At 40.5% G+C, this 519,616-nt stretch overlaps 4 protein-coding genes, 1 long non-coding RNA gene and 2 pseudogenes across 9 annotated transcripts in view; 4 read left to right on the forward strand and 3 right to left on the reverse strand.

Annotated features, from left to right (window-relative positions):
- LOC140200971 (protein FAM13B-like) overlaps positions 1–70,692 on the forward strand; it is a gene marked incomplete at its 5' end in the record, with an annotated part of 150,514 nt that extends 79,822 nt beyond the window's left edge. The window contains 13 exons of the mRNA XM_072264611.1: positions 3,378–3,435; positions 4,548–4,695; positions 16,887–16,952; positions 22,503–22,719; positions 23,437–23,575; positions 42,142–42,223; positions 49,627–49,856; positions 50,320–50,403; positions 50,663–50,752; positions 59,607–59,690; positions 66,289–66,476; positions 68,052–68,153; positions 69,087–70,692. Of these exons, the coding sequence (XP_072120712.1) occupies positions 3,378–3,435; positions 4,548–4,695; positions 16,887–16,952; positions 22,503–22,719; positions 23,437–23,575; positions 42,142–42,223; positions 49,627–49,856; positions 50,320–50,403; positions 50,663–50,752; positions 59,607–59,690; positions 66,289–66,476; positions 68,052–68,153; positions 69,087–69,216 (1,618 nt within the window). The remainder of the gene's footprint in view (positions 1–3,377; positions 3,436–4,547; positions 4,696–16,886; positions 16,953–22,502; positions 22,720–23,436; positions 23,576–42,141; positions 42,224–49,626; positions 49,857–50,319; positions 50,404–50,662; positions 50,753–59,606; positions 59,691–66,288; positions 66,477–68,051; positions 68,154–69,086) is intronic.
- A 21,530-nt stretch (positions 70,693–92,222) lies between these two features.
- Positions 92,223–152,021, reverse strand: LOC140200972 (polycystin-2-like protein 2). Its single transcript, XM_072264612.1, has 14 exons — positions 151,682–152,021; positions 148,617–148,712; positions 144,643–144,773; positions 131,645–131,895; positions 126,734–126,958; positions 125,512–125,740; positions 124,015–124,185; positions 120,669–120,850; positions 116,004–116,124; positions 102,401–102,499; positions 100,962–101,080; positions 97,923–97,962; positions 94,423–94,544; positions 92,223–92,367 (listed from the first exon to the last, which is right to left on the reverse strand). Exons 1-14 carry the CDS (start codon positions 151,743–151,745, stop codon positions 92,223–92,225), a joined length of 1,995 nt encoding a protein of 664 aa, XP_072120713.1. The 5' UTR covers positions 151,746–152,021.
- A 12,804-nt stretch (positions 152,022–164,825) lies between these two features.
- On the reverse strand, positions 164,826–325,081 carry LOC140200477 (myotilin-like). Of its 5 annotated transcripts, none has more exons than XM_072263849.1 (16): positions 324,864–325,081; positions 283,944–283,999; positions 282,378–282,507; positions 281,432–281,497; positions 268,281–268,422; positions 267,011–267,034; positions 263,913–264,032; positions 260,114–260,348; positions 218,840–218,990; positions 207,753–207,854; positions 182,642–182,697; positions 181,324–181,459; positions 171,778–171,985; positions 170,331–170,496; positions 168,091–168,224; positions 164,826–166,260 (listed from the first exon to the last, which is right to left on the reverse strand). In XM_072263849.1, the coding sequence occupies exons 2-16, from the start codon at positions 283,949–283,951 to the stop codon at positions 166,106–166,108; spliced, it is 1,833 nt and encodes a 610-aa protein (XP_072119950.1). In that variant the 5' UTR covers positions 283,952–283,999; positions 324,864–325,081; the 3' UTR covers positions 164,826–166,105. The 5 variants fall into 5 exon arrangements, with proteins under 5 accessions (XP_072119950.1, XP_072119953.1, XP_072119952.1 ...); XM_072263852.1 differs by lacking the exon at positions 282,378–282,507 and adding an exon at positions 310,655–310,776; XM_072263851.1 differs by lacking the exon at positions 282,378–282,507.
- A 56,551-nt stretch (positions 325,082–381,632) lies between these two features.
- On the reverse strand, positions 381,633–382,748 carry LOC140200973 (neuropeptide Y receptor type 6-like). The gene has a single exon (XM_072264613.1). It carries the CDS (start codon positions 382,746–382,748, stop codon positions 381,633–381,635), a length of 1,116 nt encoding a protein of 371 aa, XP_072120714.1.
- Positions 382,749–451,170: 68,422 nt separating this feature from the next.
- LOC140200843 (heterogeneous nuclear ribonucleoproteins A2/B1 pseudogene) lies at positions 451,171–452,352 on the forward strand (annotated as a pseudogene).
- A 995-nt stretch (positions 452,353–453,347) lies between these two features.
- Positions 453,348–489,160, forward strand: LOC140200478 (uncharacterized). Its single transcript, XR_011886638.1, has 3 exons — positions 453,348–453,904; positions 455,252–455,354; positions 487,196–489,160. It is a non-coding gene; the product is annotated as an uncharacterized lncRNA (long non-coding RNA).
- Positions 489,161–490,032: 872 nt separating this feature from the next.
- On the forward strand, positions 490,033–491,258 carry LOC140200845 (heterogeneous nuclear ribonucleoproteins A2/B1 pseudogene; annotated as a pseudogene).
- The last annotated feature ends 28,358 nt before the right edge of the window (positions 491,259–519,616 follow it).

Raw genomic sequence — 519,616 nt, forward strand, 5'->3', positions numbered from 1 at the left:
TCCTCCATCTCATTTGGTTGTGTGCACAGATGACCACACTGATCTTTTTTCTAAAAAAATTGTGATAGAGTGGGATAAGCCCTTTCAGCCCTTTGAGACATGCCACCCAGCAATCTCCCAATTTAATCTTAGCCTAATCATGGGACAATTTACAATGACCAATTAACCTACCAACTGGTACATCTTTGGGTTGTGGGCGGGAACCTGAGAACGCGGAGGAAACCCACACAGTCACAGGGAGAATGTACAAACTCCTGAAGAGGACCAGTTTGTTCTTTGCTATCTTTTTTACTTTTAATGTGCCGGTAGAAGTTCTTGGGATTCTCCTTCACCTGGTCTGCTAGAACAACTTCATACCATCTTTTGGCCCTGCTGATTTCCCTCTTAAGTGATCTCTTGCACTTCTGGTACTCCTCATGTACCTCATTTGTTCCTTGCTGCCTATAACTGCTGTGCACCTCCTACTCCTTTTTCCCGTTCTCCTTTTTCCCGTTCTCCTTTTTCCCGTTCTCCTTTTTCCCGTTCTCCTTTTTCCCGTTCTCCTTTTTCCCGTTCTCCTTCTTCCCATATTCCCTAAATCTGTTAGCCTTGCATTTTATTCTGACAGGAGCATAGCAACTCTGTACTCTCAAAATGTCATTTTTGAAGTCCTCCCACTTACCAAGCACACCTTTGCCAGGAAACAGCCTGTCCCAATACGCAATTGTCAATTCCTTTCTGATGCCGTCAAATTGGCCTTTCTCCAGGTTAAAATCTCAATTTGAGGAGCTATCCTCCTTTATAATTATCTTGAAACTAATGGAATAATGATCATTAGATCCGATGTGATTCCCTACACATATTTCTGTCACCTAACCTGTCTCCTTCCCTAATCCAGTATCGCACTCTCTCGAGTTGGCACCACTATTTATTGGTTAAGGAAATTTCCTGAACACATTTGACAGTCTGTCCCATCCAGCCCTTTCACAGTGTGGGATTCCCAGTCAATATTTGGAAAGTTAGTCACCTACTGTCACAACTTAATGTTTCTTGAAATTATTTGTGATCTCCCGACAGATTTGTTCTTCTAAATCCTACTGACTATTGGGTGGTCTATAGTATAATCCCATTAATGTCGTCATTCCTTTCTTATTCCTCAGTTCCACCCATATAGCTTCAGACTGCCCTGTCTCAGAAATGCTATGACATTTTCCCAAACTAGTAATGCTGTCCCTTTCCTTTTAATCCCTCCCACTCTTATCATGTCTAAAACAATGGAACTCCAGAAGACTGAGCTGCCAGTCCTGCCCCTTCTGCAGGCAAGTCTCATTAATGGCTAAAATATCAAAAGATCCATGTTCTTTAACCTTACTTACAACCATTCCACTAGCTGCTCTGGCATTCCAGTTCCCATGTTGCAATTGACCCTCATCCACCACTTCAGCTGGCAGCTTGTTAAAATTTGCACTACTGAGTGAAGAAGATCCCCCCCTCAGGTTCCCCTTAAATATTTCACCATTCATCTTTAACCCATGACCTCCAGTCCTAGTCTCACCAACTTCTGTAGAAAAAGCTTGTGTGCATTTGCCCTATTAATACCCTCATAATTATGCATTTACAGACATCCCACCCTGCAAAAACATATTTCAGGGAGGTAGCACCATCAATTTGCGGGAGGTGGGATGTCTGCAATAGAGTAGCTCCTTAGCAGCTAGCCAGCTAGTTTAAATAAGGTTAGCTATGCTGATGAACGAATGACGCCTGTTGAACTTACCTCAACATGTTTTTTATAGTCTTTTTTATATTTCAAAATATACTTTATTCAAAAATAAATATATACAATAAACCATTCAATAACTTCCCATCCTTTACATATGTTTCCATTACAGTCTGTACATATCCATATTTATGGCCACCCATGTGGCACTCCAGTTGTTCGCCTTACCACATCATTGTTGAGGGGTATACTCCCCGCCACCCGGCCCCTCACACTCCCGTGGGTGAAGAAACCTATGCCGTGGTCCTTCCCCACCGGGCCCTTGCGGTGGCTGCACCGAGTTTCAGTGCATCCCTCAGCACGTACTCCTGCAGCCCAGAATGTGCCAGTCGGCAGCATTCTCCCATGGACATCTCCATGTGCTGGTAGATCATCAAGTTTCGGGCCGACCAAAGAGCATCTTTCACCGAGTTGATGATCTGCTAGCAGCACCGTATGTTGGTCTCTGTGTGCGTCCCCGGGAACAGCCCATAGATCAGAGAGTCCTCTGTTACGCAGCTGCTGGGGATGAAATGTGACACTAGCCCATCCATCCTCCTCCACACCCTCTTTGCGAACTGACAGTGTGTGAAGAGGTGGGTCACAGACTCCTCCTCACTGCAGTCCTCCCGTGGGCAGTGCGGTGCGGAGACGACGTTCCGGACGTACAGGAGTGCCCTGACTGGGAGGGCCTCTCTCACCGCCAGCCAGGCAAGGTCTTGGTGCCTGTTGGTGAGATCTGGCGATGAGGCATTTTGCCAGATGAACTGGACGGTCTGCTCAGGGATTATAGTCTTAACCCACCATGGGCAATAGAAAAGTCACTGTTGCAAACAGTGCAGTGAGCAACACTGTCATTATTTTGACCCCTATTAGGCAGGGATACACTTTAATGTAGTGTGGGGTGACGTACATTTTATATTTTCTTTTTTTTGGAACACTCTGCTATGGATCTCTCTCGCTCTCGCTCTCTCGCTCTCATTTCCAGGATATTGTATATAATTTGTGGGCAACAGGGAGCCACCATCAATATGCGGGAGACTCCCAGAACTTCTGGGAGAGGTGGGATGTCTGCATTTATTAGCAGTTCTCAAACTGCCTTCACAATCTCAAGCGCTGCAGAGATTGGGTCAACCCCTTGGATGTGCTCAACCTCTGAGTTCATCCAGCAGTTCTGTGTTTGCTCCAGATTTCTGGATCTGTGTCTTAATTTTAGTCATCTGCAGTAGGCCTGTTTAATTGAATTATTTTGATGCAGCTTTAGGTCTATAAGCTGCACATAAACAGATTATGAACTGAATATTCTGAAAATATATTTTGTTTCATTATTTCCAACTTGTTTTCAAATAATTAAAGTTGTCAGCTGATATTTATGTGGAAAATTAACAACTTAAGACAATTTTAGCTGGTCTACTTTTGACCATGTGGTAGTCCTGAGTGTTCACGTTGTATTTAGTTTCATATTCTTTAAGCTTTAATGTACCATCTTGGTGTTTAGAATAGTACATTATGGTGAGATGAATTTTAAATAATATTTGTGCAATGTATATTGTTTGGCTGTGGGACCATACAGAAAAATCACATTTGGAAAACTTTTTGAAAGTGAGCCAGAGGCAAAATGTGAAATGTTTTGTCTACGCAGGGAACAATGTATTTCGCTTTCTGAAATCAGAGTGGATAATTCTTCAAAATTAACTTTGGTGAGTAACAACATTTTGCAAAGTTTTATATAAGTGATTTTTTTCGCATGATATTCAATTTAAAATGTCACAAGTAATCAGAGTAGGTTTATTATTTGTCTTAAATAATTGTTTTATCATTATTAATTATTTAAATAGCAGCAAATAGAGGAATATAGTTTAGTTTACCAAGGTAGGTGAGTACATAGTTGTTTTTTGAGAATATTGTAATTAGAAGTAGTGATTGATTTGAAGCAGGATTAAGAAAAGCACCAGATTTGAATTAGAACTATCATAGGGTCTTGAATCCAATGGAAAATTGGAGAAATCCTATACATCACATGCTATTGCTTCTTTTAGCTAAAAGTGAGCCAAACAATAGCAACATTGCAAAATAAATAAAAAATTATGAATTTAATATATAGCTTGGTAAAGTAATATAGTTCAAAATTCTTTTGTTGGATGAACTGGATCCTGCAGGTTCCCCTTGGCATAGAAGTTTGTCATTCGCCCTAAAGGTGCAATAAAGTAGCAGCAGCATGCTGTGGTTCGGTTTCCAAAATGTTTTTGCCCAAGTGAGATACTTGTGTGAATCTGTATACTGGTATCTCACGTAAGTGTTGAGAATATGCTGAGTGTAAAAGGGGTTATTACAGCATGGAGGGATGTGGTACTTACAGTTGCTAGCCAGGAACTAGGCATGACCTTCTGTCTTTCTTGCTATTGTGCAGGGATCCTGGTACTTCCACAGTAATGAATTCCTCCATAGTGGAATGCGGAGAGTGTGTCTGAGATATGCAGTTTGGTGGGGCAGGGTGAGTGGTGTGGTAAACAGGCAGCCACTTTATACTGAGCTGTGGGGGATTTCATTATTGGGGAGATGCTAGCAGGGATGGGGAATTATGCCAAATTCCTGCAGAGCAATATACAATCTAAGCATTTTTTTTTCTTTTCAAGAGTATATACCTGTGAGTGTTTGGTTAGACCAAGCGCACTGAGAAATCAGTGCTTTGCAGGTCAGCCCTGAAATTGCTTTAGAATGCTTTATTTCAACTGACTATCATAGGATCTAATAGATTATTAACGAATGGTTAACAGTTAAATAAAACTTTTGTTGTCATATTCTTTTTCAGAAACTGCTTTCTGGGATCTATGATTTAAATGCTAATAAAGAGTCTAATATGCCAAAAAGTCTAGAAGTTTCTACTCGGGATAACAAAGTGCGCCCAGAAATTACTCGGCTTGATCTGAAAAGTGTGACTGAGACAAGTAACTGGGAAGGTAATTGCATTTTCAGAAAATTTAAGATGATGCGCACACTGCATTGATTTGATGGGTGGTTGGACAATAATGATCTTGTCTTAAAGTTTTTCATTTGCTAATTGTCAAACTGACCATGTTTGGTAAGTTAGGTTATTGTTGCCCCCTTGTAAATGGTACAGTGAAAAACTTGCAGTCCATACAGATCAATTCATTGCAGCATTGCATTGAGGTAGTACAAGCTAAAACAGCAAGAGTGCAGAATTAAGTATTACAGTACAGAGATAGTGCAGTGCAGGTGGACCTAAGGTGCAAGGTCACAACAAGGTAAAATCGTGAAATGGAGTTCAGCTTATCCTACTAGGGAATGATCCTTTAGTCTAGTAACAGCAGGATAGAAACTTGAACCTTTTCTGTCATGCTTTCAGACTTCTGTATCACTGTCTGATGGGAGGAGGCAAGGAGGAATGTTGGGTATGGGTGAGATGTTTGAATTTCCTGGCTACTTTACTAGGGCAGTGAGAAATGTACGCGGACTCTGTGGAAGGGAAGTTGTCTTACTGTGACATGCTAAGTTGTGTCCACAATTCTCTGCAGTTATTTGTCACATGTACATTGAAATATACAGAGAAGTGCATAGTTTGTGTCAAATCAAATCAGCAAGGATTGTGCTGGGTAGCCCCTCAAATGTCGTTTTGCTTTCGGCACCATCATAGCATGTCCACAACTTTCTAACCTTAACTATACATCTTTGAAATGTGGGAGGAAATCCACATGTCACAAAGATAATGTACAAACTCATTAATGGGGGGGTGGGATCAAATCCCGATCTCACACCTAGCACTATAAAGCATTGTGCCAATTGTTCTGCTACTGTGCCACCCTTGTGAGTGCTCATGGGCAGGGCAATGATGTATCGGCATAGGATGCTTTGTTGGATGCATCAATAAAAATTGAAGGACAAAAAAGGACATTACTTTGGATTTCTGAGGGAGTAGAGGCACTAGTCCGCTTTCTCAGCCATGACATCAACATGGTTGGACCACAATAGCCAATAGGCGTTGTCCAGTCAGAGGAACTTGAAACTTGCCTCCTGCCCCCCTTTTGTGAAGGCAATGACCAGTTCCGTTGTTTTGATGACATTGAGGGATAACTGTTATCAAGACACCATGTCACTAGGCACTCTTTCTCCTCCTTGTATTCCAACTCATCGTTATCTGAAATACAGACTACTACAGTGGTATCATTTGCAAACTTGTAGATGGCTAAGGAGCAGAATCTGGTTATGCAATCATAAGTGTACAGGGAGTGGAGCAGGGGGCTGAGGATGCAGTCTTGTGGAACACCATTGTTGAGAATGATCATGGCAGAGGTGTTGCTGCCCAGCCTTGCTGATTATAGGCTGTTGGTTAGGAAATCAAGTATATAGTTGCAAAGGGAAGTGTTGAGTCCCAGGTTTAGGGGTTTGGAGATGAGTTTGCTTAGAATTGCAGAATTGAAGGCAGAGTTGTAATTAATAAACAGTAGTCTGGCCTGGGTATCTTTACTGTCCAAGATACTCCAGAGATGAGTGTAGAACCTTGGAAATAGCTTCAAGTACAGATCTGTTTCAGCAGCAAATGAATTGCAAGTGCATTAAAATTGGGATGTTGGAGTCAATGCATGCCTCTGGAAACACTTCACGATGGTGGATATCATAGCCATCAGGTGGTAGTCGTTAAGGAATGTTACCTTGTTTTTCTTAGTTATGGAGATAATAGTGCTCTTAAAGCAATTGGGACCCTCAGATTGCAGCAGGTAAAGGTTAAAAATGTCTGCAAATACCCATGCTAGCTGATTTGTGCAGGATCAAAGGACGTGGTCAGGGATACCATCCAAGCCTGTTGCTTTGAGTGGGTTCACTCTCCAGAACAGTGACTCTCGATTCCCGTGCATTTGAAGCTGTCGGGCTGGGTGGTGATATTTCAATTCTTTGCTGTTTAAAGATGCATAGAATATGTTAAGCTCATCAGGAAGGGAAGCACAGCGATGATGCCTGACTTTGTAGTCCGTTATAGCATGCAAGTCCTATCAACAATTGATGGCTGATCTGCGGCTGTATTTGTCTTTTGGCATCCCTGATAACTTTACAGAAGTCGTATCCTGATTTCTTGTGTAGGTCAGGGTCATCTAATTTGAACATCACACTTCTGGACTTTACTAAGGAGTAGGTCTCCCAGTTTATCTGTGGTTTTTGGTTTGGGATCATCTGGAATATCCTCTTTGATACACAGTTCTCAACGCACACTGACCAAATGTCTGCTCTGCGGGAGAGGATGGTTTGGGGGGGTGGGTGCTAACTAGTGCAATAACTGCAGTTTGCAAATTTTAGATAATCGTTGGCTTGTTCCGAAACATTAAGTTTTTGGTTAAGTTCCTGCTTGGTTGAATGCTTGTGTAGTTACCCAAATCCAGTACAAATAATTAAGGAAATTTCAGATGTAACATCTTGCTGAACTGTGTCTGCAATTTTTTTCTGTCAGTTCTATCAAAAATAATCATTACTATGAAAACAGCTATGCCTAGAATACTGTCCGCACCCACATGCTAAACGGGAAATTTGTACTAGCTATGCTTTTTTTGGAAGTCTTCAGAGATGTAAATTTTGTTTTTCTAAAATGCAAGGGGATAGGCACCTTTGATGTTAGTGGGGGGGGGGTGACCTTTTTAAAATTTTAAAAGCCAACTTACCAAGAGTTAGCTGCTCCTCAAGAAGAAATTGATAAATTAATTTTGGATGTTACAAAATCAGATTGTTGTATAATTAACAAGCCCATGTTTGTCGATTTCTCATTATTTAAAATTGAGTAGCTTGTCTGGCCATATCCATTAAGAATCAGTTATATCATTTTGTTGTATTTCTGAAACAGGCCAATATGTGTCAGGGTATAGATTTCCCTTCCTGAAGTTTATTGAGAATAAATATTTTGTGTCTGGCTGGGAATTGTATTTTTGAATTATTTAATCAACTATATTTAAATTCCACAGATGCTGCAAAAGAATTTGAATTCCTGCTTCTGGTTCATTATTTCAGATATCTACTGTGTACATGAAAAAGGGTAGACAAACCATTTGTGGTTCATTGTTAAATAAGATTGTGTCTGGTGCATCTCTAAAATCTATATTTGTCTCTTTCGTAATTCCATGTAATTCTTTATGTGCAGTAGATGGCCAAACTGGGAAAGAGACATACTAGATCTAATCTTCGAAAAGATAGTTGGATAAATGACTGGTCTGTTGTGGGAAAACATTTTGGAGGTAGTGACTATAACTTATAAGTTCCAAGATGGGTATAAAAAATTTTACAGGATGTTCTGAAAATCAAGTTCCTTAATGGGGGGGGGGGCGGGTAGGGAGGTGGGTGGGGATAGAGCAGATTTCAATGCTTGGTACAGGTCCCAGCAAAAGTAGATGATGAACAGCCATTTGGAGGTAGGTCTATAAATGACCAATGTTAAATACTTTCATATGGAATAGTGGGTTCATGGTCAGTGTGTTCCTGTAAAGGTGATTGCAAGTCAAGGAATATGGAAATCGAGGACTGGATAACAGATACCAAAAAAACTAGCATATGACAATTGAAGATGGGGAGGACCCTTAAGATGTATAGAAAATATAGGGGACTACTTAAAATGGAGATCAGGAGAGCAAAGAGGGAACATGGAATATTACTTGTGGGCAGAATCGAGGAAAATTCCGAAGATGGTACATGAAAGCAATACATGCTAAGGAGTTGGTGTCCATGTTGAATGAGATCCCTGTGCTCGGTTATTCTGGTGCCCTTGAAGCTCAGGATATCCACCATGGTGGAATAGATTTTGATAACAAAATGGACTTGAACATTTTTCTTCTGCGGGAAAGTGATGGATAGACTAGAGTTTGTAACACTTTTGAGTGTGTGCACTGAAAGAGGGATTTTGTTAGATGGTGTAAGGAAGGGAATCTAGACCCCTGTACCTTCTCCCTACTGGTAGTAATGATAGACAATATACTGGATGGTCAGGGTCTTTAATGACCTATGTTGCCTTCTTGAGGCACCACCATTTGGGGAAGTCCTCAGTGGTGGGGAGAGTTGTGCCCATGATGGAGCCTATAATTCTGTAGGCTCTTTTGATTCTGCACATTAGAGTCACCATACAAGGCTGCGATACATCCAATCAGAATGCTCTCTATCTTGCATCTATAGAAATTAGATAGTTTGTCATGATGCCCTCTTTAGCTCACATCCAGTAATCAGACAATATCCTGGTAAGTCTCCTTTGCACCCTTTCCACTGTCTCCATATCCTTTCTCTATTGGGGCAACCAGAACTGTATGCATTCTGACTGGAGTTTTATAAAGCTGCAACATGACTTCCCTACTTTTATACTTGATAGCCCTACCAGTGAAGGCAAGCATGATATAAGCTGTCCTTTTGTAATACCTTATCCGTTTTGGTAGACATTTTGACTGAATTATGGACCTGGACCTCAAGATCCCTCTGTATATCAATAATATAAGGGGCCTACCATTCACTGTACACCTTCTTTCATTTTCCTTCTCAAAGTGCAATGCCTTGTACAATTGCCCAGATTAAGTTCCATCTGCCATTTCTTTGCTTGTATCTGTAACTGATCTGTATCAGCGGTCCCCAACCACCGGGCCACAAAGCATGTGCTACCAGGCCGTGAGGAAATTATCTGATTTGGCGATATGAGTCAGCACACCTTTCCTCATTCTCTGTCATGCCCACTGTTGAACTTAAACGCATGTGAGGTCATTACCCGCGCATCATCTATGTCAGTGCGGGAAGGAGACCAACTCCTTGAGCTTGCAGATGACGGCGGGCTGAAAAGTATGTTTGACATAACATCTCTGCCGGCGTTCTGGATCAAAGTCGAGGCTAAATATTCTGAGATAGCCACGAAAGCACTGAAAGCGTTGCTTCCATTTCCAACATATCTCTGCAGTGAATGCAAGGAAAACTAAATTGCGGAATAAACTGGACATAAGGAACCCCTTTCGAGTATCGCTGTCTCCCATCACCCCTCGATGGCACCAAGGGCTCCCACTGATACAGCAATATTGGTGTGTTGCAATGATTTTATATGTTCATACAGGGAAAATATGTGCTGTGTGTTTAATATCCAAAGTTACTTAAAATGTTATGATGCTATTGACTTATAAGTGACTTGTATAACCATATAACAATTACAGCACAGAAATAGGCCATCTCTGCCCTCTTAGTCCATGCCGAACGCTACTCTCACCTAGGCACTCAGCCCATAACTGTCCATTCCTTTCCTGTCCATATACCTCTCCAGTTTTTCTTCAAATGATAATATCGAACCTACCCCTACCACTTCTACTGGAAGTTCGTTCAACACTTACTTCAAGCTTCCCTGTCCTCCTCCCCTGATAATTGACTTCTCACTATATTCATGCGAGGAAAATATGCGCTGTGTGTTTAATATTAAATTCGTTAGGTAAATCCTTTTAGAAACAGAATTAAGTGTATTAGCCACTTATCACCTATATTCTGGTCGTGATTAACACCCCCCCCTCCCCCCGTACAGAATGGTCAAGATTATTTGTAGAAGAAAAATCAGCATGTACACACATGCGCACTGGTGCCCGCGCAAGGCTTCATGGTCATTGTAGCTTTTCTCGGGGTAATCACAACGTCTTTGACTGCTACTCTTGTCCGTTGGCAACCCTACCCCCCCCCCCCCCCACCCCCCCGGGACAGCCGGTCCGCAAGAATATTGTCAATAATAAACCGGTCCACAATGCAAAGAAGGTTGGGGACCCCTGATCTATATCACACATTATTCTTTGATAGTCTTTGACATTGTCCTCAACTCCACCAATCTTGATGTCATCCTCAAACAGCTAATTCACCCATCTACATTTTCATCCAAATCATTGCTATATCATGAACAACAGGTCCCAGCACCAATCCTTGCAGAACACCACTGATGTTAGAGCTCCAGTCAGAATAACAGCCTTATACTGCTGCTCTGAATCAGAGTCAGGTCTATTATCACAGACACATGTCGTGAAATTCAGCAATACAATGCAATACATATAATGAAACTATAAATTGCTCTAAATTACAATATGTACCAGAGGATTGGAGGATAGCCAACTTACAATAAGATGGCATCCTTATTTAAATGCCTTATTAAAGTCTCTGTAGATAATTTTCACTACTTAACTTTACCAAGCTGCTTTGCTAACTCCTTTTTTAAACAAAAACACCTCAAGTTTGTAAGACAAGACCTTCTATCTAAAGCAGGCTTTGCTTTTCCAAATACACATAACTGTTCTATCCTCAGTTCCTCTTCTATAGCTTCTCTACCACTGCCCTATAATCCTATAATTCAATTTGGGTAGTCTACCACGTATCTCTTCCTCTGATTCATCTCCAGCCCCCAATCACCCATTTTCAACCCCCCCCCCAATCCACCCACTGTGCACGTGTTTCACTCGTCCCCCATTGTCTCCACCTGCCCTTCATCTCTCCCCTAATGGTTCCTCATCAGATTCCAGCACAGTAGTATTTGTGTTCCTGTTTATCAAATCTCCAGTTCCCGTACTTACCTTCACCCTCTCCCTCTCTTGCCTGGCTTCAACCCTCTGTCATTCTTGATCCATCCTTTATCCACCTATCAGACCCTTCCTCTTCCTCATACTGCTTATCTTCCCTTTCCATTCTCAGTTCTGATGCAAGATCTCCATCCCAAACACCAACAATTCCTTTCCCTTACAGCTGCAGCTAGACTTGCTGAGTACCTCCAACATATTGTTTTTACTTTGCTGATTCCAGTATCTACAGGCTCATGTCCCCAGCTAAGGTTGATGTTGTGAACTCCTCTCTTGTTTTTTGTGTGACATTACTGGTGTTAAATTTATTAAAGTCACTCTAAATCTGAGAAATGTTTTGAAATGTTTGTCACACTGCTGGTTTTTTTTCAATGGAGAGATTATTTTTGGCTCGTGTGCCCCCTTTCCTAAGAAATACAGTATAACTTAGTTTTGTCTTCAATCTTGACCATTCTCCTACTTGGAGCAGTAAGAAGTATAGTTCAGTTTTATCCAAGTAATTTTACACACATTAGTTTTTTTTAAAACTCAAAACTTCTGATTGAAATCCAAAACTTAATTCTAAAGTGGTAAAAAAGGACTTTTAAACCACTTAGATTAATCAAGAGAAGAGTTAACTGTTGAAGATGAAATTAAAATATGCATGACACTATATTGATACCTAAAATTTCAAAAAAAAAAGTTATCACTAAAAGCTGTGTTATGGAGACTAAAGAGATTAGTGAAAGTATGAAAAAGTAGCATAAATTAAAAGTTATGAATTTATGTAGAATACTAAATAGTTATTAAAATAACTAACATTAAATGACTAGCATGAGTGGGCACAGTTTTAAGGTGCTTGGAGGTAGGTATAGAGGAGATGTCAGAGGTAAGTTTTTTACACAGAGAGTGGTGAGTGTGTGGAATGGACTGCCGGCAACAGTGGTGGAGGCGAATACAATAGGGTCTTTTAAGAGACTCCTGGAGAAGTACAGGGAGCTCAAAAAAAATAGAGGGCTAATGGGTAAACCTAGGTAATTTCTAAGGTAAGGACATGTTCGGCACAGCTTTGTGGGCCGAAGGGCCTGCATTGTGCTGTAGGTTTTATATGTTTCTATGATATTTGAACAAACTGAAATTTGCTTCTCGGTAAGCTGGAAAAGAGCAAGGAACACTGAAGTGTTGTTAGTCACAGCAAAACAAGCAGAATGTTGTGCATTGTGAAGGTCATTGAATTTTGAAGACCTGTAATTTGTTCTGATTTACTTTCTAACAATTGTTACTGGATTAATATAAAAAGTTCTGGGCATTACAACATACTGTGTTTGTGGTTTTACAGAGAAGCAGAATGAGGCCAATTGTTAGATTTGGTCATAGTATTGTCTAAGTAAGCCTGTGCTTTCTGTCCTTGAAATGAGAGGTACCAATATGTATTACTTTGTAGTATTTTACTGAGGAGAAGAACAGTTTCTGTTGTGCAGCTGAGCCAGTGGAGAATAGTTTATGATTGTAATGAAGTTTCAGTTTGAAACCTGCAGAATTTTTGTTTGCAAGCACAGCTGTAATTGGTGGGAGAGATGGGAACTGAAACTAGGGCACTGGACTTGGTTTAAAAGCTGTTGTTTTACTAGGAAGATGGTGTTTAGGCAAGATCCATGGAATGGAAGGCCAGTCTTGAATTCATGGTTAAAGCAGTGAAAACTGGTGGAAGAAATAATTCTGTAGATTAGTTCATTTGTGAAAATTAGCTTTTGAATACTTGATGTTACATGACAAGATCTTGATCACAAAAGTCAGAATTGTTTATATTAATCTATTAATGTCTTCCTGTTATTCCTTCCCTCTTCAAAAACAAATTGGGTGAAATTATTTCTAATCATTAATCCTTGTAGCTGTTTTGTTGTTAGGTTTCTGTGCTTAGCAGGGTCCTGTTAAGAGACATGAGAAATGAACCACATTAGCAAGTATTCTACAAAAATCCAAAGTATTAAAGGATGCTAATTGGTATGATTTACTGCATAATCATTTGTTGACAAATTTTCATTAATGTTGGGTAGCTACCAGCTGTCGGCAAAAACCTGATATGCTTCATCAACATATTGTTTGAAAGGTTTAGTTAAATAAATGAAGTTTGGTGCTAGGCCTCTTGTAGTAAATTCACCTATATTGTTGCATCTGCTTGTTGTACACATCCAAAAATTGTTTTTATTTAAGTTGAGGACTGATTTCTGCAGATACCTTTCAGGTGGGAAGGCATTTTAAAGAATCTTGCCATTAGGTTTTGAAAAAGACTAGCGCTGTGGTTATATTTTTGAGAGGAAGAAAAGTGTATGTTAGCAATCATTAATTTTACTGTAACATTAACATTGTGGTTATTCTTTATTCAGTCATTTATTCATGCATTAAGGAATATAGACTATATGGCAATAAGGCTTTTGGTGTTGAACTTCATTATTCTGTAAAATTGTGGTAACTTCTTACTACACTTCAAAAGCAGCACTGTGCATTTAAAACAAGTTACTTTGTAATAGCCAGCACCTCCACCGAGCACTGCTGCAACCTTTTCTGATCGATTTAATTGCAAACTGTGATAGAACATAGAATAGTACAGCACAGTATAGGCCCTTCAGCACACTGTGCCAACCCTTAAACCCTGCCTCCCATATACCCCCCCACCACCTTAAATTCCTCCATATACCTGTCTAGTAGTCCCTTAAATTTCACTGGTGTATCTGCCTCCACCACTGACTCAGGCATGCATTCCACGCACCAACCACTGCCTGAGTAAAAAACCTTCCTCTAATATCCCCCTTGAACTTCCTACCCCTTACCTTAAAGCCATGTCCTCCTGTACTGAGCAGTGGTGCCCTGGGGAAGAGGCACTGGCTATCCACTCTATCTATTCCTCTTAATATCTTGTATAAGTCTATCATGCCTCCTCTCATCCTCCTCCTCTCCAAAGAGTAAAGCCCTAGCTCCCTTAATCTCTGATCATAATGCATACTCTCTAAAACAGGCAGCATCCTGGTAAATCTCCTCTGTACCCTTTCCAATACTTCCACATCCTTCCTATCGTGAGGCGACCAGAACTGGACACAGTACTCCAAGTGTGGCCTAACCAGAGTTTTATAGAGCTGCATCATTACATCGCGACTCTTAAACTCTATCCCTCGACTTATGAAAGCTAACACCCCATAAGCTTTCTTAACTACCCGATCTACCTGTGAGGCAACTTTCAGGGATCTGTGGGCATGTACCCCCAGATCCCTTTGCTCCTCCACATTACCAAGTATCCTGCCATTTGCTTTGTACTCTGCCTTGGAGTTTGTCCTTCCAAAGTGTACCACCTCAGACTTCTCTGGTGATGTTCAACTTCACATCGTTTTTGCTCTTAGGACAGGTATATGTAAGCCTTGTTTAGTAAGGGGAACCTGTTTGAACAACATTTAAAATCATAGTTGCTGACTTTGTAATTTCACTAGTTCTGAAAAACAATTGCATTTTGTTTTATCCTTGTGTCTTAATTTTTCCTTCTCTACAATGAATGGTATGTGTTCTATGTTTCTATTTTTATAAAAATTATACTTCCTTATCTTATTCGAATATGAAGACCCAGTTAAAGGATACATGACAGCTTTTTTTTAAAGTAGCCCCTAGCAGTTATTGGAAGCATTTTATTTTACAGAATTATTTGGGCATAAGGCATTCAATAAACTATTTTAGTTTGTATTATATTTTTTATCCAAAGATCTTGAAAATATTGTATCTTCTAAAGTCATGCTAAACAGTTGCATGTTGAATCTTAGATTTAGTTTCTGGCTCTGCCTCGATATAGGAGGACCCTTGATTGAAGGTTTCAATGTAATTATTTTTTGTTAATTTTTGCTCTTCATACTTTTCAAACTGTCTGCAACTATTAACATTAGTGAATATGCAATGCTCTAACTACAGTTTTTCTCTGTCCAAATAGGGCTATTCTACAATTCCCAGGCTGTGTTAACAGGTCAATTTTACTTTCATTTAGCACATCTAGAAGATTAGCTGCAATAACCTCTTTTGTATCATTACTTCTGGAGTGGCCAATTATTCTTGACTCCATCCTTTTTTCCATTTGTTGTGCATCTCCCAAGATCCCATTTTGTTTCATGAAAGTCAATATACCTTGCCTCTTCCACCTTTTGTAATGCTGCTTATCTGACATGTGGTATTACATAAGTAGACATTTCTTCTCCTTCAGCATTGAGGACATTGCTTTTGATCCCCTGATGAAGTTACATTCCTCAATCAATGGCTGCTTTGCTTCTTCAGTCCTTCCCTGTCCCTGGCCATACCTGAAGGCAGAACCAGGCTGTTCACGACCTTGGAGTTGAACTTCTGACACAAGGTTCTCTCAAGCACCAAAGCTGCATAGGTTTACCTTTGTAACATTATCTGTCTCCCCAGTCTTGTCTCATTTGAAGTTCTCAAACATCTTTTTGTAGTTCAGTCCTTGGTTTCCTATGTTCTACTATTGAGCTTTTTACCTTGTAACCTTTAGTTCATCCATTTTCTGATGTGCTTCGAGCACTGCTTGGCCGTTGCTCATTGATGTCTGACTTGTATTGTCTCCCAGTTTAACAACTCTATTTTAAATTGTCTGCCATACTTTAGGACTTCTTTTATGACTGCATCTCCCTGTCTCTAATATCTTTCAGTCATAGAAAATAGAGTTTATTCAGTTTCACAGGAAGAATTGGGGGGGGGGGGGACACCTTTTTATAACATGAAAATGTGGGAAACTTTGATGAATGGAGGCATCTTGGCTTGCTGGTTTAGACAATGCAGAATGCCAATGTGCAGTGCAAGTGGTAACCCAAGGGATTTGCTGGTCTTCATTACAGAATGGAAGAAGTTGATCTTAGTTATCTGATCCAAAGCTAATGGGATCCAGTAGTATTGATATGAGATTGGCTATCATTCAAAAAAAATTGATAGTGCTAATTTAATATTCTATGTATCCACTTTAAAGAAATGTTTGACATAGTGCTGCAAAATAAATGTTTTGAGCTTAAGTGATTGTGTAGGAAAAATAACTCTAAATTTCTTGATACTGTTCTGAGGAAGACAAAAGGTCTTTCTGGAGCTGGTCATCATTGAAATATAAAGGAATATTTGGCAACTATTTTGAGAAATGTTGATTGTGCTGTAAGAGAGAATTAATGTCTTGGCAACAAATGCAATTCCAGGTGCGGGGTGGTGAGGAAATAACTGTATTTTCAATGACCTTGTGACTTTCAGATAAGGTAAAACTAATGTCTGTTAGTGCTAAAGTTTACTTTTTTATATGGTCCATGCCCCAGAATAACTAAACTAAATGTTGCAAAGTTGCACTCACTGTGGAAGGAATTGTATTAATATAAAACCATAAGTTGATTGCTGTAAGCTACATAGTGCCTTTACACATTATTTTAATTCATGATGTATATTTACCATAAAAGCAAACAAATCCTGTTTTGACTTGGATAGTGAAAAAAGTTTGATAGTTTTCTGCTTTACTTTGTGTTTTATGGGGTGTCTGTGTCTGCTTGCTGCTCACACTAGTATTTTTGCCATTTTTTTTATTCTATTAGCGCCATGTACAATCACTTTTCCCTTCATTGATTTCAAAACAATGCATCTTCAAAGAGATGGGGATGGTAAGTATGCTTTGGCATCAATCTGCATTCAATCAACCAGCATTTAGAAATAGGAATTCTAATTGATTTGGGTAGTTAAAAATAATCATGGGAAATGGAACCTTTTTGAAAACTAAATTTTAACCCTTCGAAAACATAAGCTGCTAGAATTCATTATGTAAGTACCACAATTAAAGGTGTTCTGTGATTCACGTGCACTGAACTAATATAGTAATCTTTCTAAAATTATACACTGCTTGGAACTGGTACTTAAATGAAAATGGTTTCTAGTTTGTGTATATATTTGATTTTTTGTTTATGTACTGAATTTCTTTTATTTTTATGCAAGTCTACAGTTTAGATCATCGATGGTATTCATTGCAGAAAAAGACTCTACATCTAGTTATCATTGCTTTTGCTTTATTGATAGCCTACAAGTAAAGTTAATAATTTATTGGTCAGGCAATTTGATAAAGCCAGATCTGAACCTGTTCTGTGCTGTAGTCTCCATGGTTATATTCTGTTGAAGTTCCTCTCAACTCTGAATTGCAGAAATGGCTCCATTTTTGATACCTCATTGTAACAGGCCTTTCTGGCCCAACTAAGCCGCACTGCCCATTTATACCCATTTGACCAATTAATCTATCAACCCGTACGTCTTTGGAATGCGGGAGGAAACTCAGAGGCAGCACATGCAGTCACAGGAAGAACATCCAGACTCCTAGCAGACATTGGTGGAATTGAGTCTGGGTCACTGATGTTGTAGTAGTGTTATGCTAACAGCTAGCTACTTACAGCCTGACCATAGATATCAAAAATAGGATTTTTTTGGACCTAATTTGATTGTGATGTTACCACAATTGTGCAGACCTAATCATGAATAATATGGATTAGAAAGTGGGAAAAGGAAGGCAATATAGAATATGTGGCAACATTCATAAAGATCAATGTTTTGAGCATGGGTAAGGGAAAACACAGGCTTGTAGGGATTGAAGTGTTGATAAGTACAAGAAGAAAATATGTTTTAGTTTAAAACATTCTGACTCCTGGGATTTGAGGTCTTATTATGAAGCATGATTGATACTTTTGACAACTGTAAAGTAAATATTTTAACTTACTTTAGCATTGAAAATTAATATAAAAAATATTAAGTATTAAATGAAAAACATGACATTTCCAACTGTAAACTTAAATTTATTCACACTAAATTTTACATTACAATGAAGATTATTTTTGTATTAGATTTAGTAATCAAGGAACTGATTCTGAAATCAAGATTTTCGCTTGCAGTATGATGCACACAAGTGACTTAATTTTGCAGAACTTGCACAGTTTAGTCACGTAGCAGAAATTTTGATGTCTTCTTTGGAAGACGTATTCCTGGCAAAATTAACTAAAAAGATAGTCTACACATAAAACTGAAGCAACCCTATTTGTAGCTTTCCCTTTTGAAACCAACCTTAGTGGTCCATGATTGGGGGAAAAATATTTTCTGTTCTTGTGTGATAAAACCAAGGAACATTAAATGGCTGCAAGAAAGCTTATGCATAATCCTGTCAAATAGGATTTGTGGGATAAATGGAAGAGAATGGAAGAAAAATGAGAACAATTACATAAAGCTACAAAGCTTAGTATCATTTTAAAAAAATCTGTCACTGTTAATATTTTGCTAACTGTGCTTGTGGCTCCTTCATTACAGAAGTATTGCAGCCCTAGAAATCTGTCTGTATTGCTATATTCTGTAACAAACCTTTCCCCATTGAATTCCATGTTAGAAGGTGAAAAATGTACATATGGGAAGTTATTCTTTCATTAAGCTATTTTATTGGCAGTAACAAATTGACCCATCTTAGTTATTTCACAGCTGGGGCCAACATTTGGACAGGGGTCATACAAGTCTTGAGCAAAAGAAATAAATTGTGTCATTTGCTCAATAATGCGTGGCATTACGATTCAGATGTGAGTTAGTGCATCAGCTGGGTCAACAGTCACAACTGAATCCCTCCTTTGCCATTCCCTCACCGTCTCTGGGCATGAACAAACATCTCTGAGAGCAGCACTATCACGCTCTTCAGCTTGATCTATTTTCTGTGATGTGCAATATTCATAGGTTAGGAATAGGCTTAACAAATGGCGAGGGAAGGGGATGGGATTTGAAGAATCTATACAGAAGAAGCTTGGGAGAGGGGAGGGGATAATTGGTCAAAGCAAGGTGACTTTGTAGAAGTGGAGTAAAGGCTGGGGGATTAATCATGGCTACAGTGCTCCCCACAGTACAGCGCATCAGAGAAAATACTTCAGACAAAGAGTAGGGCAGTGCTGCACTGAGATACCTGTTCACTATACACAGACTGGAGTGAACATAAGAAATAGGAGCAGGAGCAGGCCATCTGGCCCATCGAGCCTGCTCCAGCATTCAATAAGATCATGGCTGATCTGGTTGTAAGGGGGTATGGCAAAGCAGGTACTGAGCTGTGACTGCCAATCCAATCAACGCAGTGACATCATATCTAATCTTACTGTCCCACAGTAGTGTTTAAAATAAAAATTAACGCAATTTGTAGTTTCTTTCACATTTTGTGTTTATTTATTTCCCATGAAAAATCCTGTAAGAGCGAATCTTATTCAGTGTATCAAAATTTTGGGTTGTGAATTGTGAATTCTGTAAGGATGTATTTGTATAACCCAAACAGCCATAATAAAGCAATCATCTAGGCATGAATTTTGAAAAACTATCTCAAGAAGATTGTTTCTGTGAACCTATCAAGAGCTGAAGAGATGATTTGAAAATCAAGTCATTGTTTCGCTCCTGTGTTGAACATAGATGAGTTTTAGTTTCCTGTACTTTAAGTTACATTTAAGTTTTATAATTGGATTGTTAATAAAATGGGTAGCATGAATTAAAATATTTCTTAAAAATTATTTGATGGAGTTATTAAAAAGTTCTTCGATATTTAATACTAAATTAGTTGTGATTATGTATGACAGCATTTGAAATAGTAAGTTAGTGCTCCAAAGTTGGGTAAAGAATAAATTGCAGATGGAAGAATCAAATAAATGGTCTCTTAAAACTGAGTACATCCAGGCTCCAGTGTATGGGTTTATTTTTTTCAGAAATTTTGACCATTCCTTTATTTCATCTCTCCATTTGTAAAAACATGATCTATGAATTTTGCACTTACTATCTAACTTGAAACTTTGTTAACTTCAGTATGGAATTTCAGTCTGTACTTATTTATTCTGCTGGTTTGTAGCTAATATAGACATTAAATAAGGAGAGAAATCCGCTCTCTAATTTATTACACAACCTTGAGGTCCCAAGTTACCACCTAGTCAATTAATTACTCCATGAAATGCCACAATTTTTAAAAAGCTGTCTAGTTCTGTATTTTTCTGAACAATAATGATAACAGTGTGAACAATGCAAATTTTACCTTTTTTAAGATTCATCTTGCTATTTGTTGCTGTCAGCTTTTGATATACTGCTCTAACCCTTGTACACAAACTTCAACTTTTACATTTATTTGAAAGTTGGTACATGTTGTATACAGTCATAATTAGCATGGGTAACTGAGATCTACACTGGCAGCCAACATTAAAGTTGGGATGGAGATCCCCATTGAAATACAGGAGCTGAAAGTCAGTTCTAAAATTGGGCTCTTATACAACTATTAATTTTAATAATCTTCATCAGACTATGTACTGTATTTGGAAGGAAGTCTGAGTGGTCCAGCCACCTTCTTGCAAGAAAGTTACTCGGAGTGTTTAATTTTTTTTAAATAATCAATTAAATAAATCATAAAATTAACAGATATTGTAAAATATAAAGGATCATGCTGCTTAAAATTGATCTTGAAGACTTAAGAGTCTTAATGTATTTTAATAGATTGAATTTCTTTGTTCCCATTCTGACAGAAGGGATTGGTTACTTTTCCCTGATAACTGTTTATTATGGTCTCAGCTGACTAGTTGCAAGTTCATGAAAGGAGCAAAATTTTGATTATTCTCCATTCTAATTTCAAAAAATAATACCATATATGCAGATACAGCTTGTACTGACTGGCATGATTAAAAATCATACAGCAGGATTGTTGAACCTGCTGTTCCGGTGTTTGGGCACCAACTTGTGTGACTGCATCACTACAGGTGATCTAATCTAAATTTAGTTTGTTGAGTAGCTGATCTGTATGGGTCATGTGTCACTTTTCTGTGCAGCATTGCTGATCTGAGGTTGGCATAATTGGTATCAGTCAAAATTTCTGGTTTTGTTTGAACTCCAGAGGCTGAAGGTATTTATATTTATTCTGGAATTATGGAGTTTTCTAGACAGTGAGTTTTCAGAAAGAATTGATAGATTTATAATGAAAAATATGATCTTGCCAAGGTATGGAGGAAGATGAAAATGCCTGAGACAAAGCTATCAGATACTGAAAATATACAGTAGATTCTAACCACAAGAGGACTTGTTAGATAGTTCTTCTGTCTGGTTTAATAGTATTTCAGTTGTTAGAATTCATTATTTTGCGGCTTCTGCCATGTGACAATGATAAGGAGTGTCTTGAGCAATGAGTCAATACTTGGGGATTTCCTACTCCAGGTCTCATAAAGCTGGATGGACGGAATACAATAATAGTTGTAGAAATCTTTGAAATTTTTTTTGGAAGGTTACCCAGACTGAGTGGGAATCAATATTTTTATATAGAGTATTTCCCTGACTTTGCTTTTTTTAGCCCATGGGCCAGTGATTTACTTTTTGTGTGGGTGGAGCAAAATTGACAATCTGAGAGCTCCTTGAAAAATCATAAATCTTGAACTACTTCAGAAGTCTTGAATGCCATCATTCCATTTGTTCTCCTGAGCCATTTTGGCTTATTGCCATCTTTCCTGCAGTTTCTCAAAAGTTACTCTGGGGAAAATCTGGAATCTGAAGCCACAGCAGGTTAATTTAAGATTAGTGGCTTCATTCATTTAATTGAAGAGAAGAATCTCTTCAACAATGAGAGAAAAATTTCAGGTATTTTGCATGTCTCTGAATTAAGTTAATTAAATATTGTTGAATTAAGTATAATTAATTGTTTTAAGAGAAAACTTAATCCTCTAGCTGACTGCCTCCCAGGGTTCAAATTTCTCCTCACTTTTGATTGATATGCAACATAATGGTTCATGTTACTGATAGACAGAATAAGTTACATACAGTCTATCATAGACCATGATGCATAACATACTGCTTATGGAATCAATTTACCGCTGTAGGTAAGTACGGGTAGAGAAGCAGAGAGCATTGTGTTTCTTGGCTTATTGAAGCAGGCTGAATGGAATCATTCCATAGTCTAGATTTGGCTTGTAGGCTCTATGTTGTCCACTATGGCCATAGACTTGCAGGTAAGGTGGAATAGACATGAATTTATTTTTAGGGTATAAACTAAGTTATGACTGTCTTAATGAAATAGATTGGTATATTTTTGTTGGAACTTCTAATTCTTATGTTACAGGTTCTTTTGACCTGGTTCTCACTTGACCTTTACAATAGTGTTGAATTTGTATAATTGTTAACTTTGGTTTTTTGTGTAGATCCTGTTCCTGCATTTAAATCATGGCAGGATGAATATGAGTATGAAATGGGAGAGGCACAGCTTTCACCACAGGCAGGAAGACTGACTAACCATCCACTTGAAGAAGACCCACAACCTATGTTATGCCGTCGTTACCTTAATTTTGGTCATAGACAGCGCTTTCTAGATGAATTTGATTCAATAACTGCCTCACTGAAAGGACTTTCCACCTTCAGGTATAGTTTGTAATTATCATTGCATTTGTTCCTCAATTTTTCCTTCCTGTTCCTCTTCCATGATGTCAATTCTATTGTTTGGTTACTGTTCTTCTATTTTTAGCATGGTTATGACAACTGATTTGATTCTTGAACTGCACATTTTTTTGTACAGAAATTAAATATTTGATTCCCTCTTCTCCTCACTTAAACTGCAGACCAGAGAATGATCCACTAGCTAATTCACTTAATCAATTAACTAACCACTTAACAATTTAACAGCCCAATGTAGTCACTCATGCAGTTTTCTAGTGACAGTGGCAATAATTTATGATGGGGTTGTTATGTAGTTCTCATTTATAGATTTGCCTGTGCTTGCACTTAAATTTGGGAGTGATTGTTTTGGCCATTGGCATTTCTTTATCCCAGGTGCTCTGGGGCTGATTTTAATGACCCTATGGTTGTCCATTTCAAAATTTGATCACATAGTCTGATTGGGCAAATCATTGATTCCATAAACCGACTATCACAACCTTGTTTTTATTTTAGTGTATTTTAAATGCATTTGGTATATACTTTCCACAATAATCTGCATCTTTCTAATTATTTCAAGATACGATTATTGTTTGTCGACAAGTAAATGACTAGTGAGAGGTTTTGGTTAATGATTTTATATTTCTTCTTCACCTTAAGTGAAAGCCTTAAACTTCCTCTTAACTATTTTAATGACATTTTAAGGCCTCGAAGATCATCATTTGATTCCAGAGATGATGAAAAGGAAGATCCAGCTCAACTACAGCTGACTAAAAAAATTCAGAATATCAAAAAGAAAATGAAGTTATTTGAAGAACAATTTGAAAAGGAACGCAAGTACAAGGTGAGCTTTTTGAAAACTTTATGAATGTTGATTGCATTAATTGATTGTTGATGAAGGTAAACACAAAGAACAATTTTTGTCAAATTTCTCTTCATTCAATGAATATTTAATCTTTACTGAAAATATTACTAAGCGAATAATATTTGGTAAGGGTGCCGGCATCTTTTGGCAGAATTTCCTACCCATTTTCACACATAGTAATGAGAGATATGTGCGTTTCTATTTGGGGGATTGAAAGCACAGAAAATTCTTACTCAGATTTTGGGTTCCCACTGACGTGCAACGTTTTCCCTGTGGTATGTGGTTATCTTAAACAAACATTCCATCAAACACAAAAAATGATTTGAAAAATTGCATATGGAAAAATAGCATTAAATCTTTCACAAATGAAAGAAATTATACATAATATTAAAGAATCCAAAGCCAGTATTAATCTATATGTGTGTATTTCCTAAGAAAAATTATTTTTTAAAATATCATTGTTAAAAATAACACAAATACATTTTGCAATATGGTCTTTGGCAGAAAAACAAAACTCTTAATCCTTACAAAATGCACTACTTCTATATTTCAAAATCAAGAAACTTAAAGCACATGTGTAAAAATCCTGAAAATAAACACATTCAGAATCCTTGGCTGTGAATGGTTATTCTTTTCATATGTTCCAGTTTCAGAGGGAGGCACAGAGTTCCAGGTTTTGTGGCTTTTTGATTAGAACTAAGGGTGTGGTTGTGTTGAACATTGTGCTGTCGTCAATAGACAACAGCGTGACGTAACTATTACTATTGTCCAGGTGATTCAAGCCCAAGTGGAGAGCCAGTGATGTTGCATCCACTGTAGACCTATTGTGGTGATGGGCAATCTGCAGCAGGTCCAGGTCCTTGATTAGGTAAGATTAGATTCTGGCCATGACCAACCTCTCAAAGCACTTTTTCACAGGAGATATGAGTGCCATGGGAAATAGTTACTAAGGCAGCTCACCCTGCTCTTGGTCACTGGTACGATTGGTGTTCTTTTGAAGCCGATAGGAACCTCCGACTGCAACAGAGATTGAAGATGTTCTTGAACACCCGAGCCAGTTAGTTGGTACAGGTTTTCAGCTATACCTGATAGGGCTCTGAAAACCAGGGTCTGATGTCTTGCAAGGGTTCACCCTCTTGAAAGACGTTCTGACATTGGCCGCTAAGAGAAAGATTCAATGTTACCGGATGCTGCAGGGATTTGCATAGATATAGTTTTATTCTCCCTTTCAAAGCATGCATAAAAGGCATTGAGCTCATCTAGGAGTGAAGCATCACAGCGGTTCATAATGTTAGGTTTTGTTAGAAGTAATGGCCTGCAAACCCTGTCAGAGCTAACATGCATCAGATTCCGTCTCTGTCAATTGGAATTGTTTTTCTCGCACTTAAGATTGCCTTCCGTAGGTCGTACCTAGACTACTTGTATAATCTGAATCACCGGTCTTGAATGCCACAGATTTAGCCCTCAGCAAACTTCGAATTTTCTGGTTCGTCCATGGCTCTTTGATTTGGGTATGTCTGATATGTTCTCAAAGACACACCCTCACCTACTGAGGTTTTGATGAAGTCAGTGCCAACTGTGGTGTATTCACTCTGACTCAAAGATGAGTCCCTGAATACTGTCCAGTCCACTCACTCAAATCCATCCTGTAAGTGCTCTTCTACCTCCCTTGACCATTCCTTCTTGCTCCTCACTATTGGTGCTGTGGTCTTTGTCACTGCCTGTACACTGGACGTAGAAGTACAGCCAATTGATTGGACTTCCCAAAGAGTGGGTGTAGAATAACTTTCTAACAGTGGGCTTCTTCCAAGCAATAGATTCCACTAGCACTTGGTGGTGCCGAGTATTTTATCTTGTCCCTTTCCCATAGGTAGACCTCTCTGTCCAACTCTAAATCATATATCTGAACTCATTCTAGGGAGATTGAGCCATTTGGTACATTTTCAAGATGATTCCTGCCTTTGGTTTCTTTCATGAGGTTTTTATGAGTGCAGATAAACTAAGTACATGGGGTTTATGGTATTCTAGTGCATGAATTTCAGGAAGTTAGCAGGCAGATATAGCAAGTGGTTTGGAAGACGTGGTATATTTGTTCTCATTGCAAGAGGGTTGGAGTTTTTAAATATATAAGTATCATAATTGTATAAAGACCACATCTGGAGTACTGTGCATCATATTGGTCAGCTTATTGAAGAAAAGATGTATTGGCATTGGAAACAATCAAAAGCAAGTAACTAAACCAATTTCTGGAATGTGAGGCTTCTGCTATCACAACCATTTAAAGAAATTAGATTATTTTGATATGGAGTCAGGAGCGGACATATTGAAACCTGCATTAGATTAGATCAGATTATGAGAACACTCGGTCCTCTTTTATTGTCATTTAGAAATGCATACATGCATTAAAAAATCATACAATGTTTCTCCGGAGTGATATCACAGAAAACAGGACAAACCAAAGACTAACACTGACAGAACCACATAATTATAACATATGGTTAGAGCAGTGCAAAGCAATACCATAATTTGATGAAGAACAAACCATAAGGAAGGTAAATAAAGTCTCAAAAGTCCCCAAGTCGATGGACTCCCAAGTCCCTGATAGTGGCAGCAAAAGGGAGAAACTCCCTGCCATAAATCTCCAGGCACTGTCAACTTGCCGATGCTTTGGAAGCAGCCGACCACAGTCGACACCTTGTCCATCCGTCTGAAAACTGCGAGCTTCCGACTGCCCTCTCTGATACAGCCTCCCGAGTGCCAGCCTCTGCTGAGCGCCTTCGACCTCGCCCCAGCCGCTGAAACATGCAAAGCCGAGGATTTCTGGGCCTTCTGTTCCAGAGATTCCAGTTACCACACAGTAGCAGTGGCAGCGAAGTGGGCACTTCAGAAGTTTTCCAGATGTTCCTCCGTATTCTCACATCTGTCTCCATCAAATCAGGATTGTGCATGGTCCCCTACTTGACAGATAACAGACATCACCACCGAAGTGGCTGCGCAGTGTGTGGTTAGGCTTGGTGGGGGGGGGCATGGCAAGGTAGATGTTGAGCTGTTTCCAGTTATAGGAACATCTCAAAAGGAGTGAGATTGTTTCAGTAGTTCAAAATTGGAGGTACTCATTTAAAGCTGAGACAGTTAGAAACTCAGGGTGGTAAATTACTGGAATTCTTTATCTCAGGAGGTTATAGGGCTAGATCATTGGGGATATTTAAAGAATCAGTTAAATTTTTGAAGGATTGGGGAATTGAGGTTTGATGTTTTTGGCAGAGATGAGGCCTCGGGCTGATCAACCATGATCCTATTGAATGATAGGTTTGAGGAGCCAAAGTACCTACTGCTGCTATTTTGTTTTATTCCTCCATTTGAATGCTTTATATGGAAGGATATGATGGATTGTCAAAGGATGCGATGGATTATTGAGAAAGGATTGAAAATGTTAGGAAGAGCAAATCAAAAACCTTTTCACTCTTGAGTTATTGAACTTGTCATAAGTTATGTCTTTATCAAAGGTTGCTGGTGGTTATTTCTATCTACTATTACATAGCAGTTACCTTGGGCCCTGTTCGTAAAGAGGAAGAGGACTTTCTGGTCCATGCTGTTTTTGTTGATATGTTTAGTAGGCTTTCTACATATACCATTTACAAAACATTTAAAATGTACTACTTTTGTACTTTTCACTGAAAATTATATGGTAGTAAATTATTAATCTGATATATTTTAAAGGTGTGGCAGTGATACAGAGGAAGAGAGATCCAGCATTTTAAATTGTCTTTGTATTTATCCACTTTGGATATAAGGCTAGTAAAGTTTGTTTCTCAGTAAAGGATTTATTTCCCTATTTGTTTCTGTGGGACTTCTAGGTATGTTAATACGTATCTCATAACACATAAAATGCATTTAATTTTATTGTATAGCTATCTCCTCTGAAAATTCTCAGAACGTTTACACATCAGCAAGCCTACTTATATATTGCCTGTCTTTACAGTTATCTTTTTAGCAATCTCTGAGATAGAATGCAACCTTTCACTTTTACTTAATTTCCAATGAAGGCAATTTTATTCATCCATGGAGTATCATCATACATACACATTCATGTGGCTTTGAATTATAACTTTGACAGCCTCTGTAATTTCATTCCTCAACTTGAATTCCAGGGTTTAAACCAGGATTATAATGAGCAGTTTAATGAAGGAGGGTGATAAAGTTACATATAAGCTTTTTAAGCAGAATTAAACCTTATGAGGGCAATATATTAGCATGGTTGAGTGGTTAGTGGAATTTATAACAGATAAAGTACCTATAAAAGGTATTCACCCACCTTCAAAATTTTCAGGTCTTACTGTTTTACAACATTAGATTTAATTTGGCTTTTTTTTGACAGTGATCAACAGAAAAAGACTCTTTCAAGTCAAGTGAAAATTATTTTTGGGCTGGATATTGCAATTAGTGTTTTTTTTTAAAAGAATCTGTGTTTGTAATAATAGACCTGTTGATCAAGTAGGCAAAACTATTTCTGGTGGAATAGAAACCATAGAAAAACTACAGCACAGAAACAGGCCTTTTGGCCCTTCTTGGCTGTGCCGTACCATTTTCTGCCTAGTCCCTCTGACCTGCACACGGACCATATCCCTCCATACACCTCCCTTCCATGTATCTGTCCAATTTATTCTTAAATGTTAAAAAAGAACCCGCATTTACCACCTCGTCTGGCAGCTCATTCCATACTCCCACCACTCTCTGTGTGAAGAAGCCCCCCCCAATGTTCCCTTTAAACTTTTCCCCCCTCACCCTTAACCCATGTCCTCTGGTTTTTTTCCCCCCTTGCCTCAGTGGAAATGCCTGCTTGCATTCACTCTATCTATACCCATCATAATTTTATATACCTCTATCAAATCTCCCCTCATTCTTCTACGCTCCAGGGAATAAAGTCCTAACCTATTCAACCTTTCTCTGTAACTGAGTTTCTCAAGTCCCCGCAACATCCTTGTAAACCTTCTCTGCACTCTTTCAACCTTATTTATATCCTTCCTGTAATTTGGTGACCAAAACTGAACACAATACTCCAGATTCGGCCTCACCAATGCCTTATACAACCTCATCATAACATTCCAGCTCTTATACTCAATACTTTAATTAATAAAGGCCAATGTACCAAAAGCTCTCTTTACGACCTTATCTACCTATGACGCCACTTTTAGGGAATTTTGTATCTGTATTCCCAGATCCCTCTGTTCTACTGCACTCCTCAGTGCCTTACCGTTAACCCTGTATGTTCTACCTTGGTTTGTCCTTCCAACGTTCAATACCTCACACTTGTCTGTATTAAACTCCATCTGCCATTTTTCAGCCCATTTTTCCAGCTGGTCCAAGTCCCACTGCAGGCTCTGAAAACCTTCCTCACTGTCTACTACACCTCCAATCTTTGTATCATCAGCAAACTTGCTGATCCAATTTACCACATTATCATCCAGATCATTGATATAGATGACAAATAACAATGGACCCAGCACTGATCCCTGTGGCACACCATTAGTCACAGGCCTCCACTCGGAGAAGCATTTCTCTACTACCGCTCTTTGGCTTCTTCCATTGAGCCAATGTCTAATCCAATTTACCACCTCTCCATGTATACCTAGCGACTGAATTTTCCTAACTAACCTCCCATGCGGGACCTTGTCAAAGGCCTTACTAAAGTCCATGTAGACAATATCCACTGCCTTTCCTTCATCCACTTTCCTGGTAACCTCCTCGAAAAACTCCAACAGATTGGTCAAACATGACCTACCATGCACAAAGCCATGTTGACTCTCCCTAATAAGTCCCTGTCTATCCAAATGCTTGTAGATTCTGTCTCTTAGTACTCCCTCCAATAACTTACCTACTACTGACGTTAAGCTTACTGGCCTATAGTTTCCTGGATTACTTTTCGATCCTTTTTTAAACAACGGAACAACATGAGCCACTCTCCAATCCTCCTGCACTTCACCTATAGACAGTGACATTTTAAATATTTCTGCCAGATCCCCTGCAATTTCAACACTAGTCTCCTTCAAGGTCCGAGGGAACACCCTGTCAGGTCCTGGGGATTTATCCACTTTAATTTTCCTCAAGACAGCAAGCACCTCCTCCTTTTCAATCTGTACAGTTTCCATGATCTCACTACTTGTTTCCCTTAATTCCATAGACTTCATGCCAGTTTCCTTAGTAAATACAGACGCAAAAAACCTATTTAAGATCTCCCCCACTTCCTTTGGCTCCGCACATAGCCGACCATTCTGATCTTCAAGAGGACCAATTTTATCCCTTACAATCCTTTTGCTCTTAATAGACCTGTAAAAGCTTTTTGGATTATCCTTCACTTTGACTGCCAAGGCAACTTCATGTCTTCTTTTAGCCCTCCTGATTTCTTTCTTAAGTATTTTCTTGCACTTCTTATACTCCTCAAGCACCTTATTTACCCCCTGTTTCCTATACATGTCATACAACTCCCTCTTCTTCTTTATCAGAGTTGGAATATCCCTTGAGAATCAAGATTCCTTATTCCTATTCACTTTGCCTTTAATCCTGACAGTAACATACAAACTCTGCACTCTCAAAATTTCTCCTTTGAAGGCTTTCCACCTACATCTTTGCCAGAGAACAACCTGTCCCAATCCACGCTTTTTAGATCCTTTCTCATTTCTTCAAATTTGGCCTTCTTCCAGTTCAGAACCTCAACCCTAGGACCAGACCTATCCTTGTCCATGATCAAGATGAAACTAATGGTGTTATGATCACTGGAACCAAAGTGCTCCCCTACACTTGTCCTAACTTGTTTCCTAACAGGAGATCCAATATTGCATCCCCTCTAGTTGGTCCCTCTATGTATTGATTTAGAAAACTTTCCTGAACACATTTTACAAACTCTAAGCCATCTAGACCCCTAACAGTATGGGAGTCCCAATCAACATATGGAAAATTAAAATCCCCTACCACCACAACTTTGTTTCCTGCAGTTGCCTGCTATCTCTCTGCAGATTTGCTCTTCCAATTCTCGTTGACTATTGGGTGGTCTGTAATACAATCCCACTAATGTGGCCATACCTTTCCTGTTTCTCAGCTCCACCCATAAGGACTCAGTAGACAAGCCCTCTAATCTGTCCTGCCTGAGCACTGCTGTAATATTTTCCCTAACAAGCAATGCTACTCCCCCACCTTTCATTCCTCTGCCTCGATCACATCTGAAACATCAGAACCCTGGAATATTAAGCTGCCAGTTCTGCCCCTCCTGTAGCCAAGTTTCACTAATTGCTATAACGTCATAATTCCACGCGTCAATCCATGCCCTCAACTCATCCGCCTTCCCCGCAATACTCCTAGTATTGAAATATATACAGCTCAGAAGATTTTTTATCACCAGTCACAACCTTTCTATTAGTGGATTTGCTTGAACTTTTAACATCATTTATTTTCACCCCAGCTACACTGTCAGCTCTGGCACTCTGGTTCCCATCCCCTTGCAAATCTAGTTTAAAACCTCCCCAATAGCACTAACAAACCTCCTTGAAAGGATATTGGTCCCCTTGTAGTTCAAGTATAACCCGTCTCTCTTGTACAGGTCCTAACTGCCCCAGAAGAGGTCCCAATGATCCTGAAGTCTGAAACCCTGCCCCCTACACTAGTTCCTCAGCCACTTGTTCGTCTTCCAGAGCATCCTATTCTTACCCTCACTGGCACGTAGCACAGGTAGCAATCCTGAGATTACCACCCTTGAGGTCCTGCTTTTCAACTTCCTACCAAGCTCTCTATACTCACTCTCCAGGACCTCCTCACTCTTCCTTGCTATGTCATTGGTACCGATGTGCACCACGACATCTGGCTGATCACCCTCCCACTTCAGAATATCATGCAAGCGATCAGAGACATCCTTAACCCTGGCACCCGGGAGGCAACAAACCATCCTGGATTCGCTGTCACGACCACAGAACCTCCTATCTGCACCTCTAACTATCGAGTCCCCTATCACTACCGCTGTCCTCTTTTTCCATCTTCCTTTCTGCACTGCAGAGCCAGACTCAGTGCCAGAGATCCAGCTACTGCAGCTTGTCCCAGGTAAGTCATCCCCCCCAACAGTATCCAATGCAGTATACTTGTTGTTGAGGGGAATGGCCACAGGGGAACCCTGCTCTGACTGCCCTTTCCTCTTCCCTCGCCTGACAGTGACCCAATTTCCTGTCCTCTGCTCCTTTGGCGTAACTACCTCCCTGTAGCTACTATCTATAATCTCCTCATTCTCCCGAATGATCTGCAGGTCATCTAGCTCCTGCTCCAGTTCCCTAAAGCGGTTTGTTAGGAGCTGCAGCTGGATGCACTTCTTGCAGGTAATCGATGTCAGGGAGACTGGAGGTCTCCCTGACTTCCCACATCCTGTAAGAGGAGCATTCCAACATCCTGCCTGGCATTCTCTCTACTCTAAACAATCTGAACAAAAAACTTACCGGAACCTACCCTGGCCTCTGCTTGTTCTCACCGAAGCCTGTTGAGTCAAAGCCGTCCCACTCTGACTCAGTCCACTCCGATGATGGCCACTGTATATGGCGGTCTGTTTTTAAACCTTGGCGTGCTACATCACGCGCCTGCACAGTGCAGACCCTTCTCCCCAAGCAGTGTTTTTAAAAAAAAAAGACTTTTTCTACCCGATTTCTTCACTCCCTTCTTCTCAGTTGCTTGATTCAACTGAAAATATTCTGAGGTAAAATATTCCAGTAAAGTATTCTGGGTGACGGAGTAGAGGGAGATAGAGTAGGAAGGCTTTGGCTCAACGGGGTTTAGGCAATTATGGGTCGAGGCAAGGTAGGTTGCTTGAGTAGAATATAGACAAGAAGTAGTGTTGCACATAGGTACCAACAATATAGGTAAAAAACGGGATGAGGTCCTACAAGGCGAATTTAGGGAGTTAGGAGATAAACTAAAAAGTAGGACCACAGAGGTAATAATCTCTGGATTACTACCAGTGCCATGTGCTAGTCAGAGTAGAAATAGGAGGATATATCAGATGAATACGTGGCTTGAAAAATGGTGCAAGGGGGAGGAATTCAAATTTCTGAGGCATTGAAACCAGTTCTGGAGGAGTTGGGACCGGTACAAACAGGACGGTCTGCACCTGGGCTGGACTGGAACCAATGTCCTCGGGGGAGCGTTTGCTACTGTTCTTCAGGAGGGTTTAAACTAATGTGGCAGGGGAATGGGAACAAGTGCAGAGAGACAGAGGGGGTAAAATGAGGGTAGAAGCAAAAAGTAGTAAGGTGAAAAGTGAAAGTGGCAGGCAGTCAAATCCAGGGCAAAAATCAAAAAGGGCCACTTTTCAACATAGTTGTATAAGGGCTAAGAGTGTTGTAAAAGCAAGCCTGAAGGCTTTGTGTCCCAATGCAAGGGGCATTCGTAACAAGGTGGATGAATTGAATGTGCAGATAGTTATTAATGAATATGATATAGTTGGGATCACAGAGACATGGCTCCAGGGTGACCAAGGATGGGAGCTCAACATTCAGGGATATTCAATATTCAGGAGGGATAGAACATAGAATAGTACAGCACAGTACAGGCCCTTCGGCCCACAATGTTGTGCCGACCCTCAAACCCTGCCTCCCATATAAGCCTCCACCTTAAATTCCTCCATATACCTGTCCAGTAGTCTCTTAAACTTCACTGGTGTATCTGCCTCCACCACTGACTCAGGCAGTGCATTCCACGCACCAACCACTCTCTGAGTAAAAAAAACCTTCCTCTAATATCCCCCTTGAACTTCCCACCCCTTACCTTAAAGCCATGTCCTCTTGTATTGAGCAGTGGTGCCCTGGGGAAGAGGCGCTGGCTATCCACTCTATCTATTCCTCTTATTATCTTGTACACCTCTATCATGTTTCCTCTCATCCTTCTCTCCAAAGAGTAAAGCCCTAGCTCCCTTAATCTCTGATCATAATGCGTACTTTCTAAACCAGGCAACATCGTGGTAAATCTCCTCTGTACCCTTTCCAATGCTTCCACATCCTTCCTATAGTGAGGTGACCAGAACTGGACACAGTACTCCAAGTGTGGCCTAACCAGAGTTTTATAGAGCTGCATCATTACATCGCAACTCTTAAACTCTATCCCTTGACTTATGAAAGCTAACCCCCTATAAGCTTTCTTCACTACCCTATCCACCTGTGAGGCAACTTTCAGGGATCTGTGGACATGTACCCCAAGATCCCTCTGCTCCTCCACACTACCAAGTATCCTGCCATTTACTTTGTACTCTGCCTTGGAGTTTGTCCTTCCAAAGTGTACCACCTCACACTTCTCTGGGTTGAACTCCATCTGCCACTTCTCAGCCCACTTCTGCATCCTATCAATGTCTCTGCAATCTTTGACAATCCTCTACACTATCTACAACACCACCAACCTTTGTGTTGTCTGCAAACTTGCCAACCCACCCTTTTATCCCCACATCCAGGTCGTTAATAAAAATCACGAAAAGTAGAGGTCCCAGAACAGATCCTTGTGGGACACCACTAGTCACAATCCTCCAATCTGAATGTACTCCCTCCACCACCACCCTCTGCCTTCTGCAGGCAAACCAATTCTGAATCCACCTGGCCAAACTTCCCTGGATCCCATGCCTTCTAACTTTCTGAATAAGCCTACCGTGTGAAAACGCTGGTGGGAGTTGTGTACCGGGCACCTAACAGTAGTAGTGAGGTTGGGGATGGCATTAAACAGGAAATTAGAAATGCGTGCAATAAAGGAACAGCAGTTATAATGGGTGACTTCAATCTACATATAGATTGGGTGAACCAAATTGGTAAGGGTGCTGAGGAAGAGGATTTCTTGGAATATATGTGGGATGGTTTTCTGAACCAACATGTTGAGGACCCAACTAGAGAGCAGACCATTCTAGACTGAGTATTGAGCAATGAGGAAGGGTTAATTAGCAATCTTGTCGTGCAAGGCCCCTTGGGTAAGAGTGACCATAATATGGTGGAATTCTACTTTAAGATGGAGAGTGACATAGTTAATTCAGAAATAAAGGTTCTGAACTTAAAGGGTAACTTTGAAGGTATGAGACGTGAATTAGCTAAGATACACTGGCAAATGATACTTATTAAGGGTTGACGGTGGATGTGCAATGGGAAGCATTTAAACTACAACAGTTGTTCATCGCAGTTTGGCAAAAGAATAAACCAGGGAAGGTAGTGCACCCGTGGCTGACGAGGGAAATTAGGGATAGTATCAATTCCAAAGAAGAAACATACAAATTAGCCAGAAAAAGCGGCACACCTGAGGACTGGGAGAAATTCAGAGTCCAGCAGAGGAGGACAAAGGGCTTAATTAGGAAAGGGAAAAAAGATGATGAGAGAAAGCTGGCGGGGAACATTAAAAACTGACTGTAAAAGCTTTTATAGGTATGTGAAAAGAAAAAGATTGGTTAAGACAAACGTAGGTCCCTTGCAGTCAGAAACAGGTGAATTGATCATGGGGAGCAAGGACATGGCAGACCAATTGAATAACTACTTTGGTTGTCTTCACTAAGGAGGACATAAATAATCTTCCGGAAATAGGGGACCGAGGGTCTAGTGAGATGGAGGAATTGAGGGAAATACGTGTTAGTAGGGAAGTGGTGTTAGGTAAATTGAAGGGATTAAAGGCAGATAAATCCCCCGGGCCAGATGGCCTGCATCCCAGAGTGCTTAAGGAAGTAGCCCAAGAAATAGTGGATGCATTAGTGATAATTTTTCAAAACTCTTTAGATTCTGGACTAGTTCCTGAGGATTGGAGGGTGGCTAATGTAACCCCGCTTTTTAAAAAAAGGAGGGAGAGAGAAACCGGGGAATTATAGACGGTTAGCCTGCAATCGGTGGTGGGGAAAATGCTAGAGTCAGTTATCAAAGATGTGATAACAGCACATTTGGAAAGTGGTGAAATCATTGGACAAAGTCAGCATGGATTTGTGAAAGGAAAATCATGTCTGATGAATCTCATAGAATTTTTTGAGGATGTAACTAGTAGAGTGGATAGGGGAGAATCAGTGGATGTGATATATTTGGATTTTCAAAAGGCTTTTGACAAAGTCCCACACGGGAGATTAGAGTGCAGACTTAAAGCACACGGTATTGGGGGTAAGGTATTGATGTGGATAGAGAATTGGTTGGCAGACAGGAGGCAAAGAGTGGGAATAAACTGGACCTTTTCAGAATGGCAGGCAGTGACTAGTGGGGTACCGCAAGGCTCAGTGCTGGGACCCCAGTTGTTTACAATATATATTAATGACTTAGATAAAGGAATTAAATGCAGCATCTCCAAGTTTGCGTATGACACGAAGCTGGGCGGCAGTGTTAGCTGTGAGGAGGATGCTAAGAGGATGCAGGGTGACTTGGATAGGTTAGGTGAGTGGGCAAGTTCATGGCAGATGCAATTTAATGTGGATAAATGTGAGGTTATCCACTTTGGTGGCAAGAACAGGAAAACAGATTATTATCTGAATGGTGGCCGATTAGGAAAAGGGGAGGTGCAACGAGACCCAGGTGTCATTGTACACCAGTCATTGAAAGTGGGCATGCAGGTACAGCAGGCAGTGAAAAAGGCGAATGGTATGCTGGCATTCATGGCAAGAGGATTCGAGTACAGGAGCAGGGAGGTACTACTGCAGTTGTACAAGGCCTTGGTGAGACCACACCTCGAGTATTGTGTGCAGTTTTGGTCCCCTAATCTGAGGAAAGACATTCTTGCCATAGAGGGAGTACAAAGAAGGTTCACCAGATTGATTCCTGGGATGGCAGGACTTTCATATGATGAAAGACTGGATCGACTGGGCTTATACTGTCTGGAATTTAGAAGATTGAAGGGGGGATCTTATTGAAAAATATAAAATTCTAAAGGGATTGGACAGGCTAGATGCAGGAAGATTGTTCCTGATGTTGGGGAAGTCCAGAACGAGGGGTCACAGTTTGAGGATAAAGGGGAAGCCTTTTAGGACCGAGATGAGGAAAAACTTCTTCACACAGAGAGTGGTGAATCTGTGGAATTCTCTGCCACAGGAAACAGTTGAGGCCAGTTCATTGGCTATATTTAAGAGGGAGTTAGATATGGCCGTTGTGGCTAAAGGGATCAGGGGGTATGTAGAGAAGGCAGGTACAGGGTTCTGAGTTGGATGATCAGCCATAATCATACTGAATGGCAGTGTGGGCTCAAGGGCTGAATGGCCTACTCCTATTTTCTATGTTTAAGTTGTGTGTGAGGCCAGTTTTCTGTGCTCAGTGTCAGATGTGGGAGGTCCGGGAGACTCCCAGCCTCCTGGATGGCTACATCTGCACCAGGTGTGTTGAGCTGTAGCTCCTTGGGGACCATGTTAGGGAACTGGAGATGCAGCTCGATGACCTTCGTCTGGTCAGGGAGAGTGAGGAGGTGATAGATAGGAGCTATAGGCAGGTAGTCACACTGGGGCCTGGGGAGACAGATAAGTGGGTAACAGTCAGGAGATGGAAGGGCAGGAGTCAGAGGCTGGAGAGCACCCCTGTGGCTGTACCCCTTGACAATAAGTACTCCTGCTTGAGTATTGTTTGAGGGGTGGGACAGCCTATCAGGGGGAAGCATCAGTGTCTGGTCTTGTGGCTCAGAAGGGTAGAGAAAGGAAGAGGATGGCAGCAGTGATAGGGACTCTATAGTTCGCGGGTCAGACAGGCGATTCTGTGGACGCAGGAAAGAAGCATGGATGGTAGTTTGCCTCCCAGGTGCCAGGGTCCGGGAAGAAGAACAGCCAGAAGTCTTGGTACATATTGGTACCAATGACATAGGCAGGAAAAGGGAGGAGGTCCTGAAAGCAGACTACAGGGATTTAGGAGCAGGACCACAAAGGTAGTTACTGCCTATGCCATGCGACAGTGAGTATAGGAAAAGAGTGAGGTGGCGGATAAGTGCGCGGCTGAGGGATTGGAGGATGGGGCAGGGATTCAGATTTCTGGATCATTGGGACCTCTTTTTGGGGCAGGAATGACCTGTACAAAAAGGATGTGTTACACATGAATCCCAGGGGGACCAATATCCTGGCGGGAAGCTTTGCTAAGGCCATTGGGGGAGTTTAATCTAGGATTGCTGGGTGGTGGGAACCAAACTGAAGTGACAAGATGAACAGGTGGTTGGCTCACAAATAAAGAAAGTTTGGAGTCAGCGTGAGAGGGAGGATAAGCAGGTGATCAAGAAGGTCGCGCTCAGACCAATGCTTTGAGATGTGCCTATTTTACTGCAGGGAGTATTATGAACAAAGCGGATGAATTTAGAGCGTGGATCAGTACTTGGAGCTATGGTGTTGTGGCCATTACAGAAACTTGGATGGCTCAGGGACAGGAATGGTTACTTCGAGTGCCAGGCTTTAGATGTTTCAGAAAGGACTAAAGAGGTGGGGGTGTGGCACTGTTAATCAGAGATAGTGTTACAGCCATAGAAAAGGAGGAAGACATGAAGGAATTGTCTATGGAGTCTGTGTGGGTGGAAGTTAGGAACAGGAGGGGGTCAATAATTCTATTGGGTGTCTTTTATAGACCACCCAATAGTGACAGGGACATCGAGGAGCAGATAGGGAGACAGATTCTGGAAAAGTGCAATAATAGCAGGGTTGTTGTGGTGGGAGATTTTAGATTTCCCAAATATCAATTGGCATGTTCCTAGAGCAAGGGGTTTAGATGGGGTGGAGTTTGTTAGGTGTGTTCAAGAAGGTTTCTTGACACAATATGTACAAACGTAGATAAGCCTACAAGAGGAGAGGCTGTACTTGATCTAGTATTGGGAAATGAATCTGGTCAGGTGTCAGATCTCTCAGTGGGAGAGCATTTTGGAGATAGTGATCACAATTCTATCTCCCTTACCATAGCATTGGAAAGGGATAGGAACAGACAAGTTAGGAAAGTGTTTAATTAGAGCAAGGGGAAATAGAGGCTATCAGGCAAGAACTTGGAAGCATAAATTGGAAATGTTCTCAGGGAAATGTACGGAAGAAATGTGGCAAATGTTCAGGGGATATTTTCGTGGAGTTCTGCATAGGTATGTTCCAATGAGACAGGGAAAGGATAGTAAGGTACAGGAACCGTGGTGTATAAAGGCTGTTGTAAATCTAGTCAAGAAGAGTTTATGAAAGGTTCAAAAAGCTAGATAATGATAAAGATCTGGAAAATTATAAGGCTAGCAGGAAGGAGCTCAAGAAAGAAATTAGGAGAGCCAGAAGGGGCCATGAGAATGCCTTGGTGGACAGGATTAAGGAAAATTCCAGGGCATTCTACAAGTACAAACGTTTGTATGTTAAGAGCAAGAGGATAAGAAGTGAGGGAATAGGACCAATCAAGTGTGACAGTGGAGAAATGTGTATGGAACAGGAGGAGATAGCAGAGGTACTTAATGAAAAGGATCTTGGCGATTGTAGAGATGACTTACAGCAGAGTGAAGAGCTTGAGTATGTGGATATTATGGAAGAGGATGTGCAGGAGCTTTTGGAAAACATGAAGTTGGATAAGTCACCGGGACCGGGCAAGATGTACCCCAGGCTACTGTGGGAGGTGTTTCTGCCTTGGAATAACCTACCTGTATATAGTGACTTTAGATGCATTTCCTAGCAATGACCAGTGACTCAAAAATTTGAAATGAAATCATATGAAAATGGATACAAAACTTTAAAAAAACACAAGCAGGTACAGTGCCTATAAAAAGTATTTCTGTCTGTGTGTGTGTGTCTCTCTCTCTCTCTCTCTCTGTCTCTGTCTCTGTGTGTGTGTGTGTGTGTGTGTGTGTGTGTGTGTGTGTGTGTGTGTGTGTGTGTCTCTCTCAGCATTGAATCACAGTGAATTTAATTTGGCTTTTTTGACCCTGATCAACAGAGAAAGTCAGTCTCTTTCATGTCAAAGTGAACACAAATTCTGTAAATTGCTAAATTTATTACAATGATTAAACACATAATTGATTGAATAATCACTACCCCCTTCAAGTCAGTATTTAGTAGATGCACCTTTGGCAGCAGTTACAGCCTTGAGTCTGTGTGGCTAGGTCTCCATCAGCTTTGCACATCTGGACACTGCACTTATTCCCCATTCTTCTTTTCAAAACTGCTCGAGCTCTGTCAGATTGCATGGGGCTCATGAGTGAACAGCCCTTTGGAAACCAAATCTTCACCCAAGTTGTAGTTGTCTTGCAGACTGCACCAAGTTTTCCTCCAGGATTTCCCTGTATTTTGCTGTATAAAGTATAAGTATAAAGTATTCATTTTACTTGCCCTCTTCCTTCACAGACCTTCTAGGGTCTGCTGCAGTGAAGCATCGCCACAGTATGATGCAGCCACCACCATGCTTCACAGTAGGGATGGTGCGATTTTGATGATGTGTGGTGTTTGGTTTACGCCAAACATAGGTCTTAGTCTGATGGCTAAAAAGCTCAATTTTGTTCGATTAGACCATAGAATCTTCTTCCAGCTGACTTCAGAGTCTCCCACATGCCTTCAAGCAAACTTCAGCCGAGATTTCATGTGAGTTTTTTTTCAACAGTGGCTTTCTCTTTGCCCCTCTCCCATAAAGCTGTGACTGGTGAAGCACCTGGGCAACAGTTGTTGTACACACAGTCTCTCCCATCTCAGCCACTGAAGCTTGTCACTCCTGCAGAATTGTCATAGATCTCTTGGTGGCCTCCCTTGCTAGTCCCCTTCTTGTACGGTCACTCAGTTTTTGAAGACTGCCTGCTCCAGGCAGATTTACAGCTGTACCATATTCTTTCTATTTCTTGATGGACTTAACTGTACTCCAAGGGATATTCAGTGACTTGGAAATTTTCTTGTATCTATCTCCTGCCTTGTGCTTTTCAATAACCTTTTTGCGGAGTTGCTTGGAGTGTTCTTTTGTCCTCATGGTGTAGTTTTTGCCTGAGTGCTGACTCACCAGCAGTTGGACATTCCAGATACAGGTGTATTTTTACAACTATAAATTGAAACATTTTGACTGCACACAGGTGATCTCTATTTAACTAATTATGTGACTCCTAAAACCAATTGGTTGCACCAGTAATGTTTTGGTGTGCCATATTAAAGGGAGTGAATAGTTATGCAATCCATTATTTTGTGTTTTATTTTTGTAATTAATTTGGATCACTTTGTAGAGATCTGTTTTCACTTTGATATGAGAGAGTCTTTTTCCGTTGATCAGTATTAAAAAAAAAAGCCAGATTAAATCCACTTTGATTCAGTGCTGTAAAGCAATAAAATATGAAATTTCTGGGGAGTGGGGGTGAATACTTTTTATAGGCACTGTATATAAATTATCTGGATATTTTGTAAATACAGGTATCCCCACTTTTCGAAAGTTCGCTTTACGCCACTTCACTTTTACGAAAGACCTACGTTAGTACCTGTTTTCGCTAACCGAAAGAAATCCAGGGGATTTTCACTTTTACGAAAAAAGGCGAAAAGTGAAAATAGTGTTCAGCGTTTGTTTTGCAGTGAGCCATTATAGAGGCAGCGCACACCCTGAGCAGCGACAGTAGCCCCGGGAACTACACTCAGCATCTCAGCATCAAGCCGCCCGAGCTTTGAACTGTGAGAGATTTTCGCTACGATTGACGGTGCTGCAATGATTGCAGAAAAATATGACTTTAATTTTGAAAGGGCACATAGGTTTAGGGCAGGTTTGCAGGATGTTTTGAGTGCTTACAAAGAACTGTATGATAGAAAAATGTGCAAACCTTCCAGTGTGCTTGCTGTCTTCCTGATTCTGGTAAGTTTCTCTGGACCTATAGATAAAGGGCAATTATTTCTACACTATATAGGCTGTGTATTATCATATCATTCCTGCTTTTACTGTATGTTAGTGTTGTTTTAGGTTTAATGTGTTATTTGGTAGGTTATTTTTCGGGTCTGGGAACGCTCAAAAATTTTTCTCATATAAATTAATGGTAATTGCTTCTTCGTTTTACGCCATTTCGGCCTACGAAAGGTTTCATAGGAACGCTCTACTTTCGGATAGCGGGAGAAACCTATAATTGGTACCTTTTGAACTACTGTTAAATTTAGGGAAAGGTGGCAATAACTACTTACAAGGTCTGGCAAACAGTACTGGGGGTATTGTCTCTTGATGATTTTCTCTGGACCTATAGATAAAGGGCAATTGCTGCCCAGATGTTTGTCTACCCAGTTTGAAAGTTGGAACATCTGGAGTAGCATTCCCTTAGCATTCTGTTGCACACTCTGGTTGATTTGCATGATTAGGTCTCTTGTCTTGGGATATAGCATAAATTTGTTTATTATTTTAAAAATAAATGCCAACTGTAATATTTTGAAAGTACAAAATATTGACCGTAAGTATACACAGTATTAAAGTGAAAAATTTAAGGCATGTTATTCTATGGGCTTCTCCATGAACTTTTCGATTTCAGCTTTCAAGGTCACTGAAAAGTTAACTTCCGTTGCAGTCATACTGAAACCAGTTAAAAATATTAAGTTAATTTTAAAAGATTTGGCAGGAAGTTTCTGTAATGATATTTTGAGGTTCTTGGTTTTCTTCCAGCCATCCCACAGTGACAAAGTAGCAAATCCAAAGGTTTTGAAATGGATGAATGAATTAGTCAAATTACGTAAGCAATTTAAAGGTAAGACTTTTTGACATGACTTTTGTATGTATTGCCCATTTTGAAAGTTGATAGTTCCTGTGGACATACCATCGCAGAATTAACTGGAAAATTTAAAGAATAAACTCTTCTTGGACTTCCAGCCAAGTACAGGTATTATATCTATTATATTATGACTATTTATATCATCTCTGAAGAAGATGGCAGAGTTTGTCATTGAAATGTTGGTTATTATCGATACCTGTACCTGGCTGGCTGTGCAAGAAGTGTTTATTGGTCATGTACACTAGGAAAGCACAAGATCCTGGAAAATTTAATTCTACATTATCCTCATTAAAACATCATTACAATAGTTACGAGTTCCAGTACAATACATGTACTGCCATAGTTATTCATTTGATCACTCTTAATTCTCACTGACAGAATTTTTCTGTCATAGTTTGCTATGTGTCTTATGCCTTGACTAAACTCCTAAACTGATAAACACAACTCCTCTGGTTGACCTGACCATTCATCTCAGTTGGGTTTTAGTTTGTGACCCCATTTATTTTCAGATGGTAAATTGCCAAAGGTAGTTTCCTTTTTTAAATTAAAAATGGCTTTACTTCAGTATAACTCATGGGATAAACAATATGCATTATAACTAAGTCATGGTATTTTGTTGAGTTTGAGTCTTCAATGTAGTTATTAAATAAACACAACTCTTGTAAATGAACAGTAGTGTGGTATGGACATTTGGGTCAAAGATTTTATGAAATTGAGGACAGATAATGCAGCATAGCAGCAAATAATGTCACAGTCATAAGAGCATGGAACCAGGCTCTTCAGCCCACTGAGTCACATTCTCGTTTAATCCTATATCTTCTCCCCACACTTCCAATGTCATATATGACTTTTGTTGAGGTGGTAGACACAATCCTGATTATTGATATTTTGGTCCTGGATTTAGCAAATGATGTTAAGCTAAAAGATCTTTGGGCAAGAACAGGAGATGGCAACTTCCCTTTGACAGAAGGTTGAGGACTAAGTATGAGGAGGGATGATGATAGGAGCTAGTTGGGGGAGGTGGCTGGGGGGGTGGGTGGTGATACACCTGAAGGGAGGAATCCTTTGCATTTCCTTACAGAATGCTGATTTGTTATAGCATTCTTGGTCCAGACATTCACGGGTATAAATGTTCTGACTTATCCTGGTATGAGCCCCTGCCTACCATTACTGAACCAAAAATCTAACATGAATACTACACTTCTTCTTTGGCAGAAATCTGGTGTGGAATTCTGTCTGCAACAATAAATGAGCTATGCCGTCATTTCCTGAGGTTTGCAGTTGGATGGGCTGGAGTCATGTGATTATTCAGATTTGAGATTGACAGTCATGGTTGCAGTAGATATTTCATTGCATAGTACAAGATTTGGGAAGGCAGGGATTTGTTGCAGATTCCTGGCACAACAGCATTGTCCATAACATATTTTTCTATATGTAATATAATGACCCTGTTTGTGCACTCGTTTAAAGGAATGCTTCCCAAGTATTAAATGAGCTACAATTTTATATCATCAGCGAACTCTGAAGGAATTTGAATGTTTGAAAGTTTGTTGGGAATGGAGATGTAAGAGCAGGAACTTATGGCCAAGCTACAATTGGAGAAATGTGTATAGGGAAGGAGAGGAGGTTTTCAAGACATGTATATTTTGGGTTAAGGCACAATAGAAGCTCAGAGAGGAAAGAGTGCTGGCTATTAATTGGATTAAGCAGTCTGTTCTTCTCACCTAGGGTTTGCAATGGAAGGGAAGTAAGTGAAAGGAATCTACTGAAATAGTTAGCTTATGTTAGTTGAAAAATTCTTGGATACTTTGTAAAGTAGAATGTATAATGCACCTCATTTGGTTTAGCCAGATTAGTCTAAGTCATTCAGAAGCTACCCTTGGACACATTAGCGTCCCAAAGATGTGTTGGATTAATGATAGAAGCTATATTAGGGGAAATAAAGGTGGGAAAGGCTGAGCAGGTTGAGTGCTATGTTGACAGCCTGATAAAAGCAAGGATCAACATTATCATTGTTGGGGAAGCAGAGAATTGCTTTGCTGAGGACAATGGTTGACATAAGCTACTTTTATGCTTGTTGACTACACAGATTTTATGGACAATTGAACATCAAAGAGTAAGGATTTCCTTATTTTTAGGTACAGATCTCATAAGTTTGATACTGGTGTTTGTTGTTGATGGAAAATATCAATTTGAATACTGATTAATGGTTGTAAGAAGCTGTTTGGTCAAAGGATTCTAAATCATGGGCAAACTCCCATAAGGATAGAAGGATTGAGATTAATTTCTTACAACCCAGAGGAAATGCAGTCATAGAGTAAAACAGCATGGAAGTAGGTGCTTTTGCTGAACTTATCCATGCCAACTAATTTGTCTACCTGAGCTGGTCCCATTTCCCGGTGTTTGCTATATCTCTCTAAACCTTTCTGGACAAAGCACCTGTATAAATGTTTTTTAAGCATTGTATTTGTACCCACCTGTACTAGTGTGGTTGTAAGAGGCCCTTTTTCTCGTGTTCAGTGACCTGACCGACAAAGGTAAGTGCCACCATCACCACCCTGTCTAACTGTGTTACTATTTACAGAAAATCATTGTGTGGTTTTTTCTCTCCAGGTCTGTTCCACTATCCTCCTGGCCACTAACTGTTCAAGTCTTGTCCTGGCTTAACTTCCCATAGTTCAACACTTTGCATTAGTCAGAGTTAAATGCCATCTGCCATTCCTTCGTGCACTTTCCCAGTTTTAAGTAGATCTTGTTGTTATCTTGGATAAGCTTCATTGTCCACCCTCCCACAATTTTGGTGTCATCTACAAACTTGCTAACTATGCCAACTATATTTTCATTCAGATAGTTAAAACAGATGAGAGTGATTCCTGAGGCACACCACTCTCGCAGACCTCAATCTGAAAGACATATTTCCACTACCTCCATCTTACGATGGATGTTAATGGCAGTTATATACAGGCCTCCCAACAGCAGCTGGCAGGTGGACCACAGATTACAACAGGAAATAGAAAAAGCGAGTCAAAAGGGCAATGTTACGGTAGTCATGGGAGATTTTAACATGCAGGTCGATTGGGGAAAATCAAGTTGGTAATGGATCTCAAGAGAGTGAGTTTGTTGAATGCCTCAGAGATGGCTTTTTAGAGCAGTTTGTCGTTGAGCCTACTAGGGGATCAGCTATACTGGATTGGGTGTTATGTAATGAACCGGAGGCGATTAGGGAGCTTAAAAGAACCCATAGGAACCAGTGATCACAATATGATTGAGTTCAACTTGAAATTTGAGAGGCAGAAAGTAAAGTCTGATGTTGTAGTATTTCAGCAGAGTAAGAGAAATTATGGTGGTGTAAGAAAGGAGTTGGCCAAAGTAAACTGGCAGGAGCTGCTGGCAGGGATGTCACCAGAGCAGCAATGACGTGCGTTTCTGGGAAAAATGAGGAAGATGCAGGACATACGTATTCCAAAAATGAAGAAATACTCAAATGGTAAAGTAGTACAACCATGGCTGTCAAGGGAAGTCAAGAATTGTAAAAGCAGAAGAAAGGGCATAGAACAAGGCAAAAATTAGTGGGGAGATTGAGGACTGGGAAGTTTTTAAGCACCTACAGACAGCAACTAAAATAACCATTAGAAGGGGAAAAATGAAATATGAAAGCAAACTAGCAAATAATATCAAAGTGGCTAGTAAAAGTTTTTTCAAGTATGTTAAAAATAAAAGAATTGAGAGAGGATATAGGACTGCTAGAAAATGAGGCAGGAGGAATAATAATGGGGGACAAGAAGATGGCTGATGAACTAAATTACTTCACTATGGAAAACACTAGCAGTATGCCTGATGTTGTAGTGTGTGAAGGAAGGGAAGCGGGTTACTATTATAAGAGAGAAGGTGCTCAAAAAGCTGAAGGACCTAAAGGTACACAAGTCACCCGGACCAGATGAACTGCACCCTGGGGTTCTGAAAAAGATGGAGATTATGGAAGCATTAGCAATGATCTTTCAAAAATCATTGGACTCTGGCATGATGCCAGAGGACTGGAAAATTGCAAATGTCACACGAAGGCAGCAGAAAGGAAATTATAGACCAGTTAGCCTGACTTCAGTGGTCAGGAAGATGTTGGAGTCAATTATTAAGGATGAGGTGATGGAGTACTTGGTGACACAGGACAAGATAGGACAAAGTCAGCATGGTTTCTTTCAGGGAAAATCTGGCCTGATGAGCCTGTTGGAATTCTTTGAGGAGATTACAAGTAGGATAGATAAAAACGTTGCAGTGGATGTTGTATATTTGTACTTTCAAAAGGCCTTTGACAAGGTGCCACACATGAGGCTGCTTACCAAGTTAATAGCCTATGGTATTCCAGGAAAGTTACTAACATGGTTATAGCTTTGGCTGAGGCAGTGAGTGGGAATAAAATTATTCTTTTCTGGTTGGCTGCTAATGACTAGTGATCACTTTTTATGCTGTATATAAATGATGTAGATGATGGAATCGATGGCTTTATTACCTAGGATACTGAAGGACTTGGACAGATTAGGAGAATGGGCAAGAAAATGGCAAATGAAATACTATGTTGCAAAATGCATAGTCATGCACTTTGGTAGTAGAAATAAATGTACGGACTATTTTCTAAACAGGGAGAAAATCCAAAAATCTGAGATGCAAAGGGACTTGGCAGTCCTTGTGTAGAAAACCTTAAAGGTTTACTTGCAGGTTGAGTCGGTGTTGAGGAAGGCAAATTCCATGTTGGCATTCATTTCAAGAGGCCTGGAATACAAGAGCAAGGACGTGATGCTGAGGCTTTATAAGACACTGGTGAGGCCTCCCCTTGAGTATTATGAACAGTTTTGGGCTCCTGGTCTTAGAAAAGATGTGCTGGCATTGGAGAGGGTCCAGAGGAGGTTCACAAAGATGATTACAGGAATGAAAGGGTTATCATACGATGAACGTTTGATGGCTTGGGTCTGTACTCACTGGAATTCAGAAGGATGAGGGGGGATCTCATTGAAACCTTTCGAATGCTGAAAGACCTAGACAGAGTAGATGTGGAAAGGATGTTTCCCATGGTGGGAGAGTCTAGGACAAGAGGGCACAGCCTCAGGATATAGGGCCGTCCTGTCAAAACAGAGATGCAGAAAAATTTCTTTAGCCAAAGAGTGGTGAGTTTGTGGAATTTGATGCCACTTGCAGCTGTGGAGGCCAGGTTATTGGGTGTATTTAAGGCAGAGATTGACAGGCTCTTGATTGGACATGACATCAAAGATTATGGGGAGAAGGCTAGGAGCTGGGGTTGAGGAGATTTAAAAATAAAAAAGTATCCACCACGATTGAATGGTGGAGCAGACTTGATGGGCCAGATGGCTAATTCTGCTTATGTCTTATGGTCTCATTCCTACTCCCAAGACAATTTTGTATTCAATTGGTTAATTCACCTGAGATCTCCTCTGAGCTAACCTTTCAGACCAGCATATGTAGGATCTTGTCAAAGGCCTCAGTACAATCAGTGTAGCCGATGTCTGTCACCCTGCTCTCCTCAATTCTCTTGAAATTTTAAAACCAAACTTACAAAGCTATGCTGAGTATCCCGAATCAGCCCTTGATGTTCCAAATGCTGGTCTTTCAAAATTCCCTCTAGTAACTTTCCCACCACTGAAATTAGGCCCACTAGCCTATAATTCCCTGGCATGTTCTTGCAACACTTCTTAAATAATGGCACAACTTTAACTACCCTACAGTCTTCCTTGTCTCCACCCTCTTCTGTTGTATATCAGAGCCAATTTGTGTGCCCCAGATCTGGCAGCTACTTTTCTGTGAAAGAATAATAACCCCTGAGAAATATATTTCTTCTTTTTTAAAAAAAAACTGTTTTGATCTTTGAATTAGTCATTTATCTTTTGTGTTTCAAGATCCTGTTTGAGTTGGTGGCTATGTTTGACTAAATTGTATTTATTGATTATGTATTTATTTTAAGACATCACATAGTTACATTTACTCTGCTGTTAAATAAGCTTGTATTTAAAGAGTTAATCCACATTCAACCAGATTTACTACAGCTAAACTGTTAATCTCTTCACAGCTTCAAGAATACAATTAATCTGCAAAAAAACACATTTCTCATTGTGATATTATTTAACATTTAATATAAAGTTTCATTAACATATTATGTTTAAGATGTAGTGAATCCAGTAAGTAGAACAACGTAAATGCAAGAAATTCTGCAAATGCTTGAGATCTAGACTAACACACACAACACTTCACTCACCATAACACTGAACTGATCCCACAACCTATGGACTCACTTTTAAGGACTCTATAAACATGTTCTTGATGTTATTTATTACTTATTCATTATTATTATTGTATTTGCACAATTAGCTTTTTGCATAATGGTTGTTTGACAATCTTTGTTTTGTGTGTAGTTTTTCATTGATTCTGTTGTGTTTCTTTGTATCCACTGTGAATGTCTTCAAGAAAATGAATCTCAGGGTAGTATATGGTGACATATAAGTACTTTGATAGTAAATTTACTTTGAACCTGGAACAAGTTTCTGGAAGAACTGAGCAGGTCAGGCAGCATCTATGGAAAGGAATAGATAGTCGCCGGGGGGTGGGGAGGAGGGGAAAAAGTATAAGCTGGCAGGTGAGAGGTGAACCCAGATGAAGGGGAAGATAAGTGTGTGGAGGAGGGGAGATGAAGTGAGTAGCTGGGAAGTGCTTGTCAAGCACTTTTGCTCCATCTGCAACAGGCTTGATCTTGTGGTGGCCAGCCATTTAAATTCCATTCTCCATTCCCATTCCTTCATGTCGGTGCATGGTTGAGACCACCTGAGTGTATCACCTCATATTACTTCAGGATAGCCTCCAATCTGAAATGAATAATGATTTCTCCAACTTTGGGCAATTTCTCTCCCCTCCCAATTCCCTTTTTTCTATTCCTCATTTTGGCTTCCCTCTTGCTGCTTCTCTTCTCCTCAACTGCCTATCACCTTCCTCTGGTACCCTTCCTTCCCTTTCTCCCATGGTCTAATCTCACCTATCAGATTCCTTTTTCACCTCCCATCTTCATACTTCATTTCCCCTCCCCCACTGACCTACCTTTCCATTTACTGTCTTCACCTGTCATCTGCCAATTTGTAATCCATCCCCTCCCCTAATTTCTTGCTCCGACTTCTTTCCCCTTCCTTTCCAGTCCTGATGAAAGGTCTCGGCCTGAAATGTCGACTGCATAGGTTCTGCCTGACCTGCTGAGTTCCCCCAGCATTTTGTGTGTCACTCTCATTAAGCAGAACAATATGTTTTCACTGCCATAATGTAGTTTTGTGAACTGTAAACGAGTGAACTGATAAAACACTGATATTTTCTTTGTATTTTCCTAATAGAAATGAAATATAAATCTTCAGAAAATGATTTAGAAGCTTTACCTGTAATACGCCCAAGAAGCAATACTCTTCCAAAGAGCTTTGGTTCTTGTCTGGAACATGAGCAAAGAGATGTTTATAAAGAAACATCTGAGAAGGAGCAAAAGCCAAATATGGAAGCAACAGTAGAATCGATCTTGAAAAGACTTAAAGAGAAACGAGCTGAGGAAGACTGGCCAGAGGATATTAAGGTATTGCTTAGTAACCTTTTGCCTGTAGGTTTTAATTTATTTAGCAAAATCCCCTCCAACACTACTTGTTCTCACTTCAATTGCAAGCTCATTAACTGTTTTCAATTAAATTGACACAGGCTGGTTTAAACATACTTTAAGACCGTTTACTGCATCTCACCCATTTTTTACGCATTTTTTATCGACTGATTATTCTCTTAGAAGAGTGGAACTCTTTTTTTTAAGATTAATATTTTAATCAAGTGTAATGGTTTAAAAACAATATACTGGCCTCTCTGCCTAACTTTTTTGCCAGCTTAGTGCAGTGGATATGTGTCCACAAGGAAAGTATTAATTGATTACTTATAACACACGATGATGCTGAAGAGGTGCAAGCAGTAAATTGGTCTGCAACACTTTGTTGAGAATTGTTATTATAATTGCACTTTTTAATTCATGTTGCATTTAATTATCTTTCTGACAGGAAATGAGACAGAATCATTTAACAGCAGAGAAAATAGCTCTTCAGAAAAGTTTATTGCATTTTGAGAGCATTCATGGTCGTCCAGTATGTATTCTTTTAACTTATTATTAATATTATTTGCATAATTATCAGGTCCAATTTTTAAAACTTCTAAGTGAAAGTGTCTGGTATTAAATTCACATAAGCATGCTTTCTGGATCAAATTTGAATATAGGTGGTTATCAAGTAGACTAAACTTGGTGCAGATCAGCAGCAATTGAATTACTCTGCAAAAATGTATCATAATATACATAGCAGTTCGAGCCTGTACTTAATGCTCAGCTTTTAATTTTCTACTGTACAGGTCACTAGGGAAGAAAGACAGCTGGTGAAGCCTTTATATGATAGATACCGACTTGTGAAGCAGATGCTAGCCAAAGCTACGCCAGTTATTGTAAGTGAAACATTCCTCTTATATATTTAGATAGTGTTTTACTGTTTGTGATAAAATGTGCTAAGGTTCTTAAAAATATGATCAAACAAAATATGAAAACCAGTCCGAGGAAGAGGATGGGTGAAAAGATGTTTATTCAAACTTAGTTTGAAGGAGAGTCATAAGAAATTGCCAGAATTTGGGAGTTACAAAGCTGAAAGTTCAGAATAAGGAAGTACAAGATGAATAACATGGGAAGATTGGACAAATTCTAGGAATAAGTTGACGAAAACATGAATATGGATCTATTTCAATGGTTCCACTTAATATCAGGAAAAGAATACAATATGCAACCTGAAGTTCTTACTCTTCAGACATCCATGAAACAGAAGAAAAACGCTGAAGAATCAATGACAGAAAAATGTTAGAACCCCAAAGCTCCCCCAGGCACAAGCAGCAAAGCATCAACCCTCCCCCTCTCCACCCGCCTCAGCAAAAGCATCAGCCCCCACCACCCACCATACAAGCAATAGCAAAGCCCCCAAAGAGACCATGATCTAGAGTCCATCAAAACCACAGTTCAGCCAACAGTTTTGACATCCCACAGGTGCATTCTGTCACTAACAAGAGGGAGAGAGAGGCATTACTCCTGCCACTGCAGTGGGGGAGACCAGCTTGCTGTTTTTCTATTACAGTATGCAGCGTTACTTTATTTTGAGTTTCTCTGACTCAAGATCAGCAGCAAACGCTCTCTATCACCATCGAGAGAGATGGAGAGAGAGCCTGATCGCTCGAGTATAGAGGCCTCTGACAGCCGCACCTGCTGTCTTGATGTTCTGCTCTCCCATGACGCTTCAGTCGGTGACACTAGCGAGGAATTTGGTCATTGACAGGGCCACATAAGGCTGCACCCCAAAGACACACGTATTCCAGGCCATTCCTGGAGATATCAAAATTGCTAGGCTGTTTGGCAAGCTCTGAGAGCGGGAACCTGCCACTATGAAGAACCGCAGCTTGAGCGCAGCTATAGATAATGGACTCCAACAGGATGCCAGCCACTTAGAAAAGGAAAGAAGAGATATTAAACTGTTCAACAGATGAACTCGAAGTCGCCCTCTGGCACCATCTTTGCCTCCTCCCGCAATTCTTAATGTGGAGATAAGATTTTTCAAAGGAGGCTTCAAGGAATAGGCATCTTTACAATAGTGGATAAAAGCAGGATTTGAGTGGATTTGGGATATGGGACATAGAAGTTTGGATGTGCTCAACATTATAGCTGATGCAAGATGCAAGGAAAGCAAGGAGGATATTGAAATAATTGTGACTCCAGTAAACTTAGATTTTGAATGTGTTTCAAACGTTAATGATGTTGTTGAGGCAGAAATAGGCAGTCCTGGTGATGCAGAGTTAAAGGTGTATAAAGTCAAGTTAATTGATGAATTGGGCAACACACACAATGCTGGAGGAACTCAGCATGCAAAGCAGCATCTATGGAAAAAAGTACAGTTGACATTTTGGGCCGAGACACTTTGGCAGGATCTTGGCCCGAAATGTCGACAGAACTTTTTTTCCATAGGTACTGCCTGGCCTGCTGAGTTCCTCCAGCATTTTGTGTGTGTTGCTTGGATTTCAAGCTTCTGCAGATTTTCTCCTCTTTGTGATGAATTAGGCATTGTCTTTTTTTCCCCAAAAAGAGTCTTTATTTCCCTGAGATATTCATTTAGAGAGGGAGTTATTACTGATGAGAAGGCAGAGTTTAGGCTTGAAACAGAAACTTTTTGTTGTCTTGTTAAGGAAGGTATTTTAGCTCATTCAGATAGGAATTCAGGTAGTTAATCTGACAACAGAGAGGGGTTTGTGTTTCAGAAGTGCATAAGTGAAACCAGAAGTGTTTTTGAATGATTTTGGCAAAGCATAACAGAAAGAGTATCAAGAGTGAATGAATTTGGTGATTTTTGTGTTTTCAGTGCAAGGATGATGCGTGATGTACAGTGCTGCTAGGAAGGTTGTGAACCCTGTACAATTTTCTCTATTTCTGCATAAATGTGATCTAAAATGTGAGCAGATCTTCACATAAGTTCTGAAACTGGATAAAGCAAACCTAAATAAATAAATAACACAAACACATACTTGTTCTTTTACTTATTGAGAAAAGTGATCCAATATTACATGTATTTGTTGGGAAAAGTATGTGAACCTTTTGCTTTCAGTAACTGGTGTGACCCCCTTGTACAGCAGTAACTTCAACCAAATGTTTCCATTAACTGTTGATCAGTCCTGCACGTTGGCTTGTAGGAATTTTAGGCTATTCCTCCTTACAAAACTGCTTCAACTCTGGGATATTAGTGGGCTTACTTGCAAGAACTGCATGCTTCATGTCCTTCTACAAAGTTTCTATTGGATTATGGTCAGGACTTTGAGTCAGCTGTTCCAAAACATGGATTTTCTTCTTTTTAAACCATTCTTTTGTTCATTTACTCTTGTCTTTTGAATCATTGTTGCATTATCCAACTTCTTTCAAGCTTCAGGTGACAGACAGACTGCTAACCTGACATTCTCCTGTAAAATGTCTTGATACAATTTTGAATTCATTGTTCCCATGACTGCAAGCTGTCGAGGCCCTGAGGCAGCAAAGCCACCCCAAACCTTGATGCTCCTTCCACCATGATTCACAGTTAGGATGAGGTTTTGATGTTAGTGTGCAGTGCCCTTTTTTTCCCTCCAAATATAGCAATGTGCTGTTCTACTAAAAGGTTGAACTTTTGTCTCATCTGTCCACAGAACATTATCCCAGAAGCATGGTAGAACATCCAGGTGGTCTTCTGCAAACTTGAGACTTGCAGCAATTTTTTTTTTTTTTTTTTTTTGGAGAGCAGTGGTTTCCTCTGTGGTGTCCTTCCATGAACATCATTTTTGTTCAGTGTTTTTCTTATAGTGGCCATGTGACAGTCTTTAGCAAGTTCTAGAGATTTCTGATCTCCTTCAGCATTGCAAGTTGTGCTCTTAGTGTGATCTTTGCAGGAGGTAGCAACAGTACTGAATTTCCTCCATTCGTAGACAATTTCCCTTTCTGTGGACTGATGAATACTCGGGTCTTTAGAAATGCTCTTGTAGCCTTTTCCAGCTTCATACATCTCCGCAATTCTACTAAGGTCCTCTGAAAGTTGTCTTGATTGAGGCATGGTGCACATAAAAGATCCTTTTTGAGAAGAGCAGGCTCTGTCTAACCTGACTGCGTCTTTTTCCAACGAATACATATACTATTGGATCATTTTTCTCAAAAAATAAATGAACAAATACAATGTTTTGTATTCAAACAACAGGAATTCTGCAGATGCTGGAAATTCAAGCAACACACATCAAAGTTGCTGGTGAACGCAGCAGGCCAGGCAGCATCTGTAGGAAGAGGTGCAGTTGATGTTTCAGGCCGAGACCCTTCGTCAGGACTAACTGAAGGAAGAGTGAGTAAGGGATTTGAAAGTTGGAGGGGGAGGGGGAGATCCAAAATGATAGGAGAAGACAGGAGGGGGAGGGATAGAGCCAAGAGCTGGACAGGTGATAGGTAAAAGGGGATACGAGAGGATCATGGGACAGGAGGTCCAGGAAGAAAGACGGGGGGGGGGCCAGAGGATGGGCAAGAGGAATATTCAGAGGGAGAAAAAGGAGAGTGAGAGAAAGAATGTGTGCATAAAAATAAGTAACAGATGGGGTACGAGGGGGAGGTGGGGCCTTAGCGGAAGTTAGAGAAGTCGATGTTGATGCCATCAGGTTGGAGGCTACCCAGATGGAATATAAGGTGTTGTTCCTCCAACCTGAGTGTGGCTTCATCTTTACAGTAGAGGAGGCCGTGGATAGACATGTCAGAATGGGAATGGGATGTGGAATTAAAATGTGTGGCCACTGGGAGATCCTGCTTTCTCTGGCGGATAGAGCGTAGATGTTCAGCAAAGTGGTCTCCCAGTCTGCGTCGGGTCTTGCCAATATATAAAAGGCCACATCGGGAGCACCGGACGCAGTATTTCACCCCAGTCGACTCACAGGTGAAGTGTTGCCTCACCTGGAAGGACTGTTTGGGGCCCTGAATGGTGGTAAGGGAGGAAGTGTAAGGGCATGTGTAGCACTTGTTCCGCTTACACGGATAAGTGCCAGGAGGGAGATCAGTGGGGAGGGATGGGGGGGACGAATGGACAAGGGAGTTGTGTAGGGAGCGATCCCTGCGGAATGCAGAGAGAGGCGGGGGGGGGGGGGGAAGATGTGCTTAGTGGTGGGATCCCGTTGGAGGTGGCGGAAGTTACGGAGAATAATAGTTGGACCCGGAGGCTGGTGGGGTGGTAGGTGAGGATCAGGGGAACCCTATTCCTAGTGGGGTGGTGGGAGGACGGAGTGAGAGCAGATGTACGTGAAATGGGGGAGATGCGTTTAAGAGCAGAGTTGATAGTAGAGGAAGGGAAGCCCCTTTCTTTAAAAAAGGAAGACATCTCCCTCGTCCTAGAGTGAAAAGCCTCATCCTGAGAGCAGATGTGGTGGAGACGGAGGAATTGTGAGAAGGGGATGGCGTTTTTGCAAGAGACAGGGCGAGAAGAGGAATAGTCCAGATAGCTGTGAGAGTCAGTAGGCTTATAGTAGACATCAGTGGATAAGCTGTCTCCAGAGACAGAGACAGAAAGATCTAGAAAGGGGAGGGAGGTGTGGGAAATGGACCAGGTAAACTTGAGGGCAGGGTGAAAGTTGGAGGCAAAGTTAATAAAGTCAACGATGAGGCTTTTCACTCTAGGACGAGGGAGATGTCTTCCTTTTTTAAAGAAAGGGGCTTCCCTTCCTCCACTATCAACTCTGCTCTTAAACGCATCTCCCCCATTTCACGTACATCTGCTCTCACTCCATCCTCCCGCCACCCCACTAGGAATAGGGTTCCCCTGGTCCACAACTCCCTTGTCCATTCGTCCCCCCCATCCCTCCCCACTGATCTCCCTCCTGGCATTTATCCGTGTAAGCGGAACAAGTGCTACACACTTCCTCCCTTACCACCATTCAGGGCCCCAAACAGTCCTTCCAGGTGAGGCAACACTTCACCTGTGAGTCGACTGGGGTGATATACTGCGTCCGGTGCTCCCGATGTGGCCTTATATATATTGGCGAGACCCAACGCAGACTGGGAGACCACTTTGCTGAACATCTACGCTCTGTCCGCCAGAGAAATCAGGATCTCCCAGTGGCCACACATTTTAATTCCACATCCCATTCCCATTCTGACATGTCTATCCACGGCCTCCTCTACTGTAAAGATGAAGCCACACTCAGGTTGGAGGAACAACACCTTATATTCCGTCTGGGTAGCCTCTAACCTGATGGCATCAACATCGACTTCTCTAACTTCCGCTAAGGCCTCACCTCCCCCTCGTACCCCATCTGTTACTTATTTTTATGCACACATTCTTTCTCTCACTCTCCTTTTTCTCCCCCTGTCCCTCTGAATATACCTCTCGCCCATCCTCTGGCCCCCCCCTCTGTCTTTCTTCCTGGACCTCCTGTCCTATGATCCTCTCGTATCCCCTTTTGCCAATCACCTGTCCAGCTCTTGGCTCCATCCCTCCCCCTCCTGTCTTCTCCTATCATTTTGGATCTCCCCCTCCCCCTCCAACTTTCAAATCCCTTACTCACTCTTCCTTCAGTTAGTCCTGACGAAGGGTCTCGGCCTGAAATGTCAACTGCACCTCTTCCTACAGATGCTGCCTGGCCTGCTGCGTTCACCAGCAACTTTGATGTGTGTTGCAATGTTTTGTATTATTTATTTGTGTTATTTAGAACTTGTTGTGTGAAGATCTGATCAGATATTAGACCATATTTATGCAAAAATAGAGAAAATTCTACAGAGTTCACAAACTTTCTAGCACCACTGTAGATTGAGCATTGTTTTCTTTAAGATAGCATCGGACTTGAAGTCCCTACAAAGGACTGAAAACAACTGAGGATCTTGGGGGTCTTTCTCCCATGCATCGGGGACATTTATCAGGAGCGTTGCATACTCAGGGCTCTTAGTATTATTAAGGATCTCACCCATCCATCCAGCATCCTCTTTGACTTTCTACCATCAGGCAGGAGACTACGATGTATAAAGGCAAGAACAGCCAGGATGAGAAATGGTTGCTTCCCCTAGGCCACCGGGCTTCTGAACTCCCAGCTGCATCGTATTTGAAGTGTCACTGTTTAATCTGTTCTGTACTTTATGGTATTTAATAGTAATGCACCAGTTTGTTATTTATATATGGTTCATCTGTAGATTTTTTACCTTCATAAGTGATTGTGTGTTATGTGTTTTACACTCTGGTTCAAAGAAACTTTATATCATTTCTATATACATTATATACATGTACGTAGTTAAATGACAATAAACCTCACTTGTCATTGTTACTGGATGCATTACTTACATTAATAGTGAATTCTATATTTAAAAAATTATTTAATTCAGTTTCTGTCTGGCAGTAGGGTAACATCAGGTGAAAGATATGGATAGAGGAGAAAGAGATAATGAAACTATTAATTGGGACGTTTTTGGAAATTTAGCCTTTTTTATTTATTGACTATATATTAAATTCTTTGAGCAGCCAGCAGATCTGATTATTACAGTGCCTTTATTCATGCTTGCCATCAGGTGTGCAGCTGTAAGTACTTGAAATCTGTAAGCAGCTGAGAGAGATCTGATCTATCTCAGAAACATCATAACGTTTAGCACCCATCATATATACCGTATGTCTAAAGATGTGCTTCTGTATATCTGACAATGGCTGTCTAATTCAACATTTTATTGAGAGCTCTGTTAACTATCTGACCTGATGACGTTTTAGCAAAAACAAAACTTCTTGAGTTCTGGAGACTGGGCACTTCAGACCACAATCATGAAGCAACAAGATCATGATCCTTAAAGTGTCTGAAGCATTGAATAAAGGAATTTAGGCTTGACTCTTAAATGAACTGTGTAGCATGTGGGACCTGAAAAAGAGTAAAGACACTGTAGCAATGTTCATCTGCAGCTGACTTAAATGTTCCTCGAACAAGTTCTCAGAAATCACTACTACACAAAATCTAAGTGAGGTACAGATTCTTCAGTGTTGCAACAGAACAGTTCACCTCAGCTAGAAAGTAAATTTAACAAATTGTGTAATAGGATAAATGATCATGTCCAGTTCATAGAAATGTACTTTTATGTCATTCTACTAATCATTGTGAAATATCCTATTTTTCCAACTCATAACAGGATCAACTAATATAGAAAGCAAAATATGCTGTGATTGGAGTGATTTTGTGATCTTGCATTACTTTCATGCTTCTATTTCACTCTCCATGCTCATTTTGGGTCAGGAACATCTGTACACTTCTGAAGTCAAGAATATACACCGCCATTTGCATATACACTAACTAAACGTAACCAATGTGTTATTAAAATTAACTATGTATATGGCTACAGTGGCATTGATTTCAGCAAATTGAAATAATCTTGTAGATCATCAAGTTAATACAGAATGTATGATAATTATTTATTATTCATACTTGTAAAGGAAGGTAGGGTAGAATTATGGGTTTCATTACTTAACAGCCAGAATTATTGATATGAATTTGGATTCTACTGTGACATCTGGAGAATTTAAATTCAATTTATTAAAACTATGCTTTCTTTCTTAAAACAAAACTGCTAGTGCTAGTTTGTCATAAAAACCCATCTACTTCTCCACTGTACTTTAGGAAGGAAATCTGGGATCCATTGCAGGTCTGATCTGTTTTTGATTTCAGGCTTACTGTTGTGGTTGACTTGGTTCTGGGGTAATTAAGGATGGATCCACATCCTGCAAACAAATAAAAGAAAACTACTTAATGATCAATCACTATTTAGTACAGACATTTTGCAGCCTTAAGTGGTCATCACTTATTTCTCCTGATGGATTTTAAGCTAGTAAAGAGGGGAACAGAAAAGCATAATTGGAATTTTAATGCTTGCCAACTTTGTATACAGTAGATTAATGATGATTGGGACCAGTACATTTTAACCCAATTAAGTGGCTGCCCCAATTAGCTAGTGTTTCATGGAAATAGTTAAAAAAGGTATTTTTTTAAAAAAGACAAACCTTGTATGTATGTAATTTGTTCTGTATTTCATACAAATAACAATACTACCAATACTAGACTATACAATGATATATTAGTTCCTAATAGTTATTGATGAAGGAATTCATTAGGTGTCCGCTGTCATGTTCTTTTGCTTGACTGTAAATTAACAAAATCAGCACAGACACCTCGTGCAGATAATGGACTGCCTTCATACAATGCTTTTGATGATTGCATCCTCCAATTCTTCATTTTCATTGTAACATTTAAGATGATTGTCGTTAACTTCAAATTCTTTATAGTTCTGAACATGCTGAAGTAGTGAAATTCTTTCAACTGATGGCCCAATTAACCAGAATCCACTTGTATATGTTTTAGGAATGTTAGCAAGAAAATTTATGGTATTCTTTTAAATTAAATTTACCTTTTAAATTAAAATTACACCATAGCATCAGTTAAATTTATTAGCCTGTATTTGGAAATTTATTTGGAAAGTTCACTCATAAGTATAAGATTCATTTCTTTTATTATTGTGGATGTGTTCTCCCTGCAATAAGTCTAATATTTTCTTTTGTAGATTGTTGCTTTATTTGATTTCTCACTACATTTTGGAGTTTAATGTAGTTAATTAACACGTCATTCCATTAAATAATTATCAATGCTGCACTTAAAATGGTATAGGTTTTTATTTTGGTGATCTGTATTCTAAGGAAATCAAACTGATCCCCACATTAGTCTTGCTTTAACAGTAATTGCTTCCGTCATTTTCTTCTAGGGCTCTCCATCAGCCAAACGCCGTGGCCAGACATTACAGCCAATCATAGAAGGTGAAACTACTCAGTTCTTTGAGGATATAAAGGTTAGGTGTAATCATATTAACTTTATAAAATCATTGCCTGTAGTTCTGTGGCTTTTTAGATTGTTCTCCTTATTGCTTATTTATTAAATTTCATTGAACATTCCATGACAGTACAATAACATCAATTTAAGATAATTTTAGAACTATTTGAAGATTATTTATATTATTAAAATAAACACTGTAAAAAAAGCCTTTCATAACAGCCATGCCAAGCTACTGTAACATGGAGACAGGAGACTGCAAATGATGATATCTGGAGCAAATAAAAAGATTGCTGTAGGAACTCAGGGGGTCTGCTCTCTGTGATTCCAAAGGAATAATTCATGTTTCAGATTGAGACTTGGCACCAGACCAAGTGTAATAGGGAGATGGCCATACAAAGCTGTGAAAGGTGAGGAAAGAAATGTCGTGTTGGGTTGATGGGCAGATAAATCCAAATGGGGAAGTGGGGAGTGAAGATAATGACAGGCTGAGAGGTGATAAGTAATATAACAGGTAAAACGTGCATCATTCATACCACCACTTAAATTTTCTGAATGTATGGTGAAAATTTCACCATTGAGAAATACCATAAAATATTTGTAGATATGAAAAAAAATCCTCTGTCCTTCTGGGGAAATTAAGTACTCTTTCGAGTTATATTTGGAATCTAACATAAACAGTTTGCTGGAGGAACACAGCATTTATGGGGAGTCCTGACGAAGGGTCTCGGCCTGAAACGTCAACTGTACCTCTTCCGAGAGATGCTGCCTGGCCTGCTGCTTTCACCAGCAACTTTGATGTGTGTTGCTTTATGGGGAGGGGGTGGGGGAGGAAAGGATCATCGTTTCAGGTTGAAACCCAACATCAGGGCTAAGAAAGGAGATGGCCAGTATAGAGGAGAGGAAAGTGATGAAATAGACGTCAGAGGTGGGTAGTTCCTTAACCCCCCCCACCCCCCTCGCCAATGCTGCTAGACACACTTGAGTTTATACAATAGATTTGTTGCTCCAGATTCCAGCATCTGCAGATCTTGTTTGCATCTTAATTAGGTATTTGTTAAAGAAATTATCTAATCCTGGAAGTTGCTTATGGCTCCAGGTATCTCTGCTACTTGTTTGTTAATTGCTATTTCTGACAGATATTGGGCTTGCAGTGTTCTTTGAGAATATTGATATTATCTTGCATCATTCATCTCTGGCTCACACAGTGAATCAGATGTAATATCAGTGGCATGTGTCGTGAAATTGGTTAATTTTACAGCAGATTTACAATGTAATACGTGATAAAGAGGATAAAACTCAGTTACATTAAGTGTGTGTGTGTGTGTGTATATATATATATATATATATATATATATATATAGAATCATAAGGCAGTGAGGCTATTTACCCATAGCTGGGACAGTGGTTGATGGGCGCCAGGGCGTGTCCACACAGTGGTGGGCCTGCACGTCATGTCTCTGGGGCCCACTGCTGCTCCGAGATCCCCTGTAGTTTAGCCTGGGACTGTAAGATACCCAGTTTCCGTGTGTGGCCCCAAGGAGGCACTGCAGGAGTCTTGGTGGTGGAGAGGCTCTGTACTGGCAGGAGGAGACTTACACACTCGGCTCCTCTTTTCACCCTCTATTAAGAAAGCTAGCCAGCGGCAATAGCTGTAAGCAGAGAGTAGCAAGCTGAGAGCACTATGTGGCATGCAGCATGCACTAACTACAAAGCACTACTGCACTAGACGCTTCGCACGCACCCTGTGAGTAAATACTCCCACCCACACACACCTTGAGGGAGCACACCCTGACAGAAAAGCAATGTGCTGGCGGCGCGCAATAGGCAGGTCTTAACGGACCAAGGACCCAGCAGCCTCCTGCAGCCAAGATGTGGGACCAGTTGTCCTGGGATCACCCTTGCCACCAGGATTTACCTCATCATGGTGAAGATAGTGCTACTGGGGATGGTGCACCCCCTGTTGCACTTTAAAATCTTCCTTGCGCAGGTCTCCGCCTCTGACCACAGTGAACAATATCTGGACCTTACATATGGTTGAAGTCTGACGGCGATGGGGCGTCTGGCAACGGAAGCAAGTACGAATGGACTGGCAGCTCCTAGTCAGAACCCTGCACGGCAGTGGCACAGTGTATTTGGTCGCTACCAGCTGGGACTGAGTGGCAGCTGTTTTCAGCAGACCCCTGTGCGACTGAGCAGCCCTGTTTAGGGACTGCACTGCACACCCCAATTGGGGAAGGACCTAGAAAAGGTGGCCTAAAAATTGCCCATTCAGTCACTCACCTGGATAGGTTACCGTGCTTATCGGGTTATTCCACTACTGAGGTTGAAATAAGAAACAATACAACCTAAAACTGGCAGTATGGAATGTAAGGACTCTCCTGGATGAACTGCCTGAACTTCCTCCTATCCACGACTTCAGTCTACCACCAACCTTCCAGGAGGTTCTATCAGCTGTCCATTCCCTTAAGAACAACAAGTCCCCTGGCACTGACAATATCCCTGCTGAGCTACTGAAGAACAGAGGGTACATGTGTATGCGCACCCTCTACTAGTACGTCACCAAGGCCTGGACTGATGAGAACATCCTACAGCAATGGAGAAATGCAAACATCATTGTCATTTATAAGAATAAGGGTGACAAGGCCATCTGCGGCAATAGTAGGGGCATATCACTCCTTTCTGTTGCTAGAAATGTCCTGGCTAAGGTGATGCTTCAGAGACTCATCAGCAACATCACCAAGTCAATGCTGCCTGAATCGCAGTGTGGATTTAGGAAGAACAGGAGCACGATCGATGTGGTCTTCACAGCCTGGCAGCTTCAGGAAAAGTGCCGGGAGCAGCATCAGGACCTGTTTATAGCTTTTGTCGACCTCTCCAAAGCATTCAACACTGTGCAAAGAGAGCTCTTATGGGATGTCCTCCTTAGGTTTGGCTGTCCCAATAAATTTGTTAACATCCTCCGCCAGTTCCACGATGGGATGACTGCTCGGGTGACCATAGGAGGACAGGAGTCCAAGCCCTTCCTTGTACGCACTGGGGTGAGGCAGGGGTGTGTGCTAGAGCCAGTGCTCTTTAACATCTTCCTCTTGTGTGTTACCAAGCTTCTCCACAGAGAGATTGAAGACAGCAGCGGCGTGGCAGTGGACATCAGATTTAGATGGCAACCTCTTTGACATCAGGAGGGTCCACGCAACCACCAAACTCCGTAGAGAGCGGGTCCTGGAGCTGCAGTATGCGGACAACTGTGCTGTTGTGACCCATACTCCGGAGGATCTTCAGACTGTCCTTGCTGTGGCGATGAGAGCGTACAGCAGGATGGGGTTGACTGTCAATACCACCAAGACAGAAGTGGTTTGCCAATGGAGAAACAGTGTCCCATCCACTCTACCTGCCTTCACTGTTGGTGATGAAAAGCTGTCAGTAGTGCCATCTTTCAAAAATCTGTCTCTGAGGATAGCGGCATTGACAACGACATCCAGAGCCGCATTAAACAGGCATCAGCTGCCTTTGGGAGACTTCGGTGTAGAGTCTTCCAGAACAGGAGCCTTCATCCCTCCACAAAGCAGTCTGTGTCACCACCCTCCTTTATAGCTGTGAAGCTTGGGTAACCTACAGCCGTCACATCAAGTCCTTGGAGCGCTTTCACATAAACTGCCTCCAGCGCATCCTGGGAATTACCTGGCGTGAGTGAGTGCCTCACACTGAAATACTTATAAAGACCAACTGCAGGAGTATTGATGCCACGATCACCCAGCGTCAGCTGCAGTGGCTGGGGCACGTGATAAGGATACCCCATGTTGGCTACCCCACAGAGTGTTATACGGCCAGCTACATCATGGTCGACCTCAGCTGGAGGGCCGAAGAAGCACGATAAGGATCAGATGAAGAATGCTTTAAGGAAGTGCAAGATCAGACCCGAGGACCTGGAGGATGTTGCTGCTGACCGTACCACTTGGTGACAGCTGTGTAGGGACAGGGTTCGTATTCTGAAGATGGACAGAACAACCAGAAGACAGCAGAAGAGAGCCAGGAGAAATGCAGCCGTGGTTGCCACCACTACTATATGTACATGTCCCACCTGCAAAAGAGCTTGGTCCAAGAGAGGGCTGTATAGTCATCAAAGATCTCACCATTAAAGGAGTGGACTTAGTTATCGGATTTCGATGGACAACCGAAGAAGAAATCTACAGCATATTACAGACCCTTTGGCCCACAATGTTGTGCCCACCATGTAACCTACTCCAGAAACTGCCTAGAATTTCCCTACCACATAACCACCTATTTTTCTAAGCTCCGTGTATCTATCTAAGAGTCTCTTAAAAGACCCTATTGTACCCGTCTCTACAGCTGTCGTTGGCAGTGCATTCCACACATCCACAACTCTGTTTTTAAAAAAAAAACTTACCTCTGACTTCTCCCTTGTACCTACTTCCAAGCACTTTAAAACTATGCCCTCTTGTGTTAGCCATTTCAGCCCTGGGAAAAAGCCTCTGGATATCCACATGATCGGTGCCTTTCATCATCTTGTGCACCTCTATCAGGTCATCGCTCATCGTCCATCACTCCAAGGAGAAAAGACCAACTTATTCTCATAAGGCAACATCCTTGTAAATCTATTCCTTGTAAATCCCTGTAAATCTATTTCACCTCTTCATCTCATGTAGGTTGGTGGCTGATGATCTAATAAATTCCATGACATTAAAAAGGAAAATTCTAATAACATAAAATGCTGAAGCACTGTAAATATACAGTTACACATCATTATGCGAAAAGGGAAGTTGCCAGATGTGTGAGAACCTTTCACTGGAGCTGAGCAGGAAGCTTAAAGAACTTGTCATATACTTTTACATTTGTATATTATCTGCTTTTCTCTTCCAATGTTAAAAATCAATGCTAGACCACAGTGACACAAAAACAATATAGTTTTACTAATTAATAAAAAAACTATTGACCACTAAATTTAAAAAAAATCAAAAACATATTTAAAAGCTTGGTTCTCTAACTATTCTTTGCAATATTTATGTAATGAAATTTTAATACATACACACAATTGCCAAAAGTGTGAAAAATTTCCACCTGGGTTCCAAAACTAAGGTAGCCTAATTGAGCATACCCAAAAAACACAATTAAAAAACATAACAGCAAATCCAACAATGGTGAGACAGGGATATTGATAGTTGTGTCATAGTCACATTGAAACTAATATGTTTGAAAATCTTTATCCATGCAATGAAAACAGTGAAGGCAATTATGATATTATACCGGTTCTGCCAGTAAGCCAAAAAGTAGAAGTTTGCGTATGAGTCAGAATTCTTCAGAAGTTGGTTTAATGATAAGTTTACTTTTATTGTCTGAAAGATGTTGTAAAACATATACATTATGTATTATAAATTATTATATATTATAATATATATATTTTTAAAAAGTGGTGAGGTCATGTTCATGGGTTCAATGCCCATTTAGGAATCGTATGGCAGAGGGGAAGAAGCTGTTCTTGAATTACTGAGTGTGTGTCTTCAGGCTTCTGTACCTCCTTCCCAACAGTAACATTGTGAAGAGGGCATGTCTGGGGTGGTGGGGATCCTTAATGATGGACGCCGCCTTCCTAAGGCACCACTGCTGAAGATGTCTTATTTACTTTTGGGGCTGATAGCTACGATAGAGCTGACTAATTTTACAAGTTTCTGTAACTTAGTTCCATCTTGTGCATCTTAGTTCCACCCCATGCCAGACAGTGATGCAGTCAGTCAGAATGCTCTCCACAGTACATTTGTAGAAGTTTTCGAATGTTTTAGTTGACAAACCAAACCTCCTCAAACTCCTAGTGAAATATAGTCGCTGTCTTGCCACCTTTATAGCTGTGTCAAAATGTTGCGTCCAGGTTAAGTCCTCAAGAGATATTCGCACGCAGGAACTTGAAATTGCTCACTCTCTCCTCTTCTGATCCCTCTCTGAGGATTGGTTTGTATTCCCTCATCTTACTCTTTCTGAAGTCCACAATCAGCTCTTTGGTCTTGCTGACATTGAGTGTTGCTGCAACACTTCTCTACTAACTGGTATATCTCACTCCCGTATGCGCTTTTGTCACCATCTGAAATTCTGCCAACAGATACCGTTTGAGCTATGTCTAGCCACAAGAGTTGTGGGTGTAGAAAGAGTAGATCAGTGGGCTAAGCACTCATCCCTGTGGAGCGCCAGTGTTAATTCTCTTTGACCTTGGTGACGTCGAGTGCAAGGTTGTTGCTGTGACACCACTCAACTAACTCTCGCTCCTGTACTCCCTTTTGTCACCACTTGAAATTCTGCCAATAATTGTATCATCAGCAAATTTATAGATGCTGTTTGAGCTGTGCCTAGCCCACACGGTCATGGGTGTAGAGAGAGTAGAGCAGTGGGCTAAGTACACATCCCTGTGGAATGCCATTGTTGATTGTCAGCAAGGTGGTGTTACTTCCAATCTGCACAGATTGTGGTCTTCTGATTAGGAAGTCAAGGACCAATGGTAGAGGGAGGTAGCTATTCAGTCAGGACTATAGGAAGATGGTAAGTCTTAATAAAAGTTTATTTTAATTTGCAAAATGATTGAGTATATGCTTACAACCCTTTGTTTCTAGGAAGAGGAGCAAGAAGAGGATTGTAGTATAGCAACAGATTTCACAGTTACCCTAAGGCCAGGCTTGCATGCAAGGAGTTTTTTGGATCAGTTGGATAATGACCATAACACAATTTCAACCACTGTAGAAGAGACTTCCGTAAGACTGAGCCTTGACTTAGGAGTTTCAAACATACATGCTGCATCAATGTGAGTATGTAATTAAAATATTGAAGCATGACATTATGATATGTAGTTTTATTTTTATTGACAAGAAAAGCAGAGAAATAGAATTAGTTTTGCATGTGAAGTCTAATTGATGGATCATTTTGTCTTTTTTCTTTTCCTGGAGAGTTCTCATTTTTTTGATAAGCTAGGTATAAGTCCTATACAAATCATAATATGGATGCACTTTTTTAATGCACTGAATATTAAAAAAGGTTTTAAATGTATAACTTTAGCCAGAGAGTGCCTCTGTAACCTGTAGCTAATTGAAATAAAATTTGGAAGCAGAATGTAGCCACTATTGTGCTTTGATTTTAGAGTGTGCACAGCAAGCACATTTCTACCTCAGAGGCTTGACTGTTTAACAAATATTGATTACAGCAGAACTCCATTGCTAGCTGGTATCCAAGAAGGTTAAAGGCTGATTCTTAATACTTTGTACTAGTTTCCACCGGTCCCAGAAGGTTATATCTTGTAGGTCAATCTTAAAGCATTCTGAACATTGCCCAGAAAAAAAAGCAACAACTTGAATTGTTTCCATTAAATTAGCTAAGGTGCAGAATTCTTTCTAAGAACATGTATTGCCTCTCTTAGTTCTCTGCAGGAATCAGAAACAATATCTCTAGTATAAAATCAGAAATTGCCAAAAATATTTGGTTGGTCAGGCTGCAAATGTGGAGAGAGAAATATTGTTAATGTTTCATGTCATTGATCTTTTATTAGATCTCAGGAAGGTTAAAAAGCAAACATGTTTTAAGTAGTGGGAGTGATGGAGAGGTCTTTGACTAAATGACTCAAGTTGTGGTGGTGCTGAACAAGAAGGTGATGAATGCTTAATTTTAGCTGATCTGTCTGGAGGAGATGTAAATGGGAGATGATGAATGAGAAGAGAGGAAAAAGAAAATGGAACTGAGGAACTTAACACTGCAGTGGCATGGCAAGGAAAGTGACAATCTGCAATTGGTTTCTGATATTATCAGTGATTTGCTGTTGCCACTCAAAACTTTTTTGAATCCCCAGTAGATTACACTAATCTGACAGTTGGATAATTCCAGTAATCAAAAAAGATCAACTTTTTAAGATGTGAAGATATAATCAGGCACATCTTAAAAGTTTTTGTTTTTTTTGGGGGGACTAAATACTTCGTATCAATCTAATCAATATTATTCTATTTGTTGTTTAGCCATTTTCAGGTTGCTCATGGCTCAAATACACATTGAATTACTTTGTGTAAATCTGGATTTTCAGATGTCCACATGCACCAAGTTCCCATTCTTAAATAATTCAGGCAGTATGTATTAAACTGTATTTATCTTGTACTTTGATACCATCCTAGGTATACAGTTTCTTGATGTAGAATTCATTTTCAGTAGAGTTTCAATGGAAATTCAGGAGGCTGAGGAAGGCACGATGCGCTCAACCTTCAGTTGTTGCAAATTGCTGTGTGTTGGTTAATCAGTTGTTGAAGAGGATAGCAGATATTGTTGGTGAAGGTGTATTTGAGTTTACCATTTCTACTGGATTCCTAAATTCAATCCCTATGTTTACAAATATTTTAAGGCCTGAACTACTTGAACAACTCTGGAAAGCAAGAGATGACAGGAAGAATTTGCGCAAGACACTGCGTGAGTTTGAAGAGGAGTTCTATCAAAAAAATGGAAGGTTTGTTCTAATTGGTCTTTCATTATTTAACCAAAAGAACACAAATTGAGAAATTATTTTAAATAATTGGGGCACAAAATGCATGCTACATATTTTCAAGGGCTAATTCTGATCTGCCTCTCACGGCATAGTTTTCCATTTACTTACCTGCTCATACAAAACTTGAGTAACATGTCACTATGAACTTGTTAGTTATTTCATTATGTGCCTATATATGTACTGGCCATGATTTTAGTAACAATTATATCATTTGGTTTACATTTTGATGAAATTAATCAACTCTGGCTTGTTTTCTTTTCCCATTAACAGATATATGTAGATAGAATTTTGTTCATCCATTTGGTCTACTTATACATTTTGGCAAGGCAAGAACAAATCTCCTTAAAATTTCATGCCTTTCCATATTTTGTAAACCTGGACTATGTACTGAATGTTTTCCTCTAATATAAAAAATGCTGAAACATACTGCAACCTTTGTGGATGACAGCTTTCAGAATTGAGTAAAGCAACATTGTGCATGACACTCCTTTGGTATAAAATATATATTAAAAAAATAGTTTTGTTAACACCAGATCTAAATTAGAAGTTCAAGTATTAGTAATTTCATCTAAATTATTTTTTTGAATTGGAACCGATTTGTTTTATATATAACCAAATTCTAGGATGTGATGCCTTGCAGTGAATTTTGAAGCACAAGCAGGTTGTTCAGTCTGTTATGTTTATGCTATGCACAGGCCTCTAGGTATACTTGAATTTTATCTGTATTTAAAATCAAATGCGAAAAATGTTTACCTTTTTGCTTGGTTGATAATTGGAGCTCTGTAAAACAAAAAAAAAGTGATTTTGATAATTGAATTAAGCATAATTGAATGACTAAAAAATTAAATCTGCAGTATCTTCTGTCTCATACATTTATTGAATTAATTATTCTAGAAATGTACAGAAGGAAGATCGTGCTCCAATGATTGAAGAATACAGAGAATATAAACGAATAAAAGCCAGAGTCAGGCTTTTGGAAGTTCTTATTAGCAAGCAAGACTCTGCAAAATTTAAGTTGGTTTGATGTTACCAGTTCTATTTTCATCATGAGTAATGTGTTCATTATTTTATTTTTGGACCTGGTGCTTACCTCTTAATGTAACATTGCCTTGCCTAATGCCAATTTGTGCACTTTACTCTGGTGCTTCTTACAAGGTAATAAACCAAGGGCAAATTTATAACCCAAGGTTATGAATGGTAGATGGCTCTGGAATAACAAGAATATCTGACTAAATTAGTACTGATATTTTATTAGGTTTATACATTTTGTTCTGAAATGGATCATTATAATCCATAGAGGAGGGGAGCGGCAATGATCTTTGAGGTATGTATGTTGATGAAAACAGGCATGGATTTCAAAGAACTATATTCTCCAGTTTTGAAGGCTGATAACAAAATACTTCGTCGTCAACTGTGCTTGCTACATTAGCTATACATAATGATTTTTGTTTCCTCATAAGTATCAACACTTTATATTTTAACTTAAGATTTCAGAATAGTAAGATAGGGTGGTGGTTTTCAGTAGAATTCTTCCTGAATCATTGATCACCCATTCTGTGAAGTGGACAGATGCTGAGCCAGAAAGTGGAGATGTACACTTGCTGTATATATTTGGAGTTGTTTGTTAACTGTAGTTGTTTCTAGTGGTACAGAAAGCACTAATAAACAGTAAATTGCTGTTACTTTTACTAAATGTATTAACATTTCAAAATATTTTCTGCAAAATAAAATATTTGGCAGAGTTCAATTTATGAATGTTTTAATGCAAAATACCTGCTTTCAGTATAATTTGTTACCTTGTGCCACTTTTTACTGCTGAAGGCCAATCAATTGCAAAATAAGGTTTTTTTTAAAGAAACACATTTTTGGAAATATAAAAATGTTTTTGAGTATCCTCGTCATTTGAAGAATAAGATGGATGTTGCTTTATAATACTATTTGTAAGTGAGTGATCATTGCATGCACCTACTGTATATGTGTCATTTAAGCAGCTACCATTTATTTTTTGCATGATTTCAATTAGTACTTGCAAAACATCTGAATGTAAACATCAGTTTCCCCTTGAAAACACATTTGTTAAGAATGAATAATGATGCTTCTTAAATGCATTGATAAACAGTGTACATTTTTGTACATGATTGAGTTTGCTTTTGTGTAACAAAACCATGCAGTAAAATTTTTGGACACTGTATATGTTGACACTTCATTGTTTAAAAATGACAATATTACTGCATTACTATATGAAGAATTCAATAAATGCATGGTATCAGCACTTTGGTCTTTTTGTGTGTGCATATGTCATTGTAAGGTGGCACATTTTGAGATGTATCATTTTCACTCTCCTTTTTATAAAAAGCTATATCTGTATATTTTGGTGTGTTCGAATTTTTAACTAGTCTTGTACACTCTTGTCATCCATATTGAAGTTGCTTGAGAACTAAATATGTAGAAAAATATGAGCAATAAAATTTAAAGAAACAATAATAGTAAAGCATTCTAATAGATGTGGCAGTGTTCTTTTTGTATAGCATTCCTTATAACAGCATTTGCTAGCTTGAAATACCAGATTTCATTTTATGGACTGAGATTTTCCATAGTACATGCTTCACACATCTTGGAAGATATTTTATTTTCCTAATTTATAATGCTATTTTCTTCATTAGAATGTTTCTCATATTAGTCTGGCATGTAATTGAATAAAATAAGTTCGTTAGATAAAGACTCAGGCCATAATAATTATTTAATTCTTGCCACAGTTACTACAACATTTCAATCCTATTGCTACAAATACTTCTGGTGGTACAATATTAAAGGAAGTGTATGTAGGCTACATTTTATGTTGTCACAGATTTTTACAATATTCAGTAGATCTGATATACACTATCCAATTTGTTCTGAAATGCTTGGCATCTAGCTCCCCAAGGCCCCAGTTCCCACATTCCCTTTACTCACACCTGGGGGCTGGTTCCCTTTTAACTTACTGGGTTTCTTGGAAAAGTTATTATAACAAAACAGTTAACAAAACAAAAGATTTTTTTAGAGAAAGTAATTCTTTTGGGATATAAGTTGAAATAACATCTGATAGAATATCTGCTAATTCAACACTAACAAATATTAATAGGGTTTTGCTATATATTGGCAACTGGGCAATTTTAAGTTTCTTGGGAGAATCAGTATCAGTCTTTAGACCTGCATTCTACCCCTGCACTCAGCTGTGCCTACTCTGAATCAGAATCAGAATCAGGTTTAATATCACTGGCATATTCATGAAATTTGTTGTTTTGCAGGGGCAGTAAACATTTTCTTTTAAAAACTATTGAACTGCTCTGTGGTAGCTTTTTCGAAGTCTGACTTTAATCCAGGGTGCCAGAAATTATGAATACCTTACCTAATGATCATTGATAAGTAATTTAATGAAATTGGTTTAGTGTTTTGAGTCACTGGCAGAATTCACCAGATTGGCTTCTCAATTTAGTGGCAAGCTGCTCATTTTAATATCTAGATTTTATTGCCCATTTTCAAGCATTGTAATGTCTATGCTCCCCAAATTACACTTGGAGTATGAAGAAGATTGATTTATTAAAAATGATAAATGTTTAAAACCTTGTGCATAATTTGTGCATAATGCACAAAACTGGATTAGGCTGTTTGCCACTCAAGCCTGTGCTACCTTTCACTAAGATAATAGTTATCCTTCCTACATCAGCATGAACAAGGCACTAACTTTGAGAGTCCTCTATTAAGTCACTTAGGGTAATAAAGCCTGGAAACGGGCTGTTCGGCCCAACTTGTCCATACTGACCATGGTGCCAACCAAGCTAGTCACGTTTGCCTGCAGTTAGTGATATATTTGCTGTCCATGTGCTTATCCAAATGTCTTTTAGACGTACCTACCTCAATCACTTCTTATACATATACTTAATATACACATCACCCTCTGCATGAAGAATTTGCCACTCAGGTCTCTTAAAGTCTTTCACCTTTCACTTTGAACCTAAGCCCTCCAATTAGTTCCTCTTCACCCTGTCTATTCCCCTTTACGATTTTAAATGCCCCTATAAGGTCACTCTCAATTTCCTACATTCCAAGGAATAAAGTCCTGGCCTGCCCAGCCTCTCCCTGTAACTCAGGTCCTTGAGCCCTGGCAGCATCCTTTTAAATATTCTTGCACTTTTTCCAAGTTAATTATGCCTTTCCCATAACAGCAAAATTGTACACAATACTCAATTTGCTGCCACTCCAACATCTTGCATAACTGTAATGTGATGTCCCAAATCCTACACTGTCTTGACTGATGAAGTCCAGCATGCCTAATGCCTCCTTTTTGGCTTGTGTCGGCAAGTGGCCCACAATACCTTTTGCTATTTTTTTGTTTTACTTTTCTATTGCAGTTCTTAAGTTGATATTTTTCTGTCTCTCTATTGTTCCATTCTGCCTTCCCATTCACCATAAATAATTTAGTTCTCCTTTGGTGAATTCTGAAGTTTTCTTAATTCTCAAATTTTTTATTTCAACATTATATGCATTTTATTAAAATCTAATATATTTAACTGCCCAGCTATAGATGGTCCTTCATTCTCAATGATTTTTTTTTCTGATGTGGCCTTTTATATATTGGCAAGACCTGACGCAGACTGAGAGACTGCTTTGCTGAACACCTACGCTCTGTCCGCCAGAGAAAGCAGGATCTCCCAGTGGCCACACATTTTAATTCCACATCCCATTCCCATTCTGACATGTCTATCCATGGCCTCCTCTACTGTAAAGATGAAGCCACACTCAGGTTGGAGGAACAACACCTTATATTCCATCTGGGTAGCCTCCAACCTGATGGCATGAACATCGACTTCTCTAACTTCTGCTAATGCCCCACCTCCCCCTCGTACCCCATCTGTTACTTATTTTTATACACACATTCTTTCTCTCACTCTCCTTTTTCTCCCTCTGTCCCTCTGAATGTACCTCTTGCCCATCCTCTGGGTCCCCCCCCCTTGTCTTTCTTCCCAGACCTCCTGTCCCATGATCCTCTCGTATCCCTTTTGCCTATCACCTGTCCAGCTCTTGGCTCCATCCCTCCCCCTCCTGTCTTCTCCTATCATTTTGGATTTCCCCCTCCCCCTCTCAAATCCCTTACTCACTCTTCCTTCAGTTAGTCCTGACGAAGGGGCTCGGCCTGAAACGTCGACTGCACCTCTTCCTAGGGATGCTGCCTGGCCTGCTGCGTTCACCAGCAACTTTTATGTGTGTTGCTAGGATATATTACATGTGAGCTGTGTACTAATTCTTTAAATTTAGCCATTTTTTCCTGTGTGGTTCCTTTCTCCAATCAACCTTTGCCAAGGATGCTTTGTTCCTTTGTTCAGATTTGCTGCTTTATTCAGATTTAAGAGCTTGGTTCAAATCATGCTAGTTTCAAATCTTGAAAAACTTAATAATTACATAGTTCTTTAAAGACCTTTGAAATCCTAAATCATTATCCCTTTTTCATTGCTTCATGCTAGATTGAAAAAATAATGGAACTGGCTACTTTAAGTGCACCAATCCAGACAACAATCAAATTTCATCAACTTGACCTCCATACTATTACTACTAATCAGAATCTGGTTTATTATCACTGATGTAGAAGGCGTATGGTGTGTTGGCATTCATCAACCGTGGGATTGAGTTCAAGAGCTGCGAGGTAATATTCCAGCTACATAAAACCTTGGTCAAACCCCGCTTGGAGTACTGTGTTCAGTTCTGGTCACTTCACTACAAGAAGGATGTGGATACTATAGAGAGAGTGCAGAGGAGATTTACAAGGATGTTGCCTGGATTGGAGGGTGTACCTTATGAGAATAAGTTGAGTGAACTTGGCCTTTTTTCCTTGGAGTGACGGAGGATGAGAGGTGACCTGATAGAGGTGTATAAGATGATAAGGGGCATTGATCGTGTAGATAGACAGAGACTTTTTCCGAGGGCTGAAATGGCTAAGGGAGCATGGTTTTAAGGTGCTTGGAAATACCGTAGGTGCCAAGGGGCTGTCAGGGGTAAGTTTTTCACAGAGTGGTAGGTGTGTGGAATGCACTGCTGGTGGTAGTGGTGGAAGCGGATACAATAGGGTCTTTTGAGATCCTCTTAGGTATATGAAAATAGAGGGCTATGCACTAGGGAAATTATAGAGTAGGTTACATGGTTGGCACAAAGTTGTGGGCTGAAGGGCCTGTAAATTTCTATGTTCTATGATATATAATGAAATTTTTTGTATTGTGGCAGCAGTACTGTGCAATAGGATAAAAAAAATAAGCTTACAATAAGAATTATATTAAAAAATTTGTGTGAAGAGAGAGCAAAATGGTGAGGCAGAGTTCACAGGTTCTTGGGTTGTTCAGATATCTGATGGTGGAGGGGAAGCAGCTGTTCCTAAAACATTGCACGTCTTTAGGCTTGTGTACTTCCTCTCTGATGATGGTAATGAGAAGAGGGTATATCCTGATAGTGAGGGTCCATAATGATGGATGCTGCCTTCTTAAGGTACTGTGTTTTGAAGATGTCCTCAATAGTCAGGAGGCTAATGCCCTGATGGAGTTGATTGAGTCTATAGCCCTCTGTGGCTTTCTTTGATCCTATACATTAGAGCCTCCATACCGGGTGATGATGCAACCAGTCAGGATGCTCAACACTGTACACCTGTATGAACGTAGAGTCAAATCTCCTGAAGCTTCTAATGAAGAATAGCCGCTGTTATGCCTTCTTCATGATTGCATCAAATGCTGGGCCCAGATTAGATCCTCTAAGATGCTAACATCCAGGAACTTGATGCTGATCACCCTTTCCTTTGCTGATTCCTCATTGAGAACTGGTATGTGTTCCCTTGACTTCCCTTTCTAGAGTCCACAATCAATTCCATAGTCTTACTGACATTGAATGCAAGGTTGATGCTGTGACACCACTCAACCAACATTTGTAAAAGAATAACTTATGAAAGAAAAAAACACCTTTGGTTGGCCCTGAAGAGGCCACTGTGTCCAAATGCATCACCACCTTCCAGGAAGGTGGGAAGACACAGCCTTTGAGTCACAGAACTTTTCCTCCTTGGGCCGGTCTCTTCTCTGCCATCTGGTACTTTTGGATTATCCCTTGAAATACTGAAGCTAAAGGAGCACTCTCATGTACCACTGGTTAAATGGGAAACTTGGAAACAAAGGTACATGAGGTACTTAATGAGAACTTTGCTTCAGTATTTACCAAGGAAAGGGATATGGAGGACCAGGAGATCAATACTTAGTGTATGAATAGGTTATGGAGTTCAGAGGTGAAGGAGGAGGAAGTGTTGGGCCTGCTAAGGAATATTAAGGTGGGTAAGTCCCCAGGACCTGATGGGATTTACCCCAGGTTATTGAAGGAGGCAAGAGGTGAGGTTGCTGGGCCCTTGATCACCATGTCCTCTCTCGTCACAGGCGAGGTCCCGGCGGACTGGTGAGTGGGTAATGTTGTACCTCTGTTTAAGAAGGGAACAAGGGAAAATCCTGGGTGAAGTTGTAGGGAAATTGCTGGAGAAAATTCTTGGGGTTAGGATATATGAGCATTTGAAAACCCATGGTCTAAATAGGCTCTGTGTATGGCAGGTCATGCCTTACCAACTTGATTGAGTTTTTTGACAAGGTGAACATGAAAGATTGATGAGGGTAGGGCAGTGGATGTTGTCTACATGGATTTTAGTAAGATGTTTGGCAAAGTCCCTCATGGGAGGCTAATCCAGAAGATTGAGATGCATGGGATCCATGTCGATTTGGCTGTTTGGATCCAGAACTGGCTTGCACATAGAAGACCAGAGGATAGTGGTTGAAGGGACTTATTCGAGCTGGAAGTCTGTAATTAGTGGAGTTCGGTAGGCATCTGCTGGGACCTCTGCTATTTGTAATGTATATAAATAACCTAGATAAAAATGGGTGGGTTAGTAAATTTGCAGATGGTACGAAGATTGGTGGTGTTGTGGATAGCGTAGAAGACTGGGAAGAAATACACATAATATAGACCAGTTGCAGATATGGACTGAGAAAAGGCAGATGACATTTACCCCAGATAAATGTGAGGTGTTGCACCTCGATAGGGCAAATGCAAGGAGACAGTACACTATTAAGGGAAAGGTTCTTAACAGTGTTGCTGAGCAGAGAGATCTTGGGATTCAAGTTCATAGCTTCTTGAAAGTGGCTACAGAGGTTTGACAAGGTGGCTAAGAAGGCTTATGGAATGCTTGCTTTTATTAGTTGAGGTATTGTGTTCAAAAGTCAGGAGGTATGTTGCAACTTTATAAAATTCTGGGTAGGCTACATCTGGAGTGTTACATACGGTCTGGTTGCCACACTAGAAAAGATGCTGAGGGTGCAGAAGAGGTTCACCAGGATGCTGCCTCGTTTGGAGAGCAAGTGCTGTCATGAGAGGTTGGATAAACTTTGGTTGTTTTCTCTGGAACAGCGGAGGCTGAGGAGGGATCTGATAGGGATTTATAAGAGAATGACAGATTGTATCTGTTTCTCAGGTTTGAAATATCTAATACCAGAGGGCATGTTTTGACAGTGAGAGGGAGTAGGTTCAAGGGGACATGAGGGTTAAGTTTTTTTTTACTCAGAGACTTGTGGATGCCTGGAATGCACTGCTTGGTGTGGTGGTGGTTGAGGCAAATACATTAGAGGCTTTTAGGAATGTTTGGATAGGCACATGGATATAAGGTGGATGGAGGGATATGAGCATGGTGTAGGTAGGAGGGATTATTGATTTTGATTTGCTTTTTAGCTGGTTCAGCACATCATTGTGGGCTGAATGGCCATTCCTGTGCTGTATTCTTCTATGTTCTATCACAGTTTTCCATCTAATCACTTAACAGCTTCTTGTCTGTGCAGTTAATTTTTCACCCACCCTTTCACTTACCCTATTTATCCTTGCAACCTACAATATCTTGAAAAAGTATTCAGCCTTCCACAACTGTTTTCACATTTTACTGTCTGGTTTTCTAAAGTAAAAATATATTGAAGTATGATTTTTGAGCTAATCTACAAAACATTGTGTATCATACAAGGGGTGATTGATAAGTTCCTGGCCTAAGATAGAAGGAGTCAACTTTAGAAAATCTAGCACATTTATTTTTCCTGCATTTACACACTTAGTCCAGCGGTCATGGAGCATACAGATCCCTTTTTTGTAGAAGTAAGCCTCTTGGACCTCCAGAAGTGGTCCGCAGCATTGATTGATATGTTTGTGGCTTAAGACAGAAGGAGATGAGTTACTAACTTCAAATTTTCTGCATAATCACTCAGAGTTGAACTGCACGTGCATGTAACAAGAGCTGTATAACTCATCTCCTTCTACCGTAGGCCACAAACTTATCAATCACTTCTGCTGTGGACCACCTGGAGGTCCAAGACGCTCTTGTTACATGCACGTGCAGTTCAACTCTTTGAGTGATAATGCAGAAAGTTTGAAGTTAATAACTCATCTCCTTCTACCTTAGGCCACAAACTTATCAATCACCCCTGCTGTGGACCACTTCTACAAAGAAGGGATCTGTATGCTCCACGACCGCTGAACTAACACGTAGGAGGGGATTATGTTGAAAAATAAATGTGCTAGGTTTTCTAAAATTGACACCTTCTACCTTAGGCCACGAACTTACCAATCACCCCTCGTATGAAATCAAAAGAAAAATTACAAAACCTGTCAACAATTTACTGAATATTAAAAACCAAAATTGAGGCTAAAAATATATTCATCCCATTTCCAATTACTATGCTAACTTTCCTCGGGTGCAATATATTGCGTTACCAACTCACCGAAAGTGTTGATGTAGAAAATTGGAGGATCACCTGTTTTCAACGAATTCATAAGCATAAATACCAACCCCCCCCACCCCCCTCCAGTAAGGTCTAGCAGTATGGTAGGTTTTCAACAGACCAAAACTGAAGGAAGACAAAACAGCATTCAAGACAAGTCAGGGAAATGATAACACAGGCACACATCTGGGGAAGGGTACAAGACCATCTCACAGGCATCAAATATACCTTGAAGCTCAATGCAGTCCATCGTGAAATAGTGGAAAAAATACAAAACCAGAGCAGGTTGCCTCTCTGAATTTAGTTGCCAGAGAGAATGGTGCTTGTAAGAGAGGAGGCCGTGATGCCAACAGTCACTCTAAATAAACTGTAGAAATCAATGGCTGCAACTGGAGATGAGGTTCATGGCTCCGCAATCCCCAAGGCCTTGCACAAATGGGAAGATGGCAAGGAAGAAGCCCTGGCTGAAAGAAAAAGCATCGGCCAGGTAACACCATCCCTACTGTAAAGTAAGGTGGAGGTAGCATCATGCTATGGGGATGTTTTTTGGCAGCAGGAACTGGAAATCTGGCCAGGATTGATGGGGAAATTAATGCTGCTAAATATAGAGAGATCCTGGATAAAAACCTGCTAGCCTCTGCCAAAAAGCTTAAATTGGGGAGGAAGTTCATCTTTCATCAGGACAATGACCCAAAGCATGCTGCCAGGGCAACCATGGAGTGAGTTTAAAGGAAGAGAGTTGATGTTCTTTAGTGGCCCAGACAGTGTCCTGACCTTAACCTGATCGAACATATCTGGCAAAACCTGAAGATTGTTGTCCATCACTGCCCCCCCAACTAACCTGGCACAGCTTGAGCAATTTTGCAAGGAGCAATGGGCAAATCTTGCTCCATCATGTTGTCCAAAAGATAAGTAATAGCTGTGAGAGGAGGTTCAACTAAGTACTGAGAAAAGAGGGATGAACACTTCTGAAATGCTGACATTTCAGTTTTTGAATTTTTAGTTCTTCATGCTTTACAATTTTCCATGTTTTTTGGGCTCTACTGTGAAAAAAGGAGCATATGATTCACAAATAAAAAATCTGAGTTAAATTGATGAAAATCCCTGTTTGTAATACTCATTTATGTGAACAATGGGTTGGGGACTGAACTCTATAGAGATGTTTCATCGGAGAAGAATGGCACTTGTAAGAGAGGGTACTGTGAATCCAACTGTCACCCTGAGTGAGCTGCAGAAATCAGTGGCTGTAACTGGGGATGAAGTTCATGACTCCACAAACTTTGAGGCCTAGCACAAAAAGGATATTTATGGAAGAGAGGGAAGAAGAAGCACTGATTAAATAAAAAAGCATATCTTTGCCCATAAAGACTTTGCAAAAATGTCATTTAGAAGATACTGTAAAGATGTGGAAGAAGGTCTTGTGGTCAGATGAGACGAAAGTGGAACTTTTTGCTCTCAACACTAATCAATAAGTGTAAATGTAATAATGCCAGACATCCCGCCTCTCCCGGAAGGTCCGGGAGTCTCCCGCAAATTAATGGTGGCTCCCTGATGCCCGCAAATTACATACAATGTCCTGGAAATTGATTTTTTTGAGAGCGAGCGTGAAAGAGTGCACGAGAGAGCGAGCGCAAGAGCAAGAAAGCAAGCGCGAGTGAGAGCGACCATGAGAGAGCGCGAGAGCAAGAGAGAAAGTGAGAGCGAGAAAGCAAGCGCAAGAGAGAGAGCGAGAATGCAAGTGCGAGAAAGCGAGCGCGAATGAGAGAGACCACGAGTGAGAGAGCGCACACGCGAGAGAGAGAGAGAGAGAGCAAGAGCAAGAGTGAGAGAGTTCCAAAAAAAGTCAGAGTGGCAGAGTGTTCCAAAAAAAGAAAATATAAAATGTACGTCACTCCAGGCTACACTAAAGAATACCCCTGCCTAATAGGGGTCAAAAATAATGACAGTGTTGCTCGCTGCACTGTTTGCAACAGTAACTTTTCTATTGCCCATGGTGGGTTAAAATGTAAAAAACATGTTGAGGTGAGTTTAACAGGTGTCATTTGTTCATCAGCATAGCTAACATTATTTAAACTAGCTGGCTAGCTGCTAAGGAGCTACTCTATTGCAGACATCCCACCTCTGCCGGAAGTCTCCCGCAAATTGATGGAGCTACCTCCCTGAATTGAGTTTCTGCAGGGTGGGATGTCTGTATTGCACAACAGCCAGGTAACACCATCCCTACTGTAAAGTATGCTGGAAGTAGCATCATACTATGGGGATGCTTTTCAGCAGCTGGGACTGGAAATCTAGTCTGGATAGATGTGAAGAGGAATGCTGCTAAATACAAAAACATCCTGGATAAAAACCTGCTAGCCTCTGCCAGAAAACTTAAACTGTTGAGGAAGTTCATCCTTCAGAAGGATAACAACCCAAAGCTCACAGCCAGAGCAACCATGGAGTGACTTCAAGTGAAGAAAATTGATGTTCTTGAGTGGCCCAGTCAGAGTCCTGACCTTAACCTAATTGAACATCTCTGGCAAGACTTCAAGATTGCTGTCCACTACTGCTCCCCAACCAACCTGGCACAGCCTGAGCAATTTTGCAAGGATTAATGTGCAAATCTTGCTCTGTCATGTTATGCAAAGCTAATAGATACCGGAAGAGAGTAGGAGGACGACGATGAGCAAGGAAAGGATGCTTGAAGTACAGGAGACCCCGAGGGATGTGCCTCTCGTAAACAGGTTCACCCTCTTGGAAGCTGTTGGGACAGAAGATGATGCCAGCCTGAGAGGCGGTCAGGTCTGCGAGTCAACAATTGGCGCTGAAGCAAAGCTGAGCAGACAGACGTCAGGTAGAGCCGTGGTAGTAGGGGACTCCATAGTGAGAGGTACAGAAAGGGGTTTCTGTGGCAACAGGTGAGATTTAAGGATTGTGTGTTGCCTCCCTGGTGCCGGGATCCAGGATATCACAGACCCGATTGCAGGGAATCCTAAAGAGTGAAGGTGAGCATCCAGAAGTGGTGGTGCACGTCGGCACAAATGATGTGGGGAAGAAGAGGAAAGGCATTCTACAGCATGACTTCAGAGAACTCGGAAGAAGGCTGAAAAGCAGGACTTCCAGGGTGGTTATCTCCGGTTTGCTTCCAGTTCTTCGTGCTGGAGTGGGCAAGAACAGGGAGATAATGGATCTGAATGTGTGGCTGAGGAACTGGTGCAGGAAGCAAGGATTTACATTCTTGGACCACTGGGGTATGTTTCCGGGTAAGGATGAATTGTACAAAAGGGAAAGGGTTGCACCTTAATAAGCGGGGCACCAGCATTCTGGCAGGCAGGTTTGCCTCTGCAACACTGCTGTGTTTAAACTAAGTAGTGGGGGGGGGGAGGGGACGAACTGGAAACAAGGATGGAGATAAAGGGAAAGTGAGAATAAGAAAAGTTAAGAAAGACAGCAGAATCAACAGAACAGAAAGCTTAAGAAGGGATCGTGCAGTATGGCCAAGTGAAATAGGAATTGATATGGGAGGTGAGGGGAGTAATGAATTAAAAGTATTATATATGAATGCATGGAGTATAAGAAATAAAGTGGATGGGCTTGAGGCACAGTTGGAAATTGGTAAGTATGATGTGGGAATAACAGAGACATGGCTTCAAGTGGACAGGGCCTGGGAAATGAATATTCAAGGATATATGTCCTATCGAAAGGACAGACTGATGGGCAGAGGGGGTGGGTTGGCTCTGTTGGTGAGGAATGATATTCAGTCCCTTGCAAGGGGGGACATAGGATCAGGAGACGTAGAGTCAGTATGGATAGAACTGAGAAATTCTAAGGGTAGAAAGACCCTAATGGGAGTTACCTACAGGCCCCCAAACAGTGGTCTGGAAGTAGGGTGTAGGATGTAGCTGAATCAAGAGTTAAGATTAGCATATCGCAAAGGTAATGCTACAGTTGTTATGGCAGATTTCAACACGTGGGTAGACTGGAGGAATCAGGTTGGTACTGGACCCCAGGAAAGTTTGTGGAGTCCCTCCGAGATGGATTCTTAGAACAGCTTGTACTGGAGCCTACCACCGGGAATGCAATTCTAGATTTAGTGTTGTGCAATGAACCGGATTTGATCAGGGACCTCGAGGTAAAGGAGCCATTAGGAGGTAGTGACCATAATACGATAAGTTTTAATCTACAATTTGCGAGGGAGAAGGGAAACTCAGAAGTGTCAGTATTACAGTTGAACAAAGGGAACTATGGTGCTATGAGGGAGGAGCTGGCCAAAGTTCAATGGAACAATACCCTAGCAGGGATGACAGTGGAACAGCAATGGCAAGTGTTTCTGGGAATAATGCGAAAGGTGCAGGATCAGTTCACTCCAAAGAGGAAGAAAGATCCTAAGGGGAGTAAGGGGAGGCCATGGCTGATAAGGGAAGTAATGGACAGTATAAAAATAAAAGAGAAGAAGTAAGTATAACATAGCAAAGACGAGTGGGAAGCCGGAGGATTGGGAAAGTTTTAAAGAGCAACAGAAGGTAACTAAAAAGGCAATACGTGGAGAAAAAATGAGGTACGAAGGTAAACTAGCCAAGAATATAAAGGAGGATAGTAAAAGCTTCTTTAGGTATGTGAAAAGGAAAAAAATAGTTAAGACCAAAATTGGCCCTTGAAGACAGAAATGGGTGAATTTATTATGGGGAACAAGGAAATGGCAGACGAGTTGAACAGGTACTTTGGATTTGTCTTCACTAGGGAAGACACAAACAATCTCCCAGATATAATAGTGGCCAAAGGACCTAGGGTAATGGATGAACTGAAGGAAATTTATATTAGGCAGGAAATGCCGTGTTGGATAGGCTGTTGGGTCTGAAGGCCGATAAGTCCCCGGGACCTGATGGTCTGCATCCCAGGGTACTTAAGGAGGTAGCTTTAGAAATCGTGGACGCATTGGTAATCATTTTCCAATGTTCTATAGATTCGGGTCAGTTCCTGTGGATTGGAGGGTGGCTAATGTTGTCCCTCTCTTCAAGAAGGGACGAAGAGAGAAAACAGGGAATTATAGACTGGTTAGCCTGACGTTGGTAGTGGGAAAGATGCTGGAGTCAATTATAAAAGATGAGATTACGACACATCTGGATAGCAGTAACAGGATAGGTCCGAGTCAGCATGGATTTACGAAGGGGAAATTGTGCTTGACTAATCTGGAATTTTTTGAGGATGTAACTATGAAAATGGACAAGGGAGAGCCAGTGGATGTAGTTTACCTGGACTTTCAGAAAGCCTTTGATAAAGTGCCACATAGGAGATTAGTGGGCAAAATTAGGGCACATGGTATTGGGGGCAGAGTACTGACACGGATTGAAAATTGGCTGGCTGACAGAAAACAAAGAGTAGCGATTAACGGGTCTCTTTCGGAATGGCAGGCGGTGACCAGTGGGGTACCGCAGGGTTCAGTGCTGGGACCGCAGCTGTTTACAATATACATTAATGATTTAGATGAGGGAATTAAAAGTAACATTAGCAAATTTGCCGATGACACAAAGCTGGGTGGCAGTGTGAAATGTGAGGAAGATGTTATGAGAATGCAGGGTGACTTGGACAAGGCTGGGTGAGTGGGCAGGATGCAGTTTAATGTGGATAAATGTGAGGTTATCCACTTTGCTGGTAAGAACAGGAAGGCAGATTATTATCTAAATGGAGTCAAGTTAGGAAAAGGGGAAGTACAATGAGATCTAGGTGTTCTTGTACATCAGTCACTGAAAGCAAGCATGCAAGTACAGCAGGCAGTGAAGAAAGCTAATGGCATGCTGGCCTTCATAACAAGGGGAATTGAGTATAAGAGCAAAGAGGTCCTTCTGCAGTTGTACAGGGCCCTGGTGAGACCACACCTGGAGTACTGTGTGCAATTTTGGTCTCCAAATTTGAGGAAGGACATTCTTGCTATTGAGAAAGTGCAGCGTAGGTTCACAAGGTTAATTCCCGGGATGGCGGGGCTGTCATATGTTGAAAGATTGGAGCAACTGGGCTTGTATACTCTGGAATTTAGAAGGCTGAGAGGGGATCTTATTGAAACATATAAGATTATTAAGGGATTGGACACACTGGAGGCAGGAAGCATGTTCCCGCTGATGGGTGAGTCCAGAACCAGAGGCCACAGTTTAAGAATAAGGGGTAGGCCATTTAGAACAGAGTTGAGGAAAAACTTTTTCACCCAGAGAGTGGTGATATATGGAATGCTCTGCCCCAGAAGGCTATGGAGGCCAAGTCTCTGGATGCTTTCAAGAAAGGGATGGATAGAGCTCTTAAAGATAGCGGAATCAAAGGTTATGGGGATAAGGCAGGAACTGGATACTGATTGTGGATGATCAGCCATGATCACAGTGAATGGCAGTGCTGGCTCGAAAGGCCGAATGGCCTACTCCTGCACCTATTGTCTATTGTCTATCCAAAAAGACTACTGGCTGTAATGGCTGCGTGAGGTGGTTCAACTCAGTACTAAATACTTTTGAAGTTCTGACATTTCAGTTTTCCATGCTTTACAATTTTCCTTGTTTTTTGGGACTCTACTGTGAAAAAAGTCTCAGTTGAATTGATCAAAATCCCTGGTTATAGTACTCATTCATGTGAACAAAGGATTGGCAGCTGAATACTTTTACAAGGAACTGTATTTGTTAATTGAAAACTTGTTTTGAAAATAAATGTAATTAACAGAGCTTTTTATTAGTGAGTTCTTGTTGGTATGTTTAAAAAATCTATATAATTGCAACTTATTGAACTAGCTTTTTACTGAAACTGTGCTTTTAAAAGTAGAAAAATTAGAAAAGGAATGCAGTTTAATTTCTTTTCCATCAAAACTCTGAAATTCCTCTTCTGCAATCAAGGTTTGAATTATAATTTGGACTGGAGAATAAAGCAAAATATTGCTGACAGCTTTTTCATGGTTTAAAACATACTTTGCATTTTAACAAAAAAAAACTATAAGTGAAAACATGTACACAAATATCTTTCCCAGGTCCCTGATTTTGGAAAGAAGTAGTGAATCTTGTAGGTATTCATTTCTGTCTGAATCATAGAATTCTTATTCCTGGGTCATTGTAATAGGAATGAATCTTAGAACATTCTTCCGTTTGTAAGGTTTGTTCAGCACGAGAAAGCTGAGGCATAGTTAAAGTAATGCAATCAGAAATGTTAAAATATTATTTGTATTTAGATTCTCAGATCATTTCCTAGGTATTTAGATCTTACATTCTTTTGCCTGTGAACTTGGTACAAATAAACTGAGTATGTCGTTGTTACATGTACAAATGGTAGATAATCCCTGACTACAAAAAATTAGCTGGAATATATATGGGTTACTCAGTACCATTGTGTAAAATAGTTTCTATGCTATACTTCATACTTCATGTAATGTATTTTCTCAAAGTACATAATATCTATAAGATAGATACTTTATTGATCCCAAAGGAAATTAGTGTCACACTAGCATTAGAAGTGCACAGATATACAAATATTAGAAGAGAAGAAACAAAGAATAAAAAATAAGTTACCTTCAAACAGTCTAACTGTTGGGGGTCATCATTTCCCTGGCTATAGGTTGACTCATTATAGAGCCTAATGGCCAAGGGTAAGAATGACCTCATACAGAGTTTTTCGGAGCAGCACAGGTTGTTAATGTTCAGGTATGTGTTAATAGGGGAGATACTTTATGTGTAACAAATGACAAGATCATGCAATATATGAAATTGGCAAAATTTTAAAGTATTTTAAAGTAAGCATGACTCTTTAAGATCTCAAAATCAAACAGAATTAGGTATTCCACATATGAAATTAAACATGCAAAATAAGAAGTTACTGGCCTTGTGCAAATAAATACAGAAATTAGGAAGTCACTGTCAATTACAATGTTCCTTCAGAAATTTCCCTTCACTTAGTATTTCAAATACCAATTTTGGGTTAGGGTTAGGGTTAAACAACAATGCCTAGTTTAAGGTTTATTAAGTTCATTGTTTTATATCTACTAACTTGCTCCATGAATGAGAACAGACTGATCAGAAGACAACAAGCTTAACTTGCTGAGTTATTCACCTGTTCTGAAACCACCAGCTATTCTGGATTTTATGTTTTCCATACAAATGGACAGGACACACATGCTAACCATCTTGACCACCTTTATAGGAGAGTGATGGATTAAAGTATCTCCAAGCCCAGACTACATTTTTATGCGTAAATTCCCCAAGGAAGGATATATCTTTATACAGTGCCCTGAAAAAGAATTCAGCCCCAACCCATTGTTCACATAAATAAATATTACAAACAGTGATTTTGATCAATTTAACTCAGCTTTTTTATTTGTGAATCACATGCTCTTCTTTCACAGTTGAGCACAAAAAACAAGGAACATTGTAAAGCATGAAAAACTAAAAATTTAAAAACCCTAATGTCAGCATTTCAAAAGTACTCATCACCCTGTCTCAGTACTTTGTTGAACCTGCTCTTGCAGCTATTACTTATCTTTCTTGATACATCTTTATCTGCTTTGCACAAAGTGATAGAGCAAGATTTGCCCATTCCTCCTTACAAAATTGCTCAAGCTGTGCCAGGTTAGTTGGCGAACAGTGGTGGACAACAATTTTCAGATCTTGCCAGAGATGTTCGATCAGGTTAAGGTCAGGACTCTGTCTGGGCCACTCAAGAACATCAATTCTCTTCATTTGAAGTCACTCCATGGTTGCTCTGGTAGTGTGTTTTGGATCATTGTCCTGATGAAAGGTGAACTTCCTCCTCAATTTAAGCTTTTTGGCAGAGGCTAGCAGGTTTTTTTTTTATCCAGGATCTCTCTATACTTAGCAAAATTCATTTTCACATCAATCCTGGCCAGATTTCCAGTCCCTGCTGCTGAAATGCATCCCCAGAGCATGATGCTTCCTCCATCATACTTTACAGTAGGAATGGTGTTACTTAGCTGATGCGCAGTATTCAATTTATGTCACACGTACTGCTTAGTGTTGAGGTCAAAAAGTTCCACTTTAGTCTCATCTGATAATAAGACCTTCTTCCACATCTTTGCGGTATCTTCTAAGACTGACGCTTTGTAAAGTCTTTATGGGCAAGGAAATGCTTTTTTTTAAACCAGAGTTTCTTCCTTTTTTTGTGCAAGGCTTTAGACTCTATTTGCAGCCATTCACTTCTGCAGTTCATTTAGAGTGACTGTTGGCATCTCGGGATCCTCTTTTACAAGTGCCATTCTTTTCTGGCAACTAAATTTAGAGATGCAGCCTGCACTAGGCAGAGTGGCTGTGGTTTCACAATGGACTGCACTGAGCTCTGAACTATGTTCAGTGCCTTTGAGATGGTTTCATACCCTTCCCCATTTTTTTGCTTCTCTATTATCATTCCCCTGATTTGCCTTGCATGCTCTTTTGCCTTCATTTTGGTTTGGTCTGTTGAAAATCTACCACACTGTTACCTTACAGAGAGAGGTTTTTAAAAAAAATTTTATATATGTGTGCCTAAGACTTTTGTACAGTACTGTATATATTTGTAAATAAATACAGTTTAAAAATATTCAATTAGTTTGAACATTGTCAGTTTTTAAAATGGAATTATAGTAAGAATTATTCTGTTATTATCAGTATAAATATAAGTAATTAATAATCAGGATCATCCATAGTTTCACAGAATACTACAGGTCAGTAATAGGCTCTTTGGCTCACCTATTCCATACCAATGTGTTTTTCTGGCCAGTCCCATCTACCTGCACATGGAATGTAGCCTTCCACACATCTTTCATCCATGTAGCTATCCGAACATCTTCAATGTTGCAATTGAACCTGCATCTACCACTTGCTGGCAGTTTGTTCCACACTCGCACCACCCTCTAAGTGAAGAAACTCCCCTTCATGATCCCCTTAAATATTTCACTTTTCACCCTAAACCTATGACCTCTTGTTCTAGTCTCATCCAACTTTGGGAAAGATCCTGCTTGCACTTACCCTAGATATACTTTCATAATTTTGTACTCCTCTACAAGATTTCCCCTAATTAACTTACAGTCCAGAGTTTAAAACCTTTTCAACCTTTCCCCATAGCTCATGTCCTCAAGTCCTGGTAATATCCTTGCAAATTTTCTCTGCAGTTTTTCAAGCTTAATGATATCCTTCCTGCAGTAGGTGACCAGAATTGCACACAACTTCCAAACTCAGCCTCATTAAAAAGTCTTATGCAACTTCATCATAGCATCCCAACTCCTGTAATCAGTGCACTGATTTATGTGCTAGTGTGCCAAAAGTTCTCTTTCAAAGTCAAAGTTAAAGTAACATTTATTATCAGAGTACATATATGTCACCACATACACCCTGAGATTTTTTTTTCTGTTGCCATACTTAGTAAGTCTATGGAACAGTAACTATAAACAGGATCTGTAAACTGTAAACATTAGGAACTAAACTATAAACAAACTGTGCAGATGCAGATAATAAATAAATAGCAATAAATAACGAGCATGAAATAACAATATAAAAGAGTCCTTAAATCAGTGTAGTTATTCCTTCTTGTTCAAGAACAAGATGGTGGAGGGGTTCTATTCTTGAACCTGGTGGTGTGAGTCCTGAGGCACTTGTACCTTCTACTTGATGCAGTGAGAAAAGAGCATGGCCTGGATGGTGAGGATATGATGATGGATGCTGCTTTTCTAGGGCAAAGTTTCATGTAAATGTGCTCAATGGCTGGGAGGGTTTTACCCATGATGTACTGGGCCAAATCCACTACCTTTTGTAGGATTTTCCACTCAAAGGCATTGGTGTTCCCATGCCAGGCCGTAATGCAGCCAGTCAGCACACTTTCCACACCACACCTATTAATGTTTGCCAAGGCTTTTGATGACTTGCTGTCCACAGACTCCTGCCGAAGTAGAGGCGCTGACATGCTTTCTTCACAATTATATTTATATGATGGGTCCAGGACAGGTCTTCTGAGATAGTGACACCCCGGAATTTAAAATTACTGACCCTCTCCACCTCTGATCCTTTGATGATTACTGGCTCATGGACCTCTGGTCCCCCTCTCCTGAAGTCTACAATCAGTTCCTTGGTCTTGTTGACATTGAGTGAGAAGTTGTTGTTATACACCACTCAGCCAAATTTTCAGTCTCCCTCCTGAATGCTGATTCATCACCATCTTTGATGCAGCCCACAACAGTGGTGTCGTCAGCAAAATAGTGAGTGGAGCTGGGGCTAAGTACACATCCCTGAGGTGCTCCTGTGCTGATGGAGATTGTGGAGGAGATATTTTTGCCAATCTGAATTGACTGAGGTCTACAAGTGAGGAAATCCAGGATCCAATTGCACAAGGGTGTACTGAGGCCTAGGTCTTGGAGTTTACTGATTAGTTTTGAGGAGGTGATGGCGTTAAATGCCAAGCTGTAGCTGATAAAGAGCATCCCGGTGTATGCATCTTTGCTGTCCAGATTTTCCAGGGTTGTGTGAAGAGCCAACAAGATAGCATCTGTTGTAGACCTGTTGCTTTGGTAGGCAAATTGGAGCAGATCCAAGTCACGACTCAGACAGAAGCTGATATGCTGCAACACCAGCATCTCAAAACACTTCATTACTGTGGCTGTAAGAGCCTCTGGGCGATAGTCACTTGGACAGGTTAAAGGGCAAGGGCACTGGTACGACTGGTACTGGTACTGCTGTTCAAGGGCACTGGTACGATTGAAGCCTGCTTGAAGCAGGTGGGTACCACATACTGCCAGAGCGAGAGATTGAAGATATCCGTGAATACACCAGTCAGTTGGTCAACACAGATCTTCAGTACTCGGCCAGGTACTCTGTCCAGACCAGATGCTTTCCTTGGATTCCCTCTCTTGAAGGCAGACCGCATATCATTTTCAGATACCGAGATCAAAGGATCGTTGGGAGACATGGAGGTGCGTGATGGTTCGTCCCTGTTCTGGTGATCAAAGCGAGCATCGAAGGCATTGAGCTCATCTGGAAGCAAAGCTCTGCTGTCCCCTACATCATAAGATTGTAGGAGGTGATGGCATTCAAACTTAGCCACAGCTGTCAGGCATCCCTTGTTGATTCCAGTCTAGTCCAGAATCTCCACTTCGCCTGAGAGGTGGCTTTCTGGAGATCTTACCAGCACCTCTTGTAGCATTGTTGATCTCCAGACTTGAATGCCTCTGATATGGCTCTCAACAGATTCTGGATTTCATTGTTCATCCAGGGCTTCTGATTGGGGAAAACCCTGAACAATTTCATGGGGACATACTCATCATCAATCTGTAATGACCCTGGTGTAGTTATTCAGATCCTCAGATGAGTTCTTGAACACGGCCCAGTCCATTGACTCAAGGCAACCCTGTAACCACTTGTCTGCTTCCCGTGGCCACCTCTTAGTTGTCTTGACTTCTGGAGCCTTGCTCTTTAGGCTCTGACTATATGTAGGTAAAGAGTACAACCAAATGATCCAACTTGCCTAAATGCTGTCTCGGAAAGGAACGATTCGTATTCCTTATCATAGTGTGGCAGTGGTATAGTATTTTGGGACCTGACTTATGAATGCTCTGATTTGTGAAGGCCAATGTGCCAATGTGCCAATAGCTCTCTTTACAACTCTATCAATCTTTCAAGGAATTATGAATATGTATTCACAGATCACTTTATTCTACTGCACTCCTCAGTGCTCTACCTTCACTGTTTAATTTCTACTCTGGCCTGTCCTCCCAAAATGCAACACCTCACACTTGACTGCATCAAATTCCATTTGCCATTTTTCTGCTCATTTTTCCAGCTAGTCCAGATCACATTGTGAACTTTGATAACCTTCTTTGCTGTTCACTATACCTCCAATTTTGGTGTCACCCCCAAAGTTGCTATTTGAGTTTACTACGTTATCATCCAGATTGTTGATATAAATGACAAACAACAGTGGAGTCAGCACTGATCCCTGCAGCACAACACTAATCACAGATCTCCAGTCAGAGACACAACCATCTACTACCACCCCTTGTCATCTTCTGTTAAGCCAATGCCAAATCCAATTTACTACTTCACCCTGAATACCAAGGAACCTAAACTTCTTGATCAGCCTCCCTTGCGGGACTTTGTCAAAGACCTTGCTAAAGTCCATGTAGACAACATCAACAGCCTTTCCTTCAACAAACTTCTTTGTAACCTCCTCAAAAAGCTACCCTATTTTGCCTGAAGTCAGTAAGCACCTCCTCTTCTGTAATCTGACCTAAGTACTCTTTTATAGACAATAGACAATAGACAATAGGTGCAGGAGTAGGCCATTTGGCCCTTCAAGCCAGCACCGCCATTCACTGTGATCATGGCTGATCATCCACTATCAGTGTCCAGTTCCTGCCTTATCCCCATAACCTTTGATTCCACTATCTTTAAGAGCTCTATCCATCTCTTTTTTGAAAGCATCCAGAGACTTGGCCTCCACAGCCTTCTGGGGCAGAGCATTCCATATATCCACCACTCTCTGGGTGAAAAAGTTTTTGCCTTTTGTGTCCTGTGTAAATACAGATGCAAGAAAAGTAATTCAAGATCTCCCTAATCTCTTTTGGCTCCATGCATTGATGACCTCACTGATCTTTAAGAGGATCAATTTTGTCCCTTGCTATCCTTTTGCTCTGAACATATCTATAGAAGTCCTTGGGTTGCTCTTTCACCTTGTCTCAAGAGCAACTTCATTTCCTCATTTAACCCTCCTGAATTAAGTGTTCTCTTGCATGATTTATTTTTATACTCCTCAACCCATTTGATCCTAACTGCCTACACCTGATACAATATGTGTCTCCTTCTTCATCTTAACCAGTTCCTCAATATACCTTAAAAACTGAAGTTCCCTAAACCCTTTAGATTTGGTTTGTATTCTAATAGGAACTTAAAAATTCTCTACTCTCAGTATTTCATTTTTAAAGGCATCTACTTACCATACACCCCTTTGCCTGAAAACAATCTATTCCAATCCACATCTGCTAGATCTCTCTTGATGCCATCAAAAATGACTTTTGTCTAATTTAGCATTTCAACCCAAGAACCATTCCTATTCTTCTCCATAATTATTTTGAAATTAATGAAATTATGAAAACAAGATCCAAAGTGTTCTCCTATACATACTTCTTTCACCTGCCCTCTCTCATCCATGAATAATATATAACAAGAGGCAATATCTCCTTATATATACTGCTGTGGTAGAATTTAAGAGAAACAGTACTCTAAAATGACAACAAACTGTAATGTTATTTTCTGACCTTTGCAACATGGGATGGTGCCTGGTTTCCACTCTGCCCAGATGTTTGCTTCTCAAGCTTCTCCATAATCCAGTCAATTTGAGATGACATATCATTCATTCTCTCTTCCAGTTGATTTATACGCATAATAAGACTAAAAGAAAGTTACATAAAAAGATTAAACCTTGTGTATCCACAAACTACAGAGCTAAGGACACAGCTCATACATCAGGGGATCTAACCTCTCCTCCATGTCTATATTTCTTGCTACTTCAGTGAAGCAGTCAGGATAATCAAAGACTACACCCATCCCAAACATTCTATCTTCTTGCCTCTCCCACTGGGCAGGAGATACAAAGGCTGAAAGCACATACCACTAGGCTTGAGGACAGCTGCCATGGAGGTACGTTGCTGTCATAAGACTATTAAATTATTCCCTAATTACTGGGGCCTAGTATAAGATGGACTGTTGACTTCAAAATCTATCCAGTTATGATTTTGCTTTTTACCTGCACTGCACTTTCTTTGTAGCTGTTACACTTTTTAAATTCTGCATTGTAATCACACTATATAGTGATTTGGTCTGTATGAACAGTGTGCAAGACAAGTTTTTCACTGTACTTCAGTATGTGACAGTAATAAACCAATAACAATACCAATACAATATTTAACAATATAGGAATCTTGTACTATAACATCTCTCTGACCCCACTGTATTGTTCACATAACAATTATCCTATTTTTTAATTTGATTGTGCATGTCTTTCTCTAACTGTATCTGCCTTATAAATTGTATGTCCTCGTATTTTTGCAGCCCTACAAAATACTAAAGCAAAGTGCATAACAAGTTAAAATCTTTAAATATGGAATATTCATATTTTAATAAGTTAAATAGTTTGGTAAAATAAGTGTTGTAGTAATTGGTGAATTTGAGGTTATTTCTGAAAATAACTCACACAGTTTTCAGTTTTTGCTCTACCCTTTAGTAAGAATGGGAGGAAAATTCCATTAGAGACAAGGAGAGATGATACAGAAGAAACAAATTGGTCTAAAAGGGATGCAGGAGCAGAGTTACTTGGAAGTATGCATACACAAAGTATTACAAGTAGCTGACAGTTTGTGAAAGCAATTAATAAGACATGCACAATTTATGGCTTCATCAATGGAAGCAGGGAAGTCATTCTGATACTTTATATAACATTCAGGTCAAGGATTATATCCAATTCCGGTTATCTCTTTATATAGGCAAGTTGAAAGTTTAGGGAAGGTCAGGAAAATAATTATGAGAATAGTTACTCGAATAAGAGGCAATAGTTCTGAGGATAGTTTGGAGAGGCTTATGCCGTCTTCTTTAGAGAGAAGAGATCTGATAGAATTTGCTCTCGTGAAGAGCCAATGTGGACAGATGTATCTATGATATGCACTATGACACTAGTCCACCCAGAATTTCCATACTCAGCTTCTACAAAATGACAGGATGCAAGTCATCAGGTGCTAAGGTAAGTTGGCTTTCAGTTCCATTAATTTCTCTAATATCATCATTTTTATTTATCTTGTTATTATACAGCATGCATCATAGACATTTCCAGCATTTTCATGTTCTTTGGAGTCTTTCATTTTTTGCCTTCTAGCTCAGAAAATTTCATAGGCACAATGGTTTTCACTGCAGGACTTGTACGCGTCCAGGACAAAGAAGGAGCAGTATAAAATCATTTCGGATACTACCCAACCTACAAACTGCCTTTTCCAAAAGCCCCCCTTCTGGAAAGCACCAGAAGGCTATTAGAACAAAAACTTCACGCCACTTTAAACATTTCTGCTCCCGAGCATTTAATCTGATCAACCATTCTAGTTAGCCAACCCTACCCCTCTGCACTTTAAACACTTCAAACCACTTTTTATAATATTATTTACATTGTAAATACATGCTGGTATTTATGCATATTCTATTCCATATCCATACTTTAACCTCTAATTTTACTTTTTATATAATTCTTTATTCTTTATAATTATTGAATGTTGTCATTTTTGTTGCATGTAATGTCCTAACCAACATACTGAAAATTTTTATACTAGTAAATGTGTATGGTGAATAAAGTTGATCTTTGACTCATGATCCTATCGAAGAATAATAAAGCTTTGAAATTGGTACTTCGCAGAAGATATTCCTTGACTTAACACCTATGCAGAAAATAATTTTAAAACTCACAAGTTTTCTTTAGCAGTAACTCGTCTTTCGGATTTCTTTATGGGATTGCGAGGATTAGTGGGCTCTTGCTCAGGTTCTCTGTAGTAATATTGATTTGAAATCTTTTGTCGATGATGTATCCTCTGCTCAAAGACAAGAATGGATTGTTCAGAATTACAAAATTAACCACTTCGGTTAGAAATTTTATTTGTATTAGCTACATAAAGTGTTAAGAAATGAGCAGGAGCTGTATGTGATCAACAGAATTTATTGAGGCTTACTGAATTATTTTCAAATACACATAAACAACAGGAATTCTGCAGATGCTGGAAATTCAAGCAACACACATCAAAGTTGCTGGTGAACGCAGCAGGCCAGGCAGCATCTGTAGGAAGAGGTGCAGTCGACGTTTCAGGCCAAGACCCTTCGTCAGGACTAACTGAAGGAAGAGTGAGTAAGGGATTTGAAAGTTGGAGGGGGAGGGGGAGATCCAAAATGATAGGAGAAAACAGGAGGGGGAGGGATGGAGCCAGGAGCTGGACAGGTGATTGGCAAAAGGGGTTACGAGAGGATCATGGGACAGGAGGTCCGGGAAGAAAGACAAGGGGGGGGGGACCCAGAGGATGGGCAAGAGGTATATTCAGAGGGTCAGAGGGAGAAAAAGGAGAGTGAGAGAAAGAATGTGTGCATAAAAATAAGTAACAGATGGGGTACGAGGGAGAGGTGGGGCCTAGCGGAAGTTAGAGAAGTCGATATCAGGTTGGAGGCTACCCAGACGGAATATAAGGTGTTGTTCCTCCAACCTGAGTGTGGCTTCATCTTTACAGTAGAGGAGGCCGTGGATAGACATGTCAGAATGGGAATGGGATGTGGAATTAAAATGTGTGGCCACTGGGAAATCCTGCTTTCTCCGGCGGACAGAGCGTAGATGTTCAGCAAAGCGGTCTCCCAGTCTGCGTTGGGTCTCGCCAATATATAAAAGGCCACATCGGGAGCACCGGACGCAGTATATCACCCCAGTCGACTCACAGGTGAAGTGTTGCCTCACCTGGAAGGACTGTTTGGGGCCCTGAATGGTGGTAAGGGAGGAAGTGTAAGGGCATGTGTAACACTTGTTCCGCTTACACAGATAAGTGCCAGGAGGGAGATCAGTGGGGAGGGATGGGGGGAACGAGTGGACAAGGGAGTTGTGTAGGAAGCGATCCCTGTGGAATGCAGAGAGACGGGGGGAGGGAAAGATGTGCTTAGTGGTGGGATCCCGTTGGAGGTGGCGGAAGTTACGGAGAATAATATGTTGGACCCAGAGGCTGGTGGGGTGGTAGGTGAGGACCAGGGGAACTCTATTCCTAGTGGGGTGGCGGGAGAATGGAGTGAGAGCAGATGTACGTGAAATGGGGGAGATGCGTTTAAGATCAGAGTTGATAGTGGAGGAAGGGAAGCCCCTTTCTTTAAAAAAGGAAGACATCTCCCTCGTCCTAGAGTGAAAAGCCTCATCGTTGACTTTATTAACTTTGCCTCCAACTTTCACCCTGCCCTCAAGTTTACCTGGTCCATTTCCCACACCTCCCTCCCCTTTCTAGATCTTTCTGTCTCTGTCTCTGGAGGCAGCTTATCCACTGATGTCTACTATAAGCCTACTGACTCTCACAGCTATCTGGACTATTCCTCTTCTCACCCTGTCTCTTGCAAAAACGCCATCCCCTTCTCGCAATTCCTCCATCTCCGCCGCATCTGCTCTCAGGATGAGGCTTTTCACTCTAGGACGAGGGAGATGTCTTCCTTTTTTAAAGAAAGGGGCTTCCCTTCCTCCACTATCAACTCTGCTCTTAAGCGCATCTCCCCCATTTCACGTACATCTGCTCTCACTCCATCCTCCCGCCACCCCACTAGGAATAGGGTTCCCCTGGTCCTCACCTACCACCCCACCAGCCTCCGGGTCCAACATATTATTCTCCGTAACTTCCGCCACCTCCAACGGGATCCCACCACTAAGCACATCTTTCCCTCCCCCCTCCCTCTGCATTCCGCAGGGATCGCTCCCTACACAACTCCCTTGTCCATTCGTCCCCCCCATCCCTCCCCACTGATCCCCCTCCTGGCACTTATCCGTGTAAGCGGAACAAGTGCTACACATGCCCTTACACTTCCTCCCTTACCACCATTCAGGGCCCCAAACAGTCCTTCCAGGTGAGGCAACACTTCACCTGTGAGTCGACTGGGGTGATATACTGCGTCCGGTGCTCCCGATGTGGCCTTTTATATATTGGCGAGACCCGACGCAGACTGGGAGACCGCTTTGCTGAACATCTACGCTCTGTCCGCCAGAGAAAGCAGGATCTCCCAATGGCCACACATTTTAATTCCACATCCCATTCCCATTCTGACATGTCTATCCACGGCCTCCTCTACTGTAAAGATGAAGCCACACTCAGGTTGGAGGAACAACACCTTATATTCCGTCTGGGTAGCCTCCAACCTGATGGCATGAACATCGACTTCTCTAACTTCCGCTAGGCCCCACCTCCCCCTCATACCCCATCTGTTACTTATTTTTATGCACACATTCTTTCTCTCACTCTCCTTTTTCTCCCTCTGTCCCTCTGAATATACCTCTTGCCCATCCTCTGGGTCCCCCCCGCCCCTTGTCTTTCTTCCCGGACCTCCTGTCCCATGATCCTCTCGTATCCCCTTTTGCCAATCACCTGTCCAGCTCTTGGCTCCATCCCTCCCCCTCCTGTCTTCTCCTATCATTTTGGATCTCCACCTCCCCCTCCAACTTTCAAATCCCTTACTCACTCTTCCTTCAGTTAGTCCTGACGAAGGGTCTTGGCCTGAAACGTCGACTGCACCTCTTCCTACAGATGCTGCCTGGCCTGCTGCGTTCACCAGCAACTTTGATGTGTGTTGTTCAAATATACATAGTTGGTTTTACTTACAACCTAGTTGCCTGATGTAGTTGTGATGGTTGTATATATTACAAATGTAAGAACTTTTTTTTGTAAATTCCATTTTATGGAAGTGCTCATTTCATAGATTATGCAGTTAAATTAGAACAGTCTGATTAATAACCAAACTTATATAAATAGGTGTGTCTGATTGGAAACAAACTTAGTTATTAAATTTTTGAACAGTGAGATTTGTTCATAAGTTCCCCTTAATAAGTTCAAAGAATTATTCCTTAATGAGACATTACAATATTTTCTCTTGCTACTGCTCAGAATACTTCATGGGTATTTTCCCCTATTTTTTCTGTTTTTATTTCTGATTTCCAGTAACTGCAGCATTTGCATCATCAAGTATTCATTGAGATTTTTATAGGAATTAATTCATCATTATTCTTGCATCACATGAGAACAGTTAAAATCTATAAACTCATATGAGTTTATATTCTTTCATAATCTTATATATCCTATATATTTTCAACTAAAATCAGGACACTTTTTGATAATTACTACAAATCTTCTTTGCATACATGTTCACTTAACTTGTCCCATTCATTCTTCATAAATGTCATATCTCACCTTTTTAGATTCTGTAAGATCAAGCTCTTCATCTTCATTCCTACAAGAATTAGTGAAGGATAATTCACCTTGTATTAGTGATTTCTTCACTGACTTTTAAAAACATATATATTTTACAATTTATTAGGCAAATAATATTTTATTGTGCAATAAATTAAAAATTATACTGGAATCATTTATGTCAAAATTCTAGTTTACAATGTAGCATTAGTTGCATTCTGTTTTGGAACATTGTCTTTTCATGAAGAAAACAAGACATTTGGTAGTCACATTACATGTACAATTCCTTCTGAGCCTATTTCATTGGTTTTGCACTTGGTAACAATACTGAGCAAAGGGGGATGAGTGCATTTGAACTACTGACATTTCAATTTTTGAATTTTTAGTTTTTCGTGCTTTACAATTTTCCCTTTTTTTTGTCTCTACTGTGGAAAAGGGGCATGTGATTCACAAGTAAAAATTCTCAGTTAAATTGTTCCCTGGTTGTAATACTCATTTATGTGAACAAAGGGTTGGGGCTGAATACTTTTTCAAGGCACTGTATATTTTGTTACCCGTATCACAAAGTGTTTACTGTGCAATTGTTATAATGAGAAATATCTGGCCTGTTGCTGTTTTGTGTTTGCCATAAGATTACAAAGCCAGTACTTCATAATAATTACGCAAGTATTATGCAACCAGTCCATGCGGACCAAGAAGCCCATTTAAGCTAGTCCCATTTGCCCACACCTGGACCATGTACCTACCCTTCTTACCCATGCGTCTGTCCAAGTACCTTTTTGACATTGTTAACATACCTGCTTCAAACACTTCCTCTGGTAGTTCTCCCTATATACAGACCACCCTCCAGTTGATAAACTTGCCTCTCTGGTTCCTATTAAATTAAAACAATAACTAAATCTAAGAACACTAATTTTTACCCTTTTGCTACAGGGAACATGAACATTCTATCCCTTTAAGGCTCCTCATAGTTCTCTACATGACAACCTCCTCTGTTCCAAAGTAATCAGTCTCACTTAACCACTTTACTCATAGCTACAATTTTTCAGTCTTGGTAAAATTTTTAAACTCTTCTCTGCACCCTCTCCAGTGCAATCACGTCTTCCCAGGACTCAATCTAGTAATAAAGCTGTGAGCTAACTAATGATATATACTTACCTGTCTACTCCATAGTCATTCTTGGCTAATAACGAAAAACATCCATATGCATGTTTAGCTTCCTTATTGACCTACTGTGTTACTTCCAAAGACTACTACTATTACTACATCGACTCAGGCCTAGGGGGCCGGCATCGGGCACGATGACAGACTCTCCACTTCTCCCTATCCCTCATCAGTGTGTTCGGTTCATCTACATTAGCCACGCCACTGTCTTCTAAGAGCGTGTTGACCATAGTCTTGTGAGGGCGCCCAGGGTTCATCCTCCCATGCTTGGGCTCTCATATGATGACTAGGCTGGCAGGTAGCTCGGGGTGGTGTAAACAGTGCCCCGCTAGTTGCAGTCTACTCACCTCGATTTTAGTGGTGAGCATTGGTAGGTCATCATAGAGCTCGACGTTCGTCATGTGCTGTTGCCAACTCACGTGAAGAGCCATCCGGAGCATTCGTGTATAGCAACCATCTAGAGACTTCTGCATAGTCTTGGTGAGTGTCCATGTCTCGCATCCATACGTGAGAATGGACTCTATGACTGCTATGAAGATCCTCTTTTTAAGCCCTCTGGTCAGGTTCGACTTCCAGATTTCCTACATGTCATTCATAGCCCTCCACGCCAGCCCCTTCCGTATCTTTATGTCCTTTATGTCCAAAGACCTTTAGATGTATATCACAAGGTCCCTTTGTTCCTTCACAACACTGAACATCCTCTCATTTATTGTGTCTTCCCTTTCTTTATTGCACCTTTTAAAATATACTAACTTACATTACATTGATATAAATTTCATTTGCCTGTTTTCTGCATAACAGACTGGACCATCTACATTGTCCTGCTATCTGAAGCTTTCTAATTTTCTGCCAACAAATAATCAATTCTTGTATGATCTTGAAGTTTGAAAACACCTCACTCATTTATTAACATTTATCACACAAAGCAAGGGAGCAAGTATTAAACCCTTTGCCATTTCGAGGCCCTTGAACGTTCATGATCAATGGTTATTTTGCAGCTAAAAATATTTTTGCTACAGCAGCAACTTGGGCTCCCTGGCCAAGTCTATCATCTGACAATGACCTGCATTTTGGCTGCCATTCATCACTTTCACTTATTGGTGGAAAGTAAACTGAAATTTCTGTTGTAAGATATGGAAAATAGCAGACTTCAGTTATAACTATTTTTACTGCCAGTGATTTTGTTAAGGAGTTCCTAGTTACAAATTCCACTCAGTATTTTATGCAGAATGTCAAAATCACACACCAGAATCTGACAGAAAAGATTAACCAGATATGTCAGACCTTTTGGCATGTTTTACAAAACAGCCATTCCAAAACTGTAAACAATTGTTGATGCACATGAAGCATTTTTAATATAAAAACTGGTGTCCCTATGTAAATTCATCATCAGTGTATTGTAGCATTATAATTGGACTTTGAACTCTAATCTTCCAAGTTAGAAACAAAAAAAAATTGCTAAGGAAAGAGACAGAACAAATGATTATTTTCATGTAATTCATCAGTCAATCAAAAAAAGCAACCAAATTCCTTTAAATATTATCTTCAATTAAATATGCATATTAGATCTGACTTCAAAGCCCTGGAAAATGCGCTAGCAGGGGCAAACATAACAGGCAATTTTATTATGCTGGGGCAATTTATATCTATTTACCCTTTTAAATAATGGTCTGGTTATTTCCTCAGAGCTGCTCAGAAAGTCCACTGGATTTTCTTCAGTAAAGGTTTTCAAAAATTCTTGCAAGTCTGTGGTACTTGAACTGGAGCAACTTCAAATTATTTTGTGCTATATTTGACTTTGATATTCAAGTCTGCAATTTAATTGTACTTATTCTTTCTCTGACTTTCTTGTATGTGGATAGAAATGTTTAGTACCTCTCAAGATCATGCTGTAGGGCTGTTTGGCTTCCTCCACCATCTTTGTAGCCAGGCGATTGATGAGCTTTGGTTCGTAGATTTTTTAGATTTAATTTAATAAGAAGACTATTGTAACCCTGTAATTAACATTATAAAATAATCTATTAAAGTTAATTTTCAAATTAGAAATAACTTGAATCCTTTAGAATTTAAGCTTGTATCATGATTACAGAATGCACACATTATTCCATTATAAACATAATCTATTTTCTTTATCAAATTCACTCCTATAAACAAAAATGGACCAATTAAACTATACCCTTATGTATTAAGTTATTATTTAAACTGTTCATTTTTGTTTCTACCCCAGTGTTGGAATAAAGGCAACAAGGAAAGGGGAAACCCTTACTGTGATGAATATTCTTGCTATTTTTGTTACTGTTCAGAGAACAAATGAGGAAAATAAGATCAAATTTGCTTCTAGTGTTTTGCTTTACTTTTTTCAAGATTATCCCAGCTCTTTTGCCCTTTTTTGTAACCTGCATATTGGGTCCTAGAACTGTTTAATACTCACCAAGAATAATGTTACTTACAGGTTTGTGGAAGAATGCCTAAGCTTGAAAAATTATTACTTTTACAGATGAGAAACTTCTTTGTGTGATTTTTATTCTGCCTCTGCAGATCTTCACAAACAGCTAGAATATTTTAAACCCTATTCATTTTCTTATCAACACAATGACAGCTCCTTAGGATCAGATGTAGCTTTCTCTATGGGAAGTCATGTTATAGGATGGAGCAAATGACTATTAAGAAACATAATACATATAAGTTGACATACATAAGTTATCAAATCATGGCCCAATCAAGTGGAGAAATATTTAAGATACAGTAGCATTCATTTTTCTTCGTGTCTTTACAAGTTCAGAGTATGCAAAGAAACTAATGACTAATTAGTGATTTTTGAAATGTGGACATTGTTGGAATGTGCAGGAACCAAAGGTAATGAGCATAGATAATTTATCCAGAGCAATAGGTAGACTGGAGGAAATATTTTTGGATAACAGAGGTAGATATAACTAGAGGATATAGATTAGGGTAAGGGGTGAAAATTAGAAAAGATTTGTGGGGGAGGGGGGATCTTTCTAACCTGGAGAGTAGAGTAACTGGAATACACAGCCTGAGAGAGTGGTCGAATCAAAGTCACTGACAGTATGTAAGAAATGTCTAGATGAGAACTTGGATTGAATATACAGAGTAGGTTATGGGTCAAGTGCTGGAAATGAAATAGTACAGGTATGCCCACAGGTCTGCATGGATAGGGTCAGCTGAGTGGCCCGTTTCCACATTTATCACTCTAAAGAAAGCCTTCAAATGAAATATGTAACAGAAAATACACCATAAATAACAAATAAACTAGCACCTATTTTGAATAATTGAGATTATGATTAATTTCCTACCTTTCTGGCCACATCATAAATATCAAAATCTACTTTTTGTAATGTTTTATCATCCTTGACTTCAGAATAGGTATCATTAATGATGGCCAAAAACACATTCTGAAAGGAAACATATCAATCGGGCAATACATTCTGCACATACCATATAAATCATGAGTATGATTATTTGCATGTACTCACATCAAAACAGAAATCCTATAGAACATCACTTCCATAATAAAACCCAGACAAACTGTCAATCTGAAGCGAAGTTAACATCAACTTTTAGGTTTTGTTAATAGCATAAAAGCTTAATCTTAGTATGCAGCAGGGATGGCATGAAATCTTAAAGATTGGATCCCCTCCTAGTGCAACTAGTCTGCAGTGCATCTAAGGTTAGAAGAAATCAGAAGCATCACTTTGTACAGAGGCATGCACAAACCTTAGTTAAATTACAACTTCAGTCAAGAGAAAATCTGCAGATGCTGGAAATCCAAGCAACTCACACAAAATGCTGGAAGAAATCTGCAGGCTCAAAATGTCGCCTGTACTCTTTTCCATAGATGCTGCCTGGCCTGCTGAGTTCTTCCAGCATGTTGTGTGTGTTGTTTAAATTACAACTTCATCATAATAAGTCTTTTTGCTGAGATTCATGACACATGAACAATTCCATGTATTTCTAGGTAATATCTATAATGGTACAAGTCACAACAACAGTTTCAAGATTAGAAATTCCACTGCTTCTAGTTATCATCATAGAGTCAAGTAATACAATATAGAAATAGGCACTTGAACCCAACTCAACTGAGCCGACTAGGACGTCCATCTGAGCTAGTACTATTTGGCGAAGGTTTGATCCATCTCCCTGTAAATCTTTCTTATCCATGTACCTGTCCAAATGTCTTTTAACTGTTATTCTTGTACCTGCCTCAACTATTTCCTCTGGCAGCTTGTTCTAAATATGCATCACTCTCTGCATGAAAAAGTTGCTCCTCAGAAGCCTTTTAAAGTTTCCCCTTTCACCTGGGAAAAGACTGTGCATTCATCTTATCTATGCCCCTCATGATTTTATACTCTTCCATAAGTTCACTCCTCAGTCTTGTTAGCTCCAAGGAATAAAGTCCAAGTCATCTTAATGACATTTTTCCAATCCGAGGGTAACCAAAACTGTACACAATACTCTAGGTGTGGCCGCAACAACATTACATCCCAACTCCTAAACTCAATACCCTGATTGATGAAGGTCATCATGCCAAACGTCCTCATTACCACCCTGTTCTACATGTGACACCATTTTCAAGGAATTATGTACTTCTAATCCTGGATTCCTCTGTTCTACAACACTCTCCAGAGCCCTATCGTTCACTGTAAAAGCCCCCCCCTGGTTTGATTTCCAAAATGCAATACTTCACACTTCTGTAAATTGAACATTTGCCATTCCTTAACCCATTTAACTAGCTGATCAAGATAACACTAATTTCTGATACCTCTTCCATGTGCCAATAAGTAGTGCCATCTGCAAACTTACGAGCTATGCTATGCACATTCTTATCTAAATCATTTATATTCAACATGAATGTGGTGAGGGTTTTTAATTAATGCAGGATAATAGTTTTAAACTCAAAATTACTTTTGCGGGTAGGAGCTGGGGATAATTTTTATTGTCACCAATATCCGAAGGTTCATGTTTACTGGTAACGGTCTCCTATCTGAATGTTACAGAAGAGTAGTTACTCTATTTCACAGCAGAATTGTACTGCTTGCTGCCATCTGTACTATGTGTAACTTTTCCTCACACTGTGAGTGTCACCAGTAGTACTCTGTTCTGATTACCGCAGATGATGTTTCTTAGACACTCACCAAACAGTAATTTGCATGTTTGCCAGGGAAATCTTCACATTAATGCTTACTATCTGAGGGACAAAATTGATACTCCCATTTTGCAGGATTGTTGATAGTTATCAGGGAGTGAACAGATGGTGTCTGGGAGACCTTGGTCCCCATATATCCAATTATAAATCTCTACAGATTTGCTGAAGCATTAGCCACTTTCCATATTTCCCTTGAGCACCTTATAAAAATATTGCAGCATGGAATTGTATGGAATATAAGGAGTTCATTTAGTCATAAGTAATTTAGCAAGCTCTTTGAGAGAGCTATCCAGCTAACTCAAGACTCTAGTCTTTCCCTGTTCCACTATTTTTAAAATCTTGAATAGATATCCAGCTATTGAATCTGCTTGCTGACCTCCACCAGGCTGTTCATTCGAAATCACAAATATGTTTGATGCATAAAAAAGTCCTTCTGTCTCTGAAATTTTTGCCAATCAACTTAAATTTATTTATTCTACTTACTAAACATTTTGCACCTAGATGTATTCATGATTCTTAACACACCTCTCAACTCTCCCTTCAGCCTACAAACCTAACTTCACCAGTCTTTCTACGTAACCGAATTCTCTCATCCCTGGTACCAGTCATCCTCTAATGCACTCTCTCTAAGGCCTTGACCCCTAAAGTGTAAATGTGAACAGTTCTAGCTGAATAGTTTTCTATTCCTTTCTGATTAAATTCAAGAATATGTCATGTTTTTAGCAGCCTTCTTTACCCATCATGCTACGTACTTTTTTAGGTGTCGGAAAAACTCACCGGATGTTTTTCTTTCCTTAACTGGCTTTAAAATTATGCTATTTTGTTCAATGACCTCTCCTTGTCTTTTTAATGGAGCACTTTACACTTCCTGGTTTTGAAATTTAGTGGCTGCATCTCTACTCTTTCAACAGTCTGCCTGGATCAGGGATGCATAAACTTTTGGGCTTGGATAGCAATTTTTAGTTTGGAATAGAGTTTACTGGACAAATATTGCTGCTGACACCTCTTGAGGTGTGTGCAATGAAGCACTTGATTGCCATCATTTACACATTGTTCTACCTGCACACGGAACCCACTGGAAAACTGAAGCAGTATTAACCAATACTGATATTGCCTCTTTTTCTGATCAGGTATTTTCTTTAAATTTTCATTGCTATTACTCACTTCCACTGCTCCCTTGCTGCCAATGACTTTAGCATCCTCCACCCCCTACTTGGCTTCCAGCATTTACTCGATCCCTTCTCAACTCTTTAAACATCCTATAATCTGCCTGACTACTCGCCATGCGTCCATTGACATGAGGTCCTCTCTTCTTGTCAATCCTCTCATCATTTTCTTCCACCATTATCCTCCCACCCAAGGTAATTCTCTTTTACTTCTGCTCTCTGTTCATTCTTCGATATTGTTTAATTCGCACATGAAGAGCCTGTCCTGCTGTGCACATTGCATAGTGTTGTATTTGTACTGGAGGCCCTCTAGTGGGACAATCCAAAAGCAGCTGCAGCTCAAGGTTCTCAAAAAAACTCTCTGAGGTCTGTAACTTTCAAGTTTAGCATGCTCAACAAAATTTGAAATAATGTCACCGTTTTAATATCAATACAGACCACTTTGAATTTCCCAGCATATCCATGTGGGAGCAAATAATTCTGACTACATTTTCACTTTCCTTCAACCTCCATTTTCCTTATTTTTCGATGCAAAATCAGCTGCACTTGAAATAGTCAACATTTTTGACCGCACAACAATCCAAAACTCAGTTGCATAATTTTTAAAAACTTGTATCATATTGCATATAATCCTATAATATGAGAAACAAAGTAGTTTCCAAACCTTCTTGTGTATTTGCATTTCCTCACACAAGGCAAAATATTTGGAAATCTACAATGTAACCATCGTGAAGAATGAAGGCAAATCAATGTGGTTGGAAGTGATTTGGTGTTTGGGACAGAAGTCTTTAAAAAATTCCACTTTTGTTTTGCTCACTTTCAAGCCTGATTCATACTTTATCCTTCTTATGTGGGTGCCAGGGTTAAGGATGTGTCTGAGCAATGGTACAATATTCTTGGGGGTAGGGGTGGGGAAGAGTCCGGCATATTCCTGAGCAACACACAGAAAATACTGGAGGAACTCAGCAGTTCAAGCAGCATCTATGGAGGGCAAAAAACAGTCGACTTTTCAGGTCAAGACATTTCATCAGGACTGGAAAAGAAAGGAGAAGTCATCAAAAAAAAAAAGATGGGGAAGGAGGACAAGTTGGCAGATGATAGGTGAAACCAAGTGAGGGGGAAGGTGGGTGGGTGGGGGAGGGCAGAAGAAGTGAAGTCTGGATGAACACATGGTCGAGGAGTAGGAGAGAAGCAGAGATCACAGAGGGGGATCAGTGAGAGATGGTCTTGCAGAATCTTCTCGAAAAGAAAATTTAATTTTTTTCAGGCCAGGCATACCAGCATTTTCCTATTAGGGTGAAGGTAAATCTGGCAAATTTAGGGAACCCTGGCTGATGGGAGATTTTAAGGCTCTGATTAAGAAAAAGGATGAAGCATATGTTTAGTTCAGGAGATCAGGAAGGAATGAAACCCTTGGAGTTTAAGGAAAATACCAAGAGCAAATGGGTGTATAAAAGCTATATTAAGAGTAAAAGGGTGGCAAGGGAGAGAGTAGAACCCCACAGTAAAGCCACAGGAGATAGGTGGAATTTTGAATGTCTATGTGTCAATGTTTACTGAGAGAGAAATCATGGTTGCTCAAAAGATAAAGGAAACAAGTAGCGATGTTTGGGAGAACGTTCATACAACCAGGGAAGAGGTACTTGCAACCTTGCAGTCTATTGAGGTGGATAAATTAACACAACCTGACCAAGTGCACCCTTGCATTTTGTGGAGGCCAGAGAAGAAATTATAAAGGCCCTTGCAGAGATATTTTCTTTATCATTAGCCACTAATGAGGTTCCTGAATATGGAAAGGTGGCTAATGTCATTCCATTGTCCTAAGAAGGATAGGCAGGCAACTACAGGCTGATCAGCCTGATATTAGCACAAAGCCATTCTGACTTCTCATAATCAGACTTTGTCAATCCAAATACTTGTAGTTCCTATCGCTTAGAAGTCACTTCCTTGTTATTTTTTATTTGTATAAATGATTTGCAAGTGAATGTCAAGGCTTGATCAGCAAGTTTGCAGATGAGACAAAATTTGAAAGTAGTATTGAAAATGATATCATTGATAATGATACCAGCGACGACACCGGTGCCAAGCTGTATCGGCCCTTGCCTTCCCTTGGATGACATTGGTGTCGTGGAGAGGGGAGCATGGGCAACTGCCGGTCTTCCATACAACTTTGCCCAGGCCTGCGCCCTGGAGAGTGAAGACTTTCCGGGCACAGATCCATGGTCTCGCAAAACTAATGGATACCTTAAATTGATAATGAAGGTGGCTATTGAAGAAGTGCATTTTAATCAGTTAGGGAAGTGGGCCAAGAAATAGCTGATGGACTTCAGTAGAGAGAAGTGTGAGGTGATGCGTTTTGGAAAGTCAAACCAGCATAGATAGATAGAATAGATGGATAGAATAGTACAGCACAGTAGAGGCCCTTCGGCCCACAATGTTGTGCCGACCCTCAAACCCTGCCTCCCATATAAGCCCCCACCTTAGATTCCTCCATATACCTGTCCAGTAGTCTCTTAAACTTCACTAGTGTATCTGCCTCCACCACTGACTCAGGCAGTGCATTCCACGCACCAACCACTCTCTGAGTAAAAAACCTTCCTCTAATATCCCCCTTGAACCTCACCCCGCCTTACCTTAAAGCCATGTCCTCTTGTATTGAGCAGTGGTGCCCTGGGGAAGAGGCGCTGGTTATCCACTCTGTCTATTCCTCTTATTATCTTGTACACCTCTATCAGGTCTCCTCTCATCCTCCTTCTCTCCAAAGACTAAAGCCCTAGCTCCCTTAATCTCTGATCATAATGCATACTTTCTAAACCAGGCAGCATCCTGGTAAATCTCCTCTGTACCCTTTCCAATGCTTCCACATCCTTCCTATAGTGAGGTGACCAGAACTGGACACAGTACTCCAAGAGTGGTCTAACCAGAGTTTTATAGAGCTGCATCATTACATCGCGACTCTTAAACTCTATCCCTCGACTTATGGCTAGCATCCCATAAGCTTTCTTAACTACCCTATCCACCTGTGAGGCAACTTTCAGGGATCTGTGGACATGTACCCCAAGATCCCTCTGCTCCTCCACACTACCAAGTATTCTGCCATTTACTTTGTACTCTGCCTTGGAGTTTGTCCTTCCAAAGTGTACCACCTCACACTTCTCTGGGTTGAACTCCATCTGCCACTTCTCAGCCCACTTCTGCATCCTATCAATGTCTCTCTGCAATCTTTGACAATCCTCTACACTATCTACAACACCACCAACCTTTGTGTCGTCTGCAAACTTGCCAACCCACCCTTCCACCCCCACATCCAGGTCGTTAATAAAAATCACGAAAAGTAGAGGTCCCAGAACAGATCCTTGTGGGACACCACTAGTCATAATCCTCCAATCTGAATGTACTCCCTCCACCACCTCCCTCTGCCTTCTGCAGGCAAGCCAATTCTGAATCCACCTGGTCAAACTTCCCTGGATCCCATGCCTTCTAACTTTCTGAATAAGCCTACCATGTGGAACCTTGTCAAATGCCTTACTAAAATCCATATAGATCACATCCACTGCACTACCCTCATCTATATGCCTGGTCACCTCCTCAAAGAACTCTATCAGGCTTGTTAGACACGATCTGCCCTTCACAAAGCTATGCTGACTGTCTCTGATCAGACCATGATTCTCTAAATGCCTATAGATCCTATCTCTAAGAATCTTTTCCAACAGCTTTCCCACCACAGATGTAAGGCTCACTGGTCTATAATTACCCGGACTATCCCTACTACCTTTTTTGAACAAGGGAACAACATTTGCCTCCCTCCAATCCTCCAGTACCATTCCCGTGGACAACGAGGACATAAAGATCCTAGCCAGAGGCTCAGCAATCTCTTCTCTCGCCTCGTGGAGCAGCCTGGGGAATATTCCATCAGGCCCCGGGGACTTATCTGTCCTAATGTATTTTAACAACTCCAACATCTCCTCTCCCTTAATATCAACATGCTCCAGAACATCAACCTCACTCATGTTGTCCTCACCATCATCAAGTTCCCTCTCATTGGTGAATACTGAAGAGAAGTATTCATTGAGGACCTCGCTCACTTCCACAGCCTCCAGGCACATCTTCCCACCTTTATCTCTAATCGGTCCTACCTTCACTCCTGTCATCCTTTTTTTCTTCACATAATTGAAGAATGCCTTGGGGTTTTCCTTTACCCTACTCGCCAAGGCCTTCTCATGCCCCCTTCTTGCTCTTCTCAGCCCCTTCTTAAGCTCCTTTCTTGCTTCCCTATATTCCTCAATAGACCCATCGGATCCTTGCTTCGTAAACCTCATGTATGCTGCCTTCTTCCACCTGACTAGATTTTCCACCTCACTTGTCACCCATGGTTCCTTCAACCTACCATTCTTTATCTTCCTCACCAGGACAAATTTATCCCTTACATCCCACAAGAGATCTCTAAACATCGACCACATGTCCATAGTACATTTCCCTGCAAAAACATCATCCCAATTCACACCCGCAAGTTCTAGCCTTATAGCCTCATAATTTGCCTTTCCCCAATTAAAAATTTTCCTGTCCTCTTTGATTCTATCCTTTTCCATGATAATTATAAAGGCCAGGGAGTGGTGGTCACTGTCCCCCAGATGCTCACCCACTGAGAGATCTGTGACCTGACCCGGTTCATTACCTAGTACTAGATCTAGTATGGCATTCCCCCTGGTCAGCCTGTCCACATACTGTGACAGGAATCCATCCTGGACACACTTAACAAACTCTGCCCCATCTAAACCCTTGGAACTAATCAGGCGCCAATAGGACTTTAGAGGTACAGCATGGTAACTCTCCCTTGGTAACAGCATTTTAGAGGGCGAGGGAAAGCAGCCAGAGATGTCTTGGTACATATTGGTACCAATGACATAGGAAGGTTCTGAAGAGAGAATTTAGAGAGCTAGGCAGAAAACTGAGAAGCAGGACCTCCAGGGTAGTAATTTCTGGATTGCTACCTGTGTCATGCGCCTGTGAGGGTATAAACAGGATGATTTGGAAGATAAATGTATGGCTGAGAAGCTGGTGCAGAGGTCAGGGCTTCAGGTTCTTGGATCATTGGGATCTCTTCTGGGGGAGGTATAACCTGTACAAAAGGGACGTGTTGCATCTGAACTTGAGGGGAACAATATTCTTGTGGGTAGGTTTGTTAGAGCTGTTGGGGAGGGTTTAAACGAATTTGGCAGGGGGATGGGAACTGGAGTGAAGGAACTCAGGATAGGGCGGATGGTGAAAAAGCAAAGATAGTCAGACTATCAGGAAATGCAGGTAGATGACAGGACAAAATTGCAAGCAGCAAAGTGAGTATCAATGCATTAGGGATGCAGAATCAAAAAGGATAACAAATCCAGTACTCAAAGTGTTATATCTCAATGCACAGAGTATAAGAAATAAGGTGGATGATCTTATTGCACTTTTACAGATTGTCAGGTATGATGTTGTGGCCATCACTGAATCGTAGCTGATAGATGGTTGTAGTTGGGAGCTGAATGTCAAAGGTTACACGCTGTATTGGAGGGATAAGAAGGTAGGCAGAGGGGCTGTCACAGTTCTGCTGGCAACGAATAGCATCAAATCATTAGGAAGATGTGACATAAGATTGGAAGATTTTGAATCCATGTGGGTTGAGTTAAGAAGCTGCAAGGGTAAAAGGACCCGATGGCAGTTACATACAAGCCTCTAAACAGTAGAACCATAGAACCATAGAAACTACAGCACAGAAACAGGCCCTTTGGCCCTTCTTGGCTGTGCCGAACCATTTTCTGCCTAGTCCCACTGACCTGCACACGGACCGTATCCCTCCATACACCTCCCATCCATGTATCTGTCCAATTTATTCTTAAATGTTAAAAAAGAACGCGCATTTACCACCTCATCTGGTAGCTCATTCCATACTCCCACCACTCTCTGCGTGAAGAAGCCCCCTCCCCTAATGTTCCCTTTACACTTTTCCCCCCTCACCCTTAACCCATGTCCTCTGGTTTTTTTCTCCCCTTGCCTCAGTGGAAAAAGCCTGCTTGCATTCACTCTATCTATACCCATCATAATTTTATATACCTCTATCAAATCTCCCCTCATTCTTCTACGCTCCAGGGAATAAAGTCCTAACCTATTCAACCTTTCTCTGTAACTGAGTTTCTCAAGTCCCGGCAACATCCTTGTAAACCTTCTCTGCACTCTTTCAACCTTATTTATATCCTTCCTGTAACTTGGTGACCAAAACTGAACACAATACTCCAGATTCGGCCTCACCAATGCCTTATACAACCTCATCATAACATTCTAGCTCTTATACTCAATACCTCGATTAATAAAGGCCAATGTACCAAAAGCTCTCTTTACGACCCTATCTACCTGTGACGACACTTTTAGGGAATTTTGTATCTGTATTCCCAGATCCCTCTGTTCCACTGCACTCCTCAGTGCCTTACCATTAACCCTGTATGTTCTACGTTGGTTTGTCCTTCCAACGTGCAATACCTCACACTTGTCAGTATTAAACTCCATCTGCCATTTTTCAGCCCATTTTTCCAGCTGGTCCAAGTCCCTCTGCAGGCTCTGAAAACCTTCCTCACTGTCTACTACACCTCCAATCTTTGTATCATCAGCAAACTTGCTGATCCAATTTACCACATTATCATCCAGATCATTGATATAGATGACAAATAACAATGGACCCAGCACTGATCCCTGTGGCACACCACTAGTCACAGGCCTCCACTCAGAGAAGCAATTCTCTACCACCACTCTCTGGCTTCTTCCATCGAGCCAATGTCTAATCCAATTTACCACCTCTCCATGTATACCTAGCGACTGAATTTTCCTAACTAACCTCCCATGCGGGACCTTGTCAAAGGCCTTACTGAAGTCCATGTGGACAATATCCACTGCCTTCCCTTCATCCACTTTCCTGGTAACCTCCTCGAAAAACTCCAACAGATTGGTCAAACATGACCTACCACGCACAAAGCCATGTTGACTCTCCCTAATAAGCCCCTGTCTATCCAAATGCTTATAGATTCTGTCTCTTAGTACTCCCTCCAATAACTTACCTACTACTGACGTTAAACTCACCGGCCTATAATTTCCCGGATTACTTTTCGATCCTTTTTTAAACAACGGAACCACATGAGCCACTCTCCAATCCTCTGGCACTTCACCCGTAGACAGCGACATTTAAATATTTCTGCCAGGGCCCCCGCAATTTCAACACTAGTTTCCTTCAAGGTCTGAGGGAACACTCTGTCAGGTCCCGGGGATTTATCCACTTTAATTTTCCTCAAGACAGCAAGCACCTCCTCCTTTTCAATCTGTACAGTTTCCATGATCTCACTACTTGATTCCCTCAATTCCATAGATTTCATGCCAGCTTCCTTAGTAAATACAGACGCAAAAAACCTATTTAAGATCTCCCCCATTTCCTTTGGTTCCGCTCAAAGCCGACCACTCTGATCTTCAAGAGGACCAATTTTATCCCTTACAATCCTTTTGCTCTTAATATACTTGTAAAAGCTCTTTGGATTATCCTTCACTTTGACTGCCAAGGCAACCTCATGTCTTCTTTTAGCCCTCCTGATTTCTTTCTTAAGTATTTTCTTGCACTTCTTATACTCCTCAAGCACCTGATTTACCCCCTGTTTCCTATACATTTCATACAACTCCCTCTTTTTCTTTATCAGAGTTGCAATATCCCTTGAGAACCAAGGTTCCTTATTCCTATTCAATTTGCCTTTAATCCTGACAGGAACATACAAACTCTGTACTCTCAAAATTTCCCCTTTGAAGGCTTCCCACCTACCAATCACATCTTTGCCAGAGAACAACCTGTCCCAATCCACGCTTTTTAGATCCTTTCTCATTTCTTCAAATTTGGCCTTCTTCCAGTTCAGAACCTCAACCCTGGGACCAGATCTATCAGTACTGAGCTGGGATGTGGACTACAGGTTACAATAGAAAATAGAAAAGGAGTGTCAAAAGGGCAATGTTATGATATTCATGGGAGATTTTAACATGCAGGTAGATTGGGAAAATCAGGTTGGTAATAGCTCTCAAGAGAGTGAATTTGTTGAATACCTATGAGATGGCTTTTTAGAGCAGATTGTCGTTGTAGCTACTAGGATATCAACTATGCTGGATTGGATGTTTTGTAATGAAACAGGCAATTAGGGAGCCCAAATTAAAGGAACACTTAGGAGACAGTGATAACAATATGATTGAGTTCAGCATGAAACTTGATAGGGAGAAAGTGAAGTCTGATGTAGTGGTATTTCAGTGGAGTAAATGAAATTATAGAGATATGAGAGAGGAATTGACCAAAGTAAATTGGAAGGAGATGCTGACAAGGATGACAACAGAGCAGAAATGGCTTGAATTTCTGGGAAAAATGAGAAAGATGCAGGACAAATGTACTCCAAAAACAAAGAAATACTCAACTGGCAAAGTAATACAACTATGGTTGGCAAGGGAAATCAAAGCTATAATGTAAAAGCAAAAGTGAGGGCATACAACAAAGCAAAAATGAGCAGGAAGATAAAGGAGTGGGAAACTTTTAAAAACCTATGGAAAGCAACTAAAAGAATCACTAGGAGGGAAAAGATGAAATATGAAAGCAAGCTAGCAAACAATATCAAGGTGGAGAGAAAAAGACTTTTCAAATATATAAAAAATAAAAGAGAGATGAGAGTCGATATAGGACTGCTAGAAAATGAAGCCAGAGAAATAATAATGGGGGACAAAGAGATGGCAGATAAACTAAACAAGCATTTTGCATCAGCCTTCACTGAGGAAGACACTAGTAGTATGCCAGGTGTTGAAAGGTGTGAGGGAAGAGAAGTGAGCGCAGTTACTACTACAAGGGAGAAGATGCTCAAAAAGCTGAAAGACCTAAAGGTACATAAGTCATCTGGACCAGATGAACTGCAGCCTAGGGTTCTGAAAGAGGTTGTAGAGATTGTGGAGACATTAGTAATGATCTTTCAAGAATCATTGGACTCTGGCATGGTTCAGGAGGATTGGCAAATTGCAAATGTCACTCCACTCTTTAAGAAAGGAAAGAGGCAGCAGAAAGGACCAGTTAGCCTGACCTCAGCCGTTGGGAAGATTTTGGATTCAATTGTTAAGGATGAGGTTATGGAGTACTTTGTGACTTGGTGTTGGGCACGTGGCCAAGTGGTTAAGGCATTCGTCTAGTGATCTGAAGGTCGCTAGTTCGAGCCTCAGCTGTGGCAGCGTGTTTCTGTCCTTGAGCAAGGCACTTAACCACACATCGCTCTAGAGTCTGTGCAAGGAGTGGCACCCCTCACAGACTTCCAATCTGCGCCTTGTAAGGCATGAAAATGCCCGGCGCAGGCCTCTCATGGTCTGAGTCGACGTTCCCTCCCTTGTGACACAGGAAAAGATAGGACAAAGTCATCATTGTATTCTGCAGGGAAAATCCTGCCTGACGAACCTGTTGGAATTCTTTGAGGAGATTACAAGTAGGATAGATAAAGGGGATGCTGTGGATGTTGTATATTTGGACTTTCAGAAAGCCTTTGACAGGGTGCCACACATGGGCTGCTTACCAAGTTAAGAACTTGTGGTATTACCGGAAAGTTACTGGCATGGTTAGAGTATAGGCTGATTGGTAGGAGGCAGTGAGTGGGAATAAAATGATCCTTTTCTGGTTGGCTGCCAATGGTTAGTGGTGTTCTGCAGAGGTCAGTGTTGGGAATGCTTCTTTTTATGCTATATATCAGTGGTTTAGATGATGGAATAGATAGCTTTGTTGCCAAGTTTGCAGATGATATGAAGATTGGTGGAACGGCAGGGTTTAGAGGAGTTTGGGCTGAACACAGGAAATTTAGACTAGCTTTTGGCATTGTGGTCGGTGTGGAGTGGTTGAACCAAAAGGACTGGTTCAATGCTGTATTGCTCTGTGACTCTATATTAATGAGATCTATCCATCAACTGGAAAGAGTTATATCCCATCAGTTTCAAGTGAATATAGTTGATACCTTACACTCTATGCCAAAACAGATTGTAGATGCATCTGTGAGTCCAGTCTAAGGAGTAGATTACTGTTGTGTCTTTAATATTTCGGTATATTGTAAATATATTGTTTGATTAAGCATTCTTTGTGTATTTAAATAATTCATTGTTGGATAGATACAAAAGTACATAACTGGCATACGACATGATGCTACCACGTCATATGTGCACACCTTGCTAGAAGTAAAATGAAACTAAAACATGAACCTACAGGCTACATGTTATTTCTTTCAGTTGGTTTTATGTTTTGGAGTTACAAAACAACAATTACAGTATGAAAATCACTCTCAGTACTTAATTATTCAACAATGTAGACATTTTACATCTGCAGTGTATAACAGCACTTCAGCTACATGATTTCACACAAGAGATAAATAGATAATGTTGAAAGCTTAGTGCTATTTTGTTGCTTGTGAAGGCATATCCATAGTAGTAATAAACCACATTCAATATAAAATCAGTACATTATTCAGGATTAACTATATATATTTTATAGACTTCAATCACTGATATTGTAGTACTTACCAACAAAACAAAGAATAAGCAGAATACAAATGTGATGAAGTAAATAGGCCCAAGGATGTGGTTTGCTTCTTCAATCTCACTAAAATTAAAATCTCCAAGAATAATCCTGAACTGTGTAAAACTGAAACATATATTTTTTAAAAATTCAAAACTTACTCCTAATAAACAAAAATGCAAATTATAGTCTTACAACAACCTACTGTTAGAAGGAGCATTGGTTTAGTACATGAGCTTCAAAATGTAATACTACTGACTGTAAAGTCTCTACTACTTAGTTCATGTAACCATTCTCATAGTCATAGTCATACTTTATTGATCCCGGGGGAAATTGGTTTTTGTTACAGTTGCACCATAAATAATAAATAGTAATGGAACCATAAATAGTTAAATAGTAATATGTAAATTATGAAATAAGTCCAGGACCAGCCTATTGGCTCAGGGTGTCTGACCCTCCAAGGAAGGAGTTGTAAAGTTTGATGGCCACAGGCAGGGATGACTTCCTATGATGCTCTGTGCTGCATCTTGGTGGAATGAGTCTCTGGCTGAATGTACTCCTGTGCCCACCCAGTACATTATGTAGTGGATGAGAAACATTGACCAAGATAGCATGCAACTTAGACAGCATCCTCTTTTCAGACACCACCGTGAGAGAGTCCAGTTCCATCCCCACAACATCACTGGCCTTAGGATGAGTTTGTTGATTCTGTTGGTGTCTGCTATCCTCAGCCTGCTGCCCCAGCACACAACAGCAAACATGATAGCACTGGCCACCACAGACTCATAGAACATCCTCAGCATCGTCCGGCAGATGTTAAAGGACCTCGGTCTCCTTAAGAAATAGAGATGGCTCTGAACCTTCTTGTAGACAGCCTCGGTGTTCTTTGACCAGTCCAGTTTATTGTTAATTCGTATACTCAGGTTATTGTAATCCTCCACCATGTCCACACTGACCCTCTGGATGGAAACAGGGGTCACCGGTACCTTAGCTCTCCTCAGGTCTACCACCAGCTCCTTAGCCTTTTTCACATTAAGCTGCAGATAATTCTGCTCACACCATGTGACAAAGTTTCCTACCGTAGCCCTGTACTCAGCCTCATCTCCCTTGCTGATGCATCCAGCTATGGCAGAGTCATCCGAAAACTCTATCACTGCTTTGCCAAGATTTACTGAATTTTGATTAGTTTGATTGTGTGCAGATAGTCTTCTTTGGTTGCTTAAGAGGAAATAGTTCCCAGAAATTATGTTTCCAGATGTAACAAATCTTTACTGATTTTTGGCTTACTGCTTGGTGTATTGTAGTTTCAATTGTTTTGTTACTGCTGCTAATTTTTGCAAGGATAGAACTGATCAGTCTGTTTTGTTGGTTCTGTGGATTTCCTGATGGAAAGGACAGAGGCCACTCCTTAGCATATCTTGACACTGCTCTCAAAGTATTGTGCAGGAGGAATTTCTTATTCCAGTAGCTTTAAAAGGATTACTCTATACATTTACATTTTTCTGCCAAAAATAATTAAATAATCTCAATAAGTAACCAAATTCTGGGATCCTCGTCAGATGAAGGATAGCTCTTCTTCTGTTTGCTGGGTGTTGACAGGAAGTAGGTATATGGAAATGATGCCCCCCTTCTTTAAAGAATGGGGTTTTCCTTCCTCCACCTTTTATACTGTCCTCACATGCACCTCCTCCATTTCCCAGACATCTGCACTCACCCCACCTTCTTGCCGCTTTAACAGGGATAAAGTTTCTCTTGTCCTCACCTACCACACCACAAGCCTCCACATCCAACACATCATTCTCTGCAACTTCTGCCATCTTTAAATGGATCCTACTACCAAATACATCTTTATCTCCTCCCCCCGCCCCCATTCTCCACTTTCCGCAGGGACTTTACCCTCCGTGTTTCTCTTGTCCATTCATCCCTCTCCAATAAGCTCCATCCTGACACTTATCCCTGTAAGCGGCTGGTGCTACACCTGCCCATTCACTTCCTCCCTCACCTCTGTTCAAGGCCCCAACAGTCCTTTGAAGTGAGGCAACTCTCCACCTGTAAATCTGTTGGTGTCATTTATATTATCCAGTGCTCCTGATGTGATCTCCTCTACATTGGTGAAACCAGTTGTAAATTGGAGGACTGCTTTGTTGAGCACCTCTGCTTGATTTGCCAAAAGTGGAATTTCGTGGTGGCCAACCATTTTAATTCCTATTCCCAGTCCCATTCTGACATGTCGGTCCAAGGCTTCCTCTTGTGCCATTGAGGAGGTCATGCTCAGGGTGGAGGAGCAACACTTCATATTTTTTCTGGGTAGCTGCCAACCTGATGGCATGAACATCAATTTATCTTTCCAGTAAAACTTTTTCCCCTTCCCTCTTCTTCTATTCCCCACTCTGGCCTCTTATCTCTTCTCACCTGCCTGTCACTTCCCCCAGTGCCTCTTTTTCTTCCCTTTGTCCCATGGTCAACTGTTCTCTCCTATCGGATTCCTTCCTCTTCAGCCCTTTACCTTTCCCACCCACCTGGTTTCACCCATCACCTTCTAGTTATCCTCCTTCCCCTCTCCTACCTTTTCAGTCTGGTGTGCTCCCCCCTTCCTTTCCAGTCCTGAAGAAGGGTCTCGGCCCGAAATGTCGATTGTTTATTCATTTCTATAGATGCTGCCTGACCTGCTGGGTTCTGCCAACATTTTGTGTGTGTTGCTTTGAAATCCATTTGCCACTCCTCAGACCATTTCTGTTTCTGATCAAGATCCATACCCTACAATAACCTTCTACAACAGCTCCTAATTTTGTTTCATCCGCTTTGTGCAGTTATATCCAAATAATTTCTATAATAATGAACATCCAGCACCTCAGCACCAACTAATAGTTAATGGCTTCCATTCAGAGAAATAACCTATAACCACCACCCTTTGCTTCCTCCTTCTGAGCTAATTTTGAAACTAGCCTAGTACAAACTAGATGGACCAAAAGGTCAGATTCTGTGTTGTAGTGTTCTACGACTGTATATGTGACCTTGTTGAAGGCCTTGCTAAAGTCAAAATTTTGTCCACTGTTCTACCTTCATGCACATTTTGGTACCTCTTCAAAAAAACTCAAAGGTTCATAAAGTATGAATTTTCATGCACAAAGCTACATTTACACCTTCTAATTAGACTCTGGCTATCCAAATACTGGCCAATCCTGTCCCTCAGAAACCCCCCCAGTAACCTCCCCACTACAGATGTCAGGCTGAATAGCCTGTAGTTCATTGGCTTATCCTTGCTATCCTTTTTAAACAATGGAACAACATTAGCACCTTCCAGTCTTCAGGAACATCACCAGTGGCTAATGATGAAGCAAATACCTCTCCACAGGCCTCCACAATTTCTCCCCCAGCCTCCCACAAAGTCTAAGGATGCACTCAGTATGACCCTGGGGATTTATCTAACTTAATGTATTGTGAGTCCATAGACCAAAAGGCATAGGAGCAGCCTCATGTCTGGCACATTGTCAAAGGCCTTCTGATAGTCCAAATATACAACATCCACTGCATCCCCTTTATCTATCCTATGTGTAATCTCCTCAAAGAATTCCAACAGTGTTTTCCAAAGGTGCTTTTTTACATTTTTGAATAAAAGTCCCAGTATCTTTCTTTGTTCATCAATATGTACTCTGTGTGTGTATATCTATGGGTAGAGATCAAATTCTCACAGCATTTTTGTTAAAGCATGGACATTATTGTTTACAATATACCTTTCATTCTCTCACATCAAATTATGGAGAATTATTTTCTGATTTTCATAAATACTTTGGATCACTGCAGCTTGTATGTTATAAAATTATAGAATCATAGAAATCTACAGCACATTTGGCCCACAATGTTGTGCCGAGCATGTAACCTACTCCAAAAACTGCCTAGTTACCCTACTGCATAACCTTCTATTTTTCTAAGCTCCATGTATCTATCTAAGAGGTTCTTAAAAGACTCTATTGTATCCGTCTCTACCATTGTTGCTGGCAGTGCATTCCGCACACCCACAACTCCGTGTAAAAAACTTACCTCTGACTTCCTCCTTGTACCTACTTCCAAGCACCTTAAAACTATGCCCCCTTGTGTTAGCCATTTCAGCCCTCGGAAAAAGCCTCTGGATATCCACATGATAACTGCCTCTCATCTTATACATCTCTATCAGGTCACCTCTCATCCTCCATCGCTCCTAGGAGAAAAGGTCAACCTATTCCCATAAGGCATCATCCTTGTAAATCTAATCCTTGTAAATCCCTGTAAATCTATTTCACCTCTTCATCTCATGTAGGTTGGTGGCTGACGATTTAATAAAACCCATGACATTAAAAAGAAAAATTCTAATGAGATAAAATGCTGAAGTACTGTAAATATACAGTTACACATCATTATGTGAAAAGGAAAGTTGTCAAATGTGTGAAAATTTTTCACTGGAGCTGAACAGGAAGCTTAAAGAACTTGTCATATACTTTTTCATTATCTACTTTTCTCTTCCAATGTTAAAAATCAATGGCTGGACCACAGTGACACAAACACATTATAGTTTTACTAATCAATAAAAAAACTATTGACCACTAAGTTAAAGAAAATCGAAAACAGAATTTAAAAGCTTGGTTCTCTAACTATTCTTTGCAATGTTTATGCAATGAAATTTTAATACATACATGCAATTGCCAAAAGTGTGAAAACTTTCCACCTGGGTCCCAAAAATAAGGTAGCCTAATTGAGCATACCCAAAAAACACAATAAAAAACATAACGGCAAATCCAACAATGGCATTGGCACAGCGAGACAGGGTTGTTGATAGTTGTGTCATAGTCACATTGAAACTAATATATTTGAAAATCTAGAAAATAAAACAAATTTTAACTTCCAAATGTGGCATCTTCAATTTAATTTATTCTCCTCTGAAGAAAATATTTATAAAGATATGTCTATAAAATAATGTTTATTACTATTAAATACTATTTTTATTAAATTTAGCTGCTTATGGAAGTTAAGAAGCTTTGCTTTGTATTGTATTAATGGAAAATAATTGTATATCTAGGTAATGTGGAGTTCGTCTGAGCAACTTCCCACTATGTCACAAGTGTGAAAGTCATCTGTGATAGTTTTTTCCGATGTCACCTTGCTGCACGTTGTGGATGCTACTGGCATCACAATGATTTATTGTTCATTCCTAATTGTCTTGAACTGAGGAATTAAGGCTGAATAATAAATTTCAGCAATGATGGGTCTGGAGTCATGTATAGTCCAGACTCTTACATGCAGAACATCTTGGATTTTTACAACAATCTTATTGTTATATGGTTACTGTGTGGGCACGTGGCCAAGTGATTAAGGCATTGGACTAGTGACCTGAAGGTCGTGAGTTCGAGCCCCAGCCAAGGCAACGTGTTGTGTCCTTGAGCAAGGCACTTAATCACACATTGCTCTGCGACGACACTGGTGCCAAGCTGTATGGGTCCTAATGCCCTTCCCTTGGACAACATTGGTGTCGTGGAGAGGAGAGACTTGCAGCATGGGCAACTGCTGGTCTTCCATACAACGGGTGAAGACTTTCCAGGCACAGATCCGTGGTCTCGCAAGACTAACGGATGCCTTTACTTACTGTTGCTAAGGTTCATACTTTAACTTCCAGTTTCATTAAATTACTTTAAACTTACAATCGCTGGTTGCCATAATGGGATGCAAACACAACTTTGGATCTACATCATTAACATAAGAGATTCTGGAGATGCTGGAAATCTTGAGCAACACACACAAAATGCTGGAGGAACTCAACAAGTTAGGCAGCTCCATAGATGCTGCCTGACCTGCTGAGTTCCTCTTGTATTTTGTATATGTTGCTCTGGATCTACACCTCTGGCTGCCGATCCAATAACTTAACTACCATGCTTTCATACCTAAAATGGTTGTTAAACTAGCCAGTCTCATCAGAGTGGCAATGTTCTTAGTTTTGAATTGGAAAGCTCTTTTCTAGACAAGTTTTTTTCTAGAAATGCAAACACATAATTTCAACTGATACATAAATGCAATACTGGGGTGATGCATCATCAGAATACTCCTCATAAATTAAGGAATTAACCAAGGTATTTTCAGCCTTTTTGCATGGGGTATCCCATAGTAATATCTGTAAACAGCAAATAACCTGGATATGTTCTCTTTTAATACAGCAGTGACTATACTTGAAAACTACTTTATTAAGATCATAAGACTATAAGACATAGGAGCAGAATTAGGCCATTTGGCCCATCAGGTCTGCTCTATCATTCAATCATGGCTGATCCTATTTTCCCCTGCTCAACCCCACTCCCTGGCCTTCTCCCCTAAGTTTTGATACCATGCCCAATCAAGAACTTGTCAAGCTCTGCCTTAAATACACCCAATAACCTGGCCTCCACAGATGCCTGTGGTAACAAATTCCACAAATACACCCACCATCTGGCTAAAGAAATTTCCTCATATCTCTGTTTTAAATGAATGGCCTTCTATCCTGAGGCTGTGCCCTCTTGTCCTGGACTCCTTCACCATGGAAAACATTCTTTCCACATCTACTCTGTTTAGGCCTTTCAACATTTGAAAGCTTTCAATGAGATCTCCCCTCATCCTTTTAAATTCTATCGAGTACAGACCCAGAGCCATCAAACATTCCTCTTATGATGACCCTTTCATTCTTGGAATCATCCTTGTGAACCTGTTCTGAACCCTCTCCAATGCCAACACATCTTTTCTTAGATGAGGAGCCCAAAACTATTCACAATACTCAAGATGAGGCCTCATGAATGCCTTATAAAGCCTCATCATTATATCCCCACTCTTGTATTCAAGACCTCTTGAAATGAATGCTAAAATTGTATTTGCCTTACTCACCACTGACAACCTTCAAGTTAACTTTAGGGTGTTCTGCACAAGGACTGCCAAACTCCTTTGCGTCTCAGATTTTTGGATTTTCTTTCCATTTAAAAATAATCTGCACAATTATTTCTACTACCAAAGTGCATGACTATGCATTTTCCAAAGTTGTATTTCATTTGCCCATTCACCTAATCTGTCCAAGTCCTTCTGCAGCCTGTTTCCTCAACACTACCTGCCTCTCTAACAGTCTACGAATCATCTGCAAACTTGACAACAAAGCCATCTATTCCATCATCTAAATTATTGATATACAGCATAAAAAGAAGTGGTCAACACTGACCCTTGCGAAACACCACTAGTCACTGGCAGCCAACCAGTTGGAGTTTCATTCCCACTCGCTGCCTCCTACCAATCAGCCAATGCTCTAACCTTGCCAGTAACTTTCCTGTAATGCCATGGGCTCTTAACTTGGTAAGTAGCTTCATGTGTAGCACCTTGTTAAAGACCTTCTGAAACTCCAAACTTAAAACAGCCCTTTTATCTACCATACTTGTAATCTCCTCAAAGAATTCCAACAGGTTCATCAGGCAAGATTTTCCCTTAAGGAAACCATGCTGACTTTGATTGTGTCACCAAGTACTCCATAACCTCATCATTAACAATTGACTCCAACATTATCCCAACCATTGAGGTCAGGCCAACTGGTCCTTTCTACTGCCTTCCTCCTTTCTTAAGGAGTGGAGTGGCATTTGCAAATTTCCAGTCCTCTGGCACCATGCCAGAGTCCAATGATTTTTGAAAGATCATTACTAATGCTTCTACTGCTACATCTTTCAGAACCCTAGGGTGAAGTTTATTGGTTGTAGTGTGCTTTGAGATAGTCTGAGTTCATGAAATTAGTACTTTGAGTTTGTTACAATGTTAAAAACTGCATTCAAATGAAGCTAGTAATTGCTTCCACAGCTTGAAATTTATAAGCATGTTACATACCTTTAACTGAACTTTGGGTTTTCTAAGAAAGCAGTAGACTGAGGACTGGCCAGGGTACAGGATGTTAAATAAGCTTACCATTTAGATAAGGGACTATCTATAGACAGCACTATTCAAATATCCATTTGTAAATCTTTTGGAAGATAATGTATATAGAAATACCTTTATCCATGCAATGAAAACAGTGAAGGCAATTATGATGTTATACCGGTTCTGCCAGTAAGCCAAAAAGTAGAAGTTTGCGTATGAGTCAGAATTCTTCAGAAGTTGCTTTAATAATAAGTTTACTTTTATCGTACGAAAGATGTTGTAAAAGATGGCTAGTAAAGAAAACTGAGGAAGAAAAAGGTGTAATTAAATCAAAAGTTAGTTTCAGATTAATTGCTTTTAGAAGTATAAAGCTATCATAATTTCCTAGACAAAATAAAATAAGGCTACTTTGAGAAGTAAGATGGTGATAGACATCTCTTAAAAACGCAAACACGAGGAAATCTGCAGATGCTGGAATTTAAAGCAACACACATAAAAGTTGCTGGTGAATGCAGCAGGCCAGGCAGCATCTCTAGGAAGAGGTACAGTTGACGTTTTGGGCTGGGACCCTTCGTCAGGACTAACTGAAAGAAGAACTAGTAAGAGATTTGAAAGTGGGAGGGGGAGGGGGAGATTCAAAATGATAGGAGAAGACAGGAGGGGGAGGGATGGAGCCAAGAGCTGGGCAGTTGATTGGCAAAAGGGATACGAGAGGATTATGGGACAGGAGGCCTAGGGAGAAAGAAAAGGGGGTTGGGGGGAAGCCCAGAGGATGGGCAAGGGGTATAGTGAGAGGGACAGTGGGAGAAAAAGGAGAGAGAGAAACGTCAACTGTACCTCTTCCTAGAGATGCTGCCTGGCCTGCTGCGTTCACCAGCAACTTTTATCTGTGTTGACAGACATCTTTTACTTGCCCTGAGTAATACTTAGAACTGATTACAAACCATTTTCAGAAGTAAGAAAATTAATGGTACAATATCACAGTCAATTAGATGAATGGTAGATAGCTGAGCTAGTCAAGCTTTTTATTATAATGGCACTTGATTGGAAAGAGACTAGAAGTACATCTTCTGACCAGGGATCATAGGGTATGAATGGGCATCAAAGGGAAAGCATTTCAAAGGCTGCTGACATGCCTTGCACAAAGGAAGGTGGTTGTGATAGTCAACAGTTCAAACATCAGATCAGGAGTTTGCCATGACAGTGCCCAAGCATCTTCAGCTGCTTCATTGATAACCTTTCTTCCACCTTCAGGTCAGAAGAGATGATGTTCATTGATGACACCAAAACATTCAATTTCATTTGCAACTCTTTAATAAAACAGTTCATGAAATTATGCAGTAAGACAGAGACAATACTGAGATGTGGGTTGATAAATAGCACAACATCTTCAATAAAAAAGTGTCCAAGCACCTAAACTTGATGTTCAATGGCATTCCCATTACTCTATCCCCATCATCAGCTGGAAAGCTAAATAACTACTGTGACTGCAAGAGTAGGTCATAGGCAGTGTATTTTGCAGCAAGGGAGCAACTTCCCAATATGTCATGGTCGTTCCACCATCTGTAGAATAAATTGCTTTATGAATTTAAGAACTATTTTCTTTTCATATCAAAGAACAATACTGACCAGAACAATTGTAAAGTCCAAGCAATTCCAAAAATTCTTGAAGTATGAGAACCTACAGGAGTACAGCTCTATGCCTTCTTGGATGATATAGTTGAAGATAAATAAACAAAATATAATTTCACAGGCAGCCAAAAATAAGTCAAATTTAGAAACATATCGTAGAAGTTTGACTGCGTAAAATTCAGATGAAGTGATGGCTCCACCAGATGCAGGGAATTCCACTAAGAGCCTAGTTTGCAAAAAAAAAACATAGTTAATCTGAATGTACCAAAAGCAGAAAATTTATTTGAAACTTGGATTTATATTTTGGCATGTAAATATTTTAATTGAGTCTTGTGCATTCTTGCTACCTAATGTTAAGGTTCATTCTTATATTAAATTTAGTTAACTATTTGTAAATTGATCTTGAGTTCTGTAAAGACAGTCAATTAGGTGTAATTAATAATTAAGAGTTTGAATGGAGCTACATCCACAGAATAATCAGCAGGAAGGGAGCAAAAATGGTCAAAAACAATGTCCTGGAATTTCCTCAGAGCCAGGAGCTGCCAATATTCACTATACCAACAGGTTCCCACTTACCTGGAGAGAATATTTCAGTGGCACCTTGGTAATTTGAAGCCAAGCCCAAGATGATTGGTGAAGCCATCAATCCTGTCAGCTGGTGACAATCTTTACTCATGGAAATGCATTGACAACCAATTTTCAAAGCTGTCACACAATTTGAATGGCTATGATATTCATAAGCATTCAAAAACTATCAGAAATTTAACATAACATAAAAATCTTATAATTAAGAAATTTAAAAGGAAAATAAAACCCTTAAATATCTTAAGCATTAGACAATATTTAAGTTTAAAATAGATTTAAGTTTGTACCAATAATTAAAATTGTAAAAATCCTTAAATGGACCTCCCTTTGTCATAGTTATTGCTCTCCATTGAAATTGATAGACTTGCTAAACCTTACTCCACTTAGATCTGGGACAAGTTTCTCAGCTCAGTTGTCGGGAAACCAGTGAAAAGCAGCAATTCACCCCAGATTCCCAAGAGGAGTCCATCATTAAAGAACAATTGGGAAGGTGCCACAAAGACATTTCAGGAATTCTCAGAAAACTACCAGTACTGTGAAACTCATTAAAACTGGCTGCAATTGAATTAAACGTAAAGTGGGTCCAATGACATATGTAAATCAAAATTAAATGAGGGAAATAAATTTCACAAACCTGACAGTGCAAAACAAGTTAACATTTGCATTGTAGACGGTAAAATCGATGAAGACAGCTCTACTACCATGGTCAAGCCAAAGTTTTGATTTAAGATATTTAATCATCTTTGCACTCTCTCCTTTATTTTTTCCTAATTCGATAATGTAACCACCATTGCTGTATGTACCAATTCTACCCCAGTGCCACAGTTCAAGTTCATGATTAGGATCACGATACTGCCATCTATGGATACAAGAAAAAAAGACATAAATCAACAAATCCATTGAAGTAACAGAAGAATCAGTTTGGTTGTTCTGAAAATCTAGTGAATCACATACAGTGTACTATTGGATCACAACATTTATGGGCATGTCTGAACCCACCATAGGAATAAACATAGAGTGCAACATAATCAGCCAGAATTTACTATAAGAATAATGGTAAAATGATCATTTATCTTTGTGAGGATGGAGCAAATCTATTTAGAATACATACTTGTTCATCAAATGTGGTAATTCAGTCAGTATTGTGGCAATTCCTTGCTCTTCCACTAGGTGGAATATTGCAACATTCTCCTTATCAATTTTAGAATCAGAGAAATGGGGAGAATTTTAACTATTTGTAGATATTCTGACTGCTTTTTAAAAATCTCAAAATAGTATATTTTTTAGACAAAGTATTACTGTGATTTTAACACTCTAAGCAATAATTAATGCTTAACAACTGCCTAGGCTAAAAACGCTTTTGAATATGAATTTTAATTCCTTTAGGGCACGTGGCCAAGTGGTTAAGGCATTGGACTAGCGACCTGAAGGTTGTGAGTTTGAGCCCCAGCCAAGGCAACGTGTTGTATCCTTGAGCAAGGCACTTAATCACACATTGCTCTACGACGACACTGGTGCCAAGCTGTATGGGTCCTAATGCCCTTCCCTTGGACAACATTGGTGTCGTGGAGAGGGGAGACTTACAGCATGGGCAACTGCTGGTCTTCCATACAACCTTGCCCAGGCCTGCGCCCTGGAGAATGAAGACGTTCCAGGCGCAAATCCATGGTCTTGCAAGACTAATGGATGCCTTTACTTAGATATACAGGATATATCTTACAGTTCTAATATTTATACTCCAGGTTTATTTTTCTGTAAAATACTGCATTATAGGAACTGATTGCAAAGGAGTCTACTTGATCCATAGTGAGCAGGTAGATAAGAAAAACTGAGCGACTGAACTCACTTCCACTTCCTAACTCTTGACTGGTGCCCTGTAGGGTACAGATCTTTAAGCACTCTTTCAATGTACGTTTTAAACCTGATGAATTTCTTTCTCTATCATCTTCTCAAACAAGTTCCAGTCTTCCACCAAAGTGCTAGGCCACTAGATCGCAAAATCAATCTGTTTATCCATCATATTCATAACAACCATCACACTAATCCCATTCACCAGCACTTGGTCTGTAGTTTTCTATGTCTTGGTGATTCATTTGCTCATCTAGATGCCCTTAAGTTTCAGGAGATTACCTGTCTCCATCACTCAATCAGCAAGTATGTTTCAGATTCTAACCAACCTTGGAAAAATAAGATCTTCCAGTAAAGATGCTAGAGGAAGACATTTTTAAGGTTCAAGAATACTTCATAAGAATCGGAAAGTTGAGAAAACAAATATGCTTTAAATTGCAGACAGGGAAGGGGTGAACTGATGAAATATCTGTGAGAGGATGCAAACTACACCTTTCAAAGTAACTAAAAAAAACAATAAATTGAAAAGTATGTGCTTGTAAATTATTACATCACATGGAGGGACTTTTTGGGTTCTTGTAAGATGTGTCTGCTCTGATGATGAGATTTTCCACACAACTGCCTCTTCCCTTGACTCTGCCCTCTACTTGAGCTGAAATGGCTCTCAACCATGTCTGCTTCATTTCACGAACTTCTAATCACATTCCAGCCGAACAAGGATAAGGTTCTCCTGGCCTATAAGTTTGGTGCCACCTTCTTCCTCATTCACCAGATGACCTCATTTTCCACACCTTCTACAAGATTCAACCTCCATTCTCCTTTCACACTTTAGCATTCTCTTGCACTTTTCCGAGTACAATATATTAATTCAATGCTCACAATGTGTTCTCCAACTGGAGAAAACAGTTGCAGATTGGTAGGGATTCTGCAGAGCACCTCATTTCAGTCTGCAAGCATGATCCTGATGTTTCGGTCATCTATCACTTTATTTTACTGCCACTCTAGGCACTAAGGATGAAGTGTTATTCAAGTTAACAATAACAGATAATCTATCCTTTTCTCTCTCTCCATAAATATAGCTGTATCTTCCAATTTCAGTCTGTTTCTTTGGTTTTAACCTCTTCTGTCTTTAACTGCTGGTATTTAAAGTAATTGTTACTATGAAAAGTTCGGCTATACTCTCTGCAATTTAAAACATATTTATTTTCTCTCCCACTTTTTTAGTTCTTACCAAATGCCCTTGACCTCAAATGTCAGTTCTGCTTCACTTAATGTTTCGACCAGCTGAGTGCTTCCAGCATTCTCTTTTTTTAATAAATATATAAATACTGCATCAATGAAAATGTCCTGGATTGGCATTGATATAGTTGTGTTGGGTAAGGACATAAAGCTTTGTGAATCGATGTCATGGTGTTGGAATGGAAGAACACAGTACATTAGTTAGTGAGGCTGCAAGTGTTACTTGTATTTCTGTGCTCCTTTGTCTTTGTTTAAATCATCTTACATATATGAAACATGTTGTGTAATCATTCAATTTTAAATATTTTACACCTTTAGTATGTTAAAAATGTATATAAAAATAATGCTTTTGCAGTTGTGTTTAAGACCATAAGATATGGGAGCAGAATTAGGCCATCTCATCTGCTCCACCATTTCATCATGGCTGATCCAATTTTCCTTTCAGCCCCAATCTCCTGCTTTCTCCCTGTATCCTGACGGATCAAGAATCTATCAACCTTTACCTTAAATATACATAAAGACCTGGCCCCCGACAGCTGCCTGTGACAAAGAATTCCACAGATTCACCACTCTCTGGCTAAAGAAATTCCTTCTCATCTCCATTCTAAAAGGACGCCCTTCTATTCTGAGGCTGTGTCCTCTGGTCTTAGATCCCCCACCATAGGAAACACCTTCTCCACTCTAGCAAGGCCTTTCGTCATTTGCTAGGTTTCAATGAGTCACCCCTCATTCTAATGAATACAGGCCCAGAGCCAACAAAAACCCTTCATATAATAAGCCATTCAATCCTGAAATTATTTTTGTGAACCTCCTTAGAACCCTCTTCAGTTTCAGCACATCCATTCTAAGATAAGGGGTTCAAAACTGCTCCCAATACTCCAAATGAGGCCTCACCAGTGCTTTATAAAGTCTCAACATTACATCCTTGCTTTTATTTCTAGTCCTCTTGAAATGAATACTGACATTGTTTTTGCCTTCCTCACCACAGACTCAACCTGCAAATTAACCTTTAGGGAATCCTGCACAATGACTCCCAAATCCCTTTGCACCTCAGTTTTTCTTTTGTATTTTCTCTCTATTTAGAAAATAGTCAACCCTTTCATTTCTTCTACCAAAGTGCATGACCATACATTTCTCAGCACTGTATTCCATCTGCCATTTCTTTGTCCTTTCTCCTAATCTGTCTAAGTCCTTTCTGCAGCCTCTCTACGCTCTCAAAACTACCTGGCCCTACATTTATCATCATGTCATCTGCAAACTTTCCAACAAAGCCAGCAATTCCATCATCCAAATCATTGACATAAGAGATAAAGAGAATTGGTCCCAACACAGACACCTGTGGAACACCACTAGTTACTGGCAGCCAGCCAGAAAAGGCTCCCTTTATTCTCACTCTTTGTCTCCTGTAAATGAAACACTGCTTTATCCATGCTAGAATCTTTCCTGTAATGCCATAGGCTCGTAGCTTGTTAAGAAGCTTCATGTGTGGCACCTTGTCATAGGCGTTCTGAAAATCCAAGTACACAACATTAATTGATTCTCCTTTGTCTACCTTGTTTGAAATTTCTTCAAAGAATTCCAACAGATTTGTCTGACAAGATTTCCCCTTGAAGAAACCATGCTGACTATGGTCTATTTTATCATGTGCCTCCAAATACCCTGAGGAAAGGAAATTGCCTTTTTAAACTCACGAGAGAGCATAGACCATCAACTTTTTGCAGTTGATGTTTCTATAACAGACAATTTCTTTTTTACAAGGTCGAGTTGCTAGCTCGACGCTCTACCCTGCATAGATGGAAAGTGTGCCTGGGGAGCCGGCTGGGTTCGAACTCAGGAGCCTTCGCTCTGAAGACCGGCGCTGATACCACTACACCACCAGCCGGCTAATACCCTGAGACCCCATCCGTAATAATCGACTCTAACGTCTTCCCAACCACTGAGCTCAGACTATAGTTTCCTTTCTTCTGCCTCTCTCCCTTCTTGAAGGGTGGAATGACATTTGCAATTTTCTAGTCTTCTGGAACCATTCCAGAATATAGTGATTCTTGAAAGATCATTAATAATGTCTCCACAATCTCTTCAGCCACCATTTTCAGAACTCTGGGGTGTACACCATTTGGTCCAGGTGACTTATCTACCTTCAGACCTTTCAGTCTCCCAAGAACCTTCTGTCTAGTAATAGTAACTTCAAACACTTACTTCATGCCCCGACAGCTGGAACTTCCACCATACTGCTAGGGTCTTCCACAGTGAAGACAGTTGCAAAATACCTATTCAGTTTGTCTGCCATTTCTTGGCCCCTATTACAACCTCCCCAGCATTGTTTTCCGGCAGTCCGATACCCAGTTTCACCTCTCTTAAACCACTACATAAAGTAAGATCCAGTTTCTTTTACTCACAAAATTTAAAGTATAAAAAATTTCTGCAAAATTAAATAAAAACAGTTGTAGAAACTTACTCTAATCCAGTTCTAAGACCAAATGGTGATTGATCCTCAGTTGTAAAAAAATATTCATCATAACAATCTTTAATCAGATCCTTAAAATTTTCATGAACAGAGCATGTATTGTTGCGCACCCTCAATTGTCGGATTTGAGGGCGTCCTAAAAGGATATTTTCATAGAAAATGTAGCTCTGGCCTGGATGCAAGGGTTGGCCATTGTACCATTCTTTCCAGTAAAGACTTTCCAACAATGGACCTTCAGCAAACTGTAAATAATAATTTTATTTAATGAATTGATCTTTGATGTATGAAAATGTTTGCTTGATGTACATATAATATCTAATCTTCTAAATTTACCACATACATTTCTATGTACAGGGATCTTTCAGTTCTAGAGGGACCAATTAATAATGATATAAAATTCAGAAAAATGTAAGCTGTTCCTATTGCCATAAAGCTTTAGCAGTAATTTTATTGTTAGTTTAGATGTAGTGTGTGGTACACAGGGCTGTGGCCCCATACAAACAGTGGGGATCAATGACATTTTTGGCATGCACTCTAAATTAATTGTTAACTTTAAAGTCACTTTATGCAATCTGACAACTGGTAACATAAAACATTCAGAAGGCAATTTACTACATCTGTTCTTCTTTACTAAGCACTTTTATTCATCAATGGAGAAAGGTACTTTCTGGAGCATAGGCTGCCTGACTTCAACCAGGACCAGATTCTCTGTTATAATAGCCAGGCACACATGAAGAAAATTGGCAGTACAAAATAGTCTTCAACTTCAATAGCAACTGCTACGCCAAATTCCAAACAGTAGGCCACAATCATAGAGCCTGCGATCTGGCAGTTATGTAAAAATAAAACATTCTCACCAAAGTTCTTCATCTCAAATTTTACATTGCAACTTCAGTTTCACAATACCAGTCTTTTCCTCTTCTGCACCTCCTCCATTGAAATCAGACAATTGAATGAAGCCACTTCTTTTCCTACCACCTCACTGCTCCCAGCTGACTACATATAGAAAAGCATACAGAGACTATCTAGTTTCACCTTATTTATCCTCCTGAGTTCCCATTGGTCTTAGGATGCCCCTAGTTAGGCCTTCACAACCCACAAAGTGACTGGTCCACCGGTGCACTCCACGGATGGTTTTCTTGCTGAGGGCTACCTACCTATCCATCTCTCCTGATCTGTCCCGAGTATGCAGACCTGCTAGAGGTTTTCAGTAAGAAAAGGGCCACAACACTCTCACCTCATCGACCTGTGCCATTGCATTGTTGCCTGCCTGGAAATCGTCTGCCCTGAGGAAGACGCAACTACCCGTTAGCTCAGGAAGATTGGCCATGGAGTACATCAGTGATGCCCTAGCATTCGGTTTCATTTGCCCTCCACATGTCTTGCTGGTGCGGGCTTCTTCTTTGTGTCAAAAAAGAATAGTGGAGTCCCGACTATGTATAGATTATCAAGACCTCAATCAGATCAGAGTGAAAAACCAGTAACTCTTGCCACTGAAGACCATAGCTTTGAGTTTCTGCAAGGGGCAACCATCTTCACTGAACTGGACCTCCAAAATGCATACAACCCTGGTATACATTTGGGAGGGTGACGAATGGAAGCTCGCTTTTAACACTCCCACTGGCCATTACGAATATCTCATGGTGAAGTTCAGTTTAGTCAGTGCCCCTACAGTCTTTCAGGCTCTTATTTATGATGTTTTGCGAGAGATGCTACATCACTTTGTCTTCGTGTACCTGGATGATGTACTCATTTTCTCCAAAATCTACCACAAACACACCCAACATGTTCAACGGGTCCTTTAAAGTTTACTCCAGAACCACCAGGCTAGAGAGAGTGAGTTCCATGTCTCCACAATCTTCTTCCTGGGTTTATTGCCTCAAAGGGGAACCTGCAGATGGACTTGAGCAAGACCCAGGCTGTCAGTGATTGGCTGCAACCCACTACGATCAGGTAGCTCCAGCAGTTCCTGGGGTACGCAAATTTTTACTGGAGGTTCATCTGCAACTTTGATTCCATTGCAGCACCTCTTGCTGCATGGACTAAACTTTAGTCACCAAAGGAACTTCCGACCCTTTTCTCTGAATCTCAGAAGCTGAGGTGGCTTTTTTAGGAATTTAAATGCCGCTTCATAATGAATCCCATCCTTGTTCTCCCTAACCCAGAGCTGCCATTCACTGTTGAAGAAGACACCTCAGATGATGGCGTTGGGACTGTCCTTTCACAATGAACCCCCTTCCCCCACCCATCTGACTATAAAATCCACCCCTGTGCTTTCTTCTCCCAGAGCCTTTCTTCTGAGGAGGGGAATTATGCAATAGGAATCAGAGAGCTGCTGGTGGTCAAATTAGCCCTGGAGGAGCGGAGACATTGGCTGGAGGGAGCTAAACATTCATTTGTGGTCTGGGCTATATTCAAGAGGCAAAGCAGCTAAATTTGTGCCAAATTTGGTGGGTTTCTCTTATTTAACCATTTTGATTTTATCATTACTTAGCATCTAGGTTCAAAGAGTCAGAAGCCGAAAAACCTCCCTAGACTGTTTAAACCACCAGACCTGGTCACTGTCCCAGGACCGATCCCCCCGAGGTCCAGGGCTGGTGTCACGAGTCCAATGGGAGATTGAGACCATTGTCAGGATAGCACAACAGCAGGAGGTAAACCCAGGTAACAGCCACCAACTCGCCTTTTCATTCCAAACTCTGTTTGTTCAGATGTATTACAGTGGGGGACACCCAGCAACTGTTCGAACAGTGGAGGTCATCAAGTTGTGGGGCATAGATGTGGATGTCAAATCATATATTGCAGCCTGCCACATCTGCACCCAGAACAAGGAACTCAGATCATGTTCACAGGGGCTGCTATACTTATTGTCCATTCCTTCCCGTCCCTGGTCCTATATCTCTATGAACTTCATTATCCATCTGCTAACATTGCAAGGTACACGCAATTATGGTGGTGGTGGACTACTTCTCCAAGGCCTGCCACTTTGTGGCCACACTGAAGTTTCCATCAGCTCAGGAGACAACCAAACTTATGCTACATCACGTATTTAGAGTAGACAAATTTCTTCGGGAGGTTGTTTCTAACCATGGCCTTCAGTTCACCTCTCAGTTCTGGAAAGCCTCTATCAGCTCATTGGTGCTATGATCAGTCTCTCATTGGGATTTCATGCCCAGTCCAATGGACAGACAGAGAGGACCAACTCAGACCAGGAGAAGACCCTGAGGTGGCCACCTGGGGTAATCACCTGCTCTGGGCAGAGCGTGTCATAGCACTGCACCACTCTTCTACAGGTACATCTCCTTTTGAGTGGACACTTTAGTTACACACCCCCTCTGCTTCCCAAGTAAGAGTCTGAGGTGGGAATCCTGTCTGCTGAACATCTGGTCCGTCATTGTCAGCAGAAATGTAGTATAATGCTTTACAGTGCCAGTGACCCAGGTGCAATTACCACCACTGTCTGTAAGGAATTAGTACATCCTCCCTGTGATTGTGTGGGTTTCCTCTGGGTGCTGTGGTTTCCTCCCTTTTTCTAAAGATGGATGAGTTAGTAGGTTACACACGTAAAAGTTGCTGGTGAATGCAGTAGGCCAGGCAGCATCTCTAGGAAGAGGTACAGTCGACGTTTCGGGCCGAGACCCTTCGTCAAGACTAACTGAAAGCAGAGATAGTAAGAGATTTGAAAGTGGGAGGGGGAGGGGGAGATCCAAAATGATAGGAGAAGACAGGAGGGGGGGGATGGAGCCAAGAGCTGGACAGTTGATTGGCAAAAGGGATATGAGAGGATCATGGAACAGGAGGCCCAGGGAGAAGGAAAAGTGGAGGGGGGGGAACCCAGAGGATGGGCAAGGGGTACAGTGAGAGGGACAGAGGGAGAAAAAGGAGAGAGAGAAAAAGAATGTGTGTATGGGGTACAAGAGGGAGGTGGGGCATTAGCAGAAGTTTGAGAAGTCAATGTTCATGCCATCAGGTTGGAGGCTACCCAGATGGAATATAAGGTGTTGTTCCTCTAGCCTGAGTGTGGTTTCATCTTTACAGTAGAGGAGGCCGTGGATAGACATATCAGAATAGGAATGGGACGTGGAATTAAAATGTGTGGCCACTGGGAGATCCTGCTTTCTCTGGAGGGCAGAGCGTTATTTATTTATATACACACATTCTTTTTTCTCTTTCTCCTTTTTCTCCCTCTGTCCCTCTCACTATACCCCTTGCCCATCCTCTGGGGTTTCCCCCCCTCCCCCTTTTCTTTCTCTCTAGGCCTCCTGTCCCATGATCCTCTCCTATCCCTTTTGCCAATCAACTGTCCAGCTCTTGGCTCCATCCCTCCCCTTCTTGTCTTCTATCATTTCGGATCTCCCCCTCCCCCTCTCAAATCTCTTACTATCTCTTCTTTCAGTTAGTTCTGACGAAGGGTCTTGGCCCGAAACGTCGACTGTACCTCTTCCTAGAGATGCAGCCTGGCCTGCTGCGTTCACCAGCAACTTTTATGTGTGTTGCTTGAAATTCCGGCATCTGCAGATTTCCTTGTGTTTGGGTTAGGTTACTGGGTGACATGGTGTAATTGAATGACAAGGGCTCATTAAGCCAGAAGGGCCTGTTGTCACGCTGTACATCCAAATAAATAGATAGAGGAAAGCTTGGGCAGCCCTGCTGAAGTCCTCTCTGCAACAACAGCAGCAAGCCAACCTTTGGAGGCACCTGGGGCCTTCTTTCTATCCTGTTCAAAAGCTCTAGCTCCCCACCAACAAAATTTCTCTGTGGATTGACTCTCAGAAACTGGCCCCATGCTGTATCGGACTGTTCAAGGTTCTCACCAGTCACTTACCATTTCCAGTTGCCACAGGCCATGTGTATCAACACTACCTTTCACGTCTCCCATCTAAAGCCCCTTCTGTGCAGTCCTCTCGTCTGGCTCCTTGAACTATCGATGGTCATCCAGCATACACCATCAATTCAATTCCACGATTGATGAAGGCCAATACACTGTACGCCTTCTTAACCACAGAGTCAACCTGTGCAGCTGCTTTGAGTGTCCTGTGGACTCGGACCCCAAGATCCCTCTGATCCTCCACTCTGCCAAGAGTCTAACCATTAATACTATATTCTGCCACCATATTTGACCTACCAAAATGAACCACTTCACACTTATCTGGGTTGAACTCCATCTGCCACTTCTCAGCCCAGTTTTGCATCCTATCAATGTCCCGTTGTAACCTCTGACAGCCCTCCACACTATCCACACCTCCAACTTTTGTGTCATCAGCAAACTTACTAACCCATCCCTCCACTTCCTTATCCAGGTCATTTATAAAAATCACGAAGAGTAAGTGTCCCAGAACAGATCCCTGAGGTATACCACTGGTCACTGACCTCTATGCAGAATATGACCGTCTACAACCACTCTTTGCCTTCTGTGGGCAAACCAGTTCTGGATCCACAAAGCAATATCCCCTTGGATCCCATGCCTCCTTACTTTCTCAATAAGCCTTGCATGGGGTACCTTATCAAATGCCTTGCTGAAATCCATATACACTACATCTACTACTCTTCCTTCATCGATGTGTTTAGTCACATCCTCAAAAATTCAATCAGTCTTGTAAGGCACGACCTACCCTTGATAAAGCCATGCTGACTATTCCTAGTCACTTTCTTTTATTAATTTCAGACTTCCAGCATTTAGTTTTTTAAAAAAAATAAATAGGAAGTGAATATGCTTCCATCGTTAAAAGATAGCACGAATGGATTTTCACAGACCTTCACAGCTACCTGCCTGCTCCAGAAGCATATGAATAAACTGAGCCAATATTAACAAAAAAAGGGGCATGTACAATGAACTGTATCTTGGATCACAACTTCATAATTGCAATTACAGCATTAGGGAACTGGAGGTGGAGCAAGATAAAGTATGGATGATTTCAGAGAATGAGGGGTTGATAGATAGGAGTTACAGGGAGGCACACTCAAGTTGCAGAAGCCAGAGAACTTGGTTACTGTCAGGAGAGGGAAAGGGAATAGGCAGACAGTCAAGAGAACCCCTCTATTCCTTGGCCTTTTCCATCAATAATAAGTATACTGCTTTGGATACTGTTGGGGGCAGGATGGGGAGGTTGGGACAGACAACTGGTCACTGAATAGGGATTCAATAATAAGGGAAACAGACAGGAAATTGTGTAGACATGAAATATGTTGCCTCTCAAGGGCCAGTGTCAGGGACATCTTGAATTGAGTCCATAGCATTCTTAAGGGGGAGGGAGAGCAGCCAGAAGTTGTGGTACATGTGACATAGCTAGAAAAAGGTTTGAGATCCTGAAGAGTGAATATAGGGAGCTAGCAAGGAAGCCAAAAAGCAGAATCTCAAGGATAGTAATCTTAGGATTGCTGTCTGGGACATGCATCAGTGAGGGTAAGAATAAGATGCTGTGTATATGAATGAGTGGCTGAAGAATTAGTGCAGGGAGCGGGGTTTTGGATTTGTGGATCACTGGGATCTCTTCTAGGGAAGGAATGACCTGCACAAAAGAGTCAGGTTACATCTGGACTTGAAAAGGAACAATATCCTTGCTAAAGCTGTTAGGGAGGATTTAAACTAGGTTGGCAGGAGTATAGGAAACAGAGTGATAGGTCAGAGAATGGAGCAGTTGGTATAAAGGTAAATGCAATTGTAGAGCAATTGTAAGGAAGGATTGTCAGTGGATAGGTCATAAATAGTCAGTTGGATGAGTTGAAATGTGTTTACTCTAATATAAGACTTATCAGGAAGAAGGGTGATAAACTTAAGAGCATGGATCAGTACATGGAATTATGACATTGTGCCCATTACAAAGACTTGGCCTTCACTAGGGCAGGAATAACTGCTGGATATTCCAAGGTTTAGATGTTTCAAAAGGGACTGGGAGGGAGATAAAAGAGAAGGGGGAATGGTATTGCTAATCAGGGATAGTATCACAGCTGCAGAAAGGATGTCTTGGAGGGATATAATATAGCAAAGGAGAGGACATAAAAGATTGCAAAAATTAATGTGAAACTAGAGGATTGGGAAGCTTTTAAAAACCAATAGCAACTGAAAAAACATAAGGAGACAAACAATGAAATAGGAAGGTAAACTAGCCAATAATATAAAACACCGGAAGTCTGTGAGATATATAAAGAGTAAAAGAGAATTGTGAGTGGATACTGGAGCACTGAAAAAATGACGCTGGAAAGGTAGTAATGGGGGGGGGGGGGGGAGGGGGATACAAATGGCAGAAAACTCAGTAATTATTTTGTGCTTGTCTTCACTATAGAAGACAACAACAGTATGCCAGAAGTTGGAGAGTGTTTGGGGGTAGAAGTGAGTGTAGTTGATATTACTAAGGAGAAGGTGCTTGGTAAACTGAAGGGTCTGAAGATAGGTAAATCACCTGTACAAAATGGACTACACCCCAGGGTTCTAAATGAGGTAGCTAAAGAGACTGCAGAGGCATTCATAGTGATCTTTTAAGAATGATAAGATTCTGGAATAGTTCTGGAAGATTGAAAAATTGCAAATGTCACTTCATTCTTTAAGAAGGAAGGGAAGCATATAAAAGGAAATTATAGGCCAGTTAGCCTGACTTCAGTGTTTGGGAAGATGTTGGAGTCCATTATTAAGGATGAAATTTCAGAATATTTGGAAGCACATGATAAGGTGGGCCAAAGTCAGCATAGCCTCCTTAAGGGGAAAGTCTGTCCCGACAAATTTTGTTGGAATTCTTTGAGGAAATAACAAGTAGAGTCATTGGATGTTGTTAACATGGATTTTCTGAAGGCCCTTGACAAGTTGCTGCACATAAGGCTGCTAAACAGCATAAAAACCCATGGTATTACAGGAAAGATACTGTCATGGATAGAAGATTGGCCAACTGTCAGGAGGCAAAGAGTGGGAATAAAGAGGAGCTTTTTGGTTTGCTGCTAGTGATTAGTGATATCCTGCAGGGAGACGATGTTGAGACTGCTTCCTTTCATATTATACTGTATGTTAATGATTTGGATGATGGAATTGATGGCCTTGTGCCAAGTTTGCAGAAGATACGAAGATAAGTGGAGGGGCAGGTAGTCTGCAGAAGGACTTGGATAGATTAGGAAAATGGACAAATAGCAGATGGAATATAATGTAGGGTAGTATATGGTCATGCACATTAGTAGAAGGAATAAAGATGTAGACTATTATTAAAAGGGGAGAAAGTTCAGAAATCAGAAGTTCAATGAATTTGGGAGAACTCGTGCATGATCCCTTAAAGGTTAACTTGCAGATTAAGTCAGTGGCAAGGAAGGCAGATGCAAGGTTAACATTCATTTCGAGAGGATTAGAATATAAAAGTAGGTATATATAAAGCATTGGCCATACTGCACTTTTGTGAGTATTGTGAGCAGTTTCAGGTCCCATATCTAAGAAAGGATGTGCTGGTATTGTAGAAGGTCCAGAGAAGGCCCACAAATATGATTTTGGGAAAGAAAGAGTTAATGCATGGGGAGAATTTGATGACTCTGGGTCTGTACTCACTGGAGTTTAGAAGAATAAGGGTGGATCTCATTGAAACCTATTGAATATTGAAAGGTCTAGATAGAATGGATGTGGAGAGAATGTTTCCTATGGTGGGGGAGTCTAGGACAAGAGGGCACAGCCTTAGAATAAAAGAACATCCTTTTAGAACAGAAATGAGAAGGAATTTCTTTAACCAAAGGATGATGAATCTATGGAATTCATTGCCACAGGCAGTGAGAGGCCAAGTCATTGGGTATAATTAACATGGAGATTTGATTGGTAAGGGTTATGGGTAGAAGGCAGATAAATAGGGTTGAGAGGGATAATAAATCAACCATGATGAATAGTGGAATAGACATGATGGGCCAAATGGCCTGTTTCTGCTCATATGTCTTTTGGGATCATCTACTGAGTCAGTGTGGATGGAGGTCAAAAACAGGAAGGGAACAATTATACTACTGGAAGTAGTCACTAGGCCCCTAATAGCAGCAGATCAGTTGGCAGAATTTGGAAAGGTACATAAATAATATGGTTACTGTATTGCCATGAGTGACTTCAACTTCCCTAATATTTATTGTCCACCCCCTTAGTGCAAGAGGCTTAGATGGGACAGAATCTGATAGTTATTGAGAGGAAAGATTCCTGACACAGTATGTGGACAAGCCAACTAGAAGAAAGGCAATGAACCTGGTTAGATGACAGATTTCTCAGTGAATGAGCATTTTCACAAGCAGTGATCACAACTCCCTGACCTTTAACATGGGCGTGGGCATGTATTTATTTGAGGAATGGTTAATTATGATGCTATTAGGGAGCACTGTAAATTGAGAACAGATATTTTGAGAGAAATGTACATAGAAATGTGGAGCCTGTTTATAAAACACTTGCATGGGGTCCTGGATAGGTTTGTCCCATTGACGCACAGAAAGAATGGTAAGGTGAAGGAAACATGGTTGACAGGAAGTATGGAACATTTAATCAAGAGGAGGAAGGAAGCATACCTCAGGTTCAGGAAGCAAAGATCAGATAGGGCTCTTGAGAGTTATAAGACAGCCAAGAAGCAGCTTAAGAAAGGACTTAGGAGAACTAGAAGGGACATGAGAAGGCGTTGGTGAGTAGGGTTAGAGAAAACCCCAAAGCATTCTACATGTGCATTAAGAACAGAAGAATGATTAGAATGATGGTAGGACTGATCAGGGATAAAAGAACAAATCAGGTGTCTGGAGTCAAAGGAGGTAAGGGAGGTCCTTAATGAATGCTTTCCGGTATTCACCTGTGAGAACTGGTGAGACACCTTGAGAAATGTGAGGCAAGTGTAGAACAAGCTAATGTGTTGGAACCGTTGAAAACATTAGGACAGATAAGTCCACAGGACCAGATGGGATATCCTGCAGGTTACTAGAGGAGGCGATAAGAGATTGCTGCTCCATTAGCAATGATGTGTCCTCACTAGTCACAAGAGTAGTACCATTAGATTAGCAGTGTGGAGGAACAGAGGGATCTTGGGATCAAATCCCATAGATCCCTCAAAGAGGCTGCACAAGTTGACAGAGTGGTTAAGGTGTTTGGTGTACTGGCCTTTGTTAATCAAGGGACTGAGTTCAAGAGTCATGAGTTAATATTGCAGCTCTATAAAACTCTGGTTATACCACACTTGGAGTACTGTGTTCAGTTCTTGTACAGCTAGTATGGCTAATATGAGAGGTCAGAAGTAGGTGTTTTGCATATCCTGCCAGTGTCAGGATGTGTAGAGTAGGCTTTTCCTAAATGCAGAGTGGCGGAGAAAATTTAGCAGTGAGCGATCACTTTAATAATAAACTGAAAAGTAACAGATCAGGAGGGGTTACAAAAAAGACAGAATGAATACTTAATGTGATAAGACAACAAGGTAACTGAAGACTAGGAGCAACTGGTTGAGGCCAGCTAGTTCAATGGGTGAGCAAGCACCGTGGATGAGAGATGGGTCTTAAAATTAGCTGTAGGTGATGAGTTAAAAATGAGTGGCATATGGAAAAAGACTACAGTCAATGTTTCAGGCGGGATGAAGGTTCTCAGCCTGAAAAGTTGACAGTACTCTTTTCCACAGATGCTGCCTGGCCTGCTGAGTTCCTCCAACATTTTGTGTGTGTGTTGCTTGGATCTCCAGCATCTGCAGATTTTCTGCTGTTCGTGGCAAGTAACTCCTGTTAGCTGGGTGGAGACTCTGAGAGGCCATGATGGTAATGGGCCAACAGTGCTTCTGCATTCCAGCTGCACTCCATGCAAAGGTCCTGAATTCCACAGAGCAATCCAGCACAGTCCATGAGTTTTGACACAGTTGAAGCATCTGATCCACTGCCTCCCTTCCACTTCCCGGATGGTTGAAAACCTGGCCCATCTTAGTGGCAAATTCTTCATATTTATTGCAGATGGTGATTTTATTGCCTCAGTTAGCGGTGGTCCAGGTCAGAGTTCGCCCAGTTAAGAGAGATGACGAAGGCAATCTTGGCACAGTTCCTAGAATACAAAGGTGGCTGCATTGGGAAAGGAAGTTACAGCTTTGGGTTGGCGATCCATCAAAGCATTCAAGCACTGGAATCCAGGTTAAGTGGTGCAGAATTGCTATAATGAGATAGAGAGTTGGTTGAGAGTGGCAAGCAGATGGAAAAATGTTTCCTGCTGCTTCTGGATCATGTAATCATCAAGGTGGATGACTTCTTTTAGGCGAATAAACTCTGTTGTGTCTACACATTATGTCAGAAAATGTAGAGGAGGCTTGTTCTAAATGCAGAGCCGCAGATACAATTTCGCAGGGGGTGATCACTTTGATAATAAACTGCAAGATAATAAGCTGGTGGCAGGACACGCAAAAAAAAGAGAATAGATACTTAATGCGATAAGGCAACAAGGCAACTAAAGGCTAGGAGCAACTGGTTGAGACTAATTAGCTCAACGGGTGAGCAAGCACTGTGGATGACAGATAGGTTTAAAATCAGTTTAACTTCTTCGAGCTTTTTTTTAAAACTAGAAAACTCTATTGCACACAAAAGGAGGAGGAGGAGAAGATGGTGGCGCGACGGTGGCGCGCGTGGCCTCTCCAGTGAATGATGGCCGTTATCTGTCAGGTAGGGGACCATGCACAATTCTGATTTGATGGAGACGGACGTGAGAGTACGGAGGAACATCTGGAAAACTTCTGAAATGCCCGCTTCACTGCCGCTGCTACTGTGTGGTAACCAGAATCTCTGGAGCAGAAGGCCCCGCAATCCTCAGCTTTGCTTGTTTCAGCGGCTGGGGCGAGGTCGAAGGCGCTCGGCAGAGGATGGCACTCAGGAGGCTGTATCAGAGAGGCTGGTCGGAAGCTCGAAGTTTTCGGATGGATGAAATCACTGTCGGCTGTGGTCGGCTGCTTCCAAGGCATCGGCAAGTTGATGGTGCCTGGAGGTTTATGGCAGGGAGTTTCTCCCTTTTTGCTGCCTGCTATCGCGGACTCGGGAGTCGATCGACTCAGGGACTTTTGAGACTTTATTTACCGTGCCCATGGTTTGTTCTTCATCAAATTATGGTATTGCTTTGCACTGCTGTAACTGTTATAATTATGTGGTTTTGTCAGTGTTAGTCTTTGGTTTGTCCTGTTTTCTGTGATATCACTCTGGAGAAACATTGTATCATTTCTTAATGCATGTATGCATTTCTAAATGACAATAAAAGGGGACTGAGTGTTCTCATAATCTAACATCCTAAGTTGGTTTGCTCTTTCTCTATAAGAGCAGGTTTGCTCTTATAGAGAAAGTGTGTTGCAAATTATCCCTGTGTAGTTCTATTAGAAAAGGTGGAAATAGAATAAATTAATAATCTTATAGTAAAATTAAGGAGACTCAAATGCCATTATGCAATTTTATTTATGTGCATAAACAACGTCAAGCACCTTAAAGGAAATCATTGAAGTAACAGAAAGTGATGGTGGATGGGTGGGGGGAGGCGGTGGGAACTGTGCAATAGCTAATATTTTAGATTTCTCATTCTTGCAGCAATTTACATTGCCAGTAAGGTTGTACCCAATGAGCTTTCTCACTGGTTCTTATTTATGCTATAAAACTACATACACTATTATGATAAGTATACTTTGCGAATAGAATAGGTCTGACCATGCATTGACACTTTAATTAACTAATATTTCTAGCAATAAGAGTACACCTTCTTAATACTTACACTGAACTAGCTTTAGACTGAAGTGGAGGATACTGAGTGTTCAAGACAAGATGGTATCCTGTCTAAACAGCAAATAAAATCTAATATTTTGTAATACAGATGCATAGAGGTTTTTCTTCTATAATATCAGTGAGTGCTTTTAAACAATAAGCACTTAGGGTTATGGCTAACCTTATCTTTTAAACAGGTCTGTTCCCCTTCCCCCCAATTAAAACAACCAAAAACTGCAGTTTTTTAGTTAGTAAAGCACTATTAAAAGAGCTACTCAAAGGACATTTAAGAGACATCTTGATACCTCCCAAAAACTTGCCATGCTTGTTATTGACTTAAAGTTTATTTGATTGATGAAGGAGGTGGATTCTAGGAAGAGCTTAGACATAATGTTGGTGAAGAAATACATATTGTAATTTACCATTCCAAAGGTCACTGCAAAAGAAAACAAAACCGTGAAAGTACATGGGCGTCAAAAGAACCTGGCATACCAGTATAAATATACTAAAACAGTTCAAATCTAGTTTGTAGCACCAATAAAATATGCTTCTCTGGCCTCTACACAAAGACTAATTGTCTAATAATGCAAAATAATTTTAAGGTGATTGGAGGAAAGTATGGGGGGATGTCAGTTGTAAGTTCTTTACACAGAAAGTGGTGGGTGCATAGATTCCCTGCTAGGAGTGGTGGTGGTGAGGAGTGTATGTTAGGGTTTTTAATAAACTCCTGTTCTATGACTCTTGTAATGTTCTATATCTTTCAGCAATGGAGTAGCCTAATCCCTGAGGGTCCTGTATTTTTAACTTGGACATTTCAAATTCAATTCAAACCAAACTTTCCATGGTCATTTTCAGAACATGGGGACTTCCAACTACAATTGAGGGGGCGGGGGCTGCATTGTTCCATCAAATTATAACCGCAGGCATTTCAAGAAACTGCATGGGTTTATAGGAGGAAAATGCACAGAAGGCACCAGGAAGTGGAAGCTCTTTATTTTACTGCCTGTTTTCCTGTGAAACGCAGATCAGTTGATTGGTGTTAATAAAATAAAGCTTTGCAGCTTGGGAAACTTGGTGGACTTTCCCTGCTGTTGTTCACATTTAGTTAAACACAATGGATTCCCTGACAGAATGGTGGAAGTTTCTATTAATTGCCAAAGTGTCAACGCTATTTTGAGGCTGAGACAGAGCTGAATACTTCATTATGATGGAATAAAGATACTTCATACGACTGGTTTTAAAATTGCTTAATATGTAAAAGCACACTTTATCAATTGAAGATTTAAGAACCAGGTTAAGAACGGCTGACATATAGCTGCCCCAAACATACAAACAAGCATCTGGGAAGCCAGCAGGATGAACTTGTTGGCTGCTGCAGGATTGTAGGCAACTTTTGCCAAGTGGGAAAAAGTGCTTTCTGTTTGCCCCACTACCTCTCCACAATGCAACAAATGGGGTATGGTTTGGTTTCAGCAGAACTGGGAGTGCTGACCACTCCAATTCACTCACACACTCACTGAGTCAGTAATGCCAGTTTACTTTCCTGTCACAGCTGTTTCTGTTCATTTCCAATTTAACCGCAGTTTGTGTTGCTAACAGGTCTGAGGATCAGAATTTTCTTGAATGAAGCACAACAGCCTAATATATGATAATTAACTAATAAAAAACAAATACTCAGAAACTCTCATAAGATAAATACACTCAAACAACAATAATTACAAGACCCAGCTAATTAATAGAACTACATTTTGAGAAGAATATTCCAAGTGACATCCAGATCCATTTAATATTAGGAAGGTAAATAGATGGTACTTGGTGTGGAGCTAATTAGTTAATGACAGCTTCCTCATCTGGTATAAATCCAAAATAATGTTTAAACTGGCTCAAACTTCCAAATATTCTTTCTAGTTCTCCTTCATCGTCCCAGGTACATGTGACTGACAGATTTTCTTAGAAATTAGATTCTTGATTTAACTATAAGAACACAGGTGCAATTAGGTAGATATTCGAAGTACAGTGGTATGCAAAAGTTTGGGCACCCCAGGTCAAAATTTCTGTACTGTGAATAGCTAAGTGAGTAAAAGATGAACTGATTTCCAAAAGGCATAAAGTTAAAGATGACACATTTCTTTAAAATTTTAAGCAAGAAAACTTTTTTATTTCTATCTTTTACAGTTTCAAAATAACAAAAAGGGAAAAGGGCCCGAAGCAAAGATTTGAGCACCCTGTATGGTAGTACTTAGTAACACCCCTTTTGGCAAGTATCACAGCTTGTAAACACTTTTTGTAGCCAGTTAAGAGTCTTTCAATTCTTGTTTGGGGGATTTTCGCCCATCCTCCCTTGCAAAAGGATTCTAGTTCTGTGAGATTCTTGGGCAGTCTTGTATGCACTGTTCCTTTGAGGTCTATCCACAGATTCTCGATGATATTTAGGTCAGGGGACTGTGAGGACCATGGCAAAACCTTCAGCTTGTGCCTCTTGAGGTAGTCCATTGTGGATTTTGAGGTGTGTTTGGGTTCATCTTCCTGTTGTAGAAGCCATCCTCTTTTCATCTTCGGCTTTTGTTTTTTACAGACGGTGTGATGTTTGCTTCCAGAATTTGCTGCTATTTAATTGAATTCATTCTTCTCTCTACCAGTAAATGTTCCCCGTGCCACTGGCTGCAATACAAGCCCAAAGCATGATCCATCTACCCCCATGTTTAACAGTTGGAGAGGGGTTCTTTTCATGAAATTCTGCACCCTTTTTTCTCCAAACATACCTTTGCTCATTGCAGCCAAGAAGTTCTATTTTAACTTCATCAGTCCACAGGACTTGTTTCGAAAATGCACCAGACTTGTTTAGATGTTCCTTTGAACCTTTTGAATAGAATTTTCTGGTGGACAGTAGTTGGGTTTGAGCTGCAAGAAATTCTTAAGTTTTGGTCTAACTGATCATTAGTAATGAAGTGAAAGAACCAAGGTGAATGTCACCAAAATAACTACTCTTGTAACTTTAATGATTTTTGAAGAGTAAAGTTCTTGCTCAAGTGAATGCCATTATAGTACAAGTTGAGTATCCTTTATCTGGAAATCCAAAATACCTTCAAAATTCAAATTTTTTTTGAGTGCTGGCATAACATCACAAATGAAAATTTCTACAAAGCACTGGGAAGGTTCCCAGGTGAAGCACAGAACAGACAGTTCTGAGAAATGATCTCATAAGTAATAAAGAGAAATTAATGAAAAATAGAAAAACACTGCATAAAGCAAAAAAAAGATGCTGAACATGTATTGAAAGAGCAGATTTGTCAGCAAAGTAAACATATACTGCTTATCAGTATGCTGATCATGAAACAAGCAAAGATCCATCACAAGAACTGAAAATTGAAGGTAATTGTGAATATTCAGCAGGCTGGTTGCAGAAATCTAAGAAAAGGCACAGCATTAAATTTTTAAAAGATTTTACCAAATTTTCACAAAGCAGCAGAGAAATTTATTGATGAGTTTGCCAAGATTGCTGCTGATGAAAATCTAACACCAGAACTAGTCTACAATGCAGATTGTTTTCATACCTTACATAAAACCTAAAAAGGTAATATACAAATACTGTGTACTGTAACCTTTTGATCAAAAGACGACATTGTAGGTGGAGACTGAAATCCTGCCGTTGTTTGTTGTTGCTCAACAGCTGATTCAGGTATTCTCCAGATGCTGCCGTGCTGCTTTTGTTACCCTGCATTCCATTAACGGAATGTAATAATTTTTACTGTTAAGAACATACATGTGTGATGAAGCGCAAGGCAAAGACTACTCACTGGTAGCACATAATTTCAGAGTTAGAAATTATGGCGATCCCAAGCTATTGATTTATATATGCCAAAATCTGAAAAAATATGAAATCTGAAACACTTCAGCTCCAAGCATTTCAGATAAGAGATGCTCAACTGTATTACCTGTATGTAAACAATGTTGAGTTGGTTAGAACAACTTAGGGCATGGCGTCACAATTTTCATATTTTTGGGGCCTTAATGACTGGGTGCACAACAGGTGCCTAGATTGCCTGTACAATGGATAATTCTCAATTATGTTAAAGCATCTCATGTGTATCAGGTGCTTAGCAAGCCTTTGGACACTAACGTCATTAAGTAACTGTGCATTGGATTGGACATCAAGCACCATATTACCATTTCTATGTTGCTTTCCTATTTGTAGAACTTATCAAATTGTGAGAAATTTCACACAATCTAGCTTAAGTCATAGTAACCATGAAAATATATAATGCATTTTGATACTTACATATAGATAGATCCAACAGAAAAATTAAATAGATTAAAAACTCTTGTAGTGTAGATTTCACATATGTCTCTTTGTCTTGAATCAACTTACTTCCAGCTACATATGATGGAAGATGGGAGAGAAAAGATCCATTTTGAAACATTTTACTGAATTGCAATATTGTGAAGAATGTGAAAGAAGCAAATCAACTGCAGTGAATGTTCATCTTTTTACCAATACTTTTGTGCCATGTGTTCTGGATGAATATATAATTATGGTCACAGACTTCATCAGGTGTGTAGAGGGCTGTGTACCTAAGAGATCAATCTGGGTGTTCCAAAATCAGAAACTGTGGATTATCCACTCCCTAATGAAGTCCAGGACCTATATAAGAAACTGAGATTCATAATGCTTCCAAGGATGCCAGAGAGTCCCAAACCAGCCACCAGTTGTGATAAGGCTTACATGCCAAAATGAGCTTGAAAATGAAGTTGGGCAGCATTGCTGACAAAACATCCCTTCCCGATGAGTTTAATGCATGTTTTGAATAGAAGGGGATTGGAATGGATGCACCCACTCTAACAGCCTCAACTGCACCTGAACCCACAGTCACTGCTGCTGACACAAGATCAGTGTTCCAGAGAGTAAATCTGCAGAAAGCATCCAGCCCAAATGGTGTCCCTGTCCATATCCTTAGATCCTGTGAAGATCAACTAGCAGGTGCATTTGCAGACATTTTTAACATCACCCTGCTTCAAGCCTGTGGTTCTCACCTGATTTGAGACTCCGACATCCATGAAATGCTTTAAAAGGCTTGTCATGGCACACTTCAATTCCAGATCCCAGACAATCTCAACCCACTGCAATTCGCATGCCGCTTAAATAGGTGCATGGTGGACGCTATTTCCCTAGCCCTACACTCATCTCTGGAGCATCTGGACAATACATTAGATTGGGGGAGGGGTTCAGTGACATGCTGCAATGAGGATATTTGGACTATATAACAGGATACTGACAGGTTGAGAGAATGGGATGGATATGGAGCTTAATGTGGGTAAGCATGAGGTCAGGCACTTTTGTAGGAGGAATCAAAAAACAGATCACTACTGAAATGAAAACAGACCATAAATGAGTGGAGTGTGGGGGGGTGGGGGAAGAGTTTTTGTTGATGAAACACAAAAGGTTAGCATTATATTAAGTAAATACTGACGACAAAAATATATTGGCCAAAGCATTATTACAATTGTAGAAAGTGTTGGTGAGGTTGCATGAAATATTGTGTACCCTTAATATAAAATAGGATATACTAACATTGGAGATAAACCAACAGAGATTCACTAAGCTATTTCCTGGGAAGAGAACTAAAAATGGTGAAAAATGTATACATAGTGCTTTCTCAGAATGAACAGTGATCTTATTAAAACACTTAAGACCCTATAGGGCATGGCTAGGTGAATATGCTTCCACTACAGACTCCCTGGTTTACAAACAGATTCTGTTTGTACAGATATCCTTCAATCGATATTGTCTACAAGTTGGAAAATACAGCCCCCCCCAAAAAAAATTACTCAATACAGCAACTGTAAACTCAGTGGCCAGTTTATTAGGTATACCAGCCTATTAATGCAAATATCTAATTAGCCAATCATGTGGCAGCACTCAATGCATAAAACCATGTTGATATAGTCAAGAGGTTTAGTTGTTGTTCAATCCAAACTGAAGAAATGTGATCTAAGTGAATTTGACTGTGGAATGATTGTTGGTGCCATATGAGGTGGCTTGAATATTTCAGTAACTGCTGATCTCCTAGGGTTTGTACACACAGTTTGTAGAGTTTCCAGAGAACTGTGCGGAAGACAAAATATAAATTCTGTGAGTGGCAGTTCTGTGCTTGAAAACACCTTGTAAATGAGAGGGTCAGAGGAGAATGGCCTGATTAGTTCAAGCTGACAGGAAGATGGTAATAACTCAAATAACCACGTGTTAGAATAATGGTATCCAGAAGAGCATCTCTGAATGCCACAATGTTGAGCCGTGAAGTGCACAACTGCAGAAGACAATGAACAGGAGGTATCTAATAAAGCAGTCCCTGAGTGTACCTCCACAGTATTGTGATGAATGGTGTTGATGAGGGTGGATTAGTATGAAAATTGAGTCTTGATGAAGAGCCTCAGCTCTAAACTGTTTATACTCTTTTCCATTAATACTGCCTGGCCTGCTGAGTTCCTCCAGCATTTTGTGTATATTACTTTGATTTCCAGCACCCAATTTTCTCTTGTTTGTAAAGATGTAGTTATTGTTTTCCCATCTCTTTACAACGGAATAGAATCAGATGTCCTATGCATAATGGCCTTAAAGAATCAGTTGATGTTACATCGTTTAATAGAGTAACATTGCACTAGTACAGTACTCATAGAAGCGATTGAGTTTTTTTTAAAAAAAAGTATGTCCCTTGAGTGGCATCCTGCTGTGAACCTAGCAACCTGTGTTATTAAGAGATGGTGGTGTCTGATTACTGTGGGAAGTTTACCTCTTTTTTAAAAAAATGTGTTTGGCCAATTAGGAGAAAATACTAAAGGTGGAGATAAAGTTACCTACAAGAACAAATATGTACAGAATGTACATCAGACTTTTGAATTTAATATTATGGAAACTCATTCATTTATAAGGGCCATTTATATATTTGTTATTCCTAACTCAGGGCCTGTAGGAAATTGTAAAACTACAGTCTGTTCAAATATTTTCTCAAGAGGTTCATCTTTCTGGCTGGTTAAGGAGAGCCCAAGTACTTGCCCAGGTCTCAGATTCCCTGTGCCTCACAAGAAAATTGTGGAAAAATTGTTATTCAACCATTAATGGCAGGTACCATTAACTTATCACGAATATTGGAACCAAGGCCACCAAAAGGGGATCAATTATTCTCGTTGAGACACGGTTAACAACGACTCTTAAAAATCTCAAGACCTGCTTTTGAGGTATGAAAGGAACGATTCTAGAAATATTTTTGATAGGCTGGGGCATCTTTGTATATGATTTAATATTCCACTCTGCGCACCGTTTATGAATTTTGTTAGAAGTCAGATTACCTTTTCCACCGCTCTTTCTTGCGATCTGATTACCCAATAACCATGTTGCTCGTTTCGTCAACATATCTCTGCTGCTGTATTAATAATCGTTCCACTAATCACTCGGACCTCAGAACAGATCGGGTCGATGGCCGTTATATTGGCGCCCCGTGATTGGGAATGGGGTTTAACGACTTTTCCCGCACTTCTGGTTTAAAGTTGAGCGCGAGCGCGAGGGCGGGAGCGGCAGCGGCACTTGTGTCAGGAATCTGTAAATTAGCACACGCCTCACAATTTCAGCGTTTAATGATCGCAGGTGAGAGAAGTGCGTTATATCCATAATATAAATATTAGGTACTGAATGATTTCTGAATGCGTTCACGGAGGACGGGTAGGAAAGAAGGGCGGGGTTTAAATTGTTCCGCCTCTCTCGTCTCTTTCCGTTGCGATCTTTCACTGAAGTGCATTCTTCGGGGGAAAAAAATAAGTGGGTAGTGGGCATCATTGGTAGGTCCAACATTTATTGGCTAAAGCTAACGGCCCTTGAGAAGCTCCTCTCTTGATCTCTGCCAAATGAACAATTTATCAGAGTTTCCCGTTTTCTATTCTTTCGCCTTGAAACTTTACGTAATAACCGTATAAAACACGGTATAAACATGGCGCCACGGTAGCGTGGTGGTTAATGTGACGCTTTTACAGGGCGGGGTGCTCCGGAGTTCCGAGTTCAATTCCTCCCCGTTCCCTCCCACAGACCTACCGGGTTAATTAGTGATAGAAAATTGTCTCGTGATTAGGTTAGGGTTAATCGGGTTTGTCGGGTGTTACTTGGGCTGCGTTGTATCGCTAAATTAAAAAAAAACTAACATACTCCACCTGGTCCAGTTTACTCCCCAGGACTAGGTGCAGCACTAATTTCTTATTGAGGGGGAATTGTGATGATCAGCCAACTCGGGTGATCAGGATCACTGACAGAACGGAACAGTACAGCTCACTACTCGTTAATCAGCCCACGATCTTATGCCAGCTCTTTAATCTACTCCAAGATCAATCTCACATAAGCCCTCCCTTTTGTTTTCATCCATGCATCTATCCAAAAGCATCTTAAACGCTCCTAATGTATCTGCCTCTATCACCACCACTGGCAGCATGTTCCACACACCCAGTGTTTTGTGCAAAAAACCTGCCACTGACATCTCCCCTATACTTTCCTCCCAACACCTTAATGTCATGCCCCCTTGGATTCTGTCTAGGGGAAAAAAGTCTCTGGATGTCACCTTCCAGCTCTCTCAAGTCCATTCTTCAGCTGCTTCCTAGCTACCTTGCAACTCTCAAGCCCTGTCTGATCTTTGCTTCCTAAACCTCAAGTAGGTTTCTTACACTTGACTAGATGCTCCACTTCTTTTGTCAATCGTGGTTCCTTCACCCCACCATCCTTTATCTACCTTAATGGTAGAAATCTAACCAGAACCCCATGCAAGTGTGTCCTAAACAGCCTTCACATTGTGGTTGCACATTTCCCTGGTTTCCATCTCAATTTATGGTCCTAAGTGCTTGCCTGATCACATCACAATTCCCTCCCCCCCCCCCAATTAAATACTTCCTCACTGTCTGTTCTTATCCTTGTCCAAGGACATGGAGAAACTAGGGAGTTGTGGTCACTGTGTGATATGCTCACCCACCAAGAGATCTGTCACCTTACCTGGTTCATTGCCCAGCACCAGATCTAGTACGGCCTCTCCTCAAGTTGGCCTGACTACATACTGTGTCAAGAATCCATCCTGGACATGGAACCATAGAACACTGCAGCACAGAAAACAGGCCATTCGGCCCTTCTAGTCTGTGCCAAAACATTATTCCTCTAGTCCCATTGACCTGCATCCAGTCCATAATTCTCTAGACCTCGCCAATCCATGTACCTATCCGATTTATTCCTAAAACCTAAGAGTGAGCCTGCATTTACCACATCAGATGGCAGCTCGTTCCACACTCCCACCAAACAAATTCTGCCCCATCTAAATTTTTTGAGGAGATGCTTATCAATATTATGGAAGTTGAAGTCAGCTATAACAGCTCCATTATTTTTGCATCTTTCCAAAACCCCAATCTGCAACTGAGCACCTTCGTTGCTTTTGAGGTGTAGGGAATGACTATAAAATACTCCTGATAGTGTTTGGTCCTCTCCTGTTTCTTACTACCATCCACACTGACCCAGAAAATGATCCCTCCATGACATCTTCCCTTTCTGCAGCTGTGATGCTATCCCTTTTGTATCATCTAAATCCCAGAACATCCAGCAGCCATTCCTGCCCTTGTGACAACCAAGCCTCTATAAAGGCTGCAATATCATAGTTCCATATACTGATCCATGCTCTGAGGTCATAACCCTTGTTCTTGATACTTCTTACATTAAAGTAGACACATTTCAATCTATCCTTTATATTCTCCCCACACATCTAACTTTACAACTGCTCCCTCCTCTGACCTATCACTCTGGTTCCCATCAGCCTGTCAATCCAGTTTAAACCCTTCCTAACAACTCTAGCAAACATGCTCACTAGGAAATTAGTCCTTCTCGAGTTCAGATGTAACCCATCCCTTCTGTACAGGTTATACCTTCCCCAGAAGAAATCCCAATGATCCACAAATCTGAAATCTTCCCTCTTGCACCAATTCTTCAGCAACATATTCATCTGCCATATCATCCTATTATTACATTCACTGGCATGTGGCACAGGCAGCAATCCAAAGATTACTAGCCTTGGGAGCCCATTTTTTAGATTCCTACCCAATTTGCTCTTCAGTAGTTCATCCATTTTCCTACTAATGTTGTTGGAACCAAAGTGTTCCATTACCTCTTGCTGCTCACCCTCTCTTTTAAGAATGCTGTGGCCTTGATCTGGGATATCCCTAACCCTGGCACCTGAGAGGCAACATGCTATCCAGGAGTCTGTTCCCTTAACTAACAAATCCCCTATCACTATCCTGTCTGTCTGTATCTTGTTTTACGGCGCTTGGCATCCAGCTTAATGGTGCATTACCGCCACCCTCTGCTCCAGAATGTGCACTAGACATACATTCTAAATCCCTTCACCCAATCTCACACACACACACACACACACACACACACACACACACACACACACACACACAAACCTACACTTCACCCTCTCATCTTTGACCATCCTAGTATCCTATTCCTGTTTATTCGTCATATTCTATAAAAAAAACCCTGTACCCCTTAAAAACGCTAAAAATACCCGGACTTGTGCTCTCTCACCCATGCCCAGCAACCCTTTTAATGTGAATTCCTGCATCCCCAACTCCCTTAATTTATTTCTCATCTCTCTCTGTATCCCATACTTCCTGCAACACAAAACTACATGTTCTACTGACTCCTCTTCCTGACATTCCTCACACAATCCTGTCTGGTGTTTCCCTATCATTTTCAATGTTTTGTTTAATGCACAATGCCCCAGCCTTAATCTAGTCCACACAATTTCCTCTCTCCTGTTTCCATTACCTACCCTAGTAACTGTAACACTCTTTTGTATTTGATATAAATGCCTCCCTTTCCCCTCCCTGTCCCATCTTTCTTGCCACATTCGGTTGACTTTTTCCCAGATTACACGCTTAACCTCTGCTTTACTGATACTAATGTGCATTTCCACATTTTCTTTCTTTAACGCCCTCTTTGCCAACTCATCCACCCTCTCATTCCCCTTCACCCCTACATGTGCTGGAACCCATAGAAATTTTACCTGACCTCCCTGATCTGCAATTCTTGTAACTAACTGAAGGACTTCATAAAGTACATCTTGCCGACTGTTTGTGTGAAAAGACCTTAAACTTGCTAGAACTGAGGATGAATCTGAACATATCAATGCTTTGACTTGTCTGGCTTTCTGCACCCATTGCAACGCAACCAACACTGCCAGCATCTGCACTGTAAACACCCCTAACTTATTAGATGTTCTTCTGCTGATTCCAATTTCTTTTGCTGGTATGACCACCCCAAACCCTGTCACTCCTGTTGCAGGTTCCTTCGCACCATTCGTATAAATGTGAGTATAATCACTGTACTTTTCCATCACATGACACTTAAATGCATTTACCAAATCTGTTTTATATCTTTCTTTCTTTTTTACCTCTAACAAATGCCAGTCTGTCAGGCCATACAAGCTTCCATGGAGCTACAACCTACTGAAGGACTTATCCTCAGATCAAATACTCCACATTCTTTCACGATATCATTCCCTACCCGACTAAAGGTATCCCTCTGAAACCTCCCATTTTCCCAGCACTCCTGCAACACTCCTTTAGTAGGGTGAGAATCATTGTGCCCCTGCAAGTTAGCCCAGTAGTTTGCCATTAGTTGCATCCTTCTTAGTTCCAAAGGCATTATTCCCATTTCTACCTGTAGAGCTGACACTGGTGACGTTTTAAAAGCCCCACCGCACACTCTCAAGGCCTGAGCCTGAATCACATCCAGTTTCCTTATAAGAGACCTAGCTGCTGATCCATATACTATATTTCCAAAATCCAATACAGATCTTACTAAAGCCACATACATCCTCTTCAAAGCTGAACAACTTGCTCCCCATTCCCTACCAGTCAAACATCTCATCACATTTATTACTTTTTTACATTTCTCCTCAACTTTCCTGATATGGTCTGCCCATGTTAATCGTGAATCAAATATAACTCCCAGAAATTTAGATGATGCAACCCTTTCTAATTCAACCCTATACATCCTTAACTTCTTCCCTACCTCAACCCTTTTCCTGGTAAAAAATACAGATTGAGTTTTGTCTACTGAAAATCTACATCCCCAATCATAACCCCATTCCACCACTTCATCAATTGCTTCTTGTAGTTTCCTGATTATATGGTCCATGTTCCTGCCTCTTTTCCACAAGGCCCCATCATCCGCAAACAGTGACCTACCTATATCCACTGGTACCTTTGTGAAGACATCATTGATCATAATCATGAAAAGTAATGGGCTAATCACACTACCTTGAGGTGTGCCATTTTCCACTATGTACTGTTTTGATAATTCTGATCCAATCCGAACTTGAATTTTTTTACCAATCAAAAATCTTTAATCCAATTAAAAACTCTCCCACCAACCCCCACCTTGTGCAGTTTAATTAATAATCCTTCCTTCCACATCATATCATAGGCTTTTTCAATGTCAAAGAACACGGCCACTACTGACTCTCTATTTGCCTGGGCCTTCCTTATTTCAGTCTCTAACATAATCACTGAGTCCATGGAATTCTTTCCCTTTCTAAAACCACTCTGATAACTTGCCAGCATTCCTCTTTTCTCAAGCTCATATGATAACCTTCCTGTTATCATCCTTTCCATTATCTTACATATACTTGATGTTAATGCAATTGGTCTGTAGCTAGTGGGTTTTGACAGATCCTTGCCAGGCTTCCTTATTGGAATTACTACTGCTTCTTTCCATGCACTTGGTAATCTTCCCTCCTCCCACACTCTGTTATAAAAATGCAGCAGCTTCAAGAGCGCTCCTTCTCCTAGATTTTTTAGCATCACAGAGCATATCAGATCTTTCCCTGGGGAGGTTGGTCTTGATCTCTTTATTGCTCTCACCATTTCTGCTAATGTAAATGGATCATCAATTATATCATCTGTTCCTTCCCTCCTGCTTAACACACCTGGGTGTTGGCTCATTATTCTTTCCCTTCTTCAGACAAATTTTCTGAACTGTGTATCAGTACAAATGACTTGGCCATGACCTCAGCCTTATCCCTACTGGAGACTGCAGTTTCCTCCTCAGATATCATTACTGGATATTCCCATTCCCTTCTATCTCCTCCCATCCTCTTAATCATTCCCCATATCTCTCCCACAGGTGTTGTTCTTCCTACCTTGTCGCAAAAACTTCTCCAACTTGCCCTTTTAGCTTGACGTATAGTTCTTCTCACTACTGCCTGTGCTTTCTTATATTGAACCAAATGCTGCATATTATGGGTTCTTTTAACTAGCCTGAATGCTCTATTTCTGTTTTTTACAGCCTGACAACATTCCTCTGTCCACCATGGTACCAGTTTTCTATTCATCCTATTTTTACTCCTAGGTATAGATCCTTCTGCTGCCTTGATAATTGCTGAAGTCACCTGACTGTTTAATTCATCTACATTTCCAGAAATATCAATCTTTGTCAACCCTTCTTCACTCAACTTCTGGAACTTACCCCAATCAGCTTTTCCAAACACCCACTTTGGGGTTCCGCCACCTGGTCTTACTTCAACTCTTTCACCCACTGAACACAAAACTGGGTAGTGATCACTGCCTACTGTTGAAGCAGTCCAAACTTCCCAGTTACTAATGCCAGCCAAGGTATTAGACACTAACGTAATATCTAACACTGACTCAGTTCCTGTTGTTATATCTATCCTTGTGCCGCTACCATCATTCATACACACCAAATCCCTTTCTTCCATCAAATCTTCAATTACCTTTCCATTTGGATCTGTAATCTGATCCCCCCATATTGTGCTATGAGCATTGAAATCTGCACACCACACTACTTTATGTCTGTTTTGTCCTTGTATCTTTAATAGGCTGTCCAAATCCAACCTTTTACATGGATTGTAGTAGTTAATTATAACCACTCCCTCCCCTCTCTCCCACACTTCCACTGCTATGTATTCCTGATCATCTCCTTTTTCCAGTACCCTATATGGTATACCTTGCTTGATTAACATAGCACAACCCCCTCCTCCCCCTAGATTTCTATTTTTCCTTATCATTGTATACCCATATACCACAAAGTCTAAAGTTGGTTTCAACCAAGTTTCCTGAATACACACTACATCCGGTTTTACAACCATTTCTTTAATAAAGTGCTTGAATTCCTGGCTATTGGCCAGTAAGCTCCTTGCATTCCATTGTAAAAGAATCACCATAATTAGTATTAACCAATACATGACACTTCCTGGCTTGACTGATTACTGAGGTTCTCCCTCACTTCCTCCCATGTCAGTCCTACTAACCCTAAATGGTTTACTGCTGCTTTTACCACCAGCTGAATTTTGTCACTTTTTGACTTTACCTCAGCAGTACTATTAATCACTCCTGCAATGAATGTTACTAGAGCCTTTTTGTCTACATAAATCCTGTCATTTGTTCTATCACTATCCTGTACTTCTCTCTTCCCTTTTGAGGGGGAGCCAGAGAGCTGGTTGCTATGGCTTTCCCTTGGTAGGTTGTACTCCACCCCCCTTCCAAACAGTTTCCAAAGTGGTTTACTTGTTATTGAGGGCAATGGCCACAGGGGTACTCTGTACTGTTTATCCACAGCCTCAACTGCCCTGTAGAGCCCAGATGCAGATTGGAGGAGCAACACCTCATAATCCATCTTGGTAGTCTCCAATCTGATGGCATTAACAACAATTTCTCTAATTTCTGGCAACTGCACCCCTCTTCTCCATCCCCCTTTTATCCCTGTGGTCTCTTTACACCCTACCTTTCCCATCTACTACCCTCAAACTGCTCATTAACTTCACCTTCTTCCATTCCCCACTACCTTCCCTTTATTTCATGGTCTTCTGTCCTCTCCTGTACGATTCCTTCCTTCTTTAGCCAATCTCCTCCCTGCTTCTCCAATCACACTTTCTCCCCTCCTCTTTGCCTAGATTCACCTTTCACCTCCAGTACATGATCCTCCCCTCCCTTCTCTCTTCCTTTCCAGTCCTAATGAAGGATCTTGGCTCAAAACATTAACTGTTTCTGCTGTAGATGCTGCCTGACCTGCTGAGTTGATCCAGCAATTTGTGTATGGTGCTGTAAAACATGGACAGTGCCTATAAAAAGTATTCACTCTCCATTGGAAGTTTGTTTTACAACATTGAATCATAGTGGATTTAATTCAGCTTTTTTGACCCTGATCAACAGAAAAGACTCTTTCGTGTCAAAGTGAAAACAAATTGGTTCAAATTTATTACATTTATTAAACACAATAATCGATTGCATAATTACTCACCCCTTTCAGGTCAGTATTTGGTAGATGCACCTTTGGCAGCAATTAAAGCCTAAGTCTGTGTGGATAGGTCTCTATCAGTTTTGCACACCTGGACACTGCAATTTTTCCTGATTCTTCTTTACAAAACTGCTCTAGCTCTGGCAGATTGCATGGGGATTATGAGTGAACAACCCTTTTCAAGTCCAGCCACAAATTCTCAATTGGATTAAGGTCTGGACTCTGACTTGGCCAACTCTAGGATATTAACTTTGTTGTTTTTAAGCCTTTCCTGTGTAACTTTGGCATTATGCTTGGGGTCATTGTCTTGCTGGAAAAGAAGTCTTCTCCCAAGTTGCAGTTATTTTGCAGACTGCATCAGGTTTTCTTCCTGGATTTCCCTGTATTTTGCTGCATTCATTTTATCCTCTACCTTCACATACCTTCCAGTGCCCCACAACATGATGGAGCCATCATCATGTTTCACAGTAGGAATGGTGTGCTTTTTGATGGTGTGCAGTGTTTGATTTATGCTAAACATAGCATTTAATGATGGCCAAAAAACTCAGTTTTGGTTTCATCAGACCATAGAACCTTCTTCCAGAAGACTTCAGGGTCTCCTACATACCTTCTGGTAAACTCCAGCCAAGATTTCATGTGAGATTTTTTTTTCCCCAACAGTGGCTTTCTCTTTGCTATTCTCCCAAACCTGCAACTGGTGAAGCACCTGGGCAACAGTTGCTTGAATGCACAGCCCCTCCTATCTCAGCTACTGAAGCTTGTAACTCCTCCAGCCTCTCTCACCAGTCATCTTATTGCACAGTCACTCCATTTTTGAGGAGAGGCTCTTATGCAGATTTACAGCTGTGTCATATTCTTTCCATTTCTTGTTGATTGACTTAACTATACTCCAAGGGATATTCAGTGCTTGGAAATTTTCTTGTATCCATCTCCCATCGTATGCTTTTCAAAAACCTTTTCACAAAGTTGCTTGGAGTATTCTTTTGTCTTCATGGTGTAGTTTTTACCAGGATACTGACTCACTAACAGCTGGACCTTCCAGATGCAGGTGTATTTTTACTATAATAAATTGAAGCACCTTGACGGCACACAGGTGATCTCCATTTAACTAATTATGTGACTTGTAAAACCAATCGGCTACACCAGTATGTCATATTACAGGGAGTGAATACTTATGAAATCAGTTATTTTGTGTTTAATATTTATAATTAATTTAGATCACTTTGTAGAGATCTGTTTTCACTTTGACAGGAAAGAGTCTTTTTCTGTTGATCAGTGTCAAAAAAAGCCAAATTAAACCCACGTTGATTCGATGTTGTAAAACAATAAAACATGTAAACTTCCAAGGGGCATGAATACTTTTTATAGGTACTGTAATACATTAGTTAGTCAATCAATTAAAAATTATAGATTGTCAGAAAATTGCCTCTTCCAGTAATTCCTTTCATTGAACTAAAAGGTAATTGCAAACTTTCAGTAATGGAATTAATTTAAGAAGTTGTTGGAAAACATCTTTCAGGAAATTCAAGTCATCCAAATTCACATGTACCTATACAGAGTCCCAAGTTTCTGGTTAACCACAGACGAAAACCAACAAGTCCATGTGGTCTGCCAGCATTATCCAAGAAAATGTAGCCCATAGTTCCTTAATTCTGATGTATTAAACTATCTTTATTCTCATACAAGCAAACACTTCCTTAATGTGTGCTTGTAACTCCTCCAGAGTTGTTATAGGTCTCTTGGTGGCGTCCCTCACTAGTCATCTTGTGGCACAGTCACTCCGTTTTTGAGGACAGGCTCTTCAGCAGATCATTTAGAACAATCATTTCCTCTTTTTCCATTAATATTACTAGAATGGTCCCTCTCTTTTAACTGTATCTTATTCACATGGGCTGTCCTCACTTTAAGTGACCGTAAAGCCAACATGTATGTAAATTGTTTGATTGGATAGTATCCCCCTCTCACACACACCAGTTATCTAAGTTTAACAAACCAAGTGCTGTACCTAAACCTTGTTGGATAGTTTACTCAACCAGGCCTATTGCATTTACCAGTATACCATTAATGATAATCATCTAGCTTCTTATCTGATCTGGAGAGTTATACGGAGCACATAGTTAGTATGTCAGTGATAGTGCAACCTTTGGCAGGATTTAGGTTCAATCCTTTTCCAATGCTAGATCTATTTCAATAAGACATTTAAATATAATTGTTATCTCTGACAGCTGATTATATGATGGCTGAGAACCGGAATTTCAGGATTCTAAGTGCAAAAATGGAGGACATAACCAACTGTCTCTTTATGGATGTGATAACACTGGTTGTGAGGAAGGAAATTTGGTCAGCAGATGGAGCTGTAGTGTTTTTTTCCAGCTGATTTTGTGAGATCAAGCATTAATATCACACTCTGGTGATTGAACCTAGCTGCCGAGAACAGTGATGAGTGCTGGGTTAGTGAACAGGGATAGGAGAGACTGCAGGTGCTGGAATCTGAAGCAATAGATAAAACCCAGTGATTCAACATCAGGATGACTGACACACTGCTTCGGGACCGAGAGTGTAGTGGGATAATAGCCAGTACAAAGAAGTAAGGGAGAGGAATGAGATGAAGGTTGGTAGGTAGAATGTGGAAGCAGATAAGGATAGAATGATGGGCAAATGTTGGGGCAGACCTAATTGATAGGTGTAAACAGGACTAGGTTTGGGGATGGTGGAGTTGAGGAAAGATGTTTAAGGTTAGGCGGATGGAACTGGGTGAGTAAGGGTAAGAATAGAGATAGAGGCTAGTAGATGATAGATTGAATTAGATAAAGGCAGGATAATGGACAGATGGAACCAGATTGGGGAAGGAATAGGAAAGGAGATCCAAAGAAGAAATAGCCCAGATTTCAAGCTATGTGAGTAAGGGGTAGATAAAATCAGGTTGAGCAGAGTGCTGAATCTAGGTAATGAGGCGTGGAGCAGGTGAAGGAGGTGGGACAGTTTGGGATGGAAAGAAAGGAACAAAGGGAGGGAGACCCTGGGTGGACTGGTCGGAGTGAGAAAGGATCACAGGGGGAGTGGGTTAGCTTGAATTGGAAAATTCAGTTTTCAAATCGTTGGACTGTGGGCTTCCCCAAACTCTCAAGTAGTGTGTCCAGATTCAAGCCACCTGGCTGAAAGAAATCACCCTCAAATCTCCTCTAAAACTTTTACCTCTTATCCCTAAACCTATGCTTTCTTGATACCTCTGTTACCTGCCCTATCTGAGTATGTGCACGGGTGAGTAGGTGGGGCTTATTTTGCTGTTGTTGTTTTGTTGTTTGTGGAGTTCATGTTGTTCTGCTGAGTATGATTGGCATACTCTCTTGGCATAGGAATATGTGATGACACTTGCAGGCTGCCCCCAGCACATTCTTGGGGGTGTTGTTTGTTAACGCAAACAGTGCATTACACAAACATGAGAAAATCTGCAGATGCTGGAAATCCAAAACAACACACACAGGCTGCTGGAGGAACTCAGCAGGCCAGGCTGAGGGACTTAGGACTTGGGAGTCCTTGTGCAGAACACCCTAAAGGTTAACTTGCACGTTGAGTCAGTGGTGAGGAGGGCAAATGCAATGTTAGCATTCATTTCAAGAGCAGGGATGTGATGCTGAAGCTTTATAAGGCACTGGTGAGGCCTCACCTTGAGTATTGTGAACCGTTTTGAGCTCCTCATCTCAGAAAAGATGTACTGGTATTGGACAGTGTTCAGATGAGGTTCACAAGGATGATTCCAGGAATGAATGGGTCATCAGATGAGGAATGTTTGATGGCTCTGGGTCTGTACTTGCTGGAATTTAGAAGGATGAGGGGAATCTCATTGAATCTTTTGAATGTTGAAAGGCCTAGACAGAGTAGATGAGGAATGGCTGTTTCCCATGGTTGGGGAGTCCAAGACAAGAGGGCACAGCCTCAGGATAGAGGAGTGTCCATTTAAAACAGAGATGCTGAGAAATTTCTTTTGCCAGATGGTGGTGAATTTGTGTAATTTGTTACCACAGGCAGTTGCGGAGGCCAGGTCGTTGGGTGTATTTGAGGCAGAGCTTGATGGGTTCTTGATTGAACATGACATTAAAGGTTACGAGGAGAAGACTGGGGCATGAGGCTGAGGAGGGGAAAAAAGGATCAGTCATGATTGAATGGCAGAGCAGACTCAACAGGCCAAATGGCCTAATTCTGCTCTTATATCTTATGCTCTTAAGAAATGATGTCATATGAAAAAATATTTCAGCGGGGACCTGCTGCAAAACAAAACCTTAGAAGTTTGATATTAACCAAACAAACATCCTTGAGGCTTATGATGATGATGAAGCTTCCTGGTAATACATGCACAGGCAATGAATTTCTGGATTTGGGGAAAGCTTGCAGGGTCCACAAACCTCTTAGCTCCACAATGCTCTTGTAAATGTATGTATTGTTTAAAAAAGCTGCATTCATCATGCACTTCAGATTACAGACTGGCTACTTGATGTCAATGGGTCACAAATATACATGTTAGCTTTGGGTTGGGTAGTGTTTCAAAAAATATATCCCAATTGGGACAATTCAGATTAAGTTGAATTTCAGTTTTATACCTGGGCAGTCTATTATTGCTGATTGATTATCTGATTGTCATTGATATTCTCCATTACTTTCATTGCTACAAGCAAAATTGCGCCAGTGGTGGCATGTAACAATTAGCCCCATTGAGGGATGCAATGTGATCAGTCAGGGCTCCACTGGAGAAGTGGATCCTCTTGCATATTTCTCCCAAAGCTGCAGAGAGGTTGTCTTGCGTCTATAAATTAGGCAAGCACTTTCTGATGGCTTGTGTAGCAGTTGAGTTTGCAGACCTGACCACCAACCCCCACCCCAGTCACAGCTGAATTTCCAGAAGCGCTACTGTGAAATAATAGTTGAAAACTTTCCATGGAGAATGGAACAGAATTTTAAGTGGTTCAAGTAGCAAAACCCAATAGCCACATAAGTTTTTTTTAATTGTTTTACTTGAGGGTTGCCAGAATCTCTCTTGATATCATGGAAGATAAAACAGATGGAAGTAAATAATTCCATTATGTCTATAATGCACAACAGCCCAACAATGTTGTAATTCTTTTGTGTACGCTTATTAATGCAAAACAGTTTCAAAAATAATTTTGAATAAGATTTTATTGATCAATGGATTTTTAAAACTAGAGACAAGTAAACAATCCGTCTTTATAATTTAGAACTTTCTTTTGACTGTCATTATTCTGCAAAGCTGGGACATTGACCCTGTATTTCATTGTTAGAAGCCAGTATCTAGAATGGTGTCTTAATTACATTGAATTACAGCTACTGCTGCTCTAGACAGCAAATAAATAGTAATTTCTTCGGAAAAGCACATAAAGACAGACCAATTCTTTGCCGAATGGTGCACTAACCTATTAGTTTATATTTTAATTTTTTTTACATTTGGTGATAACCAGCAGTACCTTTTATCCAAAGAATGGAACTGAAATGATCGTTAAGGGGATCATTCACCCGTGCACTGCAAATAGAAATGACTTTTTCTAGGGTGGGTAGGTAGGTAGGTACTCATCCACAAAACTAGCCTTTCTGTGAATGAAGGATAGAAAACAAAAAAAAAAGTCATTCCTCTATTAAAGCTATTCCTGGATTGATATGTATTTTTAATAAATGTGGTGCAAAGTTTTGGAAAGATACTTGTAAGCAAACAGCTGCACAGAGACTTGGTGCCTACTGTTTTTAATCTAAAAGCTGATTTATAGAAATATACTTTTACACAAATAAATGAAGCTCTTTCTAGTCAGAGATTGCAAAAGATGCCATCATTACACTTAACGTAGTTTTGATATTGTTCATGAGTGCACTTTGTGATGTTCCATCTAGATAACTCTATTCATCTGAAGCAGTTTACTGCTTTGCACTTTTAGATTACAATGCTGTATTTCATAAAGTTAACTTATGTAATTTGGTTATTTGTTGCAGACACATTCATAATTCCAAGACTGTGACAATAATTTTATTTTTAAAGTTGTTTGAAGTTAGAACTTTGTGCATGCTCCTATTTAAGATAATTTGCTAACATGTTTTTACTCAAACCCAATACCACAACTTATAAGAGGCAATATACCATAAAATATTATACACACTTAATTCTGCTTATTAATTTTCATTATGTTCTCACCTTACTTAACTGATTCTATACTGTGGAACAGATTTATAGTTCTGTTCTATGGTACCATAAGGACATGAAATAATAATCCCTTAATGTGCAAAATGTTTGACCGGATGCTGTAGCGTTCTTGCATTTTACAACTAAATGCACTTATATACAAAACTAATTATTTTGTTTACAGTAAGGTGCAGATAAAACATACATTCAGCAAGCTGAAAAACATTGTATTTTGAGTTGAAGTATGAAAACATCACAGATCTTCACTTTCTACCAAGCCAGGGTTGGATGCAGTACATTGGGAGTCTGGGACCACCAGAAAACCCTGACCATTAAGCACAGAGTAACGGGTAAATGTTGGTCGAACCTTCAGTGACTTTGTGTTTGAAGCGTGTTTCACTGGCCAAGCTATTGGGAGAAATTAGAAAACATAAAAGAATCTTTTAAAAAATTGGTATTATAAATTATACTTTTGTTGACTTAAGAAATCGACTTCTGCTTCTGTATTTTTCTCCCGTGATAAAGCCATCTTCACCGTTTGCTTGCAAAACTATAATTCTGCAGCTGCTAGAAATTGTGAATAAAAACTGAAAATGATGCTAATATTCAGTGGCCCAGTCAGCATCTTTGGAGACAGAATCTGTTAAGATTTCAGTTTGAAGACTTTTCAGCAGTTCTTTTAGATAATAGCAAATATTGCCTAATTTGCTCTTCATTTACAGCATTTTCTTCTTCTGTTTTACTCCATTCTTTATCTTTTACCATCTTCCAACCTCACTTGATTTTACATACATCTTTAGAATAATTCTTCCACAAAACTTACTGTGCTTTCAAAATCCCAACTGACTAAATTTTCTATTCACAATGATCTCTAATCAACTGTTGATTTGATCAGACACTTGGTTAACCCTACCTTTTATTCCCTTTCCATGGTTGTTTATGTCTTCATTCTGGTTAATCATTTGTAAGGCTCCACTTTTATCCCAGTCATAAGCATAACTGATTGAGCTGTTTACGTTGACCTGTTAGTTTTAAACACTTTAATCAGTAACAGGTTCCCATCACCTACAAACCTAAGGTCTATCTGAGTAACTTAATACAACTATCCACTTTTCCTAAACTGAAGGAACAGTTATGAGTCAACTATATTAGTGGACCGGGAGCCACCTGGGAAACTAGCCTGGAAGAACATAGCAGATTTATTTCTCTGAAGGGCATTAGTGAAACCAGATCAATTATATAGTAATCTGATATTTTCATAGTTACTGTTACTAAGATTGTTTTTTTTAATAGAGATTTCATCAGAAGTCTGCAGCTGCTTATAGTCTGAAATTAAAACAGAAAATGCTGTTCTTATACTTAAGCTATTTAAGTTTAAATACCCCTGTTGCCATATGGAATTAGAACTTTTATCACTGGATCAATGATGCAAGTCTGGTTCTCCTCAATATTTACTTCAAACGATAAGTCCAAAGAGTTCATGAGCTTATTGGTAATTACAATCAGTGGCCACTTTATTCGGTACCCCTGTACACCTGCTTATTAATGCAAATATGTTATTAGCCAACCTTGTGGCAGCAACTTAATGCATAAAAGCATGGCCAAGGAATGCCGTGTTTTTTGTTCAGACCAAACATCAGAATAGGGAAGAAATTTAATGTAAGTGACCTTGAACATGGAATGATTGTTGGTGCCAGTTTGAGTCACTCATAAACAGCTGACCTCCCTGATTTTCATGCACAACAGTCTCTAGAATTTATAAAGAATAGTGTAAAAACACCCAGTGAGTGGCAGTTCTTTGGGTGAAAATGCCTTGTTAGTAAGAGAGGTCAGAGCTGACAGGAGGGTCACAGTAACTCAAGTAACCACACACTTCTGCAACAGTGGTGTGCAGAAGAGCGTCTCTGAATGGCAGCTCATCACATTTTGAAGCGGATGGGCTACAGCAGCAACAGATCACAAACATACACTCAATGGGCACTTTATTATGTACAGAAGGTACCTAATAAAGTGACAACTGAGTGTATGTGAAAATAAGGGGCTTGGCATTTGCTTGATACCTTCTTTATCAGCTTGGTTTGGCTGGACATAAAGGCCATCGTACCAGTCTGGTATTTGGTAGATTATTATTTGCTAGTAATTTATAGAAAATCATATCTGAACAAAGCAGAAGAAAAGTCTTCTGCAGATTTTTCTGACTTCCTTGTACTTTGCAATATATTGTTGAAGGCAACTCACAGGCAATATCCAATCTTGCTGTGCAGATTGTTGATCCAGCTTCATTTTGTGCAGACACAGTATACCATCCACCATCACGTTTATCAACAGGAAAAATTTCAAGGCCAACTTTACCTTCATTGGTTTGGTATATCCTAAAAAAAATTTAAAAATCCTTGTTTAAATTGCCTTTTATTAAAGTGAAAAACTTTAATGGATGAAATGCATGAATTAATGGATGAAGTAAATGTGTCAACCTGAGGCAAATGGACAAGCAAATCTTAGGTCAAGCAGAAATACTGAGAGTTCTGCTTGGCATGATATAAATCGGCCTTGGAGAGGGCCAGCACACATTTACTAGAGTAAGTAAATGGGGTTGAGAGGGATAATGAATCAGCCATAATGCAATGGTGGAGTGGACTCAATGGCCTGTTTCTGCTCCTATGTCTTATGGTCCAAAATAGGACCAGGAGTAGGCCAGCATGCCCTTCAAACCTGCCTCACCATTTAATATGATTCTATCATCTAATTATCAACCTCCACTTTAAATACTTGTAATGATCCAGCTTGCAATGCGGAAGTTGAATCTCTTCAGGGCAGAGATTTTCAGGGATTCTTTTCCCTCTTTGAGGATAGAAACTTATTGGCCTCCTATCTTGTAATTATGTTCCCTTATTCAAGACCTTCCCACTTATGAAAACATGCAAATGCAAGCCCAAATTACTTGGTCACTCTTGGTAGGACAACACTCTCATCTCAGGAATTAGCTTGGTGAATTTCCTTTGTAGTTTCTCCAACAAATGTATTAATTTTAGAGTGAGTGGAACATAACTGTTATCAGTATCCTCGATGAGGCATCACCACACCCTGTGTAATAGAATAGAACCTTCCTATTGTTAAATTCCAACCTCTTTGCAATGAATGCCAAAGTGCTGCTTGCCTTCTGAACTACCTATTGAACCTGCCTGATAGATTTTTCGTAATTCTTGACCTAGAACACTCAGATCCCTCTGTATTTCACTGCCTTGGGGTCTCACCCCATTTAGATAATCATCTGCCTTTTATTCCCTTTATCAAAGTGCTTCCCCACATTAAATTCCATTTGCCAGTCCTTTGCCCATTCACTCAATCCATTATGTCCTGTTGTAGGGTCTCGGTATTCAAGTTCAATTTTATTGTTGTCATAGGCATATACAGGGTATAAATGCCATGAAAATTAGCTATTTGCAGCAGCACAGTACATTACAAGAAAAGGACAAATATAAGTTAACATAAATTTAAATGAGGAAGAAGCTGAAGTTGAACATTGAAGTGTGAATCTTCAAGGTCCTGTACTCTCTGCTTGATGACAACATCGAGAACATGGCATGGTTAATATGGTGTGGGACCTTGATGAAAGATGCCACCTTCCTTACTACAACATGTGCTTCCATTTGTTTTCATATCATCAACAAGTTTGGATGCCTTACACAGTGTTCCTTTTCTCTAGATCATTAAAGTAAATAGAGAACAATTTGAGAATTGATCTGCATCTAGGCTAAACACTATCCATTTATTCCACCCTGTTTTCTGTGAGGCAGCATGTTACCATCCATTCTAACACACTGCTTCTGATATGGACTTTTAATGTATACATTAATCCTTTTATGTGGCAACTTGTCAAAGAACAACTGATAAGGTAGTTACTTTTGATGGCTGTGAAGTTTAGAATGTGGATGCAATGACCAAAAGTTAAAGTTGGGCTTTCAGGAGTGAACTTGGTAAATATTTCTGCTTTGCAGGATTGATAGAAGCATACAATTGTCTTTGAAACACAGCAATTTATGCTAGGCATATTGAGTATATTAAACCAAGATTAATATATGTCAATCAAATCATTGCAATGCTTGAAACCTGAAACTTAAACATAAAGTGCTGGATTTAACAATCTAGGCAGCATTTGTGGAAAGTCTAGAATTTACCATTTCAGCCTGTTGAGTGTTTCCAGACCATTTTTTTCTAAATCAGAGATTAACATACTTTTGTTAATCAACGATATTAAGAAATATGAAGTTGGATCACTGATTGCAAGGAGTCCTCATTCCAAAAGTACATTTGACAATGTTTGCTTGTGAGGGATGAATACCATTTAAGAATGAACCTATGTGCACTCTTCACAACCCAAGTGGCAGCAGGCAAATAACGGGCAGACTTAAATGTGTCAATGCCGTTTCTCATTTATTTCCGCTAACCTCCTATAGATTACAGAAAATTGTGATTACCTGATCCTGTCTGTGCTGTGTTTGATCATTTCGTGATCTTTTCTCCAGAAGATTACTGGCCTTGGCTCTCCTGTCACCTGACATTCCAGCTTGACATTTCCTCCTTCAATGGCTCTGGAATTCTGGAGTTTATAGATAAATTCTGGTGCTCTTACCATTTCCCTTACTTTAAGAAAAGAATTTGTATTATTAATCATTTGCCAAAATTAGCAATCTACAAATTCAAATTCATTACTTTTCTATGAAATTTCTAAACTGTAGTTGTATCACCCAATGCTGATTCACCAATAGAACCAATTAAAAGGATAATTTTATCTTAATCCAATGGATGGGGTCCTAATGAGTTTGAGTCATTTACCTGTTCTACATTTCATTTGATTTTACTTTATATTGACTTATGTAAAAAAAAATTTGGATTACTTGGATGGCTGACATGATCCTACCAGCTTCCTAGCTGGTAAGTCAGTTAATATTACCCTCATTATATATTTTTTTGTAAAATGGAAGAAAAGATGCAACCATTCTAACATAATTATCTACTTTGCTGTAGCTAAAATTAAGCTCTTCAATAACTAATTCAACATTAGACAAAAAGACAACAGATAGAGGAGCCTGATTGAATAAGACTATCTATGTTTCCTTCTACTTGGTTCCATTATTGATAATAGTTTAACAAACGCCTGTTCTCAGCTTGGAAATTTTCAGTTGACCTGGCGGCAAGAGCGTTTTGAGGGAGTAGTTCCAGATTTCTATCAAAGTTTGGGTGAAGAATTGCTTTCTGACATCAGCCCTGAAAAGCTTAGCTCTTAACCTGCCTCATTACACTGGACATCATTTTCTATAAGTGCTCTATCACATCATTTTAAAAATGAGATACTGTAATCCTTTAGCCTTCTGCAGTTGAGAGTATATGAGCCTAATCTGCCCTCACTATTAAAGTCTATTAATTCATATTTCATTCTAGCGAGAGCTCTCCAGGGCCAGTGTATCATTCCCAAATTTGATTCCCATATATGTGGAGGGAATTAGTAAAAATTTGAAGAAGGTTGTAAAATGCTGTAATCATTGTGTCCCTAAAATCTTTGAATACAATAGCCTTGAAATTTCATAATGTGATACAAATATCTACATACTTTTTCCATTTGTTTAATTTGTTCCTCATTTGAGTGATGGTGTTTAATAATTTTGCTAAAATAGTAGGACGAGCAATTTTAGGATGACGTGTTAGTATATCAAAGTGCAAGTTTAGAAAATGGATTTCTTCATATTAACTATAAATGCAGCATATGACTTAATTTTTTTTTCTAGATTTGAGAGCATCCTTAACACATCCATTTCAAGAAGCCACTAAAATTATATTTTGGCAAATTGTCAAGAAAGGTAATTCTCCTTCAAATATATGTACAGTTTTCTTTTGTGCTATCAAACATTTAATGAATACACTCACCTTCAACTTCAAGATGAACTGTAAACTTGCTCTGGCCAGCACGATTGACGGCTATACATTCATACAGTCCGGCATCCCTTGCTGTGACTGCATCAATAATGAGTGAATGTATACCTTTTCCCGACACAAGCATTTTATGACCCATATCCTGTTCAACAGGTTGTCCATTTAAATACCACATAAGTTCTGGAGGTGGCAATCCACTGACCTGTAAATGCAACAAGAAATGTGCTAATTAAGGTCCTGAAATATATGTACATGTTTTACACAGCTGACAGAACCATCATGCATTAATCACCAAGCGAGAAGCTGTTTTGTTACTGTTGCAAACACTTACAGAATATCTAGTAAAGGGAATTGTGAGTGTTAATTTTTTTAGCATCTGTTTTATAATGTGAGGAAGAAAGGATAGATAATCCTACAAGAAGTATCATGAATTTTCATTTGGATTAAAATAAACATTAAATTAAAATACATAATGCTGGAAGCACTTGGTAGGTAGCATCTGTGAAGAGAACAGCGAAGTAGGATCTTAATCTGTAATATTGCTGCTGTAAGATCCACACCTAGAATATTAACTTGCTTGTTTCTCTTGAAAGATTCTTCATGGCCTGCTGAGTGTTATAGCTTTATTCTATTTTTAGCTCAGATTTCCAGTATCTGCATTTTTTAATGTTTAATATCTGAATTATATTGCTTATGCAAAATGCACATCAATGCTTGTAATTTATGTATCTCATGGATCCGGTGGTATCTGAGTGGCATTTGTCTGTCCTCTCTATGACCTCATAATTTGCACTGAGTACTCCAGTTTCCTTCCACATTCCTGGTTTGAGGTGAATTGGTAACTGTAAGTTGTCTTGGGTGCTAGTAGAATGGAGAGTGCACGGGGCTGTTAATGGGCATGTGTTGGAGGATGGGTTGCAAGAAATAAATGGGGAATGGAATTGCTCTGAAAGCCAGCCTAGACTCGATGGGCTGAATGGCCTCCCATCTCATAAAGAAATCTGAAAATTCATCATAGGCTGTAAAGGAAAGGAGAACTTTGGAAAGTAAGATTTTATAAGAGTTCCATAAGACATAGGAGCAGAATTAGGTCATTTGGCCTGTTGGGTCTGCTCTGCCATTTCATCATGGCTGATTTATTATCTCTTTTGACCCCATTCTTCTACCTTCTCCCTGTAACCTTTGACATCTTGACTAACCAAGAACCTGGTAACCTCCACTTTAAATATACTTAACGACTTGGCCTCTGCAGACATCTGTGGCAAAGATTTCCACAGATTCATTCCCCCACTGGCTAAAGAAATTCCTTCTCATCTCTGTTCTAAATGGATGTCCCTCTGGCTTAAGGCTGTGCCTTCTGTTCCTAGACTGACCCACTATAGGAAATATTCTCCCTACTTCCTCTCTATCCAGATATTTCAATAGATTTCAATGAAATCCCCCCTCATTCTTCTAAACTCCAGCGAGTACAGGCCCAGAGGCATCAAACACTCCTTATATGTTAATCCTTTCACTCATGAAATTATTCACGTGACCCTCCTTTTGAACCCTCTCAATGCCAGCACATCTTTTTGAAGATAAGGGGCCCAAAATTGCTCTCAATACTCCAAGTGAGGCCTCATCTGTGCTTTATAAAGCCTTAGCATTACATACTTGTTTTTATATTCTAGTCCTTTCAAAATGAATGCCAACATTGCATTTGACTTCCTCACTACTGACTCACCCTGCAAGTTAACCTTTAGGGAATCCTGCATAAGGACTCCCAAGTCTCTTTGTAACTCTGATTTTTGAATTTTCTCAAACAGTCTATGCCTTTATTCCTTCTACCGATGTGCATGCCCATACACTTCACTATATTATCGGAGTACATGCATGTCACCACATACAACTCTGAGATACATTTTCTGTGGGCATACTTCTGCCACTTGCATCTGCCGTATTACATCTGCCACTTCTTTGCCCATTTTCCCAATCTGTCCAAGTCCTTCTGCAGACTCCCTGCTTCCTCAACACCACTTGCCCTTCCAGCTATCTTTGTATTGCCCGCAAACGAGACCACAATGCAAGGAATTTCATCATCCAAATCATTCACATGAGAAAAGAAGCAGTCCCAACATCGACCCCTGTGGAAACCACTGGTCTACAGCAGTCAACCAGAAAAGGCTCCCTTTATTCCCACTCTTTGCCTCCTGCCATTCAGTCAATCTTCTATCCATACTAGTATCCTTTCTGTAATATCATGGACTCTTATGTTGTTAAGCAGCCTCATGTGTGGCACCTTGTCAAAGTCTTCTGAAAATCCAAGTAAACAAGGTCCACTGACGCCTTTGTCTATCTTGCCTGTTATTTCCTTGAAGAATTCCAACAAAATATGTCAGGCAAGATTACCCCTTAAAGAAACCTTGCTGATTTTCACCTATTTTATTATGTGCCTCCAAATATCCTGAAACCTCATCTTAAAAGTGAACTCCCAACATCTTCCTAACCACTGAAGTTGGGCTAACTGGCCTATAATTTCCTTTCTTCTGCCTTCTTCCCTTCTTAAAGAGTGAAGTGACATTTGCAATTTTCCTGTCTTCCAGAACCATTCCAGAATCCAGTGATTCTTGAAAGATCATTATTAATGCCTCCACAGTCTCGTTAGCTACCTCTTTCAAAACCCTGAGGTGTACACCATCTGGTTCACGTGACTTATCTACCTTCAAACCTTTCATCTTCTCAAGCACCTTCTCCTTAGTAACAGACAATGGACAATAGGTGCAGGAGCAGGCCATTCAGCCCTTTGAGCCAGCACCATCATTCACTGTGATCATGGCTGATCATCCACAATCAGTACCCTTTTCCTGCCTTCTCCCCATATCCCTTCACTCCGCTATCTTTAAGAGCTCTATCTAACTCTTTTTTGAAAGAATCCAGAGAATTGGCCTCCACTGCCTTCTGAGTCAGAGCATTCCACAGAACCACAACCCTCTGTGTGAAAAAACAGCAAAAACACTTACTTCTGCCCCCTGACACTTTCGAATTTCTGGCATAACGCTCTTGTTTTCCATAGTGAAAACTGATGTGAAATACATATTAAGTTCCTCCAACTTTTCATTGTCCCCCATTTCTACCTCTCCAGCATTACTTTCCAGCGGTCTGATATCCAATTGCGCCTCTCTTTTACTTTATATATTTGAAAAAACTTTTGTATCCTCTTTTATATTGTTTGCTAGCTTCCCTTCATAATTCTTCGTTTCTCTCTTTGAATTTTTAGTTGCCCTCTATTCATTTTTAAAAGCTTCCCAATCTTCTAACTTCCCACTGATTTTTGCTATATTGTATGCCCTCTTCTTTGCTTTTAAGCTGTTCTTGACCTCCACAGTTGCCTCATCCTCCCTTTAGAATATTTCTTCATCGCTGATTGAAACATTGAGGCGAATGCTGAAGGCGAGCAAGAGTTCAGTGATGATTGCCTTCCTTTTGTTTGCTGCTGGGGAATGAATCTGAGTGGCCTATAGCTGTGTGGCTTGCTGTGGCAGGCGGATAGGCCTCTCTGCCTCATGTGGTGTCCCTCTGTTTTGATGAATGTCAGTGATATCAGAGGGTGGTATCATGGTTTTGTGTTTATGGATTGGACTGTTGCATCTATGGACTGTGATCTTTTTCAGACTTATAGATTTTATATTCTGTGTTTTTTATCCCTGTTCCTCTCCTGCTTTGTTGCGCGAGGGGAGGATGATTGGGGGTTGATGTTCTGTTAGTCTTTTTGTGCAGGGGAGGGTTTTTTTTTGGGGGGGGTCGATGTTCCTGTTTGGTTTTGTGCGGGGGGAGGGTTTTTTGAAGGTTGATGATCAGGATGCCGTTGTTCTTTGTGTGTGGGCAGTGTGGGTTTGATGTTTCTCTCTGTGGCTATCTGGAGAAGACAAATTTCAGAGTTGTATATGGATACATACTTAGATAATAAATGAACCTTTGAATCTTTGATCTTTGGGATGTTATCTGTCATGTGCTTTCCGATTGTCCTCAGAAACTCCATTGTTGTTCTGCTGTCATCCCTGCTCATGTCCCTTTCTAATCAATTTTGGCCAGCTCCTCTCTCATGCCTCTGTATTTTCCTTTACTCTACTGTAATACTCATACATCTGACTTTAGCTTCTCCCTTTCAACTGCAGGGTGACTTCTATCATGTTATTATCACTGTCTTCTAAGGGTCTTTCTCCTAAGCTCCCTGATCAAATTTGGATCATTACACAATGCTCAGTTCAGAATTACCTTTCCCCTAGGGGTTCAACCACAATCTGCTCTAAAAAAAGCATTCTACAAATTCCTTCTCTTGGGATCCAGCACCAACTGAATTTCCCAATCTACCTGCATATTGAAATCCCCTGTGAGTATCGTAACATTTCCCTTTTTGCATGCTACTTCTATCTCCCAAGCGGTTGTGAACCACTTCTGGGGCGCCTAGGGGCGACTCGAGTAGCAGCAGTACTCTCAATGGATGAGATTAAATATTCCCATTTCAGCCTGATACAGCTAAAAAGTACAACTGCTTCCAAGGTCTGTACGGTCAACAAAGATGTCTTAATGTGTTTAAACAAACTATTGCTGCTTAAAACCGACAGAAACAGTACCGATTGTGGTCGGAATTGCCCACGGAGGACACCTCGGAGGAAGCGCAGGTGTAGATCTGGGTTACAAGTGCGTTTAAAGAAATGGGGTTTTAAACTCCCTATACTGACTATCTTGCTGGCGAATGTGCAGCCTCTGTTGAATACAATTGATGATCTCAGAGCTAGGGGCTGAATCAGAGGGATATTAGGACCGTGTGTGTCCTTTGTTTCATGGAATCCTGGTTAACCCCTTCCACCGTACTGGATGCAGTGATCCAGATCGACGGGTTTACTATGCACCATCAGGATAGATCTATAGTCTCTCAAAAGCAGAGGAGGAGGAGTATGCCTCATGATCAGCTCTTCTTGGAGCACAAATATATCAGTGTTGTCCCAATTCTGCTCACCAGATCTGGAATATTCAGCAGTAAAGTACCGTCCTTTTTAACTACCACGGGAGTTCTCTGGGGTCATTTTGGTAGCAGTCTACATTCCACCTCAGGCCAATGTCAAGCAGGCTTTAGGTGATCTGAGTAATGGGATCAACATGCACGAAACAGCGCACCGTAACGCCTTCACCATCGTTTTGGGAGATCTTAACCAGGCAAGTCTCACAAAATCACAAAGCAACTACCATCAACAGATCATTTGCAATACCAGAGGAAACAACACACTAAACCATTGCTACACCACCATCAAGAATGCCTACGTGCTATTCCATGCCCTCACTTCGGGAAGTCTGATCACCTGGCTGTACTTCTACTCCCTGAGTATAGGCAGAGACTGAAGACTGCAGCACCAGCAGTGAGGACAAAGAAGGTATGGACATGGGAAGCACAGGAGCACCTACAGGACTGCTTTGAATTGATGGACTGAACTGTATGCAGGGATTCATCTTCGAACCTAGATGAGTATGCTGCAGTTGGTATTGACTTCATTAAAACCTGTGTGGATGAGTATGTGCCCACAAAGACTTACTGTACGTTCCAAACCAAAAGCTGTGGATGAACCAGGAGGTACGTCGTCTGCTGAAGGCTAGATCTGTGGCATTCAAGTCTGGCAACCCAGGCCTGTACTAGGAAACCTGGTATGGTTTGTGGAGGGCTATTTTAAGGGCAAAGAGACAATTTCAACAAGGTTGGAGGTGACATTGGAAGCACGACAACTCTGGCAGGGTCTGCAAGACATTACTTCCTACAAAGTGAAACCCAATAGCATGAATGGCAGCGATGCTTCACTACCAGATGAACTCAATGCCTTCTATGCACGCTTTGAAAGGGAGAACACAACTACAGCTGTGAAGATCCCTGCTGCACCTGATGACACTGTGATCTTTGTCTCAGAGGCTGTCTTGAAAGAGAGTGAACCCTCGCAAGGCGGAAGGTCCCGATGGAGTAACTGGTAATGCTCAGAAAACCTGTGCCAACCAACTAGCGGGAGTATTCAAGAATATTTTCAACCTCTCACTGCAATGGGTGGAAGTTCCCACTTGCTTCAAAAAGGCAACAATTATACCAGTGCCTAAGAAGAATAGTGTGGGCTGTCTTAATGACTATCGTCCAGTAGCACTCACATCCACAGTGATGAAATGCTTTGAGAGGTTGGTCATGACTAGACTGAATTCCTGCCTCAGTAAAGACCTGGACCCATTGCAATTTGCCTATCGCCACAATAGGTCAATGGCAGAGGCAATCTCAATGGCTCTCCACATGGCTTTGGGCCACCTGGACAACACAAACACCTACGTCAGGATGAATATAGCTCAGCATTTAATACCATCATTCCCACAATCCTGAATGGGAAGTTGCAGAACCTGGGCCTCTGTACTGCCCTCTGGAATTGGATCCTCAACTTCCTAACCGGAAGACCACAATCTGTCCGGATTGGTGATAACATATCCTTCGCGCTGACGATCAACACTGGCGCACCCCAGTGGTGTGTGCTTAGCCCACTGCTCTGCTGTCTCTATATCCATGACTGTGTGGCTAGGCATAGCTCAAATAACATTTATAAATTTGCTGATGATACAACCATTGTTGGTAGAATCTCAGGTGGTGACGAGAGGGCGTACAGGAATGAGATGTGCCAACTAGCAGAGAGATGCCACAGCAACAACCTGACACTCAATGTCAGTAAGACGGAAGAGCTGATTGTGGACTTCAGGAAGGGTAAGATGAAGGAACACACACTAATCCTCATAGAGGGATCAGAAGTGGAGAGAGTGAGCAATTTCAAATTGCTGGGTGTCAAGGTCTCTGAGGATCTAACCTGGTCCCAAAATATTGATGAGTTATAAAGAAGGCAAGATAGCGGCTATACTTTATTAGGAGTTTGAAGAGATTTGGCCTGTCAACAAGTACACTCAAAAACTTCTATAGTGGTACCGTGGAGAGCATTCTGACGGGCTGCTTCACTGTCTGGTATGGGGGTGGGGGTGGGGCAGGGCTACTGCACAGGGCCGAAAGAAGCTGCAGAGGGTTGCAAGTCTAGTCAGCTCCATCTTGGGTATTAGCATACAAAGTACCCAGGACATCTTCAGGGAGCACTGTCTCAGAAAGGCAGCGTCCATTATTAAGGACATACAGCACCCAGGGCATGCCCTTTTCTCACTGTTACCATCAGATAGGAGGTACAGAAGCCTGAAGGCACACAGTCAGTGATTCAAAAACAGCTTCTTCCCCTCCGCCATCCGATTCCTAAATGGACATTGAATCTTTGAACACTATCTCACATTTTTTTAATATACAGTATTTCTGTTTTTGCACTTTTTTCCAAATCCATTCAATATACATAATTGATTTACTTGTTTATTAATTATTATTAGTTTTATTTTATTTACTTTTTTTTCTCTCTGCTAGATTATGTATTGCATTGAACTGCTGCTGCTAAGTTAACAAATTTCACGTCACATGCCGGTGATAATAAACCTGATTCTGATTCTGAATTTGTATCCCACATCCTGGCTATTATTTGGAGGCCTGTATACAATTCCTAACACGGCCTTTTTACCCTTGTTGTTTAATTCTACCCACAGGATCTACATCTTCCAATCCTATGTTACCTCCTTCTAAGGACTTGTATTTGATTTTTTACCAACAGGGCCATCCCGCCCCCTTTGCCTACCTGCCTGTTCTTTCAATACAAGATGTATCTTTGAATGTTAAGCTCCCAACTATGATCTTCTTTCAGCCATAACTCAGTGATAACCACAACGTCACACATGCCAATTGCAAATTGTGCTCCAAGTTCACCTACCTAATTCTGTATACTGTGTGCATTAAATCTAACACCTGTGTTTGTCATCCATTTTAATTTTGCTCCCATGTTACCCTTCAACTCATCCCACTGACTGCAATTTTACCCTATCAATTACAGTGGAACGGAAAATTAAAATGGCAGGCAATAGAAAGCTCAAACCTGCGACTGAACACGGGTGCTACTGCACCTAAAGTTGATCACCTAATCTGGAAAACACATTTTGAACATCATGTGCAAAACAGAGACTATAAACTGACATTAGTAGTAGAAGAAATAATGAAATCTATTATGTACTAAATGGCAACAGGCACTTTGGAAATAATAATAGGTTTAGGCAGAGGATGTGTGAAAGGGAACTAATGTTGACAAATATTTTTGGAATTTTTGAAGTTGTAACTGGTAGAAAAGAGTAATTTAGTTGATATGGTATATCTGGTATTCAGAAGGTCTTTGATAAAGTGTCACACAAAAAATTTTGATAAAATTAGAGCATATGGTACTGAGTTGTAATATGTACTTTTAAAGATTTCCGATTGGATAACAGAAAGAGAATAGAGAGGGATTAAACGATGTTGGGTGGCAGTGACCTGGTTGCTGCAGAGATTATTGCTACTGCCTTGACTGGTAATAATCTATATGAATGATTTGCTTGCTAGGATCAAATGTAATTTATTAATGTTTGCAGATGATACTAAGTTCACAGCATGGGCTGTGTGGAAATTGAAGGGAGATTTTAGGCAATATAGTCAGGTTAAGTGAAGGGATGAGAACAGGTATATAGAATATAAAGTAGAAAAATGTGAGGTCGCCCATTTTTAATAAAAAATAAAAAGGAAGAGTATTTTTAAAAGATGGGATTCAGAGCCTGGGTGTCTCTGTAAACAAAATCATAGAAAGTTACCACATGGAAACAGCAAGCAATTTGGAAGGCAAATAACATGTTAGCCTTTATTGCAAAAGAGTCTTAGTACGAGCAAAGAGCTGTGTTGCTCCAGCATATAGAGTGCAGTTGAGACTGCATTTGGAATATCATGTGCAGGTTTGGTCTCCCTACCAAAGAAAGAATATACTTGTTCCAGCGGGAGTGTAGCAGAGACTCAGCTGACTGATATTTAGTACTGTATCGTGCATTTGGTTTATGAGGACAAAGTACGGAGAATGGACTTGAATCTCTTCAGCTTAGATGACTAAGAGGCGAATCACTGAAGTGCAGAGAATTCTTGAGGAGCTTGACAGGTAGGTGTGGGGCGGTCTGGTTTCCCAATCTGCTTCAGTTTTTTTCCCCCCTGGCAGAGGTAAGGGGTGGAGGTTGTCACAGTCTCAGAATATGGGGATTCAGAACAGAGATAAGACGTCCTTCATAGAAGGGGCAGTAACTCTTTGTAATTCATTACCCACTGAGGCCATGGAGGCTCTGTTTCTGAGCATATTCAAAACAAAGATCAGTAGGTTTTTAGATTACGAGCAACATGGAGTTACTGTTGGAAAGTGAAAATGGTAAAAGATCAGCCACAATCTTATTGAATGGAAGAGGGTATAAAAGGGCAAATGGCCTGATTCTGTGTCCAGTTCTTATCATCAGACCTTAATTTACAAACTGGTTCTAGATTAAAATACAGCCTACAGACTGTTTGAAACATCTATTTTTTAAACACGGGAAATGAAGGGTTTTTAAATGAGGATGTTGTACCTTGCAATCAATTCGACATAGCCCGTACTGCTGAATTATCATATTTTCATGTGGTTTCTGTAAAAAGCGAGGAGGGAAAAGCTTCTCTTGGATTGATTCATCCTCATTTTCAAACTCCCTGGAGCCAACTCGTTGCCTGTAGAAATAATAGAGTTTTTGTATCATGGTACTATTTTGCATCTGACAATGGAACTGGGTGACTAGGAACAAGCTGTTCACATTTAAAAACAAATACTTTTCACTGAGATTGTATTCATGTGTGTGAACATAATGCACATTGTTCTACAATGCAGATTATACTTTTATGGCTATGTCTGACTATGCAATCCTGATTCTTTTTTTAACCATGCATCCTGCATAGATTTTATATTCCTAATCCCTGAGCTGTCAGTTATTTCCAGACTCTAACCAGATATTCTAAAGTATAAAATACATTAACTAAGTGAAACCAGTAAGTATTCAAGTTATTCTCTATCCAGAATACAGTACATTGTATGATATTTGTTCCATAGGAGTTGTCTTTTCTGCTCTATTTCAAACTAACTCTTGCTACACTTGCCCCTAACCTCCTCCCTCCTCACCATTCAGGTCCTTCCAGGTGAGGTGACACTTTAGTTGCGAGTCTGTCAGGTTCATCTGTTGTATCCAGGGCTCTCGGTGCAGCCTCCTCGATATCAGTGAGACTCAACATAGCTCTATGGAGCACTTTCATTCTATCCACTATAAAAAGCAAGATCTCTCGATGGCAACCCATTTCAATTCAACTTCCTATTCCCATTCTGACATGTCTGTCCATGGCCTCCACTATTGTCATGATAGGGCAAATTTCAGGTTGGAGAAGCATCACCTTGTTTTCCATCTAGGTAGCCTCAACATGGACATTGGCATTGATTTCTCCAACTTCCAGTGATTTCCCCTCCTCACCCTCTTTCTCCATGATACATTCTGGTTACTCTCTCACCCCTTTTCTTCTCCTCACCTGCCCATCACCTGCCTCTGGTTTCCCTCCTCCTTCCCTTTATTCCATCGTCCATTTCCCCCTCCTTTGAGATTCCTTCTTCTTTCGCCCTTTATCTCTTCCACCTATCCCTTCCCAGCTTCTGACTTCACCTCCCTTTCCCAACAGACACGCACGATCCCCCTCATCTGGTCTCGCATCTCACTTGCCAGTTTGTACTCCTACCCCTCCCTCTGACCCTCCCCCCACCTTCTTATTCCAGCTTTTGACCCCTTGCTTCCAGTTCCGATGAAGGAGGTTGATACTTGTGTGTTGGTTCTGCATTTAACTATTAAAAGTAAGTGAAAATTGTGCTATTACCTTTCTGTGGGTGATTGATGTGCCTGCCATCTTTGGCTTTCTGAAGAGGATTGTTGCTGAAACACAAAATAAATTATTTTGGAGATTTAATTTGAATCCTTTCTTAATTCTTTAAATCAGATTTAGAAAATGGTTCCAAAATAAAAGGAATCTTCAAAAGTTTTTTTCCCTGAATTGTAAAACCGACTACATTTCAAAATGTTTCATTAGCTATAAAACATTTTGGAATGACCCAGGGTTGAACAAGTTGCTATAGAAATGTACGTTTTTTATTACTAATTTCAAGAAAACTTGCAAAGATCAGAAATTTTGAGATATATCTGTTAAGTATTATGAGGCACTTCATATGAAATAGTTTAACAATTTGGTAAAGCTGAGCCGGGTTCTTGGTGGTGCCCTGCATTTGGATCTCATTTAAAGTATACTGCTAAAATTTGAGGTGACTTAGACAATTGTAATAGATTTCTACTTTTGTTCAGTTTATACTTTACAGCCATTTTATTCACTGTCAAAATAAGTGGCAAATAATCTTGCAAACAGGGAAGATTAAAAATGATCAGCTAGAGTACATCATGGAAATTATTGTCAGAACCACCCCATACATTATCTGTAGTTGGTTAGACATTCTCCTGCAGCTATCTTCTTGTTATGTAGACCATCCCTTGCATCCTGCCTGTGTTTGCTTCAATTTTCTACTGTATGTTGCAAATACATGGCTTAGACATTTATCTACAACCATCCTATGACTAGTAAGAGTGTCCCTGCATCTAGACACCTCCATATCCTGTCCATATATAGTCTACCCCCATTAGTTACACCATACCTTCCACTCTGCCTGTGGTTAGTTTGAGCAACCCTTTTAGTTGAAGGTTTCCCCTTTGCCCTGTTTTTACACAGTTACACTGACCCTTGAACTTTGCCTGTAGTCATTAATGACCAAGTCCTTACCCCTTTGAAGAGCTGTCAGTTAAATTCTTTGCACATTATTCCTGTAGTCTTGCAAGTTTATTTCCCTCAAATATCCTCCAGTTCTCTTTTTCAAACATTTGGTTGTCTTTGTTTCTATCACAACAGCAGGAAGTGAGTTCAGGTTACTACCACTCACTGAGTGAAAGATGTTCCTTCTCATGTCCCCACTGTTTCTCTTGCCCCAAATTTTACATATAAATGTCAGAACCCTTGAACCATTAACCAATTGAATTGACTTTTGTCTTACCTAAATCTGTTAATTTTGTGCACCTTCATCACATATCTCCCCAAATTCTTTTGCTCCAGTTTCAAGTTCAATTTTATTGTCATTCAACTGTGTACGTGTATATCACCGAATGAAACAACATTTCTCTGGACCAAGATGCACAACACAATACCTAACTTATAGCTAAAGTAGTCCATATCATGAGACATTGTTGTTTAACTCCTTTGAACCTTCCTAGGGGCCATCGCTTTCCCTCCTGAAGTGTGGGGACTGTAACTAAACACAGTGCATCTGTTGTGGATTAGCCACAACTTTATAGAAGTTCAATGCAGTTTAATGTTTTGCTGCCTGCTCTCTCAAAATGTCCGACACATTCAAAGACTTATACATATAAACCTTGGGTCTTTCTTTTCCTGAACACTCTTCAGAATCATGCTGTTCTTTATTTCCTTTCTCCTTATCTCTCCTTCAATATAAATCTTCTCAATTTCCCTGTATTATATTTGATTGGCCACCTTTCTGCCCATTCTGAAAATTTATATCCTGCTGCATTGATTAGTATCATCTCATTGTTTTCTAGCATTGACTCAATATTTTACCTGTGCTGGCACTAATGTTTTTTATTTCATAAGTTATTAAACACCTTTTTAAGTGGTACATTTTTGAAAACATTTTTAAAATCCATGTTGCCAGCATGCATTGCCATCAGTCTTCTCTGTTAAGTTAATTTGGTTGGTCAACTATGATCTGTAATGGATTTACAAATCCATCCACCCTTAATTAATTCAAACCTAGCTAAGTGCCAGTTAACTTTCCTGATTATTGTTTCCTTGACCTTCTCCATTATTACTGCTAAACCGATTGGGCTGTAGTTACTGGGATATAAAACTTAAACCCAATCTGACTGCAAGTAATCCAATCCAATCTGTGCTTGAACTCTTGACATATTTTTCATTTGAATATGAACCCACCAGTGCTGTAAATATAACAGACTCAAACATGATATTGATCTGTTTGAGGTCACATGACCAAATATTGACTAGATATCAAGAACAGTGATACATATTGTAACACTGAGCAAAACATATTGACTTGGTGCTGAGCCAAGCTCTGATAGCAAGGCTGGATTTAACTCAAACTCAACTGCTTTAGCTAAAAAAAACAAAGTTGACTGTTCAGAGCTTGGCACACATATACAATATACCTTTGATACTGAGTCTGACAGCTAGGCACTAGTTCTTTTAAATTCTGTGGCACCTGTGTTCAAAAGATTACAGACATCCCACCTCTCCCGGAAGTTCTGGGAGTCTCCCGCATATTAATAGTGACTCCCTGATGTCCGCAAAGTATATACAATGTCCCGGAAATTGATTTTTTTGAGAGCGAGCGTGAGAGACCGCGCGAGAGAGCGAGCACGAGTGAGAGCGACCACGAGAGAGAGAGCGCGAGAGCGAGAAAGCAAGTGCAGGAGAGAGAGAGAGAGAGCGAGAGCAAGAGCGAGAAAGCAAGCGCGAGAGAGAGCGACCACGAGCGAGAGAACGCGCGCACGAGGGAGAGAGAGTGAGAGCAAGAGCAAGAGAGTTCCAAAAAAAGTCAGAGTGGCAGAGTGTTCCAAAAAAATATATAAAACGTAAGTCACCCCAGACTACCTTAAAGTGTACCCCTGCCTAATAGGGGTCAAAATAATGACAGTGTTGCTTGCTGCACTGTTTGCAACGGTGACTTTTCTATTGCCCATGGTGGGTTAAGACTGTAAAAGACATGTTGAGGTGAGTTTAACAGGTGTCATTGATTCATTAGCATAGCTAACATGATATAAGCTAGCTGGCTGGCTGCTAAGGAGCTGCCCTATTGCAGATATCCCACCTCTCCCGGAAGTTCTGGGAGTCTCCCGCATATTGATAGTGCTACCTCCCTGAAATGAGTTTTTGCAGGGTGGGATGTCTGAGATTATGATAAGGCCTACCATTATCTCCAACTCCATATAATCCAGATCAGTGATTTGTTGATTTTAAGGAAAATAAGGCATTCCATCATAAACTTTGTATCAATTTTCACCGTATCCATTACCTCAACCATTTAATTTCTACTGGTATTTTGTTAGTCATTGTCATAGTCATACTTTATTGATCCCGGGGGAAATTGGTTTTCGTTACAGTTGCACCATAAATAATAAATAGTAATAAAACCATAAATAGTTAAATAGTAATATGTAAATTATGCCAGGAAATAAGTCCAGGACCAGCCTATTGGCTCAGGGTGTCTGACCCTCCAAGGGAGGAGTTGTAAAGTTGATGGCCACAGGCAGGAATGACTTCCTATGACGCTCTGTGTTGCATCTCGGTGGACTGAGTCTCTGGCTGAATGTACTCCTGTGCCCACCCGGTACATTATGTAGTGGATGGGAGATATTGTCCAAGATGGCATGCAACTTGGACAGCATCCTCTTTTCAGACACCACCGTCAGAGAGTCCAGCAACATCACTGGCCTTACAATACTTCTCAGTAAATGGCGATATAAAATTCTCATTAGGTAATCTAATCACATTTTCCTACATTATACTCTCATCTGTCATTTCCTACCTTTCACTTAATCTATCGTTATTTCTTTGGAGGCTCTTTTATATTATTTACAACATGTTAACCCATCTCTCTGGGGATCTTATTTGTTACAGTATACTTGGCGTCTTCATCTATGATTGGTGTAGAATATAAACATTTGATGCCACAGCACTGATTTGTGTGCCATCTGACTAGTTTTTTGTCGCCAGTCCAAAACGATCCACCTGAACTGAACTTTGCAGCTGCTTTTCTGATGTTAAGAGTTTAAGCTTTGATTTGACCAGAGGACATGGCATGTATCTATTTTACAAACTAATTAATGACCTAAAATTGAAATTCGAGGGTTTAAGCCTTTTTACTGAAACATGTAAAAAAAATGTTAAATTCAGGAAACTTCGAATTGCCATGGTTTCAAATGAGGCAAAATTATAATAATCAAATTTTTTTTTGCCAAGGTTTCATTACATGAAGGGAAGCACTAGGGATTGAAATGCAGCTTAAATATCAATATAACTTGTATAACTTGAGCACTTGCACTGAAAAAAACGGATGAACAATATCGATATTGTATTCCAGTGGCACAGGTTTCCAAGAAATCCCTTCCCAGAATCTAGTACAAAATTTTACACCATCTAACAAAATTTTATTTTACAGAAGGTGAAAGTTCTAGTGGAGCCTTATCCAATTATCAGGTTAAATAGGAATGATAGGCACTTCACTATCTCTGATTGACCTATATAGCAGCCTCTGATTGAAGGTAAGTTAGCAATGCAGATATTTAAACTCCCACAAAGTATAGATCCATTCCAAATGGACTTCTGAATGTGTGAAAAACATTGTTAAGAGGAAATTAGAAAAAGTTGTTGTACTTCTGTTCTGGGATTTTTTTCATAGTAGTAGTGAAAAAATAATTTTGCCTTCACTTTATACTAACCTGTACTTACATCATTTTACAGATGTACAGTAGAGAACATCCTAACAAGCTGCATCACTGCACCATATGGAAACTACACTGCGGTGGGCAGGAAGGCTCTACAATGGGTAGTCAAAACTGCCAACTTATCACCTGTACCAGCCACCTGCCATCAAGGACATGTATACAGATAAGTGCCAGAAACATCATGTTGAATCCCATCCATGGTGCTCATGGACCACTGTATTCACACTAGGATCACCAGGCTCAGAAACAGCTACATTTCCTAAGCAGTAAGGCTGATCAACATTTCTTCCCATTTAGTCAGAGGGTGGTAAACTATGTTCCCTCTAAACTGTGCGTGTGCGCACGCGCACACACGTTTTTCAACCAGCGCACAAAAGAAATTAATGTGCGCTCAAAAGGTTAGTTACCTAAAATAATGTAGTAATTAATAATTATACTTATTGAAAATAATCTTTTAGCTAGGTGTTTCTGTTAACTGGTAAATCTGTGGAATTTGTTGCCATGAGTGGCTGTGGAGGCCAAGTGACTGGGTGCATTTAAGGCAGAGATAGATAGGTTCTTGATTAGCCAGGGCATCAAAGGGTATGGGGAGAAGGCAGGGGAGCAGTGATGACTGGAAGAATTGGATCAGCTCATGATTGAATGATGGGGCAGACTTGATGGGCTGAATGGCCTACTTCTGCTCCAATATCTTATGGTCTAACCCACCCCTCCACATCTCAACCACTGCTACTTTATCATTTCCTGTCAGCCACCTTATGTATAGGCACTTTTGTGCCTACTGTAACTTTATGTACATGCAATCAATCTATGTATATAAGCTATCCTATGTACTAATAACAGGAATTTTGCAGATGCTGGAAATTCAAGCAACACACATCAAAGTTGCTGGTGAACGCAGCAGGCCAGGCAGCATCTCTAGGAAGAGGTACAGTCGACGTTTCAGGCCGAGACCCTTCGTCAGGACTAACTGAAGGAAGGGTTAGTAAGAGATTTGAAAGTGCTTATCTCTTACTAACTCTTCTTTCAGTTAGTCCTGACGAAGGGTCTCGGCCTGAAACGTCGACTGTACCTGTTCCTAGAGATGCTGCCTGGCCTGCTGCATTCACCAGCAACTTTGATGTGTATTGCTATGTACTAATACTTGCGTTTTTTACTTATTGCGTTCATTACCTTATTGTGTTTTTTTGTGCTGCATCAGATCTGGAGTAACAATTATTTTGTTCTCCTTTGCATTTATGTACTGGAAATAGCATTAAACAATCTTGAATCTTGAACTTTCTGTATACTTGGTCATTCAAGCTAACTGGATTTATTAATTTCATCAAAGGAAACAGAAGTTACTTTGAATTAACAGAACAGATTTTCCCGCAAAATAGAAATCTCGTCACCTCTGCAATGTGCTATAATGCAATTACTGAAATGGAAGTTGACTTTTTCAGATAGCCATGAACAGAATTGAATCCTTTATCAGCCCTCCCACAGAAATCTAATATTCATGGTGTTTCTGTTGAAAGAAATGGTGTACATTTTGTTCTCACTGTTCTACAACAACAGCAATGATCAACTTTGAACTGCCAGTCCATTGCAGAAAGCTGATAGTAACAGCAGTCAAGGACAAATGTTGTGTTAGAATTGTGCTATGTGGCAGTGAGATTATAATTTGTAGCTGAGAATTGGAATTTAGTCTGCTGAGGTAAAACGCTGTGCTATTATAGCAAACTTAATTATGTGTGTATTTACATTTCATGGACAAAAATTGTAACCATCTTAGAAGCAAAACCTGGTGTGTTAAAGCTTTTGTAGATTTATTCCACAGACTGAGCCCTATGCTATTTACAATTCACTGGCTCTAAATATATTCTCATAATTGAAAGTGTGTAGTGAGTCCAATTAATGCTATGATAGCTCTTTAAGAACCTTGGAACAAGTTTGGGCCAATCAGCTCCTCAAAAGTGTTTTGCCACTCTACTTGCTTTGCTTCTGCAGCCCTTAAAATCTTTGCCTAATAAAATCACCACTTCCTTCATATTCTAATTTTTTCCAAGTACATTTCTGCTAGCTGTAATAGTAAACTTCATTATTGCACTGAAATTTTAATTCTTTCCCTATCTTCAGGTTCTGCTGAACTGTTGACTATATCCATCATTTTTTGTTTCAGAATAGATTTTATTTCAACACAGTAATCTGAATTTAGCATATTGAGTGGATAAAAATCAATCTTTTGTTCTTTCCAATGTTTAACGACAAGTAATAATGTAGCTGTGTCAATAAATGGTGCATTATTCATGAATAGCTCCATGGATAAATGGAATTTTAGGTGTTGTATTGACTTCAGAATATCCTAGGTTGTGCAAGCAGGCTAAGGATAGTGACCTGATTTTTCCATTGGCAGTAAAGGTTATTTAGTCCTAATTTATATTCAGAAATATCTGCTGGAAAGTGTGGGAAAGCTCAGGGTAGTTAATAAGATACTAGAGTAGAGTAGAGTTCTGTATCTCATTGTAATGATGGAGGAGGGTGCAGGAGGCAGTAGGTAGTAATAGTAGATGTTTTATTTCATGATAACATTAATTTGTTTCCAGTGTATAAAAAAGCTATTATAGAGCCAGCGATCATTGACCTGGGTTCAGTTCCTACTGGTACCTGCAAGAAGTTTCTATGTTCTCCCCATGAACGTGTGGGTTTCTTTTGGGTGCTCTGATTTCCTCCCACATTCCAAAGATGTCCAGGTTAAGGTTAATGAGTTGCGGGCATGCTATGTTGTTGCCAGATGCGTGGCAACACCTGAGGGCTGCCCAGCACAATCCTCATTGATTTCTGTCAGGCCTGCTCCCACAGACACCTCCTAGTCTCCACCCAGCTAATCAGGTTCACCTGCCACTTATACCAGACTCATCACCTGCAGCCTATTTAACCACAGTCCTTGTTCACTCGTAAAACTGTCTGGTCTCAACCAGGCACTTTCCCTGCCTAAAGTTTACCCTTTTGCCAGTTGTGCTTAGTTTCTGTTCTCTCTTGTTTTGTAGCCTCTCGTGACTGGTTATTTTGTATTATATTATTATTATAGATATTGTTTACTGCTAACTCATTACCACTGCTCTGATTTTGGGTCACGCCTCCTCTACATTTCCTGACAGGATGAGTGAACCTTCAATTGACCCAACAGAGTATGTTCACCGAAAGGAAGTTGTCCGCCGACACAAGCACACATACAACATAGAACATAGCAAACCTACAGCACAATACAGGCCCTTCGGCCCACAATGTTGTGCTGAACATGTACTTATTTTAGAAATCACCTAGGTTTACCCATAGAACTCTATTTTTCTAAACTCCATGTACCTATCCAGGAGTCTCTTAAAAGACCTTATCGTATCTGCCTCCACCACCGTCACCGGCAGCCTATTCCACGCGCTCACCACTCTGCGTCAAAAAAAAAACAACCTACCCCTGACATCTCCTCTTTACCTACTTCCAAGCACCTTAAAACTGTGCCCTCTCGTGTTAGTCATTTCAGCTCTGGGAAAAAGCCTCTGACTATCCACATGATTAATGCCTTTCATCATGTTATACACCTCTGTCAAATCATCTCTCGTCCTCCGCCTCTCCAAAGAGAAAAGGCCGAGTTCACTCAAGCTATTCTCATAAGGCATGCTCCTCAATCCAGGCAACATCCTTGTAAATCTCCTCTGCACCGTTTCTATAGTTTCCACATCCTTCCTGTAGTGAGGTGACCAGAACTGAGCACAGTACTCCAAGTGGCTGACCAGGGTCCTATATAGCTGTAACATTATCTTTCTGTTCTTAAACTCAATCCCACGGTTGATGAAGGCCAATGCACCGTATGCCTTCTTAACCACACAGTCAACCTGCGCAGCAGCTTTGAGTGTCCTCGGACCCCAAGGTCCCTCTGATCCTCCACACTGCCAAGAGTCTAACCATTAATACTATATTCTGCCATCATATTTGACTTACCAAAATGAACCACTTCACACTTATCTGGGTTGAACTCCATCTGCCACTTCTCAGCCCAGTTTTGCATCCTCTCGATGTACCGCTGTAACCTCTGACAGCCCTCCATACGATCCACACCTCCAACCTTTGTGTCATCAGCAAACTTACTAACCCATCCCTCCACTTGCTCATCCAGGTCATTTATAAAAATCACGAAGAGTAAGGATCCCAGAACAGATCCCTGAGGTACACCACTGGTCACCGACCTCCATGCAGAATATGACCGTCTACAACCACTCTTTGCCTTCTGTGGGCAAACCAGTTCTCTATCCACAAAGCAATGTCCCCTTGGATCCCATGCCTCCTTACTTTCTCAATAAGCCTTGCATGGGGTACCTCATCAAATGCCTTGCTGAAATCCATATACACTATATCTATGGGGTACAGGGGTACCTTATCAAATGCCTTGCTGAAATCCATATACACTACATCTAAGGGGTACAGGGGTACCTTATCAAATGCCTTGCTGAAATCCATATACACTACATCTACGGGGTACAGGGGTACCTTATCAAATGCCTTGCTGAAATCCACACGATCCAGAAGCAGCAGGAAACCATTGACCATTACTCTGCCACTCTAATCCAACTCCCCGCCTCAATGCAGCAGCTCCACACCAGTCAACCTTCTCCCCCTGAGCCCCATATTTCTGTGCCCGAAAGCTCTGACAGAACTCCAACGCTATTCTGCAACTTCCTGTCTCAGTGCATCTTGCACCTCAAGCTCGAGCCATCACTGTACTCTATGGACTAGTCCAAAATTGCCTTCCTCATCTCTTTCTTGACTAAGCAAGTTCTGACCTGGGCCACCACTAGCTAAATGGGACAATAAAACCGCCATTTGCAATGGATAAGAGGACTTTATCACTGAGATGCATTAGGGTACCCAGGAAGTGGAAGGGAGGCAGCTGATCTGATACACTCCTGCATCAAGGCTCACACTCTGTGCTGAATTACACTATGGAATTCAGGACCCTTGCAGCGGAGTGTGGTTGGATTGCAGAAACGCTGTCGGATCGCAGAAACGCTGTCGGATCATTATTATCACAGCCTCTCAGAGTGCTTGAAAGACGGCGTTGGTGGAGAGACAACTTCCAAGGCTACTGCAAAGCAGCCAACCATCAATGCGTCATACGCCCACTGTGTCCAGGAAATGATGTGTCCAGGTAGAGGCGAGGGGTTTTCTATCTGGCTAGCTCTCCCTGGCTCTTTTTTCCAGCACCATAGCCCATCTCACACTCTCTGTCCTCCTCTACACTCCCTTGGCTCCACACGTACAGGAAGCTCTGGTGGATTCTGGTGCAGCAGACAACTTTCTGGATCGGACTGTGTGTGTGTGTGTGTGTGTGTGTGTGTGTGTGTGTGTGTATGCGCGCGCAGAGCTTGGACTCCCTTCCGAACCTATCTCTCGCCCCTTTGACGAACGTCCCTTGGGGTCTTGATTGACAGAGCACTATAAGTCCATCCAATTCCTCCTGATGGACTCCTCCAACTCTCCTCTCATCCTGGGTTACTCCTTTCTCTTCAGTCATGATCCTCACTTTGCCTGGTCATTCGGTACACTGCTGGGTTGGGGAACCACCTGCCTGCAAGCTCAGTTGACTTCACCCTGTAAATCCATGGAGACGGAGGAAACCCTTGACCTCACTAAACTCCCACAGGAATATCACAACGTAGCCATTGCCTTCAGTAAAGGAAAGATAGCACCCTGCCACCTCACTGATCACACAACTGCACCCTTGTGCTCTTCCCAGCACCACCCCTCCCTGAGGCCATCTGTTCTCCCTCTTCTCCTGAGACACAAGCCATAAATTACTACATTGCGAAAGCACTACAGCACTGGCATTCACCCATCGTGGTCCCCAGCTGGCGCAGGATTCTTCTTTGTCAAAGAGAAAGATGCATACCTTCGTCCCTGCATTGACTGTCATGGACTCAACAAAGTCACCATTAAGAACTACTACCCTCTCCTCTTGATGGATAGTGCATTCAAAATATTCTGGATGGCACAGATTGTCACCAAGCTTCAATCATCAGGGAGGTGAGTGGAAGATGGCATTCATAACACCCACTGGCCACAACGAATACTCGGTGATGCTCTCACTGACACCTCCCAGCCTGCACAAGCAGGTACCTACCAGTCTCCACCCAGCTGATGAGTCTGCTCATTCCAGGCTCATCACCTGCAGCCTATTCAACCCCAGTTCTTATCTGCAGTCCTTGCACACTCATTGAACCATCTGGCCTCAACCAGTTGCTCCTAGCTTTCAGTCTCTTTGCCTAAAGTTTATCTTGTTGTCTGTTGTGTTTAGTTTCTCTTCTCTCTTGCTTAGGGAACCCTCATGGTCTTTTATTAAAGTTACCACTTACTGCTAAATCGTCTCCATTGCTCTGCTTTTGGGTCAAAGCCTCCTCTACATTTCCTGATAGATTTGATTTGGTATAGAACAGTACATTTCACTGTATGTTTCAATATTTCAATGCATATGACAAGCAAAGCCTTTCTTTTTCTTTCTCTTTATCTTTTCCTGCCTGTGGTAAGATCATAATTAATTTGATCCTAGTTTTTCTCTGTCAGCCCAAATAGCCTCAAACATCAGAATCAATAAACATATTAGCCTTTTAATTTCTAAAAATTATCAGTTAAAACCTCTTTGTTTCAAAGCCAAAAAACATGCAAAAGATGAGCTGGAATAGGCCATCGGGCTCTTCAATCCTGCTTTGCCATTCATCAAGATCAAGGCTATTCTTCAACTCTGTTTTATTGCACTATCTCCATATCCTTTATTTCCTAAGTGTTTCTATTTTGAACAAATTCACCTGAATGAAAGAAAAATAGATGGGTATGTCGGAGGAAAGGGGGTTAGATTGATCTTGGAACAGCTCAAAGCCTTGTGCCAGGCAAGTAACCTCTTCCTGAATGTCATCAAGACGCAGGAGATGGTTATCAACTTCAGGAGAACTCGCACCATTGACACTCATCTTTACATCAACGGCACAACAGTGGAAGCTGTGAGCAGTTTCAGACTTCTGGGAGTGCACATCTTGCACAGCCTCTCGTGATCCCTTAATGTATCCTACACCATTAGCAAAGATCACCAATGCCTCTACTTTATGAGGAGACTGAAGAGAGCTGAACTACGCACATATACAGTATATTCACATCCTTCTACAGATGTGCTGCAGGGAGCATCCTAACAAGCTGCATCACTGCAGCAGACAGGAAGGCTCTACAACGGGTAATCGAAATATCCCTATGCATCACCAGCACCAGCTTATCTGCCATCAAGGACATACAGTATATACAGAAAGGTGCCAGAAAAGAGCCAGTAACATCATGAAAGATCCAACCACCGTGCTCATGAACTCAAACAGGAGGAATTCTGCAGATGCTGGAAATTCAAGCAACACACATCAAAGTTGCTGGTGAATGCAGCAGGCCAGGCAGCATCTCTAGGAAGAGGTACAGTCGACGTTTCGGGGCCGAGACCCTTCATCAGGACTAACTGAAGGAAGAGCTAGTAAGAGACTTGAAAGTGGGAGGGGGAGGGCGAGATCGAAAATGATAGGAGAAGACAGGAGGGGGAGGGATGGAGCCAAGAGCTGGACAGGTGATTGGCAAAAGGGATATGAGAGGATCATGGGACAGGAGACCCAGGGAGAAGGAAAAGAGGGTCGGGGGGAAAAACCCAGAGGATGGGCAAGGGGTATAGTCAGAGGGAGAAAAAGGAGAGGAGATTGTTTTGCTGAACACCTACGCTCTGTCCGCCAGAGAAAGCAGGATCTCCCAGTGGCCACACATTTTAATTCCACGTCCCATTCCCATTCTGATATGTCTATCCACAGCCTCCTCTACTGTAAAGATGAAGTCACACTCAGGTTGGAGGAACAACACCTTATATTCCGTCTGGGTAGCCTCCAACCTGATGGCATGAACGTTGACTTCTCTAACTTCCGCTAATGCCCCACCTCCCCCTCATACCCCATCCGTTATTTATTTATATACACATATTCTTTCTCTCTCTCTCCTTTTTCTCCCTCCGTCCCTCTCACTATACCCCTTGCCCATCCTCTGGGTTTTCCCCCCCCTCACCCTTCTCCTTCTCCCTGGGCCTCCTGTCCCATGATCCTCTCATATCCCTTTTGCCAATCACCTGTCCAGCGCTTGGCTCCATCCTTCCCCCTCCTGTCTTCTATCATTTTGGATCTCCCCCTCCCCCTCCCACTTTCAAATCTCTTACTAGCTCTTCTTTTAGTTAGTCCTGACGAAGGGTCTCGGCCCGAAACGTCAACTGTACCTGTTCCTAGAGATGCTGCCTGGCCTGCTGCGTTCACCAGCAACTTTGATGTATGCTGCTCATGAACTGTTTGTCCCACCCCCATCAGTGAGGAGACTATGTAGCATCAAAGTCAGGGCCACCAGGCTCAAAAAGAGTTACTTTCCCCAAGAAGTAAGGATGATCAACACTTCCACCCACTAACCCAGTCCTCCACACCCCCAGCCACCACTATTTTAACATTTCCTGTCAGATTCACCTCTTGTGCCTGGTGTCACTTTATAGACATACCACAAATCTATGTATGTAAGCTATCTTATGTATTTATATTTATTGTGTCTGCTTTTTTATTACTGTGTTCTTTATCTTTGTTGTGTTTTTTTGTGCTACATTGGATCCGGAGTGACAATTATTTGATTTTTTTCTTACACTCATGCACTGGAAATGACATTAGACAATCTTGAGAAGGTCAAAGGGTTAGCACAACGTCGTAGGCTGTACTATTCTATGTTTTAAGTTCAATATCTGAAACTTCCCACCCTCTGAGTGAAAACAAAAACTTCCTCTAATATTAGTCTTGAGTGTTTAGCCTACCTCTTACACACTGTGAACCCTGGTTTTAGATTTCTCAGTTGGAGGAAACACTCTCTCTGTGTCCAGACTGCCAAGCCCTTTAAGACCCCAGGGCTGGACTCAATCTCTCCTCAAATGGCAGGTTAGCAATTCCTGGAAACAGCCTAGTGAATCTTTGCTGCTTTCTCTCTACAAAAACATATTCTTTATCGTGTAAGGTGACCAAAGCTAGTAATCCAGCTTAGTCTCACAAATGCCCAATGTAATTACAGTAACATTTCCTTATTTTCAATGTCACATCTTTTCATAATCCAAACACATTTGCATTCCTAATCACTTGTGTGCGCACATTCCCAGATGCCTTCATGTAAACATTGCGTAATTTCTCTCTGTTTCTAAAATAACAATCTGTTTGTTTGATATTTTGTTTCATGTATCTTACATTTTCTACATTATCTTCTCCCTACAATATCCTGTTAATTTACATAAACTTCTCTGTACTCTCTTGAAGCCTCTTTACCTTCTTCTACCTATTCACAAATCCATCCAGTTTCATATTATCAACAAACTTGTAAATAAGACATTTGGTCACTTCAGCCAAATCACTGAAATAGATTGTGAGTGTCTAGCACTAAAGCACAGATCCTTACAGTCGTGCTCTACAGTCACAGCCTGTGAACTTGATATAAATGAGAATCACTTTTACTATCATTGACTTGTATGTCATGAAATGTGTTGTTTTGCAGCAGCTGAACAGCTGGACATAAAAAGTTGTAAATTACAAAATAATCAGTTAGTGCAAAAAGAAGGGAATAGTCGACTTCTCAGAAATCTAAGGTTGCAGGGGAAGAGGCTGCTCCTAGGTTGTGGAATATGGGTCTTTAGGCTCTCATACCTCCTCCCTTTTGGTAGTAATGAGAAGACAGAATGTCCTGGATGGTGAGGGTGTTTAGTGATGGATGTCACCTTCTTGAAGTACCACCTTGTGAAGATATCCTTGATGGTGGAAACAGTTGTAGAATTAGCTGAGTCTTTGGTAACATACCAAATCATGTCAAAGTTGTTGTATTTAATAAAGGAAGTTTTTTTGAGGTTGTTGGAAATCTGCAAGATAAAATTAGAACTAATTTTATAGTTTGGGATTTTACATTAGTGAAGATGTGGAAGAATTAGATATCCATGTTGAAAATGAAGTAGTTGGGGTCAGGAAAATGGATCTTATTGAAGTGAATGTAGGCAAAGCAAAAATGAATAGAGTCAGATGATTGTAATGAATACTGGCCACTCTACTGATGTTGCTTTTCTGACGATAAAAAAGCAAAAGGGATTAAGGAAAAGGCTGAGTTACCGAACAAATATATTGTACTTTGGAAGACAGTGAAGGACCAGTAATAGTGGGTAATCAAAACTCTATAAAGGTTCAGAACTTAGAATAAAATTAGAGGTTAATAAAAATAAAATATAGCGAAATCAAGTCAGATGAAATCCCTTTAAGAAGGCTTATGGAACGCTTGCTTTTATTAGTTGAGGCATTGGGTTCAGAAGTCAAGAGGTTATGTTGCAACATAAAACTCTGGTTAGGCCACACTTACAGTTCTGGTTGCCTCACTATAGGAAGGATGTTGAAGCTTTGGAGAGTGTGCAGAAGAGGTTTACCGGGATGTTGCCTGGTTTAGACAGCATGTGCTATCATGAGAGGCCTGGGCAAACTTGTGTTGTGTTCTTTGAAGTGGTGGAGGCTGAGGGGAGATCTGATAGAGGTTTATAAAATTATGAGAGGCATTGATAAAGTAGACATGAAGTGTCTGTTTCTCAGGCTAGAAATGTCTAATACCAGGGGGCATGCATAGAAGGCGAAAGGTGATAGGTTCAAAAGGGATGTGAAGGATAAGTTTTTTACTCAGAGAGTGCGGGATGCCTGGAATTCACTGCCTGGTATGGTGACAGAGACAAATACATTAGTAGCTTTCAAGAGACACTTAGATAGGCACATGAATGTGAGGAAGATGGACGATATGGACATTGTGTAGGTAGGAAGGATTAGTTTTTTAGTATTTTTGATTTACTTTTTAGCTGGTTTGGCACAACAGTGTGGGCCAAAGGACCAGTTCCTGTGCTGTGCAGTTCGATGTTCTATGTTCTAAAAGGTGCAAAGATAATGGAAACATCAGTGATTGTCCAACGGAATTTTCTAGATTCTAGTGGATGGAGTTGCAGGAAGTATGGGATACAGAGAAAGATGATGATAATCAATCTAAGGGAATTGGGGTTGCAGGAATTCATATTAAAAGGGTTGCTGGGCATGGGTGAGAAAGCACAGGTCGGGGTATTTTTAGCTTTCGTAAGGGGTATCGGGTATGATGAATAAGCAGGAATAGGGTACTAGGATGGCCAAAGATGAGAGGATAAAATGTAGGTTAGGGTATATATGTGTGTATGATTGGGTGAAGGAATTTGGAATGTAAGTCTATTGCACACTGCGGAGCAGAAGGTGGCAGTAATGCACCATTAAGCTGGGTGCTAACCGCTGTAAAACAAGAAGAAGAAGGAGAGACCATTCAACAACAACTACAACAGTGCTATGCAGCAGGGTTACAAGAAAAAATAGGTTATTGCACCAAATTGCAAGCAGAACTCTATCTCCATCCAGATGCAAAGCCAATCTTCTGTTCCAAAGGACTGGTACCGTACACTGCTTTACCAATTGCAGAGGAAGAGCTAGGTTGCCTGCAACAAGCTGGTGTGATCAAAGCTGCTAACTACTTATGCTGGGAAGCTGCAATAGTCATTATCAAAAAAGCCAGTGGTATAGTGAGGTTGTATGCAGACTTCTCAGCTGGTCTCATTACAGCTCTGGAGACATGCCAGTATCCATTACTGGTACCGGAAGATCTCTTTGCAAAATTGAATGGTGGTCACTACTTTGCCAAGTTGGACTTGGCTGAAGCCAACCTCCAGGTGGAAATAACAGAAAATTCACAGGAGCTTCTCACCATTACAACACATAAAGGGTTGTTTTCCTTCCTCTGTTTGTGTTTCAGGGTAAAGAGAGATTCTTCAATCTCCCGACATTTTATGGACATCATGCTAAGTGGTATGATGTTGCTGCTTACCTCGACAACATCATTATGATAGGCATGGATCAGACAGCACTCTGCCAACGTCTGGATGATGTTTTGAACAAACTATAAGGTTCTACTTTCACTTGACACATTTCAACCCAGAGTTGCCAATTATTGTCATGAAGAATGCATCCAAGTACGCGATGGGAGCTGTTGTATCCCATATCTTCCATGATGGTTCCAAAAAAAGCTGTCATGCATGCAGCTAGATCACTGACCTCAGCAAAAAGGAGCTATGGACAAATCCAAGAAGAAAGCCTTGGGAATTATCTTTGTTATAGAAAAAATTCTACAAGAAGTTTTACAGAAGAATCTTCACTTTCCTTACTGATCACAAGCTACTGTTGTCCATCTTTGGGTCTAAGAAAGGCATCCCGATGTATGCAACTAACCATTTACAAAGGTGAGCAATGATGTTATTAGCCTACAATCATGAAATCAAGTACACATCAACTCAAGGATGTGGACAGGCAGATGCTCTCTCCAGACATGAATTAACAGGTTACTGAAAACGAAGATGCAGTTGTGACTGAAATTTCAGTGGTTTTTGTAGTTCACAAGTTTGTGTCAGATGCTGGTGAAGGTCTTACAGTCATGGTCATCGAGGTCAGAGCAGAAACAGCTGCAGATCCTCTTCTTCAGTGTATCTCCAGATACCTCAATAACAGATGGCCAGTCAAGGTTGAGGAAGATGTTGTACCCTTTTACCAGTGTCAGACATCCCCGTCAATAGTGGACTCCTGCCTAATGTTTGGGGACAGAATAGTGACTCCACGAACAATTCGACCAAACTGTTCTATGGTGGTCACCCAGGCATCATTCCAAGGAAAGCCCTGTCTTTGAGTACTGACCAGGCACAGACGAAGATATCTTATCCATATGCAGGTAGTGTACTCAATACTCTATGGTAGCAAAGAATCCAGGTAGAGCCAATCCACAACCATGGCCTCAGACTAGCAGACCTTGGAGTTGAATACGTATTGACTTTGCTGGCCTAGTCAACAAGTGTACCTACCTTGTCCTGGTTGATGCTTATTTCAAATGGCCAGAAGTATAGTCTATGAAATCAACAACATCAGAGGCTTCCGTCAACATCTGCTGCAGATCTTTATCCACTTTGTTTCTGACAATGACACCCAATTCAGTTCACAGCAGTTTGCTGCATTCTGCCAGAACAGCAGAATTATCCACATCTGCTCACCCTCATATCATCCAAGTCCAACATCAAGCAGAGAGATTTGTGGATACCTTCAAATGGTTGCTTCTGAAATCAAGACAGGAAAGAGCATTGGCCAAGGCCCTCAACACATTTCAGCGGACATATTGGATTACACTCACCCTTAAGGGGAAGTCACGAGCTGAAGTACTTTTGGATAAAAACTGTGCAGTGTTGGATGCAATGTTGCCACAGTGTCCAGCATCCAAGACAGCAGATAGTGAGATGCACAAATGTAGTCACACATACTTCGGTCGACAGGTGAAGTCATTCAAGCCCAGAGCTGCAGTGTGGATCAGACCATATCACAATGGGCAAGACCCCAAGGTATCAGGTCAGATTGGCAAACAAATGAGGAAAGTGCCCTATGAAGTTATCATAGAAGGATATCATCAGCATTGTCACATCAACTAGTTGCAACCACATGTTCCCGAAGGCACAACATATTCATTGGGCAGATCATCAAACACAGAGTTGGACCTTCATCTCCTCCTGTAAGGGTTTGATTTACCCTGACCAAACCAACCAGCAGCGCTACAAACAACATCGCAACAAGAAAGTGATAGCCTGCAACCACTATGAAGGCCTGTTTGTCAGCATAAGCTGGTTGTTCCAATTCAATTCAACCCACAAATCCTACAGGTAATCGTCTTCAAGGAGGTGCTACAAAGAACCAAAACAACCAACGTCTATTGGTCAGCTGACAACCAATCCCAGGCTGACTTTCACTAATTGATTCTTGTTCCAATCAATGGCTTGAAAATTCTTTGGGTAAACCATTTAGATAGTCGCGCTTTGGGATGTACAGTTGAGTTTGAATTTTGAGATTTTGTACTTGCACGGTTTTACTGAATAATGGAATATTTTGAGATCTAGCTTTGTCCTATCTTCAGGCTTCAGATTTCATCACTACTTATAGGCAAGTGAAGATAACAGCAGGCGATATATTGTTATTCAAGAATGAAGACAGAAAGAAAATAAGTCAGTTTGATCAATTTGTCATAGAAATATTTCTGGAATTCATGATTAAGAATGTTGCTGCAAGCACGAAGAAAATCATAATATGTTTAGGCAAAGTCAGTAGGATTTTTATAAGGCTGAAATGGTGTTTGACAAATATATTTTTAATCAAATCCCAGGATAGTGGATATGGAGTTACCTTTTGGAGTAATGTTACCAAAATTTTAATGACTATCTGATAAGGTTCCACGCAAATATTGACAAATACATTAAGATTCATAGAGCTAACATATTAACATGGGTAAAAGATTGATAAAGAAACAAAGTGTTTGGAATAAACAACTCAATTTTAGGTTACTAGTTGAGTGCCACAAGGACAGGTAGGGGCCCCAGTTACTTTAATTGTAGATCAATAATCTAAGTGAAAGAGTAGAAAGTGATGCATTCAGATTGCTCATGGTTCAAAGTTGTATCTTAAAATGTAGAGGCTATAGAATCTGCCCATGGTTATTGGCAAGTTAGGCAAATGGGCACAAAGAAGGCAGATGGAATATGTAATGTTATTCATATTAGAAGGAAGAATATAAACACAGATCTTTTTAATAATGGGAAGTTAGTAAATGTTGGTGTACAGAGGGATTGTAGAATGCTGATATAGAGCATATAGAAAGTTATCGTACAACAAATAATTTAAAAGCTCTTTAAATCAAAATGTAAGAGAACAAGGAGTCAGCAGGTGGGAGCACAGAAAAGAAATAAGATTCAGTACAAAACAGGACATGAATCTAAATGAGATGGAATTTGTGTAGACTGAAACTGATGAAGCAGGGGGAGGTATATCAGAATCAGAATCAGCTTTATTATCACAGACATGTCATGAAACTTATTGTTTTGTTGCAGAAGTACAGTGCAATACAAAAATATTACTATAAGTTACAATGAGAAATATATAAAAATGAATAAAAGGTGCAAAAAGAGAACAAAATACTGAAGTAGTGAGCATGAATTCCCTCAGATTCCTATATCTCCTCTCTGATGGTAGTCATAAGAAGAGGGCGTGGCCCAGATGCTGATGGTCCTTAATGGTGGACACTGCCTTCTTGAGGCAGCACCTTCTGAAGGTGTATTGGGATCACTTTTTTCATGTTATAGGTCAATGATTTCAATGATGGAATTGATGGCTTTCTGGCCAAGTTTGCAGATGATATAAAGATAAGTGGAGGGGCCAGATAGTGATGAGGGAAGACCTTGTGCAGGATTCCCTAAAGGTTAACTTACAGGTTGAGTCTATGGTAAGGAAGGCAAATGTAATGTTAGCATTCATTTCCTGAGGACTGAAATACAAGGGCAAAGAAGTGATGCTGAGGCCTTATAATGCATTGGTCAGACCATACTTGCAATATTGTGAGCAGTTTTGGGCCCCTTATCTAAGAAAAGATGTGCTGGGATTGGAGAGGGTCCAGAGGAGGTTCACGGGATACGTCCAGAAGTGAAAGGTTCATTTGATGCCTCTGAGCCTGTACACTCTGGAGTTTAGAAGAATGAGAGGGGATCTCATTGAAACCTATCAAACATTGAAAGGCCTAGACATAGTGGATGTGGAGAGGATGTTTCCTACGCTGGGTGAGTCTAGGACCAAATGACACAGCCTCAGAATAGTGAGACGTCCATTTAGAACAGAAATGAGAAGGAATTTCTTTAGCAAGAAGTTGGTGAATCTGTGGAATTCGTTGCAATGGACAGCTGTGGAGGCCAAGTTATTGAGTATATTTAAAGAAGAGATTGATAAGTTCTTGGTTAGTCAGGGCATAAAAGGTTACGGGAGAAGGCAGGAGAATGGGGTCAAGAGGGATAATAAGTCAGTCATAATGGAACAGCAGAGCAGACTCGGTGGGCAAAGTGGCCTAATTTTGCTCCTCTGTGTTATGGTCTTATGTTCTTGATATTGGGGAGGCTAGTGTTCATGATGGAGCTGACTGAGTTTGCAACATTTTACAATCCTGTGCATTGGAGCCTCCACACCAGGCAATGATGAAACCAGTCAGAATGCTCTACACGCTCTCCAGGTTCAGGAACAGTTATTCTCTCTCAGCCATCAAGCTCTTGAACTGGAAGGGATAACTCAACTATACTTGCCCATCACTGAACACAACCTATGTTCTCACTTACAAAGACTCTTCATCTCACACTCTTGATAGTTATTTCTTATTTATGTTTTATTTTTGTTTCTGTTTTGTATTTGCACTGTTTGTTGTCTTTTTCACATTGGTCATTTGTCTGTCCTGTTGGGTGTAGTCTTTCATTGATTCTATTGTGTTTCCTGTACTTACTGTGAATGCCCACAAGAAAATGAATCTCAGGGTTGCATGTATATGGTGACATATAAGAACTTTGAACTTTGGTCATTCTCACCATTTGGACAGTCAAAAAATAATGAAAGCACCTGTAATTCATGAATGCCAGTAGTTTTTGGGGGATGAACCTTGCATTGATAATGATGCTCTGGAACTTGGGAGAGTCATGAAACTTTTGCAAATCAAGTCATATCTATTTTGTTATTTCTGACTCTCCATAAAGAATTCATCATTGTGTTAGGTTTGCAAGTATATGTTACTCGCCTAGTGCACGCAAAATCTACAGCCACAATCACAAAGAGTTTAAAAAAAGTATTTCAGCCAGCAGTAACTTAGGTCTGGGTAAGAATGTACTGGCTTCAGAAGTTGCCTGTAGGAGGTGATCCAACTGTTGCACTGTCTCCCTAAGTAGGGCTTCTCTTAACTGTAGGCATGATGTTCTATACCTAATGACGCTGAGACAAGAAGTCTGTGGCTGTACTTCCTGGCCTCATACCTCTGGAACCATGTGCTTTTCCTCCTGGTCATAATGTTTCCCACTTCTCCATGGATTGTCACCTTGTTGTGGTGGAGAAGCTTGTGTGGTCCTGTGATCCCGAGAGTGATGCCGTCTGGAGCGATGCTCCTGGTAGGGTCACTCATGGCGGTAAGGTCGAGGGTGAGGTCCCTGACGAAGAACAATCCAACCAAGACCTCAACAGTGTAATAGGCGGATGAAGTTACTTCGAACTCAACGGCTGTGAAGGCGGATGAAGGCTGCAACAAATCCATCAGCTCCAATCGTTGTGGTTTCCATGTCATTGGAATCAGTTGGTTGATTTGTGAAGTATCGTGTGCTTCTTGGATTGCAACATCAAGTACACGTTAAACAAATACACGCACAGGTGTCTTCACTCTGTGGGCCACTTCTTCAGAACGAAGACCATCATCCTCGACCTCGAGGGATAGCCACAACAAATGTTTCCCAGTGGCATCCCATGATTGCTGATAGGATGCCCCTGTTCATTTGTCAATCAGATAACACAGTTGCAAACATACCTCAGAAAGAAAATACAATGTTGCTCCAGCAAAAAAGCTTCTGGTTAGCTGAGAAAATAATGAATTCTTTTAAAATAACTGTATCTTCTAAGGTAGATGATTTGTTATCAATGGAATGCAAGAGGTACCAATTCAGACACAAATTCATAATCTCAAACATGAGAAAATCGGCATATGCTGGAAGCAACACACACAAAATGCTGGAGGAACTCAGCAGGCCAGGCAGCATCTGTGGAAAAGAGTATACAGTTGACATTTTGGGCCAAGGTCCATCATCACAACCTGGCGTTCCACAGGGATGTCTGCTTAACCAACTGCTGTACTCTCTCTACACCAGCAGTCCCCAACCACCGGGCCGCAAAGCATGTGCTACTGGGCCACGAGGAAGTGATATGATTTGGCGATATGAGTCAGCTGCACCTTTCCTCATGCCCACTGTTGAATTTGAACGCACGCAAGGTCATTACGCACGGGTCGTCCCTGTCAGCGCGGGAAGGAGATCAACTCCTCGAGCTTGCAAATGATGGCGGGCTGAAAAATATGTTTGACATAATATCTCTGCCGGCATTCTGGATCAAAGTCAAGGCTAAATATCCTGAGATAGCCACGAAAGCACTGAAAATGTTGCTTCCATTTCCAAGATATCTCTGCAATGAATGCAAGGAAAACTAATTTGCAGAATAGACTGGACATAAGGAACCCCCTTCGAGAATCGCTGTCTCCCTTTACCCCTCGATGGCATCGTCTTGTTGCAGGGAAATAAGCCCAAGGCTCCCACTGATTCACCGATATTGGTGTGTTGCAATGATTTTATATGTTCATACGGGGAAAATATGTGCTGTATGTTTAATATCCAAACGTTACTTAAAATGTTATGATGTTATTGACTTATAAGTGACTTATATAACCATATAATAATTACAGCACGAAAACAGGACATCTCTGCCCTTCTAATCCGTGCTGAACACTACTCTCACCTAGTCCCACTGACCTGCACTCAGCCAATAACCCTCCATTCCTTTCCTGTCCATATACCTATCCAATTTTTCTTTAATGATAATATCGAACCTGCCTCTACCATTTCTACTGGAAGTTCGTTCAACACTTACTTCAAGCTCCCCTGATAATTGACTTATCACTATATTCATGCGAGGAAAATATGCGCTGTGTGTTTAATACTAAATTCGTTAGATAAACACTTTTAGAAATGAAATTGAGTGTATTAACCACTTATCACCTATATTCCGGTCATGACTAACACCCCACCCGAACAAAATCGCCAAAAACGATTTGTAGAAAAAAAATCAGCACATACACCCATGCACACTGTTGCCTGCGCAAGGCTTCATGGTCATTGTAGTCTTTCTCAGGGTAAGCACAACATCTTTGACTGCTACTCTTGTCCGTTGGCAACTGTCCCCCTCCCCCCCCCCCCCCCACCCCGGGTCGGCCGGTCCGCAAGAATATTGTCAATAATAAACCAGTCCGCATTGCAGAAAAGATTGGGGACCCCTGCTCTACACCCATGACTGTATGGCCAGGCATGGCTCAAACAGCATCTATAAATTTGCTGATGATACAACCATTGCTGGCAGAATTTCAGTTGGTGACGAAAGCGCGTAAAGGAGTGAGATCTGCCAGTTGGTTGCGTGGTGCTGCAGCAACAAACTTGCACTCAATGTTAGCAAGACCAAAGAGCTCATTGTGGACTTCAGGAAAGGTAAGACGAGGGAATACAAACCATTCCTCAGAGGGGGATCAGAAGTGGAGAGAGTGAGCAATTTCAAGTTCCTGTGTGCCAATGTCTCTGAGGACTTAACCTGGATGCAACATATTGACACAGCTATAAAGAAGACAAGACAGCAGCTACATTTCATTAGGAGTCTGAGGAGATTTGGTTTGTCAACTAAAACACTCAAAAACTTCTACAAATGTACCATGGAGAGCATTCTGACTGGCTGCATCACTGCCTGGTATGGAACGATTATTGCACAAAATCAAAATAAGTTGCAGAAACTTGTAAAATTAGTCAGCTCTGTCATGGGTACCAGCCTCCGTAGTATTCAAGACATCTTAAAGGAGTGGTGCCTTAGGAAGGCGGCGTCCATCATTATGGATCCCCACCACCCAGGACATGTCCTTTTCACACTGTTACTGTCAGGACGGAGGTACTGAATCCTCAGGCACACACACGCAGCGATTCAGGAACAGCTTTTTCCCCTCTGCCATCCCATTTCTAAATGGACATTGAACCCATGAACACTACCTGACTAGCTTTTTATTTCTGTTATTTTGCATTACTTATTTTAACAACCATTTAATATATATATTAAATTTCTGTTTATTTATATATTTATTTATTCACCCACATTATTTATTTTTTATTTTTTAAATTTATAAATATTTATTTATTTATTGTAATAGTATTTTTCTCTATATTTATTTATCATGTATTTCATTGTACTGCTACCATAAATAAATTTCATGACTTACTGTATGTCAGTGATATTAAATCTGATTCTGATTCATGTTCCTACTAGAAAATATTCTTTAAATTTAAGTTCTGATCTTAAGAGATGTTTTATTATCAGACTTGTATAATTTTATGCTTCATTGAGTTCACCAAGATATGCTAACTTTGCAATAAATTTGCAAATATGATTTAAGTTTGAGTAAATATATATACACACACACACTTGTAGTAAATATATGTATACACAATTAAATTCTAAGTAAAGTAATTACAAACCATGAACAAACTATGACAAATTCCTTTAATAATCTCAACTAGCAGAAATATTTCTATGTACTCTCCAAAATCAAACCTCTTATGAAAGAGAAAGGGTTGATTGATTTACCTGGCTGATTTGTTCATTTTCCATCTTTTGAAGGTCAAGGACAGAGGCAGCATTCTCTGGTCCTAGTAATCTGCGAGCCATCTTTTCTTCATATGTTAATCGCTAGAATAAGATTTGCATGGTGTTTCAGCTTTAAGTGTTATTCTTTGTTTCCCAAATTCCAAAAGCAATTATAACTTTTATTGTATTATAGTATGTATTGAGCTGTATACAATACAAGCTGTATTGTTTGATGTTGTAGTGTTCACTGAGCTTGGCAATTAGCTTGCAAACGTTTCATCACCATTCAAGGTGACATCTTCAGTGCACAGTAGTTAGTGTTTTGCTCTAGGAGTGCTGGCATTTATATAGCCCCCATTTGCTTGCCTTGGTCCTTAATGGCTACCCCTTCAGTTGACCCTTGAATTTTGTTGGCTCGCATTTCTCAGCACCATCCTAAATGACTTTGGGTGAGCAACGCCCAAAGGAGCTCGAAGCTGGGAGACCTTCGGCTGTTTTAAAATTCCCATGCAAGAGCAACCATATTTTCCCCATGTAGCTGTGTTGTGCTTGACTGCAGACTGCTACAACAATCATGCACTCGGACTTGAACTATATTTTTTATTGTGTGACTGTATATTACTGCCATCTTATATGTACTATATGTGCCTTGTGCCTTGAGTTACTGTTGGTACTGTGTTTTGCATCTTGGTCCCTGTGTAACGCTGTTTCACTTGGCTGTATTCATGGGTATTTATGTATGGTTGACTGACAATTAAACTTGAACTTAAACATCTAAATTGAGCAACAGAATTCAAATGCCCAGTTTATAATTCTTTGGTTTTTTTCCTTTCTTTCTTTTTAAATCTTTTTATTAATTTTTCAAAATTATAAACTCAATTACAAAGTTGGTACAAAGAGATTGGAATAATGTTCATCAGCATATATAAAATGAATTTTAAGTAACATAGATATAAAAGACTTCCAAACTCATAATGAGATTAATCATTAAAAAAAGAAATAAAAAGAAAAAAATATATAAACAAAAAAAACCCAAGAAAAAGCAAAACAGGGCTAGACCAACAGCTTGTATCAGACACGTTCAATAATGTCGTTAACTCCGCTCCTCTCATTGTATAATTTAAGTTTAGAGAAAAGATTCAGAAAGGTCAGATTACATCATATGAAAATGTTGCATAAAAGGTTTCCAAGTTTCTTCAAATTTAACCGACGGGTCAAAAATATCACATAATTTTTTCTAAATTTAAACTTAATATGGTTTGAGAAAACCATTGGAATGTAGTTGGAGGATTAGTTTCCTTCCAGTTCAACAAAATAGATCTTCTCACTATTAAAATAACAAAAACTATCATTCGATAGGCTGAAGAAGACAAAGATCTATGTTCTACCATTGGCAATCCAAAGATTGCCGTAATAGGATGGAGTTTTAAATCGAAGCATAGAACTGTTGTAATAATATCAAAAATGTCTTTCCAATACTTTTCCAAAAGAGGACAGGACTGGTTTTTTTCAACTTGCCAATACAGTATAGGTTTACCCAAAAAATGTACATCAGCCAGCAACTAATGGACACAGCAACTTTAACAACAATGGCATTAATGAAAAACATACTGTTGTATGTATTTGTATCCTCTTGTGCAAGAAAAAGATGTAAAATTAATTTTATGCAGCAGTTTCACTGCCTTAAATATGTTCACAGAAATGCCAAGAAAATTTCCCCCAAAAATACCACCACTACAAAGAAAAATTTGGAGCGGCCATTATGAGAGTTCCCATATTTAAGCTGTGCCATGGTTAAGTATAAGTTCTCAGGTTTTGGTTCAGGTGGCTTTAGTGAGAGAAGACTGAGCAGTTACAGCTGAAGTCAGAAGTTTACATACACCTCAGCCAAATACAATTAAGCTCAGTCTTTCACAATTCCTGACATTTAATCCTAGAAAACATTCCCTGTCTTAGGTCAGTTAGGATCACTATTTTAAGAATGTGAAATGTCAGAATAATAGTAGAGAGCTTTTATTTCAGTTTTTATTTCTTTCATCACATTCCCAGTGGATTAGAAGTTCACATACACTTTGTTAGTACTTGGTAGTATTGCCTTTAAGTTGTTTAACTTGGTTCAAACTTTTTGGATAGCCTTCCACAAGCTTTTCACAATAAGCTGCTGGAATTTTGTTCCATTCCTCCAGACAGAACTGGTGTTACTGAGTCAGGTTTGTAGGCCTCCTTGCTCGCACATGCTTTTTCAGTTCTGCCCACAAATTTTCTATCGGATTGAGGTCAGGGCTTTGTGATGGCCATTCCAATAACTTGACTTTGTTGTCCTTAAGCAATTTTGCTACAACTGGAGGTATGCTTGGGGTCATTGTCCATTTGGAAGACCCATTTGCGACCGATCTTTAACTTTCTGGCCGATGTCTTGAGATGTTGCTTCAATATATCCACATAATTTTCCTTCCTCATGACTCCATCTATTTTGTGAAGTGCACCAGTCCCTCCTGCAGCAAAGCACCCCACAACATGATGCTGCCACCCCTATGCTTCACGATTGGAATGGTGTTCTTCGGCTTGCAAGCCTCACCCTTTTTCCTCCAAACATAATGATGGTCATTATGGTCAAACAGTTCAATTTTTGTTTCATCAGACCAAGGACATTTCTCCAAAAAATAAGATCTTTGTCCCCATGTGCACTTGCAAACTGTAGTCTGGCTTTTTAATGGTGCTTTTGGAGCAGTGGCTTCTTCCTTGCTGAGCAGCCTTTCAGGTTATGTCGATATAGGACTCGTTTTGCTGTGGATATAGATACTTTTCTACCGGTTTCCTCCAGCATCTTCACAAGGTCCTTTGCTGTTGTTCTGGGATTGATTTGCACTTTTTGCGCCAAAGTACGTTCATCTCTAGGAGACAGAATGTGTCTCCTTCCTGAGCGGTATGACGGCTGCGTGGTCCCATGGTGTTTATACTTGCTTACTATTGTATGTACAGATGAACGTGGTACCCTCAGGCATTTGGAAATTGCTCCCAAGGATGGGAGGTCCACAATTTTTTTTCTGAGGTCTTGGCTGATTTCTTTTGATTTTGTTTGTAAACTTCTGACATACTGGAATTGTGACATAGTCAATTAAAAGTGAAAGAATGTGACTGTAAACAATTATTGGAAAAATTACTCGTGTCATGTACGAAGTATGAAATATGAAATCTGTGGAATGGTTAAACAATGAGTTTTAATGACTTCAACCTAAATGTATGTAAACTTCTGACTTCAACTGTATGTTTCAGGCATGACAGAGCCTCAGTTAAGAGAAGAGGAGGAGTTGCTTTATTGATGAAAGAAGTCAAGAGGTCATCAGAGGATATTCTTGGGGTATTATCCAGTGAGGCCATATGGGGAGAATTTAGAAGCAAGAATTGCATCCCCCCCCCCCCCCAAAGTTAGTAAGAGTTGGAGGAACCAGTATGTAGAGAGATTGTAGCTAGGGAGATTTTAACTTCCCCAAAATTGACCAGGCCAACTCTAGTGTTAAAGGCTTGGATGGAGTGAAATTTGTGGTGTGTCCCATAAAGGTTCCTTTATCAATATAAAGGAACACTGGGCCTCCTCCTGTGAAATGAGATAAGGCAAGTGGTAAGTGTCTGTCAGCAAACACTTTGGATCCTGAGATCAGAATTCTTTCAGTTCTTAAATAGTTATTAAGAAGTTAAAGAGTAGTACACACGATAAGATCCTGAACTGGAACAGAGTAAATTTTAAAGTCATTAGGTAGGATCTTGTGGTGTTTAATTGGGTGAGATTGTCTACAAAGAAAGGAGCATCGACCAAGTCAGAGTGTGATGCAAAGAGTTCAAGGCCTGCATGTTCCTGTTATGGTGAAGGGAAGAGCTGGCAAGTTCTGGGAACCCTGGTTGATGAAAAATACTAAGGCTCTGGTTAAGAAACAGAGGGAGGAATATATTGCACATACGCAATTGGGAACTAGTGAATCCCTTGGTAACAACAAGGAGTAGGAGTGCACTTGAGTAAAGTTAGGAGGGCACAAAGAGGATCTGAGAAAGATGTGGCAGGCAAGGTGAGAAAAAAATCCCAAGGGACTCTATAGGTATATTAAGAGTAAAAGGACTTCCGCCTGCGGCTCGATGGAATAATACATAAATTTAGCGGCTGCCTTTAATTCTTCCGTTTCCCCAGTTTAAACCTTGAATTTTAAACTTTTATTTCTCGGATCTTAGAGGGAAATAGTTGTCATGATGTCATATCCTTTAAGAAGTGGAAAGCAGCCTTTTGAATCCAGCAATGGAAAGGGAAAAACTTTGAAAGAAAAATCGGAAGATATGCCTGTTTGGGCTGAGCGTTTGGAACATGCGTTGATGGCTCTCGACAACAAAGTAGACAATAACTCTTCTGAGTTGAAGTCGTTCCGACAGAGTTTTCAGACTATTGAGGAAAATATTATTTCCTTGAATACTGAGTTTAAAGAATCGAAATGCCAGGTTGTGGATATTCCAACCCGCTCAGAACAGGCTCAACGTAAAATTATCAATTTAGAGGCGAAGTCTTGTCGGAATAATATTCGAAATATCAGACTGAAGGAAGGTTCTGAGAGTGGGAATTTATTGGACTATTTTGCCAATTTGTTTCAATCTTTGTTTCCGGATATTCTACCTGAACCTCCCAACATTGAAAGAGCTCATAGAATTTTCATTTCGAATTCTCAGATTTCAGGTAAACCTCGGCCAATTTTGGTCAACTTTCTTTGCTTTAAAGTTAAAGACCAAATCATAAAATGTGCAAGGAAACAGAGAGTTTTTAAATTTAACGGTTCCGAGATCCGTTTTTATGAAGACTATCCACGGGAAATTATGGAATAGCAGATCAAATTTGTCCCCCCATGCAAAGGAACTTTTTCCATCACTTTGCTACCCCGCTAGATTAAAATTATTTCCCAAAGATTCTACACCTCGTGTGTTTTCGGATCCCCAAGTGGCATTGGACTTTGTTAACTCTATCGTGGAGTCGGCTGTCGCATGAAGGATATTTGGGTTGCTGAATAATTTTCTGAAAGAAAACAGGCTTTGAAGATTGTTGATATGCTGAAGATTTCCTTTGATTGATGAACTATCTAAAGAAGAGGTGAACTTCTTGGTTTGACTAATGAATGACTTTTTTGGAGTGAACTAACACAGTGGACAGATTATTAACTGGTTTAATTTCTGCTTCTTTCTTCCTTTTATTAATTAAGTGATCGCTTTCATAGTTTATATAGACTCTTTCTTATATAGTGAGGAATGTTTAGAATAGATAATTAGCTTTAGTTTCCTTTGTTAAAGTTGGGTAGTAAGCTAAAGGAATAATGGTGCCTTTTTCTTGTTAGAGATTGTATTGTTTAGGTTTAATAGCATTGTTTTGACCCTTCTGAAGACTGTTTTTGCATTCCTAGTTTATTTTCAATGATTGACTATAAACATCTCTTTTCTGCTTCTCTGCTAGGCTTTCTTATCTTAGGGTCATGTGTTTTCTTTGTAAAGGGGGGGAATTGGGAGAAAAACTTTTAAATCACTATTTATATTGAGCTGCACGCGGAGTTCTGCTTTTTCTTTTCTCTTTGGGGAGGAAATCCGGCTTTTCCCTTCCTTTTGTCAGATTTCTACCTTTTGGGATGGTGGGAGGATTCGGGTTTTTTTTTGCATTTTGGGGTTTATTACAGGATTTTTTTCAGGTTTTTCCCATTATGGAGCTCTGGAGCATGCGTGTTTTCTATATGGTTATACTCATCATCGCCATCTTTGATTAGCTCACGATGGTATGCGTGTATTTTCGTGTTTAAAACAATATTCTATGGTTATTAAACAGATAAACGTTATTAGTTGGACCGTACGTGGCTGGAATCACCCTATTAAGCGAAAGAAGACTTTTAAAATTATTAACCGATTCCAGCCCGATATAATTTTTGTTCAACAAACGCATATCAGAATGGGCGATCAAAATAGATTTTTTAAAATGTGGAAGGGCCTTCAATATCATGCTACTTGTTAAAATAAAACAAAGGGAGTATCTATTTTTATTAAATCTAATACATTTTATTTATCCAAGAAGATATCATCTCAGATATCAATGGTAGATTTTCAATTATTACAGGAACAATTTGTAATAGAAAAATTGTCCTGGTTAATCTATATGGATGTAATGTAGATGATCCTTCTTTTTTAAAAAATGTACTTAGCTTATTACCAGGCTTAAATGAATATATGCTGGTGATGGGAGGTGACTTCAACTGTTGTTTAAACCCTTTGATTGATAAGAGTTCAACCACTCAGCAGCTTCCGAGTTGTTCAGCATCACTTATTAATTCCTTTTTAATTGATTATGGTTTGATAGAAATCTGGAGAAATCTACATCCTAATGATAGAGGTGATTCTTTTTATTCACATGTCCATAAAAATATTCGCAAATTGATTATTTTATAGCTGATTTCCGGTTTTTGTCCAAAGTCCAGAAATGTGAATATGATGCTATTGCTGTCTCGGATCATGCACCTTTAAGCTTAACTTTTGAATTGAATGATGTTGGTAATGTCAACTTGCCTTGGCGTTTTCCAGAAAACTTATTACTTTGTCAAATTTATAGAGATTCAAATAAAAGATTTTTTTCTTTTTAATAATACAGGAAATGTATCGAAATAGATTATATAGGATACATTTAAAGCGTATTTGCAAGGCCAGATAATCTCCTATTTGGCTCAACTTAAGAAACAGACAAAAATAGAGTGAGATAGGATTTCAAAACAAATTAAAGACTTGGATGACACTTATGCAGTTTCTCCTAATATTGATTTATTTAAACAAAGGGTTGAACTTCAATCACAATATAATTTATTATTAACTTATCCAATTGAAAGAAATTTGCTTAAATTAGAAAGTCAATTTTATGTGTTTGGAGTTAAAAGTAATAAGCTACTAGCATCCCAACTAAAAGCAGTTAGAGCTAAAAGACAAATTTTTAAAATTCATAAGGGAGATGGTAGTTTAGCTTGTAACTATGAAGATATTAATAAAATTTTTCAAGACTATTACAGTGAACTCTATAAATCTCAGTTTTCAGCTGATCCTTCTAAAATGAATGCCTTTTTACAAAAGATTGATTTTCCTAGAATATCTGTTGAAGATCAACAAATTCTTGATACTCCTTTTACTGAAAGAGAAATTCAGAAAGCTATTTTTTCAATGCAAACTGGTAAAGCTCCTGGACTAGATGGTTTTTCTGTAGGATTTTATAAAAAATTTGAAAATTTGCTTACTCCTTATATGTTGGAAATGCTTAAAGATTCTTTTTTGTTAAGAGAGTTACCTTCTACATTTTATGAAACTTCTAATTGTTTAATTCTTAAGAAAGATAAAGACCCTATGGATTGTGCTTCATATAGACCTATCTCATTATTAAATGTAGATGCCAAAATTTTTTCAAAAAAATGGCTAATCGGTTGGAGAATATACTAGCTAAAATTATTTCTCAGGACCAAACAGGTTTTATAAAAGGCCGTTATTCTTTTTCTAACACTCGGAGACTGTTAAATGTTATATACTCATCCCCCTCGAAAACTCCCCAATGTGTTGTTTCTCTTGATGCTGAAAAGGCGTTTGATAGAGTTGAATGGAAATACTTATTTAATGTTTTAGAGAAATTTAGCTTTGGTACTAATTTTAATAAGTGGATTAGAATGATATATAAAAGCCCTATTGCCACCGTGATTACTAATAACTGTAGATCCCCCTTCTTTCGACTTTCACGAGGTACGAGACAAGGATGTCCGTTACGTCTTTTGTTATTTAATTTGGTGCTGGAACTTTTGGCTATTGCACTTTGTGAAGCTAACGATATTCAAGGAATTTCCATAAATGGAACTATTCAAAAGATTTCCTTTTATGCTGATGATCTCTTAGTTTATGTTTCGAATCCTGAAGAATCTATTCCTAGTTTATTGAAATTATTAAATGAATTTGGAAAGTTTTCAGGATATAAATTAAACCTGCATAAAAGTGAATTATTTCCTTTAAATGATTCTGCTTTTATATATGATAATATTCCTTTTAAAGTTACGGATTTGTTTAAATATTTAGGTATTATCATCACTAAAAATTATGGAGACCTTTATAGAGCTAATTTAGTTCCCTTAGTGGACTTCATGAAGCAATTATTTTCTAGATGGAATCCTCTTACAGTTTCGTTAGTTGGTCAAATTCATGCAGTTAAAATGGTGATCTTACCAAAATTTTTATATGTATTTCAAAATATTCCTTTTTTTTAACTAAGAAGTTTTTTGATCAGGTTGATTCTATTATTTCATCTTTTGTTTAGAATAATAAAAGACCAAGAATTGGAAAATGTCATTTACAAAAATTAAAAAAGGATGGAGGTCTTGCTTTGCCTAATTTAAGAATGTATTATTGGGCAGTTGATATACGCTATACGTGTTTTTGGTTATATTGAACCGATAAAAATGAATGACCACCATGGGTTGATTTGGAATTGAAAGCTGTGAAACAATTTTACTTAAGTTCATTAGTAAAAGCTTCTTTACCTGTACAACTAGCCAAAATTTCTATTTTAAATATAAATCCTATGATTAAGCAGTCATTACGAATTTGGTACCAGTTTCGTAAGTTTTTTAATCTTAAAAAAATTAACCTTCTTAGTTTAATTTATCGAAACTATTTATTTAAACCTTCACTTAGTGATCCTACCTTTTCTCTTTGGAGGAATAAAGGAATTTATTCCTTTATCGATTTGTTTCAAGAAGGCTGATTGATGTCCTTTGAGAAATTAGTAACTAAATACTCTCTTTCATGTTCACACTTTTTGCAAATCTTCAGGTCAGACATTTTTTACAAGAATATTAAAGTAATTTTCCATGTATACAAGATTCTGACCTGTTAGACACTGTTTTAAAAATGAACCCTTTAGTGAAAGGTTTTATTGGGAAAATTTATAATTTACTATTACAACAGGATAATTATCCTCTATTTAAGATTAAGCAAGACTGGGAAAGAGAGCTTAACATGACCTTGATAAGAGAGGATTAGTTGCGAATTTTGAAGTTGGTTAACTCTTCTTCGATTTGCGCCAGTCATTCTTTAATTCAATTTAAAATTGTACATCGTTATTATTTGACAAAGGAGAGACTGTCTAAAATATTTCCTAATGTTAATAGTCAGTGTGATAGATGTAAAACTGAGATAGCTACATAGACATATATGTTTTGGTCGTGTTCTGTATTGAAACAGTTTTGGAAATCTATTTTTTCTACAATTTCTAAAGCTTTAAAAATTAATTTACAACCAAATAAATTGACAGTTTTGTTTGGTATAATTCCTCAATATATTCATGGTATTTCTATATCAGACCAACATGTAATTGCATTTGTTACATTATTGGCTAGAAGGGCTATTTTATCAAAATGGAAAGATGCTTCTGCTCCCTCTTTGATACAATGGTTCTCTCAGGTGATGCTATGTCTTAGTTTGGAAAAAATCTTAAGTCGAACTTTTGATCCCGGATTTGACTTTGAGAAAAGGTGGGGCTCTTTTGCCTGCTACTATCATTTGACTTCAGTTAACTAAGATGGTTCCCTTCTGATTCTTGGGTAAATGGATTTGGTTGGCAGATTGATGTCTTTTATAAATAGAAGCTTGTATGGCGTATAGCTCCAGGTTTGTGCTCCAAATGGTTTTATTTTTCTCATTTTTTTTCTCGTTTATTTTTGTTAGCTGGGTTTTTTTTTTGTTTTAGTTAGTAGGAGTTCTTTTTTCCTTCTTTCTTTTTACCAAAAAAATAGCTTTAATATTTTGTTTTTTAAAAATTATTATTATTGATATACTGTTTAGGTTGGTTAATAGTTTGACTCTTATTATACATATTGATATATTGACTTGATTATTTTAATGTTTTTGTCAATTTTCAATAATAATTAATAAAAAGATTTAAAAATGAAAATGAAAAGAGTAAAAGGGTGGCTAGGGAGAGAATAGGTCCCCTTAAATATCAGCATGGCTGTCTGTGTGTGAAACCAAAGGGAAAGTGTGAGAATTTTAATGAATATTGCAGACAAAATGATGGGAACTAAGAGAAGACACATTTCTGTAAATGTACAATTCATTAAGTTTAGAAAATACAACAAAATAATTTGAGTTAAATAATTGGCTCTTCAAATATTTGTAGTTATGAACATTGTGTCCTATTTAAATATCAAGACTGTCAAGTAAGAAATACACAGAACTGCAGTGATTTATAGACATTGAAAACAACATTTTCCATGGATATTATGTCACTGTAATCTTTGAAATGGTTGTTACATATGTGTCATTGCACACAATCTTTTGGCTCATTTGCTGAAGGAAGTCTATGGAGGAGCAACTTTGAATAGTTATTGTACCCTCCACTCTGAGGGAGTTTAATTAATATCATTGTAGATGATATTAACATCAAGTAAATTTAAACTAAAGGGCCCAGCACTTTTTTCGAACCAGACAAGATGAATAGTTTGGAAACCATGCAATTTTCTGTTGTAAGTTTTCTATGCCTTTTGGCTCATTGGATATCTAACTTAGCTATTAAATCTCTGGCTACACCTGAACTTCCAAAACACAGTTGAGATTTGCTCCAGGTCATTTATTAGTGAAGTGCTAAGTTTAAAGATGGGGAAGTTATACACCTGATAATTATAACTGTGAAGCTGGCAAAATAGATTGAAAATATTCTTTCAATTCATAGAAAAATTAAAATAAACAAAACTGAATAGATGCAAATTGTTAATTAACATTATCTCTCAAAACTACTGGAGGATGAAATAGTAACGTCAGCTCTCAGGATTCTAATGCATGAGTTTTCTCTTCCAGCATATCAAATTGCGTTAGATTCCTGATCTTTGATAATGTTGGAATAGAAGATATTTATATACTGTTATTCACCAATGTTAATCTTAAAAATTTAAAGCCAAATGAGAACCTTTAATGTTGCTAATACCCTTCCTATAAAAGTAGTTTAATAATGCTAATTAAGAGAGCACTCAACCTTAACGGTTCTCTGTATATTTGTATACCTGATGTCCATCATGCAGAAGCCCATTTTTACAGCGCAATTTTCTTTCCAAGTCTTGAATAACAGCAGTTTTAGAGCCTTGTATCTGTTCATCACTGGTGGGCCTTGGCGACTTGATGATTTTCTTTCCAGGATCACTGGGGTATCTATAACTAATTAAAATTACAGTGGCAATGACTAAGAGTTAAGTGGATGTTTATTTCTGAGGTCAATAACTGAGTGTTTAAATACTACCATACACTTTTCATAGGAATATACATTGCAAAAACGTGCTGTTATTGAAATCTTTGAACAGGAAATATAAATCTTACCAGATTGATGATTTTGGCGCATTTCATACTTACTTAGTATCTTCGCTGGACAGCTGCATTTCAGATTTTGGAACAGGAGCAAACTGGGATGGAAGCACTGAGCTCAGAAAGGCAGCAGGGGACTGAGCAAAAGGAGAGGATTTTTGTTTAGAGGAAGTGTAAGGAGGTGATTGAGAACAAAAGGAAGATCGAAAAGTTGGTTGTGGAACTGCTGGAGTTAACTCCCTATTAGAGCTTAATGAAGAAGATGCAGTAGAAATGGGAGAGCTTAATGTAGGCGATAATGCAGACAATTGCAGGCTGTTTTGGCTCTGTGATTGCTGGAAGGAATTAGAAAATTGATAAACACTTTGAGACTTTGTTTGCGTTACAGGGAGATGCTGAGGTAATGGACTTCCAGTAACTTCAGGTGTCTGAGATAGAAACTTTGGTTGGTACTTAGTCTGTAATTGAATGAAATCACTTGGCCGCTCATAGTTGAAACTTGATCGATGCACAGGTTCTGAAGAAAGCTTGGCCACACTCATAGCAGTTACTTGTTGGTTTGTTTCCAGCTTAGGCTGAGGTGTTTGTTGGACAGAAACTAGTAGGTTTCCTCCAAAAAAGGCGATATTCTGCTTTTGTTAGATGCCCTTTAGCTGAGGGTGAAAGTCTTGCAAATTGGATGGAGAATGATGCTTGATATTCTGTTGCACTGGCTGACTGGGCAGAAGAAGGAAAATAATTTTTAAAGAAACTTATTTAAAATGCTGATTCTAAAGCAGATAAATACAGGAATACTTTGCAAAAGATATGTTATGCACAATTAGGTTTTCAATAAATATGCTAATTTTCACGTTTGCAGCACAACTAATATATCAATTCCACTCCTGGGTATTGTCGTTGCAATGGAACTGTGAGGGTTTATTCTGTGCTTTCATCTGGTTTTTCCAAGGTCCCCTCTTTAAAATATATTCAAAGATGCCCAGAATGATTTTCATCCTCAGTTGTAAACATTGTGCAGAGGGACACAAATACCTACATTATCATTTCTGGAGGGAAACTTCCTCTCTTGTGGTATGAAAAAAAAGTCTTCATTTAATCAGTTCATCAATTCCCAGAAAGAGATGGGAAAGCCCTAGGAGTGAAGGTCTAGTTTGCTCTGACAGGTACTGTCCCATCTTTGGACAAGACATTCATTCTTCAGGAAGTTGTACAGTTAAAAAATCATCAATTTGAAATGTTAACTCTATTACCCTCGTTAGAGAAGGTAACCGACCCGCTGACTACTCAATGCATTATCGAAATGAAATGATCTGTGTGGGTGGTATCTAAGACATGTTTTTCACTGTACTTCACTACATGTGACAATAATAAAACAAATTACTATCTGCAGTATTTATGGATTTTTCATAATTTTTGGGGAGGTTTTTAAAATTGTTTTTGCAAGATCTTATCTGTCACTTAGTATTATGACTGACCTAATCTGTCTAATCCTCTTGGAACACACATCAAAGTTGCTGGTGAACGCAGCAGGCCAGGCAGCATTTGATGTGAGCAACGTTCACCGACAACTTTGGTGTGTGTTGCTTGAATTTCCAGCATCTGCAGATTTCCTGTTGTTTGCGTTTTATAATCCTCTTGGAAACGGTTTCTCTATTTTGGGGAGGGGAGCTAGGGAAAGCTTTAAGGATCTTTTGAATAGTCACGTTATGTTTCTGGGTCTGTCATGACCGCTCAGTGAGAAACTGTTCTAAATTGCTGACCACTGCTACACTGGCAACTTCTGAAAATGTATCTGACTTCTCAACTCACATCAATGACAAGATTCAGAAAAAGTGAAATAAATAATCGGAAGCTGTAGGGAGGCACGCAGATTGTTGGATATCATTGCAAAGAGGGTGGTGAAATAAAGGGAGTTGGGAAGACCATACTAAAATATCATTTTTGTTTTCCCTACTTTAGAAAACATTGAAATTAGTTGAGAGAAAGATGTAAATGTATTGAGGAAAGATTAGCCATATTAAGTCTTTACACTTGGAGTTTGTAAAAGAAACAAATGATTATGGAAACATAGAAGAGTTCTAAAGACTTGTTTGGTCTCATTTCCTCTAATGGGGGAATCTGAACATAGAGGGCATACCTGCAGAAATAAGGATTTCCACGTAAAGCAGAAATGTTGAGATATCTTCTGTGAGTCAAAAGCCTTTGAAATTCTCTTCCCCGAAGAATATAAAGATAAATATTCAAGACGAAATGGGCAGATTTTGTTATATGGGGAGAGTAAGACTGATGGGGTACGGGCAGAAGAGTTGAGCCGAGGCTATGATCAGATCAGTCATTCTTACAGAATAGCAGAGCAAGCTTGAGGCGACATAATTTTTTTAATGATGAGACAAGCTGTCTTAATGGTGTTAAACTGAAGTCCATAAATAATTTCATAATTGAGTCTGATTTTCTGACTCTGTATTCCCATTCTTTTCAGGTGCACAGACTTTTAGCTGTTTCCCTCTATCCTTCCTATCCACAGTGCACCACCTTTATATTGGTTTCAATGGGCAACAATTCTTGCTCAAATGTGGCTTTTTACAAAATCGTTTTGCATTAGCCCCTTTAATTAGCTTCCATACATATAAGGGCCTTTAGATTTTAAGATATGAAAATGATTCCTGTTGTTATGCATTACATTTTCAATTGCAAAATTTAAGTAATGCATTGCAGCATTTAAAAACATTGTGTTAAGCTGCTATTAAACTTGTTCATAGCCAAATTTCAGGTGAGTCAAATAGTAAAGGGGATAAAAGATACGTCAGCTTTTATTCCAAGTGGATTTGAATACTGGAGTAAGGAAGTCTATTGTATAGAGCCACATTAAATTGCACCTGAAATGTTATGTATACTTTAAGTCTCCTTAGCTAAGAAAGAATATATAGTATTTACCATGGCGATTTACCATGCATGTATTTACTGCAGATTCATTAAACCAAAGGTGGTTGGATTGCCATCAACTTTTCATGCACTAAGCTATCTGTAAAACATTACTGAAAATATTTTGCCTTACTGAATGAAATGAAACTAAGCTTTTAGCCCCAATATTAAGTCATAATAGTAATTAAATATTTTTCATGCTCAACTTAACTTCTGGACCTTTAACAGCTGGATTTCATTTTAACTTTTCTTGTTGACTCCTGCCCAGAGTTGGCTGGAAAGGCAGAAGGGAAAAAAATATTGAATGCTGCAAACTGTGGCTAAGCACCAAAGGAAAGTGGCCCCCATCAAGCTCGATTCTCCTGTCAAAGGTGGGTGTGTTCTGAAGGTTTACAATTAGAGGTTACTGAGGAACCTAGGTAGAAGAACACCAGACTTGCTCATAGTGCTTTAGCTGACAACTGAGACGCAGCCCACAATTCACTTATTTTGAAATATAATTATATCAGGCTGGATGACTTCAGCACCTTACTTTCAAGGTACTCAGATCTCTCCATACATGATCCAAAATACTAAGTTTTAATATAATGGGGGTGGATAGGAAAGCAGAGTTTTTTTTTAACCAAGGGCATTTTATTTTCATTTCCACCTAGCGATATAAAATAAAATTGAACCTACTGGTTCTTATCTTATTTGTTCTGTGATATGATCTTTCTGTTCTGGGATTAGTGAAGTACCTAAGGATATATTTTTGTTCAACTCAATCCTTTTCTGGGAATAGAAGTTTGGAAGAATGTTAATAGAAGTTCCTGTCACTTCCATTACATCATCTGTTCCAAAGTACCACCTTTTGCTGGCAAGGTACCAGTACAGGACTAATGATCTCATGGCTTATTAAGCTTCAGTTATCTGCAGGGGGTGCGAATCTCCCTTCTTAATGATTACTTGCAATAGGAAACGGTAGTATATTTTTAACAATAAAAGTATAAGTATTTTCTGGAGCGATTTAATAATCATTCTCTCTATAACCCTCAAACATTCATGTGGAAGGCACATAATTGAATTTCGATTTCTTGAATATGTCTGGCATGTTGTTAATTGTTATATTTTCAATTAAGGGAACATTTTACATCTTGCTTTGATATGGAATAAGTATTATGATCCAGCAATAATATCTGAATTGCTATTTAAATTTTACAATATAATGCTACCAATAATGCAAGTATATTTTTACTAAGATTGCAACCTCCAAATGAACTTCTTAAATCTGTAAAATGAAGAACTATTTTTTCACTTGATTTCTTTTTTTAAGCTTCCAGTTGACATCTGAATGGAAAAAATTAAATAGAAGCCTGCGGCAAATGCCAAAAAATTTTGTCTATGGAAAATGAAAATCTGCTTTAAGAACCATTAATGAAGTTAAATTTTGTTGAACCTGACAATGCTATAATTTATAAAATGTAAATAGAAAGCCATTTAATAGGAACCATATCTAGATACAGCAATGAAAGCTATCATTGATTTCTAAAAATTACTTTTTAAATCATTGTATAAGCAGTTACACTTATATTTTCTAAGATTAAATTAAGTATTTAAATATAAAAATGTCTTAATAGGATTTGATTTTGCACTAGTGATCTCACCAAATAAAAATCAGTTGGTTAAGCTTACCTTAATTTGAGTTTCCTGTGTAAGGTAGGTGATACATGCACTATGTGAGCCCTTTCAGTACCGCTATTAACTAAGAAGTTAAACTTTGAAAGTTAGTGCTGGTATATTGCACAGGCAGGGAGGAGATGACGTTTGGTGAATGACTGATTTGTCATTGCAGTGCGATATCACTTACTCTCTCATCAAAGTAAGAGTCCCTGGACTAATCAGTCTACATACAAGGACGTACTTGATGACTCACAATGCAATATATATATTGGTGTGTTCAGTTCACTTTCTTTAACTTTAACTGTATCAATGGAGGATCCTGTCATTTATATAGAAAACATTTTTGGCATTACACCCCATTACATTTTCCTGCCCCAACAGCTTCTCTTTAGGCTGTTGAACTTCCCAGCTGTTGCATTTAGCAGATGTGTAAGTGATGAAAATAGCTCAGACTAGACATATTTCTGACTTTTCCTCTGAAAGCTACATATCTATTCCACGCAGCCTAGCTGAACTTAACAACACTATATGGAGGCCCACTTTTGTAAATCGCTTTAGAGATTTCTCCGAATAGTTTTCTGTCATAATTATATTTCTCCAATTTCTTCCATATGTGGCTTAAATTTATATTTATTCTACATTTTATAAGAATTATTTTAAAATACGGTGAATTGCACAGGTCCATTAATTTTACACTAAATCACAATGTTGATGTCAGCATCTAGTACAATTTAACTGTATCAGAATCACATTTTAGTTACTTCTTTGCCACATTTATTGTTGGTAGATTTGTATAACTGCTTGTTATGGTAGTTCATCAAATTATTATTGATGGAAGTTGTTTACAAATCCCATGTGAATTGTATATCTTTTTTTGAATGTATACTTGCTGGTAATTCTAACAACTGTACAGTCCAGCCAATATATTCTTAAGCATGTCAATTTTATTATCACTTGTGAAGTATTGTAAGTTAGTTTCTTTTTTGTTGTCTGTCAAGGTCAGACCATGATAGAATATCACCTCCCTAGATTGGGGTGTTACGGCCAGTTAACAAAGTTTAAAATTCTGCTGGGCAGAGTTCTTAAAAAAGTGTTTTGTTTTGAAAGTGGGAGCATTCACTAGCATTCTTAAAATATTTAAAATGTGCAGAGCAGGAGTGGGCCTCAGTAACTGTGTGCGGGGATCTAATAATACCCATTATCACAGTCCTTTTTCAAATGTGAGTTAATGGTGCAATATAAATGTAGAGTAGAATGTCCTAACTTTCGCAGAATTGCCATTTAGATTTATTGCAGAGGTGATCTTATGCTACTGCATTTTTCTTGGATTTCTTTTATAATGACTTCTCCAATTATAGGAATGGAAATACATGCAGGTTTTTAAAGTATGCAATGACGTCCAGTGCCTTCAATACAGCAAATAGTAATACTCTTATTTTGAAATGTGAAGCCTTTTTTTAGGCTGCCCATTGAATTCTTGGAGCAAATGGTGGCTCAATCAATCTATTCACTAGCTCCTTTGTGACAGCTCCTACCACTTCTTCTCACTTCAGTTGCTTCACTCATTGTTATGTTGCTGTTCATTCTCAGGACATTCCACTGGATCTTTTCTTTTCCAAAGAAGTGTTTCTGCTACTTCTCAAACCTTTCCTGCGGTCTGCTTTTAGAAATAATGACAATTATAACAGTTCTACTCAAGTCAGACTGGATTGCTCCTGTCATTTACTGACCTTTAATATGAACAGCATGCTAATCATTGATAGATTTCAACTTAATGATGTAGCTAAGCAAAAATAGTATGACCTAAACATTGGTGTTAATTGAAAGGAAGCTGTATTATAATACAATTGATAATGTAGTTAAATACCCTACTCCTTTAGTTTAAATAACAATTTTTTTCTTTGTGACTGTTTTTTCTGAAATTATAACCATATGTGCTAATTGTGCTATGTGCAGTACGTGCTGTTGGTAATGTGTTTTGCACCTTGGCCCCAAAGTTGCCAACTATAATTAAACTTGAAATAGGTTGAATTAAAATGTTCTTTTAAGTAAAATGTAATTACTTGTATATCTTCATGCATTGCATTGTTTACTGGCATGGAATAGAAAATACCCCCTCATCCTCTTATCCCTTTGTATTCTCCTACCCTTCCACTTAATCTTTTCATTTATTCAGTTCCTCTCTAATCACCTGAAGATCTATAATTCCACACAGTGTACAGCAGAGAAATAGCTACAACAAGCCATTTCCATAAGAGTTTACATAAGCCTCGACCTTCCATACTTCATTTACATTCTTCTTGCTTTACCGCACACCATTGATACGTGCTTCTGTTCCTTCGTTCCTCACAAATTTAACTTGTTTTTCCTTAAATGCATCCATGCAGTTCACCTGAATTACTCCAGTCTGGTAGTTTCATACTCCAGCTGATTTCTGAGTAGGGAAGTTTATTTTAAAAATTCTGAATTGATTTGTTGGTGGTTATGTTATACTTACAATCAACAGTTTGCCTTTTGCCCCACAATGTCTGGCTGTTCTACCTATCCACCTGTAGCACATCTGAAAGTATCTCCTGAATTATTTTCTTTGTAGTGTATGTCCTCCCAGGACCACCAAGTATCCTGATGGAACTTAATGCTCCCATACAAAATTATGAACTGAGTTTGTACTCTCCATTTTTGTTCTATGACAATATTCTGCATGTTTGCAATGATGAGAAACATAGAAACATAGAAAATAGGTGCAGGAGTAGACCATTCGGCCCTTCAAGCCTGCACTGCCGCTCAGTATGATCATGGCTGATCATCCAACTCAGAACCCTGTACCAGCCTTCCCTCCATATCCCCTGATCCCTTTAGCCACAAGGACCATATCTAACTCCCTCTTAAATATAGCCAATGAACTGGCCTCAACTGTTTCCTGTGGCAGAGAATTCCACAGATTCACCATTCTCTGTGTGAAGAAGTTTTTCCTCATCTCGGTCCTAAAAGGCTTCCCCTTTATCCTCAAACTGTGACCCCTCATTCTGGACTTACCCAACATCGGGAACAATATTCCTGAATCTAGCCTGTCCAATCTCTTTAGGATTTTATACATTTCAATAAGATCCCCCCTCAATCTTCTAAATTGCAACGAGTATAAGCCTAGTCGATCCAGTCTTTCATCATATGAAAGTCCTGCCATCCCAGGAATCAATCTGGTGAACCTTCTTTGTACTTCCTCTATGGCAAGGATGTCTTTCCTCAGATTGGGGGACCAAAACTGCACACAATACTCCAGGTGTGGTCTCATCAAGGCCTTGTACAACTGCAGTAGTACCTCCCTGCTCCTGTACTCGAATCCTCTTGCTATGAATGCCAGCATACCATTCGCCTTTTTCACCGCCTGCTGTACCTGCATGCCCACTTTCAATGACTGGTGTATAATGACACCCAGGTCTTGTTGCACCTCCCCTTTTCCTAATTGGTCACCATTCAGGTAATAATCTGTTTTCCTGTTTTTGCCACCAAAGTGGATAACCTCACATTTATCCACATTAAATTGCATCTGCCGTGAATTTGCCCCCTCACCTAACCTATCCAAGTCACCCTGCAACCTCTTAGCATCCTCCTCACAAGGAAGCAGAGTTGAAAGTGCATCAAAGAATGAATGCAGTGCAGGCCAATGAGCAGTTTATTCCGCACCTGCTACCAGGAAGTTTAGTGGTGCACAATGCTGAAACTATTGCATTATTGAAGAAAGCTTTTATAGCTGCTTCACCATTTCAGAGTGCACAGTGGAAATTTGCCCGAGTCTGTTCTCAGGGCTGGCACCAGGACTCGGGTGGGCAGAGCAGACCCTGGTCTGTTTGTAGTGGATTGGTGATGGTGGGAGTGGTCACGATTGGGGTAGTCATTGGTGTCATAACAAACCAAGAGGCACAGGACTAAGTGCTGAGGAGCACACTGAAGTACTGTGGAGCCACTGCAAAGAGTTTATGGGGGAAAGTGCGGTTAAAGGTCTTCCTGTAATTAGACATAGAAAACACTGCCCTGTTTAACAGCCTTTCAAATGTATTGCTGATCAGATGTTTGGGGGTCAAAGATGTTAGCATAGCTTAAATATCATAAACAATGGAAATTACGTGCTCAGAACAGTGAATGATGACGGATGAATGTCATGTGTTGTAAGATGAGACAGGAAAGTTTTTTTTCCACTGGTCACTGATACTAGAACTAGGGGACATAGCCTCAAGATTTGGGGAAGTAGACTTAGGGTGGAGATGAGGAGGAATCGCTTTTCCTAGAGAGTGGTGAATCTGTGGAAATCTGCCCAATGAAACAGTGGAGGCTACCTCAGTAAATATATTCAGGACAAGGTTGGATAGATTTTTTGCATAGTAGGCAAATTAAGGGTTATGGGGAAAAGGGAGGAAGGTGGAGATGAGTCCGTGGGTGGTCTTATTGAATGGCGGAGCAGGCTCGATGGGTCAGAAGGCCTACTCCTACTCTCTTACGTTCTTAGAATAGAAAAGTTTATGAACAAGGTACATTTTTGGGAAAAAAAATTACTGTATGTGACAGGTTTGATTGACCAACACTATCGTTACTTTGGATTGAGGTTAGATATTTATCTGTGGCTATAATTGGCCATAATCCATAATAATTTAGATACATCTGCTGCCATTTAGATCTATCTGCTATTTCCTGATTCTGCTCATCTGGATGGGTTTGTTATAATCAGATGAAGAGTTACAAGGTCCAGTGCTGGGAACCTTGATACACTAACTACTTGAATGTGAATGAGCGAGACATGATTAGTAAGACTACAGATGACATGAATGTTTGTGTTGCTGTAGACAGCAAAGTAGATTGTCTTGGGCTACAGCATGTTGGTGATCGGTGGTATGCTAGGCATTGCAATGGCAGATGGAATGTAACCCTGACAGGTATGAAGTAATGTCAAATGATGGTAGCTCCTACACAGAGAAATAATAGGGCACTGGAGAGTGTTGATCAGAGGGCTACAAGTCCACTGATCCCTGAATATGGCAGTGTACTGTAGTTAGATAGGGTGGTGAAGAAAGCATATGGAACGCTTACCTTCATCAGCCATGGCGCAGTAGATAAGAGCAGGAACATAAGGAAACAACTTTATAAAACACTGTTATGGCCTCAATTGTGCAGTTCTGTTTGTCATACTATCAGGATGAGTCATACTATAAGTCTGGGCATGTGGCCAAGTGATTAAGGCATTGGACTAGCGACCTGAAGGCCGTGAGTTCGAGCCCCAGCCAAGGGAACGTGTTGTGTCCTTGAGCAAGGCACTTAATCACACATTGCTCTGCGACGACTCTGTGTCAAGCTGTATGGGTCCTAATGCCCTTCCCTTGGACAATATTGGTGTCGTGGAGAGGGGAGACTTGTAGCATGGGCAACTGCTGGTCTTCCATACAACCTTGCCCAGGCCTGCGCCCTGGAGAGTGAAGACTTTCCAGGCGCAGATCCATGGTCTTGCAAGACTAATGGATGCCTTTATTTATTTATTTATACTATAAGGATATGATAGTACTGGAGAGGGTACAGAGGAGATGAACTAGGATTGTTCACAAGGACTGGAGTATCTCAGTTACGAGAAGAGATTAGATAGGTTCTTCCTCCCCTCCCCTCAGTTTCTTACTCTGACTCCTCATCTTTTTTTGCAGTCCTGATGAAGGGTCTCAGCCTGAAACGTTGAGTGTACTCTTTTCCATAGATGCTGCCTGGCCTGCTGAGTTCCTCCAGCATTTTGTGAGTGTTACTTGGATTTCCAGCATCTGCAGATTTTCTCTTGTTTTAGATAGGCTGTGTTTGTTTTCTATAGAGCAGAGATAGCTGAGAGGTGTCCTGACAGAGGAGTACAACAATATAATGGAGGTAGATAATAAATCTCTTTCTCATGTTGAAGATGTCTACACCAAGAGAGCATAGATGTAAGGTAAGAGATGTAAGATTTATCAGGAATCAGAGAGAACTTAGAGCTGTGAAAGGCAGGAGAGACAGGTGCTTACACAATATTTAAGATGTATCTAAACAAGCACTTGAATTGCTAAGACATAAAAGGCTTTGGAGCAAATGTGGGTAAATGGTACTAGTGTAGATAAATACAGTGGTTGATATGGATGTGCTGGGCCAGAGGTGTGTGCTTTATGACTCTATGGCTCGAGTACCAGAAGAACTCAAATAACCTACACAAAACAGGCAATATTGCAGAAGTTGTGTGTTTTGCTATTTTCAAACCTCACATTTCACACAGCATTTGAAAGTGGATCTTTATCCTTGATTTTTACCAAGTGCTAGGTGGAGAAAAGGATACAACCCAGACCTTGCCATTGTTACCTCAGCAAGCTCCAACCTCTTCACACAAACAGTCCTCCAACATATACCCAAATCACAGCACCGTCCAGTCCAGGTAGAATCCCTTCCAGTTCTGAGACCTGTACCATCAAAGTACCTACCAAGATTTAACCTGAGAAAAGCGAATTGGACATCTTTCGCAGAATCCCTTGATCAACTTATTGATACCATACCACCAGAACCTGATCATTAAGATGAATTCGTCCGACTAATCTGGAAAGTAGCACAGCAGAACATACCTAAAGGCTGCAGAACCAAATATATTCAGGGATTGACTAGTGATATCAAGCAAAGTTATGATGAGTATGTCAACTTATGCGACCAAGACCCATTTGGTCAAGACACAACTGAAATGGGAGAGTCAGTTCTGTCCCTACTGAGCCAAAAGAGACAACAGCGGTGGCAGGAACTGATAGAAAACACAGACATAACCAAGAACAGTAAGAAGACATGGGCAACTGTTCGGAAACTCAACTCAAACAATGGACCACCACAGAGAATTGCTGCTGTAACATCCAATCAGGTTGCCCACCAACTGATACTAAATGGTCGACCAAATAACAAGGAACTGAGGCAAAAGAAAAAGCGACATCAGGAGATGGAGTCAGCTCTCTCAAACGGGAATAACAACTTCCCACCTCTCACCCTAGAAGAATTAAAGGATGAAGTGTCACAGCTAAAATCCAACAAAGCTGCTGGCATAGATGGGATTCTTAATGAATTCCTTAAATATCTTGGACCTAAAGCACTCCATTGGCCCTTTTTAATTGTTGCCTAAGATCATTAAAAATACCAAAAAAGTGGAGAAGAGCCAAAGTTGTTGCTCTCCTAAAACCCAATAAAGACCCCAACATTCCTAAAAACTACAGACTGATTTCCTTGCTCTGCACCCTCTATAAACTCTACGAGAGACTCATACTGAAAGGAATATCCCCCTTAGTCAAAGATCTTCTAACACCAGACCAAGCCAGGTTCAGGCCAGGCCGCTCTTGCTGCGGTCAAGTCCTGAACTTAACCCAGTATATTGAGGATGGTTTTGAAATGAGACAAATTACAGGGGCAGTATTCATTGACTTAACAGCAGCATACGGCACTGTGAATTACAGAGGCCTTCTACTGAAATTATCTAAAATGTTAAGGAACTAAATCACAGCCAAAGTAATAAGAAGCCTCCTAGAAAATTGCAGATTTTATGTAGAAATTAATGAAATTAAGAGTAGGTGGCACCCACAAAAGAACGGACTACCGCAGGGATCAGTCCTGTTACCTCTACTATTTTATGTTTACACAAACGACCAACCAACCTTTCCTAACACACGCAGGTTTATGACCTATGCATAACAGCACAAGTTAACTCCTTCCAAGAAGTTGAAGTGCGACTTACAGCAGTCCTTGAAGCAATGAAGCAGTATTATGAAAAATAGTCTCTGAACCCAAATCCATCAAAAACTCAAGTGTGTGCATCCCACCTGAGGAATGGAGAAGCAGCTCGGAAACTCAAGATCTTCTGGTGTGGGAAGGAGCTCGAACACCATCCGACTCGAATTTACCTGGGTGTGACACTGGATAGGACGCTCTCATTTGCCACCCACACCCAAAAACTGTGGGAGGAGAAGATGGCGATGCGACACAGCTCACAGCGGCCACTCTGGTGAATGATATCTGTTATCTGTCAAGTAGGGTGCCATGCACAATCCTGATTTGATGGAGACAGACATGAGAGCATGGAGGAACATCTGGTGAAACTTCTGAAATTCCTGCTTCGCTGCCGCTGCTACTGTGTGATCCAGAATCTCCAGAAGGGAAAGGCCCTGAGTCCTCAGCTTTGCTTGTTGCTTGGCGGCCGGGGCGAGGTTGAAGCGCTCGGCAGAGGATAGTGCTTAGTGCTTGGTGCTTGGTGTTGGAGGGCTGGTTGGAGGCTCAAAGTTTTTGGACAGACTCAGAGTCTTCTGTGGTCGGGTGCTTCCAATGCATCGGCAAGTTTGTGGCGCTTGGAGGTTCATGGCAGGGAGAGTTTCTCCCTTCCACCGTCTACGTGAGATGATGGGGCTATCGGGACCTGAGACTTTTTTTTTTACCATGCCCATGGTCTGCTCTTTATCAAATTATGGTATTGCTTTGCACTGTTGTAACTATATGTTATAATTATGTGGTTTTGTCAGTTTTAGTCTGGTTTGTCTTGTGTTTCTGTGATATCTTTCTGGAGGAACATTGTATCATTTTTAATGCGTGAATTTCTAAGTGACAATAAACGAGGACTGTGTCCTCGTAATCTGACTTAAACTCCGAGGGAAAGTTAGCTCTCGCAATTCTCTCTTGAAAAAATTAGCAGGCACGAAATGGGGGGCTAATGCTCACACACTTAGATCAACTGCCCTAGCACTCTGCTATGCACCTGCAGAATACTGTGCACCTGTGTGGGGCAGATCAGCCCATGTGAAGAAAATAGACCCGTTGCTTAACGAAGCCTGCCGAATAATCACGGGCACATTGCGCGCCACACCCACTAACATCATTTACAGACTTGCAGGCATTTCTCCCACAGAGATCCGAAGACACACTACAACAAAAAGTGAAAAAGGTAAACAGAACTCGGATCTACGGCACCCACTACATCTTCATGTGCCAGTTTCCAACCGCCTAAAATCGAGGAAAAGCTTTGCTACAGTGGAGGAACTACCGCACGGAACATCCCCCCAGACATACAGGATTAACCTCTGGCAACAAACAGAAGCCAGAACCCCACCAAACAATACAGTGCAAGACCCCACAGAGATATTGTCAGATGGGGCACTGCTTGAGAGACGGAAGTGGTGCACTCTCAACAGAATGAGAGCGTAAGTTTGTAGGACGGGAGACAATATGGTGAAGTGGGGTTTAAAGACCAGTGAATCCTGTGAGTATGGCGAAAGGGTGCAGAATATTGAACACGTTCTGCGCAACTGTCCACTCTCACCTGATTTAGTTGACACTGACCTGCTCAACATCAACCAAACAACACTAGAGTGGCTGGCTATCAGATGTGACAAGCTATGATGATGACCAAAAGGTATTAAGGGACATGAAACAAACATGTCTATGTGGTGAGTTATCTCTTTAAATGATGAAATTTACTTGAGTGCTTAAGGTGCCTACGGTTCTAAAAGAAACCAATATAGGTAATGTGAACAGGTAGTGGTGAGACTAGATTGTGGTTCTTCATGGTAATTGTTATGCAAATGAACATTTCCAATGCCCCAACAATATTTCTGCACATTAGTTAGTTGGTGATTCAGGAACAGCTTCTTCCCGTCTGCCATCTGATTCCTAAATGGACATTGAAGCTCTGGCACTACCTCACTTTTTTTAATATACAGTATTTCTGTTTTTGCACATTTTTAAATAATCTATTCAACATACGTAATTGATTTTCTTGTTTATTTATTATTATGTTTTATTTATTATTATTATTTTTTTCTCTCTGCTAGATTGAACTACTGCTGCTAAGTTAACAAATTTCACGTCACATGCCAGTGGTAATAACCTGGTTCTGTTTCTGTTTGTGTTCTGTTCTGCTAACTGTGCAATATTCTAAATGTTTCTAAGTTCTTTGCCTTGACTGTTTGATTCTGCTGGAGGCAGGCCATAGGAGTTTCATGGGCACTTTTTCGAATTAACTGTTTGATTTTATTTTCAATGTTGCAAAGGAAATATGAAGATTGTTAATTCTATTGTCATTGGAATAGAATTAGCAATGTGAAAATGAAATATTCTTTCACCAGTGCACTTGTACTGCATTTTCATTTCCATATGATTATTTCATTTGCAAGGAAATTTGATTAAATATTTAACCTGATGGATATGATGATGAAGTGTTGGCCCTAAGGCATGCTATTCTATTCTAATCATGTTCTAATCTTTAATTCATTGTGGACTTAATTTTTTTCAGAAAAGTCATGTGTTTACTGTGAGTAGGCATTGAGAATTGAGAAAAATGCTGTGTGCAACCCAGGTTTTACAAACACTTGGTGTTTCCAACTTGTGATATTCTTCTCTTTTTTCAATAGTTGTGGTTTTGGTTTTAGAAAAATCTCTGAGCACTTTTAGCTCTCCTTGTAGCTAATACGCTCCAATAGGGGTAACGTCCCGGTGAACCTGCTCTGCATCCTTTCCAAAGCATCCATATATATTGTGGCAACCTGACTGTTCACTTTGGCTTAAGCAAAGTTTTATATGCTGAAACACAACTTCCTTATGTTGGTACTCAACATCCTGACCAGTAAAGGCATGCATGCCACGTGTCTTCTTTACTATCCTTCACATTTGTGTTGCCACTTTCAGTCTTGTGTCCCAAGGTTCCTGTTTACATCGATTTTCCAAAGGGGCCCACCACTTACTATATTCTTTTGCATTTGACATCCCAAAATGCAACAACTCACAAATGTGTACAATAAACTCCATTTGCCATTTCTCTGCTCAACATTACAACTGACGCATGTCCTGTTGTATACTTTGTCAGCCTTCCTCACGGGCCACAGCTCCAACAATTTTCATGTCATGTTCAAATATGCACAGTCGTTCAAATCATTAATGTATTGTATATAACAAATAACAGAGATCCTGGCATCGATCCTAGTAGAACTCACTGTTCAAAGATGTCCAGTCAGAATGGACTCTACCTTCTCACAACAAACTATCTGGGCATCACTTGAGCCCACTCTTTCTCACATACTGGCTGCAGGTCCAACAGGAAGCTTAAAAGTACTCTGATCGTGAATGCAAGGCATGGCTGGCCCCAACACGATTTGACTTATTCGGTTCAACAGTTTCAAATAGCCTTCTGTTATTCCCATTTAACTTCCTCCTGACTTAACTTTATCATTTAGATCATTCATCTGAAGTACTTACTCAGTTCCCCTCTCCTCTGATGCTGGCTGACATGGTGAAAACTAGCACCATAATCTTCAACTATTATTGTTTTCTCTTAGTATATCCTGTTTTGATCATATTGCAAAACAACAGTATTACCTTGATTATGCTTCAGATAAATACCCCTCTAACACTAGCCTCTGTCTTTTATGGCCAAACTAATTTTGGATTCAATTTAGAAACCATGGATCCTGTTGATCTTCTGAACTAGCCCATCACTGGGGACCTTGTTATATTTAGTCTATTATCAGAGGCAAATCTGAAAGAGATATGAGGAATATGAGAGGTGTACATGAGATCCATAAAATTTATAGTATTTTGGAAAAGTGGAAGGTGATCTCTTAGAGGAAAAAAAAATCACAACTAAGCCAAAAGAGTGCAGTACATGGATTATCCAGATGTGTTTTCATGTTATAATTTATCTTTGTGCTCTATAAACCCAAGTGACTGAAATATTTAACTCCAAACTCATTGATCCTGAGACAACCATCTAGATAAACCATAAATGATTGCCAAATATTACACGTCCAATTTTAATATTAGTTGTGTTGTGATTGAATAACACGTGATCAGTATAATCGCTCAGGGGTTAAATGATCAAAAATTCCAGCAAGATGTCACCCAGGAAGTTCTTTTAAGTCTATAGGTCCGGATTTTCTGATAACGAGATTTCAGAATGAACACTGGAAGAATTCTGCAGCCCACCACCAATTATTTGTAACTGAGGTCAACACTGTGTCTGTACAGTTGGAGCATTAGGGTCACTTAACAATAAAAGTTCCCAGACCTATATGTAGGGATGTTTCTAATACCAACGTTCAGCCACAGTGAATGGTTCCAGTGCACCTGTTTTGAGACATCAGTTTCTGTGCCCCACTTTTGAATGTTAAGCTGAACATAAAAGCTGATAAATTTTAGGTAAGGTAATATCCAAAAGCAAACATGATATTGTTACACAACAGACAGATCCTCGTTCAAAGAGGCAGTTGTATTAATAAGTTAAAAGTACAGCTGTAAATTACAATAAATGCTAATGCATACTATTCAGATTGCTTTGATTTAAATAAAGATCATAACTTAGTTGTAATATAATTATCTCCACCAGATGGACCAAAAATCAATGGCTCAACAACAACTTTCATTTTTATACCTCCTTTCAGTTATTAAAGCTGCCTAAAAAATTCTCAGAACGATAAGTGCAGGTGCTGGTTTTAACCTCTAAACAGTTACCATTTCATGCACTTCACACCTGGCAAAGGGGACCTAGACCTCAGTTTCTTCAAATATGTACAATTATAAAAATCTGCTTGTAACCCTTCTGCTAAATACTAATGTTGTACAAATGGAATATAGTTAAAATGTTTTGTCATGTAAAAGTGAAAAGGTCTGGAGCTTTGGAGTAGATAAAACTCCTGGAGAATTTAGGTGCCATGGCGAAGAATTTACTGGAGGATGGAATGACAATTGTGGCTAAAAACAGACTGAAAAAAGAAAATTGTGTTGCACCTAATTGGTAGCCAGAGTAAATGTTTTTTTCTTGAGCTTTAGTACTGCATTGATGCCACTGTTCATGCATTTGTGTTATGTAGTCAATAGCAACACCCAGATTGACTAATGCTGCAGCAGAGAAGACCAAACAGAGGTACTGTTTTACAATGACTGTACTATTTTTGCTTGTATCTATTCAGTTTGCTGGAGGATTTCAGTTATTCATCTTTCCAGATGACCATTGAGTCAGCATCTGCTTAGAAACCTGATGCATTTGGACATAATAATCTTTTTACCAGAAAAATATATAGCTGAGCCAGTGCATAACTGAAAATTTGTGCAGCCACTGGAATGGTAAGAAAATGTATTCATCCCACACATGCATGAGACTCCCACTTTAAAACAAAGCAAGATTTGCCAAAATGCCTGCAAATGTACAGAACAACATAACAAAATGTGAAGTACTCAACAGACTATGCACAATGAGGTACAATTCACTCATATAGAAGAGTATAAAATAGTGCTAGAGTGGTGAAAATAGATCCAGGGTTAATGGTATGGTCTTCTTGCTGGATGTGGGAGTTAACATAGAACATAGAATAGTACAGCACAGTACAGGCCCTTCAGCCCACAATGTTGTGCCGACCCTCAAACCCTGCCTCCCATATAAGCTCCCAACTTAAATTCCTTCATATACCTGTCTAATAGTCTCTTAAACTTCACTAGTGTACCTGCCTCCACCACTGAGGGATTCCACGCACGAATCACTCTCTGAGTAAAAAACCTTCCTCTAATATCCCCCTTGAACTTCCCACCCCTTAACCTTAAAGCCATGTCCTCTTGTATTGAGCAGTGGTGCCCTGGGGAAGAGGTGCTGGCTATCCACCCTATCTATTCCTCTTATTATCTTGTACACCTCTATCATGTCTCCTCTCATCCTCCTTCTCTCCAAAGAGTAAAGCCTTAGCTCTCTTAATCTCTGATCATAATGCATACTCTCTAAACCAGGCAGCATCCTGGTAAATCTCCTCTGTACTCTTTCCAATGCTTCCACATCCTTCCTATAGTGAGGTGACCAGAACTGGACACAGTACTCCAAGTGTGGCCTAACCAGAGTTTTATAGAGCTGCATCATTACGTCACGACTCTTAAACTCTATCCCTCGACTTAGGAAAGCTAACACCCCATAAGCTTTCTTAACTACCCTATACACCTATGAGGCAACTTTCAGGGATCTGTGGACATGTACCCCCAGATCCCTCTGCTCCTCCACACTACCAAGTATCCTGCAATTTACTTGGTACTCTGCCTTGGAGTTTGTCCTTCCAAAGTGTACCACCTCACACTTCTCCAGGTTGAACTCCATCTGCCACTTCTCAGCCCACTTCTGCATCCTATCAATGTCTCTCTGCGATCTTTGACAATCCTCTACACTATCTACAACACCACCAACTTTTGTGTCATCTGCAAACTTGCCAACCCACCCTTCTACCCCCACATTCAGGTCGTTAATAAAATCACGAAAAGTAGAGGTCCCAGATCAGATCCTTGTGGGACACCACTAGTCACAATCCTCCAATCTGAATGTACTCCCTCCACCACAACCCTCTGCCTTCTGCAGGCAAGCCAATTCTGAATCCACCTGGCTAAACTTCCCTGGATCCCATGCCTTCTGACTTTCTGAATAAGCCTACTGTGTGGAACCTTGTCAAATGCCTTACTAAAATCCATATAGATCACATCCACTGCACTACCCTCATCTATATGCCTGATTACCTCCTCAAAGAACCCTATCAGGCTTGTTAGACACGATCTGCCCTTCACAAAGCCATGCTGACTGTCCCTGATCAGACCATGATTCTCTAAATGCCCATAGATCCTATCTCTAAGAATCTTTTCCAACAGCTTTCCCACCACAGACGTAAGGCTTACTGGTCTATAAATACCCGGACTATCCCTACTACCTTTTTTGAACAAGGGGACAACATTCGCCTATCTCCAATCCTCCGGTACCATTCCCGTGGACAACGAGGACATAAAGATCCCAGCCAGAGGCTCAGCAATCTCTTCCCTCACCTCGTGGAGCAGCCTGGGGAATATTCCATCAGGCCCCGGGGACTTATCCGTCCTAATGTATTTTAACAACTCCAACACCTCCTCTCCCTTAATATCAACATGCTCCAGAACATCTACCTACTCATATTGTCCTCACCATCATCAAGTTCCCTCTCATTGGTGAATACTGAAGAGATGTATTCATTGAGGACCTCGCTCACTTCCACAGCCTCCAAGCACATCTTCCCAACTTTATCTCTAATCGGTCCTACCTTCACTCCTGTCATCCTTTTGTTCTTCACATAATAGGGTTTTCCTTTACCCTACTCGCCAAGGCCTTCTCATGCCCCCTTCTTGCTCTTCTCAGCCCCTTCTTAAGCTCCTTTCTTGCTTCCCTATATTCCTCAATAGACCCATCTGATCCTTGCTTCCTAAACCTCGTGTATGCTGCCTTCTTCCACCTGACTAGATTTTCCACCTCTCTTGTCACCCATGATTCCTTCACCCTACCATTCTTTATCTTCCTCACCGGGACAAATTTATCCCTAACATTCTGCAAGAGATCTCTAAACATCGACCACATGTCCATAGTACGTTTCCCTGCAAAAACATCATCTCAATTCACACCTGCAAGTTCTAGCCTTATAGCCTCATAATTTACCCTTCCCCAATTAAAAAGTTTCCTGTCCTCTCTGATTCTATCCTTTTCCATGTTAATGCTGAAGGCCAGCGAGCGGTGGTCACTGTCCCCCAGATGCTCACCCACTGAGAGATCTGTGACCTGACCCGGTTCATTACCTAGTACTAGATCTAGTATGGCTTTTCCCCTAGTTAGCCTGTCCACATACTGTGACAGGAATCCGTCCTGGACACACTTAACAAACTCTGCCCCATCTAAACCCTTGGAACTAATCAGGTGCCAATCAATATTAGGGAAGTTAAAGCCACCCATGATAACAACCCTGTTATTTTTGCACCTTTCCAAAATCTGCCTCCTAATCTGCTCCTCTGTATCTCTGCTGCTACCAGGGGGCCTATACAATACCCCCAATAGAGTAACTTCTCCCTTCCTGTTCCTGACTTTCACCCATACTGACTCAAAAGAGGATCCTGCTACATTACCCACCCTTTCTGTAGCTGTAATAGTATCCCTGACCAGTAATGCCACTCCTCCTCCCCTTTTTCTGCCCTCTCTATCCCTTTTAAAGCACTGAAATCCAGGAATATTGAGAATCCATTCCTGCCCTGGTGCCAGCCAAGTCTCTGTAATGGCCACTACATCACAATTCCATGTATGTATCCAAGCTCTCAGTTCATCAGCTTTGTTCCTGATGCTTCTTGCATTGAGGTACACACACTTCAGCCCTTCTACCTTACTGTCTTTACACCGTTTATTCTGCTTCTCTTTCCTCAAAGCCTCTCTATATGTTAGATCTGGCTTTACTCCATGCACTTCTTTCACTGCTCTATCGCTCTGGGTCCCATCCCCCTTGCAAATTAGTTTAAACCCTCCCGAACCCTAGCAAACCTACCTGCAAGGATATTGCTTCCCCTCGAGTTCAGGTGCAACCCATCCAATCTGTACAGGTCCCACCTTCCCCAGAAGAGATCCCAATGATCCAAAAATCTAAAACCCTGCCCCCTGCACCAACTCCTCAGCCATGCAATTCAACTGCCATCTCCTCCAATTCTTACCATCACTGTCACGTAGCACTGGCAGCAATCCTGAGAATGCCACCCTTGAGGTCCTGTTCTTCAGCCTTCTGCCTAGTTCCCGAAACTCACACTTCAGGACCTCATCTTTCTTCCTGCCTATGTCTTTGGTCCCAACATGTATCACAACTTCTGGTTGCTTTCCCTCTTGTACCAGGATGTTGTGCACCCAGTCAGAGACATCCTGGACCCTCTCACCCGGGAGGCAACAAACGATGCGGGTATCCTTCTCACGTTCACAAAATCTCCTGTCTGCTCCCCTGACTATAGAGCCTCCAATGACGACAGCTCTCCTCTTCTCCGTCCCACGCTTCTGCACCACCAGGTCAGACTCAGTGCCGGAGGCCCTGCCACCGTGGCTCACACCTGGTCAGTCGTCCCCGTCAACAGTATCCAGGATGGTAAACCTATTATTCAGGGGAATGGCTACGGGAGTGCTCTGCACTACCTGTCTGCTCACCTTCGCTTCACCCCTGACTGTTACCCAACGACCTGCTTCTGACAGCCTAGGTGTGACTACCTCCCTGTAGCTCTCATCTATGACTGCCTCATTCTCCCTTATGAGTCGAAGGTCATCCAGCTGCTGCTCCAGATTCCTTACATGGTCTTCCAGATTGCTCAGCCGTATGCACTTCTGGCAGATGTGACTCTGCGGTGGAGCAGTGTTCCCCCAAGACTGCCACATTTCACAGGAGAGGCACATCACCGTCTCAGGAGGCATTGGAAAGACTAACTGCGAGTAAGCTTGTCCTCCACCTCTTCTCGTTGAAGCCTCTCGAGTCAAAGCCTCAAAACTCCACTCTTTCACAGGCCCACTCACTCAATGGCCGCTTTCCACAGGCCGCTTCACTTGTGATATCCCTCTATTTATCTGTTTGAGCTTTTCAAATGCTTGGTCACCTGAACTCAAGTTCTGGGAGACCACCAGTTTCCCTGATAACTACACCTGTCTGAAATACATCCATTTACAGCTCCTTACAGACTGTGTTAAGGGGCAGCTGCCTGGGTTAGAGAGCATGTCTTATAGGTTGAGCGAGCTAGGACTTTTCTCTTTGGAACAAAGGAGGATGACAGGTGCCCTGACAGAGGTGTAACAAGATGATAAGAGGCACAAATCAAGTGGATAGCCAGAGACTTTCTCCCGCGCAGAAATAACTAATACGAGAGGGCATAATTTTAAAGTGATTGGAGGAAAGTATAGGGGGTTGTAAGAAGTAAGTTTTTAAAACAGAAAGTGGTGGGTGCATGGAATATCCTGCCAGCAGTGGTGTTAGAGGCAGATACATTAGGGACATTTAAGAAACTCTTAGCTTTGCACATGGATGATGGAGAAAAGTAGGGCTATATAGGAGGGAAGAGTCAGATTGATCTTAAAGTAGGTTAAAAGGTCATCACAACATTGTGAGCCAGTGGGGTTGTACAATGCTGTAATGTTCTACGTTCTATGCTCTAATATAATCTGACACAACGAGACTATTTAATAGATGTTAGTACAGGGCTAGAGGATGCCCAGGATGAACAAAAGCAGAAAAAAAGTTGATTAACAGTTTGAGTTAAATGCTGGATCACAAACAAATCCACAATAACATAGGGCGCAGTTTTAAGTAAAAGCCATTCAGATCTTCAAATCTGACAAGTAAATGAATTAGATCAAAACAACCTATTTGGCCCATCCTGTTCGTGCTCCATTCAAACCTTCTATTATTCTTTCTTATTCATTTCCTTCTGTTATAGCCGCAAAGAATTCAGTGAAGTTGACTATTTATTGTTTTATTTTGATCATTTCCTACTTCTCCTTTATGTTTTCTTTAACTGTGCAGGCATAGGTGTTATGTTAGCTGTGTACAATCCATTGGCGTTATGCCCTTTTTGGAACAAATTATTATTTATGTCTAATAGTGCCTTTATTTTCTCTAAAATGGGTGATCAGGGGTTTAATCCTCTTTGAGTCTGATTAGTTGATTTCACTTTTTTTAAAAAATTGAACTGATTTTTATCAATTATAACCTTAGCTTGCAGTGTCATGAATTGTCTCCCGAAAGTAAAATTATTTAAATTTTTTGCCACTTCACTATTGCTGGATGTAATTTTATTAGTAGTTACCACCCTTTGTGGCCCCTTTTCCATTGCTACCTACAATTAGGTGTCCATTGAATTGTTTTGTTCTTTAATGTAGCTGCATTGTTACTAATAATTTCTGAATTAATTCCTCACTTTATTTCTGCTCTTCATCTTCACTTGTCATGCTCTCCATTACTCCTCTTGGATAACTGTGCATTGGCAGGTTACAAAGAAACATATAATATTGTTAAAAAATAGAAAATAACAGCCGGACTCATTGGTTCTTTGAGAGTCAAAAACTATCTATTGTCAAAAAATAGTCCTATTTACACTGAAATAAATTGAATAAAGAGCATTGAAAAGGATCCAACCTGCCCAGTCTTCCCCTACAACTAGAATTTCTTTGTTCTGGTACTGCCGAAGGGTTTCGGCCAGAAATGTTGACTGTACATTTTTCTATAGGTACTGTCTGGCCTGTTGAGTTCCTCCAGCATTTTGTGTGTGTTGCTTTTCTGGTACTGCTCTTTCTTACCCTTTCTTCTGTACTACTAGGTGGAGGTCTGAGATTGGGGGGAGGATGGGGATCTCCAGTGTCTGTGAGGGCCTGACAGGAGGTGGGGAAGTGAAGTTCTTAAAGGTTTCCTAACTGAGTTGGGTTCTGATCAGCGCTTGGGTGGTTGCTTTGCTTTGTTCAGACACAGATTTCACAGGAGGAGCCATGGATCTATTTCCCTGTTCTTACATTAATAACTATCCCTGAAATGGTATCCAAATGTGCACTGTCACTGCACTCATCTGGAATTCTCCATTTATCAGACCCTGGAATAAAAATCATGAACTTTACAATTTAAAAGGTAAGTCCGAGATTTTAATTTATTGCTAGAATTGAATTACCAGGTGCACAAAAATATGGTAATGTAATAAGTTATAGAGACACAGGAAACAAATGCGGTGCTCTGAAAAGTTTGACAAGCATCTTTTGCAGCTTTACTTTTGACTTCCATACTTCAGGAAATAAATCCCAGGAGATCAGAAGGCCTGAACATTCTGTTGAAGATTTTTAAAAAAAATTAAGAGCCATGCCCTTTGTTATTGGGGACTATGGAGACCCTTTAGGTGCTTTTGACAGGAAATCACCAGGTAGGACTCCATTAAGGTATGACTGCAGTCTATGAATGGCTGTACTTTGGGAAGCCCGATATGCAGGCATACACCTGACATTCTCTACCTGCTTCCATCCTTTCCCAGATTATGGAGTTTGCCTTCCCTAATGCAACACTAATACAGGGAACCATGAGATGTGGCAACTAGCAATGGCAGTAGCCTGGAATAACCCTAAAGCAAGGAAGCAGAAGGTGACTGATTCTGACCTCTATAGACAAAGCAGTCCAGAACACAGTTGAATTATTTTGGAGTTCATATGAGGTCAAGGTTCTCAATAAGGACAAAGAAAGCAGTCTGACTTTTGGCACATTCAAATAGCACATTTACAGAGGGAATAAGATTGGTAAATGCTGAATGCCCCGTGAAAAAGAACAGTTGTTTTTCTCACCTGAAAATCCCATGGCAGACAAATTTCACACATTACTCCTCGATTGATCACGCGAGGAAGTTATAAATCAGGAAAGAAAATACTATAGAGAACAAAGCTTTCACTGAAAAATTAGGTGAATTTTCTAGTGGCACATAGACAGCCTCAAATGTGCATGAAATTGTTCTTCAGGAAAATTCAATTTTTTAATATCACAGCACTTTTTTGGAGTTGTTTGGACACATCTCTTGCTCAGTATCACAATCAGAATCAGGCTGTTAACACTTTTTGCTGCTCTTAATGAGCTGTTCTTTAGCTCCACAACTCTTGGCTCTTAAAACCATTCAATATCTTGATTTTCAAAGTATAGTGTTCCAATTACTATCAAATTACTATTAATTATGGAAAAGCTATAATAATCACCACTAATACCAGTTGTGGGGCATTTAAAGCAAGTGACAAAATCTAGGAAAAGAAAGTTACTATAATTATGACAAGCTCCTACTTGACAATAGTATACTTCAATGATATGCCTACACAGAAAGTAAAACCTAGTCCTAGGCAGGCATTACTGATCACCTCTGTTTCAAAGACTACAGTTTTCTCAAATAAAATCTGACTCAAATCACGAATTACATTTTCAAAAGATTAAACTTAGGATAGTTTAATTCTATGATAGGAGCCTTGAGCATCAGGAAGAAACTGTGGTGCAAATGTTGCTCATGAATCATAAAAGGCAGAGGAACAGTGGAGCTGAAAACAGGTGCATTCAGAGTCTGTGATGTTCTTCTGTAAATTCTTCACCAGTAGAGAAAGCTTCTTGGCAACACACCTGCTGGAGGAACTCAGCAGGTTAGGCAGTGTCTATGGAAATGAACAGACAGTCGACATTTTGGCTCAAGACTCTTCTTCAGGACTGAGAAGGAAGGGGGAAGATTCCAGAGTAAAAAGATGACGGCAGGGGAAGGAGGCTAGCTGGAAGGTGATGGGTGAATTTAGGTAAGTGTGAAAGGTCAAGGGCCAGAAAAGGAGGAATCTGATAGGAGAGGAGAGTGGACCATAGGAGAAAATGAAGGGGGGAGGGAACCCGGGGGGACGTAATAGGCAGGTGCGAAGAGGTAAAAGATCAGAGTAGGGAATAGAGGAAGGAGGAGGGACAAATTTGTTTACTGGAGGAAGAAATCTATATTCATGCCATCAGGTTGGAGGCTACCTGGATGGATTGTAAGGTGTTGCTCCTCCACCCTAAAGGTGACCTCATCTTGGCACAAGAGGAGGGCGTGGATGGACATGTCAGAACAGGAATGGGAATTGGAATTAAAATGTTTAGCCACCTCCTTATCCTTATCCTCATTATATGCTGAGACTAAACACTGGTACCTTACAAAATGCCAGGCTGGTTCTGTAATCAAAAATAATTTAGTTAGACTAACTACACCTTAGAAAACAAGAAGCTGAGTGGATTTAAGACCCGAGGGTTGAGGGAGAACACAGTATTCTTTTAAGTTTATTTATTGTCTCCTTCTTTATTAATTGCATAGTTAGAGCTGTAGGGATCCCCGGCAGAATACTTGAATGATCCTCTGGTGGGATGTGGGAAGGCAGGGATGTCCTTGATATCTTCACCTTCAAGAAGTGCGTCCAGTTGCAGCTTCTAACAGACCATGTTAAGGAGCTGGAGCTGGAAATGGATGAATTCCGGAGTATTTGGGAGACTGGTGGCGTGATTGACAGGACATATAGAGAGGTTGTTACACACAAGTTGCAGGTCACAGGAAACTGGGTGACAGTCAAGAAGGTCACAGGGGTTAAACAGCCAATGCAGATTAACCCTGTGGTCATCCCCCTCAAAGACCGGTATACCACTTTGGATACTGTTGGAGGGGGAGAGATGACCTCGCAGACGGTAGTCACAGTGGTTGTACCAGTTTGGATACCATTGACGGGAGGGATGACCTAGCTGACGAAGGTCACAGCAGTCAGGTTGCTGGCACTGAGTGTGGCTCTGTGGCTCAGAAGGGAAGGGGAGGGAGAAGCTGCAAGCTGTGGTGACAGAGGATTCATTAGTTAGGGGAACAGAAAGGAGGTTCTGTGAATGAGAGCGAGATTTCCAGATGATATGTTGCCTCCTGGGTGTCAAGGTCTGGAACATCTTGGATCGAGTCCTCAGCATTCTTAAGTGAAAGGGTGAGCAACCGGACGCCGTTGTCCATATAGGGACCAAGGCCATGGGTAGGAAGAGGGACAGTTTTTCTGCAAAGTTAGTTAGGTGGTAAACAAAAGGACGGGACCTCCACGGTTGTGATCTCAGAATTGTTACCCGTGCCACGTACTGGTGAGGCCAGAAATAGAAAGATCATACAGTTTTACCCGTGGCTAAGGAGTTGGTGTTGGAAAGAGGGCATAAGACTTTTGGATCATTGGGCTCTTTTCCAGGGAAGGTGGGATCTGTACAGAAGAGACGGTTTGCACCTAAAATTGGATGAGATCTGATATCATAGTGGGAAGGTTTGCAGGTACTGCATGGGGAGAGTGTTGGTTAAGCTAGAAATGCAAGGGGATGGGAACCAGAGTGCCAGACAGGTAGTGAAGTGAACGTGGAGACAGATCTCAGACAAAGTCAGGAATCAAAAGTTTGAGCACAGGGGGAATTAATGTTCTGAGTTGCATATATTTCAATGCAAGAAGTATTGTAGAAAAGGCAGATGAGCTCAGGGCATGGATCAACGCCTAGAATTATGATATTGTGGCCACTAGTGAGACTTGGTTGCAGGGGGATCAGGACTGGCTACTCAGTATTCTGGGGTTCCATTTATTTGGATGTGACAGAGCAGGAGAGATTAAAGGGGAAGGGATGGTGTTACTAGTCAGGGAAAATGTCATGGCAGTGCTCAATCAGGACAAACTAGAGAACTTGTCCAGTGAGGCTTTATGGGTGGAACCAAGGAATAAGAAGGGTACAACCACATTAATGGGGCTATATTATAGACCACCCAACAGTCCATAGCCAGCCAGTGGTGTAGTGGCATCACCATCAGAGTTTGAATCCGGCCAGCTCTTTAGGCGCTTTCCATCTATGCTGCGTTGAACGTCAAGCTAGCCTCTTGGCCTCATCAAAAAAAACAGTCAAAATGCTGAAGAAATATTGAGGTTGCCACCCAATGTGGAAAGGAATGACAACCCCAGACTTAGAGGAACAATTCATAGAGAGTTCGCAGACTGTTGCAAGAAACAGAAGGTTGTGATAGTTGGTGATTTCAACTTTCCACACATTGACTGGGACACCATACTGTCTAATGTGTTCAGAAAAGTTTCCTTAATCAGTACATAGAAGTCCCGGTGACAGAGTGTGCACTTGATCTCCTATTAGTGGAGTGGTGCTGTAGCAACAACCTGGCACTCAATGTCAGTAAGATGAAAGAGCTGATTGTGGACTTCAGGAAGGGTAAGACGAAGGACCACATACCAATCCTCATAGAGAAGTGTAGAGAGTGAGCAGTTCCAAGTTCCTGGGCGTCGAGATCTCTGAGGACCTAACCTGGTCCCAACATATCAATACAGTTATAAGGAAGGCAAGACAGCGAATATACTTCATTAGGAGTTTGAAGAGATTTGACATGTCAACAAATACACTCAAAAACTTCTATAGATGTACCGTGGAGAGCATTCTGACAGGCTGCATCACTGTTTGGTATGGGGGTGCTACTGCACTGGACCAAAAGAAGCTGCAGAGGGTTGTAAATTTAGTTGGCTCCATCTTGGGTACTAGCCTACAAAGTACCCAGGACATCTTCAAGGAGCAGTGTCTCAGAAAGGCAGCGTCCATTATTAAAGACCTCTAGCACCCAGGGCATGCCCTTTTCTCACTGTTACTAACAGGTAGGAGGCAGAAGCCTGAAGGCACACACTCAGTGATTCAGGAACAGCTTCTTCTGTCATCTGATTCCTAAATGGACATTGGACATTGAACCCTTGAACACTACCTCACTTTTTTAATATATATTATTTCTGTTTTTTGCACGATTTTAATCTATTCAATATACATATACTGTGTACATATATTTACTTATCTTTTTTTTTCTATTTTATGTATTGCATTGAACCGCTGCTGCTAAGTTAACAATTTCATGACACATGCCAGTGATTCTGATGTTGATCTACTCTTAAAGAAAGTCTCTAAATATAAACCAGGAAATTATAGGCCATTGAGCCTGACATCAGTAGTGGGAAAGTTATTGGAAGGTATTCTAAGGACTGGATATATGAGTATTTGGATAGACATGGACTGATTAGGGATCGTCAGCATGGGTTTTTGTGAGGTAGGTCATGTCTAGCCAATCTTATAGAGTTTTTCAAGGAAGTTACCGGGAAAGTTGAAGGCAAGGCAGTGGATGTTGTCTACATGAACTTTAGCAAGGTACTTGATAAGGTCCTGCATGGGAGGTTGGTCAAGTAATTTCAGTCGTTCAGCCATCAAGATGAGGTAGTAAATTGGATTAGACATTGGCTTTGTGAGAGAAGCCAGAGAGTGGAAGTAGCTGGTTGCCTCTCTGAGTGGAGGCCTATGACTAGTAGAGTACCACAGGGATCAGCGCTGGGTCCATTGTCATTTGTTATCTATATTAACGATTTGGATTATAATGTGATTAACTGAATCAGCAAATTTGCAGGTGACACCAAGATTGGGAGTGTAGTGGACAGCGAGAAAGACTATCAAATCTTGCACCAGTTGGAAAATAGGCTGAAAAATGGCAGATGGAATTTAATGCAGACAAGTGTGAGGTGTTGTCCCTTGGGAGAACCAACCAGGGTAGATATTACACCGTGAGTGTTTGGGCACTGAGGAGTGCAGTAGAACAAAGAGATCTGGGAATACCTGAGTTACAAGGAACGATTGAATAGGATGTCTTTATTCTCTAGAATGTAGAAGATTGAGGGGAGATTTGATAGATGTATACAAAATTATGAGGGGTAAATGCATGTAGGCTTTTTCCACTGAGGTTGAGTGAGACTAAAACTAGAGGTTATGGGTTAAGGGTGAAAGGTGAATGTTTAAGGGGATCATGAGGGGTAACTTCTTCATTTAGAGGTGGCAAGAATGGAACAGCTGCCAGTGCAAGTGGTTGATGCAATTTTGATTTCAACATTTAAGAGAAGTTTGGATAGGTACTTGGATGGGAGTGGTATGGAGGGCTATGGTCCTGGTGCAGATCAATGGAACTAGGCAGTTTAAATAGCTCAACGCTGACTAGATGGGCTGAATGGCCTATTCCTGTGCTGTAGTTTTCTATTGCTTTGTGACTCTATTCATATATAGCAAAAAGGTAAATATACTGGGCAAGAGATGTGTTCATAAAATTCCAAAAAAGTGTTGCACAATTGAAAACTGAGTTAACTGTGAAGAACAAGTTCGTGCACATTTCAGAATTATCAATAGCTGCTGCTTAACACCTGATTTTGTTTTTTCTTTATAGTGAGTGATTCTGGAAAGACTAATTTGTGATCTGTTCACCTAAAATATTTAGCTATTTCAGATTTTCAGTGGATTTGTTGGATAAAAATGATGTAATCTCAGAAAAGAATAATTCTTGGGCAAAGCACAGGAATTTGATTTGGTTGTGTTAAGCTTTTGGTATGAAATTTTAAGTCCTACATTTGGAAATAGGGAGCCTGAGGAGCTAAAATGAAGGAATTACACACTTGCTCTGTGGTATTTTTCCCTGAGTGTCACAGACACCCTCACTAAGTTACGCTGCTCAATATAATTGTAATTGGGTCATTGATGGGCGGAGGACCTAGAAAACAATAAAATCTGTAGGTACAGCAGACATGGGAAAATGAGCTGTTAAAATGAATTTAGTTTGGCCAATGGTTTGGGTGGTTAATGGGCTTGTCTGCAAGAGTTCCCTTATGGAACTATACAAAAATTATGTAACCCGCTATTGCTCTTGCCATCCCACCCCTTCTAAGAAACTAGCATCCTATACCTCTTCTCTGCACTCCTTCCTGCACCAACCCCTCACCACTCTACCTGAATTGTAACCGTCAGAATCTAGTAACTTGAACCATATGATTTCCAGTGTAGGTTAGGGGAATTTCATTGGGATAGGGAGAAAGGTGCTGAATGATCAGTGGTAGGCATGTGAGACACAAACGTAAAGGAGCACAAGATGTCACTGCCTGGGGACTGTGCAGTAGAGGCAGGATCTTAGGAGGGCAGTAAGGATATGTTAGAGAGGGGATTGTCGTGGGGAAAATGGTTTGTGTAGAGAACAGATGTATTGGGTTGGCTGTAGAGAGAGGATAAGAGAGGAGTGTAGAGGAATGGGGATGGAGCATGGGTTGATTGAGCAGATCACTGTGAGAGGCTGAGGAGACCAGAGAAGAGATGAGAGGCTGAACAGAGGACACTCGACATTGGCAGAAAAAGGCAGGATAGGGAAGATTGATATGGAGAAAGACATAAAGAATGAACCATTTTTAAGGACGCTCCAGGCACTGCAATCAATAAACAATTTAGGAAAGACCTCAAGCCTCAAGTGTTGTGAGCATTTGCCCAAGTGACATCATTGGCATTGTATGCCAACTAACATTATTGACCCACCTCAAGGTTGGCCATCTTTTACACTGTTACATACTCAGACCACCTGGACTAAATGCTTTCTAAGTATGGGTGTTTAGCAATTCATCATAGATAAAGTTCATCCACTCAAGCAGCAAAAGCCTTTGTCAAGTAGAATTTCTTAACAAGTGTTTAATTGTTGAGATTGGAATGTGAGCTGAGACATTGGCTAACTTTTCTTTTTACTTTACAAACAATACTGGTGAACATTTCCCCTCTTCCTGTATATGTAATTGGGTTCTTGATTAAACATCTCTTTAAGGGGATTACCTGTTACATTGTTATGTATTGGAGCAGGAACTATCCTTGTAGAATACTTGCCTCCAGTACTGGTGATTGTACCTGCACTAAATAATCAAACTCATTTTTAGTTAGTTGCATAAGGCAATAAAGAGAACAAAGAATTAGATGGGGGAAGGGGTGGAAAGTGCTCTCTTCGGTCATCCCAGCATTGCAGTTATATTAGCAGTGATCTCACTTGTGACAATAAACTACATGAATGTAAATTGTATGCCAGGAGAAGGCTAGGGTTATAAATAGTAAGGTGACACCATGCAAATTGGAATATTCTCAGTAAGCTTTTTTCCATATAGTCCATCCTGATCATTTATAAAACATTGAGAAGATTCTGAAATTCTAAAACACTACTTATGCAAATATAATAAATTGCTAGTGTCCTGTTCATAATTGTATGATTACCACCGATCTTCATAGTAAAAATTAATTTTAAAACTATTCTCATATTGTGCCTGTTGCTTAGAAAATATTCATATTGAATTGCATTTTCCTAGCAGTGAGTTGATTTAGAATAGAAGTTCCCTTACCATTACAATGAAAGCAGAAATAACACTGGATGAACACTGTTGCAGCTTGCCAACTGGACCAACTGGACACTATTGCACTTGTGCAAGAGTTTACAGCAGTAATGGAATGTAAGGGCAGATTGCTAATTGACTGTCTGAATAAGAAGGCAATAAATTGGAAATTTAGTTCATTCCAAAATAGTTCATTCCAGTTTTACCGCATAGGCAAATTTCTTAAAATATTGACTATTAAAGCATTATGGTAGAACAGCTTGGATGTTTGCCTGGAGCCGTTGTGTTCATTCTTCTCCAAGAGCATCAATAATCTTTTGTCTTGCCAATGGAGTTTCTGCTTCACATTTCAGAGCTGGTCATGGGACAGGTTGAATGCAGCAGACAGGTAATAGGGCACCAGGAAAAAAACAAAAAAAAATGCTGATTGACTGCATCTCTTTCAATTTGCTACACAAAGCCCCCAGAACCTTTAATACAATTAATTGTGGCATTGCTGTACATCTATCCCTAAAAAATCAAAATTAAAGCTGAAATGTTCTGAAATTCTACTCCTTTGTGAAGAAGGATTCAAAGGGTGTTGTCCCATCTTTGGTGTGCCTACGTAAAACCATGGTAGATGATAGGAGTAGTTCCACATCACAGGAAGGTTGAGAGTTGATAATATGCCACATTTTAAATCTAGTTGGTACTACTACAAATGGAAAATATACTGGCTCCAAGGGTCCAAGCCAAGTTGCCTTGAGAACATGACAGTGTATTCCTGAAATCCTGTATTAGCTTCATGATGCTGGAGGATTTCACTGTTTGAAGAAGAGTCTCTTGCATGATTGTTTTGGTTGCAGAATCCGTGGAATCTCTTGCATTTGACCAAAATTTGGTGTCATTATCAGGAGAACACAATTAAGCAAATGCATTCAAACATTGGCGAAACCTGCCTTTAATACTATTGTCATTTTGTTCACAAAGTAATCATCCATCAAGGCAGCTGTTATTCCTGGTCAGTACTCCTGCTGCTGTCACAGAATTTCCTATTTTATTTTTTGTTCTTTTCTCTAAAATATGATTCAGTTGTAGTTTCATTGGATGCAGTGTTTAAAATACCATTATTTAAAACCTTTTCTCGATTCCAAACATCAATGAAGTTACAACAGCCTTTCATTCACCATCATTATGATACTACTCAAACCTTCCATTTTCTTGGAGTAAGGCCAATATGAATGTGAAAATAGTTTTTGGAAATCAGAGATGAGGCACCATTACATTAAGATTGTCCTCAAAGAGAACGAGGAAGGAGATTTGGAGGAATTGCTTTGTATAGTATTGCTGGTGCATATATTTTTCTGCAGTCTGTCAGAACTAAAGAAGATTGACTACATTTTGAGGCAGAGAAAGATGGAAGCCAATGACAAGCAAAATGTATTATGCTTGTTTATCATTGTGCCATAGTGCATTCATGAATTGAGGCTGCGGATATTGTAATTTATAGTTGGAGTCCTTAGAGAAGTACTACACGATATGAGCCATGTAATTACTAAAGAAGACTTGCATGAGAAAAGGGCAGGTAAGTGGCTGATAAGATCACTATGCCAGCTGTGGATGCCTTGTTAACTGCAGAAGGTTGGGTAACAAAAGGGATCAGATAGGTCTTCCTCTCAGCCTGCTTGTTGGCAAAGCTTCCTGCTCCATTTTACATTTACTAAGTTGGTTTGCACCACTCAGGGGAATTAAGTTAAGACTGTTTTAATGAAGATAAAGGTGTTATTACCAGCCGATGTAATACAAGTGAACTCTGTGCACAGAGGACAGCTAGTAGCTCAAGTCCATAGAGTACTGAAGTAGAGCCGCACCATTGTTTGAAGAATTATTTCAGAGATGGCAACACTTTTCCTGTATATCGGTCAAAGAAGTCATTATTGTATTCAACTTTTAAGAACTATCATACATATCAAGTGACTTGCCATTCATCATATAGTCACACACTTTAATAAGCCCTTCCAGAAAATGGGTTCTTCAAGGACTTTATTGACTACATGCATTTATGTTTCTATCTGGAACCCAATGGCATTCTGTAAATCCAAGACATGTTGATTTTTAATGTATGTGAGCACTTTTGAAGCTCAAAGTGCTGTCCTGTTGAATGAACTACGCTACAGAATATTTTTATCACGTAGTGTATCATTAACATCTGTAATCAGTTTACCCTACGGTTCAGAGATTTTGACTTGGATGCTGTGAGATATAGAGTGGGCCTACATATCCTGCAATTACTGTGAAACAGTGGAAGACCAAGTTTGCATTTACGTTAGTGTCTTTCACAACCTCAGTTATGTCCCAAAGCTCTTCAAAGTGTTGTAAGGTGGAGCAAAGCAAAAGCCAGTGTATACTTGACAAGGGCCTACAAATAATTGATAAAAATGACCAGTTATATTGTTGTTTGGTGATGATAAGTGATAAATATTGACTAGGACAATAGGCAGAACTCACTGTTCTTCTCAGGCATTCCTAGCTCCCTCAGCACTGCACTGAGGTGTCAGCCTAGATGATGTTCCAGAGAATTGATTAAAACCTCCATTTTATGACTCAGAGGTGAAAACACTTCCACTGAGTCAAGGCTGACGCGCAAGGATTTTATGTGTTTATTTAAGATGAAAACTTTTTAACTTTGGATTAATAAGAAACGATTCAAAAGGATGGGAGAGGGAGAGACCTTATGAATAAAATAATTGAGAAATACAAATTGTAATAAGGATGCAGATTGAGAATAAATAATCGGAAAATCAAACAAAGAAGAATACATCATCTTCGCTACTCTTATCTACTTTTGACACCACTTTCAGCTTGTACTCCTAGGTTCTCCTGTTCTACAACTCTTCCCAGTGCCCTCCCTTTCACCTTATAAATTCCTGCCATGGTTTGATCTGCCAGAATGAAATACCTCATATTTATATGGATTGAAAGCCATTTGCCAATCCTCAGCTTATATACCCAGATGATCACTATGTCCCTGTCATTTTTCAGAACCTTCTGTACTATTTACAACACCAGCTACTTTAGTATCAGCTGCAAACTTACTGACCATGCCTTGTACATTTACATCCAAATCGTTTATTTAGATTATAAACAGCAAAGTTCCCAGCATCAGACCTTGTGACACACCATTAGACACAGACATCCAGTCTGAGAAAAACCCTCAGCCATCATCCCCTGCTTCCTACCACACATCCAATTATAAATCCAATCCAATATCTCCCCCTACATCCCATACTATATAACCTTCCAGACTAGCCCGCCCCAAGGGACCTTGCTAAAGTCTATATAGACAACATCTACCCTCTTGATTACCTCCTTGAAGAGTTCCAAGAGATTTGTCAGACATGACTTTCCACACACAAAGTCATGCTGACTATCCCGAATCAGGTGCTGTCTCTCCAAATGTTGGTAGAACTTTTCCCTTAGAATTTCCTCCAGCAATTTCCCCACTACCAATGTGCAACTCACCAGCCTGTCATTTCCTGTCACAGAGTCATAGCTATGCAGCAAGAAAAGAGGCCCTTCATCCAAATTTGTCCAGGCCAATACAAAGTATCTTCCGAAGTTAGTCTCATTTGCTTCTGGTTTTAGACTCCCCTATTCTGGGAAAAAGACTGTAATCATCCATCTTTTCTATGCCCCACGTGGTTTTATAAACCTTCAAAAGGTTATCCCTAAACCATTTTCCCTCCAGGGAAAATAGCTCCAGCCAATCCAATCTCTGTTTCTCATTCAAACCCTGCAATCCCCGGAACATCCTAGCGAATCTTTTCTGCACTTTCTACAGTTTAAGCACATCTTTCCAAACGTATGGCAACCCAAAATTCACAATATTCCAGGTATGGTATCACCAACAACTTATACAGCCATAACCTGGTATTCACACTCTTATACTCAATGTGACAGATTTGTGAATGAGATACTTAGCAAATGTTCCTTAAATATTTCTAGCCTTTGGAAATCTCTGGCTCAAACCATAGCTGAAAATGTCACTAGTTGGAAAAGGTCAATGGTAACTACTGCTTTTAGCCAAGGCCCTGTTTAAAATTGGACTGGATTTGATCTTGCGTATTTGAGTGCTTGTTTGTACATGACCAGGTTCTACATGGGGTCATTCAGTGTGTTCAATAGGATAATCATTATATTGTTACAATATTTAACAAACAACAGTCTTCTCGACCATCTTGAATTGTATAGATAAAATTGTACAGATAAAAACTAACATATAATGTTACTGTAAAGTCATTGGTCTTTTTCTGCATAATGTCCAATATTATCTTTAAATGTATTCATTTGAAGAAATTCAGGGTACAACTCTTTTTTTAGTATTTTGCATTTTATTTCTGAAGTGAAACTTCATTGTTATTTTTGGATGAAATTGTGACGCTTAGGAAATTCACCCAGGTAATTCCCAGTGCAAACCAAAATGACATAAATGATAGGGATGATGTCAATCACTGTGAAGCTCCTTGCGACATTTTGCTTTGTAATTGAAGCTATCTAAAAGTGAATGATTGTTGTTGCTGAGTTTGTATTCTGATTGATTGTCTTTGTACAGAGGAGGTAAAAACTCTCAAATGATTGTGTGCCTAACATGTTGATGTGACATTTTGTCAGATATTTTAATAGATCCACTTATTTATAGGAAAGTTTAAAATGGAGTTACATAAAGATGCTAATGTATGAGGTAGCTTGGACAGCGGGTTTAGCCTTCACTGTTAATACAGAGATGCAATAGATAAGAGAAGACTATTAATGCATGCTGTTCAGTTTATCATTCATATTTTTCTGGAGTTAATAACTATAAAGTCCTTCATTAGCAGGAAGTTATCACATTCCTTTCAAAGCTATTTCCTTGGTACAAATCTCATAAATCCATAACTTAAAAATATCAACAATGTATTAATTTCTTATTTTTCTTTAAATGCCTTAACAAAATTACATATACTGCTCCTAGAATTCAATAATTGACACATACAATGATTTGCTAAATCTGTACGATGCAAGTCAGTGCAAACCTTAACAATTCTCATTCTTCTTCAATCCAGAGAGTAAAATTTCATGATCCTGTTTTATTTCATAACTTACACCCCAGAAATTGACCCAAAGTCTAATGGGTTCGATCTAATGATTTTACACTTTTGCTGACACCAAGAATTCTACTCCAGTAGTAGCCTTGCCTGTGCTAGGTGTAACCTCAGAACTTCCATCCTTAATATATTTGTAACATCTATAATGTTAGTTGTTCCCTTGACTGTCATTGGCCATTAAATCGAATGGCTCCAGCAGATTACTTGTATTCCAATCTTGGTAAATGCCTCTGCCACTGAAATCTCAGGAGCTTTTGATGCTCTAGTCTAAGTGAACTAGTAAATAATGCTAAAAATGAATCAGAGCCTGCTTCAAAGTCAGGTGGATTCAGAATTGGCTTGCCTGCAGAAGGCAGAGGGTCGTGGTGGACGGAGTACATTCGGATTGGAGGGTTGTGACTAGAGGTGTCCCACAAGGATCGGTTCTGGGACCTCTACTTTTTGTGATTTTTATTAACGACCTGGATGTGGGGCTAGAAGGGTGGGTTGGCAAGTTTGCAGACGACACAAAGGTTGGTGGTGTTGTAGATAGTGTAGAGGATTGTCAAAGATTGCAGAGAGACATTGATAGGATGCAGAAGTGGGTTGAGAAGTGGCAGATGGAGTTCAACCCGGAGAAGTGTGAGGTGGCACACTTTGGAAGGACAAACTCCAAGGCAGAGTACAAAGTAAATGGCAGGATACTTGGTAGTGTGGAGGAGCAGAGGGATCTTGGGGTACATGTCCACAGATCCCTGAAAGTTGCTGCACAGGTAGATAGGGTAGTAAGAAAGCTTATGGGGTGTTTGCTTTCATAAGTCAAGGGATGGAGTTTAAGAGTCGCGATGTAATGATGCAGCTCTATAAAACTCTGGTTAGGCCACACTTGGAGTACTGTGTCCAGTTCTGGTTGCCTCACTATAGGAAGGATGTGGAAGCATTGGAAAGGGTACAGAGGAGATTTACCAGGTGCTGCCTGGTTTAGAGAGTATGGATTATGATCAGAGATTAAGGAACTAGGGCTTTACTCTTTGTAGAGAAGGAGGATGAGAGGAGACATGATAGAGGTGTACAAGATATTAAGAGGAATAGATAGAGTGGATAGCCAGCGCCTCTTCCCCAGGGCACCACTGCTCAGTACAAGGGGACATGGCTTTAAGGTAAGGGGTGGAAAGTTCAAGGGGGATATTAGAGGAAGGTTTTTTACTCAGAGAGTGGTTAGTGCGTGGAATACACTGCCTGAGTCAGTGGTGGAGGTAGATACACTAGTGAAATTTAAGAGACTACTAGACAGGTATATGGAGGAATTTAAGGTTGGGGGGTTATATGGGAGGCAGGGTTTAAGGGTCGGCACAACATTGTGGGCCGAAGGGCCTGTACTGTGCTGTACTATTCTATGTTCTATGTTCTATAAGTTTATTCTCACAAAAATTCTCCACATTTGTTGTTCATCTTCACCGACTGTATTCACTCGTTTAATTCCAACTAACTTTCAGAAAAAAAATTGTGAATCTTTTTTGTCATTTTCAGCAGTAATTGAAGTTATAACTATAAGAACCTGAAACAGCTAATTGCCTTATACTTTCTAAATACTTTCCTTTATGATGCCGTGTTTCCAGTACATTTTGTTCCTTTCAAGCATTTCTTGACTTGAAGATCTCTATCCTGTCCTAAGTATAAAGTCTATTTCAAACTAATAATTTGATAGTTCTACCATTTCTGCCTTGAGTTGGCATCTCTAATGGTTTCAACTAATTGTTCTGTCCACATTTTGCTCTTAAAATTAATAACTGTATGATCACTCAACAACTATTGGTCCTTTTGCCTAAATTCCTTTCTTAGGTAGGAGAAGATACTGTATATTACACTGGACAACAAAGATTTTGCTTCCTGAATGCTTTTTGGTGAATCTTACAGATTTTGGGCTGCTGACCATGAAAATCACCATGAAATTTCACGATTATGCACCAATTTTTGTCATCACAGATATTTGTTATTTCAGTTCATAATTCAAGTCAATTAAAATGTTGCCCACAGTGTAAGCTGAAAAGTTTTCTGTCTTGTCCAGACATCCCTGGGCACGGTTAGACAGGGCAGATGCTGCATGGCAGGACAAGTCTTAGAACAGTTATAAAAGCATCACAGACACACCATTCCATGCATTGCGTTTACATGTATATCGGTTTGCGATCACATTGATGCGCGTGCTGTAAGTGCATAGCATATTGTATGCACACATTATAATAAAGAAATTGTATTTTCAGGAACATTTGTAATAGCAAAATGTCTCACCAATGTTGGTGCAGTCATGATATTTTCTGTTATGCTTGTGGTGAGTATACACTTAAATGTCAAAGATGGAGCATGACTCCTCTTATTAAGAAAGCCTATGAGTTCTACTTTGGGTGTAAAATTGGCGACCAAGACAAAGCCTGGGCTCCTTGCGTTTGTTGCGCAACCTGCACTGTCGTTCTTAGAGCTTGGCTCAGAGGGACTCAGAAGTCAATGCCGTTCGCTGTCCCGATGATATGGCGAGAACAGAAGGATCATGTGACAGGCTGTTACTTCTGTCTGACTAGTGTGTCTGGTTTCTCTGCTAAAAACAAGAAATCCATTGATTACCCCAATCTCCCTTCAGCCATGAGACCTGTGCCGCATGATAATAATCTTCCAGTATCAAAGCCACCAGAGATATGGAGTCTAGAGGAGACAGATGAAGATGCCATGATGCACGAGCCAGGAATAAAAAAACAACACTGATACTGATACAGATTTTGATCATTTTATGTCGAGTGAGCCTCATCTGATAACTCAATCTGAGTTAAATGATCTAGTCAGAGACTTGGGTTTCTCAAAGGCAAAAGCAGAATTACTGTGTTCAAGATTGCAAGAATGGAATCTACTGTCACCAGGCACAAAAATTTCCACAAAGGATTTCGATATTTGAGACGGATGTTTCCCAGAATAACTGATGCCAAGATTAAGGAAGGCATTTTTGTTGATCCACAAATCAGACAGGTCATCAATGATAGGCAATTCAAAGGGCTTCTAGTGGGACCAGAGAAAATCACATGGAAGGCATTCAAGAATTTTGTTGAAGATTTTCTTGGCAACTACAGAGCACCAAACTGTTTGTAGCTGGTTGACTACATGCTTCAAGCGTACAAAACCATGAAGTGCAACATGTCACTGAAGATTTATTTTCTGCATTCCCATTTAGACTTCTTTCCTGCAAATCTTGGTGCTGTCGGTGATGAACATTGTTAAAGTTTTCACGAGGACATTGCGGTCATGGAGAAGCGGTATCAGGGCAACTGGAATCCATCAATGCTGGCTGATTATTGTTGGACACGTAAGTGAGAAGCCTTAGACATTGAGTACAAATGAAAATCATCTACAAAACACTTCTAGCCTAGTTGAACTACTGCAAAGCGTCAGCATCATTATGCAATTAAAAATGCATTATATTCAATAAAAGTTAATTTCTTGTTTCTCCAAATTCTTACCTGATAGAAGTAGTCTAAAATTATATTTGTGTTCAGCTTCTTGTGGTCTATCATAACCACAGGAGATTTCTGAGGAAGCAATACTTGTGAAAAAATTTGCTGTCCAGTGTTATTACCTTCACTTGTTTAAGAAAAATATTCTTCAATTCTCTTGTGCATATTCATTTTTACACTTTATATCATAATAGAGCCTTTTGTATTGATTTACATCTGCATACTCACAGTTCAGGATTGACTTTGAATGCCTCTGTTTTCTTTGATGGAGAGATGTTTACATCAGGACGAACGCCAAAGATCTGAGCGTCTGTCTGTGGTTTATTCTGCTTTTTTGAGTTCTCCAATATAAATTGTCTGCTGTGCATCCCTTTGTCATTCAAAAAGCCTTGATCTCTCATGGAACTATCTGAATATATTTTGGTGCTGGACTGAAAACCTTGATCTTGGGTTTTCTCACTTTCTGTAAAAAAAGATAAATAATACAATTAACCATGATAATGTGTATCCACAACTGTTAGATAAATAGTAGGTAAAATTTAATGCACTGAAGCACAATTACATAAAGCCTTTTCCACCATCTGTTCACGCTGACGAATCACCTACCTATCACAGATCCAAGCATCTGTGCTTGTACTGTAGAATATATACCGTAATTAGAAGTATTTATTTAGAAATGCATTGGCCTAGGAATTTGATTGCTATGTTTAATGTTGATATGCTCTACGTCCTTCAGTTTGAGGAAAATTGATTGCTATGTGTATTCCGGTACTTCGTATTTACTTACTTCACACTATTACTGCAATTGTCCAAATATCGAGTCACAGTCCTTGTGTGCATGACATGCTTTTGCATAGGGGCTGGTTATTTTGGAAGGATTTCAATCAATGTACATACAGTGCAGAATATATGTCATTTTCATAATTTTATACTATTAAAATACTGTTCACTAAGTACACACACCTTAAATTTTCTAGCAGCCCTTTCACAACATAGCCTATTCCTGCATCCAGAGTTGATAATCGTGATGCCACCACTCGGAGGTTGGGCATGAGCCTTTTCAGTGTGAGCCATTCTTTGTCAAGGTAAGTTGTTTCCTTCCTTTTCTTATATTCCTTTCATGATGCCTTGATCACCATTTCCCTCTCCCATGATCATAACTTCCCTCACCAACTCCCATTCATGTCCCAGTGAATCAACAGTTGATTCCAGCGGAGAACCCACTAGGAGAAAACTGACCAAGATGGGTGTTAAAATGCCAAAGTAAGGTGTTTCTGTGTTTCCTGTGTCTTAGGCCGCCATACAACATTGCAGTGTGGTAGAATTTCTAGGCCTTTCCTTCTTAAGTCATAGACTGACATGACAAGGAAGAGACTACTCATGGTGTGGACTAACAATATCTTATATGGCAGAATATGGACTATTTAACTCAGATTGGCTTGTGTGCTACATTGCCTCACTTTCTTTCACGTTTGGGATTGAGTCCACCTTTTATACATTTCCTTTTTCTGATTGGTTTAAGATCTTAAGTTTGGACTGCTTTTGTAGGTTCAGATGAGGGTGTGGCCATGAATTAACTCTTCCTCGATATTACCATGTCAGTGGCAGCCCAAATAAAATTTGGGAAGTTTGTCTAGTGAAAAGATTTAATAATCAGTCTGAAACATTTGTGGACCACCTTTGCTCCATCCACCAAAATTGGAATTTCCTAGCGGCCATCCATTTTAATTCCTATCCCCATTCGGTCCTTGGCTCCTCTAGTGGCATAATGAGGCCACTCTCAGGGTGGAGGAGCAACATTTCCTATTCCGTCTAAAAGCCTCCAACCTGATGGCATGAATGTTGGTTTCACCTTCTGCTTTGTTTTTTTCTCTATCTTCCCCTCTCCCTTCTATTCCCTACTCTGGCCTCTTCTCGTCATCAGCCTATCATCTGGCCATGGTGGCCCTCCTTCTTCCCTTTCTCCTTTGGTCCACTCTTCTCTCCTATCGGATTCCTTCTTCTCCAGCCATTTAGCTTTCCCACCCTTCTGACTTCACCTTCTACTTTGTCCTTCTTCCTCTCCCGCATTTTTTTATTCCGGTGTCTTTCCCCTTCCTTTCCAATCCTGAGGAAGGGTCGCGGCCTGAAATATGGACTGTTTGTTCATTTCTATAGATGCTCCCTGACCTGCTGAGATCCTCTAGCATTCTGTGTGTGTTGTCCTGGATTTCCAGTACCTGCAGAATCTCTGAAACAACTGTTTCTTTCTCTCCATTAATGCTGCCTAATATGCTGAGTATTTCTAATTCCTTTGTGTTTATTTAAACCATCTTCGGTCTCTTTGTTTAAACTGGATATCCCATGCCTGTAAACAACAGGAATTCTGCAGATGCTGGAAATTTAAGCAACACACATCAAAGTTGCTGGTGAACGCAGCAGGCCAGGCAGCAGCTCTAGGAAGAGGTGCAGTCGACGTTTCAGGCCGAGGCCCTTCGTCAGGACTAACTGAAGGAAGAGTGAGTAAGGGATTTGAAAGTTGGAGGGGGAGGGGGAGATTCAAAATGATAGGAGAAGACAGGAAGGGGAGGGATGGAGCCAAGAGCTGGACAGGTGATTGGCAAAAGGGGATACGAGAGGATCATGGGACAGGAGGTCCGGGAAGAAAGACAAGGGGGGGGGGAACCCAGAGGATGGGCAAGAGGTATATTCAGAGGGACAGAGGGAGAAAAAGGAGAGTGAGAGAAAGAATGTGTGCATAAAAATAAGTAACAGATGGGGTACGAGGGGGAGGTGGGGCCTAGCGGAAGTTAGAGAAGTTGATGTTCATGCTATCAGGTTGGAGGCTACCCAGACGGAATATAAGGTGTTGTTCCTCCAACCTGAGTGTGGCTTCATCTTTACAGTAGAGGAGGCCGTAGATAGACATGTCAGAATGGGAATGGGATGTGGAATTAAAATGTGTGGCCACTGGGAGATCCTGCTTTCTCTGGCGGACAGAGCGTAGATGTTCAGCAAAGCGGTCTCCCAGTCTGCGTCGGGTTTCCCATGCCTGTGTTTCATTTCCCACGGTTCAACCAGATGTATTGAAAATCTCTGGCTGAATTCATCTTTGATTTAATGGAGTGCATATTCATGTACTTTGTTAAATGTTCTGGTGGAGAAAACTGCAGTAGTGATAGACATTTAAAAACTACATTAGTGATAGCATATAAATGAAAATTTGATGTTCATCATTAATAATAAAACTATAGGGTTTGCAGTAAACTTTATACCTAATATGTGACTTTTGAGTTCTTGTGTTCCGTGTGTGTGTGTGTGTGTGTGTGTGTGTGTGTGTGTGTGTGTGAGATACAATGTCACAATGGTGCAAAAATAAAATACTGCAGATGTTGGAAATCTGAAATAAAACAGAGAATGCTGGAAATAGCTGATTAGGTATAAGAAATCCAAACCAGCACTCTAGGTCAGTGGAGGGCTATCTTCACTGAATGAGAATAGACCTGGTCAGGATAAAGTGTAATTCAATACTGATAGGTAAACAATTGGTGGCTTTTAAGGTATGGACTAGATACCTTCCCAGAATGAAGAAAGGTAAGGGAATTAAAACTAGAGCTCCTGGATGTTAGGTGTACAGAGAGGATAATAAACAATGAAAATAATTAGTTAGGGGCACATGGCTGGTGAACATCTTCAGTGAAAACCAAGCTGAATGTTGTAAATTGAAAGGGAAAGATAAACAGAGCTGTGGAGTCCACTTCCTAAAAAACCTGTCCCTTCTTTGCAACACAAAATATAATTACTTTCAAACTTATTCTAGTTTTGACGTATGGTCATCAATCTGAAAGATTAACCCTGCTTCTCCCTCCATGGATGCTGCCTGAATTGTTGAGTACAGCCAGCAATGTTTAAATTTCCTTTCACAGAGATGATTTTATCCCAATACTTGTCAGTAACCATGGTAGCTTCTATCCTATGCCTGAATATATTTTTGTTGAATGTTTAGAGGTTGCCTGACAGTCACTTCAATGGAGTGTGCATTCTGTACCTGAATAGACAGTGAGCTGGCCACAACATGAAGTTGCACCATTTTTGTTGGTAGCAACACAATTGTACAAGCCCGAATCTTCTGGAAAGGCTTCTGTAATTACCAGAGTGCAAACCTCTTCTGTAATAAATAGAAAAATTTCAATAAGTTAATTTTGTTAAATATTTTGTCCTGATTTTAAATGAATATCATTATAGTTGTACAGTGAAGAATGGTACAAGAAAACTGTTGTCAATCATTTTAAAGATTATTGCACATTTGACCCAGTTCACTATAGGACATTCTTTACAGCAGTGCCATCAATATGTATATTTGTAATCCTGTGACATTTTCAAAAATTAAACTTATAGAAAGAATGTTGTTAGATATTACCCCTTTTAACCCTTAATCCAATACTTAGTGATTTACACCGGTTGCTAATTAAGCAATGCTTTGATATTAAAATTCTCAGCCTTGGATTTCAGATCCCTGCACACTTTGCCCATACCTTTTTATTCTGTCCAGATTTATATCCTCCAAATGATGAACATAAGCAGTAGGAACTGGAGCGGACCATATTGCTGTTCAAGCTTGCTTTTACTCTACTATTCACTAACCTTAGGACAGATCTGATTGGACTCAGATCCATTTTCCTGTTTGTTACATTACCCTTTAGTTCAAAATCCCATATCTCTTGGCTTTGAATATATTCAAGACTGCTTCCACAGCACTCTGGCATAGAGAGTTCTCAAGATTCTGATGAAAGAAAAATCCTTCTCCTCTCTACCTTCAGAATCCATTATTCTGAAACTTATCTCCTGGTCTACATTCCTTCATGAAGGGAAATATTTTCTTAACATCTACCTTTAGTGGATATCCAATCGCCAATTCTGAACTTTTAAGAATCCCAAATTGAAGATAAATAGAATTATTTGCATTTTTTCACTATTAATTGTTTAATAGATCAAATTAAACTAATCCAACAATTTCCAGTATCGTAACTGGTTATACTTTATTCTTTCCTATGACACTTATTAAAGGCACATCAGGGGCATTGTGACGGGGTAAAATAATGATCAGATTACAAAACTTGGTACCTGTGGTATTATAGCATTGTAAGTTTTTCCTATGATTTTCTTTAAAATTGAGGCCTCTGTCGATCATGGATACTGCAAACTAGCTGTCTAGATATGCAAACCTGGGCAGTACAATATGGAGAGCATGCTGCGGTACAAGAAGCAAGTTTCCCCTCTCCACACATCGAATGAACCCAAAGGAACAGCAAAGACTGATATGGCTTGGCAAAAGCGGCATCGCAGAAGTTGCCACTCAGCATTGAACTCAATGTAGGACAACCTTAGGGATTCCAGCTCCGGATTTTTCCATCTGGGTTTACTTCGAAGCATTCCCCATGAGTGGGTATAGCCGCAAGGCAGATGAAGTTTGAGATCAGAGCTTTCTTTCTCCTTGATGAGCTGCCGGCCATGGCTGATGAGCCCCACCTGCCCGAAGTGACTGGTTTTAAGGCACCACTAACCCGCCTTTGCCTCTTCTTCTGTCAGTGGAAACAATCCCGCCGAGCTTAGTAGCTAAGCCACACGTGAAGGCCAGGAGCTCGACTTTGTTGTCAGAGACTATTTCAGCCGCACGCCTTTAAAGGCATTTAATAGGTAGTGGGAGCTTGTTCCCATTATCACACCTGGCTGTAATAACCTTAAGGAACATAAATCTGCACAATTAATCTGCTCAATATCGCAATATACAACTTTACTGTTTTACTTACAAGCAGCACACTAAGTGCAAACAGATTATTAAATGGAGCAGGAGAGTCATGAATATCAGTGCCTCTTTCACTGAACCTACTGTCCTGGCAACCTTGCAGAAGCACAAGGGATCAACTATTTATTCGACGCTTTCTCAACTCAGTAGAATATTGGAAATTCTGGAAGTCAGATGAATTTGAGGAAGAAAGCATATGAAATAAATAATCACAAATTTAAAAAAAACAGCTGTTTCAGAAGCATGCAAGGAAGTACAATATTTCAGGGTTGCCTCTTGAAGCCAAAGTCCCTGCTTTGATGTCAGAGTTAGTGGATTCCAAGCAATCAAAGTTATAAAGCCATTATAAAACTTAGAAAACACCCATGTTGAGTTAATACACGGAAAAGGCAACACTGATTCACTTTCTACATTTTCTGTTTCTCTATTACATATTAGTAAGAGGCTGTCAAATGCCGAATTTTTTTTCATCACAAAACCTAAGTTTAATGTGGATAGATTACTTAGATAAATAAAAAAGAAATTGCTGCAAATGCACAATCACTCAGGCAACAGCCTTGGAGACAGAAATGGCGTTAACATTTCAGATCAGTGACCTTTCTTTCTGATAGAAGATGAACAGCTTGAAACACTAACTCTGTTTCTCTGTTCACGGGTGCTGACTTTCCTCATATCCAGCATTTTCTGTTTTCATTTAGAATTTACAGTATTTCAAATTTCAAATGACTTAGATATTTGAAAGATACAATCAGTATTGCATTAGGATATACAATAGCTTCAGGTATTAGATTACTTTGAAAGATGCAATCAATATCCCAAGCAATGTGCCCAACAACTATCCTAAGACCATTAACTCAATGAATACAATTCAACAAGTAGGATGATGTCTGTGTTTAATAATTCTCTTGATACTTTAAACCTGAAGAATAAGCAGAGACACCAAAGGTAGTCAAAAGCTACAATAAATAAATGCAGAATTGTGAGAGATCTTCCTTGGTCTGATTGGGTGTAAGAACGGTAAGGTTTACCATTCTGGAGGGCCATCTGTCGGAGGCTCCAAGCACCTGCCAGAGGCTATTTCCATCAACACAAGAATCACAATCTTGTTTGCCATTTATTAAAGGATATTGAAACGGCAGTCATTTCAACACTGAAGAGTACAGCAATAATAACTCACTTCACTCTATTAGATTTACAGGTAATTAACTCTCAACTGTAATTACTTAGAAGGTGTTAAAATTGAAATCTCTGTCTTATATTATGGTAACGGTCACTACATGTAGATATATTCTGTATCATTCTATACCTTAATAATGTTAGATATAAAATAAAATACTTACCAGGTATTGCTGTTAAACAAGCCTCTACAAGTCAGACACATGTATGGAACAGAAAGAAGATACAAAAACGTTACTTTTCTACAAATAAGATCCTGGAAATCACTGGAATATGACAAGATGTTTAGAAATTGTGTTGATGTGACAGCGATAATAAATTACAATAATCTAAAGTACACTGATTTCATTTGTAGTTACTGAGATAATTTGCACAGTGATGAGAAGAAGCAGTTTACAAAACATTCATCTTATTTTGAAACTTTCCAAAGTGGTGATACACAGCTTTTCTTGTGCTATTTTTTAAATTGCCACTGCTTTGCATTTATAGTAACAGTAGTGAAAACCGAAAGTAAGCTACTGGCATGGTAAAGGAGCCCTGAACACCACCAGGGATAGTGGCCCTTCATTGCTGCCCTAAACACCAGTGGTGTAATAGGCAGTGAGAAGAAGAAGCTGAGAAGGAATGCTCTTTCACTGTGTAATAACCTATAACACAGTTACAAAGGCCTGACTTATGGACACCCCTACGTACAAACAAGCTCATTATATTATAAAATTCAAAACTCTTACGTATGTATAGCCAACATTCATAATAACAGCAGAACTAGTTTTCCCTCTCTACTCACAGTAATTGTTCTTTCCTGAAGTGTCATGTGCTTTTGATGGCATTCATTATAATTCTGTGGAGGCATGGTTACTATATCAAGTGATTTTTTTTGTGAATTTTCTAACTTATGGTCAAAATCAACTTACACAGTACATGTCTGTAAAAATAGAGTCCATTCATTACCTAGGGAGGGCTGTAAAGTAGTCTTTCTGTTTTTCATATTTTAAATACAATTAGAGTAATGAGCATATTAAAAAGGTGGTGATGGTAAAAATTATAATGATCATTTAAATGTGAACCTGAGGGTCAAACAGTATTTTATTACTCTTCACATCTAACCATGTGATCTATCTTGATTTCAGCCATATGTGGTTTATAAAATACATCTGGAGTGAAATCTTTTACTGGATTTGGTGGGTTAGTGGGTTTTAAGGGTAAAATTCACAAGGTTTCTGAGGGTAGTCGGTAGGATTTTAACTTTCAACTCGAGGATGAATGGTTAAATGCTAGCAAACCAAGCAGCTGGCACATTGGTATAAAATTTCTATGTGATCGAATTCAGTTATAAATGAAAAGGAAGTGGCTTGGACAACACAAACATTAAAAATATCCAAAAGCACTTTACACTGATCTTTAGAAACAATCCTTTAAAATGAGATTGCTTACTTTTCCTTAAAATTCGAAAATCTGCAGAGTCCTTGATTAACTTTTCCTCCTTGTACCACTGCACACTTAAAGGGGAGGAACCTTGGACTCGGCACTCCAGTACCACCAACTGACTCTTTGGTGATGTGACATCCTGCAAACACTGCAAGAAGTAGACACTATTTTACTTGATTATATTATAAACCAAACTACAAACCATAGCAACCATTTCTTAAAGAAGCTGTTTGTGAAAATCAAGTTTTGGTGCAAAAATTCTGTAGTACTGTTACTCTAGAACAATACCAGGAAATGCTGGAAACACTCAACACACAGCACTGATGTCATGCAGCATCAGTGGGAAGAGAAATGATCAACACTGGGTCAAGAATTCTTCACCAGAACTGGAAAATAAATAAAAGGTCGAGCAATTTTAGCTGCAGAGAGAGACAGGGTAAGGTAACCATCGAGGGTTAACATGGTAAAAGAAACTGATGGAGAGAGAGAGGAACAGAATTTCTTTATTGGAGAGGAATAGAGTTTCCTCAAGGTTGCTTGGGGGGAAAAAAAAACCAGAGAACTGATGCGACAATCTTATAAATGTGATTATTTCATTCAACACCCACTTTCTCTTATGACTATTCAGTTTTTGAATTTCTGCTGGTTTCCTCATGAATCTTCTTTAACAATATTTTCAGTTGCCTTTGTCCCTAATATTGTTGATGTTTAATAATCCCCAGGAGACGACTTAATGGAGATAACTAATTTGTTGGCATTCCAGCAAATATCTTGTTATTTTATATTAAATTTCATAAATGAAAGCCCAAGGAAACTAAAATTGCATTTGCACTTTGAAATATCAGTTGTTTTGCAAACAGTGTGATATGTGAGATGCCTTAGATATCAACATAAGTAATAAAATAACTCTGGCTGCTTTCCACCAATTGCCCAGGACACCTATAAGTTTTCCTTGAGCTGCTCATATCGTTTTACAATCACTTCAGAAATACTTTCATGTGGGAGGATCTGAACAGTAAGCTTCACAATATTTATTTTGTTTCTGTTAGTAATATTGCTTTAAAGTGAATGCCAGCATTGTGAATACAGAATGTTTTTTTTCACTTTATAGAAGCTTCAAGGGCTATCAGTTCCATTGCTTTCCATACTTAATCAAATGACAAACCTTTGTGCTAAGTAGAAATTAATATTAATAATGGGAATAATAATCACTTAAATATTAAGTTGGCGAGGTCCTACCAATATGGATTTTTTGCCATTGCTATTGTAGCTTATTAAGCTTTACAATTCAGTGAGTGAATTCATCAGTACTCCTAAGTGTGAGGAAGAATGGTAAGGGCATTACAAATTAATATGCTTATAGTTTATGCTACTGAAAATTTGGGAATCCACATGGTTAGGTCTGTGCAAATAAAAGTGTCTTTATTTATCACATGTACATCAAAACATACCGTGAAATGCATTGTTTGTGCCAGCAACAAACAATCTGAGAACCTCCTGGGGCAGCACAACAGTGTCACCAGCTTCCAGCTCCAACATAGCATAGCCACACCTTACTTCTGTTTTTATTAAGTGTAATCGTGAACAATAGCCAGATCAGAAATGCTGATCAAGTCAACTAGTTCCCAAAGAGAACTCTGACAGGCCAATCAGATGGTTCACTGCTGCTCAGCGATAGAACACAAAAAAAACCATATGTACAATTAAGAAACATTAAAAAAATAGTAGAAATACTGGAGTCATGATGATCATGATGAATTCTGCTGGAAAGAGACATTTATACACATTTATACTCCATAATTCAAAGAGATTGAAGGATAAGGTTGCAGGGTGACAAAACGTGGCAGGAGCACTTGGAACTAAAAATTAATCAATATCAGGAGAAAACAGCACCTACTCTTTCCGCACTGTTCTCCAGCAGTTTAAGGACTAAGTCCAGCCGGAACATAACTCACAAGTGCTCTTGAAAGTCAGGTATTAACCCTACCTACCAACAACCAAGCATTGCCATCCTGGTCCCCTTCATGATAACTTATGAAGAAGCATGTGACTTCCCTCCCAGAGATGATAGGTGTTTGTGCACTTGACTCTTGAAGGCTTGGACCCCATCGCCATGGATGTTTCCAACCACAGCATCTGGAAGGCTGTTCCAAATTCTGATAATACAGTGAAGGAAGCTTCTATCCAGTGTGTAGGTTCTCGCATCAGGCATAGAAACAGCATGAGCAGGCATAGATAAACTTGATCGCATGGTGCACCGTCTCTCATAAGATGAAGGCAGCATGGCGCGAAGGTCTGCAGGGCTGTGGCTGGTGTGCATTTTGTATAGCACAGTAGCTGTAGCAACCTGTCATCTGTGGTGTAAGCTACTGATGACTAGCTTCTCATGAGTTGTGGCTTCATCTACTCCTATAATCCTGAGAGCCTTTCTTTGAATGGAATCAAGCTGGCTGAAGACACTGTGAGGCATTTATCCATGATAAGCAGGCATACTCCATGATACTTCGTACCTGGGCTTTGTAAACCATAGCTCTGCCTTCTTTGTCTAGTTTGGATGCTACTTTCCGCAGATCTCCAAGCCTTTGTCCAGCCTTGTTTGAAATAGTGGAAAGGTGTTTATCCCACACCAGCTTGCTGTCAATATTAACACCAAGGATTACTAGCTCCTTCTTTAAATCCATACCTTAACTCATGTATCTCTTGGATGTGGGAGGAAATCGGAGCACCAAGAGGAAACCCACATGGTCAAAAGGAGAATGTACAAACTCCTTACTGACGGCAGTAGCAATATTCTGATCACTGGCACTGTGAAGCAGTATAAGGCCATAAGATACAGGAGCAAAATTAGGCCATTTCGTCCATTGAGTCTGCTCTACCATTTCATCATGGCTGATCCATTTTTCCTCTCAGCCCCAATCTCCTGCCTTCTCCCTGTATCCCTTCATGCCCTGACTAATCAAGAATCTAGAAATCTCTGCCTTAAACATAAAGACTTGGCCTCCACAGCTGCCTATGGCAACAAATTCCATAGATTCACCTCTCTCTAGCTAAGAACTTTCTCCTCGTCTCCAACTTAAAAGGACACCCCTCTATTCTGAGGCTGTGTCCTCTGGTCTTAGGGAACATCCTCTCCACATCTGCTTTATCGAGGCCTTTCACCATTCAGTAGATTTCGATGAGGTTACCCCTCATCCTTCTGAATTCCAATGAATATAGGCCCAGAGCCATCAAATGCACTTCATATGACAAGGCTGTCATAGTCTGGTCTGAGGTCCACATTCCGGTTCACGGTCCGGTCCGCAGACTCCGGACTGTGGGTCTTCCGGCTGTCCCTTGTTTCGGTTGGACTTAACCATAAGCACCTGATGCTTATCTTGGGGCTGAGAATATAAGTGGCCCTGGGATCAAGTGTGGTGGCTGGTTTGTCTCGTCAAGTCTCCCCTTGGACCACCCACTGGTGGAAGGCTAGTGCAGTCATCAGGATCTGGATTTGGCTGTTCCATAGCCTGCCGAAATTACCGGCTGCCTCGAGTCTTGGAGCCACCCCGGACCTAGCTCCCTTCCTGTCCCTGGCCTCTGTTGGGTAAGCCAGGCTGATTGCTGTTACCCTGGTTGGGTCCATCCCTCCCTGTCCTTGCCTCTGTGGGAGTAGAGTCCTGTGTCCTGCCCAGGAGTTGCCTTGAAGTACCCTTGCCCTGTCATGTCCTTGTCTAGCCTCCAGGAACCAGAGCCTCGCCATGTCTTCACCTAGTTTTTGGTCCGAGCCCAAGTCAAGACCCAAGTTCTGGGTCCTTGTCCAGTCTCTGGCTCGGAGTCCACGCCCAAGCTCCTTGTTCCCAGTCCCTCGTCCTGGTCCTGCTTTCCTAGGCTAGTTTGTTCCTGTCCCAACTCCTTGTCTGCATCCAGTCCTCCTGTCCCTAACTCTAGTTCTCTAGTCAAGTCCTGTTCCTGGTACTTCACTGTCTGTGTCTTGCACTTGGGTCTGTTCCCAACACCTTCCTCCCCCGCCCCCCACTGTGGCAAAGCCCTTCAATCCCAGAATCACTTTGGTGAATCTCCTTTGAACTCTCTCCAGCTTCAGCACATCCTTTCTAAAATAAGGGTCCAAAACTGCTCCCAATACTCCTTGCGAGGCCTCACCAGTGCTTTATGAAGTCTGAACATTGCATCCTTGCTTTTATATTCTAGTCCTCTTGAAATGAATTCTAACATTGCAATTGTCTTCCTCAGCACAGACTCAACCTTTAACCTTTAACCTTTAGGAAATCCTGTAAAAGGACTCCCATGTCTCTTTGCACCTCAGTTTTTTGTATTTTCTCTCCAGTTTGAAAATACCAGCCCTTTCATTTTTTCTACCAAAGTGCATGACCTTATACTTCCAAACACTATATTCCATCTGCCTCTACTTGACCTACTCTCCAAATCTGTCCAAGCCCTTCTGTAGCCTCTCTACTTTCACAAAGTCCCTCTACTTATCTTCATACCGTTTGCAAATTTTGCAACAAGGCCATCAATTCCATCATTTAATCACTGAAATATAAGTAAAAAGAAATGGCCCCCACACAGATCCCTGTGGAACACCTTGAGTCACTGGCAGCAAACCAGAAAAGGCTGCCTTTATTCCCACTCTTTGCCTCCTACCAATCAGCCACTGCTTTATCCATGCTAGAATCTTTCCTGCAATACCATAGGCCTGTAGCTTGTTAAGCAGTCTCATGTGTAGCAGCTTGTCAAAGGCCTTTGAAAAATCCAAGTGCACAACATCAACCAATTCTCCTTTGTCTATCCTGCTTGTTATTTCTTCAAAGATTTCTAATAGATTTGTCAGACAAGATGGTCCCTTGATGAAGCCATGCTGTCTACAGCCTATTTTATCATGTACCTCCAAGTACCCCAAAACCACATCCTTAATAATCAACTCCAACATTTTCCCAACCACTGAGGTCAGATTAACTGGCTTATAGTTTACTTTCTTCTGTCTCTCTTTTCTTGAGGAGTGGTATAACATTTACAATTTTCCATTCTTCCAGAACCATTCCACAATCTAGTGATTCTTGAAAGATCATTACTAATGCCTCTGCGATCTCTTCAGCTACCTCTTTCAGAACACTGGGGTGTACATCATCTGGTTCAGTTGACATTTACCTTCAGACCTTTCAGTTTCCCAAGAACCCTCTCCCAAGTAATGGTAACTACACACACTTCATGACCCCTGACACCTGGAACTTCCACCAGGTATCTTCCACAGTGAAGACTGAAGTAAAATACTTCTTCATTTTGTCCGCCATTTCCTTGTCCCCCAATACAACCTCTCCAGCATCGTTTTCCAGCAATCCATTCTCCACTCTCACCTCTCTTTTACACTTTATGTATCTGATGAAATATTTGGTATCCCCTTTAATATTATTGGCTAGCTTACTTTTGTATTCCATTGATACCTTCTTAATGACTTTTATAGTTGCCTTCTGTTGGTTTTTAAAAGATTCCCAATCCTCTAACATCCCACTATTTTTTTGTTTTATTATATGCCCTCTCTTTGGCTTTTATGTTGGCTTTGTCTTCCCTTGTTAGCCATGGTTGAGTCATCTTGCCTTTAGAATACTTCTTCCTCTTTGTGCTGTACAGTGCCCTTTTTTTTGACACTGATCAACAGAAAAAGTCTCTTTCATAGCAAGGTGAAAATAGATCTCTACAAAGTGATCTAAATTAACTCCAAATATAAAATACAAAAATAATAGATTGCATAAGTATTCACCTCCTTTAATATAACATGTCAAATCATCACTGGTGCAGCCAATTGGTTTTAGAAGTCACATAATTAGTTAAATGGAGGTCACTGTGTGCAGTTAAGGTGTTTCAATTGACTGTAGTAAAAATACACCTGTAATTGGAAGGTCCAACTGCTGGTGAGTCATTATCCTGGCAAAAATTACACCATGAAAACAAAGAAACACTCCAAGCAACTCTGCAAAAAGATATTGAAAAGCACAAGTCAGGAGATGGATACAAGAAAAATTCCATGTCGTTGAATATCCCTTGGAGTACAGTTAAGTCAGTCATGAAGAAATGGAAAAAAATATGGCACAGCTGTAAATCTGCCTAGAGCAGGCTGTCCTCAGAAACCAATTGACTGCAAGAAGGAGACTAGCGAGGGAGCCCACCAAGAGACCTATAACAACTCTGGAGGAGTTGCAAGCTTCAGTGACTGAGATGAGAGAAATTGCACATGCAGCAACTGTTATCTGGATGCTTCACCAGTTGCAGCTTTATGGGAGAGTGGCAAAGAGGGAGCTACTGTTGGGGGAAAAAAAAACAGACATGAAATCTCAGCTAGAGTTTGCCAGAAGGCATGCGGCAGACTCTGAAGTCAGCTGGAAGAAGGTTCTGTGGTCTGGTGAAATCAAAATTGAGCTTTTTGGCCATGAGACTAAATGCCATGTTTGGCATAAGCCAAACACTGCACATCATCAAAAACACACCATCCCTACCGTGAAGCATGGTGGTGGCTGTATCATGCTGTGGGGATGCTTCTCTGCAGCAGACCTTGGAAGGCTTGTGAAGGGATGGGGTAAAGGAATGCATCAAAATACAGGGAAATCCTGGAGGAAAACCTGATGCAATCTGCAAGAGAATTGCAATTTAGGAGATTTGTTTTCCAGCAAGACAATGGCCCCAAGCATAAAGGCAAAACTACACAGAAATGGCTTAAAAACAACAGAGTTAATGTTCTAGAGTGGTCAAGTCAAAGGCCAGACTTCAATCAAATTGAGAATTTGTGGCTGGACTTGAAAAGGGCTGTTCACTCATGATCCCTGTGCAATCTGACAAAGCTTGAGCAGTTTTGTAAAGAAGAATGCAGAAAAATTGCAGTGTCCAGATGTGCAAAGCCAATAGACAGACTCAAGGGTGTAATTGCTGCCAAAAGGTGCACCTACTAAGTACTGACTTGAAAGGGGTGAGTTATTATGCAATCAATTATTTTATGTTTAATAATTGTAATAAATTTGGACCAAATTGTAGAGATTTGTTTTCACTTTGACATGAAAGAGTCTCTTCTGTTGATCAGTGTCAAAAAAGCCATATCTGCTGTGATTCAATGTTGTAAAACAATAAAATGTGAAAACTTTCAAAGGGGGTGAATACTTTTTATAGGCACACTATATATTCTGTGCCTTTTGAATTGCTTCCAAAAGTTCCAGCCATTGTTGCTCTGCCATCATCCCTGCCAGTGTTCTTTTCCAATCAATTCTGGCCCACTCTGTAATTCCCTTTACTGCACTGTAATACTGATTTTAGCTGACTTTAGCTTCCCATTCTCCTTTTCAAATTTCAGGGCGAATACGATCATATTATGACCACTCGTCCGCAAGGGTTTTTTTTTACCTCAAGCTCTCCAATCAATTCCCGTTCATTGAACAAGGCCCAATCCAGAAGTTGACCCCCTGTGGACTCAACCATGAGCTGCTATAAAAAGCCATTTCATGAGCATTCTAGAAATTCCCCCTCTTGGAATCCTGCACCAACTTGATTTTCCCAATCTACCTGCATATTGAAATCCCCCATGACAATTGTAACGTTTCCCTTTTGGCATGAATTTTCTATCTGCTGTTGTAATTTGTGGACCACATCCTCACTACTGTTTGGGGCTCTGTATATAACCCCCATCAGAGTCTTTTTACCTTTGCAGTTCCTTAGTTCTATCCTTAATAATTCAACACCTTCTGACCCTATGTCACCTCTTTCTAATGATTCTATTTCATTTTTTACCAACAGAACAACATCACTCCCTTTGCCTTCCTTCCTGTTCTTTCAATACGGTGTGTATCCTTGGTCATTAAGCTCCCAGCTCTAATCTTCTTTTGGCTATGATTCAGTGATGCCGACAAGATCATACCTGCCAATCTGTAACTATGCTACAAGTTCATCTACCTTATTCCATATATTGTGCGCATTCAAGTATGACACCTTCAGCCCTGTATTCACCCTTTTTGATTTTGTCCACCTTTTATGCTGCAACTCAACCTGTTGACTGCAATTTTGTCCAATCATCAGGCTCTCCTTGATCAGAGTGTCACAAACATTGCCTCTGTTTGTAAACCAGCTACTCTACCTCGTCTTCAGCACTATCACTCTGGTTCCCTTCCTCCTGCCAAATTAGTTTAAACCCTCATGAACAACTCCAGCCCAACTGCCCACGAGGATATTGGATCCCCTTGGGTTCAGGTGTAACCTGTACCCTTTGTATAGGTCGTACCTTCCCCAGAAGAGATCCAAGTGATCCATAAATCTGAACCCCTGCCCCCTGCATCAATTCTTCAGTCACGCATTCACCTGCCAAATCATCTTCTTACCCTCACTGGCACATGGCACAGGCAGCAATCAAGAGATTATTACCCTGGAGGTCCTGTTTCTCAGCTTTCTATCTAGCTTCCTAAAATCTCTCTTCAGGACCTCCTCACTTTGTCTACCTATGTCATTGGTGCAAACATGTACCAAGACTTCTGGCTGTTCACCCTCCCTTCCCCTTGATGAAGCCATCCAAGACATCGCTGATCCTTGTACCAGGGAGGCAACATACCATCTGGATGTCTTCATCACACCTAGAACACCTCATCTCTGATCCTCTGACTATGGAATCTCATCACCACTGCAGTCCTCTTCACCTCTCTGCTCTTCTGAGCCACAGCACCAGACTCAGTACCAGAGACCCAGTCACTATGGCTCCCCCCGGTAGGTCATCTCCCTCAATAATATCTAAAATTGTATACATTATTTAGGAGAATGGCTACAGGTGTATGCTGCACAGGTTGTGCATTTCCCCTCCTTCTCCTGACAGTCACCCAGTTACCTGTGTCCTGCAACCTAGGACGACTACCTCCCTATAGCTCCTCATTCTCCCATACGAGTCGAAGGTCGAAGGTCATCGAGCCTTAATACGTTCTCTCAGGAACTGCAGCTCGATGTACCTGGTGTAGATGTGTTTATCTCACAGACATCCCACATACAGTAAAAAACACTGCCCCTGGACCTATTCTCATGACACTACTATGCCCTAACATATAAGAACAGAAAGATAGTGACTTACAAGATACTTTATCTCACCCAAACCTAATCTCACCTAAGCCTGATAAACCAAAACCACTCACAATGGCTGCTCTTCTTGCACTCAAGTTATTTTTATTGTCCCTTTCTAATGAATCCCTCTTGCTGATTGGTTGCTCCTCAACTCAGAGAATGCCATGAAGCTCTACCCTTGTAATCTTGATCTCCATTCTGATTGAAAGGTAGCTCTTTTTAATGCACCCCTGATGTTGATTGCCCAACTGTGCTACCCAAGTAAGACCTGTGAAGGTTCTTGTACTGATGGAAATGGGTGCTAGCAGGTCAGGTTGAACGTGAATAAGATCTGGGCCAACACAGCCTGCTTTTCAGGATCTGATTGGTTCCATATATATAATTGGAACTTTTCTACATTTGATTCATGCAGTTTCACACTATACTGAGGATCACAAGGCATTAGAAGGTTGCCTCATAAAGCTCCAATCCAAGGAATTCAATGCAAAAGTTCAAGATCAAGTTCAAGTTTAATGTCAGTCTACCATAAATATGTAGTTCCAAGTTCACAGTATTATTAAAGTACATATACGTCACCGTATACAACCCTGAGGTTCATTTTCTTGTGGGCATACTGAATAAATCCAATAGCCATGAGATAAAGAGTACTTGAAAATAAGTCCATCGGTTGTGAGAACATTTCAATAATGCAGGTGTGAAGTTGAGTGAACCCTTTGGTTAAAGAGCCTGTTGGTTGAAGAGTAATAACTGTTTCTGAACCTGGTGGTGTGAGTCCTGAGGCTCCTGTGCCACCTTCTTGATGGCAGCAGCGAGAAGAGAGCATGACCTGGATAGTGGTGATCCCTCATGATGGATGCTGCTTTCCTGCAACGACGCTCCATGTAGATGTGCTCAGTGGTGGGGAGGGCTTTACCCATGATGGACTGGGCTGCATCCACCACTTTTTATAGGATTTTCCGTTCAAGGGCATTGGTCTTTCCATAGCAGACTCTGATGCAGCTGGTCAATGTACTCTCCACCATACATTTCTATTGCTTTCCATATTTAATCAAATGACAAGCCACTGTGCCAAGTTGACATTAATATTAGTAGTAGGGATAATAATCACTTAAATAGTAACAAGATTCTAACAATATGAATTTCCATAGAACATCTATACAAGTTTGTCAAAGTTTTAGATGTCATGCTGAATCTTCGTCAACTCCTAAGGAAGTAGAGGCACTGCCATGCTCCCTTTGCAATTGAGCTTGCGTGCTGGGCCCAGGCCAGGTCATCTGAAATAATAACACCAAGGAATTTAAAGCTCTGACCCTCTCCACCTCTGATCCTCTGATAGGAACTGACTCATGGACCTCTGATTTCCTCCCCTGAAGTCAAAAATCAGCTCCTTCATCTTGGTGACATTGAGTAAGAGTTGTTGCACCACTCAGCCAGATTTTCAATCTCCCTTCTGTATGCTGATTCATCATCACCTTTGATTTGGTCTACAACAGTGGTGTCATCAGCAAGGTTGATCATGACACTGGAGCTGTGCTTAGCCATGCAGTCATAAGTGTAAGGTGGGTAGAGCAAGACACTAAGCACACAGCCTTGTAGTGCACCTGAGATGATAGAGATGTTGTTGCCAATCTGAACTGACTGGGGTCTGCAAGTGAGGAAATTGCACGAAAAGATATTGAAGCCAAGGTCTTGGAGCTTATTGATTAGTTTTCAGGGTATGATGGTATTGAATGCTGAGCTGTAGTTGATAAAGAGCATCCTGATGCATCTTCATTGTGCACATATTCCAGAGTTGAATGAAGAGCCAATGAAATGGTATCTGCCGTGGACCCATTGTGACAGTAGGCAAATTGGAGCAGATCAAAGTCGCTTCTCAGGCTGGAGCTGATATGTTTCATCACCAACCTCTCAAAACACTTCATCACTGAGGATGTAAATGATGCTGGGTGATAGTCATTGAGATAAGTCACCATGTTCTTCTTAGGCATTGGTATAACTGAAGCTGTCTTGCAGACTGCTGAAGCAAGTGGTTAAAGATCTCAGTGAACACTCCACCCCGTTGATCAGCACAGGTCTTTCCTACTCGGCCAGGTGCCCTGTCTGGGTCAGATGCTTTTCCTGGGTTCACCCTCCTGTAGAATGCTGTCATGTCAGCCTCAGAGACTGAAATCACAGGATCGTTGGGAGCTGTAGGAGTTTGTGATGGTTCCTCCATGTTTTGACAGTCAAAGCGAGCGTAGAAGATGCATAGAAAATAGGAGAGCATTGAGCTAAACGAGACATTGCTTCTCAAGGGCCAAGGAGCAGAACACAGTCCATATAGTCACACACAGCACGCATACAATCCAGCACTCACAGTCACAAAATAGCACAAGTGGCACGGCCTGAAGATTGACAGGTTGACATAAAGTGTGAGATGCATGTTAATGTCAGACAGTATAATGTTACTGGCACTAATTAATAAAACAAGCCATAGCATATATATGAAACAGCAGCAATAAAAAATGAAAGGAGACCAGTCCATGACGAGAGTGTGTCTGTGGGTTGGGGAGTGTGGGGGGCAGGGCTTCCAGACAGGGTGTGCATATGTGGATGGTGGTAGTAGGGTGGTAAGACGTCTAACAGGCTGGGGATAGAAGCTGTTACTCAACCTGACAGTTTTGGTTCTTATGCTGTTTGACCTTCTTCCTGATGGCAGGAGATCAGAGAGATTGTGGGAAGGATGGAAATGGGCTGTGGGCACTGTATATGCATCATTTCTGATATACAATATGTCCTGAATGGGGAGGGTGGAAGAGGAACCTCGATGATGTTTTTGAGCAGTCCTCACTATCTGTTACAGGGACTTGTGATCTGATGCATTGCAATTCCCATACTAGATGGTGATGCAGCTGGTCAGGACCCTCCCGATGGTGTTGCGGTGGAATGTGATGAGAATGGGCTGGGGGGAGGGTGGTGCTGGGGGTTTGGCGAGGAAGCCTCAGTGGAAGCGCTGGTGTACTCTCTTGCCCAAAATCTGGGGTTATGCAGTTTTGAGGGAATTCCAGACCATCAAGAAATCCAAAAAGTGACGCAAGCTCAACAGTTCTGACTGCCTACTTAGTCATTTACAGGACATAAGACATCACTGGCAAGGGCATAATATATGAAGAATTCCTAATTGTTCTTGAGAAGGTGGTAACGCCTGTCCTCTTGAGCCACCGTAGTTCACACATCCAATCCTTTTCCAGTAAATGGAAATTTAAAAAATTACAGATGCTGGAATAAAACCAGAAAATATTTGAAATATTTACCAGGTTAGCCAACAAATGTGGAAGGGAGATGGAGTTATTGTTTCCATTCTATGACCCTTCATCAGAATCTGTTCTGATGAACTTCTGGATTTGAAATTAAAGCTATGTTCTCTTAGAACAGATGCTACCTAACCCTCTAATGTGTTTTCAGCATTTTTTGTTTTATTTCAACTCTCCAACATCTATAAGTTTTCTTTTGATTTTCATGCAGATGGATAAGATCTGAACTAATAAGAAAAAACACTGGTCAGGCACTCCTGAAGAGAGAGGAATTGAGTTAAGTTTCAGTTTTGTTCAGATCTGACAAAGGATCTTTGATCTAAAATGTTAATTTAGTTTATTTTCCTAGGGATGCTGCCTAACCTGCTGAACATTTCCAATATTCTCTGTTTTCATTTCAGTGTACTTTATTCCCACCTTGAGAGTTAAGCAGGGAGTCCACTTTAGGTTGTGATGATGAAGATATTGCTGAAGATCTGTCGACAAGTCTCAAGGGGCACCATCCCAGCAGAAATGCAGGACAACCATAACCTATCTAAATATATACTTGCATAGTCTGCACTCACAACATAATGCCATAATTCACCACAATTCTGAAAGAAATTTGAAGCCACAAACACACATAGACATTGAACTACTAAAGTTTCTGAAGCCAGGAAGAGAATTGGAAAATTGTTATGTTTCTCTAAGGATTAATGAAATGTTGTTCTGCAAATGGAAAATTAAGTGAAAGCTTAGTGTGAATCGCAAAATGCAAAGATCAAAATGAACAAATCCTCTATCATTTACCTTTGTAAATACTGGAGCATTCCCTGTTGAAGCTCCTGAATAAGTAGGAAACTGGTGCCTTTTGGTCTGTAAAAATAAGGAAATTCAAAGTTTAAATACTTCATTAGTAAATAGGAAAATTTCCTCAAAAACATAGTTTTTAATCCTTTGTAAAAAGCCAAGAGATTTCTATGATGTTTTTTTCCCATTGTTTTGACTTAATAAAATAACTGAGTTGAAGCTTTTGATTCAAGGCGTTCTGGAATAATGGGGAACATGCTCCTGAAGATTTTGTTTTTTTTTAAAGGTAGTTTTGCTAAATTAAATTCCATTATTTTGATTGGAAGAAAGTATAGAGAGGATGCCAGAGGTACGTTTTTCACACAGGGAGTGGTGAGTGCATGGAACTCCCTGCCCTGCCATGGGTGGTGGTAGAGGCAGGTACATTAGGGGCATTTAAGAAACGCTCAGATAGGCACATGGATGATAGAGAAATGGAGGACCGTATTGGAAGGAAGTGACATACACAGGATGCTGGAAGAATTCAGCCGGTCAGGCAGTGTTTATGGAGAGGAATAAACAGTTGACGTTTCAGGTCGAGACCCTTCATCAGTCCTGGCTAGGAGGATAGGGTTAAATTGATATAAAGATCGGTACAACATCGTAGGCTGAAGGATCTGTACTTCACTGTAATATTCTATGTTCCTGTGTTCTATAATTCTCCCTTAAAATTCTCAAGGAAATTATTCATTTTAAATTATGCAATTAAAAGTAGTTCATGCCAGTTTCTTGTGATCCATGTGTCACTTTAGGCTACTGTTGCTATCTGGACAATACTTGTAGTTTGATAAATTGCATTTATTGTACAAATATTACTCCCTTACATTGAAGCGTTGAAAGAGAAGCAGTTTCTAGACCTCTGTTTAAAGTAATCTTCTGATTTAACAAATACATTGCTGTTCACTACCTGCTGGGTATGATCAGATGATGTCTGAACAGGTTTGGTGCACGTCTGAGGTTTCGTAGGACACGCAGAACCTTCAATTCCCGAAGAAGAGGCTAATGTTAATGACAAGGTTGCTGCTTTCCTCTGTACCCTGATGAGAAGAGTCATTTTATAAAATGGAAATGAATAACTTTGTTTTATAGAAATATTTGTATTTAATTTGTACTATGCTTTCACCAGGTGAATCACTGGATAAAAATCTTGCCTCTAAAGGTTATGGTTTAAACCCCATTCTCAGGCTTCAGTTCGAAGTCTGGGTTAATACAGGTTTGGGGGAATGTAGCATTCTCTGAGGTACAACAACTCTAAATACGATTTTGAATCAAAGTGCTCTCCATCTTCTGTATATACGTATCCAGAAAATCACATACTACTGTTTCAAAGAACAACAGAGGAGCTCTCTCTTCTTGATACTTTTCATTTGTCTATAAAAGCTAACCATCCGGTTATGGTACATTCCTATTTGTGGTTATTATGTGTGGGTATATAGGAGGTTTTACAGTCTCCCCTCAATTGTGACTTGTTCAGATTTACAACTTGGTCTCAGAGGCACATTGTAAACAAGTCATATTCAAAGTTGGCACCAAATGAACAGAGGCGGTTGCACTTGATGACCAAAATATGTCAGTGGTGACAGATGATATTTAATATGATGACGTGTGACGATCAGAAGAAAAGTGGATTATGAAGTTCAAAAGGGTGGGTTTTGGAAAAGGTCCGAGATTTATAGTAAACATGTGACCTGAAATAATCAGTTACTATGGAGAAGTTGTTAACAAAGCAAATGGGGTACAGAGCTTTATAGCCAGAAATGTAACATACAAGTCAAAGGAAACTTTTATTTTTAATCATACTGAACTATGGTTAGATCCCGCCTTCTTTGGTGTGGTCCGGTTTGGTTGTTAAGACACGAAACAAAATATTCCAAAATAACAAAATTTCCAAAATATTCCAAAATAACAAAATTTTCAGAAGAAAAGTGGATTATGAAGTTCAAAAGGGTGGGTTTTGGAAAAGGTCCGAGATTTATAGTAAACATGTGACCTGAAATAATCAGTTACTATGGAGAAGTTGTTAACAAAGCAAATGGGGTACAGAGCTTTATAGCCAGAAATGTAACATACAAGTCAAAGGAAACTTTTATTTTTAATCATACTGAACTATGGTTAGATCCCGCCTTCTTTGGTGTGGTCCGGTTTGGTTGTTAAGACACGAAACAAAATATTCCAACAAAGCAGCCAGTAGAGATGAATCGTAATATTTATCCCTCCACTTAGCGTGGGAGAAACATACAAACTCAATAACCCTGGGCTTTTCTCTCTTTATGGCAGTATGTGAAATTGTAAAACTAGGAAAACATACAGTAGCTTTAAATCATACAATGACTCAAGGTTGAGAAGCTTAGGTTATTATCAGTCTTTTGGAAAAGAATTATGAGGAATTTTGTCATGCATTTATAGATTCTTCATTTGAACAACAAATACAAATGTTTTATTAAACAATAACTTAATATTATTCCATACTTACTGGGGCATGATGTTTTCCGTAATACATGGAACTGAATGTTGTTCTCTTTGTTGAATCTGTATTAATCATAACAAAGGAGTTGGATTAAATCAATTTAGAACTTTAGTGTGGTTTTGTATTCCTATCTGCTGAAAAACAGGTTGTTGCACTGATTTAAATCAACATACAATATTTAACATCTGCTCTAACAGAGAAAATTTGAAAACCATTCACACTTTCAGTTAACAAACGTAAGTACAGATTCTGCCAAATTACATTGCATCGTTACATTTTCTTTTTGTTTAACTATGTTATATCCTATTAAGCTGTGAAGCTTTTTGCCAAGGCATACCATGCTTATTTACTTAACAGCCTTCAGCTTTCACAAAGGTCTCATAAATTCTAAAGAAATATGGAAATACAATATTTAGATACAAAAGCAAAAAAGATAGGCACTGAGAACAGAAAATATTGTGAAATAAATGGAATAGGCTGACTGAGGATATTTATTATAGATTTACTCCTGCTCAACCATTTTCCCACTGTATGGCATCCTTTAGTTAATCTGCTGAAATTAGAGTTTAGCAACAAGGGAATGGGAAAGGCAAAATCTAAATGTATTTTCTTTCTGTCTCCATGTCCTGATTGTGTTCTCCAGGCGCTTGCTCAGTGAGTAAGAATATATTACATACTTTTAAAACAGTTAATAGTTTAATGTAAATAATTTTGATTGCTTTCTAACCTAACAATAACTACACAATTCAAACAGCAAACCATACCAGTTAGTGCTGTTACAGTTACGTAATGCTGTTCTTTGAACCACACTAGTTTAAAGCAAGGTTCTCTCTTTCTCTGATGTTCTTCTATATATGTAGTGGTTAAGATTTTCTGCCTCCAATCTCCTTTTTCTCCCTCTTCAGCAAGAGAATTCAATTGTTGCTCATTGGGGCTTAAATTTCAATTCTATATTTGAGATAGCGTTCTTTTGTTTTCAATCTACTTAATAAGTCATTAGGACGTATAACCTTTAAAATGTAAGCTTGAAATCATTAGACATCTTTTTGCTTCTTAGCAATCCTTTTGTTTAAAAAAAACTTTACATGAAGCTGATATTTTGTCTTTTCTTTGATACCATGCGTTTTATCTTTTTTTTAAAAACTTGCATTCTATTGCATTGTAAAATTCAGAAATGTAATAAGTTCTATTTGCATCATACATATTGTACATATGTGGCAGCCTTATTTAAATGTAACAGTAACTCCTGTGAAAAGGACAGAACTTGACCCTCTGTATCAGGGAGCACACTCCCTGTAACCTGATACCATTTTAAAGCAGTGACTTTTGTGGAGATGTTCATTATGAAAAACAGCAACCAAAATAAAAATGAGAGGAAAAATCATGGTGCTGCAGAACTCTGAAGTCCAGACAACTAGTGCAGTTTTAGCTTTTCTAACCAAGTGCCCTCGAGTTACGTTATAGCCATAAAATATTTAAGAACAGAATCACTAAGCAACGGTGTTTAGGAATTTTGTATTTTAGTTGCATACTGTTCCATACACCAGGTTAATTATCAATAATATTTGTGACTGAGCCAGACCAAAGTTGATTGCTCCTGATGTTTCATTGACTGAGAGTTGTCTGCTCACTTTGCTGAACTGGGACCAGTCATAGTCCAGATCATTATCATTATCATGTCCAATTTAAAATTGGACATCAGTCAGATAATATCAAATTGACTCTTTTTACTTGTTATCTATTTAGCCACTCTTCAGCTATTGCAAGTGAACAGTTGATCATCAGAAATAATTGTTCATTAACAAACAAATGGATAAAGCTTCCTATTTTTGGATTTGGGGTTAATGTTGCTGGTAATTCTGTAACACTGTCACTGGTTTCCCACAATTTGTTTTGAATAAAGTGTCTTTACCTCAGTATTTGCTGAACTAGAATTATTTATCACTGCATAACAGCAGCAGATGTTAAAGTTGTACATTTAGTTACCACAAATATTATTATTCCCCTTAAAGGCTGAAACAAGAAAGGTGTTTTTTGTGTCATCTGAATCCAAAATCTACCCTTGAGCTATATTCTCTGTTTATGTGCCAAATCATGAGCTCAGTCTTTGCCAACCTGTTTTTTTTGTTAGCTTCAAACGTCCCTCTCTCCGATACACAGACACCTGTACAAATAACATTCAGAATTCTTATGTAAGCAAATTTTAAAAATGGAGTCTCATTCTGTTTACTCTTGAAAGGCCTTGGCTCAAAACATCGACTGTTCATTTCCCTCCATAGATGCTGCCTGACCTGCTGAGTTTCCCCAGCATTCTCTGTGTGTAACTTCATGCTACTGACTTATTTGCATAATTGCTACATTCAGCCAAGAATGACAGTACCTACAAATTTATTGGCTGCATGCCTTAGCAAGGAATCCTTTGTTAAGAGGCTTGCGTCGTTTGAGGCTAGTCTGTGCTTGTTAAAGGGAGAGTAATTGGTAGCAGTGAAACACTGATTTGGAAAACATTATAAGATTAGGATAATGGGCAAGAAAATAGCAAATGAAATACAATGTTGGAAAATGCATGGTCATGCACTTTGATAGTAGAAATAAATGTGTGGACTATTTTCTGAATGGGGAGAAAATGCAAAAATCTGAGATGCAAAGAGACTTGGGAGTCCTTGAGCAGAACACCCTGAAGGATAACTTGCAGGTTGAATCGATGGTGAGGAAGGCAAATGCCATGTTAGCATTCATTCCATGTTAGCACTCATTTCAAGAGATCTAGAATACAAGAGCAGGGATGTGATGTTGAGGCTTTATAAGGCACTGGTGAGACCTCAACCTGTGTATTGTGAACAGTTTTGGGCCCCTCATCTTAGAAAAGATGTGCTGGTATTGGAGAGGTTTCAAGAGGAGGTTCACAAGGAGGTTTCCAGGAATGAATGGTTATCATACGAGGAACCTTTGATGGCTCTGGGTCTGTACTTGCTGGAATTCAGAAGGATGAGAGCAGATCTCATTGAGACCTTTCGAATATTGAAAGGCTTAGACAGAGTAGATGTGGAAAGGATGTTTCTCCATGGTGGGAGAGTCTAGGACAAGAGACCACAGACTCAGGAAGGAGGGGCGTCATTTCAAAACAGATGCAGAGAAATTTCTTCTGCCAAAGGATGGTAAAATTGTGGAATTTGTCGCCACATGCAGCTCTGGAGGCCGGGTCGTTGGGTGCATTTTAAGGCAGAGATTGATAGGTTCTTGATTGGACATGGCATCAAAGGTTACGGGGAGAAGGCCAGGAACTGGGTTTGAGAGGAGATAGAAAGAAAGGATCATCCATGATTGAGTGACGGAGCAGACTCGATGGGCCAGATGGCCTAATTCTGCTCTTGTGTCTTATGGTCTTATAATTCTGGAATATGGATGAGAGGACCCCATGGTTTTCTAACTTAGCATTGGTGGAAGCCATGCAAAATAGAAGAGGTCTGATTGAATTGAATTGACTTTATTTCTTACATCCTTCACATACATGAGTAAAAATCTTTGTTATGTTTTCATCTAAATGTGCCATGTGCAATCATGGTAATTTATAATAATTTATAATAAATAGAACAGTCAATGTAGTATAGAGTACATTCAAATCAGTGTGAGTTCATCAGTCTGATAGCCTGGTGGAAGAAGCTGTCCCGGAGCCTGTTGGTCCTAGCTTTTATGCTGTGGTACCACTTCCTGGGTGGTAGCAGCTGGAATAGATTGTGGTTGATGACCTGGGTCCCCAGTAATCCTACGGGCCCTTTTTACACACCTGTCCTTGTAAGTGTCCTGAATCATGGGAAGTTCACAACGACAGATGTGCTGGGCTGTCTGCACCACTCTCTGTAGAGTCCTGTGATTAAGGAAGGTACAGTTCCCATACCAGGCAGTGATGCAGCCAGTCAGGATGCTTTCAATTGTGCCCCTGTAGAAAGTTCTTAAGATTTGGGGCCCATACCAAACTTCCTCAACCACCTGAGGTGAAAGAGATGCTGTTGTGTCTTTTTCACCACACAGCTGGTGTGTACAGACCATGTGAGGTCCTCGGTGATGTGGATGCCGAGGAACTTAAAGCTGTTTACCCTCTCAACCCCAGATCCATTGATGTCAATAGGGGTTAGCCTGTCTCTATTCCTCCTGTAATCCACAACCAGCTCCTTTGTTTTCGTGACATTGAAGGAGAGGTTGTTTTCTTGACGTCACTGTGTCAGAGAGATGACTTCTTCCCTGTAGGCCACCTCATTATTGTTTGAGATAAGGCCAATCAATGTACCTACAGGAAAAGGAGACTGCAGATTCATGTTGCAAAACCAAAGAACGGAGGTAAGTCTAGCAGTAAATGGCAGCTGTCAGACTGGGGTGCAGTGCTGCATAGCGTTCAAGCTCACAGAGTTGTCAAGATCAGTGAAGGTACCTTTGAATGCCATATTGGCATTTCAAATGACAACTGCACTATTGACCTCAAACCCTGCTGGTTGTGGCAAATCTCATCTTCCACCAATCGATAGTCACAATCAGGATTAAAAATACCAGACACTTGTATCTTCAACTGCACCTTCACACACTTAATGCTGATGCAAGCCTCCAAGCACATCTTAAAGTATGCACATAGCCAGCTATCCAAACTTGGCGGATGTATTCCCTGAACTCGTAGACAAATATTCAGTTAAATGGTTCTCTATCCCTTTCAGTACAAGAGTGTGTATGGGAAATTAAGGTGCAGAGATTAAGATAGTAGACAAGTTATCCAGACAACATGAGTTCATGTCCCTCCACAGAATTTATAGGACATATCGCAATAATGGTGATCGCTGTATTCTCATAAAAAAAAACGTGACTCTTAATATGCTTAAGTGAAGGAAATCTATTACTCAGTGGCTCTGACCAATGTATCCAGATGCAAAGAAATGACCCAGGAAGCCAATCAGTTCTATCAAGTCTGCAACTAGAAGCACAATGTAATTTACAGTCCAATAGAACTTATGAAGTTCTTCTTGCAAGCCCCCTCCTGCAGTCTGCCACAGTGAAAGTCATTGTCAGGGTGGCTGAAATGTCCCTGATTTGTAGGGTGGATTCTGCCCACCCAGAGGCATTGCCAACATGATCTTTACCACATATGACCCCAGCAAAAATGTAGGAAGTTACATCAGTCATCATGCTCCTCACTTATTTTGGTCTTAAAAACACAACATGACCCTGGAAGACATGGACCATAGTACCTAACCCAGAAATCAAATTTCAGTGAAGGCAAACATACATAACTAAACTCTTCCCAGGCTTCCAGCTGGGTACAAGTATCTATTTTAACCAACATTTCAGTGACAAACTCTATCATTCTCTTGATGAAGATGGCAGAGTTTGTCATTGAAACATTGGTTAAAATTGATTTCTGTACCCGCTGGAAGCCCAAGAAGAGTTTATTTGTATCATATACGCCTGGAAAGCATTAGATCCTTTTTTGCAAACATTCATGATAAAATTCATCATAGGTAGGACAGGATGATAGGAAATGCTGCGGCTGATTAAAAAAAGTGTGTTCAAAAATCAAGACCACAAACTTGGCGCAAAAGATGATCTGTTAAGCAGCAATAATCCCCAATTTCCTATACTTTGTAGAGAATTGGATAACCTACTTCAGAATGATGACAAATTCCTGCAGCATGAAAGCCCTAATTAAAGCCTCAGCCAACTCCAGAGTTTGCAACCCCAGCACCTGACACCCAAAGCAATCACTCTATTCTGTGCATGAAATTGCCAAGGTTACAAAGGATGTTCTGAAAGTCTCCTTTAAAAACCACATCCTTACTAACTTGTGGGACTCTCTGGTTCATAACTGACCAATATAATTGTTCACAAAGTCTAATAAATATATCCACGTCCTCACCAATCTGCAGAAATCCCTGGTCCATGGAGAAGGAGCAAGCTGGACAATTCTTCCCCCTTATTGAGCAATCAGGTGTGGGCACTAATGCCGCTTTTGACACCATTGCCCTTGAACTTCTTGATGGTGGAAGTCACCAATTTGGGAGGTGTGTGATGTGAGTGTTGGTGATATTCTGTCATGCATTCTATAGATAATACAGACAGCATCCACATTATTGTAGAATGAATATTGTGATTGTTTAGTGAGACGGATTACCTGGTGCTTGAATAGCTGCTTTGTTCCTAATGACATTAACTTTGATATACTGTTGGAACCACAATTATCAATTGTTTTTAGCAATGATAAGGAAGTGGAGATGATTATGTTATCTCTTGCTGGTCATAGCCTGCTAGTTGTAGGCATGAATGGAACTTGCTATTTACTAACCCGTGGCTGGATATTATGTGTTCCTGTCTCAGACCAGAGATTTGAGAACAAAAATGGAGGCTGAAGTACTACTAGAGATTCAGAAGTTGTTACAGTAAGTATACTGTCTTAGGTGAAGATCCCACAGCGCCATTCTGACAAAGTTTCAGGAATAAACTTTGACTTCCAGTGTTATTTATTTCTTACCCATGGTTTGGGTGTTGTCTTCTATGGCAAATAACTGAGACAGGGTGAGTTTGATATTATAAATATGGGAAAAGATTACCTTAGTGATGGCATGGATAAGTAATTTGAAACAGATCTGGGAGTCAAATATCACACCAAGTTCCGGAACAATTGTGTTCAGTTGTCAGGGAGAGGGTTGGCTACTGAATGGATTGAGGCAAAGAATACAGTGTCTCTTGGCTAATATTTATCCTTTACTCAACATTACTGTTTATTTTCCTATATTACTTCCTTTAATGCTCTCCTGCTACCCAACGTAATATCTTGTTATTTGGCTCAATGCCAAATTTTGTTTGCTAATTGTGTAATATATTTGATCACTTTGCTACAGGAAAGACACTTTTTTGCTGAATGATGATCCTGCCTTGTTGTAGACCTGTGGATTATTTTTATAATTTAATGACATGAAATTTAGAGTGACTCTGAGAGTTGTCTTAGTAAAGCTAAAGTTGGTAACAGAAGCCAGAAAATTTAATACTCCTCTTTAAATCATGATACATGTTTTTGCTTAGAATATCCGTACAGAATTTTCGAATTTGAATTTCATTTAAAAAATAAAGAGAGCAGCTCCTTTCGATGTTTGGCTGCAATTTGTCTCTTAGTTCATCAAGGAATGCCAAAGGTATTTTTAACAGCTGCAGAGGTTTAATGTGTCCTTCTCATGGATGTGACCAAAAGCATTCTACTAACTACAAATTCCAGTCTCTAGTGTGACTAAAGCAGCAACTCAAAAAGCTGATTGCCCTGTCATCTAGACTTCTGAAGCATAGCTTCTTTACATTTCTGTGGAAGAGAGATTGTTGAGTCTTTGTTAAAGTGCAGTATAGAAATGTAAGCAGCTTCTGAACTGGAGGACCAATCACTGAGCTGATTCAAAACGGAGAGCGATGGATTTCTGGGTATTAGGAGAGTCAAGTTATATGGAGATAAAAATAGATCAACCATGACCTTGATGAACAGCTCTTGCTGCCTCTATTCTGCTACCTTCTTATATCTCAGTCTTGACATAGCATGTTCCTTTTCATAAAACTCTGTACTCTTTGTGAGCCAATTATCAATTATAATTATGAAATATATCCCAACAGTAAATCAACTCTTGATAACTTAGCTTAATAATCCAGCTTTAGAACAAAACTGAAACCTGCAATGTGTGCAATATATCCACTGGTATGGTACATCTATTTTTGAATGCAGACTGCTGCTGTGAGGTCGCAGTACAATTGTCCTAAAGCTAATTGCAGGTTAATTATAGGTATGCAAGTTACATATTTACATTTTCATTTATATCAGCCTCTTGGAAGGTACATTTATGCTAATTTTCCATATTTCATTTCTAACCCATTAAAGTAAATGCAAGCAACACACATAAAAGTTGCTGGTGAACGCAGCAGGCCAGGCGGCATCTCTAGGAAGAGGTGCAGTCGACGTTTCAGGCCGAGACCCTTCGTCAGGACTAACTGAAGGAAGAGTGAGTAAGGGGTTTGAAAGTTGGAGGGGGAGGGGGAGATCCAAAATGATAAGAGAAGACAGGAGGGGGAGGGATGGAGCCAAGAGCTGGAGAGGTGATTGGCAAAAGGGATACGAGAGGGTCATGGGACAGGAGGTCCGGGAAGAAAGACAAGGGTGGGGGGGGGACCCAGAGGATGGGCAAGGGGTATATTCAGAGGGACAGAGGGAGAAAAAGGAAAGTGAGAGAAAGAATGTGTGTATAAAAATAAGTAACAGATGGGGTACGAGGGGGAGGTGGGGCATTAGCGGAAGTTAGAGAAGTCAATGTTCATGCCATCAGGTTGGAGGCTACCCAGACGGAATATAAGGTGTTGTTCCTCCAACCTGAGTGTGGCTTCATCTTTACAGTAGAGGAGGCCGTGGATAGACATGTCAGAATGGGAATGGGATGTGGAATTAAAATGTGTGGCCACTGGGAGATCCTGCTTTCTCTGGCGGACGGAGCTTAGGTGTTCAGCAAAGCGGTCTCCCAGTCTGCGTCGGGTCTTGCCAATATATAAAAGGCCACATCGGGAGCACCGGATGGAGTATATCACCTCAGCCGACTCACAGGTGAAGTGTTGCCTCACCTGGAAGGACTGTTTGGGGCCCTGAATGGTGGTAAGGGAGGAAGTGTAAGGACATGTGTAGCACTTGTTCCACTTACACAGATAAGTGCCAGGAGGAAGATCAGTGGGGAGGGATGGGGGGGGGGACGAATGGACAAGGGAGTTGCGTAGGGAGCGATCCCTGCGGAATGCAGGGGGGGGAGGGAAAGATGTGCTTAGTGGTGGGATCCTGTTGGAGCTTAGTGGTGGGAATCCGTTGGATGTGGCCTTTTATATATTGGCGAGACCCGATGTAGACTGGGAGACCGCTTTGCTGAACACCTACGCTCTGTCCGCCAGAGAAAGCAGGATCTCCCAGTGGCCACACATTTTAATTCCACATCCCATTCCCATTCTGACATGTCTATCCACGGCTTCCTCTACTGTAAAGATGAAGCCACACTCAAGTTGGAGGAACAACACCTTATATTCCGTCTGGGTAGCCTCCAACCTGATGGCATGAACATCGACTTCTCTAACTTCCACTAATGCCCCACCTCCCCCACGTACCCCATCTGTTACTTATTTTTATGCACACATTCTTTCTCTCACTCTCCTTTTTCTCCCTCTGTCCCTCTGAATATACCCCTTGCCCATCCTCTGGGTCCGCCCCCCCACCCTTGTCTTTCTTCCCGGACCTCCTGTCCCATGATCCTCTCGTATCCCTTTTGCCTATCACCTGTCCAGCTCTTGGCTCCATCCCTCCCCCTCCTGTCTTCTCCTATCATTTTGGATCTCCCCCTCCCCCTCCAACTTTCAAATCCCTTACTCACTCTTCCTTCAGTTAGTCCTGACGAAGGGTCTCGGCCTGAAACGTCGACATCACCTCTTCCTAGAGATGCTGCCTGGCCTGCTGCGTTCACCAGCAACTTTTATGTGTGTTGCTTGAATTTCCAGCATCTGCAGAATTCCTGTTGTTTGCGAAAGTAAGTGCAAGGCAGTTGTGTTAATTTTCAGTGTTGCACATGCCAAGATGAAGTGCGGTTACTTTCCAGCTGCTATCATTGTTTTATTCTCTTTTGCTTCCCGTCTCCGGCTTTCTGATCCTAACTTGTTAGCTCTGCATATTCCATATTATTTAGTTGCATTCAATTTATTTTGCTCTTTTCCTTCTTTCCTGTAAGGTGGCAATTGGTCAGTGAAATGACACAGCATGCTCTGCTAACAGAGAGATAAATTTGGAAAATGTGGCTCTTAGCAACGCTCGTCTCACCTTCCCCATAATTGGGTACCACTCATTCTCACTCCTGCTGTGTTTACCACCCATTCCACTATCCACCATCTATTACTCAGATCATTATCTTCTAGCCCATGCGGTGCTGATTCACCACATTCATTCTTGAAATGAGAGGGTTATCTATTGAGTGGTGAGTGAGTTAAATGGAGTTACTCAATTGATTTCAATACAGAGGTGATTTTTGAAACATGGAAGTTTGAATGCTGAGAAATTATTTTTGCTGGTTGTAGACTCTAGAAATAGGAAGCATCAAATTTAAAACAGTAGAACTTCGCGGTAGTTCCTTGGAATTGGACTACGACCGATCACCGAGCGGGATTCATTAGAAAGGGCGAATAAAAAAACACAAGTGCAAACAGAACAGCCATTCTTTTGAGTGAGTCAGTGTTTAGAGTAGCTTTGGCTCCTCGGGCTTAGGGGAGATCAGGTTTGGATGAGGTAAAGTATCTGGTAAGTTTCGCCTTTTGGTCTTAGTTGTGTATTCCTTGTCTGTTTGGGCATAGTGGTGTAGTGAGAATGTCTCCAGGGGCAGTTTTCCGTGCCATGTGTGAGATGTGGGAACTCTGGGAGACCTCCAATCTCTCGGATAAACACATCTGCACCAGGTGCACTGAGCTGCAGCTCCTCAGAGAATATACTAAGGAACTGGAGCTGCAGCTTGATGAGCTTCAGTTCATATGGGAAACTGAAGAGGTGACAGACAGGAGCTATAGGGAGGTAGTCACCCCTAGGTTGTAGGAGACAGGTAAGTGGGTGACATTCAGGAAAAAGAAGGGAGATGCACAGCCAGTGCAGCGTACACCTGTGACTGCTCCCCTCAATAATAAGTATACCACTTTACATACTATTGAGGGGGGTTGACCTGTCGTGGGGAGCCACAGTGACTGGGTCTCTGGCACTGAGTCTGGTGACGTGGCTTTGAAGAGCAGAGAGGTGAAGGAGACTGCAGTGGTGATAGAAGATTCCATAGTCAGAGGAACAGAGACAAGGTTCTCTGGGTGCAATAGAGACACCCCGATGGTATGTTGTCTCTCAAGTACCAGGATCCAGGATGTCTGGTTCGGGTGTATGGCATTCTCAAGGGGGAGACCGAGCAGCCAGAAGTCTTGGTACATGTTGGCACCAATGACTTGGGTAGAAAAGGTGAGGAGGTCCTGAAGAGAGATTTTAGGAAGCTAGGTAGAAAGCTGAAAAACAGGATCTCCAGGGTAGTAATCGTTGGATTGCTGCCCATGCCACGCACCAGTGAAAGTAAGAACAGAACAATCTGGCAGGTGAATACGTGGCTGAGGAATTGGTGCAGGGGGCAGGAGTTCAGGTTTATGAATCATTAGGATCTCTTCTGGAGAAGGTACGACCTGTACAAGAGGGAAAGGTTACACCTGAACCCAAAGGGGACCAATATCCTTACAAGCAAGTTTGCTCGAGCTGTTTGGAATGGTTTAAACTAATTTGGCAGGGGGATGGGATCCAGAGTGATAGTGCTTAGGATGAGGTCGTTGGTTTACAAACAGAGGGAATATATAGTGAGACTCCTAGCAAGGAGAAGCTGTTGTTAGAGCAAAATTACAGTCAACAGGATGAGTGGCAATGTAAAAGTCAGACAAAATTGAAAAGGGTGAACACAGGACTGAAGGTGTTATATCTGAATGCGTGCAGTATACGGAACAAGGTAGATGAACTTGTAGTGGAGTTAGAAATTGGCATCACTGAATCACAGCTGAAAGACGATTATAGCTGGGAGCTTAATGTCCAAATATACAGATTAGATCGAAAGGACAGGCAGGAAGGCAGAGAGGGTGGGGTTGCTCTGTTGGTAAAAAATTAAATCAAATCATTAGAATGAAGAGATATAGGGTCGGAAGGTATTGAATTATTGTGGATAGTGCTCAGGAACTGCAAGGGTAAAAAGACCCTGAGGGGAGTTACAGTATATACAGACACCCAAACAGTAGTAAGGATGTGGTCTAAAAAATTACAACAGGACAGAGAAAATGCATGCCAATAGATATGGGGGATTTCAATACACAGGCAGTTTGGGAAAATCAGAAAGGTGCTGGAACCCAAGAGGGAGAATTTCTAGAAGGCATATGAGATGGCTTTTTAGAGCAGCATGCAGTTGAGCCCACTAGAGGGCCATCTATTCTGGACAGAGTGTTGTGAACCAGAAATGATTAGAGAGCTTAAGGTAAAAGAACTTTTAGGGAAAATTGATCAGATGATTGAATTCAATTTGGAATTTGAGGAGAAGCTAAAGACAGATGTATCAGTATTACAGAGGAGTAAAGGGAATTACAGAGGCATAAGAGGGGAGCAGGCAAAATTGAATGGAAAAGGACACTGGCAGGGATGACGGCATAGCAGAAAAGACAGGAATTTCTGGAAGCAATTTGAAAGGCACAGGATATATATATATCCCAAGGAGGAAGAAATATTCTAAAGGCAAGATGACACAATTGTGGCTAACTAGAGAAGTCAAAGCCAACATAAAAGTCAAAAGAGCAAAATTTAGTGGGAAGCTAGAGTATTCGGAAGTTTATAAAAAAACACAACAGAAGGCATCTAAAAAAGTAATTAGGAAGGTAAAGATGGATTACAAAAGCAAGCTATCCAATAATATTAAAGGGGATACCAAAAGCTTCATCAGATACACAACATGTAAAAGAAAGGCAAGAGTGGATATCAGACCATAAGACATGAGAGTGGAATTAGGCCATTCAGCCCATTGAGTCTGCTTCGCCATTCCATCATGACTGATCCTAGGTCCCACTCAAATCCATACACTTGCCTTCTTGCTATATCATTTGATTCCTTGATTGATCATGAACCTATCGACTTCCGCCTTAAATATACCCACAGACTTGGTCTCCATTGCAGTCAATGTCAGAGCATCCACAGATTCACTACTCTCCTTACCTCTGTTCTAAAAGGTCACCTCTCAATTTTGAGGTTATGCCCTCTAGTTCTGGTTACCCCCACCAGAAGAGACATCTTCTCCACATCCACCTTATCTAGTCCTTTCAACATTCAGTAGGTTTCAATAAGATCCCCCCGCATTCTTCTAAATTCTAGTGAGTACAGGCCCAAAGCTGCCAAATGCTCCCCATATGTTAACCCCGTCATTCCTGGAATCATCCTCGCGAACCTCCTCTGGACTCTCTCCAATGACAACACATCCTTTCTGAAATATGGGGCCCAAATCTATTGACAATACGGTCTGACTAGTGGCTTATAAAGTCTCACCATTATCTCCTTGCACTTATATTCCATTGCCCTTGAAATAAATGCCAATATTGTATTTGCCTTCTTTATCACAGACTCAAACTGTAAATTAACCTTTTGGGAGTCTTGTTCAAGAACTCCTAAGTCCTGCTGCATCTCTGATATTTGAATTTTCTCCCCATTTAGATAATAGTCTGCGCTATTGTTCCTTTTACCAAAATGCATTATCATACATTTCCCAACACTGTATTCCATCTGCCATTTTTTTGCCCACGCTTCCAATCTGTCTAAGTCCAGGTGCAATTGCATTGCTTTCTCAGCACTACCTACCCCTCGACCTATCTTCGTATCATCCACAAATGTTGCCACAAAGCCATCAATTCCATTATTGAAATCACTGACAAACATTGTGAACAGCAGTGGTCCCAATACTGACCCTTCAGGAACACACTAGTCACTGGCAGCCAACCAGAAAAGGCCCCCTTTATTCCCACACACTGCCTCCTGCCTGTCAGCCATTCCTCTATCCATGCCAGTATCTTTCCTGTAATGCCATAGGGGTTTTATCTTGTTAAACAGCCTCATGTGTGGCACCTTATCAAATGCCTTCTGATAATCCAAGTAAATGACACCATGGCCTCTCCTTTGTCCCCCCTGCTTGTTGCTTCATGGAAGAACCCTAACAGATTTGTCATGCAAGATTTCCATTTACAGAACCCATGCTGACTTTGATTTATTTTATCATTAGTCTCCAAGTATCCCAAAAAATTATCCTCCGACACTTTCCTCAACACTGAGGTTAGGCTAACTGGCTTTTGCCTTCCTCCCTTTGTAAAGAGTGGGGTGACATTTGCAATCTTCCAGTCCTCTGGGACCATGCCAGAATCAAGTGATTCTTGAAAGATTATGACCAATGCATCCATTATCTCTTCAGCAACCTCTCTCAGGACTTCGGGATGTAGTCCATCTGGTCCAGGTGACTTATCCACTTTAAGACCTTTGAATTTGAGTAGTACTTTTACCTTTGTAATAGCAATGACACTCACTTCTGCTCCCTGACACTCATGGACCTCTAGCACACTGCTAGTCTCTTCACAGTGAAGACAGATACAAAGAACTTCTTAAGTTCATCTGCCATTTATTTGTCCTCCATCGGTACCTCACAAACACCATTTTCCAGTAGTTCAACATCAACTGTTACCTCCCTTTTACTCCTTATATAACGGAAAAAACTTTTAGTATCCTGCTTTATATTATTGGCTAGTTTGCCCTCATATTTAATCTTTTCCCTTATAGCTTTTTTAGCTGCCATTTGTGGATTTTAAAAGCTTCCCAATCATCCAACTTTCCACTCACTTTTGCTACCTTATATGCCCTTTCCTTGGCTTTTATGCGGTCCATAACTTCCCCTGCCAGCCATGGTTGCATAGCCCTGCCATTTGAAAACTACTTCTTCTGTGGGATGTATTTATCCTGTGCCTTGTGAACTATTCCCAGAAATGGCAGCCATCTCTGCTCTGCCATCATCCCTGTCAGTATCCTCCTCCAATCCACCTGGGCATGCTCCTCTCTCATGCCTCTGTAATTCTTTCTATTCCATTGCAATACTGTTACATGTGACTTAGGCTTCTCCCTCTCAAATTGCTGTATGAATTCAACCATATATGTTTTCTGCCTCCTAAGTGTTGCTTTACATTAAGCTCACTAATGAGATCTGGGTAATTCCACAACACCCAACATAAGATAGCCTTTCCCCGAGTAGGCTCAAGCACAAGCTGCTCTAAAAAGCCATCTCGTAGGCATTCAACAAACTCCCTCTCTTGTGATCCGACACCAACCTGATTTTCCCAATCCCCTTGCATATTGAAGTCCCCCACTGCAATTATGTTATTACCCGTATTTTTCAGCTCCTTTTGCAATCTCAACCCCACATCTTGGCTACTATTTGGAGGCCTACATATGATTCCCATAATGTTTTTTTTTACTCCTGCAGTTTCTTAACTATACCCAGAAAGATGCAACATTCTCTGACCCTACGTCACCTCTTTCTAAAGATCTAATTCCATCTCTTACCAACAAAGCTGCACCACTGCCTATGCCTTTCTGCCTGTCCTTTTGATACAAAGTATATCCTTTGCTGTTAAGCTCCTAACTATGGCCTTCTTTCAGCCACAACTCAGAGATGCCCACAATGTTATATCGACCAATCTGTAATCGCACCACGAGTTCGTTCACCTTATTCCGAATGCTGCACACATTTAAATACAGCACCTGGACCATTGGAAAACAATGCTGGAGAGGGGGTAATGGGAGACAAGGAAATGGTAAATTAACTGAATAATTATTTTGCAAACAAGAGAAAATCTGCAGATGCTGGAAATCTAAGCAACCCACACACAATGCTGGAAGAACTCAGCAGGACAGGCAGCATCTAGTGAAAAGAATACAGTCGATGTTTTGGGCCAAGACCCTTCAGCAGGATTTGCTAAAGGGTCTCGGCCCGAAACGTTGACTGTACTCTTTTCTATAAATGGTGCTTGGCCTGCTGAGTTCCTCCAGCATTGTGTGTGTTACAAGTATTTTGCATCAGTCTTCACTATGGAAGGCAATAGCAGTATGGTGGAAGTTCAAGAATGTAAGGGGCAGAACTGTGTGAAGTTGCCATTACCAGGGAGAAGGTTCTTGGCAAACTGAAAGGAATGAAGGTAGATAAGTCCCCGGACCAGATGGTGTACAGCCCTAGGGTTCTGAGAGTGGCGGCTGAAGAGATTGTGAAGACATTAATAATGATCTTTCAAGAATCAGTAGATTCTGGAATGGTCCCAGAAGACTGGAAAATTGCAAATATCACTCCATTCTTCAAGAAAGGAGAGGGACAGAAGAAAGGAAATTATAGGCCAGTTAGTCTGACGTCGTTGGTTGGGAAGATGTTGAAGTTAATTTTTAAGGATGTGGTTTTGGGGCCGGCTAGTGGTGCAATGACATCGGTGCTGGAACCGGGAGCAGAGGTTCCCGGGTTCAAAACCAGTCGGGTCCGCTCCCGAGTACACTTTCCATCCGTGCCGGGTTGAGTGTCGAGATCGCAACTCGACCTCGTAAAATAAAGGGAAAAATACTGCGAAAATGTCTGTGTGAGGAACGGCGCGCCGCACAGTCTCTCTCTTACTCCGTGCCTTGTATAAGCCATGAAAAAGACATCATCATGCACGCACGCACATGCAGACGCGCACGCACGCAGGCACACAGCAAAAAAAAAAGGATGTGGCTTTGGGGTACTTGGAAACACATGATAAAATGGGCCTTAGTCAGCGTGGTTTTTTCGTGGGAAAATCTTGGCAGACATATCTGTTGGAATTCTTTGAAGAAATAACAAACAGGATAGACAAAGGAGAATCGGTTGATCTTGTGGACTTGGATTTTCAGACTTTGATAAAGTGCCACACATGAGGCTGCTGAACAAGTTAAGAGCCCATGGTCTTACAGGAAAGATACTAAAATGGATAAAGCATTGACTGATTGACAGGAGGCAAAGAGTGGGAATAAAGGGAGCCTTATCTGGTTGGCTGCAGGTGACTAGTGGTGCTCTGCAGGGGTCTGTGTTGGGACCGTTTTTTTTTTATGTTATACGTTACTGACTTGAATCACAGGATTGATGGTTTTGTTGCAAAGTTTGCAGATGATACGAAGTTGGTGGAGGAGCAGGTAGTTTTGAGCAAGTAGAGAGGCTACAGAAGGACTTAGAATACAGAAGAACTTCAGAGTATGGGCAAAGAAGTGACAAATGGAATACAGTATCGGGAAGTGTATGGTCATGCACTTTGGAAGAAGAGATCAAAGGGTAGACTATCTTCTAAACAGAGAAAATTCAGAAATTTGAGGTGCAAAAGGACTTGGGAATCGTTCTAAGATTCCTTAAAGGTTAATTTGCAGGTTGAGTCTGTGATGAAGAACGCAAATGTGATATTAGCATTCATTTCTAGAGGACTAGAATATAAAAGCAAGGATGTAATATTGAGGCTTTATAAAGCCCGGGTGAGGCCTCATTTGGAGTATTGTGAGCAATTTTAATAATAATAGTAGTGAATAGCTTATTGATCTGGAGTGGGAAATTATTTTGTTACTGCAACAACATTCATAAATATACTTAGCAATAATAATAATTAATAATAATATAATAATAACTAATAATATACATAGTAATATACACAATAATAACTTACCCATGTGCAATAATGTGCAATAATAATGTACAAAATAATAAAACAGACTATTATACCTTGATGTGTGTTTTCCTGTTGCACAGATATGAACTGTTGTATGAACTTTTGCATTAAAGGTTTACGAGTCCACCAAGCAAAGTTGAAGTGCTATTCCATCCCAGTGGATGAAGAGGAAATTACTTCACCAAGCACAGATGATGTGGTCTTTTCAACCAATGATTCACAAGCCACAGCGATTCGCTCTGGAGAGAGTCATCATACTCCAGGTCAGACGAGAGATAACCCAGGTCAGGTTTCAGACCACAGTACCCAGGTAGATCCTTCGCATGATGGCAGTAGTGAGGACGTAGAGAAGAAGAGGAAGGTCAAGTGGCCAGCAATGGCAGATGAGAAGGCTTGGCGTGTGTTTGATGAGGATATCAGTATGATGTTGGAAAACACTCTCACAGGAACATCAAAGAGAAAGTTGGAAGTGACGGGTGATATGATTTGTAATGTTGGAAAGTACCGGTTTGGTTTGGTTGAGTTGAAGAAAGCAAAGCCTACACAGACACAAAAGGAGATTAGTAGGCTGAGGAGAGAGCTTAGATCGTTGAGACAGAGGTGGAAGGTAACATCTGCGGGTGACAAGCCAGAGCTTGCTGATCTCCGAGAGCATTTTTGATTAAAGTTAGCATCACTCCGTCGTGCAGAGTCGCAACGTAAAAAGAGAAAGAAGAGAGATAGGACAGGAAAGTTGTTCTTTGAGAACCCTCTCCAGATCACAAAGAAATTGTTTGAACAAAGTAAAAGCGGGCAGCTTAACATCTCTCAACAAGAACTTGAGGATCACCCGGCAAGCACTTACTCTAACGAACAGCAGGAGTCTCCTTTGCTTGACATTTCAGGGCTTGTGACGCCTACCGAGCCAGGAGTGAAGTTCGTTCTGTCAGAACCCAAACTGGCAGAAGTCAAACGGTTCATCAGAGAGGCAAGGTCAGGTTCAGTGCCAGGAACTAATGGAGTGCCGTATAAGGTGTTCAAGAAGTGTGAAGAGCTGAGGAAATACTTGTGGGGATTGTTAAAGGTAGTGTGGAGACAAAGTGGTGTTGCTTTGTCATGGAGTGAGGCTGAAGGAGTATACATCCCGAAGGAAGAGAATTCTACTACATTGAATTAGTTCCGACCAATTTCACTCTTGAATGTAGAGGAGAAGATTATGTTTGGCATTCTAGCAGAAAGAATATCTTCATTTGTGATAGAGAATGGATTGGTAAATACATCTGTGCAGAAGGCAGGAATACTAGGCTTCCCGGGATGCCTTGAACATACTAGTATGATATGGCATATCATCCAGGACTTGAAAAGGTTGAGAAGAAATTTGGCTGTAGTTTGGATTGATCTTGCAAGTGCTTATGGTTCTGTTCCCCATGCCCTGATTGAGTTTGCGATGGAATTCCTATGGATACTTGCTAAGGTGAGGAACTTTGTTATGCAGTACTACAATGATTTCCGGATGAGGTTTTCCACTCAGCAGTTTACAACTAGGTGGCAGATCTTGGATGTCGGAATCCCGATGGGATGTGTGATTTCACCTATACTTTTTGTGTTAGCCATGGAGGTCATTGTGAGGGCTGCAGAATCAGTGGGACCAGGTGTCGCACTTGATGGCGGAGGGGAGTTACCACCAATACGAGCGTTCATGGACGATCTCACCCTTTTGGGTCCTAGCACGGAGGCAGTGGAAAGTGTACTATCTAGACCCGAGGAGCTAATGGATTGGGGAATAATGCAGTTCAAGACCAAGAAGTCAAGGGGCCTCGTTCTTAGGAGAGGAAAGCTGATTGACTTTCATTTCACCCTTTGTGGAGAGGAGATTCCATCCATTCAGGACCAACCAGTTAAGAGCCTTGGGCGATGGTACACAAGGAGCTGAGAGACACCAACAGGATTCAAGAGACAGGAGAACAGATCAGCAGAGGTCTGACGTCTGTCGACAAGTGTGGCTTGCCTGGCAAGTTGAAGTTGTGGTGCTTGCAGTACGGACTGATGCCACGGATAATGTGGCCACTAACTGTCTGTGAAGTGGCAATGTCCCATGTTGAGGCAATGGAACGGAAGATCAACAAGTATGTGAAGAAGTGGCTTGGAGTACCGAGCAGCCTCACCAATGTTGCTATCCACAGTAGCCAGACAAAGCTTACCATCCCAGTGCAATCCCTTGGTGAGGAAGTCAAGGTAGCCAAGGTAAGATCATTCTTGATGCTTCGAGACTCAAAAGACCCTGTCATCAAGAACACCCAGCCGGATGTGAGATCAGGCAGGAAGTGGTCAGCCTACGTAGCAGTTGATGAGGCAGAGTCTAGAATGAAGCACAAGGAGATGGTAGGGGCTACCCAACTAGGCCGCCAGGGACTTAGATGGACAACCCACAAGTGGTGGTCATCTCCTACAGGTAAGGAGTGCCATGAGTTTGTAACGCAAGAAATACGAGAGGTAGAAGAGGAGAAGCTAAAGTAGCTGGCCTGGCCAATCAAGGGGCTTGGACCTGGTGGGAAAGTGTTGAACAACGACATCTATCTTGGAATGTTCTGTGGCAGATGGAACCGCCCTGCATTTCTTTTCTATGCAGAGTAGTGTACGATCTGCTCCCAACACCTGCCAACTTCAGCACCTGGTATGAAGATAAGACAGACAGGTGTGCTGCTTGTGGCGAGAAGGGAACACTTCAACATATCTTGAGTGCATGCAGAGTCAAACTTTCCAGCGGCATGTACACTTGGAGACATAACAACGTTCTCAAAGTTGTAACAGAAGCGGTTGAGCAGAGAGTACTGCAGCACAACTTATCTCATGTCCCATGCTGCACAGAACATCACATATCATTTGTGAAAGAAGTCTCCAAGTCAAGGGTGTACAGCGCAGGCTCATGATCAAGCATACTTTCTTCAGCCAATGATTGGTGTGTCAAGGCTGACCTGGACAGGAAAGGCAGTTTCCCGGAGCAAATAGCTTTCACCACATTGCATCCAGATATAATCGTATGGTTTGACACCAGTAGAGAAGCGGTTATTGGTGAACTCACAGTCCCCTGGGAAGATAACATCGATGAAGCCCATGAGCGCAAGTTAACCAAGTATGCAGAATTAAGATCAGAGTGCAGAGACAGAGGGTGGAAGGTCTCATGCTATCCATTTGAAGTAGGTTGCCATGGCTTTATTGCGTTCACTTTCCAAGTGGCTGTGTGATCTTAGCTTCACTAGAAGAGAGACCAAGTCAACCAGCAGGGCTGTAGCTGAGGCAGCAGAGAAAGGATCAGCATGGGTGTGGACCAAGTATGTCCAGAGGAGCAGATAGTCAGACAGTGTATACATATCTTGCAAACCCTTCAGTAGTTGCATAGACACCTGAAGAGTAGACTATCTGTTGGATGGAAGCGACCAACAACTCTGATAGAGGCAGATGCCAAGTTTTTAAGCTCACCAGTGGGAGGTGGTGCTTTAGCACTGCTGGCCCACCACCCCGAGGGAGTCTTGATTATAAGCCGGCCAAAACTCCTGAAGATAGGTGGCAGATCAACTGATGATCCCACTGGTGATAGCACAGGTCAGTTAACATCTTAGTCCAAATGTATTTTCAATTCTAATTGCTTATTGTATTTGGTAGGAAAGATTTTCTGTAATGATCTTTGTGACAGCGGAGCTGAATGAATCTGTTTGAAAGGGTGCTCCACTGCTTATTCAGTAGATCATGGAGAGGATGTGCCTGGTTGCCCATAGTGGATAATAGTTTGTTTAGTGATCCGCTCTCCATCACTAACTCCAGGTTGTAGCCAAGGCCAGATCCAGCCTTTTTGATGTTTATTTAGTCTTTTTGAATCACCAGCACCGACACTGCTTCCACAACATAAAGCAGCAAAGAAGACTGCACTTGTTACAACAGACTGGTAAAGGATCCCCAGCATCCTGATGCACATATAGAAGGATCTCAGCTTCCTTCAAAAAGAGTCTGCTCATCCCCTTCTTGTGAACAGCCTTGGTGTTGGTTTTCCAGTCAAGTCTGTTGTCCAGGTGAGTGCTCATGTATTTGTACTCATCCACCACTGCAACTTCTCCTCCCAGACTGTACACAAGACTCGTCACAGTTCTCTTCTTCCTAAAATCAGGACCCCTTATCGAAGAAAGGATGCGCTGACTTTGGAGATAGTTCAAAGGAGGTTCACGTAAATGATTCTGGGATTGAAAGGCTTGTCATATGAAGACTGTTTGATGGCTCTGGGCCTGTACTCACTGGAATTGAAAAGAATGAGGGGTGACCTAATTGAAACCTCTCAGATATTGAAAGGCCTCAGTAGAATGGATGTGGAGAGGATGCTTCCTCTGGTAGGAGAGTCGAAGACGAGAGGACACAGCCTCAGAATAGAGGGTTGTCCTTTTAGAACAGAAATGTGGAGGAATTTTTTCAGCCAGAGTGGTAAATCTGTGGAAGTCGTTGCCATAGGTGGCTGTGGAGGCCACATCTTTAGGTATATTTAAGGCAAAGGTTTAGATTCTTGATTAGTCGGAGCATGAAGGGAGATGGGGAGAAGGCAAGAGATTGGAGCTGGGTGGGAAAATGGATCAGCCATGGTGAACTGGTGGAGCAGACTCAATGGACCAAATGGCCTAATTCTGCTCCTCTATCTTATGGTCTTATAATAAAGGGAGGGACAAAGACAAGATGAAATTGTCTATTTTTCAGGTCCTCTTTCTTTGAAGCCAGCATAAACCCTTTCATCAATGTATTGAAGGTTGAAATTGATACATTTTTAAGGAATTATGATTGGGATAGACCAAAACAGCTACAAGTAATTTCTCCCCCCTCCCCCGTGGCCCCGTAATACTCATTACCCTGTCTGGCAGTGCTGATGTTATGCTTATCCGGTGCACACGCTTGGCTAAGGCACAGCATGGACCCTTTTGTTTGTACTTGCACACTCAAGAACAGAGGCATTCTGTCTGTTGTTGCTTCCAGTTTCAGGGACGTCTTCTTTTGAGTTTTGATGGTGGTTGACAGTCCAACTTAAAGGTGTCTTACCACTACCAACTGGACTTGAGTGTGGCGTAGAGAATTGGGAAATGGAACCCTTACTAGTTCTTTAAATATAAACTAAATTATCCTAAAAAAGCCCTATAGATTATACATCGTGAAAGACAATATTGTGAATTAAATTAAAGTCACTTCCATAACTTAATAAATTCTTTAAATGAAAACTATCAATCTCCAAAGATTGTTCGGAAGCCTGTATTTGATTTCTTGCAATATTAAATGCTTCACGCTGTAATAGTATGTGTTCAAATGTTTTCTCATGGTGACAAAGCCTACATGCCCAGAGTGATGTTCCAACAAGATATAAGGAATAATTAAGCATCATTTACCTAATTCTAAGTCGTCAGTATAATTCATTTCTCCTTGTTTTACCCCCTTCTTCCATCAATCCAACATTTTTATGTATTCTGTAAAGGTGTCTCCCTTTATGCCCATTATCCCATTAGTCTTGCCATGACCTCCTAATTCTTAACTCTACCAACTCCATAGCTTCTGATTTGCCTAAGTGGAAGGTCTATAACTACAGATGAACTTTTAACAGCTTGTTAACCAAACAATCAACCCGCTCATTTCCCTCAACACCTCTATGTGCAGTGACTCATAGGAAGAAAACATGTAAACCAATACTTTGAATATGAAAAAAAGTTTGAAGAGCTTCCAACAGTAAGTCTGCCCTGTTGCTGGAATGACCTGTTTTAAGACTCATCAAAACTGAAAAGGAACCTGAACAAATTACAACTTTGCAAGGATGAATTTCCTCCATTTACTATAGGCCCAAAATGATGGCAACCAAAGGTCCCGACTGATGGGCAGGGTGCCTTTTTGTGATGGCACGTCCTCTCTGTTGGCTCAGTGGAAGAGTTAATTTTGAAGGATGGGGAAGAGTGAAGGCTCCGGGAAAATGGTTGATTATGGAAAATAGTAGATGAGAAAGTGGATGAGCTATGATCTTGAAATGTGGAACATGCTGGTGAGATGTGGTGGAGGAGTTAAGGTTGACTTATACCTGTGCGTACTAGATTATGCCGTAGCCTACGCAAGTGGGCTACGCCGTTGTGAGCATTTATACTTGTGCGTTGGTGTGTTTGCGTTGCTCTGCAATTCACCATGAAGAAAACTCAAACTCAACATGAAGAAACTCAAACTTCAAACAATGGCGACTGAAACTGAAGGAGGGTGAATTTTCTGTGCTTGTCTGGCCACTGAGAGACATGGACGAGGAAATGCATTTCAAATATTTTTGGATGTCGGCAGGTAGATTTGATGAATTGGTTCATCGTCTCCAACCATTTATTTTGTATCAGTGTACACACAGTATGCTCAGAGACTGGCGATCACCATTCGAGTTTTAGCTTCAGGTGGAAGTCAACAGGCTGTAGCAGCTAGCTACAAACTGGCGTCAAGCACAGGGTCCTCCATAATTTTGGAGGTCTGTAAAGCTTTATGGAAAGCATTGCAGCCAGAGTTCCTTCCCTGCCCTTCAGTCGTCCAATGGGAACCTACTGCAGTGTAGGAGGAAATGTGATGCTACCAAGCGGACCAATCACAGTTGTTTCGGTCTGCGTTGCTGCGACGCGCAGTTACATTTTGGGAGAGGTGCGCATTAGGCTACGGCGTAGGGTTTGGCATAGTGTACGGCGTAGGGTACGTGGCTACACCGTACCTACGGCGTACATTTGACGCACAAGCATAAATCAGCCTTAAGCTTTGTGGATGTCATTTTGGGTCACATACTTTTTTTACATTGTTATGAACTAATGGGGACATACTATTGGCATTGTAGACCCATCCAGGGGAAAATAAAAAGTTTGCAACTTATTTGTTGCCAGGGGAAAGAACTCTGAGTGGAGATCTTAGTTGAAAGAGTCGACAAGGCTGAAAAACCTAATGACTTCAAATGTAGTTACAAAGAAACAATGATAAATGAGCAGACAAAAGAACTGTGTCAGATGGATTTGAGTATTGTGAAGGAGATTGTCATCCAATTTGGTTTGAAGGAAGAAAGAACAGTTGATTTTATTTAATAATGAACCATAAACTGAGATGGAGTAGAGATTTTGTGATGCAATTGTAATAGTAGTAAGATATATTTTCTTTGGTTGTGGATAGATCTTTTTTCACACAATTAATAATTCTGAGATCAAAGTGAACAAATCAAGTTAACAGACAATACACCCTCTCCTTATGAACCAGGTATAGGTCCACTATGCACATAGGTTTTTCCTCTCTCATCACTTCTCTTGTGATCGTTTCATCATAGTTTGCTCCAGGTACTTGATTTTCTATATACACCTCCAGTTAATGAAGGCATTTGCAACAATCTCTCTCCACATCTCTTATCTTACACAAAGCAATATGACAAACAGTTGTTGCAAATCTGGTTACACATTTTCCAGTGAAAAGCAATTCTCTGAGTGCTTACCAGTGCCTGAATGGCTTTACCTGGTAAAGCTGGAGCCAAGTATCTGCCCCAGTTGATAGTTTTTAAACCCGCTGTTATCGTGACTGTTATCATTATAGTTTTGGCTTCACCCTCTAGAATGTGTACAAGGGCTGGATGTAATGAACAATGAATGTGAGTTGGTTTTTAGCATGATTTCTGGTTATACTGCTTTTCAAATGCACGGACAGCTGAGGTTACCACAAATGGCGGTCAGGAAATTGAAAAATTATCCAAAATTAATTATTGTTTTAGAAAAAATAATATAAGGTCTATTTGTGTTCATTAATTCTTTATGCAAGAAAGTTAAAAGGTAAAGTAATTAAAGAGTTAAGGCAACACACATCAAAGTTGCTGGTGAACGCAGCAGGCCAAGCAGCATCTGTAGGAAGAGGTGCAGTCGACGTTTCAGGCTGAGACCCTTCGTCAGGACTAACTGAAGGAAGAGTGAGTAAGGGATTTGAAAGTTGGAGGGAGAGGGGGAGATCCAAAATGATAGGAGAAGACAGGAGGGGGAGGGATAGAGCCAAGAGCTGGACAGGTGATAGGCAAAAGGGGATACGAGAGGATCATGGGACAGGAGGTCCGGGAAGAAAGACGGGAGGGGGGGGACCCAGAGGATGGGCAAGAGGTATATTCAGAGGGACAGAGGGAGAAAAAGGAGAGTGAGAGAAGGAATGTGTGCATAAAAATGAGTAACAGATGGGGTACGAGGGGGAGGTGGGGCCTTAGCGGAAGTTAGAGAAGTCGATGTTCATGCCATCAGGTTGGAGGCTACCCAGACGGAATATAAGGTGTTGTTCCTCCAACCTGAGTGTGGCTTCATCTTTACAGTAGAGGAGGCCGTGGATAGACATGTCAGAATGGGAATGGGATGTGGAATTAAAATGTGTGGCCACTGGGAGATCCTGCTTTCTCTGGCGACAGAGCGTAGATGTTCAGCAAAGCGGTCTCCCAGTCTGCGTCGGGTCTTGCCAATATATAAATGCCACATCGGGAGCACCGGACGCAGTATATCACGCCAGTCAACTCACAGGTAAAGTGTTGCCTCACCTGGAAGGACTGTTTGGGGCCCTGAATGGTGGTAAGGGAGGAAGTGTAAGGGCATGTGTAGCACTTGTTCCGCTTACACAGATAAGTGCCAGGAGGGAGATCAGTGGGGAGGGATGGGGGGGACGAATAGACAAGGGAGTTGTGTAGGGAGTGATCCCTGCGGAATGCAGAGAGAGGCGGGGAGGGAAAGATGTGCTTAGTGGTGGGATCCCGTTGGAGGTGGCGGAAGTTACGGAGAATAATATGTTGGACCCGGAGGCTGGTGGGGTGGTAGGTGAGGACCAGGGGAACCCTATTCCTAGTGGGGTGGCGGGAGGATGGAGTGAGAGCAGATGTACGTGAAATGGGGGAGATGCGTTTAAGAGCAGAGTTGATAGTGGAGGAAGGGAAGCCCCTTTCTTTAAAAAAGGAAGACATCTCCCCCGTCCTAGAATGAAAAGCCTCATCCTGAGAGCAGATGCGGTGGAGACGGAGGAATTGCGAGAAGGGGATGGTGTTTTTGCAAGAGACAGGGTGAGAAGAGGAATAGTCCAGATAGCTGTGAGAGTCAGTAGGCTTATAGTAGACATCAATGGATAAGCTGTCTCCAGAGACAGAGACAGAAAGATCTAGATTGGGGAGGGAGGTGTCGGAAATGGACCAGATAAACTTGAGGGCAGGGTGAAAGTTGGAGGCAAAGTTAATAAAGTCAACGAGTTCTGCATGCGTGCAGGAAGCAGCGGCAATGCAGTCGTAGATGTAGCGAAGGAAAAGTGGGGGACAGATACCAGAATAGGCACGGCAGGAATTCTGAAATAAAAGCTGAAAGCCAGAAGAAATCGACAAGGTTCACCTAGAGGTAAAGGCTCAAACTAGAAATTGGACCCTGTAATCATCCGCATAATGCCAGTGCTTGCCTGTCAAGGTATTGGAACAGTTTTCTTGTTCTGCCAGGAAATGGCACACATATGGCTCCTGAGAGGGAGAAAGAGGAAAATACTAGTGGAGTGACTGACCACAGAATGGAAAAAAATTCCCTCCATGTCAAGTTAAAAGAAGTATAAATTTAGTTATGCTTTAAAAACTTTTTCTGCATTTGCTATTGAGATCCAAAACCTAACATTTGACACTTGATCAGCATATTCACAGGGCTTTAATCCAGTTTTAAGAAATGTCTCAAAGGTTTCAGAAAAGAAAGAGAATGGGTTTTGAACTTGGATATTGGTCCCATTTCTATTTCTCATCTAGAAATTGACCATGTAAAGTCAAATTTTTGGAGCAGTTCTATGAGATGTCAGACTTTCATTAGGACATAATTAATAGAGCATGAGAAATTCTAACACCTCTCCATCCTTCTCTACCAGTGACGGCTGATATGATCAACAGTCTCAGCTTACTTTCATTACTCAGCCCTTGATTCTTTCCTTCCCAGTAGTCCAAAAATTCTGTTGCTCATTTAACTGACACTAACATTGAAACAATTTTCAATGCCAAGGGAAAACATTCTTGTCTGTTTATTGTGATAAGGTCGGAACATCGACTTCTCTACCTTTCAGAAATTTCTCTTCCCCTTTCTCTCTTTTTGTATTCCCCATTCTAGTTCCACTCTCATCCCTCCTTTTCTTTGTACCTACCCATCACCTCTTTCTGGTGCCCCTCCTCCTTCCTGTTCTCACATGCTTCACAGTCCTATCAGGTTATTTCTTCTTCAGTACTTTACCTCTTCCACCTATCACCAACAGCTTCTTACCTCATCCCATCTCCCCTACCCACCCACCTTTTCTCCCACCTATCACCTTTCCCCCCTTCTTGCTGTTATGTTTTGTAACCGAAAACATAACAACTAATTGGAAGAAAAATCAGGCAGTCTGGAATGCAAGTATAACTTTGTTTTTACTTTAAGCAAAGTACACCCATATTACATGACAATGTAGTGACATATGCCATTTATGTACTTTTACATATAACCCATCATGAATTATGTAACAACAAAGAATGCTTATACAAACAATCTATTTACAATATTACTCAAATATTACTAAACATTAAATGCATAACACTCCTTCCAGCTTAGATATAAACTCCAACTTGGAATAGAATGCACCTCAACTCAAACATGTCATGTTTTGTTCTTTACTCATCATATATATATATATTACAGACTTCCACAGCAGAGTAAATATTAAATTGTCCCATTCAGGCCTAAAGATTTAATTGCTGTGGAGAATGTCTTACTCTTATGGAATAATGATTTTCCTGGGGGCAGGGGGGTCACTCTGCTTGGCAGGTGTGACTTGTGGCTGTGAAAACAACCTCAGGTTCTGGGGCCTCCTCAGTGGTTGCTGTGTGTGTTGACTCTGAGACTGCAAGAAGCGGTTCTGATGTTCTGGATACCTTTCTTCTCCTTTTTTTAGGCTTTTCTCTCTGGATCTACTTTGAGCCTTGCTTCTCTCACAATCCCTATCATGATCTTGCACATGGCCCCAATTCTACTCACTCTCTCATTCCTGCTCATCTTCTTTCTCATGTTCCTTCTTTCACATCTCTTTCTTGCTCACGTTCTCTATCTCTTTGCTCCTTTTCAACCTCTTGTCTTCCTTTTTCTTCTGGTTTCTTATGAGTATCACTGAATATGCTAATTTCTCGTGAAATTAGGTCTTGTTTATCCTTTTCTATGTCATCCTCCTCTTTCTTTTCCTTTCTCTTATTTCTAGGATGTGCATCTTGATCCTAGGAAGGTGCATTTAGTTTACTAGAATATTCTCTTATTAATCCTTCTATTGCCCCCTTTACGACCTGATCTCTCCTCTTAGTTTCCACAACATCATCTGACGAATCCTCGGTTTGCGTATCTCATTTGACTCCATTCTTTTTGGCCTTCTATTCATCCAGCTGTGCTTTAGTCTTCCCATAGAAGTTACCTTTTCTCCAGTATAAGTCCTGAGTTGGATATCTGGATATCAGTACTTTTGAAATGCCATTGAAACTCATCTTGTGGAATGATTGAAACAGCCGTTGAACCAGTGTCTAAATCCATTTCAATTAATTTGTCGTTCATGTCTTGTGTAAGTCATGTTGCTTGTCTGTTGTTAGTTTTCACATTGTACATCATGGCTACCGTATGTCACTTGCATCAGATTGTTTATTTGTTCATCAAAGACATACAGATTAGTGCTCTTTTTGAAACTACAACTTCACCTTTTAGCTTTTTCTCTTGTGCAGTACATTTACTTTTGTCTTCCCAACATGCTCTTTACATGTATCCTACTTTGTTGCGTTTTCTGCAAGTTTCATCTTTAAATCTGCATTTGTCTGGTGTATGTGAGTCCCTGCCACAATGGTAACACAGTTTGTTTGGCCAGCCTGGGTTTTGTTTAAATGTTGCAATTTTGTTCACGCTCATGTTCATTCCTTGTTGCAACTCAGTTGTATCTGTCTGCTGTTTCCATTCATCCAGCGATTTCAAATGTAAGTTGTGCTTCAGTAAGGAGCTATTTTGAATGGTTTCTTCCAAGTTTCCATAAACTAAACAAACTCTCAGTGCATCATTAAACCCAATACTGAACTGACATTGCTCAGACAATCTCTTGATTTCAGCTACGTACATTGAAATGGACTCCTCTTCCTTTTAATTCCACTCTGCAATTAACAATGATTTTGGTTCTGAATGTTCCTGCATTACTTTCACAATATCAACAAAGCTCATTTTGGCTGCTTTGGTTAGAGCTGTCAAACTTCTAAATAAACTGTATGCCTTTAAATCCAATACAATCAGCAAAATTGTCATTCATTTTTCATTGGCTATTTTATTTGCTTCAAAATACAACTCAATTTGCTCAGTATACATTTGCCAGTTATCCGTTATGCAATGGAATGCAACTATCTTTCCGATGTAGCCAGCGATTTCTACTTCATTTTTATTTTTTATTATTATCAGTTGGAACTCACTGCTTATGAACCCCTGCATTTATTTAGTTCCTGCCTTTTGTTTTTACCTCAAATATCTTTTCCTCCAGAAGAAGCACGTGCTGCGCTGTTTTTATTTACTTGGCTGTGGTTTTTGTTTTAATTTGAACATCTCACCTCACTTCAACAGGTAGGTAAAATGAACCCAAAAAGTTTTGGGTTCATTTTAAACTTCCTCGATGTCACTGTTATATTTTTTAACTCCAAAACATAAAAGCTAATTGGAAGAAAAACAGGGGAGCCTGGAATGCAAGTCTAACTTCATGCTTACTTTAAGCAAGGTGCGCACACATGGCGTGGTGACATAATGACGCATGCTATTTACATCATCATCATCAGGTGCCATGCCCAGTTTGAGCTTTGACTGCCATGGCCCACACACTCCTGTTTCGGGTCAAACGGATCAATTCATTGGTATTCATTTCCAGTTCTCTGGCTGTTGTCTCCATCATCATTTGTCTTTGTCTTCCTCTTGCTTTCTTCCCTTCAATCTTTCCCATAATTACCGTGCATTCTAACTCCTCTTTCCTAATCACGTCCAATGAAGTTACGTTGCCTTTTCATGATCTCATACATTATTTCTCTTTTTGTGTTTGCTCTGTTCATGACATCCTTGTTAGATATTCGTGTTGTCCATGATATTCTTTGCATCCTCCTCAAAAACCACATCTCTGCTGCTACAATTCGTTTCCTGATGTTACTAGATATTGTCCAACATTCTGAGCCATATAGCATAACTGGATAAACGTAACATTTCAGTGTTCTGAGGCGGGTTGTCATGCCTATTTTAATATTGGTCAGTATACTCTTCATTCTCGTAAAGGTGTCTTTTACCATCCCTATTCTTCTTTTGATGTCCATGTCGCACCTGCCATCTGATGTCACCCAGCTTCCTAAGTGGCAAAAGTTCTGTACTTGTTTTATGTCTTCCCCATTTATTCTCAGCCTGCAGATAGGATTCTCCTTCTTTTTGGATATCACCATACATTCTGTCATTTTGCAATTGATAGATAGACCCATTTTTGCACTTTCTTCAACAATTATATCAATTAAGTTTTGTAGTTCTTCCTCCGTACTTGCAATTAACACAGTGTCATCTGCATATGTGAGATTATTGATGTTTTCACCGCCAACTTTGATTCCCAAGATGTCTCTTTTTTTTAATATTGTTTCACTGTACACATTAAATAAATCAGGAGAAAACACACCCTTGTCTAACGCCTCTCTTGATTTCGTAAACTGACTCACTTCTCCAGCTATTCTTACAGCTGCAGTTTGTTCCCAGTACAGATTTCTGATTAGGCGGAGGTTTTCTGAATCTAGATCTAGAGTTTTCTGTAATATTTTAAATAACTTATTGTGCTTCACCTTATCAAATGCTTTTGTGTAGTTGATAAAACAAACAAACAAATCTTGTTGCACTTGAATAGCTCGTTCTGATAGTATCCTTAACATCAATATTGTGTTTCTTGTACCTTTGTCTTTCACAAAACCACATTGTTCTTTGCCTACTTCAGCTTGTATCTTACTTTTAGCTCTTGTCATCAAAATTCTTAGAAGTATCTTGGTGATATGACTTATTAAACTTATGGTCCTATGTAATCCACATTCTATTGCTCCAGGTTTCTTAGGAAGAGTGGTAAATACTGATTTTTTCATCTGTTCTGGTATTATTCCAGTCTCATAAATGTCATTGATTAAAACAGTAAGTTTTTCAATTCCATAATCTTCAAGGGCGATAATTTGTTCTATTACGAATTCATCAGGACCTGCTGCCTTTCCTTTCTTCATCTTATTTATTGCATTACGAACTTCAGATTTTAAAATACTTGGACCTTCAATGTTTTTCTTAATTTCTGGTTTTTCGCCTCGATCGTCTTCAAACAATTCCTGAATATACTCAGTCCATCTGTTCATAATCTCATCTTTTTCCATGATAATGGTACTGTCCTTTGCTTTCAAACATCCACCTGAAGAACAGAGGAGCTTTTTACCACTGATATTCTTGATTTGTTGATGTAACCTTTTTGGATCAGTAATAGGGATTCTTTCTATTTGCTCACATTCCTTGTTTAACCATTCTTCTTTGGCTTTTTGACATAAGCTTTTAACTTTTTTATCTAAGGACTAGTATTCTATAGGATTTGCTTTCTTCCGTCTCCTTTTTTCCATTAGATTTTTGATTTCATCTGTCAACCATTTATTCTTTGTGCTTCTTTCTTTTTTAGGAATCACTGACTTTGCTGATTCTACCAAGGCATCCTTTAGAGAGTTAATTTTCATTTCTACATGATTGCTATCATCTTCAACAGATTCTATTTCTAGACTTTGAAATCTATTCCTTGCTTCAATTGTAAATTTTTGTCTTAAGGTTTCTTCTTTAATTAATTGCAAGTAGTCAGGGATTGTTCAGGTTTTTGCTTTTTTAGTTTTTTAAGTTTTACTTTTACATGAAATACTTCTGGGTTATGGTCACTATTACAGTCTGCACCTGGATATGTTTTGCATTGAGTCACTGAGTTTCTAAATCTTTGGTTTATAGTAATAAAGTCAATTTGATTTCTAGTGTTATCACCTGGACTTTTCCAGCTCCACAAGTGTCTTGGATGGTTTTTAAAGTAAGTATTCATAATGACCTGATTATTCATCTTGCACCATTCTACCCATTTCTCACCTCTTTCATTTCTTTCCCCTAGTCCAAATTTTCCTATGGTATTTCCATCAGCACCTTGTCCTACTTTAGCATTTAGATCTCCCATGACAATAACAATATCTTGAGATTTGCATCCATTCTTTGCTTGTTCAAGCCCTTCATAGGATTTATCTATATCTTCATTTGTTCCATCTGTTGTTGGTGTATATACCTGGATAATTGCTAAATCAAATGGTTGTCCTCTGAATCTAACAAGGAGCACTCTTTCTGATATTGCCAAATGTCCTAAAATACCTTTTGCCATGTTTTCATCCATAAGAATTCCTACTCCATTAGTATGGGATGTTCCACAAGAATAAACTAGTGTTTTATTTCTAATCTGACATGTTCCAACACCTATCCAACGAACTTCGCTATTTCCCATGATGTTAATCTTTAGCCTTCCCATTTCATTTATCGCATTGTCCAATCTTGCTGCTTGATATAGGGTTCTTACATTCCAAGTGGCAATAATTTTCTTTTGCGTTACTTGAATTTTATGACCAATAGCTTGATGACAGTCAGGAATCCCCTGCTGACCAGAATCAACCCCTCCGAGTGAAGCAACTTCAGAATTGTCTTGAAAGTCCTCTTGACGCTGTTGTTGTGTGATCCATTTTGTGAGTTTGACCATGGTTTTCTTAGCAAATAGCAATGGTGGTTTGCTATTGCCTACCGTTGGGCGAACTAAAGAAATCGCCATTTCTCTTCCCAAATGTTCATATGCCTATACTGTAGCCATTGATATTTATACCATGGTCTGGATTGGGGTCCCTTTAAAATTACTTTGTTTATGTTACGATCCGGACCGTTGACTCCCTGTTTCCCTTTGGTTCCCTGTTTTCCCGTGTCCCTCGGCCTTGGTGATTGAAGGCAATTTACTCCCGGCTGAACCAGTAGTTTATAATCTCCAGCTTTCAGCTGTTCGGTGTGGGAGCGTTTGCAAAGTCACCAAGGTACGGCGTGCCAATGTCACCTGGAAAACCTAGTCTCCGCCCGAAGCGAGTGCCGGTAATTCGCCTTTCCTCACTGGAGCAACCTTGTCAAGTTACCCCGCCAAAGCGAGCCTGCAAAGTTTCCTCACCGAGGTGGGTCTGTCAGTTAACCCGCCGGAGGGAATCAAGAACCGCTGTCTACTGTTCCCGGGCTGAGTTGAGAGCTCGCCACTACCTGGCAGCATCCACGTACCGAGTCAAGTCCCGGTCCTGGCGGCATCCACGTACCGAGTCAAGTCCCGGTCCTGGCGGTATCCAAGTACCAAGTCAAGTCCTGGCCCTGGCAGTCTGTGATTCCTGTCCTCCTCCCTGTCTGAATCCCTTCTCTGTCCCTCTCGCCTCTAGCCCTAGTCTGCAGCCCTCGCCTGCACCTTGGTCTAGTTCTATTGCCGGAGCTAGATAGGTACTGTCTGGTGTTCTTCCGTGTTGGTCTTGTATTGTCCTCGCCTCCGTGGGGTAAGTCAGGCCGTCTTGCAGTTGCCCCGCGGGGGGTCATGTCTTGTCTTGTCTTGTCCTCGCCTCCGTGGAGTAAGTCTGGCCGTCTTGCCGTTGCCCCGCGGGGGGTCCTGTCTTGCCTTGTCTTGTCCTCGCCTCCGTGGGGTAAGTCTGGCCGTCTTGCCGTTGCCCCGCGGGGGGTCCCGTCTTGCCTTGTCTTGTCCTTGCCTCTGTGGGGTAAGTCTGGCCGTCTTGCTGTTGCCCCACAGGGGGTCATGTCTTGTCTTGTCTTGTTCTCACCTCCATGGGGTAAGTCTGGCCATCTTGCCATTGCCCCACGGGGGGTCATGTCTTGTCGTGTCTTGTCCTCGCCTCCGTGGGGTAAGTCAGGCCGTCTTGCCGTTGCCCCGCGGGGGGGCGGTCATGAGTCCCGGCCCTATGTCCTGTACCCAAGGAGGGGTCCCGACTCTGTGTTCTATGTATGTGTCCATGGTTCCATGTACCTGCTCTCCCGAGACTGAGGCTCTGTTTTTCCCTGTTCCTCCTCTCCCTAGCTCATGTCATGTCCATGCCTGGTTCTGGGGTCCAAGCCCGAGGCTAGACCCAGGTACTGGGTCCTTGCCCAGTCTCTGGCTTGGAGTCCATACCGTAGCCTCTTCATGTCACCTCTAGTTTTGGGATCCGATTCCGAGTCCTAGCCCAGTCCCTTAGTCCCAGCCTAGTCGTGGTCCTGATTCCGTGTCCAGTTCGCTATTCCTGCTCCTGCCTAGCTCTCCTGGTATCGAACAATAAACTAAAATTAATTAACCTCACAAGATGTGTCTTGCATTTGGGTCCACCCTTGCTCCCTATGCCCCCCCATTGTGACAATTTAAGATCCTAGCTCGACTGCCTGGGAGCAATGAATGACTAAAGGGTAACTCCACTTTCCCCAAAGCTCTGAAAGTCCCCAATCAGAGCCTCACCACCAGTTGCAGTTTAGAGTCATACCCAGGACTGGCTATTTACATACTTCTACATTTAAACCATAATCAATTACGTACCAACAAAGAATGAGTAATCAAACAATATATGTACAATATTACTCAAATATTACTGAGTGGTTAAATACACAACTTTCCAGTCCTGATTAAGCATCTCATCTAAAATGTTGGCTGTTTCTTCCTCTCCGTAGATAATACCTGACTTGATAATTTCCTCCAGCAGTCTGTATGTGTTGCTCTGGATTTCCAGCATCTGCAAAACCTCTCGTGTTTAGAGTTTGTAATCCCTATGGAATTCCAGTACCTTTTTCAGTGTTATTTAGGTAATAGAAAAAAAATTGCACCAAAATTGCAGTAGCTGCACCCTGAAATATGTGGGTTTGTTTAAGAGGCTGAGGTTTTGTGGAATTTATCCCAGTTATGAGAGGACTTGTTACTTGAGATGATCAAAAAAGCAAACTAAAGAGCTGTTCTTTTTAACCACTGGAGTAGAATTCCTGTCTCCAACTACTGATATTAATGATTTCAGGTATGCAAACTAAATCCCATTTGCAGGTAATTCTCAATAATTATTTTTATTATTAATTGCCCATTATGTCACTGACATTTAGGACAGCAATGAAGGCCCTCCATCTTGATCTGTCCTTGGCCACACAGAAGGAATCTTCATTGCTGTTTCTGTAATAATTTTTTTTGGACCTTTCAGGTTTCTTAGCCCTGAGCTGAACCTCCAAACTTAGAGGACCAGTGGACCACTCTTAGTCTGGCCTCTGCCCTTTGACCTGTTTGGCATGGGTGACCCTACCAAGAGCCAAAGGACAAGGCCCTGACTCTGGGTCATTGAGGCACACAAACCTCCAAACCCTACAATAAGGTTGTAGTCCTCTTGAAGGAACATGGGCTGGGACCCATAAGAAATGAATACATAAGCATGTTGTCCAATCTCTTGACGAACGTCTGGCCTACAATTTGAAGTACTCATTTTAATAGATGTCAAAACTGAGAATGAATCAGAGCACAGAAGTACATAATCAGGGCATACTTCTTTGATCCATTCCAAGGCTAAGATGATAGTAACCATCTCAGACAGGAATACTGATACTTTGATAACGTCTTACCAGTCACCTGAAACTTTGGAACATAAACAGAAACACCTGAACAGCCTGTCACTGGATCTTTTGAACAATCTGTGTAGGTATGTAAGAAGCCATGATATCTGCCTTGCATATATTGCTGAACTTCCTCTGCCACTGATATACAATCACTCCTCATCTTGATCTTTTCTTGAGGGTTTAAATCAACCACAGGCAAAGGGAAAAACCACTGAGGAGTGACAGAAAGGGGTAGACTGGGTCGTTATTCCACATTCACCTAAAGACCTCATGAATGCAACACCCTACTAAAGTTGGCCATATTGGATGACCAACTCCATGTCCTCTTATGTTAACCCAATAAATCATTGCTAACTGTAACCTGCGTAGATGTAAAGGTACTCCACCCATTCCTGCCATTAATGCAGAAATTGAAAATGATTTAACAGCACCACAGCATAATCTCAATGCTTGAGCTAGATCTAGGGGCTTTAATACTGCTGGTGAAGCTGACTGAAAAGCAACGGACGGATCCATAATCAAAGACAGATCTGATTAATGCAATATACATTAAAGTGACCTCCTACTTGCACCCCAACCACACCAAAGGCCTCACTTGTTTTTTTTTTAACCTTGTGCTCTCTTCTGCGACATCTCGATCACACTGAAAAGTTCCCAAGTGTTTGTAATGATAGTATCAGACTACCAAATGTACTTTTGAATGGAGGGCTGTGGACACTGTGTAGGTAAAAGTGACCAGTTTAGTTTGGCATTTAATGACTAGTTTAATTGGTTCATCGTGGACTAATGGGTCTGTTCCTGGGCTGTATTATACTCTGTTTTATGTACTATGTTGTATGTTCTCTCCTCCACAATTCTGCTCTTCCCTCTCACTCCTGCCCCGTCCGCCTCCCGTTCCCTCCCAATCACCACCTTCGTAATGCCCCGCCCTAGGATCCAGCCTACAACTTGGCACAGTCTCCCTGGCCCACCACTCCATTCTCTGTACCTTTGGGTGCCTACTTGACTCTATCGCTACAAATGTTTAGGAGTTTTTCAGCAGCATTCAGATGTCGCAGGAGTGAGCGTGAGACTTAAATAAAACTAAGGGGGGCCTTCGGAAATTATAGCATTTTGTGGTGATGATGGTGCCTTGTGGAAGAGGCAAGACTATAGATTATATAGTTAGGAAAATGCAGGCAGCTACTAATGAAGCAGTGGATTGGGGACGTGCACTCCCTCAAACAAGGAGACTCCTGGCGTTGAAAGGCCCCATTCACCTCCAAACAAACGGCTGCTCACACCACCCCAAGCCGCCCTCACCCACCACAGAGAAACATGCTCCTTCGCTGCAGTGCTACCCATCGGCTGCCCTGGAGACTGGAAGCAGTGAGGTGCAGAACCACGCAGCTCCCACTCACCACTCTCAGAGAGAGAGAGAGAGAGAGAGAGAGAGGGAGAACTGAGCAATGCCCGCTCCAGAGGCGAAGAGGGAAGACGGGAATTCCTAGTAATCCTTCTTTCCACTTAAATCAATCAAGCAGACTCTTAAGGCTGATTTATACTTGTGCGTATAAATCACCTCGACACCGTAAGCTACGCAAGTAGCCTATGCGTGTTGTGAGCATTTATACTTGTGCGTTGGTGTGTCTGCATCGCTCTGCAATTCGCACACGTCACGCATGCGCACACACCTGCCCACACAAGGCTTCATGGTCGTGGTAGTCTTTCTCGGGGTAAACAAGTTTAAAGTGAGTGTCTTTTTTCATGAAAGCGAAATGGGTCCTCCATAATTTCGGAGGTTTGTAAAGCTTTATGGAAAGCATTGCAGCCAGAGTTCCTTCCCTGCCCTTCAGTCGCCCAATGGGAAGCTATTGCAGAATAGGAGGAAATGCGATGCTACCAGGCGGACCAGTCACAGTTGTTGCGGTCTGCGTTGCTGCAACGCGTAGTTACATTTTGGGAGAGGTGCGCGTCAGGCTACGGCATAGGGATCCGCGTAGGCTCTGTGTAGGGTTCGTGGCGACGCCGTACCTACAGCGTTGAGTTAACGCACAAGTATAAATCAGCCTTAAATTTCATGGTTGTATATGCAACTGATTATCTTAATTACTGACCAATTAATCAAGCTGCCTTTTAAAGTCTGACAGTTTACAGCAATTACTGGGGCCACTCAACATCACTTTGCGACATTAAATTAATTTCCACTTTTGAATCAATGAACTATCTGTTGGAAGAACTCAGTGGGTCGAGTAACATCTGTGAGGGGAAAGCAATTGTTAATGTTTTGGGTCAAAACCCTACAAACGGACTGATCTGAAACATCAACAATTCCTCCCCCCCCGCCCCACAAATACCGCTCAGCCTGATGAGTTCCTGCAGCGGTTTGTTTATTATTCCAGTTTCCAGTGTCTGTAGTCTCTTATGTATTTCTTTTTTAATATTCTGATCAACCACTTGAAAAACCTTGTATAATTCCAAAAACCTCCATAACCTCACCTTTGTGCTGGAATGAATAAAACCAATTATCTAAACCTATCCAGGTAATTGAAAATGTAATTTAGATATCACTGGTGTCAGCTGCTCCTCTTTTTCAATATCTATCACGCAATGAATGAATCAAACATCAACATAATTGCTCAGAATCTCACAATAAAGTGCAAGTCCTCCTTTGTGATTTCAAGTTAGCTGCCTTGAGTTAATTAATGGTAAACTCTTAAATAAAATGGGCTTATTACTATACAGTTTGAGGCATTCTGAACCAAGATCTAAGGATTGATAAGACAGTGCAAGTTAGAAAGCAAGCACTAACTTACATGTTCAGCACTGTTTTCAATGTTCATATCTATGCCTATTTTCAGTAAGTGGTTTATAGTTTCACTACATATTATAAATATGTTGATCCCATATTAACTCATTAATTAGAAAAGGATGTAAACTTGTTGAAGTTCTATACTTTGCAGTCAAATTCCCATTTAAGCTGACAACTTCTAGCACCATTTCATCACACCATCTCTGTCCTTCTGTTGCCTCTAGCTTATCATACTCATTGTCAATATCCTGCACAAAATGGGGATAAATTTCCTCTAATTGCCTACTGGGAAGGCAAAAGCTGTTCTCTTCATTTACTACTTTATATACTCTTCTGTGATTTTCTCCTCTACCACCACCTCTGCTTGTAGCTGAACCAGTCTGTATGGAGCCATCAACATTTATTGATTCCTGAGATGAAATTCTATTCCCATATCTTCTATATCTTCAAGAATGCCTCCTGTGGGTACTGCTGGTATTGACTCTATGATATTGCTTTCTGTTGTCCCTGCATGGAGACAGCCTTGAGAAGCACAGAAGAACACCTGGAGTAACTTCTGAAATGCCCGCTTCGCTGCCGCTGCAACTGTGCGATCGAGAATCTCCGGAGACGAAGGCCCCAAATCCTCGGCTTTGCGTATCACCAGTTGCTGGGGCCGGGGTCGAAGCGCTCAGCAGAGATGGTGCTCAGTGCTCGGTGTCGAATAGGTGGTCGGAGGCTCGGAGTTTTTCAGACGGACTTGGAGTCGGACCGTGGTCGGATGCTTCCAGGATGCTGCACCGGCAAGTTGGCGGCACTGGAGGTTTACCATCTGCGTGAGATGATGGGACTTTCGAGAGACTTTGAGACTTTTACTGTGCCATGGCCTGTTCTTATCAAATTACGGTATTGCTTTGCACTGTTGTAACTATATGTTATAATTATGTGGTTTTTGTTAGTTTTTAAGTCGGTTTGTCATGTGCTTTTTGTGATATCATTCTGGAAAAACATTTTATCATTTCTTAATGCATGCATTACTAAATGACAATAAAAGGGGACTGTGTGTCCTCATAATCATCATCATCATCATCATTAGGTCCTAAGGCTCTAATTTCGTAAGCTCCAGATTTTTTCCTTTGTTTCTTCAATGGGTCTGATCTCTCGACCTTTGTAAATTAAGCTCATCTAGATCTCAGCTGCCATCTTTCATCTTAACTGCCTTTGATCTATCAATATGGGCATTCAGACTAACCTTGGCCTTTGATCCAGCAATTTCTCAGATGTGAAATCTTTACCTTGTGTTCAAATCCCCTCTTGGACTCCCCCCCCCACCCTCTCTGTAATCTACACTAGCCTCACAATCATTCCAAAAATGTTCACTGATCCATGTCTGGCCTCTTCTGGGATTTCCTTCAATTGCATCGGTTTTCAGCTCTGGAATTTACACCCTAAGTTTCTGCCTCATCACCAGTCTTCCTTGATTTTTTTTTCTTTGACCAAGATTTAGGTTATGTATTCTAACATCTTTTTATATAACTTTGTGTCAGATTTTGTAGAATAAATAATCCTGCAGAATGCTTAGATGTGTTTTATTACACCAAAGGTACAGATATTAAAAATGAAGGAGGAGAAAAACCTCCACACAGGCATTTTTGTGGAACACTAATGAAATTTAAGAGACTGCTAGACAGGTATATGGAGGAATTTAAGTTGGGGGGTTATATGGGAAGTAGGGTTTAAGGGTCAGCACAACACTGTGGGCCAAAGGGCCTGCACTGTGCTGTACTATTCTATGTTCTATGTTATAAATGTATCTTATTAGAGTGCTTACAGAGTTCAGACTACAGATCTTTATTTTATCTTTATATAATGATCACTTTCACTTTTTCACTGGACTTGGAAACATTAACCTTTTCACTCTTTGCTTAGCTTGACTTATTTTGGAATTTGAATGAATTGTATGTTTTATGATCAATTAATACATCCTTTTTACTATCATTAATTAACAGCTTCACAGTTGAATCATTTAGTAATAACTGCTAGCACATATTATTCATAAGTATCATAAATCTCAGTTTATAACTGTAGTTATAGATAATTTCTTCTTACCAGTATGTAGCAATCAAAGACACGTAGAAATCGATGATCAAATCCCACATCCTGGAATCCTTTTCTTCATTAATGTGCAAAGTATTGCTCTTTATTTTGGAATTACTCAAATTTGTTGTTCAAATCAGGAGTTAGACAGGGAGCAGAGAAAGGTTATAGTCCATTAGATAGCGTTAACTTCAGAAATCTACAGATTGATCCTTTACCCCATGCTCAACTAAGGAATAAAACTAGGAAGTGATCTCAAGCTCATCTCAGATTTCTTGGCCATGGACCAGCTGTTCCCTACTCGCTTAGTCAAGAAATACTAAAATAAGAGAAGCGTTAAAACTGAGCCTTCAGGCCATCTGTGCAATGACACATTAGGTGGTTATTATATCAAGCAATGTTTTATATGGCATTACAATTAAACCTGTAGTCCGTACTGTCATAATATTGTAAAGTGGCCCTTATTCAAAAAGTACTTAAAGATTGGATATATATTCAACACTTTATTGGTAAAAATTGTGTACGTGGAAGTCTTTCCAACCCATGCTTTAATAGAAGCTATCACTTCTGTTGTGCCATTTCTTTTAATTTGTGATTTTAAAAATCCCCTTCCTGCTTTGATACTATTTGTCCATTCCTTTGTTTATCAATAATGTATAAAAGTAGAAAATTACTTTCTTTTCACTTGTCATTGAATCAGAGGTTATATTTGTTGCCAAAGCCTACATGTCTTGGGTAAATGAAGCAACACAGAGGTGCAGCTAGGACAGCTGCTGTCGCACATCTCCAGTGATCCAGGTTCAATCAGGAGATGTCTGTGGAGTTTGCATGTTTTTCCTGAGACAGCATTTACTTCCTCCAGTTCCTCTGGTTCATTACCACCTTATAAAAATATAGAATTCTTTAGGTTAATTGATCACTACAACTTGTTGCTATTGTGGAGGTTCCAATATGCAGAATCAAAAGATACTGCAGAGTTTATGGACTCATCCATCTCCATCACAGGCACAGTCCTCCTCACCATCAAGGACCTCTTCAAGAGATGCCTTAAGAAGGCAGCATTTATCATTAAAGGCTCTCACCATCTAGGACGTCTTCTTGTCATTATTACCATCGGGAAGGAGATACAGGAGCTTGAAGACTTGCATTCAATGTTTTAGGAACTGCTTCTTCTCCTCCATCATCAGGATTCTGAATGGACCAGGGAATCTGTAAATGCTGCCTCATTTGACTATTTTTTTGCACAATTTATTTATTTTTGTACCTTTTAGTAATTTTATGTGTGGCACTGTCACAAAACAACACATTTCACGACATGCCAGTGATAATAAACCTAATTCTGACTCTGCGACAAGATCTGGGGAGAGTTAATTGGAGTGTAGAGAGAATAAAATGGGTTAGGGTACTTGATGGTCAGTGATTTTATGGGTCGAAAGACCTATTTCCATGCAGTGTCTATCACTCTATTCCTTTTTTCAACTGCTGCTGTTCATCCAGTGATGGTACTCCTTCAGTTGTAGGAAATTAAGAGGAAATACCTTTGTATCTAAGCGAGGATGCTATGTGGTTTGGAAGAGACCTGAGAAGTTTAGTGTTCCTGTACAAATTCTATTGTTCTTGTTGGTTGAGTCTACAGGGGAAGGAGGTGATATTGAAGGAACAGTCAAATGTTGGAGTGCATCCTTTGTCTAAGCAATACAGCAGGTGATGGTGGAGTTATTGGATTTGGAGTCCAGTATAATGTGTGATGTTCTCTCATAAATGGTGTTTGGTGATGTCCAAATTATTACAGAGGTAAACATTTGGGAAGTTAATTTTGTTCCGTCTCAGCCTTGACATGCATTGGAATTGTTGAATGGAGCCTGAACGGTTAAGAGACAAATTATTGGTGAGTACTCAGTTCTTCTAGGCAGAGCAGTGATTGGTTGGTTTGGTTATATTGCTGGCTGATGGTGACTCTGACTCTGCAGAACCCTCATTTTTAAGGGTGAGAGAAGTTAGCAGATTTTCTATTCAAAGTGAGCATTCTGTAACTCATCTGTGGCTTCAATGTTCATGAGCTGCTTCAAGTCTAAATGTTATCCACGTCCCAATATATAACTATTGATTCTTCTTTATTGTTGGACTTGGGATCTTCAGTCTTTGAAAAGTCAGCAGCCATCACTTGAACTGAAACATCACCTTCCTTCTGATGGTTTGAGTATCAGCACTTGAAAAGGCTAGATTAATGGACATACAATATCCCTTCGGTTATTATCCATGAACTCAGAAAGTTGGATCAGAAAGGGGAACTTTCGAGAACCAAAGGTGGAGTTACAAGGAGGGAAATACAGAAGTGCTCAGTGCTGCTATGATGTTTCAGTTGCAATGCCTACAATCACTGGCTGCTGCTTCACAGTATATGAGCACCTTAATACAGTATTGTGGACAAATTGCCACCTTTAAATACCTCCTCATTCTTCTAAACTGCAGAGAGTACTTACCCAGAGCCATCAAATGCTCCTCACGTATTAACACTTTCATTCTTAGAATCATTCTTGTGAACCTTCTCTGGACCCTCTACAATGCCAGCACATCTATTCTTAGATTAGGGGCCCAAAACTGCTCACAAAATTCCAAGTGGGGTCTGACTAATGCCTTATAAAGACTCAGCATTACAATCTTGCTTTTATATTCTAGTCCTTTCAAAATGAATTCTAACTTTGTATTTGCCGCTATATAAGTGCTCCTGCAGAACCCCTGCTTACTCAACACTACTTGCCCCTTCATCTATCTTCGTATCATCCGTAAACTTGGCCACAAAGCCATCAATTCCATTATCCAAATCATTGACATATAATGTTCAAAGAAGCAGCTCCAACACTGATCCCTGTGGAACACCACTAGTCACCAGTAAACAACCAGAGAAGGCCACTTTTATTCCCACTCTTTGCCTCCTGCCAGTCAGCCAATCTTCTACCCATGCTAATGTCTTTGCCCCCATCCCTCGTAAAGAGTGGAATGACATTTGCAATTTTCCAGTCCTCTGGAACCATTCCAAAATCTAATGATTCTTGAAAGATTGCTGCTAATGCTGCCCAATCTCTTAAGCTACCTCTTTTCAGAACCCTGGGATGTAGTCCATCTGCTCTGAGTGACTTATCTACCTTTAGAACTTTTAGCTTCCTAAGCACATTCACCTTTGTAATAGATACTCAGCTTTACTTCTTCACACTCTGATTGCTGACAAACTGCTAGCATCTTCCACAGTGAAGAATGATGCAAAATACTTAAGTTTGCATCCCTTGCCACCAATTACTAGCTCTTCAGCGTCATTTTCCAACAGTCCGATAACCTCTCTCACCTGGCTTTTACTCTTTATACTGTATATCTGGAAAAACTATTAACATTCTCCTTTATATTATTGGCTTGCTTACCACCATATTTCATATTGCTTCATCCTCCCTAGAGAATACGTCTTCTTGGGAATGTATCTGTCCTGCACCTTCCGAATTGCTCCCAGACACACCAGCCATTGCTATTCTGTTGTCATCCCTGCTAGTGTCTCCTTCCAATCAACTTTGGCTAGCTTCTCTCTCATGCCTCTGTAATGCCCTCTAGTCCACTATAATACTGATACATCCAACTTTGGTTTCTCCCTCTCAAACTGCAGGGCGAATTCTATCATATTATGATAACTACCTCCTAAAAGGGTTCCTTCACCTTAAGCTTATAATCAAATCTGGTTTATTGCACAACACCCAATCCAGAGTGATCTTTCCTCTAGTGGGCTCAACCACATGCTGTTTAAAAAAGCCATCTCCTAGGCATTCTACAAATTCCCTTTCTTGGGATCCAGCACCAACCTAATTTTCCCAATCTATCTGCATTTTGAAATCTCTCATGACTACTATAACATTGCCCTTTTGACATGCCTTTTCTATCTCCTGTGGTAATTTGTACCCCATATCCTAGCTACCATTCGTAGGCCTGTATATAACTTCCATCAAGGCCTTTTTACACTTGCTGTTTCTTAACTCTACCCACAAGGATTCTATATCTTCTGACCCTAATTTGATTTCAATTTTTATCACTAGATCCACTCTGCCCCCTCTGCCAACCTACCTGTTCTTTTGATAGAATGTGTACCCTTGGATGTTAAGCTCCCAACTATGAACTTTCAGCCATGACTGAATGATGCCCACAACATCATACCTGCCAATCTCTGAATTTGCTACAAGATCATCTACCTCATTCCATATACTGCATGTATTCAAATAAAACACTTTTAGTCCTGTTCTCATCACCCTTTTTGATGTTACCCTCATATTACACTTCAACTCATCCCACTGACTGCAAATTTGTCCAATCATCTGCCCGTCCTTTCTCATAGTCTCACTACACACTGCATATGCTTGTATACCTACTCCTCCATAGCCCTGTCACTCTGGTTCCTGTGCCCTTGCCAGATTAGTTTAAACCCTCCCCAACCGCTCTGGTAAACTTGCCCACAATGATATTGGTGTCCCACGAGTTTAGGTGTAACCCATGCTTTTAGTACAAGCCATACCTTCTCCAGAAGAGAATTCATTAATCCAGAAATCTGAAACTCTGCCCCATGCATCAATTCCTCAACAACACATTCATCTGCCACATTCTATTCTTACCCTTACTGGCAAGTGGCACAGGCAGCAATCCAGAGATTTCTACCCTTGAAGTCCTGCTTTGCAGCTTTCTACTTAACTCCCCATATTCTCTCTTCAGGACATCATCCCTTTTCCTTCTTATATCAACTTCTAGCTGTTCACCCTCCCCATTTGGAATGCTGTGGACCCACTCAGAGAAATCCCTGACCGTGGCACCTGGAAGACAACGTGTCATGCGGGTGTCTCTTTCATGTCATAAAATCTCCTGCCTGCTTCTCTAATATGGAATTTCCTATGACTACTGCACTCCCCTTCTTACCCCCTTCCCCCGAGCCACAGAGCCAGACTCAATGCCAGAGACTAGTTGCTGTGGCTTTCCCCTGGAAGTTTGTCCACCCCCCCTCCCCCAACAGTATCCAAAGCAGTATGCTTATTATTGAGGGGAACGGGGGAACGGCCATGGGGTATGCTGCACTGGCCATCTATTTCCTGTCCCTGTCCTGTCAGTCATCTGGCTACCTGCCTCCTGCAGCTTAGGGGTGACCACTTCCCTGCAGCTCCTATCTATCACTTCGTCATTCTCCTGTGTGAGGTGAAGGTTATCAAGCTGCAGTTCCAATAGTTTAACACTGGTTCAGCCACATTCCATGAATGAATAAAAAAAATCCTTTGGCCCAATACTTGAATATTTAATTCCTCTTCACTCATTATTTTCATTGTTTTATTTTCTGATTTTATTAATATTAGCAACATTATTAATCAGGTCATCAACCTGAAATGTTAACCGTTAACCATTTCCTTCTCTTTGGACGCTGCCTGGGCAGCTGTGAGTTTTATATTTAAGATTTCTAGAATCTGCATTAGTTGATTTTTCAATATTCATCACTAGTGTTTTAGCGAAATATAATTTGAGAAGATCATTGACAAACAAGTAAAAATGTCATATCATTTACTTATGATGTTGTTTGGAGGACTAGATTTATTTGGTAAAGATTCCCAGTTGTTTATAGATTGAATTTCATCTTGCTTCTTTTATTTCCTCTTTACTTGTTGATCGTGGCTATGTTCTTTTTTTTAATTTCAAGACAGGACAGAAGTAGATATCTGTAGTGTTTAATATTCAAAGGTATCTAAGATCTACACTGAGAACTAGTGAAGGTCCATCAGTAAGTGCTCTCAAATTCTGAAACAAATAGCTTTCTCTCAAGACCGTTTGAACTTTAGAATGAAAAATGAGCTTCTTCCTTCAATTTCGACACAGCAGCACTGTGTTTATCTGAGCTGATGTAATGCTTTTGTGAAGATACAGAACTTTGTAAAATGTCACGATTAGAAGTTCTGATAGCTACCATTAGGCAACTTAATATTTAAAACCTGACATTTTCATTGTAGTAAAAGGCTTCTTGAGATGGGAAGAAGAATAAACTTGTCTTCTGCCCATAAACTTTCTGATAGGGCTCAAATCATTCTGATTACTGTACATTAGACATCTAAAGTGGCATTCTGTTAGTACTTAGACTGAATACAAAATTCGACATCATTGAATTATTCCTCCAGAGGATATCCTTGGGCATTATTAATACATTGGTTTGAAGTAAAGCAAAAACAGGCTGAAATCAATAGTTCATAAACTGTTATCCTTTGACTCCTTAGATTATCTATAAACTCAGGTAATTTGATTTGGATGCTGTCTATTTTAAATTAAAATCTTAAAGTTCATTAGTTTTTTTAAAATGTGTCCAACTGTATGATCCATAACCCAGAGTACAATTTCTTGATCAGGAATTTCCTTGAAGCTGATCCTACCCTATTACCATATGTTTTAAATGTTTATCTATTTGTACATATAAATAATTACGTGGTGAAACACAATAGATCTGTTTCTTTGGCTTGAAGGCAACTATTGTTAGACCATAAGACACTGGAGCAGAATGAGGACATATGGTCCATTTAGTCTGCTCCTCCATTCCATCTTGGTTGACTTATTATCCCTCTAAATCCCATTCTACTGCCTTCGCCCCATAACCTTTGACAGCCTCACAAATCAAGAACCTATCAACTTCCGCTTTCAATATATCCAATGACTTGGCCTTCACAGCTGTCTGTGGCAATGATTTGCACAGATTCACAACCTTCTCATCTTTGTTCTAAAGGGATGTCTATTTGTTCTATTTTGAGTACCTCAGTCTTAACTATATCACCCTTTCATCCCAAAGTCTTTATGCCCACTTTTCCAAATCTAATTTATTTTGTGAATCGCATATTTTAAGAGCTCCATTGTTGGCAGCTGGGCCTTCAGCTGCCTTGGCCAATTTCATTCCTGAACCTCACTTTCTCTATTTCTCACTTTCATTCTTTAAGGCATTCTTGGAAACATACCAATCTGATCATACATTTCCATGCCTGTCCTTCTTCACGATTCTAGGTTGTTTCTTGACATTCTTCAGCACATGAGTGTAAAGGTAAATGTAATGATTGTTATTTTGGATCTGATGCAGCATAGAAAAACATAATATGCATAAAGAATGCAGTATAAATACAAAAAAACACACAATAAGTATAAAAGCAATCCTGTAAAATACAAAGTACAATTAACGCTTACGTACGTGCAGTTGCCACTTTATGAGGTACAACTGTACACCCGCTCGTTAATGCAAATATCTAATCAGCCAATCATTTGAACATGAACATAAACCGGTGGTATGTTACAGGAGGTACCTAATAAAATGGACACTGAGTGTGTATGTACAGAAAGTTGTGCTAGTTGATGTGTACAGTATATAGTGATGGTTGGGGGAGGGGTGGGTGAGCTTTCTCCACTGTGGAGAATATGCTCTGGGACCATGAGAGGTTGTGGGAGTTGTGCAGTGCTAGGAGACTGAAACTACTCACGGTTTACACTGGTGTGCTGCTGATGTAAAGAGGGTTGTGAGTGGTGTGGGTTCTCCTGAAGTTGATAACCATCTCCTTTTGACTTGTTCAAATTGAGGAAGAAGTTAGTTGCCTGGCATCAGACCATAAGACCATAAGACAAAGGAGCAGAAGTTGGCCATTCGGCCCATTGAGTCTGCTCCGCCATTTTATCATGAGCTAATCCATTCTCCCATTTAGTCCCACTCCCTTCGATGCCCTGGCTACTCAGATACCTATCAATCTCTGCCTTAAATACACCCAATGACTTGGCCTCCACTGCTGCCCATGGCAACAAATTTCATAGATTCATCACCCTCTGACTAAAAGATTTCTTCGCATTTCTGTTCTGAATGGGCGCCCTTCAATCCTTAAGTCATGCCCTCTCGTACTAGACTTTCCCCATCATGGGAAACAATTTTGCCACATCCACTCTGTCCATGCCTTTCAACATTCGAAATGTTTCTATGAGGTCTCTCCTCATTCTTCTAAAATCCAAGGAGTACAGACCAAGAGCAGACAAACGTTCCTCATATGTTAACCCTCTCATTCCCGGAATTGTTCTAATGAATCTTCTCTGTACCCTCTCCAACGTCAGCACATCCTTTCTTAAATAAGGAGACCAAAACTGCCCACAATACTCCAAGTGAGGTCTCACCAGTGCCTTATAGAGCCTCAACATCACATCCCTCCTCCTATACTCAATTCCTCTAGAAATGAATGCCAACATTGCGTTCGCCTTCTTCACCACCGACTCAACCTGGAGGTTAACCTTAAAGGTATCCTGTACGAGGACCCCCAAGTCCCATTGCATCTCAGAACTTTGAATTCTTTCCCCATTTAAGTAATACTCTGCCTGTTTATTTCTTCTGCCAAAGTGCATAACCATACACTTTCCAACATTGTGTTTCATTTGCCACTTCTTTGCCCATTCTTCCAATTTATCTCTGCAGACTCTCCGTTTCCTCAGCACTACCGGCCCCTCCACCGATCTTTGTATCATCAGCAAACTTAGCCACAAAGCCATCTATTCCATAATCCATATCGTTGATGTACAATGTAAAAAGAAGCGGCCCCAACACGGACCCCTGTGGAACACCATTGGTAACCGGCAGCCAACCAGAATAGGATCCCTTTATTCCCACTCTCTGTTTCCTGCCAATCAGCCAACGCTCTATCCACGTATGAAACTTTCCCGTAATTCCATGGGCTCTTATCTTGTTAAGTAGCCTCATGTGTGGCACCTTGTCAAAGGCCTTCTGAAAATCCAAATATACAAAATCCACTGCATCTCCCTTGTCTAGCCTACTTGTAATTTCCTCAAAATATTGTAATAGGTTTGTCAGGCAGGATTTTCCTTTAAGGAATCCATGCTGAGTTCTGCCTATCTTGTCATATGCTTCCAGGTACTCTGTAACCTCATCCTTGACAACCGACTCCAACAACTTCCCAACCACTGATGTTAAACTAACAGGTCTATAATTTCCTTTTTGCTTCCTTGCCCCTTTCTTAAATAGCGGAGTGACATTTGCAATCTTCCAGTCCTCCGGAACCATGCCAGAATCTATCGACTTTTGGAAGATCATTGCTAATGCCTCCACAATCTCCACAGCTACTTCCTTCAGAACACAAGGGTGCATTTCATCTGGTCTGGGAGATTTACCTACCTTTAGACTATTCAGCCTTGATGTTCTTTCAGCATCTCTCTGTAGGCTGCTCTATCATTGTGGTTGATGAGCCCCCACCACTGCCATGTCACCAATGAACTTGACAATGCCGTTAGTTTCTGTTCTGCTGAAGGGTTTTGGCCAAAAACTCGACTGTACTCGTTTCCATAGGTGCTGCCTGGCCTGCTGAGTTCCTCCAGTATTCTGAGTGAATTACTTGGGTGTTTGTCTGTGCAGTGATGTGTGAAAAGAGTTTACAGCAACAAGTTTAGCACACAGTGCTGGGGGTGGGGGGGCACTCTTGTTGAGAATGATAGGGAGGGAGAAGTGATTGTGCATCCTGACTATCTGAGGACTGTTGGTTAGGAAGTCCAATACCCAGTTGTACAATGGTATATTTAGACCCAGGAGTGGGAATTTGTTCACCAAGTTCTGTGGCACAAGTGTGTTGAATGCCAGAATGAAACCCAGAAACAGCATTCTGACACAAATGTCCTCGTTTTCTAGGTGTGTCAGGGCCAGGTGCATGACAGACTCTACAGCATCTTTCATAGAGTAGTTCTGTTAGTAAGCACATTGGTGAGTGTCTACTGTGGTAGAAATGGAATTTTTTGATGTTCACCAGCCGTTCAAAGCACTTCATGATGACTGGGGTCGGTGGCACCAGGTGGAAGACATTTAGTTCCGAAGCTGTACAGTACTTTGCTACAGGAATAATGATGGCTGATTTGAAGCATGTGGGGACAGCAGCCTGGATGAGTGAAAAGTAGATAAATGCCAAGGTAATAAATTTTGTTTGTTGTTCTTTTCGTTAAGTGCAATTGTCACACTAACGCCACGATATAAATGTAAGCTGCTGTTGTAATGGTGAAAAAGGTCAGACAAATTCAATTTAGTATGGATGAAGGAAATAACAATAGTGACATATTGCATCAAGAAAGCCTATTACAAAGTCCGGTGAATATAAGAACCGCAGTATTCTGTTATTTCACTGCAACAACTACAATTAAAAGAAGTACAGCTGAAATCGAGGAGGAATTTCTCAAAGCTGTTGGTGCCTATTGACAATTGCACAGGCGTTGAAAACAGGCTTTGTACCAAGGGAAGACAGGAGCATAAGATATAGGAGCAGTTGCTCTAGCATTCAATAATGGCTGAATTTTTATTTTAACCCAATTCTCCCACCTTCTCCCCAGAGCTATTAAACTTCTTAGACATCAAGGATCTATCAGTCTCTATCTGAAATATGAGTGGCAAATGTGGACCAAACTTGAATCACTGAAGGAAGCTCGACACCTGTAGCAGAGCATGAACGCTATCACCTCTTACAATGTGAAAGCAAGTGGCACTGATGACAGCAAGGGTTTTGTTCCCAGATGAGCCCAATGCTTTTTACACTCACGTTGACTGTCAAAACATGGAGAAACCTTCATGAACCCCACAGCCCTCAATATCCCTGTGATTTCAGACTCTGAGGCCAACGTGAGAGCATCCGTCAGGAGGGTGAACCCATGGAAAGCATCCGGCCCAGAGGGGTACATAGCCCAGTTCTAAAAACACGCACTGATCAACTGGCTGGAGTACTCACCTCTCACTTCAGCAGTCTGTGCTATGCACCTGCTTCAAGCAGGCCTCAATTATACCAGTGCCTAAGAAGAATGTGGTAACCTGACTCAATCATTATCATCCAGTAGCATTTGTATCCACTTTGATGAAGTGCTTTGAGAGGCTGATGTTGAAACATATCACTTTCTGCCTGAGAAGCAACTTGGATCCACTCCATTTTGCTTCCCGTCACAGCAGGTCTGTAACAGATGTCATTTCATTGGCTCTTCACTCAACCCTGGAACATCTGGATGGCAAAGGATGCATACATCAGGATTCTCTTTACTGACTACAGCTCAGTATTCAATACTATCATCCCCTGAAAACTAATCATTAAGTTTAAAGACCTAGGCCTCAATATCTCCTTGTGCAACTGGATTCTCGATTTCCTCACTTGTAGACCCCAGTCAGTTCAGACTGGCAACAACATCTCTTGCACAATCTCCATTAGCACATGTGTATCACAAGGCTCTGTGATGCTTAGCTCCCTGCTCTAGTCACATTATTTATTATGTCGGTGAGTCTAAGCACAGCTGCAGTGCCATATTTAGATTTGCTGGTGACACTCTGTCCCGTTGGCCGAATCAAATGTGGTAATGAATCAGCATACTGGAGGGAATTGAAAATCTGGCTGAGAGGTGCAGAACAACAAGCTCTCATTCAATGTCAACAAGACCAAGGAGCCTGATCATTGACTTCAGGAGGAGGAAACCAGAGGTCCATGAGCCAGTCCTCATTGGGGAAAATCAGAGGTGGAGAGGATTAGCACTTTAACTTTCTGGGTACTACAATTTCAGAGGATCTTTCCTGGGTCCAGCGCAAAAGTGTAATTACGAAGAAAGCACGACAGCGCCTCTACTTTCTTAGAAGTTTATGAACATTCTGCGTGTCATCTAAATCTTTGACAAACTTCTATAGATGTGCGGTGGAGAGTATATTGACTGCTTGCATTACAGTCTGGTATGGAAACACCGATGCCCTTGAATGGAAACTCCTACAAAAAGTAGTGAATACAGCCCAGTCCATCACGGGTAAAGCCCTCTCCACCACTGAGCACACCTACATGAAGCACTGTTGCAGGAAAGCAGCACCCATTATCAAAGTCATGCTCTCTTCTCACTGCTGCCATCAGGAAGGAGGTACAGAAGCCTCAGGTCCTACACCACTAGGTCCAGGAACAGTTACTATCTCTCAACCATCAGGGTCCTGAACCAGAGGGGATAACTTGTAATTTCATTCACCCCATCACTGAACTGTTTCCAAAGCCCATGGACTCACTTTCAAGGACTCTTCATTTCATGTTCACAATACTTATTACCTATTTATTTATGTATCATCATTTCTTGTTCATCGTTTCTTTCTGGAGATACAGTGTGCAATAGGCCCTCCCAACCCTTCGAGCTGCACTGCCCAACAACCCTTGTTTAACTCTAACCTAATTCAGGGACAATTTACAATGACCAATTCACCTACCTGGTACGTCTTTGGACTGTGGGAGGAAACTGGAGTTCTGGAAAAAATCCAGAGGATGTACAGAGACTCCTGAGAGGATGCCGGGATTGAACACTGAACACTGAAGCCCCAAGCTCTAATAGTTTTGCACTAAACGCTATGCTACCGTGGCATCTATTTACTATGAATGCCCGCAAGAAAATGAATCAGGGTATATGATGACATTGTACTTTGATAATAAATTTACTTTGAACTTTGAACTTAAAACTTTTGAACGTTTGCCTCCACAGCCTTCGTGGCAACAAATTCCCCAGATTCACCACACTCTTGCTGAAGAAATTCCTCCTTGTCTTAGTTCTATAGGGACATCCCTTTATTCTGAGGCTGTACCCTTGAATCTTAGACAATGCTACTAATGGAAACATCCCTTCCATATCCACTCTATCTAGGCCTTTCATTTTCTGGTAGGTTTCAGTGAGGTTCCCTCCTCTTCCTTTGGAACGTCATCCAGTAGAGTTCCAGAGGCATCACACAGTTCCCACGATTAAGCCGTTCATTCCTGGGATCATTCTTGTGAACCTCCTCTGTATCTTCTTCAGGACCAACACATTTTTCCTTACGTATGGGACCCAGAATTGCTTACATTTTTCCAAATACAGTCTGACCAATGCCTTACAAAGCCTCAGCAATACTTTCTTGCTTTTATATTCTAGCCCCATCAAAATTAATGCGAACATTATATTTGCCTTCTTTACTACTGACTTGGCCTGTAAGTTAAACTTGAGGGATTGCTGAAGTAGTACTCCCAAGTACTGTTGTACCTCTAATTGTTGAATTTTCTCCCCATTTTAGAAAATAGGCCACACCTTTATTTTATCTTCTTAACTGCATAACCCTAGACTTCCTTTGGCTGCATTCTATACACTGCTTCTTTGACCATTCTCCAAACTTGTCCAAGTCCTCCTTCAGTATCCCTGCTTCTATGGCACTACTTGTTCCTCCGTCTTGGTGTTGTCTGCAAAACTTGTCCACAATGCCATCAGTTCCTATGTCCAAATCATAAAAGTACAAGGTGAAAACTTACAGTCCCAACACTGACTCCTGCAAAACTCCACTGGTCATTGACAGCCATCTTGAACAGGACCCCTCCATGCCCAATCTCAAGTGATTCTTACTTGGGATGAGATTCTGCTGTCACTCCAGAATTACTCAGAGAAACTCCAGCCATTGCTGCTCTACTGTCTTCCCTGTTAGGATCTCCTTCCAATCAGTTCTTGCAATCTCCTCCCTTACGCCTCTGTAGTTCACGTTACTCAACGCTAATAAACTTGCATCAGGTTTTAGTTTCTTTCTCAAACGGAATTCTGTCATATTATTATCACTGCTTCATAAGAGGTTCTTCACCTTGAACTCCCTGATCTAGTCTGCCTCAGTACAAAAGACAAAATCCAGAATTGCTGTTCTCCAGTGAGCTCTACCACAAGCTTCTCTAAAAATCCATCTCATAGACATTCCACAAGTTCCCTTTCTTGCATTCACTACCAGCCTGATTTTCCTAGTCTGCCCACATATTGAAGTTCTCTATATCACTGCAATATTCCCTTTCTCACATATATTTTCAATCCCTTTGTACCCCCCATCAAGACCTACTATTCTGTACATTTTTTCCATCAGGGTTTTTTACCTTTGCAGTTCCTCTACTTTGTCCAAAAAGATTTTACATTTTCTGAACTTGCTATCAAGTTAATTTTATATTTTACTAACAGGACCACACACCTCCTCTGCCCTCCCACCTGCATTTTCAATAAGATGCATATCCTTGACTGTTTAGCTCTTAACCTCTTTCAGCCATGTCTCTGTCAGTTTGCTCTGGAAACTGATTTGCCTTGTATGTATGTTGTGTACATCCAAATACAACACCATCAGTCCTGAATTCACTGTCTCTCTCATGTCAACCTCGTGTTTAGAATCCTAACCCCTTCTAATTTTGATTTGGCCTTCTTTTATAACCTCTCCTGTGCAGTGCCATTTTTCCCTTTAAACTTTTTCTTAATTTTCCATGCTGTTGAACCGACCTCTCCCCAACCCCTACAGCCACCACCACCACCCCCCCCATCACCACCAGCACCATTGCTGTTTAGTTTAAAGCCCTATCTAAAACTCTCAGTGTGCAATTCATCGGGATTCTGGTCCCAGCATGTCGATGCAACCCATACCATTGGAGTAGTGTTCTCCTTCCCTCGTACTGTTGCTATTGTCCTACTTCGCCTGCACCAATCCTGAGCCTTGCATTTATCTCTGTAATCTTGGTGAATCTGTATTAATTATTGCCTGGCTCAGGTAGTAACCCAGAGATTACTAACCTTTCGATTTTGCTTTTTAATTAAGCTTTTAGCTTCTCATATTCCTTCAGCAGAACCCCTTTCCATGTTTTGTCTGTGTCGCTGGTACACACATGTGTGACAATAACTGCAATCCTACTCCGAGTTCTTCTGCAGGCCAGATGAAACATCCTGAACTCGGGCACCAGGAAGGCAATACAGCATTAGGTCTTGATCTTGGCAGCATAGACAAATTGCATCCATCCAAACCAGCTACCCTCAAAAATCACAAAATAATGCAAGGTGTCAGTGTGATCTGCTCAGTTTGTGAGTTGCAGGCCGCTCTACTCAAGACCACGTGCAGGGAGTGTGTCTGTGACGGTGGTTGCTCCAGATATCAAGACCGTGTGCAGGGAGTGTGTCTATGAGGGTGATTGCTCCAGATATCAAGACCGCGTGCAGGGAGTGTGTCTATGAAGGTGATTGCTCCAGATATCAAGACCGCGTGCAGGGAGTGTGTCTATGAGGGTGATTGCTCCAGATATCAAGACCGCGTGCAGGGAGTGTGTCTATGAGGGTGATTGCTCCAGATATCAAGACCGCGTGCAGGGAGTGTGTCTATGAGGGTGATTGCTCCAGATATCAAGACCGCGTGCAGGGAGTGTGTCTATGAGGGTGATTGCTCCAGATATCAAGACCGCGTGCAGGGAGTGTGTCTATGAGGGTGATTGCTCCAGATATCAAGACCGCGTGCAGGGAGTGTGTCTATGAGGGTGATTGCTCCAGATATCAAGACCGCGTGCAGGGAGTGTGTCTATGAGGGTGATTGCTCCAGATATCAAGACCGCGTGCAGGGAGTGTGTCTATGAGGGTGATTGCTCCAGATATCAAGACCACGTGCAGGGAGTGTGTCTATGAGGGTGATTGCTCTAGATATCAAGAAGCAATAATAAGGAGCATTGGTAATACTGAAGTCAATTAGCATCAAGGGGAAAACAGTTCTCTGTATGGAATCATTCCTTAGGTGAAGGAAGGTGGTTGCAGAGGTTGTTGAAGGTCAATACTACCAAGACACCACTACAGCAATTTCTCAGGATATTGTCATTGGTCCAATCACCTTCAATGGCTTCGTCAGTGATTTCAATTCCATCAGACATGGAGAGTGTTGATAATTCCACAATGTTCACTTCCATTCACATCTCACTAGCTAATGTACCTGTTCATGCCTATAGACACCAAGATTTAGGCAACATGAATGCATGGATTGATACAGTGTGTGAAGAATAACATTTATGTCACAAGGGGCTATGCAATGTCCATCTCCAACAAGAGAATGTCTGACCACCTCCCTTGACAATTAATGACAATGCCATCTCTGAGTCCCCACTGTCAACATTCTAGGAATCACCATTGACTAAAAATTCAATTGGACCAGTCAGATGAATACTGTAGGTAGGAGAGCAATTCCTAAGCTGGGTATCCTGCAGCAAATTAGAGGGGTCTGGAATACCATCTACTTGTCTGGATGGATTCAGCTTCAACAATGCTAAATAAACTTGATAATTCTAGTGCAAAGTATCCTTGATTATGAGCCTTCCACCATTCCACTCTGGGACTTTGTGGCAACTGGGTCTGTGAACTACAAAGTGCACTACAGGAACTTGGAGGATAAAAATCACCATACACATGGGAACACTGCTACTGGCAAGATCTTCTCTAAATCATATACAATCCTGACTTGCAAGTATATTGTTTTTCCTTCATTGTTACTGGGTCTAAACTCTGGGACTTCTGCCCACAGCAAGTGGGAGTACCTGTACGAGAAGGATAGCAACTATTCAGCAATGTCGCTCAGCTGCACCTCATTTTACAATGGCAGTTATTGCTAGTTTTGCCAGTGGCATTCACACCCAAAAAAAGGAATTTTAAAACATGACCTTCTGATTCTTTTTACTTCAATTGCTTTCAAAGCATAACATTGAAACAAGCAAATTTAGTTAAAAACTTAGGCATTGCCTCTCTTCCCTTTTGCAGTTTTGTAAATGGGTATCATAAGTAGTTTTGCAACTGTTAAATATCAGAATTTTTTGTTTTTTTGATGCTTTCAGGGTATTTTTTCTTTCATGTACTGATATTTGTCTAGGAGATGCATCAATATTGGATCTTCTTCCAATCTCTGACACAATCTAGTGGTCATTGTTGTGGAATTATTTTTTTCTTGTGATGCTAAAGTGATCAATCCCCAACAATGCTTCATGGTCTTTAGAACACTTTGATTGCAGATTGACTCTCTTGCCTTTTTCTAAAAATTGAATGTAGAAGAATTGATATATTAGTGGCATTTTTGTTAAGTGGATGTAAGGATAAGATGAAATGGATTTTATAAAGTGGTTTGAAGCATTTGAACACATTGATGCATCCATTTATTCTAAAGTATTTGTGGTTTGATCAGGAATATGATGACACTTAAATGGCAATGCTTTTATCCATAATTTTCCACAAATTCAAATCCATTTATCCTCTGCTCCCGCTGCCAAGTGAATGAATCTCTCCGCATGATGTCCTCTACACTGAGAATTTACTGAACTGGAATCTTTTCATGATTTATCAGATGCCAAAAAATCTGGAATTATCGTGTTTTATATGTGTAATTAATTGTTCATTATAAAGTTTGTGAGCTTGCAAAAATTCGGCATGATATCTAAAACTTTAACAGACTTCTATAGATGTGTAGTGGAGAGTACATTGACTGACTGCATCACAGCGTGGTATGGAAACACCAATGCCCTTGAACGGAAAATCCTGAAAACAGTAGTGGATACGGCCCAGTCCATTATGGGTAAAGCCTTCCCACAATTGAACACATCTACACAAAACGCTGTCGCAGTAAAGCAGGATCTATCATTTGAGACCCCCACCACCCAGGACATACCCTCTTCTCACTGCTGCCATCAGGAAGAAGATATAGGAACTTAAGGACTTACACCACCAGGTTCACGAAGAGTCACTACCCCTCAACCATTAGGCTCTTTACCGAAAGAGTTCCTACCCCTCTATCATCAGGCTTTTTCACGAAACAGGATAACTTCACTCAACTTCACTTGCCCCATCACTGAAGTGTTCCCAGAACCAATGGACTCACTTTGTAGGACTCTTCATCTCATGTTCTCGATACTTACTGCTTACTATTATTCCTTTCTTTCTGTATTTGCGCAGTTAGTTGTCTTTTGCACACTGATTGAACACACAAGTTGTTGTGGTCTTTCATTGATTTTATTATAGTTATTGTTCTATGGATTTATTGAGTATGCCCACAAGAAAATGAATCAGAGGATTGTACTTTGATAATATATTTACTTTGAACTTTAGATAAATCTTTTGAATTTCTTCTGAATTAAATCAATTGAAAGCAGAAAAAACATAAATTTAACATTTGAGGTCACTGGTGTTTTCCATTTATATTTCATATTTCAGCATCTTGACTATTTTGCTTTTCTCTAAGGTTTAAGAATCTATTTTTGGGGTACTGTGAACTATTTTTCAGCTGGGCTTGGTGTTCTGCAGTGCCATATTCTATTTGTGTCACTGAGCTGAGAATGAAGGTAATGGACGTGTTACTGTGTCATCACTCTAATGAGAGTACATCTAGAAACATAATGGCTGAGCCTGATGCTCCACTGAATTTGCAGGACTCATGCTTTATAATAAAGGACTAGCGTAGAAGCACAAGTACAATATAAGTGTTGAACAAGATGAGGAGTGAACTAGTCTAACAACTGTCATTGTGTTTGCTAGAAGCAGCTTCCTCTGCGTACTATGTCTTTTGCTGGCTCAAACCTCAGTCGTCTTGCAGAGACAGATTTTTGGCACAGAGGTGTCAACGACAATGCATGAGCGCACTGCGGTGTTTTACCAGACCTGTCCATCTGGTGTGTTTGGGCAAGGGCACGAATGCAACACTCCAGAGCTGGCTCATCCATTTGTCATTACAGCAGCAGCAAGCAAAATGCCAGACAACCAAACTACGCATGTATTTGACAAAAGATCATCTAAAGAGGCATTGGTATACAAAGAAATGGTGTTTCCCACTGGCCTTTGGACTGCATAGTAAATGTACAGTCTAAGACTCCCACACTCTTGATGCCTGGAACTTCAACATAAGCCTTTCAATGATAAACTCACCATCTGTTGGCCATTCCATACTCCCTCCCTCCTGCTTCCTCAGCAATGACTGGACAACCAAGCACAATACTAAAGAAATAAATCACAAAACAACAGAAGCTGCTGTATGTAGCATCTAGAGGAAACAAGTAACTCTCAACAAAATTATGATAGTGTGTGACAAAAACGTAGGGCATTACCTAGAATTCACATTAGCAATGCCTATGCAGCCAAAGGAGTTGACTAGGCCCTTGACTGGTGCTGTACACTATTTCATCCAACCACAGAATCTCCCTTTATTCCAGCTTTCAGCTCACAGTTTCTCTGCTAATGAGACTATCTTCCATCTTTTTCAGTTCAGATGAAGAGTCTTTGACCCAAAACATTAATAGTTTTCCGAGCACAGATATGACCAGCTTACCAAGTTTTTACAGCATTCTTTTTCAGATTTCCAGTGTGTGTTTATTTGGTATATTGTTCCTCCATTTACTTTTCAGTCCGCCTGAAATCTTCGATATGGTCAAATACTATACTTTCCCATAATGCTTCTGTTCAAGTCCATGTTCCCTCTACATTCCACTGGTAATTATCTGATCGTACTTGAAGCATCAATACCTAAGACGTTCATTTTCTTCACTGCTTCTAATCCTCCAAGGATATATTCTCAGCCCACTCTTCACCCTCACCTCACATTGGTAGTATCTTCCAGAGACTCGGGATTAAGTTGTACAATCATGTTGATGAAATCCATCTCTATGACTTCACCATCTCAGCCTTGCCCGACTAACTGCCATTTCTCTAATTTTGGACATGGCGATTTCTTGTGCCTAAACATGGGAAACACAAAGCTATCATTTCAGCCCCTTACAACAAATTCCATTCCTTTGCCCTCAAGTCTGTCCCCCTTCTGAGCTATCGTTTCCTATCTGAAAGAAGTACAGGTGTCTCCTGCTTTTCGAACGTTCGTTTTACAAAACCTCACTGTTACCAAAGACCTACATTAGTACCCTGCTTTCGCTTTCAGAAGGTGTTTTCACTGTTACGAAGAAAGGCAGCACGCGAAAAAATCAGCGCGCGATAAAAGGCAGCGCGCCCCGAGCAGCCGCTCTCCCCCGGATTCGGAACGACATTGCTTTAACACGTTGCATTGAGCAGCCATTAGCAAGATGAGTTCTAAGGTGTCGGAAAAGCCTGAAAGAGCTCGTAAGGGTGTTACACTTAGCATAAAACTAGACATAATTAAGCGTTTCGATCGTGGTGAATGAAGCAAGGACAAAGTGAGTTTGGCTCGTGGAAGCTGACGAAGATGATGTTGAAGAGGTGTTGGCATTCCATGACCAAGATCTGATAGACGAAGAGCTGATGTAATTGGAAGAGGAAAGGATAACAATCGAAACCGAATGCAGTAGCGAAAGTGAAGCAACCGCGTGAGATTTTCGCTGCAATGATAAAGTACAACTTTAACTTTGAAAGGGTACGTAGGTTTAGGGGATATTTTCAGGATGGTCTAAGTGCTTACAAAGAACTGTGATAGAAAAATGCGCGAGGCTCAGCAGTCAAGCAAGCCTTCCACATCAGCCACAGCAGACGACGAACTTTGACCTTCGACATCGAGGCAGGTAGTCATAGACGAAGATGAGCTGCCTGCCCTGATCGACGATGAGATGATGCCCCCTTGTCCCACCACCCCAACCTCCGAGCCCAGGACAGATACTGTACCAATTCGCGGAGAATGCAGAGGTAGCCGGGAGGCACACAGCACATCTTTAAGAAAAAATCTGAAATAAACATGCTAATTAATTAGGTGCTGCCTAGCACGTAATTGTCGGCCCAGATCAGAGCCGATGCAATCGGCAATCGCCTCTGATCCGTGCAGACATTTATGTGCCAGGCAGCACCTAATTAATTAGCATGTTTATTTTGGCTTTTTTCTTAAAGATGTGCTGTGTGCCTCCCAGCTACCGCTGTACCCCTGCATGATTCACGGCAATGTATCGGGTCGGCGGCCCGGAGGGTGGGGGCCACTGCACCACCCCAACCTGCGACGATTCAGTCTAACACACCATCATCAGTGTGCTCGGCGCTGTTTTCTCAATTCCGGTAAGTGATACTAAATTGTACATACATTATTTCTACTTTATATAGGCTGTGTATTTTTACGTGTTATTTGGTAGATTTGGCAGCTTTATAGTTTAAAGGTTACTGGAGAGCACGTTTATGCCAACAGCGCTTGCGTGAGATTTTCTGCCGAGAGCGCTTGCGTGAGATCTTCGCTACGAAGATCTGTGCAGGCAATTGTTGTAGAGAAGTATATCTACTTTATATAGGTTGTGTATTTATCATATCATTCCTGCTTTTACTATATGTTACTGTTATTTTAGGTTTTATGTGTTATTTGGCACGACTTGGTAGGTTATTTTTGGGTCTGCGAACACTCACAAAATTTTCCCATGTAAATAAATGGTAATTGCTTCTTCGCTTTACGACATTCCGGCTTACGAACCATTTCATAAGAACGCTCTACCTTCGGATGGCGGGGAAAACCTGTAATTTGCAACATATTCAACATTGGGTGAGCTTTCAACATCATCTCCTCTGCCTCACAACTTGGTATCCACTTTACCACTATCTCAGTCTACTTGATACTTTACCCACAGCATTGTCAGCTCCAGACAGAGATCGTTCCAATTTATTCTTGGTGGGCAGCTGGAGAGTTAAATTTAACAAGTTTGAAAAAGATTTCAGCAATTTCTGCTTGTTGTAGGCAATGTCAGATAAGATATAAGCTTGGAATTATGATCTTGATTTACTGCTGTTATACTGATGCACCGGAAATGTGATTTATAACCCAAGGGAAATATTTCTGTAGACTAAACCTGCTATCATGGATAAATTACACTGCAATATTCGTGATTCTCTATTATTTACATAGGGACACATTCACCACTCTTCATGAATTATGGCAGTATCCAAAATTGCTTTTGAAACTCTGCAATGTACTTAATTTTATATTCATTTTTAAAGAAATATTTTATTATTCTGGCTATATTTTATTATATGTAACACTTTACAGATATTTAACATTCTGGAATTAAAATAATTTTTGATGTGATTGGTGTTTTATCTATATTAGGGCTGTGGTTTTCCAATTGATTTCAACTAAATGTGCACATATTTTTGATTGTGGTTTAAGTTTCAATTTGGTGTTTTATTTTTGTTTCATTGTGAAGGACTTCCTCAGTTTTTAATTTTCAGCAAAGTTGGGTACTTAACAGTTTTATTGGAGATATATTAAATATTACCTCTGTAAACTACAACATTCAAACTGATAATCACAACAATTACAACCTAGCATTGCCTCTAGCAAGAGAATAAGCCTCAGTCATGCTGAAAGCAACTGCGGTGCAAAATGCTTCCCATCTTTACCAGCTGAAGGATGAGTTGCAGCTATTCACACCCCGGTTCTTTTTTCTGCCTGATTACAATTGTTCTGTGTCTGTGGTTCTCTTGGATGGGCTGGCTAGTCTGTGTTTAAAGATACTAGTCACAATCTTTCTGCCTACAGAGGCATCAGATACTTCACTTATTATCTAACAGTTCAGTTTGCGGCTTTGACTTTTAAAGTTAACAAGAGTGGCCTCAATTCCTCTGCTCACTGTTGGGCTGATTCTTGTTATTCTGTGTGTATGAATGCACAGAGGACTCTGGCTGGAGAGGTGGTGCCGTGCGGGAAATGGGATAAATGGCTCAAAACACCCAGCTGTGGTGGATTTTGGCATCATCGGCCCACTTTGACCACGATGGAAAACCAATCTGCCATGTCCCCATGAGGGTGTTAAAGTCTGTTTTGGGAGGGTGGTATGGCGGCGGGAAGATGCAATGTTGTAGAGCAACAGAAAAGTTCAAAGATCAAAGTAAATTTACCATTACAGTATACTACATTGTGATTCATTTTCTTACAAGCATTTACAGGGAAAAAATAAATATAAAAGAATTTTACAAAAAAATACATTAACAGTCAAAGACTGATAAGCACCAATGTTCAAAAGAAGACAATATGCAAAAAAATTACTAATGAGAGCATGAGGTGTAGAGAAAACAGAATTAAATATAGAGGTGAGAGTGAGCGAAAAAAGCAGGCACGAGGTGCAGGGGCAGGACAGGGAGTGAGGGATGATGGACGTGATACTCTCTGTTCACTGTAATATGGGATCGCTGACAGGGAAGGCAGGTGGACTCAGGGCATGGATGAGTATTTGTGAGATTGATATTGTAGCCATTGCTGAAACGTGTTTGAGGGATGGGCTGGTCTGGCAGCTGAATTTTCCAGCACAACAGAAGTGGGGGGAAGAGAGCAGAGGGAAGCTGTGGTGTTGAGAAGGATGAATATCATGGCAGAACTTTGTGAGAAATAAGGGGCAGTCCAGTGAGGCTAGCAGTATAGAACTTAGAAATAAAGTAAACAAGGACAATCTTTGTTGGGAATGTTCTATAAATGTTACAATAGTCGTTGGGATTTCAATATGCAAGAAGATTGAGAAAATCAAGTTGATGCTGGGTTCCAAATGAGAGAATTTCTAGAATGCTACAAGATGGTTTTTTAGAGCAGCTCATGGTAGAGCCCACTAGGGGAATAGCTATTCTGGATTGGGTGTTGTGCAATGAACCAGAATTGATTAGAGAGCTTAAGGTAAAAGAACTCTTAGGGGTAAGTGATCATTATATGATCGAATTCACCCTGAAATTTCATACACCCTCAGATGTATCAGTATTACAGCAGAGTAAAGGAAATTACAGAGGCATGAGAAAAGAGTTGGCCAGAATTGATTGGAAAAGAACACTGGCAGGGATGATGGCAGAGCAGCAATGGCTGGAGTTTCTGGAAGCAACTTGGATGGCACAGCATGTATACATCACAAAGAGGAAGAAGTATTCTAAAGGCACCTGTGGCTAACAAGAGAAGTCAAAACCAACATAAAAGCCAGAGGGAGAGCATATAGTAGAGCACAAATTAGTGGGAAGTTATAGGATTGGGAAGCTTTTAAAAACCACCAGAAGGCAACTAAAAAAGTCATTAAGCATGTTATATGAACATAAGCTAGCCAATAATATTAAAGAGGATATCAAAAGTTTCTTCAGATATATAAACTGTAAAATGGAGACAATATTGGACCACTAGAAAATGATGCTGGAGAGGTAGTAATGGGGGATAAGGAGATAGTGAGAGAACTGAATAAGTATTTTGCAACACACACAAAATGCTGGTGGAATGCAGCAGGCCAGACAGCATCTATAGGAAGAGGTACAGTTGAGGTTTCGGCTGAGACCCTTCATCAGGACTAACTGTAGTAGTTTGAGAGTATTCTGCTCAGAGGTCAGTGATCAGTAGTGTTCTGCAGGGATCCGTTTTGGGACCCCTGCTCCTTGTGATTTTTATAAATGACTTGGATGATGAAGTGGAAGGGTAGGTTAGTAAGTTTACAGATGATACAAAGGTTGGTGGATTTGTGCATAGCATGGAGGGCTGTTGTAGGTTGCAACAGGACATTGACAGGATGCAGAGCTGGGCTGAGAAGTGGCAATGAAATTCAACCCAGATATATGTGGAGTGATTTACTTTGGAGATTCAAATTTGAATGCATTATTCAAGGTTAACGGCAGGAATCTTGGCAGTGTGGAGGAACAGAGGGATCGTGGGGTTCACTCTATAGATCCCTCAAAGTTTCAGTGCAAGTTCATTGGGTAGTTAAGGAAATGTATGGTGTGTTGGTCTTTACTAGTCAGAGGATTAAGATCAAGAACTGTGAGGTAACGCTGCAGCTCTATAAAATGCTGGTTAAACCACATTTAGGATAGTGTGTTCAGTTCTGGACACCTCATTATGGAAAGGATGTGGAAGCTTTATAGAGGGTAAAGAGGAGATTTACCAGATATTGACTGGTCGAGAGCGCATGCCTTGTGAAGATAGGTTGAGCGAGCTTGGGCTTTTCTTTTTGGAGTGAAGGAAGGTGACAGCTGACTTGACAGAGGTGTACAAGATGATAAGATGCAAAGAGTGGATTGACAGAGACTTCTTCCCAGGGTGGAAATGACTAATACAAGGGGGCATAATTTTAAGGTGATTGAAGGAAAGTATAAGGGATGATGTCAGAGGTAGGTTTTCTTTACATCAAGTAGTGGGTGAGTGGGTGCCCTGCTGGGGTGGTGGTAGATGCAGATACATTTGGTGCATTTAAGAGGCTCTTAGATAGGCTCATGGATGAAAGGAGATTGGAGAGTTATGCAGGAGAGAAGGGTTAAATTGATTGTAATGGAGGTTAAAGGTCAGTGCAACAATGTGGGCCAAAGGGCCTGTACTGTGCTGTAATGTTCTGTGTTTTATGTCAAGCTGTAAAAGTTAAATTAATGTAGACCTTTATTTGAACTTATTAAGCTAGGCATTTTACACAATAATCAATAATAATGAAGAAAGATGATTTAGAATGATCACAGCAATGTGTATGACTGATATTTCTGACACCAAATAATCACTTTGTTAAGTTCACTGATGTCATAACAGCAGTGTGTCTCATCACCAAGAATGATAAGATGGCTTGCAGAGAGGAGTTGGAAGAGCTTGAGACCTGGTGCTGGGCAAATAACCTCTTCCTCAACGTCACGAAGACAAAGGAGATGGTTATCGACATACACCACTCACACCCCTCTGAACATCGGTAGCATAGAGAGAAAATTACAAGTAGTTCATGGAAGCCACATCTCGCACAATCAGTCGTGGTCCCAGAACACGTCCTACACATTCAAGAAAGCTCACCAATGCCCCTGCTTTCTGAGGAGGCTGAAGAGAGCTAGACTATGCACATCAAAACCAGAAAACTGCTATTGATGTGCAGAAGAGAGCATCCTAGCAAGCTGCCTCACTGCATCGTAGAGAAACTGCACCGCAGTGGACAGGAAGCCTCTACAAAAGGTCATCAAAACTGCCCCATGCATCACCGCATCAGCCTACCCACCATGAAGGACATACATCCAGAGAGGTGCTGGAAAAAGGCCAACAATATCATAAAGGGTCTCATCCACCCTGCTCATGGGCTGTTTGTCCTACTCCCACCAAGGAGGAGGCTACGTAGCATCCAGGCCAGGACCAGCAGACTCAAAAACACTTACTTTTCCTAAGCAGCAAGGCTGATCAACACCTCCTCCTACTAATCCCCCCACACCCCCAACCACCACTACTTTATCATTTCCTGTCAGAGTCACCTTACGTAGACACTCACTTCATGGACATATGATCTCTTTATGCATATAAGTATTTTATGTATTTATACTTACTGTGTATTTTATTATTGTGTTCTTTCTCTTACTATGTGTATGTGTGTTTTTTTGTGCTGCATCGGATCTGGAGTCATAAGTATTTTGTTCTCCTTTGCACTGGAAATGACATTAAACAATTTTGAATCTTGAATCTTGTTGCATGTAATTGCAATGCATGTACTGGCATTGCTGGCTCCAGATTATTAACCACTATCACTCTTCTGTTTGTCTCAATAGATAAATATAAAGAAATAATATCAGTAAAGGGGCAATGGCTGCACTAATAATTCCCTGCTCTCTCCACTCAGTCACCCCCCAGCCTTTGCAAATTGCTTTGAATAGCTGCAGTTTGTAACATGGTCAGACATCTTGAGAGCTGTAATGCAGGGTTTAATGTGATTCTTCTGCTGATCACCGGCCAATTCAGATGTATTGCAATGGAAACTGTTTGTCCTAGAAGAAGAACTCATTTGAAATAAAAATTGGAGCTCTTGAGGCAGCATAAAATAAATTTAGTTGTTTTATTTCAACCTGGTGACTGCACTCATATCTTACATCATACATTTTACATGAAAACTGTCACCTGGAGCCTCTCTTAAAAAGTACGTAGATGGATAGCTGGGTAACTTGCTTATATATGACTGAAAGAATGCAGGTCAATGTTTTATTAGCAGTTATATGATTATGAAAACAATGAGTCTTACCTCATTGCATAGATGGTGTACTATTTATTATGTATAATGAAAGGCTATCATCTACACTGCTGCAAGGAAAGTTAGATTGCTGTCAAGAAAAGCTGCAGATAATTCCCTGAGATTGTCTTTCCAAACAGACCAGTTAGCATAAATGCCAGTTCCAAACAATCTAGTGTTTGGTGGCTCTATTCAAAATCAAAATAAAGAATCAAAGGGAGGAATTAAGATATGTAATGGCACTTAATTTTAAAGATAAATATTAACATAATCACTGGATTAGAGAAAGTAATAAACATTTTTTTCACGCAATAATTTAAAATTCATGGCAGGCAATACATGTCTTTTTGAAAGCAAGCATGCTCTGTATCTTATGGCTAAAATTTTGCCTTTCCATGACCATTTATGATGAGAAGCTGAGGGTTTAAGGAGATATACCATGTTTGATTTCTACATAGACTAGTGAAGAATTCACCTTGCTACAAGACTGTCTTTTTCTAATATTGATATTTGTATCATACATGTATCATACATCATACGTTGCATTACGAAGAGAGAAGCATCACTCCCAAATTTCCATCAGTTTCAGAACCTGAACCCAAGAAAATCTGTACACGCTGGAGATCCAAGCAATACACACAAAATACTGGAGAAACCCAGCAGGCCAGGCTGCATCTATGGAAAAGAGTAAACATTCGACTTTTCAGACCAAGACCCTTCTACAGGATAGGTAAAGCTTCAGAACCTGTATAAGTAGCTCAGAGAACTCACAAAGCCACATTTTAAAGGTTGTTATACCTGCAATGATGTTATGGCTGAAGGCCATAGTTTAATTGGCTTAATTCTCAACCTGACTGCTGTTTCACAACTGATTATGGGGCTTGGGCATGTGCTTCTCTGTGCATAAGACTCATTTTTATTATGAAAATATACAAGAAGGATACTAGCTTTCTTGAACTCAATAGCAACTTCAATTTTCAGGTTGTTCCCTTTTGCCAATTTCTTTGTTGCTAACTATTTATTCATCGAGAGGACATAAATCTTCATAAATCCCTGAGATACCTTCAATAAGACAAAGTAGGGAGTGATTAGACATGAAGCCACACCATGCAACTGCCTGTCAGAATTACTGATGATTACCTTACTCCACCTGATTAGTGTCAAAAAGCTTTCTTCAACTGGGAGGGATACATGTAGAAGTATTAATAATGAATTAATAGTGTTTACACAGTGGCGTTGCAGTAGATAAATTATCTGACTAATAACTAGGTGTTTGAACTATCAATCCAAAGATGAGTTCAATTCTCATAATGGGACCCACTGAACTTTAATTTAGTTAATAATCTTGAACTTTTAAAATAGAACTAGTCCTGGTAACCATGAAATCGCCGGGTTATTGAAAAAAAAATTATCACTACTATTTGTTACAGATTGTGTGTGAGTTAACATCTGCACCACTGACTGTTCAAGCAAAATCCTAGATTTACAGAATCATAGTTTTTGCCCAATGTATCTGTCACACTTCTGACTTCTGTTATGTACGAGGGGTGATTGATAAGTTCATGGCCTAAGGTAGAAGGTGTCAATTTTAGAAAAACTAGCACATTTATTTTTCAACATAGTCCCCTCCTACATGTATATACTTAGTCCAGCGGTCGTGGAGCATACGGATCCCTTCTTTGTAGAAGTGGTCCACAGCATTCATGGGTCTAACTTGGCTACACTTAGAAGAGGGCCAGTGTTGAAGGGCCGAGTAGTTGATGGGAACGTTGTGAGAGCAAACTGGATTAGGGTAGGATTAGTCTAAAAATGGGTGGTTGATAGAAATAGTGGGCTGAAGAGTCTGCTTCTGTGATGTGTGACTCCATGAATTCTAATCATTAATAATTTCTAACTGAAAAACATTTAGACTTGCCCTAGTGGGAGAGGCTGTTTGCAGGTAAGGGATGTCAGGCAAGTGGGATGTTTTTAAAAGTGAGATAGGGAGATTTCAGGGCAAGGCTGTTGGATTTAGAGATTCCTGGTTGCCAAGGAATATTGAGGGTCTGATCAGGAAACAAGAGGTGTATGTCAGGTAGAGACAACTGGGATTAAGCGAATCTCTTGCAGAATATGTAGGAACACACTGTATGTTTAAAAAGGAAATCAGGAGGGTAAAAGGGGGACATCAGATAGTTTTGGCAGATAAGGTAAAGGGGAATTGCAAGAGATTCCATAAGTATATTAAAATTAAAAGGGTAACTTGGGAGAGACTGTGTTAATGATCAAAGAGGTCATCGATGTGTGGAGCCACAGGAGATGGATGGGGCCTGAAGTGAATAGTTCTCATCAATATTTACAATGGAGAAGATCATGGAAACTAATTCAGAGGAAGGAATAGAGATCTTGAAACATATGCACATTACAAAAAGGTAGGTGCTGGGATTCTTAAAGCACATAAAGGTGGAAAAGTCCCTAGAACCTAATCAAGTGTATCCTAGGACATTCTGGAAAACAAGGGATAAAATTGCTGGGATCTTGGCAGAGATATTTATATCATCCTTAGCCATGAATAGGTTAATGTAAGACTGGAGAATGTCTAATGTTGTGTCTTTAATTTTAAAAAAAGCTGTAAGGACAAGCCAGGCAGCTACATGCTAGTGAGCCTAACAACAGTAGGTGGAAAGTTACTGGAGGGTCTCTGAGAGACAGGATTGACCCGCACTAAGAAAGGCAAGGACTGATTATAAATAGTCAGCATGGCTTTGTGTTGAGAGGAACAGAGTCGTCGACACTAAGGTTTTCTTTTCTCCCATTTCTTGCGATGTTAAAACAACCCAGGTCTTTTTTTTTAGTTTAGTTGATTAATTCTGTTTAGATTAATTTTTTTTGAAGGGGTTATATATCTTTTTGTTTTTGTTTTTTTTTCCTTTTTCATGATTTTTGTCCAGATTTTTTTTTGTTCTGTATTATTCATTGGTATCCTATATGATTGGGAGTTTTGTTAATTAAGTACTATTTGGTTCTATAATTACTCATGTTAAGTACAACAATGTATTCCCAATAACTTTGTACTATTATGTTATGTTTATATTTTATGAAACTAATAAAAAGATTGAAAAAGAAAAGCATGGCTTTGTGTGTGCAAAATAGTGTCTTACAAATTTGATTAAATTTTTTGCAGAGGTGACAATGAGGATTGATGAGGGGAGGGATAGATATTGTCTACATGGACGAAGTGATATTTTGTGAAACTGACCTTCTGGTTACACTTTGAAAAGCATCAAAAAGAGAGAAGTATAAAGAATATTTGAGCAGTCTGAGGTTGTGTTAATATGTTGAAAGTGATAGTTGGCAGCTTATATAGAACAACCCGTTCTCAAGATTGAAGTAACCTTTTCCTCATGGTAAGTAAATTCTAAAGGGCATTACTGCTGTGTGCTTTGCTGAACTATGCACACAGTAGTGTGAACTTGTATTTTATGTACAAATTGCTCATAAAAGCCATTTGCAGACGATAACTGACAGTTGCAATAATTTCTGGGTCATTTATTGGTCAAGATCTTCCAACTATGATTCACCTTGGTATGTCTGACATTTATCCAGCATGTGACACACATTCACTTAATATTGTCTGGCATAACAGCCATATCTGCACTTCAAGAGAACTAGGTTGGTAAAAGGGCAACTTTTGATATGTGCTTCATACCCCTAAAAAAAACGTAAATCTCATGCCAGATGGACAATGGGTTCCTATTGATCCATTGACTTAGTAATCCCTGCATCTGCCAGTCTCTATTTTTATTCAGCAGGATATTTCTCACAGGTGAGTGTCCCATAACCATCACCGCCCTTCTACATATTTCTCTGCCCAAGTACAGTTGCTGCTGTTGTTGTTGAGGCCTCTGTCGTTCAGAGTTAACCATGGATATTGTGACCTAGCTGTCCAGATATGCAAGCCTGGGCTGTATGATATGGAGAGAAAGCTGTTGCCAATGTAGCAAGCTTCCCCCCCTCCTCACATCTGACGACCCCAAGGGAAAGGCAGAGACCAATACAGTTTGGTACCAGAAGTGTTGCAGGAGTTATCAGTCAGCATTGAACTCAACGTAGGACCGCCTGAGGCACTCCAGAAGTACAGTATGTACTGTGATTTCTGCCAGCATGTCAAATCCAGACATTGCAGAGGAATGGGGCCAGTCACAGTGAAAGACTCCATCTGAATATATGATTATGAGTAGAAGCAGCAGACTGTCTGCACGCATTGAAGACATGCTCCCCCATCCAACGTCTTTTTCTTCACCTCCATGGCTGTTTCTTGGTAACTGCATTATGACAATCTTTCCATGTGGTAATCTTTCTGTGTGCAGCTGTGATAGGCTGCAATCAGACTTTTGCACATGAATCATGGAGAAAACCATCCCAACATTTTTAACCTGTTATTTTTTGGACCATTTTCCTATTTTTTGCAGGTCACTCCGTTGAGCAGTAGCTCTGTTTGCAGGTATAGTTTAACACACCAAGAAAATGTGACATTTAACTTCTGGTAATTACATTTAGTTACTGTTAAGGGCATTTAGTCCTGATGTGGGTTTTCAATAGTACGTCCTGAAAGAAGCAGAAAATTGCAAACTGTAGTCAATATTAATGGAAAAGAAACAGAAAGAATTAATTTCTTTCAGCAATCCAACAACCAACACTGACTATTAATCTGCTTTGGTCTCAGCTAAGTACTAATTTAATTTTATTTGAGGTTAACTGGAAATTTTTAGCTCATGATGTCAGGACTGGAAAATTGTAGCTATGTAGAAAGTTGGATAAGGCAGGATTGTTTCCTTTGGAAGAGAGGAACAGCGGTGTATAGAATTAAGACCTAACCAATGCATTTATATACAGTATATTAAGACCTATCAAATATATTTATATAAGCATACTTCTTTTAAAATATTATATTTTTAGCCCAGCAATTACACTCTACAGCACAAGTATTATTTTTCGACATTCTTATAGGCCAATAGATAGTGGTAGGATCTGGGGTTCGTTGTTGGGAATATGGAGAGTATAAAATAGAATTGGTGTAGATTAGGATAAATGGGTGCTTAACAGTCGGCATAGACTTGGGGGGTTGAAGGGCCAACTCTATGATGTCATGGGAAAGGCATACATTTGGCTTTGGTCCTGATGTCGATAAAAGGATAGTTGCTAATTTAAACTCCTGTAGCAAAACTAGCCCAATGTTTCATCGTATCAAAATTCACTAAAAACAATCTATTTTGTTTCAAGTGCCACATTGATGCTAATTTTCAAACTGTTCACAAATGTAGAGTTACACAGCATGGAAACAGGCCCTGCTGCCTAACATCCGTGTCGGCCAAGGTACCATCCTGATCTAGTTCCATTTGCCTGGATTTATTTGGTCTATATCCCTCGAAACCTTTTCTATCCATAAACCTGTACAAACATCTCTTAAATGTTGCAATTTTACCCACCTCTGCCACTTTCTCTGGCTGCTTGTTCCATATACCCACCGCTCTCGATGTGAAAAACTTGCCTCTCAGGTCCCCTTTGAATCTTTCCCTTCTCACTTTAAGCCTATATCCTCTAGCTTTAGACTTCCCTACCCGAGGAAAAGGACTATGACCATCCACCTTATCTATGTCTCCCATGTTTTTTTAACTTTGAAAAGGTCACCTTTTTGCTTCATTCACTCCAGGAGGAAAAAAAACACAGCCTATCCAGTATCACCTTATAAACCAAGCACTCCAGTCATGTGTGAATATTTTCTGTACCCTTACTAGCTTAATCTTATCCTTCTTATTGTATGCTGACAAGAACAGCATAAGAGCAGACTCCCCAACATCCTTTACAGCAGTGTCTATTGTACACAATACCCCAACCTGATGAAGACAAGCATGCCATATTCCTTCTTGACCAGCTCGTCTACAAATGTCAACAATTTCAGGGCACTATGTACTGTACTTATCATCCTAGGTCACTGTTCTTCATCACTACCCAGCACCGTTTCTACTGTGTAAGTCCTGCTTTGATGCCCTACATTTTAAGTCCTGTATTGATTGGCCTAATCTCAAACAATAATGAGGAGCCTACAGGGAAGAAGTCATCTCTCTGACACAGTGGTGTCAAGAAAACAACCTCTCCCTCAATGTTGCCAAAACAAAGGAGCTGGTTGTGGATTACAGGAGGAATGGAGATGAACTAACCCCTATTGACATCAATGGATCTGGGGTTGAGAGGATAAACAGCTTTAAGTTCCTCGGCATCCACATCACCGAGGACCTGATGTGGTCTGTACACACCAGCTGTGTGGTGAAAAAGGCACAACCGCACCTCTTTCACCTCAGACGGTTGAGGAAGTTTGGTATGGACCCCCAATCCTTTCTACGGGGACACAATTGAGAGCATCCTGACTGGCTGCATCACTGCCTGGTATGGGAACTGTACCTCCCTTAATCGCAGGATTCTGCAGAGAGTGGTGTGGACAGCCCAGCGCATCTGTAGTTGTGAACTTCCCATGATTCAGGACACTTACGAAAACAGGTGTGAGAAAAGGGCTCGATGGATCATTGGAGACCTGAGTCACCTCAGCCATGGTCTATTCCAGCTGCTACCATCTGGGAAATGGTACTGCAGCATAAAAGCCAGGGCCAACAGGCTCCAGGACAGCTTCTTCCACCAGGCCATGAGTCTGATTAACTCACGCTGATTTGAGTGTATTTCTATGTTACATTGACTGTTCTATTTATTACAGATATTGCACATTGCACATTTAGATGGAGACATAACATAAAGATTTTTACTCCTCGTGTATGTGAAGGATGTAAGAAATAAAGTCAATTCAATTAATCTCCTAAAAATGCATCATTTTGCACTTGTCCAAGTTATATTCCACCTGCCATTTCTTTGCCCATTTTTCCACTTGATCTAGGTCTATTGTAACCTTAGGCAACCTTGTTCACCATCCACCATACCACTGCTTTTTCTCTTATCCACGGACTTACTAATCATACCACCAACGGTCCTATTCATATTGTTAACGTGTATGACAAACGGGACCGAGCACTGATCCCTAAAGCACATCACTGGTCACCAGCCTTCAATCTGAAACACACCCATCCTCTACCATCCCCTGACTCCCCCACCATCAAACCAGATCTATATCCAGTTGGTGAGTCCAATCCCCCAATACCAACATTCAATGAGATGTTATGTAGTAAATGTTACACAATGATCACAGGGGCACATAACTTGTATAAGGTCTCCAGATAGCAGTGGCATTAATATTGGTCCTTTCCCTTTGAAAACTTCCAATGTTTGGAAATTGGAATGCAACCATTTTCATTCCACTGTAGCAGTGTCCTACGTTTTGTCTTTTCTAGATTGTAAAGCGCTCCACTACAAGGTAAACTTATCAAAAGTTTTCTGAAAATGCAGATAAACTATGCCTTAAAAGTTTTTATCAAGTGCCAGCTACTTCAAAAAATATAATTGATTAACTAGATGCAATCTCATGATCACTGTAAGATTGTATTGAAGAAATGGAAGGGATTATTATGATAATTTATTGTTGGAGTGGTTTACTTTATTTTGTATTCAAAATCAATATGAGTATATAAGTCAGCAGGAGTCCTGATTGCCAGTAAGTGCTGTGATAGGAGGATAAACATTCCCATCTATTGATGATGCTCCCTGTCCTTTGTCTTCTACCTTAATTGTCTTTGCTATCATTTATATTGACCGACCATAATTTTGCTACTTTAATACCTATCCTAACAAATTCTATAGTTCCCATGTTAATGATTTCTTCTGCATCTCTTCCTTATTCTCTATTTCTCTCTCATTTGGCATTTTTAGCTGTATAGCTTTGCACGTTTGTTGGCCTTCTCTACACACTGTGAGTGACAACTGTTACAGTATTCACTCTGGACTATGGTTTCTATGCCTTTATTTACTTGCCTGGTACATGGTGTCCACCTAGTTAGCACCTTATCTGGTCAACAGTGTCTTTTGTATTTTGTGACCTATGCTCCCATCCCTGATTTTTTAAAAAATATGAATGGGATTTTGATGTTGTTATGGATTGGGCCAGTATTCATTGCCAATAAACCAAATGATTTCCATGCCATTTTAGTGTTAATTATGTTATGATTTTGGCTTCACAAGTAGACCAGAACAGCGCAGGATAACAGATATTCTGCACTGAAGGAAAATAATGAATAATCTGTATTTTTCTGCAGTCAGGGGGTTTCATAGTGCCAGATTTCTATTTCAGATACATTGAATTTAATTTCCATGTTGCCATGCTGTGATATTGTCTGCAGGTCAGTAGTCCTGGTGTCTGGATATGACTCCTCATGTGAATACGATTTGTTTCATGCCACATACAGACTAAACAGAAGGTTCTTGCAGCACCCCATCCCACTTTAATCGTGTCACCAGGGTTTTTGCAAATGTCAGTCTCTGAATTTCTTACTCTTCTGTGGGAGGTTCATTAATTCAATTGTATTAATATGGTCATCAAATACACACTTTTAAATCAATGAATAATGATGCAGATGAAAATTATTATGTCATGGACAAAAGATGTATCTTGTCACATAATCACATATAATGAACACAAAAATTCTCAAGTATCCTTTTAGCAGTGTTTTTCCAAAATATCATTTCTTCCCTAAGAAGTTTTAATTCTATTGTTAAATATTTCTGTTTAATGTTAATTTTATTTTTTAATTTAATTCTCTATAAATGATTCCAACACGTTTATCATGATTATTTCAAAATGAGTTCTCCATGGGGTATGTCAGTGTCACCATGATCTAAAGAATTGTCTATATGTAAAATGATAACCTTGGCTTATTCACAAGATTTTCATCTCCTGTTAACCTGAGCCCTTCAAGTTCCTTAGCCTAACTGGCACCAGGTTCTATTCATCTCTGTGTCCTGCATTCCATGATTTACGTAAAATTCTCAATTTTGCTTTCAGACTTGCCTGTTGACTTGCATCGTTCACCCTTCTAGGATCTCCATATTACTCTAGTCTGGCAGATTCCTGACTCCTTTTTTTGTCATTGACAGCCAAAGATCCATCTATCTAGGCCCTTAGACCTGGAATCTCATGTCTAAGCTGCTCTGCCTGGTTATTTCTTCTCTTTAGGATGCTTCTCAAGTCTTAGCTCTTTGAATGAAGTAACTTCATGTCGTTTCCCTTTGCTATGGGTTATCAAAAATCTATCGGCCTCCTTTAAAATTCATAATTGACCTAGCATCAGTTGCTGTTTGTACATGTCCTGCCTTCATTTCTTCCTTTATGACCTGGTGTCAAATTTTGCTTCATGCTACATAAGGGATGTTATTTGCTCGTTTTTTCAAGTTGTAACAAATGCACAACATGCATTGATTTATTAAGTATCGGTAAACAATGCGGACCAGGTGTTAAGCTGTTAAATACTGTTAAACAACGTTTTCTTGGGAATGGGTTGTAGTATAATGGAGTGAGCACAGTGATGGTATTCTGAAAACCTTCTCAAATAATCACTTGGTGTTATTTTATACACTATCTTGTATACACTTGCTTCCATTCCCAGCAGAACATCCGACAATTTGCTCTCAGAAGTTTTAGCCAAGGTCTGTAAAAGAAGTGTAAGGTAGAATACTTGAATATGTACAACTCAGTCAGGTATCTACTTATTCAATAATATAGAGCTAAGCAACACGTAGCAGTATTGGAACCAGAAATGCTGAAAGGCTTGGCAGGTCAGGTGGCATTTGTGGAGAGAGAAATGGAGTTAATTTTTCAGGTTGAAGGTTCTTCTTCAGAACTGGGAAAGTGGGAAAACAAGTTAGTTTTCATTTGAAGATGAATGGAACTTGGCATTTCTGATACAAACAGAAAAAAAGGCAAGTTATCTGAAATAGTTGAATAAGGTATCGTGCCTAGAAGACTGAGATTCTCTTCAATGAGCTGACACTGGACCCCAGCAGAACAATGCAGGAGGCCACAGACAGTCAGAATGGCCGTGTGATGGAAAATGAAAGCAAGGCAACTGGAAGCTTGGTTCAGCCTTGCAGACTGAATGGAAATATTCACTCAAGCTCTGTTTGGCTTATGCAATGTGGAGGAGACCTCATCTAGAGTACCTCAGTGATTTCCAACATTTCCTACTTTTGCCTAAGAGTTCCAGCAGCTCAGCTCTTCTGTTTTTAATAAACTACAGCAGCATGGTACACCAAATACTATCAGCTCAGCTCTTCTACACTTTCTAGAGTATAGCCTGTTTCCCAATAAGAAAGATGAGCTGCTGGAAACTAGGAGCTGGGTACTTCACAACATATGACACTCTGCACCTGCTGCACGGATCCAAGCACTCTGGGCAAGTTACAGAGTGAGCTGGATAAATAATCATTAAGGACAGTGTGTAGAGATGGTAATAGAGGGTAAACAAGCTCAGCTTCCATTTCACCCTGCGGACAGCCACAGATCCCTGTTTGGGCTACTTTAAAAGGGGACAGAGCAATGGCCCCTTAATACCGTGGCATCTTTTGGAACAAAGCTAAACTCAATGAGAAGGCTGGTAGAACACATGCAATGATCAACATTGATGCATCTTCAAGAGGAATAGTGCCAATTTCAAGCATGCTTTCTGTCTCTGAAGATTGAGACTTTGCAAGTCAGGCAACATTCATGGAAAATAAAAGTCGCAAATGCTTCCGTATCTGCTGTTGTTTCCAACACTTTCTGTTATGAAGTCAGTTTTCCAGCATTTACAGCTTTTTGATATTCAATTACAGAGAGAGCTGGTTGACAGGCATATGCATCTCCTGATCAGTATAATATATAACCTGCCTAGAGTAACCTGCTGTGACAGGGTGAAGGAGAATCCAAAGGGATTCTACAGATTTGTTAAGAACAAAACGATTGCAAGGGATAAAATTAGTCCTCTGGAAGATCAGAATGAATAGCCATTTGTGGAGCCAAAACAGATGGGGGAGATCTTAAACTTTTTGTTTGCATCTGTATCTCCTTAGGAGACGGCACAGAATCTACAGAAGTGAGGCAAAGCGGCATCAACTTTATGAACCTTGTACAGATTACAGAGTTGGAGGTATTTGCTATCCTGAGACAAATCAGGCTGGATAAATCACCAGGGTCTGACAAGGTGCCCTCTTGGACCCTACAGGAGACAAGTGCAGAAATTGCCGGGGCCCTGGCAGAGATATTTAAGTCATCCTTAGCAACAGGAGAGGTACCAGAGGATTGCAGTTTAAGAAAGATTATAAACATAAACCAGGAAACTGTAAACAACAGGAATTCTGCAGATGCTGAAAATTCAAGCAACACACATCAAAGTTGCTGGTGAACGCAGCAGGCCAGGCAGCATCTCTAGGAAGAGGTACAGTCGACGTTTCAGGCCAAGACCCTTCGTCAGGACTGCCATATCGACCCTTCGACCAGGAAACTGTAGGCTGGTGAGTCTGACATCAGTGGTGGGATAGTTATTGGAAGGTATTCTAAGGGACCAGATATATAAGTAACACACACAAAATGCTGGAGGAACTCAGCAGGCCAGGCAGTATCTATGGAAAAGAATAAACAGTTGATGTTTTGGGCCAAAACCCTTGGCCTGCTGAGTTCCTTCAGCATTTTGTATGTATTACTTTGATTACCAGCATCTGCAGATTTTCCCCTTGTTTGGGTATATAAGTATTTAGCTAGACATGGATTGATTAAGGATAGTCAGCATGGCTTTGTGCATGGTAGGTCATGTTTAACCAATCTTATAGAGTTTTTCCAGGAAGTTACCAGGAAAGTCAAATGACTAACTTGTGCCTAAGGAAGAATAATCGGGTTTGCATTGCAGCCTTGCAATCAGTATCTGTAAGTATGTGACTGTTAGGATCTAAGGATAGTATGGATAAAACAGGCAGATTGGGATGTAAAGAAAGCTATTGGCATATTGGCCTTCATAAATCAATGAAATGAGTTTAGGAAATGGGATGTTATGTTGAAGTTGTATAAGACATTGGTGAGGCCTAATTTGAGGTATTGTGTGCAGTTTTGGTCACCTTCTTACGGGAAAGATGTAAATAAGTTTTAAAGAGTACAGAGAAAATTTACAGGGATGTTGCCAGGTCTGGAGTACCTGAGTTATAAGGAAAGATTGAATAGGTTGGGATTTTATTCCTTAGAATGTAGAAGATTAAGAGGAGATTTGATAGAGGTATACAAAATTATGCGGGGTATAGATAGGGCAAATGCAAACAGGCTTTTTCCATTGAGGTTGGGTGAGACTACAACCAGAGGTCATGGGTTAAAGGTGAAAGGTGAGAAGTTTAAGGGGAACATGAACAGAAACTTCTTCACTCAGAAGGTCATAGAGAGTGAGCTGCCAGCACAAGTGTTGCATGCAAGGTCAATTTCAACATTGAAGAGAAATTTGGATAGGTACATGGATAGTAAGATATGGGGGCCTATGGTTCTGGTGCAGGTTAATGAGAGTAGGCAGTTTAAATATTTTCAACATGGACTAGATGGGCTGAAGGGTCTGTTTCCGTGCTGTACTTCTGAAAAAAAATTATCTCTGGATTGTATGTTCTACACAATCCAGAAATAATCTAGGCAAGTTGTTATTTATTTACTACTCGGGAGATGGGACAATGGAGTAATTTCAGTAGTCTATTGGAAAATCTCACAGAAGCACCTTCCTTTCTAATGTGATAGCTTACTGTTTCTCATCATCACTGCAGATATTCTTCCAGATGTAGCCTAGCCAGGCTGTGATTATACATACTGAGGTGTACAACCATCCCTTTTATTTCACACAAAATAATCACACCCTGTGGGCAGCTATGTGTTGTAGAATGTAACAGATTATTTTATTCTAGCACAGGATGTGGGCATTGCTGGCAAGGCCAGCATTTACGTATTTCCAATTCTCAATCGCACTTGAGAAAGTCATGTTGAGCCAGTGAAAGTTCTCCCATCGTGCACTTGCGTAGGCAATTCTGTTATTAGAACCAATGACGTGAAGAATGTTGGGAAGGAGGTGCAGGAGCCTGAAGGCACACACTCAGCGATTCAGGGATGTAAAATAATAAACATATATATACACTTAATGCAACTCAGATTTTCATTCTCTAACACAAACATGAGGAAATCTGCAGATGCTAGAAATTCAAGCAACACACATAAAAAGTGCTGGTGAACGCAGCAGGCCAGGCAGCATCTATAGGAAGAGGTACAGTCGACGTTTCAGGCCGAGACGTCGACTGTACCTCATCCTATAGATGCTGCCTGACCTGCTGCATTCACCAGCATTTTTTATGTGTTTTGCTTTTCATTCTCTATACATATTTATTTATCATGTATTTCATTGTACTGCTGCTGTAAAGATAACAGATTCATGACATATGCTGGTGATATTAAATCTGATTCTGAGAAACATGACAGATTTGTAAATGAGGATAATGTGGTGATGTTCCCAAGTACCTGTTGTCCTGCTCAGGATTTGGAAGTTGCAAGTTACAATGGAACAATCCTTAATGAGTTGCTGCAAGGCATTTTGAACTACGTTTCATGAGTTGTCCAGGTGAAGCATGATTGAGGGAGCAGAGGCATTTATCCTCCTAAATAGACAGAAAACTCCCAAGAAAATACATGCCCTTTACTTCTCCATTACACAGAATGTTCTTTCAGAATGGTTGTTATATTTACAACTGATAGTAGGATAGTTAAAATGGATAGTGACCTTCAGTGCACAGAATGGTTCGTGTGTTCTTTGATTCATCTGCCAGCTATTTTAATGGAAATGTGATCAAGTGAGGATTTTCAATTGCCCGAGTATTGTAGAACACACTGTCTGAAAAAGCTTCTTCACTATCAAGTGTAATTTTAAGTTATTCAATTAAATTTGTCCAAGATCTATTTAAAATACTTCTGTTTGATTGTTCAATTGTCATAATTTTTTCCAAACTAGCAATGTCTGGTGGTTTTATTCAGTGGAAGTGCTGCTCTCTGAAATTTGGTCTGAAATTAGACACTTGCCAATGTTAGCTGTGTTTTTAGCTTTGATTTGAAAACACAGATGACCTATGACAAGTATTTGGTTGCTGAAGTAAAGCCTGTATATAGTTTCTTGGCACCGGCATAGGGTAAAGGTTTAATAAGATTCAGCTATTCATAGCTAATTAAATTTTATGAATAGACATGAGAAATATTTTGATAGTATAGCTATATTTTGATTTAAATTGAATGTAACCTATATTTCAATGATATAGCACAGTTTTCAAAGCATGGATTTTAGCCAAGACAAAAAAAAGCAGAGAAAGACTTCCTTCAAAAATTAATTTATACACAAGCTATAGTCACAGTGATAGCAGGCAACAGCAAGACGTAACAAAGGGGTATTGGATGTGTGCTTGTCTGAAAATGTGGTTTGTTTCTACTTATGTTCTCAGAATTTCTCCTCAATGATGATTAACATAACAATCTCTGTCAGAGAGCATATTTTATGCCTTAACATACTGTACATGAATGGTGTCTGAGAGCAAGACAAGGAATCTTGGACGGCTTCTTGTCTGACACGTGTAGATCGAGCCTTAGCAACTGGAAAACGAGGTGAAATATCATTACTGATGAGTGTTGCTCACAGTAGATGGTCAGGCACACTTCCCCTGCGCTCAGTGATTGTCCTCCCTCATTAACCTCTTCTCTTGCTTGCTTTGAAATGAAAGAGTGTGCAGCAACTCTACGTTGATACTAAGGCTTGTTAGAATATTGTACAGGCATCAGAAATAAAACAAGATCCTAGATCTGCTGGAGTTTCTTGTTAATAGTAACAGTGCCAACATTTGAAAAATAAAGGCATTGGAACAATAGAAATTTAGGACCAAAGAATTCTGTTTTTTTTTCTCGAATATCTGTGAATTTTTCTTATTTCCAGATTGGAAAGATTACAGATTCATAGAGTAATAGATAAGTACAGCACAGAAACAGGCCCTTTGGCTCATCTAGTCCGTGCTGAGCCATATAAACAGTCTACTCCCATCAACCTGTACCTGGACCGTAGCCCTCCATATCCCTCCCATCCATGTACCTATCCAAACTTCTCTTAAATGTTGAAAATGAGCTCTCATGCACCCACTTGTGCTGGCAGATCGTTCCACACACTCACGACCCTCTGAGTGAAGGAGTTTCCTCTCATGTTCCCCTTAAACTTTTCACCTTTCACCCTTAACCCATGACCTCTAATTGTAGTCCTACCCAACCTCATTGGGAAAAGCCTGGTTTAGGAGTGACCAATCAGCAAAAGGCAATGCGTAAAAAGAGCCACCTGTCAGTCAGGTCCATGTTCAGGGTTTTAAAAATTAGAGCTTCGTGGCAGCTTCTCTGAATTGAGGAATGACCAATTAACGAGGGGGATTCATTAGAAAGGGCCAATAAAAATAAACCAAGTGCAAGTAAGGCTGTCATTCTTTGAGTGCCCATTTCTTTTGAATGTGCTAGTGTTTATAGTGGCTTTGGCTTACCTGGCTTGAGTGAGGCTAATTATTTAGGTTATTCTCCTTCTGTTCTTATTTGTTCATCCTTATCTGTTAGAGCATGGTAGTGTCATGAGACTAGCTCTGGGGCAGTGTTTTGTACTGTGTGTGGGATGTGGGAAGTCTGGGAGACCTCCAGTCTCTCAGATAAACAGATCTGCACCAGGTGCACTGAACTGCAGCTCCTAAGAGAATATATTAAGGAACTGAAGCTGCAGCTTGATGAACTTTGATTCATATGGGAGGATGAGGAGGTGATGGAGAGGAGCTATAGAGAAGTAGTTACCCCTAGCTTGCAGGAGACAGGAAACTGGGTAACTGTCAGGAGAAGGAGGGGAAATACACAGCCAGTGTAGAGCACACCTATTGCTGTTCTCTCAATAATAAGTGTACAATATTAGATACTATTGAGGGGGATGACCTACTGGGGGAAGCCACAGTGACTGGGTCTCTGGCATTGAGTCTGGTGCTATGGCTCAGAAGAACAGAGATGAAGAGGACTGCAGTGTTGATAGGAGATTTCATTGTTAGAGGAACAGAGATGAGATTCTGTGGGTGCAACAAAGACACCTGGATGTTATGTTACCTCCCAGGAGCCAGAGCAGGGATGTCTCTGATTGGGTCCATGACATTCTCAACAGTGAGGGTGAGCAGCCAGAAGTCTTGGTGCATATTGATACCAATGAAATAGGCAGGCAAGGTGAGGAGGTCCTGAAGAGAGATTTTAGGGAGCTTTGTAGAAAGCTCAGGAACAGGACCTCCAGGGTTGTAATCTCTGAATTGCTGCCTGTGCCATGTACCAGTGAGGGTAAGAATAGGATAATATAGCAGGTGAATGTGTAACTGAGGAACTAGTGCTGAGAAAAGGGGTTCAGATTTATGGATCATAGGCACGATCTGTACAAAAAGGATGTGTTACACCTGAACCCCAGGGGGTCCAATATCCTTGTGGGCAGGTTGGGTAGAGTTCTTCGGGAGGGGGATGGGAACCAGAGTGATAGTGCTGAGAATGATGTAGTTGGTTTACAAAGGGAGAATATTTGACACTCCTAGCAAGAGGCTAATGAACAGGACAAGTTGCAATGTAAAAGGTGAACAAAATCGAAGGATGAATATCAGACTGGAGGTGTTATATTTGAATGTGTGCAGTATACAGAATAAGGTAGATGAACTTGTAGCACAGTTACAGATTGTGATGTACCATGTTGTAGGCATCACTAAATCATGGCTGAAAGAAGATTATAGCTGAGAGCTTAATGTCCAAGGATACACATTGTGTCGAAAGGACAGGCAGGAGGGCAGGCAGTGCTCTGTTTGTTTTTATATAAAAAAAAATCAAATTCATTAGAAATAGGTGACATAGGGTCAGAATATGTTGAATTGTTGATAGAGCTAAGGAATTGCAATTTTAAAAAAACTCCCTGATGGGGAGTTACAGACCTCCCCCCCCCCCCCCAAACCGTAGTGAGGATGTGGTCTACAAATAACAATGGGACATAGAAGATGCATGCAAAAGGGCAATATTACAATAGTCATGGGGGATTTCAATACGCAGGTAGATGGGGAAAATCAGGTAGGTGCTGGATCCCAAGAGGGGAAATTTTTGGAATGCCTACAAGATGGTGTTTTAAGCAGCTTGTGGTTGAGCCCACTAGGGAATCAGCTATTCTGAAATGGGTGCTGTACAATGAACTGGAACTGGAATTGATTAGAGAGCTTAAGGTAAAAGAACTCTTTGGGTAAGTTATCATTATATGATCAAATTCAACCTGAAACTTGAGAATATAAAGTCAGATGTATCAGTATTACAGTGGAGTAAAGAGAATTACAGAGGCATGAGGGAGGAGTTGGCCAGAGTTGACTGGAAAAGAACACTGGCAGGGATGACGGCAGAGCATCAATGGTTGGAAGTTCTGGAAGCAATTTGGAAGGCACACGGTGTACACAGTCCAAAGAGGAAGATATGTTCTAAGGGCAAAATGACACAACTATGGCTAACAGGAGAGGTCAATATCGGTATACAGAGCAATATTGTATATGCTATCCAATGCAATGAGAACTTCACAGATCTGTATATCAGCGAGACAAAACCATCAGTTCACAAACAGATGCCCAACATAGAAGGGCTAACACTACAGGTCATGACTCAGTTGTATGTCTACACCTAAAGGACACTCCTTTGATGATAACAATGTGCATATTTTGGACAGGGAGGACAGGTGATTTGTAAGAGAAGTTGAAGAAGCCATCTTTGTCAAACTAGAAAACCCATCTCTATAACAGTGGGGGTGGGTTTGGACACCACCTATCAGCTATTTACAATACAGTCCTAACATCTCTACCCCAGCTTCTCCACAACAGTTCACACCTCCATTCATGCAAAGACAAGACTAATAACCCTCTCATTACCTCTACGACTCTTAATGACCTCATGTGATTGCTATACCTTTAAACAACTCAGAATTTATAAGCCAAAAAACTACCCAGCATGGATCAGAAGTGAAGAAGCTGCTCAGATGAGTGGTGAAATGATTTCTCGACACAGCAAATCCAGTTGCCTTGATTTACTACTGCTTGATATACAACGATCTGGATGGCTGAGAACCTTCGTAAACAAGAGAAGTCAAAGCCAACATAAAAACCAAAGTGTAAAAGAGAGGCAAGAATGGCTATTGGCCTTCTGGAAAATGATGCTGGGACAGTAGTAATGGGGGACACAGGAATGGTGGACAAACTGAATTAAGTGCTGTGCATCAGTATTTTGCCAGAAGTTTAAGAGTGTCAGCAGGCAGAAGGGTGTGAGGTTGCCATTACCTGTACTAGGGAGAAAGCTCTTGGTAAACGGAAGGTAGGTAAGTCAACTGAACCAGATGGTATATGCCACAGAGTTCTAAAAGGGGTGGCTGAAGAGATGGTGGAGAAATTAGTTATGATCTTTCAAGAATCACTAGGTTCTGCAATGGTTCTGGAAGCCTGGAAAATTGCAAATATCACTCCATTCTTCAATAAGGGAGAGAGGCAGAAGAAAGGAAATTATAGGCCAGTTAGTCTGACAGTGAAGATATTGGAATTGATTGTTAAGAAAGTGGTTTTGGGGTACTTGGAGCACATGATAAAATAGGTCATAGTTTCCTCAAGGGAAAATCTTTGAAAGAATTCTTTGAAGAAATAACAAGCAGGATAGACAAAGGAGAATTGGTTGATGTTGTGTACTTGGACTTTCTTAAGTTGCCACACATGAGGCTACTTAACAAGTTAAGAGCCATGGTATTACAAGAAAGATTCTAGCATGGATAAAGCAGCGGATGATTGGAAGAAGGCAAAATGTGGGAATAAAGGGAGCCTCTTCTGGTTGGTTACTGATAACTAGTAGTCTTCCACAGGGGTCTGTGTTGGACCACTTCATTTTACATTATATCTCATGATTTGGATGACAGAATTGATGGTTTTGTTGCAAAGTTTGCAGATGATATGAAGGCAAGTAGAGAAACAGGTAGCTTTGAGGAAGTAGGGAGGCTACAGAAGGACTTAAACAGATTAGGAGAATGAGCAAAGAAGTGGCAGATGGGATACAGTGTCAGGAAGTGTATGGTCATGCACTTTGGTAGAAGAAATGAAAGGGTAGATTATTTGCTAAGTGAAAAGTAAATACAAAAAATTGAGGCACAAAAGGACATGGGAATCCTTGTTCAGGATTCCCTAAAGATTAATTTGCAGGTTGAGTCTGTGATGAGGAAGGCAAATACAATGCCAGCATTAGTTTCAAGAGGAGTAGAATATAGAAGCAAGGTTGTAATGTTGAGGCTTTATAAAGCACTGGTGAGGCCTCACTTGGAGAATTGTGAGCAGTTTTAGGCCTCTTCTCTTAGAAAGGATGTGCTGATGCTGGAGAGGGTTCAAAGGAGGTTCACAAAAATGATTCCAGGATTAAATGGCTTTTCATATGAGGAGCGTTTGATTACTTTGGACCTTCATTCACTGGAATTCAGAAGAATGAGGAGTGACCTAATTAAAATTTATGGAATGATGAAAGGCCTTGATAGAGTGGATGTGGAGAGGGTGTTTTCTATGGTGGGAGAGTCTAAGACCAGAGGACACAGCCTTAGAATAGAGTGGCGTCCTTTTAGAATGGAGATGAAGAGGACTTTCTTTAGCCAGAGAGAGGTGAATCTGTGGAATTCTTTGCTTCAGGCAGCTGTGGAGGACAAGTCTTTATGTGGATTTAAGGCAGAAATTAATAGATTCTTGATTGGTCAGGGCATGAAGGGACATGGGGAGAAGGCAGGAGATTGAGGCTGAGAGGAAAATTGGATCAGTCATGATGAAATGGGGAGCAGACTCAATGGGCCAAATGGCTTAATTCTGCTCCTATGTCTTAGGGTCTTATGGCCCTATTTATCCTATCTATACCCTTCATAATTTTGTATACCTTTATCAAATCTCCTCTCAATCTTTTATGTTCCAAGGAATAAAGACCATAAGACAAAGGAGCAGAAGTCGGCCATTCGGCCCATCGAGTCTGCTCCACCATTTTATCATGAGCTGATCCATTCTCCCATTTAGTCCCACTCCCCCGCCTTCTCACCATAACCTTTGATGCCCTGGCTACTCAGATACCTATCAATCTCTGCCTTAAATACACCCAATGACTTGGCCTCCACTGCTGCCCGTGGCAACAAATTCCATAGATTCACCACCCTCTGACTAAAAAATTTCTTCGCATTTCTGTTCTGAATGGGCGCCCTTCAATCCTTAAGTCATGCCCTCTCGTACTAGACTTCCCCCATCATGGGAAACAATTTTGTCACATCCACTCTGTCCATGCCTTTCAACATTCGAAATGTTTCTATGAGGTCTCCCCTCATTCTTCTAAACTCCAAGGAATACAAACCAAGAGCGGACAAACGTTCCTCATATGTTAACCCTCTCATTCCTGGAATCATTCTAGTGAATCTTCACTGTACCCTCTCCAACGTCAGCCTTAATCAATCTCTGCCTTAAATACACCCAATGACTTGGCCTCCACTGCTGCCCGTGGCAACAAATTCCATAGATTCAGCACCTTCTGGCTAAAAAAATTTCTTTGCATCTCTGTTCTGAATGGGCACCCTTCAATCCTTAACTCATGCCCTCTCGTACTAGACTCCCCATAAAGTCCTAGCCTATTGAACCTATCCATATAACTCAGGTCCTCCAGTCCCAGCAACATTTTTGTAAATTTTCTCTGTACTCCTTCAACCTCATTTACATCTTTCCTGGAGGTAGGTGACCAAAACTGCACACAACACTCCAAATTAAGCCTCACCAATGTCTTGTACAACTTTGATGTAACATTTCATCTCCTTTGCCCAATACTTTGATTTATGGAGGCCAATGTGCTAAAAACTTTCTTTATGACCCTGCCGACCCATAACTCCACTTTCAATGAATTGTGGACCTGTGTTCCTAGATCCTTTATCTTACCACACTCTTCAGTGTGCTACTGTTCGTTAGGTGAGACCTGCCTTGGTTGGTCCTACTGAGTTGGAACACCTCACACTTGTCTGCATTAAATTCCATCTGCCAGTTTTCAGTCCATTTTTCCAGCTGGTCCAGATCCCGTTGCAAGCCATGATAGCTTCCTCACTGTCCACTATACCCATAATCTTGGTGTCATCCACAAATTTGCTGATCCAGTTAATCACATTATTATCCAGATTATAGATATAGATGACAAACAACTATTATGACCATTGCAATATCATATCAAACTATTCTGAAAATCCACTGGATATTTTGATTTGGGATTCAGTATTGCACCCACAGAGGAGATCTTTTTTTATTTTTAAGATGATACCATCCCTCATGCAGCTTAGTCACATTGTTCTGAGGAGGTACCTGGTGTTGGTACTTCCAAACCAAAATTTCATAAGCTGACCAAGAAAAAAATTGAAACACCACCCTCCAAGTCACTGAGCCTAAGATTTCACCACACCACTTCTACATCTTCAATTTGTCCCCTACCCCTTCCTAACCTCAGGCTGATGCCCAACTCCCCCACCCTTTTAGGCTTTCACCCTTGGCATCCTCTCCCTAGGCTCTGATCTCTGGGCCCCATTCACCTCAAGTACCCCAGACCTAGTGCTGGTCTTAGACTCATTATGTTTTCCTTATATGCTTCACTAGACAAACTATTGTTGATAGGCATTGTAATGATCCTGTCAAACATCCTTAACAATGTAAATCAATTTTAAAGCCATTTTAGCTACTCCCAGGTAACAGCCCCACCATATGGGAATTTAGGGAATGTTGAACTGCACTACTGGACTAAGCCTTGCTTCATGCAGCTCAGTAGGCCTCAGTCCTTGCAGAAATCTATCTATTTGAAAGCAGGTGATGGCATTGTCTTAGTTTCTGTTGTGAAACTAAAACTTGTATAAATTTATAATCCGTGTTGGATTGAATAGATTCAGTAATTACATGCTGGCCTATTGATGTAGCTAAAGTCAATCGTGTTCACTTGTAAGTAGCTAGATGCATAACAGTGCTAATTTTCATTACACCTATGTTTACTTGTAGTCGTGCATATGACAATAAAGTCTACTTTGACTTTAGTTTTATTCACAATCACAAACAATGCTCTAGCCTTAATGAGAAGCTATAAATCAGGTTCAACATAAGCCGTGATATCAATGGAAATCACAGCCTTCACTCACACTGCCAGCAATGAAAGTTCCAAACAAGTGCACTGTGGTTTATAGATTTGTGGGTTAGGTGCTGGTCAGCCTCCTCCATGTCTGCAGTATTTTTCTCCTCAGAGAACAGGACCAATAGAACACCAATACAGGAATTGCTTTCTCTAAATACCCGGAAAACTTTACAAAATCTCTTGTGTGCTTTGGATATGCAATTTTCAAAATTGTGTATGCTACCTCAAGTCAAAATAATGTTGCATACCTGTACTCTGTGTGATCCTTGATCTTGCTGAGATGTTATCAATGGGTCATCCATTTTAACTTCATTGTGGTAGATGACTTTAAGAATGAAAAAATAATCTGGAAGTACCAAGGAAACAGAAGGAGAAATTGCCTGTACCGCCCATTTACATAAATGCTCGTATAGCCCAGTCCATTACGGACAAAGCACTCCCCACCATTGAATACATTTACATGGAGCGCTGCCACAAAAAGCAGCATCCGTCATCAAAGACCAGCACCATCAAGGCCTTGGCTTCTTCTCGCTACCACCATTGGATGGGGAATATAGAAGCCTTATGCTCCAACATCACCCGCTTCAGGAACAGTTTTACTCTACAGCCACCAGGTTCCTGAACTGGTGTTGATAACTCCATTCTCCCTTAGTCTGAACTGATTCTACGACCTACAGATGCAATTTTACGGACTCTTTAGAACTCATGTTCTCAGTATTGTTGTTCTTTACAGTTCGTCTTCCTTTGCACATTCGTTGTTTGTCAGTCATTTGGTTGTGTGTATTTTTCTTTAAATTAAGTTCCATTGTATTTCTTTTTTCCCTGTAAATGCCTGCAAGAAAACAAATCTCAAGGTAGTGTATGGTAATGTACCTACTTTAGTAATAAATTAACTTTGAACTCTGAACTTTGAGGTGTCCATGCCAGCTATTCATTCGAGTGAATTTCAATAGCAAATGTTTTCCATCCCATTTTATTCATCTTTACAGGACTTTAATTTACGATCTGCTGTTTTCACTCAAAATTCAGTTCTATCTATTCAGAAATAGGACAAAAGGTAAAGAGTATAATTAGTTATTTGTGGATAAAAGCCATGCAGATGATCCCTTTGATACTTGGAGGGGGGAAGGAGAGAGGCGTTCCATGAAAACAATCATTTTCTCTCCCACAAAGCTGCTTCATTTGGCTCCACCACTTCCTCTGGCATATAAAAAATAAAATGTGGTTACAATAATAACACTTAAAAGACATTTAAATAGGTGCATGGATAGGAAAGGATATGGGCCAAACATGGGCAAATAGGACTATGCTAGATGGCCTCTTAGTTGGCATGGATGAATTAGTCAAAGGGTTTCTTTCCATGCTGTATGTGTCTGCGGCACTATCTATGCACGCACCAAGAAACATGAGTTGAAGAGTAATAAATTTTGTGTTAATTTAATTAAATTTTTCACAAAAATTTGGTAAGAGTAAATTTTTATTCATATCACAGATATTTTCGGTATTGATTTGTGAATTCCACATTAGCAAATTTCCATAACCAGAACTTCCGTAGGAGGAGTCACCTGTGTTTTATATTAGAATAGTATGTGTTTACAGCTGATGATTGATTTGATATAAAATAAATGCACTATTATTTTTTAACATTCCTTTTGATTAATGTCAGACAATAATGCATTATAATCATTAAGATTTACTGCATTAACTCCACTAATTATTATTGCTATAAGGTAGATATGTACTGCGTTTAAATATCAAATGCTCTGTTTCTAAGATGGGTTAACTTTCCTGCCTAGAGATTTTATGGCTGGTCAGCAGCATTAAATGGCTTCACAGTCTCATCAGGGTATTTCCTCAGTTTGTGAAGTGTAATCTAGCAAAGTTAATGGAATGAATTTTGGTGGTAGAATTCATTTTGCCAGCACCACTGTATGACATGTTCACAGCTATCAGCTAGGGATAAAGCTCTAGTTAAATATGTTTTCACTCCTGCAGTCGAATTTCAGATCTACTTTAATATCTATGCTTCCTTACGACGTAAAAAGAGTCCATTTCTGCCCATGGAACTTGTTAGCACACAGAGCAATCCCATTCATCCAGCACTTTTTCTCTGTAATTTCATCACCTATCCCAGATTCTGCCACTCAGCTGTACAATTTACTATGGTCAATTAGTATATCAACCAGTGTCGCTTTGGGATGTGGGAAGGAACTGGTACACCCACTGATAACTCATACAGTCACAGGAAGAATATGTATTCTCCTAAAGGACAACACCAGGGGACAGGATGGAACCTAAGTCACTGGAACTCTGAGGCACAGAGCTATTCATGAAATCAAAGGCATTAAATATCTTCTTTCAAATTTCCATATGAAGGGGATATTGCATTAATTTGGGCATCACACTTAGAAAAGCATGACAACTGGAAAAATTTAACATCCTTTGGCACAAATGACCATGCCATTGTTTACGACGTCTGTTTCCTACTGTCCAGTGCAAGATATTTCTGCATCAGCAGTCATAAATCATTGTCAAATTATGACAGCCTTGGTCTGAGCATAGTAAATGGGGTTGCTCTTCCTTGGAGTGTTGAAGCCCAGTTTACATGTTCCACAGATAACAGCTGCTTTCTAAGCAGGCAATTGTTGTGACATCTTTTTGCCCATCTGTAAGTCAGTGCTTATCCTTAGCCTATTCGAGCTTCTCTATGGCAAACAAAAATAAAGTAAAGGGAGATTGAGAAAAATGCTAAGGGAAGCGAGCACAGGAATCGAGTTATTCCCGAACAATGGTGCATTCTGGTAGGATTTTTTTTGCGCCCAGATCATGATTACTGGCTGTCAACGAGTCACACAGATTGTAGAATTGGTGAACTATATTCACACAAGTTTCCATATACACAGAGGTACCTATTGGTCTTTTAATTAAAAAAGGGAGGATTTTTAACATAAAATTAAGAACCCTTAAGAAATTATATGACTCATGTTTCATTGTAATCCTTATTTTAATTATGAAACTTACAGGCTCCAAGCTATTGATCTAACTTCTATTATTAAATAATGAAACTGAGCTGAGCACATTGATGATGAGAAAGTACTCCTGCATTAAGGTGAATCACAACAAGAAATTGCTGATGTAAACAAAAGAAAACTGCACATGTTGGAAATCTGAAACAAAAACAGAAAATACTGAAAAATTCTCAGTAGGTCAGGCAGCACCTGCAAAAAGAGAGACAATCAATGCTCTTACTCTTTCCACAGACACTTCCCTGGCTGCTGAGTTACTCCAGCATTTTCTGTTTTTGATTAAGGAGTTACCCATCCATTTCCCCCTTGGGCTGAACTTCAACAGTGCATAAACACTTCCAGACAGTTGCTAAATGGTATTTATGCACAAGTATACATTTTTAAAAAGGTGTAAATGTTTCACTTTCCAGGCAACAATCTCCTGCAATGATGTCTCTTCCTACCTCTGAACTTCGGACCTCTACAATTGACCTGACCGTCTCTGCCTTGCTCTGTGTGTCTGATAATGGAAACTTCATGAATGTTTTTGTTACCTCATCTTTTGATTATTGCAGTTTTCTTTTGAGTATAAATAGTTGAAGTAGTTGGCAATAATGTCAGCTTTATTCACTATACAACGAAGTACATGAGGAAATAAATGTAATACTACCTTAGGCTTGCCCAGGATGGGATGGGCAAGATGGAATGGGATAGAGAACAAGCAGGAGATGCCCAGACCTCCAGTAATAAAGGTTATGGATGCATACATACATGCTCACCCAATGACCTGATGCATACTCTCACATGACCTCCAATCCAAGCATGCTTCTGGCATTATCAAACCAGGAGCCTCACAGCAGCTGAGAAACAATTACTCTGGCCATGACTTCTGCTGACTAGGCCAAGGGATCTGGAATTCTACAAAATTAGCTCTTACTCCACCAAATACCACCCTACAGCCCCCATCTTTTGTCCCTATGTCTTTTTATTCTACTAATTTCTGTAAATTGGAAACATCATCTCAAAATTCCAAGGTTCAGAGAGCTGCTCTTGATTAATCCACTTATCTGTTATTGTCATCCAGGCCTGATAGTTTGAAGTATCGAAGGCCAAAATGCGGAAAATGTCTTTGTGTCAAGAACTGGAAGAAACATTATACTGTGCTCAATAGAGGCTGAAGACTGCACCTTGAAATGATTAAAATCGAACATACCCATGTTTCAGGGCTTTTATTTTATTGATCCTTTTCCAGTATTTTAATAAACTTAGCTGCAGATGATTTTTAAAAGTAATCAAGATAATTAACAAATATTGAACAGGTAGGCTTAGTAATCAAATGTTCCACAATATTTAACTTAGCATTACTTACAAATGATTATGCTGAGAAATAAGATATTGTAAAACAAAGTAATACATTATAGCATTTTATTAGAACAATTGTCAAGTTGTGGACAGCTGGCAGAAAGAAAGCTGAGTAAAGTACAAGCTCATACAATGAAAATATATATTCACATTGTATACATTATGCATGCCGATACAACAAATCAATTACATACAATTCTTCAGCAAGTCTATGTGATAGGCTTTATACTAATTCACATTTTAATATCAGAACGGCAGACCAATACAGAACATGAATACAGTGAAGCACTTGTTAATATAAATTGTTTCAATATTTCGTGAAAAACTGTTTGATATATACAAGTTCTTCAATCAGAATGCAACATTTTTGAATTGTTGTAGCTTTTGATCATCCACTAAAGGTTGAAGATGATCATGTATGGTAAGACTTGAGAGTTTTATTAGACAACTGTAAACCATCACCCCTGTCAAGTTATTTTATGTGATACTAGCTGATACACATTATTGTATGTTATCGGGTCACATTTTATAGTTGACAGTGTTCACAACTAAACTTTTTCAGAAAAGAAGTCTGACTGTGTCTTTCTCAATCCTTCCAGCAAAAACTGTGAACATTCCTGATGTATTCTCCATGCTCAGGCTATTCCCTATTTTGCATTATTTTGGACCTTTTCTTCAAACGCCAAGGTCCATATTGTGTTGACAGATAAAGTATTAGTGAATAACTTTTTAAAAATCAAGTGTGTAAAACATCAATCTTGCCTCAGATTGAAATTCTAATGGACATAAATATTAATTTCCAACATTTCCTCTATTGATTCCCTAATATATGGAAATCTATCAATCTCTGTTTTCCCCTTCAAAACCCTATGGAGTAAAGAATTCCAAAGGCCCTTCATCCTTTTGTGTGAAATTTCTCATTTCAGTCGTAAGTAGTCTCGCTCTTATTCTGAGACAGTGACCTCTGATCCCAGACTCCTCAGCTAGTGGGGACATCTTCCTTGCATCGAGCCTTTGAGTCATTTGAAAATGTTAAAAGTTTCAACGAGTTCTCCACTCATTGTTTTCATAATGGTCTAATCAGTCGCTGCTCTTAGGGGAAACATGCCATTCCAGGACCCAGCCTAGCCGACTGAATCTAGCTACATTTTCTTCCTGGCAAGTATATCTTTTCTTAGTTAATGACACCAAAATTGTACACAATTGTACGAATGCAGTCTCACCAATCCACCAATCCACAAATTCACCAATGAATTTTATGATAGAGGTTTTGAGTACAGGAGTGAAGATGTCTGCAGTAAGACATCTTCACTCCTGTACTCAAAACCTCTATCATAAAATTCAACATCCCATTTGTCTTTCAATTTGCTTTCTACAGCTGCTTGATGGCCTTCAGTGAGTTGTGCATAAGGGCACATAGTTCCCTTTGATAATCAGCAATAGCCAAATCTTGACTGTTAACAAAAGTGTCTGCTTTTCTGTTTTATGCACCGATGTGGATAACTTCATATTTTTAGTGTTATATTGCATCTGCCATTTTCTTACTTATTTACATTTCACTTCATTTGTTTATATCCCACAGCTCCATATGCCCTCAGCTTACAGACCTATTTCTTGTGTGGGTGGGACCTTACTGAAAGTCTTCTGAAAATCTAATAGACAGCATGCCATTGGTCCCCGATGGTGTATTTTACCAGTCACATTCTCAAAGGTGTTAGTTAAGCATAATTCTCTTTGTAAATCCACACATGTTCTATTCAACCCTGTTATTCTTTTCAAGGTGTCTGTTTTTACTGTAAGTCCTTCATTATAGATTCCAGCATTCTACATTTTCAAATTGCAATTAAAGAGCTATTCTGATTGATAAGTCTGGGCATTTAAAACAAAGCAGTTGAAGACAAAAATATCAATTCTATAAATTTTAAAACTCATCAAGCTTCATCAAGTAAGTTACTCAGAGATTAGGGAACATATTCTGGATATCTGGACCAATACTTTAAACTTCAAGTGATTATTGTTCTTTTTTGTGGATGAAATATACACGTTTGTAAATCAACCCAAATGTATTTAATTATTATCAGGAATACATATGCTTTAGAATATCTGTGTGTAAGTACACTATTCCTTAGTTAGTGGATAGCATACAGTTAAAGTAACATGTAGTTGTTTACCTGTGTATGGCTATTTGAATATATCAATGAAACAGATTTACACCGATATTACATAGAATCTATTTAGAAAGACAAATAAATATTTATATAGTTGTAGCTTTGATTTTATATAAAAGAGCAGAATTATTGTCTTAGTTAAAGATGAGAGAGCAAAGGACACAAACGTTTAGAAGGTGGTTGATTTAAGTATAAACTGTAAATTTTGTTATTATCCAATGTTCATTGACTGAATAAGGATATATCATAATAATCCAGAAACTAGAATATGTTATTGAAATTAGATCTATATTCTATGTGCAATATTGCATTAAATCAACAAAAATGATTAAGTAGAGTAGTTCCTGCCAGAAAATCTAAAGGGTATTTAATTGTATATTTTTAGTCTTTAAAGTTTACCATTTTATTATTTGTCACAGTTTTCATACATGCAGATAGGGTTAGGCTACCTAGAATGTGGAACCTGTTCTAACATTCAGTGAAACCTTAGATTTTTTGTGACCTAACTCTGTATGTCCACCTTTTCCCTTATCCTTGCCATTTAGTTTAATAAATAGTTAACATTGCACTGGATCCAGCCCATGATGCCCATGGTTGAACTCACCTCTACAAGGTGCAAGTGCCAAGTGCTGCCATTTGGGCCCAAGCAACAAGAACTAAGCCCTGTCCATAAATCCCTGACCCTCATTTCATCAAGAGGCTTCTTCTGTTGTTTCTCATTGTTTCTGGTGATTATCACCCACAGGTAAATTTGAACCTATAAATGCTCTGGCCCTCTCTGAAATAGACTAAGAACTGCAAGAAAACTAGAATAATTAGGCATTTTTTTCTTTTGAAGGGCATGTTTTGTATCTTGAAGGAATTGTATGAATGACTACTGGTTACATAGCATAATGTATTACATGAAAGCTATCGCCATGCCGGAACTTCTAAGGAAAGGATATAAATATGTTTGTAACTCATTGAAATCAAAATATTGGAATGTAATAATAATATGACAGAAATTAAAATATGATCTTTATCTCTGTGCATGTAATTACAAGGGCCAAGGTTAAATAATCAATTGTAACTGGCAGGATATTCAATAGCTAGAATAATTAGTTTTATGGTTGGGTAAATGTTCTTTTTAAGGAATTCTTCCATTGACACCTTCCTATTCTATTGTTATTTTTAGTTTAGATAGCTTCCGAATCTTAGGAATGCTCATTGTATAAAAATCCAATATTAGTTGACAAGTTATATGAGTATCACTGTAAAATATGATTAATTTGGATGATCTGTTAGGTATTTGGGAAGGAATTGTTTAATTTCAGGGAGCATTTCGATACATCTGTATGAATGGCTGAAAGACCAATATTTTCATACTCTTCTTGAGTAGCTTGGTATTTGCAGTGAATTAGCATATTAAAATCCTTCTGAAAATTCTTATTGAGAAATCCGTAAAAGATGGGATTAATACAGGTCGATATCATTGCTGATAAATGACATATTGTAAATACAAGATTATAGTGGCAGTTCATCAGTGCTTCATGATTCCAGTCATAGACAACATTGAAGATGTTCAATGGTAACCAACAGACTGTAAATGCTACTACAATTGAAACCAGCATCATGTTTATCCTTTTGCTTTCATTTATCCGATTTTCATTTTCTCTCATTTTATCCGCCATGCCATTTCTTTTCTTTAGGCATATAAAGATTTTTAGGTAGCAAACAAATATAAAGCAGAAGGGAGCAAAGTACTGAAACACAAGGAGACAGGTGGTAAAGACTAGTCTATCGGTTTCTGATGGCCAGATCTCAATACAGACAAATTTATCTTTGTAAAATTCTGAGTGCAAAGAGACATTTCTAAAAGGTTCATCTGTAAGCAAATGAAATGTGATAAAGGGGAAGGAGATTATTAGGGATATGAACCAGATGAGTACAATCCCCCAACAAGCGTGGGAGACACTAGGCTTCCAGCCACGTGGGTTTACAATTAGCTGGTGTCTTTCAATAGCAATCAGAACTAAAGAAAGTATAGACACAGTAACAGATACACACTGGACAAATGAGTTTGCTTTGCACATGACATCTCCAAAAATCCAGTAATCCATCAGTGTATAGACAATAGTGAAAGGAATACACATGACACAGATAAGAATATCAGATACAGAAAGATTTGCAATCAGGATATTAGTGACATTATGATTTTCTTTCTGTCTTGTTATGATGAAAATAAGGCAGAAATTACCAAAGAGCCCTACAATAGTTACTGTACCATATGCAAGAATTAACAGAAACATTACAGGTGAAGATGCTTGGCATGAATCAAAGTCTGCAAAATGGGGCCTGGTGCCATCATAGATAACTTCAGAAATATTTACACTGTGATTGTACCTTGACTCTTCCATTTTATCTGCTTTCATCATTCAGTCATTATAGTTACAAAAATCTTATGTCAATTCAGAGAACACATTCACAAAATAATGATTTTCACTTTGTGATTTTTATTCAGCTTTGGTCTTCCAGTTTCAAATTAACGTATCCTGCCAATAAAAATATAAGATTAATTCATTGTATGTGCAAGGAGTTTTTAATTTTAATGAAGCCTTTAGCAATTCAACCACTGAATGCAGTTCTTTCCTTTTAAAGACAGTCGTTCTTCATATGCATTTGGTAAAATAATAGTCAAAAAATATCTGACAGTTATGATGTGATTTGCATTACTGTGGCAGGCTTTGTCTACAAACATAAATAATTTTATTGAACATTATTCATAAAGGTAGTGGTACTTTGGTGAAAAATAGAGTTTTTCCAGACTTGACAATATTTATTTTCAGCTTCGTAGCACATATTTCATTTTGGGTAATAGCTAAATTTTCATTCACAATATCTCACCTTCATATGAATGTGTTTGCCAAACATTTTAGTTGATGCACATAATAAACACTGGTTGGTTGTGGATAAATTCAGTCACATGTGCTGATTGATAAGGACTGAAGTTACACATAGCACTTTTAGCTTGGGGAGTTTAAAGACACAAGTAATCCATTTTGCTTATGTCATATTTAGTACTAGTTAACTTACACATCATTTTGGCATGAGATAAATCAGAAACCTCTGTAAATGGATAATCACCTCATAGATTCTATTCTCCCTGCGTTTTCTCCAGTAATATATCCTGAGTTATTCTTTGGATCAAATTAATCATCCACCTGTTACCTTGCTCATAGATTATTCTGTTCTCTATAGTTTCTGGAAAGATATTAGTTGAATTATATAAGTCATACCACTCAGAGTTTGCAGTTGTTTCTGCTATATAATGTTAGAGCAGTAATTCATCTGGTATGTAAATATCATATGCAGATTTGGACATAGACTTTGAGAATACCACCTTCTAGAGTGATTAACGAGTGCCAGCAGCTGTCATGATTGCACATAAAATCTAAATAGATAAGCTTAGCTCACAGTACCATGACTGATTTATTTCAAGGGCACTGTTTCAAATAACTGAGACCAGAGTTTTGTATTAATATGACGTTACTTGGCTTTAAAGGCAACTTAAAATTAGGAACATAAACAATCAAATGCTGCCTATTTGTCATTAATGATGTCAGTAACTCCTCTGTGGTATTGCGGGATATGGAGCACAGCCAGACCACCACACATATTAGACGCTAACAGACCAGAGGTTGAAGGGCAAGCTCAGGTATTCTGGTCCAGCTACAGCTATTGGTGTCAGCTGTTCTTACATCTCCTGTTTCCCATTACTTTCACATTCTATCCAGACCAATTCTCTTCTGCGTATTTAATCCTCATGGAAGGCAGCTGGCATTAATTCAGCAGAATCTTTCACCAGATGCCCGTGGAGTGGATCAACAATACTGAAGTCAGCTGTCAGTCAGCCAATCAGCTGTAGTTCCTTTCAAACCCGGCAGGTCAACTTTTCTGCAAGCTACCATGGAGGTTCAGATTTACTCCCATCTGGCTGAAAACCGGGGAATTAAATCTCACAACCCACATCTAACTGAAGTGCACATTGCTTGGAGCTGTGGGAGCAGCTGAAGCAGATAGAATAGTGTATCAGAAATGTAGATTTTGTTGCCCTCCTTGATACCGCTGCTGGGATATTCGTCGGCAACACACACACACAGGGCAGGAGGACACTGTAATTAATGGAGCAACCTAGACCCTCATGCAGGTGGCCGTGTGGTTTTGTGAAGCTGGTGTTATATGTAGGAAGTATTCACTGCCATACTTCATAATGTCAACGTATTCTGAAGTATTCATGAAAAATGAAGCACAGCTAACAGAATCCCAAAGAACAGAGTCGTGTTACATGTACACATGGAGATGCTAAGAGCATACCAAATCTACCCAAAGCCAATAAAATGACTGGAACCATGAGTGGATCCAACTCCAACTTTGCACACAGCCTGAAGTCCGACCTGGAGCCCATGCTTTCCCTCGAGGAAATGGTGCTGAATTCCACGTTAGCTCTTGGAAATTCAACTTATATGAGGTGCCTGATGGCAGAGGTAACATTCTTTGTGGTGGCACAAGCATGTTCAGTACATGAGTGCTGCTCTGTAAATCTAACCTGTTATTTAAACCCAGTCAACACACATCAAAGTTGCTGGTGAACGCAGCAGGCCAAGCAGCATCTGTAGGAAGAGGTGCAGTCGACGTTTCAGGCCGAGACCCTTTGTCAGGACTAACTGAAGGAAGAGTGAGTAAGGGATTTGAAAGTTGGAGGGGGAGGGGGAGATCCAAAATGATAGGAGAAGACAGGAGGGGGAGGGATGGAGCCAAGAGCTGGACAGGTGATTGGCAAAAGGGGATACGAGAGGATCATGGGACAGGAGGTCCGGGAAGAAAGACAAGGGGGGGGGACCCAGAGGATGGGCAAGAGGCATATTCAGAGGGACAGAGGGAGAAAAAGGAGAGTGAGAGAAAGAATGTGTGCATAAAAATAAGTAACAGATGGGGTATGAGGGGGAGGTGGGGCCTAGCGGAAGTTAGAGAAGTCGATGTTCATGCCATCAGGTTGGAGGCTACCCAGACAGAATATAAGGTGTTGTTCCTCCAACCTGAGTGTGGCTTCATCTTTACAGTAGAGGAGGCCGTGGATAGACATGTCAGAATGGGAATGGGATGTGGAATTAAAATGTGTGGCCACTGGGAGATCCTGCTTTCTCTGGCGGACAGAACATAGGTGTTCAGCAAAGTGGTCTCCCAGTCTGCGTTGGGTCTCGCCAATATATAAAAGGCCACATCGGGAGCACCGGATGCAGTATATCACCCCAGTTGACTCACAGGTGAAGTGTTACCTCACCTGGAAGGACTGTTTGGGGCCCTGAATGGTGGTAAGGGAGGAAGTGTAAGGGCATGTGTAGCACTTGTTCTGCTTACCCGGATAAGTGCCAGGAGGGAGATCAGTGGGGAGGGATGGGGGGGACGAATGGACAAGGGAGTTGTGTAGGGAGCGATCCCTGCGGAATGCAGAGAGGGAGGGGGGAGGGAAAGATGTGCTTAGTGGTGGGATCCCGTTGGAGGTGGCAGAAGTTACGGAGAATAATATATTGGACCCAGAGGCTGGTGGGGTGGTAGGTGAGGACCAGGGGAACCCTATTCCTAGTGGGGTGGCGGGAGGATGGAGTGAGAGCAGATGTACGTGAAATGGGGGAGATGCGTTTAAGAGCAGAGTTGATAGTGGAGGAAGGGAAGCCCCTTTCTTTAAAAAATGAAGCCATCTCCCTCGTCCTAGAATGAAAAGCCTCATCCTGAGAGCAGATGCGGCGGAGACGGAGGAATTGAGAGAAGGGGATGGCGTTTTTGCAAGAGACAGGGTAAGAAGATGAATAGTCCAGATAGCTGTGAGAGTCAGTAGGCTTATAGTAGACATCAGTGGATAAGCTGTCTCCAGAGACAGAGACAGAAAGATCTAGAAAGGGGAGGGAGGTGTCGGAAATGGAACAGGTAAACTTGAGGGCAGGGTGAAAGTTGGAGGCAAAGTTAATAAAGTCAACGAGTTCTGCATGCGTGCAGGAAGCAGCGCCAATGCAGTCGTCGATGTAGCAAAGGAAAAGTGGGGGACAGATACCAGAACATCGGAACATCGATTGTTCCACAAACCCAACAAAAAGGCAGGCATAGCTAGGACCCATATGGGTGCTCATAGCTACACCTTTAGTTTGGAGGAAGTGGGAGGAGCCAAAGGAGAAATTATTAAGAGTAAGGACTAATTCTGCTAGACGGAGCAGAGTGGTGGTAGAGGGGAACTGATTGGGTCAAAAAACCCAGTGTTCTGCGATCGGATGGCTACCATTCTAAAGTAATTTGCTGAACTGGTGAATACCCAACCCCAGGCGGATTGACCATGGCTGTGTGAGTTATGAATCAACTGTCCTTTCTCAGGATAACAATGCTTTTCTGCCCCCACTCCAGCTATGCTGATAGTAACTACCCAGCTGTTCCTTAGTGCACTAGCCCAGCTTGACACCACTAATGAAAGGATGATGTAACTGCCAAAACCATTAACTGGAAACTCAGCTGGACCAAGCACATATCCTGTGGTAGGCCAAAGGGCCAGTTCTTATGCTGTACAACTCAATGACACAAATACTGGGGATACAACAGAAAAAGAGCATCCCATGGTGACTGACTCGCTTCCTGAATGCCAAAGCCAGCACCTACAAAGTTCAGAAAAGGACCATGATGAGTACTGCTCCCAACAACATTCAAGAAGTTCAATTGCCTCTAGAGCAAAGCAGATACTTGAGTGACATGTCACTCATCCTTCCAAACATTTATTCCCTCACACTTGTGCAATATTGTATATAATCTACATTTTACAAAATCTTCCGTTACTCACATAATCTATTCTGACAGTATCTCGAAAGCATGTTATCTCTACAGCTATGAAGAACAACAGCAAATGGAACTTCATTGCCTGCAGGTGTCCTTCCAACTCGCACATCATTCTGATCTGGAAATGTTTTGCTGGACCTAAGGTGAGGAATATACTACCTACCACAGTGATAGTATCATTATTAGTGCAATTGAAGAAGGCACTAAACTCCAGTTAGGGTTACATCACAAAGTGTTCGCCCATGGGTGTTAAGTATCAGCATTAAGTCAGCATTTAGTTTCTCATCACTAACCACAATGGAGAGTCATGCTTTTATGAGGAAGCTCAGATATTGCTTCCTCATATACTATAAGCTTGCTGAAGACACCACTGTTGTAGGCTGATCAGCAGAGAGGAATGAGATTGAAAATCTGGATGAGTGGAGCCACAGTAACAACATTCTACACAATGTCAGCAAGACAAAGGAGCTGATTATTGACTTCAGGAGGAAGAAACTAGAAGCCCATGAGCTAGTCTTCATTGGAAGATCAGAGGTGGAGAGGGTCAGCAACTTTAAATTGCTCAATGTTATTAGTTTGGAGGACAAGTAAATGCAATTACCAAGAAAGCATGGCAGCGCCTCTACTTTTTTAGGAATTTGTGAAGATTCAGCATGGCTTCTAAAATGTTGACAAATTTCTATAGATGTGTGGTGGAGGGTCTATAGACTGGCTGCATCACAGCTTGGTATGGAAACACCAATGCCCTTGAAAAGAAAATACAACTAATCGTAGTGGATACAGCCCAGTCCATCATGGGTAAAGCCCTCCCCTCTTCCACCACTGAGTACATCTACATGAGATATTGTCACAGGAAAGCAGCATCCATCATCAGGGACCCCCACCACTCAGGACATGCTTTCTTCTCTCTGTTGCCGTCAGGAAGAAGGCACAAGAGCCTCAAGACTCACACCACCAGGTTCAGGAATAGTTATTACCCCTCAACTATCAGGCTCTTGAACCAAAGGGGATAATTTCAATCAACTTCACTTCAACATTGAAATGTTCCCAGAGCCTATGGATTCACTTTCAAGGAGTCTTCATCTCATGTTGTTGATATTTTATTGTTTATTTATTTATTATTATTTATTTCTTTTTGTATTTGCAGTTTGTTTTGTTTGGCACACTGGTTGAACACCTGAACTGATGTCGTCTTTCATTGATTCCATTATGGTTATTCTATTTTGTATGCCTGCAAGAAAATTAATATCAGAGTTGTATAAGGTGGCATATATGTACTTTGATAATAAATTTACTTTGAACTTTGACTGTTGATGCCAGTGATCACAATATGGTAGAATTCACCCTGCAGTTTGAGAGGGAGAAACTAAAGTCACTTGTATCACTTTTACAGTGGAGTAAAGGGAATTACAGAGGCATGAGAGAGGAGCTGACCAAAGTTGATTGGAAGGGGACACTAGCAGGGATGATGGCAGTACAACAGTTGCTGGAGTTTTTGGGGGCAGTTCAGAAGGCACAGGATTGATACATCCTAAAGCTAAAGGAGTATTCTAAAGGATGAAGCAACCATGACTGACAAGAGAAGTCAAAGAGAGCATAAAAGCAAAAGAGAGGGCAAATAATATAGCAAAAAGAAGCTTTTAAAAACCAACAGAAGGAAACTAAAAAGAACGTATGAAGAGAAAAGATAAAATATGAAGGTAAGCTAGCCAATATTATCAAAGAGGATTTTTTTCAGATATATAAAGAATAAAAGGACATGCTTTCTTCTCTCTGTTGTGAGTGGATATTGGATCACTGGAAAATGATGCTGGTGAGGTAGTAATGGGTGAGAAAGAAATGGCGGACAAACTTAGCAACTATTTAGTGCCAGTCTTCACTGTGGAAGACACAGACAGTATATCATAAATTCAAGAGTGTCAAGGGGCAGAAATGAGTGTAGTTGCTATTACTAAGGAGAAGGCGCTTGGGAAATTGAAAGGTCTGAAGTTTGATAGTCACCTGGACCTTTTGGACTACAGCACAGTGTTCTGTAAGAGGTGGCTGAAGAGATTGTGGAGGCATTAGTAACCCCAACTAATGGAGGGCCTCAGATCAATGATTTGGGTGACAGAATTGATGGCTTAGTGGCCAAGTTTGTGGATGATAGGAAGATAGCTGGAGGGGATATTTTCTAAGTGGGGAGGAAATTCAAAAATCAGAGCTGCAGAGACTTGGGAGTCCTTGTGCAGGATTCCCTAAAGGTTAACTTGCAGGTTGAGTCGGTGGTAAGGAAGGCAAATGCAATGGTAGCATTCATTTTGAGAGAACTAGAATATAAGAGAAAACGTGTGATGCTGAGGCTTTATAAGGCATTGGTCAGACCACATTTGGAGAACTGTGAGCAGTTTTGGGCCACTTATATAGGAAGAGATGTGCTGGCATTGGAGAGCATCCAGAGGAGCTTCACAAGAATGATTCTGGGAATGTAATGGTTAACATATAAAGAGCATTTGATTGTTCTGGGCCTGTACTCATTGGAGTTTAGAAGAATGAGTGGGGATCTCATTCAAACCTATCAAATATTGAAAGGTCTAGATAGAGAAGATGTGGAGAACATGTTTCTTATAGTGGATGAGTCTAGGACACATTTAGAACAGAGATTAGAACAAATTTATTTAGCCAGAGGGTGGTGAATCTGTGGAACTAAAAGTCACAGTTGGCTGTGGAGGCCAAGTCATTGAGTACATTTAAATTGGAGGTTGATAGGTTGTTTTCCAGGTAGGGTGTCAAAGGTTATGGGGAGACGGCAGGAGAATGGGGTTGACACAATTTGTTCACTTTTGCATATTGGACATTTGTCAGACTTTATTATATATAGTTAGTCTTAAGTTCTATTATATTTCTTTAATTTCCTATAAATGCCTGGAAGAAAATGACTCTGGTGACATACAGCATATGTAATTTGATAAGAAATTTACTTTCAACTTTGAATCTCCACTTTTCTCTCTCCAGTGCAATAAGTTTACTATTGCTGAGCTTGAGTGTTTCAAACATGCACAGACTATTAAACATTAAAATTTCTGTAAAAATGTATTTAACATTAACTAAGTACGTTTGAAACGATTTAGTTAAATCAAATGAAAAAGAAACAACGTGTCAATTCATGGCTGTTTCTTCCCATTGAAATGAACAAGGACTAGGCCGACTTAATTAATGATTTACCAGCCTTAGTGCATAGGAACCCAGGACTGGCATTCATCTAAGCAGAGTCAGAACTTCCCATCTGCACTTGAGAATTGAAAACCCCCACCTAGTTAAGGAGCAGGAGCTGGTACTGTAGTTGCAAACACATCTACCTGCTTTGAAGTGTAAAATTATGCCTATACTGCATCAGTTCTTTTGGGTTCATGCTTGTGATTGTTCTTTTCTATCTAGAAGGGCATGAACATCTGGGGAGCAACCAGGATGGGTGTGGGCATCACTGAATAATCATTACATTTATAAATTCAAATCTATGTTTAAAGTGGCCATCAAAAGCATTCGTACTTGAATTCTAGTGTCCACCCCAGATCGCAATGACTGAAAATTAAAGTTTTGCTTTCCTGTATTGCCAATATTTCATCAAGAGAGATATCACTATACCCCTATTTTCCGCTTTCCTCACTCATTTTGAAGAATTGCCACTCATCTCAAATTGATTCATTTTCTTGCTTCATCCTAACACAACATGATCATTATTTTTTGCGTGTTGGTTCATGTGGAAAGGGAATGAAAAGACTTTGGTAGGTGTTTTTGCAAAGCTTCCCATAAAAGAGGAGGTAATGTGCACAGAGGAAATCCCTGTGGATGAAATACTGCAAAATCTGTGGTGATTAAACTGGATAATTGCCCTCACTAACTCTTTTGTGCATCACTGCCTACTGCAGCCCAGCAGTGAGAATGCTCTAATGCATTTCTTTCTCCATTTCCCAGGTCCAAAGTATGAACCAAGTGTTATTGCCAGAGTAAAGCTGAAAGCTTTGATAAATTTGCATCACCATACGTTTCAAATGACAAGGATCTAGACAAAAATCAATTATTTTGGCATTCTGTGTGACTTAAAAGTGATGCGAACCGGATGATTCACTAAGATGCAGCAGGAGGTAGCACGGGTTTAGCTCTGCAGAAGCAGACAAAGGTACAAAGCACATGGCATCAATATGAATGGATGATTTATGTTCACCAGAAATTAATATGAAACATCAGCTGGCATGATATAGTCTATCTCCACTTGGCTCAACGTTGTGATTCTTTTCTAACGTGCCCTCTATAATGGAATTCCAAGGTTCCCTGATTAACAGTGATGACAGTCTTACTTCTCTTTCATCTGTACATTGTTTATTTTCTCTCTACCAGTATGAACTCTGACAGCTGTTTTTTATTTGACAGGAAAAAACATTTAACAGGAAAAAATTGATTAAGTATTGACAGAGCTGATGAGCACCACTTTGAAATAATCTTGTCTTTTGACATACAGAGTAATTGCACCAAATTTAAAATACTTCCATTTTCCCCTTCTGAATCTGTACTTCAGAAATTAATGAACATGCTATAGTTTATTGTTACTTGAGGACAAGATTAGAAACCAAGCTAAAGACAAAGTTTGGAAATATAATTAATCAATCATCCTCACCAGATAGAAAAGGCTCCCACTGAAATGACTATTTCTAATTAATCTCTGTTCCTGGATTCTGAGGTTCCTGAAATAGAATGACAATGAGATTAATAATTTCAAAAACAGTACAAAATGTTCACATCAGAAAAGTGGAAAAAACTCTTTGGCGTCTTGGCACTGTCATTGTGGTTGATGATTTCTGACAATATGTGGAAAGCAGGAAAAAAGCAAGCAAATATGCAACACAAGCAATGGGACAGCTATTTCTGAAAATCCTGTAACATCATTGGATCATGGCCACTTGCAGGGGTGTCACCAATTGCCTAGGAATTGGATTGTGTAACAATTTTTTTCAATGTTATGTAATCCATTATCAATCTTGTCTGGAGAGTTGTGTTAGAATCAATTTCTGGGTGAAACTGTGGTTGTCTGATGTTGCCTAGCCTCATCTACATACTTACAACTTTGCTTTCAGCCTTCTGTAACCTAAGTTGGGATTCCCAAGCACAGAAAATGATGGATGTTGAACAGTTCCATAAATAAACAAGGAGCACAAAACACTGCATTCTTCATTTACATTAACATATGTAAAATGCTGGAGGAATTCAACAGGTCAGGCAGCATCTATGGAGAGAAATAAGCAGTCTACATTTCAGTCAGAGACTCTTCGTCAGTCCTGTAGGTGTTCATGTAAATCCTGATGCAGGATCTCTGCCCAGAACATCAACAGTTTATTCCCTTCCATAGATGTCGCTTAACACACAGCATTTTGTGTGTTACTCTGGATTTCCAGCATCTGCAGAATCTATTATGCTCTTTATTTAGATACCTTTTAAGTGCTTTCCCCACCAAAGTGGATCCCACAAAATCCAGCACCAAGAATTACTGGAACTACTCAAATACTCTCCATAGTATGGTACTTGGTTTTAGTTTACTCTAACAGGTGCTTTTTAGAGAAAGTAAAAGTGAGAAAAAATTATTTTCAGGGTTTGTGCTTCTGATTCTTTCCCCGTTCATGTTTAATTTCTTCTGAAGACACCAACACTTTTGTTATAATTACTATCTTAAAAGATGATTTTTATAGGAGTACGACTACATCATTTTACTGTATCACTATTTGTATTAATTACCAATAAAAGTTATTTAGCTTCATTATAATAAAATAACTGTTGGTAATCTATTTTTTGCCTAGAAACTGGATTGCACAGACCAAATTTTATGCACTGCATAATTCCATTTCATGAAAAATAACAAATAATGAAAAATTATGTCTTTACTGTGACTCACACAAAGTCTACAATTTTTCAGTCAGGTTCTCCATGATGTACTTACTCAGTGAAGTACAGTACATAGACATGCCTAGTAATAACTTTGATAAGTTAGTGAGGTGTCAATCAAAAGAGAATAAAAGCAATAAATCTGGAGACACTCAGCAGGCAGCATCTGTGGAGCCCTTGAAGATTGACTTTAATGAGTAGTTTCTGTTTTCAATTCAAATTTATAGATTTTAGTTTTTTTTCACTGGCACAGGTCTAACAATGGGACCTTAGGAGGATCACTGTTGGCTGCAGTGATTAGAGACTACACCATTTACTTCAGTAAGAGGAGGAGAAAATGTTCAGGGGATTATACTGTATGTTCAAAAGAATGGATCATACTTCGCTGCTGCTTGGGAGAACATGATTCAAAATGTGTATCTCCTATCAGATGATAAGATGATATCATATAAATATGTGATTTTTTTAACAAAGAGGAATTAATGATTGAGTGAGGAGTGAGATAACAAAACATTACTTCAATATAGATAGATAGACACTTTATTGATCCCAATGGAAATTATAGTGTCACAGTGACATTATTAGTGCTGAGATATAAATATTAAAAGAGAAGTAGAAAGAATAAAAATTAAGTTACCTCAAACAGTCTAACAGGAGGGGGTCATCACCTCCCCAGCTGTAGGTTGACTCATTATAGAGCCTAATGGCGAGGGTAAGAATGACCTCATTTAGCGCTGTTTGGAGCAGCACCATTGTCTTGGTCTATTACTAAAAGTGCTTTTCTGTTGTCATAAACTGCTGTCACATCTGATTTAAACTGTTTTATTGAAGAATTGTCAAGAGGTAACCACGGTTTAGGTATACAAATTATATATTGCAATATTATATTTAAACACATACATTATATTAAATACTGTTTAGATACATTTACCAAGTTAAAATAGCCGAGCTTAATCTTTCTGTCTTTGCCCTATCAAAGGATTTCCTTTATTTTAAATAGCATTACTAGGGTGCTGTTTGAAATGGTTTCTCTCCTCCCTATAATTGCAAAAATGTTGTTACCAACCAGACCTAATGCCTGAAATAAAGACTGAAAATGGTAGAAACACTTCAGCTGTTCAGGCAGCATCTGTGGAAAGGGAACAAGAGTTAATATTTCATGTCAAAAACCCTTCATCCAATCCAGGGGTTTGCCTGCTGATGTTGCAGATAGCTACTTTATATAAGATGGTCACATATTGTCTCTGCAAACCAAACATCCTGCCATGCTTACTATGTCAACAGACATTGTGTTTGAAGCGTCTTGGTTCTCAACATCAGCTGAGACTGGCAAAGCTATTTTATTCTGAAGGCTGCTGTATAATGAAATTTCAAGAGAGCTGGAAATACTGAAAAGCATTTACTTCTTATACACTCAGTGATCACTTTATTAGATACATCTGTACACCTGTCCATTAATGCAACTCCATGCATAAAGACATGAAGACATGCTGAAGATGTTCAGTTGTTATTGAGATCAAATTTCAGAATGGCGAAGAAATGTGATCGCAATGATTTTGACATGGAATGATTGTTGGTGCCAGATGGGGTAGTTTGAATATGTCAGAAACTGCTGATTTCTTGCAATTTTCATGCTCAACATTCTCTAGAGTATACAGGGAATGATGGAAAAAAACAAAAACATTCAGTGAATGACAGTTCTGTGGGCAAAAATCCTTTGTTAATGAGAGAGATTAGAGGAGAATGGCCAGACAGATTCAAACTGACAGGAAGGCGACAATAACTCAAATAACCACGCAGTTACAACAGTGATGTGCAGCAGAGCATCTCAGAATGCACAACTTGTTGAATCTTGAAGCAGATGGGCTACAGCAGCAGAAGACCATGGAGATACATTCTGTGGCCACTTTATTAGGTACAGGAGGTACCTAATAAAGTAGCCTCTGAGTGTATGTGGAAAGAGTTCACTGGCTATAATTCTTAATAGGCTACCCTTCCTTGCATTGTTAATGGAGGAGGTGAGTTATTGAAGGGTGCAGAAAATGAGACAATACTCCTTATAAGCAATTGCAATTTCTCTCACACTCCAAATAAAATTCAGTTCAAGTAAAGATTTCTAATATGAGATAAGTACACATTCTGATGAAGGTATTAGGGATGATGCATGCATTAAAAAATTGCACCCATGAATAGATGCCCTGCCAGCTGTGGCAATGAAAATTATGGAACTAGTGCATTGTTATATTGATTACAGCTCAGGGATTTGGATCTGCTTATTCACACCAATGGCCCGGCATCCCTAATGGAAAATGTTGTATCTAGGAGGGGCATCTTGATGGAGGTAGCTCCCACTCACTCTGTCTACAAGCTACTTTGAAAAACATTGTATTCCCTAATGTCTACAAGTAATATATATGTGCCTCTGTATTGGTATAATCAACCTAGAAATTTGGATACCTGAATTCTATTGCTCACTTGAGAAATGTAGGTATAAATTTGGTCATACACAATTGCCATCAATGTACTAAACCCTGGATCTTGTCGACAGATAGGTAGGTGAGCTGTCAGAAAGTAGACTGTAGATGTTGGAAGCCCCGATAGTTGGTAATTCAGCCCCAGCATCTGAAAGGCTGTACAAGGATATTACGCAAACATGAGGAAATCTGCAGATGCTGGAATTTCAAGCAACACACATAAAAGTTATTATACAAGGATATTATCCAATTTCTTTTTGTTGCCATGCATAGTCTAAATTTCTGTTTCAAAAGATAACCCTCCTTCTGACTCCACAGATACTTTCAGAACAACTGAATATTTCCAGAACAGGAGGCCAATCAGCCCATCAGTTTTATTGTCCCTCTCCTTTTCCCCATTGCCATGCAGTTTATTCCCTCTCCTAACATGTCCATCACCTCCCCTTTGATTCTTTGGCCATTACCTACGCAAAGGGGTAATTTACATCAGTTGAATAAACCTACGAACATCTATTTATTTTATTTATCTCTGTTCCTTCAGTCATTTGTGATGGTCCTTGCAACCTGAAATTCTGTTCACTTAACCAGGCTGGATTCAGGCAGGGAATCTCTTACAGAATACTTCTTCAGCCCCAGCTGTTCAAATAGGTTAGACCATCTCACTGTTGGTTCAGTGAGTTCTGGCTGTCTGCTCACTAAAACCTATTCCCACCTTGGGATTTAATACTAACTCCTGTGATTTAATGTAAGAGCCTGGTCATGATATAGGGCAGAGGCAAGACTGATTTTGTTTGCAACCTTCAGCATACAATGCCAATATGAATTCACCTCCATCATTAAACCAATGTAGAAGATGAAGTATTATTTCCAGAACATTATGACATTATTAATTAAAATTGAAAAGTTCACATTTTACAGCATACATTTTTTATTCAAGACTTCTGTTTTTATTGGTTTTCAAATACTTCTTGTTGGTATTCTAACTATGGTCCTTTAAATCTGTAATTTAAAAATGTAAAAACAAATTAATTATAAACTAGTTTATTGTAGTATAACAAAGACAAGCAAACCTGCATATGCTGGAAATCCAAAGCACACATCTAGTGTAGTATAATCCCAAATATCTGCTTTTCTTCATCTTGAGCATGATTTCCATAATAAACATGATAGTCGTCTGTTAGTCCCTTGTACTTACAGTGCTTCAAAACTGGGGGCAGGCAGCAGAAGTTATCACTTATGAAGCCATTTTTATTTATATTAGTTTAGTCCCAGGAAATCAAGTCCACAGTAAATCACACACTGTATGGTTTATGCTTTCAAACTTCTCGTTTGGATAGTTTTCCTCCAGATAATCCACCATAACATGGGATTCTCTGCCCTGAAGCTTAAAATCATTATTAGTTTTTAAAACAATGATAATACAAAGACTTTTTTGCCTTCTGACTTTTTCATTCACTAGGTCTCCGTAGAATTATTTAATCTGTAAAGTCCTAGTCACCTAAGGACATGATGGAGATTGAAATTCAGCATTTTTATATTATTTTACTTCTCAGTGCAAGAATGGCTCTTTTTAATTACTATAATTTATCCTGAGTTGTACATTTCATCTTTTGACCTTCAACCATGTCTCACATTATCCCATAAACCTACAATGGGGTTCATTTATGTTTTAGGTTGAAAGATAAATGAATCATGTAATGTTTGTGGCAAACTAGGTAGGGCTTGGTACCCGCAATGGGTCATCTGGTGTCTTTGCAAAAACAGATTTTGTCAAGATTAGAGGATATCAGATTGCTTCTGTGTATATCAGGCATTTTCACATTCTGACTATCCGGCTGAAGTTACATTTACATTTGATAATGCAATGAGTCTAACTATAGAAGAATTTAAAATTGTAATATAGGGTCTTCAATTTGGAACATCAATACTGTTTCCTGTCCCATAAATGCTGTCTGACAATCTGAATATAAAATAAATTTGGAATGCAATTTTGCCATCAGGTCTTAGAAAGGATTCAAATTGCAAACATTCAGGCTCTCTCAATTCTATGTGTGAAATTAATCCAGGCAACTTTAATTGCCAATTTGCTTCTTTTCTGCCAAACATTTGTGCTTGAGGACTCCAAAGGACTGTTTACTCTGGGCTCTGAATCATAATTGGATATAACTGCAGCATTGTTCAGGCACCAAGGTTCCTAAGAAAAATACCCAAGTGTCATAGGCTTGGTTTAAATATGAAACAAAGAGCTGAGTTCCAGAGTGGAGATGAGAACGTCTGCCCTTGACGTCAAGGCAACATTTAAAAAAGTGTGGCATCAGGAGGCCATGGTAAAGTTCAAGTTTGTCTAATTGTCATTCAACCATACACAATTACCTACTAATATAGCCAAATGAAGGAGCATTACCTGGGGCCAGGTGCAAAACACAGTACCGACAGCCATACACAGCACAAGGCACATACTGTATAATTGTGATAGCAATAAACACACAGTCACACAAAAATACAATAATATATCCCAGGTCCCTGAGAGTCACGTGCTGTAGATGATGATGCATGGGATGTTGTCGGCAAGAACAAGCCTGCAGCAGTCCAATCATCATACCGTCTTCCACTGAGCGAACACTGAAGGGCAGAACTGACAGGAGGGGGCCATCCCACAACCCAGCATGGACACAGTGCCAGCATCCACTGCCCTGGCTGGGTGCAACAGATGACCCCAGACTTGCAGTATTCCACACTACCAATGTCAAACAGGCTTGCGTTCACAAGAAAATTATCCAAGACAATTACTTGCACCATTTGTTAGACCGGGCACTAACTCCGACGCTGTCTTGTGGCAGGCGGCAACACAGTCTACAACAAGTCCAGCTCCTCCACAATCTAGCAACTCACCAGTGGGATAGACCTGCAGTACCGGATGTTCTTAATATACCCCAGTGTCTTCCAATTGTACAAGGGACATAAAAGACGAACACTTATACCTTTGGTTGGACCTGGGTAGGCTGCTGTGAACATACGCTCCGTCATCATACCAGAAGATGGCATGAAGGGGAAAGTACTCCGATTATTAACAAAGGATAATGATTACAAATGTTACAGTTAATCATCCCCGTTGCAGGACATCACCACAAGAGTTGCTCAAGGTAATATCCTCCGCCCAAATACCTTCATCTGCTTCACTGGTGGTCTTCTTAGCATAACATCAGGCATGGGGAGGCACATTGAAGATTGCACATTGTTCCCTTCCGTTGGCAACTCCTTGGAAAATCATTTAGCCTGTGGCTGCAGGCAAAACTAAAATAAGGGTTCAGGGATTCAAGCACATCTATTACCAAAGAATGTTTAAATTATAATACAACCTTGAGATTTGCATGCCCACAGGTAGCCTCAAAGCAAGAAACCCAAACAACCCAATTTAAAGAAGAAAAATAAATAAAAATAAAAGACCCAACACTTAATGTGCAAGAGGAAGAAAAAAATACAAGTCATGCAAACAATTAAAGTGATCAACAATTGACAGGATGGACAGGTAATATTTACAACACAAAAATGCTGGGCATTGAATCCCCAATGAAGGAAAACCTATCCGCCTACCCTTGAAATTCACTGACATTCCAATCACAGAGGCCCACCAGGGGGTCACAATGACAATAATCATCTGAAATTTTGACATCAATACTGCGGCTGTGCTACCTGTAGCAAGTAGTTCTTGGGTTGACCCCCCCCACCAAAGCTCGGCTCTTTCTACAAGACACAAGTCCGAGGTACATTGGAATATTCTCTACTTGCCAGAATGAGTTGAGCTCCAGTAGCACAGGAGTATTTTACAGTAACCAGTTGAGTTACTGACCTACATGGATTTGGAATGGGGGAGGAAACTGCAACATCTAGGGAAAAGCCATGCCGTCACAAGGAGAACATGCAAACTCCACACAGACAGTATCAGAAGTTAGGATTGCAGGTCATTGGAGTAGTGAGGTTCCCACTCGACTTCACATCAGGTATCATTCCATATTTAACAGAAGCTCATTTAGCCCAACTCCTGGAAAAAAGTCTTTACCTTTAGTCCCACTCTCCTAATCTTTCTTCATTCATTCTTCAATGTGCCTCCCCATGCCTGATGTTATGCTAAGAGGACCACCAGTGAAGCAGCTGAAGGTATTTGGGCAGAAGATATTACCTTGAGCAATTCTTGTGGTGATGTCCTATGACAGGGATGATTAACCATAACATTTGTATCTTGAATTCCTCTTTCAAAATTACTGAATTTTATAGCACTATCACTTCTCACAGTGTAAACACGAGTATTCCTTAGCACCCCACAGACAGAAAAAAAACATTTACAAAGAAAGTATTTACTTCCAAGTTTTCATTGTTAACAATTAATGAGAGAAAGATGCAGACATGCATTCATATGGTTCTTTTACACCGAGTGATGTGTTTTAGAAAAGCAGTTACTATTGTAATTTTTAAAATGTGGCAGCCAATTATACAAAGCACATTCCCATTACATCAATTTCATTTCAAACTAATAATCTATTTTTTCATTCTGATTGCAGAGATAAATATTTTGTCCTGAACATAAGAATACTCTTTTCAAATAATGCCATTGGAGCTTATGTATATCCTGTGGGAGCAGACCAATCCATTTAACATCTCATCTGAAAGATAGAATGGCAATACAGAAATCCCTCAGTCCTACATTTGAGCGTTAGTCTGGTATGGAGCTTGACTCGGAGAAAAAGGGAAACCAGTGAAGCCACTCTTTGATAGGATGAGAAATAGGAACAGTGGCAGCTGGTAACTAAATCTCAGTTATCAGTTTTCCAGATTTCTCTGCAATGTCCTTCCTTCCAATGATTTCCAGAACACCTTTTTGTGTGATGTTAATGCTCCAAAGGTTTATCATCTTTCTCATTTGAATCAGAGAATAACTCCAAGACATAAAACTAATTGAAAGCATAAACACGGAGCTGGGAATAACGTGCCTTAGCTTCATTTTTTACTTTAGCAAGGCATGCGCAAATCACTTGGTAGTGTGATAATGTATGCCATTCACATACTATATATACAGTATATTATTTTGTGTTTTTTATTTGTAATTAATTTAGATCACTTTGTAGAAATCTGTTTTCACGAAAGAGTCTTTTTCTGTTGATCAGTGTCAAAAATGCCAAATTAAATCCACTGTAATTAAATGTTGTAAAACAATAAAACATGAAAACTTCTAAGGGAGGTGAATACCTTTTATAAGCACTGTATATCTATATATGTATAGTAATCTATGATATATGCATTAATGTAGGCTAGTGGCGCAGTGACATCAGAGCCGGACTCCGGAGTGAAGGTTCCCGAGTTCGAATCCAATCGGACCACTCCCAGGCATGCTTTCCATCCGCGTCGGGTTGAGTGTCGAGCTCGCAACTTGGCCTCATAAAAAAAAAACAAAACTGTGCTGTGAGAAGGACGTGGGGGACCACTCACAGAATCTTTCCTCCAAGACAGCCGCTTGAAAAAGTGGTTGCCGAGGCTCTGGCAGAGTATGGCACACAAAAAAAAATAGGCATCCACAGCATAGTGAATATCATGTTGTCCCATTCAGGCCTAAAGATTTAATCGCTGTGGAGGCTTTCTTGCTCTCGTGGGACAGCGTCTTTCCTGACAAGGGGAGTCACTCTGCTTGGCAGGTGAGACTTGTGGCTGTGAAACAAGTTCACTTTCTGGGGGGCTTCCACTGTGGTGGTTGTAAGAGTTAGCACTGGGACTGCAGGATGTTCTCTGACAGCTCTGGACCCCTTTTGACACTGCTCTCCTCAACTGATCGAAGTGTCATCACATCAGGCACAGTCTCCACTGTGTAGAAGAGTGGTCCAGTTCTGTCCTTACTCTTTCCAAGTCCTCACTTTTGATCACCTCTGTAGTCCCTCACCAGGACTGCTTATCCAGGAGTGAAACATCAAACCTCCTTGTTTGTAGAGCCCTTAGCATGTCTCAGCTGTTTGTCTGCATGCTCCTTCTGAGATTGGGTTTGAGGAGTTCCAAGTGTGAATGCAAGAGATGACCCGGGAACAGCATAGCTGGTGAGTTGTTGTTTGTGGAGGTTGCTGCACTGCGATATACAACGAGGAAACTGGTGAGCTTCCGATTCAATATCGGTGTAGTGTGTCCTGCTGACATTGCTCACAATGCATTTTTTAGACTCTGGCCAAGCCATTTAGAGTTGGGCAGTACAGTGTAGATGTAACATGCCCTTTCTATTCATTTCCAGGAATGACTGAAGCTGTTCCACAACAAACTGTGGTTCATTGTCACTGACTAAGTGTTCTGGAACACCAGTCCTTGAGAAGAATCCTCTCAACACATCAACAGTGTGCAAGGCTGTATTGGAGGCTATTGGGAACACTTCTGGCCACTTTGTCGCTGCATCCACTACAACCAAGAAATTTGTGCCCATGAATGGTCTGGCAAAGTCCAAATGAATCCTCTACCAGGACAATGCAGACCATTTCCAGGGATCAAGAGGCACTGCTCTTGACATCTTTTGGTCATGATAGTATCCTGAACAGTGCATGGCAAGCTGTTTGATCTGCTGATCCAGGCCACCAGACAAAGCTTCGAGCCACACTTTCATTTTGACAAGTCTAGATGACCTTCATGTAGCTCCTCCAATACTTTAGCTCTCAGCTTGGATGGTACAACTCTCAATCTCCACATAAGGCAACTTACATCAAGAGCAAGTTCATCCCGCTGCTGTTAAGATTGGGAGAACTGGAATTTCTGCTGCTCTATCCAGCAATTTTGAGTGGTCATATAGACCCAAGACATCGCGGGGTCTTTTCCGGTTTTCCTTTGAATCATCCCTGCATATTAGGGAGACATAGAAACAATACATTCAGAGTGTCCTCTTTTGTAGATTTTTCAGTTATTTCCTCTTCCAAGGGTAAACAGAACAATCTATAGTGTTTCCATGATTAGTTGTCCTCTTGAATTTGATCTTGTAATTGTATTGTCCAAGAAACAGAGTCCATCTCTACATCTGAGCTGCTGCTGATAATGGAACACCCTTCTATGGACTGAAAATGGACACCAGCGGTTGATAATCAGCAACGAGGGTAAACTCTCTCCCACACAAGTACTGGTTGAAATGTTTAACACCACAACCAGACGTGGGCCTCTCTATCAATATGTTTGTAATTTTTCTCTGCAGCAGTAAGGAAAAGTGATGCAAAGGATATGGGGAGTTCACTTCCATCACCCATAACATGTGGCATGACTACACCTATACCATAAAGCAAGGCATCACAGGCAAGCTTCACTAGGTGATGTAGATTATAATATGTGAGTACAGTGTCTGGCATCACCATCATTTCCTTTGTCTTTTGGAAAGCCATCGCACAGTACTTTGTCCATTGCTATTTCTTCCTGATCTGTAGTAATGAGTTCACTGGGTGGAGCACAGTAGACAGGTTTGGCAGGAAACTTTTATGGTAATCGACAAATTCTAAAAAGGACCACAACAATGACACATCCTTTGGCCATGGGGTGTCCACCACTGCTTGAATTTTCTCAGCAATCTTGTGCACCAAAGGTGTGATCACAATGAGTGGTACTTGGTTTATTTTCCACATTGTGCTCTGAGCCCATAATCTTCTAATCTTTTTTTAAACTATCTTGAGATTTTGGAGATGTTCCTTGTCATCCTTACCAGTAACAATGATGTCATCCAGGTAACACTGAGTGCTTGGGCAGCCTTGCAGCACCTGGCCCATAGCTTTCTGCCAGAGTGCATGTGCAGATGCGACTCCAAAAATAAGCCTATTATAGCCATAAAGCCTTTTGTAAGTTTTTATGTTGAGAAACACTTTGGATTTTTCTTCCATCTCCAATCTTATGTAGGCCTTAGCTGTCTCTCTGCTGAAGTGCTTCCCTCAAGAAAGTTTTGCAAAGATATCCTCTATTCTGGGAAGATGGTATTGATCTACTGTATCTTCAGTGCAGGATTGATGGTATCTTTACAATCATCACAGATCCTGGCAAACAAATTCTTCTTGACTACCCCCGACCACTGGCATTGCCCATGGGCTCCATTCAACCTTGGAAAGAATTCCTTCAGCCTCCATGCGATCTAGCTCACCGGCTACTTTATCACAGATGGTATAAGGAACTGGATGGTCTTCCTAAAACATAGGTGTGGCATCTTCATTTAACATGATTTCACCCTTGATATGTTTGAGTTTCCAATGCCACCCTTGATCACTGTTGTGGCATCACCTAGTACCTTCCTTAATTTGCTTTCAGTTGACTCAATTGCAGGGGATGTGGCTTGCGAACGGTGGATGGATCTCCAAACAGGTTGTAGTTTCTTAGCCACTTACTTACATCCCCACAATGCTGGCCCTCCTGGTTTTACCATATACAAGCCTAATGTGGCTTGTTGATTGTTGCATTCCATTGTTTACAAATGTCATTTCCACAGAAGTTATCTTTACTCCAGTATAAGATCTTAATTGGATTTCTGTATACTTCAGTTCAGGGTCTTTGAAATGCTGGGCAAATTCATTTTGAGGAATGATTGAAATAGCTGAGCCAGTGTACAATTCCATTTTAATTAATTTGCCGTTCACTCCTGTTGTAAATCATGTTGCTTGTCTCATGTTTGTTTTCACCTGGTAAATTTCAAGGCTACTCAGTTTTGTGTCACTCTCATCATTATCTGATTTTTCATCAACAGCATGCAGATTAGTGCTCTCTTTGAAACTGCAACTTGACTATTTTTCTTTTTCTCTTCCCTGTGCCGTCCATCTTTTTTTGTCTGCCTGACATGCTCTTTGTATGTGTCCTACTTTGTTGCATTTTCTGCAAGTTTCACCTTTAAACCTGCATTGGTCTGGTGTATTTGAGCCCCTGCTAACTCAATTTGTTTGACCAGGGTTGCTTTCGTGTAGACACTGCGATTTTGTTCGCCCCCACTTTCATTCCTGACTGCAACTCAGTTGTGTCTCTCTCTTCTGTTTCCATTGAGATAGTAATTTCAGCGGGCTTTTTTTAAATGTAAATTGTGCTTCAGTTAGGAGCTGTTTTTTAATGTTTTCTTGTAAGATTCCACAAACTAAACGATCTCTCAGTGCATTTTAAAGCCCATTAATGAACTGACAATGCTCAGAAAATGTCTTCAATTCAGCCACGTATGCTTCCTTCTGATTCTGCTTTTGAAACCTAAAGTGTTCTGCAATCAACAATGGCTTTGGCTCTAAACGTTCCTGCATTTTCATGATATCAGCAAAGCACATTTTGTCTGGTTTAGTTGAAGCAGTTAAACTTCTATGCAAATTGTCTTTAAACCCAATGCATTCAGCAAATCTGACACTTGTTTCTGATTGGCTATTTAATTTGTTTTAAAAGACTTCTCAATTCATTCTATATACAACAGCCAGTTATATTTTCTGCAATCGAACGTGCCTATTTTTCGGATTAGCCTGCCATTTCTGCTATTTTTAAATTTATGATTATTATAACCTGGCACTCACTTTTTATGAACCCATGAATTGTCTGTTTTCTGCCTTTTTTTAACTCGACTGTCTCTGTCCCTATCTGAAGAAGCATGTGCTGCACTGTTTCGTTTTTTACTTGACCGTTTCTCGCTACGCTTTTTTAAAAACATGAATGCCTTGCTGGGCTTCAACAGGTGGGTAGTCATCTTGGGTTCATTTAAATTGCAACAACACAGGGTTTCTCAAGATCAGAAATGGCAAGTTTCATCTCAAAAGCACTCAGAAAAGCAAAGGATTAATGATGATCTGCAGTTAGGTTAGGTGTGCTTTCTGAACTATTTGACTGCTGGTCTGCCTCTTACACAATTAGAATAAAAAATTGGTAGGTCCTATTCAAAGGAAACAATCTGAGCCAATGGCTTTGAAAATGCTGGTTTATCGTAATACCATCATCAGGATACTAATAAGTGCTATATTTTACAAATATGATTACTTATGAGTACCACCATCTGATATTCTATTAATGGTCTACAAGGTTATCAATAGTTCAGTTGACAGATACAATGTGCAATTGGTAAATGATCTCATATTTGATCCTGTTTCTGCTGAACCAATTTTGCTCACATATATTGGTATTATGAATATAATATAATTGGCCTCAAATTTTCTGTTAGATAAAAATTTCCTATGGGTCTTGATCTTATTTGTTTCTGTATGATTCTGAGGATGAATGAGGGGGCATAGGGCGCAGCAAGAAAAACCAGACAGCCAACACGGAGCATTACCGTTGAGCATATTAAACAATTCGAAAGGGATGCAACTGCAATTGCAAGATATTCTTTGTATTCTGAAATGGTGTGTCTAGTTGGAAATTAATAAAATCAAAATCAGTAATGAATAGCCCATAAATGCTAAGTTTCAAATAATAAAACTCCTTTTTTTTTAGAAAGGTACTGAAGGACAACTAACAAATGCTGAATTGTAGCTTAACACAGATCACTACAGTATTTACAAAATTTTCTGTGCAGATTTAAAAGTGAAGATAGTTCAATGACTTGTCACTATCTAAAAAAGTCTGTATTCTCAAACAGTTGGATTAATATTGTGCATATACTGTGCCAATATGGAATCCCATCCTACTTATGGTTGTGATTCAGTGCCTATTGTGCTCAAAGTTCTCACCCGTTGAAATATCTATGATTTTGTGACACCTTTATATATGGATGTGGACCTTGCTCGACTGTGGACTCAAAATAATATGCAGTATGCAGTAAGAGAGCTTTATTCTGTTATATATGAATACATAAAATATATTTTCTGGTTTTCAAATTTTAAATAGTATTAAGAAAGGAAATTTGTATATAATACTTTTTAAAAGGATGAAGCAAACACAAATTATAATCACGTACTTTAAAATATGAACTGAGTAAAATAACAAAAATGACTAAAGAATGAAGGACGTTAATTTGTTTTAAGTTGTTAAAGAAAGACTCAGGATTTATAGCAACCTTATCATGTCCATCAGAATTCTCCTCAGGACTGATTGAATTGACTGAATCTATGCAGCTGTTTTGGCCTCAACAGGACTGAGCAAGTAGCAGTAACTGCTAATTGAGGAAGGAATAGTGGCTCGTACATTAGAGAAACTCAGTTTTATTTCAGATAGTGCTCTGGTATTTTTAACATACTGCTGATGTTAAAGCGAAGCATATGCAGTAAACTAGCATTTCCCCCTTGTTTTGCACTTGGGTGTCATTTATTCTACATTATCTGCTGAATTTATTGAGTAAGAGTAAATCAGCATCCAGAAGTCCGTCAGCTCAACCAAACCACAAGTGATGATGGTACAGTAAAATTGATCAAGTTTTAAATAGACAGTAGATTGTCACATAAATAGCTAATCAAGCAATGATCATAAAAAAGACAAATGACTGCAAAGCAACAGGAAGGAGCACATTGCTGAATGTGATTTGTTTTACTTTAGAATATGACATACTTTCCTGCATACAGTATGTCTTGGTACATCTCTGTTCGCATTTAACCAACATATGTTGATATCAAATCTGTACTTCCTAAATACTGTATTATATTAAAATGATGTTGATTACCTGCCAAGCTTAGATATTCTCAGTACCATGGCTTCTCCACTTTTCATTACGATTTAAGACGAACATTGCACTTCAGGATGTTCACTTTTGCAGAATGTTTCTTCCATTTACCCTTTATATCTCGATTGATACTGTATTATATTTGCACAAGAGGATGCTGATCATATTCTTGAAGATGCCGCTCTCTTTTGTGTGCAAAGGGCTCTGTCCAAATCTAGTGACTGGGTGCTCTGACGTTTCATGATTGACGGCGAAACAACCAAAGGGACAACTTGAAGAGTCTCAACAATAGCCAAAAGCAGAATAAATGCAACAGAGTAGCACCAATCAGCTCTGTGCCGGATGGAATCTGGTTTACTTTCGTAATATGACTTGTCGCCCCCCCAGGAAGATTGTGATGACTAAGGAAAGATATTGCTGTATTGTACAAGTAGATTGTTATTAACAACTCCTTGGCTGATTAGTATGATTCTCTAGCACCATCTTGCAGCAGGATTTAAGAATTTACTGAAGTAGAGATACCTACAAATGGGAAAATAGAGCGAAGAGCGATATGCTGGCAACCATAGACTTTTAATATTGTGCTTCAAAATGTAACATACAGCATTTCCCAAATATTTGTGCAAATCAAAAACTGAAGACCATACTTAATAAGTATGTTTAATATATAGATATATCATTATAATAGTGGGTTCTGTTTTACAGGGAAGATTTCTAGACGAGAGATATTTTTAATATCACTGAATCTAAGCATTAGTAAGCGTAAGAAACTGTCGCCAATTTTCTCTGTGGAACAAGATGTTATATTAAAAAAGTGATGAAATTCCATTTTAGCAATATGCTGAAATGAACTTGCTCCAAATAAGCACCCTGTGAAATATTAATTCACTTATGATCTGAAAAAAAATGTGTCTAATTCCTTCTTGCACTCAAATACTTGTTTTCATCAGTGGCGTTTGTAGTTGCAATTAACATTTCCAGTTTATACTAATACCAATTCAACATCAATTTGCTTTTCAGCTTCCCAAATATTTCTGCAGGAAATGGCCTACAAACAATATTTTTTTTCAGATGCTGCTCACACCAGAGAATGATGCTCTTTGAAGATGGTACTTTGACTAAAGTGCTGGGTATGGCTTTGATTAAAGTGAAGGAAACAATTTTCCTCCTCTTGCTCACACTTCATGTGCAACATTGGACTTCAGAAGCCCTCATGAAACTAAAAAAGCAATAGGAAACATAATATATTCATTCAAATAAATAAAAACAATTCCATTTGATGTCTACCTGTCTATCTATTTTTGGCTCAGTTCAAGTCCGTTCATTGCTTACAGATGAATGCGAAAATTTAAGTAGTAATGCCAATGTTGTGTAGACCTACTGACTAACTGATCAGCACTGAGGCATCTTGATATAAAGTCCAGGCCAAATCTGTCAGTCATGAGGCAATACTTCAATGGATTTTTATGTCAATTATCCTCAATTATTATTCCCTCTCCTCCAACCTCTACAGGAGTAGCACTTCAGCATTATTAGTTTTCTATAATGGAGATACCATGAACAGAAAATCTCTTATGAATAGATGTCAGCAAGAAGATGCCTGCCAGATATGTCTTTGTCTCCCAAAGATAGATCCAGAGACAAAGCTGTCTCTCCAGGAAAGACATATTGTTCATTGAGACATCCTTTCCTAACAAAACAGAGGAGATTTACCAGAACGCTGCCTGGTTTAGAGAGTATGCATTATGATCAGAGATTAAGGGAGCTAGGGCTTTACTCTTTGGAGAGAAAGAGGATGAGAGGAGACATGACAGAGGTGTACAAGATAATAAGAGGAATAGATAGAGTGGACAGCCAGTGCCTCTTCCCCAGGGCACCACTGCTCAATACAAGAGGACATGGCTTTAAGGTAAGGGGTGGGAAGTTCAAGGGGGATATTAGAGGAAGATTTTTTACTCAGAGAGTGGTTGGTGCGTGGAATGCACTGCCTGAGTCTGTGGTGGAGGCAGATACCCTAGTGAAGTTTAAGACACTACTAGACAGGTATATGGAGGAATTTAAGGTGGGGGCTTATATGGGAGGCAGAGTTTGAGGGCTGGCACAACATTGTGGGCCGAAGGGCCTGTACTGTGCTGTACTATTCTATGTTCTATGTTCTATGTTAAAACAGCTCATACACCTACCTGATGGATTAATTAAAATATATGCATAAATCATTATCTATTAAACTGAACAGTGCTTCAGAGGTACCTTGTGCAGTACTGACTCGGTTGGTTGACTGTAAGTTATTCGTAGTGAAGGTAAGTGGTAAGTGGAGTTGATGTCTATGAGAGAAAGCTAAGTTGTAGGGAAAAGAAGAAACAGGAGAATGGAACTGATGTATTTGCTTTGCCGATAAATAGCATTCACACAGTAGGCTGAATGGCCCCCTTCTGTGTTATAATAAATAAGTTACTAGTTAACAGCATGCAAAACAGCATGTCAAAGCAATAAAGTGTTTTCTGTGTTTAATTGCCTGCAACTCACCATGACATCATCAACTATTTATACTACCTGGCAGTGATTATGGACGCTATCTTTCAGGGACTGGGTAAGAAGAGAGGCAAATGCCAAGCTGTGGCAAAAGATGCAAGGATAACACCAGCTGCCATGCATGATAAAGCTGCTACATGCAGAGATAATAAAGATTACTCCTCATTCTTTCATCTAATTCATAATGCTGTCCTTCTGCCCATCATTTGTAACAGTCTCCAATTTCATGCAGGTTCACCTTGCCTTCAGTGGCCATCAGACTGAGGTAAAGTGCTGGGCTGCTTTCTCATTTGTCAGTAGATCTATTGCGCACCGAACATCCTCATTGCTATGTTATTACTAATTCATGCAGTTCTACCAAGGGAAGAGAAAAAAGTTAAAAAAAATAATTTATTGGATAATTGCTTATGCCTTTATGAAGGGGAGAGAAAAAGTAAATGTTGCTTGAATAGCAGTCTTCCTACAAAACAACAGCTTCCTATGTTGTTTCACAATACCCACATTATTGGTGGTCATAATTACATTTCTAAATAGGAGTCTTCAGCTCGGAACCGCCAAACTGATCTCTGACATTCAAACACTGTCATGCATAAGGGACAAGAAATACTCTTTTGTTCAAAGAGGCAGCCACACCCTTTGGTTTAAGAACCGTAGAACTGGTCAGTCAAGAGGAACAGAGAGATGTGTATAGGAGTGGAGACACAAGAGGCCATAGGTGCTGAAAAATGGAGCATTACATTGGGTGCTGTAGGAAAATGGACATCAACATTTCCTTGCCTGTTGAGTTCCACCAGCATCTCATGAATAAGACTGGGTTAGGTATGGGAGTTCTGAAAGGATTTCTGGAGGAACTATGGTACAGAAGGCCATTCAATTTGGAAGAGTGGAATGGAATGAAGTATTGAGAGGAAACAGTATAATTAAGGAATAGGACACAGCATAATTAATAGGAATACTATTATGTGCTGCCTTAAGTCAGTTATTTTATTTGTCATTTAGCATGCTTTGCTGGTAGTTTGTACAGCAATCATTTAGGTCATGTGATCTGTGTCTCTAGTTGATGACATCATCAGCAGGCGTCGAGACAGTTCTCCATGTAGAGTTGAGGGACAGCTTGTGCCTTTTCATTCGACATCATCCTGACATTCAGGTCTTTGAAAGCATCGTCGGTATGTAAAAGTAATCTTTGGGTTTATTAGTTATTGATGTATATGCATATTTCCACAAATCAGAGATATTTGAACGGTTTGTGTGCAGATAAAATACAGATGGAATATTCATGCGGGCCACATGTTCTGGCTAACCTGTAGTGAGAAAATGTGCATAAGATACATTGTACGTAGCAACATCTTGCTTACCAGTAGCCTATCATTATGATATATTTGGAACTTATTTGTATACAGTATCTTGTGTATTATTTTGTATCATTTGTGGTATACTTAATGCTTGCCTTGTACTTAACATAATGGGAATTTGGACACCTTTTGATTGCATGTTTTTCTTTCTGTCAGTTTTACCCTACCGCCAATTGTTACATTAAAGAAAGTCAACTTGGAACGTCTTTGTCAGTGTGGTAATTGGGGATGGAGTTTATCTGCCTGTCAATTCATGCAAGGCGTGTGAAGAGGACAGGACAACTATCTTACTGTAACTGTGAGTGTGAGTCATGAAGCCTATATTGTCTGCTTAATACGAGAGTAAAGGACATCTCCTTGAGGCTGGAGAGCAACATAGAGATGGAAGGGAAAGAGCCAGTTACTGTCGCCCATATGGGAGCCAACAACATAAATAAGACAAAGAGGGAGGGGCTACTGAAGGAATATGAGAAATTATAACACAAATTACAGAAGTCATAGTCTCTGGGTTACTATTTGAACCACTTACAAACTGTCATAGATTTACTAATATCAGAAAAATAATTGGGTGGTTCAAGTATTGGTATGGACAAATGAGTTTCATTTCATAAGACACACTACCAATACTGGGGAAGGGAATTCAGCACTGTATCACTAAAATACATAAGGTACAATTACACTGGAGTAATTGTACTTCAAAGTTCAGATTAAATTTATTGTCACACGAGATTCATTTCTTGTGGGCATTCACAGTAAAAACAAAGAAACAAAATAGAGTCAATGAAAAACTGCACAAAATGGACAAACAACCAATGTACAAAAACAACAAAGTGTGCAAATAAAAACAAAAAAATAATAATAGATAAATAAATAAATTGGGAGCATGAGTTGTAGAGTTCTTGCAAGTGAGTCCATAGGTTGCGGATTCAGTTCAGTGTTGGAGTGAGTGAAGTTACCCACTCTGGTTCAAGAGCCTGACAATTGAGGAATAATAACTGTTCCTGATCCTGGTGGTATGGGACCTAAGGCTCCTGTATGTCCATCCTGATGGCAGTAGTGAGAAAAGAGCATCACCTGGATGCTGGTGGGGATCCTTGATGATGGATGCTGCTTTTCTGTGACAGTGCTCCTTATACAATAGATGTGCTCAATGGTGGGGAGGGCTTTACCTGTGATGGACCGGGCCGTATTCACTACTTCTCGTAGGCTTTTCTGTTCTTTGACATTGGTGTTTCCATACCAGGCTGTATACTCTCCACCACACATTGATAGAAGTTTGTCAAAGTTTTAGATGACATGGCAAAACTTTGCAAACTTCGAACAAAGTAGAGGCACTGCCATGCCTTCTTTGTAATAGCAATTACTTGCTGGATCCAGGACAGATCCTTTGAAATGATAATGCCAAGGAAGTTAAAGTTGCTCACCATCTCCACCTCTGATATCCTGATGAACACCATCTTATGGACCTCTGATTTCTTTCTCCTGAAGTCAATAATCAGTTCTTGGTTTTCCTGACTTTGAGTGAGAGATTGTCGTTAAATAAATAACATTTTAATCTTAATAGTAGAGGAAAGAGTTCAGATGAAGATAGACTTAGAAAGTTATGGAGAAAAATTAAGGTTAAGAAATAGATCATAATAACCAGACCGCATCAGAAAGGAAAACGTTAAGCAGCATTTTTGACAAATCTGATGAATTAATGGCACAAATAGAAATAATTGGATACGACTGAATAAAAAAATTACAGAGACATGGTTGAAAGGTAATAATGGTTGGTGCTATGTTTTGTAACTCAAAACATAAAAATAATCAATAGAAAAACACGGAGCCAGGAAGATACATGTATGCTTCGTGTTTACTTTGGAGAGATGCATAAGTATGACCTGGTAGCGTGATGGAGTATGCCATTCACCTACTTTTACATATAACCTGCAATGACTTATTTAAATAAAAAATGCTTAATCAAACAATATATTTACCACATTACTGAAATATTAAATACACTACATTCCTCCCTGCTTAGCTATAAATTCAACTCAATATAGAATGCATCTCAACTTATATTTAGCCAGACAATCATAAGTGTAAAGTGAGTGGAGCAGGGGGCTAAGCACACAGACCTCTGGTATACCTGTGCTGATGGTGTGGAGGAAATATTGTCAAACTGTACTAACTGGTGTCTGCAAGTGAGAAAATTTAGGAACCAGTTGCACAGGGTTGTATCAAGGTCCAGGTGTTGGAACTTACCGATAGGTTTTGAGGGGATGATAGTGTTGAATGCTGAGCTGTAGTCAATGAAGGTTCCAAGGTTGTCAAGCCGAGGAGTGGTAGTGGGGACAAGCTCCCACTACCTAAAAGTGCTCCTCACAGCATGCGCCTCAAATAGCCCCTGACAACCAAATCCAACTCCTAGCCTTCTTGTGTGGCTTAGCCTCTAAGCCCGGCAGAACTGTTTCTACTGACAGGAGAAGGGGCAAAGGCGGGTTCTGGCTCCTTAAAACCAGTGCTTCAGGTAGATAGAGATCATCAACCTGGGAAGGCAGTCCATCTAAGAGAGAGAAAACTGATTTCAAACCTCCGCTTCCTTGCGGCCATACCCACTCATGGGAAAGGCTTAGGGAGTAAACCCCGAGGACAAATCCGGAGCCGCAGTCCTTAAGGAGGTCCAACATTGCCTTCAACCTCGTTCTGGCAACTCCTGACATGACACTGGTGCCAAGCTCTATCGGTCCTTACCCTTCCCTTGGACAACATCGGTATCGTGGAGAGGGGAGACTTGCTGCATGGGCAACTGACAGTCTTCCATACAACCTTGCCCAGGCCTGTGCCATGGAGTTCCAGGTGCAGATCCATGGTCTTGCGAGACTAACGGATGCCACCACTAGTCAATGAAGAGCATCTTGACTTACGTATCTTCATTGTCCAGGTGTCCAGAGCTGAGTGAAGAGCCAATTAAATGGCTTCTGCTGTTGACCTGGTGTGATGGTAGGCAATCTGGAGGTGATCCAGGTCACTCCTCAGGCAGGAGCTGATATGCTTCATCACCAACCCCTCAGAGCACTTCATCACAGACAATCTAACTGCTACTGGATGATATTCATTCAGACAGGCCACCATGTTATTCATAGGCATCAGTTTAATTGAAGGCTACTTGAAGCAGTTGGGTACCTCAAACGACTGAAGCAAGAGACTGAAGATACCTGTAAACACTCTAACTAATTGATTGACATAGGCCCTCAGTAATCAGCCAAGTAAACTGGGCCAAGTATTTTTCATGGATTCACTCCCTTGAATGATGCTCTTACATCAGCCTCAGAGACTGAGATCACAGGGTCGTCCGGGGCTGTGGGAGGTCGTGAAGGTGGCTCCATGTTCTGTTGGTCAAAGCAAGCAGAAAAGGCATTGAGCTCATCTGGCAGAGAAACTTCGTTGCCTATTATATTCACAGGATTTTGAAGCAGATCAAGCACAAAAATACAAACCCAAGAAATCCTGCAGAACGATGATTGGCATCAGAGGCACCGAGCAGCAGTCATTTAGTTCTGAAGGCGTGGAGTTCTTCCGTACAGGGATGATGGAGGCTGATTTGAAGCATGTGGGGACAGCAGCCTAGATAAGTGAAGTGTTGAAGATGTCAGTACATTGGTATGCACACTCCCTGAAACAAATTTCTTTTCTAACATTCTTTTCTCCATTTTCATATCTAAACATATAAGCTCCTAAAACAGTTTGACAGGTATGTTGCAATGTTTTTATTCATGATAGAATCATGAACAGTGAGACAAAACTGCAACATGAGGTGCCGGTTATTTAAAACTGGGCTACACCAAAATTTATTTTTCACAGAAGGTGGTGAATCTCCAAAATTATCTGCCTGGTGGATAATGGAAACTGGATCATTAGATGTATTTAAAGTGGAGATGGATAAATATTTGATAGATTTAGGAATAGAGAGGAACAGAGAAATGTCACAGAAGAGGAGTTGAGGGCTGAATAAATTAACCATGATTATATTAAATGGTGGAGTAGGCTTGAAGAGCCTGATAGCCCATGCTGTTTCTATTTTCTAGTGTTCTTGTGTTCAATGTTCCCAGTGAATCTACCTCCACTAGTAATGCATTCAAGACATACACCCCCCCCCAAACAATCATCTCTAAAAGGTCACTTTATATTTTTACCCAGTCACCATTATTCCTCTGACCCCCCCCCCAGATATTGTTTCCTCCAATTTGAGAGTTGTTTCTATTTAATTTCTTACTCCTCTGCTCCAAGGATAAGAAGCCTTTATTCTCCAGTATATTCACATAACTAAAATCCCTATCCAGGAATCATTTTAGTTCATCTGTTCTGAATCCTCACACTTTTTTGAAGTATGGTACTCTGAGTTGGCATGGTACTCCTGTTTTATAAAAGTCTATCATGACCTTCTTGCTCTTGTGTATGATGCCCCTATTTATACTGTAAATCTCGTGATATTGTGTTTTGTTACCACTTTCCAAACCTGCCCTACACTTTCAATAAAGAATGCATATGTATTCCCCAGATCTCTGTTCTCGCACCCTTTTTAGAATTGTCAGAGTCAGAATTAAGTGTAATATCACTAGCATATGTTGTAAATTTTGTTGCTTTGTGGCACCATAACATTGCTGTACATAATAATAGAAAACTATAGGAGTATAGATAAAATAAGTAGTGCAAAAACAGAGCTAAAAAAGGGAAAAAATTGTGAGGCAGTGGGTTCATTGTCTATTCAGAAATCTGGTGGTGGGGGGAAGAAGCTGTTCATAAAATATTGTCTTCAGGCCCCTGTACCTCCTCCTTGATGATTGTAATGAGAAGAAGGCATGTCCTGGGTGATGGGAGTTCTTAGTGATGGATGCTGCCTTATTGAAGCATCTCTTTTTGAAGAAATCCTCAATGCCAGGGGAGGCCAGTGCCCATGATGGAGCTGGCTGAATTTGCAACTTCCTGGAGCTTTTTACGATTCTGTGTAGTGGCCTCTCTATTATAATTTGTGATGCAACCAGTTAGAATGCTCTCCATGGTGCATCTGTAGAAATTCGTTCGTCTTTGGTGACATACCAAATCTCCTCAAATTCCTAAGGAAGTACAGCCACTGTCATGTCTTCTCTGTAATTGCATCAACATTTTGGGCCCAGGATAGAGCTTCAGAGATGTTGACACCCGGGACTTGAAACTGCTCACTCTTTCCATTGCTGATCCCTTGATGAGGACTGGTGTGTGTGCTCCCTCAAATTCCACTTCCTGGAGTGTACAATTAATTCCTTGATCTTACTGGTGTTGAGTGCAAGGATGTTGTTGTGACACCACTCAACCAGCTGATCCTTCTCACTCAAGTATGCGTTCTTATCATCATCTGAGATCCTGCCAACAATGGTTATATCATCGGCAAATTTATAGGTAGTGTTTGAACTGTGCCTAGCTGCACAATTGTGGGTCGTCAAGTTTATACCACAACTTCACAGTCCTACTTCTAAAATGTAACACTTCAAATTTCTCAGCATTAAATTTCACCAGCCACCTTTCTGCCTATTCCACCATCACTTTCAAGTCTATTACCATCCGTACAGTTCACTACATCTTGCAGATTTTGCGTAATCTTTAGATATCTATGTTACATCCTGAGTGCCCACTATGATTGTGGTCTTCTGTAGTCCATACACTTCAAGGTTGAACATTTTGTGCAGTCATTGACGGTACTTTGCACACCACTGTTGTAACACATAGTTATGAGAGTTATTGCCTCCTTCCTGTCAGATTAACCAGTCCAGCCATTCTCCTCTGACCTCTCTCATTAATGAGGTGTGCTCAACCACCGAATTGCTGCTCACTGAATTTTTTTTTTGTTCTTGCACAATTCTCTGTAAACTCTAGAGCAGTGATTCCCAATGGGGGCACTTCTATGTCCTAAGGGGACGTTAGGGGAAATAGAAATTGTCAGGGGGAATTCAAGATTCTTGTTGGGGGGCAGTAAGTGGCACCCTGACTTGAAGCACAAGACCTCACCAACTGTGTCAACTTGTTGCCATTGTTGACATCTGATAGGTATTCCCAGTTTGTGTTAATTTTTAAATTTTAATTTAACCCCATTAAGGATGAAAAAATACATATGCAACGAACTCTGTGAGCCTGAAGGTGATGAAACCTTGAATTAAAATCCTGCTAAGAAACAGAAACTACAGGAAGTGCGTCAATACAATATTGCATACCTGGAGGCTAGTTTTTATTCCGTTCCTGTCAGATCAGTGACACCCCTTGTGTCTTATTTGTAAAAATGAACTGTCTAATGAAGCCATGAAACCATCAAGATTTCAGGAACACTTACATAAAAGACACCGTGAAGGGGCTACTTATGGCATTACTCATTTCCAGAAGATAAAAGAAGCATTTGAACAGCGTTGCACACTCGAGTCATTTGCTAAGAAAGCTAAAAAATGACCTTGATAGTGCTCTCATTGCTTCTTATAACATTTTCAAAAGGCGGGAGGAGAGAGAAGCAGCGCGCCATGCGTGCGCAGCCCTCCAGTGAAAAATGATATCGTATCCGTTAAATAGGGGCCGTGGACAATTCTGATTTGATGGAGATAGACATGAAAGCACAGAGGAACATCTGGAGAAATTTCTGAAACGCCAGTTCGCTGCTGTTGTTACTGCACGGTCAGGAATCTTCCGGAGGGAAGGCCTCAAAATCCCCAGCTTTGCCTGCTGTTGGTGACTGAGATTGAGATCGAATTGTTCAGACAGAGATGGCTGTCAGTACTTGGTGTCGGAGAGCTGATCGGAGGCTCGAAGTTTTCGGATGACTCAGAGTCGGACTGTGGTCGGGCATGGCAGGAAGAGTTTTTCTTCTTTCTCCCGTCTGTGTGAGATGTGGGACATTTGAGAGACTTTGAACTTTTTACTGTGCTCATGGACTTCTTCATCAAGTTATGGTACTGTTGCACTGTTGTAACTATATGTTATAATTATGTGGTTTTGTTAGTTTTTTCAGTCTTGGTCTGTCCTGTGTTTTGTGATATCACACCGGAGGAAATATTGTATCATTTCTTAACGCATGCATTATTAAATGACAATAAAAGAGGACTGCGTGTCTTCATAATCTAAATGATAGTAAAGTGTGGAAAATCTCATCAAAATTGGTGAAAGGTTAATAATGCCTGCTGTATCAGAAGTGCTCACCATTGTTCTCAAAATAGATACCAATATTTTAAAATAGATACCAATATTTTAAAATTCCTCTGAGTAATGAACTTTGTAGTTCATCATATTGACGAAATGAGTGAAGACATTGAGTATCATCTATGCACAGAGCTACAAAAATCAGAACTTGGGATACAGCTGGATAAGTCAACTGTGCGGGACAATGAGGCAATGCTAATGGCATATGTATAGTTTATCAAAAATGGAAAATTTTATGAAGAGATTCTCTTCTGTAAAATGTTAAAATCAAATATCAACAGGGAATCAACCTATGACAAGATCAAAATGTATATTGAGGATAAAAGTATTCCGATTAGGAATATGATTTCTTGTGCGAGAAATGGAGCACCATAAGTGAACATGTGCCTGAGAAGTGAAATGGATCTGCTCCAACTTGCCTACAGGAGTAACAGTTCCACAACAGATGGCTCTTCACTCAACCCTGGAACATCTGGACAGCAAAGACGCGTACGTCAGGATTGACCACAATTCGACATTCAATACAATCATCCCCTCAAAACTAATCATTAAGCTTCAAGACATTGGCCTCAATACCTCGTTGTGCAATTGGATCTGTGATTTCCTCATTTGCAGACCGCTGTCGGTTCAGATTGTCAACAACATCTCTTCGACAGTCTCCATAAGCACAGGTGCACTGGAAGGCTGTGTGCTTAGCCCCTTGCTCTACTCACTTTACACTACTGACACTGGCTGAGCACAGCTTCAACGCTATGTTCTAGTTTGCTGATGACAATGTTGTCGTAGGCTGAAATTTACTTTGAACTTTGAAATCAGTCATGAATTTTTGTTGTACCACTAAAAAGTAAACAGCTATTTAAAAAATGGGAAACATGTGAAGAATAATTTCACGTTAATGATACAAAATCCCACAACAACCATAAGAAGTGAAATCATTATGAAATGAAATTACAAGCTCAGCCTCAAGTGTGATGTTTAAAAAAGCTAATAAGTGCACTGCTATTGCGTAAACTGTCTGCTAGAAATCACATAATCACGTGTAAGTCGCATCAACAGTTCAATTGCACCATCTAGTGTAGAGATTCTTCATTATTTTCTCTGAAGATTTAGACTAATTTGCCTGTATCCACCAATGACATAACAAATAGTGTAATATATAAGTGAGAAATTCAAAATTTCTGTGGAACCCAGAGGTAAAAAGGGAGGCTGCAATTTATGGAACAACTATAATCTTCATGTTCCTCTTCCATCTAATGAGTGATTGAAATTCCAGTAGAGGTTGAATGCATTTTCCACTTGATCTTACGTTAGCAGCATGCCCAAGAGAGTTTGCAAGGTCTGCTGCAAAATTTGTTCAATATGTCGTCCATAGACCCAATGGAAGCTGGAAGAGCTCTATATTGGGCCTTCCATAGGGTTTAAAAAGAAGTTCCTTGGTTATGGTAATCAATCTTAAGTTAATCATACTGATATTTGTGCTCAATCCCTTTCTGGTATACAGAAAGAGTTTAATATCTTTTTCTTTTGCTTTCAAGCAACCAGGGTGGCAGAGTGCCAATGCTGACAATTCATCCAGAAATGTGGTGAACATTACTTTATGTCCATGCAGATGCATGCTACACCTCAAAATAAGCAAAAAGAAAAAGATGCAGAGAATAGCATCTTGCTGGCTACCTAAAAGAGTTCGGACCTACTTGCTTACTGGAACGAAAATTCTGATTACAGGTGTCCCCCGCTTTACAAAAGTTCGCTTTATGCCACTTCGCTTTTTCAGATTAGATTATGAAGACACGTAGTCCCCTTTTATTGTCATTTAGTAATGCATGCATTAAGAAATGATACATTATTTCCTCCGGTGTGATATCACAGAAACACAGGACAAACCAAGACTGAAAAAACTGACAAAACCACATAATTATACATATAGTTACAACAGTGCACAATACCATAACTTGATGAAGAAGTCAGTGAGCACAGTAAAGTTCAAAGTTTCTCAAATGTCCCACATCTCACGCAGGCGGGAGAGGGAAGAAAAACTCTCCCTCCCATGCCGACCACAATCCGACTCTGAGTCATCTGAAAACTTCGAGCCTCCAATCAGCTCTCCAACACCGAGTACTGAGCGCCATCTCTGTCGGAGCGATTCGACCTCTTTCTCGGTCGCCAAAAGCAGGCAAGGCTGGGGATTTTGAGGCCTACCCTCCGAAAGATTCCCCACCACACAGTAACGACAGCAGCGGATGGGTGTTTTAGAAATTTCTCCAGATGTTCCTCTGTGCTTTCACGTCTATCTCCATCAAATCAGAAATTGTCCATGGTCCCTATTTAACAGAAAGACCTATATTAGTACCTGTTTTCACTAACCGAAAGAAATCCGAAGAGGATTTTCGCTATTACGAGAAAGGGAAAAAGCAAAACTAGCGTTCAGCGTTTGTTTTTCAGCGAGCCATTATAGAGGCAGCGCGCAGCCTGAGCAGCGAGAGTGGCACCACCAAGCTCCTCCCACAGCAGCTACACTCAGCATCAAGCTGCCATAGCTTTGAACTGCGTGAGATTTCTGCTACGATTGGCAGTGCTGCAATGATGGCAGAAAAGTATGATTTTAATTATGAAAGGGCATGTAAGTTTAGGGCAGGTTTGCAGGATGCTTTGAGTGCTTACAAAGAACTGTATGATAGAAAAATGCATGAACCTTCCAGTGTGCTCGCTGTCTTCCCAATTCTGGTAAGTGAAACTACACTGTACATACATTATTTCTACTTTATATAGGCTATGTATTTATCATATCATTCCAGCTTTTACTATATGTTAGTGTTATTTTAGGTTTTATGTGTTATTTGGTATGATTTGGTAGATTATTTTTTGGGTCTGGGAACGCTCAAAAATTTTTCCCATATAAATTAATGGTAATTGCTTCTTCGCTTTACGACATTTCAGCTTACGAACGGTTTCATAGGAACGCTCTACTTTTGAATAGCGGGGGAAACCTGTATAGTTTTTGCTACTTCTTAATGTTGTACTTTCCTTTGTGTCACTTTCAATTCTTCCCAGATGGTACTGTAGGTTTCTGTAAATAAAACAGCAGAAGAGTTTTAAGTTTAAAGGAAACCTTAGCAATTTACTTCATTGTCCTTTGAACACAGAACATAAAACCTGGTAGAAACCTTCATGGCATTACATCTTCACGCCAGACACAGCCTCTTAATATGAACACCAACGCAATGTCGGTGGTTGTGAATTATGCACATTATGTTACTCTTCATAGGCTCTCCAAAGTTGGCATTGTGAGCCCGTCCATAGATCAGACGAGCCACCCAGTTCAGTTCTATGTTCCATGGGTGGAGTAACAACAGGCACCTCTGGCTCATCCAGAGGTGTGTGAACATGCTCATGGTCATATCATGATGCCAGGGGTATGGTAGCGGAATCCTCCAAATCTTGTTCGGCTGGTTTACCCAAATACATTCAGGTTTACTTCTCCTGTCTATGATAGAAGTCTTTTCTCTCCGTTACAAAATGTGGAATGGACCATTGTAAAGGGGGCCTAAGGAGGTGTTCGTGTGCATCATGGCGTACAAAAACAAATGAGGTGGAATGTAGATCAACAGGAACCCAAAAGTGCAGTAGGACCCACGGGAGATGATCATGCCAACATTCATCCGTCAGGGAAGCCTTCAGCGAAGCCTTTAAGGAGCAGTGAAACCGCTCCCACAGGCCTTTGTGGGTGATATGCCGTTGTGTGATGTAGCCTAATGCTGAGGTTTTGATAGGAGGGGTTTTGCACCTTCTGTGGAGATGCGATGGCCGAGAAAGTCAATGGTTGACAACCCAAGCTGGCATTTAGCAGGATTAATAATCAACCCATTTTGGCTTAAGTGCTCAAAAAGTGTGCAGAGGTGTGATACATATACTGATTTGGATGCACTGGCGACAAGTATATCATCCAGGTAAACAAAAAGAAAACCGAAGTTTTTTAATACAAAGTCCAACTGTTGTTGGAAAGTCTGTGCTGCATTTTTCTGCCCAAATGACATGCACAGAAACTCAAAGAGGCCAAGTTCAAAAGAGGGGCCAGGGGTTATCACAGCTATTTTCAGAATGTCCACACAGGCATCTGATTGTAGCCCCTAACTAAGTCAACTTTAGAAAAAATTAACTTTCTGAATAAATGTGCAGAAAAGTCTTGGATGTGTGGGAGTGGTGACCTCATGAAGGCGATGGTAAGCATCACATTGGCGGCAACCACCATCGGTCTTAGGGAGAGGCGTGAAGCCCAGGGGTTATTTGACCTGCATAAAATGCCAAGCCTTTCCATGTTGGCAAACTCAGCCTTTGCAGTGGCCAGCTTTTCTGAGTTCAGTCTATGCACGCGGGCTGGGACAGTTGGGCCAGCTGTGGAAATGTGATGCTTGACCCCATGTTTTGTGACTGTAGTGGAGAATATGGGCTTGGTCAGGTTTGGAACTCGCCCAGCAGTTGAGTGAACTCACATGGAGTGGTGCATGTGCTTGACAGTGTCATCATGGGGAACTTACTGGGGAGCAGGGTAATGACCCAAAGTTGAGATCCACAAGCCAGCAGTTCTTCAGAACAACTAACAGTTGTTGGGCACAGAGGAAATCTGCACCAAGTAGATGTCTAGCCACTGTCTCATGCGTAACGGCATCCACGAAGCAGAGCATCACCCATCATGTCCCATAAGTCTGGATCCTGTAGCTGTTGGCGGCCTCCAGTGAGGTTTCATCACTCCTTGCCTTCTGATCAATAAGCAATGCTGGGAGCACCCATGTCACACAAGAAGCATTGTCCTCAAAGGTGTCCGTAATGAACAGTTGGAACTCTGATGTTCCGAGGCACGGGCACTGTTGAAGTTGCATGGCTGTTGGCTCTTCCTGGCATTTTAACCAAAGGAAGTGTGGTAAAAATACAGACTGGGGCATTGCTTGTTTCGCACCACAGGCATGCGTGCATTATAGGTCCTGTTGACTGGGTTTATTGAGACAGAGCAACTCTGTCTGGTTAAGTGTAGACTATCAACATTTTAGCAAACTACCTCCAGTCATAAACGGATACATTAGTGAGGGCAATGCAAACTTGATCAGGCATTTGCTGCATAAAGGTTCTTTAAAAATAAAACAAGGATGGTGATTTTCCAAGAGAGACAATATGTAGTCCACACACCCTTAAAGCCTAACGTCTCCCAGGCCAGGCAAGGAGAGCAACTGTTTGGTGCATTTGGACTCTGATAGTCCAAACATCTGTAATAGGTGAGTTTTCAGCATGCCATATTTGATCAAGTGGGTGTTCAAACCGATTCACCACTCTCGCTGCCACAGACCTATTAGTGTTGTCTGCAGAGATTTCTCGCAGCACAAATTGGGCCTCGGCTTGTAGAAACCAAGCCATAGCATTTTGCTCCCAAAGCTCTTGCAGCTTCTAAGTGACTGTGTTGGCTGACGTGTTGAATAAGTGTGAAATCATCCTAGAGCATCGGGGTCACCACTGTAGGTTTTCGCAAATAAAATGGCAGAGGCGTTTTAAGTTTAAGAGAAACCGCAGCAACTCACTTTATTGTCAACCAAAAGCAGAACTTAAAGCCCGGCAGAAACTTTCACAGCATCACGTCAGACCCGCCTCTTAAAGTGATCCCCAACTCAATGTCGGTGGTTGTGAATTATGCATATGTTTCCACCCATTACATTACCCCACAGAATAGATATACATATAGGAAAAGTTAAATGATAGGATTAAATTGTCTGGAGGTTAATAGAATTAAATCCTTAAATGTGTCTACTGCAGGTTGCGACGACTCTTCATTTACCAAGCTAGCCTGACCATTCTCCCTTTCGGCTGTATGCCCTGGCCTCAAGTAACTGGAAGGTGTGTCTGCAGCTATGTACCTGACAAAAGTTCCACTCTAGATACTTGAGCAAACAATTCAAAATGAAGCAGTATTGACAAAAAACTTGTCTCATATTTTCTCATGATGATTTTTACTCACTGCACCAACTAGTATGGTGTTTCAGAAATGACAAGATTCTTATGAATTATCTTAAATTATGTAACTAGTGGAAAATGCTGAATATGAAAACTATTTATAAACATTAGATAAATAGTCATTCATTCATTACATGCTGTGTCAGATGATGTGGGCAATCATGGTCTTGACCATGATTATTCTTGGCAAATTTTTCTACAGGGCAGTGTCTTTACAAGATGGGTGACCCCAGCTATTATCAATACTCTTCAGAAATTGCCTACCTGGTGTCAATGTTTGTATAACCAGGACTTGTGATACGCACCAGCTGCTCATACGACCATTAACCAACTGTTTCCATAGCTTCACGTGACCCTGATTAAGGGGGATAAGCAGATGCTATATTCTGTCCAAGAGCGACTTGTGGGCTAGCAGGGTGAAGGAGCGCCTTACACCTCCTTTGGTAGAGACGTATCTCCACCCTCCCACCCAGGCATCAAATGGTAAGTGTTTTAAAAAACCAATGAAAAAATTCTGAAAAGTTTATCACTTTACCCTGTAATTACTTTTGTCTACTTCTTGCAGTTTCATTGTTGGGTTTTGGAAATGTAGCTGTGGGGATTTGTGTTTTCCCCGGTGATACTTCCAACAGAAGGATTTTTTTTCCTTTGGAACTGACCATCTCCTTATTTTATTGGAAGAATAAATGTAGGGAATAAAAATTGGTCAACGTAGTACAAGAGATGTTTAATGTCCATCCCTCCCTCAACTCACCATGATGTTTCTCAATGCTATTGGTTAAGAATAATCTACTTTCAAGGTGTATTTTCTGTTTTAATTATGATGTTCCTTGGTGTCTTCAATGGAGTATAAATGGTTGTATATGTGGAATCAATGGCTCTCTCCATTTTGAGAATTCTGAATGTAAAACAAAGATGCTATGCAACTCTAGATCTGGGAATCCATGATGAACTAACTTTGACATCAATTATTTGCATAAACACAAATTGGCTTAGGTTGTATATGCCTTTGGATGCAACATGAAGTTAATTGTTTACATAGTTTAGAGCTGTAGTAATTTTTGCACTGACTCACAGTAATACCAATGGTAAAAGTAGTAAGTAACCTTGATTCTATGATGCAAACTAACTGATGGTTTACCAAAATGCACAAGGCCTCCTTCTCATGCGTCATTTGAATCATGAGTAAGCAACCGGGGAATGGTGCCATGGGATGCTTGTGTAGATTGCCTGTGAGATGTCACATTCCTGTCATTAACTCTAGCATTTTCGTAAGAACACTGCTCTACAGGAAAATAATTTCTATAGAACAACTGACATCTGCATGTTGAAGAACAGAGACAAGTGATTACTTCAGACACCTTTCAGAACATGACAAAGACTTTACAGCAAATGAAGAACCACTGAAGTATATTCACATGCAATGTAGGAAATATGGCGTCCATGGATGTACCCATAAGCTGTAATATGAAAATAATTTGATCATGTGCTAGAAATTTTCAAACATATTGTGCATCGTAGACTAAATCCTTGTTACATAAGTGTGCACTAAAGCCTTTCCTCAGCAATCTCTGCTGCTCCAAGGCTGATAACCCCAGTTTCTACAGTATTTCCACATGCAGTTCCTAAGATTCTTTATACCTGGAATTATTTTGGTTAGTCAATTCTGTGCCTTCTCTGAAAGCCTTCATATCTTTATAAATTGGACACAATATTTTTACAGATGCTAAATAATTGTTCTACAAAGGTTTATCATGGCTTTCTTGCTCTTTTACTCCATGTCCTTCTTTATAAAGTCCACTATTGCTTTTTCACCCTGTCACTTTCATCAAATTGTGCACACATCTCTTTTTTCTCCTCTTATATCCCATTTAAAATTAGGCCTAGTAATTTTTTTTTGTAATTTATTTTTTTTATTGAAATTCAGCATCATACAAACATTTCCATAAGATGTACTTCAGATACTGTATGTATATATCATATATTCATGTTTGCCACAAATCTCTACGTATCCCTTCACATAATTCCTACTAAAATCTCTCAGCATTAAATTTCACACCACCATCTGTCCATCCCAACACCAAGACCTAAATCTCCTTGAAATCTATTACTATCTTCATACTTCATGAAGGGTTGGCTGAAGCAGATAAAGATAGTTGAGCTTCGGACATTGAGGAGCTCATGCAATGATATCATGGACAAAGATGACAGACAACCAACAAGCACAATCACCTTCCTTTATTGAGTTATGATTCCAACCACTGGATTATTTTACATTTGATATCCATTGATCATTTTTACCATGTGATCAATAAAATGGAGCTTTGTTGTTACAGTGAATTTTCTGCTTTCGTTCTAATGCTGCATCCTTCATGAAGCGTGGTGATCAGAAATGTACATAATACTCAAAGTACAACCTGACTAATGTTTTGTTCAGCAGCAACTTTTTACATGACCTCTTCTACGCATTTCCTCAGTCTATGAAGGTAAGCATGCTGAATGTCTTATTCATAATTGTGACAAAAAACTGTGGGTCAATTGTTTAAGAAAAATAACCAGATGGCTTGAGTTGCAAAAATAGATTGAGATGCTTTTATTTACCTCAAAACAAGACAACCCTCAGACTAAACACAAAAGGAAACTCACCCCAAAGCCTTAGTAACCTGAGGCTTATAACTGCTAAGCCCCTCCCCCAAACCAACCAAAAGCTAATTAACTCAATTATCCAATTAAAGACGGTATCCTCCACCATCAGCACACCTGTGCAGGTTGCTGCTGCCTCTATATGAGACAGCTCCATGCAGCAGCTCTGTTTCAGACCCAGTCACTATTGCTGCTGGGGATGAGTGTTTTACTGAGTGCGCCATGTGCCGTCCATAGTCAGTGACGGGCCTTCATCACATTACCACCCTCCTCTCCTGCAGCAGCAACGTTTGGCATTCTTGACAGGAAGTCCGCTGTGATGTTCTCCTTGCCTGCTTTGTGCCGCACACAGAACCTGAAGGTTGAAGTTCCAGGTACCACCTAGTCACCCTGGCATTCCGGTCCTTCATTGTCTGGATCTAGGTCAGAGCTCTGTGGTCAGTCTGGAGGTCAAACTCCCTCCCAAGAAGGTAGTACCTGAGGCCGCCCCTCCCCCACTTGATTGTCAGACACTCCTTCTCGATTGTGGAGTACCGGTTTTCACGGGGCAGAAGTTTCCTGCTGAGATATAACACAGGACGTTCCTCACCTGGCTCTCCCTGAGCCAGTACTGCCCCGATGCCTACACCTGAGGCATCCACCTGCACCAGGAAGCGGCGTTCAAAATCAGGACTCTGCAACACAGGGAAAGAGCGTAATTTCTCCTTCAGGCCCTGGAGAGCACTTTCACACTCCTCACTCCATTCCACAGGATTATAGGCCAACTTGCAGGTGAGGTTGGTCAATGGGGCTGCCAGGGTTGAGAAGTGAGGGATGAACCGTCGGTACCAGCCCACTAGGCCAAGAAAAGACCGGACCTGGGTCTTGGTACGGGGCCTGGGGCTGTTCAGAATGGCCTCAACTTTATCCACCTGAGGCCGGACTTCTACTCTCCCCAACTGATACCCCAGGTACCGGGTTTCCTGCCTGGCCCACTCACATTTCTGCAGGTTGAGTGTAAGTCCTGCTGCATTGATTGCACCTAGGACTCGACGAAGGTGCTCCAGATGTTCCTCCCAGGTCAGGCTAAAAATGACCACATCATCCAAATAGGCAGCGTTGCAGTCCTCACAACCTTGCAGCACTCTGGCCATAAGCCTCTGGAATGTGGCTGGGGCACCATGTAAGCCAAAGGGCATCACCGTGAACTGAAAGAGGTCTAGAGGGGTCCTGAATGCAGTGAAAGGCCAGGACTGGCTCTCCAGGGGGACCTGCCAATACCCCTTGCAGAGGTCCAAGGTGGTGATGTAGTTGGCTCTCCCAATCCTCTCCAGCAGGTCCTCAATCCAGGGCATCGGGTAGGCATCAAAAAATGAGATGGCATTCAGTTTCCTAAAGTCAATGCAAAAATGCAAAGAGTTCCATCCTTCTTCAGCACAATGGCAATAGGGCTACTCCACTTACTTTCAGATGGTTCGATGACTCCCAGCTCCAACATCAAGCGGACCTCCTCCTTCAACGCCTTCACCAGATGTTCTGGTACTCGGTAGCATGGACTCTGACCTGGTTTGACTCAGGTGGCATGCTGCAACACATCTATATGGCCTGGTTTCTGTGTGAACAACTAAGGGAAGGTGTTGAATATGACTTTCCACCTGGATTGTCATTCTTAGGGAGCTGTAAACTTCCACCTCGTGGTCCCTTTGTACATCAACATTCCTGAAGTCCGTGCATGTACATGTTGTAGTGTATTCAATATTTCAGTAACATTTGAATAATATTGTAAATATATTGTTTGATTAAGCATTCCTTGTTTGCTTACATAATCCATGTAAGAAGTACATCATATGTGAGCACTTCACTAAAAGAACGGGAAAGAAAAACCAAGCAGACAAAACATATCCCAGCTCCTGTGTTTTTCTTTCAGTTAGTTTCTAGAATTACAAAACATAACAGTGGCGACAAAAAAGTTTCAAAACGAACCCAAGGTTACAGCACATTTTTCTTTGGAAGGAGAGAGAGAGAGATATTCCAGTTTAAAAAAAAGGCAGAAAACAGATGAAATTAACAAGGAATGAGTATGGCCACAGGTTCATAAACAGTGAGTACCGAGTGCTAATAACAATAGTAAAGAGAAAAAAAAGCAGAAAAAGCTGGCTACATCAGAAAGATAGGCATGTTCGATTGCACAACAGATTATGTAAACTGAATGCAATGAGCAGTATTTTAAAGCAAATGAAATACCCAATGAAAAATGAGTGCCAATGTTGCTGAGTGCAATGAGTGCCTCAACATACAGTTTGCTCAGAAGTTTAACTGCTCTAGCCAAACAGGCCGAAATGAGATTTGCTGATATTGTGTATATAATTAATGCAGCAACATTTAGAACTGAAACTATTGTTGATTGTAGAATACTTCAGGTTGCATAAGTGGAATCACAAGGAAGGGGAACCCATTTCAGCTTACGTTTACTGATTTGTCAGTTCAATGATGGGCTTAATGATGCACTCACAGATTGTTTACTTTGTGGAACCTTACAAAAAATATTCAAAAATGGCTCCTAATTGAAGCACACCTCACATTTAAAAGAGCAGTTGAAAATTGCTGTATCAATGGAAACAGCAGACAGAAACACAATTGAGTTGCAGTCAGGAATAAGAGTGAGCGTGAACAAAATTGCAATGTCTAAACGTAAACCAATCTAGACAAACAAACTGTGTTACTGTTGTGGCAAAGACTTACATACTCGAGACCAATCCAGGTTTAAAGCTGAAACTTGCAAAATGTGAAAACTAACAATAGACAAGCTATATGGCTTGTACCAGAAGTGAACGGCAAGTTAATTAAAATGGACACTGGCTTGGCTGTTTCAGTCATTCCACAAAATGAGTTTGAAGCATTTCAAAGATACTAAACAAAAGCCTGTAGATATCCAATTAAGAACATACTGGAGAAAAAAAGATTACTCCTGAGGAAATGACATTAGTGACAATGAAATACAATAACCAACAAGCCATATAGGGCTCGCATGTGGTAAAAACAGGAGGGCCACTATTGTGGGATCATGATTGACTGAGATCTATTCACCATTTGCCAAATCCCCAGCAACAGAGTCAACTGAAAGCAAATTATTAAAGGTACTGGATAATGCCACAGCAATGTTCAAAGATGTCAATGGAAAACTCAAACGTATCAAGGGTAAAGTAGTAAAAATGCCACACCCAAGTTTTACAAAGCCATTCCGGTTTGTTATACCATCCATGATAAAGTAGACAGTGAGCTAGATCACATGGAGGCTGGAGGGACTCTTTCCAAGTTTGAGTGGAGCCCAGGGGCAATGCCAGTGGTCCCAGTAGCCAAGAAGAATGGGTCTGTCAGGATCTGTAGTGATTTTAAGTTCACCATCAACCCAGAACTGAAAGTAGATCAATATCCTTTACCCAGGATAGAGGATATCTTCGCAAACCTTTCTGGAGGGAAACACTTCAGCAAAGTGGACTTAGCTGACACCTACCTACGGACAGAGATGGAAGAAGAGGCCAAAGTGTTTCTCACCATAAACACTCACAAAGGGCGTTATTGCTATAATAGTCTTATTTTTGGTGTAGCATCTGCATTTGTACTCTGGGAGGAAGCTATGAAGTAGGTGCTACAAGGCTGCCGAGGCACACAGTGTTACCTCGATGACATCTTTGTTACTAGAGAGAATGATAAGGAAAATCTCCAAAATATCAAGACAGTTGTAGCAGTTACTTTAAAACAAACCAAAATTGCTAAAAGACTCAGCCAGGAGACTGACAATGTGTGATGCACTTTGAAATGATGAAATTCCAAAGTTGAAAAAGGTACTTTCAATCCTTTATTATGAAACCAGCAAAGAGCAATGATCTTGTAGCGATGAAAACTTTCTTTCTTTCTTTATTAATCTTTTTATTGATTTAAAAGGAGCATAAATACAAACAAGAGGAGAATTAACTCAAATGTATATATCAATAACCATACAAACAGAGAATAAAATAGACATTATCAAAATCATACATAGTATTAAGCTAGTGTATAATATATAATAAAAGAGAAAACAGCAATTCTGCTCTTATCAGTTCATGAAGAGGAAAGAAAAAAACTTTGAATTTTAAATGAGGAAAAAAAAACCACTACACTATACAAAAAAAAAAGGGGACTGGGCAGTCCATTCTGAGGATATGACCAGAAAAGAAAAAGAAAGACTTTCTGATCAAATCTAAAACTTCGAAAAAAAATTGGAAGAGTAATAAATCAAATCAAATGAAAATATTGAATATAAGGTCGCCAGATTTGCTCAAATTTAAAGGATGTATCAAAAGTCCGACTTCTTATTTTCTCTAAACTTAAACAGGACATAATGGAGGAAAGCCAATAAAAGACAGTAGGTGGATTAGAATCCTTCCACTTAAGTAAACTGGCTCTCCTAGCCAATAAAGTTGAAAAGGCGATCATATATTGAGCAGAAACAGGAATATTTCCTGGTTTCAATGGGGTAATCCCAAATATTGCCGTAAGTAAATTAGGTCCAGATCCAAGACTTTTGATAATGTTATAAAAACATCTCTCCAAAAATTGTCTAGCTTCATACAAGACCAAAACATATGAGTTAAAGTGGCTACCTCACTATTACATCTGTCACAAATAGGATTGATGTTGGAAAAAATACGTGCTAGTTTATCCTTTCACATATGGGCCCGATGCACTACCTTGAACTGTATCAAGGAATGACGGGCACAGCAATGAAAACTAATAAAAAAAATAGTGATACAACGTTCAAATTAGTGAATTAACAAAGTTAATGGTCAAACTAACATACTTAAGTGAAGTTCGCAATCTAGTTAGTGTTCCAATAAAGTTTCAATTAGCGTAACTAAGTGGCTGAACTAAATTAGCGTTCCATATGTATTTAAGGTATGAATAGCGATTGAACAGTGGTGAACAAAAATATCATTCTCCGTGGCTTACCCCTCTCAACTAGACTAAACTAAACAAAACAGGAATAGATAACTATACTTATTCGCTTCTACCATGCCCCAACCCATATGTTAGAAATAGATACATTGCTCCAATGGATATAAAATAGATATATGGCTCTTATATCCCAGCCCTTAAGTATTAAATTATAATAATTACAATTATATATCATTAAAATAGGAGACATGAAATCTTCAAGGTCAAATATCTTAACATTTATATAAATGTCCTCTGTCTTCTTTCTTCTTCCAGTCAAGTTATATAACAATCATCTAGGTCAGAGGTTACCAGCATTTAGCCCAGTACAGAGTGATCTTTACCACCACTCTCTGTCAAGTCAAAGTCAAAGCTCTAGAGCTGTAGCTCTTCAAACCTCTGCCTCCTGTAGACGGGTCTTGGCTATAGGCCTGAACAGACAGATGGTCTTGGTCTTGATGCGCACCTGCTGCACAAATCTATTTTTGTCTAGAAAGACTTGAATGATTCTTCCCATGATTCATGAATTTTGAGGCACTGTGTCATCAACTATAAGTACAAAGTCTCCCGTAAGGAAATTGCATTTTATACCTGACCATTTCTGATGTTCCTGTAACTGTGGTAATTACTCCTTAACCTAGCATTTATAAAACAAGTCTGTCATGTATTAGACCTGCTTCTATTTACGACGAACATAAATGTCTTCCTTTTGGAAATCCCTAGGTGGTTAGGATGGTGAGGTCTTCAGAAGCAAAAGATGGTTGGGTGTTAGTGCTTCCAAATGATTAGGATCGTAGGATGGTTTAGTAATAGCCTCTACTTCACAAAGGACTGTGTAGAAACCCTCTTCGTCAAGATTCTGTATCCTCATGGTGGAATTGAGGACCTTTCGTACATACCTGATCAATCTTTTCCACGTTCCTCCATGATGTGAACCAGCTGGGGGCGGGGGGGGGACACTTAATTTCTTTTTGCAAGCTTGAGAATTCATCTGGTAATCTCTTTCTTTGGCAAAACACAATGGTCTCCATTTCAGCCTTTCTAAGCACTTCCATCAAGAGACAACAGCCTATCTGACCTTCGTCTTTCTCATTCTCTCTCTACAAAGAATACCCTTGTTGTTCATCATCCAAGTCAGACTGAGTGATGTTAAATTGCTTCTTCTTCCGACTAAGAAACAAGAGCAGCTTCTTAAATCTAAGAGTGCAGGCCACTGTCTTCCTCAAAGGGGTCCAAGATGAAAAGTGATAGGTTACAGTGTTACTACATCCACCTCCTCTTCAAACTGCATGGTATTCATTGTAACACTCCTCTTCACTTCCAGATTGTCTAGCAGAAGTTCTCCAGGACAATTGGGATTCATAGGCATTTCCTTTCAGGCTGAAGAAGATACTGAGGTCCTGACACCCATGTCTCATTCTTCAGGAATGCTTTCACCTTCAGCCTTCTAACAGCCACATCTGCTGGGTTGCTTGAAGTGTTTACATACCTCCATTGGGATGCTTGTGTCACCTTAAGAATTTCTGAAACTCTGTTTACAATGAAGTCTTGGAACCTATAAGTTTCATTCCAGATATACTTCAGCACAGAAGTATACCAGACTTTTCCCTACCTGCATTCCAGATACTCTGCTGGCATTCTTTCAGCATAATCTTTGGAGGTGACATCCTTCTTGAAAGCTGTGTAGCCAGAGTGAAGTGACAAATCCTTTTTACACCCTTTCCTTAGATTTGGAGAATGTTGTTCTGCAACCTTCCTGTTTTTTGGTATGTTAACCTCCTTCTTTCTCAAAAATAAGTTAATCTGGTGGTGGCCATCCACCAGTTTTTCAGAATTTATAACCAGCTCCATGAACTTGTGATCTTCTCTTGACAAACCAGGTTGCTCATCCTGACTGGAAGTCTGCCTTGAACTGCAGCTGTCAAAGCTCATCCAGTTTCAAAACTGAGATCCTGTTAACTGTCAGCACAGTATCTCCCATCAGCATTGTCTGCTTTCAGTGGTCCATTCACAGTCCAAACCAACATTGTTCTAGTTGCATAAGGCCCCTCGTTAACTGTGAATCGCTTGCAATGGCTCCAATGCTTTAGGCACATTCATCCCTATCAGCAGCTGAATTTCTGTATCAATCTCTGGCAAATGGACATGTTTCAGGTGAGACCATCTCTGGAGATCCCTCTGAAGTGGAAGGGTCCCCTACTTTCCTGCGTATAGGTGTTAGGTAGTCCACAATAGTGTTCATCATCTTAGCCAGCCAGGTCAATCCTGAAACAATATAGATACTCACAATCTTCTCTTGACCCATGGTGTGCAAGAGAATGAGTCTCCTTTTTCCTGTGAGGTTGAGCTTGTTCATGAGGCCCACTGTACAGTACACTGCTATACTTCCTTGATCAAGGAAAGCTTAAGTAACCACTGTCTTGTTAAACTTCTTAGATTTCACTTGTACTGGAATTATGGGAAGTTTACAATCACGATTGCCAACCCCTGTAAGGCCATTGGATACCCGGGCACTACTCACTTTTGTGCTGATTCTTTCACGGCTTGTTTTGATACTGCACCCTTTTCTTTAGAGTGAATATGAAGTATGCTGGGATGCTTGCCACTGCATACCTTGCATGAAAGACGCTTCCTGTAATCCTCACTGATGTGTCCTGTACACAAACAGCCAAAGCAGACACCCTTTTATTTTCTCACCATGAGTCCCTTTCTACAGCTGAGGGGACAAATTCAACGTGTGTGTTTACCTTGTGGAACAGACAAGCCCCTTTGGCTGACGAGACCATTTCCCTTCCATTAGTCCCAGGTTCAGTTTTAGCTTTACTTCTCACAGTGGCCGCAGCAGTGACAAAGCGGCTTCCTTTAGCCTTAGAACAAAATTGTGACTTAGTTTTGTTTACACCTTTGCCCATTGCCGGTGATGTAGCATCGTGTGTATTCCCAAACACCAGGTTTTAGCAATATTTACAATTTTCAATAATATTAACAAAATCAGTGAAAATAATGTTTGTGCCTTTCCTGAAATTCATAGACCATCATTCTCCATTTATCTCTAAGCATGTAGGGCAATTTCTTTACGGCAAGTGACATATTAGCAGACATGCTCAGCTCACACATGTACTGCACTTCTTCCATCATACTGAAACAGCCTCTAAGAAAAATACTCTTCATGAGGGCTTTTGAAGAGCTTTCATATCTTCAGATGCCCAAGAAAAAGCCCTTTGCATGTAGGCAGATGCAATTTTCTGTTCATTATCAAAATGTTCCTGCAGTAAAGCCTTAGCTTTTACATGTCCTTTCTTGCTAGCAACATCTGACAAGTTCTCTTGGGCAATCCCTAGTGTACTATTCAAGGAAATAGAGACAGTCATCATAGCTGTCAATCTTGCTTTCAACACCATGATACTGCAATGGATTTCCATTGAAGATTTGAACATCTCATGTAGGCAAAGACAAAATGTGTTGCTGTGCCAGTAAGGTTGTTAATTCATTTTGCTTCCTCATAATATCAATATTAATAATCTGACATCTATCATCTTAAACAAGAGTTTTTCATGCTGTAAGTAAATGTCCTGTTACAAGAGTCACCCCTTGTAATAATGACAGATAAAAGTGGGTGGTACCATATCAACCAGCTGAAACAGGAATGTTATCACCATCGGCACATAACAATTGATGTACATGATAGCCCTGATTTGGGAGACTTGAAGATGGAGCAACTGTTCCAAGAAGATGGGAACAGATACTATCAAGGCGATGATTTTCAGTTCTCTCAACCTGAGAACCAGGGAAGTTTTGTCAAAAAATCAAAGGAAAAGAAAGAAATTTTTGTAGATGGTTCCTCATCAGTACAGGATGGTGAGCAGAGAACTGCGTGTGGCACATATGTAGAGGATGAACATGGCCAGGAAAGGTATAGTATAGGTTTAAAGTTCCCCAAAACCATGAGGGCACAGGCAGCAGAAATGACAGCTGTAGCATATGTGGTTAACCACCCAAAACATTTTCTGCCAGGGTCAGTCATACACTCTGATAGTATGTATGTTTGTAACAGCCTTACAGAACATTTGCCTCTGTGGGAAGCCATTGGGTTTGTTTCAGCTGATGGGAAGCTCCTCCCATCTGCTGCTTTATTACAATATATATTTGAAGAGGCAAAGGGAAAAGAATATGGAGTCATAAAGGTGAAAGTCCACTCTAAATTATCTCCTGAGGGAAATAGAAAAGCTGACAAATTGGCAAAGCAAGGTGCTTTATTTGGGCAGGAATGGCAGCCACAAATTGGGGAGACTGGGAGGCAAAAGGATTAAGGTTATGGATTTAACAGAGGAGCAGAAGAAAGTTAAAGAATTTTTAAAAATTGATAGAACGTGTAGGGTCTGAAATATACAAAGAGCACAAGGGAGTGTTGGTCAAAGATGGAGTTGTCCTTCATGAAGGAAAGCTTGTAGTTCCAGAGGGAGGAAGAAACCAGATGATCCATTGGTACCATGATCTATGGGGACACCAGGGGTGCGAAAGCACCCTGGAGAAGATCAAGGAAGTGGGCTGGCGGCCGAAGATGAAGGATAATGTGGAGCATCATGCTGGAAATTGCTTAATTTGTGCGCAATATAATCCTGACAGAAATGTAAAGAAAGAAGCCCTTTGACACATCAGACCTGTGGAAGGGCCTTGGACTAATTTGCAGATAGATTACGTTGGTCCCTTACCACCCACCACAGGAGGGTACAAATACATTCTGGTTATAATAGATACCTTTACGAAGTGGGTGGAAGCTTTCCCGGCTAAGACAAACACAGCAAAGGCCACTGCAAAAATCTTTTTGGAAAGGATATTCACTCGTTGGGGACTACCCCGGAGTATTGAATCGGATCAAAGCACACATTTCACAGCCCAGATAATGCAAGGTGTCATGGCACCTTTAGGGATCAAGCAGAGATTTCATATACTGTATAGACAACAGTCTAGTGGAATTGTGGAAAGGCTGAATCAAACACTAAAAAATATGATTGCAAAAATGGTGCAACAACATGGAACGACAAGGCAGGTACTTTTGCCTTATGCCTTGATGATAATAAGGAATACAGTGGCATCTTACACCCCTTATAAACTCCTGACTGGAAGGGACATGAGAGGATTGGAGGAGTTGTTAGGATTAGATTTGTCAGAACCCAAAATCGATGGGATTCTGTCAGAAAAGTGGATACAACAATTGGTAGAGACAGTGAAAGGAACCAATTATGTGGTGCTCACCAAATAGGAAAGAAAAAACAACAGAGTAAAGCCTACTTTGACTCAAAAGTCAGTCCCATAGAATTAAGCTGAGGGCAAAGAGTGATGATCAGAATACACCAACCCACCTCATTTTTAAATCCAAGGTTTGCAGGGCCCTATGAAATTATAGACCAAGCAAGCCCTTCCGTGTACAAAGTGCTGACTTCTCCAGATAAAAGTGGATGGTACCATATCAACCAGCTGAAATTGGTGGGGGAGAAACAGGAATGTTATCACCATCGGCACATAACAATTGATAGACATGATAGCCCTGATTTGGGAGACTTGAGGATGAAACAACTGTTCCAAGAACATGAGAACAGGGGATGATTTTCAGTCCCATCACTCTGAGAACCAGGGAAGTTTTGTCAAAAAAAATCAAAGGAAACAGAAGGTAAGCCAGTGCTTGTCCCTCCTGTCCCAAAACAAAATTGGGTGAGGAAAAATGGACACCTTGAGTCCAAAGACAATTGGGAATCCAGATTGGATGGTCTAGGAAAACAAAAACAAAATATGGACTTAAATAGTTTAAGATTTATACTGGAAATAAGAGCAGATATTACACTTGTGTGTTACAGGTTTAACTCAACATGAAGAGAATAATGTATTTTGTTGTGATGGAATTAACCATGACTGGGGCTGTGGTCAGTCTTGTTCCAGAGCCAGAACAGCAGACAAATGTGTCAACAGTGATATCATTACTTAGAAAACACTCAGTGAGGGAAAAAAAAAACATATCTCCTCAACGGACACAGGTAATATGGTCTGACAAAGGAGGAAAGGAGGACTCAAATTTGTATTATACACAGTAATGGAGGAGAACTTCAAGATCCAACGTACTGATACAGATGAATATCTGTGGGTCTATGTTGTTACTGAATTGCCACCAGTTCCTCACTTGACCACAGAATGGACTCGTGTTGTGGAGGAGGCAAGGGAGATCATCCATCAATGGTCTAAATACACTGAAGTTATTAAAACACACACTGGTAAGGCAAATGAAATATCGAGTGACGCAGACTTTTGGAGTAATTTGGGGGAACAAATGTTCAAATACATCCATGGGTAAGAATAGTATCACATACTGCTGTATTACTAATTTTATGTATCCTAATAATTGTATTGCTCAATGTATATCAACTGAGAAGCTGAAATAATGGGAAAAAATCGCAGATATTGCTTTCATGAAACAGCAGAGACGATTGTCAGTATGAAGTGGGTGAATTTAGTTAAAATGATTTATGGAATATAAATGTTGTACACCTACTGGGGTTTCATAGCAGTCCTATGGGCAGTCAATTGAATGAGAGGAGAATAATGTTCCTAAGATATTTATCTTTGGATCAAGAGGAGGAAGATGTTGGCCAGAAGAAACTGCAATCTAATCAAGGATAGGGGAAGCAGACAAGCCAGTTGTTTTTGTTTTCCCCCCATTTGTGGACTCTAAACTGATTGTTTCTCTTGGATAATCTAATCAGAGCAACTGAATGTGGACACAGGAAGCTTCAGGTAAATGATCTGCTAAACCTGAGACCATTCTCAAACAAGTAGCCATTTGTTATGTAAACGGATGGACTTTGAACTGATTCTTGACTCGGGGGCAATCTAATCAGAGCAATAACCCTGAGAGCATTCACAGAGGAGGTTATGTAAAATGCCTACAAAAGAAACAATCTGTAATTTCATTAGACTCTGTCTGGTTTGCCTCATTTAACAGGTTTGGACCAGACAGAGTGTAAAGGCATAAATACACAAGGCTGGGGTGGACAGAACCGTGAAACAATGTTGGCTGTAGCCCTGTACAACGACCAGTAAGAAGGTGACCCAGGTAGGTCAGGTGACCTTGAACCAATGGGTTGGAGATCTAATGGTTCAATTGATGAGAAACCGTATAAGACTCAGGAGTTCCAAATACACAGGGGCGATAACTCTCCAGCAGCCTAAGACCAACCATCGCGGATAAGGAGGAGCCCATGGACACATGGAGATTGGGACCACGAGGATCACCTGTAGACTCCTTTCCCAGGTAATACCTTTTCTTTTCACTGACTGTTCATGGAGTGTCAGGGGTTCTAGTAGGGAGCACACAGGTAGATAAGAGTGTGAACCCACGTGCTTTTTAGTTGAAACAATAAAAGTCACTTGTCGGTAAATACAGATTCTCTTTGCCTCACTGATCAATATTACAAGGGGTGATTCTTGTAGCAGTACCCATGAGCCCTTTGAGCTGTTGGATGTGACAGAGGTTCAGAGTGCCTCATTAGTGCAGACTGAAACATACTGAACTACCCCTTCAGGGTCATGTTCAATATTTCCCAGACATTTGAGGAGAAAATAAATCAACATTGACATTTGAGTGTTTTTGTTTTTCTCTGTGCCTCTTCAATATAAGAATTCACAATACAAGGACTATCTTGCTGGAGCATCTTAACCACTCGTCTCACTTGAAGCCCTTTGCACAATAACTTTGGCCCCCTGTGCAGCAATTTCTTCCTGCAACTTAAGCTGGTCTTTCCTTTTCCATAGCTGTTTCTCTAGCTTTTCCAATGCATGTTTGTCCTTCAATGCAGCTAAATCAGCCTCTGATTCAATGCATGCAGAGGAGTTATCAGATACAGAAGATGCTCTGCCTCAGAACATTGAGCACTGGCATTAGACACACTGTCTCTCAGATCTACGTCATCCTGTGGGTCTTCTGCTGTATGTGTAGTCAAACTATGCCTTGGAATTTGAGAAACTAATGGAAAGTGAGACATATTCACTTGTTGCAGCAACATGACCTTCAACATAACATGTTTGGCTCAACCATTATTTTACATCTCCTATGAATGCACTACAAGAGCAATCAATGCTTGAAAAATATCTATTTTGTCTTTCCAGCTCGAGTTTGGGAAGTAATGAGATTACTTTTTTTTACTTTATACTTTATTGTCGCCAAACAATTGATACTAGAACGTACAATCATCATAGCGATATTTGATTCTGTGCTTCCCGCTCCCTGGATTACAAATTGATAGTAAATATTTAAAAATATTAAAAATTTAAATTATAAATCATAAGTAGAAAATATAAAAATGGAAAGTAAGGTAGTGCAAAAAAACTGAGGTGCAGGTCCGGATATTTGGAGGGTACGGCCCAGATCCGGGTCAGGATCCATTCAGCAGTCTTATCACAGTTGGAAAGAAGCTGTTCCCAAATCTGGCCGTACAAGTCTTCAAGCTCCTGAGCCTTCTCCCGGAGGGAAGAGGGACGAAAAGTGTGTTGGCTGGGTGGGTCGTGTCCTTGATTACCCTGGCAGCACTGCTCCGACAGCGTGCGGTGTAAAGTGAGCCCAAGGACGGAAGATTGGTTTGTGTAATGTGCTGCACCGTGTTCACGATCTTCTGCAGCTTCTTCCGGTCTTGGACAGGACAACTTCTGTACCAGGTTGTGATGCACCCTAGAAGAATGCTTTCTACGGTGTGTCTGTAAAAATTGCTGAAGGTTTTAGGGGACAGGCCAAATTTCTTTAGTTTTCTCAGGAAGTAAAGGCTCTGGTGGGCCTTCTTGGCAGTGAACTCTGCTTGGTTGGACCAAGTCAGGTCATCTGTGATATTGACCTCGAGGAACTTAAAGCTTTTGACCTGTTCCACTTGTACACCACTGACGTAAATTGGGTCATGCGATCTGCTACTCCTTCCGAAGTCAACAATCAATTCCTTCGTCTTGCTGACGTTGAGAGATAGGTTATTGTCTTCTCACCATGCCACCAGGTTCTTAATTTCCTCTCTGTATTCAAACTCATCATTACCCGTGGTACGGCCTACAATTGTTGTGTCACCAGCAAACTTATATATTGAGTTCGATGGAAACTTGGCTACACAACCATGGGTGTACAGTGAGTACAGCATGTGATATTGCTTAGCAACAGCTTCTCCAAAAATTATCAAGTACTCCAGACAAGATTGCACTTGTAAGACATTTTCCTTATTTCTCATAAGATCCTTAATTGAAGGTATTAAGCCTTTAATTTTATTCATGTTTGTTTTATATTCCCTTTGAAGACTTTCGATTCAATCCGCTAAAGCTTTTGAAGAAAGTTTAATTTCTCTTTTGCCAGCTCCGACATAAGGGTCGCTGCCGTCAGTCCCATGCTTCGATTCACACATGTGACTTTCTCCTTATTGCACCACTCACAATGAACCGTTCGTTCGCCCGCAGCACTGGCGATATTCAAATCAGTAAATGTAGTCAACAAACAAACCGTCCGCGCATCCACAGTGCTTAAACCAGAAGATCACAAGGCAAAGGAGCAGAAGTAGGCCATTCGGCCCATCGAATCTGGTCCGCAGCTCCCCCATGAGCTAAACTATTCACCCATCTAGTTCCAATTTCCAGCTTTTTCCCCATATCCCTTGATACCCTGACTAATTAGATACCTGTCAATCTCCTCCTTAAACACCCTCAATGATCGGGCCTCCACAGCTGTATGTGGCAACAAATCCACCACCCTCTGGCTAAAAAAATTTCTCCTCATCTCTGTTTTAACTGGGTACCCTCTAATTCTAAGACTATGGCCTCTTGTCCTGGACTCACCCACCAAGGGAAACAACCTTTCCACATCTACTCTGTCCAACCCTTTCAACATTCGAAATGTATCTATGAGATCCCCTCTCATTCTTCTATACTCTAATGAATACAATCCAAGAGCCGACAAACACTCCTCATATATTAGCCCCTGCATTACAGGAATCATCCTCGTAAATCTTCTCTGAACTCTCTCCAACATCAGTACATCCTTTCTAAGATAGGGGGCCCAAAACTGCACACAGATGAGGTCTCACTAATGCCCCACAGAACCTCATCAACACCTCCTTACTCTTATACACTATTCCCCTTGAAATGAATGCCAACATAGCATTTGCTTTCCTTACCGCCGATCCAACTTGGTGGTTAACCTTTAGGGTATCCTGCACGAGGACCCCCAAGTCCCTTTGCACTTCCGATTTGTGAATTTTCTCCCCATCTAAATAATAATCTGCCCGATTATTTCTTCTTCCAAAATGTACAACCGTACATTTGTCAACGTTGTATCTCATCTGCCATTTCTTTGCCCACTCTCCTAAACTGACTAAGTTTCTCTGCAACCTTTCCGTTTCTTCAACATTTCCTGCTCCTCCACCTATCTTGCTGTCATCCGCAAACTTAGCCACAAAACCATTTAATCCATAATCCAAATCATTGATATACATTGTAAAAAGAAGTGGCCCCAACACCAACCCCTGCGGAACACTACTAGTAACCGGCAACCAATCAGAATAGGATCCCTTTATTCCCACCCTTTGCTTTCTGCCTATCAGCCAATGCTCCACCCATTCCAATATCTTTCCTATAATTCCATGGGCTCTCATCTTATTAAGCAGCCTCATATGCGGCACCTTATCGAAGGCCTTTTGAAAATCCAAATACACAACATCCACAGCCTCTCCCTTGTCAATCTTATTTGAGATTACCTCAAAAAATTCCAATAGGTTGGTGAGGCAGGATCTTCCCTTCATGAAACCATGCTGGCTTCGGCCTATCTTGTCATGCACCTCGAGGTATTTCATAACCTCGTCCTTGAGGATTGACTCCAATATCTTTCCAACTACCGATGTCAGACTAATAGGTCTGTAATTTTCTTTTTGCTGCCTCCTTCCTTTCTTAAATAGCGGAACTACATTTGCGACCTTCCAGTCCTCCGGAACCATGCCAGAGTCTATTGATTCCTGGAAGATCATTTCCAATGCTTCCACAATCTCCAAAGCCACCTCCTTCAGAACCCTTGGGTGCACCTCATCCGGACCAGGAGACTTATCTACTCTTAGTCCACTTAGCTTCCCAAGCACTTTCTCTCTAGTAATCTTGACAGTACCTAATTCTATTCCCTGATACCTCTGGCTATCAGGTATATTGCTCATGTCTTCCACTGTGAAGGCTGATGCAAAATACTCATTCAGTTCCTCTGCCATCTCTTTGTTATCCATTATAATTTCTCCAGCATCATTTTCAATCGGTCCCGTATCTACCCTTGTCACTCTTTTACTCTTCATATATTTAAAAAAACTCTTAGTATCCTTTTATATGTTAATCGCCAACTTCCTTTCATAATTCATCTTTTCTTACCTAATGACTTTTTTAGTTTCCTTCTGTAAGTTTTTAAAAGTCTTCCAGTCCTCCTTTTTCCCACTAATTTTTGCTTCCTTGTACGCCATTTCTTTTGCTTTTATTTTTGCCTTAACCTCTCTCGTTAGCCACATTTGTGCCATTTTTCCATTCATGATTTTCTTTTTTCTTGGAATATATTTTTCCTGCATTTTCCTTATTTCTTGTAGGAATTTCATCCAATTCTGCTCTGCCGTCCCTCCATTTAGCTTACTTTTCCAATCAACTTGGGCCAGTTCCTCTCTCATACCACTGTAATTTCCCCTGTTCCACTGAAATATCGATACACCTGATACCAGCTTCTCCTTTTCAAATTTGAAACTGAACTCAATCATATTATGATCACTATCCAAACCAGATGAACAAGCAACTTCCAATTCAAAATTTGGCAACTGGAGTATTTCAGCACTTCAATAAAACAATGCAACAAACCTATACGCAAACACCACGCAGCTGAACAAGTATGAACTATTTAAAACAACAGCAGTTACTGGGGTCACACCATTGAAGTACAAGGATTACACAAATGTGTTGAGAAAATTCAAGCACTGGTGGACGTCCCAAGGCCGAAGGACATGTCACAGTTGTGGTTCTTTTTTTTAGGACTTGTCAATTACTATAACAGGTTCCTGCCAAATCTGGCTACTGTGCTCCATTATTTTAGATCAGGAAGAAATGGCAATGGACAAAACAGTGGGAAGTGGACTTTCCAAAAGGCAAAACAAATAGTGATATCAGACGCTACTCACACATGTCATGATGCATATTGTCCCGTGAAGCTTGCCTGTGACACCTTGCCTTATGATATAGGTGCAGCCATTGTCACATATGATGGAAGTGAACACCTCATAGCCTTTGCATCACATTCCCTTACTGCTGCAGAGAAAAAATTCGCACAGAGTGGCCCTGAGTCTGGTAAAAAATATGGGAGAGAGTTTACTCTTGTTACTGATCATCAATCACTGGTATCCATCTTCAACCCACAGAAGGGTGTTCCACTAACAGCAACAGCACCAATACAGAGATGGGCTCTGTTTCTTGGAGGACACAATTATAAGATCAAATTCAAGAGGACAGCTGTTCATGGAAATGATGATCGATTGTCCCGTTTACCCTTGGAAAAGGAAATACCTGAAAAAATTTCCAAAAGAGGACACTCCTCTTGACATATTCTCCCTAGTGCAAATCGAAAGACTCCCTATTACGGCAGAGATGATCCAAAAGGAAAGGAGAAAAGACCCAATACTGTCTCAGGTTTACATGGCAACCCAAAATGGTTGGAATGTGCAGCAGAGATTCCAGTTCCTTCATTTTTACCTGCACCAGGGTGAACTTGCTCTTGATGTAAGTTGCCTTATGTGGAGATTGAGAGTTGTACCATCCAAGCTGAGAGCTAAAGTGTTGGAAGAGCCACATGCTGGTCATCTGGGCGTGGTCAAAAGGAAAGCGTTGGCTCAAAGCTTTGTTTGATTTCCCAGGATAGATCAGCAGATCGGGCAGCTTGCTATGCATAGTTCAGGATGCCAACAAGTTCAAAAACAGCACCTCTCCATTGCTAGCAATGGCCTGCAGTGCCCTGGCAGAGGATTCATGTAGATTTTACCAGACCATTCATGGGAACAAATTTCTTTACAGTAGTGGATGCAGCTACAAAATGGCCAGAAGTGTTCCCAATAGCCTCCACTAAAGCTTCTCACACTGTTGATGTGTTGAGAAGGTCTCATCAAGGACTGGTGTTCCAGAACATTTACCCAGTGTCAATGGACCACACTTAGTTGCACAATAGATTCAGTCATTCCTGAAAATGAATGGAATAAGACACATTGCATCTGCACTGTACCACCCAGCTACAAATTGCTTGGTAGAAATTTCAGAATCAGAATCAGGTTTAATATTACTAGCATATGTTGTCTTTGTGACTGCAGCAAAATGCAATACTTAATCATAGAGAAAATCATGCATTGCAGTAAATTTATAAAATTTATAAAATAGTTAAATTAGTAAGTAGAGCAAAAATAAAATTCTAAAAGTAGTGAGGTGGTGTTCATGGGTTCAATGCCCTTTTTGAGGCATCACTCCTTGGAGATGTCCTGGATACTACCGAGCCTAGGGCCATGATGGAGCTGACTAAATTTACAACTCTCTGCAGCTTATTTCAATCCTGTGCATTAGCCCCCGCCGCCCATACCAGATGGTGGTGCAGCCAGTTAGAAAGCTCTCCATGGTACATTGATAGAAATTTGTAAATGTTCCTCAAACTCCTAATGAAATATAGCCACTGCCGTGCCTTTCTTGTAACTGCAACGATATGTTGGGCTCAGGATAGATCCTCAGAGATTCTGACACCCAGGAACTTGAAAATGTGCTCCCTTTCCACTTATGATCCCTCTATGAGGACTGGAGTGTGTTCCCTCATCTTACCCTTTCTGATGTTCACAATCAGTTCTTTGACCTTGCTGTTGAGAGCGAGGTTGTTGCTGCGACACCACTTTCAACTGGCTTACCTATCTTGATCCTGTACACCCGCTCATTACCATCTGAAATTCTACCAATAATAGTTTTATTGTCAGCAAATTTATATACGGCATTTGAGCTGTGACTAGCCACACAGCCATGGGTGTAGATAGAGTAGAGCAGTGGGCTAAGCACACATCCTTGAGGTGCGCAAGTGTTGTTTGGCAGCGAGGTGGAGATGTTATTTCTGATCCACACAGACTGTGGTCTTCCGATAAGGAAGCCAAGGATCCAATTATAGAGGGAGGTACAGAGACCAGGTTCTGGAGCTTTTTGATCAGAACTGTCAGAATGATTGTGTTAAATGCTGAGCTGTAGTTAATTGACAGCATCCTGACATAGGTATTTATATTGTCCAGGTGATCCAAGGCCACGTGACGAGCCAATGAGATTGTATTTGCCGTAGACCTATTATGACGATAGGCAAACTGCAGTGGTCCAGGTCCTTGCTGCGTCAGGAGTTAATTCTAGCCATCAACAACCTCCCAGAACTTTTGTCCTGAGACTAAAGGACGTACCACACTGAATCAGCAGCTCACCAATATAGTTATTGTATATTGCGATGCAGCGCACTCCTCAACCAACAACTCACCAGTTTTCCTGTTCCTGGCTCCACCTCTGCACTCGCGCTTGAATTTACTCAAGCCCAATCTCAGAAGGAGTATGCAGGACAATCAACTGAGACAAGTTCCTTAAACAAGGAGGTTCGATGTTTCACTCCTGGACAAGTAGTCCTGGAGAGGGACTGCAAAGGTGATCAAAAGTGGGTACTTGGAAATATTAAGAACAGGACTGGACCACTCTCCCTCACAGTGGAGGTTGTGTTTGATGTCATTTGGAGATGACACATCAAACAGATGAGGAGAACAGAGTCAATTGTTCGAGAAGAAAACTGTCCAGAGCTGTCAGAACCACCTCCTGCGGTCCCAGAGTCAACGAGTCAACTCCTACAACCAGAATGGAGGAGGCCCCAGAACCCAAGATTGCTTCACAGCCACAAGTCTCACCTGCCAAGCAGAGCCAGCTGACTTATCAGGAAAGACATTATCCCACAAGAGTAAGGCCTCCACAGTGAGTAAATCTTTAGGCCTGAATGGGACAAGTAAAAATTTACTATACTGTGTATGTCTATATAATAGTTGCATCACATAGTATACCGTGTAGGTGTTTGTGTGTGTGTGTGTGTGACAGAATCAGAATCAGGTTTATTATCACTGGCATGTGATGTGAAATTTGTTAACTTAGCAGCAGCAGTTCAATGCAATACATAATCTAGCAGAGACAGAAAAAAATAGTAATAATAAATAAAATAAAATATAATAATAAAAAAGTTAATTACACATATTGAATAGATTATTAAAAATGTGCAAAAACAGAAATACTGTATATTAAAAAAGTGAAGTAGTGTCCAAAGCTTCAAAGTCCATTTAGGAATTGGATGGCAGAGGGGAAGAAGCTGTTCCTGAATCACTGAGTGTGTGCCTTCAGGCTTCTGTATCTCCTACCTGATGGTAACAGTGAGAAAAGAGCATACCCTGGGTGCTGGAGGTCCTTAATAATGGACGCTGCCTTTCTGAGACACCGCTCCCTAAAGATGACCTGAGTACTTTATAGGCTAGTGCCCAAGATGGAGCTGACTAGATTTACAACCTTCTGCAGCTTCTTTCAGTCCTGTGCAGTAGCCCCTCCATACCAGACAGTGATGCAGCCTGTCAGAATACTTTCCACGGTACAACTATAGAAGTTTTTGAGTGTATTTGTTGACATGCCAAATCGCTTCAAACTCCTAATAAAGTATAGCCGCTGTTGTGTGTGTGTGTGTGTGTGTGTGTGTATACGTGTGCGTATATTTATATACATATTCTTTTGATTACTTTTCAGAGTTACAAAGCATAACCCGTGTCCAAACTGCATCACTGCACACTTGTCTGGATGAAATTCCATTTGCCATTGCTCCACCCAATTTTCCATCTAACCTATGTCCCAACTTTATATGCTACATAGTGCTCCAACAATTTTTATGTCAACAGAAAACTGACTAACCAGTCCATCCAGATTCTAATCCAAGTAATATAATATGACAAACAACAATGGCCCCAGCATCAGTTCCTGTGGTGCACCACTCCTTACAGACCATCAGCCACCGCAGTGTGCCTCCTATCACCAAGCCATCTTTACATTCAGGCGGAGTGTCAGTGTCAGGTTTACTACTACTGACACGTCCTGAAATTCGTTGTTTTGCAGCAGCAGTACAGCGCAATACACAATAAATTATTAAAAGCTGCAATAGAAAATAAAACAAATACTGCAAAAAGAGAGCACAGTAGTGAGGTAGTGCTCATGGACCACTCATGTTTGATGGCGGTGGGGAAGAAGATGTTCTTAAAATGTCGGGTGTGCGGCTTCAGGCTCCTGTACCTCCTCCCTGATGGTAGTAATGAGAAGAGAGCAGGTCCTGAATAGTAAGGTTTCCTGCTGCCTTCCTGAGGCACCGTCTTTTTGAAGACGTCTTCGATGATGGGGATGATGGTGATGTCCTCGATGATGGGGATGGCTCAGTCTACAACCCTCTGCAGCTTTTTCTGATCCTATGTATGGAAGCCTTCATATCAACATATCCCGGATCCCATGTGCTCTAAGCTTCTGGGCCACCCTACCATGCAGGACTTGCTAAAGTCCATGCAAACTGTGTCTACTCTATTGCATTCATCAAATTCCTCAGTTAAATTAAAACAAAAACAGAATATGGTGGAAACTCTCAGCAGCATCTGTGAAAAGAAAACCAAAGTTAACCTTCCAGGTTGAAGATCCTTTATCTGGCATCAGTCATCTTTACCTGTTCCGATCCTCAGGAGTGTCTCCAGACCCACCAATTTGAACGACTCTAAAATGGCTTAGCAGACCGCAATACAAAGGCTTTTCCAGTGCTGCAAAGATTTAAAAAAAACCATTCAGACTATCTTGAAAAAATTCCAAATTATTGAACTAACTAAATTTAAGTTTCATAGCTGCTGAAGTGGGATTTGAAGTCTGGAATACCAGTCTGATTATGTAGTGACTGATTCTACCTTCATTGAGACAAAGCAAAACTTAGACCAAAACAATTCTTCTAATCTTTCATGTAACTCCTCATCACATTTCTTGGGAAAGAATTACTCATGACTCATGTGATTTAATTGCAACGAATGAAATTGAGAGTCCTTCTCATTCCTTCCCGATCATCTTGATAATAAAGGGGAATAGAGCACAAATACGTGGGGTGATTGATAAGTTCATGGCCCAAGGTAGAAGGAGTCAATTTTAGAAAACCTAGCACATTTATTTTTCAGCATAGTTCCCTCCTACATGTACACACTTAGTCCAGCGGTCGTGGAGCATACAGATCCCTTTGTTGTAGAAGTTGGTGTCTTGGACCTCCAGAAAGTGGTCCACAGCAGGGGTGATTGATAAGCTCATGGCCTAAGGTAGAAAGAGAGGAGTTATACAGCTCTCGTTACATGCACGTGCAGTTCAACTCTTTGAGTAAAAATGCAGAAAGTTTGAAGTATGCTCCACGACCGCTGGACTAAGTGTGTAAATGTAGGAAAAAGTGTGCTAGGTTTTCTAAAATTGACTCCTACCTTAGGCCACGAACTTACCAATCACCCCTCGTGGAGCAACTCAGAAAGTGAATTAAATAAAAAATTACTTTTGTTTGCCATGTAATGTGTACTGCATGATCGAAGTGGGGACAGGGGGCGAATCATGAACCTGCACAAAGGTAGAGCTGTCATTTAACTACCATCTGCTTGTCTCATATCTTTGGTGGAATTTAAACATAAGATACTATTTGGGATGGAGTTATGTTGAATTGCTTGTTTATAAATGTACAACAAGAGTTCCTTGATAATTTTATTTGTTGATGAATACATTCTATTTGTTGATAAAAACAAACCTATATAAGATAAGGAAAAGTGCATTACAGAAGCTGAACAATTAGTCAAAACTTTTTAAACATTCATTCATGAAAGAAGACACATTGGAGTTGAAGGAAGTAAAATGTATTATGGTATGGTATGTCTTATACAGTAGCTGAAATTTGGTGGATATTTTATAGTCAGGCCAAGTGACGAAGTATTAAGCATGATCATTACTGTGTTTCAGATAACATTTTGTATCTATGTTGTAACCTGTTGTAGATAACATTTCCCTTGCCTTTTCTGAACTCTCATTGCCATTGGGGTGTTAAGAGAGCGGGTGGTCAAAATTAATTGCAATGACCACATCTGTAAATATGCTCAAATTTTTATTCCCTTCCAAAGAAAACAAGCACTCAATAACAAATATATGTCTTCCTCTCATATATTCGTGCAGTAACTTAAGAATCAAGTATGCCACCTCCTTTTGAAAAAAAAAGTATTCGATTTTTCAGTTCTTGTTTTAAAGCACGCCGGAAGCGAGCAGGACCAAAAATAATTTAGAGTTACATTTCCTGAATAAGGATTACGCCCTACACCCCGCCATTATTAAAAAAAAGTTTTTTATATATGCTCTTAAACCCAAAGGTAAGATTCCAAAGCTCATCCAATCTATTTTACTTGAGATCAAAACTAGATTTATGTCAGGCCCATTCTTTGTCAAATCCGGTACGTATAAACGCAAACTCTGAAATTAAACACCAGGAAGTAGCTTCAAAAAATCTGGGAAAGATGATAAATTCAGCTTGTGATCATTTCACTCTTGCAGATGCTTGAGAACGCACCTAAAAAGTTTGCATATTTTGCATGATTTGCTTGCACAAACTTCTTAGTCCATTAAGACACGGTCATGTGCGGTATTATGCCTCTCCAATTCTTTGGGAATTACTGGGACGTTTTTGGCGCGATGTGAGCACATGTCCACAGCTCGCCGTGTCAGATCCGCAGGTGCCCATTTTGAGCTCATGGAACGAGCACGGCCCCACAGCCTGCAGCTACTCCGCATGGCCTTAAAGCTGGCGCCGGATAACTGCCGCCAAAGCAGTCGTCAGTTCCGAGAGGCTGGGGATGCAAATTAGCCAGGCCCATTGTAATCAGGGTTAGCGCCAATGTGGCTGATGCAAGAGATTTTTTTATACAGAGAAAAATATTTTTTTCAAGGAAGGCCGAGTACATTTTAAAACTGAGGGACATTTTACATCCCCTGTGCTGGTTCCTATTTCTGGTGAGGACAATGGAACGGACGGGCTTGTGAGCTGTAGCGCAGAATGGGGCTGGGGTTACCTAGCAGCCCGGGCTGGACCAATCGGAGGCGCCCAGCGAGGTTGAAGTCACGCCCCCGCCGCCGACGCTTATATAGAGCTCATTAGGCAGTCAGTCAGTCTCCTGCAGTGTGTGGTGAAAGCTGCTGTACAACATGGCGAGGGAACAGCTCTGTAAGCTATTTGTTGGCGGGCTCAGCTTTGAAACGGTGGAAGGGAACCTCAGAAACCATTTCGAGAAGTGGGGCAAGCTAACTGACTGTGTCGTGGTTCAAGATACGATCACCAGGCGCCCCCGAGGCTTCGGGTTCGTTACGTATTCTTCGCCGAGCGAGGCGGATGCTGCAATGGCCGCTAGGCCTCATGTGTTAGATGGCCGCACGGTAGATCTGAAACGAGCTGTGCCGAGGGAAGACTCGAACAAGCCGGGCTTCAACATGAAGGTAAAGAAGATCTTCGTGGGCGGCATCAAAGAAAACCTCAACGAAGACGATTTGCAGAGCTACTTCTCGGATTATGGATTGATTGAAAAAGTGGATGTGATCTGTGACCGCGACACTGGCAAGAAAAGAGGCTTTGCCTTTGTGTACTTCGATGACCACGATTCTGTTGATAAAGCTGTTATCCAGAAGTACCACATGATTAATGGCTACCGGTGCGAAGTCAAGAAAGGGTTGTCGAAGGAAGAGATGCAGAGCGGAAGTAGATCTCGCGGTCGAACTGGCAGCTTTCCCCAAAGAAACGGTCGGAGTGATGGCAGTTTTGGAAATTCTGCCGGGTACGGGCCGCAAGGCGGCGGAGGCGGCTACTACAATGATCGAGGGAGCCGAGGAGACCTCTTTGGTGGTTATGGCGATGTTGGCCATCCCCGACGTGATCGTTCCTTTTCGGGAGGAAGTTATGGTGATCAAATTGGGAGCTATAGAGGCGGCGGTGGATACGATCGTGGTAATTTCCCGGATAGCTATGATAACTTTGGAAGCTATTCCCCTGAGCCGTCCCACTATGGCCCCATGAGAGGTGGGGGCGGTATGGAGAAGTATGCTGCTGGACCCTACAGGGGAGATTATGGTGTTAGTAGTAGAAGCAGAAACAGAGATTATGGTGGATATGCCTTTTAGTTTATTCTTTTGTGTGTGAGGGGTGTTTGGGGGGAGGGTAAGGAATTTGGGTTGATGATTTAAAAGTAGGGTTTGCATAGCTGCAAAATGTATTCAAGTAATGCACACCAAGAAAACTGCATACTTTTGTTTTAACTTTTTTTCGTAATAAACTACATTGAATTTATCTCTTGTCTGTAGTCTCTCTTTCTGTGTAAAGCTTACCTGAAGATTTTAACCTTAGGATTCTAAACAGTTTGTATGAAACTGTTCTCTTACTTGATATCTAGTTTTTTCCAAGATGCATTTGGAACACGTTTGTGGTCCTTATGAGGAGAATTGGAATGAGACCAAGTGGAACCGCTGAATATTGGATTCATAAGAAATTAAGTTACTTAGGAAACTGAATATTTTTGAGGCATTTATGTTATAATGAGGTTCAGAAATCCATTTCACATATTCTTGGGACATTTATTGCTTCCATCTGACAACATGATGTTGAAATATTTGTGTAAGACATTGCCCTGAATCCTTGAAGTGATTGCCCTGCATTCACTTGCTGATGTATTGGAGCTTTTACATGAAATGTAATGTAATTGAAACCATGCATTTTAAGTCTCACTTTTTCCTCAACTGGTCACTTCAGAATGGTGCGTCTATAATTGTGCATGCAATTGGATAGCATTATTTACCTGCTGCTAAAAATATTTTTTCAATCTGCTCGTAGGCTGGAAAATCCAAGGAAGATTGCCAGCTCGCAGAATGTCATTCCCATCCTGTAAATTCAGATTATCTTTCTCTTCTTTGCTACCCCCCCCTCCCCACACACAGCATCACCTACAGATTTAATTTCTTGAATATGCCCTGAAACATGGTTCGGTTTGCTCATATTTTGCTTTTCCACTTTATGCCCCAAATTAGTGGCCTGTGCTTCTGTTTGGGAGGAGTGCTAGCAGTTTGCTCACCATTCATTCAAGAAGTTATCTGCGGCAGTTGTTTTACATGATGCAAGGCATTAAAGTAGCTGATTTTTAAACTCGGGTCTACTTGACAGCTATGAGTTTTTTTCCCATCAATGCCCATTGATAGTAATTTCATTTCCACAATAGTTTGTTTGTTAAAGTTGAACATACTTGCCTATTCAGTTGTTGACACTACAGTTACCTCTTAAATGTTAATGTTTGTATGTTCACATCAGCTAATCAATATTGAACTGTGGATTTTAAAAATGAGAATGATTGTACAGAGGAAATATACCGTATTAGAGTGCTGATGCTGATTCCACATCAGGCAGTATGCATAGAGAATCAGAAAAGCTCCCTTGCAAGCTGGACCTTTCTGCTTGCTATCAAATGCACTGTTAATTTTAGTGGGATTACTTTGAAACCAGAACATTAAAATAAAGTTGAAGGGAGTTAACTGGGGTAGTTAAATGTGAATAATGCACTAAATATATGGACACAGTTTGAAGAGAGACACTTAAATGTTTAGTTGGTCCTTTGGAGCATTAATAGACCTTTCGTCCTGATCTAGGATCATTTTGTTCTTGTGTGTGAGATTATCAAGGCGGGTAAGTCCATGACTGCTAAACCAGGTCTGAAAACAATGAAGTTGACATTGTGGAGCAGAAAGTCAGTGTAGGTGAAAGGCCACAGCATGCCATGAATAGGAAACGTTACAGGAGGTGAACGCGAACGAAATCAAGATACAAGAAATGTTGCGCAAAATGCTAAATGAAGGTAGGAAGAGTTGAAAACTTCTTTTGTACTTCCCAATTTCTCTAGTTTAATAAATATTTAGGTATTAAAGATTTTTATATTTGTCACTAGGATTTTCTCTCCATTTAAGCTCCAAGTACAGTAATGCAGCAGTAGTTTTATATGTAGACAGTAGTGGAATGAACTACTGTTCTCATTTGCACAATTTTTAGGAAAATAATGCAACTGACTCAGCTAGAATATGAATGTAGGTGGAAGGGTGACCTGTTTCTTGGGGTATTCCAGAACGTTGAACCTGGAATCCAGTAGTTGCCGGTGCCAATGACTAGTTGGTGAAAACAGTGCAAAAGAGAATGGAACGTTACAATTCAAAATATAGTATCTTTATCTACTCCAGTATCCTGAACACTTCATCTCATCTGTAGGGCAAATCTGGTCAATTAATATACTAATTCAATGTAGTGTAAAGCATCTCTGATCAATTTTGTTGAAATGGCACAGAATTTAATAATGAGCTCCCAGTGGCATAGCAATTTAAGCTTTTTTTTGTGTTCCTTGGCCAATAAATGTAAAATTATCAGAAAATGCCAGCTAGCCATGTACTTATTGGTCTAGTTTGAGTGGAAATGGGACCCATGATTTTGTGTTTATTTTGGTATTGATCATGTATATGAGGGAGTTGAGCTACAGAGTAATGCGGAGAATGGGACTGATGGGAGTTATTTACTGGGAACTGGGATAGATCTGAATGGCAGCCTGCTATGTTGTAGATGAGCAAGTATAGATGTACATGTGCCTTTGGATGCAAATGCATGAATAAGTGTTAAATAGAGAAGTAGAAAAGTTACTGTCAGTTATTAGCAGCTGCTTTTGTCCAGCAGAAACAAATCATTTGGGTATATTAAATTATTTTAATCAGTGTTCTGTTTTATTCTATAAGATGTTTTTCTTTTATTATTCTACTAAACCATGCTTGGTGAAACTACCATCTCTGGCCCCTGAATATTGTTTGCTTTTGAATTCAAGATGATCATTGATTTTATTAAATTTTGAGTTTGGAGCCTTGATCTGGGATGTTCCGGTCTAAAAATAGAATATTCTGCATTATTTTTGAAGATTCATGTGTATGAATCTTGAGCTGCAAGATTTAAACCAATAAGTGTAAATTTTGTTTGCTGTCTATTGTTTTGACTTGGTTTTCTAGCATTTAAGAGGAAACTATTTAAGATGTTGAGAATAATATCTCTATTCACAGACAATTGAAGTTTGAATTGCTTTTTAAAGGTCATTACTACACAAAACTGGTCAGTTGTATTTTTTAAAAGTGAAATTGGTACCTTGCAATTAATTCCATGCTTTCCCTTCTAGGTTATTAATTGCACACATCTCCAGTAGCCCTAGAGCAGAACAGTGGGCTATTTTGGATTGAGCTTCTCAACACTCATCATTGCTGTCTACTGATCTGATAAAGGTGAGCATCTGTAGGGATGAATCTGCTCTTGCTGTTCACACTATTGATGAATGCTATATCTGTTTGCTAAATACTTGGAGGCCGGGTGGGGGGGGGGGGGTGAGATCTTAACAATTTTGCAAGGAGTATGATGAATAAAGCGGATGAACTTAGAGCATGGATCAGCAATTGGAGCTATGACGTTGTAGCCATTACAGAGACTTGGATGGTGCAGGGGCAAGAATGGCTACTTCAAGTGTCAGGCTTTAGATGTTTCAGAAAGGACGGAGGGAGGCAAAAGAGGTGAGGGTGTGGCATTGTTGATCAGAGATAGTGTCACAGCTGCAGAGAAGGAGGAAGTCATGGAGGCGTTGTCTACAGAGTCTGAGGGTGGAAGCTAGGAACATGAAGGGGTTAATAATTACTGGGTGTTTTTTATAGACCACCCGATAGTAACAGGGACATTGAGGAGCAGATAGGGAGACAGATCGTGGAAAGGAGTAATAATAAACAGGGTTGTGGTGGGAGATTTTAACTTCCCAAATATGGATTGGCATCTCCCTAGAGTGAGGGGTTTAGATGGAGTGGAGTTTGTTAGGTGTGTTCAGGAAGGTTTCTTGACACAATATAAGCCTACAAGAGGAGAGACTGTACTTGATCTGGTATTGGGAAATGAACCTGGTCAGGTGTCAGGTCTCTCAGTGGGAGAGCATTTTGGAGATAGTGATCACAATTCTACCTCCTTTACCATAACATTGGAGAGGGATAGGAACAGACAAGTTAAGGAAATGTTTAATTGGAGTGAGGGGAAATATGAGGCTATCAGGCAGGAACTTGGAAGCATAAATTGGAAACAGATGTTCTCAGGGAAATGTACGAAAAAATGTGGCAAATGTTCAGGGGATATTTGTATGGGGTTCTGTGTAGATACATTCCAGTGAGACAGGGAAAGATGGTAGGGTACAGGAACCGTGGTGTACAAGGACTGTTGGAAATCTAGTCAAGAAAAGAAGAGCTTACGAAAGGTTCAAAAAAAACTAGGTAATGATAGAGATCTAGAAGATTAAGGCTAACAGGAAAGAGCTTAAGAATGAAATTAGGAGAGCCAGAAGGGGCCGTGAGAAGGCCTTGGTGGACAGGATTAAGAAAAACCACCAAGGCATTCTACAAGTATGTGAAGAGCAAGAGGGTAAGATGTGAGCGAGTAGGACCAATCAAGTGTGACAGTGGAAAAGTGAGTGTGGAACCGGAGGTACTTAATACTTTGCTTCAGTATTCACAATGGAAAAGGGTCTTGGCGATTGTAGGGATGACTTGCAGCAGACTGAAAAGCTTGAGCGTGTAGATATTACGGAAGAGGATGTGCTGGTGCTTTTGGAAACCATCAAGTTGGATAAGTCACCAGGACCGGATGAGATGTACCCCAGGCTACTGTGGGAGGCAAGCGAGGAGATTGCTGAGCCTCTGGTGATGATCTTTGCATCATCAATGGGAATGGGAGAGGTTCCGGAGGGTTGGAGGGTTGCGGATGTTGTTCCCTTATTCAAGAAAGGGAGTAGGGATAGCTTAGGAAATTTATCAACCAGTGAGTCTTGCTCCAGTGGTTGTTAGGTTGATGGAGAAGATCCTGAGAGGCAGGAGTTACGAACATTTGGAGAGGTATAATATGATTAGGAATAGCATGGCTTTGTCAACGGCAGGTCATGCCTTACGAGCCTGACTGAATTTTTTTGAGGATGTGATTAAACACATTGAAGGAAGAGCAGTAGACGTAGTGTGTATGGATCTTAGCAAGGCATTTGATAAGGTACCCCATGCAAGTCTTATTGAGAAAGTTAAGGAGGCATGGGATCCAAGGGGACATCGCTTTGTGGATCCAGAACTGGTTTGCCCACAGAAGGTAGAGTGATTGTAGATGAGTCATATTCTGCATGGAGGCCAGTGACCAATGGTGTGCCTCAGGGATCTGTCCTGGGACCCCTAGTCTTCGTGATTTTTATAAATGACTTGGATGAGGAAGTGGAGGGATGGGTTAGTAAATTTGCTGATGACACACAGGTTGGGGGTGTTGTGGATAGTGTGGAGGGCTGTCAGAGGTTACAGTGGGACATCGATAGGATGCAAAACTGGACTGAGAAGTGGTAGATGGAGTTCAGTGCAGATAAGTGAGGTGGTTCATTTTGGTAGGTCAAATATGATGGCAGAATATAGTATTAATGGTAAGACTCTTGGCAGTGTGGAGGATCAGCGGGACCTTGGGTTCTGAGTCCATAGGACACTCAAAGCTGCTATGCAGGTTGACTCTGTGGTTAAGAAGGCATACGGTGTATTGGTCTTCATCAGTCGTGGGATTGAACTTAGAAGCCGAGAGGTAATGTTGCAGCTATATAGGACCCTGGTCAGACCCCACTTGGAGTACTGTGCTCAATTCTGGTCGCCTCACTACGGGAAGGACACGGAAACCATAGAAAAGGTGCAGAGGAGATTTACAAGGATGTTGCCTGGATTGGGGAGCATGCCTTATGAGAATAGGTTGAGTGAACTCGGCCTTTTCTCCTTGGGGCGATGGAAGATGAGAGGTGATCTGATAGAGGTATAAAAGATAATGAGAGGCATTGATCATGTGGATAGTCGAGGCTTTTTCCTAGGGTTGAAATGGCTAGCACGAGAGTGCATAGTTTTAAGGTGCTTGGAAGTAGATACAGAGGAGATGTCATGGTTAAGTTTTTTGCTCAGAGTGGTGAGTGCGTGGAATGGGCTGCCCACGGTGGTGGCAGAAACGATAGGGTCTTTTTAGAGACTCCTGGATGAATACATGGAGCTTAGAAAAATAAGAGGGCTATGGGTAAGCCTAGGTAGTTCTAAGGTAAGGACATGTTCGGCACAGCTTTGTGGGCCGAGGGTTCTGAATTGTGCTGTAGGTTTTCTATGTTTCTATATTTACTCTGACAACATACAGACTAGAACTAAGGCAAAAGAAGAATGAGGTCATGGGTTGCATTTGGATTATGGAAGAGGTGCTGACTGTGTTGAGGTGAATTAGGGATGATAAATCCCCAGGAGCTGACGTGATGTCTCCTTAGACTTGAGGGAGGATATTGCCGATGTTGCAGGCGCCCCAGACAGATATTTAAAATATTAGCCGTGGGTGAGGTGCTATTATTGTTCATAATAGCCGTGGCTATTATTGTTCCATGTTGAACAAAAGATAATTAGGGAAATTATTGGCTGGTGAGGCTGACGTTAGTCATGGATAAATTATTGGAAGGTATTCTAAGGCATATAATTATTTGAGTAAACAGGGCCTGATTGGGGATGGTCAACAGGGCTTTGTGCAAGGTTGGTTATGTCTAACCCGTCTTGGAGGTTACCAGGAAAGTTTATAAAGGCAAGCCAGTGGACATTGTCTGCATGGACTTTAGCAAGGCCTTTGATGAAGTCCCATTTGGGAGACTTGTTAAGAAGGTTCAGTCACTTGGAATTCAGGATGAGGTATGTGGGATTCACAGGATAAGCCAGAGAGTGGTGGTAGATGGTTGTCTCTCTGGAGGCCTCTGACAGGTGTTCTGCAGGGATTGGTACATTGTTTACCATCTGTATTGATGATGTAGGTAATGTGGTAAACTGGAGCAGCAAATTTGCAGTCAACACCAAGATGGGGGAGTGTAATGGACAGCAAGGAAGGTTATCAAAACTGGCAAAGTGATCTTGTCCAACTGGGAAAACGAGCTACAAAATGGCTGGTATTTAATACAGGTCTGAGGTGTTGCACTTTGGGAGGGCAAAACGGTAAGACACAGTGAAGAGTAGAACAGGGTCCTGTGGATACAGATCCAGAATTCCTTGGAAGTTTCATTGTGAACAGATAATGTCATAAAGAGAGCTTTTGACACATTGGCTTTCAAAAATCAGGACATGGAGTACTGAAATTGGGGTGTTATGAAGTTGTACAAGATTTGGAATTTTGAGTATTGTATGCAGTTCTGGTCATCTACCTGCAGGAATGATAGCAATAAGCTTGAAAGAATGTAGCTAAAATTTGTGACGATGTCAGCAGGACTTGGGCTCGTCACACTACTGGAAAATGATGTTTTAAAGGTAGTAATCAGGATCAAAGAAATAGCAGATGAACTGTTAAGTTTTTTTTTCTGCCAGTCTTCACCTTGGAAGGTGCCAGCAGTATGCCTGAAATTTGAGTGTTTCATGAGGCAGAAGTGAGTAGTCACTATTTCTAAGGTCAGCTGAAAGGTCTGAAGGCAGATAAGTCACCTGGACTGAAGGGATTGAGGAGGCAATTTTTGTGAGTTTTCAAGAAATGATTTTGAAATAGAAAATTGCAAAGGTCAAACTCTGGAGACTGGAGTGAAGCAAAATATAGGAAATTATTGGCAGTTAGCCTGACTTCAGTGATTAGGTAGATGTTAGGTGCGATTTCAAAAGTCCAGTTTAATCTCAGAGAAATGTATACAATATACATCTTAAAATGCTTTTTCTTCGCAAACATCCACAAAAACAGAGGAGTACCACAAAGAATGAATGACAGTTAAATGTAAGAACCCCGAAGTCCCCCGCAGCTCCCCCTCCCTCCCGCGCGTAAGGGACAGCAAGCAATGATCGCCCCTCCGCCCACCAGCAAAAAAAGTAGCAGCACCCACCACCAAACACTCAAGTGTGAGCAAAGCAATAACAAAGACACCGACTTGCAGGTACCCCAAAGACTTCGTGTTTCACCCGGCATTCGACATACCACAGGTTCTCTCTCCCTAATTGGGGAGAAGGAGGTGTCTCCGTTCTCCGTTCTCCGTTCTTCCTGGTGAGCAGGGAGACATAACAAACAACTCGCTGGTTTACAGTGTTAAAAGTCCATTATGTCGCTTTTTCCGAGCTCTGTTCCCAAAGATCCCGGGTCTTTGGGCACACAACAGTAGATTTTCCAACTCCTCTGATAACATTGGTCTCCTGCCTGTCTCCAGAGCCCCAAGATCTTTGGCTTCCAAATCTGAGCCGGACTCTCAGGCGGAATCCTTGGCGTACTGAACAACAGCCAGTCCTGAAACCTTAAGAATGGGTCCCATTCCCACAAAGAACTGAAGTCAGCGTGTAACTCTAGGTCAGGGTCTTCACAAGAACCCTGAAAGGGAAAAATAAAGATACTAAAGATGGAAATACAGTTGTTTCTGAAGATGCAAGCGAAGGAATCACCGTTTAATGCCATTTTAACTTTGCCTCCTCAACAAGGATGAGGTGCTGTGGTACTAGGAGATAAAATAACTAAATAGGCAGAGGTCAGCATGGTTTCCTTAAGAGGAAATTTTGCCTGACAATTCTGTTGGAATTCTTTAAGGAAGTAGCAGGCAGGATAGACAAAGAGTCAATGGATGTTGTTTACTTAGTTTTTCACAATGTGTTTGTCAAGATGCTGTGTGTGAGACTGCTTAACAAGAGCCTATGGTATTACATGAAACTAGCGTGGACACAAGATTGCCTTCTGCCAGTCAGCTAAAATAGGAATAGAGGGGGCCTTTTCTGGTTGGCTGTCAGTGACTAGTGGTGTTCTACAGATTCGGTGTTCGGTCTGCTACTTTTCATCTTGTATATCAAAGATCTGGATGACAATTGATGGCTTTATGGCCAAGTTTGTGAATGATACAAAGGTAAGTGGAGGGACAGGTGGTGTTGAGGAAGCAGAAGGACTGGTTAGGAGGAAGGTCAAAGATGTGCAGATGGAATATAGTGTAGGGAAGTGTAATGTCATGCACTATGGTAGAAGGAATAAAGTTACGGACTTTGTTTTCTAAATGACAAAATTCAGATGAAAGGGACTTGGGAGTTTCCTAAAGATGAATTTGCAGGTTGAATTACTAATAAGGAAGGTTAGCAATAATTTTGAGAGCACTAGAATATAAAAGCAAGTATATAATGCTGAGACTTCATAAGGCATTGGTTGGCCCACATTAGAAAGATTGTAAATTGTTTTGGGCTACTTATCTGAGAAAGGATGTGCTGGCATTGGAGACTGTCCAATGAGGTTGATGAGAATGGTTCCAGGAATGAACGAGTTAATGTATGAGGAGCATTTGGCTCTGGATGTGTACCCCCTGGCACTTATAAGAATGAGGGGAGAGCTGACTGAGACCTGAATATTGAAAGATCCTTATAAAACTACATGTGGAGAAGGTATTTGCAATAGTAGAGGAGTCTAGGACCAGAAGGCACAATCTCAGAATTAGAAGGACATCCCTTTAGAGCAGATGAGGTGGAATTTCAGCCACAGGGTGGTGAATCTGGAATTCATCACAGAAGGCTATGGAAGCCAAGTCATAGACCATAAAGGAGTACAGCACAGAAGCAGGCCATTGAAAACCAGCTGAAAAGCAAATCAAACACACCCAAGCACTAATCCCTCCTACCTACACCAAATCCATATCATTCCATCTTCCTTGAATTGAATATATTTAAAGCAGAGATTGAATTGTTCATGATTAACAAGGGTGTCAAAGGTTATGGAAAGAAGGCAAAAGAATTGGGTTGGGGGGGGGAGAGAGTAAATCAGCTGTGAACGAATAGTGGAGCAGATTCAAATGGCTTAAGGCTGCTCCTATGTTTTCTGGTCCCGTAGTCTTAGAGGTTCAAAGGTCAAATTTAATGTCAGAGAAATGTATACAATATACATCCTGAAATGCGTTTTCTTCGCAAACATCCACAAAAACAGAAGTGCCCCAAAGAATGAACAACAGTTAAACATGAAAACCCCAAAGACCCTCCCCCCCCCCCCCCCGGCACGTAAGTGGCAGTGAGCAACAATCCCCCCTCCCCCACCAGCAAAAAAAACATGCATCAGTACCATCACTGAGCCCAAGCGTGTGCTAAGCAATAGCAAAGACACAGACCAAAGTTACCCCGAAGGCTTTGCATTTCATCCAAGATTTAAGAATCCACAGGTTCTCCCTGGCAAGGGAGAGGAAGACATAAAAACAACCCGTTGATTTATGATTTTAAAAGTGCATATCACTGCTTTTTCGAGCTCGGTGTGTCTGAAGATCACAAAGACCTCAGGTCTTCAGGCCCACAGCGAAAGACTTTACAGCCTCCCCAACGACACACGAGTCTCCTGCCGTGACACCGACCCTTGATCCGCCCGTCTCCAGAGCCCTGTGATCTTAAGCTTCCAAACATGATCGAGATTCTCAGGCCAAACCCTTGGCATGTCGAATAGCGGCCAGTTGTGAAACCCCACAAATTGGTCCCATTCCTGCAAAGAACTGAAGCCTGCGTATAACTCCAGGTCAGGGTCTTCAAAAGAACCCTGAAAGGGTAAAATAAAGATATTAAAGGTAGGAATAGAGCTGTTTCCAAAGATGCAAGCAAAGGAGTGGCAGTTAAGGTGCCATCATTCCTCCTAAGCTCCTCCTAGGTATACAAATTTTAGGGTTATAGATCAGGTGAATGCAAGCATTCATTTCCTCTTGGGATGGGTGAGACTAGAACTAGAGCTCTTGGGTTTAGGTGAAAGCTGCAATGTATAAAAAGGAATCTGAGGGGAAACCTCTTCACTCGGGGTGGTTTGAGTATGGAATGAGCTGCCAGCGGAATTGCTAGATTTGGGTTATGTAACATTTTAAAGATTTTAGATGGGTACATGAATGGGAGAGGTTTACAAGGATATGATCTGTGCGCAGTAGATGGAACAGGTTAGAAGATCAGTTTGACATGGACTAGATGGGCCAAAAGGCCTGTTCTGTACTGTAGCTCTATGACTTTATGCCCTGTTACTCCAAAATGACTGTGCAGTCCCCTCTAATTTGAAGAATTGAAAGAAGTAAAATGGTAAAATTGCAAACTATTAGATTCTGATATGTTTAGATGATCATATAGGAGCAGAATTAGGCCATTTGACTCATCAAGTCTGCTGCACCATTTCATCACGGCTGATCCATTTTTTCCCTCTCAGTCCCAATCTCCTGATATTTAGCTATCATTTGCCTAAGTATCTCCAAAGGAAGGGATTTGATGAAAGGTTCTATTGCTTTAATAGTGAAGCTGAAAACAAAAATGAAGTTAAGAGCCCTGTCAAAACATGTTGAAAGTAGAACAGTAGATGTGGTGAATGAAGTTTAGTAAGACTTTTAACAAGGCTTCCTGTTGGTAACCTAATTCAAAAAGTCAGGAGACAAGGGAATCTTAGCTACATAGCTTTAGACTTGGCTTGCCCACAGAAGATGGGGTGGGGGGGGCGCGTGGGGTGGCTAGTAGATAGAGTATATTCTGCCTGGAGGTCAGTGATCAGAGGTGTTCTGTAGGGATCTGTTCTGGGAACCCGGCTCTTAGTGGGTTTTTAATATATTTTTTTTAAAAACTGAGATGAGGAACAGAGGAGTCTTCAGGACCACATCCATAGATCCCTCAGCTTGCTGCACAAGTTGACAGGGTCTTTAAGAAGGTGTTTCGTGTGCTGACCTTCAATTACTCATGATATTTTGTCAAACAGCCCCAAGGTAATGTTGCAACTATAAAACTGTCATCCACACTTCGAGTGTTCTGTTCCGGTTGCCTCATTACAGGAAGGATATAGAAGCTTTGTGGAGCGTGCAGAGGAGATTTCCAGGATGCTATCTGGATCGGGGTGTGTGTTTTATGAGGAAAGGCTGAGTGAACTAGGGTTCTTTAGAAGTGAAAGAGGTGTATAAAGTAGAAGAGGCTCTGACAGTGGAAATAGTTAATGAGAGAGCTTAATTTTAAGTTGATTGGAGGAAAGAATGGGGGAGATGTCTGAGGTAGGTTTTTAAGAGTGGTGGGTGCATGAAACATACAACCAGAATTGGTAGAGGCGGATACATTAGGGACAGTTAAGAGACTCTTGGGCATATGAATGAAAGAAAAAAATGGAGGGCTATATGGGAGGGAGGGGTTAGATTGATCCTGGACAATAGAGATTCTACAGATGCTGGAAATCTTGAGCAACTCACAGTGCTAGAGGAACTGAGCAAATCAACCAGCATCTATTAAGGGGAATAAACAGTAGAGGTTTCTGGCTGAGACCCTTCATCAGGATTTGGAAGGAAGGGGTAAGAAATCAGAAAGTGAAGGTTTGGGAAGGGGAAGGAGTACAAGCTGGCAGGTGGTAGTTGAGGAAGAAGGTGGGTGGGGAAGGGGACATTGAGGTAAGAAGCTGGGAGGTGATGGGTGGAAGAGTTGAAGGGCTATGGAAGGAATCTGATGGGAAAGGGTGGTGGTCCATGGCAGAAATGAGAGGAGGAGGGGCACCAGAGGGAGGTGATGGGCAGGTCAGGAGAAAAGGGATAGAGGGGAACTTGAATGGAGAAAGGAAAAGGGGGAAATCAATGTTTGTGTCAGATTGGAGGATAACCAGACAAAATATGGCATGATGTTCCTCCACCTTGAGAGTGGTTTCATTGTGGCAGTAGTGGACCGCACGGACTGACATGTTGCAAAGAGATAGGAAGTGGAATTGTAGTGGGTGGCCACTGGAATATAGAGAATGGAAGAGTAGGGTAAAAGGTTGGCATGACATTGTGGGCCCGTACTGAGTTGTACAGTCCTGTGTTCTATGTAAAGTTGAGGAAGCATTATCCTGAAACAGTTATAGTGGAAATTAATTCAGAAAATGCTTGATGTGTTATAAATGAATCTGATGGCAAGAAACTAGTATCTGTTGACATATGGTTTGACTTGTCAATTTTACTGACATCTATAACCAAGGCTATTGGGAAAAATGCATCACTTAGCCAAATGGGGTCTTAATAAGGACTTAATTCTTTCTAAAACTTGGGCAAAAGAGGTGATAGTGGGCCATATTTCTGTCTGTCAAAATGGATAGTCAGGAAATGACTGATATCAAAGACTGATCTTTATATCAAATTTCTATTGGCATTAAAAAGAACCTTTAGAAGAGATGGCTGACCTTTAACTTGGAAGAGCAATGAACCTAAAGCCTACCTACCCACATTATTGAGTAAACTGACCAGACTTAATATTCAATTTCTGTTTTGTCCACAATAGGAGGTAAGCATTCTTTTGGTGGCAGTTGTATCAGATAGTAGTAATAGAATTATGCAATTGAATATAGAGATGGAAAATGTCTGCGTAATACCTTTGGTCAAAGTATGTCTGTCATTAATTGCACAAAGGTATCATCAAAGAAATTGATTAAATGTTCTGGCATATATCAGTTATCACAGTGTTAGATGGCACTCGTGAAGGAGCTGGCAATATCAATCTATCAATCTAAATTTGTTAGTATTATTCCATGAGTAACATTAAGCATTGTGATGACTGATGCATGCCAGTTTGTTTCATTGCCTTTAATTACTTGCAATCCCTCAAGCACTAACAATTCAGCTCCAGTATATGGAAATAAGGCCTCCCTGCTAAGAGAAGAATGTGCATTAATTGATCACGCATCTTACCAGACTCGTCAGTTAAGGAGATGGAGCAACTTCATATAGAATGAATCTTGAAGTGAATTGATGTCTAATGGAACCTGAAGACTGAAGAATGCATCATTACTTTTATCCTGAATTCAATAGCACCAATAAGTGTTTATCAAGTACATATTTGGGACTTTTCCACTTTAAAATAACACATCTTAGAAGGGGATAGGAAAGTGAATTTAGTACAAAAAATCCTACTGGTGTTGCACATCTACTAACACGCCTGACAAAGGTACAGAACATATTTGTCTTTGCCAGTAAGGCAGCAGCTGTGGAAAGGAAAAAGTTAACTTTTAGAGTTGTCCTTTCTCTTTCTACAGCTGGTGCCTGATTGCTGAGTTCTTCTAACATTTCTGGTTTTGTTTCAGATTCCAGTATCTGCAGTTTTGTTCTCCCTAACTAGTGTTGATCCACATTGTCTGTCTCTACAGAACATTCAGCTGTCATTATGGTCTTGACTTCATTGCTTTTACTGAGTGTTGAAAAAGGTATAGGAGGTTGTCCTATTTGTAACTTTTCTGCCCAATTACTAGTCCTATTTGTAACTTTTCTGCCCAATTGCAGTAAAGAAATTGATGCATGCTGTTCCAGATAATTAAATGATTTTACTGTATTACTTTAAGGAAAGGCCAAAAAAAAGCTCTGTAAATGCCCTAAATTGGCTAGTTATTGAGAATTTTATTAGCTATGCGAAGGAGAGATCTTGATTTGAGGGTGGGGGGGATATCATCTGGTTCAGTTATTGTTTATGATGGTTTTGAATTGAACAATTACCTGCTTGCAAAATTACCTAATCCAGTAAACGTTAGAAGTCATTTTAACGTATTTCTCAAAACATTAACTTTTATTTCTGATCCAAATATGAATGTGGAAACGAACTTTAGAGTTTACTGCTACAGTTGTCACCTATCCTTCAAACAATTAACAATAAGTAATGTTTCTTGGTGATGTTAAAGCTTTACAGACTTTGTACTATAATTAAGAAAACTGTGCATTAATTAGATTGATACTACATTTTTGTAACTAGAACAGTATCCAGTTTCTGCTTGATGTTGGCCAAGACTTGGTTCTCCACTGAATGCCTGCGTATTAGAATATTGCTGTGTGGCAAGTCAGCCACAAGGTGCTACCAAAATAAAAAAATGCAGAACTGTGTAATGGAATTTCTTGAAAGTGTCCATGAATAGCTTCCACATATACAAAATACTTGACCTTCTAGCATTTTTGGACGGAGAGAAAACTGGGAATTGAGCGAAAATATATACCTAAGGCTAGGGCTGTAATCCTTTGAAGAACCAGGTACAGAATACCCCATTATTTTGTGCAGGTACATGTAGATGATCAGAAATTTAGTCAAAACAGTTTTGTTACAGAAGTGATTGACACACACTTAGTGGCCACTTTATTAGATACACCTGTGCAACCCCCTCAATGTAAATATCTAATCAGCCAATCAGGTGGCAGCAATTCGATGCATAAATGCATGCAGTCATGGCCAAAAGGTGCAGGCATTGTTGGACAAACATCAGAATCGGTGAAGAAATGTGATCTAATTGACTTCAGCTGTGAAATGATTGTTGGTGCTGGATGAGACGGTGTGAGTATCTCAAACTGCTGATCTGAGATTTTCGTGCTAAGCAGTCTCTAGAGTTTATTGGGAATAGTGTGATAAACGACAAACCTCCAGTGAGTGGCTGTTCTGAGGGCGGAAACGCCTTGTTAAGAGGCATCAGAGGAAAATGGTCAGAGACTGGTTTAAGCTGGCAGGAATGTGACAGTAACTCAAATTACCATGTTGCAACAATGCTGTACAGAATAGCATTGAGCCTTGAAGTGCGTGGGCTATAAGAGCAGAAGACTACAATGGCTTCCACTCCCGTAACTAATAAAGTGGCCACTGAGTAAGTTCCCAACTAGCTGTTTGCAAATTGCTTGATAAAAGTGAAACAATAATACATCCAGGGTCAGATTTCTAAAGTTCAAATTTTGGCCGTATCCAAAGATATTGAAACTCAGGTGAGCTTCGCTTAAACTTGACATTTCATTACATGGGTAAGTTTAAAAAGCTTGTGGAATGCTCGTCACTATTAGTGGGAAGCAAGAAAGGATTAGCTGGCCTGCGAGACTCAAGACAAAGTCATGAGGTTTTAACTTTCTTCCCTGGATAAGTTATTCCAAAGATACAAGTCTGGACTTGAATGTATCATGGGAAATCATAAGTGCAATTTTGAATGGTTACCTATACACAAGTCATAAAAATTATAATAAGGTATACAAATCTGCATTTGAAGGCAATAATTTACCTGATGGAATTGGTTAAATTTATTACCTAGTGGGAAACCAATGGATTTTGTTCATTTCTTGTTCCACCAAGTTGATTTTTGTGAACTATAAGAATACTGTAAGGCAATTGTGATAACTTTGGCAATTTTCTGATTTGAGGATTAAGAATTAACATGTGAAGTGACAAGATAATTGATCCCCCCTCCCCCCCCACCCCACAGTTCATCACTGGTGCATCTTGAGGCCTTCCATTGCTCATAGTCGACCGTGGATATTGCTTTCTAACTGTCTGTGATACACAAGGGTAGTGCAATGTGGAGAATAAGCTGTTTCTTATGCAGCAGGCTATCCCTCTCCTTGCAGTTGATGAATCCAAAGGAGCAGCAGAGACCGATACAGTTTGGCATCAACGGTGTCGCAGGTGTTGCCAGTCAGCGCTGAACTCAACGTAGGACTGCCTTGGGGGCTCTAACTCCGGAATTTTCCTCTTGATTTATTCCTGAAACCTTCGGCATAAGTGGGTATAGCTGCAATGCATCGGAGGTTTGAGATCAGTTTTCCTTCTAGATGAGCTGCGGACCACAGCTAAGGAGCCCCATCTGCCCGAAGGGGATTGGTTTTAAGGTGCTGCCTTTGCCCTTTCTGTCAGTAGAAACTGTTCCGCTGGGCTTAGTAGCTAAGTCACATGTGAAGGGCAGGAGTCGGACTTGGCTGTCTGAGCCCATTTGAGACGCACACCATTGGGAGCATTTAATAAATAACTGTTGAATCCAAATGAGCATTTTAAAGGGCTATTGGTAGCAATATATTTATCAAAGTTGTAGGTCCTGAATTTTTTTTGAGTAGAATTGTACGATCTCATGAAATTGACCCCAAGTTTGGGAATATAGGAATGCACTGGAAGAGAATTTAACTGGTCTGAAGGGCCAATAAAGAAGCTTGAAATACAATTTTATTATTTGAACTAGTTGATTTGTTTTCTTTGAATCCACACCTGTTTTCTTGTGATTCCAATCATTGCCATCTAGGTCATATTTAAATGTAAACCATATGGTAACTCTGAACATGCCACTGTAGCCACTTAAATCTTGATAGTGTATTGGATTTTAACTTAACTATTTAAAAAAAAATTGAAGATTAGCTTTATGTGTCATATGTGCATCGAAATATACAGTGAAATACGTCTGGCATCAGCGTAGCTTACCGACAAGTTGCTAATGCTAAACCCATACGTTTCCTCCCACATTCCGAAGACCTATGAGGTCACGGGGAATGTACTAAAACCTTACAGATAGTGGTGGTAACTGCTGCCTGATTTGAAGGAGTCAATTTAAATCCTATTGTGACTCGTGACCAATATGCCAGGGGGTATAAAAGAATAGACCTCCATGCATTAGTTTATTTTGTTTATTAGGCAGCCAATATTACAGCTTTCCCATCTGTAGGTAGTGGTTTGAAGTTCCTGTCCATTTCAGACATGCTGCATTGTCAGAGAATAAACTTGACTACTGGCAACTGTTGATTGCTGCATTCGTCTATTTGCAATGGCAGTTTTCTTACCAAATGAGTTATTAGCTGTAAGAACGCCTTGAGATATCTTAGAACTATGAAAATGCATACAGTTCTATGAATAAACTCTTATTGGGCTTCAAGACGGGTACAAGTATTGATGATAACCAAAGATTCGATGGCATAGTTTGTCATCGAAGCGTTGGTTATAATCGATACCTGTACCCAGCTTGAAGCCGGAGAAGAGTTTGTTTGTCATATATGCCAGGAAAGCACTAGATCTTTTCACATACAGTTCTCGTAAAGAATCAAAACCATGCTGGAGATGCTTAGTAAGTTGAGCAACATGCATGGAGTGTTAACATTTTGGGAAAATGACTCTTTGTAAGAACTGGAAAACAGAACGGGCATGTTTTAATTTGGGAGGGTGAAGAGAACGAGGTGAATGTCCATGATAGAACGAAGTACAAAGTGGTCTGGGTCCTTTCAGTGCTGAGTAGGTAATGAGTCTGGTTTCTATGTAATTGTAAAGGCAGAGAATATTTTGGAATGTTAAAATTGCCTGTCTTTATAAATATTAAATGTTTGCCAAAATCAAAGTGGTCATTTATACAGTGGCTTGTAAAAGTATTCAGCCCCCAACCCTTTGTTGACATAAGTGAGTATTACAACCAGGGGTTTTGATTGATTAATAGGATTTTTAATCACATGCTTTTTTTTAATCACAGCCCAAAGAAAACAGGGACAATTGCAAAGCATGAAAAACTAAAAATTCAAAACTTGAAATGTCAGCAGTTCAAAAGTATTTACACCCCTTTGCTCAGTACTTAGTTGAATCATCTCTTGCAGCCATTACAGCCAATCTTATTTTTGATAAGTCACAAATAAGAGAAGATCTGCAGGTGCTGGAAATCTAAGCAACACACAAAATACTGGAGGAATTCAGCAGTATTGCTGAAGGGTTTTGACCCAAAATGTCAATTGTACTCTTTTCTTAGATGCTGCATGGCCTGCTGAGTTCCTCCAGGATTTTGTGTGTATTTTTGGATAGGTCTCTGTCTTTGCACAATGTGATGGAGCAAGATTTACCCATTCCTCTGAGCAAAATTGCTCAAGCTGTGCCAGGTTAGGTGGGAAGTGGTGATAGACAGCATTCTTGGTCTTGCCAGACATGTTCAATCTGGTTAGGGTCAGAACTCTGACTCGGTACTCAAGGACAACATTTTTATTTTGAAGCCACTCCATGATTGCTCTGGTTAGTGGCTTTGGGTCATTGCCCTGCTGAAAGACAAACTGGGGAGGAGGCTAAGCTTTCTGACAGAGGCTAGCAGATGTTTAGCAGCATCCATCTTCCCATCCATCCTATCTATATTTCCAGTCCCCGCTGCTGAAAAGCATCCTCATAGTATAAGACCATAAGGAGCAGAATTAGGCCATTTGGTCTGCTTTGCCATTCAATCATGGTTGATCCAATTTTTTTCTCCTCCTCAGACCCAGTCCACAGCCTTCTCCCCATAACCTTTGATCCCATGGCTAATGAAGAACCTATTAATCTGTCTTAAATACCCAGTCACCTGGCCTTCACAGCTGCCTATGGTACCAAATTCCACAAATTCACCACCCTCTGGCTAAAGAGATTTCTCCAACTGTTTTAAATAGATGCCCCTCTATCCTGATGCTGTGCCCTCTTGAGCCAGACTCCCCTACCACGGGAAACACCTTTACATATCTACTCTGACCAGGTCTTTCAAAATTTGAAAGGTTTCAATGAGATCTCTTCCCCACCCCATCCAGTGAGTACAGACCCAGAGCCATCAAACATTCCTTATACGATAACCCTTTCATTCTTCAGTCCTGGAATCATCCTTGTGAACCTCCTCTGAACCCTCTCTCCAATGCTAGTACTCCTTTTCTTAGATGAGGAGCCCGGAACTGTTCACAATACTCAAGATGAGGCCTCACTGGTGCCTTACAAAGCTGCATCATCATCACCCTTCCTCTTGAAATGAATGTTTAACATTGCATTTGCCTTCCTTCCCATCGACTCTACCTGCAAGTTAACCTTTAGGGTGTTCTGCACAAGGACTCCCAAGTCCCTTTGCATCTCAGATTTTTGGATTTTCTCACCATTCAGAAAATAGTGTGCACATTTATTTCTACTACCAAAGTGCATGATTGTACATTTTCCAACATTATATTTCATTTCCCACTTCCTTGCCCATTCTCCTAATCTTGTCTATGTCCTGCAGCTGCCTTGTTTCCTCAACATTACTTGCCCCTCCACTAATCTTCATATCATCTGCAATCTTGGCAACAGAGCCATCTATTCCATCATCTTAATCATTGATACACAGCATAAAGAGTGGTCCAAATACCGACCACTGTGGAACAACACTAGTTACTGGCAGCCAGCCAAAAAAGGATCCGTTTGTTCTTACTCACTGCCTCCTACCAATCAGCCAATCTTCTAACCATGCTAGTAACTTTCCAGTAATATCATGGGGTCTTAACTTGGTAAGCAGCCTCACGTGTGGCATCTTGTCAAGGCTTTCTGAAAATCCAAATATACAACGCCCACTGCATCCCCTTTATCTTTCCTACTTGTAACCTCAATGGGGGAGGGGATGAACTGGAAATACAAGAATGGAGTTAAAGGGAAAGAGAATAAAAAAAAGTTAAGAAAGACAACAGAATTGAAGGGGCAGAAAGCTCAGGAAGGGATTGGAGACTGTGGCCAACTGCAATAGGAATGGATGTGAAAGGTGAGGGAAGTAAAAGTATTACTTTAAAAGGATTAAAAGTATATATGAATGCATAGAGTATATGAAATAAAGTGGATGAGCTTGAAGCTCAGTTGGAAATTGGCAAGTATGATGTTGTGGGAATAACAGAGACATGGCTGCAAGAGGACCAGGGCTGGGAAATGATATTCAAGGATGTACATCCTATCGAAAGGACAGACAGGTTGGCAGAGGGGGTGGGGTGGTTCTGTTGGTGAGGAATGAAATTCAGTCACTTGTGATGGGGGACATAGAATCAGGAGATGTAGAGTTAGTATGGATAGAACTGAGAAACTGTAAGGGCAAAAACTCCCTGATGGGAGTTATCTACAGGCCCCCAAACAGTAGTCTGGATATAGGGTGCAAGTTAAATCAAGAGTTAAAATTGGCATGTTGCAAAGGTAATTCTATGGTCGTTATGGGGGATTTCAACATGCAGGTAGACTGGGAAAATCAGGTTGGTACTGGACCCCAAGAAAGGGAGTTTGTGGAATGCCTCAGAGATGGATTCTTAGAGCAGCTTGTATCGGAGCCTACGAGGGAGAAGGCAATTCTGGATTTAGTGTTGTGTAATGAACCAGATTTGATAAGGGAACTCGAGGTAAAGGAGCCATTAGGAGGTAGTGACCATAATATAAGTTTTAATGTACAATTTGAGAGGGAGAAGGGAAGATAGGAAGTGTCAGTATTACAGATGAACAAAGGGGACTATGGACCCATGAGAGAGAAGCTGGCCAAAGTTGACTGGAAAGATACCCTAGTAGGGATGACAGTGGAGCAATAATGGCAGGTATTTCTGGAAATAAATCAGAAGGTGCAGGATCAGTTCATTCCAAAGAGGAGGAAAGATTCTAATGGGAGTAAGGGGCGACCTTGGATGACAAGGGAAGTAATGGACAGTATAAAAATAAAAGAGGAAGTATAACATAGCAAGGATGAGTGGGAAGCCAGAGGATTGGGAGACTTTAAGGAGCAACAGAAGATAACTAAAAAGGCAATACGGGGGGCGGGGGGAGATGAGGTACGAAGGTAAGGCTAGCCAAGAATATAAAGGAGGATAGTAAAAGCTGCTTTAGGTATGTGAAGAGGAAAAAGTTAGTTAAGGCCAAAGTTGGGCACTTGAAGACAAACGGGTGAAATTATTATGGGGAACAAGGAAATGACAGACAGCTGAACAGGTACTTTGGATCTGTCTTCACTAGGGAAGACGCAATCTCCCAGATGTAATAGTGGCCAGAGGAACTGAAGGAAATTCTCATCAGGCAGAAAATGGTGTTGGTTAAACTGATGGGACTGAAGGCTGATAAATCCTCAGGGCCTGATGGTCTGCATCCCAGGGTACTTAAGGAGGTGGCTCTAGAAATCGTGGACGCGTTGGTAATTATTTTCCAATGTTCTATAGATTCAGGATCAGTTCCTGCGGATTGGAGGGTAGCTAATGTTATCTCACTTTTTAAGAAAGGAGGGAGAGAGAAAACAGGCAATTATAGACCAGTTAGTCTGACATCAATGGTGGGGAAGATGCTGGAATCAATTATAAAAGATGAAATAGCGGCATATTTGGATAGCAGTGGCAGGATAGGTCAGAGTCAGCATGGATTTATGAAGGGGAAATCATGCTTGACTAATCTGGAATTTTTTGAGAATGTAACTATGAAAATGGACATGGGAAAGCCAGTGGATGTAGTGTACCTGGACTTTCAGAAAGCCTTTGATAAGGTTCCACATAGGAGGTTAGTGTGCAAAATTAGAGCAAGTGGTATTGAGGGTAGGGTACTGACATGGATAGAAAATTGGTTGGCAGACAGGAAACAAAGAGTAGGGATTAATGGGTCCTTTTCAGAATGGCAGGCAGTGACTAGTGGGGTACTGCAAGGCTCGGTGCTGGGACCGCAGCTATTTACAATATACATTAATGATTTAGATGCAGGAATTAACATTAGCAAATTTGCCGATGACACAAAGCTGGGTGGCAGTGTGAAATGTGAGGAGGATGTTATGAGAATGCAGGGTGACTTGGACAGGCTGGGTGAGTGGGCAGATGCAGTTTAATGTGGATAAATGTGAGGTTATCCACTTTGGTGGCAAGAACAAGAAGGCAGATTACTATTTGAATGGTGTCAAGTTAGGAAAAGGGGAAGTACAATGAGATCTAGGTGTCCTTGTTCATCAGTCACTGAAAGTAAGCAGGCAGTGAGGAAAGCTAATGACATTTTGGCCTTCATAACAAGGGGAGTTGAATATAGGAACAAAGAGGTCCTTATGCAGTTGTACAGGGCCCTTGTGAGACCACACCTGGAGTATTGTGTACAGTTTTGGTCTCCAAATTTGAGGAAGGACATTCTAGCTATTGAGGGAGTGCAGCGTAGGTTCACGAGGTTAATTCCCGGGATGGCAGGACTGTCATATGCTGAAAGATTGGAGTGACTGGGCTTGTATACTCTGGAATTTAGAAGGATGAGAGGGGATCTGATTGAAACATAAGATGATTAAGGGATTGGACATGCTAGAGGCAGGAAACGTTCCCAATGTTGGGGGAGTCCAGAACCAGAGGCCACAGTTAAGAATAAAGGGTAGACAATTTAGAATGGAGTTGAGGAAAAACTTTTTCACCCAGAGAGGTGTGTATCTGTGGAATGCTCTGCCTCAGAAGGCAGTGGAAGCCAATTCTCTGGATTCTTTCAAGAAAGAGTTAGATAGAGCTCTTAAAGATAGCGGAGTGAAGGGATATGGGGAGAAGGCAGGAAAGGGTACTGATTGTGGATGATCAGCCATGATCACAGTGAATGGTGGTGCTGGCTCGAAGGGCTGAATGGCGTACTTCTGCACCTATTGTCTATAATTCCAGCAGGTTCATCAGGCAAGATTTTCCCTTAAGGAAACCATGCTGACTTTGTCTTACCTTGTCCTGTGTCATCAGGTACTCCATAACCTCATCCTTAGGAATTGACTCTGTCTTCCCAACCACTAAGGTTAGACTAACCAGTCTATAGTTTCCTTTCTGCTGCCTCCCTCCTTTCTTAAAGAGTGGAATGACATTTGCAATTTTCCAGTCCTTTGGAACCATGCTATTGTCCAAGAATTCTTGAAAAATCATAACTAATGCCTCCACAATCTATACCACGATCTGTTTCAGAACCCTAGGGAGCAGTTCATCGGGTCAGGATGACTTGTGCACCTTTAGGTGTTTCAGCGTTTCCTCCACATACTTTGCAGTAAGGATGGTGTTACCTGGCTGATGCACATTATTAGATTTTTGCCACACGTATTGCTTAGTGTTGAGGCCAAAATTTTCCACTTTAGTCTCATCCAACCACAAGACCTTCCACATCTTTACAGTACTAAGTGATTTTTTACGAAGTCTATGGGTAAAGACGTGAATTTTTAAAGCTAGGTCTTCTTTGCCACTCTTCCATAAATAGTCTTTTTGTGTAAGGTCTTAAAGAGATTGTGAAGCCATGAGCTTCATCTCCAGTTGCAACCACTGACTTCTGTTGGTATTACAGTGGCCTCTCTTACAAGTTCATTTCTTCTCCGGCGACTAAGTTAGATTGGCTGTAGTTTCATATTTTTTATGATGGACTGCACTGAGCTCAGGTATGTTCAGTCCCTTTGAGATGGTCTTGTACCCTTCCCCAGATTTGTGCTTTTCTAAGATTTTCCTGACTTGTCTGGAATGCTCTTTTGTCTTCATTTTGGTTTGGTCAGTTGAGAATCTACCATACTGTTGGACCTTACAGAGAGAGGTGTATATTCTTATGAGTTCATTGAAAACAGATGATCCTTTAATTTTCTGTATCAACAAATTTGGTGAGTTAGTAAGGTGGTAATGCATATTTCATTTGAGCAGAGTTAGCATACTAATTACAAAAGGGATGGATCCTTTTTCAGCCTCATGATTTTGTTTTTTAAAAGTGAATTGTTTTCAGGTTTTGGAATTTCTTTCTTATGATTTAACATGACATACAATGTATTGTAGATAAGCTGAAATTCCTACTTCTATATTTTAAATTTAGAAAATAAGACAGTAAAATGTTAAAAATAGTTGTGGAGGCTGAGTTTTTTTTCAGAGCACTGGACTTTCAAGTTTGCAAATGAAAGTGGGGTGAAGTACACAAATCCAGTGTGTTCCAGTACAGTTTATATCAAAATTTGGGCTTCGTGGAAGTCTGGCATTGAATGGTCATAAAATGGTACAGCACAGGAACAGGCCCTTCAGCCACAATGTTGCTCCAAACCAGCTGCAAAGTTATTCAAGATTCCCCAAAAACTAATTCCTCCTTCCTACACAATGTCAATATCCTTCACCTTCATATTCATGTGCTTATCTAAACGACACTTAAAATCCTCTGATGTATTTACCTCTGCCACCACATCAGGCAACACATTCCAGGCATCCACCACTGAGTTTTTTTTTTTAAAAAAACTTGCCCCTCGCATCCCCTTTGAACCTAACCCCTCTCACCTGCAATGCGTGCCCTCTAGTACTAGACATTTCTATCCTGGAGAAAAAAAGTACTCCGTCTACTCTTATGTATGCCTCTCATAATCTTATAAACCTCCTAGATCTCTCCTCAGCCACTGCCGCTCCAGACTAAATAACCAAAGTTTGTCCAGCTGCTTATGGTTACACATACCTTCTAAACCAGGAAGCACTCTGGTAAACCTGTTCTTCACCCTCTCCAAAGCCTCAACATTCATCCTATATGGGGTGACTAGAACTGTATGCAATACTCCAGATATGACCTAACCAGACTCCTATCAAGTTGTATCATAACCACTTGACTGTGGAACTCAGTGCCTCGACTAGTTAAAAACAAGCATCCCATGAGTCGCCTTAATCACTCTATTGATCTGTGTAGCCACTTTCAAGGACCAATGAACTTGGACTCCAAGATCTCTCTTCTCAGCAACACATAAGAGTATTGCCCTTACCAGTGTATTGTCTTGCATTTGCCCTACTGAGGTGCAACACCTCATTTATGTGTTAAACTCAATCTGCCATTTCTCTGCCCTTACCTGTAGCTGATCTATATTGCACTGTATTCTTTGCCAGTCTTCTACGCTATTCACAATTCCACCAATCTTGATATCATCTGCTCCAACTCACCAACCCACCCATCTATATTTTCATCCAGGTCATTTGTACACATCACCAACTGCAGAGATCCCAGCACTGTTCCCTGTGGAGCAACACTAATTACAGATCTTCAGCTCAAATAAGTCTTTTTGACCTCTACTTTGTCTTCTGTGCACAAACCAGTTCTGCGGATTAGCTTCCCATGAGGGACTTTGTCAAACACCTTACTAAAATACATGTAGACAATATCCACTGCTCTACTTTCATCCATCTCTCATGTCACCTTGTCAAAAAACAACCAAGTTGGTAAGACATGGCTTGCCCCACAGAAAGCCATGCTGGCTCTTTAATTAGGCCATGGGTTTCCAAATGTTTATGTATCTTGTCCCTAAGAATTTTCTCCCTGCAACTGAGATGACACTCACGGATCCATAGTTTCCAGGATTTTCCTTTGCTCTCTTAAATAGAGGTACAACATTAACCTCTTACCAGTCCTCTGGGACCTCACCTGTGCCTAGAGAGGACATGAAGATACTGGTCAAGGCCCCAGCAATCTCATCTATTGTTTCCCTCTATAACCTGGGGTATATCCCATCAGGCCCTGGAGACTTGTCCTCCTTGATACTCATTAGGAGACCCAACACTTCTTCCACCTTGACCTCTAAACACCCAAACCTACTTATGGACTCAGCACTGATCTCCTGATCCTCCATGTTCTTTTCCTTGGTAAATACTGAAGTAAATTAGTCATTAAGGACCTCTCACATCTCTGGATTCACTGCATCCAAGCAAATGCTCCCATCTTCTCCATTAGTTATCCTCTTGCTCTTAATGTATAGGATGCCTTGGGATTCATCTTAATCCTACTTGCCTAGGGCTTTTCATTGCTCCGTTTGATCCTAACTTCTGAAGCTTTATATAACTTATTTCTTCTAGACTCAAGACATGAGACTGTTTAACAAGTTATGAGCACATGGTATTACAGGAAAGATGCCAGCATAAATAAAGCAGTGGCTGATTGGCAGGAGGCAGAGTGGGAATAAAGGAAGCCTTTTCTGGTTGGCTACTAGTGACTAGTGGTGTTCCACAGGGGCCTGTATTGGGACCGCTTTTTATGTGATATGTTAATGACGTGAATGATGGAATTGATGGCTTTGTTGCAAAGTTTGCAGACGATGTGCAGATGGGAGGAGGGGTAGGTAGTTTTGAGGAAGCAGGCTACAAAAGGATTTAGACAGATTAGGAAGATAGGCAAAAAAGTGGCAGATGGAATACAGTGTCAGGGAATGTATGATCATGCAGCTATGAAAGGGTAGAATATTTTCTAAATGGACAGAAAATTCAAAAATCTGAGGTGCAAAGGGATTTGAGAATCCTTGGGCAAGGTTCTCTAAAAGTTAATTTGCAGGTTGCATCTGTGGTGAGGAAGGCAAATGCAATGTTAGCATTAATTTCAAGAGGACTAGAATATAAAAGCAAGGATGTAATGTTGAGGCTTTATATGTACTGGTGAAGCCTCTACTTGATGTACTGTGAGCAGTTGTGGGCTCTTAGGATGTGCTGACACTGGAGAGGGTTCAAAGGAGGGTCATGAAAATTATTCCAGAATTGAACAGTTTGTCATCTGACGAGTGTTTGATGACTGGGCCTGTACCCACTGGAATTCCGAAGAATGAGGGGTGACCTAATTGAAACCTATCAAATGGTGAAAGGCCTTGATGGAGAGGATGTTCCCTGTGGTAGGAAAGTTTAGGACCAGAGGGGCCAGCCTCAGAATAGAGGGGTATCCTTTTAGCATGGAGATGAGCAGGCATTTCTTTAGTCAGAGAGTGGTGAATCTGTGGATTTCTGTTCTCACGTGCAGCAGTGGAGGCCAAGTCTTTACAAATATTTAAGGCAGCAGTTGATAGATTCTTGATAGGTCAGGGCATGAAGGGGTATGGGGAGAAGGCAGGAGATTGGGGCTGAGGGAAAATTCATCAGCCGTGATGAAATGGTGGAGCAGACTCAATAGGCTAAATAGCCTAATTCTGCTCCTGTATTCTATGGTCTTAAGGTCATGTGGTCTAAATTCATCACTTCTCTGGACATCCGAGGTTCTCTTATCTTTCCACCCCTGTCCTTCTAACAGGAACATGCTTTCCTGTACTCTATGGAATTGATTGTTAAATACCCTCCATGTGCCTGATGTGGACTCGCCAGGAAAAAAAAGGTGCTCTCTACTCCAATTTAAGACACTCCTGCAAGGATCATACCTCTCCTTCTCTTTAGCTATACTGAAAGTTGAGTTGTGGTCACTTCCCTAACTGTTCATCCACTGAAAGGTCAGTCACCTGGCTGGGTGCATCACCCAACATCAGGTCCAGTACAGCCCCTCCTTTCACTGAACTGTCTACATATATAAGAAATATATAAGAGATATAAGAAATCCCCCAGACACACTTAAATTCACCCCCATCTAAACCCCTTATACCAAGAAGGTCCCAGTTTATAGTAGGGAAGTTGAAATCCTCCATAACAACAACATTTTTACACATTTCCTTAATTTGTTCCTCAATGACCCAGTGGCTATGGGGGAGAGGGGAGGGTTCTGTAGTACAATCCCATCACTGTGATTGCACCCTTCTTGAGTTCTACCTCAATGGGCTCAGTATCTGAATCCTCCATCATGTCTCCCCTGAGTGCAGCTGTGATATTGTCCCTGATTAGTAGTGCAACTCCCAGCACCACCCTCTTTTTTTAAACCACCTCCTCTATCTTTACTAAGACTGAAAACCTGGTGTATTAATCACCCATTCCTGACTCTTTTTCAACCATCTCTCTAATGGCCACAGTGTCAGTGAATTTATGCACTTACTGCTCTTTTGATGTCATTAATGCATAAACTTGCATCCAGAATTAAATTTAATGTAGACAGCCAGTATTCAATGCCTACTTCCATTAATGTGAAATTAATAACAACAGTCAATCCACTTGGTGTTGATTTCTTCAAGAGATCAGTATTAAGAAGTCAGTTTTGTTTATCTATTTTAGTGATGACTTTTTGAACCATTGAGCAAATGCCTGAAGATGTGCTAGGCTATCATTAAATGTCATTTTTGTATTGACTTAAGTTTTGTAATATCTTAAATTTCTGTTCTTGTACATATTTCTGCATCCGTTTTAAGGTAAATTGAGATTTAACAAGCTCTTCATGGTAATCTAAATGTGAAGTTTCCCTGTGTTAAGTTGTAATTTTCACAACCGTAGTTTTGAATATCCAATAATAATAGTTGTATGTGTGCAGTAGATTAAGCAGCATTTGTCTAGAAAGGCTAATGAGGGAATTTCCAGAATGCAGACATTAAATACTGGAATTGTAACCAGAACTCAAAGCTACAAGAGTAAGTTTTTTTTTAAAAAAAAGTTATTTGCTAGAAAGTTTGTGTTTTATTGTCTAGTCCTAATTGCTCCTGGTGAGTAATTATCTTCTGTCATTCCAGTTGCGAAGGATAATGTTCTCCATTGAAAAATGCTAATCTTATGAAGCTCAGATTACAATTTGGTATGTCTCCTGTAAATGAGTTGTCAGCTCTGAGGCTTTTGAGAAATGAAGGTGGTGGGTTTTTCATGTGATAAGATAGATATTGCTTGAATAGGGTTCAAAATATGTACCGAGACACAAGGTTGGGTTCCTGGAATTTGGAACAGTGTGGCTGTCGAGGATCATACTGTGCAAGGTAAAGGAAAGGTTGAGTTTTACTAAAAGTTTGAAGCAGAAGGAAAGCATAGAAAAAAACCTTTTTCTACAAAGTGGACAGTAGTTTGTTCACAGCCAGAATACTGTCTGATTCTGTTTGTCATTGTTCAGAAAGAATGTGATGGGTCCAGATAGAAACATAGAAAACCAACAGCAACCTTTGGCCCACAAAGCTGTGCCGAACATGCCCTTACCTTTGAACTACCTAGGCTTACCCATAGCCCTCTATTTTTCTAAGCTCCATGTACCTAATCAGGACTCTCCATTTCCGCCTCCACCACCGCCGCCGGCAGCCCATTCCACACACTCACCACTCTCTGCATTAAAAAAAAACTTACCCCTGACATCTCTGTACTTCCAAGCACCCTAAAACTATGCCCTCTCATGCTAGCCATTTCAGCCCTGGGAAAAAGCCTCTGACTATCCACACGATCAATGTCTCTCATTACAGTATCTTGTACACCTCTATCAGGTCACCTCTCATCCTCTGTCGCTCCAAGGAGAAAAGGCCGAGTTCACTCAACCTATTCTCATAAGCATGCTCCCCAATCCAGGCAAAATCCTTGTAAATCTCCTCTGCACCTTTTCTATGGTTTCCACGTCCTTCCTGTAGTGAGGCGACCAGAATTGAGCACAGTACTCCAAGTAGAGTCTGACCAGGCTCTGATACAGCTGCAACATTACCTCTTGGCTCTTAAACTCAATCCCACGGTTTATGAAGACCAATGCACCATATGTTGCCTTAACCACAGAGTCAACCTGCGTAGCAGCTTTGAGTGTCCTATGGACTCGGACCCTAAGATCCCTCTGATCATCCACGCTGCCAAGAGTCTTACCATTAATACTATATTCTGCCATCATATTTGACCTACCAAAATGAACCACCTCACTTATCTGCGTTGAACTCCATCTACCACTTCTCAGCCCAGTTTTGCATCCTATCAATGTCCCGCTGTAACCTCTGACAGCCCTCCACACTATCCACAACACCCCCTACCTTTGTGTCATCAGCAAATTTACTAATCCATCCCTCCACTTCCTCATCCAGGTCATTTATAAAAATCACGAAGAGTTGGGGTCCCAGAACAGATCCCTGAGGCACACCACTGGTCATTGACCTCCATGCAGAATATGACCCTTCTACAACCACTCTTTGCCTTCAGTGGACAAGGTAATTCTGGATCCACAAAACAATGTCCCCTTGGATCCCATGCCTCCTTACTTTCTCAATAAGCCTTGCATGGGGTACCTTATCAAATGCCTTGCTGAAGTCCATATACACTACATCTACAGGGTACAGGGGTGAATGGCTTTGGATTTGAGGATAGATTGGAGGAACTTGTGTAATTTTATTATTATTGTAAATAGCTGAGGGATAAAGCTGTCTGGAATTTGTACCAGAGGAGATGATCAGTGGGTAAAAGATGGAGGGACAATGGGAAAATGTTTAGTGTTTATAAGGAAATAGAGGAGTAGGATAAAGTTGGATTGTTTTCTGGAGTGTTGAGAAGAGTCTGTGCCAACTGACCATCTCCAGCTTTGGTTCTGTGATATTGCAAGGAAAGAGACTCTGAAACAAAATTTGCAGGTGTATTAAACATAATCTAATTGAGTAGTGCCTATAAGGCAACCTTGGTCTGTATGTGGTGGCAGTAGTAATTAATCATATTCTGTCTGTCTTGACAGATGCAGTAATTGTGAAACACAGGGTGCAAAAGACCTGATAGCAAAAATATTTCTTTTCTGTAACAGTTGCTAAAGTTGGACAAAATGTATCCCAGATTGTAGAGAAGCACATGAGAATATGTAGTATAATGGTGCTGCAGATAATGCAGCCATCTCACTGGTTGGATTTTTGACTTCTAGTTTTAAACGTGGAATTTGTGCAATCTCACGGTGATCACTAAGGTTTTTTTCCACATTTCAAAGATGTACTGATCGACAAATGGGTTATTGTAAATTACCCCTTTTGTAGGTGGCTAGTGGGAGAAACAGAAGATAGGTAGGGTGGCTGAGAATTGCTGATGAAGAATGGTTGATTGGGGTTGTCCTGAGAGCCAGCATAGATTGTGAGCTGAATATCCTCTTTTCAGAGGAAATAAAAGGGAAAAAAATGTAAACTCTAACAACAGGAATTCTGCAGATGCTGGAAATTCAAGCAACACACATAAAAGTTGCTGGTGAACGCAGCAGGCCAGGCAGCATATCTAGGAAGAAGTGCAGTCGACATTTCAGGCCGAGACCCTTCGTCAGGATAAAATATAAGCTCTATCCATTTTCATTTCCCCTTGAGTATAGGTGTTGGAAGATTTAAAAAAATGGTGTATATCTGCTCTTCCAAAGAAAAATATAATTCTGCACTTTACCTAGCCTTGGGTAATGAGTGATATATTGAAAAAAACATGTATTTTCAGAAAGGTATAGATCTACAAAGAATAGTAATTTAAAGGACTTTCTTAATTCATTAGATTGGTAACAAGGATTTTAATAGAGCAGTTGATGTTGATGTTAGCAAGGCATTTGACAAGGATTGACATCGCTGACCGGATATACCACGATCCAAAAGAAACCAAGTTGTATCCAAAGGTGTTTTGGACTTTAGGTCTGGACTTTAGTTGTATATTCAGCTAATTTATTTTTAATTTGGCCTTTTGTGGGCAAACTATAGCAGTGCACTTTCACTTTTGGTATATATTGTGGGTCCACTGTTTGGCTGGAAGTGGCTTGTTCCAAAGGGCATGACTTCAGCAAATTTCAGATGTTCTGTGGCCTTCCTGTCTGACGCGCTCAGCTATTATTTGGAGAGGTTAAAATTGGCTAAGATTGAATTCTGTGAAGCACACTACTCTAGAGACTGGTAAGCTGGTCCATTTACTTGCTGCACATGACAGTTGTAAATGCCTTTACCTTGCCTTTTGCAGAACATCCTTCTGTAAGTTGCATTCTGACACAAGCCCCTAGTTTACACAAGGATACATAATGTTTATAACTGCTACTCACCAGCATATTTGCTCTTGCTTTATCAGAGATGCACTTTGTTTTACTCAACATTCTCGCATCACTTTCTCCACTGCTGAAAACAAATTCTTTTTCTCTTTCCCATTTCCGAAGAAGGATCTTGCCTGAAATGTTAACACTTTCTCTTTCCTCAGAAGCTCTGTGACATAGTAAGTGCCACCTTACATGATTACGAATGTCGCTTAATTATCCATTTTGTTTAGTTTAAACGGGAATAGTGTTTTTGAATGGGATGTAAAAATGCTTTTGCTAGTTAAATATTTGAATGGATGAATTAAGAAAGCATGAATGGGGATAAGTACGGGCTTGCATAAATATTAAAATAGGTCAGAAAATGATATCTTGTGAAGTTGAAATTAAATACAGTGATAAAAAGGCTTTAAAACTGCAACACTAAGTATGCTACACTGCCAAACATTTGCAAAGGTCAGAGGGTGGGGGAGGATGGTACATTAGATATTAGGAACAAAAGTAGAGCATGGAATAAAGATGGCCAGCCAAGTAGACTGAGAAATAGCTACAAAAGATGGGAATTAAAGGGCATTTCCCAATATGAGTGTAACTTGGTGACCTATTTATGACATACTAATAAATGCCTCAGTGTTTAAAATGGAGAATTGATTTTGAAAATTGTAGATTGTGTCAAATCATTAATGCAGATAATTGTACCAATATTAGGAAGATAAAAGATTTTGGAGTATAACAGATAAGGTACAGGTACATAATTCCTAGAAAGTGGTGACACTTTACAGGGTGTTGAAGGAGTATGGCACCTTCAGTAAGGTCATCAGGAGTTGGGATGTCATACTACATCTATACAAGGCCATATTTGGAGTATTGTTGTACTGTTCTGGACACCCTACTATAGGAGGATATCATTCAAATGGAGAAGGTACAAAAAAGATGCATGGAGATGTTACCAGAACTTGAGGGTTTCCGTTATAAGGGGAGGCTGCGCAAACTCGGACTTTCTAGAGCCATAGGAGCTTGAGGGGTGACTTGTGGAGGTTTAAAGTCATGAGGAGCATGGGTGCACACTCTTTCTGGAGGTGGGGGGAGGAGTCTGGGACGGGAGGACATATGGAGTGAAATGGAGGGAATTGAAAGGGATGTGAGGAACAAGTGATTCCACACAAGGTGGTGGTTATATGGGACGAGCTTCTTGAGGAAGTGGTAGGGGTGAGTACAATTATAACACTTTTGGCATTTGGAAAGGTACATAGGAAAGTTTTGCGTGATATGGGCTAAGCATATGGGATGAGTTGAGGCCACACTGAGCATGGATGAATTGGACCAAAGGGTTTGATGTTATTGGTTCTATGCTCTATGATTAATGAATGGAATCCTGCATAATATGGTTCGTGAGAAGGCCTTACATTAAAGGAAACTAAGCAGCACAAGAGCAAATACCAGGGAGTGTAGGCAAGTGGCAAAATATACCTACTTAAGATGATAGAATAATGCTGGAAAATTGCATCTGCTCATATTTTGTAGGTTATTGGGAAGGATTTACTTTACACAGGAAGGGGAGGATGAGTTGAGAAGGCATCTTTAAACTGGAGTAGTTCAAAAAGGCAGATTTAATAGATGCTTCCTACTTGATGAAACCCAAGGGAAAAATATATAATTGATGTTCATATTCATCATTCAGTTAGAAGGCAAATGGAACGCTAGTCTTTATAGCAAGAATAATCTTGTAAAGCCCTGATGAGACCACATTGGGAAGATTTGGTCTCGTGACTTGAGTTTGCAATATAGGGAGTGTAACAAATCGACCAAATTGTTTTCTAGATGGACTGGGGGTGGAATTCTCTTAATGAAAGATTCTGTAACCTGAGTCTGCAGAGTTTGGAGTGAGGTAATCTCATTGAAGCATGCAAGGTTCTTAAATCTTAACAACGTAGATGTAGGGGTAATGTCTGGCAAAGGTATTTAGAATCGAGGTTATTGCCTCAAAATAAGGTTCAGTTATTCAGAACTAAGGTAAGACGTCCTTCAGAATCAATCATGTTCATTATCACTGGCGTGCCATTAAGTTGTTTAGATTATGAAGACACTTAGTCCTCTTTTATTGTCATTTAGTAATGCATGCATTAAGAAATGATACAATATTTCCTCCAGTGTGATATCACAAAACACAGGACAGACCAAGACTGAAAAAACTGACAAAACCACAGCAGTACCGTACAAATATTAACATTATTCATCCTTTGCATTATTTTTATGTAATGTACAATCATCTACTGTTCAGAAATCTGATGGAGGGAAGAAGGAAGCTCTGCTTAAAAACATTTAAGAGCTGGACATTGACGTCAGAACTGGAGTAGTACCTCTACAGAGTTGAAGTTCAGAACTTCCAAGTTCCTAGGAGTGAACATCAGTAGCCTGGCCTGGTCTGACCATGTTGGTGCCATGGCCGAGAAAGCTTCATCAGATCCTTTATTTCCCAGGAAGGTAAAGAATTTTGGCATGTCCCTATTGACCCTTGCTAGTTTTTATTGATACACCATTGAAAGCATCCTATCTGGGTGCATAATGGCATGGTATGGCAACTGCTCTGCATAAGAAACTGCAGAGTTGTGGACTAGCACAGCTCATTATGTAAATCAGCCCATCATGCATGAACTCTGCCTATACTCACTGCCTCATTAAAACAGCAAGAAAATGTTGAAACCCCACCCACCCTGGACATTCTCTGTTCTCCCATCTGAAAACTCATACCACCAGGCTCAAAGACAACAGAGTAGGAGAAGTTATAAGACTTAAGTGGCTCTCTAGTCCAAAAAGATGGATTCTTGTCCTCGTAATCTTTTTGTTATGATTGTAATCATTTTGTTTGCATACACTACACATTCTCTGTAGCTGTTACACTTTATTCTGCATTATACCTTGTACTACCTAATGCACTGTATATTGATTTGATCTGTATGAACAGTGTGTAAGACAAGTTTTTCATTTACCTTGGTACATGTGACAATAATAAACCAATTCCATTTCTTCAGGCTTCTGAACCTGCTCCTCAGTGGTAGCAACACGAAGAGGGCATGTCCTGGATGGTGAAGGTCCTTAATGATGGATGCTGCCTTCTTGAGGCATGGCCTTTCGAAGACGACTTGATGGCGGTGAGGGTTGTGCCTGTGGAGGAACTGGCTGAGTCCACGACCCTCTGCAGGTTGTGACACTGTGCATTGGAGACGAGACTCTCTACAAGACTACGATGCAACCAGTCAGAATGATCTCTACTGTACATGTAGAAATTTGCAAGGGTCTTTGACATACCAAATCTCCTCAAACTCCTAATGAAGTATAGCTGCTAACTTGCTGCCTTTGTGACTGAATTAGGTCAATATAGATCCTCTAAGTTGTGCATGTACCTGAAGCTGCTCGCCCTTTTTTTTTTGGCGTGTGCGTGCATCTGTGATGATGTCTTTTCATGGCTTTTACAAGGCGCAGAGCGAGAGAGACTGTGTGGTGTGCCACTCGTCACACAGACATTTTCGCAGTATTTTTCCTTTTTATTTTATGAGGTCGAGTTGCGATCTCGGCACGAGTGGAAAGCCTACTCGGGAATGGACCCAGCTGGTTTCGAACCCGGGAACCTCTGCTCCCGGGTCTGGTGCCAATGTCATTGCGCCACCAGCTGACCCCGGGAGCGGAGGTTCCCTTTTCATTGATGTCACTGAGGACTGGTGTGTATTCTCCTGAAGTCCACAATCAGTTCCTTGGTCCTGCTGATGTTAATCGTGAGGCTGTTGCAGTGCTACTCAACCAGCTGATCTTCCTCTTTCCTGTGTGCCTTCTCATTGCCATTTGAGATTCTGCCCACAACAGTTGTGCTATCAGTGAATTTCTAGACGGTGTTGAGCTGTGCCTAGCCACACGGTCATGAGTGTAAATAGTAGAACAGTGGGCTAAGTACACATCCTGGATGTGTGCCTGTGTTGGTTGTCAGTGAGGAGGAGATGTTATTACTGATTTGCACAAACTGTAGTCTTCTGATAAGGAAGTCAAAGATTCACTTGTAGAATGAGGACAAAGACCAGGTTTTGCAGTTTGTCAATTAGGAGTGAGGGGATAATGTTGAATTTCTACAGATGCAGTAGAGACCATTCTGACTGAAACTTTGAAGGTAGCAGATCTTTGGGATTCTGTGCTTGAGGCCTGTGTTATCCCACTTGAGTATTTTCAAACTGATTTGTGGATGTTTCAATATTAAGGGAATCAATGGATATTTAGTATAACAAAGAGATTGGTGGGGAAGAGGTTTGGAGAAATCACACACAATATTGAACAATAGGACAGGCACAAGGTTATTTGAATTCTGTAGCATTAATTTAGTTGTGGAACCTGGATCCAAACATGAGATGGAAGAAATAGAGAAATGCAAGCAGAGAGTGATAATTTGGGGGAAGAGCTGCTTGTGGAGTAGACGTTGGCCTGGTTAATCCAACTGGCCTTAACTGTGCCTTGCTTTTTATGTAATTTTTCCCTCTTAAGAAAATTGAAGAGTTCCATTCATATTGCAACAAAACCGTTGTCGAATACGCTCATACACCTCAATGGGGGAAATGTTTAATTCAAGTTGTTTTGATATGTCTTACTTCTGTTGATCATGGTTTTGCAGTTCTACCATGCCCTTGGATACTGTGAAATGAGTGCTAGTTTTACTTTTTTTTCTTTGTTAGTAGTAAAATAAATTTGCTAAATACATGTACAGTAATTTGAATGTTTGCCAGATCAGTTCTGGAAATCTTTGATATATCTGATTTGATCAGCTTATTTACAAATTCTAGCTATGTAGAATAGGAGCCAACTAGGATGCTTAGAAACTTCAGATCATCATTAAGAAGGGTTCTTTTAATGACTAGCTCTGTCCATTCATATTGTAAAGAATTATGTACAAGTTGGTGGTTGCAGTATTTTGAGTATATGGCAGTAGAAATGAAACTGCCCAAATGTAAATTATGTAAGCAATAAACATCAACTTCATTGTATTCTCTGTTTGTATTTATTGCTTAATTTAAATCCCATTGGTTTATGGCAATATCATGAATTTTTATGGTCAATAATATCAGATTCTGTTACTTGGTCCAGATAATTTAAAAGCCCATCCAACCCTGGCTCTAGGCCAGCATTTGAGCACTGCAAAGTGCTGAAAACTAGAGTGACTTGGGACAGAAGAGATTTTGTGAAAATATTAAATTATAAGAGGTTTAGAAAATAATATGTACGTCTATGGAAAACAACACTGTTAAAATCAACATATTTAGAATATCTCAACAAGTGCTGCATGACTTGCAATGTTTATATTACTAATAAGAAATTGTAATTATAAATCTTAGTTATGTAGTTTTAAAAGATAAAGAAAGTTTATTTTGAGTCACATTAGTTCTGGCACATGCACATTTTTAAACAGATTTTCTCAAGGGCTATAGAACATCGGCTACCGTTCAAAGTTGTAGAACAAATAAAGCTAATCAGTCAATCATCAAGGTCTTGCACGAATATCCCTTTAACTAATAATGTAGGAAAAGTAGATTTTAAGTAGTAGTGCTAATTGTTAAAAATGCAGAGTTATTTAAATCTGCACCGATAACTATGCCTCTGTAGAAATATTTAAACTTGCTTTCATCTTGAAGCCCTAGTAAATGTTACAGAGGCAATCACTTTGAATCTTCTGTGCTGTTCTATTTCTGGTGAGGACAATGGAACGGACGGGCTTGTGAGCTGTAGCGCAGAATGGGGCTGGGGTTACCTAGCAGCCCGGGCTGGACCAATCGGAGGCGCCCAGCGAGGTTGAAGTCACGCCCCCGCCGCCGACGCTTATATAGAGCTCATTAGGCAGTCAGTCAGTCTCCTGCAGTGTGTGGTGAAAGCTGCTGTACAACATGGCGAGGGAACAGCTCTGTAAGCTATTTGTTGGCGGGCTCAGCTTTGAAACGGTGGAAGGGAACCTCAGAAACCATTTCGAGAAGTGGGGCAAGCTAACTGACTGTGTCGTGGTTCAAGATACGATCACCAGGCGCCCCCGAGGCTTCGGGTTCGTTACGTATTCTTCGCCGAGCGAGGCGGATGCTGCAATGGCCGCTAGGCCTCATGTGTTAGATGGCCGCACGGTAGATCTGAAACGAGCTGTGCCGAGGGAAGACTCGAACAAGCCGGGCTTCAACATGAAGGTAAAGAAGATCTTCGTGGGCGGCATCAAAGAAAACCTCAACGAAGACGATTTGCAGAGCTACTTCTCGGATTATGGATTGATTGAAAAAGTGGATGTGATCTGTGACCGCGACACTGGCAAGAAAAGAGGCTTTGCCTTTGTGTACTTCGATGACCACGATTCTGTTGATAAAGCTGTTATCCAGAAGTACCACATGATTAATGGCTACCGGTGCGAAGTCAAGAAAGGGTTGTCGAAGGAAGAGATGCAGAGCGGAAGTAGATCTCGCGGTCGAGCTGGCAGCTTTCCCCAAAGAAACGGTCGGAGTGATGGCAGTTTTGGAAATTCTGCCGGGTACGGGCCGCAAGGCGGCGGAGGCGGCTACTACAATGATCGAGGGGGCCGAGGAGATCTTTATGGTGGTTATGGTGATGTTGGATATTCCCGACGTGATCGTTCCTTTTCGGGAGGAAGTTACGGAGATCGCATTCGGGATTATGGCTTTCCTGGCTATGGTGGCGATAGAGGTTACAATAATGAACATTTCGACGATGCCTATGATAACTTTGGGCGCTATTCTCCAGAGCCGTCCCACTATGGCCCCATGAGAGGTGGGGGCGGTATGGAGAAGTATGCTGCTGGACCCTACAGGGGAGATTATGGTGTTAGTAGTAGAAGCAGAAACAGAGATTATGGTGGATATGCCTTTTAACATAGCATGAATTCATTGTGTAAGGGGGAAGTATTTGTTCATACAAATGGCTCTGAACCTAAAAGTGAATTGTGTGTAAAATGTGTAAAGGGGACGTATTTGATATGTACACAGAAGTAGCTGTAAAGCTGCATAATGTATTCAACTAATCAAGGATAATTGTATACTTTTTTCACAATAAAAAAAATACAGTTTACTTGGTAAGCCTGAAGAATTACTGAATTTTCGTTGAGTATTTTAATCAGCTGGGGTGTTAGAAAGCAATGCAGAGAGTTTTTCCGGAAACAGTTTCAGATCTTCAGACCATATTTTACTTTTACATCTGTTCTTTATTGATACGACTAAATAAATTTCCAAGTGCAAAAACTAAGACGTTTGATTGGAGCGCATAAACAAGTGGTTTGATTGACAGTGGAGGGGGAAAAAAACAGGAAGTGCATATAATTGGTTACATTCAAATCTTCGTTGAGGTTCTAAAGGTCACCAAGACTATTTGAATAGTGAAGCTGACATGTAAAGTAATTTGAAAACCGGAGGTGGTGGTTTTTCTCTGGTGAGTGGGAGGGGTTGGTGGAGTTTGAGGATTTAGGACTTAAGTTTGATTTAACATTTTCCCAGCTTCAGTTATAGAATATATTCATTTTGCACAAATTATTCTGCAAATGTGTGTGTAAACTATCAAACACGTGGAAGTCTGAATCTTTATAGGCATCGTGATAGCCTATCTGTAAAATCATGCCATGGTGCAGATCCTAACTTTTTTTTTGCATTTTTGTTTTCAAACTGCTTATCAGAAAGATTAGCTGAGATGGTTTTTCATGTCTCTTCATCTCAAATGCCATCGCCTGAGCACTGCAGTCAAAGCTTAATCTTACTCATTTTTTCTGATAGATTAGGAGCAAAAGATGCAAGGGCACAATCAACATCAGTCTTGTCTTTCAGCTGTTCTGAGATCAAATGCTGAGAAGAATCACTCATTTCGGATAATAACCATGTTAGAAGGTGACATAAAATTAATAAACCAAACTTCAGTTTCTGTTTGGAGTATCTGCAAATCTTTTTGGCTGAGGCAGAAAGATAGTGATCTTTCAAAATGTACTCTCATTCTGTATTTGATTTTTCTTTTCCCAGCCAATGTGAAAGTAAATTCATTAAAGTATCCTTGCATCAAACTTCAAAATCAGAAAGGCAGTGGTAAGTAAGATGGAAGTAACATACAAGTAGGGCTGAAAGTTGGACAATACCATTTTGTAGAGTGCAAACACATACTATTACCCTGTGCATCCTTTCCCTTGTATCAATCCAGCTTTTGCAGTCAAATTGCAGCTGCTCATTTTATTCAGGTTCATTGCTCCTCTATTAGCTAACTCTTGTAGGAAGCCCTCACCATCACAGCTGATCGGTGGTTTCCATTATGCATGGTGAATTTGTATTTTTCCTTCAAAAAGGTTTTTCTTTTGAACATCTCACTGACCTGCTTACCGCTGATTCATGTCTCCTTCACTAAGATAGTAAGATAGCCTGAAAATCCTTCTGTGGCTTCTCCCTTGCATCATTTTTGTTAAAGCTAAATGCTGTTTCTTCCCTATTTAATGTTGGAGCTTTCCTAATCTTTACAACCTAATATGCTTTAAAGGCAGTAAAGTAGCTTTGAGGTTCTGGTTTATCAGAAGCATAACAGCCAGCTGTGAAACAGATCTCTCAAAATAGCAACAAAATATTTTTCTTGATATTTTTAGGTATTGATAGAAAAATGCCTTAAATATAGTGCCGTATACCTACACTTGCCTATTTGAGCAGTTCAAGAGGGCATTGGTTTGATTAATCCAAAGGGCTGCACTTCTGCCATAACACTATCCTGGTGCCATCTTTATTAACATTGGCCTATACTGGAATTTTGAAGTGGTTATTGAGTTTGCTTTATCCTAAAGACTTTTGTTGTTATACCATTCTTTCCACTTTGTGTCATGCTGAAAGTTTCCTAAATTCTATACTATTTACATTCCATCTTTACTTGATTTTGATCTTCAGTTGACCCCTTGTACAGAATTTTGTGCTTTGTTTATCACATAACCTAGATCAATCTTGTTGCCGTAAACTTAAACTTAATTTCTAATATGGTTTCTATCCCGCCTATCACTCATTGGTAAGCCTTTGTGGTCACCTTGTATCTTAATTATGCCCAGAGGGAAAATTATCACCTTCCGTAACTCTTGGATGCTGTTTCTTAATTCTTGCATCTAAATTATTTTTGCAAGAAAAATGATGTTTCTTAATTTTCTGAGCTTCACACCAGTTAATTACATTGACCCCTTTGGTTATATATGGCTGTTTATTCACACCTCTTGTTACATCCATCATCTGCGGTCATAGGTAGGCACATCATGGCTGCTATTGTTTTACCTGGCTGAGTATGGTAGATTTGCCCAATTTCCCTAAAATAGTTTTTTATTCCAATATTGAAACCAAGCTCTTTTTCTGTTTAACTGTTTGGTTTCTCAATACTTATTTCTTCCTCCGCTTCAACTTTCTCAAGCATTTTAAATTAACAGCATGAAACAATGTGTTTGGCATCAAAGCTTGGATACTGTTCCTTGCAATTTTTCTTCTGTTCACCTTTTTCTGAAGCTGCATATCTGATTATCTCCTTTTTTCTGACCTGACCGATAAATGTTACAGCTTGGCCAGGCATATTTTTGTTTAATGAGGCTATCACTTTGCCCTCTTGCTGGAACTTCTAATATGAATTGTTACTGTTTCAGTGCCCCCTAGAGTTCTGTGGCATGTTAACAATTCACAATTTTGCACCCTGCACTAATTGAACGCATCCAGTCTGTTTTTTAACCTTATTTTACAATACCAAAATTCAAGACCACATTAGTGAGATGTAACACGTGAGACATAAGACAGGAGCTGAATTAGGCAAATTGGCTCATTCCACCATTCAATCATGGCTGACTTTATTTTCCCTCCCAATCTCATTTTCATTCCTTCTCCCCATAATGTTGGACACCCTTACTTATTCAGTACCTTGCAACCTTCACCTTAAATATGCCCAATGACTTAGCCTCCATGGATGTCTGTGGCCATGAAATCTACAGATTCACCACCCTCTGGCGAAAGAAATTTCTCATCTCTATTCTAAAGGAATGTCCTATTCTGAGGCTATTTCCTCTGGTCTTAGACCTCTACTGGAACCTTCCAGTCTACTTAGGCCTTTCAATGTGGCTCTCTAGCTCATTTGATTACCTCCATATTATAGAAACTGATACAAGATAATTCAGATAAGTAAACAAATATACTTTATTTACTTCAGCTTCATAGACTACTCTTTTATACCCAATTCCTTGCATGCTTTGAAGGCTCAGCTTTTAAGCTATCCTCTCATTTCATCTTTCCTGTTTCTGCGTAGACTTGTTGCTTGTCTGTATACAGTACTGCAAGAAACAGGATTTTCCTCCCAAGGTCATACAAGTTGTATCTCCATCTGAAGCACGTTTACATTTTGGTGTGGAAATATAAGTGGGAAATAAGCAGCTGGTTTTGGCAGAGCTGCCTCAACGAATTTAGTACAAGTCACAGCTTGAACTTAGTATTTCGCTAGTTGGAAGTGGTATCCCACCTACTCCATAAACAAGCTCAAGGAGGGTGATGTTCTGACAGCTTTTCCTGGTTAGACTTATAGGCTGTGATTAATTAACTCACTGCCATTTTAACATGCAATCTATTATACATAGTTGCTGCCTAAGTAGAAGCCAGAAGGTGGGTTTGATTGGGATGGGTGTTTAATCAGTGTAGTTTATGAGCTATATTGTCATTAATCGTGATGATTTTATGATGTTACAGAAGAATGAGTGTAAGACTAGCAAGTCTACACCTATGAATAAAACTTCCAAATTAGATGGATTTTTACAATGGAATCTACTTTAAAACAAGCAGCACTGTCCCTAGGGATAAGCTGATATTTACACTACTTTCTGAAGAGTTCTTAAATCACATTTTGAAGAAATTAAAAATATTTTCTTCAAATGGATGTGAAGAAAATACTATAAAAGTAAAATCCCCACGGCCATAAGCAAATGTAAAGCATTCTGCTTGACTGCAAGCTTGAGAGTGCAGGGTCTGAAATATTACATACAAGACCACTTTCACTAGCTAAGAAGAAATTAGGCATTTGCAACAGAAGGATATAGCAAATGGTCAGTGGATTGATTACTGGAGTCGGGGATTGCTTAAGCAGAGTTTGGAACAACCCTAAAGTGGTCTTAATTGAGATCATAAATTTCTTAGTTTCTCCTGGTCAGAATATTCTTCACAATCTTAAAATAGGTCATTCAGAAATGCATGAGAAAAATTACTTTACCTTAAGGATGTTGAATCTTTGCACTTGGTTATCCAAAAGGAACTCTGGAGACTTGGTTATTGGATGAAATTTCAGACTATCCTACTATAATCTTAGTGAAATGGGCCCTTATAGCTCAATTCATCCATGATAAACAAAATGTCTTCCTGAACTATCCCCATTACCTGCCTTTGTACCTCTATCCTATCCATAAAACAGTCCAAATCTCTCAAATGTTGCAAATGTTATAACCTCTACTGCTTCCTCTGGCAGCTTGTTCCAGGAAAAATTTGCCTCGGGTTCACCTTTCAGTCTTTTCCCTTTCATTTATGTCCCCCAGTTAGATCCCCTTACCTGAGTGTTCCTTATAAGTTTGATTTTAGTTTGGCTTTCCTCACTCCAGGGAAAATGGTCCCAACCTACACAGTCTCAATCATAACTCTAGCTCTCCAGTCTTGACAATGTCCTTTTATATTGTTCTACATCATATCTTTTCTACAGTATTGTGACCAGAACTGCATACAATATTCCAGGTGAAGTTTCACCAGTGGTGCCCTTTCTGATGAAGGTAAGCCTGCCATATGCTATCTTTGCCACTTTGTGTTGCCATATTCAGGGAGACTATATACTTCTGACCCTGAGTCTTTGTTCTACAACACTCCAAAACCCTGCTATTTATACTGTTGTCTTGCTCGCGTTTAACTTCTCAAGATGCACTTGTCCGGGTTAAATTCCATCTGCCATTCCTTTACTGACTTTCCCAATTCATCTAGATCTCAGATAATCTTCATTGTCCAGCACATCATCAGTTTTGGTGTCATTCACAAACATGATAATCATGCTATAGTACATCCTCGTCTAAATCATCAACATGTATAACCAGCAGTGGACCCAGCAATGATCCCTATAGCACAGCACAGGTCACAGGCCTTTGTTGTTTTAAAAAAAAAACATCCACTACCAGCCTTTAAATCCTCATACCAAGCTCATTTTGCATCCAGCTGGCTAACTTGCCTTGATTCCCAAGTGATCTTCACTTTCAAGCTTAGGGTACCATCCATGTGGGACTTGGTCAAAAGCTTTGCTAAAATCAATGAGTACTGCCCTGCTCTTGTTAATTTTCTTGGTATGAATTCCCATGCACAAAGCCACGTTGACCATCCCTGATCAGTCCTTGCCTTTCCAAAGCAAATGGATAATGTCTCAGAATTTTCTCCAGCATTTTATCTACTACACATATTAAAGTCATCAGCCTGTAGTTCCTTGGCTTGCCCTTGTAGCCCATCCTAAATAAAGGAACATTAGCTCCTTCCAGTACCTCACCCATGGTTAAGAAAGATATTAAAAATTGCTGCCAGGGCTCCAACAATTTCTTGTCTTCCCTTAGACCATAAGACAAAGGAGCAGAAGCCGGCCATTCGGCCCATCGAGTCTCCTTCCCACAACTTTTAAAGGGTGAAGATCAGAAGAATCACGGTGAGTTGACGTATATATGATCACTTGAATAATAAGGAAGGCACAAGGCTCCAAATGGCCTACTACTATATACAGGGAGAAAAAACGGAATCTGAAAAGACATAGGTTAAGTGATTAGGGGTAATGATGCAAAGTAAAAGGGGATATTAAAATACCAACATTTAGGGCAGCAATGAAGATCCGCCATCTCCAGTGGTCAAGGCTTCCTTCATCATATCAGTAGCTCGGTTTTCACTATTGTCAGCCATGCAAGTTCCGGGTGGAGACTCAGGAATGCTGTTGCACTCAGGTGTAGAAGGATTCTTCATTGCTGTTTCCATAAGTTTTGGTTTACCAGTCAGGGTTTGAATCCCTGAACCCAGAGGACCAGTGGACTACTCAGTCTAGCTTCTATCCTTTGACCTATTTAGCATGGGTGACCCTACTAAGAGCCAAAGCCAAAAGTTCTGACTCCATCTGACGTAGCTCTCCAGGTCATTGAGGCACACAAACCTCCAAATCCCGGCAAGGTTGCAGTCCTCTTGGAGGCTATTTGAAAGAAGTTGACTTTTATTCCATTTTTATCATTTATTCCCTTTTTGACATGTAGGCTTTACTAACACAGGCAGCATTTATCCATAGCGAACTTGATGGTGAGCCATCCCTGAACCACTTATGATGAAGGCACGACAGCAATGCTAACGAGAAAATCTGCAGACGCTGGAAATCCAAGCACCACACACAAAATGCTGGAGGAATTAAGCGGGCCAGGCAGCATTTATGTATGGAAAAGAGGAGTAAACATTGACTGTTTGCTCTTTTCCATACATAGATGCTGCCTGGCCTGCTGGGTTCCTCCAGGGTTTTGTGTGTGATGCCAGCAATACTGTTGGCTAGGAAGTTTCAGGATTTAGACCTAGTGACAATGATTTTCAAATTCGGATAAACACACACAAAACGCTGGAGGAACTCAGCAGGCCAGGCAGCATCTATTCGGAAAAAGTACTGTCGACATTTCAGCCCAAAACGTCAACTGTACTTTTTTCCATAGTTGCCTGGCCTGCTGAGTTCCTCCAGTGTTTTGTGTGTGTTGCTCAGATTTCCAGCATCTTGTTAGTGGTTTCAAATTTGGGTGGAGTGTTGCTTGGAGAGAGGTTTTGAGTTGGTCATGTTGTTATCCACTTGCTTCCTTTGTCTACTGTGTTAGATGCTTTGGGTTTGAGCTCTGCTGGAGTAACCTCAGTGAGGAATTGAAATGCTTTTTCTAAATATCATTGCAACCATGATATGGAAAGAAGGTGTATTTAGGTGAATGGGGTGTAATCTGTTGTTGCTCAGTTGCATTCATTCATGCATGTGGGGAGTTTTCCATCACATCCTGACATGTCTTTAAGGCTTTGCCAGGAATAACCAGCCTCTGACATCCTTTAACAACATTTCTGGCTATCGAGATATAAAACAAAATCACTAAAGTGTTAATGGTAGAGAGCATGGCTATAGCAATGCCAGTGAAAATCTCAGGTAACACACATCAAAGTTGCTGGTGAACGCAGCAGGCCAAGCAGCATTTGTAGGAAGAGGTGCAATCGACGTTTCAGGCCGAGACCCTTCGTCAGGACTAACTGAAGGAAGAGTGAGTAAGGGATTTGAGAGGGGGAGGGGGAGATCCAAAATGATAGGAGAAGACAGGAGAGGGAGGGATAGAGCCAAGAGCTGGACAGGTGATAGGCAAAAGGGGACACGACAGGATCATGGGACAGGAGGTCCGGGAAGAAAGACAAGGGGTGGGGGGGGACCCAGAGGATGGGCAAGAGGTATATTCAGAGGGACAGAGGGAGAAAAAGGAGAGTGAGAGAAAGAATGTGTGCATAAAAATAAGTAACAGTTGGGGTACGAGGGGGAGGTGGGGCCTTAGCGGAAGTTAGAGAAGTCGATATTCATGCCATCAGGTTGGAGGCTACCCAGACGGAATATAAGGTGTTGTTCCTCCAACCTGAGTGTGGCTTCATCTTTACAGTAGAGGAGGCCGTGGATAGACATGTCAGAATGGGAATGGGATGTGGAATTAAAATGTGTGGCCACTGGGAGATCCTGCTTTCTCTGGCGGACAGAGCGTAGATGTTCAGCAAAGCGGTCTCCCAGTCTGCGTCGGGTCTCGCCAATATATAAAAGGCCACATCGGGAGCACCGGACGCAATATATCACCCCAGTCGACTCACAGGTGAAGTGTTGCCTCACCTGGAAGGACTGTTTGGGGCCCTGAATGGTGGTAAGGGAGGAAGTGTAAGGGCATGTGTAGCACTTGTTCCGCTTACACGGATAAGTGCCAGGAGGGAGATCAGTGGGGAGGGATGGGGGGGATGAATGGACAAGGGAGTTGTGTAGGGAGCGATCCCTGCGGAAGCAGAGAGAGGGGGGGAGGGAAAGATGTGCTTAGTGGTGGGATCCCATTGGAGGTGGTGGAAGTTACGGAGAATAATATGTTGGACCCGGAGGCTGGTGGGGTGGTAGGTGAGGACCAAGGGAACCCTATTCATAGTGGGGTGGCAGGAGGATGGAGTGAGAGCAGATGTACGTGAAATAGGGGAGATGCGTTTAAGAGCAGAGTTGATAGTGGAGGAAGGGAAGCCCCTTTCTTTAAAAAAGGAAGACATCTCCCTCGTTCTAGAATGAAAAGCCTCATCCTGAGAGCAGATGCGGCGGAGACGGAGGAATTGCGAGAAGGGGATGGCGTTTTTGCAAGAGACAGGGTGAGAAGAGGAATAGTCTAGATAGCTGTGAGAGTCAGTAGGCTTATAGTAGACATCAGTGGATAAGCTGTCTCCAGAGACAGAGACAGAAAGATCTAGAAAGGGGAGCGAGGTGTGGGAAACGGACCAGGTAAACTTGAGGGCAGGGTGAAAGTTGGAGGCAAAGTTAATAAAGTCAACGAGTTCTGCATGCGTGCAGGAAGCAGCGCCAATGCAGTCGTCGATGTAGCGAAGGAAAAGTGGGGGACAGATACCAGAACATCGGAACATCGATTGTTCCACAAAACCCAACAAAAAGGCAGGCATAGCTAGGACCCATATGGGTGCCCATAGCTACACCTTTAGTTTGGAGAAAGTGGGAGGAGCCAAAGGAGAAATTATTAAGAGTAAGGACTAATTCCGCTAGACGGAGCAGAGTGGTGGTAGAGGGGAACTGATTAGGTCTGGAATCCAAAAAGAAGCGTAGAGCTTTGAGACCTTCCTGATGGGGGGGATGGAAGTATATAAGGACTGGACATCCATGGTGAAAATAAAGCGGAGGAGGCCAGGGAACTTAAAATCATCGAAAAGTTTAAGAGCGTGAGAAGTGTCACGAACATAGGTCAGAAGGGATTGAACAAGGGGTGATAAAACAGTGTTGAGGTATGCAGAAATGAGTTCGGTGGGGCAGGAGCAAGCTGAGACAATAGGTCGGCCAGGACAGGCAGGTTTGTGGATCTTGGGTAGGAGGTAGAAACGGGAAGTGCAGGGTGTGGGAACTATAAGGTTGGTAGCAGTGGATGGGAGATCCCCTGAGCGGATAAAGTCGGTGATGGTGTGGGAGACAATGGCCTGGTGCTCCTTTACAGAAAATCTCGGGTAATTGTTTTTGGTTATTGTCTGGCTGGTGTGGTAATTTTACCATTTTTCAACACATTCATGTGCCATCAGGTGTGCTTACTAGCTGCTGTGGACCCAATCCAACGACAGTATTCTGGATCAAATAGCTTGGTTGGTGAGGGTATCATCCTTAGTGGTGGGCACTGCAATCACTCACCCAGGGGACTTCAAGTGCTCATAAGTTTTGTTCAAAGTGGAGGAGCATTGATTTGTCAGCTAAGTGAGGTGGGAGCCAAAGTATTAGAAATTTGACTTTACACCATGAGACTTCATGATGTGTGAAATCAATGGTGAAGACCCCAGGACCATTTCCACCCTCCCTTTTTCCAGATATCACTTGTCATTTTTATAAGCCGCAATGGCAAAAGACAACATAGTTCCTGCCATGAAAGACTTAAGTAATTGGGTGTATATATCAAGAATGTGGTAGTTATCACTGTGACTTTGGGCCCTGTGCAACTCTGTGGACACGAATTCTCCCTGGTGCCACGTACTGAAGTGCATGTTGAAGACAGCAGGACTGGCTTTCATAGGGCTCAGCACTCGGTAATCGATTTGCCGATTCTCCAGTTGGGGAATTCGAGATTAAAAGCCATGCTTCAGACTGACTGTAACATCAAAATAGCAACTGTTGTCTCCCCTGTCGCTGTGGAAGGAGCAATATCTGTCTGTCCCTAGTTAATGAGAGAGAGAGACCCGGTGGGATGTCGAAATGCTGGAGTGAACAGTTTCTGATGCACTATCATGGTCTCTGTTTGGGGGTTTTGCTTTTGCTGGCATGGTGGGTGGTGGGAATGCTGATGTTTCATGCTAGAATAATTTGGGGGAGGGTGCTTGTGTGTGGGAGGGGCAGGGGGCTTTGAGGTTCTTGTGTCTTTTTTTCTGTCGTTCATTCCTTGGGGTTTCCTTCTGTTTCAAGGATGTCTGCGGAGAGTAAGAACTTCAGGTTGTATACTGTATGCATTTGCTGATATTAAATTGAACTATTGAGTTTAAATTCCATAACAACCATGTTGGGATTACTGTACTTGTGTCTCTGATTGTTTGCCCAGAAAATGGATTACTTGTACAGTAACCACCCTGCCTTTATTATGCGTTATTGAGTTCTGTAGCAGCTGGATGAATCTGAACTAAGTGGAGATGGCAAGAAAGAACATATTGGGTCGAACTTGATCATAATACTGTTCAAAATAATTAACATGAAAATATTAAGAGGAAATATTATGGTGTTACACTATTAACTGTCGAGGGCATAGAAAAGCCTGTTTAATAAATGGGATGAAAAGTATTTTTAAAGTTAGTCTCTCTAAATTAGGTTTGGCTAATTCATGTATATAAGTACAAATCTAAACTTCCTGGGGATACCACAAAGGCCTTATTGAGCTGATTATAAGGAACTGCTTTACATATATATAATTGAACCTCTGTCCATTCATGATAAACTTAAAACTCTGAACAGGAGGTGATTGGTGGACATTAGGCATGTGATGAGGAGAATCTAAAAATGCAGGTTCCTCTGTGGAGTCTGATTTCTAAAATATTATAACATCATTTAAAATGGAATAAAGTTATTTGCTAAGTGTTTACAAATCAGAAATAGATAATTTGTCCCAAATGGTTTAAGTTTTGTTTAAAGTTTTGACAATCCTCCTCCTTGATCTTTGTTACAACACAATTTTCTTTTGTGCCCCTATGATGTCTCCATAGCCTTTTCATGACAGAGTTGCAATTGTGGGTGGTGGGAATCACAAAATCAGGCAGCTCGTGAGGAATGATTGATTGTGGTGAGTGGTCATTGATCTGACATATACACTTCGTTAACTTTTCTTGCTGAGTTTTTCCAGCATTTTGTTTTTAATTCAGTATACCAAATTGCCTTATTCCTTGTTACAAAACAGAACCCTTCTCCAACATTTTAGAAGAGAACAGTGGCCAGGATATTCAGTGTGACGTGACGTGGAAAATCATAGTGGGATTAAGCCCGTCAACCAGCACCACCCTACACTATCACAGACATTCCCTTTGTCCTCTCCTCCTCCTACCCTTTTGCATCCAGCTGATGGCCAGTAGCAACGCACGCAGTGCTGGAGGAACTCGTTGGTCAGCAGTCTGCTTTTGACGGTAATAGAACACTATAATGGAATTTCTGGTGACAATCCTGGCAGTTCTTAAGGAGCTCAGATTACTAGTTTCTTGGCGTGTCCATCATATTCTCAACATGAATACTTTAGCATATATATTGTGACTGCGAGACTTGAATTGGCTCTACTGGTTAGGGAATCTGTTTCCCCAGACAATGAGCCTACTGCACCTGATAGTTATTATTTCCGAAGTGGGCGCCCAACCTATTACAGTATTCTCTACGCCATCCAGCATCCATGGGGAACGGAGGGTGATAGTTGCACAAATATGCCGGTTGCATGAGAACTGTTTAAAGAAAACATTGTTGTATATTACACAGTAGTATTCAGTATATAACCCTAAGATAAATTAGAAAAATATATTTTATCATTGAGTTCATGAAGTCTTAAGCTTTGCAACTTGTGATTTATAGCCATAAATCATTAAGAAAATAATTTTGAATTCTTTCATAAGAACATTATAATTTTCACTTTTTTCAATCTTTTACACATTTCCATTTCTGTTTTAATATTAGAACCTGTTTTCATGTGGTACCTTTGCTAGGAGTGTTCTTAAACAATGTGGTAGTTAGACAGGAGAATAGTTATGAAACCTGACTGGTGTCACCCACCACTTGTGAGGGACTGAGAGTGAGCTGCTGTGCTGTACGCTGATGGGAGATGGTGTTTGAACAAAATCACATTCGAGCCTGGCTTACCAAATTCAAATTTACATTTTTGAATAAGTTTTATGAAATTGCTTAATATATTTAGATTTTTTTCAAGTTGCATGAGAATTCTAGATGTAAAAATACTAAACAAGCGATAATTTACCATCGGTAATTAGGCTGCATCTGTTTAACTGGATACTCTTGAAGTTTGTCAAGTCTGTAAATCCATTTATTTCCACCACAGTTTTAAAGATGGGTCTACATGAATTCATTATCTCCACTGAGGAGGAAGGTGCTGTTTTCTCAAAATGACAGCATACCAACTCCCCTCCAATTTTTCATGTAGTCTTTTAACAACTGAACACTGCATTGGCTGCTGCTCAAGTCCTGGTCTCCAGTAGGTTGCCCAATGGCTATCATGCCATACTATAGATTGCCTACCATAGTATTCTCTGAACTACGCTATTCATGCTGAATAGTCTTACATCTGCTCTGCTGTAGTGATTAATGTATTTCAAAGAGCGTTAGAATCAGTAAGCAAGTATACAGGACAACCTTGACTTTGCACAAGAGTTCTGGTGTCTCACAGATCTAGGAGTCTGCGTTGGACCCTACCTCTCGTGGAGTTTGCGTTATTTATTTGTGACCACACAGGTTTCCTGCAGGTGCTTTGGTTTCTTTCCACGCCAGGAAAATGTGCTGGCGTTTTAATTGGTGTCTGTAAATTATCCCTTGAATTGAGTTAAAGGCAGAAAGAAACAAACGTGTGTTGATAAGAATGTGTAAGTGGCAATGGTATAGGAAAACAAGGGGAATAGCACTGTTCCTCTGAGAGCTGAATGGCAGCTTCCTATGTTGTTGAAGAGTGGTGATTTTACTTCGGTCTTCACTTTTCATATCACATTTGCTTGTTCTGAAATTTTTTTTCTTTCGATTGCTTTTATACTTGAGGTTCTAAGTCAAGTAATTTCAATTTGTGACCTCTGAGATGGGTGGACAGATGGTGCATTGAAGATGAAGGACAAATATTCATAAATCTGTCAACAATTAATTTCTCTTGCTTCCGGCAGTAATGCATGGCCCGCTTCTTCTCTAAACCTAACGTTCAGAACTTTGTTTCAACTTATCTTCCTGCTGTTGAATCTCTAATGATCGCCAAGTGGAGGTTGTTCAGCGTGCAGTACATATTTAGAATTTAAAATACGTTCGGATCATTTATGGGTTTGGAATCTCGATGACCTTTTTATAGGTGTATATTCCTATATACACTTATAAAGAGATAGATCTGAAGAGTTAATATCAAGGTGTTGACTTCCAAATGATTGTCGAATTGTTCTGTAAGAACATTTTGTGTTGCAGATTCATTTACTGGATCACGGAAATATCCAGTAAAATACGGAAGGAAGGCTGTTGGCCCAATCCTCTGAAAGGTTGTTCTACAATTCAACTTTTTAAGACTCCTATAACACTTTGGTACTTCTAGAAAAGATTTTTAAAATGATTATAGATTTCAATCATTTTTTTCAGGAAGGAATTCTCTTTAATAATTTTGTGAAGTCAGTGAAGTTTTAGAAACTACACAAGGGACACTTGAGTCAGAGGGCAAAATGCTGTAGAACTTGCAGAATCTTGCTCTGGAGTTAAAACAAAAAGTGTGCCAAATTATTGTAAAAATGTCCCACCTGTGAGAATGACAGTTGGTTAATTGGACAGTGTAGCAATTAATGCACAGTATGTGCTTAGTTTTGATACAGTGGGCATACAACAAACACCTTTCCCTTAATTTTCAGAGGTCATTATGGGGAGCAGTTTCAAAACCAAAATAACAACCTGAAGAAGTCTACATTTTATAATGTACCTATTGTTTGTCTCCCACTTGAAAATATTGGGGTTTTATTTATTATTAGCTATGTTTGAGAATTTAAATTATAAATTAGATGATTTGCATTTACTTTTAAGAACAAGTGTATAACTTTGAGTAGAGGATAAATGAAGTGCATAAATAAGTGACATACAGAAGGTCCTGGGTGTCAAATTCATGACCGTTTCCAATAACTTGAGCACACTCCCATGGTCTCTGAACTTCAGAATGCATCGCAAATATCCCAGGTTGCTCGTTGCAGTGAATGTTTCCCCGTAGGCAGAACATGTTACAGAAGGAAAGGAGGTGACAATTACCAGTCACAGACAACTGGAATCTGGTGTAAAGATCACCAGGGAGTATTTAGCTGTCAATCAAGTATTGAGGTTGGAGTGCTGGTAAACAAGTGGTTGATAATGGTAGCAAAATGAATTACAACACAGAACTGTTAAGAGATTTTGATGAGGGACACATGCTTAGTAGGTATCTGAGAATTCAAAATTTTAAAAAGATCTGGGCATGTTTTGATTTCCTGACTGCATGATAGTATCACCCAATGAGGAGATGTACTTAGACCATAAAACTTCAAAGTTTGTGAAATCAGGATTGCTAGTTAATATAGTAATTCTAAGATAAAGGAGATAAATCCTCTCTCCTCCACTGAGCACACCTACACAGGGTGCTGTTGGAGGAAAGCAGCATCCGTCATCAGGGACTCCCACCACCAGGTCATGCTCTCTTCTCATCTGTGCCATCAGGAAGAAGATCAGTAGCCTCAGGACTCTCAGTACAGTACCAGGTTTAGGGACAGTTACTGTATTAACCTCAACCATCAGGCTCTTGAAACAGTGGATTAACTGTACAACTTCACTTGCCCCATTACTGAACTACTCCTACGATGTATGGACTCACTTTCAATGACTCTTTATCTCACATTTTCAATATATATTGCTTATTTATTATTATTATTTCTTTATTGTATTTGCAGAGTTTATCTCTTCCACATTGGTTGTTTGTTCATCCTGTTGGGTGCAGTCTTTCATTGATTCTATTATGGTTACATTATTGGATTTACTGACTATGCCCACAGGTAAATGAATCTCAGGATTGTATACGGAGACGTTGTACTTTGATAAAAAATTTACTTTGAAATTTGAAGAGACGATGAAGAAAGGAATGCTCAGATTATTAGATCTTTCAGACTGTTCTGGGGATAGTGGTTTATATAGGATAACAGGATTTATTTTAATAGTAGTGGTAACGTGCTGTGAATAAGTTTTCCAATCAACATGGAAGGCTTTGGTAGTGAGAAGACGTAGGTAGGGGTAGAAAACACAAATAGCAGAGTTTTTTAAAAAATCACCAGAAGCTAGGATTAAAGGTTAAACAAGGTTATGAGGGTGATTGATGAAGATGGAGCTGTAGGTGTTGTCTACATAGATGTTAATAAAGCATTGACCAGGTCCCTCATGGAAGACACATCCAGAAGATTAAGAAGCATGGGATCCTTGGTGAATTGGCTATTTAGATTCAGAACTGGTTTACCATTGAAGACAGGGTAGTGGTCGAAGGGACTTTTTCTAGCTGGAGATTTGTGATTAGTGATAGAAACATAGAAAATAGGTGCAGGAGTAGGCCATTCGGCCCTTTGAGCCTGCACCGCCATTCAATATGATCGTGACTGATCATCCAACTCAGAACCCTGTACCTGCTTTCTCTCCATACCCCCTGATCCCTTTAGCCACAAGGGCCATATCTAACTCCCTCTTAAATATAGCCAATGAACTGGCTTCAACTGTTTCCTGTGGCAGAGAATTCCACAGATTCACCATTCTCTCTGTGAAGAAGTTTTTCCTCATCTCGGTCCTAAAAGGTTTCCCCTTTATTCTCAAACTGTGACCTCTCTTTCTGGACTTCCCCAACATCAGGAACAATCTTCCTACATCTAGCCTGTCCAATCCCTTTAGAATTTTATACGTTTCAATAAGATCCCCCCTCAATCTTCTAAATTCCAGAGAGTATAATCCTATTCGATCCAGTCTTTCATCGTATGAAAGTCCTGCAATCCCAGGAATCAATCTGGTGAACCTTCTTTGTACTCCCTCTATGGCAAGAATGTCTTTCCTCATTCTTTGATGTTTTGATGTTTCTCTTTGATGTTTCCTCAACATCTTTACTGATGTTGTGCAGTAATTTGTACTGAGACCTCTGCTGTTTGTGATGTATATAAATGACCTGGATGAAAATGTACACGGGTGAGGAGGAGGTTTGCAGCTGATACGAAGTTTGATGGTGTTGCGGATAGTGTAGAAGACCAGCAAAGAATAGAATTGGATATGAATCAGTTGGAGATATGGGTGGAGAAATGGCAGATGGAGTTTAATCCTGCCAAATGTGAAGTCTTGCACTTTGGTAGGTAAAGAGACAGTACATGTGAGGGGCAGGTATTTTACATAGAAAGTGGTGGGTGCCTGGAATGCGCTTCTTGGGGTTGCAGTAGGGGCAAATATATTAGGGATTTTTAAAAAAACATTTAGATAGCTCCCTGAAAAGAAGCTACACAAGTTATTAGGGTGGTTAAGAAGGCATGTGGTGTGCTTGCCTTTATTAGTTGAGGCAATGAGTTCGAGTCAGGAAGTCTGCAGCTTTATAAAACTCTAGTTAGGCTGCAGCTTGGGTATTGTCAGCATTTCCAGTTGCTCCATTATAGGAATGATGTTGATGCTTTGGCGAGGGTGCAGAAGAGGTTTACCAGGACGCTGCCTGGATTAGAGGGCACATGCTACAAAGAGAGGTTGGACAAACTTGGGTTGTTTTCTCTGGAGAGGTGGAGGCTGCGGGAAGACAGAGATTTGTAAGATTATGGGAGTTTAGATGGAGTAGACGGACAATATCTTTTTTCCAGGATTGCAATGTCTAATGCCAGAGGGCATGCATTTGAGGTGAGAGGGGTAATTTCAAAGAAGACATGTGGGGCAATTTTTTTTTTTACACAGAGACTGGTGGGTGCTGAGGATGTACTGCCTGGGGTGGTGGTAGAGGATTTTTAAAAGATGTTTAGATAGGCACACGAATGTGAAGAAAATGGAAGGGGATTTATTTAGTTGCCATTTAATTACTTCACAACATTGTGAGCCTGAAGGGTTTGTTCCTATGCTGTTTGAGTCTATGTTCAACTGGAAGATAAGCTGCTGAATGTAGGAGTTGATATGCTGGAACAGGTAATTTTAGTTAACATTTCAGATGCTTGGAGAATGGCATAAAGTTTTAAAGAACTATGTAATCAGATTGTGCTTCAGAAAATCATACCATGTTGCTGACGTACAATCTGCTTGCACACTACAGCTGGTCAGTAGGCTGGAGTGCGGTCAATTGAAATGCCTCTCAAGGTTGATGTCTGCATTAAGAAACTGCAATGTAAATAGATGTCATGGCTGCAGGAGTAGGCTTTCACCACATTGGTTAAAGGATCCTCCAATTCCTGTACAGTATTGGAAAGATGTCTTAATCCCTCTCGGATGATTCCTACACCCACGACTGTGTGGCTAGGCACAGCTCAAATGCCATCTATAAAATTTGCCAATGGCATAACTATTGGTAGAATTTCAGATGATGAGGAGGTGTACAAGAGCGAGATAGATTATCTGGTTGAGTGGTGCTGCAGCACTAACCTTGCACTCAACATGACGGGAGGAGATGATGGCGACGCGCCTGCGTGTGCGCAGCCCTACACTGAAAAATGATATTGTATCTGTTAAATAGGGGCCGTGGACAATTCTGATTTGTTGGAGAATGGACGTGAAAGTACAGAGGAACATCTGGAGAAATTTCTGAAATGCCTGTTCGCTGCTGTCGTTACTGTGTGGTCGGGAATCTTTCGGAGGGTAGGCCTCAAAATCCCCGGCCTTGCCTGCTTTTGGCGACCGAGGAGGAGGTTGAATTGTTCGGACAGAGATGGTGCTCAATACTCACTGTCGGAGAGCTGATCAGAGCTCGAAGTTTTCGGATGACTCAGAGTCGGATTGTGGTCAGCATGGCAGGGAGAGTTTTTCTTCCTTCTCCCGTCTGCGTGAAATGTGGGACATTTGAGAAACTTTGAACTTTACTGTGCTCATGGACTTCTTCATCAAGTTGTGCACTGTTGTAACTATATGTTATAATTATGTGGTTTTGTCAGTTTTTTCAGTCTTGGTTTGTCCTGTGTTTTCTGATATCACACCAGAGGAAATAATGTATCATTTCTTAATGCATGCATTACTAAATGACAATAAAAGAGGACGTGTCTTCATAATCTAACATCAATAAGACCATAGAATTGATAGTGGACTTCAGGAAGGGGAAGTTGAGGGAACACACTAGTACTCATCGAGGGATTAGCAGTGGGAAGGGTGATTGGTTTCAGGTTTCTTGCTGTCATCATCTCTGATGATGATCCGGGTCCTAACAGATTGATGCAATTACAAAGAAGGCACAACAGTGGCTATATTTCATTGGAGTTTGAGGAGAATTGGTATGTCAGCAAAGACATTTGCACATTTCTACAGGTGTACTGTGGAGAGCATTCTAACTGGTTGCATCACCGTCTGGTATGGAGGGGCAACTGCACAGGATCGGAAAAAAGCTGCAGGAAGTTGTAAACTCAGCCAGCTCCATGGGTGCTAGCACCCCTTTAAAAGGCGATGCCTCAAAAAGTCGACACCCATCGCCCACAACGTGTCCTTTTCTCATTGCTACCGTCAGTGAGGAAGTACAGAAGCCTGAAGACACACACTCAACATTTCAGGAACAGCTTCTTCCTCTCCGCCATCAGATTTCTGAATGGACAATGAACCCAAGAACACTACCTCAGTACTTTTTCCTCTCTTTTTGCACTACTTATTTAATTTAATTTTCTTTTTTATATATACTGCTTACTGCAATTTATGACATTTTATTATTATATACTGCCGTGGACAGCTGCTGCAAAACAACAAATTTCATGACACATGCCAGTGATATTAATTCTGATTCTGATTCTGACCTGGCCTGAAACCGGCAAAGGTTCTTGAATCCTCATCATTTTAATTTTCTGTAAGTCCTGAAGAAGGGTCTCAGCCTGAAATGTCAACTGTCTATTAATTTCCATAGATGCTGCCTAACTTGCTGAGTTTTGCCAGCATCTTGAGGGTGTTGTTTTGGATTTCTAGCATCTATAGACCCTCTTGTGTTTATCATTTTAATGTTCTGTTTTTGCATACCTAACTGCTTATACCAACCGATTACAAACAAGAAAATCTGCAGACACTGGAAATCCAGGGAACACATACAAAATGCTGGAGGAACTCAGCAGACCAAGCAGCATCAATGGAAAAGAGTACAGTCAACGTTTCGGGCCAAATCCCTTCAGCTGAAGTCTCGGTAAGGGTATTTCAATCTGATAAGCAGAAGGGGCTCATTTTTTGCACTGTAGAAAGTGGTGTGTAGGCCCAGGTTCTTGATGTTTACAAGCAAAAGTCCACAAAAAATCTGCATGCACTGTGAATGCTGAGAGCATTTCTTCTTCTGAGAATTCTGGCTAACATTTCGACATATTGTGCATGTCCATGTGAATATAGTATAAACACTATATGTAGATAAAGATGCATGTTCACATGTTGCATACAGATTTACACAAAATGGGGTAAACTGTTACTCTGATTTTCAATGAATAGTGCTTCCATTATTAGATTATGAATTACTTTAAATTTGAATGTTTTCTCTTGTATGAACATGATGTGGCATTCTATGCCTTGATAGGTGTTGATTTCTCAAAAATAGTGACACTAAGAAAGCTACTTATAAGCCATTTCTCAAGAAAATCTTGCTTCATTGAACAGGATTTATGATTCACAGGGGCCTGCCTAAGTGATCTCCTGAGTATTGTTGATTTACTCCTACAGAATGGGAGGTCAGTTTATTTTCTTACTCCACATGGTACACTAGGTGGCAGACAGCTCCATAATCTTAACAACAAAAATATTGCTAGAGATTACATTTTCTCCTACAGAAAAATTCAGTTTGGTGCCACAGATTTTGTTCTTCTCAACTTTATTTTCCAAACTCCAACATCAAACAACTCTTTGATGTGGTTTCCTGTTTGTTTTTGTAGGTGAAGTGATGACTGTCCACCAGCAATGATTTTATCAATGCTTTGTACTGTGCATCTTCAAGGAAACTATGCAATTGCATCCACACTGTAAAACATGATTTGAGCACGGCAGTGCATAGTGCTAATATTTTCAACGTTTTGAATGAAGATACTGTTACAACAAAACAAAATCGTGGAAACTTCAGCAGTTAGTGGTGTCTGTGGAGAGAACGTTAATGTATCAGGTCAAAGACCCTTCATCAGAACTTGAAGATCTTTTGTATTTCTGATAAAAAGGATTTTGGAATGCATACATGAAAATTCTGATAGAGCTGTAAAAATCACCTACTTTCTTAGTTATATTGGTGTTGAGCTTTACCTTTTCATGTTGAGATAGCCAGAATCAGTTTACTTCCTTAACTGGTACATCTCCGTGTCTATTCAACCTGTTTTTGATCGAATTTCCTATTTGAACGTTTAAATCAAGGTTTAAAGCCACTTTCACTTCCTTGGCCGACTTTAATGCTGATCCTTTCCCTTCTACCTTCCCTTGAAATTATGTGTAAATAACTCAAATTTTAGAAGAGACAAGTTTATTTATTGAGAAACAGTGTGGAATAGGCCCTTCTGGCCCTTCGAGCCATGTCGCCCAGCAATCTCTCAATTTATATACAATATTTTTATTTCATGGACTAATCACGGGACAATTTACGATGACAAATTAACCTACCAACTGGTACGTCTTTGGACTGTGGGAGGAAACCAGAGTACCTGGAAGAAACCCACGCGGTCATGGGGAGAACACACAAACTCCTTATAGGCAGCAGCAGGAATTGAACCCGGGTCACCTGTGCTGTAAAGGGTCACCTTGCTGTCCAATAATAGCAGTAATGTTGGGCCTCAAAGAAGAAACCTTTTAAAATTCAATTATGTAATTACAATTTAAAGAACATAATATTCAAAAGCTTATTTCCTTATGAAACGGGTTACATGCATGAAAAGTGGTCAATGTCTTAAAGACTAAGGTGATTTTTATTATGTATTTTATGCTGGAGCACAACAGTTAATTTTTATATTCTACTTTGAGATTTCTATTTACTTTTGTGCTAGCTGAACTAGAGAACCACCTCTCCTTATCTCCACTCATTATAATTCCCTTAAGACTTGCCAGTAAATACAAATACACGAATCTCAACATCTGTCCCTAATCTCTGACCTGGTGCGAACAGAGATGGGCAACTCATCCATTGTCCAGAACACATGCTTTCTTCCTGCTCGTCCCTCTTACACTAATTAAATCCTTTTGCTCCAACCCACATTTTACAAAGACTTTCATTCAAATTACCAAGTATTAAAGGTAACGTGGGATATCAAGCACTGGAAGAAGTCAGCAAGTCAGACAGCTTCTATGGTGGGACAGTTAACATTTCCAGTCGTGACCACTTCTCTTCATTGATAGTACCTAACCTGCTGAGTTGACACCATCTATAAGTTTGCTGATGACACCACTGTTGTTGTTAAAATCTCCCAGGGCGACGAGGAAGCATCCAGGAGTGAGGGAGATTGGCTGGTTAAGTATGTTGCAGCAACAAACTTGCACCCAATGTCAGTAAGACCAAGGAATTGGTTGTAGACTTCAGGAATGGGAAGTCAGGAGAGCACACACCAGACCTTATTGATGGGTCAGTGGTGAAAAGGGTGATCAGCATCAGGTTCCTGGGAGTCAGCATCTCAGATTTGTCCTGTACGCAATCATGAAGAAGGCATGTCAGTGTCTCTACTTTGTTAGGAGTTTGAGATATGGTACATCACCAAAGGCTTTTGTACATTTTTATGGAAGAACATTCTGACTGGTTGGATCACAAGTTGGTATGAGGCTCAAATGCACAGGATCACAAAATGATTGTCAACTCAGCCAGAAGGCTACATTTGTCATTAAGAGCCCTCACCATCAGAGGCATGTCCTCTTCTCATTATCACCATCAGGGAAGAGGCACAGGAGACTGAAGACCCACACTCAATGATTCAGACACAACTTCTTCCCCCCACCTTTAAGTTTCTGAATGGTCCATGAACACTTCATTATTCCTTTGTGCTACTTATGTACCCATTTTGTAATTTATAGTCTGCACAGTACTGCAGCTGCAAAACAGCATATTAATGTCACAAAATGGTGATAATAAACTTGATTCTGACTTCCTCCAGTACTTTGTATTTTTCAAAAGCAGTGTTCTTTTCAGTGAAAATTGACCTGTACTGAAGCCGGTCATTTTAAAGAACAATTATGCAGTAAACAATGGAACTACATAGAAGATATTGTTTGGTAATATGAGATGCCTATAGTTCCACCTGAAGTATGTAAAGGGAGATGGTATCTTTCTCAGCAGGCAGCAATCAATGCAGTGGTTGTTCGTTCGTGATGCAGCACAAGGTTTAAAAAGAGCTTGACTACTTTTGGGGTTTTATCCTCAGCAGGCAGCAATCAGCATGAGAGGTCATTGGTAAATACAAAGAAAAGGATAGTATGTGGAGTGGCCATCATTGGAGTTGGGTATTGTTAGAGTGCCTTCCTTTTTACTCAACAGGCTTGGGTGAGAACAGAATTGGGAAAGCACAGGCGGAGGTTCTAAGTAATTAAGAAAGTTTCTAGTAAGTTTTTTTTGTTAGTACAGAGCTAATGCATTGAGAATAGATCCAGAGGTAGTGGTATGTTCTTTGTGTGAAATGTTGGAAATTTGGGAGACCTCCAGTCTGCATGATAACTACATCTGCACGAACTGCATGGAGCTGCAGCTCCTTAGAGACTGTGTTGAGGACCTGGAGCTGCAGCTCGATGAACATTGGCTCACGTGGGAGAATGAGGAGGTGATAGATAGGAGCTATAAGGACGTAGTCACTCCTAATTGCAGGAGGCAGGTAGTGGCAGTGTATATCTGTGGCCGTTGCCTTCAATAATAAGTATACTGTTTTGGATGCTGCTGGGGGGGCGGGGGGGTTTGGATCAACCTACTGGGGGAAGCTGCAGTGACCAGGTCTGTGGCTCGGGATGGAAGGGGGGGCTGAGAAAAAAGAGGAGGACAGCAGTGAACCAAGATCCCATAGGTGAGTTTAAAGGAGATTCCATGGACGTGAAAGATTTTGGAACGTCCATTTAGAAGAGAGATGAGGGAAAATATCTTTAGCCAGAAGGTGGTGAATCTGTGGAATGCATTGCCACAGATGGCTGTGCAAGCCAAGTCAATGGCTATATTTTAAGGCAGAGGTTGATAGGTTTTTGAGTAGGGTTGAGAGAGATAATAAATCAGCTATGATGGAATGGCAGAGCAGACTCAATGAGCCGAATAAATACTGACAGAGGGAATCAGTGTGGAGGAAGGCTTAAATTGGGAATTATTATGACAAAGAAATCAACTTGGTGTTAAATAAAATGGCAAGGCTGGAATAATGGCTGTGAGAAGGATAACTGGATAGAGATTAGGAATTTGGGGCAAACGTTCAAAATTATTCTTTGATCAGCCTAATGCCTAAATGGCTACCTGAAACAAGAGCCAGATGGGAAGTCTGAGGGTATTGATGCATTTAGTGAAGCTGTTTGTGGAAAAGGTAGAGCTAAGTGTTATGTGGATGAACTGCCAATTTATTCATACTTTCTTGATAAAAAGCAATGAAAGCAGATACCAGATTCTTTTGATATTCCAGATTTCAGTAAAGAGTTAAATTGTCTTTCCAGGTCCCACTTCCCTTTTCCTTCTGTTCTCCTTCAAGACAAGTACAGCTTCATGCATTGGAAAAAATTCCTCAAAATTAATTGCATTGTTTTTTTGAAGAGGTGACCAAGAAGATTGAGGGCAGGGTTGTAGAAATTTGTACATGGATTTCAGTAAGTTCTTGGACAAGGCCTGCAAGATAGGCTGGTCCAGAAAGTCTGATCTCATGGGATCCAGGATGAGCTAGCCGAATGGATATAAAATTGTTTTGGTGGTAGGAGTCAGACAGCGGTAGAGGAGCATTGTTTTTCAAGATTGAAGGCAAAAAGTGGAGGTGTGTGTTTCATGATAAACTCTCGGCGGTGTTCCGATGAGATGGTTTTGTTGAACTCGTGTTCCCCCGACTTTGAAGACCTAACGAGCAAACGCCATCCATTCTATTTACCTAGGGAGTTTTCATCCGTGATTCTCACTGGAGTTTATATACTACCAGTGGCTAACTAAAATCGAGCACTTGAGATACTGCATAATGCCGTCTCCAAAGAAGAAACAGTCCATCCTGTCGAATTTCAAATCGTGGTCAGGGACTTCAACCAGGCTTGCTTGAAGAAAGCCCTGCCTAATTACTATCAGCATATAACCTGTAGCACCAGAGATCTCAACACACTAGACTACTTTACACTGAGTTAAGGAATGCTTACTGTTCCAAGCCCAGACTGCATTTCGGGAAGTCTAGTCACTTGGCTGTCCTTTGCCTACCTGCATACAATTCAAGGCTAAAGAGCAGGGCTCTAGAGAATAAAGAGGTGGTTGCAGAGGGCAGAAGAGTGGCTATGGGATTGCTTTGAGTCACTGGACTGGCCGTGTTCAAAGACTCATCTGTGAATCTGAATGAATACATGACACTTGTCTTGGATTTTATAATTGTAGAGAAGCATGTCCCTACCAAATCATTCAAAATCTTCCCCGCCAGAATCCCTGGATGAACCATGAGATCCACAAGTCTGGTGACAAAGGAAGTTACAAGAGGACCAGGTATGATCTCCAGAAAGCCATCTCACTGGTGAAGTGGCAATTCCAGGCTAAACTTGAATCAAAGAAGGATGCTCGACTGTTGTGGGAGGCTTGAGTCCTATCACTTCTTATAAAGTAAAATTGAGTGACACGGGCGACAACAGTGGTTTGCTTCCAACTGGGCTCAATGCCTCTATGCTCGCTTTGACTGTCAAAACATGGAGGAAAAATCGCAAGCTGCCACAGCTTGCTGATTTCAGTCTCTGAGGCAGGTGTGTGAGCAGTGTGCAGGAGGGTGAACCCATGTAAATCATCCAGTCCAGATGGGGTACCTGGCCAAACATTAAAGACCTATACTGATCAACTGGCTGGAGTGTTCACTGAGATCTTTAACCTCTCGTTTCAGCAGTCTTGAGTTACTCACCTGCTTCAAGGAGGCTTCAATTATACTGGTGCCCAAGAAGAATGTGGTAACCTGCCTCAATGACTATGGTCCAGTAACAATTACATCCACAGTGATAAAGTGCTTATCAACTCCTGCCTGAGAAATGACATGGATCCACTCCAATTTGCCTACTATCACAACAGGTCCAGAGCAGATGCCATTTCGTTGGCTCTTCACTCAACCTCGGAAGGTCTGCGCAGCAAGGATGCCTACATCAGGATGCTCTTTATCGACTACAGCGCAGCATTCAATACCATCAGGCCCTCAAAACTAATCAGTAAGCTTCAAGAGCTTGGTCTGAATACCTCCTTGTGTAATTGCATCCCTGATTTCATCATTTGCAGACCCCGGTCAGTTTGGATTAGCAACAACATTTCTTCCACAATCTCCATCAGTACAGGTGCACTACAAGGCTGTGTCCTTAGCACCCTACTCTATTCACTTTAAACTTATGACTGTGTTACTAAGCAGAGCTCCAACACCATTTTCAAGTTTGTTGATGACGCCACTGTCATAGGCCAAATCAAAGGTGGTGATGAATCAGCACATAGGAGGGAGATTGAAAATCTGGCTGAGTGGTGCCACAACAACAACCTCTCGCTCAACGTCAGCAAGACCAAGGAGCTGATTATTGACTTCAGGAGGAGGAAACAAGTTCTCCATGAACCAGTTCTCATTGGAGGATCAGAGGAGAAGGAGTCAGCAACTTTAAATTTCTTGGCGTTATAATTTCAGAGGTAAAGTATAGTGTTTGGACCACAGCTGGGAATACAGTGTGCAGTTCTGAGCACCTAGCTATTGGGGAGATGTCTTTAAGCTGGAAATTGTGCAGAAAAAGATTTGCGAGGATGTTACACAGACCGGAGAAGTTGAATTATAAGGAGAAACTTAATAGGCTGGAGCTCTTTTCAGTGAGGGGTGATCTAATAGAGGTATATAAAGTCCTGAGGGGCATAAAGTGAATGATCAATCTTTATCTGAGGGTGGCGGAGCCTAAAACTAGAGGGCATAGATCTACTGTGCCAGAGAAAAGATTTAAAGGGGAACTGAGTGGCAAGGTTTTCAACAGAGGGTGGTGAGTATGTGAGACAAGCTGTCAGAAGAGCTGGTAGAGGAAGGCAAGATTACAATGCTTAAGAGACACTTGTACAGGTACTTGGATAGAACAGGCACCAGGGATTTTGCTAAATGCAGGAAAATGGGACTAGCTCACGTGGGCAACCTGATTAATGCAGATGAGTTGGGCTGAAAGGGCCATGTCTGAGTGGTACAATTCTATGACATTATCAATCTTCTCTGGGTCAGACCCATTCTGGCCATCTTTGCAGCTGAACTAGTTGTTCCTAATTACTTTGCAGACTACTTGGAATTTAAATATTATTGTCATGTGTACCAAGGTATTGTGAAAAACGTGTTGCATACTGTTGATGCAGATCAATTCATTCACTGCAGAGGGCATTGAAGTAGTAGAAGGTTAAACAATAACAGAATGCAGAATGAAGTGTTACAGTTACAGAGAAAGTCCAGTGCAGGTAGGCAAAAGGTGCAAGAACAGAATGAGTTACGTAGTGAGGTAGAGTTCATTGTATTTGTAATGCCTTAAAGCAGCCTGGTAAATGATTGGCTCAATATTGATAACTGAGGTAAAGAGAAACACATGACTGATTGTTCCTGACAGCGTGTATAAGGAACCTGTTCTCTTCATGATGACCTCATGACCAGGCCTCAACACTTATTCCTGTGTCTTTAGTTTAGAGCATTGGATATTCCTGTTACCTTGGGAGTAGCTCAAGAAATTAATGAGTCTTAGTTTCTACCAGGGATATTTTCAAAGTAAATGTATTGCCTGCTTTATCACAGTTCACTTACACGAACTCTTCCAATGACTTAATCAAAACCATTCCTGATTCAAGATTTTATGATCAAGCTTGTACAATTTTATACTTTTATACTTTATTGTCGCCAAACAATTGATACTAGAACGTACAATCATCATAGCGATATTTGATTCTGTGCTTCTCACTCCCTGGATTACAAATCAATAGTAAATATTAAAAATTTAAGTTATAAATCATAAATAGAAAATAGAAAAATGGAAAGTAAGGTAGTGCAAAAAAAAACCGAGATGCAGGACAGGATATTTGGAGGGTACGGCCCAGATCCGGGTCTGATTTCATTACCATCTCCTAACTCAAAGGTTCACAGATCATAAACCACTCCAGTAGATGTACACCTCTAGAAATTGGTTAAGTCTGTGTCTATTGTTGTATTCGTTACTGGTTGAATAGAAGGTGAAAGGTAAGGTGAGTGATAACATATCCAAGCAAGGGGAGGAAAAGTAACTAACTTAGATGGATGGATCATAGATTTTTCTGACTTTTACTGATTGATTTATGCAACAAAAACCTTCATGGATTGTTAACAGCTTAAAAACTTAAGCCAAAGGACATGTTCAATTTTGAAATTTTAAGTAATCTTCATATGAAGAATAATGAGGAATAATGGCACAGGACAAGAGCTCTTGAATCATTTAATAAATATAGATATTGAAATATGGTGGTGTTCTTTGGGGCAGAATAAACCAATTGAACAAACAAGCTCTTTAATTTATCTTTAACTGGGACAAACCTTTGCCACCAAGTTGCACCAAAATGCTGCTGACAACAAAGGTTCAGAGCAGGACGCTGGAAAACTTGGACCACTCCTCAGAGCTACGTGCAACTGAAGGTAGACAATGATCTGCTTTCACTGCTCCAGTACAGCCTTTAGTTAATGGAGGAAGAAGGGTAACGAGCAAAACTGTAGAGCTGTCGCAAAACCCACAGTTCCAGCAGGCAGCAGGGAATCCTGCCCTCCTATATGTTTCAGAGACATATGTTTCAGATGTCTACTGTTGACATCTCAAGGCACCACAAATGCTGTCCCTGCAAAATCCTTCAGATTCAATGGAAGGAGAGTATCCACCCCCAAGCTAATTTCTCCTCTGTTCAGAACCTACTTGTATTCATTCAGCCACACTGTGCAGGCTGTGTTGTTCATATGCAGATGCAGACAAGACCTGATGCAGGATGTTGACCTGAAATGTGAACAATTCCTTTCCTCCCACTGATTGCTGCTTGAATCATGTTTAATGGCTGCTGCAGCCACAATGGGTTACAAGTTGTGTTACCTTGCTGTATAATATTATAGCAGGACGTAGTAAAT

The sequence above is a fragment of the Mobula birostris genome, chromosome 7 (assembly GCF_030028105.1).
Source record: "Mobula birostris isolate sMobBir1 chromosome 7, sMobBir1.hap1, whole genome shotgun sequence".
Lineage (NCBI taxonomy): Eukaryota > Metazoa > Chordata > Chondrichthyes > Myliobatiformes > Myliobatidae > Mobula > Mobula birostris.

What these genes read in the sequence shown, in the direction of transcription:
- LOC140200477 (XM_072263849.1), bottom strand. An exon ending in AAAATGAACAAATCAGCCAG is followed by an intron (nt 182,698 to 207,752) that starts GTAAATCAATCA and finishes TTTGTGTTTCAG; the next exon opens with CAACAATCCTCTTCAGAAAG. An exon ending in CACAGCACAGACAGGATCAG is followed by an intron (nt 168,225 to 170,330) that starts GTAATCACAATT and finishes AATTTTTTTTAG; the next exon opens with GATATACCAAACCAATGAAG.
- LOC140200972 (XM_072264612.1), bottom strand. Translation starts at nt 151,745, where the DNA reads ATGTTGACGAAACGAGCAACATGGTTATTGGGTAATCAGATCGCAAGA. An exon ending in TGGACTTTACAATTGTTCTG is followed by an intron (nt 124,186 to 125,511) that starts GTCAGTATTGTT and finishes TTTCTTCCTCAG; the next exon opens with TTTTCTTTACTAGCCATCTT. An exon ending in GTTACTGCTAAAGAAAACTT is followed by an intron (nt 92,368 to 94,422) that starts GTGAGTTTTAAA and finishes ACTTTCTTTTAG; the next exon opens with TCTTATTATGCGTATAAATC.
- LOC140200973 (XM_072264613.1), bottom strand. Translation starts at nt 382,748, where the DNA reads ATGGAAGAGTCAAGGTACAATCACAGTGTAAATATTTCTGAAGTTATC.